The 454,295-nt window shown below is 44.2% G+C and overlaps 4 protein-coding genes across 8 annotated transcripts; 3 read left to right on the forward strand and 1 right to left on the reverse strand.

Moving 5' to 3' along the window:
- Nucleotides 1–27,621: 27,621 nt before the first annotated feature.
- COL17A1 (collagen type XVII alpha 1 chain) lies at nucleotides 27,622–63,090 on the forward strand (the record flags this gene model as incomplete). The annotated part of the gene is made up of 56 exons (XM_082309268.1): nucleotides 27,622–27,676; nucleotides 28,412–28,456; nucleotides 29,256–29,354; nucleotides 31,316–31,447; nucleotides 31,796–31,843; nucleotides 32,769–32,804; nucleotides 34,408–34,455; nucleotides 34,862–35,005; nucleotides 35,992–36,135; nucleotides 36,880–36,951; nucleotides 37,157–37,228; nucleotides 37,525–37,590; nucleotides 38,819–38,983; nucleotides 39,357–39,446; nucleotides 39,586–39,630; nucleotides 40,237–40,386; nucleotides 40,843–41,058; nucleotides 41,676–41,714; nucleotides 42,124–42,150; nucleotides 42,639–42,665; nucleotides 43,147–43,209; nucleotides 43,383–43,487; nucleotides 43,986–44,048; nucleotides 44,710–44,745; nucleotides 44,887–44,940; nucleotides 45,326–45,361; nucleotides 45,561–45,596; nucleotides 46,013–46,075; nucleotides 46,427–46,462; nucleotides 46,833–46,904; nucleotides 47,274–47,300; nucleotides 47,995–48,030; nucleotides 48,569–48,604; nucleotides 48,836–48,916; nucleotides 49,927–49,962; nucleotides 50,652–50,732; nucleotides 51,961–52,014; nucleotides 52,135–52,176; nucleotides 52,990–53,046; nucleotides 53,206–53,265; nucleotides 53,779–53,805; nucleotides 53,893–53,934; nucleotides 54,097–54,162; nucleotides 54,536–54,583; nucleotides 55,651–55,764; nucleotides 56,040–56,177; nucleotides 56,775–56,858; nucleotides 57,871–57,999; nucleotides 59,146–59,235; nucleotides 59,785–59,898; nucleotides 60,151–60,303; nucleotides 61,115–61,534; nucleotides 61,725–61,865; nucleotides 62,473–62,535; nucleotides 62,769–62,840; nucleotides 63,041–63,090. The coding sequence occupies 56 exons, from the start codon at nucleotides 27,622–27,624 to the stop codon at nucleotides 63,088–63,090; spliced, it is 4,545 nt and encodes a 1,514-aa protein (XP_082165394.1).
- Nucleotides 63,091–65,565: 2,475 nt separating this feature from the next.
- SLK (STE20 like kinase) lies at nucleotides 65,566–117,502 on the reverse strand. Of its 3 annotated transcripts, none has more exons than XM_082308248.1 (18): nucleotides 116,595–117,502; nucleotides 95,414–95,578; nucleotides 92,990–93,038; nucleotides 92,067–92,216; nucleotides 89,401–89,473; nucleotides 88,989–89,183; nucleotides 88,215–88,296; nucleotides 87,093–87,221; nucleotides 83,641–85,062; nucleotides 82,195–82,325; nucleotides 81,796–81,919; nucleotides 81,340–81,519; nucleotides 75,756–75,885; nucleotides 75,385–75,509; nucleotides 74,203–74,391; nucleotides 72,890–73,015; nucleotides 71,179–71,292; nucleotides 65,566–70,566 (listed from the first exon to the last, which is right to left on the reverse strand). In XM_082308248.1, the coding sequence occupies exons 1-18, from the start codon at nucleotides 116,742–116,744 to the stop codon at nucleotides 70,420–70,422; spliced, it is 3,681 nt and encodes a 1,226-aa protein (XP_082164374.1). In that variant the 5' UTR covers nucleotides 116,745–117,502; the 3' UTR covers nucleotides 65,566–70,419. The 3 variants fall into 3 exon arrangements, with proteins under 3 accessions (XP_082164374.1, XP_082164373.1, XP_082164375.1); XM_082308247.1 differs by having other exon boundaries at nucleotides 83,641–85,065; XM_082308249.1 differs by lacking the exons at nucleotides 92,067–92,216; nucleotides 92,990–93,038; nucleotides 95,414–95,578; nucleotides 116,595–117,502 and adding an exon at nucleotides 90,863–90,936 and having other exon boundaries at nucleotides 83,641–85,065.
- Nucleotides 117,503–117,673: 171 nt separating this feature from the next.
- STN1 (STN1 subunit of CST complex) lies at nucleotides 117,674–162,963 on the forward strand. 2 transcript variants are annotated; one of them, XM_082308391.1, is made up of 11 exons: nucleotides 117,674–117,702; nucleotides 123,758–123,822; nucleotides 133,604–133,743; nucleotides 138,322–138,417; nucleotides 142,896–142,967; nucleotides 144,760–144,921; nucleotides 146,191–146,302; nucleotides 147,067–147,229; nucleotides 154,752–154,874; nucleotides 155,460–155,532; nucleotides 159,700–162,963. In XM_082308391.1, the coding sequence occupies exons 3-11, from the start codon at nucleotides 133,611–133,613 to the stop codon at nucleotides 159,855–159,857; spliced, it is 1,092 nt and encodes a 363-aa protein (XP_082164517.1). In that variant the 5' UTR covers nucleotides 117,674–117,702; nucleotides 123,758–123,822; nucleotides 133,604–133,610; the 3' UTR covers nucleotides 159,858–162,963. The 2 variants fall into 2 exon arrangements, with proteins under 2 accessions (XP_082164517.1, XP_082164518.1); XM_082308392.1 differs by lacking the exon at nucleotides 154,752–154,874.
- A 10,195-nt stretch (nucleotides 162,964–173,158) lies between these two features.
- Nucleotides 173,159–436,640, forward strand: SH3PXD2A (SH3 and PX domains 2A; the record flags this gene model as incomplete). 2 transcript variants are annotated; one of them, XM_082308802.1, is made up of 15 exons in its annotated part: nucleotides 173,159–173,230; nucleotides 219,314–219,394; nucleotides 251,598–251,673; nucleotides 283,950–284,026; nucleotides 293,686–293,777; nucleotides 348,817–348,845; nucleotides 364,605–364,652; nucleotides 373,636–373,767; nucleotides 408,518–408,631; nucleotides 413,183–413,266; nucleotides 425,535–425,652; nucleotides 431,070–431,404; nucleotides 432,275–432,324; nucleotides 434,486–434,605; nucleotides 434,736–436,640. In XM_082308802.1, the coding sequence occupies 15 exons, from the start codon at nucleotides 173,159–173,161 to the stop codon at nucleotides 436,629–436,631; spliced, it is 3,324 nt and encodes a 1,107-aa protein (XP_082164928.1). In that variant the 3' UTR covers nucleotides 436,632–436,640. The 2 variants fall into 2 exon arrangements, with proteins under 2 accessions (XP_082164928.1, XP_082164929.1); XM_082308803.1 differs by lacking the exon at nucleotides 364,605–364,652.
- Between the last annotated feature and the right edge of the window lie 17,655 nt (nucleotides 436,641–454,295).

Here is a 454,295-nt window from a genome sequence, read left to right on the forward strand (position 1 = left end):
TGTGACTAAGTTGTATGATCAGTTATAACCATCTAGCGAAAAAACTCGCACGATACCTCAACTGTTGAGGCAGTTTGGAGGCATTTTTAAACCTATCACTTTTTTTGTTGGGTTTTTTTTAATACCAGCAGCTAATTTAATGTCATAATTTTATTTTTTAAATATGTTAAAAATGGACTGCTGAGTGCAACAGTAAAAGTGCTAATAGAACTTCTGCTGCAAATTTATCAAGTGCGTTGGATCACAAATACACTGGAGCTTTGAGATGGCGTGTCTCCAAGTTCACAACATATTTCCTTCTGTTTCAGGGATGGTCCCTGCTTTAAATTACTCACGCTGTGTTGTACAGACATGTTAACAGTTGAGTTGCACAAGAACAACACAAAGTTTGAAATTTTAGATCATTTGCCAGCTGAGATTCCAGTAAGATTTTACAGGACATAACACAGGAAAAAGTCATCCTGTGCATTATCATTGCTACTTTATTAGAGCAACGCCCACGTGCCCCACCCCTAGTGAGGACTACAGCCTGCTTGAGACTGTGAATATAGAAAGACGGTTCCACACGTTGGGTTTATGAGTTTAATGTACTACACATAGAGTAGAGAAAAGGAAATACTATCATCAGGATTCACTGATGGGTAATCACTAGGAAGAGATCCTTTTCAGGTTGGTATTAAGTGTTTAGCTGTGTTTACCACATTTACCTATTGGTTTACTTGGTATTTACACATAGTACTGCAAAAACATGACTTGTCCAAGATCTGCCAGGAGGCCCCTGACAGAGTTGGAAACTAGAGTGTCATCAGTCACCATCCAGTGACTATCCAGTACTTTTACTGCAGAAACCCAATAGTGATGGATATTATTCTACCCGCAATTTAATGATGGCAAACAGGAATCAGACTAAAACCTTCCTCTGAAAAGGTGCGCATCTGTTTCCTTGAGAAAAAGAGATTATCCATGTGTTATTGATACTGGCATGTTTATGGCACGCTGTAGAGCATTTCTCATACAGTGCAGTTAAGCTCGCCAGTATGTGCACACAGCTAGCAAGTTCATGGCAGTACAATCTTTATTAAGCACTGTAATGCTATTGCTTGATTATTTTTTTTATTCCTTTTGTGATCAGAATAGTTTGGAGTAAGCAAAATAAAAGAAAAAAATGCATAGGAAATTGTGCACCAGGTAATAAAATTATTTGGCTCTATTTGCCGAACATACTGCTTCCCTTCAGAGAAACTTGTTTCCCCAAAGAACCAGAAGGAAAATGTGCTTCCTGGTTTTATTGTTTTTGGTGTTTCTGTGATGACATTTTAGTGATTGGATATTTTTTTTTTCCAGTTTACACCAGTTTGTCTGCACAATTGAAAGATATTCTCTATGTATCATCACTTTCATTAATCTTATATTACCAGAAAAGAACTAGGGCTCACACACCAGCGCTGACAGGACAAGAACATGTTATATTCCCCTACGGGCATCATCTGTAGTAGCAAAGCCAAAGTGGAGAGTAACAGTAAAGGGTACTGAATTTGGGTTTAGAGACTCCAGTTTGACCTTTATGGGTTCTTCTCTTCCAGAGTGCCAGGAGCATCACAAAACTTCCATTTAACAGCTTGAAGGGCGCAACGACCAGGCCTTTTGTCCCTAAACATTGCCAATGAGTAACTGAGATGTTAGTCAACATACTAAGTCTTAAGGCACATACGCATTACCCCCTTCTCTCATTTTTCTGAAATCTGTTGATCTTGTTTAAAGCCAAATGATGTATCCTGACACATAAAGTACACCCTGCACCGTCTGCATATTTTCTCTTGCCTGAGGCAGGAGGGTGGAGTGTTTTTATGTGCTTAACCACTAACTGCTGCAGAAATTTTTAAAATCCTACCCACTTCAGCACGGGCCTAGGGCTGTGTTTTTGCTGGCTGCAACTCACTCCTCAGCAAAATGTTCTGACTTGCTTATAGCCATGTAAATATATCAAGGGAAGGGCTTTATAGACAAGATTCCTGGAGTAAAACCAGTTTGCTACAATAAAACCTGTCCTTGGGAGATAGATTCTGTTCTCATAATGGTGCAAGTGGCCAGTAATCACAGTGAAGTTACTGGAATGACATCAGCATGAAGCTAAAGCAAAAGTAAAATTTTGTTGCCTTTTCTGCTTTACATCTGGGGCTAGCTTAGACTACCCCTTATTTTTTACTTCAATTTTCAATTTTCATGTCTTGAAAAGAAAACCTGACATAATCTATTGTAGCTGAGAGGCACTGCAATTTGCCATTACAAAAGATAATGTAAGAGCCAGCTGAGACGAGCTTCCTAGTTCTCGCTGCTGCTTGTGCGAATAACCAAGTGGGTGAGGCACAGTGCTAATAAAAGGGAGTGGCATAAGACTATCTTATTTTTGTGTCTGCTTGTGGGATTTTCTCTGACATAGTCATGCCAAAAATTACAGTTTGAAGTCTTTACGAGACTGTACCAGACAAAGGAAACAATAAACAGACCTTCAGTGTTCTTGTCTTTGCTGGAGAACTGATTGATCGTTATTTTAAGAAAATTCAAGCCTTTAAATCTAAGCCCTTGCCCAAACTAGTCCCTGGTACAGCTTTTGTCATCTGTGATGGTCTGAGCATATTTTTGTGTTAAAGGTATTTGGATTGTAGCGGAGCTTGAAGAGTCGTTTCATTTTCTCACATACTTAATACAAAAGTTCATTTCATGCTGTGCACATGTAGCTCTTGGGTTGCTCGCATTTATCTGTGCTACTGGAATTGGTGAAGCTGAAAAAGTGGACATGGTTTATTTGCTAGTGCAGACGAGCTGGTTTGAGGGCAGTTACCCATAGTCTGTAGGCCTTAGGTGGACCCAGTGAGCAGGTAAGCACAGATGGAGATGCACATCTTACCTTTTTCCTCGAGTCCTGGGGGTTTCACTTTTGCTCTGAGTGTAGACATGGATGAGTGGTGTCCGTCGTCAGTTGAGCAGCATCACTGGTTATCATTTTGTTTTAGAACACATAGCCATTCTACCGAGCACACCCCCTTCCTTACCAAACTGCAGCATCAGCAAGCAGGATTTAAAAATACACTTCCTCCCTGGTATTAAGAAACAAATTAGGTCATTTACCCGAGTCTAGAGAAAGCCTCATAAAATAAAAATTTAGAGGTCTTTTCCTAAGGATGAAATATGAATGTGGTGTTCATGGGAATTTTCCATCTCTGGATACTGCTGACAATAAAGTCACGTCTAGAGAGCTGAGGCGTCAATGTGGCAATGTTGCCAGGCACTGACCACGCTTACGTTGCAAACCAGGCTCACAGGTTAATACACTCATGTGAGAGCTGGCTTAAAGCTCTCCCCTTTTTTCCTGGTCATATGGTTAGTCACTTACATAAGGTTTTAAGTGTGTATAATTGTTGTGATATGGGGGATATGTCTGTGTATTATTCCTGCAAACAAAATCACATGTCTAAGGACAGCTGCCTCAGGATTGTGAAGCAGGCAATTCACCAAGAATTGTGAACACTCACTTTTTAATATAAAGGTTGAAGCAAATTCTTTAAAAGCCAAAAGACTTAAGGTACTCACAGACAATGGGAACTCAATAAATACTTGCTTATCACCCATCCTCTCAAAATACTCAGCTATAGGGAAGGCAACAAGAATGTCTTCCGTGCCATTTCCTTTAGCAAGCAAAACGTGCAGTGAAGCTTTTTGACTTCTGCTAGTTTCTTGAGTGTAATATGCTGTTTATGTCAGTTATAGCTCATTTCAAAATGGATATTTCATTGTTTGTGAGCTGTATTGCTTTTGTTCCAATTATTTCCAAAGTAATTTCAGCGCAAATTTTCTGTTCATGTGCATATCTGAAATAACTGTATTTTGAGTCCCTTTCTGTACACAGGCATACAGAAGGAGCTTTACTGATGAGTGTGTAATATTTTCTTACAACCTCAAAGGGTTGAAGTGATTATTCTTACATTATTTTTACCGTTCTCGTGTTGCCTTACTGCGGAAGGGCAGCTTAGCCCTTGTGACATTTGAAGTCATTGAGAAAGTTCCTGGTGCACTGAAGGGAAGCAGAACTATGCTGTCCTGATGGTAGTTAGTAGAAGTGTGGCATATGGAGTGAGCTAACAGTATGATTTCATGTGGTGCTGAGATACTGGAATTACAGCTGACTGCATTAGCATAAGTGTTTCACACTGTGTTTAATGTGTGAGAAGGCAACCAGTCTCCCTCTTGACACATTAAGGAAACTGTGTTTTGGGTGAAGAACATTTGTCTTAAATGGAGTCCAGGAATGCTGAGCTGATGCTAAGTGAAGAAAGAAAATTCTTCAGTGAACCAGGTTAGCAAGTGCTACCCGCTTTAACTGGGGACCTTATCTCATTGGTAGCCCACGTAGCATTGAGGTCGTGTCCTGGCATCAGTGATCTTCATCACACATATCGATAGTCACTGAACAAGCCTCTTCATCATCAGCCGCTTTGATGACAGCCGTGCCATACTGTTTCAAGTAACACTCCTGCAACTGGAAATCTCCCAATACATTCACAGCTGAAAGACAACTTATTCTGGTTTTGATGTTTTAAAGTTTAGTGCATTTTTTCCTTGAGTTAATTACAAGCATTTTATGGGTAACATATGCCAGAATAAGCTATTTCATCACTGTTAAATGCTTGGTGGTAACTCAACACATGGGTATGTATTGACAAGTTTTCTCTTGAAAGACTCCACAGGAGTTAGATCAGCAGATAGATCACCCTGGAATTTTAGCTAGCATATACCCTGCCTTTTCTTGAGTCTGTGAAACCGGGCATGACTAACCTGAAAACTGTCCACATTGATGTCTGGATAGGAAGTCCTATGTAGGATTCATTTTTCTAAGATCACCAGTGCACATATGGGTGCACCCTACTTAATCACGTGTGATACCTGGGTACAAAGAGTAATCAAGAATATCATCATCTACTCCATGCAGGTTTTTTTTGTTTGGTGACATCTTTCTTTTCCATTTCAGCGAGGAATTCTGGGTCAGATTTTTTTTTTCTTTAAAGCAGGATTCTCACTTTCTAAAATCAAGCCTAGATGCTGTTAAACTGCCTCTGGTCTAACACTTCCTTGTCCTAAGATTTTCTCTCAACCCTGAAGAGACATGCTTTCTTACAAATATCGCTATAATGCAGGAACTACTACTACTTTGCATTACCAGTTAGCGTACCTAGCTGTAACTGCTGATTTGCTAAAGATGTGTTTAAAAAAAAAAAAAAAAAAGGACAGTAGGCAGAGGTTGGAAATGGCAAAGAGGAGGATCTCTTCTCCAGACAGAATGTTTGTGTCAGTGCCTGTTACTGGAAGGTCTTGGTGTTTTGCTGTTGCATTCTCAAGGAGTTTCAGGTTCCACTTAGAACAAATAAATAGCTCTCCTCACCGATCTCCAGCTTCTCAGTTACACCATCGGTACATCTTGCAGGTGAGAACTACAAATATGTCTCCAAAGCCAACACTAGTGAGATGCTGAAAGTTGATGCTGGCCTGCAACATCAAACTCACTGCATAGCACTGCTGGGAAAACTGCAAATGAAGGTGCTGCCCTTTCTGCTCAGTGCTACAGGCAGTGTCCCTCAGTTCTGCCAATCTCATTATTCCAGATGTAGTATGGAGTATTAATGGTCAAGCCTGCAGTCTAATTTTGACACCAGACAACCAGCCTGAGGTACAGCTCTCTGGAGAGTCCACCAGGCAGTGGAGAAGTTGACCTCAAGAAGCTAAAGAATTCATACATTTTGCTTTTAGCATGAACCTGAGACCACCAAAGATACATGGCCATGCATATTGCCAAATTTCAGAAGCAGGCCAGAGTGGTAAAGTCATTCTGTGATGCACTCTTAAGACTTGGGTGTGTCACCAGGAGCATAGGAGCAATACCACTGAGGAAGAACAAAATAGTAAGGACATGGCCCATGTATATATCTTACACAGAAATATTTACTTTTCCTTTTCTAAGTAAACCTATGCGCAAGAACCGTCCTCACAGGTACGATGGAGAAGTTGCAATGTTTATCATCCAAAATGTGGAGGATCAAGCCCCACACCCTGAAGTCATCGTGATAAACCCTGTCGCTGCTATTAATTATTGCTGCACTTATTTTTGAAAGAGCAAAACCACATGGGCCAATTTCATCTTTAGCTTAGCTGATTTCATGGGAATTGATGATTTTATATCAGCCACTAATTTCATTTAATTAATTTGCAAGAATTTTTTTCATGTGCATATTTTGGGTAGAAGAAAGGGAGGAAAAGTGGGATAAGATTAAATGCTCCTCAAGTGCTTTCTTTGTAGGAAGCAGCTAAAAGTGGGTGATGCAGCCTTCTTCAGTGTTTTGGCCTATTAAAACCACTACTAGAATCAATGCAGCTGCAATCTAAGATTCCCTTTACATTTATGCCCGACAGATGCAGCCATGTTCGAACTGATGCTGTGAGTGATTAAACTGTGACTTAACGTTCATCATCTCAGGCAGAGGAATCCCAAGAGGTGGTCACCAAATCAGGAGGCTCTTTCGTGAAGAAACGGGTATGTGTTCAAATCAGAGCATCTTTAGAATATATTCCACAAATGAATGTTGACTGTGTTTTCCCAATGATGTTTTAAAAATGCAGATCCTAGGTAAAGTATTAAAAAATGCATTGAAGGGACACTCGTAGCATATCCTTTCTAATGCTTTAAAATACTGTTCGCAGTTGTCCCTAACAGTTCCTGAATACTTGACACAGAAATATTCTGTGAATATTTCACATGCACGCAAGTCCGTAACAAACAATTCTCTTGTATTTGATCATATGCTTGTTTATTGCTAAGTTGTTTATATGTTGGGAGCTCTACATCCTGATTTTTTATTGTACACTTACTTGTATTGCTTCTAGATGCTGGTCTTTTTTCACTAGTTTGTTGTTGTTTGGTTGTGCAGACACTGTGCATTTGTTTTAGCAAAAGCTGAAGGATTCCACTGACACTGCAAATAGATACAGTAAAGTAAACAGAACAGAAGTAGGAGCATGTAATTCTAATAGCCCTTTAACATCAACCCAAGCATGGTTCACTGCCCTGCCTCCTGTGAGCTGATTGCTCTTGACTCTGGCAATTGCTTAGTCTCTGTTTCCATTCTGTTTTCTTCCCACTTGGTCTCTGTCTTCCTAAGTTTTCATTATAATATTTTGTGTGCGTGTATTGGCTTGTTGATTTCTTTATGTTTTGCTTGATTGCATACGCTTGGCATGCATTAGCTACCACAGATGCTCTTCTGCCTGCCACATTCTGTGTACTCAAATGGAGGGGATCGAACCTCTTTATTGATGAGGGTGGGGATATATGTGTGTGCCAATGTCTCAGTAAGCATTAGGTATTGGACATGGATGTTTATTGGCGAAAGAATTTGCTTCTAGGCATATTAAGAACACCAGTTTCCAATACACACTGTTCATGCCTGCACTGTTAAGAAAATACCTTACAAAACTGTCAAGTTAAACACTGCCTGCTGGTCAGGTGGATGAGGTTCACAACAATTCGGCACTGGTTGTCCCTCACCAGCAAAATATGGTAGTTTTTACCTGCAGTTACAAGTTTAAAGACATTTGCAAAACTGCCAGATTGTTATTATCAAAACAGTAATTAACTGAAGTGTCATGCAATTAAACTAGACCAGCATGTGTTTGACAGCCTTGGGCAATGCTAGGAATGAAGTCCCCGGTTCAGCACAGTACTTAAATATGCATGTAGCTTTAAGCATGTGGGTAGTCCCCATGAAGGCCAGTGGTAGTTCTCGGTGATCAGAGGTCTGGGAAACTCAGTGTCTGAGGAAAGCTGCAGGAAGAGGAAAAGCTTAGTCTGCTGTCGAAAACCCTAATGGCATATATGACAGCAGCGTTCAAATACGTAAAAGGTGGTGGCAAGAAAGGAGGTAAGTTACACTGAGAATGGAAGAGAGGAAGTGATCCTCAGCTGAAGCAGGAGATACTTGTTTTGGAACTTCAAGACATTTTCTAACAGCACTATGGTGAGATACGGACCAGATCACCTCAGGAGGCTCTGAAACCTCATGGAAATTTTTCAGTCTTTTAAAGAAAAATTTATCAAGAATAGTTAAGGTGGAGCTGGGTCTTGGGACAGAGAGATGGACGAGGTACCTAATTGAAGGCCTTTCCAGCCTTATTTTCTACAGTTGTATAATTTTATGTGCTTAAAATTACACATGTACATCAAAATAAATGTATAAAGACTCTCACAGCATTCTTCTTTATAGGCTTAGGCAAATGTTATTCTGTCAAAAGGGGGAGCAGTGGATCAGTGTTCTTACTGGGCTCTCTGTCGGTACCTCATCTTTCCAAAAAACTGGGTTCAGTGAACTCAGTGTACCAAACTCCAGAAACTACACATACTTGCTAGTGAGGGTTCTTCACTTCCGATCACCATCTATACTGTGTTTTATCCATTATTTTTATCTTGCCATCGTACCTAAGAGAACGTTTTCCTTAGTACAGATTTTTAATGTTGGGGCGGAGGGGATAAATATTTTGCTCTGAATTCTTTAGTTCATGCTGGAAACTAAAAACACGTTTAGGTGTTGTGGTTACAAAGTTGTCTGTCAGCTGAAGAGCTGACAACTTTAATCATGGATGTTATTAAAGTAGAATCCAATGAGCAGCTCCTTTGCAGGCACTGGGTAAGGAAGGCAGCCACCATAACATGCATCTGGCAACCCTGTGATAACAATAAATATACCCAGAAAGATCCATGCCAGCAGGAACATCTGAAATACATGAGCCCAGGATGCCTTGATTGTAATAAGAGAAAGCTGTGTGTTATCACAGGTCTCACAAGCTGAACTTCTGATGGAAGCAAATTAATGAGAATCTGAATTGCTGTGAAGTGAAAAGTTTGAATAACAACTAAGTTTCCAGCCAGTCATCTTACTGAGAAGAAATGACACACAACAGACCTGGCTTTTGGGAAAGGCAATACTTTTGTGCTTTGGATAAGAAACAGGATTTTTCAAGCAGAGACATGAAAATAGAGATGGGCACAGTCAGAAGGTTCAGAGCCAAGTCAGAAAAACTGCCAGAAACTGGAAGCAGAGGCAACTTAAATAGCTTGGACCCAAGTTTTGAGTGTTCACTTGCAAGTGTCTTACTCAGAACTATTTAAAAAATAATCTGCTAGTATGAAGTCAGTGTTCAAGCCCTGGTATAAGCAAGACACTGAAAATAAAAGCTTACTTTTTCCCCAGGGTTCTGCCCTACCAGCTGAGCAGTTGGAGCGCAGTGTACTTGCCATCATGCCACCATTTCTGTTTCTACTTTTGACTTTAAATACCTTCTTGGCTCTGGAGAAAAGCTGATTTGTAAAATGAGATCCTCTTGCAGGCAACATTTGAAGGAGTGGTAGAATCACTGGTGGCCATTACTGGGGAGAGGACGGAGTAAAAGAGTGACTCTGAGCCTAGGAGCCAGATTACCCAATAAAGCCAGCTACTGCTCATTATCTTTCTCTGAATATTCCTTGTTTATATCTTTGTTCTTTTATTCATTGCAACTGAAATTGTAATACTCACCTTTTGCAAAAATGGTGAGCTGTTCCAGGAGAAACCCCACTGTGCAAGGCTGTGTGACTCTAGCCAGCTTAGGATCATCTTTTCCTTGTAACCATCAGGAGAAATGTGTGAAGGAAGTCAGCAGTTAAAATGAAGAAGCATTCCTGCCTAGCTCCATAGAAATACGAGTCCTGCTGAAAATGAAAACTTCCCAATCAATCAGCTCTGGGATATTGGAGAGCTGGCCCTACAGTTGTCACCTTAACATTGTCATTTTGATTGTAACAATGAGTTACAGATCAATTAGATGAATTGTGATAGATGCAGCAACTGGAGACATCTGGGTTCTAACTGTGCATGAACTAACTGTAAGACCATCATGCATGAAAGAGCTGCATGATTTCTATAGAAATTAGTATTATTATTACTATATTTATTACTACTACACCAATAAACATGGGTAGATATTCCACAGACTGCATTGTACCTCTGTGTCCTTATGAAGCAGAAATAAATAATATCAAAGGGCCACAGACCCGCACTAATCTGTTCTGTTCTCTTCTGGGTCACAAATCTTCTCTTTGTTTATCCTTCAACAAACAGTTTTTGGTTGGAATTAGTGTATCACTTGTGATTTTGTATGGCAAAGGTGTGTCTGGCTAGAGATTTGCTTGCAGAAGCATAATCTCTAATGAAAAGTGAGAAACTTGGAGAGGTGTGAGGGAACGGAAGCATACAGAAAATAACCACAAATGGAATACTGCTTTTAACCCACATAAGAAGAAAGCTGCAAACTAAAAGATGTTCTAGATTAAACAGTGAGGGATCGTAAAACAGATTGAAAAACACTTGTTAATGAGCTGTCAGCTATGATTTTTGACTTCTATAATCTTGCTCAAATATTTATTCTAACTATTGATAAATGGTGTGTCTCTAACTAGTCTGTAACTCCAGCCACAGTTTCCAGCTTTTATGTATGTCTGTTCATAATTAACTCGGCGTCAAGGCAAAACAGAATGTGTGGGGACTGGCTTATTTTAACCCTTGTATCTGTGGTTTCTGAAAAGAAATGTTCAGCCTATGTTGTGACTGTTCCCTGTGGGTCTGGTCTGTTGTTCTGTCTCTGTGGGAACGTTTGTATGGTCAGGAAGTCTGTGCCAGGGTGTCAGATGTAGATGTGAAACTTGATCAAGATTACTGAAGCTTTGGCATATCAAAATAGAAGGAAGTCCACAAATGCTATAATTAATTTCAACACAACAAGGTACAGATGAAAGGCACTGTGAAAGAGATAAATAATGAGTATTTGTAAAAATCCATATATAACAACAGAATTTGAGAAAGATAGACCTTGTACTTTTTGGCCAAGATCTTAAAAAAAAAAATCCCAGTGTGGAACAAAGTTGAATGCCAATTTCAGTCTGTGCCAGCTTCTCATAAACAGAGCGAAGATCTGTACTACCTCCAGGATAACCACCACTGAGTGGGCAGCACACTGTAGACACTTTACTCTCTCCAAACCTTTTCAATGACCAGGTTGAACAAAGAAAGACCACTATGCTTTCTGCAAAGCTGATATAAAGGTGTCTTTCTGTAAACAACCAGTTCACCTTGAAAGTCATGATAAAAGTATGTTCTAGACAGGGACACCTATAACTTCCCTATTGAAGGAGATCTTAGCAAACTGACTCAGCTTCAGATCTGCTGCAGTATGACTCCTTTAATGTCTGTTTTTGATGTGTTCTTGTGGGGTCAAGGGTCACTTATCATGCCCTGCTATGGCATTTGTAGCTCTTATTACTCATGACAGATAGTTTAAAACTTGTTGACTTGGTTGCCCTATACAGTGCATCTATCATTATCTTTGTTGAAGGGTTGAAAGTCAGGCATGTAATCACTCAGTCCATCCACCCTATTCCATTTCCTAAAAAACTGATTGATGAATTTGAAATGGCTTAAGATTTTCATCATATGGATTAAAGACACATAATTAGGAGGAGAAAGATACTGTACTGGTACGCAAGTGATTTAGAACCTGTGACCAAATGCATCACAGCCTAATTTGATGTCTTCCACCGTGAGCCTCCCATCCCTCTGTTGAGGACAAAAGAATTTGCCCTCCCTTCAGATCTGTAGATCAAAGCTTCTGTGGATGCAGTATTGAAATCAGGTTGTGATCTTCTGGGTTGTATCGCTTTAAAGAACTTTGGTCAGAGTTCTCTTTTTTTATTCAAGGTGCAATAAAAATGAAGTATTTTTCTCACCCTTTTACCTGTTCTCCCTGCATCCTTGCCATAGGCCCTGTGTGAAGTATAGAATATAGCAGCTTTGGACTTTATGACTTCTTTGCTTACTGAAAACAGCATTTAAAAAAAAAAAAAAAAAGACTTTGTAACTGTTGTATCAGTTTTTTATTCTGGACTCAGCTTTTTATTGGTGCTGTAAACTACATACTTCTTAGTTGCAACAATCCAGTTCTTCATTTTATCAGTATTTACTGAGCAGAAAAGATTTGGAGGCGGGGGGACACACATGAGTTAGAAAAGGTGTACACAGTAGCCTACAAAACACATATTTAAATTGATACTGTAACCAATGTAATAGCTGCCATTTCTGGATGAATGAATATTACTTCTATCATGAATAAATGCTTATCAAAACAGGTGTTATGCACAACTTATCCCCTCAGTATAGATCTGATGGCGCATTTGCTTGCCTCAAGGGAGTGAATGTCCTTCCAGCAAAACTCAGTAAGGATGGTGATTTTTTTTTGGAAAAAATAGTCAGGAAAGCTAAAAATCTTCGCACTTGTGAATTAAAGCTTCAGCTATTAAATCAAGGAGTAGAAACAAGGCACTGTAACTTAAATGAGCAGTTCCATTTTGTAAATAAAGAGTAGCTCAAGACACAGTTGAAGTGAATAGACCAGGGAAAGGTACTAAATTTGAAAAACTTCAATACAACAGCTCGCACAACTCTGCTGCCAGTTATGTGAATTGAATTAACACCTTCCCTCCTATGACCACAAAACTTAGGAATTAATAAATTTCCATAGCTCCTTGTAAAAAGAGAAGATGAGGAAAATTTGTGAAAGGAGTAGAAAGAGGACAGTTAATACCTGTGTATTGAAGAGGATACTTAGCAGTTCTTGAAGAAGGGAAAAGAGAAAAAAGTGATGGAGGCATAATTTCGGTTATGTAGGAGAATGTTTCCAAAGAAGGGACAACTCTGAAGAAGTCTTGCTAGCTCTCAATGAGATTAACTCATTCTTTACTTCAGTAGTTTTTACAGTGTGAGAGAGAAGCGTCTCCAAGGCAGTCTCCAACCTCAGTACTGAGAACATGTACAAACCTTCCAGCTGCCATGTGAGGTGTGTTCTGGAGAGCAATTTTACCAGGAGTCTCGTGTCCCATCTTGTGCTTGCAGTCCTGCAGGAGATCAGCAGTCTTCCAGCCATGTATATCGGATAATAATATTTTATGCCTCTGGAATGTATCCTCTCATAAAGGAGTGCCATTTAAATTGGGGCTTTGCAAGCCTGCACATGGCAGGTAAGGCTCTGTGCCCCAGGAAAAGCAGGTGCAGCATGGCAGAAGCCAGGAAGAAGGATTCAAGCCTTTCTGAGTACCAGTTCAGCAAATAAATAGAAGTAGACGTAGGAATAAAAACAGTTTCACATGCCATCTTGCCACAAGCAGTTATAGCAAGTGGTATGATGTCGCCTTCAGAACAAAAATAAGATCCAGATTGCTCCTTTATAGTGTGTGGTGTTAATCCAGATCTAAACAAATGCAGCAGAAACAAGCACAATCCAGCTTTATACTAATGGAAACCAGTCTCTTGATTTAAAACTCATTTGCAATACTCAGATAAGCACATGTTTGGAAATTGATTTATGGTTGTGAAGCACCCAGGAGAACAAAAAGCTGATGTAAGCTGAAATGCCATCCTTGATAACACCACCAATCTTTACTGTGATAAATGCCAATCCGTGATAAATGCCTAACGATCAGTGGCAATAAGCAGGGCTGAGAACAAAGCACGTTCCCCTAGAGGGAACGCCTTAGTAGCCCAGCAGGGACTTTTCGTTCTGTTGTTCCCTTTGGCAGTGAGAATGAGCACCACCCTGAAATGCTTGAGCTCCTAATCACAGGAAGTACCTTCCTAGGGAAGAAGAAGTAGGATCATGTTGCTGTATAAGTTGACAGAGGCCATCTCTGGAACAGAAATCTTGTAGAATTCTGTAGTCTTCCATTCAAAGTCTGACTCAGGAAATTCACTGAATGGCCTCAGTCTTCATCATGCACGGGCCTGGGGGATAGTCAGAACTTCCGAGGAGATACAGAGCACAGCTGTTCTAACATGTTTGTACAAAACCACTTTTTTGCCCCTCAGAAACATTGCTACCTAAACTTGACAGTTCCCCCAGAAATCTTACTATTTTAAAGGAAACATTTTCTGAAAGCTCCTTCAGCCCAGGACAGACTTGTCTGATCATAGGGTTAGAGACAACAATGTGAAAATCACAGGTTTAAGTCACTATACAGGTGTTTGCCTACTCCAAGTGAATATATTCACCACTGGGCTGGCCTTCTCTTGCTTCTCCACAAAAAATCGAAATGCCTTGATTTCGGTTTGACACGGATTTCAAACTAAGGGGAGACTCTTACCCCATCAGTATTAATATGGTGCCAGACAGTATCTGCTGCATCATTTGATCTCATGAGGGTTTAACTATGAAGACAGAAAATCAGAGAGATGAGTTACTACTCTTGAATCTTAGCTATGTAAACCTGACAGAACTGAGTGAAAAATCAAGCCTCATGATTGTACATGAAATGTGTGTTTTCAAAATGTTTTTATTTGCCTGTTAAAGGGGTGGAAATATGGATAGAAAAGCTTTGTGCTTTCACCCACACTTTACTATAAAGATGATCCCAGAAGAATGTTATGTGGGAACAATGTCCAAGTGTTACCACTGTTCAGATCTGCAAAATCAGCTGTCTTATGCTTATCTTATAATTTCTGGGTTTAGATTGTACCAGCCTCGTTTAACAGTGACTTCCTTCCAGTTCTGCCTAGAACCAGACTACAACTTGAAAAAGTTAGCAAAGAGGGTTCACAAATGGGATCTATTTAAACAATAATTTTTGGAAGAAATGTGTGATTTTCTTTGTTTAATTCTTAGTGGGAGGGATTTTCATTTTATATTACAAAAGTCAAAAAGAAATGTTGAAAAATGTTCTAAAAAGCTTTGAATTTATTTTCTTGAAACCATTTACTTTGGGAAAACCTGTATTCCCAATGATTCTTCTTACTGCCCTGGAAAAAAAAAGAGGAAAGGAGCAAAAAGAGCTCTTCAACTTTTTGTCATTTTCAAACTCTGTTGGAAACAAAAATAATTTTTTCTTGTAAATTTTTCTGTAAAAGTGGTGTGAAAAACAAAATTGGCGGAGAATTTTCAGCAAGCTAATGATTTTTGCCATTATTTATTTCCTCTGTTGTAAACAATGAAGAAACTATCCTGGTTCTGAATCTGTCTTTTCCCCTTCTCCTAGCTGCCACATACTCTTCAGGAAAAACCCGTCCCTCTTTAAGCCACACAAAATCTGCAATAACGTTGCTGGAGTAGAAAACTAGGTTTGGCCCACTGTATTCAATGCCCTTGTGTTTTCTAATTGAAACTTACAACAAAGGCAGTTTCATGATCAACATACACATGTGCACAGACATGCCAACAAACACAGACACCCCATCCAGGGAATGCAAAAAGCCTGTTGTGTGCAAACATAAAGACTGAAAAGCTCAAAAACTTGATTTAGCTATTTTTTAAATGTTTTTATGTTTCTTAAAGTGGCAGGCTGGTATGCCATATAGATGGGGCACAGTAAAGATCTGTGTTAATAAAATTGACTGAGTTTGAATGATCATTTACTTTCTACCCTGAATCCAAAATCGCTAGGTACTTTCCATGTGTTAGGAAAGATCCTTGCAGAAGGGATCAAACTATACGTAGTATACATTGTTGTGCTGCATGTTCTGTGCTTTTAACATGTTTTGTCTGATCTGATACAATAGTTTCCAGCCTTTTTCAACTTGCAGACTTCTAAAGATTTTTAAAGGCGGGGAAAATCCCTCCATTGTATACTAAAATAATTTGGCAATGTGCTTCTTTTACTTACCACAGGTTCCTCAGAAAATCTGTGGTTGAAAATGGTGGGTGAAATGTACTTCATCTGCAATGGGCCCCAAATTGTCAGGTTACAAAACAGAAAAATTAACCTATTGAATATACATTTAAAATCTCCTTATATCTCAATTCTTTTTTTCCCTGGGTGATCATTTGCTTCTATGCTAAATCAGAATCCCTGATAATTAAAGCATGTTCTCCTGGTGACCTGCAAAGCTATATCATTGATAAATTTGTTAGAAGACGTGCTCATTGTGCTTGCTTCTGGTGCTGGGGATCCCTTGCCCAGAATCAGGAGCTCTGCTGTCTGAGAAGCTGTGCATGGCACTCTACGCTTTATTGACATGAGTCTCTCAGGAAGCTCCCTTTTTCTCTTGCACCTGGTAGGGAGATAGAGGGTCTACGTACACTGCAACCACCACCTCAAGAGTGAGTATAAACCTGCCACATCCATTAAGTCATTGACTTTCACTCCACGCTCTTGGTTTTGTCTTGGTCTAGGAAACCAGTAGTTTGAGTTTATTGTGTCAACACAGCATTTAGGACAGTCTAAGTTCTGGAGAAGATACACTGCAAAATCCCTTGCATATTGGTTAGAAAAGCTTCTAGGGATGGCTGTTAGGCTTTTTGCGATATGTGAAAAGTAGTGACACCTGCTTATGTTTATCTGTGCATGCTAGATCAATCCGGACTGCATGGGCAAAGGAGTGTTGGCCACTGCTGATGCTCTGGGCCTGCCCCCAAGCTGCTCTGGAGCTCAGGCTAATGCTCTCTCTTAGCACAAGCTTGTGTGTAAACAATGAAAACAAAGTTAGATCTTGACAATATAGATATGGCTAGAGAGCTTGGGGATGGGGTACAGAAGATGTACCACAAAGAGTATGGACTCAGTTGCAGTTCAGCTGTCCCTGCAGCAACAGTTCGTGTGCTTTCTCCACTTACTGTCCCTGCAGTGATCCCCAGTGTTTGGCCAGGTTCCTTGGGCTGGGTATGAGCTATGGGCTTTATGCACAATCTTGTGTTTAATTTCATTCTCTGTGCCCAGGTATTTTCAGGAGATGTTCTTGCACTATGTACAAACTCACCTGAGTGACAGAGCATCAGTGGCACTTCTGTTCCTAAAGTCTCCTGAAAGTCCTCTCTGGGCTGTGAAATAATCCTTGATCCAAAAATGACCCTTTGAATATTAGCAGGGAAAAGGACTTGCAGGGCAGGAATGTATAGAGCTGGACAACGGAAGAGCAAAAGAAAACTGCCTTCAGAGACCCTTCAGTCACCCTCCCCTGCATTTCCCATCCTGCTAATAAGAATCCCTCTCTCTGTATAGGAGGTCAGTTGCTGCAAGCTGTAGTTGAGCTCAACAGAGATTTTCCATCAGGATTTTTTTGCCAATGTGTGTTTTGAATTTTCTGTCAAGATGTCAGGCAGAAATCAGGCTTATTTGCCAACACTCATCATTTTCTGAGGCAGATCTCCAAGATAAGTGTTGTCTCCAACTTTTGTCCTGTATGCACTGTTGCACTGCAATTCTCCCTGTGTTGCTTTTTGTAATGGTGCTTAAACTTGCAGGCTTTGGACTGGCAGCAGGTAGAACTGGTTGAATTGTTTGTTTGAAATACTAATTGCTTGGAATTTCGACCATGGATATGGCTGGTGAGCAATTCACAAATCAAATCCTGTTTTCTTTGGGGCTGCTAGAAAGGCTTTTTTTTGCATGCTGCCAGTGCTTGGTAAACAGTTTGCTTTGACTTTTCTCCATTATTTATATTGGCAGCACCACAGCCAGGTCATCTGGCATTGGTTTTGTCCCTTTGCCACCTGGCTGACTGAAACATCTGATGTATGAGGTTGGTAAATAATGCATTTTCTGATGCATATTTTTTGTCTGAAAGACACCGGTGCTAAAACTGTTTTATGGGTTCACAGGTGGGCTTGCAAACAGTCAGCAGTTTTCTAAAAGCTAGGGATAGGAAATTATTGGATCCTGTGAATCAAACTTTGCATTTTCTTAAATAAAATGCGCAAGGACTGGTTTCCTTTGTGTTTGACCAAGCAGATCGGGCAGTGGGCTGATTGTGAGTAACTAGTGGCATCAAACAAGAGACTCAGTCCAGCTCATAGCTCTGCCGCTGCATGCAGCATGTATTGCAGGCAACTCTTACCCAGAGGACAAAGTGAAAGGGATTAGTCATCATGCCAGCACTGGGAAGGAGAGGAGTCTTATGGATGAAAGTTACCTAGTTTAAACTCACAGCAATACCCCTCAGAGTGGCAGTGATCAGGACCGTCTGCTTCACAGCTGTGTTCTCTGGCGGATGCTATGGTTTGCTGGACACCTGGGGTAGCTCCCTAATTGCCATGGGTGAGGGTGAAGAGAGAGGGGGAGAGAGGGAGAGATGACAGCAGGTCACCTTTGCAAACAGGTCTCTTAACATCCCAGCATTGATGCCATTAGAGGTGAGTCTGACGCGGGTGGTAACTCCTGGCTCTGCCAGCCAACTCCTGCTGTACAGCCTGACCTGTACCAAGATGTAAAATGTGCCCAAGCATCAATGCCCATAAAAAGCTGCATGCAGGACAGGAGGACTTTTAAGAGGTTACAGGTGTGTTTTGTTTGGATCTGTCTGTCACCAAAGCTTACATTATCAGGAGCAGTCCCAGACACACAAGACAACGCATGTGTCCATCCCCAGCCCTTGGACAGAGCTGCTTGCTAGTAACTATTAGGCAGTTGTACTGCAGAGCACCAAGATGGCATCAGGGTCCTAGTGTCTGTATAGGCTTGTCTCTGGGCAGAGGTAGACAGCTGTCTACAGCTGCTGAAGAGTCCCACTCCTCCTGTCTGCATGCTAATAGTAAAAACAGCAAGCCCAAGTCTTCAGCCACCTCCTCCCAATCTCTGTCCCCCAGCAGAACAGCCCAGGCCCTCCTCTCTGGACCAGTACAATTCAGTTTGTCCTGCACTGTTAAGGATCAGTGTTTTATAATGCACCATATGCATATATAGCTTTATTATAATTATTGCTATTTATTATTTGCACTGTGATAAACCTTAGAAGCTGTAGCAAGCCTCCCATTGCCTGGAATGCTATATAAAGCCAGAAGAAGAGAGGAAAGGCAGTCCTCAGCTGTACGGCTTTTCTATTAATGAGTACAAACAGCCAAGACATGTTGTCTTGATCACTGAAGTCTCCTGAGACCTGGGAGACTGCGTTAGCAATGTTTTTTTGCATCCCGACATTACTCACCTCCCAGCACCCTAAAAGCAATGATCAGTTCCCCACAAGGCATATATTCATGCCTGAGGTTACTCACAGTGGATTTCTCAACTGATGTGCAAACCATGGACTCAGGGCATTGAGTCAAGGGAGTGACTCAGGAGGCTCTGGTTGGTTCAGTAGCTGCCCAGCTCCATTCTGTAAAACCAAGGCACAGGGGGAACTGCAGTTGCTACTCAGAAAATAGGTGTGGTTTCCCTGTGCGAACCATCCTTGTATGGGCCTGCACTATTCCAATCAGCTTCTTGGCTGATTCACTAGCTGTGTAATTTATGTGTCAATTGAGACAGAATTATCAGACCAATGTACATGTTATCCTGTGCTCCACGGCTCCCTTTGAATTTCAAGATAACAACTTATCATCACTTGGCTGTTTCTAAACCATAAACACTCCTTAAGCTGCTAGAGGATGGCCATGACAAAACCAGTTGGTTCAGCTTGGAGACTCTTTATCTTTGGGCTCCCTTTGCAGAGTGAGAAGTGATTCAGATGTGCTGTAGCACAGCCCCCTTCCAGGTGCAGTGAATATGTGCAGTGTGGAGTTCTGCCTCATCTTCTCAACTTTTTCAGTGCCAGCATCAGCTGCTGTAAACTTTTGGAGCATCTTTCACCAGAGAAAATTGTGCTGTCTTCAACTATGATTTGATCTCTATAGCTGCCAGACTGAGACATCGATTGAAAGCTCAAAGTCTGTGCAGCTTCCTCTTGTGCTGGGAACAGAGAAAGCAGCAAACTCTGTATCTGGTAGAACATTTGCAGGTACATCCAGCAGCGTTGTGACTCCATATCTACAGACTTCACCTTCTCCAAGTGAAACTGAGCAGGACAGATGGGGGAGTGGGAGGAGAGTGATTGTTACCTCCAAGAGGAGCTCAAGCTGCCTCTCCTGCTCTAACCACCAGTCCACACAGCACCACTGTTACTGCAGAAGTGGCAGCTGATGACCTGAAGATAGGTCTGCTGCAGTTCATTGCACTGTGCCAGCTAGGCACCTGACTCTCAGTGGCTCTGAATACCTGAGGCAATCACTGACTTCAGTAAAAGGTGAAGCAGCTCAGGACCTCTCTAAATTATGTCCTTGATGTTGACACTTGCCATTAGGAACCCGAGTGAACTAATCAGTGTGTTTCATCAGGCAGCATCCGCAACTTCATTTTCACCTAAATTTCCTCTTTAAAATGCAGAGTCAGTGGTTCTCAAGGTGTGATTTATTTTCAGTTTCCTTTTAAGGCACCTCTATGTCATACCCCACCACCACCTTCTTTTTCTTTCCAGTAAGAAATTGGCAAAATGACTCATGAAGAGATGCTCCATGAACACTTTGTTCTCAAGAAACTTTAAACCAGTATATTTGTCACTGACAACATTGAAGGAGTTAAAATACTGTAATTTTCTTATTTTATCAAAATTGTGATGGCTACCTTTTGTTTAAACATGTATAAAAAAAAGTGGTAGACAAAGGAGAAGGAGGGAGAAAATTCCTCCAGTCCTGAGGACATTATCTTAAAATGTGAGGTCCCATCTCTTGCTCCAGTGAAATCTGTGTGCCATTCCAGTGAGTCTCTCTCGTACTGGTGGGTCTTACAGAGCTAGAATAGCTCAGGGCATTCAGCGCTGTCTTTTCTTGAACAACTTCTGTCTGTGAGCAGCCAGGGTATGTCTGAAGCATACAGCTGTGGATTGTGCTGGAAGCAGACTGTTGTGGTTTAACCCCAGCCAGCAACTAAGCACCACACAGCCGCTCGCTCACCACCACCTGGTGGGATGGAGGAGAGAATCAGAAGGGTAAAAGGGAGAAAACTTGTGGGTTGAGATAAAGACAGTTTCATAGGTAAGGCAAAAGCCATGCACACAAGCAGAGCAAAACAAGGAATTAATTCCCTACTTCCCATTCACAGGCAGGTGTTCAGCCATCTCCAGGAAAGCAGGGCTCCATCATGCATCACGGTTACTTGGGAAGACAAACGCCATCACTCCGAACGTCCCCCCCCTTCCTTCTTCTTCCCCCAGCTTTATATGCTGAGCATGATGTCATATGGTGTGGAATAGCCCTTTGGTCAGTTGGGGTCAGCGGTTCCAGCTGTGTCCCCTCCCAGCTTCTTGTGCACCCCCAGCCTACTCGCTGGTGGGGTGGGGTGAGAGGCAGAAAAGGCCTTGACTCTGTGTAAGCACTGCTCAGCAATAACTAAAGCATCCCTGTGTTATTGACACTGTTTCCAGCACAAATCCAAAACATAGCCCCATACTAGCTAGTATGAAGAAAACTAGCTCTGTCCCAGCCAAAACCAGCACACAGACATAAAATTAGATGACCAAAGTGCAGGTTTAAAGTGCAGTTGATTGATTGGTAGTAAGAAAGAGGGACAGTAATGTGTCATGTTCAAAGCAGGAAGTTCAAAAGCCTAAAACCACTTTTATCTTTTTGGTCAAGGCTTAAGCCAAATGCAGTTTGGCTGGGTCCCAGGCTGAGCTCTACACCTCTTAATGACTTAATTACCACATGCAGCTTGTTTAGACAACTAAATGTCCTTTGATTAGCATTCAGAAGGCAGAGTCATGGATGCTTTCTCCATGCAGGGAGGAAATTATGCTTCATAAAGATATGTCTGGCTAAAGATAAATATAAATACAAGTTCTGGGATTTAGGAGATGCATTGATGAATTCTGAAGAAATCTTGATCCCCATCAGCAAACACGGGGCATAGCCTTTGGAGTGGCAGTGGTGTGCTGTTTAGCAGCCATGTCCCTACACACCTTTGGAAATTTCCAGTATGGAACTTAACAGAGTGTGATCTTGACAGTACACAGCTACAATCCCTTGAAAGGTCTGTGCAAAAATATGCATGAAACATCAAGTTCTTTCCCATTCAGTGGTGTGAATCTGTCAAAATCTGTGTAGGGTGAGAGAAGCCAAGGTGAATTCTGATTTTTATGAAGAAGCACAGGGCACCAAATGACTTTGTCATGTTCGGCAGGAGGAAAAATCTTTACACAAGGTATAGTTAAACTGTAAAAATCTTTGCTGTAGGACACTGTACATACTGAAATGTACAGATTCAAAAACTAATTGGACAAATTAATGGAAAATATCCATGAAGGAATGATTGCAATGCTGCTGCTTTTGACTTAGGAAGTCTCCAGTGTACACCAGGAAAATACCTGCATATGCTTGTCCTGTTCACGTAGTCTTCCCAGGGCTGTTAAAATGGGCAATGGTGGAGGACAGGGTTGTGAGCTAGATGGAGTTTTGCTTTGACCCACAATGGCTGCTCTTCCTATTCAGTGAGAAGTCTGTAGGTGGTGTACATGGAAGAAATTTTGTTCCTTACTCAGTTAGGTGTATTTTTATTTATTAATAGTGCTGCCTTCTGAATAGAGCATAAATATCTATGGGGTTGGCAAGGCAGTTCAGACAACAGACTTGAGCGGTTTTCAGCCAGTTTGTATTACCTGAGCATTTAGCCCCTCATATTACAAGCAGCAAAATATGCTTAGCTTGCAGCCAGCTTTGCAGAGACATCAGCAGGTGCTGTGCAACTTTCTGTGAGAAAATGCCAAAACAGATCTCAGATCATGCATCAGAAAGCACTGCCATAATAGTTCATTTTTCCTGACAGCCTTCACACCTTTGTGTCTGGCATCTAAATAGTTAATCTACCTGAGCTAATAGGTAGGAGCATTTTTGCTTTCAATAAAGTTTGATTACTGGAGGCAAATCTTTTTTTCCAGTGAGTGTGAGATAATTGGAAGGGTAGGGTGAGGCAGGAAACCACGACACGCCTTTGTTGGGACTTGTTTAAAAGCACAGGAATAGCAAAGCAGAAGAAGGGCGAGAATAAGACAGGTTAAATAAAGAAGAGGTGAACATTTTTGGGTGATCACTCAGATTCCACACACCTTTGGAAGGACATGATATAAAGTGTAGGTGGCAGATTTTGGTAGAAAGGAACAGTTGAGAAGAAAAACAGATTTTCAGTTCACTAACCAAAGCAGTCCAGGTAAGTTACATTACTAAAAAAAAAGAGAAGAAAAAAGTATCCTGTATTTTCTGTCTTCCAGATTCCTTGTAGAACAAGGTTGTATTCTCAGGCAAAATAGAGGAGGTATTACATTTTTCTGTGGGGAATACAATGTAAAAATAAGACTGTGTAAGAACTGGATCATTTTGGTTTTGTGTTTGTCAGTGAATAGATCTCTTTTAAAATGAGTATCAAGTGAAAGGAGTATACCTGCTGGGAGATAAGAGATGTGAAGCCAGGCTCTGGGTACATTTTTAATGTGTTTTGTGAAACTACCCTGCAAATAGATAAAGTTTAGCTGAATGGTTGCTGTTCTGTAAGGGTACCAGCATGGTGAAATGCAGATCATCTCTTGGCTGTCTTTAAAACTGAGCGGCTCTAAACTGTGCTGGAGGAATAATGATTTTAAATTCAAGCTTCAGATGATGAGTGCAGGGTGTAATATTAAGGAATTGATCTCTAGTCCTGAGAATGCCTGGAACTGCTTCTGAGTGAAAGTTCGTGTTGCCATGGACGAGCTTTGCTTTGTCTCAGACAGGTGGGTTTGCTTATCAGCAGTGACTCATTGGTTATGGAATTTGGGCCACATCTTTGTCATAGAAGATTAGGAGGCACTGTAAGGTGTTTCTGAAGCTTTGCCACAATAAGTCAGAAAAGTCTGATTTAAGAACCAGTTTGAATCCGTTCTGCAGCAGGTCTAGCAATTTGAACATAGTGGCATAAGGTAAAAGCCCTGTCTTCTTTTCCTCTTTGGACTGACTTGTAGACTGACTTCGGAGAGGTTGCTTGTCCTTCTGTGACTAGATTCTTCAGCTGTGAAATGGTGACAGCAGCACTTTCCTGTTCTGCAAACATTTTTTGTATAATACAAGATTGTTTGTCTCCCTTTCTGTGCCAGAGGTGAGAAGCTTGTGTAGGTCAGAATGGCCTTGCTTTGGCTTGCTTGCTTCTCTTTGAGTAGCACAATTAAGTAGGGACAGCGAGGACACATTTTTTGAAAGGAAGGCACCTAGCAGCGTGGAGTGAAGTCTGGGGAGCCAGGACAGCTTGTGGGCAGAGTGGAACTTGGTTCCTACGGCACGTCCAGGCTTTGGTTGGGCATCTAACCTGCTTCCCTGGCATTAGCATCATTTCAGTGAGTCTACAAAATGAGCAGATTTGGAAGCATGATTTGGTTGATTCGATTCTGGCTGTGTTGGTTTTGGTAGAATAACTGGACAGGAACAGCTTTTAAAGCAGAACGAGAAGGTCAGGTTCCTAGACTGCGGGGTAAAAGAGAGATATGGGGCCATTGTTGAGCCGGTTCTATTAGTCCCAGGACAGTGGCACCTGAAAGGCTTGATTAAGAGGAAGGGGCACCCTAAGAGACATTTGATATGACGGGAGCCATGGCATTTGCTTTTAACACAGTCAGTGACATGGTTTGGAGGCATTTACTGAGTCTCAGAGTATTCGTGATCAAAGGGTTCCACTGACATTAAATATTATTAATCTCAGCGCCTGCTGGTGCCTCTTTCTCCTAATGGAGTGTCTCACAGCAGGAGCCTTATTAGTGGAGGGAGGAGAGAGCTGAAAGGATGTGCCGTGAGAGTGTAACAGCATTCTGACATGAAAACTGGAAGGACATTGTAGAGGAATAAAAGAATCTGAAGCGTGCCTGCTTTCATTTTTCCATTAAAATGTCTTTGTGGCTATTCCCTTCCCCTTTGAAAAGTGTCTGTAATAAAGTTTATTACCATTGCACACAATACCCAACTTCTAAAATAATAAGAGGGGTTTGAATGTCCTATCTGAGACTGGCTTAGCGTCCTTGCCAGTGTGCTGCACTGGCACTGTCAGGTGGAACAGGGGGCACCCTGCAGTGTCAGGCTTATGTGGAAAGCACAGATCTAAGCATGCTTTGCAAAGCTGGGCAGCTGTTACTATCCTGCTTTTCAGTGCTATACAGAGAGAAAGCAGTGTGCACAAGTGTGGCAGTGCTAGACCTCTCCTGGTTCCTAGTGCCATTAAGGTCTGCAAGTTCCCTCTTTTTGTGAGTGCCACAAGCGCACTACAACCCCTGAGCTTACATTAAAGTGGCCATAGGGTTGCCGTGTCTTCTGCTGCCTGCACTGTTCAAGAGTGATCCCACTTCACAAGTTCCTGCTTGTTGCTCAGAAATAATTGCAGGTGGCTTCTCTGATTCAACAGCGCTATTGCTTTACCACAGACATAGCCCACAGCTATGTCTTTGTGAATCCAGATAGGAGCTGGTGAAATGAGTCAGTCCTGGCAGATAATGGAAATCCAGCTCAGTCAGCCTGCTGGAGCCTGGGCTGGCTTTTGCATTCATGTGGCAAACACACATGCAACATAGATCAAAGTGCACCATGTGCTGGGGCTGGGCTGTGGTACATGTGGCTCCAAAGATGTGGTTTAACCTCGTTATTTTTTTTCGGATTGTTATTGGAGAAAGATATTCCCCTTTCTCAAGGGAAGGCAAAGATGCCAACGATTCATTCACTCCATGGTGGTGCTGGTCTGTTCCAGCATCCAGCACTGTTTCCCAGTAGCAGAAAGGAAGTGGAGTTCTGGGGCTGCAAAGCAGTAGGAAAGCAGTTTCCAAATATAAAGCTGTGTTCCCTGCCAAAAAACACTGGCAAAGCCAACAGTGCTGACATCTAGATAACAGCTTCCAGCATCTGTTTTTAGGGAAGGAGCTTGCAAGATGCTTCCACTGTTGATGCAGTGAGGAAGAGTAGCAGAGATATTGCCTTTCCTTGGAGTGAATGACCAGGAACCCTTCCCTTGCAGGAAACTGGCATCCTGCTGGAGGAGAAACTCTGCTAATGCATATAGCTCCGGTCGTGCATATGCCTTGGAATCAGCGCCCTGGATAATCCCTTAGAAATCCCCAGTGTTAACAAGCACTACAAGGGCTGGGTAGCATCGTGCCGCCAAGCTTGTGTAAAGACTTGGATGTGGCTTCAGGAGCCTCATTTACAGGGCTGCTTAGCCAAGCTCAGGATCTGAGCAGGGTGTGAGGGCTGTGGGCACTGTGGGTGTTCTCTACAAAGTTCAGCCTAGTCTGTGATGGGAGGCTAAAGCGGCTTGACTGATAGTGTGCCTTCTACACCCAAATTGTTCCTCTCCAGCTCTGGGAATAGTGGGAGCTGCTCGAAGACAGAACTGAATCTGAACTTCAGATATTCCTGCAGATTCTTTGCTGCATCCTGCCTTGTGTCATTATTTATGCATGGGCAGTACAAGCGTAACATCAGGGGGGCTGCTTGGTAGACACTTTGCAGAAGGGTAAGTGGAATCATGAGGATCAAACTCAAATGGTAGCTGAGTTGGAGGGCACAGTCTTGAGTTCTGTCTCAAGCTGGGCTCTAAAACTTGGAAGTAATTTGGCCCAAAGCTTTTTTTTAGACTCAGACTCTTAAGTGTGTAGTTTTTGGTACAGCTGGGCCTTCAGTTTTAAGGAGGAGTCTTCAAATGCAGTGGAGAGTTTTGGCCTATTATCGCCTTGTGTGCAAATTAAAATCTCTTCCTTCTCATTGTTTGCAGGGGCACAAGATGAAATGTTATCTTAGAGAGACTAGGAGTGAGCAACTATATATTTCTTTCTGACAGAAGTGTTTTCTAGCTGATGTTTCTTTTTTACAGTCACATTTCTTTGTGGTGTTCCTACGTTGGCAGACAGTCATACCTCTGCTAGATACTGTAATTTTGATTAGAGAGGGATCCAAGTCATGAAGAAGAGTATACACAGCATTCACAGCAGTAATTCCTATACTGTGTAGACTGACTTAAGCTGGCATTAAATTAGATCAGAGTCCAAAGCCACAGACAGGGCCTCCAAACCATCTCTGCTCTGCCTGTAAAGCAAGATAAAGCACTTTCTACCTGAAGTTCCTTGCTGCCAGAAATAGCTAGTTTAAAGGTACCTCCAGTGTTTTTCTGCTTCACTAAAGTCAGTTCTGTGGCTTTAGCATCAACGTACCCTGAGAATGCACAGTATTGCTGTCAACAGTGCAACAGTATCTCTGCTTAGGTTTTTCTGGCAGTGCTGGCATGGTGAAGATAGATCACTCCTGCAACTGCCTGCATTTCTAATCCTGCAGTGTTGAGTCCTGCCCAGAGCAGATGTGTGGGAGTGGCTTTTGGATCCTGTGTTTTTGATCAAGCCTTTATAGGGACACAACTGTAGTGCCACAAAGTCTGGATATAAATCCAAGTCTGAACTTCTCCAGCACTGAGTGGATTTGCTTCAATTGCCCCTATCTCACCTGTTGGCTTTAGAACTCTTCCTGCTGTTTCAGCTCTGCTGCATGGTGCAGCATCCAGTTTTGTAGGCAAGTGGTGCTGGTCTATTAATAATACTCACATGGCTCTGGAAAGGCACTGTAAGCTCCCTGGCAGAGATGTCTTCCAGGCAGTCTAGTCCCCAGATGAAGGGAGAAAAATGGTGGGACTTGTGGGGAGCTGTTGTCATCTCCTACTATTCACAGACCTCTGAGTGCAGTCTCTCTGCTTTCCCTGCAGGTGGCAATGGTATGGATTCTGTAACAAAGAAAACGAGGCAAGATGGATCAGAAGTTACTGAAAGATGTAAGGAGAACATTTTTTATTTTTATGTCATACACCAAAAATCCCAGAAGCAGATGCCCACCTTTGTAAGGGATTGAATGCTGACCAGAGGTCCAGAAATAAATTCTGCACCTGTCTCTGGTCTCTCTGTTGAAGTCAGAATAAGGAATAGAATGGGCCAAGATCAGACATTTAGAGACATGTAGCATGACCTGATTGTTTAACCACAGATGATTGCCCTATGGTAACATTTCTAGCCAGTAGTGCAGACATTTGGATTCTCCTCCTGCCTCTGATATCAATGCCCTGCATGGCCTAGAAAATGTTCTTTAGACATCTTTTTTGGCTGTGTGTAAAACAGAAGATAAGTTTCCTGCTGGCATTATGGGAATTAACTAGTAGGAAGCTAGTAAGGGGTCTGACCATAGCCTTTGCTGTTAGAGCAATGGCTGTGGTTCAGAAGTGCCCAGAAATACTACTACTTCCATGTTTTACAGGGATCTTGTAAAGAAAAAAAGTCTTTCACGTCAGTGATGTTCTTAGTTACTGTAGAATTAGAAAGGCCTGCAAACAAACACACAGCATTGTGTGCTAATGAGACTGCAGCCCCCAGGCAGTGTGGTCTTAAGGGACTTTTCTTTAAATGAGACGATCTTCTTTGAATGACTCATGCTCTTCAATGGAAATTAAGTAGAACATTGATCTTATTTGGCTATATTAACATGCCATTACTTCTGCACCCTTTTCTTTCCTCAGTTATTACAGAGACTGTAACCACAAGACTGACGTCCTTACCACCCAGTAAGTAATTGTCAGTGATTACATTACTTCTGCTCAGTGTTCTGTGCCTGTCCATGCTATTTGACTGTGTTATTTCCATAAATCCCTGGGTGCAGCAGATCTCGGTGCAGAAAGACTTGCACCCAAAGAGAAGCTATTTTCAGAAATGCCTCTCCCAAAATACTTACTAGTGGAGAGAAGGAGCAGTATGTGGGGAGCCATCTGGATATTGTCAGAAACAAAGCCGCACAGTCCACTAAGACTGGTAGACCAGACTCTCCAAGGGCTTAAGCCCAGATATAAGGTCTCCAGTGGTGACTGTCTCTTGGGTACAAGGGTCAAAAGTGATGGGTCTGCAGCCTCCACTGCTGTGGCTGCAGTGTATTCCCCTGTCATCTTACGCAGCTGACAACAGTGAGTAAATCTTTTTGGGTAATATCAGATGTCACGGGTGATTTCTACCTCTGTAGGGAAGTACAAGTACCACGTAGGGAAGAATCCTCCATGCTCTTTATAGCACCATATTCTTGATTAGCTTGCTGCAGCTGGCTTGGAAAGGAATTGCACTATCATCTCTTTTATGATGAGGGTTAACAGGAGTATCTTTCAGTCCATGTATGGAGCAAAACTTGAATGCAAACCTGCTGAGTCTGCAGTGTGAATGCTTATCTGCTCTGCCAAGGCACTTCTCTGCAGTTCTGGTATCTTGCCAGACATGAACCTATACTTGTAATTGAGTGTGAGGACAGTCTTGCAGTGTCGTTGCTCTTCTCATCTTCTACCCTGAGAGAATGTCTAATTTTGTGCTCATCTCTTCCAGAAGGAGGGAGCAGCAGTGGGCTCAAAACATCATCCCACACTGGAGGGAGCGGAGTGGAAAAGAGGTCTTACACCCATAGCAACAGCTATGTGACTTCAAGTAAGGAATCAGTACATTGCACAGTGAGGAAACAGAGAGCAAAGGCAGGATAAATGGCCTGAGGAGAGATTCAGGGCAGGGAATTAGGATGAGCCAGAGGTAAGGAAAATGGTTCAAGAAAGTAGAAGTGGCAAATACTCAAAGCAAACTTCCCTAAAGTTGGGTGTGAGGATGGGTGAGTAAATGGCAAAATTAACATTTTCCACAGGGAAAACTTGTTTTCAGGAGAACAATAACAAAAAATGCCGTTCACACTGTTGTTAAGAAGTCATTTGTAAACCAAATTTCCCTTCTTTCAGGATTTCCAAATCACAATCTTTCTGACCATTTTTGTTCAAAAGACAGTTTTGATTAATCTTTTTGTTGATCTTGCTGAGGACAGAATACTATTAAAGAATTTCCTAGAAAATATTTTCTTGTATGTGTGCGTCCATGGTTTTAGCACTTTGAACAGTCTGCCAGATTTTCTGGACATGCTAAATCAGTATGTGCTGTCTCCTCCATAAAAACAGTGTTCTTTCCTCTCTAACAGCATTCTTTGCCCAGCTGTTAGATTGTCATAGCAAAGGTTTCTGAAGAATAAGCTTCCTAGCCAGGTTTCTGGCATACCCCTCTCTCTGTCCCCAGTGCGACAGACTGTATAACTATCCTTGTAGAAAACATTCTCCATGCTCCAAAAGAGCTGACAAACCAAAGGGAGTGAAGTGCAGTTTGGAAGCTCAACAGGAGAATTAGCCATACCCAATAGATCTGACAGACACCTCCATACCAATTAAAGGCCAGAGTGTGGAATCACTTTGCCTCAGGGCAGATGTGAAGAAACTCCAGTGAAGATGTCAATCTAATTGTCTGGACTGGCACCAGACTGAGAACTGAACCCAGCCCTGCAAAGTCCGACAACTCTGCAGGATTGCCATCTTCCTTGTTATTTCTTTTCAGCGTGTGGAGGAAGAGAAAAGAATCTGAACTTCAGAGATAATGAGTTCTTGAAGTTTCACAGAGCATTTTCTAATCTCTGCTTTCCCACTCTGCTTGCAGAATGCCTCCAACAGAAGCCTACTTGTCGCAGTAGTTCTTTCTGCTGAATTAAGTGGAAAAGTTACAGAACAAAACAGGTCCTTGTAGAGGGGAAAGTCAGCAAGAAAACACTCTGTTGAGATCACAAGGGCATGCTCTTTTTGCAGTGATGGGTAAACAATATCCAGTCTGATCCTGCTGATCAGTGTGGATATGTTGCACTTCATCAAAGGGCTCTCTTTTTGCCGCACTCTGATCGTACTCCAGCATTAGATTTCATACAAGAGTATGAACACATTAGTTATGGCTGCTCAGTTCTTTCTCCACAGCACTGATGTGAATTAGGAAGGGAAATTCTTTCCTCTGTCTAAATAGAACAGCCACTAATAACCTCCAGGCTGCCTTGGGCCTGATGCACACCTCAATCACCTCTCCAGGAAATGGACTGACTAAGGCATGACTAAGCGAGAGTATGGATATCTAGTTTGGAAGGGAAGTGGGCTCATTTCTGCTTTCCCTTATGAACTGCATCCTTTAGCACTTTGAGTTTGGCTTAACAATCTCCCAGTTTTTGTGGCCTGTGTCATATAACAGCTTGAGTTTGCAGGTGGATCTGTGTCCAAACCAAAACCCAGCACCATCCAGAGCCAGATTTATTCCTACTCAGGGGACATGGCTCATTCATCCCCCTAGGCCAAAACCTGCTGTCATGTGTATCATTGACAAGATTTGTTTTGAAACCACAAAGATAACCAATAGTCCTCTCTGCACTGAATGCTGAGGACAGTCGAAGTTAGACCCAAATGTCATTCTTGCCCATCTCTAGTTGTGAGGTACCAATGCAAATTTGTCCAGCTCAGAAGACAGTAGCATAAAGCACCCAGGGCATCCAGGGTATACATCCATATCTTCAGTTTGCTGAGGGCATTTTGTTTTACCTATAGGTGGAAGTGCTAGATTGAATTCATCATCATCCGGCTACAGACAAACCCAGTCTCCCAGCTCTACTCTCACCAAATCGCCTGGCTCAACATTTGAAAGAAAAACCTATGTCAACCGCCATGCAACATATGAAGGTATATAGAAAGGAGGCAATATGTGTAGCGTGCACTCTGAGGTCACATTAATGCAAGGTTGTCCCAAATAGCACAAGAATAGCATTGTGGTTTTGCCAGGAAATAAGCCGTGAGGCACACATTTTAATGATTAAGTCCTATTTATAGTAATGCTCATTCCTAAAAGGAGTTGTGGCATATTTTTGTTGAAAGACATTAGCAGCTCTTTCATGTAATCCTGAATAGCTTTTTTTTTTAATGGAAATGTTTGTTACCCACTGGGATTAGACAGTTACCAGGAAGACATGTTTTGAAAGCTTTTAATGATCATGTGCCCAGTATTAATGAACACCTTTCTATTCTTTTCAGGGAGCTCCAGTGCCAACTCTTCTCCTGAGTTCCCCAGAAAAGAGTTTGGTATGTTCTTTTTAGAGCTGTCCCTCTGAACATTATGGCAAGGTCATGTGAGTTGGTGACTACGGTGGCTTTTTGCACATTGCCGTGTCTTGGTCTACCTATGCTGCCTTTGTATTGGGCAGCCAGTGCAGCTCCATGACTTCGGAGGAGTTATTTGGGATTTACATTAACAGCTGACAGCAGGGTCTCTAGCTGATACATATTCAAACAGAGGGTCCATACCGTATATCTGCAACCCTCAACTGCTTTTGTGATGCTCCCCATATGGCGTCGGACATGGACAGGATAACACAGACATGGGATGCTTCATAACATTTCCTCCCCGACCCCGCCATAGCTGGGAGAACAGCTCCAAGCAAGAAAGCCCAGACTCTTAGGATTTTGAGCCATTGCTGGATATACTTTTCCAGTAGCTCTTTTCTAGGCTTCAACACGTTTATATGGAAAGATGAACTGGCTATCAAGTGATATGTTTACACTGAACATTGTCAGCAGGTATAAGCTTGCCCTGTCCAAACTCTGAGCTGCCAATTTTACTCAGTGAAACAATATGATCAGGCTCTCTTGCTCAGAGAGGATGCAGGGTTTCACAGTATCCAGCCTTGGTTGATGGGGTAAACAGGCCTATTATCTTCCTTTTGGCCTGTTGAAATGGGAGATCACCATCTATGAACAACATGTACATGTGCAAAAAAACCCAGCAGTTGGTCCAGAAATGCTAAAGGTGCTACTTATTCTTTAAGATACCTTATGGTCTAAAGGGGGCCTGGTAAAAACTCTAAGGGTTCAATTCCCCCAGCTGTGCCCCAAGTAAAGAAGGTTACTGTCTGAATCTGAGCACCCTGAGCAAGGTCCATGTGGTCATTTTCAGAGATGTCACAGGCAGTAAAGCCTAATATTGCTTTTCTCTCATTGCTGTTCACAGCATCTGCCTCCACGAGAGGGAGAAGCCAAAGTCGAGGTGAGTGATACTGTTCTTTTAGAAGCCTCCTTTGTTTTCTTCAGTATGATTCAGGGTGTGTTAAATGGGCCTATTCCTTAGCTGGATTCAACCCGTTTAAGTGTAGAGCAGTCAGATGAGGTACATGGATTTACACCACTGCAGATGTGAACCATTTTTCTGTAAGGAATTGCTTGAACAAGCTCGGTGTAAAAATTGACCCTAGTGAAGGTCGTGGTGGTTTGGACTGTGCCAGAAAGGAAGATCTGCTTGGGGACCTGGACATCTGGGGGCATAGGACACAATTGTCCATCTTCTCTGTTTGCTACCAAAAAATCAGTCCATCCATGCTCTGTGACCCGCCTCTGACATATTTACAGTAATTGTATTCATGTTCCTCCTACTGCAATCTATCATACAAACCATAAGGCCATACCCTGAAATGATCTTATGCTGGTAATAAGGAGATGGTGAGGAAATTATGGACTTGCTGTGGTCTGTTTACCCAGGGCACTGTAAAGCTCTGCATTGTTTAAATCATTCAGCTCTTCTAATAATTTATTAACAGCGTTGGGGATAGCAGGATTATATTGCTCTGTAAGAGTGTAGTATCTGTTCCCAGTTGCTTGAAACTATAATGTCACTTTATCCAAGTTAATTTTAGCAGTGGATATAAATCAAAGTGTGCTCTTGCACACTCCTCCTGGAGAGTGTCACAGTTACCAATTATTCTACCTCAGATCTTCACAGTCTCCTCTAACACACTACCTATCTGAGCTCCCAGCAGAACTAGGCCGTACATAATAAAACAGACACCAGAGAATCAGCTCCAGCTTCTCATATTACTTCAGAAAATAATTCCAATCCATCAGCTTCTCCACAAGAATGCCAAAGCTAGTGTGTCTTTTATAGTGCATGCACTATCGGATTTAATCTTGAGGAGCATGTATCACATGTCCTGGCTGGCCAGTTTGCTTGTGGGTAGCAAGCTTAAAGACTTGCCCCAACCAAATCACATTAACTCTTTAGTCTCTTGTGCTAGATAGTAAAAGTCAGTAATAAAATTAAGTACCTGGTGAGAATGTTGGCTTAAAACTGGCCTGGTTACATTCAGTGAGCCAAAAGAGAAGTCAGCAGGTTGTAAGAGACTAAATCATACAGCTCATTGTAGAGATGACAGTGTGAATTTTACCCAAGAAGTAGTAGGGAATTTGTGTATTTAGTAAGCTTCTTTTGGCTCTCTAGGTTTTTATCCAGAAGGACAATAATAATAATAATAATTGTGATGAGTGCGAATATCAATGTGATTGAGCACTGCATAATTAGGCCTTCTGTATGTCTGGCAGTAACAATGCTATTGACTTCAACAGAGGCCATCAATGAGTAAAATACAGCTCTCTGGAATTAAAAGTAGCAAAATGTGACCCCAAAACAAAAAGTCACCCAACCAATTTACAACCAATTCACATGGACCATGAGTGCTGCTCAGATCAAGCAGGAAGACAGCAAGATGGAACACAGACAGCAAGAAGGAAGGAATTCACTTCAGCCTAAAGATTCATTCCCAGCCCAGGACACAAATGCGTCTCACTCTATATTCATGATCTGCTTTTTCCTTTCCCAGAGAGTGAAATACGAGTCCGACTGCAGAGCGCATCTCCCTCTGGCAGATGTAAGTGCCATGGCTTTTATTCCAGGGGGATCAGGTATAAGATAGAGGGTGTTGCTGCTCTGGGTATATCCGCAGTGTCTCTGGGACCCAGTCTTCAGCATGATAGATAGCGGCATGTCATTATTCTTTTCCAGTTAAGAATGTTCATTTGTCTCCCCTTTCTGAACAAGGAAGCATGCTGTGGGTTAGATGGTGGTCTTGCAAGAATTTAGTTGTACTTAGTCCCAGAAATGAGGCCCTGACACTTTGTTATTAAGTAAGTGGCACCCCCAGAAGGCACCCCCAGAAAGTACAACTTCATAGACACTCACAGGTAAATTCCACTGAATGGTTTAGCCAGGGCAGGATTACAGATCAGTGAAACAATGGCTTTTGGGTGAGTGTGGACACTTGCTTTTCCTTCCAGGGACAGAGTTGGATGATGTGAAACGTTTGCTGAAAGGCAGTCGATCAGCCAGCTGCAGCCCTACTCGATCACCGTCAAGTACGCTCCCAATACCAAAAAAGGCTGTGGTGGAAACAAAGATGGTTACTGAGAGCTCTCAATCAGGTACTTGGCAGAGGACAGTTAGCAATGCTGGAGCCATTCCAAACATTATTTTCCATAAAAATACCCAGTTGCTAAGAACATCCGAGTAAGAATACATGGTCTCTGTCCCAGACAGTGGTAGCAATACAGAAAAAGGGTCAGAATGCTGGAGGGCTGTCCAGATGTTGCCCTAACAAGAGCCATCTTGCGTAGTTTTCTAGTGACTTGTCTAATTTCCATAAAAATAAGCCAGTTCCTGCTGCCACCAGCTTTAATTCAGAGGTGCTTCTGGCAGAGACAAGAGCTCTAAGCAAACATATCTTAGAGCAATTTGATGTCTTCTCTCCAAGCAAGATGGAGATAGCACTGAAGACAACATTTGGGTCAGTGTTTGATTTATTGGACACACCACATGTTTCAGAAATCAGTAGGACTTGATAATAATACAAGTAGTACTTAAAATACTATAACCAGCTTTTATTATTTATAAGGCTTACCACAGTGCTTGAGGCAGTGGTATTCACATTCACTCCACTGTCCTCCACCAATATGTAGGAACAAGCAATACCTTTTTTCTTGAGCATGGCTCAAATCCTGTCTAAAACTGGGAATTTTAGTCCAATACACGAGTGAACCAATCAGAGCCACATGTGGGAAGCAAAAATCATACGTCCCATGGCCCCAGATGATTTATTAACAGAATGGCAGACCGAAGTGCTTTATTCTGGTATCATAGCATCTACAAGCAATGAAATCTCAAGGTGTGTTGTGAATGATCATGCTATCAGGACAATCTTTATTCCATTGGTTAAAATTCAGGTGGGCTGTAATCAGCTGGCATTCGAGATCAGTTATACCATATTAACCTGGAGTCATTGTGTTGACTCCGCAAGGGTAATTGAAATTTAAGGCAGATGAAGTTGTTTGCCAGGTAAACCTGCAATGCGTGCTAAGCCACAAGCCTGGTCTCATTGAAAACCACTTCTGTTTGTTTGGGTTTTTTACAGTGTCAGGGACATACGATACAACCATACTGAATACCGCCCACCCTTCGTACATGTGGTCTTCCACTCTGCCTGCTGGATCTTCCCTTGGTGGATACCATAACAGCTCTTCCTTGGTCAATGCTATGTCTCACTCTACAGGATCAGGTATGCTCCCTGGACCGCCATGTATGTAACTCCATACTGAAACTGGGTCAACAGCAGTGCTTTTTTTTGCACAGCAAGAAGAACTAAAATGATGGAAGAATTGATATGGCAGGGGATATGCTTGAATTTTCTCTGGTTTTCTGTAACTTGGTGCTCTCTGCTTCTACACTGTATTTGAAAATCCTTCTTTGTGAGGATCTATTGTCCTGACTGCCTGATCTGTCGCTAAACTTTGATGGTAGCTTTATCAATGATGTCAGGCTCACATTCCCTATCAAAATTAGTTTTAGAATCTAGTTAACATTGGATTATCCTGGCCCATTGTAAGAACAACTGGGCCTAACTCTTCAGTCCTCATACACTAAAGATGTGATCAATAAGTGTTGAGTGTGTTTATACCTTGTAAAGCCCGCTTCTAAATGCCAGGGATGCTGCATTTCCCAGCTGCAGAGAAAAACCACAGGAAGCTTTATGATAGCATACTATTAAAAGCTTTGCTTTCTCACACCGTCTCATGATTGCAACTTGTCTGATGTAGGATTTTCTCCTCTTTGTCAGTTCAGTAAAAAAATGGTTAGGTGTCACAATTTTCAAGATTTTTCCTCTGTGCAATTATTGTGCATTTTCACTAACTGCATTTCCAAGTGACTCTGACTCTTAATTTCTGTGACTGTGCCACTGACCTTCAGGTACTGGATTTCCAATTCCAGAGAAGTAATAACATTTCACTTCCTCTTTTTGCAGTTTTTGGTGTTCCAAATAACCTGGCTCCCAGCAATCATACTCTGAATGCAGGCCTGAGCACTTCCTCTACAGGTCAGATTTTTGTCTTCTTCCCTTCACACTTTTATAAGGAAGATCTTTGAACAGAAATGCTTGGGCCTGTAATGCCTCCAGCTAGCTGGCAAAATTTCTTGGGAGAGATCATCGTTATTATCATTGGTTTCGTTTTCATTTTAGCTAGAATACCACCTGCACTGCAGGACTCCTATAAACCCCATTGCAATGTTTTTCTTTGCAGTGTTTGGAGTTCAAAACAACCTGTCCCCAAGCTCTTCAACCCTGACCCAGAATGCTACTGCAGCCGCCGCAGGTCAGCAACAATTTAAGTCTAAAGAAAGTGTGAGGGTCACCAATGTGTGCTGCCTTCTCCCACCTTTTCTGTAGTGACTAGAAAGTTCATATTGACAGAGGCTCCTTCATTACCATCTTTTTGTGTGGAGCAGTGTGTAAGCGCTAGAGATTTGCTTGCTGGGGAAGCCCTTGCGTGATTGACTTGTCCTAGGTACCCTGAATGAGAAAAGATTTTTTAAATGTTGTGCAGCCGAAGGTTGATGTAAGTACTTTGTTATCCTTCATCTCTTTCATTCTCAAATTTCTTCATTGCAGCATATGGGATGAAGAACACTTCTCAGAGCAACACCATGGCAAGTACTGCTGTGTCTGCCCCAGCAGGTGAGTGTGTCATTCACAGTTGCTTAGGCATGGCCTTGTACAAACATACCATGATAAAAACAAGTTAGAGAGTGACAGCTGAGTGACACTAACACGTGGCTCCTCAGGAGCATGACTTGTCACTAGCCAAGTCTCCGACCAGTACCTTTCTGAAAAGAAAGCAAAGGAGCCAGAAGCTAAGAATAAGCAAATGAGCTGGTCTGATTCAGATCTCCCCCACTTTGTGGTAACTCGGATGATTTAATTGCAGCTATTTCTGCTCAACAGGCAGGTAACTGGATAGAAGATCACACGTGTGAAATTGTGCTTCATTTGAAGCCAAAACATTTGCAAGGTTGCTCTTAAACATCATGTTGCCGTAGTACCATCCTCAACCACTCAAAAATCAAGGAATTGACTTATACATGATCAGTTTTTTTCTGCAACTCTGAGAGCTATAAATTAGTCTTTTATTTTTTATGTAAGGGAAGCTAAGGTTCTTTTGCAATCCAAGGACTCACAAAGATGAGGCTTAAAAATAGATGTAAAGAACACAGAAGTTATGATAACATTTCTAATACAGGTTTACTCCAGGTTTGTGCTAGAATAATGGAATAATACCATTATGGTTATCTTGATTTTCGATGTTGTGTCAATTTGTGGGCAAATTCACCAAATATACACCATTCCAGCCATACTTGATACTGCCTAATGGCAGAAGGGTGACCACACCGATGTTTTTGAGCCTTGTTTGTCCTGTGCCCAGCCTTAGTAAGCTACAGTTCCGTGCCTCATAACTACGCCTGGCTCCCAAGGATATGGAGTGCTTTGTGCTTGACAGAGTAGGTCTGCTAAAGGTGCTCCTCAGCTTGAGATGTGCCGGCTCTGATGCCCCTTGAATGTTTTTCTCAGACTGAGTTTCTGTTTCTATGATTCTATAGATTCTTTGAGAAGCGAAGAGATCATTGAGAAAATTATTCCTATATGCGATTGAATTCCAGATGCTCTCCATTTCTGGTAGCAGTTGCTCCCCTGCTAGTGAAATACATATCTCTAAAGAAATCTAATGACACGCACAGCTCTCCTCTTAGCTTTGGTGACCAGTGTATCTCTTACTGCGTGTTTATAGTAATGGCAACCCCAATCACAATGGGACTAACCTATTGAACAAAAGTGTTGCGGCTTGTAGTTATGACTCATTGGCCCACAGTCATCTCCTCCTCTTTCCCATCCTTTACCAATATTCCAGGAGGAACCGTTCTGAGCTCCCAGGGAGATGACATTCTGCGCAAAGACTGCAAGTTCCTGCTGCTGGAGAAGGAGAACGCCCCAGCAAAGAAGGAGATGGAGCTCTTGATCATGACAAAGGACAGTGGCAAAGTCTTTAGTGCCTCTACCACTGGGCTTAATGGAGGTAGCTTCTCTTTTTCAGGATGTGTGGGTATGCCGAGAGCAGAGAAATGGAGACTGATCATAGGGGGAGTTCAGAGTTCAGGACACTGCACCTGACTCAAACCACTGCAAGCCAAACAAGAAGCTCTGGCAGGCAGTTAGCCTTTAACCATGCCAGCTGCAACCTAGGTCTAGCTTTTGCATTTGAAGCTCTAGAGCGTGCCTTGGAACATTTCACAAAGCTCAGGAGCTTTGAAAGTAAAAACTAGTTCTAGTTTAAACAGGCAGAGCTATTGCGGCTTCCCAGTAAAAAACATACCTTTTACCAATGAGAGAAGATAGGCCTAGTTGAACTTCTGGTCTAATGTTTTTAACTATATTCGGTTCCTGTTGAGGATCCTTTGTGGAAGACACCTTGAAGAAAGAGAAGCAGGGATTTTCCTCCTCTTACGCTACAGATACTGGCCTAAAATCAGATGCAAATGGTAAGAGTTTGTCCCTGTGGCAATGCAATAGAACTTTTTCCTTTTGCCTCCATTACTACCTCCCCGTTGCAAGCCCATGCTCTAAGTTTGGTCATGCGTAGAAAGACGGTTAAAATCTCTTTTACTGCTGTTAAAACAGGAGGACTGAAATCCGTGCCAACAAGGGACAAAGCAACTTATGCAGGTACGTGTAATTCTGACTTTCATTGGAGGGAGCACCAAAGCACACTATACAAAAAAGCAATCATTCTTGAGTGACGTGAGTGACCTCTGTGCAATGACATCAGAGGGAAGGCATATTCAGGAGGCTACTCTGTCTGTAATGGGCAGAACACACAGCAGAGAAATTGGTACCAGTGATTTGATTGTGGATGAGTGGGCAGTTGGGGTATTTTTTTATTGCTGGAGAAAATCAGACAGTACAGCTGCATCCTGCTGCCAGGACAGATTTATGGGGAGGAGAGCGCTCAGACAGACTCTGCTGGCTATTGCTGTCATTTATGGCTCAAAACTGTACAAAAAATTGACCGCAAAGGGATCACGTTTTTCAGCTGTTATTTTAAAAAGCACTGAGTGTTGTCCCCTGTTGGAATTCCCATTGGGAATGCTGTTCCCAGCTTCTACAGGGACTAGAATTACACCCACCATGTGCAGAGTGGGGTGTAAAGATTTTTCTCCATAGCCCTTTGTATAATGGATCAGACCTTCATGTCCTTACTCTCAAGAGATTCTTGACTGTGAAGTCAAGGAACTCTTCATTAACCAGGAGACTGCCCCTTCCCTCTTCCAGAAATACGAAATGGTGATGCGGGGGCTGCAATTGGATCAACACCATCCTGGTGTCCCTGTGGTTCCTGCTGTAGCTGGTGGAAATGGCTCCTCGGTTTGCTCCTGGCCTGGTTGCTTCTCCTTGGATTGCTTTTTGGACTCATTGCTCTGGGTAAGAAATAACTGAGGAACAAAATATTGAATGGGATAGAAAGACAAGCAGAGGGTGTAAGCTGGCAAAGAGGCCAAGTACCAGAGATATCAAGCCAGAGAACTGAGGCGGAGCACATTCAGCCTGCTGGTGACTGCCACTAAAATATTACAAATGGACAGAAAAAATGGATAAAGTATATAAAACTTTGATGAGGGGTTATATATTCTTGGGGTGAGTAGGATGGGAAAACTCCTGAGATCTAAGGTCTTACGTCTCAGAGACTAATGGATTCCAAAGTTGTCTTTTAAACTCCAGATATCCCTGCTAGAAAAAAAGATACAAAGAATTATCCTGCAAAACTCAGTGGCCACAACTATCTGACAGAGTGTTGCCTTGTCCCTGCTATTACAAGTAGGTATTTCAGGCATGTGTCTGTGGCAGCATGTACCCTAGCGTTTTACTTTAACCTTCCAGCGGAAGAAGTGAGAAAGCTGAAATCTCGTGTGGAAAACCTGGAAAAAATCAATGGTGGCCTCCAGACAATTAACGAAGGGAATTCAAAAATAGAAAAGGATGTTTCAAGAGTAGACTTTCTTCATGGTATTTCACCCTCCTCAACCTTCCCTTATGAAAATGAAGAGTCAGTTTGGTTGGTGGTGAAGAACAGACTGAACAAGGAAATAGAACGAGGTGAGCAGAGTCAACGTCTGTGATGCTGCATGAGACCGGATTATTTAAAGGGGAGTGGGAGGATTTGATTGCCCAAGGGCCTGAAGACCAGGACTTTTAGAGTGCAATGAAGTCTGTCAAAAATAGTGCCCTCACCTGTCCTCACAGGCAGGCTGTTCTGGAGCTCAGAGTGCTGCCACTAACACTGGTGGTGCATCCCTTAAAGCCAGTAGAAAAGGGAGAAGAAAGGAGGTTGTGGACATGCCATCCTGTGCTAGGATGTATGACGTTTGCTGTAGCAAGTGAGTTTTCCATTTTGAAAGAACTACACAGAAAAATGAACCCACACCTTATTTCTCATGCTACTTTTGTTAGCAAGGGAAAGATGATTTACTTCTGTTTAGCAGATGATGGAAACAGGTTAAGAACAGAGGAGCCTAAATTCTCGCAGCTTCAGAAGTTTCATGGATGTGCAAAAGCAAATTTTCTGAGGAAACTCTACTTACAAAGCCATCCTGTGCTTGATAGCCTGTGCTGCCTGCAGCCTCAAAATCCAAACAGAAGGATCCTTGTACGTGAAGCGAGTAGCTATTCTGTTGTGTAATGCACTCTAACAGCCTCTTCACTTCCTGTTACAGGCTACTTCCGAGGGGAGAGAGGAGAACCTGGTCAGAAAGGTACAGCCATATAGTCCTTCTCCTCCCCTGTCCTATTCCTTGGCTCTGGCAATGCACAAGTTTGGGGTGCATGTTGCCACAAGGGGCAACTGGCAGTGAGAAAGATGAAGCTGGTTTATACTTGAAGAAAAGAGTGTGAAGCTAGTTTGCCACTTAAACTGCCTAATCCCATGCAGAACTAATACAGGAGGCCCAGTCTTGCATTGTGCCAGCGTGAAGGGCCAGATCCTGTTTGCCACTAGTGCAATGGGTCTGATCCTGCACTATTTAAGTGTGAAGTGTCCCTGTTCACCCATAACTCCTTCATATTTCATTGAAGGTGGGAAAGCAACTAGAAAAACAAAATGAACAAGTAGTCATTGGAAATATCTCCAGGACCTCTCCTGATTTTTTTTTCTTCTTTTCTCAGGTGACATGGGAATGCAAGGTCCCAGAGGTGAGTCTGGAGTTACCTGCTTTCTCAGGTAGATTGGCAGCCTGCCATAGGGCCTGGGTAGCAAATGGATTTTTCTTACTCCAGAAGTTAGAGAAGCTGATGCATTCTGCAGTTCAGAGATTGCTGGTTGATTGTGATGGTTGGGTTTTTTTGCTCTTCTTCGGGGCAAAGACAATTTTAGAGTTCAAAGCAGAAGAGAAAACAGATCTCACTTTGAATCTAGAAACTTCTTTCACCTGAATGAAAGTCGTTCCTGAAGCCAAGTTCTACCTGGTTTAATCACAGAGTGCTTCAGAGGCTTTTGCATGGTGTGAATGATTCAGTCCATTGCATAAATACAAGGGGGCCAATGTGGCATTGCTGGAGATGGTAGAACTTGTAAACATGCCAGGAGCATAAACTCCTTTTTATGCGGGGTGAGGGTTGGCCAAAGTGACAAACAGGGAAGACCTATTCCCCACTGACTGTCTATTTCTTTCTCCCTACAGGAGAGCGAGGACTTCCTGGTGTCCCAGGTGGGCAGTAGTACAATCCCCCTTTCAGGGAGGGCATTTAGTGACATTACTGTAGGCAAGAGCAAATTTTGCACTGCAAACCTGGCTTGAGGTGGTTCTCTAAAGAGTCAATATTTAGCATAGACTAAGTCACTTGATTAATACCTTGGTGCTGAGCTACAGACACTGCTCAGAGACTTGGTTACAAGCAAGGCCGCAGCTTGACCTCCACTTAGTTGAACGTGCCTGATTTGGGGGTGTGAAGATCCTAGCCTACCTTTGAAAGAGTCCCACAGCTGCATGACTACTTGGCCCAACTTCCTTGTGCTCTTATATGTATTGTGTTCTTCTAAAGAGATCCCTGTTCAAGTACCCACCTTCCAATAATATATTCTTTACCCCAGCTGATGAGTACCAGGCTTCAGGTTCCTCTAATTTGCATGTTGTTCTTTCATGGTACACAGACAAGGACTCTGAACATTTGTTGTGTTTTTCTTTCCAGGCATTCCTGGTCCAATTGGGCACCAAGGACCAGAAGGACCGAAAGGACAGAAAGGCAGCATGGGTAAGCATCTCTGTCAACGCTGTGAGTCTCTCACAACTGATTGACACATGGCATGGGAATACAGACACCAGGTTGGTGTGATCATTGCCTTCCCCCGTGGAGATGGCCATGGATCCTCTGCCCAAGGCCTCCCATAAAGACACTTTTTTTTACAAGGCATTTGTTTCTTATAGGTGATCCTGGCATGGAAGGTCCCATGGGGCAAAGAGGTCGTGAAGGGCTACCAGGGCCTCGAGGGGAGCCTGGACCACCTGGATTTGGAGAAAAAGGAGACAGAGGTAGGAACTAAGTGTCCCATTCTTGGCTAAAGCAGAGATGGACAAAAGCTAGAGTTTGGTCCCAATTTATAAAACACCTCGGTGACAGAATTTGATTTGATTATTCAAATCCAGATTTCATTTTAGACATTTCCCAGCACAGACAAATCTGGTATAAGGGATTTTTTTTGCCAAACTTAAAATGGGTAAACAAGGGTTGTTTTGTTTTGTCAGGTCTCACAGTCAGGTTTGAGTTTGGCAGAACCAAAAGCGCTTAGTCTAAGGTCATCTTCTTCCCTGTTTATCAAGTCACCAAAGCTGAGAGATTTGTCTTGCTCACCCTAAACCCTGGTGAGATGGGATTTTTTTCTTGGACAATGCATACTTATTTGGGTGTTTTGAACTGACCAGCAGATTATTCATGATACTTGCTAGAGAAAGAATAATAGGAAATGAGATAATGGAAAAATGGGATCACAGTTGTATTCCACAGTATCTATTCATGCTCTTATTCTGCAGGTGCTGTTGGTGAGCCAGGTCCTCCAGGGCCACCTGGTCCCCCAGGTTCTGCTGGCCTTAAAGGTAAATAAGAAGATGGACAGATAGAGCCTAGCAGACTGGTTAGGAGTAAATGAGCACTCCAGCCTTCCTGTTGCACTTGTGTTGCACTGCAGTAATCCAAAAAGTGAACTAATGGTCCTCATTTTAGATAAAATATACTTTGGTAGGTATGCATAACCTTTAGAGCAATAAATTCTTGGAGATTTTTAGTGAGACTGGAGATTGGCAGGGAGGTTTCTCAAAGCATCGATCTTTAAGATGTGTGATGTTTCCAGCTGTTCTTTCTCTGCTTTCAGAAATAATAAAATAAACTCCATATCTCTAACAGGTTTCTAACAGAGTTACAGCTCTACAATCTGTGTAACTGGGATAAAAATTGCAACTATAAAAAATGGGTCCCACCTGAAGCACAGATCCCAGCATCTCAGCCAAGATGGAAGGCTTGAGTCTCTTTACATTCCTTTAGGGAAAACCCCTTTCTCTATGTCACAAGAACTAAGTTGTGTAGATTTGTTGTCCTGGTTTTGAGGATGCCAGTGATGCAAATTCTTCTAGTGGCTGGGGGAATTCTGATCTGCTAAACACCTATTGGGTTGTGGATGCTGTTGGGCAAACTGAAAAAGATTTGTTGATTTTCTAATTGTGGTGTTACTGAAAGAAAATCCATGTTCCTTTTTCACAGGTCTGATGGGTTCTCCAGGCCCACAAGGTCCTCCAGGTGAGTGCTGCATTCCTTTGCTATGGCATCTAGAGACTAGAGAAAACAAAAACGGAGTGACAGCTTCTCATAGTTTTTCTTCCTCAGTGATACGTAATGGTGAGTGGAATGGGTTAAACCCCCCATCTCATTTTTCTGCAGGTCCTCCTGGCCTACAAGGATTTAGAGGAGAAGCAGGTCTTCCAGGTGCTAAAGGTAAGCTTCTCTTCCCCTCGGCAATTACAGCAGCACTAGCTGATGTGCTTTTCTAGCACTGCTCCGAGTAGCAGACTTGGTCTGAGCATGTAGCATTTTGATGCTAGGGGCAAAGAAGAGCATAAGACTGAGGAAATGGGAGGAGGAGCCAGACTTAGTCAGTGATTGCAAGCAAATATTGAGAAATGCAAGAGACACAGAGATAATAGAGCAGTCTAGATGAGGAAACATGGTTGGATGGATGGAGCTGTATTGAAGGAAAGGAATTTCCAGTTTGAGTTTGTCTGATATCAGAGTACCTGTATTTCCCCTATGATTTTTCTTGATGCATGAAATTCCTTTCCCTTCTGACTCATTATTCTTCAATCATCTATATATCTTTCAGGTGAGAAAGGAGCCACTGGAGCCCCTGGACCCAAAGGTATGTTGATCAATTAAATATCTTTGATAGATATTTTCTTTAGATTCCTTTAGATACAGATACTCTCCATGGGAATTAACCCTATCCTTCTTTGGCTTTTTCTTCTTTGCTCTTGTCAGAAAGCAGATTTTATTTTCTCTGATAGAAACATTTTACAATGAAACAATCTCACAGAATCGTTCCCTTTTTTGTACCACAGGTGATCAGGGTGAGAAGGGTTCTCGTGGAATGACAGGTCAGTGGATTGTTTTCTTGGAGTAACAGCCTGTCTAATATACATGTGCATTATTTGAGTTTTCAAATAACAGCATAGCCTAGCCAATCCCAGTCAGCTTTCTGAAAAAGTGTAATGATGTTATTGGTTATAGGAGTTTTATTTTTGCACCCAAGTTTTAAGCAAATAGATCCCATTCTTAATTCCAATAATCTTGGTAGCAGTCTTTGCGTTTAGCTTTAGGGAAATTCTCCTTCATGTGCCCTGTATTCACTTCACTTGAGCTTTTCTAATGCCCGGAGACAGTCACGAATCATGAGGCCTGAACATCCTGTCAAAGCTGTTTTTCAATTGCAAAGCACCAAATATTGCTGACAGTCATAAACAGTATCTTCACCAAGATTTGTTTGATTCATTTTCATACCATTTCGCTACAGGTGAACAAGGCTCAAGAGGAATGCCTGGTCCTCCAGGAGAACCAGGGGCTAAAGGACCTGTAGGTGGGTAACAGAAAACAGTTGTGTTTATATGTGGGGCAATGTCATTTCCACCCAGAGTGTGTTTCTGTGAGCACAGACAAGGAAACAACATGGGAGTGGAATCATACGGGTTGTGATCTTAGGTCTTTTCTCTAGATAGCTAAGATTAGTCTGTATACTCAGAAAAGATGTCCTGCAATTAAGTTTCAAGGGAACTTTTTCTGGATCTTCAGTAACTGCAGCGAAAGCTTCTTTCAGATGCAGTATAATGAAAAGCCACTCTCTTGTGTTTAGGGCTGTGCTCTGCTTAGTAGGACAGGGCAACTGTGGTACTATTTCAGCAGTCCCTAACAATCTCTTTTCTTTGGACAGGACAAGCTGGCCGTGATGGACAGCCAGGTGAAAGAGGTAAGGGATTCCTTTGAGGTAAAAGTGCAGGTGCTTTCTGATCTGGCAGGAAGTTGATTTGTAAAAGGGGTGGGAGAAGATGGCAGCAGATTCATGTTCTGGGATCTTGCTGTCTCAGAAGAACTGTAGAGTCAACCATGTAAGCATGGAACTGAGACATATTATGGAGCTGGCTATAAACTTGTGACAGAGTTCTCACTACAGAACTCTTATGTCATTGATGCTGGATGCTGGATGCTGGAACTGGCCAGTTGGCTATGCAGATACAATAGGTAGAAAGTGCTGCAGGGCAGCTGGTGGCCAAGCTTGAATGGCTTGATAGCTTGTAAATCAGTGATTTCTGGCTTGTTAATGGTGATTATATCCTTAGGTGAACCAGGTCTTATGGGAATGCCAGGAGCCCGAGGCCCTCCAGGACCCTCTGGAGATGCAGGACAGCCAGGTAAAAGCATGCAGAGACCAAAAATACTTTTTGCTCAGTCAGGAACATAGTTGTCTTTGTCAACAATTTCCAGTCTTAATTTGAAGTTGAGACTGGCAGAGGATCTCTATACTGTAAGATGGGAATGAAAGGAAAACACACAGGGAATCTAGACCCTTTGAGATCTCAGGATTGCACACACTGCAAACAAGAACATCAGCTGCTATGAGCCAACATTCAGTTTACATACCAGGTGCTGCTAGGCCAATTTATGCCACTTGTGTACTGTGTGCTATAATTTTAAGTAAATTTAATCTTTGTCTTCCTGTGTGTCCTTTCCCCACCTGAAATTTGTTTAGACATCTTAGAATTTTTGCCTTTTTCTTCCAGGTCTCACAGGACCCCAAGGACCACCAGGTACGTTTCTCCACCATGTTCCAATTTATCAATGACACACTTTGATATGGGCTCAAAAAGCCCTTGTAATTTTCCCTCTGTGCTGCTCGGGGCTTCCAAAGTAATATCCCAAGGTTTCTGCATCTCCCTTGGTTTTCGAGACAGGTTTTGTGGTTGGTGTGTAATTTTTGAGGAATGCAGGGCCTTGGAGTGTTTGAAAATTTGCCTCTCCCCAAAACATAGTTTGCAACAAATAACATGTTTCAGTTCCCTGTGCATCACTGAAAAGTCCTTCTAATCAGCAGCAGAAACAGAGGGGAGAGAATGTAGCAATAGAGGTGGAAGCAGAGGATGTGACATCTGCAAGCAGAGGTGGTTTGGGGGGTAAGTCACCAGGGAATTTATCCAGATCAGGGAGCAGTACCTGGAAGAAGCTACAGGTAAATCTAGGGAGCAGTGCCATCATCCAGGGAGCAGTGGGAGAAGGGAAGCCCTTAACTATGCCCAGGGGCACTACCAGCTCAGTCTACAGTCCACTGTGAATTCCTCCACTTGCTGTCAGGGTCCTGCTTATAAAGGCTGAAAGCCAGGGTCTTGAGTAGGGAGTATCATCTTCTATGAACCTGCAAGTGAAATTCAGCTGGAGTACCTAGAAAAAATAGAGCAAACAATATCTGCACTAACCATTTTAAATTGTTCATCTGCCTCATATCAGGACTTCCAGGCAACCCAGGCCGACCAGGGGCTAAAGGTGAGTTTTGTTTGTTCCCTAATACTCATTTTCTCTCTAAGCACTTCATTTTAGGGAGGATTAGCTGCTCTGCTGACCAGTCCCTGAATCAACAGTGGCATCTAGTGGCTTTAGGAAGGGAAGGTTTGAGAAACAGACGGTAGCCAAAGCCGCCTTGAGCATACATGAAAGGCAGGGCATCTACTGAGGCACTCAGCATGACAGTTCGCCACTGAAAAACCTTAGCAAACCTCATTCTGGCCTGAGCGTATGAGTATGATGACTGGTGACTGCAATGGAAGCTGTGTGCCTGCCTCGGATAAGTCAAGGCATATTGCCTGTTCTGGCAGATGTAGTGCTTGGAAGGCTGATGAGAGGATATCTCTGGATTAGCTGAGCTCTGTTGCTTCCCCCATTACCTTCTAGTGCTATGACCTCTCAGACAAGAGATCAAGGGCAAAGAGAACAGAAATCACATGTTTAATAAGACAATGTCATTGAGCCAGTGACAAATCCTTCCCAGAAACGAAGTTCATCTTTTGTCTCTTTCTTTTCATAGGAGAACCTGGACCTCCAGGAAAAGTCATAAGTGCTGGTATGTAGTGCTGCGAGAGTTCAAACACTTCTGCTTTTGGAGGATTTTCTCTGGTTTTTGTTATGCCTCCTAAATTCATCTCAACTGTGTGTCAGACCTGTACTGCAACTCCCTGTGTTGGGAGAATACATATGCTATAGATGTGTGATTCCTTAAGGACAGATTTGTTACACGATTGCTGGATGTGTGTATATATGTGTATGTGTGCAAGCGTATGTGTTTTTGTTTCAGAGGGTTCATCAACTATCGCTCTGCCAGGCCCACCAGGTCCCCCAGGCCCAGCTGGCCCCACTGGACCCCCAGGTGTTCCAGGTGAGGAAGCTGCTCCTCTGCTGTGGTTTTTGCAGGCAGCTTGCATTGCTGTGCATCCAGTTCTTAATTTAATGTGTGATGTTTATTGTCTCTGCCAGGCTGCCCTGTCTGGGAGGCAAGATTGCTCAGGCAGTCTGGATACTCATGGTCCTCACCCTTCCCTGCAGAAAGACCAAGATCTCAGTCTGAGTTAGGGAGGCAGCAGCCTCAAGGGAGAAATGGGATATGATCACAGGGGGGCAAGACAGAAGGGAGGGCTGAGAAGGTGAAGAAACTGGGAACACTGTTGTTGTCCTTCGATCTGATGAGTACAAAGTAGTGATAGGTCAAATCCAGCAAGCAGAATCAAGCTCTTTTGCCTCTCAGGAAAGCAGGCTTGCATCTAATCCCCCTCCCAGCACTGTTACTGAAATCAGGGAAGTGCTTGTTTTCCAGTCTTAGCTTTGAACTCAAGACAGCAGAAATCCCACATGAGCACCTACAAATCTTTCATACAAACACACACACAGACTCTGGCTATGCATGAGCTTGGTCCTCAGACTCCATCCCAGGTCAGACACTGCCCTCCAGCACACTGGCGTCAGGCAGCAGAGTTCCTGAGACCTGGTTCTCATGGCACTTCTATGGCTCTCCCAGCTGTATAGCTAGAGCTAATCCTGGAGCTGGTTTGGTAGAGCTAGCCTCAACTTGCAGCAGAGAATGCAAGAGGAGTGTTAGGCCTATTGCATTTCTATTGTGGTCAGTGACATTCTAGTTATTTCCCCAGTCTGAGAGGCACCAAGCACTTTAATTGCTACATTATGGAAAATAAGCCTCTTCTCCGGGCCTTCAAGTAATACATGGGACATTGATGAATTCATACCCCATTGCAATTCCATTTACTTGTGCAGGCAAATACATTATTTGATAGTCTCTGTTCTTATAAAAGATCTATTGATTCTTTCCTGCTACTGTAAAATACAACCAGGAAAATCTAATGCAATCTGTTTTTTTTTTTCCTTTGACACCAGGTCCGGTTGGACCAGCTGGTCTCCCTGGACAGCAAGGTACCATTCTCCATCAGCTTTGATTCTGCTTCTTAAGAGAACTGAATTCATTAGTCTTTCCTTTGTTTCTAATTCTCTCAGCCCTTGGCACAATCTCTCTCCCTTTTGTTTGCAGATTTCTTCCTTTCAGTTCATTTTGCTGCATTATTTGGCTTAATTAATCTTGTGAAGAATTTCTATTCTTTTTTTCTTTCCCAGGGGAAGAAGGGGGGTGGTAAGAGCCAGTGTGATATAGATGCTGCAAATGTCGTTTTTTTTCTTATGTTATTTTTTCTGGAGGCTGGTATTTGTAGGGCACTTCTTCAGTGCAGTTGCCTTTCTGTGGTAGGGGATATAGCCCATCTGGATACCTCCTGCCATTTTGGAAGGTGGGAGAACAAACTAGAGCCAAATTGGGAATGATGTTACTGTGAAACCACTACCAATTGGACAGACATCTGTTTAGAAGGACCTGAACAGAGCTGACTCCTAAGAACCTTTCTTATCTGTTTTTCTGTGATCCTGTTAGGGCAAATTGTGTAGTAATTTCCACATTTGAATACAGTGTCCCTCAGAGCGAGGGGCTGAGCTCATGCTCCCAGTTCACATAAGCAAAGTCTGAAACTGTTGTTCAGGAGGTGAGGAGTGGGTACAAAATGTTACCCTCTCTCAGTTAAATAATTCACTTTCTCTTTTTTTTCCTGAAAAAGGTCCACGGGGTGAGAAGGGATCCCCAGGTGAAGCTGTGATAGAAACTATCAAAACAGAAGTCTCATCATTAACATCTCAAAGTAAGTGGGCCTGCCTTTCCACTCCTTTGCTTGGAGCGGTGTCAGAGGCCTCAAGGCCTGCTCACAGCTAACAGGAGATGCCTATACCTCTTTCCCCTCAACGTGACATAGGGCAAGTGTGTGTGTGTGTATGTTTGGTGGTGGGACAGCAATACCAGCTACTTATTCTGCCCTCCTTCTCATCTGTGCATCCCAAAGTGCTTTCAAAAGGAGGTAGATGGCACCAGACCCATGTCACAGAGAGGAACGGTAAGGAATGGTGACTGGTGAACAGTCCCCAACAGCAGAGGTGGTCACAGAGCTGTGATGTTTCAGCCTGGCCTTTTAGCCACTATGTTCATACAGGGCAGTTCCCTATGTAATATGAACACAGAGCCATCCGTAAGAGGAGAACCAGTTTGAAAAAGCACGTTAATCTAAGCAACAGAAATCAAAATCTCTCTGAATTAGAGGACAAATTCACAGGGGAGCAAATGCTATTTTAAGTTAAAAATAAGTGGAGCAGAACAGAATGGTCTAGCAGCATCCCAAGAAAAGCGACTGCTTGCTCTGTGCAATACTAGGTGTGTGGTACACTTACAGTCAGTATTCCGAGGATCTGGGACCTCTGTAAGTGTGCAGGAGAGGCAAGGCAGAGGAGGGTGTAAAATCATAAATGGTCCTTCCCTGATCACCATCTGAATGGGGTCATATAGATCCAGACCACGCTTCAGTGCTGCCCCATCCCCCATTCAGGAGTCTTGGATCTTAGCATCACTGAACTTTGCATTTGTGCCTCAGCTTGGAGGTGAGGATACATCTCCAATCAAGATATCACAGTGCAGCTACTTCTTAAATAATGGCTGCATAATGTTCTCCTCCCAAAACTTGCCTCTTGTTGAAAAAATCTTTCCTCTTCTTGAAAGTTCTTTCCCTCCTCTAGGCTTTGAGTCCTTTGCTCTTCCCCTCAGCAACATTACTCTCCAGAGAGATCTCCTCCCTCTTTCCAATATGCTGCCAGCCTGCTCAGCACTGTATTTTGCTTCATGTGCTAACCTGCATGCTGGCAACCAGACACATCTCTCTTCTCCCCTCTCTGCCTCAACTTTGGCTTAGGTCACCCAGGTCCTGCCTTAGTCCACCTTGGACTGTAAGAGCTTCTAACAGCAATGTAACGACAGTGTTTCCATAGCAGCAGGGGCTCCATAGCAACAATTTTCCCTTTTTTGTGTGTGTTTCATTTGCGCAGTGCTGGCAGATTTACAAGGGCGAGCAGGACCACCAGGTCCCCCTGGACCACCAGGTACGTAATATAGCAGAGCTCAGTCGTAAGCAGGGGGACGCTAACACACATGGCACATTTCTGGGCCATGCAGTTTGCTGAGTAAATGTTCTATAATACCCCTGTTTCTTTCTTCATCAGGTGAATCTGTGCAGGGACCCCCTGGACCTCGTGGCCCCCCAGGTAGGAGCTTGTTTCTCTGAAACAAACCTGGAAAGTGGGAGGTTTTTCTAGTGCCTCTGTCCTGTGCCTTGCAGTATCCCAGATGCAATGTTGGACCTGGTGGAAGTTAGAAGGGCTGACTTTACTGGAAGCAGAATTTCACATAGTGGGTTCCTACTAACACACTTTCACTGCAATATAGTTTCACAGCAGCAAGACGCTGCCCAAGAGAGATTTGCTTTGACAGAGGTTTGCTAGCCAGAGTAGTAATTCATAAATGCCATACTTTTGCGGAAGACACTCAACTTTCTGAAGTCCCCAGAGGAAGTAACTGCAATCAATTCCATCTTCTTACTTGTCCAGCCTTAACTTCCAGCTGGGGACAGATGGAGCGGTTCTTATCATGAGGAACATATCCCCACTCCACTTCCTGTAGCACAGATTTCCCTTTCACAGCCAGAAGAGGGGAGGTGCAGGAGGACACGAGACAGGAGCATAACCCCATTCCTTGCTCTTTGCTCAGTAGCAAAGGGGAGCAGGTCAGGTGTGTGACGAAATGAACCTTCCCTCTCAATGTAGTGAAGGCCAGCTGGGATAGGCACTCTGTACCACAAAGAAAAGAGTTTCTCTGTCCTATGTCTGCTGTGGTGGCAAATGATAATGAAAAATAACTAACAGAGATAGGTGTGTGTGGAGAAAACAATTATACTAGCCTACACTTGGAAACATTTGAGCTATGGCCATGGCTGGAGATGTAGCAGCTCTGACATGCATTTACTTACATTTCTGAGGCTCATCCTTCCTGAAGCCTGTGTCTCTTTTGCCTAGGAGAAGGATTGCCAGGACCTCCAGGCCCACCAGGGAGACCAGGATCTTCCATGTCCACTTCAGGTAGGTTCTTCCCACCCATTGCCTCACCTGTGCCCTGGGAATGTCCTGACTGTTTGGGTTCCAGAGAGCACATCCTTGGCTAGGACCAGGTGGAGCCAGAGAAAACTTGTGTAATGTTCTGTTGGATGTCATGAGGAAACCTTTTTGTCTTAATTACAGAAACATTCTTCACCGGCCCACCAGGTCCTCCAGGCCCACCAGGCCCAAAGGGAGACCAAGGTGCGTATATCCTGCTGCCTCACCAAGATACTAGATGGATCTCAGCACCTCAGAATGAAAAGAAGGAAGGAAGGGCTTGGAAGCAGAAAGTGTCCTGCCTTTCTGTGGTTGTAAGAAAGTGGTCACTAAATAGGACTCCTGTCTCGTGCCATAAAACAAGTCAGTCTTTGTCAGAGAAATTTATTAGCCTCCAGTACAGGTGTCAAGGCAATCACTGTATTCATATCCCAACTTTGCAAGCCCATTAGATTCAGGAGCATTCAGAGCTTCAGATTTGCCATTAAAGGGGAACAATCTTCTTGCAAAATGCAATGTGGACTTGGCTAAGTCAGTGCAAGGAGGTGGCCCTGTGAAGTGTAGCTCAGCTCTCAGCTGGCAGGAAAAGATGGGACCTGCTCCCTTTACCCATTTCTGCCCTGCAAATTGAAGGCCATGGTAATATTCTGCAGTGTGGGCTGGGATGTTGCAGATCAGAACAAAGCTAACGCTGTTCCTCTGCTCCCCTGTTCACAGGCGAACGAGGTCCACGAGGATTCACGGGTAAGGAGGCTTCCAGGAGATACCAGTGGGGTGCAGTGTAGCTTGCCTGTGTATATGACTGTTCCTCCATTTCTGTGTCCCATGCAGGAGAACCGGGCGAGCCTGGTGTTTCAGCATTCTCCTCCCATGGTCAGTCTGTGCCCCTTTTCCTCCTTGGAATTCATTGTCCCTAGGCTGAAACCAGGGGGCAAAATCCTGCTCTATTGATTCTAGCTTAGTTTTAGTGGAGCCAGGATTTTGTCCACACACTTTATTCCTGTGAATCTCTGACTCTCCTTCTGCAATTGGCAGGTGACAGAGTCACCATACAGGGACCTCCAGGAGTTCCAGGCCCGCCAGGCCCACCTGGACCCAAAGGTGAAGTTAAAAATCTTCTTTCTTTCTTTGCTGGTGGCCTCACACAGCCAAGAGTGGTTGAGACTAAAGAGTGGAACAACCTGGTCCTTTGAGAACTACAGCTGTGCCCACCCCTGCCTTTTCAGGCAGAGCAGGACCATGGCAATAGAATTGCTCTGAGCACAAGGCACCTGCGCAGATCACAGAAAGCTCAGGAAAGCTGCTGTGGCCTCTTCCTTCTGCTCTTCCCCTGCAAGCTGTTAACTCAAGATAGTCATTACAAGGGCTGGGTAGTTGCTTCTCTAACATGTAGCTCAATTGTTTTTCATGACCAAGTATGCAGCATGCAGTGACACCCATTACAACTGTCTGTCTCCCTCACTCTGGTTTCCAGGTGATGCAGGTGTCCCAGGCGCTCCCGGCATCCCAGGAGCATCTCGAGGTAAGAGGCCAGACCATCATTGCTCTGATATTATGAAGAAATGCTGTCATCCTGGTGGAGACTTTGAAAAAGCTTCTTTGGGCTTTACAAGTGTGGGTGCCAACCTAATGCTGATGGGATTTGTGTTCAAAACCTCTTTTTTCACAGCCTGCCTTGAATCAGGCAACTTAAGAATTGCAAGTTTTCTTTTTCCCGCTTACTGGGAATCCTTTGAGCCACAGTACGTCCTCATGGGACATGAAAGAAAAGAATTCCCAGGTTGGCTAACCATGTTCCACGAGGGATAAGGGAAGCTGTATTGAACCCTCTTGTGAAAACACTTCTGATCTGAACAAAAGTGCCCTTTGTTCAGTTTTACTTACCCTCAGGTGGATTCATGTGAATTAAGCTGCTTTCATTCTGAATAAGAGCATCTTTGTATGCAGGATATTAATGCAGTTTCACAAAAAGTGCATATGGATTAAGTGTCCCTCCATGTGAACAAGCCCTCTGCTTCTCCACAGCTTGTCCTAGGAATACTGCTACCTCAGGGTGCTGGCAAGACAGACACCTTAAAGAGCATGTCTTTACACAGAGCATGAGGTGTCACTCGACACTGTGGTGACAGGAGTCACACAGGGTCCACCTCTACCTTGCAATGGAGATGAGTGAGGAGGTTCTTGAGCTGGTGCTGCCCAGGCTGGCTGGGATTGGGCGCAGCAGGGCAGTGAGGTTAGCCTAATGAGCTTGAGTGCTTCATGGATCTCTATCTGTATTTCTGCACAGCGTTGCACTCTGGTGCACAAGCTGACCAGGTCTGTCAGTACGAAGCTAGGGAGTTCTCTGGACTCAGCCCTGCAGAGCTGTGTAGGCTGAATTATAAGATGCCGAATTAATTGAAGACTTTATACTGCCTAATTGCCCATGCTCAGACTGTGTTTAGAGAAGAAGGGGCAGCCCCTCCGTAGTCCATTCCCAAAGCTCTTTCCAGACCTGTAGGAAGGGCTCAATGCAAGCACACTTTAGCATCGCTTGGTCTAATGGAACCAGACCAAAAACATTCCTTCTCCTTACAATGCTTTCTGTAGGTGGATCCAGACAAATTCAGGGACCTCCAGGACCTCCTGGGCCACCCGGTCCTCCTGGCCCAGGTGGAAGTTCATCTCAAGAGATTCAGCAGTATGTCACTGACTACCTGAAAAGTGAGTATAATGAGATTTTGCCATGGGTCAGCAGATGCATGCCTCTCTCTCTTTTGCTCCCTGAGCCCCTTGTCACTCTCCCTTTAGAAACAGCAGCCCTACTGCTCTGGCCTTATTTTTGTTGAATACTATGAAGTGCTGTTGCCCACTGTGGCCTCTGCAGAACTGTCCTTCGATCAGCCTGCTTTTTGCCGGGGAAAGAGGGTCCAGTAATTGTGCATATAGCCATTGTCTTCCCTCTAGTGATGCGGGCATATCTTGGGCTTCCTACCTAGGTGACAGCGTAAGGCATTATTTGACTGGTGCCCAAGGCCCACCAGGCCCTCCAGGCCCACCTGGAGTCATCACCACTGCAGATGGGACGAGCTTGGATTACGCGGAGCTGGCTACCCGTGTTATGAGCTATATGACACGTAAGCACCATGTTGGTAAGCTCTGAACTGAGTCATGCTGTTGGCTGAGCTTGTGCAACACCTAGGAGGTGAGAACCGGAGGAGAAAGAACAGTCTTTAAATAGCAGCACCCCAACCCAGTTATTCATCTTCTGCAGTCTTGGCCCAGGACTCCACACAGCTGAGGTGGCCTCTGAGCTTTGTCCCATTTTGATGGTTAGATTAACTAACAGTTGCTGCTGTTTAAAAAGTCTCACATTAAACATAGCTGTTAGACCCTGTAATGTCCCCAAGACCCAAACAGAGGTGGCTGTATTTAGTATACATGGTCTCGGTATTCTGGGGCTGTCTTGTATTCTTGGGGGCCCTCCTGAAGTAGATTAAATTCCCAGAGCTTTTGGAAGCAGCGTGGAATCTCAGTCAGAAGAGCACAGACCACACTGCTGTGGAGACAAGGAGGCTGTGTGAGACAACAACTGATTCATGGCTGGGGGCATGGGAGGCCCACTTCACCAGTTAAACCGGATTAATTCAGCTTTCCTTTGTCCCTGCCTGACCCCTCTTCACTTTCTGTCTCCTCTTAACCCTGCCTGACATAAAACCTTTTCATTCCCATAGGCTCTTCAGATGCCTATCAGTCATTTGCCAGTTCGGTATCAACTACATCCGTTTTGTACCAAGAACTTCTGGACATGCTGCAGAGTAAGTGACCCTGAAGGGAAACGTGGGGGATGGGGTAAAGCATCCCAGCTGCCTGGTGATCTGCTCTTTGCTTCCAGTCTTCTGCCTCCAACTGGAGTTACCAGCAGCTGCTTCGGGGGGCAAAGGCCTGCCATAGGTGCTGCTGAGTGACCAGTAATGTCTCCTTCCACGTCCTTTGGAGACAGATTCATGTGTCTTGTACTGGAGAGTTCTCACGCTTTCTAGAAGGTGTACTTTCTTACCTGTTTGTTTTTTGTACCCACTGTTGTAACTCTGCAGTTTCCCACTCTTTTGCCTCCCTTTCCTTCCTTGGCTCTCTAGGTGGCATCTGCCTATGTCCCTCCTTTTCAGGAATTCCCCACAATTTCCCCCAATCTCCCACTAAACCTTGGGATTCCACTTTCCAGCTCCTCCTCTCTCTTAGGGTTCCCCAGTCTTTCTAGCCTACTCCAAAGCCTTGCCGTGTCTTTGTTCTTAAGGTGAGGAGGATACGCAGCTCTGTATTCTGTTTGACACACACTGTTACTGTGGGCTGACAGATAAATCAATCACCAGGATGTCATTTTGCTGTGCCTGAAGGTATTGATGATGCTGGCCAACACCGTGCTCCTCCTATGTGATCCAGTGGGGAGTGAATCAGATTCCATATTCCAAACAAATGACTGCCGAAGTGCGACAGAGCTCAGCATGGTCTTTTCCCTTTACCCCAAGATGTTGTCGAGGGTGTCCTGAAGAAACAGAGCAGAAGGAGGTCCCTTTGGCAATCCAAATTCTCGTCCTCCTCAAACCCTGGGTTGTAGGACGTTCCCAGCCCTGTCACAAATGTTTGTGACACCATACACAGGGCAGATCACACTCAGAAAAGGAAGCGAGGGAGGAAAGTAGCTTTGCATCCATACGTTTTGATGATCTCTGTAGTGGTGGGGGCTCAGCTCACAGGCTGGGACCCCCTCACAACCTGGCATCTTTGCAGCAGCTGGACAGTCTTTAAAGATGCATTTTTCATTTCCAGGAGAAGAAATTCGTCAGTATTTAATTGGACCTCGGGGCCCACCAGGACCTCCTGGACCAGGGGGAGATGGCATGTCTCTGTCACTGGATTATGATGAGCTGACCAGACGGTTTATCAGCTACTTGACAAGTAATGGTCTTTATTAGTGTGCATTTCCCTCTGTTCCTTTGGGAGCTGAGTAGACAGCTCCTGCTGTCAGTGAAAACTCTTCCAGTGTCGACTGTGTGAATCCCTATGTGCAGAGACCTCCTCACAGGGATTGTGAGAGACTTGGAAGAGAACAAAGATGACTGATACCCTGTAGCTAAGATACTATCCACAGACTCTAGTAATGAGTTCTTGCTTTGCTAAAAACTGAGTTTAGAAACATCATTTCACCTTAGCCATCTTAGAAGTCCCACCAACACCTTCAAGTGCCCTCATAACCCTTTTCTCACTGGCTCTGTGGCCAGGTTATCTCTCTTTGTGGAAGAGTTGATCTATGCCCACTTTGTGTCAGGGCAGCCCAGGCAACAATCTCTTAGAAGTTTAGAGTTAGTTGAAACAAATTCCACCTCTCTGCTTCGTTTTCCCATCTGTAAAGGGGTGATATGGCATGTAAGAACTGTCAGAGAGGACTCTGGAGCATCCCCAACAGCAGTTCCACACTGCCTAATCCTGGTAGCTGCAACTATCTGCTTAAAAGCAAGGCCTGGTCCATGCTCTCTCTGAACTGCCCTTGGAGACCAGATCTCACTAATGGGCTGCTCCAAAGATGGTGGGAATTTCCTCTTTGGCTCTGGAAGCAGGAACCTGCTGATTAACAGCAGCAGCCCAACAGCTCAAGCAGGACAGCTGCATTTTAACAGCAAGGACATTTCATTGAAGTATATCACAAAGGTGCAAAGTTTTGCACCAGAGCTGCTTACAGATAGGCAGACACAGGGAGAGCAGCACATGCATCAGCCAGTGGGTCACAGCTAAGCTGCATGTCCTGGGGTGGCCCCCAGCCCCCGTGTCAGGGGTTCGTGAGATGTGCAGAGCTTTTGTCAAGAATAGAGGCCTGATGCCTGCCTGTCTGCAGGTGCCCTTGTATTGGGATTGATGGGGCAAGTTTTAACTCCAGTCCAGAACAAGGCTTGAGCCCTGCTTCCCAGCACAATCTGCTGATGGGAACACTCCACCCTGCAGGAGTCCCTCCTGCATTGCCCATGAACAAGCCCTGCAGCCTGTCTGCTCACACTGTAACAGCCTGTTTTGATAATTTGCTGCTCTTGGATCTGTTTGATTTTGTAGGTTCTGGGATGAGCATTGGGCTTCCTGGACCACCTGGGCCTCCAGGAACACCTGGTATATCTTACAGTGACCTGACAGCATACCTGCGAAGTAAGCCAACTTCCTTACTCCCCTCTACAGGTCCCTGCACACCCCCAGGATCTTTTTTTACAGGCTTAGTCACAGAATTTCCCTTTTTGCCCATCACCACAAATAACCTCTATGAGACTCTGATGGTCCCTCTGCCTTAGTTCGCAGCAGTGCAAGCCTCCTCGGCTCTGCCAGGACCTGCGCAGACTGTGAGGGGCTGCAGACAGGTCACCGTGCTCCTGTGGAAAGCAGTAGCAGCAAGGTGTTGTCTTGGGGATGGGGATGGAGAAGCCCTTTGCCTTCTCCAAACTCTGCAGCATAAAAGAATTTCTTATGCCACTTTTTTAAAGTATATTAAAAAAATAGGGACTTCTACCCTCTTTGGGATCTCCTGACTTCCCAATGTGACATCTACACACAGGGAGGTGAGGTGCACCAGGAAGGCTGCACCAGAAGGTGCTGGGGAGAAAAAAGCGCCCTACTGTAGCTGGCATTACCTGTATTGTCAGGGAAGGTTCATCAGGGTTGAGGTGGTTTGGGTGACTCCTTTTCTTCCCTTGTGTCTTACAGACTCTGAATTCAGTGGTCTTGTTGGGCCCCCTGGTCCTGCAGGGCCCCCAGGACCTCCAGGGATCCCTGGATCGCCTGGCGCCTCTCTGGAGGACGTCTCTGCTTACCTACAAAGTAAGGCACTTGTGTTTCTCACAGCTGGCAGGGAGATTCAGTTTGTGGGTGCTGGGGGGGACTTGAGACTGAGATTTAATTTACCAGGGGCTGTGACTGCCTACTGAGAACAAGGTCACTTTAAAAACAAATCTCATCAACATCAGCTGGAAAGGGATGGAAGTTGGGGTTGGAGCCTTTAAACTTTCAAGATCCCCAGACATGTGTCCTTGTCCAATCACTGTCAGAAAATAATTCTTCCTCTCTCTCAAGGTGTGGGATACTCCTCCCTCTCTGGAGTCCGGGGTCCGCCTGGCCCTCCTGGCCCTCCAGGACCACCAGGCTTCTCAGGAACTGGCCTCCTGTCCTATGCTGACATCACCCACAGTGACGAGTTCAGGAGCGAGCTGATCCAGTACCTGAAGAGTAAGGGGATGCCATCCATCCTCCCTGCACATACCCCGCGCCATGCTTTGCCTTGTGTAGGCTGCTGGCTCTGCCACAGCTGAGGCAGCCCTGTAGGAGCCTTCCCTGAACTGGGGCTGCAGCAACACCTTACCCCTACAGTCAGGGCTACGCAGGACTATGCTGCACCCCATAGGCTTGTCTCTTCTCGGTCCGACTGCAAGGCAAAAGTCCGTGTTGTGAGCCAAAAGGGACAGGCGCTGGGCAGTTAGGATTGGCCTGTACTGAACAGCGAGTCCCTAGTAAGGTTACCTGCAGTGTTTTGCCGTGGGAAAAGCATTTTCTTTGACAAACACCTGCCTACAGAGCAATGGATGACGTAGGGGCTGGAGGGCAGCACTGAGCCAGCTGGGAAGCAGCATTGATCTGAGCTCTCATGCTGGCAAGTCATCCGGGGCAGCCTTTCAAAAACATGGGGATCCCCTCGCTTTTGAGAGACTGGTCACAGAATAGCCATTTTGGCAGAGGTGCTGAAATCGGCCTGAGAGGAGTGCGCCCTTCATGCAAAATCATTTGGCATGTTTCCAAGGTTGGGCACCCAAAATTGTGGGAGAGATGGGAAGGAGGAGGGTGTCATGCCATCTGTGGAGATCAAGGTTGACATAAGTGCCTGCTGCCTGAGAAATGGCACCGGATGAGAGTTACTGCAATGATTGGTGGGACAGAATTTCACACTCCAGTCTTCATTCGGGTGGTAGCACAGGGCCTCTGCCAAGCCTGGGGGGCCCAGGTATCCCAGTGTCCCTGAAGTCCCCCCTCTTGTATTTTGCAGGTGATGAAGTTCGAAGCTACATCTCAGGGCCGCCTGGGCCCCCTGGGCCACGGGGACCACCAGGACCCAAAGGAGATAGTGGCTTGGTGGCCGGGTCTATGTCTTCATCATACCAAGGGTTACGGACTTCCGAGCGGTTGCATGGAGGATCTCTTGGTGCTGAGGGATCCCATGGGGGATCACTGGGCACAGGCAGCTCATATAGCAGCTCCATGAGCAGCAGGTCATCTTACAGTGCCTCAATGGGCAGCAATGGCTCTTACGGTGCCTCCATGGGCAATGATGGGGCTTTCGATGCATTGCTGACAGAGGAGGAATCACACGGGAGATCAGCAGGTTCAAGCAGATCCTACGGCAACTCCTTCACCGGTTCCCTGGATTACAACGAGCTGGCACTCCGCGTGTCAGAGAGCCTACAGAGTGAGTGGAATGCCTGCTTGACCTGACCCTCCCTGTCCCAGCCCACAATGCCTGACCCCGTGCCTGGTGTCACGCTGTTCACTTCCCTCACCCTTCCTGCTGCCTACAGCTCTCCCTTACACCTTCCCGCCTCAGCACCCAGCCACAGTTTGCCCAGAGCTCCTTTCAAATGACATCTTTAATTCCGCAGGCCGAGGTATTCTCCAGGACTTGATGTCTTACACTGCCCAGGGACCCGCAGGTCCCCCAGGCCCTCCTGGTCCCCCTGGCATCAGCAGGGTTTTTGCAGCCTATGGCAATGTCACCGAGGACCTCATGGACTTCTTTAGAAGTAAGTGACATATTGACGTGGTGTTTCTGGCTCATGCATATGAGATCTCTCCAACCTCTTGTAGACCTAGTGATCTTTTCACCTTTTGTGTGCTGCAAAAATATGGTCAAGATACAAAGCTGGAGGCAGATAGTCTTTCCATCCCCTTCCTCCCTTGCTGGGGAGGTGCAGTCTCATCATTAGGCAGGACATCACGTTTTCCTACTACTGGTAGGAAACTCATCCCAAACCCTGAAGGCCACTGTGCTTGCAACCCCTGTGGCCCATTTTAGCATGGCTGGGCTGGCACATGTAGGGCAACATGAGACAGCTGCTCGCTCTGTTCTCAAATTCCCCTGCCTGAGCATGGGCCAGCTCCAGCCCTGGTGACAGCCAGGACACCCGGAGAGGGTGGCAGAGCAGTGCTGGTGAAATGAGATCACAGCCTGCCCCGGGACTTCGCTGGGACCAAAACCATTTTTTAAAAACCTGCTCTCAGTCAGTCTAATCCCATCTAACCTAGAGAAATGGCCTTCCAGCGTGACGCACGGCTTCTCTAAGTCAGCACAGAGCCCTCTGCAAGTGGTTTGTCCCACTCATTCATCCTCTCCTTCATTTCTCTCTCCAGCATATGGTACCATCCAGGGGCCACCCGGTGAAAAGGGGGAGAGGGGTTATCCTGGACCCAAGGGTAAGACTTGCCATCCTTTCCCTTTCAAGCCCTGTAACGCCTGGGAAGTGTCGCTGTGTCCGCAGAGGTAGTCCGCACTGGGCTGCTCCAGGTCACAGCCTCCCCACAGTGGAGGTGGCACCTTCAGGATCTCAGCCCAAGCATCGTCCTGACGTGGTCTTCCTTACCCTGGCCCGTCCCTGTTCGTGGGCCAGTCATGCTCAAGGGCAACCTTGGTCTCCTCATTCCTTCAGGTGACCCCGGACCGATGGGCCCGCCAGGACGCCATGGGAGCAGGGGACCGAAAGGAGAGAAAGGAGAGAAAGGTATGAACATCTGCCATCCCCGGGAGAGCAGGGTTTGCCTGTCAGGGAGCAGAGGATTCCCCAGGCACCAGCCCATCTCTGGGAACCGCTGGAAAACCCACGTGGCCCCGGTTGTTTGTTTGTTTGTTTTGGTTCTTTTGTCTTTTTTTTCCCCACATGAACTTTTCAAATAACCCTGCCTTTGACCTTCTTGTCCCCAGGTGAACAAGTGTATGTTGGCAGAAGAAAAAGAAGAAGTGTTGGGGTTTAAAGAAAGAGCCAGCTCAGTTCTGCACGGGGCAGCATTCCCAGCAGCCTATAGAGAATTAGCCTGAATCTTCACTGCCTTAATGCTAAAACGTCCTTGCCGATCAGCTAACCACTTAGACTTGATAATTCAGTGTCGCTGCCGAGATTTGAATGGCTCTGTTACGTGTCCAGCCTGGCCCTACCGTGGGTATTTGCTCCTGTTGCTGATGTTCGGCTTAGCGCCCCCGAGTTCCCAGGCTTGTCTGTCGTTGGGCTGACGAGGGCTCCCTGCCTCACCTGGTCCCAGCTTCTTGTATTACTCCCAGCTGTGTAAAAACCTGTCTTTTTAACAACTAGCCAGCTATCCGAGAAAAAAGAAAAAAAGAAACCAATCTCTCCCCCACCAAATGCATGATTTTTCAGAGATCAGGTTCAGCCCACAGCACAAAAGGCCCCATAAGAAACCCTGGGACTAAGCTTGCTCACCGCACTGAGCTTTCCTCTCCGCAATCTCTGCTGTGCCGGCCCTAAGCGGCAGGACCTGGTGACGCAGGTGCTGGCGGTACTGAGTGGGGCTGTGGCTCGGGGCTCCCTGGGAAGGGGCACGCTGCACTGAGGTTCCCGAAACAGTGACCAGTGCCCGGCTGCTGCAGCCTAGCAGGTGCCACAGGGAGAACTAGCCGCCTCCTGCCTTCCGCCCAGCTGCCTGGCGGTGCCGGTGTCTGCCCCCCTGTAGAGCTCTCAGAGCGCTGGGGTCAGCACCCACTGGCAGCCCGGCCCGTGACGCGCTTCGGAAAGCGATGCCCTCCCAGCTGGGCGGGTTTGCGACGCGCTAGTGCTCCCTGTCCGTTAACCCCACTCCTGAGCCCAGCTCCTGGGACGGGGGGTTACCGGGGGGCTCAGGCAGCAACGGGGTACAGCGCACGCACGTCCTGGGCAGGGGGCCTGGGCCAGCACGTGCTTTGCGATGCCTGTTCACAGCAGCACAGCGAGACATGACGTGCGCAGGGACCGAACTGAAGCACTTTTGAACATAATTAATTTGTTGATCTTTTTTAAAATATTTTTGTATTTTTTTTTCTGTTTTTTAAACATTGGGGAAACAATTTTTTAATGTAAACAGCCCAATTAAAGTGTGTTTTCACTCCAAGCTTGCCTGGTCAGTGTTACACTGGGCAGTCGGCGCCCGCCTCGCTGTGACCACGCCAGACGCACCTTGGGGGTTCGGTGGCGGCTGCCTTGTTTCTCGTCACTGGCGCGTGACCCAGGCAGACACCGAGCTGCTTCGCAGGCGTTGGCGGTGTCCAGGCACGTTAGCAGGCGCCATTAGCACGTTGTCCCAGGGTGCCACAGCCGTCGTCTTCTTCCTTGCAGCGAGGCAGAGGTAGCTCGTAGAGTTGAAGTGTTTCGGCGTTGGGGTGGGGAAGCCGACGGCTGGGTGACGGCTGAGCTGCGAGGTGCCGCCTGCCGGAGGCCGGCGTTTCAGGGCTGCGAGCGGCCAGGGCAGCCGGCAGCCCCTCGCACCGTGCCTGGCCACCGCGTGCGTGACACCGCATCGGCTTTACGGAGCTCCTGGCATGGCGCACAGACGTGCGCATGCACAGACACGTGCACATGCACACACACGTGCACACACTCAAGTGCTCCTTCAGTTCCAGGAATTGGCCAAGGCAGGTCAGTGGCTCATCTTTACAGCAAAACAACTTTGCTTGAATTGCTGGATTTCAGTCCAGGTGTAAACACCCATCATCTCTTTTTATTTCCAGTGTTAGCAACGTCAAGTTTTGGTGTTCTTCCCACCTTATTGCTTAGCAGAGTTCCCAGCAAAGGCCTGTGTGCACGGGGTCAGCTTTCAGAGCACAGCACCCTGCGGTGTTTGCCAGTAAAGCCTGCGTCCCTTTGGGTGACTCACGCTCCCCCACCCGGCTCTGCCGAGATGAGACATTTCCTTTTAATTCTCTCTTAAAAACAACAACAACAGAAGCATTTGCTGTCATGTTTAAGGGCAGCAGCTGTTTCCACGTCCCTGAACTACTCAGGACCACGGTAAGGTGTTGCGGGGCAGGCTGAGAGCGGCCTGGGGCACCGCAGCCCTACAACCACTCGGTTGCTTCGCAGTCCGGCCCGCGGCACCGGGAGCGCGGCTCCGGGGCTCCGCTGCCAAGCAGCGGCGCCTCCTTCCTGCGCCTGCCCCTGAGCGGGGACCCGCGGCCCGGGGACCCGCGGCCCGGGGGGCAGGAACCGGAGCGCCTGCAACCCCACGCTGAACTCCCACGGGCAGGGCAGGGCAGGGCAGGGCAGCCGCTGCAAACAGCAGCCTTTTGGGTTTGTGCTAAATCCGCACTCCCGCCCCGAGCTATTCCAGTCAGGGAGCCGCACATTGCACAACGTTAAGTGCTTTTTACACTCAATTATTTTAAAAATTCTAAATTGTGCCCTTCACTCACAGATTGCTTGTGTTTCATGCAAGTTTTCCATGAACAAAGCAGAGGCCATCTCAGCAAACTCTGATTTTATTGTATTTACAGCAGAATTATTACAATATTCTACAGAAAGCCATGAAATCAAATTACTTTTAAAAACAAGACAAAAAAAAACCCTGCTGTGTGGCTGCTACCGCCAGTTCACTTCCGTGAGCTGTACACAGAGACCCTTAGCCATCGCTCATCCATCTCATGAGTTTTGGTTGCTTTCTGTAAGGCGAAAGTAACTCGGGTTGCAGTTAACACAAAACACGCAACAAACGGCGGGGACAACGCGGGGCCGGAGGCGCCCCAGATTCGCGCGCTCTATCCCAGACCGCCCTGATGCCAGAAGCGCAGAAGCAGCTTCAGAAATGAAATGTGAGGACTGAGGCGAGAGAAAGGGGATGGAGAACAACTAAAAGCTCTGCAAGCACTGTAGACAAACACTATAAAGTTTCTTTTGTCTTCTCCTTCCCTCTATCTGTTCTCATCATCCTTTGTAAGACTGAGACACATCCTGGCCTTGGCTTGCCTGGGCATGAGGAAGGTTCATTCTCTCCGCCCTCATTCCGTATCTGCTGTGCAGCCGACAGCGCAAGTCAGGGAATGGGAAATGTGCGTGGACACATCAACGCGAGGAAGTTTCTGAGATCCAGAAGTAGATTTTTGAAGTAAAATGACCGGATTGTAAATGCTAACATAAAAAGCAGAAAGTTATCTCCATAGCGACCACCCTCGATACTCCTCCCCCCTGCCCTTTCCTCGGATGAGCACCTTGTCACTGCCCTCCAGAACTCGCCCCGCTCCCCCAGGGCAGATGCACCAAAAAGCGGTGCTTCAGCAGAAGCAACTGGCACCGAGCGTAGTTGCGCATTTAAGCCTGTGCCCTGGTTTTCAGCAAAGATGAGCATTTCAGAGGTCCCAGGAGCTGCAGCGACTCAGCAGCTCTGAAAATCAGGCTACCTAAAAGCAGATTTAAGTGCCCGAATTTGTTTAAATCTTTCATGTACCACGTCTTGCAAGACAGGTACTGTTTCAGGCGGAGAATCAACTTAAAATTCCTATGTGACGCTGCCGTCATAAGAGACATTGTGGTGTGATGAACGTAATTACATCACTGCTTTGCTTGGCTCTGTCTTGGTTAAGGTGCTAAGTTCCCCATTTATTAAGAAGAAAAACCCAGTAGCAGGGAGTTATAATAGAGAAAGTCCTCTAGGACAGAAGAATGATTTTTTAAACCATGTGATTGATTAGATACTGAATACCCATGAATGTAATTTTAAAAGGATCTTAGCTTAAAGCCTTGTCTGAAAAAAAGGACGCAGCTGGGAATGAACATCAGGATTTTAAAAGTGATGTGAAACATCAGGCTGAGGGAATGGCGCTGCTCGGGGCAGTGCGGCACTGCCACCCCTGCATTTGAGCGCAGGTGTCAAAGTCGGTTAACACCTTCCAAAGAAAAATCAGGATATATCTAATCAGTCACACCAACCCCGACAGCCTCTCTTTTCATGCCTACGTGCTTCTCATGGATTCAGCAGAGTGCTTGGAAAAAGAAACAAATTTGTTTTATGGGAATCAGAGAGGAAAACACACGCTGGAATACTTCCCCTTCGACCGAGTAAACAGCGAAGTTCCCCTGGGACCGGAGGAGGGCAGGGGCTGACAGAGGCTGGCCGGGCCCCCGCGGGCGGCCCCGCTCAGCGGAGGTGCAGAATTTACTCCCGACGCAGCAGCCCATTAAAAGCAGAGGGGCGGCAAGACCACGCGAGGCTCGGTGGGCCAGACCGCCCCGGGCTCCCGGCCCTGCTGCCGTAGCAGAGGAGCGCAAGATCCTGCAAAGAGCGAGCTGCCTTCTAGTCACCGTTCGAGCCACCGTCCCGTACGCACACGGCCCTGGCCCGGGAAAGCTGACTCAGCAGGTGCTGACATCGGCTTTCAGAGCTCAGGAAGAACAAGGTGTGAGGACCGAATCTGTCAGAGGCCGTGGGCCTGCAGGCAGGATTTTTTGAGAGAATCGGTTGTAAATACAGGAGGACAACCAATAGATTGCACTGCAATTCACGCATTTTCCTGCCTTTGTTCATTTTCCCGTGGGCAGTATTTATGATGTAGTAAAACGCAAAGGGGAGCAAATACTGATTTGTGGTCGTCTTTTGAAGGGCACGTGGGGAAAATGAGATCTGCCAAAGACTCGGTAAGAAAGTACATTGTTTTGGCTAAGGAAAATACACCTCGGAGATGGAGCTTCTAACTTTTATTAAAGGGATGTGACATGTGACAGGAGAGAGATTGGATTCTGTATCTCAGGAGATCTCTTCCAGGCCTATGTGAGACTAAATTAATTTGAATCGAATTTTCTGACATTGATATAATGTTGTACAACTCTTTCATGTTCTGCAATACTTAAAATCAATTTTATGAGTCTAAATGTGTAAGTACCCACGCTAGTTCCTGTTATCCCCCAGAAAAACATATTTTCACGCTTGATAGCAATTCTCAGCACGGTTCACAAGGCTGCAACGGCTTAGCAGCGCTCCGCGCCTGGAGACCTGCCCGAACAGCCGCTGCGGCTTCAATCGCGACGTTCGATGCCTGCCTCCACCACAGAGCTCGGTTACTGATGTGTGCCATTTACAGCGAGATCCGATGGCAGGGGCTTGTGTGAAAAGGATCTTCAAATAAAAGATTTAAAAGATTTTGACAGAGGTAAACAGTATGCGCCAATATCTATTAGCAAGTTATCACCGAAACTGCCAAAAATGTAAGGAGATTAACATTTCCCTCTGAGGATTTAATGTGGATGAAGGTGAAGATAATCCAGAAGGGGAAATCTGCCTCCCTCTCTACTCCCCGAGTAAAGCACTGAGCCTGCTTCGTATGCAATTGCAAACAAATTCTGTTAAATACAGAGATGAAGATTATTTAATGTTATTTTAGTAACAGTCAATTTATGATGGTGGAACTTAAAAAGTAAAAGGCCTTCAAAGACATGTCTCACCCTACTAAATAAACAATTTAAAGAACTTCGCATTTAGCAACAGATATGGCATGTGAATTTACAACAGTACACAATACACATTTATATAATAAAATGCCAGAAATTAAGGCTAGCTATTAAAGTAATTATGCTATCAAAAAGTTACAAAATTTAAATTAAAACATGCATTTTCCAATTTTTTTACTGTGCTGTAAATTTTAAGTGTCTTCACTGACAAGGTTCAACGTCCAAGGATTTCAGCATCCAAGATTTCAACCACATCCGATTAAAGTCCTATGTTAATTTTTGAGTTCATTCACATGCATCAACACTGTTCCCATGAAATGAACATCACGTGATGTTCACCAGGCGCACGTTTAACGCAAGCTAGCAAAGCAAAACGTTTACAGTTGATACCCACGGAGACCAGAAAGTCAGGCCTCAACTGGCAGAAAGCAAACACTACTTTACAAATTGAACTCCAGCATACCAAAGTACAGCTTATAATTCTGCCTTGATACGACTCAAACTCTAACCACCAAAACGAGTGCAGTGAAAGTGACCTAATACAGTTGTATTTCCCTACCAGCTATATGAGAAGCATTGCAGATTTTTTCCACTGCAGATCAGTCAGGTAAATAACTTATTGTACATCTATGAACCTGAAAAATAAAAACTGCCTATGTTAGTACGTGGCAACACAAAAGCAAAAAACCCAGCTTCGTAAAGTAGTTTGTCTATAATATTTAACTTAAATCTTTCTATAAAATGACTAAAATAAAAAAATCCAATCTAACACTTCTAATCAAATCAGCCTTCAGCCATGGTTATTTATAAATATGACCATCCACCTCCACTTTTCTGATGGAGTTGAAACGAACAGGCTTTGGTAAGAACAGAAAATTGGCTCTACCCATTCCCGGTACAGTTAGAGAAACCACGTGCACTTTGCACACCGCTTCCTAAAAAATACATTCTACAGTTTTTCAATTTGTAGAACTAACCACCTGCAATAGCTAAGGAAAATAATAAACTGTGCATTTTAAAGTTAGCATTTCTTTCACCTTTACATATTTTAGTGCAAAATATTTTAGGGTGAGGATTTACAACAAAAACGGCAGTAGCAGCAAGAAATCTTCTGTATTGTACAGTAACAACAATGCTAAGGAGTTTCGTTTTTTTAAATGACAAAAATGCTGTCCTGTTGCCAGGATTAGCACAACAAAGTGTTTCAGGCACTGTATTAATTAAACTAGCACCCCATTGCATTATGGAACTAATGGACAAAATATGTCATGGAGATCAGCTCAGTTTAATTTATGCCAGAGGTTTCTTTTTAAAGAAGTTGCAAAGGCTTCTGCTTTTACCAATCGTGTTTAGACAGAAGGGTTTATTTTTCCGATTATTGGCATGTTCCGAGTAATCAGTTTCAGTTCTTGCTATGAAGACACTGCTCAACATTATAACCTTTTAAACCTCTCAGGGCAGTTTCCGTTGTGGAATTCTCTCGTGGAGAAATCAGACACTTAAAAACACAGTAGCAGAAGTAATATCACACCGGTTAAATGTTCACATGAGAAACCATTTTTTTGTGATCAGAAAGAGTATAATTAATATTTTAGGCTTAAAGTCAAAACCATAGATAACATACTTTTTGAGACTGAGATAAAAAACCCACTTATTCTTGAAACAGCTGAAGGACATAACGTTACCATTATACACACCAACACCTTTTTTCTTTTCTTCCATTCTGAGAAGTAAAGAAACGGATCATGACACTGATTGTCTCCACTGAAAACAAAAAGCGCTAGGTCCTTTGATGTACACCGCAGATTAAGTCAGGTTAGACGATGAGGATGGAGAATCCCAAATATGAAAAAAAAAAAACGTACAGCAGTTCCCAGAGTTACGACCCAGTGGAGTGAAGGCTGGGGATTGGATAGAATTTGGAAATCCGGCTTTGTGTTGAAGGGTTAAGGCATTCGGATTCTCCAGTCATTTTAAAGAAAACTTCCTGTTCCTGCAGTTTTCTGGCAAATTCTTCTTCCAGCGTCTAAAACCAAAATCAGATTGTCACAGGATTACAAGGCAAAGCACAAGAAACCTATTATACTGGTGACATATCGTCTGATGTAACATCGTAACTTCGCACACCATCACAAAAAAAAAAAATCACCTAGCCATTACAAAATTGCAAGACAACGAAGACACAGCAAGCCAAGAACATCACCTGCCTGTAGGATACTCTCTGAACTGTGTGAAAATCCAGCACTTTCCATTTTAAAATAAAATATAAACCCCAAAACCAACCTCCACCACCCTCTATCTGTTATTTAGCACTCAATTTTTGTAGTAACCTACTGGCTTCTGAAATACATTCCGAAAACCAGGTTTACCTCCAGCTAAGAAGTTTTATATGCAAATATGCACACAAGCCCTGTAAGAGGGACCACCATAAGAGGCTGATAACACGCAAGCCTTTTTTGTTGCACAGGCCCTTTGCTCAGCTTTTGCACATTTTTTTCAAACGTCTTTTATTATTCAGTGAAGTATAGCAGTTTTGTACAGGAGCTTGATTCTCCTCCTCTGCGATATTGCCTGTATGTCTGTATTCGCTAGATCCAACTCTTGATTATTTTCCGATTCATAAACTGCTCCGATTTACCTTTTTTCTTGGTCTCAATTTCTCTCTCCATTCCTTCAGTTCTTGGCTGTGCTCTTCATCTAGCTCTTTTAGCTTCTGAGTCTCATGCTCAACCAGTAGATGGCATTTTTCATTCTTAAAACAAGATAAAGATAATCCTTATGTGAAACTAATTCAGATTAGGCAACTCAACATTTGCACAGCGACATATGTTGTCTTAATCCTTTTTAATTAGCTTACTCCATGTAAATAGTGACGTGAATAATTACAAGATAGCAGCATGTTACGAGGCTGCATTATCAAAAGCTGATCTTGCCATCAGAACCAATTGAGATAAGAAATACTTGTAAATCCAAATATACCCTTGAGTATCATTAAGGCAGCAGCTGACAGCGTTACTCAAAACTGGTGTTTCGCTGCCTAATAATGCTTTTCAAGGTCATACAGCATTTCTGCTTTGCTTTCTAAAGACAGTTTGTGTAATTCATTAAAATCGATTACATTAAAAAGGAGGTCGTTTTTTTGGAAATATTTCAACTCAGTGCCAAGGAGCTCAGACTAACAAAAGGGGCGTAGAGAGGACAGAAATGTGCTTGCAGAAGTAGCCTCAGAACTCCCTATACAAAAAGGAAAAGGATAATCAAACCACACAGCTGCTTCACATTCCTCTCAGTAAGGCACACATGCCTCTGTCTAACTTTTGGAGGACTTTTGAAGCATGGTAAGAAAAAAAACATTAAACATTTGGCTACATCAAACCTTTGATTTTTAAGAGCAGTCGGCAATGGCAGTCTCTAAAGCCCATGTTCTTGTTTCTAGGGCTCCAGTCCCAACTGGGTCTGATGCAGAGTACAAAAATACAGGAACAAAAATAACAAGGCCTTGGCCAGACCTGAGTGCAGCTGCGGGCCAATGTTTCTTGGTGAAGCTCAGAGTCGCCCTAATCTGCTCAATTTTACTTGAGCTGAAACTCTCACAAGACTCCCACGGTACTTGGGGATTTACTGAGGCGTATTAGTGGCATAGCCAGGGACTGCTTTCACAGGATGCAAGAAAGTGAACAGAGCAGAACTAGCTTCATTGGTCCTTGGAAGATTTCTCTACGCAAAGGTTATCAGCAGGTAATCATTTAATGCTTTACAACTCCCCTGTGTCCCCGAGATGGGGAAAAGCAGATTTAGTGGAAAAGGAGATCTGGCCTCTGGTATACAGCAGCAACTTTTACAAAGTGCATACCAGAAGGGACAAAATAGAGTTCCTTATCACAAGGAGAGAATTCCTTCCAAGTACCTTCTAGAAGCTCAAAGTACACACAGCGGCCTGTACTCTGTAAAAACCACCTCATTCCACGTACTGCTGCAAACGTCTTGTGGGTAACGCCTGGTGCTGCCTACCTCTGCTCTGATTAATGACATTTCAGCAAAATCAGGTTAAAAGGAAATGTTGCCTACAGAAAATAGCACTGGGAACTCGACAGATATTCTAGAAGTCATCATCTGCTTCTGGTTCATACTCTCCTTGCATGTAAAATGATTTCTCCTTAATTGATGTAAGCATACGAATCTGGTTAAGCAGTATGCTGCAGGCCTTTGAAAGCAGAGTTGAAAAAAAAAAACCCTACACCAATCAGTAAAAATGAAGGAAAAGACGTTTCTGTTTCGCCCGCGTCTGTTATTAACCTCAGTCTTCCCACTGAATTTAATTCATCTATTTAATATCATCTATTTTTAACCTGTAACTGATGCAGTTCTCTGATGTTTGCTTCACACTGCAACTGAAGGTCCCGCATTTGGTTTTCGTGTTTCTGATGCTGAGCCAGTCTCTCATTCTTCTGTCTCTTTTCTTCTTGAACAGCAAACTAAAATTAAAAATAAAAAGATGGTTTATATTGTGCCCCTAGATACAACAGTTTACATGACTCAAAAAACTGTATGTAACAGAATGAATACAGAACAGCATAACTAAAAAGAATGGTTTTAAAGGATTTAAACAACTATTTTCTTTACAAAGGGAATGTCCTCACAGTTTTGTCTATCATTGCATTTCTCTGTCTGCACTCTAATTTTTCCTTAAAACACAGCGCACTTCACTTCCAGACTCCTGAAATTACCTCCCTCTGAAGCCAAGTGACACAGCGGTGTTGCTACAAGTGTCGGTTGGCGTTATACAGCTACGGGAGACTATCTTCCAGATTGTTCATCCTTCCAGTGCTCACCACATGAAACCATGATTTGGGACTTTGGTGCATCAGTACAAAGGAAGTCTCTAAACCTCTTCACAACATTCCCTTTTCAAGAATGAGTGAATACCTACAGTTTTAGTTCAAAAGCTCACAAAAATCAAATCATCTTAAAAATATTTCACAGAATCGCAGAACGGTTGAGGTTGGAAGGGACCTGCAAAGATCAACCCCCTTACTCAAAGCAGGGTCAACTAGAGCAGGTTGCACAGGACTCTGTCCAGTTGGGTTCTGAGTATCTCTACAACCTCTGAGCAACCTGTTCCAGTGTCTTGACCATCCTCACACTAAAAAAAGTGTTTTCTTACATTTCAGTGGGATTTTCTGCATTTGAATTGTGCCCACTGCCTCTCATCCTGTCACTGGGCACCACTGAGAAGAGTCTGGCTCCACCTTCTTTACTCCCTCCTGTTGGGTATTTATACGCATGGATAAGATCCTCCTGAGCTTTCTCTTCTCCAGGCCCAAGTGTCCCAGGTATTCAGCCTCTCCTCCTGTAACACGGCTCTCCAGTCCCTCAGTCATCTTCAAGGCCCTTTGCAGGACTCGCTCCAGTAAATCCATGTCTGTCTTGTACTGGGGAGCCCGGGACTGGACCCAGTGCTCCAGATGTGTCTCACCAGTGCACCGAGCACTCCAGATGTGTTTCACCAGTGTGGAGGGGAAGGATGTCTTCCTCTGATCTCATCCAGTGCATCAACCCTGTTTTGTACCCTCTGTGACCTTGCTGAAAGTGCACTCTATCCCATCCTCACATTTACATCACATTAAGCATTTATACTGTTAAAACTGTTTTTATTAATTACCTGCTTAATTTTTTCACGATCTTGGTCCGGAGAGGCTAATGAATTGATTCTTAAACTTTTCTTAAACATAGCCATTCGAGTCTTTGCTTCGCTTCGCTGAATCTTAGGCAGTCTCGCCCTTTCCTGAGTTTGCTTGTTCTTTAACTCCTCAATAAGGCGTTGATTATATCTCTGCATTTGTTCTGTTTCCTAAAATGTTAAGCATATGGAAATGTTACAGTGTAACTATTTTATGTTAGAATATTTGCATCTTATTTCATCACTAAGCATGCTGTTTGAGTCAGCTTCTTTCAACAGAAACCAGTCCCAGCCCCAGCAATATCAATGGGGAGGAGGGGGTCTTCCACTTATTCCAGAGAGCTCTGGATCGTGCCCAACCCGGATGAAATTCTCTAATGCATATGAATATACATGTATATTTACCAGTGGTTGTTCAACTCCTGAATTGCATTTTAAAAAGTCTATGTTATTCAAAGGGAGAAACTTTTGTGGAACCGAACTTCCACTACTGCACTTGTGAAGGGTCGGTTTGTTGCAGAAGCTGGTGAAATCAACAACCATTATGGGGATAAACCAAACCATACAGAAACAAGCCTTCAGTGGAGGCTGCTCGTGCTCCAGTCACCAAGTAGATCCTATAATCTCTCTCTATTGGATTTACATTTTCAAAAATTGAACTATTCTGTTTAGTGTATTCCATAAAAATCAAAATGCCTTGTGGAAAATAAATGTTGCCTTCTGGGCTTTTATAGGATTTAGCTATAAAGAGACAGTTGTCAGCTACGTGCCCAAAAGCTAATCCACTTCATTCTGCTCATTTAATTCCAGAATGATTAACTAATAAGTAAATGAGTAATTTATTTAAACACAAGCCAAAACTGGTTTTGGTGTACAAGCAGAATTTGGTGTTTTTAATAGAAAAAGGTTGATGTTGTGGTTGTTTGGATTTTTTTTTAAGAATCAAAAGAGAAAAATAGGACCACTTACACTTCAACACACTACTAAGTTATTAAAGTAAGATGATTAAGATTTTTTTATTTCAGCAAAACATATACAGCTTCAAAATACCTGTGTGGGTCTTGCCTGTGCGAGCAAACAGCTACCAATAGAGATCATAAGATTACTTGATAAAAAAAGCAGATATATAAATACACAAAAGAAAGCATCAAAGTCAACACTAACTTTTTCATGCCTCTTAAGGAGCTGGTGTCTCTGCATGAAGTACTGATCTTTGAGTTGCTGTTTGAGGAGCTGGTGTTTCTCTTGTAGATGTCGCTCCTCCAGCTCCCAGATTGCAGCTTCGCGAGCTGGAAAACAGAGAAAGGCTGGTTCAGAAAATACAATACAATACTTCCTCATGCACCTGCTAATGTATGCTTAGAAGTGGCCTACAAGTGCATTTTAAGAACAATGCTATTCCACAGCAAATGTTTTTATTGCAGTTCTAGATTAGTCATGAAGGTCTTCGATTTCATAAATTTAAGACAGACTATTCTTTTATTAAAGTACAACACAAATGTCTGTTTTTAAAGAGAGAGTCTGATGCTGGATACCTCTCATGAGCTGCTGTTTGTTGTTGAGGAAATCTCGTTCAATAGTGGCTAGTTCTGTCTTCTGCTGCTGAATAATTTTCTTCAGAGATGCATCCAGTTCTTGTTGCTGCTTCTGCACAAATTCCTGCTCCTGGTAAAAACCAATAGACGTAAATTAAATGGTGTTCTTCTAACCACATTACATTTTAATGAAACTCCCAGTTCTCTCAGCATTAGCTACGTATGAAAACAAATACATCTATGAAAATTTGAGCTAACATGCTTCGGCTATAAAATTATGCATCTCTTGTATTTTCTACGTAGAGAGTAGGTAAGAGTATATTTAATGTTTAAATAACACCTCCAGAAATAAGACCAAAGGCAACAAACTAGCCAGAAATCTGCAATTCGTTCCATCTCGTCTCTCCTCAAAACAAGCTGCAGGTTAAAAGCTAGCAAAAGACAAACACTCAATATAAAGTTGATTTCATCATATCAAGGGTTAATTATTCGTGGATGTAAGAAAATAAAAGTATGTATGGTTTTTTTTTGCTTTGGATGATTAGTTCAAGACTACTTATTTACACAGTTGGGTTTCAGATTTGCATCTCAATCTCGAGTAGTTTATCTTGTCATGAACGCAAAGATATTGAGGTTGGGAGTTCTGCAAGACTGCTATGAAGACATCCAACGGCTTTTGCAGGAACTGCATTTATTCTGCAGGACTTGTAAGCTTGTCACACCAGAGCTGAGCTGGCTCCTCGCAAAGCGATTTGCCATCTGCCTGACGCAGCCCCCGTATCACCTGCACCTTCCCATTACCCAGGGTGTATCACTGTTGCATCACATCGTGAAAAGCAGGCAGTAGTAAGAATCCCCCTTCCATGCCCCATGACCATACTTGTTGCCTTTCTTCTTTGCAACTATCAAAAAAAAGAGAAAGCATCTACAAGCATGCAAGCATGCACGCACACACTCTTTAAGAACAAGAAATTAAAGCAGATGTTTCTACCATGATATAAAGGTCAAAAGAAAGGATGACGGCAGTGTTTTATCAGAGCCAAGGTGGGCAGCTGAAGCGTTTGCTGTTATACGTAACAAAGCAATGTTAAAGATGGTCTATTGGAAGGGAGATGGGATGAGGCAGGAAAACAGTACTGGGCTACAGATGATCAGTGGAAGGGTCCTCTGAGTTATGGTTTTGGTTTTTTTTTTTAACTGAACCTATGCTACTTGCTAAAAAAGTTGTCAGCAACATATGGAATTAAATATTCATTAAAAGTACTTTTTATTATGACCAGGAGAATCCTGGTTTTCATCTTCACAGCAAGTTTTTAACAGACGAGGCTTTCGCCTCTCCCAGTGGACAGCAGAGTTACACTTAGACAGGTAACCGAAAACCAGAGGTGGAGTAAGTTGGTGCGAAGTTCTGACAATGACAGACCTGAGGGTACAAAAAGAACTGGAAGGCCACGTCTGTAAATTAAGTCAGACATACCTAATCAAATATATGGCCTGATGAAAAATACTGTTCTGTTCCCCTTTCTAGATGAAAAGGATAAGAAAACTGCAAGTTTATTATTCTGAGGGTGCAGAGACATAATTAACATGGTGTTTAATTTGCTAGGAATTTTTTGATTTGGAGGGAGTGGGGGGAGAGCTGTTCTAGTGTTGCCATGGTCAAAAAGCAATTGTGCTTGAGCTTTACTCAAGCATTTAAATACCATTGCTGCTCTCTCTACATGGTAAATCTTAAGAAGTTTCATAATTGCTAGCACTGTAAGACAAACCAGGTAATCTCAGAAAACACTCCGACCTTTCCACTTCCCACATCTACTCAAGTATCACATATAATAAAGGTCACGGACTTTACTAAAGAACATGTTGGATGGTGAAAAGGCAGACACTGCAAGGCAGTCCACCTTTTTAAAATTACCACTTGATTTTGCCCAATAAGTATCTTAAAATAAACTCAGATATCTTTTAAATACATGGTTTCACTGCACACACAGCATAGAACTCACACATTGTTTCTCACATGTGCTGAACAAATAATAAACACCAGAGAACAGTATTATATTGCATTGGTGTGAAACTCCAGCATCTTGCCCAGAGTTAATACCTACTGTAATGTTGATCTTTTTACTATGAATAGTGCACAATTACATAAATTTGTGCTAACTAGTTTGGAGACAGCAGTGACATTGATCAGCACATATGAACAGATGGAGAAACCACACATCTGGAAAATTAGGGAAATAAAACTTTTGTTGTTTTGCATTTTAAGACTTACATCCTGCATTTGTGCGTTGAAAAGTGTACATGAAGACAACTGAAAAGACTGAATCATAACCTGAGCAACGCCCTGTGGGACACAATGTACTTCCTATGTCAGAATATAATGAAATATATTTCTGTTCTTAAAAAAAAGAAGAAATGAGATCTGCTGTCTGTCAGTAATATACATTTAAAATGTCAAGGCTAATCACACAAAAGTAGTCACTGACAGAAGTGCTAGATATTCTAAAAGTAAACATCTGCATCTTGTCTAGTACTCATCATTCCCAGCGAGGATATTTCACCTTTAAAATTGTCTCCTTCACCTCTCTTACTTCAACAAATGGAAACCAGCAAAGGAAACAAACTAAGTCACTACAAACACTATGAAAATTTAGGTTTTGAATTGTTTCTTTAAAAAGTTCAGAGACACTTATCCTTGGTATGGGGAGAGCGCTGCAACTCAATCACATTCTAACCTGGGAAATCCCCTCTTGAATTAAACACGTAATCGAAAAAAGTTGTTATTATTTTCTACTAGGTCACTCACATAAACATTTAATCTCCAAGTTACTCAATCCAAACCTGCTCTGTTGTGGTGCAAACTCACTCTGTACAAGCTGTGGCCATCACAAAGCCAATATTTTTCTAAATACTAGCCTCCTTTCTAGCTGGGTCATATACAAGCAGCAAGTCTGAAGGCGTGAAATTACATATGATGCCTTGCAAAGTTTCCATACACCTACACTTTGACATTTAAATAATTCATTTTACCTAATCTGTTTTGCTTCTATGAACAAGATGTCTCATGCTTACATATTATATACATTTTCCTCCCCTGCACTTATATTGCTCAAAACTTACTTCTGACTGTAACCTTTATCATTTGATGGACCTATGCAGTACTTACCACTCATAAAAGCACTGTAAATAAACCTGCCGTAGAAAAATACCGTTCTTTTTCGGTGCAGCATACAAAATATTATGCTTAACAGCACAAACCTGGAAATCGCTTCTCCGACATATCTACACGCTATACTCTATGGGATGTGATATGGGAGTACTTGAAGAAAGAGAGCAGTACGTAGGGTTAGTTTGAGTTAAGTTCCATATTCACTCAACAACAACAAGAAGTGAAATCATCAAGCTGCGTGAATACTGCTGCCTTTTGTATTTTAGTAGCTTGAAGCTGCCGCTGTTACCTGAGCATGCTGGCTTTGTGCAAGCTCCTCTTTCTTGCGTTTCATGAGCTCTTTTCTCAGCTCTTTTGGTGCTTTCTCCACTTCACATAAAACCTACAGTGTATATAAGCATGCAGAAGGTGGCGAAAAGAACACTTTTTCCCACAGCAAGCATTACTGTGAACACAGGACATGCAGGTCAAGCGCTAGAGGTACTGGGAAGCGTGCGTTACTTCAGTGGCAGGGATGTTAGTTTAGTGAAAAGAGAAAGAACAATACGTGGTTTATGTATGCCAGCGCAGCGCAGAAAGGAGGTATATGACAGCCTCTTTTTGCATGCAAATGCTGCCCAGTGCGCTCAGAACGGCAGTTTCTTGCTTGCGTTTTCATGCAGCAGCTAAAATAGTCAATAGTTAAGAAAACCACCACATGCAAAAGTGGTATTTTCTTGAAGCGCTATGGCAAAAGGACTACAGAGTATGTTTACCTCCTGGTAAAGCTGTGAAAAAATGGTTGGAAGTTTAAAATAACTTCCACTGAAAACCAGCTACTTCTGACACTGTCTCAAATGTGAATTTATAAGATGCCATTATTAGTGTCTCCAACCATAAATGACATCTCCACAGGTTGTCTTTAAAATACTCATACAAGCAAATAAAATATTAATTGGTTGTAAGTGTCTGGTTCTGAAGAATTTAAAAGCAAAACCCACCAATAACTATGTTTTCAAGAAACTTTTCACGGCACGTATGCTTGAATGGAGCGTGTTTCAGTCCAAGGTGAATTAGACTAGATTAGTAGAAAGATTCTAAATATAACCTGGCTAAATCAACTGACTATTAATCTGTTAATTTGCCGATGTGTTTCGTTTATTTTTAAGAATTATAAAAACGTAACATTGCCCACTCCAATATAGCATGGGTAGTTTTAGAACACCAGCTGCATTTTCCTTCAAACAGTAAATTGCCTTCTTAAGCTTTAAATACAAAACTATGCACCCAAAAACAAATGCCTGTTTGTTTAATAGTGGAAGCATCATCAGAAAACAGAGTCCAAATCACCACATGCTATTCCTGTTTCCATGAAAGAACTGCTTTTAGCTCAGAGCAATACGTAGAATTCTTCCCGCTTTCCCATGTAGGACCCAATCACCAGTAAACAGAGAGAGACTCAAAAATGCAAGAGGTACCGCAAAAGAAGAAAAATTGTTATTTACATATGAGCACATGGTTCAAACTGAATACAACTTATATTTTTTTATGCACTTTTGTACTACAGGATCATTCTATGCAAAAGCATGGACAGTACAGATTTCTAAAGAAATCTCTGTGAGTCTAGTAACTATTAGAGCAAACACTAAAGCCATTTATATACAAACGAGCACTACACAATTGATCTGAAAATGAAATAAAACAGCTTTTAAGATGCAAAATCCATATGGAAACACATCACCTTCTCTTACTCTAATGCAAGCAAAGTAATAGCAAAAGGTGTCAGTGCCAAATACCATTCATTTTGCCTTAACTGTATGACACGTATGAAATTAACTGTAAAAGATTTCAGGTTATCAAACTTTTCTCTCCTGCCCTTCCTTTTTGAGTTAAAAAAAAAATCCACATAACTGCTGTCACTTCATATAAAGAAATTCTAAATAGCAGCAGCACACGTTCAATAAAAATCTAACAAGTTACTCTAACAAAAAAAAAAAAAATCTCTGGAATTTAAGTGGCTCTCAGTAGTAATCAAGGCCATATTCTATTCTTTGAAACTCTAATTTGGTAAGTATTTGCCAAGTAGCTATAGCTGGATTTGTTTGAAGTAGAAATCTCAAATATTTTTTCCAATCTTTAAGAAAATACTTTATTTAATATTTGAGAGAAAATATTTTATTAAAGATTCTGTGAAAAATAAAGTCTTCTAACTTGGTGATGTTTTCTAGATTAAGTCAATACCTAAATCTTCCTGTTAGCTGTTTCTATTTCACTTTAGGCAGTAAAACAAAAGAAATAATACTGACTGCTAGTAACTCTTCCACAACTCAGTACAGCTCACGAGGTTGACAAGGCTTCTGGGAGGCCTAATCTCCACTGTCTGCTATGCCCATACTTCTTATTTTCTATATCATCATCATCATCATTGTCTCTTACCTCCTTTTTCTTGTTCTTCAGCACGTTCTGGAATTTGGACAATTCCTTCTCCTGTTCTGCTTTGATGCGTTTTGCTTCATCTCGTAAACGATTTGTGTGTTCCTGTTCCAAGCGCTCTATTGTCTGTTTCTGCTGTTTCTCTAGATTTTCTATTTCTTGATCATACTGTCGCTTTTTACTCTGTAAAAATAATTTGGCATCTTTTTTTTAGAAACACTAAATTCTGTTCAGTGAAGTGCTGTACCACAGCAGAGGATGGGCATGATGAACTGTTCTGGCAGGTGAGTTCTAGCATACAAGCTGGGCACCCCGCAATGGAAAATATTGCCATTTATTAACAAGAATGAAAACTAAGCTATAGCCATCATAAAAGGAAACACCTGATTGCTGCTAGTAGTATTCTGCCTACTCCATCAAGGTGTCATATTTTAAGAGCACTAAAATCCAGAAACTCACTGTCATTTCCTGTTCAAAACGTCTGTACATCTGCTCTCGCTGTTGCAAAAGCTTATTACTGAGTTGCTGTTGGGCTCTCTGCTCCTCTTTCTGAAGAAGTCTTAGCTCTCTCAGCTCTTGACGTCTAATAATGAAAAAGAAGACTTAATATTGATGGAAGAACAAAAGAAGTGGAAAATTACAAAAGATGAAAAAAGCATCTACAACTTAGGTCCAGTAAAACTAGTTTTAAATTGATAGTCTGATTAAGAAACAATTTACATTCCTTTCTACTAACAAAATAATTGAAATTAGTCCCCAAAAATTACAGAAATAAGATCATTAGCACCCTTCTTTTATTAAAAGAGAAAAAAAATTAGCTGCTAACCTCCTTTAAATTTTACTTTTAGAAACACTTACCGTAGAAATCGCATTTCTTCACTTTTCGAGTCATTTTCAGTAACTATTTTTGATGTGGTTACACTCACTTCTACTCCATCAACAACAAACTTCCGAGTTTTCTTTAAAGTTTTCTTCTGTCTTCTAGTTTCCTGAATAAATAATTGGTAAGTTATTCTGTAATTATTTAAGTTATACCCTTTTTTCTTAATATTAAATTACTTCAAATATTTCTGTGAAGGCCTACCGTATAGTAATCAGGAGTTGTTCTAGCTTATCCGGTACCTCGCTAATCAAGTGAGAATTTGAAAAGTTTTAATGTACTGAAACTTTCTCTAGTCAGCAAAGGAAAATTGTAATTACTAATCATCTAAATTGCCAGAAGAAAAAAAAAAAAATCTAGATAAACCCTGAGCAGAACGGATACAGTTTTATTTTCAAGAGCTGAAGACAGTTGCAATTACTGTTTGTTTGCTTTTGACCATAATTTTCCCAGTCACCAAAATGATATTTAATTCTGAACAACAGCAGTGAAACAGAATAGCAATTTACTCACATACTTACTTCTGCTTTGGAAATAAATTAAACAAGTCCTTTTTTTTTTTGTTCATATACATTAGTCAAAAATCATGTGATGATCTTGCTGATAGAATTGGAGAAATCTCACTTCTCAGAGCTGCTATTTTTTCATTACAAGAGAAGACAGACCTCAGCTAAAACTGCATCTCCATTGTGTTAGGGCTCCTGCAAACACCTTGAAGTCATGCTTAGCACAACTGTGCCAAGTTATGATTTTTGTTTGGGTTTTTTTGGGGGTGGTGGTTTTTTTCTTCAAACCCATGGTTACACAGTTACTATCCTATTATGGCTATAATATTAGTATAAAGATATAAATAAAGTTCATAATCTGGAATGTGCTTCCTCTGAATAAGCTCATTCATACTGGCATAATTGCATTGGTATAGTACAAACATAGGAGTACAGTGTTGGGTATAAACAAACTTGAGAGACTGTCTGCCTTAGATCTTCTACATCTAAACAAAGACACAGAAGATGGAAATGACAGGAATTCAATCTAAGATTAGATGTTAGTAAGAGATTCATCCTGTTAAACAGGGATTCTGTGCAGAGTAAGGCATTGAACTAGTCTTCTTGAATATCAGCTCTGAACTGCAACCGTTCACAAATCATCACCTTTAATATCGTTAGACTTCCTGTTACATGCTACTCTACATTTTAAAAATACAATTATGCAATAGAATAAGAAAATAATTACCAGCTCTGTAGCTTCTAGCTTTGCTGCATAACTGCACAAAATCCAGACATTGTTAGAGCGTGCAACTTAACAATACTTCGGTTTCTACAAAGTTTTATATTCCACACTGTCATACTAGTTTCTCACTCAGTAATTCTCTTTGTTGCAAAGCTCAAACTTTTATATAAAAATATATGGTTGCTTATACATACCTGTAAAGATATTGATCCTGTCTCTTTGTTTTTACTAAGGAAACTAGAAATTGACAAGTTCAAATCAATGCTGCTGTTATCAGCCGTAGAACCAGTGCCTGAATCTGCATCATTTTCCTTCAAATTCTCCGATTCCAGCTGCTGTAAAGTTTCAGTATTGTCTTGATTATCTGTTTTCACTTTCTCCTCATTTTCTTCAGTGCTAATACTAATACTGGGGACTGGAGTGACTTCAGAGTCATCAGCTTGTTCATTGACAATATCTTGAAGTTTATTCTTCATTATTTCATCAGAAGTAACTTCCAAATGTTCTTTGTCTATCTGAATATTGTTTTCCTGGATATTCTCAGGTCTGTGCTCTTCTGAATTTTGGTCCCTATCAGTCAGCTTATCCACCACTTTATCAGAAATATCCTCAGGCTTGCTCTGTATTGCCTTCTGGTCTACGTCGCCTTTTCCAGAGTCTTTGATCTCCGTTTCCTCCATGCTGCTTGTATTACAAATATCCTTATTTTCACTTTCTGCCAGTTTCTTGTCTACTTTGATTGCTTTATCTTGGCTTTCCGATGGAGTTTCTTCAGAGCTGATTATCTCATGGACCTGCTTAGCCCGACTTTCCACTGGCTTATCCTCCGTCTCAGGTATTTTATCTCCACCACTGATCTGTGTTTCAGCAATACCACCTATCTCCTTAATGTGGTCAATTCCATGCTTTATTAGTTCCTTTTCTTCATCAGCCACTTTATCTGCAGCATTAGGTAGAGTTTCTGTAGTGGTGTCTATTATCGCTTCTTTCTGACCTTCATCTTTATCTTTCTTTTGCTCTGTAGTATTTTCTGCAGGGACCTCTTCTTCCTTACTTTCCGAGAGATCTGTTCTGTTCTCCTTCTCTTCTTTTTCTCCAGTTTCCTTAGAAATGGCTTCTTCAGTTTCTACACTATTTTCAGTTGCAGATACTATTTTCAGTTTATTATCTTCTCTCTGTTCATTTCCCATGTCATTTTCTTTCTCTGTTTTTAGGTTGGGTTCATCCTTTATTTCTGATTTTGTTACCACATCGAGTTCTTTCTCTCCTTTCCGGGGTTCCGTATCTTCATGTGTTTTTTCCAGGCTTTCTGTATTCTTTTCAGCTGGCACTATTTTGCCTTGCTCATCTTCACCAGTTGGCACAGAACCATTCTGCACTTTCATATCACCAACAGTAGTATCACATATGTTATCAGCCATTTTCCTAAATTTAATGTCCTCAGATTCATCTCCAGTTGTTTTGTCATCTGGAAATATAGTGCTGGCTTTGTCCTCAATTGCATTACTTTCTGTTTTCTCAGAAAGAGATTCCAGAACAGAGGCATTTTGTGAAAGTTTATCCTCTTCAGAGCTAGCAATACTAAGGTCAGAGGATGCACGCTTGTCTGCAGGTAACTGCTAAAAAATTAAAGGAAGAAAAATATTTAATGAATTTCTAACTCAATTAAAGCACAGTTCTATTGAAGAATACCTGAACAGAGATTAATATTGTATTTACAGGCAGAGTTATATGAATTTGATGATCTGATGATCATCTGATGATTTGATGACTTGGTATTGCCCACAGAAGAAGCGCATGAACTGCAGACAGGCTCTGAACAAAACAGTTTCACAAGAACCCTCTTCCATCTATCATGATTTAATAAAATATACTGTGATTGAAGGAAAGGGATCATGGTCTGCCCTCTGCCTCACGCTTAACAGAATCTTCAAGAGTCTTCTTCCAATCACATTGCCTTTTTTTTTTTCCTATTAGTTCAGTTCCCCAGTAGCCCCAGCTACAGTTGGATTTGAAAGACATGTCTTTGTGCCAGTTTGCCTAGGAAGAAGCTGTGTAGCTATAGTTAGTGCAGCGCTGATAAAATGCAATATTAAGACCTTCTGCTTCATCAAAAATAATATCTTTCTTTGTGTTCTTTGCTAAAATTGCCTGAAAATTTTTTGGTCTGTTTTTTAATCACTGTGAAACTCCATTAAAATGGTGAAAACCTCCAGCAGATCTGTTTAAGTGGCAATACAGAACTAGAATAGAAACAGTTACATAACTGTAGAAATTGCTGCTGCTGGAACATGAATGGGTGTTATCAGATTACATACAGACACACAAAAGAATATAGTAATAAAGTATCATTTTAACCATAATTGCCCTTTCACTCTTCAAAGTGATTGTGATATCTCTCTGTCTATATTTACTGTTAGAACCCTGTAATTTGCAGATCAGGCTTCTGATTTGCCATTGGGAACATACTAGGTTAGCTATTGTAACGAGCATGGGTTTGATTCCGCATTTCCTACCTTAAGGTTTTCCTAAGCATACAGCAAACAATTCCTTTTAAGTCAAAAGTGCATTTAACAGATTTCTTCATGTAATTTTTCTAGAAGCTTAGTGTTGATCTCCAAGCAGCTTTTAAAACTACCACAAGTAAATAATGTAAATCCATCTACCTCACAGTTTCCTAAACGGCTGCTTGTGTCAAGACACTTAATTGAGTCACAGGGTGGACTTCACTCCAGCCCTCCTGGGGGCTGATGGCTTAGCAGCTAACCAGGGGAGGGAGGTGGTGGGTGACGGCTTAGGAGACAACGAATAAGCTCTGGAGGAAGTTGGTGGGAACGCACGCTTGGAGATCTGCTGGGGTGGACAGGGAAAGCGGTACGAAGGCTCGGGGACATGACTAGCGTGGCGAGAGGGGAGGAGGAAATGGAGGCGTGCTTCTTCTGCACATGCATTTGGGTTCTTTACTGTTGCTGGTAATGGCAGCTACTGGTGGTACTGGTCACTGTCCATGTTTATAGCGCTTGAGCCAGTTAATTCAGAAAGCACGGTACCTGTATACTCTGAAACCTACTACCATATCACTGAACTTCATGGCTTTGCCCTTTGAGGAGCTGAATCTGCGTTGTAAGATTCTTAAGCATCTTTAGAAATACATTCATAACTGCAATCCTGTCTTGGTAAAATATCAGGGTTTTTGCTTTTGTTTTTTTCTTTGATAGCCATGCTGTAAAATCAGAGACTTAGTTTATAGCATAATGGTCACATACCTTCCTTAATGTTTTAAGCATCTTATGGAATACAAATACACATTTACTTGTTCATCTAGTCATTTTGACTTAAACCCATTTATATAAAAATCAGTATCTGATTTTTAAAATTCTATACTACATATACATGTAAAAATAAATGAAGATAATATTCTTTATTAGAGAATATTCTTTATTATTAGTTCTGAAGGAATTTAAGAACATGCTAATTTTGAAAATGCTGACTACTTATTTTGTAATAAGGTTCTAGTATGTTTATGTTGTTATTCTTAGAAGACTTGATGCAAAAGTTGGGTAGTGCATCAGAAACTGGGTTCTTCATAGGAAACTGGTGATTGAAACTAGTTGCATACTTAAAAAAAAGTAAATTTTAAACTGACCAGAGAATTTTCTGTCTCCTCTTCTTCATCCTCATCTTTACCATCTTCAACTTCTTCTGTAACTTCAGCCTTAGCTTCTGCAATCAATTCTCTTATTGGTTTATTGGAAGTAACAGTAACAAATGGATGCTTGTGAAAATAAAAAATAAGCACAATATTAAGTGCTGACATCATTGTACACAGTGGGAAAATCATAACTTGAAAGAAATACAACTTCAGAGAAATGTTACTTTGGTTCCCTCAAACTTGAAGGTTCACAGTTAACATTAATAATGACTGTCCTAATGTATTTTTTTCTGCAGAAGTTTTAAAATCAAAACATTTGTATTCAAATATACTGTGTAAGTAGTCCAACAAACTTGCTAAAAATACAAATAATTCATTTATACTGACCTGTTTCACAATCCAAAGAACAGAAGTAGAAAGATTTTTTGAAAGGTTATTTTTCCTGGAAACGAGTTTCATTTCTTTTCAGTTCCACAGTTAAATTATTTTCTGATAAGCTTTATCTAGAAATATTCTTTCTAGAAAAAATCTGCTTTGTGTTTAGAATGCTTTTTCCTAACACGAACATAAAATTCTACATTTTCCTTTAAGAGGAAACAGCTACCTGTTCTTCTACTGTCTGAATCTTCTTTCTCTGCTGGGCCCTGCTGCTTAAATCTATGCAACATATGCCAGATGTATTCTGGATAAAGTAAATGCATGCTGACGTTAAACAGAATCAAACGTACCTAGGCACATCTACTCCTCTTTAGCTATTCTGCAGTGACAGCATTACGGAGGAAGGCTGAGCACTAAAGCTTTTAAAACACCTGTCAGCAATTGACTACTTATGTAAATATCTCCTTCATCCATTATAAGTATCAAAGTATAAATACTTAAGCAAAGTAATTAGTTATATTACATCAAAATATGTAAACAAAGAATTTGATCTGCACTTGGTATCATTTAATCAGATTTTGCCAAATAAGGATCAATGCAACAATGTTAAAAAAAAGACTGTGCACGAACACTTCATTTGAAATTATTTAAATAGTTACTATAATACCGCTCTGCTTTTAAAAAATACAAAATATGCCTGCCTTTAAACAATAGTTCTGAACAATTAACTCTTCCTACCTGTAGAAGTTGAGTTGCGCTCCACCTCGCATCTACATTCTTTTCCAAACATTTCTTCAGAAAATCTTTAAAATCTGATGACCTATACAAAAAGCAAACAGGTAGTGGTTCTTCTTTTGTCTTGACATCAGACTAGTACATAGTGAAATATTCTTTTGCTTTCACATGCATCTACACTGCAACTCCAGGCCCTTCTATTGATTTAGGAAAACACAAAGACAGTACAGGAATGCAAGGACCAATGTGGCACAAATACAATCTTTAAAATGTTTGTCCATTTATAGAAGAGTTTACTTTTGGCTCTGGATTTATAATATACCACATCTGCTATATCACTACCTGAATCACAAAGATATTAAAATGACCAAATAGATAATGGCTTTTAAAAATGTTTTCTTAGTATAAAAATACTTTAGTCTCCTTTCACCCGATTTTCTTTTTCAGATGGTTTTCAGATCTTTTATTGCATTTGTAAAAAGCTATTTTGCATACATTTTAATGCAAAATCTGCAAAATACTTCAGTATAAAAGCTGCTATGCAGAACTACAACAAAAATACCATATTCCCAGTTGTATAGGGAGATATATATATGTATGCATACATGTACAAACAAACATATATAGAATATGTACCTGACTTTATGCATAAAGCTAGTCCCATAAAGTTCAACAGGTCTATGCGCATGAACCTAAGTTTAGGAAATACATGACTTGGCGTGCCTCATACTCAAAATCTACAAATAGGGGTCGGAAAGTTGTAAATAAAATACTAACCATTTTGAAGGCTGTGCTAATGTAGGTGGATCAGATTTTGCTATTTTCAGAAGCACTCGCATTGGATTTAGTTCATGATGAGGTGGCTCTATTTGAGCCATTTCTATTAAAGTAATGCCAAGAGACCAAATATCAGCCTTGTAATCATAAGGCCTGTCTTTAGAAGTCTCGCACATTACTACTTCTGGAGCCATCCTGCAAAGAGAATAAGGAAGTACCAGATTAGAAAATGCACGCTTACCTGTTCTGAAAAAGGTTCTAACTAGATAAATTCACTGAAGGATTTTAAGATGTACATCCTACTCTCACTTAATATATGTACACGATATTGTATCATGCTTTTAATATTAACAACAAAGGTAATATTAAGATATTAGTTCATACTAAAAAGTCAGCAAAACAGTGCACTTACCAATATGGTGTACCAATAAAAGAATCTCTTCTTTGTATTGTTCTTGTGTTTTTAGCTGATACTCCAAAATCCGCTTAAAGCAAACAGTAAAATGCTATTAACTGGGTGGTGGAAAACATATTATATTTTTATATTTTACAATTGTCTTTTAAAATGTTCTATGTTCCAGAGCAAACATTCTGCAGTATTAAAACTTTGAGGTGAGATAAAAATACTTGTGTTTTGATAACTGAGTACCAAGGTTCTATAGCATTTCTAGTAAAAGATATTGAATAAACATTATTCTCCATTGCTAAAAAAAAAAAAGTAATGCTACTGTTGAGTTGTGTGGGACAACAGCGATGCATGTATTTACTGTAAGAAGAAGTGGGTTAAATTATTTTAATCAGAAAATAATTTCTTTAGCCTATGAAGGTTGTATTCCTCAGACATGGCATTAGCGCTCTCATTAATTCAACAACTAATTCAATTTTTAATTTCAGGATTCGAATTCTCATAAAGCTACATTTTCTCTTTATCTTACGGGTTTCTTTCCACACGACTCTTCACTTTACATTAAATATCTGAAAGCTTGCATATGCGCCTTTGATGTAACATCCAACGAAAAATCAACTTTATCTTTGCAAGTAGTATTACTTGTCTATAAAGCACTACATTTCTCACTTAGAAAAAAAGACGACATTTAAATAAGTGTTATATGCTTATTATAGATGTAACTTCCTTAATGAAGATCTAGAGATTACAGCAAAGGGACAAAATAGCCATATGCTGCAGTCTTTAATCTGTACAAAATTACTTGATGGGCTCAACAGTTGAGAAGCCTAATTTTGCCCTGTGGGAAAAAAAAAAAAAGGACTAAAAGAGCTATTTGTTCAAATGCAAAATCTGAAATCTTGAGGGACTACAGATACTGAAATAATGAAACTCAAATCCTTATACAAATAAAATGCAATGAAGGAAATCTGTTTCCATTCACATATTTGTAAAACGAGGAATTACCCATTTCCGTGTGTACCAGAATCAAAATACAAATATAACTAAAATGCTCTTTCAAGTGATGCTGTACACTTTTCAAACTAAAGTTTACCTTTTTTAAGAAATCTTAATTAGCAAACCTGAATACATCACTAAACATATGTGTTGAAGGAATCTCCCTGTGGTCTGAACTGTAAAGTAGCATCTTGAGAGCCTGCAGTGCTGTGTATCAGCTAAGCTTGACAAAACCTTAAAATAGTCCAGTCTGTACGAAGAGGAGCCAGGTCACATGAGGAAAATAAAATGAACAGAAACAAATGATTCTCTCTCTGACCATGAGATTCTTGCTATGACCTGTGATTTTTTTTTTTTTTACAGTAGTACTAAGAAACTAAGATAGTGGTTCTATTATATTTATAAGGCCTATGAGACTGAGTCCATCACTACATCTTCAGGCTTCCAAGAAAAGCCAAAACAGTAAACTTACCCATACTTTGCAGATGAAGAGAAAGGCACGTGCAAGTGTTATACGTACAAGTAAATCTTGTGCAAGGGAATCCATGCAAAAAGCACGGATACTCTTAACCTGTTGATGTAGCAAAGCAGGTTCTTAAATATTCTCAACTTCTTAACAGAAATGATGCACTATACCTTGCAGAGACACTGCGATCAATACGAGTTAGGCAGCAGATATATTTGTGAATTTGGACACGTGTTGCTTCCATTTAAAAGGAACATCTATATCAAGGCTGGGAATTTAGAGCCCCAGTTCACTGCGGTGATCTTCTGATTCTCCTTATGTTTACCCTCCGTGTAACTTGCATCCAAAGAACTACAACTAGTCACACACATCATGTAGAGAGAAGTTTTTGAAACCTGAACGGAAGCTGCTATGTCATGGAACTATGACATTGGTAGAGCCACTGTAAAGGCTGACAGCTTATACACATTTGCCCCTGCTGAAACCCTGAATAAAGTGGATCCAGACAATTCCTGTCTTTTCCTGGCTGAATGCTGGTCACCACCAGTAGTCCTTTGTCAGTTCTTCATGGAGGAATCCTCATGGATTCCCTACCACATCAGAGGAAAAATGTGGATGACTGCTTAAATTCAGATAAAAAAATAGCAATCAACAATAGTAAGCTTGTGTTAATTTTCTTCCAGTCTGTTCTATCTTCATTTCAGTGCAACAAACAATTAAAAAAGGCATGGAAAAATGAAGCTGAGTAATTAAGATTATTACTTCTCTCGGTAATGGAAGAGACAACAGTACTAGGTACTGGGTTTTGGTGATTGTGAAGAATGTTCATTTTCTAAACTAACAACTTCAAAGGGAAGCTCTAATGTTACCATAGTAAAGATAATTAAGAACATTATACTAAGAAACAGTAGGACCTGTGTCTGACTTTAGGCAACTTGCTACAGATATTGATATGACTCCTACCCCTGCTGATTCTGAAGTCTGAAAGATGTGCCAAGTACTGTTGGGACATTTACTCAAGTTTGTTTGGTTTGGGATTTTTTTTTTCTTTCTTCATAGTAGCAACCCACTTACATCTGAAAAAACTCTCATTGCTAGACTGATATTTAAATAGGTAAATACTGAACTCTGCCAAACTACAGCCTAAGGAAAATACCATTATAAGGCCACACAAAGTTCTGGGAAAGACTTTTATATGCAACATGCTTACCTAGTTTAATATCTCCATCTAATGTGAAAAGAATATTGCCAGCTTTTAGATCTCTGTGGATGATCTTATTTTCATGCAAGTAGTTCAATGCTTCCAGTGTCTGCCTGCACACCACTTTGATCTGGGGCTCTGTTAATGGCCTTTCAAGCTCTACAAGAGACAGAGACAGAAATAAACAGAACATTTTTACATTTTATGTTGTTTTGTGTTCATAGCAATCAGTATAGAGGTATATGTGAAAGTTAATTAATCTGACAGACTCTGAACATCATATGTCAGAAAAACTTCTGTCTTAAAATATTTGCTCCTTTCAGTAAAAATTTCATCCCCTGTACCCAAAACCTCCCTCAATATGAACTATGTATACCTACCTATCTGAACTGTGAAAAAGCTATACCATTTAGAGATTGGTTCTTTTGTACGGTACATCGAGATGTTAAAAGACTAGATCCTTTACTTACTGGTATTAACATTCACCTAATTTGCAGAATAAGCACAGAAAAATCTGATTTTAAGGTTGATGCAATATAAAAAATTATCACAACGTAATTTGGAAGATGGCAGGGGAAGGGGAAGAATGAGATCCTGAAAAGGGCTCATATAGATTATGTTATAACAACACAGCTCCATAAGCATATGAGAACAACTCATCACATTCACTTAAAGGATCAAGACAAAAATGTGTTTTGAAAAGTAAATGAACACTTTAAAAATGAGAGAAAATTAATTTAACTTATGAAGTTATGTCCATAGATATAGGTGTAAATGCTAATTTTAAAACCCCAACATTCAACACATATAGCACACCAATTACATAAATATTTGCATTTCAAAACAATATACATGTGAAACAAGTCTTAAAATATATATGTATTACAATTTTAAGATGTTATTAAGTTTATTATTTGAAATAACTTATTTACCCAACATTACTGCATCTACTGCTCCACCTGCACAAAATTCGATCAGGATCTGTACACAAAAAAAAGGATACACAAATTACAAATTAAATAGTTCTGCTGAACTGAACCATTGATAAGGGAGCATTATTGGGAAACCCGAGTTTCAGACTATTTGGCCTTGACAAATTATTTCACTAACCTCTGCAAAATATTGGTACTGTTACCTAGCTAAAAGTAGGGCTGTGCTGCTCAATCAAATTATTTGAAAAATGCTTGGAGATACTCAGACAAAAGTTTTAATCCAAAGATAAAATTGCATAATAAAACTTATAAAACATAATAAAACAGTCAGCTTGAATCTGACTCATTGTAATGTGATTTATATAATCCCTGCAAACTCATTTCTCGATTATTAAACTATATTTCTATAGTATAATGTCTCTGACTGAAAAGTCCAAGTATAAGAGCTACATGATTTTCCAGTAGCAGATGTTATCTCCTCTATTGTTTCAGATGAGATGAAAATATGCAAAAAATATCTTAAAAGTTACAGAAAATTAATAAATTCAGATGTTTACATAAATTTTGCTCCATTTTCATTGATGCCTATTAATACATCAATGCTTTTATCCCAGAATCTAATAATACTAGAACAACTCCATCTCCAGTTCTCAGTTTCAGTTTGAAACAAAAATTGCAATTATTTTGGGGCACAAACTATGCTGACATGTAGGACAGAAAGAACATACACAAAGGAGAAAGAGGGTAGACAAAGGGAATGAGGAGGGCAAGAAAGAGGAAAGGTCATCCCAGACTGACGTCCCACCCTTTCTTATGTGTTTTTCTTCTTTAATTTGAACTTTAAACATTAAATTATAATTTTTAGTCTGACAGCTAACAAGCATTTCTTGTCAGGATCCTAACAGTCAATATTCTGGGAAATAATATCTGAATTTTTTCCTTCAGAGTACTTTTAAAATCAGAGTATAATTGCCTGTAAAAGAGGAAACCTCAAATTATACCTTATGCCATAACACTTATATATACACCACTTACGTTACATTTTACTTCAAATTACTATTATAATTAATCCTCACAACAATGGTACTAACAAATGTATTATATAATGCAACTCTTTATAAATGCTTTAAACCATTATTCCATTTACATGCTTTTGCATACCTACTGCCAAGTAAGTTAAGTGTGGGAAATGTAAATAAAGAATTTCTTTCTCTCAAATTTGCTGTTTGATCTGACAATCTGACAAAGGTCTCTTTGGTAAAGAAATTGTATTTCTAAAACTGTAAAGCAAAAACATATTTTTATGTCCAACTATCATTCTTTTCTTTTTTTCCTCCACTAAATACTGTTTACTTACCACATCATTATAGCCTTCCCTTTGCCGCTTTCATGCCTCTGCATTTCACTGTAACTATATATCTGCAATTTTATTTTTGAACTATTTACTCCTCTTCTATCTTTATTCTGCCAGTGAAACCTATCCACTCAGTTTCATATTCTGCCGTTATGCATACTTGCTTTCATGCTGACCTTTATGCATAGAAATTTTTTCACTATTCCGCTGTTTTATACAGTATGATTTTACTCTGCATTCAGATCACACAGTTTTCACAAAGCTTATCAAAATAAATCTACATCAAGAAACATGGTATTACACTTCCATTGTTTTCATGCTTAAACAATAAAGCATGTTTGTAGGACTCCAAGGAAATTTTCTTTTATTTGTTTTAGGTATCTTTTTTTAATTATAAACTCTTTTTTAAAAAAAACATGTATTCTTCGTACAAGACCAAAAGCACTTATAAATATTGCATTGGATCACCTAAAAGAAAAGATTGTATTTTCATAGCTAAAGATATTCAGTGCCCAGGATATAGCAGAAGAGTGACGTGAAGTGACATGAAGTGAAGTGAAGATGCCCACTATACTTCTGTGTACAAGTATCTAGATTTTAAGTAAATTAATTATGGTTCAAGTCCTAATAAACTGTCCTTCCTGGAAGTACCGATGAATTCACTCGTATTTAAAAAACATACTTCACAGGCTGACCTTTTCAGCACATTATTTATTTTTCAGCTGTGGATTCTGAATCTCACTCCAAATTGTGCTAATGTAATTAAAATCTGAGTCCTGCTGTTACAAATAAGCACTAACTCCATACACCAAAATGAACTGCCAATTTTCAAATTTTAGATTCAAACTTCTGACCAAATGACTCAGTGTAGCTCAATTTTACAATGCCAATTTCCTAAAAGTCATACTCGCAATTTACAAATTAGTTTTGAAACTGAGTAATTATCACAATAGTGACAACCCAGAAATAATGATTGACAAATGATCTTTTAATAAAGCCAAGAAAAAAAACATAGTTTCAATAACCTTTTGAAATAAGTAGATGCATTTAGAGAAGAAAAAAATACCTACCCACAGATTGTTTTCATAGTAGAAAGCATCTAGGAGCTTAACAATATTAGGATGATCACAGGATGCTAAAATATCAATCTCAACCATGTAATCTTCAAGTTCTTCTTCTGATTTAGTATCAATCACCTTTGCAGCAGCCAGTACTTTCGTTTCTTTGTTCTGAGCCTATAAAGAAAAGTCACAGCAAACATATGTATGTGAATTTCACCAGACAACTGTCACCAACAACAAAAAACAACAAAAAACCCTCTCTTGACATTTCCGTACTACTTTCCTGCCTTTAGTTTGCTTCTCTACAAAAAGAGAACACCTGCATATTAAAGACTAGATAAATTCCATCAGAAAAAGGATTTAATAACTTTTCTCAAGGTCAAGAAACAATGAAAGACAGGAATACAAAACCACTTAATTCTCGTCACATTCCTTAAACCATCACGCAGTATAGCTTAGGGTCATTATTATTTTGTCCTCCTAAGATGAAGTTCTGCGCTGCTCCTCAAAAAACTATCTATTAACACTTGGCAAGGAGTATTAAGTAGCCTCCACCCTCTTGTTTCTGACTGCACATTCTTGCCCTTCTGACACTCCCCACATTGTGGCAGCACAGCTGTTCGCAAAGCCACATAGAAAAACAGATCCTCTACCAGTAATCAGTAGGTTACGCTCTTCTTCAGCCAGGGGCTGTATTCAAGCTCCCACGTTAAAAAGCTGCCAAGCCATCATTAATTTGTCTGGGCATTTTACTCTCTCTGCTTCAGAAGTCTAGGAGCCATTCCATAGATGGCTACTCATTGCAGCTGGCCACGCTGAAAATGCTGCCAGCCTCTACTTTATTGCTCCACACCTTAAGGCCAGGGAGCTAGAACTGCTGTAGTGATAAGGTCAACTGGAGAACAAGTAAGATTTTGACTGAAAAGCAAAAGGAAAACAAGACCTTGGGTATGGAATTTTTTTTAAAAAAAGCATTCCTGCTATGCATTTAATTATTCGTTGGCTTTTTTTAAACATAAGAAATTACAAACAATTAGGCTGACTGTTATTTAAATAGCAAAAAAATTTCAGAAACCAGTTGCTGTAAATACTTATTCACAGAATATTGCTGAGAAACTAATCTAGCAAAACTAGGCAAACTGAGATTTTTTTTTTTTAATATGTGGGGGATAAAGTAAATATCAAACACACAGCCTCCATATACACACATAAAATTATACACACTTTCTAATTCTCTTGCAAGTTATGTTTGAAGGAATACTGTAACTTGGAATTTAGTAAACTTTAAACAAGAAGGTATGTTTTCTCAAGCCATCATAAAAACACTAGTTTGTCAAGGCATTTCCAGTTTTTGTGCCTGAATAAATGAAGTTGAAGGACTGAAGTCTACTTCACCAATGATACGTAAAGACCATCAAGAAAAGGCCTAATTTACTCCACCTAGCTTTTGACATTAAAATGAAATTAAATGAGAAGTAGGGACATAGGCTCTTTCCAAAGCAGCAAAAGAGAAGAACCTGCAGGGGCAATGCTGACGCCTGATGTGCAGCATCACAAGGCGGCTCGTCCTGTCTCTGCTGTGTGGCTGCTGCACGGGGCATCTCGGCCCCAAACCTGGCTGAGATGAACCCCGGACAGGACACAGCACGAATTCCAAAACCTGACTTTCGTCACCTAATCTCCTCATACTAATATCAGACAAAAGCTGATATGAGACAGCAAGTAAGAATTCTTAAGAATGATTTCCAAGGTCTAAATATTATTACTTTCACAGACATAAATAATTCTCTCAATGTGGCAAAAGAGAAAAAAAAGATTTAAAGATAAAGGGTTATGATAACATTCAGTAAAACAGCAATAACAGCAAAACACACTTACAAGCATAGTCCTAGCTGGTTCATCTTATGTTGAGGGTAAAGGTTTTCTGTAACATTTATTTTTATCTCAATATTTTTTCCAAAACAAAAAACAACCAATCTTCCCAACCTCAATATTTGCCCTCCCATTTTTAACAACAAAGATAAGGGATCTTTATAACATTATTTGAAAACAAACTACTGAGAAGTTTTCCAACACACATTCTAATAATAAAAAGAAAAAGGTCTGCTTAATAACACAAACATCATTTGTTTTGGTTTCACGTTTTATAGCCAGAACGAAAGACCAACTTTCCTACTCTAGAGCGGCACTGTAAATTAAACATGAAAGGTGAAACAGATGTCTGACTCCACAACAGAATTAGACTTGGTAGCTTTACATGTGCAGAAAAATGGTTGTTAAAGCAACTTTCTAAAGGATTCAAATATTAACTGTACATTTACTTTTTTGAAACATGCATGGCAACACACTCTCCATCACACCTTACAAGAAGGACACTTAAAAAAAAAGAAAAAATTCTGAAATTCAATTTAACACAAATTTGCATGTAAACTATATAATGGTAATAATATTTTGTTTAAATAAAACTATTTTAAACTTCTACATCAGGAAACAATAACAGATGTTACTGTTTTCAGATTCAGTTTCACCTTTGATAGAGAGAGAGAGGCACTGGTAAATTAGCATGCATGATTACAAGCTAGGAAGTTTGCTGCATTTATAGCATATATTGCTTTTTTTCTATTCAGAGAGTGACTACTTTGTATTTTGATTTTTCCCAGATCCTTTTGCTTGGGGTAACTAGAAATCTGCTTTGAATAAGTTTCTTTTATTTCCTCCTTGTGGTAGCTCTATTAAAACACCTCATTAAAAACCAGAAGTGATTATAGAAACAGTATGATTATCTTTATGAGCATCTTAACAATTATAAACAAAACAAATGTTTGCCTTTGTTCTGACTTGAGATAGTAAAATTTTGTAGGCTAGATCCAGACGCTTTTTCCAGTTCTCAAAAGAAAAAAGCTTTACAATTAGAGTATTTCCACTGAGTATTTCTGAGGACTGATAAAACATTTTAAGTATACATCAAGTTACACTTGAAAATAAAAAAAACCACCTTTGAATATTTTAAACATTATTTTAAAAGTTCCTTTTGAATAAGACATTATTCATCTCCACCCCACAATGCACTCTATAATAAATATCCATCTATGTGACTTGCTGTAAGAAGCACATAAGAAATATGCTCTTTTGAACTGTGTAGGAAAGGATTTTACTGTTCATGCATAAGATTTATGTAGCACTGTACTGCATGTGGAAAAAAAAAAACCTCTGGATTAAGAGGAACAAAAAAGCATTTACAGCTTTGTGTGGGTATGTTTGTTTTTTCTAGACTGGCTGAAGTCTTTTTTCTGCCACATAACATTCTCCAAAGGTCAGAGCAGGAGCAAAAATGTTTGTGTAGATGCAGTCTTGATTTGCATATACTCATTTTGCATTTGGGTACATGAACATTTAAAGTCAAATAACCATTCATGTTACTCAGAGGTTCTGCCCTTTCAAAATAGGTTCTGTACTAGTAGCCCAGCAGCTTCTTCCTATATTTTAGCTCACAGCTACCAATTCAAGTTATTCCAAACGCTCTGCTTAAATACATTTCATTCTGCTTCCATGACAGGCGATTTAAGCTTCAGTCCTACACTAAGAAATCCAAACTGGCATCTTCAATGGTTATGGTTCAATCCTGCCTTATGTGGAGACAAGGAAGAAAGGGGGGAGAAAGATTTTCTTTCTTTGCATTAACAAAATTTGATCTTTTTCACAAGATTCATACACAATGGTTGAAAACTGCATTGGAATAATTCATTCCCCCAAGATCTGACTAATGAAATATGACATAGATGTTATTAACTAATACATGCAACAATACATAAATACTGCAATCCTTCCACCAAGACTTCTATTTGGATTATATATTTAAGGTTACTGCAGCAAACATTAACTTACAGAGAGATAGTATGCACAAGGGAATAGCAAACTATGTTACAGCACCGTTCTTGCAATGGATGGCACAGTCTCTTTAGCAGAAAACACATAGAAAAATACTCTTATTCTTCTAATTCTAAGATAAAGTACTTTTAGAAAGATGGATTGTAGGTTTGCATAGAATAAATACGATCTTGTAAAGCAGAACTTGCAAATCGCTTCCTGAACCTAAATCCCTCATGAATGGCAATGGCATCTAATGCACAAAAATGGTGTAAACATTTGAAAACATATCAGTACAAGAAAGAAGAATAACCACTCTACACAAAGCTAGGATCTGCGAGTATGTGAAGTCAGTGACTCCTCCTTATCAATCCTGAAATTTTATACAGTATCATATATCCAAATATAAGTTCCAGAGCCAGAAGCTTTGTGAAGAGACTGATCGCAGAATATTAAAAGGCAGGTTTACTGTCTGGGCACTCAGCCAAGACATTGCATATTCCCAGCCATGGACAGCAGGGAGAGCAGAGCCACCGTTCCAGAGTAATAGGATTACAGCTCAGAGATAACTCATAGTCTTTCATCTTTAGATGACCAATATGAAGTTTCAGCCTTGGTTGTGAGGAGCTGTTGCAGTTTCCTATCACCAGCAAATGTTTCCTTCCCAACTGTGCAGCTCCCCTCCTGCAATGTGGCATGTAGACATCTAAAAATTAAACACTGCTTATAGCTGAAAAGAGTTAAGTACGTCCTTCATCTACTGTTCAGCCAACAGGAAACAAATCTGAGATACGAGATAGAAAACTGTTCGTCACCTTTCTTCCTGGTCTCCTTTGAGATGTTACATAACCACACCGCATGTTTTGCAGGCAGCAAAACAAATCAATTAAGCAGCTTTTCCTTTCTGACTCATTCTTCTCAACAAAAGTATAGTCATAACCATAGATCTTCAAGGTTGCCAAAAAATGAAAAATACGCACAGCCCTATTCAGCAAAAGATGTTTTTTTACACATAAGAAGCTACACTTTCACGTAAACCTGGGATTGTCAGATCTAGCTCCATAAATGCTTTCTGATGATGTCTGAGGAATCAGTACTGAACAACTGTCCTTGTACAACACAAAGGCAAGAGCTGTTTCTCAGAGCTATCAGAAAGCAGTGGATCTCAGGCTTTCTTAAACATATGAACCAACGAAAAAAACTTCCTATAATTTCAGATTTTAAGAGCCTGAGCAGATAAATCTGTAAGAAGCAGTGTGGCCTACTGGAAAAATCTACACTGGATTTTGTTTTGTATATATTTACTATACCATATTTAACATTGTCCTGATTGACAAGTATCAAGTGTTCAAAATTCTTTTCAAAACACGGAAAGGTGTTCTTTATTAGTGAATTTTAGAAAAAAAAAAAATCTACTTCAATTAATTGGATAAAAGAAAATGTTAATTCTAACATTGAGTGTCGAGAAATGTCATTAAAAGTACCAGTTTGAATTCAAGAGCAAATAGCTACCTCTGCAATATTAAACCACAGTTTTTACAATAAATCACAAGGTAGGCCAATGAAAGAGATGGCAACCTCCACAGATTTCTGGAAATTAAGACAAGCCAGTCATTTCAAAGAAGCTACGTTATTTTGCACCAGTCTTCACTGCACAATGGTTGAAAATACAGTAATAATTAAAAACAAAAATATAGAAAATTTCAGGTTTTTGTTTAATTATACATATGGTTGGCCCAAGGAATTGAAAACCAGCTAACTTCAGTTATACCTGCGAAAACTTGTTGAAATGACTGTTACAAAAGAACTATTCAGAAGATAATGAAAGGATATTATCTACCAAATAGGATGATACACCCTTAAACTACAGATGATCAGCCAAAAATTTTCCCTGCCTGCACAATGGATCATAACTACCTTCTATACAGTTTCCTCTACTTAAGAGACGTTTAATGCCAGGGAAAAAATACTGAAATGGAAGTGTAGATAAAAGCGTCTCTTATTTCCTACGAGCAAATAGTATTACTAACAAAGTGGAGCCCAAGGTTCAACCCAGACTACTGAAGTGCATCTTTATGATACTGTGGTCTGGTGCTGCCTTTGTGGCTATACTAGTTTTGGAGCGGTTTCCATGACAACTTCACTCTTTTAACATTATCCTTGTTCTTCGTACTTATTGTGGTTCTTCTGCTTCCTCCATAGTTGGTTTCTGAGGATTCCACAAGTTATTTTTGGGAGTAGTATGGAATGTAATTTTCATGTTTAACCTCATGATTCCCTTTATGTATTTTCATTAATTCTGTGGTATTTTGCATACTAGCTAAGCAGTGTTCCCATCCTGATTCATGCACTGTGTCACTGAAATCAGAAGGAATATATATGTACATATATGCATATTTGAAAAGTACCAATGCTGAACTAGCAAATACGCGCAAAATAACTGAAACAGTCCTTCAGAGGAAATTTAACAGAGGAGAGTGTATCAGATTTTAGCATCAGTCTTCTTATTTAAGCAAATATGTTTAAAAAACAGAATAAAAGAAAAAATAAAAATTGCTAAACATTGGCAAGAAAAGCTCCAAAATATGCTATGCTGTGTTATAATAACACATTATTATTTTCCCTTATCTTGTTGCACGATAGCTCACATAAAAGCAACAGGAAAAAACAGCTGACAATATTGGGAAAACATTTGTAACTAAAGCATTAAGTGGTGCCAGAGGTTTAAGTGCAAAGGACTGGTGTTTTTTTCCTAAATTCAGTTATAACAACTGTACATACTACTTGCAAAAGCAGCATTAAAATACACAATTCCGCATTACAAACAACTCCTATACTTGAGAAGGGGGAGGTGTGACAAATTAAGATTTATCCCTGCAGTGCTAAGCTGCTTTGCCAGTATCTTTCATCTGCAGAGGACACTAACAGTTGCCAGCAGAGGTTTTCTCCGTATTAGCCGGCACCAGACAACGTCAGCCCCAAACTGACTTACAACATCCCAGGAAAGATAGCAGCCCAGTGTATCTTGGATTACAGATATCCTACAGTTATTTATTCAGTCTTGTGTCACTTGAAAAAGACAAACAAACAAAAAAAACCCCAAACCATAATGCTTACTGCTTATTAATTTACAAGTTTTAGTCCCTACAGCTTAAAATTAAGTCTTTATTCAAGCAATAAACACAGCTTTATTCCTGATAACAGAAATTAATAATGCTTCCAAGAAACCACGATATCAAGAAATAATTTTTAATCAAACAACAATTGCTAATTCTAGCTGTTCACTAGAATTACTTTTAAGATAACCAACAAGCCAGAGTTGAAGTTGTCTCCAGACTGCTGTTTTTTCAGAAAGGTATCATGCTGCCAGGTTGACAGTTGAGAATTTTATTATTTGCTCTCGATAATTTTATGATTTGTTTGAACACAGGACTTAAGAAACCTCCAATTCCTTTACCTGGGAGGATTCTACATTATAATCTTGCTTCTAGTTATTTAACATCTCTAACAATGCTTTAGTTCACTTGAGATGAGATTTCTTTCAATAACACTGTAACTAAGAGCCCAGTGTTGCTCCTGCTAACATCTTTTCCCAGAGAGACATTTGGAGTTGTAAAAGCTAACTCTGCAGCTTTCTGCAAACAGATATATCACAGAGCATTTTGGCTTCATGTAGCACTAAGTCATTTTGTTTACTAGCACTTTACAGACTACATAGTGTACATTCACAGATGTACACGTATCAACCCAGTACACTTTGGTTTTTTTTTTTTTTTTTAACATAAAGTGGCTAGGCCAACCCACAGTTCCTCCTTACCCTGTTCCTTGGAGATAGGTTACAAAACAAAATTGGGATCTCCTCTGCCCAGAGCCTTTAACCAGATCAGATGTAAGATGGCTACAGCTGTTTGCTGACCCAGCACAACTATTCATGTATAACAAAATAAAAAAAAAAAAGCACATCCGACTTGAGCATAGAAAATTCTGTCTTTCCAAACTGGAGATGAGCAAGTCAACAAAATAATAAATAAAGAAAAACGACAATTTCTTTGGACTTTAAGAACCCTTCAACAAAGGCCTTCTGACACGTTACTAGGGAAACTACATAGTCATAGAAATGAAATGTGGCACAGTCATTAAGTTAAAAAAAACTCACTGTCAAAAAAGTAAAGAATATTATTAAAAGCTCTACATTTCATATAGCAGAAGGCAGGCATTTAAGGACCTATACTAAGACAATTTATTTTATGTATTTATTGTAGAAGATGATGGGATATAACAGATGTAACTTAACTGTATCATTTAAAGTGTATACACCTTACGAGCTCAAAAATTCAGGCAGTTTGGGAAAAGGTTCTGTATAATTTCATACTGCAATGTGAATCATATCCAAGACTTGCAATGAGCACAGCTAAATAGCCGGAAGGGAAAGATTAAATAAAACAAGATGAAGCATTATCACCCCATTTCATTCTCTGTCTTGCTAAAATGAACAATAAATAAAGTATACCTCATATATTTTAAGGGAATAATACAAACTATATAGGCAGTTTAAGATTCAGTATTTTACAAAAAGACACAGCTGTTAACAGTGGGAAATGAAACGTGACTACATCAATACCACATTAAAACTGGCAACAGCTCTTGCAAAACTATCAAAGCATATCTTCTGTTGCTCCATGCATGCTCTAGTCTGTTGAGATGAAACTTCCCCTATTTCTGAAGAAAAAAAGGAAGTAGAGTAGCTTTTGACAGCTTTCATAAAAAAGCTGTACATCATCCCTGTTTTTTTAAGTACAACTGTTATAGAAACCAATTCATATTCTCTTTATTGTATTAATGTATTTTAAAAAGAACAGGAAATTTAGAATTCTAGAGGGAAGTCGTTGCTTCCTTATGTACATATCTTTAAAACAATTTAACAGAAACCAACTGCAAAGACAGCAACAACAACAAAAAAATCAATATAGGTCAGCCAGTGTCTTTCAGCTCTCTTTAATGTAAACAAGTTATTTTCAAGTCAGTTCTACAATAAGCTTTATTAATTACAAAATTCACTATGATGATTTATGCTATTTAATGCTTATACAGTCTGTGACTTGCCAGTAGTTTTCTTGTGAGTCTTAAGTAATGACCCTAAAGCTGCATACCATCTCACGAAAACAAAGTGAAATCTTCTGACATGCAAGTTAGAAAGGTTGCCTCACATACAGTTTATAACGACCTAGCCATCTTTGTGCTGCAAGTATGACATCTCAAGAGATGAGAAAGAGCCATCTGAATAAACATTTGGCATTCCTTGAAAATTGGCTATTCAAGTGCCACAAAAATAGCGTCTTGGGTTCTGTAAGTAAACTTAATTCATATTCAGCACAGTAGTGGAACATGTTGCTTCTGATGTTGCCTTTCAGATTAACTGTTTGGTTTGTTGGTTTTTTTTAATTGGTGAATTTAAACAACCAAACAATTAAGAAAATTGACTACTCTGAGAAACTATATGAATGCCAACCCTATTATTTATCAGCTGATTTCAGAAACAATTTTAATTTAGAAGCATGCTACTGATGACAATCTTTTTCAAATTCTGGTATGTTTTTTGCACTTGCTGCTTGCCGTTTTACTGATTAGTGTAATTCATTCAGAATTTACCTAATATGCTAGTGATAAATACAAATGGCCATAGGAATAATTGCATTACTTGATAAATTTATTAAAAACAAATCAAGATAAAATACTTCAACTCTTTGCAGAGCTTGATGCACAAAATATTCACAGGGAAAACAGTTGCTTTACTCAGACTTCTGCAACTAATGAACTTGTGAGCTTCTATGGTAAAAGATTTTCATGCAATGTAGGAACAATGTTCTTCCTCCAACAGAACTGCTGAGTATCACGATAAGGTTAAACACTGCAAACAGTTAAACACACAAGATGTTCAAGAGGAAGTACTGTTCTTGTCTCTTAATAGTGTGGCAGTGTTACTTTTAATGGAATTATGAAAGCTTTAATTTGCCCATGTCCCCCATGAACCGACAGCAATGAGGATGCACCAGCATAGCTGTTAGAGATGAAGCAGCTTTCCCTTTGACAAGACTTCCCTCTTTCTCCTACTCCACGTTTTCTCTCATGTTTGTTTTTTTTATTCTTTTATTAGGCTGAAGGCTTTTTGAAGTAGAGGGCTATCTTATGTTGTGTATCTGTACAGCGAGAGGGAATGCAGAATTCCATTCTTGCTTCAAAACACTCTACAGAAACTGAATTGAAATTCAGAGTGAGCGCTTTCCTCATACAGGTGAATTTAGGCCAAATAAGAAGTCTTATAAAATTTTCATTCTTTTCTAGCAGTTATGCAGCATACTAAAAGTGGAGAAAAGAATTACCACCTGAAACAAAACTTTTAGTAAATTTCCCATTAAAGATACATCTACATAACAGAATTCTTCTAGCACGGGTGTCAGTGATGCAAAGGGACAGAACTACTGGCTGATAACAACACCAACAGCAGTATTTAGCAAAACTGCCTTTTTATCAGTACTATTGCTAACAGCAGATGATTTATACAACAGAAGTACATCTATTTTTAATTTTGTCCTGGCAAAAAGCATTCATCTGACACACCTTAACAATTTCAGAGTATCAATATGCCACCTTGATGCTTCCCTTTCATAGCTATTTAAGCCAATGCTGACACTTGTCCTGTCATTTTTCCCTTACATCAGTACTGTTACTTGTCTGGCCCTCCCGTGAGATGGTCTGGGGAGCCAAGAAGATTACATGTACAATCAGCTTTTGGGTGGTTTAGTGCCTTGAACCAGATCATCATGGGGTTGGCAAGCACCAGACCTGTCACAAGGAAAGAGGTGGGAATGAGAATACACTGCCGGAACTCTGGCTGCATTGAGCTGCATCATTGGAAACTGTTGTGGAAAACAGTCATGGTAAAGACCCAGCCACTCATCATTCAAAAGTCTCTTCTGTACTTACTAAAGCTTTTGAAATGCACCGCTTTGAGAAGAGTGTTATTGACTGTTTCACTTAGTATCACAGATACACATTGTTTTAGTGCTTTTCAGAGATTCAAAAGAATCTTCTTATTACACTGGCTCAAAGGTGAGGTCCCATGCTGGGCCACTAAAGAAGTTACATTGAAATGGACATCACTGAAATAGGAGATTTAACAAAAGTCTGTCCACTAGCTCATTTTTATATTTCACTTTTAAATGCTAGGGGAGGTGTGTGGTTTTCTGTTTGTTTGGTTTTATTTAAGTGTAACATGCTAAATTAACAAACAACTTCTAGGGTTAGTAAACTGACCAGAACATCTAAGTTTGCTACTAAGAGACAGCTTAAAGTTCTTGCTACAGCCAAAAGCAAAGGATGCATTTTCAGGTACCCCAGCTATCCCTGTCAATCAATAGGAAACACTTGACAGTATTCTTGTTTATATGGTGAGCCTTAAGCTTTCAGACTTCCCGCCCCAAACAGATGAAAAATAGCAGATGGTGCTTCCTTCTTTCAGGTTACTTATAAAGTCAGTTAGTGCATCTTCACCGGTGGTAAAAACTAGTTAGAAAGGGTGAAAGAGTAAAAACAAGCTTGGCTTAACTCTAAGACTACCCATTTCTCCGCATTACTGGAATGATTCGAGTTCGGTTTTGGGATGATTCCTGTTCAAACTCTTCTGACCATATTTCCCAGCAATCATCACAGTTCAGTTTTCAGAGTGTAACGTAGTTGCACAGACCTATGGTTCTCACCCATGACTATCCGGCACTGAAAAACCAAACAGTTCGCCCGAATGGTGAACTAAAAGATTTGTGGCATCCGCAGAAGTTGAGCAAGTAAGAGAATGCAAGAAGGACAATTAAAATCATTGAAGGGTCAAGCAGTTGTCTTATTAAAAAAACAGACTGAAAAGGTTGGGCCTCCTCAATTCAAACAGGAAAAGCTGAAGGTGGGGCAGGAACATGACTGAACTTCACAAAATAAAGGCGGCAGCATATGAATTGAATAAAGCCTGACTGAGACAAAGGCTGTGGAGGAGATGAGGGTTTACTGCAACATGCTAATTCTTGCTGAAGCACTCAATTGACATTTCTCCATTACAGTTTTACAGCGTTCTGATTACAAAGTAGTAACTCTTTGCCTGGTAAAGTTATCTTCTATAATGTGAAATCTAGATAAGCGCTAGAGAAAAGCTTTGGTTTTACAGCATAAATCTGTGTCTGGAGAACCATTACCTACAAGATAAAGAAAGAAAAAATTCCAGTGTAAAAAGTCTTGCCAAGTTGTTATTGTATCATTACCAAAGTTACAATAACTTCCCTCAGAACACTGTTTTCTGAATCATGGTTATGACTAAACATTTCGGGGGGGAGGGAAACAGTTCCTTAAAGTCCTCCTTAAACAAGAAAGTCTCAGATCTAAAATGCTGTTCAATTAGATATGAAGAAAGTAAGGAGACAGTCTTCTCCAATTCATTATCAAGCTAGATGGATTCAAAAACGATTCTGCCTTAGCATGGGGATTCACCATTGCTTTCATATTAAGTAAAACAATTTTGATGTAGGCACAACTTCAAGTTCTAGGGTAATGGTTTCCCCCAAAACTTCATCAGACTGTACAGTTGCCCTTCCCCTTTCTGATCACCCACTCATCTTTAATAACTGCATTAATGCAACTTTAGAAAAATTCCTTCTGAAAATTAATAAAGTCCCTTTATTTGTCATGGCCTCCTTCGGTTTCAGATTTTCTGAAACAACAACCAACAGACTAATTTTTAAGATTGACACTTTAAGGTAACAGTCGCTTAGTCCTCTGCAGTAAGGAGAGATTTAGCAAATTTTAAACACTAATCAATAAATTGATTTGACTATTGTGGTATGATCCTACTTTGTCACCTCTTCGTATTCTTCTCCATAGAAAAATCAGTAAATATTAAAATCATAGCATAGGATAGCATGCTTCGGGTAATCAGAACTTTCTTAAAGCCAGATTTTGGGTGGAACTTGATTCAAGCATGAATCTATGCTTGAGCAATTTCTTGCTCTAGGCTATAGGTAATTAACTAAATAGAAAATGGCTCAAAAATACAAACATGGCTACATAAAAGGGAAAGTTTGTGTCTTTCTCTTAGCTTCCAAATCACCATTCATGCTTAACTGTTTTACGTTAACTCATATAAACACATGCAATCCCACAAAATACTGCAAACCAGTCTTAATCCAGAAAAGTAAAAATAAACAAGGAAAATCTATAACTTCAATATTGTGACTTGCTTTTACATACATTTAGAACTGCTTGAAGAAACAGTACATCCTCCTAAAATGAAATATGATAGTTTAAGTAGGTGCATTAAATATACAAAGAATCTTCCATTACTATTTTATTGTGAATTTTTTACTTTAGGTAAATTTTCTGCTGCATGTACTCTAGTTGGTTTGTATCATGAACGTAGAGCATATTCAACAGAAAATTAGAAATGCCTGTGGAAAATTAACATTTACAGCAAAGCTTTAATTTGTTGAAGTATGAATACCATTGCAGAGTGGTTTGAGGTAGCCTACTAGCTTTTATTGAACATTACTTAGCTAATTTTTATTGCCTGACATCCTTCAAACATATTCTGCAAGTACTAAGTCTTCTTTCTCTCTAAAAAGATTCTGTCCCATTTCTGAGTGGAAAAAAAAACGTGTTTCCACTTGACATATTTGAGACATATTTGACAGTTAAAAATTTCTCTCAAGCATTCCAAACTGTAATCACGTTATAAAACCATTAAAAATGGATTAGAGGGAGTTACAATATGTATTTCACATGGGTTTGGAGAAAAATTACAAAACATCATTCATTTTTTTACTCTGTGCTATTAATTCAGTCTGCTTTGTTTTCTAACTGCAAACTTCACGGCTTTTCCGTCACTAAACATTGAGAACTGGAACAATCCAAACAGTATCAAATGAAAAGATAGCACAAGCATTGTATTTGAGTAATTTGGCAGCTACTGTAAAGTAAGACAATAGGCAAAACAGGTGAGACAATATGAATTCGTCAATTCCGTGTATAATCTGAATATAATTAAAGGTTATTGTGGGAGCACAAAGAAGCAAAGACCAAAAAAGTATTAATAAATGACACTTCAGGCACCAGGTTCTCAAGGAATGCATTTAACATCTCAAACCAGAGTGTTTAATTACATGCTGCCTCTTTTACACAGACACCACTGTCATCGAAGGAGAATGATGTTTATAATCTTACAAGACTCTCAAAACATGGGTCATGGCCCATGAAATATGTAAGGACCATTAATAACTGCATTCAATTAAAAAAAAGAAAAAAAAAGAGAGAGAAAAAAATCCCAAACTGGGGATTGTGGCATTTGCAAATACAAACCCAACAAATTATTTCTTTAATATCGTTTATGGGGTGGTCAAAACTAGAATTTGGGTCACCACCAAAAGAAACTTGTTAACTACTGCTCCGCAACGACAGCTCGGAGGGTTGTATTACTGGAGGACTACTTCCCTGCCAAAGATCAAGCTCAAAAGATTTAACCAATTTGTCTACAAAACCTGTTAAAAACAACCAAAACAGTAACACAACATTTTTTTAGCTTCTATATCAGAATTATTTAATTAAATAGACTGCCTCTGACTTAGATATGAAGAATTATTTCATCAAGTTAGAACCGCTTAAAGAAGAAGGTTCACTCTGCAGTCTATTTGACAACGTTAAACAGCCACATTTAGCTTATGCCTGAAATCCAAAGTTTTACTCTCCAGACAAGAAACCAACAGTCCAAGTACTTACACAAATAGTTAGCTAAGAAATATGAAATATCAGATGACATGAAAAAAATAGGAACTTTTATAAACATAAATAAAATCAAATAATGATTTCCTATTTACTTAAGAGTTTTAAACAGTTTATATAACTGTGCTCACACCTTGGAAAAGATGACTGCCTTACCAAGGAGTAATCATGAGCATTCTGTATTTATCCCCCACAAACTTGTCTGCAGTTTTTATTCTGATTGCAACAGACAGACAATACATTACTCATAAGTTAAGCATTGCGATGCTGATTTTAAGCCAAGTGACTTAAAGATGTCCAAAAAGTGAGACACGAAACATGTGCTATACTTCTTACTTATTTAGAATATTTCCTTGCTACAGACAAAATGGAAAGGAGATACTAGCTTCTGCAAATAGCCATTTAAAACAAGAAAGTTATCTCAGTTTACAGTCTACAGATGACTTTCTTGCACTACCTGTTTACTCAGAAAACTTAGCAAGAGTGACAATAGCTGTAAAGAGCTCTGTAAAGCTTTCCCCTTGACACATTTCCCAGGGTTTAAAACAGTGATACTGCCTTTTCCTTATCTGGTATCTTCAACATGCTAAAACTGCAATCATGTGAAAATAAAGATAACATTACAGAGCAACTCACCAAGCTGATCAGCAAGACTAAAATCATTTGTTTGTCTACTATGAACACTCATGCACCTTTTTGCATGTAGACCATACACAGCAGCCCTAAAATACGCAGGCTACTCTTACAGAAATGACTGTTCTTAGCAAGCTTCAGGTAAAGTTTTAGTTCTATTTTACATAGACTAAATATTTAAAATTGAACACTGCCATCTTATACATTAGTCTCTTGAGAGTAAATCAACTCTCTTCTCTCCTCTAACTCCTAATGCCTTTATGGCTAAACAAAGCAACATGGCATTTAAGTGAATATTATTAATTCAGATCTCCTGAGGACAACTGTACTATTTTACTGCTCCAGTTTAATACTGGAGGTCAACTTATATAGTCAATTATGAATGAAAATAGATTAGAACAAAATATATTAAGTATAGCAAACAATTTTAATCAAAATTGCCAAAAGTTCTGCACTGATTCATTCTTATGTGTTAAAATTCATTTTAGGACATTTTCACCTGCTTTTTCTTTCCAGGCCAAGGCTTATGGCTGAGTCACACATGAAACTTCAGGTTCACAAAACACATTATTTGACTGGAAATTTTCAAACATGAATTTGTCTTCCAACTAGTACTAAACATACAGGATTTCAGATGAACTCAAGCAATATCCTTTCACAGGGAACTGTATCTTTTATATAGGAATGTTTGTAAGTTCCAACAGCTCTAACAAATTCTTCTAAGGAATTAGTAGAGCTAATGACACCAGGTAAGTCAAAAGATAACGATCAGACAAAAAACAGCATATCAGTGCTTCAGCTTAGATTTTAAGTGGTCAAAGTCTATTCCTATGAGTGTTGTTACAGATGTAAAAGATAGCCATCCTAGCAAGCAGCATGATACACTAGTATCATTAAGATAACTTCAAGTTGCAATATCCAACTGTAGGAATTATTTAGATCTGCTGCAAGGCCACAGAAACTAGACAATATCAATTCTCCTTGCTCTGCTCTGATTTTGCTTTCAGGTCAGACTAATTAAAATATTTTCCAGGATTAGAAAATAAAGTTATGATGTTAGTGGTACACAAAAAGTACTTCTAAGCAGCCACCAACTGTCAGTTCATTTTTTGGCATTAAAAGGAGTTAAGGCCGCACTATCGTTAAATAAGTAAATTGGTCCAGTCTTATTAAATCACTATTTAAAAACTGTATTTGTTTCTACCTGCTGTAGAAGACATTATGGCAAAAACAAGCTCTCCTGTAAGTCATACAGGTACATGACAGGTAAGATTGTTTTAAATACACAAACAAAAGCTTAACTTCAACAAAGCAACATCATTAGTTTATTGGACTTGAAGAAACACTATTATCAAAAGCCCACTATCATTAGCCAGAGATTAATTTGGCCACTATTGCAAATATAAGTATATATAAATACTTAATGTAGTTGTAACTTTCAGAAGATAATGCATTTGGGTAATGCTGTTCACCATGATTATAGCTATCAGCTTCCACAACATTTCTTCTCTGAACCTAAAGAGAAAGCAGAATAGGCTTTTTAACCAAACACCAGTTAATTGCTGAGAGTTGGAAAACTTGTCGTCGTAACTTTAGATGAAATACAAATATTTGATTTTCAAAATTCCTATGAGAATCTTGTATACACAATGCTTCCAACATCTTAGATTCAGGGTAATAAACGGGATACTATAAATGGGCAGAATATTCCAATTCAAACTAAGAAGCATGAACACAATTCAAAACCAGACAAGTACAAAGCATTCTCTAACAATAATTTGTCAATTTCTATTAAAATATATACACACTATATATTCTCTCTCTATCTCATGTAGTATACTGCCACATATATTCTACCACTATAGAATCTGTTCCTGCAGAAGACTTGAAATTAGTATATTTGTACAATGGTACCCGTAATTATCATAATGATGGCCAAAAGGCCATGAAATTCTTGGAGGAGTTTCCTCTAGTGAAGGGCTCAAATATGACACCAACTAAACCCTAGGAAAATGCCTTTCTACAATATAGCATACAATGTTCTTACTAGCAAAAAAGGCTGGCAAATTTTACTGAAATATAGTCCCAGCACTTTATTTCTTTGAGAAGGTTAACTTAGGAAGATAGCTGCATTTTAATTAGTTATGTGCATCTGTACAACAAAGATTCTCAATCAGGAACTTTAGCAAGAAAGAGCCACAGAACACACTAGGCTTTTTAAATGTCTGTTTTCACACCATCTGAACCTTAACTTCTGGGAATTTAGAAAGCAGCTTAAAGCTGATGAAAATCTTCACATGGTTACTTAAAATTACTACAGTTTAACACTTACTTATACTGATTTACCTTAAAGCAATGTTTACTATGTGCACTGAACTGACATTTGATACAATAGGGCAATGTAACACACAATAAAGTAACATGATATAATAATGTAACTCATTTCTAAAGCAACCTGATTACAATCAACTTTAACAGTAGGAGCCTAAGATTTTTCAGGGGACCTAACCTTATCAAATCAAGAGCAGTTTCAACCTCTCAATCTCCTTCTCTTAAAAAAAAAAAAAGAAAAAAAAAAGAGAGAAAAGAAAAAAAAAAAGAGTAGCTTGCAATCTCACTGCCAAATGTCAAAGTTGAAATCAGCCTCCAATGCTAATATTATGTTTCTTCAGTGGCATTCAGAACCCTAGCAGCCCATTCAGTAATTCTAAATAACTCATTACAGGCAATTAAAAAAGATTGGAAAAAAGTCTATCATCAGCAACCTCAAAATTCTCTTTACAAGGGCCATCACCTGATGCTGAAGTACTGCAAGGGTCTATAAATTGAAAAAAGGATGGAAAACTACACTATTATTCTTTAGCCAAGAGCAAAAAGAAAAGAAAATAGCCCAAAAGTGGCCTCTCTGAAGAGGCTGAAAAGAGCTAGAATGAAAAGTCCTATAGAATCGTAAACCTTTGTCATCAGTAGTCTGCAGTTACATAGCTCCTCTGATCACAGGAGAGACTTGCAACAGCAGTCAAAACACTTGGAAACAGAGTATTTCTAAACATTACGTAGAAGTTAGTGAATACAAATGTATGAATTGTCAGAGCTAAGAAAGCTTTGGAAAACTAGAACGAACAGCTTCAAAGGAAAGAAGCTCTTATAGTAATATGGCTAAGTTATTAAAAAATAAGCAGGACCCTTGTACTGGGATTGGGAAGAAGGGGAACGAATCACAAGTTTTCAGCACCCTTAAGACTTCTGTATACAAAACTAGTTATCACTAGACATAGCATTTTTTAATGTAAATAATTTAATCATCTAGTGTTCACAATACTGCCAGAATCATTTAAGAGTTGCTTTCGAGTTTTTCTTTAAATATTTGATACTTTGTCCAGAAGATAAGTTACACAACTAAACCAAATACTTCCCTACAGGAAATCATAGCACGTAACCAATCTAACCTATTTTTTATTAGAAGTCCAAAGTATACAAAGCCTTATTTATCTGGCAATTCCATTTCATCATATATCTGCCAAAACCCTGTCACACACTAACTCCTAAGATCTTAAACAAAGGCAAATGTAGTTTTGGAAAATGTAACTGACACTAGGTTGTTGTTGGTTTGGGTTTTTTTTTTTTTTTGTAAAAAATAAAACAAAAAACCCACCACACAAACAAAATTAAAACCCTCAAACTCCCCACGCTTACATTATTTAAAGACAAAGTCTTAGAAAGTTGACAGTTCTGTTCTGGTTTATAGTTTTGATTCCAAAATTTGAGAAGGTATTGAATAGGTATTCTTGCAGTTTCTCATTTGAGGTGTATATCCAAGAAAGAACACCTTAATTCACCCTTGCTTTCGAAACAGTCTCTTGGCGAGCATGCTCAGATGCAGGAACATGAGTACTGTTAGTATCTGTGCGTAATCTTCCTTCTCAAACTAGATGGAAACAAAATGAATACTGCTGAATACATGCAGTAGGAGACCTTTTTTTAAAATGGGAATTTTTTCCAAGGAATACTAGTACTTTTAATTTTCACATGTGCTACGTTCAACAAGTTTACCAGTGTAACTGCATGTGTAATTCTGACTACCATAGTTTTTAAAATAGGGTTTAATTTTGAAAAATTCAATTTCAACAGTTAACACTGTCATGTCACATTCAGAAATAAACCTCAAAGTGAAAAATCACATCCAACTGGAAAAAAACTCTCCTGTTGTACACAAAGTACACTGAAATGCAAAATTTACCGGTTGCCTTGCTCAGACACTTTCCTCTATAGACTATTGCTAATACAGACATGCCTACAGATAAACATGAAGTGAAAAGAGGTTTGAGGACAGGAAGGGAAATGCATGTGGGGGAGGAGGAGAACACATCTAGTATTGTATCTTTGAGGCTTCCCCAGTCATCTCTATGGGACAGAGCATTATATTCACAAAAAGGGAACCAAAACTCCACTATAAAGTTTGAAGAAAAACTTTAATACTCTGCAAATGCCGTTAGAGACAACATCATGTTTTTATAGTCACCAAGCTTTATGATACAGCAACTTCAGACATATTTCCCAGTCATTTTAATCAAAAAAATCTCCAGTTTTCCACACTGACATGAGAACCACCATCTAGACTATATATTACACCACCAACAAAATCAACTAGATGCTCTTAAAACAAAACATTGACACAAATTCCTGGGGTGGAAAAAACCCCCCACCTAGCATTCTGAACTAACTGTGGCACTTTTGCTGAAATTTACAAACAGGTGACACCACAGCAGAATAAAATCTAAAATAATTTCTACCAAAAATAGCACAGGTTTCATGAGTACCCGGATTTCAAAAACTCTCAAATGCAGCACTCTAAATATAAATGTTTCTTGACTGAATTAGCCCTCAGTAACACTGTAAATGCTATTCTTTCTCATACTATTTTTTTTCTAGTCTCAAGAACCAGCTCCAGAGTCTCAATTCATGTCAATTCACCAATTCTCTCATGCTTATCCTCTGTGGATTTTTTTCCACACTATCCCTAAACCAAACGTGGAGCATTAATGCCCTTTTAGAAAGGGGAAAAGTAGCTAAAGATTTGCCCAAAAGCTACAGTCTTGTCAAACACTAGCAGCGTTGTATCTCTGTCGCTGTACTTTACTTTGCTTGATAAATTCTAGATAAGCATCCTTAAGAACACTACTTGTGCCAGTATACTTAAGGACTGAAAGATCAAACAGCAGAAAGAAGTGAGGAGATCCAACACAAGAATTCTGCCACGTAAAGAAAGCCAACGTAACACAACTATTTAATTCAATTCCACATGGAACAAGATAGGAGAATGCCCATTAAAAACGATGCGAGCTTGGCCCTATAAACTACGCAGGAGGCACACAAGTCAATTTTACTGTTCACGGGCTTCCTTCCATACGGAAACTTTAAAAAACAAAAGTATGAACTTCACACCTAAGAAAATACAGTCTTTGTAAGATCAGAAGCCATACTGTACACGAGTCCAAAAAAAACAAAATACAGAAGCGAGCGATTCAGCAACGGGCAGGGTGGAGCAGAAGGCGGGACAATGACCTAATAGGTCTTTTCTATCTTTAGTTTCATGAGCCTCCGTGGGCAAGAAGCGTCTGGATGACGGGCTCCGCTCTGCAGCCGGCACGCCGCGGGACGCGGGGACACGGCCCTGCCGGCGGGGCGGCAGGTGGGCGCCGCGCTGACCTGCCCAGCCAAGGTCTCCGGAAACCCGATGCTTACAACAGGTATCCCGAGGTGGGAGAGCCTGGACAGGCAAGCTTTAGGCAGCGTTGAACTCGGAAGCAATACTACAAGTCATTTTTTTAGCTAGGAGCAACACTACAACTGATCTGAGTTGCCCGCTTGTCCTTACCTTGAACACTTTACCGAAAGCACCATCTCCCAGCTCTCCTATGATTTCCCAGAACTCCTCAGGGTTCAAATCCCTCTTGACGTGCTCGTATTGTTTCTTCTTCTTCTCACCACCCAGCTTGAAAATCTTACGAAAGTTGAAGAAGGACATTTTTCCTCCTGCCGAGGGAGGCCAGCCTCCAGGCGACCAGGCGGAGGCGGGGGCGGGCGGCGGCTGGCGGTGCCCCCTCAGCCCGCCGTGACCGTCCGGGGCGGGCGGGCGGTCCTGCCGGGCGCGATCCCCGGGAGGAAAGTCCTCACGCCGCCCGGGAAGCCGTCACCGCCGGGCGCTGAGAGGAACACCCCGAGATCTCCCTGGAGCCCCCCAGAGGGGCCGGGCCCTCGACGGCAGCCGCAGCGGTCCTCTCCCGCGACGGGCTCGGCGGTTCCTGCCTACTCGGCCGGGCCGGTGACCATCGCGTCAGCAACAAGTGCCGGGCTCCCTCCTCGGGACGGGCGGCTCGGCGGCGGCGGGCGGGGCGGAGGACGGAGCCTGAGGAGAAGGGGGGCGGCGAAGGGATCACGGCTCCCGCTGGAAGGGGGCAGCGGTCACCCCGCTGCCCGCCGAGGGCGCTCCCGCCTCGGAGGACGGGGCGGATGTAGGGAGGGGAGGGGGCTGCCCCGCTCCTGACTCCCGGCCGGTGCCCTCACAGAACGGGGCCCCGGGGCGTCCCGGGGCGGCAGAGCGGAGGAAGACGACGCTTCCCTCACGGTCTCTCTCCTGCTCGCTCCCCCGCCCTCTCGCAGAGCGGGACCCGGGCGGCGGCGGCGGCGGCGGCGGCACCTCCTCCTCCTCCTCCTCCTCCCGCCGCTGGCGCGTGAGCGCGCCCCGTGCCCCCGCCCCTCTTCCCGCGCTCCCGGAACCGCCTCGCGCCGCGGCCGCCGCCACTGCGCCAGCGCACGCGCGCCACCGCCTCCTTCGGCGCATGCGCACGCGCCATACCGACATCCCCCACACACCCCCCCGCAACGGTTCGTCGCCGGCAAAGCTGGGGGAAGAGGCGGGGCTTTCCCCTTCCCACGTGACGGGGCGGTGTGAGCCAATAGGAGCGCGCCGAGGCCTCCGGCGGGTAAGTTGGTGTTTGGCCCCAAGATGGAGGAGCGCACCCCCTTCCCCCTCACTCGCCCTTTCCTCAGGGCAGCGCTTAGGGTGGGCGAGTTCTCGTTCTTTCCTCCTGTTTTTCTTTGGGGGTAGGCTGCGTACTTGCAGCTGGGAGGAGGGGGAAACGACTTTGCCCTTTCGTTCTCTGGTAGCAGTTATGGGAGGGGCTATGCGGAAGAGGGATCCTTTGCCTTCTGCTGAGTTGCTTATCCTGAAGGACACCCTGCTCCTCTTATTTATTCTCAACCGTCCCGTGTAGGGAAGGTGTCTCCAGTCCTGTGGCAGAGGGCGATGTTCCCTAGGTAGGGGGACAGCTTTCTTTTAGGGCTGGCTGGTTACCTTGAGTTCCTCTTTTCAGCAGAGGTAGACTCCCTCCTCCCCCCACGTTGCTCCCGCGTCTGATTGTGGGAGCTGAAGAGGGTGCGAGGCCCTCTTTGTCTGCCAGGAGCGTTGGGATGGCAGGTGGTGCCTCCTGGAGGGTTTCAGCCTGGGAGTCATCCTTTGAGGAAGGTGTTGGTAGAAAAACGCAATGTTGGAAGACTTTCTTTTGTTTGTGGACCAGTGCTGTTCCTAGACCTGCTACTGGTTTGTGACATTCAGTCATAGCAGGGTGTGATATTAATGTGTTGCACGTCTTTGGTATCTTGTGAGATTTAATCAGTGGGACAGGCTTAAATTTCCTTATCTCACAACCTTCTCTTCCCACAAGTAATTCCTTCATCTGCCTGAAGTATGATTGTATTTTAACAGTTGTGTTGTTTACATGCCACTAAATGCATGGTATTTCTTCACGTAAAAGCAAGGCGTGTTCCCGTTGTCTGGATAAGAGGCAATTAGAAGATATCTTGGAGACAAAGTTTAGGCTGTCACAGGAGGCAGGAAGTCAATCTTGCAGTTCAGGTGATGATGTGAGACCTGAGAGAGATCTGACAGTGAGACAAACCCAGTGAAAATCACGTAATGCCTTATCCTCATATGAACCTGAGTGCCTGCAGTTACCATTAATTTGAACTGCATTATAAGCTTCTAAAGATCAAGCCTCTGGTGTGTATCATGCCTCAGACCATTTTATTAGTTTGCTGACTAAGGAGGGTAGTCCATGTGTAAACTCAGTAATAATAATGAGGCATTGAGATGCACCAGTTATAGGGATCATATGGCAACCTCAACAGTCTCCTTGAAGGAAGCATGACTTTAAGGAATAGAAAGTGCTGGGCTGAGTCAAGAAAGGGATTTCAGCAAAGGAGATGTCTAATAGTACAGGTGTTAGTAGTAATGAAGATTAGAAAGATGGTTCAGAAGGAAGTAAGGGCATAGAAGTAGCCTGGAACTGAACTTTGCATCATGTGTAAACGATATTTCTTCAGCTGAAGCATGCTGGGGTAGAAACCTTTTAAGAATATGTTGGTATTGTATGTTGAGTAATTAGTGGCGCTAATAGTATTTATAGTGCACAGAAACACAGTCTGCTAGGCACTGTCCTGCCGCAGAACAAGGAGATGGCTCCTGCCACAAAGAATTTATGAATCAAACAAGTGTTGTGTCATGAGTTAATTTCTTTAACCTGTATAAAATCAGTTTCAAGGGTAGTACTACTCTATGAATAGAGAGCCTTTCAAGTACTCTTGCTAACCAGCTAGCAGTCCTGATTTGTTGTAATAATCAGCATTTGTTGTTCAAAAATGATCTTGGGCTTTGTGGTTCCTTTGTACTGACAGCTTGGCCACAAAATGTAAAACTGTTGAGGAGGGTGTTAAAGCCAAGGCTGTTTATGTGTGTAAGGGTAATACCAAGAAACACCTGCAATCCGAATGAGCTATTTTCCCTTCTCTGTGATCTGGCTGGCTGGCTGGCTGGACATATTAACTTGATTTGCAAGTTTCATGCAGACAGTTTGGATTAAGTACAATAACAAAGAAAGTGATTGATAAGGTTTCTCCAGTGTTACTAGCAGCAATTTAGCTTCTGGAATCTTAATTTTTAAAATTCAATTTCTTTTTCCTCTCTATAATACTTTTTTTTTTTTTTGTGCCCCTTCAGGTGGGATGATAGCTTTGATTTAGATGTTAAAATACAATGATGGCTTTAATAATAATTTTCATTTATTTTTTAAATTGAATATTTTGATTTTAACTTGCTTTGTCTTGGATAAAAAGTGCTTTGGGACTAATTTCCATCTGTTTATTTGAACTGACTAATTGATAGAGGATGGGGAATAAAAGGAATCCAAAGCCATAGCATGAAATCCTCGTATCTAGGCAGGATTAGCTTTTCTTTAGCCTCACGGTTAATGTCATAGGGCAGCGGATGCAGGGCGTGTATGTGTGTATGTCAGAGTTGGTAATAATAACTGGCAATAAAGGCAAAACTAAAAGAAAATTTCTTGAGCTATATGTGAACAAATGTATTTGAGCTTGCGGCCTTAGTAAGGCTGGCAGTTATGGGACTGGGATTCCAGGGCCTGGTTCTGTGTCAGCTCTATCAATAAATGAACTTCTGACTGTAAGTAGTTCACATACAGCATCTATATAATATATCAGTTTGCTTTGAACATGTGTGTGATAAAACAGGTTCACTCAGAGCAGAACAGGGACAGTAGTGTCATCCTACCAAGGACTAAATGTTAGTAGGTTTTACAGATGTGTTGCTTTAGACTTTTATAACAATAGTCTTCCTGTTCCAGAAAGCTTTTAATTCATATAATGTTGAAAATATAAGATGAAAAGCTGACACAAGAAAGGAGCAATTAATCTAGTGATAAAGTTTTGGGTTTAAGTTCTATTTTTTTTGCTTACTCTTTAACAAATAATTCAAGATAAAAACGTTATATCTGAAAAGGAAAACTGTGGCTCAGTCTCAATTTTTCTCGTATTCTTTCACTCTAGACTTACAGCTTGCCACTTAATCCTAAAAATAAACTCTCTAAGGTGAAGGTTAAGTGCTAGTAGCAAATCCTTCCCAATTTGCATTGACTTCCTGGTATGGAGGAGGCTGTATGAAGCCTGTTTTTGTGTGTGTGTGTGTGGTTTTTTTCCCTGGTAGCAGGAGTTCTTAGCAACTGTAAATGTTTCCAGATGGTAAGGATAAAAAGGTAAAAGTGAGTTATAAGTATATTAAAATTTCTCCTTCAGGAATTTAATGCAATGCATTTTGAAAATTCACTGTTTCCTTAAAATGTCAGAGTAAAGATGTTAAAGAATTATCTTGGTTGTGCATCAAATATACTGGCTTAAAAATAGCTGTAACTCTTGACTGCAATCTTTCTCATCTCTTTGAGATTTAGAAGGCTCCTTTATACTTTCTGTTGCTTAATATCACCATCCTTTCCCATTGACTTCGCTTACACTTGCTACTGTTCCTAACTCCCTCTTTAAGTTCTACTTGTTTCATTTAAACTGCTCTGCTTCAGTTTCTCTTCATTGAAAATAAACACTTGCTTCAGAAATTTTAATTTGAAATGTGTTCTTCACAGAAGATATTGTCCTTTCACTGCAGTCCTACGTTCTGTCTTCAGTTCTTTCAAAATATTTAATAGTATATTTTTATATTGTCTTGACTTTCTGTCCACCCACACTTTCACTGATCTCCTTCAATCTTCTTTCTGATGTTTGAGTTCATTGAACTGCTGTAAGGTCACGGGTGGCTTGTTCGTAGTTAAATCTGAGACATAATTCTTGTTTCACCCGTCTTAATCTGTCTGTCACCTTTGGCACTCAACACTGTCCCTTCTGTTTTCTTTACTTGATGTATGTGGTGTTTTCATTGGTATTTTCCAATTATATGGTGGTGGCTTTCCATAGGCTCTATCATTTCTACCCCGTTCTGTTCCCAAACTTAATGTTTTCTGCTGTATTGGACTCATTTCAGTTCTAAGTGCCACTAACCTCTAGATCCTTTTAGTTAACCCACTGTAACTTCTAGATCCTTCTAGTTAACCCACTACCTTCCTTTTTACCCTCCTCCTTTTTGCATTCTTCGTTTTTGCCAAGACCTTGTGTGTCCAGCCTCTGTTTCTGAAGTTATTTCCAAAAGCTGCCTTGCTTCCCTCTGAATTTGACTTCTTTTTCCTTAGAGTTTGGGATTTTATGGAATTAAGCTCTGATACTTTGCCTTGTACCACCATAGCTTTACTAACTTTCCTCAGTCCTTCAGGTTTTATGAGACATTTTTGGTGACTCTCCCATACCTGACCTTTTTCTCCCTTCTCCCATTCATCATCAGTCATTTTTCCTTTCCTACTGTTCTAAATGTGTTGCCTTCTCACAGGAGCACCTCAGTTCAGTGGATTTTAAATACCATGGTGTTTTTAGTCTCTTTCCATCTTGTATATTGACCTTAAAGATGTTCCTTTTCTTCCCTCTATGACATTTCCATCTTCTTTGTGTACATGCCAAGTTTTTAACTTTTTGTCCTTTTTCTGTGACACTTCTACACTTGCTATGCTGTACCTGACTCCTGTGTCCTAATGCTCTAATTAATGGTGGTAAGTACAGAGGAGCTAGTAGTATCATTAGTTAATAACCCATGTTTATGACAAGGTGAAGAAGGAAATACAGAAGAGGGATACAAAAAATCTTTTTATTTCTTTATGATGTAAGCGGATGGCCTAAAAGGCTGTACTACCTGAAAGGAGGTTGTAGCGAGGTGGGGGTCGGTCTCTTGTCCCAAGTAACAAGTGATAGGACGAGAGGAAATGTCCTCAAGTTGCACCAGGGCAGGTTTAGGTTGGATATTAGGAAAAATTTCTTCGCCAAAAGGGTTGTCAGGCACTGGAACAGGCTGCCCAGGGGAGTGGTTGAGTCTCCATCACTGCAGGTATTTAAAAGATGGGTAGAGGTGGTGCTTGGGGACATGGTTTAGTGGTGGACTTGGCAGTGCTAGGTTAATGGTTGGACTTGATGATCTTAAGGGTCTTTTCCAACCTAAATGATTCTATGATTCTACGTTTTCCTCCAGTGAGCATCAAGTCGTGTTACCCATTCATTGGAAGCCTTGAGAGGGGAGACCGTATTGTATGTAGCACTCTTAAAGCCTTTCTATTAAATGTACAGTTGATAGATCTGTAGCTTAGAGACTTGTATTTCTGTTCTGCATGTGAAATTTAAAGCTGTCTTCATAAAGGAACAAAAAAGAGGCTCGGTTTTGCACTCAGTATTTTATGAGCTTTTCTGATATGAACTGGAATAGTTTAGTCATATATAATACAAACAGGAAAAAAATATAATACTATAGGTCAGACGCTCTAGAGCTCACCCATATCTCATTAGCCAGAATCAATGCTCAGGCTCCTATCAATAACCTGGAAACTATACATTGCATGATTTCTTTTTTTTTTTTTTTTTTTTTTTGATGCATTACTGTAGGACCAGTTAATCTAAGAATTGCCATAGAAACATGTGACATTTGGAAGCTTCAACATGTAAGGGTATTACTTGATGTTTGCAGTAAAAAAAATTTGAGTGTTAAAACATTAAGGAATAGGATTGATCTAATTTTGGCTTCAGAAGAATCTGTGTGTTTAGTCTAAAATGGCCTAGCTTTTTCAGTAGTCAGTGGGAAAGGTCTCTTCAGAGGGCAATTCACCCTTTGTCATTTTAGATACTTATCTTTATCACACAGTATTTAACTGTGTGACGTGAGTTGTCCTGGAAACATGTGATGGGGGTTCTTCTTCCTACCTATGGAGATACCACTGCCAGCAGAACTCTTGAAGTGCAGAACTCTTGATATCAGGCAACACGTCTGGGAATGATGGCAGAGCAAAAATAAAAGTTGCCAAATTACCTGATTGTTTCCAAGTAAACCAATGATGTTTTATTGAATAGGCTTTATCTGAAATCAAATGTCAGAAGAAAAAGCAGTAATATAAATATAGAAATCTTGAATGAGGATCAGGTATTTCAACAAATAGTACAAGAATATTTCTTGGAAGCATATCGGGTCAAAGGTGTTCAATACCTTTAACATGTTAACTTCATGGAAGTTACTGCAAAAAAGAAATATGTTTTTCTTATTGCTTCTAGTTGGTCTGCAGGAAAACCACCTTCAAGACTGATATTTGGAAACATAGTCATATATAATTGGAGGGGTAAGTTGTGCTTTCATACTTATTCGAGTGAGAAGCAAGCCTCAGATTTAATGGAAAGTGTCAACAACTTGAAACTTACATAGCTGATTCTCTTTATTGATTAACTGACTAATGCAATTTAAAGCTTCAGGTCCTCTTTCATGATAAAATTTTTCAAGAAGGCTGGACACTTTTTGGTTTGTATTTAATTGAAAAACTCCTTTTATAGGAATTTTCAGGTAATATTAAACTACTGAGCTGCATTGGTGGATAGTTGCATTTTTTTAATACAGTAGTTAGTCTAATAAAAATTCTTTCCCTCTGTGTCTTGATGACTATAACAACCTTTCACAGAACCACACATGATTAAGTCTATCTAGAGTATTGATTTATTTTAAAATAATATACAATTAAAATACGACTGCTCTTAGCTATAATGCTGTATTCTTTCTAACCATTTTAATCATTTGAGATTATATTTCATTTAAAGCAAAATCTATTTGATCAAAATGGTACATGAACACAAGGCAAAGTATTTAAAACTTGCAGAGCCCCCTCCAGCTGATGAATATTAGAAGCTTTAGTTAAGTCACATGAAAGCATGTATTACAAATGCTTCACCATGTTTGTCTTTCCTCCAGATGGTAATTAGACCTTTTCCTCTTGCATAGGAGTCACGAGTTGATTTGCTCTTTTTGTTTGTAGCTTTCAAATATGCATTAGTTCACATAGCAGCTAGGATTAGAAATTTATTAAGGGATAAGGATAGCTTTGTATCTCAGTATTGCTTTCAGTCAATACTGGCACTAAAAATGTCTGAACAAAAAACCCACATGTATTGCTGCTTTTCTTTCTGCAAATCCTGAATTTCTTCCTCTGTTTCCCAGGAACCTTTTTTTCCAGAATGGACATTGTGTTCTCTTGTGATCCTGATCAGCTCTGGAATCTTGGGACTGAATAACTTGTTCTGTAATATGAAAATTAGTTATTTTTAAACCTGTTTTTTATTATGGCTGGCCAGCCAGCCAGCAAATCCAATCCTGGTTATGTGGTAAGCATAAGTAGGAAGTTTATTATGCTTTCTGCAACTATTATTAAAAATATACCGTAGTGAAAAGTAGGGAACATTTCACACACAAAAAAAGGACAATCTGTCAAAAAAGATAGCACTGAAAACGACTGATTCTTTAGTAATATCCCAAAGAGAGACATTTCAGTGGGATAATATTGGAGACGTGTCTACTGGCAAAAAGGGGAAATGACATTTGGAATGTGAGATACCAACTGTTTATTAATGCAAAGCTAGACTTTAAAATATAAACTGATTTTATAGAGAAAACAGCACAGTTTTTCATTGAAAAATGTTATTTTATATTACAACCATGTTTAAAATAGTTTCTGTATGTGTAATGTTGTTCTCTTTTTACCTAGATTTTTATAAGATATTGTGTAATTCTCATTTTTGAGGAAAAAAACTAGTTTACTATGTGTTGCAAAGTAGAATTTGGTTTTATGTAGGATCTCTTCTTGGTACAGCAGCAATATGTGGAGCTGTAATAATGTGTCAATTGTGAAGGCAAACAGCAGCTATTGTGTGTTCAACAATAGTATATGCAAACTTTGGGCACTAGGACCTGTTTATGAGAAAACAGAATATTGTGATGTGATGCACTTTGTTTCGAATGTCCTGGAACCTTTATTTTTTTGACAGAAGGGACCTTTAATATCTAATCCACAAAATTATGTTTTATAGTAAACCATGCAATATCTATGGATTAAACAAAAAAAGCCCGTTACATTAAGTGGACTGAATTTTCTGTAGCAGAAAATAAAATTACCTATAGGAAAAATAATTTCTGTGGCTTCTGCCTGAGCTATAATATATTGTTCCGGATGCAGTATACAGGAGTGACTTACTTTCAGAAGCATGAGGTAGGGAGTGGCATCTATTCAAATTCAAATGCAATTAAGGAGACACTTAAATCTGTTTATCAAAGGCTGTTTGGTTTTTTTTTACATACCAAGAAGTCAGAAATAGTAGTGACTTCATCATGTTATCTGTGACAGTGATTCCTGTAGGGAATGTAAGAAGTTGCATCCATGGTCATTGGTGAGGTATTTTCTTTCAAGCGTCTTAATAGAGTTACGTCCATTTTGTGCCTTCTTATTGGGTTCAGAAGAAGTTTTTAAAGGTGGGCAAAAATCATCACCAGCAAAGTCGTCTAGCCTTCTTTCCTCAGTAGCGAGGAAAGCTATTAAGAAGATACTCATGTTGCAGGACAGGTATTCCTGAAGAGTTTTGGGTTGTTCTGTTTCAGTCCTATATCATCTCTCAGTGATGAGATTTGCACAGACCTCAGAGGGAGCATCTCTAAGATATTCATTATTTCAGAACATCCTCAGAGAATTGCAAAGATTGTTAACCCAAAAGTTAATAGAGGACAGTGTCTCTGGATTTTTAACAGGTCTTAATAGAGTTTAGCAGCTGAAGATAAGGGATGATGAGCCAGCTTTCCTTAGCTGAGAAGAAACCACTCTTCAGATCATTCAGAGTTCATGGAATGCAGTGTAAGAGACTGTGCAGAACAATCTGTCTTAAGGGATCAAGAAATATCTACACACCTGTGGCATTTCTAAAACTTTTTGGTTTTGTAGGTCAGAGCAGCCTGGGTGTGACTAAGAAATCCTGTGCTTGATTTCAGGTATAAAAGTTCTAGTCCTCAGAAGGGAGGCACAGTTACAAAAGAAATTCAGAGAATAGCGGGCTGGGAATTGTACCATTTTCGATACACAAAAACACCCTTTTGATACTTTTCCTAGATGTTGGCTGAGAGGACCTGTGTGAGGAGCATTGGAAAAGCATAACAAAAGCTTTGTTCGCACATGGGATGATAGTTCAAACTTCCCCCAGGAAAAGTGGGAATACTGTAATAATATATCTCAATCTTTTTTTTTTTTTTTTTTTTTCCCTGCTGCCTTTCATTTTGCACAGGTTTGTCTTTTGGAATGTCTAAACATTTTTTCTACAAGAAGTGTCTTCAGACAGGTAGCATTACGAGTCTTTATTTGGAGGAGAAAAAGACTAATTTTGTGGACTAGCATAAAAAAACAATCAAAGAATAAATGCAGCCGGCCTAGAAACTGAGATCAGTGTCAAGCTAACTGTATTAATCTTTCTAAGAAGAGTAACAGTTAGGTCTCAATCTTCCAAAAGAGCTCCAAATGAGTCATCTCAGTCTCTAGGTACGCTCACAAAATATATGATGGTCCTAGTTGGATCCGAGACTTCAGTATTATTCTGATTTGAATTCTTTTGTATATACCAGCAACAGTGCTATTTGGACACTATGTTTCAAGCACAGCCTCACAGTGTTCTGATATAGTTAAAAGGTTCACTTGCATAGCAAAGAAACACTTCAATTGATTTCAAAATGTTAAGCAGGTCTGTCATGGTCTAATGCTTTGGCATGTGCTAGGAATATTTTGAGAACTTTGTCATAACTGTGCACCTAGACCAAATGGTAGGTTAATTATTTTGAAGTCTCTGGTTGTAATGGAGTAGTCTGTTGTGCTGTGAATGTTCATATAAATTCTGATCTTATTCCAGAGGCTGTTTTAATTTACACCAGATGCATAAACTAATTTAAAGGGGAGGAAAACTTGCCTCTAGAAATTGATTCAACCTTGTCATGGAGTTCACAGGCCCAATAGCTTCAGAAAGCTATTAACCAATGCTTGCCGCTTATACCTAAATTTCTGAAATTTGAAAATCTTCATTCAAGAAGTGGCACTAAATCTATTTTACACTTCTATACCAAAGTAGGAAAGCTAAATGTGTTGCCTTAAACAGGGGTGAATTAGGTTTTATTCTCTTTGCTCTGTTAGTTAACTTGAATGAGTTAATATTCCTTTATATGCACCAGTAAATTACATGTATCTGTCAAAAAAATTTCCTTTGCCAAGAATCCTCGTGCTATCAAAGCTTCCATACTGCTGTTTTTCCAAGCACCAAGCTTATTATTTATAATAAGGAATTTATTTTTAGTTTTGTTTGTTTTTATTTCACACTGATAACTAAGAAACTTCTCTCCCAGTGAAAGAATGTCTTTTCAGCAGCTCAGCTCATTCTGGCAGCACTGTGGGTGATTAAGAGCTTTCAGAGAGAATTAATCATCTTCATAGACTTCCTCCTGCCCTCACTCGAGACAGGTTAGAGAATTAGTTGAAGGTGCTTCAGTGTGATTATCCAATAGCTTTAAAATACAAATAGCAAGTGAAGCTTTCTGACTGTCAGTAGTGACTACTACTACCTTATTTATGGTAAGCTTACAGCTGTCCATGACAAATAAACATATAGAGCTAGTTTACTGGTCTGTTGAGTGGTTTGCTGATTTCTTGATATGTAGGAAAATATCTTGTGACTAATGCATGGCACAAAGATCAGAAGGAGCTCCTTCTACTGTTTATTTTATTGCACACTTCCTTGTTAGTTTTCCAGAATCACGCTTTTGGAAAACTAGGTGCCAAAACCTTGTTATAACGTTTAACTTGCATATAAAACAAGTTGTAATTCCAAGGAAGGCAATCTAGAAGGGCAAGCTTTGTCCCCCTCTCTTCCAAGGCTGTTGATGTTGGAGGAGCCAGTCTGTCTGGTCTCCTGCAGCCACATGTGCCTGTCCAGAAGGATTTCTAGGCAGTGCTGTGGAAAGGAAAAAACAGAGAGAGCGAAATACATTACAGGTTACGATATGGAGACATCAACTCCACTGGAAGACTATTACACAATAGAGGTGTCAGTTCATTGATAAAACAATTGGAATTGCCTCTGCTGTTTATGAAGAATTGAATAATACTCATTTGTCACATAGGGTGTTGACTCAAACACAGATGAGTTCAATTCAGATGACAGAGGTTGTTACAAAACCCATCTGTTGACTCTGCTCCTCTTTCCACAAGTTGCTTTCTCTGCAGCAGGGATGGCTGGCCCATAAAGCAATTCTTTAACAGCCACAGTTTGTAGCCTGATTTATGCAAGTAAACCAATGGTGACTTTAAGTTGGTTTAATGTACTGGGTTGGGAACTCTCAGCAGCTCAGGAGCTGCTTCCTGTGTAAATCTTCAGTGCTAGTGTAGCAGTGGCAGTCTTTGGAGAAGAGTGAATGCCTGGTAGGATGTTTAAGCTGCCTGTATTGGTGGGTAAATGTTCTCTGCTTCGGATTTACAGCGAACTTGAGAAAGAATGTTTGCAGTGGTCTGCCAGCAGTTGCAGAGTAGCTGCAGATAACTTCTGACAAGATACCTCTTCTATGGCTCCTAACAATTCATCTCTAAGGCAATTTACTCCAAGAACTTTGGTTGTTAATCACATCTGGAGAAAAGGCAACAAGAAACATTAAAACAGATACTCTTCTTTGGGGTTTCCATTTCACTGGGATTGGAAGAAGACCAATTCTTAATCATTTACCATTTTTGAAAAAGGTTCATGGTGAACACATGAATAGGAGCCAAGAAATTATTGGCCAGGGCTGATTCTGTTGAACAAATCATTCGGGTGTTATGTGCGGAGCTATTCTAACAAGGCTACCCGGTAGGCTGCTTGGGAGGGAAGAAAGAAAATGGGCTTGGTTTTGGGTGGTGGTGTTTTTGGGAAGGCTGCCAATTTTTCTCGGTTTCTCTTCTTTCCCTTTAAGGATAATACCTTGCTGAGCTCACAAGATAACTCTGAGGATTATGGACTTGGTTTAATTCTCACTACAGTCAGAAAAGCTAACACTGATAGCAGTAGGTGAAAGAGACAGCCTTATTTTAATAGGTTAGTGTCTAGAATAATCTCAAATTGAGGCTTTTTGTTTATTTGTATTTAGATAACTACTGTGTAAACTTTAGATTTTTGCCTTTGAAACAGAATTGTTTTCCCAAGAAGTGGTCCAAATAGCAGACCTTAATTCTAGTTTTGTTTTTGATTATGCCTTTGTAGCCTTTCTTTGGAGTTATTTTAGAGAGGTAAAAATAGAACACAGATATCTTGTATCTAATAAACTTGTGGACCAGATGCTTGTCTTGCCTTTTTTCTCCCGTGGCAGGATTGAATTCCTTGCACTACAGCAACCATAAGGTCATTACACTGCATTTAAAACAAAATGCAGAAAGAGATGACCTTTTGCTAGGACTCTATTGTTTGTATTGCTAAGCCTTATCTCCATCTTTCAGCAAAAAACAGTTTAATCCTTAAACATTTGTACATATAGTATCTGTTCAGAATTGTCTGTTGTTAGCTATCTGTGTTCTCATTGATTATAATGCTGTGCATCTCCACAATGCCTGCTATTTGCCCCTTGAATCTTCATTGTGCAGGGTAGCTGTTATCTTCCTTGCTGATAGTATATCACCAATGGTACCAGTTAAGAGCTGAAAACACTTCCAGCATAATGGAAAGTTCCACTTTCGTCAGGATGACTCACTAATTAACTAACCCCTGGGATATTCTGCCTGGGATGGAGAGGCTTCCAGTGCCAACTTAAGAAAAAGTTACAGGAAGATACTATTATGAAGCGAAAGAGAAATTGACTGGCGAATTTTATCTGCCTTGTAAGAAGTATGTTTTCTAATACTATCAATCTGCCTGAAACAAGCTTGGAAACTAACTGAAAAATAGATACTTTGGAAAGGCTTGCTTCTCTGACTTAACATCTTCCTTTGCTATAGGAGTAAAAAGACAACTGCTGTTAACACCATGAGAAGAATGGACTTGTAATAGGGGTGTGTGGAGGCAAGCAGTACAGGAGGCAGTAAATATCTTTTCCTTCCAGCAGGCCACAAGCCTTTGGCTTTAAATAGGTCACTGTTCAAATATAGCTACCAAGTGGCCACTCGGGAGGGAAGAAAGAAAATAGGCTTGGTTTTGGGTGGTGGCAGGAGTTGGGAGGGCTGCTGGGACCATGAAGAGGCAAGGGGAGACTGCCCTGCAGAATGCTCGTCATGTGCCTGTCAGACATTGCTGAAAGGAGAGGGTGGCTGGAGTATGGTGTCACTGCCCCAGCCTGGTGTGGATGGAGTGTCTGTAACTCATGACTTCAGCAGATTTGTCCTGTGGACTTCAAGAAGTCGTGTGATGCCTTCACAGTGCTGGGGGTGTGATTTGCTTTTTATCAAGGAATCTTTGCCGGATCTTTAAGATTAAACTTGGTGTGTCTGTAGCAGACTGGAACAAAGCAGAGTGGTTCTGTACATGAAGATAGATGTGATGGGTGTAAATTTCTCCAGTGAAGAGCTGTAGCAAGGCCTGGGAGCTAGAAGGAGGCTCCAGAATTTGAGATTTAACTCCCAGTAGTTTCTGAGATAAAGAGCTTTTGCTGCAGAAATCTCTCTCCCTTCAGGACAGGGAAGGAGTAAAAGATTTGGGGAGATGCTTCACTTAAGCTAGAAGTGTTGTTTGGACTTCTGGCTGGTGATCTTTTAACATTTGGGCATTTCAGACTTGACAACTGTTTACTGAAATACCAAAATACAGATATTTTTAATCTCCGGTGGTGCTGCTTCATTGATTACCCCTCAGACGTACACGTGTGCAGGGGTGACTTCTGCATTTTATCCCAATGAGTGGCTGTTCACACAAAATACAAATAGTTAGACAGGCTTGTTATTCGATTGTCTCTTTTTGGCTTGTTAGCGCCGTCTGCCATCTGTCTAGGAGGAAAAATGGGTGCTGAGCTATGACAGACTTTGTAACCATGCAGGGTAAGTTGAGGGGCATGGTGCAGAAAGGAATATTACTTTGTATAAGTGATGATCTTAGAGAAAAAGACTGTGATTTTATCCATGTTTCTTGTCAGGGGAGAAGTGCCACTAAAAGTGAATAGTTGGGGGACTGTAGCACCATTAAGGACAAAATTATATCTTAAAAGTTCCTGTTTGTGGGTGGGAGACAGGATGCCACTGACCAGTAGTGCTTCTCTTTATTCCAACTCATTACGTGTTAACCTTGATTGACTGTAGCGTGTATGTTTATCCATTTATGTGTGAACTCTTCTCATTCACCATGACCTTTTGTTGGGCTAAATTTATTTTTTTCTCCCCCCCCCTTTTATAGACATTATAAAAGCACAGTAGCATGGTGACAATGCAGGCAACTTTGTACTAGAGACTGCAAGCAAATAGAGAGGGATGGGGAAGACTAATTTTGTTACGAAAATGAGCATGCTGAGTAAAATACAGGTTCAAACCATGTGTTTGCTTGGGAAAGTTTATGGTCTAAATTTGACATAGACTACAGCAAGCAACCGGAGAACTGCCATATGGAGGAATAGCAGCTTTGCATTATTAAGATCATACAGTTAACAGCTTAGTTTATAAATTTCTACAGAGCAGTGTCTGCAATTCAGCAACAGAAAAAGTGTGCTTCATGGGGAGGCTTGAGTGAGAAAAGGATGGTGAGGCCTTTTTGAGTAGACATTGCATGTACAAAAGGGATAGGTTGGGAAACGCTGCATGTAGCAGGGAGAGAGACATAAATCCAGGTGTAAACAAAACTATCTCATTTGTTACTCAAAGGTGAAGTGACTGGTGGAACTGACTAAATCAAATACTTTCAACATCTCACAAAACAAATGACCAGTCTAAGGAAGGTCAGAGTATCACTAACCTTTTGTTGGTTTTGAAAAAAAAAATTGGAAATTAATATAATTGTCATCTGCGGTTCTTTTCACAGTGTAGAGTAGATGTCAGCAATGCTCCAGCATGTTGTGTTACACTCTGTTTTTCTGCCCCAAATTAAAGTTTACGTGTGAAAACAGAAATCGTGCAGAATCCAAGCTCTGTTGTTTCTCAAAGAAGCAAGATGCTGTCATGACATTCATGGTGTGTTGTCTCTACATCAGTAGCTAGAAGCGTCTCCTGCAGGCTACAGAGATCACTGGCAACCTGTAGCAGGGAGCTGCTCCCTCTCAGGAGACTGTAGCTGCCAAATCTCAGCCCTATTACATGCTATTCAAAATCAGTCCACTTACCACCTCTGCCCTACAGCTGTAAGTGGCTGATGCCCATTCGAGGGTGACCTTGAAAGCTTTATGGGAACACTTTAGCTATCCATACAGGAGAAGCTAATAAAAAGTATATTCAGCTTCCAAATCTCTACAAGGATCCTTCCTGAATTGAGTGCTGTTTTTTTTTTTTTTGACATCAACTCTATGATAAGCAGAGAATTGGCTCTGGTAATGGTAGAAAATAGCAGGCATTAAACAGGGAAATCTGAAGAGGTAAAAGGGGAAAGTAACAATTACAAAGTTATTGGAGACTGCATGCCCAAAGTAAAGAAGGGCCAGTTGCTTTTGTTTTATATAAAATAAGCCTTCCCCCCCACACTGCAATAAAGCACAGGATGAACAATGAGAAGATTATCTTAAGGAAGGGAAAGAGAATGATGGGGGGGTGGAATCAAGTGTACAGAAAGTAACCAATTAGTATCCCACAATCCTACTCTTTTAAAGAAGTGTTGTATTTGGTTCTCTGTTTATGGGTCCATAGAGGAGAAATCCCTGAAATTGTACTTCATTTGAAGGAGTTGGGTAGAATACTGTTGCTGTCGAGTCTCAGTACTTTGAGTAAATCATCAGTATTGATATTTTGAATATTTAATGTGGTGACACAAAGGTAACATTGTATTAAATAAGTTCCTGTGTCTCTTCATCAGCCGTGCTGTGTTGTTGTGTGTAAAATCACAAGCTATTTTTTCATTCAGTTGGAACATAAGTGAACAGTGCTTTACCTGTGTGGAAAATAATTGCAAGTTCATCCGTGTTCACAGGTTTTGAATGCAGTCTGAGTTCAAGAAGTATGAAGAAGAGACACCTTCTCTGCACTGGGGGATGGATCCTGTATTTTCTGCGTTTGCAAGACTCTATATTAAAGATATAAAAGAAATGAGAGAATCTAAACAAGTGCCAGGTATGTACTTATATGTGCTGATTATGATGCACACAGAATTATGATTGATTTATGTTGTGCTCTTTATCGAGGGATTGCAGAATGCTTCACGAGCACCAATACAGTAATTTTGCATGCCCCTAAGCTAAGTGACATTAGTATCTTTAACAGCTCTAAGAACAACATGTTGTATGTGAAATATACGTGAAAAATAGAATGTGTTCATTCTAATGGCTTTTATTCCTCTCATATATATAGATACAGAACCTCTTTTACATTAAGGTAATGTGTTTCCTCTGTGTGGTAGTGCTTGTTATATTCTGATAAAGTTAATTCTAAAAATGCTGGTCATTTCTGGCCATATGTGTTATATCTTTCCACTGTCTATACAACATTTGAGAAGGATTTTATGCCTCTGTTGCAAAATTTTGACAGTTGATGACATTGCTGGGTGTATGTGTTTTGCCTTTTCCTCTGGATATTAATATATTATAAAACATACAGGTTTTGAGGCTTTGTCTGCTTAATTTCTAGATATGGTAGATATATGACGTTCTTCATACATTTGAACAACCTTATTGTAAATTCTGGCATCTGTGCTGGATCTTATACCACACCTTTTATTTCCTAACCATTGTTGAAAATCGTATGCTTTGCATTCTGTTTCCAGCTGGTCTTCAGCCAATATCACCCACATGTGTACATTGTCTAAAGCAACATGGGTCTGACCTTGAATTTCTGTTTTCACTACAAAGACTTTAAATAGACTGCAATATGTTTTCTGCTGTAGAAGGGTTTATTACTCCAAACTGTAGCTTGACAAGGTGCAAGATTATCAGGGAGGAACGAAGGAACTTAGAATTAATGAGGAAAAGCAGTAAACCCTAAGCAGTGTGTGTGGTTTTGGTTTGGTATTGGTGTTTTGTTTGGGTTTTTTCTTTTTTTCCTCCACAGAGACAAGGTATGTCTGTTTGGCTCTTTGAATATGCTCTGCCTTGTAGGTTTTGTTATTCTTATTTATTTTTCTTTAACAGCAAGAGTAACAGCAGTGATGATAACAGAAATGAAGGACTGGTGGTTTTTTTGCTCTTCTCACAACCTTTATTATGTACGTGGGGACTTCACAAACTGCAAAGCCCAGTATTTATACCTCTTTGTTATTTAACGTGATGGGAGGCTTTTATCTTAAATCCATTGCAAGAATTAGGCTACAGTCTGTTGTTGGTGTTTGTGCTAGAGTGAGTAGTAATTAGAGGCCTTTTTCAAGTGTGCAGTCTTACAGTAGTGCTGGTGTAGGAAATGCATCTGGTAAAAATTAATTGTTTTCAAACAAAATACAAAACAATTCAATGTCAGCAGAGTAGGATTGCAGTTTGGATTTGGACATTAGTACATACACATGCAAAAAATGTATTCAGAAGAATTAAACATCAACAAACATTTCGCAAGAGCAGGAACAGTCCTAGAAAGTACAATCCTGCTCTTTTTTTTTCTTTTTTTTTTTTTTTTTTTTTCCCCCCCACCTCTACATTACCTGAATTTCCCTTCTCACTTCCCTTCCTATTCTTTTACTTAAGTGAGCTGTCTTCTGATTCAGGAACTCTCTCAGTTTTTGTTAATACTTTTTTTTTCTAAGATGATCCTAAGGAAGTGGTATCTGTCATGTCAAAATATCAGCCTTTAAAATGGGCGCATGCGAGCTTTCTCCACTTCCTGTGCATCTGGCGTTTTGCAAAACTAAGCTTGCTTGCAATCCTGTATCATTTTCTAAACCAAACTTTAAAGAATAAAATGAAATTTCATAGAACAAACATCCTGAATTTTGTTCGTTCTCCTCGTGCTGTGTATATACCAAACCAGACATCTTTCAGCTTATCTTATTTATTGGCAACAAATGATAGCACAACAGAAACACTAAAAAAGAATCTTTTGGGGAAGGAAGAAGGTAGGTGTTTGCTGTCAATGTTTCCTGCCTTTAATGGGTTTGTTAAAGACCAGCTGAAGCTAAGTATATGATTGGCTATAAATCAGTCATTAAGTAATGGTAATTAAGAATGAATGAGTGCAAAACAAAGAGTTGTAACTAGGAAGAATAGAAAGAAACATAGACTGAATGTCAGGAAAAACATCCTTAGAATGACATCTGCTAAACCGTGGAGCGGCCTTCCCAGGAAAAAGGTGGGATGCCCTTCACTGGGATTGTTTATATCCTGACTGTACAGATTGCCAGGAATTTACTGTACGAAACGGCCCTGAGGAAATGGACTGAATGACCTAATAAGTTTTTTCTTTCCATTTTTAAGCATTAGGATTTGATGCCACAATGACTAATCCCTTAAAACAACACAGAGGAAAGCAGTAAACCTGGCCAATTACTCTCCTGCTATAAATGGTGACAAGAAGGCTGGAAAACCTCCCAGATAAAAACAGTAATTGTGTTGTCTTAGAGGCCTTGAAATAAGAGTGGGTGTCAAACTCGGTTGTAACACATAATCACATCATGGAAATGAGCTTTTCTCAGAGTTATCATGCACCACTGCATTGTGACAGCTTATCAACAAGCAAGGGAAGCTACAAATAGCATAAAAGGAGGTAATAATAATTAAAGCAATGGCAAACAGCTCAGTGCTCAGTAATGCTGGTAAAGACATGACCAGAACTTGCCCTAGAGAGCCCTGTATCTATAGCCCCCTATACCACTGCTGTGGCTTCCTGTTGTGGTAACAGCATATTAATGTACGTGTTATTTACTGGGTTACTAGGAGCTTGACTGACATAGCTTTACATGTTTAGTATACTTTTATTTCTACCAATATGAACATAATTTGAACAAATAAGCTGGCAGGAGAAATAATTTACACCTTGAAGTCACCAAGTTCAACAACTTTTAATAGTGTAAATGTAATTTCATCTTTCAAATGAATTCAGGTAGTTTCTCGGAGAGTAAGGGTGGAGTTCTATGTGAGTTTATGGGGATGGAGAGAACCAGTTTTATCCGGTCTCCGTCATTTGCCAAAACTCAGCTTACTAACTGGGAAATCAACATATTAACATAGTAACATGTTGCTTGTTTGCAGGGTCAAGAGCTTGGAGTCTCTGCTCCACAGACTTACCCTGAAACTGACCCAGACCTTCTTTTATGGAGATCTTGTAAGGTTTAGTGAATAATTATACATACTGGGAGCATCTCCATTGAGGGTTTCTATAGCAGTGTTTATTGGTGTCCTGGTAAATGGAATGAGAGAAAAGCAGACAGACCTGCTCAACATTCTCTGCACCAGACCTGACCAGTGACTGCATGATTAGTATAGCCAGATCTAAGATGACAGCGATAGATGCATCCTTAAAACATTGCAGTGGATTTTTATGAGCAGAACTTCTGTTTATGAGCTTCTTGGCTGATCACCTGTGATTTCTTCTGAAACTTTGGGTTTTTTGTCTGTCTTATGTGAAGAAAGTTAATTCCAGGCTCATTTAAGGCTGCCAGCTATGTAGGACAAGTTATTTTTGGATTTTTTTTTTTTTTTTTTTTTTTTACAGAACATTTTTCCGACTCCCTTGCTGCAGTGTTTCTCTTTCCTTTTGTAAGAATAAGACTTGCCACAGTGTATGGAGCCAAATGTTCCCTTCTGAGTCCCTTGAGTTATCTAGTTTTTAGAAGACAGTTATTGAACTTCCCGGATGGCGCATTTCAATAAAGCAGTGGTATTCAAAAACTGAAGAAAACACATTGACTGAAAATTAGCCAGCCCAGGATATATCTGGAGCTTATTGCCTATTATCCTCCTGCTAGTGGACTGTGAAGCTTCGGTGTATAATGTTTACATCTGTGTTTGTTAACAACATTTGTCACTCTCTTGAAAGGGATTACAGCATGTGGCAACATCAGTGCTCTCCAAGTCCACTGGGCTCTGATTCCTCACTGTTTCCTGGACATGTTTTTACGTGTTAATTCTTATTCAAGTCATCTTTTTAGATGCACAAAAATAGCTTTGAAAGGATGTTTTTAGAACGTGTTATTTCAGAAACTGAAGTTCAGGATGCTGTCCATGATGACAATCTAAGAGGGTTGTTTCTCTCCCCCCACCCCCCATGGCTCCTGTTCTTTTAGAAATGAAAGACAGAATTATGTTAGTTTTCCTTTTGGAGGCTCTGCCTTAATCGGGAACAGCTGCATTGTGAGAAGCTCAAACTGCTTCCATTGTGTTCTATTATTTATTCTGAAGCTTGATGAAGATGCAGGGGAAAAAGAAAAACAAAATGAAACAACAAAACAAAACAACAAAAAAAACTAAAAAAACCCCTAATGCCTGCAGCAAACAAACAATTTTTCAGATCCAAATGTGCAAGAAAACAAGAGGTTAATAAAGTTCTGACACTCTACAAAAACAAGCTTTTGGTATCCTAAGTAGGGCTGATACCTCTTCCTCCTAGTGTTCCCAGTCCTCACTGATGCAGGGGATTTTTCACATGACTAGGCATTGTATACTTTAAGATATATTAAATATGTAAGAAAGTATGTTTTTTACTGACAAATGTGACTGTCAGGTAGGATGTTGAAAGAAATAGTTACACTTATCATGAATGTTCTGTGTCTAGGTATATTCTTTTATAACGGACATCCAGTAAGACAGGTGGATGTTGTCGGGATAGTGGTTCAAACGAAAGAGCGAGATGCCTTTTATAATTATGGAGGTAAGAAAAGTTTCTTTCTTTCTTCTTGCACTTATCAGCCTTCTAATCTTAGTTACCGTTAGAACTTAAAGGTTGCCTTATTTGATCATTGTCTGTTCTTGAAACAACTGTGCTTTTATTCTCATATAATGTATATCTGCAGCTCAGATTACTTAGCAAATTTAGGGAAGCCACTGTTTATCTCCACTTCAAAAGCAGAGAAACAAATAGTTAAAACAGAGTAACTGATTCATTTGAGGTCATCTAGCAAATCGTAATTTTGGTTATTGCTTTGCCACTGGACTCCACCATCTTCATCACACTTACATGCAGTTCCTTTGGTCAGATATAAACGGATTTAACAGTGCCTGCAAATGGGAAGTCACTGCTTCCTTTTTTGAACCTTAGAAATCCCTTCTGACTTTTTGTATGTTTTCTCGTATCTTGGAGCCAGCTTTTAATAGCAGTCAGGAGCTTGTTTATATTTAGATGTGTAAGAGTCTTAGCAAATCTAACTCAAGCATCATAGTACCAGTTTGCCAACACCAGCTGGGAGCTGTCTCATCCCTATTGCTTTTCCCAATATTCGGACTACTTTATTAACATGAAAACATCTGATAGTCATTTTGTTCAGCTAGTCTTTTTCATCTGGAGAAAAGCAGAGTGGAGTAGTGGTGATGTGGCAAGTTTCAAAAGGTGGGGGAGATCTTCTCACAGTAAGAAGGAGGAGCCAAATGCATAGATCCTATCGCAGCACTTGAAGGACTCGTGTCCAGTGTCTTCCTCTGCCATGGGTTTCTACATGACGGAGGTAAGTCACGGAGTGCCTCTTCTTACCCAATTCCCTCACTTATAAAATTGAGTCAGCAATTCCCTCTCTCACAGGAGTATTGTGAAGATACAGTTGACAACTTAATCAGGTTTCAGCTTCCACAACATCTGCAGTTGCATCACACTGCTGCAGAGTAGCATTAACTGCTAGTGCATATAGCATACCCTGCCCTGGGTGCGGCTGTTTAGAGTTGAGTCTGTCCTCTATAGAGATGTCCCTGCAAGTTTCTTAGAGTGGATATTTTCTAGATTTTTTTTTTTTAAGTCTAATTTCTGGGTGTTTATTATTACCCTGCCATTATGCTAAATAATGAGTTGACAGTAAATATTTTGAAGCACAAGTTTCTCTGGCACTTGAAGTAGCACAGGATAAACAAGCACCTAAGTTAAGAGGCGGAGATGTAATTGATGATGTAATCAAGTGTTGAAACATAAATTGAACGTCAGCTATTATTCTTTCATTGCACTAGTATGCAAATGCAGTTATCACTTCATGAGAACAGAGGAAGACAGAATGAAAATGACCAAGGCAAAAACAATTCTGTGGGCAAGAGTTACCCATGCTACTCTCAGCATTAGTTCCCATGTAAGCTTGTTGGAAATGTTTGATTGGGGCAGAAAATGGAGGAATAGAAATAAAAAGAAAATGGAGGAATAGAAATAAAAAGAAACTGGAGAGTAGTGGAATTAAGGCCTTAGTTTTAGATCAGCTGACCTTTAAGTACAGCTGTCGGTGACTTCCTGCTGTCCTTTTACATCCAACTGCACTCTTTGTTCCAGCAGTTCCTGGTCTGAGCTTTCAGGCTACCTGCCAGGGTGCCCCTCCCCAGCCTGCCCTCCCTTTCAGGCAGGCTGACTCTGCCAGCGTAAAATTGTAACTTCTTAGACAGTTTCCTGCTTGTAACGTCTTGCATCTCTCAGTTCACCAGACTCTGGTTGGTGAGTCACAGAGCAGGAGTTGCATCAGTTGGAGCACCACACACCGCACAGTACTCGCTCACTTTCCATCTGCTTAAAAGTGACTTACAAAGCAATTCCCCCTTTGTACTTTTTCTCTGATAGAGAACTGAAATATCTTTGTGTCACTGCCACTATCTCCCCCCTCATTTCCTATCTGTCTACTTCAGAATACATGCCACTCATTTTAAGAGAATCTTAGGTCCTCTGTGCTGAAAACCATACAGCCAGAACTGGTAACAAAATAATAATTGTAAAAGAGAATGAATTGACTATTTCCTGGCTTAAAAAAAAAAAAATTAAAAATTACATGCTGTGTAAAACCTGATATCTAATTAAATCATAGCTTTGAACAAGCTCGTGTTTTAGCTAATGCACCTTTCTGACCTCTTTTTTTTTTTCTTTCCTTTTTCACAAAACCAAACGTCACATATGCTTTTCCTTATACTCCATAGCTGTTTTGAAAGGCTGAAAGGCACTTGCCCTAAAAACAAATGAAAAAATCTCACCGGGATCTCAGTAGGTTCATGCAGGCTGTACAAGAACTATACCCCTTTGTTATAAAGAAATAGAAATGGACACAATTATCTCATTTACCAGGTAGCTTTGAGAGTGCTACCCCTCAAATAGTTAATGCAAGAGTCAAAAAAAACCCAAACCCAAACAAACAAAACAAACCAAAAAAACCCCCCAAAAAAACCCACAAAAAAACCAAACAAACAAAAGTTTAAACCCAAGGAGATGAGGAAGGGTGGCACAGGGAGCACAGGAAGTTTTCAAAAGCTTGTAGACCCCTTGAGTGCATTTAAAATAGATTAACATTCTCCTGTCTAATTAGAATACAATTGCAAGAGTTCTTATTCATCTGTGCTTCAGGAGTTATTGGTCTTCTTGTTCAAAGCTTTTATTTGTGACCTAGGAAGACTTTGTTTCAGGGCCTTGCTCTGCTACCAGATTCCCTGTGTGGTCGAGAACAGGTCAATCTCTCCAGGACTCCATTTTCAGCTGTTACATTGATGAGGAGGAGTCTGGCCTCCTCATCCTTCCGTCTTGTTTGTTTTGTTTCTAAGCCCTTCTTGGGAAGCATATCTGTCACAGTTGGTGCAACAGCCAGTTGCAAGCTGGAACACCTAGAAGCTGCAGTAATGTAATAGTGAAAAGTCATCTGCCCTGTTTCTCATTGCCATTGCTGACTTGCGTGAATGGCTTGGCATGGTAGATGGGGGCTCTGACTCCTACTACTAAAATAGTTGCTTTTTGTCTATACCAAGGAGAGGAAATCCTACCAGCTAGATCATTATCTGAGTTCTGGTACAAAATAAAAGCTGCTGAAATAGCTGCAGACACAGCAGGTCAAAAGGGGGATAGCAATGAGATGAGCATACATATAAATGCTATATGTTTGTTATTGGGAATGTGCAGCTAAGCTACTGGGAAACAGGAAGGCAAGACAATGATTTGAAATTGGACCCCCCAAATAGGGAGATTGTTTCAAAACACGTGAGACAATGCAAAGGCATTTTGCTTTGATGCTCTGGTTCCCAGAGGAAACAACTGCAGGTACCAATCAGTACCTTCCTCATAAACATTGCTATTACTTCTGTAATCATGGATCCGGTTTAAGGAGCAGAAGAAAATTGCAGATTCCAATTTGTGAAGAGTGGAAGCTCAATCTTGGAGATGGCTACATTCAAGGAGCAAGGAGCTTGGAGCGTTAGCTGGACTGGAAATGCAATCCTTGCTGTGGTTTGACAGACATTTAGTGCCTTTTTATTTAGAGTGTTTGTTGGACGTGCCATCTGTATACAGCCTCTTGATCTGTAGAACAATTGATTCTTCTGATAGTGTTTTAGTTTTCTTTGGGGTTTGTCTTTTTCTGCTGTCCTTGACAAAGCACTGCCTGAGGCAGAAATCGCAAAACTTATTTTGATTAGGTACTAGCAAAACAGGAAGCGCTAGACAGCTCCCATGCTTAGGAGAAGGTGTTAGGCTTTTTTGGCAATGGAAGTGGCTTGCATGCCATCAGTACGTATACTTTAAGTTGGGAATTCCTGGCCTAGAGCAGAACCACAAGTATGTGCTGTCCTCTGTCCTTCCTGGCTAGAGGAGCTGCCCTTCTCCTCTCTGTAACATCTTCTTGTATGGGAAAGGCCAGCACAATTCGTGCACAATATTAGTGTGGAAACCAATGCAGCTGGTGGTAGCAGCACTCCTAGTCTATTCACATGATTGTACCCCCCAATGCTGAAGTGCTGTTTTCTCACGGTGACAGTAATGCTTCTGTGTTTTGTGCCTGGTTTCCTGTTTTAATTTGTCTGGCTTCAGCTTTCAACGCTGATTCTTCTTCTGACCTTGTCAATGACATTAAAACCCTTTAGTATCCAATATATGTACTGAAGCCTCAAAATTTAAGTTAGTAAATTTAAATTAGTGCTTGATCTTTTTCTGAGAATATACCTGTTACTTTGCTGACTATGCAAATAAACAGGGTATCTGGTGCTGAGCTACTTCCACGACTGAAACGACTGTGGAGATTATTTCAGAGGTGTAAGCAGGGCTTGAGCACCCACTTTCCCTTTCAGACTGATTGGAATGAGATATCTTTGGCAGTCATCTGCTTACATATCTATGTATCTTCACTTCTTGGAACATTGCTACCTGCTTTCTTACTCTCTAATTCTTGCAATTTTTTTTTTTTTTTTTTTTTACAGTGGATGATAGTACTGGAGTTATAAATTGTGTCTGCTGGAAAAATCCCATGGTAGCAGAAACATCTTTATCAGGTAATTTATCAAATAAATAATTCTTCTTTTGACTGTACATTTTTGTTCATGTCTGTCTTACATAATTTAGTAAATGATCAAACTTGCAGAAGAGCAAATTCAACTTTTTTTTTTCTTTTTTTTAAACCATCATATTCTACAGCCTCTACATCATATTCTACAGAATTTTTTATTACTTTTCATGTTGTGTCCAATGGTGATGCCAATAAAACCACTACATTATGACCTGTCATGCCTTTTCCTTATCTGAGTAATATGGCACTTTAGTTCTATGTTGTGACATTGTTCAGAGAATCCTCTTCTTACAGTTCTTTTTGTGACTTCATCTAGTGAGGAACTAGGCTGGAAATCTGCCACGTGCCCCAGCTTCTGTTTCCAAAGTCAATCCATTGACCAGCAACCTGGTCTATGTTTCCCACCCTTGTAATACAGTGGTTTCAGGATTCATCTTCTCTTCTTTGTTTGCATTCATATTCTCCTCCTGCTCATGCATATACTGTCAGTGATGAACTCGAAAGTAGCTTAAAACACAGTGGGAGGGTGCCCGCAGTCTTTTACGATTTGGGAAAGTTCTAAACGTGCAGAAAAATTGAAATTAATCTATTATTGCACTCAGTAACAGAAGTCACTAGTGGCTGGCTTTCTCTTTGTTTTTTCTCCCACCATTTCTCATAGATCAAAGCATGGAATACTTTCTACTTCGGACCTTCTTGAAAGCTCATGTAGTAGATTGACAACCCTGATATGGAACTGATCAAATGCTACTGAAGTAAATGTTACTAGCATCATCTAGTGTTAGGGTTACATACGCACAGAGTGGGGAAAGGAAATCTTGATGTAAAAGTTAAAAACTCAGATGTCTGTGGAACAAGCCCGTGTATACAGACAGAGAATTCATACTTAGTTACATTTAACAATGATATAACAAGTGGTATAAATGATCCGAGCTGGAATCTAGAAGACAGTTCTCACTTTTAGAGAGGTGATGTTGTGGCACAGCTTTCCAAAAAAATAATGGGGACCTGCAATCAAATCCGTTTTTTATGAGGAACTTAAAGTCATTAAAGGAATTGCATGAAATACTGCTTGAAATAGAATGAGGACCCACAACGCTTGTTTCAGCCTTGTATTCTTATTTCACATGTACATCAGTAGTGCTTGAATGAACACTATGTTATTAATGGAAATTAATTCATTTGTACCTGCTAAAGAAAACAGCTCCTAGGGGGCACAGGAAACTTCCAGCCTTTTGTAATTGTGATCAGGGATACTTGGATCATTAATCAGGTTTTAAGTTATGAAGAACTTACTCTCCTGCAAAGGTGTGTTACGCAAATGGGGAGTTCTGTCAAGTTGCATTCACCTCAGTGTAGACATCGAATTGCATCACATGAATACTTCGGCCCCACCTCAGATGATTCATTCTTCTTTTATGTAAAAAGTTCAGCTGACCTTTCTTTTCCCCTCTCGTCCATCTTACCTTGACAAAATCAAAAACTGACAAAACACATTTCAAATTAATGTTTCAATTTTGCAACCCATCTATAACATTTTCAGTGGTAAATCAGTATCTCCTCCCTTTTATGCTTTCCCCAGGTGAACTATTTAAATAAATATAATACTGTAAACTAACTTTGTCACCCAAAAGTTTTGCTACCCAGGACACCTGGTGCCTGGGACCTTACCCCTTTTTTAGTAATATGACTCCTGTGTTGCTTAGGTGTTTGGATGAATGCAAAAGGACAGTCCTCTTGGCCTTAATCCCTGATCTCCTTTCCCCTGCTTTTTACAGGTCGTCCAAGCACACCCAGCAGTCTGACTGTGCTTGAACAGATGAAGAAACTCCAAGAAATGGTGAGCCAGAAAACCAAGCTGGAGATCGGGGATATTGTCAGGGTCAGAGGTCACATCCGAACCTACAGGCAACAAAGAGAAATTCAGGCTTCATGTTTTTGTGAGTGTTTTGGATCTGTGACATATGTAACTTAATTGTCTGAATTTGTGAGAAGATCTAACCTGTATGTAATTCATTCAATATTATCCACTTTATTTTCATTTTTCTAAAGAGATTTTCATCAGTATGTCTTTATTTCAGTTTTAGCAGTGTAAGGTTAGAAGACACACTACTTAATGTGTGGGATTAGATTGCCTGGAAATGAGGCATTCCTGGAAAATCTATAAAAGATGACTAGCATGCATACAAGAATGCTATGCAGATAATGTGGTTGGGTATCTGTGAGAGTGACTTGCTCTTCAGTTTTCTTTGTGTTGAACAGCCAAAGCCCATGGGAAGGGAGTTGGTGACCTTTTTATGTCACACTTCATCAAGAGCGTTAGCTGCTTTGGAGAAACAGTTGCTGTTTGTCACAGCCTGTATAATCCATTCCATGGGCAGACAGCAGCATATGGGCACATTATAGCACTGAAGTCCGGGTTCTCCTAAACTCTCTGGCTCTGCAGAATGGCTGAGAAGTGTTCTTCAGCTTGAGTCACTTGGGCACAGATCTGCAGGTGGTGCCCCTGTATCTGACAGCTCTTTGGGTAGCAGGGTTCTGCAGTCAGCTGAGCTTCCCGAGGAGCTTCCAGTTACACAACTTATTCTCTCCTCCATGCCTGTGCTATTGTGTAAGAGTTGGTTTTCCCCAGTGAAATCTTTCAGAGACAATACTGAAATGATTCCTCTGGTGGGGGGAAGCCTGTCTTTTAAAAATCCTGTGTAGCTCAGATAAAAAGTCTGTAGATTTTTCAGCTCTAGCTAAAATCTGAGAGGGGATTCAACCCTTCTTTCCAGGCAGAAGATTTATGAATATATAACCCATTCAAGGGATGGTAATAATAACATTGTTTCATGAAAGGAGAGCCATGCAATTCAAATAGCCTCTAAATTGCTTTCACTTTGGCCCAAATAAAGCTCCTTCCTATGTGTTAACTTCATCTAATGGATGAAGACTGCTGAAAGGTAAAATAGACATCATAAATTCTGATTAAATAAGTTGTCAGACAAAAGCATAATCTGCAGTGCACCACAACAGGTCATTTACATCCTTGTAAACTGTAACAGCAGGAGTGGCCTTTGTGGTTTTGTTTTTATAAACAACAGTGAACAAAATTTGCCAATTCAATACTGGCACGTGAAGCTCTGTCGTGCTGCCTCAGGTATGCTTGCTTAAAAGACTGGTATGGCAATTCTGGCCAAGTACGTCTGTTCTTTTTGCTGCTCCAGATAAAGTGGATGATCCTCTGTGTGATGTTCAGATTTCAAGAATGCTGGAGCTCCCCTGTCTCTATAGAGAAGTTTACGATAAGCCTTTCCAAGGCCCCGAGGAGGGACAGAGGTAAATGCAGTATCCAGACTGGTCTTGGGGCAAAGTGTGGGATTTTATTATTGTTTATTTGTTATTGTAATAACTGTGGAGAAAGATAGAACAGGGTCCCGCTGTGATTTAGACTCTGCACAAGCATACAGTAGCAGCCTGCTTTTCTCCCAAGTAATTGATGATCCATACAGATGAGATAGCTGTCCATAACCTGAGAAAAGAAATCTAATGCTGAATCAAAGGGAATATTAGGAAGGTAGTAAAATACTGTGTACAGACCTCTTGCATCTAGTAAAGAAAGCTGGGGTTTGGAGCAAGATTTGGGGGTGAGGTCAACAGATTAGGTGGAGAAGTGTCCTTGCCTGATTTTGTTTTATGTGTAAGGATAAGGAGCTATTCCACTGAAATGTTCTCAACTTCTGCTGCCCATGCCATCGTCAAATCACAAATACATAACCTCAATAAACTGAATCAAACACCCATTCCTGTATTCAGTTTAAGGGTGGCTGATGCTTATTGGCAGAGCTGATGCATGTAGTGTGGCTTCAGAGATGGGAGATCTTAAAATCACAATACTGTTACAGCAAATGATTAAAGAAGAACAGTTGGATGTTTATTGCATATAAAAATGGTCCATTTTTATTAAGGGTTTGAATTCAGATTCTTTAAGGACAGTAAAATACCTTTTGACCTTGGAAAACCAGTCTAACTTTAAGTAATTGTTCTAAAAAATGTTAGTAGTATATTTCTTGCCTTTTGACATGTTCTATGTATCCTTGTAGTGGCCTGGAGGGTCAGAATTTCTCAATCAGTATGCTGCATGAGAAAGTGAAAGGCTTTCTATTAGAAAACAAAATTCAGACCTTTTACCAACAGGAGTTGGAAACAATTGATACTCTGGTGTCACTGGCTGGTGTGCATCTACCCAGGCCCAGCTGCCAGGAGGTGAGTGAATGTAACTGTTTCAAGTTTTAGTGGGAGGAAAAAATACTGTGTACTTTCTTTAAGCATAAACAACCAGATAAGAGACAGGGCCTTCAGAGGATTTGAAAACCACAAGTGCTTTAGCTTTATGCATGAATTATTTATAAAGCTTGAGGAAGCCTTGTCACTTGAGACATATAAAACTGGACTGAAGAAAGCCATATGAAAAAATTCTGTTGTTAAGGGTAATCTTGTATTAGGGCTGAGTAACCTTTACAGTCTGCAACAGGCACTAACTTATCTAGATCTGTAAACAGTGGCAGTATCAGAAAAGGAGATCCCTTTAAGGTGCTTGAGCTGTTTGGGACAGATGTTTGAGATCCTGGATTTGATCAGAAGAAGGGAATACGAAGTCTTTGTCTTGTTTCTCATTCAAAGCCCAACATATTAATAGAGATGTAGCTTTCAGAAGGAGATAATTAATGAGTGGATGAACCGTGCTCCCTGCTACATGTTTCTCTTATTGGAAATCCCTAGCTGTGAAAGGCCATGATTGAAAGGAGCAGAAGGTGGGATTTAATTGAAATCAGTTTACATGCAGGTGCATGTAACCAAACTGTTAAGAAACTTTCCAGTGAGATAGTATGCTCTTGATCAACTGCAGAATGGGAAATAAAACAAAAAATATTTTGTAAAATGGCTTTGTGTTACTCTGTTATTTGGATCAATTACAAACCAGATTCTCAAGTGGTGTTAAGTGGTAAATTTCTGCAAAAGTAACAGAGTTATGGCTTTGCCATGTTACCAATGGCAACTGAAACTTAAACTAGAGCATTGTGACTCACTTGTTTACATTTTGGTTTTCTGTAGAGAAGTAAATCCATGGCAGTCATTTTCACTGCCTGATTCTGATATGCACTGTAAAGCTAAGTGCTATGTTATGTTAACATCTGGTGTTTGTTTAATTCTTAAAAAAAACCAAACAACAAAACAAACAACATAAGAACCAGTCCCTTGTAGATAAGGTCAAATAATAATGAAAAGTAGCTCTGTTCTTGTTGGCCTTGTTGAACTGCTTGAGATAGCTGCTTCTTGATAGCCATTTCTTTTATTTTTATTAAAGGCATTTTTTTTGTTTGCTTTAAAGCAAGCATGGGTATAAACAATAACAAGAGCTACTCTAATTTTTGACAGAAAAGTTTGATACTAGAATGTTCAACATGGGACAGGGTAAACTAGCTGGAAAAAATATTAAAAGTTCCCAAACACTTTACATTAAAGGAAGTAGTGGTCATTCTGACTAATACTGGAAACTTACATCTTTGAAGTCTCAGCATTTATAGAAAGATCAAGATGGATAACTTGCAAAGCCATTTAAAGTAGGAACTGGTGCAGAACAAATATAGAAAGGCACAAAAAAAACCCCAACCAAAGAAGCCAAACCAACAAAAACAATGTAGCATCAGTGTTGTTAGCAGTCACGAGGTGCTATCATAATAATTAATAGTTGCTCCTGACCCTGATGCAAGGGTGTGAGTGTATGTCCCAGGAATTTGGGCACACAGATGCTTATTTAGAAATTGCAGTTCTCCCTACTGCCCTTTGGTATTAATTCATTGCAAAGAGGCTTATATATCTTTGCATAAGAAAGAACCTGCAGTTGTCAAGTGACCTGAATGCCTTAAAAGGAGCGCCTAGTAATGCTCTGGAAATGCATTTCATTGTTCCTCTGCTGTGTCTCTTGAAGGTGTCACTTCTCATAATTGGCAAAGGGTCAAGTACCCAGTTTGATCCATAAAAATAAGTGTAATAGATCTGATTTCTGTCCCTTTCTTTTCCCCTCTGTAGTCTTCTGTTTTGCATCACCCTCAAACCAAAAGGATAAAGGGTGCTGCTAATGTGGAACGATGTTATTCCATGCCTATTTGGCAAGGCAGGAGCTAGATGAGTGGACCAAACCAATTAGGCCACACCACAATATACACACTTGTTCACTTCTTGCACTTTTCCTGGATATGAAAGGATGAGTTATTTGGATGTATACCTCTATTTTTTTTTACCCTGATTCCAGTGTTCTAGAGCACAGGTGCTGTTAAACTCTTTTCTTGCCTCTCTCTTCCTTTCCCTGTGATCCTAGGAGATGTGGTGCACTCCCTTCATCCCTTTCTCAACTTGTAAAGTACTTGCACAGTGTTCATCATAGTGGGAGGGTATCTCCCCATGGAATATTTTCTCCAGGGAGGTGGTGAGCTGTTATGGAGGCACTGGCAGTGGAGCGGAGCAGGGGGTGAAGATGGAAGGAGGTAGCTGTGATAGCTTGAGGTAGGCAGCATCTCTCTCTTCCTTTTCAGCATTACTGTACCTGAGCCCTGTCCACATCCCATACATGTCCTACAATACCTAGTGTCAGTCCTAGTGACTCACCAGCAGTGCAGTCTTCTGCAGTCTTCTCCAGAATAAATTTCTCTTTAGCAGATGCTCATGGCACAACTTAGATCATGTCCGCTGCTCGGACATATACTAGGGAACATTTAATTTTATAGTCTACAGAGGATGGGTAAGAGAATTGGAAGGCTTGGTGTTTTTAAAAATAATTTAACAAATCTGTTAGGATTTTTAAAAGCAGTGGAGCTTTATTTCACATAACCAGTGACCCCTCTATCCCTAAGCTGTAGCCTTTCCTTTATCCCTTAAAACAAATGACTTTTGAGACTGGAGGGGTGGGTACCACCAGGTAAGTCTTCCTTAGACTACAAGCAAAAAACAGAAAAAGTAATCTTGTGCTTAGAGACCCTAAAGAGTGTACTTGCTGGACTTAGGCAATTATGTTTGGCAAATGGACAAGCCTTTGGTTCCTTTTTTTTGAAGAAAACTACATGTGAACTTGATCCATCCAGTTTCTCAGCTAGATTAAATAAGACTTGTAACCAGACAGTCTTGATTAATCATTTTTATGCACTTCTTCCATGCATAAGCTATAGCGTGTGCTATTTTAGTATTACCATTCCAGTTTGTGTATGTCAGTATCTTGGACACATAACTTAGGTTGTGCTTTCTAGGCTCTGCTGTTTGTACTTCTCTTGATTTGAATATTATCTCAAGGTCAGCAATGACGAGTACTTAAAGCAGGAAGTTTTACAGTATTGTTCATACTTACTGTATATACCCTGTACATTGTACTGTAGGTATAACATAGTGCATTATACATTCTTAATGCTATGCGCTTGTCTTCGTGCCTCTTGAGGAAGCTTCACTGCTACTTTAAATATGTATATTGCAAAGCTTATTATAGGACTTCAGGACTGACATGTCCAGAATCACTGTTACTAAAATTGTTACCTGTCTAAGCCAAGGATTAAACATTGCATGAGAAATTGCAAAGGGCAATTCTATGAGTAGAATCACGTGTGTGGTTATACCAGGAAACTTTAACACCATCAGGGTGTGTTGTGATTCATAATGAGCCAAGGTTACATACTTTCAGTGTTTTCAACAGGCTGACTAATTCCTGTACCACTTCATTCTTTTACCTATTATTGATTGTACAGAGAGTTTGTCTTGTTTTAAAGATCTGAGAATAAGTGGTTGCACAGCACCAGCCCACTAAGCTGTGTGAGACCCATCAGATGGAAATATATTTATTAAAACACCAACTTAATCTGGAGACATGGATTCTTCTGTCGGCTTTGCTACAGAATCCTTGGCTGGTCTTGAGAGGGAGGGGAGTGATGGTAAAATTGTTATTTAATAGCTGCTTCTCTCTTGGGGTGGGGGGTGGGGGGGACGACACACATGTTTTGCAAAAGTGATGAATAATTCTTGGATGCTCCTGTGTTTGGATGTACAGCTTCACTTATTTGAAAAGGACCTGATTTGGGAGAGGGGGGGAGCCCCTGTTGTCGGCACTTCAGGGAACCTGAAATTGTGCACCCTGAAACTAAGGCATGCCGAAGGAGGGCACTTTGCAAAACGAGGTGTGAACATTGGGAGAGGTAAATTCAAAAATCCAGATTCAAGTCTTGCTGATTCTTTGGATCAGCAGTTAAACTACTTAATATCTATGTTTCTCAGATGAAAAGCTTTGTAAAAGTAAAGTGATGGCTAATAAGCTGTGACTCAGAAGGAACTACGTTAACAGCTACAATACGTCTTTATAACTGTTGAAATGCAAGCATTTTTCAATCTCCTCCTGAAATAAAAGCAGGGATGTGAAATCACATAGGATTTCATAGTCCTAGATTTCTTCTCTCTGTGTATAGCCCCATGTTCAGTCTCCTGTAGATTTCTGCTCAGTAGACTAAATCACAAGCTTAGGTATACATTGGCTCTGAGGGGGGATCCAAGTCCAGAAGAAATGAGGGCCTGGTTTGGCATTGTCCTGGCTTCGGCTGGGATAGAGTTAATTTTCTTCCTAGTAGCTGGTATAGTGCTGTGGTTTGGATTTAGTATGAGAATAATATAGATAACGCACTGATGTTTTAGTTGTTGCTGAGGAGTGCTTGCTCTAGGCAAGGACTTTTTTCAGCTTCCCATGCTCTGCCCGGTGCACAAGAAGCTGGGAGGGGGCACAGCCAGGACAGCTGATCCAGATTGGCCAAAGGGCTATGCCATACGGTATGATGCCATGCTCAGTATATAAACTGGGTGGTGAGCGGTTGCATCACTTGTTTTTCCTGGGTTTTGTTTCTCTCTCTCTCTCTCATTGTTTTTGTTTTCATTACATCATTGTTGTTGTTGTTATTATTATTATTATATTTCAATTATTAAACTGTTCGTATCTCAACCCACAAGTTTTCTTACTTTTGCTCTTCAGATTCTCTCCCCCATCCCACTGGGGGGGAAGGGTGAGCGAGCGGCTGTGTGGTGCTTGGTTGCTGACTGGGGCTAAACCTCGACAGGCATAAAAGAAAGTGATAAGGTATTGGGAAGAAGTACTATTGACTTATAAATTTGCAGGATGAGATGCTGGAGATATTTTGGGTGCACCAAAAGAACAGATTAAGCAATTTTAAGCTGTGTTCATAAAGAAATTCCTCAATTTTTCCTTTACTTAGAGGTATGGAGAGGAGGAAGCATGTTCTAGAGCACACTAAGAAAAAAATCCAAAGTTTTCCTGTCATTTCAGGATAATATTAAAGCCCCTGAAGAGGGCAGGAGTGCACATTTGTTCTTCAGGAGCGGTCCTTCTGCCATGGAGCCCTTTCCCTTGGGCTCTGCAGCATGTATGAGAGGGTGCTGATATGTAGCAGCTGCTTACGTATTTTCTCGCTCCCAAGCCTGCCTCTCTGCCTTCACTCTGTCAATGCCTTGACTTGCATTCTTAGTGATTCTGTTTCAGTATCCATCCAGGCTGAGCTGTGTGTCAGTTCACACAGTCTGTTTTTAATTATCTCCCTTTTCTGACGGTATCTCAATGTTAAGCCAAACTGAATAATTATCATGCTTCTTTGGAGATATTTTTATCTTTTTTTCTCCCCAAATGTTTGCTTTCACATTAAAAATTGATCAGAGTCTTGAGGTGGTTGCTTTGCTAGCAGTTTCTTAGATTCTTGAGGATTTATTACTGCATTTGAGTGAGAGGCAAAATCTTTTCATTTTACATATGGCTATGAGACTGTGCTCTTCCATGAGAAAATATTCACTCTTCATTTAACCCTTCCTTCTACATTTTACATTTGTTTCTTCAGTTCATCAGAAGAGGCACTATGAAGAGAAATATGGTAGTGGTATTAACTCTGTGACTGGAATGGTGTCCAGATTTATGGTCAGGTTTGTAATTAGAAGCAGTGTCTATGTTATCCAAACTGATATAGCTGTGGTGGACAGGGAGACAGACAAACATTTGGGCACTGGAGTCCTTCAGGCTGGACCAGAAGGAGAAAACTGAACTGAGAATAATAGCCATTGTTCTATGTTAATTATCTTGAACTATTAGGCGATTATTTTTGACTATCGATTTGAGAGGAAAAAGATAGTGAGCTGTTGTGGGACAGAGACGGAGAGGAATGTGATTATGGCCTGTTGAAATATTGAGGATTAGCTGGAGGAAGGGGATGGAGAAACTTGTGATGCATGCTAACGCTAATATCCCTATTGGATCTCTGAACTATTCCCAGTTAGGCACATCAGCTTCCAGGCTTAGAAGCCTTGGAGTTTCACTTGAGACTTGCAAATAGATTGAATGGATGTTTTGTGAAAAGATATTCTTCCATTGCTAATGCGGTGTCTGTTTCACATATTCGTGCGAATTCATTCTGGTGTATGGTGGTTGTCTCTTTCACTCCCAAGGCTTCTGCGAGTGGATCTGGTGAGTGAAGTAGGATATGTGAAGTCTGATACTATTGTTCAGAACAGAGTGGGAGCATTTATGGTGATAGTTGAAGAAATGGCTTGGCAAATCTTGCTTTGGTTGCTCTGGTGTGGTTCTAGTTATCACACGTTGGTTTGTGGGAAGCAGTTTAGCTCTGTTCTCAAAGAAAACCACAGTGTGCTCCGAACAGATGAGGAAACAACAATTGGAGAATTGAAACTGTTTGTGTAGATAAATGGGAAGCTGAAGGACATAGTAGGACAGATAGAGATGGAGAAGAGTAAGTCATGGTCTTGCTCTTATCTACCCATACTTTCTCCTCTCCACAACTGATTCTTTATTTCTTTCCACTTCCCTAGCTGTCATTCCACTGTCTTAGCTTTGCTCTACTTCCAAACAAACCCTGCTTTTCCCTGATTTTTTTTTTTTTCTCCCTTTCCTTCCTTCCTACCCTTATATGTGTCCCAAACACAGAACCCGTTGTTCTAAATCACCCCCTCAGTTATGGACTTCTAGGCACATTGTTCTCCTTTCACAAGAGACTCGTTTCCCACCTGCTCTCAAAACGGAATCCTTTGTTCCCTTATCTCATATACCTGTCTTAATTTCTTGCATGCTCTTTATCCTTTCCTTTCATTAGGCTGTGAAGAAACTCTTGAGAGCATGACCAGAATGTGTGTAAAAATTTGGAAACGGAGGGGACAAGAAACAAATACTGTTCTTGGCAGTTTCCTTCTTTTCCTTGGACACTTCCTCAGTTTCAAATGAGGAGCTGGGAATCCAATCCCCAGCAATTGGATTCCTCCTGAGTATCACCTTACAAAGCACTGATCTCCCTGTCTTCCTACCCTTATTACGAGGAAAACTCTGAATATGAGCAAAGCTTGATTAGCTAAACAGTCAAATGCTCTGTGAGCGTCACAAGCCTATTCCAAAAGAGAGTTCTCAGTACATAACCAAATAGCTGCTAAATACAAAGAAGGCAGTTAGGAGATTGTGGTTCCTTAAGAATAACACAAGCTTCTGGTGTGTGTGTGTTTGTTTTTTTAAAGCTCAGGGATGTTGGTTAGTTCATACATAACAGATCTGATTTGTGAATTACTAAATGAAGAAAAATGTGTAACAAAATTACCTGGAGTCCTCTTGCTCTTGAAAGCATCTGGAGCTTTTGCTGGTAACTTTAGTTGAGCTGAGATTTCTCACCATATGCTTCATTCCTTTCTTCCCATCCAGGTGAAGTCAAAAAGTGACTCCAGTTCCAAAAGGATTCACAGTGTTTTTAAGGAAGCAATAAGGATGCTACAAGAAAAAGGGGTGGTTTTCCAGAAACCTGGTAGCTCCAAGGACTTATACTATGTAAGGAACTGAGCTGTGGTTGCAAACAAGTTCTAGGGTATGACTCTCATAGTCAGTAGAAACAGTAGAAATGTTTCAGAAACAGAAGCTGGACATCCAAGTGCTGTCTGTTTACTCAAAAGTCTTATCTGCAGCTTACTTCACTGTTGCATTTACCTCTGTATCACCCACTGCATTGTTCTTTTTGTAACTCAGCACCAGACTTAAGCGCTGCTGCTGTTCCAAGCACAGTCTGTGTTCACTGGATTGCCAAACTGTGCATTGATGCAGCTCAGCACACTGAAGCCTGGGACCTGGGACAGTTCTCTTTATCGAAATGGGTTGAAACTTGGTGTTCTGCTGAGTCGATCACTCTCCTTTGGGTTGAATTCTGGTATATCATGTTCTTCACCTAACTCATGGATGCTGCTAATGGTACTAAAAATAATAACTAAAGATTTAATGTTCATTACTGTAGTTATGACAGTGTTAGTTTAGAATACATCATGGCCTTGGATTGCTTGCCAACAGCCAAGCAATGAAATAGACTGTTATCTACTGTGAAATAAACTGCTATAAATTGCCAGTTTCTTCTGTTTTCTCCAGGTGACTGACCATGATAAGGAGCTGCTTAAAGCGACCCTTGATGTGATTAAAGAAGACTGTCGAAAACCCAGACGTAAGTAGCAGTGTGATCGGGGCTCTGATGAGCTGGTGCTGATATATTGATGACAATATCTCTTCCTGCTGCTGTATTAAATATGCTTCTTGTCCTTACCCTTGAACTTGGAGCTAAATTGCTGGTGTAGCTAATCAGTATAGCTAAAAGCGGGAGTGCAAGAGCAGCTTCCTGTGAGCACGGGGCGAGAAGGAGCAGGTGTGCCCAGCAGGAAGCAAACCTCTCAGATCTGAAACAAGCAGCCATTAACTTAGATCTATATCTTTTGAGAATACTTAGATTTTGGGAGGAACCAAATATAATGAAGTTAGGTCACCACCTAGCAGCTGTTGCTTTGCATTCTGGATAAGTAGCAAATCTTGCTAGTTCAGTTTCGATGGGGGAGTTGACACAAAAGTGACCATACAGAAAAGTGAAATCCCCGCCTCCATTAAGTCAACAATAAAACTCACTTAAGTCAGCAGGATATTCTCTGTAGATTTTAAGCTCAGGTAGAGCTCAGGTGGTTGTTCTTTGCAGGTAGGGATTTCAGTCTAACAAAATCCACTTCTTTTCAGCTAATGTACCTCGTGTGGTTTCTGAGTTATCCCTGTCCCTCAAGTCTATTGTGTCTCATTGCCATAGTGATAGCTTGCGCTTGACTTGAATGTCTGCTAATTACACAGGTACATTGCTACAGAGTTTCTTTCAATTCATCGGGCAGAATGTGTCAGCAGGGATCACTTGCTGCTGGAGTGCAGCTATTTGTGGGGTAGAATACACTTTAGTACAGAACAAATGACTGACTAGAACATAAGGCATATGATCTTAAATTGCTCATATCTTTATACTATCATAACTATAATAGTGCTTGTAGGACCTGGTATATGATGGTTATCCTGCCGTGAAAAAAGGCTAAGTGAAGTATTATTTTTGAGTTTTCAACTGGCTACCTTAAGCAGTGGTACAATTGTAGACAAGGTTTGTAGGTGGAGGTAAAAGTTCTGTATCTTTGGGGGATGGAGGCAGTAGATGTTACTGGGCATGCAGGTGAAGATGGGCTTATTTACCTGAGGCTGTTTCAGTGCAACAGCTTACCATATCACATTGTTTTATTGTCTTTTATCCAATTAACAAATACAAACATTTTCTCTCTAAGAGTCAAATGATTCCTCTGCCCACTTTATACATCAGCTAGTTCTCCTGGGAACTTTTTTATTTTATTTTATTTTATTTAATAATTGTGCCACTATAAAGGCCAGAACCTGTATGCAGTTGACACAGGGCACTGAGTGACTGCCTGGTGTTTAACTCCCCTCTTGTGCATTATCACACTGGTAGAGTACTCTCAGTGCTCCATGAGAGGTTGGGAATTTCTTTCTCCAGGAGAGGCTGAGAAGTTCTTTCTCCCAGTCAGGAGGAGTCAACAGCAGAGAGAAACTTGCAGATCAGTCCCAGAAAAGACTTTGAAATGTCCTGAGTCCTCAAAGCCATGTTTTCCATACTGAGCAGGTTAAAAATAGCAACTGCTTTACAGAGCCTCTTGTTCTCCTTGAAATTTTCCACCTACTTAGTTTCCTATTGTAAAAAGGACAATTTCCAAGTCAGTGTCTCTTTGCTAGTTTTCAGAAGGACCATTTCAATGTCCTGATCACTGGTAATAGAAGATTCTGAGAAGAAAAGCCAAGAAGCTTAAATCAAAACCAAGAGGGTACTGCAGATATTTTATTGTCACTGAATGATGCAAGAGCACAGAGCTCAAGGTAACTGTCGGACCCCCTCTGCTGGTGGGATGGCAGTTTTAGCCACTCGCTTGGCCTTGACTAGTGAGCAGGCTTGTATAAGAAAATAGGAACGTGGTAATACCTCAAGGGCTTTTGCTTGTTTGTTGCAAGAAATTCCTATCTATGTTCCTTCAAGAGTAATATTAATCTTCCATGGCAGGAAGACTGATTTATGATAAACCAAACTCTTTTCTCCAATGAGTTACTTCTCTGCCAGTTTTCAAGGCAATGCCTCCCTCCATTGCTTTAGTTGTGACACATTCTCAGGCCCAACCCAGCTGCCTGTGGAACTATTGTACAAATAAAAAAATCCTCAGCATGCCTAGTCAGACCTCCACAAACTCTGATCTGTAATATGCCTACATGACAATCCTAGTCCTTGGCTCCAGTTGTAATTCCAAACAGCCTGATCTTAAATGCCCTCATGTGAGGCCACTGTGGGTCTATCTAGAAGCTTAAGATAGCCAGAAAAGGATGATGGTACGTTTTGACTCCAGACTGAACAGCAAAATGGTAGACTTAGTCCAGATTTCTTTCTTTTTTTTTTTTTTTTTTTTTTTTTGACAAATTTGCTCTGGTTCTAGGGTTAGATGAGGCTAGTAGTAGAGAGGGAAAAAACGGAACCACTTGAAGTTAAATTTGATATGTCAGAATGGACCCTGTGTGAGATGTCCACAGTGGGCAAATGGTGGTTGTTCTATAACTCTGTCCTCTCTGATACTGGTAGACAAGACAGTTGATCACAGCCTGGCTTACCTCAGCTGGTGTACAAAAGCTAGAACCCAGTATGTCAATGAAAGAGGGACAGCATCACTCCACTGCAAGGAGTGTATTCCCTCAAAGTTGGGCTGTAGACTTGGGTTACTTAATGATTGTACACACCTGCCAAATGCCATTTTCTACCAGCATCTAGGAGTAAAGTATGTATTGTACTGTTGGGTAACACTTGAGTCACTAATCTAATGCATCAAGACTTAAGCTAAGTTACTGTAGATCAGGGATGGGCACTTTGACCTTCTTATGACAAACCTATGACTAATGCAAAATGCAGCTACCCACTTTGTTTGCAACAGCAGTCACTATGACCAGGTAGAGGCATTGTTCTGTTTTCTGTACTTACCTGTCCTAGGGTGGTGGATGCATTTTTGGCTACCAGCCACAAAGGTTGTTTATCACGCCGGATCACTGACTTCTACAGAAATATCTTTGCCTGATTCACAGCCTAATAGGAATTAGGCTGAACTGTGTATTTACCAGTACTCAGCATTGCCTCCTATCTACCAGTAAGTTTCCTCAGCAGCTTCTAAGGCAGTTCTGGGGCTCAGCTGATTCTAGAGATGGGCAAAAATAAAAACAAAGGCAGCAACAACAAAATACAGGGACCTTCTTGGCCAATGGCAATTTCTCGGTACCCTTACCAAACTTTCCTTACATCATGTGAGCTGAGGGCTGAGGAGGAGGACAGTCGTTTGTGCTGTGTCTCATTTATGCTAGTTTTCCATTGCTTTCCATTGTTAGCCACAGAGGAGAAGGAAATCTGTTGTGGAGTTCAGCGCTTGGGAGACTGGGAGCCTGCAGCACTGATAATTAGTGGGTTTGCAGAGTCTGTCGGGAGGAAATGTTGACTGGGACAGCTGAGCTTCAAATGACGCCTCCACCAGGCACACAGTAGCTGCGTGCAACACTGCAGCCACTAAGGACCTTTGCCTCTGTCTTGTCCTCTAGGAAAGGAGATTATTTTTACATTTCTGTTCTCTTGTACGTTTTCAGGATTCATTCCTCTTAAAAGGAGATAAAATTTGATACTGAAGTTCTGTGTCTTTCTACTCCCGTAATTGTCTGAATTGTCTGAAGTGAGGGGATGGGATTGCATTGCTAGGTGAATGAAAGTTGCACTGTAGCAGTTTTTCCACAAGATGCCAGCATTGGGCAAGCAGTTACAGGTCCTGGCCACGGACCTTCCTTCTGTTCTAGACGTTTTTGAACTTGGATATGAGCAAAAGGATTTTCATTTGGTTTCTTCTGCAATTGCAGAAACTGGATGGCTTGCATAGGTGGACAGTGGAGGTACTCTTAAGTTATTAACCTCATCATCAGGTTGTACTGAATGAGCCCTGTATATTAGAGTTTGCAAGACTGATTACTTTTCACCCTCATTACTAGTGTTACAGCCCTAACACTTCCCAGAAAAGTCAGTGGAAACAGTTGATAATTGGAGAACTTGTAGGCACAGACTGGATCTCTTCCCTCTGAATACATGCATCTCTGCTTTAGACCTAGTGCATTCTTCCTCTCCGACAGCTGTGGTTTTTTCATGACTAATCTGGTTTATAATAGTTAAAAAGAGGCAGTTAGCCTGAAGTCTTTCCTCCATGCCTGGCTGCATTTTCCTTTTTTTCTGCAGATGCTGAAAAAGGCTGCCATTTCCTTCATGTCCTGAGCTGTGTTCGGCAGAGCTACAACCCCTCTCTGGCTGAAGCAGTGATGCACCGTGTCTTGGAACTGCTGGAGAGTAACAGTGATGTTGTCAGCACTATGGAAGGATATTATACAACATTTTAAAGAGAGAAGATAAGATACAATCATTCCGGTCCATTCAGGATAAAGGAGAGAAGAAGGAGAGGTTAAGTGACTCTGAAAAGCTGCTATTACCTGGTATGATCTAGATGGGGAAGAAAAGAGCATTCTGATTCTCCAAATGCTGTTTTTGTCCAGCTCCAGAGAAGTTGTCCAAATACTTGTTTTAATATTCTTGCTGACTTCCTCGCTATTCCTAGTGAAAGTTGTATCAAACTGATTCTGGACATCCTAAGACAGCAGAGGACCTGGAAAAGAAGCTGGAATCTTTCCCTGCAGTAAGATATGACGTTGCTGTCCTCACATTTACATCCAGTGAGCCCTAAAGAAAAGTCACTGCTAAAGAGCACTGTTTACAGCAGTGGTCATGTCAGGACTCGTTTTTCTGGCTTAAAGACTGATGTTGTGATCTTTCCACATGGTAATAGCTGTGGATCTTTGTTTTTATGTATACTTTATAATAGCTAGAGAAAGGACATGCAAGCAAACAATCAAAAGATTTGCCTGTCCTTCCTGGCAGTGTTGGTGTACCCATGTCTGTAAATATGTATTCCTGAATGTGCACAGCTTTCCCACTACTAAAGCAGTCCTCGCTTTTCTCTGAAAAGTAATATTCAGGAATGGGGTCCTGCATCCCTTCCCCATCCTGCAACCTTGCCCGCTGCTTGTCAAGCATGTCTGGATTCCCCTGGCTACCGTGTGCACTACTGATGCATGTTGTTGTGGATGCTGTTGAGACCAGAATTCTCAAAATCAGCCACTGTTTTGCTGTTTATTTTTAAATTGTTTCCTACATCATAAATGGTAATCATACATCAGATGCTTTGGGAAAAAAAAAATCTGAAAGCTGGCGGCACCCACTGTAATCTCCATGCTCCCTGTTGCCTTTTGTGTCTTCTATTCCTTGTCACCTTTGAGGAAAAATACTATCTATATCTGTGCTTGCGGAGGAACACAAGACATTGATGAAATAACATTGGCCTAAAGAAGGTGACCGTGCAAGACGTTTTATCTGGAATAATCAGAACTCTGTTACGTGCCACAGTTCAAAGCCTGGAGCTGTTCAGTATTTATCCTTAGAGAGGGCTTGCTGCTGCAGGGGCTTGTCTGTTTAATTAATCTGTTTAATTAATGGTATGGAGGTGAGACCTTTAACTTGAAAAGAGTAGAAAGGATTGAATGCATCCTTCCTTTTTTCCTCTGCACCTTCTCTGTAACAGTTGAAATAGCAGACTCCCGGGAGGCAGATGTAGTGGTAAAGCCCTATAAGGATTGACATAGCAGGGAAAAATAAACCATATGCATGAGGAAAGCCAGTGAGTAGCCCCACATGTGGCAGGTCTCTGGTTTGTTGTTATATTATATGCCTCATTCCAAGCCCTGGCTGCAGTGAGATATAGGCTAAGAGAAAGGCATGACAAAATATTTGGCATTTGCATTCAGAGGCCTGTGGAAAACTCTGGCCTTAAAGAGATGGTGTGTTTGTCCGTAGTGGAAAACTATGTATGAATCATTCTTTTGCTGTAAATTCCCTATGTGCTGCAGGGCTCAATAGTTGGTTTCCCTGCAGGCTGCCCTACTCCTAGCATTGCTGCTCTGTTTTGAGCCGGGTACCTTCTAGTCAGATCTTAATATGGGCCTGAACAGGTGCTGAAAGGATGTACCTGTGCAGAGGGAAATAAAAGAGAAAAAGATTAAGAAAGAATTGTAGAAGTCATCTTTCCCACCCCCCCTCCCATGGATGTCTCTGGAAAGCAGGGAAAGAAGTCCAGATTCTGAGTGAAGTGGTACTGAGGGGAATTGCAACTTTAATTTATGCCTACAAAAAGGTCTGGTTGGCCACAGAGGAGATTTGCTTCTCAGATTCCTGCTCTGATTGCTGATCAGTTCAAAGTGATGCTTAAAAACAAAGGCTGTCTATGGAAGAAGTAGTTTGGAATACCGATTCCTAAATTCAGACTCACTTCAGGAGTTAACCATATGTTACTGCTTGATTCCAGAGAAGTCGCCTACTTGGCAGGAATTTGAGAATATTTTAAGGAAAGTATGTGGTGTCTTGATCCATATGGAAGAGCATGACATCTAATTTAAGACACTGACTTGGCCATCTTCTTGAAAAGTTCTATATTAGCAGAATCTGATTTTTCTGGGAAAGGGTTAAAAGAACACTGCTAGCTCAGTGGGAAAGGTGATCTCTCTCAGGTTAGAAGAGAGACAGACTCTGGTTCTCCTGAGGGTGTCAGCCAAGTGTGTGGGCTGGATGAGTTTTGGGAGGAGCGCTGCGCAGCTGAATCTTGGAGGAAAGATAGTCTGGAGATCGTATTGCTCTTTAGGGTCTCTTTCAAACAAATTCATACCAAAATAGGATTACGTCTTTGTCCTTTGCAGCTTGGATAGTCATACACACAGCTTCTAATGTGTTCTGTTGCCGGCAACTTTGATGCTGCGCTTCCTGTGTTTTAGATGCATTTGTGTGTAAAGTCTGCCTAAAACCCCTGGCCACCGATTTTCTATGCATTGGAGGTTGATGCAAACGCAGAGTGTCTTCCCTCTCTGTTCTGCCCCGGTTGCAATTTAAAAGCACTGATCAACTGCGGAGCGTCAGAGATGAGGTGGGAAGAATTCATCTCAGGAAGGATGGATAAGTGACTCTGGAAAGAACCTGGCCTTGGAAGTTTTAAAGCTGGTCCTTGGTGGCAATGCTGGACTCTTGTGATTGAGGGTATGGTCTATTGGAGATTGCTCCCCAAGAACAGAAAAAAGGCATTTTTCTTACTTGAGTTAACTCAGGGAAATATGAATGAACGCAAGGGAGCCTAGAGTTTTTACAAGAGTGAAAGGTTAAAGTAAAACTAATGGAGGCGCCTAGATTTTTAAGTTACACAGATTCTGATTCTGAATAACTGTACAGAATAGTTGTGCCTTAAGCTTGCATGCTTTATTTTTTCCATAGTAGCCACCCAACACAGACTAATGCTTACTCTGATTGAGTGCGTTCCCTCTCTTGTACCTACAGGGAATATCATATGCGTACGCCTGGACGGAAGTACCCCAACTAGCTGTGGGAGCACAGAGCTTACTGTAGGTCGATTTACCCATTTACTCAGTATCTCTACAGTATGCTTCTGTGACAGCAGTCTAGACATACCCATATTGGTATAAGTCACCTTTATGTAAGTCTAACTACACACACTAGGGCTTTTACTGCTAATAAACTGTCTCTCTGTTTAAAGATCATATCCTTAACCAAGAGAGTCATATCATGCACACTATTAAAATTCTTAGATTTAGACCACACCTACAAAATATTGTGCGGAACATTCAGTGAAAGCATGCTTTCTTGTTTTGTTTAATTTGAAAACTCATTAGGCAACACAATTATTACTGGTTTATTAAGGGACTTTGAAGGTGGCACTTTAATGTAAAACTGACAAGTGAGAATTCATGTTGTAGGACTGCTTCATGGCCAGTTCCAGTTTCCATAGAAACAGTTATGGCAGTAAAAGGCAGGTAAGTAAAATGGAGTTTTTAAAAGCAGTCAGCATTTTTATGTTACCTTAAAAAGGTATGTTTCCATAGAAATGCAGTGCCTGAGAAGAAAAATTACCAAAGAATCTTAATATTCTATTCTAGCAAAATGTAAGGTGATTGCTTTTCTGGTGAGGAAACGAAGGAACAACTCTACCTTCAGTCCCTGCCACCTGCTTAAGTGAGAGAAGGGATGAGGTTCCTTCATGCCTCAGTTTCCCTCTTTTGTAAACTGGGGATAATACAGCTCCCTGTGTAGGGCCTCAATTTTTCTTCATGTTAGTCATTAAAAGCTCTTGAGAACTATTGGTGGGAGCTGTTAGAGAAGAACTCTGTGGGAGTGGACGAATGGATAAATGCTGGAGCGGCACTTAGTTCTAGTCCATGACCCATTCTTGCTAATAGCTTTATCTTTCTCTGCCTCTCTTTCCATGCGTATTGCTTTGCCTGTCTTGTCTTATACCTTTCCAGGTCCTATGAGGCAGTGATGGTCTCCCTGTTTTTATTTGTACCAAATATTTTTCCTGGAATCCTGTTCCCTCTTATGACTTCTTAAATGACTTCTTAAAAATAGAAATCCAGATAAATGAGTTCTGAGTGTTCTTGTTCTCAAATCTTTGGATCATAAATTTGTACCCATGAGGGTAAGTATTTTCAACAAGCTACCTGGGAAATGAAGCTTTTCTTTCAAAGCAATAAATGAAAATTTAAAGATTGGCTACATGACTGAAAGCTGTTACTTTTGTGGATCTGTCCATACTTGTGTATTCCAGTGATGAACACCATAAATAGACGGAGTTGCTAGTTCATTATTCAGAATGAGAATTCATCAATGAGTAGCCAGTGAGGCATGGAGCCACATGAAGAATTATGAGACAAAGTACTGAAAATCTCCCTGTCAAAGAAATGCAGTTTGGTTTAGTTTGGGCGTAAGCCAATCCTGTGGGGAAAAGATGTGCCTAGCAAAGATTTGTATCTTTATACTTGCCTCTGAAAGGGAAGGGAGCAAGTTCAGATCCCATGGGCAACCTGAACTCTGAAACGTCCTGTCAGTGCGGCGCTACGTTCTTTACTGCCGTCTTTCAGCACAGTCTCCAGCCCTCCTGCCCCAACCCTACAGGCTAGCGAGCAAACAAAAGGTCAGCCGCAGAGATAAAAGAATAGTTATAATAATTGGTTACCATCCTCCAGGAGCCCCAGCATTACAGAAACATTTTTGTGGATGTTTGTTGGCAGCACGGAAATGCTGAGTTGGGGATCTTGGGTTTTGTTCCCAGCAATATGCCCTGTCAGGCACAGAGGCTTTCCCCCTCATTTCTTTCATCTATTTCTGCTCTCCACTCTCTCCTCTAACTGTCATTTCTCAGGCTCTTCATTTCATTCATAGTCTCATGGTTCAACTCTGCACCACAGATCCTGGTCAAACCTCCTTCCTCTCTACTGTGTTCCCTTTTTCTGTCCTAACTCAAATATCATTGTCAGCACCTGGCAATTGAACATTTCGGTGTAATCCCCTTGCCTAACTGACCTGGCACCGTTCACAGCCCGTTCTGATTCCAGCAGGCTGTGCTTCGCTCCTTCTCCAGGCACCAAAAGAGGCAGATAGCATCCACTTCACTCTTGAGCTTTCTTCCCCATGTAGTTTGCAGCAGGAAAGAGCTGCCATTTCAGGAAAACACCGCTTTTTCCACCCCACCCTCCCAAAGACCCAGTAGCACCCTCAGAGATTCTAGTGGTGGTTTTCTTGCAGGTATCCAAGTGCAAAATAAATATAATTCAAAAATAAAACATTTGTGTCTTGCCCGAACCTGAGCAAGCACAAGTCACGCCCCTGGCAGAAGCTACCTGCCTCTCCCTGCCACTTTCACGTCCTTGCAGATTTTATTGCAGACATGAGCTGTAAAGTTGATGTGGGCTTTTAGTTCGTCTGTCTACTAGTTAGCGTGTCTCCTTTTAGCCTGTTATTTCTGAGAAAGTGTGATGATACTCTGATGCAATTATACTGTGTGCCTGGACATTTGTCTATTTCTGTCCCACCGCTCCCAGTGACTCTGTAATCTGTTGGCTAGTCAAGAGGGTGAAGGACCCTGAGCTGTTATGGTCTTGCACGTTTTTAGAAAATGGATGCACTGATAGAAGAGGGAAGCCCGAATTAGTGCCTCCATTAAGGGGAAGGAAGAAACTCGGTCATACAACATTAGAGAAACCACACATGAGAGAGTCCCAAGGAACCCATTTTTGTCACTTCAGCTGCCACAAGAAGCACTTATTCTGCAGTGCACTTTTAAGAAATGACTGGACTGTTTTTCCTGAAGTTTGCTCGTAGAGATCACCCCAAGGCAGACATTTGTGATGGGAAACTGCAAATCGAACCGTTCAAATCTGGTAAAGTTACAGCATCTACATCAGAGTACAAAGTTGAGTAACTGATTTTTAGGGATGCCACCAGCCCATTCCCACTAATATCTTTTAAATGTGCGATGGGGGCTATACTACTAATCTAGTCACAGTAATTTACAAGTTGAAACCAGCCCAGATTAACAAGATTGCCTGGGCATAACATAACCAGGGATTTGCTAGTGAAAGAAATAACCTAAAGGAACAATTTTCAGCAAGTGTTGAACCACTGAAGAGCGCGGTGCCAATTAACCTGGCACAACATGTCTTACGGCTCTTGTTTTAGCTTGCTTTTTGTTATTGATTGGAAGAATGAACGTTCCTTCCCTACCATCCCGAGCTGGAGCTCTCTGCCACCTTACCCTGCGATGCCATTCACGCTGAGAGCATAGGAGTTGTCCTTGCGTGCGTGTAAAACTCTTCTTTGCCATAATGTTCACAAAAAAACCCAGAGCTGTAACACGCCAGCTGGTATTCTGAAACAGCTGCCTCCACTGCTGACTAATATTCTCTCATTGTTTTCTTCCCTCACCTTGTCTTTTTTTCCCCGAATAAAATCTCTTGAACTTAATTCCTGGTTCAGAGGGGTTATAGTCTCCCTCCGTCCTTCTGTGAGCACAGCGATCCAGGACAAACATAACAGGAGCAAACTGATACAGAGAGGAGTTTTTGTTGGAACTCTGAAGGTAGGGAAAGAGGAGAAATACAGAGGAAGCTGAGGGAGGAGGATTTAGCACAAAGATGTTTGAAATTAGTCCCACTGAAAAAGGCTAAAGAAATAATTGACTAATGATGATTTAGACATCTGTTTCAGAGCAGGCAGCAGGTGTTGCATGTAATGAATGCAAGGACTTGTACTATTTTATTTTCTGCAATTAGAAAGCAGGGGAGGAAATGAGGGCAGGAAAAAATGGAGTAAGGGAACATTTATCGTAAACAGCTGGACAAATTTATATAGAGCCCAGTAATATTTATATGCTCTTCCTCTGCCTTCCTTATACTATCCTTTAACAGTTCCTCTGTTCTGCAGTGCATTTTGCCCTTTCTAAAAGACCAGTGCTTTGGATGATCAAAGTTAGATGCTAAAGTAAGAGCTGGCCACCAAAATGCCTTGGAGGATCAAAGTGTTGAGGACAAGGTAATTGTCACTTACCCAGATGCTGTTATTGATGGAAACGGTCCGGAAGGAGAAGCTGCCCCTGTCTCAGAGGTGGGTTCTGGGGGCCTCAGCCATTAGCCCAGTGGCTGAGAACAACTCCTGTTAGTGAAATGGTCCTTAGGGTTGCATCCCTGGTGCTGCATGGCCATAGCTTAACACATGCCTGGATCCAAATAAATGCCTGGAATTATGTGGATGGTGTGTCCACTGCTCCAAGCTGAAAAACACACCTACAGCGGGCCCTGCTAGAGAAACCATAGCTCCATTTTCCATGAGACGTTTTCTGGTTTGGAATCATCTCATTCCTGTTTCCAAGCAATAAACATCCTACAGGGCATTTTTTTTTCCAAGCGTCTCCACTACTACCCTAAAAAGTCTAACCTGGGAATCACTAGGGAGAAAAAATACTGTTTGTGTCTACCCATGGGACGATGTTGCTGCTGCTGAGGAGCTCCAAAAGTGCTGCTCCTAAAGAAGTCTCTCTGCTGGGAAAAGCACTTTGCTTTTGCATGAAGGTAACTTAAAAAAAAAAAAAAATCAATGCACTGTAATGCTGAGTGGTTGAGGTTGCATGTTACAGATTTTTCCTTACAGGGTCAAGCTTGTGCTTTTGTCATCTATGGTCTAACTGCGGTTCCATGACTAACTTTTCATAAGGCTTTATTGATACATTTTTATAATTCACAGTCCATCAGTCAAATGTTTTCTGGTTTGGATATTGGCAGATAAAGTCTTCTACTTTCTATAGGGGATGTGCAGCCAAATAAAATTACTGTTTGGTTTCAGAAGGGGTTGAAAGAGTGAAAATAATGAACAAGGAAATTCAAGTTTTAAAAGGGCTTGGTGGAAATAACGGTTGGACGGTTTAATGGTTGGACTCGATGATCTTAAGGGTTTTTTCCAACCTTAACGATTCTATGATTCTATGAAATTTTAAATCTGTTAATACAGAGGACTTAGTGTCCATGTATATACTTAGAGGTAGCATGGGAAGAAAATGCAAAGAAAGACTACCTCTTCCTAGATTGACTTTATTTGTAACAAGCCTGCATTTTCAATCATGGATTGCCAAGTTTTTTGCAGAGGATGAGGCAGAAGCCAGTCTCAAACTGTGCTATTTTGAGAGCAGCGAGAGCAACTGAAGTCAGGGATAGCATCCCGGAAGAAACCTGGGGAATCCCAATCCAGTCCTGTGATGGGTTTGATAAACTTCAGCTGTCTCAAACATAAGCCTGACATGTATGTAATACATAAAGAAAAGTGTGGTTTGGGCTTGCTTTATTTTATTTTTTTAACCATGTCAACAGATCTCTACAAAGCCTTTGTAACAATGGAAAAGTACAAGGTGTACGTCAATGAAAAACAGCCTGCAATTTGCTGCTACTCCCCTAAACAGAGCGTGCAGTGCACATACTGTGGTTGGAAATCATAGAATCATAGAATGCTTTGGGATGGAAGGGACCTTTAAAGGCCATCTAGTCCCTCCCCCCTGCAATGGGCAGGGACATCTACAACCAGATCAGGTTGCTCAGAGCCCCATCCAGCCTGGCCTTGAATGTTTCCAAGGATGGGGCATCTACCACCGCTCTGGACAACCCGGTCCAGTGTTTCACTACCCTCATTGTAAAAAATTTCTTCCTTATATCTAGTCTGAATCTACCCTCTTTTAGTTTAAAACCATTACCCCTTGTCCTATTGCTGTTGGCCCTACTAAAAAGTCTGTCCCAACAGAAATCCTTCATCCACAACTCGGGTAAGAGAGGACTGAAAAATAACATTAGTCATTAAAAGGTTAAATTGTAGGATAGCTGCTTCAAGAAAAGGATAATCTATAATTTAAGTCAAGAGGGTGAAGCAGCTCTTTCATAATGTAAGTAAAAGCTGTTATGCCGTTGGGAAAGCATGTACGCTGCTAGCAGGGGGAATGATGATTTTGTTTTTTCCGTTATGGATCGCACAGAGGGGCTGATAGAGCAGCCCTCTCTGGTGAGGAGGCTGGGAGGGGAAGGGGCACGCTGCCGTGCTGGGGGGCTGCTCTGCCAGGACTGCAGCTGGTTGCTTCGGCTCCCTTCTACCACATTAGCTGGGCCTATTTATCTCCAGAGTGAATTTCATTTGAAGAGCAGTAACCTCCCAAGAAGACGAAATGCAATTGGCTTTTAAAAAATAGGGAAAAAAGATTGCCTCTTGCTTTGTGTTTCAGAGTTTGAGATTTGAATGCCAGGCACAGGCTCTACTATTCTTGTCACTCCTATCAAAAGACGTGTATGTTGAAACCCTGAAGTGGAAGGACTGCATGGAAAACAGCCCTTTTAAGAAGCTGAGGTTTTATAAGTACAGAAGCTGAGATGGGAGTGTAACAAAGGCTTTGTGTTGTGCTATTGCACATCAGAGCCAAAAAAACCCTAAGGGGCACGTCTCTAGTACCATGTCTAGCAGATTATGCATGCAACTCTAGTTGCCAGTAATGAGTTGTGTGGCTAATCTGTCATGCACAGCACTGAAACGCTCCCCTTCCCCCAAGGGGCTGAGCTCACCGGGCGCTTGGCCTCCCCCCAGGGTGCTGAGTGCCCTTAGAGCCTCTCCTAGCTGGTGGGGCAGGAATACGCTGTGTTCCACCTGGCTGCCCAGCCCTGGCAGACAGAGCAAAAAGAAGAAAGAAAAGCCATCTCTAACAGCAACTCGAGCCACTACAGACAGGGTCTTTAGGCCATAATATGGTTAATATTCAGGGGGGGTTATTTATCTACAGTGATATGCCATGAATTAATAACAGGCATCAAAAATGTCCCTAATGGAGCGCAGAAAAGTCTGTCCCTTGTTTTATTTTCTCACTGATTTCATGATCCAAGTGTTTTCAATTTACAACTCAAATGCTTATTTACAAAAAATTTGCCAGCATGACAAAGTCCTCTTGAAATATGAAAACTCAAGTCATGCTCCAGCTCTGAGACCGTCACGCACACATTCTGTCACGCATCAGCTTTTGCTGTAATCGGAGCAGAGCCTAGGTTGCCGGGCTAGCTGTATGAGATCTGTGAGGCTAATGTGATTACCTCTTTGGTCAAAAAAAGAAAAAAAAAGTTCTTTGCCGAAATACCCACCTAGCAAATGAGTAGAAAAAAGCTTTTAAAATAGCTGGTTTATCTCAGTCTTCAGAAGTCTGAATTTCCCAGCGTGTTCCTCAGGTGAATTTTACTGGAAGCATGAGTCCATAAAGGTGAATTATTAAATCAGCTGATAATATTGGTATTAATATATGTATTAAAATTGTTAATAATAGCAGTGATAGCCCATGTAATGATAGGAGTTCAGTAATGGAGACTTTAAGAGAGAAATATAAGCAGTAGGAGATTTAGGATTAAACCCCCTAGAGTTAGTGATTTTCCTACGAATTTGCAGTGCCTCGGCCTGTGTGTTCATGGTCCTAGTCAGGCACCGGCTCTTCTGCACGTGGGGTCGCTCCTCCAACCGGCCTGCCGTGCTCTTCGCTGCCTACTCAGTCTTTCTTTCGTTCAGCCCCAGTAGCCAGAGCCTGGCTCTCCAGCACAAGGCTGGGAAGCGCCGGCAGCTTCATTTTCCCAGCTGCTGCCTAAGAGAGGAGCAGATTTTCCCAAGCCTGCAGCATAATAAGGGGTTTCAGTTATTTTCTGCCAGTCTTGCAATAGTCTGGGATCGGACTCCCACTAGACTGGGTGTTGTACATATTTTAAAAGAACAATCCATGCCCCTAGCAACATGCATTTTTCCTATGTAGATGGAGGGATGCAGCAAACAAACGAGGAGAGCAGAAGGTGGCGGTGAACACAAAACCGGCGGACGTCGGAGGAGGAGGGGAGGCGGATCTGTACAAGGGCTGGGCTGGAAGGTTGTTGGAAGGGAGCGGTGGAGAATCAAGTTGCCTTGACTTGCAGAAAGGTGAACGGTGGACCAGATGCCATGAAAGTATGGGGTAGACACCACGGGAGCACAAACCCCAAAGCACCAGTCTCGGGTTGGACTGAAAATAGCGGCTCCTTCCTTGCGAGAGCAGATGAGAATACCCGTAAAAAGATGCCAGGCAGCAAGAATGTCGGGAAGGATGGGGCAGAGTGTTTGGAGAATGATGTGTTTTGCCTCTTTCTCTCACAATGACATGTTTTGAAAGCTGATTTAAAACAAACCCTGAGTGTTTTTAACAATGGGGAAGACCTTTTTTTTTTTTTTTTTTTTTTTACGGGGTGATAGGAGAAGGGGATGGAATGTGTGATATATATTGATAGTGGCTCGCAGGAGAGAGGCATCCAAGACCCAAAAGACTGGCCATGCTAAGCATATTTTTATCAATGGGTTATTTGAATATTTACATTTTCAAGGAAGAATTTTCTTTGTTTGCTCTGCACACCAGGGATGTCTTGGCCAGTCTAAACAGTAAAGGTTTCTAATGTAAATAATTGCTCTGCTGCTTTGTGTCATGCATGAGGATTAGAGGTGGGAAGTCCCTCAAATAAGAGGGAAGAGGGTGCTCTGAAGGAGAAAAGCCTGACAAGTGACAAGAGAAGTGGGTACATCAGCTTTTCCCCTGTCGCCCTCCGTTCCCAAAAGCTGGTCTCACGTGTGCCTGCACACATCCTAGGGTGGGAGGCTGGGATTTTAGCATTTTATGTCAGTTCACTAGATTTGGTAAACTGTGCGTAGTAGCTGAGGAGGGAGGAGAAGGCTGGCTCAGAGCATCCTTCCCTGGCATTATGCAGCAGGTACCTGGTTCCCACCTGGCAGCAGTTGGTAGCTGTGTGCTGCTGGTGCTGCTCCTGGTTTTCCTCCTTTTTTTAAGCTGCTCCTGGAAACCAGCTATGGTTTGAAGCCAACTGCTTTCAAACATCAGCCTTCAGGCTCAACTGTCTATGGCTTTGTGACTCTGGTGTCTCTCTCATGATCGTTGCTGCAGGGTTAATAACCCTTGTAAAAGCTGTGATTCAGAAACCGTGCCTATAGCGTGTATAACGAAATCCCATTGAGACTGACCGTTCTCACTGTAAGTACGGGGCTTTTTTCCTAGGAGCTGGGACCTTTCTGCGCTCCTAGGCTTGCAGGTCTGGAGCTGTCAGCAGCACGCTGGAAGCTTACTGGAAAATCTGCATGGGCCGCTGTTGAAGAGGCTTCAGAGGAATGAGAGATCTTAGTGACTTCAGATAATTTGGTGAATAGCTGATGAACGTCATGAAATGAGCTGATGGTTGGAAGATCACACATAAGTTCCCATTTCTGATGTAACTTTCAAGTAATCATATGCAAACTAATGATACATTATTAAAAAAAAAACAAACAACCGAACCTGAAATTTCTAGGGCATTTCTAGGCAACACTTCTTGAAGCGCGACTGGGGAAGATGATGCTCATTTATCTATGTATGTATATACAAAGAGCTGAAACGGGTTTATCGCTCTAAAAGCCCACAGGACAGAGAGTCTCTGCGACCCTCCTCAGCTTTGATCCCCCTGCGGCCCGGGGGCCAGGGCAGCGTGGACCTCCCCAGGCGGGGGCCGGCCTTGACCTCCCAGCTGGAGCCTGGTGGGCTGCGGGCCCGGCGCGCCCCTGGCCGGCCGCTCGGGGAGGATATTTCGGACACTGTCGGGGGGGACGGAGAGCCCCGGAGGCACCCTGCCCCTCCTCTGCCCCGGGTCCCTGCCCCCGCCGTGTCCCTGAGGCCGGGCCCGGGTGTCTCAGCAGCCCCGCGCCGAGGCGGAGGGTGGGGGCCCGGCCGGGGCTGGGGAGGCAGAGGGCCCCCGTCCCGGCCTCCGCCGCTGCCCCGCGGGGTGCGAGGGGGCACCCGCAGGGAGCCCGCGGGCGGCCGCCATCTCAGGGCAGGCCGCGCCCCCCGCCACACGGGGGCGGCGGCTCCCGGCCCCCTCCCGCCCCGTCCCCTCCCGTCCCGCCGGCGCCCCCCGGGGGCGGGACCGGCGGCCGGGCCCTGCCCCTGCCACCGCCCCTGCCGCCGCACTGGCCGCGCCGCCTGAGGCAGCGGGCAGGGCGCGGAGCCGGGCCGCCGCCGCTGCGAGGGGGGAGCCGCTGCCGCCGCACGGGGCGGAGCCGGCACCGGAGCATCCTCCCTCCGTCCCTCCCGCCCGCCGCGCCGGCCGGCATCGCCGCGGCGGGCAGCGCGGCGGAGGGTGCTGCCAGCGCCGGGAGGGAGCGGCGGAGCTCCGCCGCGGGGTGCGCGAAGATGCTCTCCTACAGCGTGCTGGACGCCAACGTGGTGGACGTGGAGAAGCGGAGGAACCCCTCGAAGCACTACGTGAGTGGCGGCGGGGCGCGGGCGAGCCCCCGGTCCGCCGCCGGGCGGGCTGCCCGCCTGCGGGGGGCGGCCCACGTGTGCGGCCGGGCCGGGCCGGGGCCGGGCGCGGTGCGGGCGGTGCGGGGCCGGGGCGCGGAGGCGGTGCCGGGGGGAGCCGTGCCCCGCCTGACCCTGGGCACTGCACCCGGCCCGGGCAGCCCCGGCTGCCGGCGCTGGCCCCTGCGGGGACGCAGGTGAGGCGCCCGCGGGGCTGCGGGCGGCCGGGTCAGCGGGGACCCGCGGAGAGGCGGCTCGCTGTGGAAATGCAGCCCTCTCTCCTCACACTTTTTCATCCCCTGCTTGGCTGCTGCCTTTACTTTTCTTTTTAATGTTATAGTTTTGAAGTTTCCTTCCCTCCTGAAGGTGGATCTTCCCTTCTTGCTCAGCAAGATCCAGCACGGGATGGGACAGGTCTCCCGGCTCCCTGGTTTGTCTCCATCCCGGCCACGGCGCTGCGGGGTGCCCGGTGGGGAGCGGAGCAAGCCTCTCCCGCCGTAGCGTCAGTGATCCGGGGGTGCTGAATGCATCTTTACTCGTTTTCTCCCATAAGTTACATTAAGACCTTTCTTGAGGGGGGGAGCCGCTGTGCATAGTTATCGAGGCAGACTCTGCATTTGGGATCTCTTTCATCTCTCTTTCGTCTTCCTCCTTTCACACCTTACTGCCAACAGTGCAGCATCAGAGGAGGATTTTTAACAACCTTGCCAGACTCCAGTATTGCAGGGCGTCATGTGGAAGTGTCTTTGCCTGCAGGAGTTTGCAGCATACAGTGGAGTAGCTTTTGCCCATCCACATAAGTAGAGAACACATCTTTTCTTCCCTCTCTGGCTGTTTCTGGGTTTTAGTTGCACCAAATCCCTTAACTCTTTCCTCAAAATACAACCTGTATTTTAATACACAGAAGGTTGGATTTTGTGTATAGAGAAGATAAATCATCCAGCTTTGGTAAGGAAACGCCTGAGGGGGTGTTGAGTCCGGTGTGAAATCGCTCTGAGTATACTGTGTTTCCTGGCATTGCATATCTGCCAGATTTCTTCAAAGCTGGTCAGCATTTGAATGGGTTGCCTGAAAGACAGGGCCAAAGATCAGACATAAAGCTTTGTATTAGTATTTCATATCACTGAGCTTTTTCCTCTAAGGCTTAAACCATAACGCAGCTTAAGGCTAGAGGGCACTATGCTGCTGAGAGATGCTGATTTGTAGATACAAAGTTGAAACTCTCATCTACCGTGGAATTAAGCATCTTGTGCCCAGTTCATAGGAGTGGAAGTTTTAAGTCTCGTGTCCTCTCAGGTTGCCAGCTGGACCTGTGCATTCAGTCTATTACTTATTCACTGCTTCTAGGCGGGAAAGGCGTGTTTAGCTTTTGCAAGGAGCTGCTGTGAATTGTGGCTGACACCACTGCAGGCTGTTATCTCACCTGAAAGGTGGTGGTAATTCAGCATCAGAGAAGTACGTCTGCCAAGCACAAAGATAGACAAAAGAACTGGTAACAAGACCTTCCCGATTGCCAAGAGAAATTGATGTTGTTAATTTCTTATTTGTTGGAAAATGACCAGAAAACAAGGATTTTAATCCTCTATTTACAGTTTTGAAAGAAAATATTTCCTGTGTTTTCCTGCAGAAATACATCTGTGTTTCCTTGATGATCATTGTCATTGCATATTAATAACAGTAACCTAAACTGTTGCAAGAAGCTCTCTTTAATGCTTCCAGTGGCAAATCTGTTTCTTACCCTTCACCCTTCTCTCCGTACGCTTTTTCTAATATTGTCTTTGCACAAGAGCTCTACATCCCTGTGTGTCCAGTTCTTGGCCAAAAAATACAGACCAAATGGTTTGGTGGGTGACTAGCGTTGTGCCTGCCTTCTGTCCCACTTACTCTCAGTCTCTGGCTGTACAGGATTCAGCACAATAGGGTCCTGGTTCACAAACAAGCATTGGAGTAATTCAGTTAAAAATAATAGTCAACCATGTCCTTGTGAATCTCTTTCTTTTAGATGAGTGAATTAGCCCACAGGTCCAAAAGTCTTGGACTCTTCTTCGTTTCCTAGATTGCAGTTTGCTGCAGATGTGTGTGCTGCAGCTGTTATCTGGTTGGAGAGTGCAAAGCTTGGCGCTCTCTGCCTTATGTGGCTCTGTAATATCAAAAAGCCTTTCTACCTCCAACATCTGTAAACACCTTCATGTCGTGCCTTAAGGCCACGCGACACATCTTGGCATCAGATAAATGATGTGCTTCTCTGGTGGATGGCGACATAGGCATTGCAGGCATGTTAATGTGACTCCCTTTCCTTTTAATTGTGATCTTTCAGGGCCACAGTGGAGCCTGGATAGATGAAGGCAAGTCTTGGGCATTGGGGCATGTGGAGAGGGCTAAATGTGAGTAGCACATGAGCCCCTGCGCTGCTTGGCCTAGATGTCAGGAATCATTCCCTGGAGCAGATGTCTTTCATGATACAAGCATAGCCTTTGTGGTCTTGACTCAACAAAGTAAAAGAAAGAAGGTGACTTTGCATATCCTCTGCTATGATCCCTGTGTGTGAAACTTCTGAAGAGATTAATACCTCACTGGAAGATTTGTAGGGCTTTGCACATGGGAAGAGACTAAAATCTTGGATCCAGTGCTATTTGATAGGAACCCAGCCAGCTCTCTCCCCCGCTTGGAAATAGCTACTAGGGAAGGAATCTGCAATGTCTCCCTCTGCATCCCTGTCAGCAACTGGGTCGCACAATGCCACCCGGTTGGCTGGGGGCCCTGGAGGGCAGCATGTGAGGGGATAAACAGAAGGTTGGATCAATAGCCACGTACCTCTTGTGTGGTATATCCCTAATACAAGCTACTGCTGCTCTTACAGCTTTTGACATTCCAAATTAATTTCCTATTCTTTCTCCATGCTTTTGGTCTTTTAAAAATTGATTTGCGCTTGATAATACTTCAAAACTCGTATATCTCCTCGCTTTCCCCCTTCCCTTTTCTTTTAACAAGAACAATGTCAGGAAGGTCAAGTCTGGGTTTGTTGGAAAGACCCTTGGTGCAACAGGGGTCGTACATTGGCTGAGCAATGCTGTGGTGAAGCTGGGTGGATTAGGACATTGCAGTTAATGGTTGAAGGTGTCAGTTAATTATTCTGAAGAGAAAAAGCTGGTAACAAAATCCAAATCCCTTTTCTGGCTCCTGCTAAATTTTATACAGTCTGGAAGCCTTGTCTCACAGTTGTTGAAGTTTGATCTGTTTATGGGGTAGCTTCTCTGGCTTTTAGTCTGAAATTGTGATTGTCTGAATGAAACGTGAAATGATCCCAAACCGGAAATGCATTCTCTATTTGAAAAGACCCACTGTTGATGCTTGCCTCCTTTAACCATCTATCGAGGAGCTTAAACAAGGCATCCTTCCCTCCCTCTGCTTCCAGGTTATCTTTAGGCAGATAGCTTACCCTTTACCCAAATGTCTGACTCCTTTAGAAGCCCTGCAGGGAGCCTCTGCCTACCAGGTGTGCTTGATCCTGTTCTTGGGGAGGTGAGAGTGGGTTAGCACCTTCACCTGTTCACAGCTTTGCAGGACCTAGGTGATGGCAAACATTCATTGGAAACCAAATGGATGGGATCCCCCACCCCCCTCCCTGACCACTTGTTCTTCGGCAGAGGACTGGGTAGTTACTGATGTGCGTTATCTCACTAGATGTTTATATGCTTGAGGTCATTTCTGAGGTCTCTAAGTGTGCCTGTGTTATCCCAAGGGCAGGGATGGATACATCAGTACAGATTTCTTCTTCCAGCACTACTCTACTCTGGTTGCGGTTGGGCTTTTTGTGTTTTTCAGCTTTGTACAGCCTGGAGGGAAGGTAAAATGCTCTTGCTTTACAAGTGGCTGCCCTGTCTCTTTCCAGTTAGAGTGAGGTGCATTGCTGATTTTAGTCATCTGAGATGCCTGCGTGCTGTCCCAATTCCTCCCCAGGGTAATTGTTTCCTAATGCCATCTCTGAACGTTGAGATCGCTCTTGTAGGAATCTCTCTGCTGCATGGATACGGTTGCTAACCTCCTCTGGGCACTGGCATTGCTGAATTATAAGGGATTGAGTCCTGCTGTGTTGGGTTTCAGCACTGCTCCCAGGAGAACCTGAGTGTGCTTGTCACAAGTGACCTGTTGTAAAACGTCAGTATGCTTGGAAGAAAAAAAATTGTACTGCTAGGGTCAAGCTCTGTTCCTTGTGTCTTAGCTGCTCCTGCTTACTGCTTAGGCTCAAGAGCGACTCAGATGTGATCAGGCATCATTTCTCTTTGTTGTAAGCTGCTGGTTATACAAAGGCCAGCACTGACAAGGAGGGTCTGGACATGTCATGGGTTTAGTGGCAAAGATCTTTGTTCCTGTGTTGGTCCCTCATTGGTACCATGGGAGAAGGAGCTGGATTCCCCCTGCTTGGGTCACCAGATGGGTTGTCCAGTGTGGCCCTGCCTGCAGGTCTGAGTTGAGGAGCTCCATGTGCCACTTCTGCTAGGAGTACCAGCACCTCATTGGTAAGAAACGCCCAACCTTGGCTTGACCCTTTTAATTAGCAGAGCTGGAGACTGTGAGCCAGATCTCTTCCAGAGTGAACAGGGTGTGACATACCTGGAGCTCACATGGCCGGTGGCCTGCAGGTAGACCGCAGTAAGGGACCTGATGTGAGTCAGAAGGCAGTGTTAGATGAGTAGATGGAGTACCTATTTAGGTCTTACGATCCATTTTCTGCTCTCCCCTTCCCCCTACCAAGACACCCTGTGTGGCTTTCCTTCCAGGGGCCGTGATCCAGCTTGACTCACTGGGCTGAATAATTATTATTATTGTTATTACTATTATCTTTGCCTGGGGTGTTGGGAAAGAGCCAAAAAAATAGCAGGCAGCTCCGTGACTTCATTGTTCTTCAGAACTGAACTTCCATGCATTGGCAAGGGTTATGGCAAAGGTGGCTGTGATCCCCTGTGTGTGTAGCAGAGGAGACCTCAGGAGAAAGCAGACTGGGGTAAAACATTCCCTCTCCCCTGCAGTAGCTTTCTCTGTATGTAGACCACCACCCTGCTGGGGTAGACATATGTCTTTAAGGATAATTTCTACCACTCTGCCTGTTTTAGATGCAAAACTTGGGACTTTGCAGACTACAAAATTTTAATTGTTTTTTAATGTTTGATGAAACATGTCAGGAAGAAAAGAAGTCAGTATTTCTGAAATATCTGGAAGCTGTGGATAGACAGTTCTCTGCAGGTTGGTTCAACTCTTTGCCCCTGCTCCCAAATGGTCAGAGGAGCAGGGATGGCAGGAGGGAGAGATCAAACCTTGCTGGTCCAATGCTGCCTGCACCCACTAGTGCTTAGAGGACTTCTCTCTTCCTTATAACTGCAACCGGTTCTTGATGGAAATCTTGCTTGTTGAAGTGATATTCTTCCCCAACAGCAGAGGTTTTAGTTTCTGTGTCCTGGTGCGTTTTTTACTTTTCAGGCACCATTGTTTTGTGAGGCCAACATAACGTACAGGTTTTCCTGTTCACTGCCTTGAGAGGTTCACTTTCTTCCCTTTCTCAGCATCCTCTTAACCTTCCAGTGCCATACCTGCATGTGATTCTCTCTCTTGGAGGTCTTTTCCATGTTACCTTCTTTTAGGAAGTGCCCAAGAGAGGCACAGTCCTTCGAGCTTGTTCAGAGCAGGTTTGCAAAGTAGCTCAGGTGCTTTAGACATCTACTTGCTTTTCATCATGTGCTGTCTGGCAGTTATTGCCTCTATAACACAAGGCTTCTTCAGCGGGCAGTAGGGTAGCCCAGCAGATTAAGGAGCACTCATAGTCCTTTCTTCCAGCAGAGTTGTGGGTTGGTAACATTCAGCAAAAGGACAGTAGTATCTAAATTCAACAGTTTGCAAACGGCTGTCCCCAGCCTTAGGAATAGATTAAAAACCAATAGACAAGGGAGTTGTTTTGATTTGTTATGGTCAGGGCAGAATGAAATAACGCAGGAGGCTTTACATCCCGGCAGGCTGCCTGTACTGGCTCTCCTGTGGTTGAGCCTGCAGCGTGCTGGGAGGGCAGCCAAAAGAAAGCTCAGACACAAGCTTTTAGCAAGCCCATGAGCTGGGGCCAACAGCTCCAAAAGCCTCCAAGTTCCATTTTAAAAGTGACGAAGATGCCACTATTGACTTTCACTGGGACTTGGTTGCCAGGGAGATGTTGACCTAAGAGACAGCACAAATGCTTTCAGCTGCTGCAAGCTGCAGGTCACCTCTGGCTTCATAAAAGCCCTGAGCGGGGTGGGTGGGTGGGTGCTGGTGCCCATTTGTGCAACACAGCTTGACGGGTTGTAATCAAAATTACGCGAGTCTCACTGCTTTGAGCTATAAAGAGAGAGGACTGGAGAGACCAAATCATGCCCTTTTCCCAGAAGGGGTGACTGGAGAGAGAGATGAACAGACATCCTAAGGAAGCAAGTGATGGAGGAGGAAACGGAGCCCAGGCTTCCTGCATCCCAGGGCAGCCCGTCTGTTCATCCCACCCACGCGCCCAGCCCTTAGAGAGATGGGCAGCTCAGAGGTATTGCCGCCCGCTCATCCCTGCGAGGTAGGGTATATGCTGGTACCCTCATTGGGAAGGTGAGGCAAAGAGAGGTCAAGTGGTTGGCCGAAGGTCACCCATGAAGCGTGTGGCAGCATTTTCTATTCTTTTCTTTGGCTTCCAAAGCAGTCTTGCAATTTATCTGATGAAAGTACAGAGCCTGAAAAAATACTACTCTCGTATTCTGTCATTGTCTTCCTCAAAACCCATTTCCCATTTTATATGGATTAAACAGGAAGAGGGATTCAATGTGACCCTACCTGAGGCAGGAGGTGACGTACAAGTTCTCTAATTTAGTCATTTGGGAGGAAACAGCTGGACCTTCTAATGTGAGATGATTTTTTTTTTTTTTTGATCTTCCTTTTTCATGCTGTATCCTCTTAATCCGTGCCTGCTCACGCAAAGGGAACTGGTCCCCAGTAACCACGGAGAAGAGCAGGATCATTAGAGGGGGCTGACAGCACCGTGTGTCGTTTGGCATTGTGAAGCTGAATGCTTTCTTGTAGCTAGAGCTGACACCTTCTTGCCTAGAGCGTGCTGTGTAAATATTACATGAAGAAGGCAGAGAGCTGCACAGTAGCATACTGTTTGAAATTGGTGGTGTCTGCTGCTTAATCAGGTAGTGTCAAAACCAAACACAGTCAAGTCAACTCTAAAAAAAACTCCCAGTAACTTCCCTGGGCCTTGGCTCACACCTCTGGTGAGGCTTTATTGAAAGTTTTACTGAGAAGTTTGTAATTACTATGTTTTTTTAATATAGTGCATCTCCCTTTGTCTTTACTATAAAAGCAAAAATATATTCTCCTCCTCTAGGCAGGGACATCATCACATTTGGGGTGGAGGGGGAGGCAAAAGGAAACCATGTGGATTTCTTCACCTGAAAGGATTTTAAATTGGAACATCTTGTGACCTAGTTAGAACCTTCCCACTTTAGCTTGTTCACTTATGCTTTGCATAACCTTCCAGGTGAATATATAATAAGAAGTCAGTCTTTCAAACTCACATTCACTAAATGTCAGTCATATGGTATACTCATTGTATGTTTTTATAAATATGGGGTTTTTGGAATGCATAAGAGCCTTTATTACAAAGCAAGGATGCTTTTGCACTAAAACATGCGCAGACAGGCCTGAAAGATGGTCTCTGCGCTGGGCTGTTAAGACAAGCGATGACACACAGATACAGGCAGGTGGGGGCAGTGAGACAATATCGACTAGCTGAGCAGGTAATCCTCTCAACATAATAGTAACCCAAACTGCTGTCTGGTGGTCATTTAGGCATCACTGCAAAGAACAGGCATGAAGAAGGGTAATGTAATAACACTTTAAATTGCGCTGGGGTGAAGGTAGAGCAGAGAGATGTTCTATTCATTGTAGTACCTGTAAATGCTCCATGTGGTGGTGTTAACTGCTGCTCTCATGCTTAGGGTGACCTTTGTGACAGTCGTAAAGATTCTCTTCTTGATTTTGTTGAGCTCTTGATTTTGGCAAAGCTACTCCTTATTCCAGTTTTTGGAAGAGGAGCTCAATGTGTAGGTAACTAACCAAGTCCTTAGACTGGGAGCATTCTACTGTTGCGGGCAGAATACACATCCCCAAATCTGTGTCATTGTCAGAATTTCACAGGTTGCAGTAGTATGCTGCAGTGTATTCTTAATTGGTCTTGATAGGCCCTGACTACTCTAGCACAGGATCTGGGTGTGCCATGGCTTCACAATAAGGCTGCAATGCTGTATAGGAACATTCGTTGTTGTAATGCAACTTCTTTAGTTTGTGATGGTTGACTCGTTGGATGGAATAAAATATTCATAGACTTTAAGTGTCCATAAATATGTGTGTGGTCCCATACATACTGTGTTTGAAACCTAACTAGCAATAATTATGTTTTGATATGTTGCCAGCACTGTTTCTCTGACCAATGGGGTGTGTTTTATTTTTCCTATAAACGATGCTAACTAAACGCAGTGATGCACTAGGCTCCTATGCTCACAGCAATCAGCAGCATGATTTTATAGGCTTGATGCAAACTTGTTTGCAAGGAAAACATCCCTATCTATGTTCATAGCGAGAAACATGCCAAACCTCTACTAACCATGGTTGCATTTAAACAGCAGCTCCACACTGCCATTCTGTCTCCTTTACAGAAGTCTTCCATAACTGCCTCTGAAATACTGGAAGAGTGGTTCTCCACTGTCCAGGACATACCTATAAATGCAAACTTTAATGTATAAAGTTCATAAATCATCCAGAAAGGTTTGAACTCCTGTCCAGTGTGATACACACGACATTGTGTATTGTGGTAGAAGAGCTCATATGTCGTCTTTACTGGTGGTGTGGCCTTGATCATTTGTTTAACCTCTCTGGATCTCGGTGTGCTCTGCTGCAAGGCTGACAGGATTTACTCACATTTTATAAAGTGTAAAGATGCATGTGTCACCCAAGGGCTGACTGCTAGTGTAGGCTTTGAAACCCTTGAGTTTGGGTCATATTCCTCTACCAGCAGGTCCACCCCTGGGAGCAGCGGTTGCAGAATGGCAAGGCCATGTTGTTATCCGGAAACGGGAGTCAGACCGTTGCTTCCCTGATAGCCTTCAGCAGACACAGTAATGAATGGGATGACATAAAAGCTACGTTCCCCTCTGAGGAAACGTACATTTAGGATGCCAGCCATGCTTGCCGGCTGTGAGCCTGTTCCTCTAGGGCATTCCTTCCTGTCGTGGAGTCCCAGGGTCTGTGGAGGTATTTGAGGTGAGGCATGGAGTATGGTCTCTCTGGGAGCAAGGCCCTTGGCAATAGGCTCCTAGCTGCTGCTGTCTGATCTCTCTCCAGTGTCTCTGTGTTCCCTGTCAGGAAAGCTCACCAGCAGAGGTGAAATCTTCTTGCCAGGCATTCTTGTGCCCTCGGGGGTTTGATGCAACAGAGAGCATCTGAATTACCATTTTCCTAACTCTGTGAAGATGAGATTTCTAATTGCTCCTTCAGCATGCCCAGAGATTTTCCTACTCTGGCTCACGCTGTTCTGTTATTATTTATAAATTAACCCATGCATGTATTTTTTGTGGGAGAAGGTTATTCCTGATTTTCCCCTCTCCAGCAGGTGCAAACCCATGGTAGACCCCTGTGACCTCAAGCAAAATACTCTGAAAATCATTTTTAAATGTTTTTCCATTCCGCTGCCCTGTCAGTACTTTGCTACACTGTCTCTGAGCTCAGTGTATTTCCTTTGCCTGAAAATTTGTCACTGTCTGCCACCTGCCTCATCTCAAGCAGTCTGAGCTGAGGGACAGTTATTCATGGGATAGATGCCACGAGAGGCAGCTGAGCTCCCAGTCTTCAGCAGAAGCAGGGCAGCTGGCACAGCCCCTGCTAGAGCATAAGTGGGAGGCCTGCAGATTCCCAGGGCCGTCACTCCAGCAACTTTCACCAGCATTAAAATCACTTAGAATTTATAAACAAACAAACAAGGATATGTGAAGTATTTTCCTGGAAGAAAGCCATGGAGAGCAGATCAAGTGCATCTCCCTCCTCCCATCTCCCAAACATGTCACAGGAAGAAAGACTGGAGTTCAGCATTTTCCTAAGTGGGATTAAAACAGGCTCTGGAGCTGGCTTCGGGGACGGGACAGAGGAAAACCAGGAGTAGAAGGGAAGCTCTGTGTGTGAGTGTGTGTTATAAATATATATCAGGTGAAACTGTCAGTATTCCTGAACCAGCATGGGTAGTAATATCTCCGCTAATGAAAGGGCTGCTTATTTGCTATTAATAACAAGAGATTAGTGCTGTTGGCTTAGGCAGATAAAAAGTGACTGATTCTAGAGGAACATCCATGCTGGTTTTCCATGTACCAAGGGGTAGCAATCCTGTATCTTCTGCATTTTACATGCCCCGGACATCCTTAACAAGTTCTTTCCTTTCCCTGAATCCAGATGCGTTTTCCTCTAATGCTTCAGCAAATGGTGTTTTATAAAGACAGCACAGGATGTTTTACATTGAAGGGAATCTAGCGCGGTAGCCAGCCTCCGAAATACTCTTACTAGAGGCATACGAAGAGTCTTCTGGCTGTTATTGCTCAGGAAGAGATTTTCTGTTTAATCTTTTGCTGCTGTCTTTGTGATTGTAACAGTCTATGTCAAAACTCTGGGCTGCTTTGAGGCAGCAGCTTTCCACCTGTTTCTGTGCTGGGCAGCTGTAGCTTGCATTTCATCCTTTAATACAGACATCTCAGATTTGTAAAGATAAGTATAAATAGTTCCGTTTAAACTAAAGATATTTTAAGGGAATTTGTCACGGGTAACAAGCTTTGGAGATTGCAGTACTCATGATCCGGACAAGAGAGTCCATGAGTCTGTCTTTAAACCTGCCTCTGTCCTGCTGGCATAAGGACCAGTGGTTTTTTATATAGCAACAGCAATTTGCTAGTGGCACTGGAGGATGATGGTGTGTACTGGTGTGCGACAGGCACCACCATCTCAGAGGGAGCCTCCTTTTTTTGAAAGAACTGAGGCTCTGGCCCAAGTGAGTGGGGTCAGAGGACGTACAGCCTGGGGATGGGAGCAAGGCGCTGCTGCTCAGACCCTTGGCCTCACCGCTGAAGATGATGGCCAAATTGCTTGGTTGTGGCAGCCTGTGTTGGGTTTTCTATCGGTGCCTTCAGCTGTGAGTAACGCTGTGTATCTGTGCGCCCTGGTGTTGGCCAGGATGAACGTTGGGATTACTGTTTTACATAATTCTTGTGTTGGGGGAGCATGCAGGTGTGTGGTAGGAATTGGGATTTTGATCTGAGGCTTTGTCTGTGTGTGCACGGATGTGTTTTGCTTGTGTTTTAACATCTGTTGCTCTGCGTTTGTGGAAGAAGAGTGGATTGGTCAAAGAAGTGGGCTGGAAAGCAGATCCTATGGAAAGGATCTTTAGGTCCCATTGGAGCTGATGCCACAGTCCTGGCCAGACCTTAAGAATACTCTTTTATTCTTTCCTTTTTGTCCCCCCTCTTCTTCTGAAAAGCTCTAATCTTGCCCCCAGCATGGGGTTATTTCCAGTTGTCTTAATTCTGGAGTTCTAGGTGATCTTCCAAATGTAGTAGGGCTGGACTGGAGAGCACCCTGTAGGCAAGCACCAGGGCCTTCTGCTGGGTTTTGAGGGTCTGTAGGACTGAGAGTATACTACTGATACGCTTACTGCACCCTTTACGCCTGAGGAGAGGGATACAAAGCTTTCCCTGTGTGCTGAGGGCTTTGTGGGGCTCTGCCCACCACGTTATCATACAGTGATAGAGCCATCAGGGCTCTAACTCATCTGGTGAGTAGAGTGAGGTTGTTCTCTACCAGGCACTGGCTTTTATGGGCGTCCAGGTGTCCTTGTGTTGGGATCTTGTGAGGAACTTAAACTTCTTGGCCATTGTCTTGCTGTGTGTGAGAGGTGTTGGCTGGGTTACGATAAAGACCTTGACACAGACCAAGTTGAGGGTGCAACTGGCCGCGTGATTTGGATCACAGGGGACTTGAAAACAGCCTAAGGAGTCAAATGAGGAAATGATGCCCACCCTTTCTATCTCTAGAAAGGTAGAGACTGTAGCTAGTACTAACACAGCATTGGCACTCCAAACCTGATTGATAGCATTTTATCTGCCAGCACTCTGTCCTTCCTGGTCCTTTATCGATCTTCTGCGTCTGGTTAATGTGAGCTGTAGCAGATCTGGGTCAAACCCTTATTGCCAAAAGGCCAACCTGTTGTCTTTACTGCGTGTTGGGACAGAAAGGGTTAAACAGAGGGTGATGGTGGCTAATAGCTTGCTTTAGGCAGTAACACAGCAGTAAATGCTGAAATGACATGGGAACGCTCTTTAGCTGACGTCCTTGCAAGCCTCTCGGTGACATCAAACTCCTGGACCTTTTCCAAGCTGAATTTGGCCTTGCCCCAGTGACAATAGATGTTAATCTGTTGGCTTGTCAAAAAAACATGTTAGTGGTTTTTTTTACAGACCCGTTTCCAACCCTCAGATTTCCCTGCTAGTAAACACAGCATTATGTCATTGTTTTACCCGGAGCCAAGCACCAAGGCCAACTTTACAGTGCTGTCGTCAGCAAATGTCCATTCACTTTGGGGCTTTATCTGGGTTCCCAGGCTCGCTCTTCCCACCGTTGCCTGTGTTCTGGTCTCTGTGTCCATCAAAGGCCTATGGGTGCTTTATGGGAAATGTGTAGGGTCTAGCAGCTGCGGCTAACGCTTTCTGACCTAGTTGTCCTAGATGGGGCTCCTGTACCTGTTTAGCAAAGATGTCTTGGTTTGTAAAGCTTCAGCTTCTGGTGAGTTTAGCCAAGACAAACTCTTGGATTCACAAGTTCCGCATGCAAAACAAGGTGAAGGGATTTGCAGCCCAGCCCTGCTCCTAATTGGTAAAATAATAGCCAAGTCATAGCCAGGGCAGTACCCAGCCTGTGCTAGCTCCTGTTTGTTTCAAAACACAATAGCTGAGTTCCTATTAAAGAGACTGGTTGTCAAATTATAAATTAACTTCCTTAGCTTTCAGAAGCAACACTCGCTACAAATGAAATAATGCTATTTACAACATTCTTGTAACTGTTGTTCCTTGGTTTGCTTCTAGACTTATTGCCCCCTGTCTCTGCGAAGGATATGAAAGTAAAGATTTACAAAGTTACCTTCAGTGACTGGGAGCTAATCTGTTTAAAACAAACAAGCCTCCCATCCCTAGCTCTAGTTGGTCTTTCTGGGGCTGGCAACAGTCCAGTCCTTCTCATAGTAAGAACTGTCTGAAATGATATCCCAAATCAGCTGAAGTAGTCTAGAAGCAGAAGAAAGAGAAGAGAGAGAGATGCTTGTTTGAATGAAGATCATGAATTCTTCTGGTACCAGCACGGATAGATGACGGAGAGGAACAGGTTCAGCCTCTTGGCAATGGTGCAGGAATTACGACATTCTTGTGTACAAGGTGGAATAAAATTAGATGTTTTTTTCTCCACCATGTAATTAAGCTGTGCAGCACCTTGCTGAAAGGTGATATGAAGGCTGAAAGTATAAATGGTTCAAAAAAAGAATTGGCAAATTTCTGGGGACAAGGCTGGCTGCTATTAAACACAGCAGTCAAGATATGTGATGGGTCAGATAGTCTGTAATCTCCCGATTGCTAAAGACTAAGCACACTGTGTTCTCTCTGTTGCTATTAAGCAGTTACCACCTAGCTTCATTAAAAACAGGGTGCTGAGCTTAGATAAAACTTCACTTTGGCCCAACCTGGATCTTCTGATGCTTTCCCAGATGCTGCTTGACTGTATGGCACCAGCTCAGGCTTCTGAGGCTTGCTGCATATTGCTAATATTGGTGAGAGCTGTTGAGTCTTGACCAGATGAAGTTAGGAAGAACAGTGCGCGCAGTGAGGAAGCGAGCCTCCCGTCATCACTTCCAGCTCCCTCCTCTGCTCCATACTTTTTTTTTTTTGATCCCATCACACATCTATGGGCTAGTGTCACACATCTGGGCCTTGGTAGATCACTTTCTGCTTTCTAGCCTTTGGTCAAGCGGGAATTTATTTTTGTAGAGGTATCATGTCAGGTATTACTATTAATATACATTCAGGCTTTGAACTTATCTAATGCCTTTCATCGAAGGATCCCCCAACAGTCTGTGCGTCAGCACCTCTTCGCAAGGTGGGCAGGTCAAACAGGGAAAGCAGTGTGTGTGCAGCAATATATCTCCTGGCAGAAGTGCCTTCTCGGAGCCCTCGCAAGACCAGTGGATAATTTGGGCAGATGGAAGAAGTTTTCTTTTATGGATGAAACTATTGTGTGTGGCTCATGGGACTGTAGAACGTAGACCTGGGACAGTCCTAGGTCATTAATGGTGTGCAAGCATGTCGCATTCCTGCATATGAACCTTCAAGGTGGTTGGGTTGGCTTGATTGGAAGCCTCAAACTTCTTCTGATGGTTAATAACTTCCAGTGTAGACATTTTTATTCACAACCATCCTGTTTATTCTCATGACAGTATTGTCCTTTTGCATAAACAGGTCTCATCACTGTTTTATTTGACCTCCTGTCCCACTTCTCTCCACTATTTTGTAAAGAGTGGTGGTGTCCCTTCTTAGCCTTCATTCTGCTGAGCTGCTCTAGCATCCTCTTGTAGAAGAGGCCACCCTCAAAGGTACATAGCAAACAGGTTTCCCAGCCCCACACTTCTCACAGTCATTTCAGACTGAAGAAGTGAACTATTTAGGCCAGGCACTGACAATTCAATCTGGGCAACTTCAAGCATGTGGTGGGTTAATTTGCTCTGCCAAGTACAGCCTTGCCCATGTTGGCAGGGGCCAGATGCAGCTGCCTGGGAATAAAGTTGACCTCAATGGGGTGATTTCCCAGATAGTGTTAGATGCGATTTGGAGGCGGGCTCCTGGGTCTGTCTTGTCCCTGAGCTGCGCACTGTGTCAGCGTGAAGGAGGATGCTTGTTGAAGAGTAACTTGTGGTTCTTTCACTGTTTAATTTCTTCCCTTCAGGGAGTTTCAAAGCTAGTCCCAAAGTCTTGCAAGTGATACTTCACTTGCAGAAGCAGAGAAGAGAAAATGTGGCTGATTATCTTCCCATGTTAACTTTAATGAGGGTAATCTTAAGCAGATGGTGTCTATTTAATGTTCTGAAAGCACAGATAAACTAGTTTTCACCAGGTCTTGGGAACAGAGTGGGAGAGATAAAGGGCATCATCTTAGAGGGCAGCAACTTGCCCGATGAGATGCTTGGCAGGGTTGCTAGAGCGCTTGGGTGAAGTCCTCTCCTTTGGGCAACCTCTGCTCCTGGGGAGAATGCGCAGTGAGTGTGTCCCACTTGGGTGAGAGGAGAGGTGGCCTGCGGTTTCTGCCTGAGCTTCAACAGCAGTAAATAAGTCCAGATTGACGTTGTGGAAGCGTGCTGTTTTTGTGAAGGGAGGACAAGGGGGGAGCCAAGCATAACAAGAGTTTCTCAGTGCTTGGGGAAGAGAGCCAGGGTCACATTCGGAGCTCATAGTGTTGGCAGGCACAGAAATGACGTGCCACATCATGTGTATTGGTCGAGATAGCTGGGGTGATTATCAGCAAGCTTCTATGTAGGTTGGTTTGTGATGCTGATGATCCAAAACTGATGCTGGGGTGTTTCAGACAAACACTCTCTCTCTTCAGCTTCCATATCTGCTCTTTTTTAATGTTTTTGGCATTTGCCTTTGGGGTAAGGAAGAGGCCATAGAAACCCCTGGGATTTCAATCCCCATGAGTCCAAGTTGTGCAGTTATAGATCTCTTGCCATTAAAATCAGCATTGCTTGAAGCTGTCCCCTTTACAAAGCTGGGTGCTGACTCCGCTCCAAAGTACTGAGTTCCTCATCCAAAGCCGTCCTTGACCCTGGCTATTTGGCCAGCTGTCCTCCTGGCTGGTGTGTCTACATCTTCCTTTGCTAGTGAACATTCCCAGGACCTGACCTGGGGATTTTCCAGTGTCTTCACTGTCATGCTCAGTGCCAGTTTTTATATACCTTTCAGGACTAATTTGTTATCAGTGAATTAAGAAGGCTTTGGGATGGTAGTAACTTCATCAAAGCAGTTTGAGACTCATTTGCCCTTTTAATGTTTAACTCTGTCTTAGAGGCTAATTTCTTTGGGAGACCCAAGGGGGAACACAGTGCCTTATGTTTTAAGGCAGTAGTTTTCACACTGTTTCAGAGACACTGGTAAAAGTAACAACTGGCAGAAGGTGTGCCTTTCTTAGGCTTAAATTCACTGTTCAGTGGATGAAAAATGTGCAGAAACCACTTGTTAAAATTATATTTGGTATCTTTGCACTTCTCCACAAGCATCAGTGAAACTACAGAAGCACCTTCGGGCATGTACTTACCATGAAAGCTTCAGCAATAGGTAGCAGTGTGGGGGATCATGAGGGGTGTCCTGGTTTCGGCTGGGATAGAGCTAATTTTCTTCCTAGTAGCTGGTATAGTGCTGTGGTTTGGATTTAGTATAAGAATAATGTTGATAACACACTGATGTTTTAGTTGTTGCTGAGGAGTGCTTGCGCTAGGCAAGGACTTTTCAGCTTCCCATGCTCTGCCAGGTGCACAAGAAGCTGGGAGGGAGCACAGCCAAGACAGCTGACCCAGACTGGCCAAAGGGCTATGCCATACCATATGACATCATGCTCAGTATATAAACTGGGGGAAGAAGAAGGAATGGGAGGACTCTCAGAGCAATGGCGTTTGTCTTCCCAAGTAACCGTTACGAGTGATGGCACCCTGCTTTCCTGGGGATGGCTGAACACCTGCCTGCCGATGGGAAGGAGCGAATGAATTCCTTGCTTTGCTTGTGTGCGTGGCTTTTGCTTTACTTATTAAACTATCTTTATCTTAACCCATGAGTTTTCTCACTTCTGCTTTTCCTATTCTCTCCCCCATCCCACCGGGGGGGGAGTGAGCGAGCGGCTGTGTGGAGCTTGGGTGCCGGCTGGGGTTAAACCACGACACGGGAAACCCTTACAAGTCTTTAATGTAATTTGCTAAAGGAAAAACCAGAAGGTTGCAAGACAGCTTTCTGGATGGTGCGAGATGTTTGTGCTGGGATAGTGATCGTTGTTTGGTCACAGCTTCTTTGTAAAGCTCCTGTGTAAAGGATTCATGTGTAAAGAGGCTAAAAAAATGCGTGGTAGGAACCAGGGCTGACTACTAGTGAGAGCGCAGTGATGCTTTGTGCTTCCAGCTAACTGCTTCTCTGAGACTTGTGAAAACCTCATATGCAGCTCTGCGCAGCCCTGCAAGGGAAATGATACAGATCTGTCTTAAAGGATTTTTTGCCTGCGAGATGGAAGACCTGGCATGACTTTCCTGTTGTCACTGAGCAGGTCAGTGGTGAAGTTAGGGAAGAGTAGCCCTGAGAGAGTGGATTTGGGGTTTGTTTGGGGTTTGGGGAAGCCTGTCTGAGACTGTTTTCTCAAGAGGTGATGAATACCTGTGTGTTGGAAACTTGACTGTTCCTGGGAGTTCTTGAGCTGCCCACCCCACCATCCCATCTGCTAGTCTTGGCCAGTATCTGGTGACCCTGGTTTTCCACCCCTGCTCTAACCACCCAAATACCTTCTGGGGCAAGGACAAGGATTATTCTTCATACTCTCTTAGGTTATTGCTGAACATGTTCAGGAGCACATCATTTTAGCTGCTAGCCTGAGGAACTGGAGTCAGTGCTCCCAACGGACCAGGCAGGAGGTGAGAAAAGACATCTCCCGGGCAGTCACACAGCTGGGACCTTTCAGTGTAAAATGAGCCATGTTGTATCAGATGTGATTACAAGCACACGGGTCAAACAGCTGATGCCTGGCTCCCTCTCCAGTCACCCCAGAGATGTTGTGCCCATGAAGGCATGGAAACACAGTGTAAAGCGGTAAGGCGGGACAGAAGTAATGATTTTATGCGCGAGATACTGGGCCCATTTCCTAAGGCCATGATACCTCATTGGCAGATGGGGATTAGCAGGAGGAGTTGGGTTGGGGGGATTGCCAACAGCTGTCACTTATTTTAGAAAAAGAGAGGCTAACATTCAGCAGTGTAACTCTGGCTGTAAAATACTTACTAGGCTTGTTACTGTAATGCTTAAAGATTATACATAGGGGGTTAAAATTAAGAACACTTATTGCAAAACTGTTCTCTCTGCAGTTTTTTCTCCCAGGTGATTTTTCAATAATTGGTTAGTTCTCTTGCACCAGGAGTGTGCAGCTGAGGAAAAAACCCAATTGACTTGCCAATTAACTCTGCTTGTGTCCATGGGGGTTTGCTGTGCAGAGGAATTGAGGTTCCTCATGCTTGAGCAGTGAGCTGTAATAGTGGTTTTGACTCCACACACTCAACATTGATCTTGCAAAGAGATGCTATTGCCAAAATTACAGGGGCAGGATTTAGTTTCCCTTTGATCTCAGTTTAAATCGCATGGGCAATTTGCTGCGACTTAACAAGTAACAGCGCATGAGTAGTGGGGTGCTTGCTCTGCCTGAAAACTCATAGTTTGCTGAAATACATGGTAGAGTGAGCTTGCTTTCTTTGCAGCTAAACTGACTCAAATTGTCTTGCAATGCAAGTCAAGGTTTATGCAAAGTTGCCATGAATTAACTAAGGAAAATCATAGCACTTTGGTAACATATCTGATCAATCTGTTGCATGATCTAGTGAGCTGTCTGAAATGGCTTCAGGGATTGGGAGCTTTTGGTTGCGCCTGTTCAATGTGGTTTGGTGTTTGTTCAACATGAAATGATTCATCTGGTGAATTGAGGGTGAATCAAAGGTCTCTTTTGCAATTCCCACTGCCTCACTGGGTTTCCTTGGGAAGATCTTTTAATTTCTGCCCTGGTTTAATTGATCTTCATAAAGCAGCATGCTAATGATAATTCTGGCCATGGAGTGCTATGGATTTGCCAGCAGAAGAGTGTGTTATCACAATTTGAGATGCCTCCCTCTCTCAAATTACAACTCCTAATTTGATTTATTTTGAGTGTGTGTGTATTTCAACAATCTGTGGTTTTATTATCCTGCGTTTGTTGCTGTCCTCTTAGACTGTGTGTAAGAGCTTTCCTTCATGCCGGAAGGAAGAGGAACAGGATATAAATACTATTGTCATTACCATTGCTGAAAATTGGCCAAACTTCCAACACACCAAGTGTCTCTTTCTTTCAGTTTTATTTAGAGATACAGTAATATATTCCAAAGGATGCCCTAAAACTCCTCTTCTCTAGTGAAATATATTGTTAGCTTACTAGAAAAGTAATTTTCTAATGAACATGAATTTTAAAATCAGAATTCAGCTGCATGCTTAACATTCCTCAGGTAGCACAAACTGATGCTGATAAAAATGATGTCTGGTGCTGGAGGAGAGAGGTATGTGTAGGAGGCAAGAAACTAAAGTTGCTGGAGCAACTGTTCCACAAATTTTTGCAGAATGCACTGGCTTGGTTTCTCCTGGGCTCTCAGCTGGCCCTGCAGCTGTGATGGCTTCTTCAGCACATCCCAACTCCTCGGCAGCTCAGCTGTCAGGGGACAGCACCGAGGCAGAGAAAAGCCCCTTGCTGGCTCTGTGAGTGTAGGGGGCTGTCCCAGCAACTAAATTCAGTCTATTTTTATTTTTGGAGACTGGCTGGATAGAATTCTGCTCCGTGCAGTGCTAAATTAGAGGATGAAACTGTGGCCAAGGGGCATGTGTGTCTCTTCTGCTCCCTGTGAGGAAGACTGCGGAGGGTAGTAGTGGCCTTGTCTTCTCACCATTCCTCTACGGGTGGGATGAGTGTTGCTTACACCCAGGCAGTACCTTCCCCTGCCTCCCACCAGCTCAGCTAGCACGTGTCAATGCTGGTCCCAGCCTTTCTCCACTCTTTGGAGCCTGCTGGGGAAAGGACGAGTAGAGCATGGGAGGCCAGTGTCACCAGGGCAGGAACCTGGGCTGGCTTTTGGGCTGCCCTTAGTCTGGGTCTGTCTCTGCAACATCCTTAAGTGGGATACAAAGGTTTTTTTGAAGATGAAAGCGAGCAAGTTTCGGAAGCTGTTCTGCAGTGAGGCAAATGCAAGGGCAAGGAAGAAGGTATCAAATGAACGTGGGTAGAAATGGGTCCAAAATTCTGCTAGCGGAGCTAGAGACAGCTACAGTCTTAGCAGTCTCTAGGCATGTCCAAAGCTTGCTGGTTGCTAATAGAGCTCAGGTGGGCTGGTGAACAGAGCGCAGGAGAGAGGATCTTGGTCTGAGCCACAAAGCCATGTCAGCCCTGCCCCTCTGTAGGGCAGTAACGCACTCAGCAAGGGCCCCTTGCATTGCAGCACCAAAGCAATGGCTGTGAGGGACCTCCTCTACAGTTTCGTGGGCGCTGTGGGCTGTTTCCTTTGTCCCACTCCTCCCTGACTTGTTTCAGACATGTCTCAGACCTGGGGAGGATTGCTCCAAGGATCCTGACCCCAGCCACAGTGCTGCTGATGCACTTTAACCCCTTAATTTTGTTGTTCTGGTTCAATCTCAGTTAAACTTGCATTTCTTGAGAGCAGAGGTGCTTGGGAAGGTGTATGTCCCTGTCCTTTCACACGTGTTGCTGGTATGAGCAACTTCAGGTTGTTGCTGCATACCCAGGAGCATGGTATATGTCCCTTTTCTAATACCCCGTGCAGCTCCTGCTGGAGGAGCAGATGGGCCTGGGTCCCAGAGCCAGTCAGGCTCCTGCTGTGTAGGGTGACAGTGCTGCTGAGCCAGGGGCAGCTGCCACCAAAAGCAGCCCTGGTCCTCTTCCCTCCACCCTCTTTGTCTTGGCATTTCTCTGCGACTGTGGTTAGCCAATTCAGGGAGCAAAAAAGTCCCAAATTATTTCCTTTTTTGGAAGAGCAGCTTTTCTGTCCATCTGTGGAAACCTGGGGCTGTGCTCAGGGATGCTATCCTGTGCTGGGGTAAAGTGTCATCACTTCAGCTACTCCTGGCCAGAGGTCACATCCTCCCGCAGATCCAACCCCTGGCGCCCTCCCTTCTCCCAAAACAGCAGGGATTAACTAGACCCCATTCCCTGGTAGGATTTTTCTCATCTGGATTTTCAAGGGATGGCACACCTGGTCCTTCTGGCAGATGTGAGGTGGTGGTAACCACTGGAGGGAAGGGGCAGCGACGGGTGATGGTGAGCAGCGGCCAGCTGCCTCCTACATCTGCTCAGCTGCAGCTCAAAGTACGTCTGACCTCAGCCAGGCAGCGGTTGTGCCTCTGACTTACCAGTCTCCGTGACACACACGATGTTCAAAGCGCCTTTGCATATAGGAAGTAGTTTAATCATGGTTTTGGTCCCTTTTTCAGCAAATCCGACCAGAGTCTGCATTATTAAGTGTAAATGTCACACACGCAAATATAACATCTGGTTTAAAGTGAAAAGAGTGAGGAAACGGGTGTTGTGGTTAAAATAAAGTCTGCATCCTGAAGTCACTCCTCCACAGCTAGGTTTTGTTTAGATAAATTGAATGTAACCGGTAATATCAAGACTCAGCTTGTACATGGAGAATTAGAGCAAAGGCTGAGTGTTTGCCATAGCCCTGAACTTTCTGCCCAGGTTATAAACGTTTTGGAGACATTTTTCCTGTCTCTGAACGTCCTTTTGTCAAGTTCTCCTCCACAATTCACTACCCCTTGCTCTGGTGTGCAGCCCGATGGGGATATCCTCATTGACTTTGGATTGCGATTCGCACCATTAGGATAAATTGAATCGCAGCCCATCTTGAATGGGGCCCATTTATCAAGCAAAGAGCTCCTAACTGCAGGCAGCTGTAGAGAGCTGCCCTCCCAGTGTGCGTGGCCAGCTGCCTCTTGAGGAATTTGGTGCCGGGTACGTGTAGCTGGGTCATCCTCCAGCTTTTCCTGTCACTGTAGCGCAGTGCGAAGGAGCGTACAAATGTGTTTTCTACAGATCACTGCGACTCTCGCAAAACCCCATCCTGTTATCGGCAGCTTTCAAAACTGTGCGCTTGCTCCAGGTTTTTGGCTGTCTCTGGTGTCTGTGGGAAGTGGAGAGAGTTTTTGATTGTGTATGTTGTACAAGAGCAGCTATGTTGTCAGAGCGTGCAAAGGTTTAATGTCATTTTCATATGGCCTAGAAATTTTAACTTTAAAACTAATACGGGAAACAAGTGAACTTCCTTTTTATGCCTTTAGGACAAGAAAGTTTTGGGTGCTTTTATCTTTCTTATTAGAAACCACTTGATACCACTTTAAAAGATGCTAGACACGTACACCGATTACATATTTATCATTTAGATAGCAGTCTTGCACTACCCTGCAGGCTTCTTTTAAACTCAGCGTTAGCTTGGAAACACAATATATGAAGCCCTATCAATACAGCCTATCAGGGTAACTAAATATTATGCATGGAGCAAAATATTTCCCTTTCATTATGAAAATAAGTGTTCTCTGCAGTGTTAAGCTTCAAGCGTGTTGTTCAAAAGATGTGATCAAAACATCAAAGAGAGGAAAATTATTAAGATAGCAGGAACTGAACCAGCTGCCTTTCCTTCGGTAATTAAGAGACAATCTCATGCGTTGCCCTGCTGAAATTGCAAACTTTCTTTTTTCCCCTGAGAGCTGTGCTGTGAAATGGGGGTCATTTTACCACTTTTAACTGTTTAGTTTTACAGTCATAGTAAGACTTAGCAAGAGGCAACAGTCAACTTCAGCACTGTGCTATAATGTGGCTCATTAGTGCTCAGAACAATTTAAAGGGTCAATACTATTTTCTCCTCTGTTTTGGATGGGAGGAGGTGACAAGTTGATGGGTGTCCTCAATCCATCTGACCTGGCCGAGGTGCGCACATCAGATGCTCTGAGGGAAGGTTTCCCTAGGGCCAAAAATACGATTGCACATCTTACGCGGGCATCTTCACAAACTCCCTGGTTAGGAGGGGTGAAAGCACTCAGAGGCTCTGGCCTGCTCCGCATAGATGGATTGCAAAGGTGTCTGGTTGGGAGCTACTTCTTTATAAATTGGCATCTTCTGAATTGTTCCTGCTACACGCTCCAGAGCTGTGGTCCAAAAGACGAGATAGGAAAGTAAACGCAGGCCCTGCATGGGCAGTAATTCAGTGCATCTCTCAAATTTGGGGGTCCCTGCCTTGGCATACTTCTGGGATGACCTCAAGCAGCAATTTGAGCTTTCACATATCTGACTTCATGAATCCTGAGCTTTAAAAATTATCAGTGACTTCTGAGAAAATCCAACTGCTTTAATCTTTGTTCTCGGCAAAGAAAGTGGGTCTTGGCCGTGACAGCGCGTTGTGTAGGTGTGTCTGTGCTGGCGGTAGCCCTGGGTTTGTGTAGCTGGGACAGCACAGAGCTTGGTGTATTTATTTAATTTCTCACTTGGATGTTGTGACTTGCACTGCAGTATATACCCTGCCCCTTCGAGGCCAGCTTGGGCCTGCCTGTCTCTGAGCTGTGTTGGCGCTGTCTGTCCCCATGCCATGTCATTAAGGTGTTGTTATGGCCCTCCTGTCTCTGGGATTCACAAGCTGGTCCACAGAAGCAAACTTCTGTGCTTAAAGCCTGCAGTTGGACAGGCAACTCAAAATACATTGGGTTTTCCTTCTCCAGTGTTTGGTCTGCCATGGGCACATGAAACTGGCTCAAAACCAAAATCCTTTTTTTTTTTTTTAATGTCCCCCTTTAAGATAGAAGCAGCATTGTCTCCTCCAGGCAGCACGAAGAACAACTTGAGGGTGAGTTTGCGTGGAAGGGCTCATCTCCTTTGAAATTTCAGCCCCTTGAAGTGAGGGATATTTGAACTGGGGCTTCAATGAGAGCAGTTTCTGAGGGGAAAAAGCTGTGGTGAAACATCTCTCATAGTGACTTGAGTGTCAGGAGGCATGGCTTCTGTCTTCATCATTGCCACAGACTGTCGTGTGACTGTTGGCAAATCACTCGTGGTCTGGTTTTTTTTTTTTTCTTTTTTCTTCTTTATTTTTTAAATTAGAGTTGCAAAATTACCTTCGTGAAGGCCATGGGTGGCCACTGGTGTTTATTAGCTTCATGCAAGCTACTGCCTTTTCCTTGTTTTTTTCTTACTTCAGTTTTGGGGAATATGATGGTGTTTTTCCATCTTTGTCACATGCTTTCAGCTTAGCGAGTGGAAGGTGCCTTCATGAGGTCATACAAGTAATGTGTGCGGTCACAAGGAGACAGTACTTGCAGGTTTAGGTTTGATCCCTGCCCAGCTGTCCTTGACTGGGCATGTAACAGCAGTGATACCAGGTTTCTGGAGCCACGTGTTACAGGAGCCTTGGGACTTACTAAATGCAAAGTATATCCTGGGGTAAGGCTACGTCTCCTTTTTGCAGTGTGGTGAGACCTGTGCTCTTCCTGCTGGTACCAGCTGAAGTTTCAGATAAGGGATGAGGTCAAAACCACCCTGTAAAAATGACTTTTTTTAATCACTCCATTAGACAAGCTGTAGCTGGAAATGGAGAAACTATTGCATATGCTGTTTGTGGCAGGTTGTTAATTTATTCCTGGAAAAGTTCCTCTTTGTTTTCTTCCCCAAAAGTACTTTCCGCTTTTGTGCAAAGGCATGGTATAACCCCATCATCTGTCACAGACACACATTGCATCAGAGGTGACATAATATTGTATGATGTGCTTTGAGTCTAGCCCCAGCCAAGCCCCGTGGGTCAGACGATGTCAGGAAAGAGAGAAGATGACACCATGAGCTGTTTAAAAATCTGATTAAGGGGGTAGATGGATCAAAAGAAAAATGTGAGTGGGAGCTGAGGCTGCTTGGGGGAGCAAGAAATTTTGCTTCTTTAATCACAATTACAGCTTGCCTGGAGCGGAGTCTAGAAGTGATGTTTGGTGCCATCTCACTGTGTTTTTGGGGCTGAGCCGCAGCGCCAAATCCACCGAGCCTTTGTGATGAAGAGAGGTGCGTGGCAGTAGAGGGTGCTTAGCACTTTGTAGGATGAGAGCTTTTTGGCAGCTTGTTTTGAAGTAAGGTCAGAGCCTAGGGGCACGAGTGACAGGTGGTGGACAGCTCAAACGAGGGGGAGCAGGCTTTTCTCTTTCTATTCCCTCCCTCAGTACTTTTTTCCAGCTGTAATTTTGTCGTTATGTGCGAATTGGTTGCAGTAACATCTACTTATCAGAAACCCCATTGTGCATAAAGTAGTCCCCAAATTGTCCTTAATTCCTGTTGTGGGAGAGCTCCTGTCTGCAGTTAAAACCACTGTGGCTAAAAAAATGTGCATTTTTAACTTTTGTTTTAGTGAAATAACACAAACTGAAGAATTGTCATTGCAGTTTATGTTCAGTCAACACTAATGCCTTAAAAAAGGACATTTTTCCTGCTGAAAGACAGGTAGAAAAAGGCTTTTATTGGAATCTACATCCTCTGGAATAAAATGCCGCATCTTGTGCAGAAACTAAAAGCACTGTTGAAAAATACTGAATGCAACAAATAAGTCATTTTATTTAGTTAAAAAAATATTTTGGAAGGAAATCACTCCCAGTTTTGATCAGCCTTGCCATAGAAAAGAAGAAATTATCTCTATGTGTAACATAAAAGGGAGCTTAACCAAAGGCCAAAATAACCAAGCCAAGGGAACATCCAGTGTTTAAAACAAACAGCCGGAGCTTTAAGCTTCTCTCTGATCTCTTCCATTAAAATTCACTCTTGGAGACTATTCGATAGGGAAGCCTCCTGTCTTCTTGGATAAAAGAGAAATTTAGCTGCAAGTAAGGTCTGCGTTGGACACCCTGGCTTTGCGGCTGTGCGGAAGGGGACTGCAATGGCAGGAGGTGGCACCGTGTCCTGCCGGAGCCGTTCAGCTCCTGCCGGGCAGCAGGGGACATGCCACCACCCGCCAGTGCCCCCATCCCTCTCCCTGGCTCACATGCCAGTCGTTGCTGCCTCCTGCCTTGCCAGGACGAAGGTGACAGAGGCACAGAGTGCTGATACCCACAGGATGAGAAGGTGTCTCTGATGGTTTCTATTTCCAGGCGTTTCAGCTTGGAGCTACTGCAAACCCTTTGTGCTCTGGGCTGCAGCACTGGCAGCAAGTAGCATCCCAGCTGTATAACCATCTTGTTGTAACCCTGTAGTGACTGTGCTGGCTTTCGGGAAACCAGCCACCGTCAGAGCAGGGCTCCCGAGCGGCTTGCTCAGGGTGCCTCTGCTGCCAGCGGTCACTGAGGCAGTTCCCATGGGCAGTGCCGGGGTTGGGATCTCCTGCTCTGCGATGGGTGCCCTTTCTCAACAAAGAGTTTCTGAAGTAGCATGAAAGGACTCCTTGGTCTCTCTTAATCTCTGCTGCTTCTGCTAAATCCCCCAGCAGGACTTGGCTGACTCCTTACGCTGAATAAAGCCCTCTTGGTAAGCACCTGAAGTCTGCCCCGAAGGGAACCCTTCTCTTCTCCTGGTGCTTGCAGGCTCCAGCCTGCAAACATGTCATACCCTGGATAGTGCCTCATGCAGGGATACTGAGAAATACTCTGCTGCTGTGGGGAACGGCCCTGGCAGGGGCAGTGTCTGCAGCAGAGGACCGAAATAGTGACAAGAGAAGGGCTTGGAAAGTGTGCTCCTCTGGGTGATGTACGTGACTCGAGACAGCTGCAGACTCTGTTGGTACGTGTGGGTGGAGAGGGTTTAGTGATTTTGCACAAAGCCCTCCCCACCTGAACGGGCTGAAGGAGAAATCTGGCACACGGGTTTCAGGCATGACTGCTGTCTGTCTGAAAAACAAACGTGTTTCAAGTGCCTGTGATCAGAGGATCCTGTTCAGACTTGGTATCACGCTATTCACTTCAGCCTGGTTACTAATCCCAGCACTGAGTTTGACCCTTAAGCTTTTTGTTTTTGTCATGTGCTTTGATACGGTCGTAAAAATACTGACTGGCTGGCAGAGCTCCAGGGCTTGGCTTTATATTCAAGCAACTGTGAAACGAATGTGCTTAAAGTGGTTTTATGCTTCAGGATATTGTCCTTTTTTTTCCCCCCATAAGATTATTTTAAAGCTCATGTTCCCTGTTCTGGGGACATCTCTGTTGCCCTCTTCACGTTGTACAGAGCAGGTTCGTCCCAGGATTGCCTTTGCCCTGGGCCTCAAACCTGGGCATATGGAAACACAGGACTTTTGTGGAAATACTGCCTCAGGCTCCATGGGAGAGGAGATGGAGTAGGAGGTGGATTTGGGACCTAGGAAGCCCTCCTTCCCCTGCAATGCTGAAGCCTGGGCTGCTCTCCCCATCAGACGTGACTAGTGTTTGAACTTTCTGAAGCATCTAATACTGGGATATCCCATCCCCACTGGGCTGGGAGACCGTGCGTGTCTCTATGCCTGCACACGGAGGGAGATGAGAAGTGTTTTAAGAGAAAATGCCTGTGCATGACTGAGCTGCTGTCTCCCCATGCCAGGGAGAGTCAATGGGCTTTTTATATCCCGGAGGATTTGAGTGTGCCATGAAGAGACTCCGGTGAGTTTATTCTGCTGCTTGGAGGGGCAGTTTTGGTTGAGTGGGGGCACTGCTATGCTGCTGTGTTTCAGCAACATGCCCTCTTAATATTGGTCCATATTAGTTTTACTTTAGTGTTATCTGAAAGGTTGTTAATTTAAATATAAATGTGCCCTTGATACTTGCTTCACAAACGTGTTTGCCCTTCATTTTTGTGAATAGCTGTCCTCCCACTTCTGAATTTTCATCTCTGCTCTAAGGTCCTCCTAGAATGGGGTTTATCTGGGTTTAACTAGACCTGCCCTTACATTGCTGCTTCCATATGGACTGGAGAGCAATTCAGCCTCCCGAATACTGTATCCAGATTATGCCTCCAGTTGCTGCTAGAGAAAAGCAGGGAACATACTTTCTGTTTGCTTTGTATAGGGAAATGACAGCTACTGCTCTGCCTCATTCCTGCCAAAGGGCAACCTCTTTGCAGAGGTACATTGCACCCCGTAAGAGTGCACTTGTCTATGCCAAAGCCGATAGACAGGACTTACTACTCCTTGAAGGCAAATACTCAAAGAGAGCATCTTTTCTAGGCCAAGGTAGGACACAGAAGTTGAGTCAGATGTTATTAACCTTGGGGAATACATCATGCCCTACAGTAGGCAGCTCCCCAGCATGCTCCCAGTAGCCTTTTGCTGGTTGTGCTGCCCAGCCTGAGCACAAGGAGCTGAGCTGGAGACCTCAGTCCTGGTCCTTCATAAGGTAGTGTATAAAGAGCTGCTGGGCAGGGACCAAACCCTGTTGGATTTTGCCTGTGGTGTCTGATTTGTTCCAAGTGCTGCTATTAATTAGGCAAATAAAATGATTAGTTGGAAAAGGAATTCAGTTTATTGGGAGCATGTTCCAGGAGGGCTTTATAGCTCTGAAATAGTATCTTGCCAATCAAATAAGTATTGCACAGTGAAGAGGAACACAGTAGCCAGCTTGGCAGTCAGTAGAACACTGTCTGCAGCCCAAGGCTCAAAATAAACTTGGTATGAAAATGCACTGTTTTATAGCCATGTTGCTCTTTTTTCCTGGGGAAAAAAAATCTTGCCTCCAAAACTTTTTTTTTCTGTCTTGTGCCTGGCACTATCAAGTTTACCTGTCCCAGCTGTGTGTGCCAATGCTGTCATTCCTGAGGGATGTTTGCTTGCAGATTCCCTCTGCATTTCACCTCCTTGTTTCATGGGTCTTTAAGACCTAAGTGCAAGCTTTTCCTGAAGTATTTTTTCTTCCTTTCTTGGGAAAGCCTCTCCCACACCCCTCACCTCTAGATGCCATCCCCTCAGCTTTGATCCAGTGACATGGTTGTATTGGTTCTTGGAGCAGAGCTTCCAAACATGTTTTAAGCAGTGGCTCCATTTCAGTGGCGTAGCTTCAATTCCGTTTTCCTCTGGAAATGCTATGGTTCTTTTTAAGGACATTTTCTCACGTTTAGGAAACAACTCTGTAACGTTTCACAGTTACAGTTCAGATTGGGCCTGTCACGGTCTCCACCGTCACATCCATCAATGGCCCTTGGCCCTGTGCTCACTTGAGGGCAGGAGTTAAAGTCTAGATGCTGTTTGGGTTAGTCTGAGTCCCACCTGGTTTTGTGGTGAGGAGTTTGGTAAGGTTGCTGGAGCTGTGATAGATATCCAACCCCATCTCCACAGTTCCTTCTGGGGAAAAGATGGTTTCTTGGTAGCTGGAAAAATCAGAAGAACACAAAGTTGGAAGAGAATTTCAGCTCCTGTCAACCTGAAAACAGGGAATGGTGCTTCACTGGAGTGGCCTTGACATTGCTCTTCTAAAGGGGTCACAAAGGCACACACAAGAGCATGGAGAGAGAGGAAGCTCTGCTTCAGCTGGCTTTAGAAATAGATCTACAGACTGTTTCCATAGCTAGATGTGTCCAGACTGAGACACTTGTTCCTGGAGAGTTTTTGTATGTGAGCTGGGAGAGGTGCCTTTACCTTTCTAAAGGAGGTCATAGGTGCATTGCAGTCTGCCGCTGTCAGGTGCTGATTTTGGAGCAGCAGCAACAGGAATGTCGTTTCCTTCCCTCCACAGCTACAGACTGATTGTAGCAACTGTGTTTCTCCACAGCAGAGGGGAGAAGAGAAGAGGATAGGAGTCCAGCTGGTTGGAAGAATGTTAGGAGCCGTGCATGAACTGACTGCATCCCTTCCACTCCCTAGTTAGGGAACAGAGACCCTTGGAAAATGTTGCTGCTGGTTTCCTTGGGATGAGGGAGAACCCAGGAATTGCATGCCAGATGTCCTTTCAATGGGAAAAAGAATAAAGTGACATGGCTGGGATATTATTTGGATTGTTTTTTAATGTCACACCTCAATGGAGTCTGAGGTTATTAACTGGGGGATTGACTCTCAATATTGTGGCCAGATGCAGCAGTTGGCTGAGCTCCCTAGCTTCAGAGCTCACTTTTAAATCATGCTTCGATAATTTACCCTGCCAAGGAGATTTGCAGTTTAGTGCTGTTTTGGAGTCAGTTTCTGAGCTAAGGAGGGCTCCCATGTCAATGAGAAGGCAGTTGGGTCTCCAGTCGGCCTGGCAGGTGTTTCCAAGTGGACCGATGGACCTGTTGAGTGGCCAGGTCTGCCAGTGGGAATTGGTACCCCTCTCCCATAGATGGAATTTCTCTGAACTCCTGAAAAAACCTTCAGCCTCTTTTGCCTGTCCCACTCCTTAAATCCATGGGACAGAAATGGGGCTAGTCAGCTAGAAGAGGTGTGAAATTTTTCTGTTATCTGTGTTATTGCATGCATGATTTCTTGCTGTGATCGTGATTTGCTGACTTGGAGAGTTGGTGACATGCTCGCTGGCTGTGGCTCTTTGTGGTTGCAAGCGAAGAGGCAGTGCAGTTGACAGACCAAAGCCACGTGGCAGCCTCTCCAAGGAGTCCTGGCTGCTGAGTGACTGCAATCATGACCTGGCTTTCTTGCCACTGTGGAGGGGCTGCTTCAGAGCCCTCCCCAGCCTGCACGACTGGCAATGTGGCATCCACAACTAGGGCGGTTTAACAAGGGTTGGAAATGTCTGCTGCAGCTGTGGTAAGAATTGAGCCAATCTGGAGAAGATTCAGTCATCTCTAGCTGAAAGTTGGCAGGACATAACTGATGTGTGAAATGAGGGTATTGGAGCAATTCATGTGTGCTGGAGCTGGGGAGATGTCAGGGTGGAGGGTTCCTGCTCATCTGTGCAAGGCTGGAAGAGCATTATCATACTCAGTCAGGGTTGTAGGCCAACTGCATGGGCCTGTTTTTGGGAAAGCCCAAAATTATGGTGTAAGAATGATAGTCACCAAGAGTTAGGATTTTCAACAGAGCCCGCAAATCAACAGTTGTACAAGTCCAGGGGCTGTAATTTGTCACTTCTTTGGATAAAGTGATAAAGAGGAAGACCTTGACAGTCACAGGCTGCAAGTCAGCAACAGAGTTAAGCACAGGCTTAAATCCCATTGAAATCTCTGGAATTTCTTGAAATGTAGCATGGCCTTCAGTGCCTTGGCGAGCTGAGCCTCCAAGGGATCGCTGCTGTGATCTCCGCAGACCGTTCAGTCTCTGCCCTACGCTTTCCAGGAAGATTTCCTCTCCTGTGGAGGTGACATTTATCCATGGGACCAAAGCAAAACACTCATCTCAGTGTTTAGAAAAGGGATGGTTGCTGGGGAGATCTTTTTTGTTACCGTGAAGAACTGGAGACATCGGGCCACAATCTCACTATCGGGTAAGACTTGCCTCTGTGTTTACAAGCCACAAGGAACTTCTTGGCTGTCTTTGTGTTGCTGGTGATGAAGTCTCACAGGCAGCTTGGGGAAGCAGAAATCGCCTTCTCTTGAGCACAGACAACGTGAGTCCCAGGCGTGCAGGCCCAGGTTTTGCTCTTGCCTATCCCATCCAGGGCTGTCCTGGGCTTGCTGAGACACTCCTGGAGAATGCTGATGGGAGCAGTGGTTTTGCCCTGTGGTCAGCTATGTCTCAGGGCTGATGGTTATCCTCCACTAAAACTATCAGTCAGTTCTCCAGCTGGCCTCCTTCGCTTACCCGCAAGAGCAATTTGGATGGTTAACAGAGAGGAGAGACTGTGGCAGCCTAATGGTGTGTCTCTGGCACCCGAGCCTGTGGCTTTCTCATCTGGAAGAGCTCCTGCCTTCATTTTGTCTGACTTTGTCTCTTCCCTCAAATGACAGCAGCCATGGTGGCTGTGTCAGACAGGGTCTGGTGTGTCTTGTGGGAGACTTCCTCCCTGCTTGCTGCTTCCAGTGGGATTTGGTTGACCTGGGAGCAGATCCCTGCCCCAGATTTTTTTTTTTAACCTTGGAAGCTATCCCACTGGCCTCCAGAGCGATGAATTGCCCCGTCACTGTGCCCAGGGGATGTCCAGGATGTCCATTCCTTCCACCTGAGGCAGATCAGGGCAAATCCTGGAGCAAGTGGCCTGGTGGCATTGCTGAGGGTAGCCCCTCTCATTTAACATTCTGCATGTGCTGGTGTGTGGGCAAGGGGTTTATTTTTACCCGGGGAACGCCTGGTGGAGAGCCAGCTCATGTCAGTGGGCTGCAAACAGCGTTGGGCCCATGGAGACTGTGGGGCTCGAACCTGGAGACCTTCCTTTGCACCTTGCCTTGATTCACATGGCAGCCCGTCTGCTCCTGGTGCAGAGCAGTGCACGGAGGCGGATGGAAAGGGAGGCACTCTGCTAGAGCTCGGGATGCTGTGGCTCTTACCAGAGCCCGCTGATAGCACCCGTCTGTGAATTGGGTGATTTTATATCTGTCTTCGTGTTGTTCCAAGGCAATGAGTGGTTTATATTTAAAGAGTATTAATTTAATGTTATTGAAGCCTTAAGAAAAGGCACAGTGGGCCAAGCCCTGCTAGTTTTGCTCACGTTTCACAGGGCTGGTGAGATTTGATCCTCTTTGGACGTATCTCTACTCAAGGGGTGGTTGCGGGGGAGAGAAAAGAGGCAGGGGAATTACAACACTGAAAAAAAATCCTAGCTCTGCCCTGAGCCATTTTGCAATAAGACACTTCAGGGCGTGAGTTATGATGCTGTAATTCACACCTCATGCATTTCATGGCATTCAGCCGACTGCTTCATGCCCTGCACACGTAGCGTGAATGATTTCGGCTCAACTTGCCCCCTGGCCAGCTCAGCCCTCAAGCAGAGATGGCTGCATGGAGATGGCTGCAGGGCTTGGCTCTCCCTCCTCTGCTTTTTATTTCATCTTTCCCTTTGGCAACCAAAACCGTGGCTGTTTGGGGCAGGCCTTGCATCTCCCTAATCCAAGCCAACTTTGGTGTATCCTTACCTGTAAGCAGATACCTGTTCCTAGTAAAAAAAGCGTTAGGTACTTCAGAAGTTACCTGCACTGCTCCTGTTACCTGCTGGAAACGTTTGGGGCAGTAAGGATTGGTGCCTGGGAGCAGCAAGCAAGGTTTGAAGCCTGAAATGGGTCAGGAAGCTGTTGAGCACATCCATCTTTTATCTCAGTCATCTTCTTCAGATCTGCACTGTAAGAGCAAACGCTTAGGGAAAGGATTTTCAAATCAGATCATTCTTAATGAAATGCTTGGCAGGAGACGCGTTTGTCCTGCAGCTCACTTCAGGGATGGAGTAACCCATTTGCTGCCCTTGGGTGGGACAAAAGTTGTCTTGCTTGTCTGTCTCTCAGGATGCCTGCGGGGTGGCAGAATGTTTCTGTGTCCTTCGATCAAACCTGGCTGTCCAATCCATCAGCCCCACCATGTGCCTGTGCCTAGGGGTGTGTTGGCAAAGCAGCTGCATGTCGAGAGCGCAGCTCTGAACCTGGTAGCTGAGCCAAGTCAAAGAAGAAGCATCTCTTAATGCTTGTCCTCTTCCCAGGCTTCATGAGCACAAGTTACTGCCTGTTCAAGGTCACTAAACACAGGAGCTGACTTTGATCCATGCTGTGCCCGTGCGGGCTGTTGGGGCGCTGGCAGTCAGGCCTGGCCTGCTGTCAGGATTATTATCTTTGCATATCTGCTTCATGGCAAATTATAGTGGTGCCTCCAGCTCCTTCCTGTGTTAGCACTTCATAAATTGGAATTTAAAATCACTCTGGGGACCCAGGTTAAAAACTTTGAATCCTCTGAATGAGGATTGGAGTCCAATCCTCATTTTTTAAAAGGGTCTGGCACTTGGAAGCTTTGCATCACTAGCAGTTGGACCCGGTGGCTGTGGCAGAGACATACGGTGTTCAGAAGTCTCATCAAGCAGAGCAGCTGCATCCAAAAGGTGCTCTGCCAGAGCCAACGTGCCCTGCAAAGACGTGGGGCTGACCCAGCAAAGCTGCTTTGTGGACCACCATGAGTCCACCACCACCTGCTGGTGCTGTGTCATGGAGGAGACACAGGTCAGCGTCAATTTAGGCATCCCTGCACCACGTAGACCTTTCCTTACTGTACATCTACCTTAACTCCAGCCTTGTACACATTAGATGTCTGTCTAGCATAGGATCCTCCTGCAGGCAGAGGAAGAAGAACCTCCAGAGACAGATGTCTACCCTAGCCGTGTACCTAGAGAGGGATCTGAAACGAGTAGCTTTGACCAGTTTCAGATCTTGACTTTGGGATGCATAAAACTAGGACTTTTTCCCAAAATCCTGCCTAGCAAATTCCTGCTGTCTCCAGATGCTGTCGAGTGCAGCTGTATGAGTTCTTGAAAGCCTGCTGTTACAGACAGTAATTTTGCTGGGCTTTGGGTGGTCACTTGAGCAGATTTAATAGATTTTCTCTCCATGGAACATTAATAATTCCCTTTAAGTGGCTAAGAGTGGGAGAATATTCAGGCTTGGGGATTGAAAGGAAGAGGTTTGTTTATTGTTCCAAGATACTGTAAACCCTGAATTTGACAGAAATGTAAATGCATACAGTCATTTTGCTGATTCATATTTTATTACTGGTTTCGATAGAACGTATAATATAGGCATGGCCGTAAAAGGCTTATTTCTAAGGTGACACATGCTGACTTGCAGCCGCACACTCTCCTTCCAAAAATGAGTAACTCTCGGGGTATGTGTGGCTTGTGGCTGGGTTGTGATAGGTAAATGAGAAGGAATTAGTGTGGTCGCCATCACTGCCACCCCTGACAGCTGTGACAGAAAGTGCATTGCGAAACGGCAGCGTGTGTCTCCAGAGGAGATGTGGAGTTTGCTGGGGGGGAGGCTGTGCAAGTGAAAAAGCCCAGCCCAGGGTGACTGAAAATCCCTAAGAATGTTCTTCTCCCCAGCACAAAAAGGGTCCAGGCTTACATCAGGGAGCTAAGGCAATGGCTTGTGCCAGTACATGAGCCAGGCTTGGGGCTGATTTGATGATTGTGTCCTTTGGCAGTATGGTTACAACTACCGATGATAGCTGCATCCCCAGATTTCACATCCTTTTAGGGGCCCACCTCCTTTGCACCCTCTGCACAGTCTGCGGAGAAGTGGGCTGGTTTGGTGGGCAGTGCAGGTCAGGAGCACAACCTGGGGACTTTCTCCTCTGGCTGCAGTACAGTCTGGAGACTCATCTCCCAGCTCCTCAGCTGGGGACACAAAGTTAGACAGTGTGACTGTCCTGTCCAGCAGCTGTCCCTGTGCCTAGCAGTTAAATACATTTTCCTATCGTAGGGTCCTTATATTTGCAGGTTTTAAAGGGGCAGCGTTGTTTTGAGCAGAAATGCCCAAAGCATGGTATTGCTCCAGGCTGAAAAAGCATATCCTTTGTATCCCTGTATCCCAGCAAGGCAGAGCCAAGCTTGCTCATCTGCAGAACCCGCAGCCCGCTGTGCTGAATAAATGCAAACTGGAAACCGGTGAGGATGGCTGTGTGTCTCTGCCTGTGTGTGGCCCAGGCTGCAAATTGCAGAGTTGGAGAGGGATGGGTTTACGCTGTCCGTGATAGTCCTGCACGTCTAGGGCAGGAGAGGGTGTTCCTGCAAGTGGGAAGGCAGGAAGCCAAGCGTGGGAAAAGGAGGGAAAAGGAGGATGATTGTGAGAAGAGTAGGAGGGAAGGAAAGGGCAAGAGACAATAGTTCAACTTAGCAAAGAGGCAGTGATTGAGGGTGCGAGGATTTGGCAGAGTATTTGCCTGAAAACCCTGAAGTTCCACAGGAAGAAGGTAATTTTGTGTTTAATTCAATGCTGTGCCCTGACAGGGGGGATCTGTCCTGCGCAGGACTCTTGCATCAGTTTTCCTGCCTTGGCCAGAAGCACTGAGGGGAGTAAGGAGGGCTCTTCATGCTTGCCTCCTTTTTGGCATTTCGCAGTGAAACTTGGGTGTTCTTTACAAGACTAGGACACACAATCATTTTCTTCTTTCACTCTTCTCCGCACAAGAAACTTGGATTTCTGCTAAGCGTGAAATCAAAGGTCACTGCAACGAAATTTTTCCCAGAGATTTCAACATTGCATCTTTCTGGAGTTGTGGAAATTTGTTCCCTTCTTTCCAAGAGTTGGTTTCACATTGTCGGGATTGTCCTGTAGAGAACAAGAACATTCTGTCTCATATATATATATGGTCATGCAGTATAATCAAAGATCTAAATGCATTGCATGATTGTTGAATGCTGTTTACATTTTGAGGATAGGTCCGTTTTCCAGTCACTCTTCTAGCATTTTGCAATTAAAATGCAAATAGTCATCTGTCAGCGTGTTACACTGGCAGTTCTGTGATGCTTTGCTGGTTGATTCAGTTGATTTCACCTCAAGTTTTATCCTTCAGTCGTGCATGAAAAATGTAGTTGCACAAACTGTATAGAAATTAGATGAGTTTTTCAGAGTTGTTTTTTGTCAGGGATTGTAGATCACACTCAAAGTACTGTACCCCTCAGGTCTGGCTTTGTGAATCTGAGGGTCTCTTGGTTTACATGAACTTTTTGTTTCCCTCTACTCAAAATGAGAATAAAAAAATTATCCCACTATTCTATGGTAAAATCCCAGGAGAATTTCCATTATTTGGACTAAGAATGTCCCAGAGCTTTGTCATTGTTCTGGAAGAGCCTGGAGGAGTTTTGCTCCCTTTCCCAGGCCCTTGCTTTGCTTTTCCAACATTGCATCTGGGGGTCATATGTAAGGTTACAAATCAAAGCCGGAAGATTTGCATGCTAATATAAACTACATGCAAGTGTTGGTGCAGAGCAGGAATCCTGAACACGGGAAGCTGAAAGGGACGCTGGGTTTTAGCAGCGCCTCTTTGCAATTGTGAGGCTGACTGTGCAGGCAGTTTTTTGTCATTTGTGTAAGTAAAGCTACACACATACAGCGTGCAATAATCTGCTCTGTACCCGTAAGTGAAACAGGGTCAGCAATATCATGGTGTGCTCTGCCTTCGCGTGGCCGCAGGCTGTGTATGCTCTAAGCACTGTATACGTGCTCCATAGCTGGGAAAATACATCAGTACAACCCTACTGGTACAATGTAGATGGGCCCTCGTTCTTAGAGCAGAAAGAAAGGTACTTGGAGAGATCTTCCAGAGGCATAAGTAACTCTGTGCAAAGATGTGTGAGATTTGGTGTTAACTGGAAAACAGCGATTTCCGCATCATATTTTCTCTCTCTGTGTCTCGTCAATCTTGATGCATTTAACACAGTAGCAAGCAGGTTCTTGTTAGTTCTCATTTGACCAAGCTATTCCTGTATTCCTTGCCCCAGGGCACTCAATGACAAAAATCCCTTTGCCTTAAATACGAGCAGAGCTCTACTCATCCTATTTTGAACGTCCCCCAAGTCAATTCTTCTTGTGCCAGAATCAGGTCAGATGCTTCTCTCTTGAATCTCTCTGATTTGGCAGCATCCTTCTGGTATTTTAGCAATCCCACTTTCACATGAGGTTTGATTCAGCACCGCGAAGGGAATGAAACTCTTCCCGTTGGCTTCCATGGGTCTGATGACTCTGTAATGGCAGTCAAAACCAGATGCAGGTTGTACCCCTTTGGACCAGGGCTGGATTTAATTCACAGACATTGCCCTCATCTGAATGGTGCCAGCACTGACCAGACAGCACAGTGATCTCTTATGGCTGAAGCTAGAAGGGTGTGTTATAAACTAAGGAGGAATTTTAAAGGAACTCATAGCTGGCCTCAGTACTTATTAAAATTAATTTTGGTGAAAGCAGGATGAAGCCAGTTTTGATTCAATCTTTAAAATCTGTTCCTGTGGAGAGAATAAGGGCAGGGGAATGAAATTATCTTCATTTTTAAAAATAATTTTAAGTGCCATGTCCCCTTTGCGTCTATCCTTTACCATGCAGCCGATGCAATGGTTGTAAGAAATGAGAAGTGACTGGCCAGAGGGACCTCCACGTCACTGCCACATCCAGCACTGGCACTGAGGACTTCTGCATTGAGCCAGACTCTTCAGGGTTGACATGTTTCTTTTCAGAACAACTTCAATTACAAATCAGTTTCTAAAACCAATTTAGTGAAATTGATGCGATTTTTGTATTCAAAATCTTTCAGTGAAACTTACTTGAAGGACTTGAAACTTAAATGTGAGAGGCTCTGTTTTGTCTGTTGATTGTTGTTTTCCCAGTTCTCTTTCCTTTTTTGAAAGGAGCTTCTCTTCCTTCACCAGGACATTCTTATATTTTGGGGTCCTCATGAAACACCAACCACCTGCTGGGGAGAAAGACACAAGCAGTGAGTTAAAATATTTTATAATTCAGGTGGGATCCAGATTTAAGGGGCAATAAGATGAAAACTTTTTACCTTCAAGTGCAGCTGGATTATTTTCATTTGCTTGCCACAGCCAGCCTCTTTCAGACCCAGGTGGGGCATTTGAGAAGGCCATGAGAAAGCCAGGTTTCACAGAGAGCCTGTATGTTCTTACTTCCATTTTACGTTTGTCACTCTGCTATTCTAATGCTCTGTAGGCTTAGATGTTGTGTTTTCTAATCATCTGTCAACTCTTAAATGGCAGAAACTCAGTCCTGTGGTTATTCTGCTTCGCAAATAGTTCCACAACATGTGGAAAGTAAATGCAGGTGGATAGAAACAGATTGGAAACAGAATACGAGTGCACATTGTACTCTCCACAGATGCTCTGTCTCCCTTATGCGCATACGTAAATCTAATGGGTGGATCTTGTCTGCTTCGCTTGTCTGCTCTTTCCTTGCAGAGAAGCTGCTATTCTGCTTCCTGAAGCTGGGAGGTGGTAGCAGGGAAGCAACCAGTCTTTACTAGTCCTGTTTCTTATTCTTTTTCCATAAGCTCCAGTTATTGGATATGTTGGAGATAAGATAGGAGCCTCGACAGGTCTTTGACACGACCTGGGATATCAGTTAAAAAACAAACAAAGCTCTGCTAATGCAACACAGATACTGCATGTCTGCAAGAATTAGACACATCATATTCTGCTCACACACCCCTAAGAATGAAGTTAAATGAAGTAATCAAACAAGCCTGGCAAGAAGCTCGGAGGCGGTTTGTAACCGAGCTGCAGGGCTCCCAGCTGTTCCAGTTCTGCAGCTCTCTGGTCAAGTTATTGTCACAGATCATGGGTGCAAATTCCACTTTTTACCTTTTTATGCCTCTCATGGCCATGCAAATGACCGTGCAAAGAAATACAGTGGGGAGGCTTTTCCCCTTTTGGCTTATTGCTGTGATTGCGTGGGACTTGTTAGCATCTTCTTAGCAGGAAGGTGCTGTGAAGTCCTGAAGTCAGTGCTTAAAAACCCAAGCTGGCAAATGCCAAAAAAACTTGAGGGATGAAGATGAGACTAAATAGAAATTTGAACCACAGACTTTGAAACCTCATCAATGTATGAGAAAAATATGGGAGGCTAAATATTGTCTTACTCTGCCTGTGTAAACAAGATGAGCTGGATTCATCATTCAGATACAACCTTGTTCCTTGTCTGGTCCGTACTCCCAAAGCTAGGAAACCAGCAAAAACATCTCACCAGGTGCCTCCATGCTCAAATGAGCTCCTCTTCCTGTGTTCCCAGGGATGTCTGCTGGCTGGCTCAAGGCAGTTGTTTGCTATTCTCATTTGTGTTTAAGTACCAGAATTTGGCAGAGAGAAATGGATTTCATCCTCATTAATTCTCCACCAGGAGGAAAGTCTGTGCCCATATAGGATGCAGTAGTGGTGGGGTTTTCTAAACTAGAAAGGACCCAGCTTGAATCTCAGAGTATGGCTGGATTCAGAGCTAGAAATGAGTTTATTTTGCTTGTAGACAGAATGGATTTGATGTGATATGGCTGAAAAGAGAAGCAGCATTAGTCCAGCATTAATCCTCTTGTATTGCCATTCAGAGCTGAAACGATCCACAAGACAAAACAGTGAAGGAAGGAAAACTCTCCTGTCCCTCCCCCCCCCCCCCGCCTTTCTCTGTATGTTTAATTAGACTGTAAATTAGCTGGCAAATTGTCATGCAAACTGGAATTGCTGTGTCCTGCTTAAATTGCCTGTGTGGTGGCTGCTCAAAGATGAGAACTGGTGAACGCTGGGGCTGTCCAATTTGTTCCCTCCCTCTGCTTTGCTTCCAAAACTTAGGTACGTGCAACATCTGTCCATGAGACCCGTGGGTTCTTTTGGCTTTTTCTCAGTTACATTTCCCCCATTGGTAATGGAAACGCGAGCTGTTAGAGGGATGTCCATGAAACCACATCTGCTTCATGAAAAAGCCAGACACCCTGCACCTGCGTGCAGCCTGCGTCAGCCCCTGTGCTCGAGACTGCTCTAAGACACCCTGCCACGGCAGCAACCACCCTGCAAGAAGCTCTGCCGTTTGGGGCTGCTTGGGTTTCATGTTTCTTCCAAGCCTCATCTCTGTTTCTCAGCTCACTCTTCAAATTCCTGGGGCGAGAACAGCTCCGGACTGGGGTTGAAAATAGCCCTTCCTCGGCTGTGTCCCGGCTGCGTTGTGGTCCCTCAGAGACCATCGTGCTGAAAGGTGACATCATTGTATGGCACCGGTGGTGGACTCGCCGCAGGCTCAGGGCTGAGGGTCTGACTTCATCTCTGTGGGAATTTCCCAGGTCTCACAGTGGTTTTTAGGGCCTTTTGGATGATGGTGAGCTGGGCAAGGAGCCCGTGCTGCACTCGCTGGATCCAGAGTCGAATGTGGACTTTCCGAGAGTCTGGATGTGATCCAAGCCAAGGGAAGGCACAGGTGATGCGTGCAGGAGGAGGGGTTGCATTCTCTGTGCTTATTTCTGGGGCATTTTACTCTCTGCTGCCATGCTGGCTCTTGTATAGGGCAGGAATTGAGGACACTGGGGGCCCTCACCCCGGGGAAACCCTGGCTACTGGTGCCAATGTCTTGTGGGGTGGAAGAAGGTACCTAACATCAACCACGCCACTTCTGCAAGGTGAGCAGCTTTTCTGCTTTGACCTCATGGGTACTGAAAGTGCTGTCTCTAGGCTGTTGTTATTCCAAATCTGGCTCTGGGCCAGCACTGACTTTTGGTCATCAGAACATCTTTGACATTAAAATGGTTGTGCAAACAGTAAGTCGGTGCAGTGCCTGTACTCTGGTAATTTAGGGCATGGATGCATGTTGACTTTGTGGAGGGCTTCTGCAGTTTGATGTGTTTTAATGTCAACTCCACCAGCTACATGAATCAGCTGAAATTGCCGCAAGCGTTGCGGGAGTCGGGCTGACTTTGCACGGAAGCGGACCAGGGAGCGTTCACATGCTGAGCTGTGCTGGTGGAAAGTTTCCAGCTCACAGGCAGTGATAGCATCTGAATATAAGGGAAAAGGAGTGTCTATTCCAGCTCAATCATGATTCACTGGAGGACAAACATCCAACACTTTAATACGAGACTTTGAAGAAGCTGACATTCTCCAGGATAAAAGAGGCTATCGTGATGGTATCTGCATACATATCACACCATAGCGTTGGTTTTTTTGCATTCATAAAACTTTCTTAATAGCTGGTATTTACTGTAATTACTTACTAAAGGTTAACAGCACCCTCTCTTATGGGTGCAGGCGTATTTCTAGTCTCTGCTCTGCAATCTTGTCTTTGCCAATAGCTTGTGTATTTGTGGATGTTCTTATCTTGGTCTTATCAGACTGCTCATTTCAGGCATTTATCTTCCACTCCACCTCATCTGGCTATAGAAAACAAAACGTTAGCCTTTAAAAAGCCAATTGAAAAATCAGTCACATGAGAATAACCTGAATTCTTTACCTCTGGGTTTTGTGTCAGCTGCAACTGGATATTTTCCATTGAAAACAAGACATTCAGTGATAAAGCCATGCCCAGTGACATTTGAGTGAAGGCTTTTTGTAGTAGGAAGTCATCTCTCCTCATCGCTGGGTGTAGGCAGTAAAGGGAGAGCAATAAGTTCAGTTTGCAATAAATTTTCTGCTCTGTGGTGGGTAAAATGGAAGTTTCCCAGAGCTAGAATTAAACAATAATTAGCAGCTGATAAAATCCCCCTGACGTCCTGCACCTTCTTTCATGCAGCATGAATATTAAGAGCTGCTTATCAAGCTCAGTTCCTGATTAATATTCTCCAGTTTGTACAGGCCCACTTCTTGTTTCTCTGAAGAAGCATTTATTTTAAAATACATAGTAGACTTAAAAAAAGACTGGATTTGTGAAATTAAAAATTGAACATTTTCAGTGGCTGGAGCATCCAGTGATTGTGCAGTAAGTTGTTTGTAATTTGTACTTCAATTATTATTTATTGCTAAGGACTTCTTTTTTTTTTTTTTTTTTTTTGTTAAGGATTTTTAAGGTGAAGCATTTGCAGCTGCATTTTGATTCTTTAAGGTCATAAACATGGCAGATACGTAAAGCAGGTCTTTTTACCTTAAGTAGTTTATTGTTGAGGCAATTCATAATTTGCAATCATGATTAAAGTTTAGTTCTGTGCATGTAGGAACCCTAGGAAAACACTGTACTTACATGGAAGAGCTTGCTCCAAGACATGTAACACGCTTTGATTTTATCTTCTGTTATCAAGAAGCAGCGTGCGGAGGACCTGGGACTCTCCGGTGGGCAGGACCAGCTGTGCGCTGGAGCGGTGGCTGGTGTGGCTCAGTTTTGGGAGCTGTCAGATGCTGCAGAAAGCCCTCTCTTGGCTCTGCGGGCAGCTCGGGAGAGCCATGCTGGGCCTGCCGGGCGGCCGAGCGTGGGATGGCTCTCCCTATTTATCTGATATTTCCTGCTGCCTCTTTGTCCCGTTGCGTTTGCATGACCTCGGGCTCCCCCAGGACTGCTTTTCTCATTCTCCCTTGGGATATCGTTGATCGCTTTCACAGCGACCCATTTTAAGGTCTGAGCAAAAAAAAATGACGAGGTAAGCTGATGTAATGTTTGCTGCTCGTGAAAAGGTTATGGGCTCCGACTAAGGCAGCAGAAGCGAATAAAGACCAAACTCTGATCTCTGAGGGAGAGAAATGTGATATCTAAGGCTTTTGAAACCTCTAAACCTTGCTTTTAAAATCTGGCATTTTACAGATCTTTTTCAAGCAAACAGTTATTCCCCATTGTTTTAAATGGTGGCTTTCGAGAAGCAATTTGATTTATGCAAACAAGCAAAGAAAATCAATAGCCATTTCAGATTTTGCACCTGTGTCCCACCAGGCAGATTTTGAACTCATTTGTTTCTTGCTTCACAGAGCTCCAGGTTATGATTAAAGGCTTTTCTTGCTCCTGCTATGATCTTCCCATGAAATAGAAGTCAGTGCGTCTGTATGCTGCCCGATTCATCACTTGCTGAGCTTGAAGAGACCTAAGGCTCAGAAAGATTTAATTGCTCTTTCAAATGTGCAGCAAAATCCTGGCTTGACTGAAGTCAGTGGCTGCTTCATTCCGGCAGAGCCTGCATGTCAGAGCTGGGGCCATATCTGCACCGTGCAGTGGGGTCCAGCTCCAACACCCATTCCCTGCACCAGACACATCCAGCCTCTTGCCCACAATATCCCTTCACACCCAGCTCTGTCCCCTCTCGTGTGATGGGGTTGTTGTGCCACTTACTGCACCACGGAACAGTGGTGGCCTCTTAAAGCAGGATTGACTCCTGTCCGGACTAGGTCTTGATCAAACAGACTTCCAGGCTGTTAAAACTTTTGGGGGCTCACAGTTTTTGTGGGTTCTAAAGAGTAGCATGGGGAAGCCTGAAGTACCATGAAATTCAAAAAGCCTGAATGTCTGTGGCATGTGTATTTTGTTTCTAGCTTCTGGAGAAAAGACGCATAATTAAAGAAAAAATATAATCTTTATTTGCATGTACAATATGTTTCTCCTATCCCTGTCTCATCCCCTTTGTGAGAACCTAGGGCCAGAATTACAGTATCTGAAGTTGCTTTTGGATCCCAGTCAGCTCCCATCTGTCATGATCTGTTTTTAATCAAATGGGTTTTCCATCTGAAAGTAGCTGTTGGATAGAGAACGAGTAGAAATATTTGTGTTGTGAATTAGCTCAGAGTGAAGCTACAAACTTTTTTTTTTTTTTTATTCACAACAAACACATGGAAAAATATTCTTCAGTGTAGTGTGGCTGGCCTGAAAGTTGGCAACAGCAGCTTCCTTCCCAGGCTGTGACTCCTTTGGCTTGTCTGCGTGGGTAAGATCTTTAAAGGGGACCTGAAACCATCATGTTACGCAGTCTTATCTCCCCTTCATGAAGCAGAGCAATGCTGGTGTCACCCTTTTGTGTATGGGTATTTGTGTGGCTTGGTTTTCCAGGAGAAATATGAGACACAGCAGAGGAATAACCTGGGTTTGCTGAGAGTTATGCCTCACTCCTGGGCAGTCTTTGCCAGCCTAGATGGTCTCTGCTCTGGTGGGAGCAGCAGATAGACTTGATAGGGTAACTGAGTCAAATTCAGGCTCTTAGTCCTTACCCTCAGTGCTCTGTGAAAGGCCCCAGATCTCCTTAACACTCTGTGCTCAGCGTGTCCAGTTCTCAAATACCATGAAACTGGGCTTTGGGAGATGGGGAGCAAACTGCCTTGGGGACTGAATGTGGTTGTAACAAGCAGAGAGAAAAGTGAGGCTGCAGGACCTCCATGGTTTCCAGAATATCAGATGATACCTCTCTCCTACTGGGAAAGAAGAAGGGAAAAATCCCTTGGTCTTTGGAAAAGCGTTGTTAAGACTGTTCTTCAACATCCCTCCAGGGGTTCTCATGTGATACCTTTTATTGTTAAAAGCACAGAAGCAATTACCCTGCATCAGCACTTTGGAAGATGGGCTGGTGTCCTGGGGGCGATGGAGAAGAGGGTAATGCTTATCCATCCCTTGTTGCTGGAGACAGACAGCTTCACGTCTGTATCCATGGCAAAAGGGAGAGCTCCTGCTGCAGCCCTGGGGCTGAGGGAGGAGGGATGCTTTCCTGTTTCCTCTGCCAGATCCTTATCTCGCTCCATTTGTGAAATCTAGAAATTGTTTTAAAGACCTAGGAGCTGGCCTAGCTGTGATTTCTGTTATGTTGGCATTGCATAGTCACTCTCAGTGGTCACCCTTGATGGCTCCATCCTGTGTTTGCTGAAGTCTTGTGTATCTGTCATGAAGGCAGCAGGACCAGCATTTGGCCTGAAGGCTGGCGTATGAGAGAGCAGAATCTGGCTCTTTTTTTTTCCTTTTTTTTTTTTTTTAAAACGTTTTGGAGGTACTGGGGTCAAAAGGAAACATTTGTGTGTTATATATATGTATGTGTGTGCATGCGCGTGCAAATAATTTTTTTTATCACAGCTTCTGGCAAACCAGTGTTTCTATAAGGTGATTGTTTTGGGCATGGGCTAGGGCTGGACAAGGGAAATCCTGGGCTTGTTCTGGGCTTGTGTTGCTCTTTCCACCGATGTAAGAAAACAATGTCATTCTCACTGACCTGCTTTACATCACCTTTGAATCAGTCTGATAGGTGCCAGAGGTGCTGAGTGGTACGATGTGACTCAGCAAGGGCTGCATGCTATAGGGTTGAGCTGTTGCTGTGTGTGTGTACGGATGTGCGTAAGCAGTTGTGTTGCACGGCTGTAATCCCACACCCCCCTGGAGCTGAGTTGCCTTTGAATTTCCTTGTCAAACTAGAGCCATATCTTGCCTGGGAAGGGCCATGGTCATATCTGCATATATAAGGAAAACCTGGAGCATGGGGTTGGAGATCAGCAGCCCATGAGGGGCTGTTACTTCAGGAGTAGAATAGCTCTCCTGGCTGTGCCTGTGACATGCCCCTGGGGCCCTCCAAACAGGCAGAGGTAGAGGGCAGGGTGGGCTACCAGGGACCAGAAAATGTGTTGTCACTCAATCAAAGTTTTCATCCCAAAGAGAGCAAAATCAGTGGGAGCTGGTGATGGGGATGGGTGGGAGAACACTGGGTGCTCTCCTAAGACCTCTGCTAAAGGCTGCAAGAGGGCAATGGCTTTAATTTAGGGTAGTCCTGCACCGAAGGTTATATTCCTCATTGTGAGCAGGAGCAGGCAGCGACATGTGGAATTTACCTGTACTGACTGTTCAGCCTTTGGAGGTATCCTGTGCTTCAGAACCCACCTTAACTTGTATTTTCTTTTTCCTGAACAGGTCTATATCATCAACGTAACATGGTCTGACCTGACTTCCCAGATCATCTACCGGAGATACAGCAAGTTCTTTGACCTGCAGGTAAGTCTGTCTTGTCTAACATTAAACATTATTTCTACTCACACTTCTAGTCGTGTTTCTAGCTGGGTTAATAGTGCCTTTAAATAAGGCTCTGTGCTTGTTTGGTCTGTTACATGTCATGATCTTGAAACTTTTCAGACTCTGTCCTTGTAGGGTATGAGATAAGTGGGTGGTATGCTCACAGTGAGTAACTTGCACTGTAAAGACATTTAAAGCTGACATTTTCATGAATGGTTCCTATTGAAGAGGGGATCTAATTTTAAATACTTCAGATGCACTTAGAACAGAGAGAGTGCTACATTTTTGGCCCCCAGAAACTGCTTACCCAAATCGCTGAAAACAACAGAGCTTCTGCACACTCCCATAGCAGTTCAGTAATGGAGATGGTAGTGGAAACCTTCCAGACCCTCCTCCTAACCATCTACCCAGCCAACCGGTGTCCTGGCTTCTGCTGTTTTGTACAGCTCCCTTGCTGTATTCTGTGCCTTGTATTTAGATTTCATTGAAAGCTTTCTTGCTGGATAGCGGCTGACCGATGTCTGAAGCCAGGAAATGGGAAAAGTCCACATTACAAAGTTTCAGTGTGGGCATCAGCTACTTCATTTCTGGTACTGCTCCCAGGCACCTGCACGGGTAGGGAGAGCTTTCTGGCTGATGTGGTATTTAGCAATAATCCGGATCCATTGATACTTTTGTATCATGGTACCTTTGTAGGCAGCAAAACTATAATTGTCTGGGATGAAAACAAAAGCTGTGGTTTGACAGACTCCTGAACTTTGGGGGAAATGTTGATTTTGGGCTGGAGCTTGTGGTTGGAGCTGGGCTGTGGTTAGAATATCAAGTGAGTTCTCACAGATGGTGTTAAGGATGTGCACAGCTGACTGGGCTGTCCCCTGGGAAATAACATTGATCCTTTTTGCCATGATAAATTAGGAAAAAAAGGGTTCCTCCCTTTGGTACCTGATCTGAGATATCTCGAAGAGTCCTAGTTTCATTATTCCTCCCCCTTTACGTGTCATTTCTGGTACTTGGACATCTGAAGCTTGCCTGTTTTGCAAGCTATATGGTTATGGCCTCCTGGCTTTTCTGGTGGAAAACGGGACCATTTCTATGGCCAGGCCTGATTTCTGTGTTTGCTGTGTGGCTGGAAGACAAAAGAGGGATGTTCTTAAGCTTCCTCTTGTGCCTCTCTCCAGTTCTTACTGGTCTGAAGCGCCAGGCCTACCAGTCCCACTGCTGTGAAGAGTATGTCAGTGGCTTCTCTGTGTTGGATGTACCTGCTAAAGATGCACAGCTCCATAGTCACAAACATTTGTTGTCAGCATGCAGATTGTGGCCAAAACCGTTTCTTTCTCTCTCTTCTTTTTCTTTTTGCCCCAGTTCTGTTTTCATGTATGTGTTCTTCTGGGTCTCCTGGCCTTTCCTGGTAGGTTTGAAAAGTTCCCATCAAGCGTGGAGTTATCAATGGGGTTAGTGTGTTGGACAGGAAATGATGTCTCAATCAGGGAGTGAGTCCTGAAAGGTCCCATTGATAAGTGCAAGGGGGCCCAGCGCCAGTGGAAAACTGCTTGCACAACGCTTCTCCCCCCACGAGAAAATACGACAAGAAAGTAACAAAATTCCCTTCCTTAACCCTTTTCCCTCCCAGGGATCTCTGTCAGGGCCACTACTGCATCAGCAGTGACAGCCCTCTGCAACAGCCTCTTTAGCTCTTGCAGCAGGAGGCGCGCAGTTACCAAAACTGAGGTCTTCACCTGGGGTTTCCACGGTCTTGTTGTGTCTCTGTAAGCATGTCACTGTGGTGATCTGTGCCTCGGTTTCCTAGCTGTAAGAAGGGGATAAGGCCCTGTGTGCTCAGGCTTGCCATAAGATGCTTTTAGACTCCCAGAGGTGATTCCTTTTTTGCTATTATTTTTTTCTGGGCTCTTGATGCTGCCAGAGCATCTCTGAGGTGACACAAGTGAAATGGATTTTGGATTTTGAATTGCAACTTATATTTACAACTCTAACAAAGCCTGCAAAGGGAGTTGGAAAAGCAAATTAAGTGTTAGGGCACTTTGGGAAAGCTTTGCATTTTGGGAAACTTGTGCCTTCATGTGCAGTGATTATTGCTCAACAGCAAATGCTGCGTTACCACAGCACATGGATAAGCAGGCACAGAAAGCTTAATGTAGAAGCTCTGCAGCCCCTTTTCCAGCTGCTTGTAATTGCTCGGGCTTAATGCTTGGTTAATGGCTCCCTGTACCTGGTGGACTTGCTTCTAGTGTCTCTAGCTTCAGGCAACAGCAACAGAGAGACCTTAGCATTTTTAGGAAAATCCTTCTGGTATTGCAAAGCAGCTGTTTCGGGGTTTAGCAGTGGAGGATTCCCCATGTTTGCTGTCTGAAGCATGACTGGCCTGTAATGGGGCTCTAGGCTGTGCTGCATCTTGCCTTGCAGACAGTGATTCCCAGTCACATTAAGATTTCCTGAATGGAGGAGCAATGTTTCCAATGGAAAGCCCAGAGCAGAGCCTTTCATGATGGATGTTGGAGAGCAACATGGGCGTGCCAGCCATTCCCCAAACCCTTGAGGGGCTGAACCTGGCTCTTGGTCATGGACCACATGGCAGGTGTCTGCTTGTTGAGCATCAAGGTAGTCTCCTTAGATCCCTCTTATTTTGCTCCAGATAAGGACATGACCTGTGATTTCCAGATTTTTGGTGGAAGCTTGAACTTCTGACCTAGCACTGGTTGGACCTGGGTTTTGCAACCCGATACCACGCACGGTAATGTGGTCTTAGCATAATCAATCTACTTTGGTAATGTCCCTTCTTATCCCCATGTGGCCCTTCCAGCAGAAAATCAAGCAAACACTCAGTGAGTAAAGCTCAGCTGATTTGCGGGCACCGCTCATGTCCGAAACAGCTGGAGTCTGCAGGTCTCTGCCAGCTCCACTCATCCCACTGTGTCCACGACAGAGCTACACTTCAGGGCTTCCTAAGCCTGCACGTGTCTCGTTTGCTCTTGACTGGAAGCAGAGGAACAAGGACTGGCTTGTATTAACTTCATCAGGGCTGCAGTGCCTGGTGTTGACAGTGACACTGGATAGGACCCATGGGGAAACCGTGGGGGCTGCCCAGGGCCAAGGAGGGAGGAATACAGATAATTAATTTCACTACTGCAATTTCATGTTTCTTTAAAATTAGAGAGCCTACCTTTCCCTGAACGGCTGTAAGTGGCTCAGTGGTTTTGAGAGCCCTTGCATTACTAGATACTGGGCTTTTTGAAACACTTCCTAGCAAATCCTCCCAGGCACTGTAGGCAGTAAGAGGCTGCCCTGTCCCAAGGATTCAAATCCCAAAAGTGTTTGTGCTATTTCAGCAACGCGTATGCTTGAATTGGGAGTCGCGTTGTTTTCAAGATGAGTAATAGGGCAGTGAGACTGGACATACCACGGGATTTTGAAGCTGGAGTTTGCCTCGTGAAGGTGTGAAAAGTATAGCAAACAGAACCCCATGCAACAAGCCAAGTGTCAGCCCTATGCTGCTTCAGTGAGGCTAGAGATAAATACAGGATTAAATTAAATCCGGGCGTTGCTGCATCATTTAATTGTGCAACCAAGTCACATCTGCTGCTGAGCGTGGGTCAAATGATGGCAGCAGAATACATGTGGGTGCCAGCATTTCAGTAAATAGGATTGAAAGTATTGAATTAACTCTGCATAGATGAAAGCATTACTATAAATTGCTTGTCAAGTCCAATTATCTGTTGTCTTTCACCCTGGGGAGGCATTTGCACCTGAGCACCACGTGGGGTCAAAGCCACCTCCTAATTTAATATTTTAAGCGCTGCTTTCTCATGCACTCTGCACCTGGGTGCTTGGCTCTTGCCTGAGTTGCAGAACGGGGGAACGTGGGGTGTCCATCACTGGGAGAGATGGCGATGTGAACATTGCCTGTAGCTAGTGCTGGCCCTCACGGCAGGCTGGTGGCTTATTCAGGCACATTCCCTGGATGCCATCCAAGGTCTCCCACCATCGCTGATGGATTTGCTGGTGGTGGTAGCAGAATCCTCTCCTGAGTTGGTAGTTCAAGTTGGCAATGCTCCATTTGTCCCCAAAGATGCGGAGAAAGGACACTGTTTTATTGGGATAGAAGGGATAACTCCTGGCATTTCCACTGTGCAGTAAAAGACATCTACAGATGTAAGGGTCATGTTCTTCTTGCTGGAAAGTGCTTTTGGAGGCTGTTAGCAGGATGGGGATTTGCAGTTGAGTGTGTGCATAAATAATTACCCAAAGCATAAGGTGGAGAAGGGGATAAGGGGATGCAGCCAGTTCACCCTCCCAGTTGCCATGCTGGGCTGGGAAGCAACAACAGTGTTTGCAGCTGGCAAGTATGAAGGGTGGCTCTTACCCCACCCCCCACCTCACCCTGCCAGTTGCTCAGTACCACCTTGGGCTTTTTATAGATGTTATGACCCCAGCTGGGTGCTGCCCCTTGCTGCCAAGAAACCCTCTCCCCAGCAAAGTGAGCAGGGAAAATGTGACTGTGCTTCAGTGCCTGGTGTCTTAGCTTGAATCACCAGCAGCTCATCTTCTGCATTTTATCCAGCGATTCCAAACGTTCTGGTCTGATTTCATGCCTGTCTTACTCGGTGCGTGGAGTCAGAGTATGAACAGGACCAGAGCCTCGGCAGAGGGACCAAACCCACATTCAGATACCGGCCTCTCCATTGCTCCCGTGAGGACGGCTGGGTCTCCATGTGTGGAAGATCCTTTCTCACAATAGCGAAATGCAGCTTTCTCCAAGGCAAAACACAGCAGCTGCCTTTAGTGGCGTGCCATAATCCCACGTTGTGTTTCTGGCTGTGTGAGAGGCGAACGACATCCTCGCCGGAGCTGTGGCAGGAATGTTAGGTAGGCAGATCGCCGCCTCTCCACACAAGGACCAACACAGACATTTTGGCTGCAAGGAGACATCTGAAATGTCACAATTTTGAAAAGGCAAATAAACAAGGCTCTGTTAAAGAATTTGCTTTGTGTATCAGTTAGCAAAAAATTATCTGCTTGATGCGGTCTGCTGATCTAAGCAGGTTTTCTTCAAAGTGGTGCAGAAAGAGGAACTCACTAGCAGCCAATTAGAACATGAAAAAAATAAAGAATATCAAGAATTTTATTAGGGAGCAGAAAGAGATGTAAGTTGTTTCCAGGCTGATGATAAAACATCAAGAGCTTCATTTGTTATTGCTAGGGTATTGCTGATTGTTTATAGTGCTATAATGGAGTAACTGAGCATTGAAGAGGACATTAAACAAAAATGGTACTATAAAAAACAGTAATTGCAGTCTGTATCTCTGCTTTTCTTACTCAGACTGGAGTTCATCTGAACGCTGCTGCTGTTGATCATTCTTCCGTTACGTGCTCTTCTGTACAAACATCCCTTTTTCTGTTACCCCAAGCTGTATCAAATGTTGTAACATCCACTCTCATTTCCAGTTAGGTGTTTGTAACTGTGCCCCATGCCTGAGCACCCTACATTTCCCTGGGTTACTATGATTCAAACCAGGACCTGTGGCTTCGGGGTGCAGGCTTGCTGGGGCAGAGCAAAGAGGGAATTGGTGCAGGGGGCTTGCAGGGTAGGTGTCTGACAGGACTCTGATGGAATTGCATATGTTCACTCCATTAGTTAATTTGGGTTAATTGCCCAAGTGGGGCCCCACTGCCCCTAAATCTGGTGGTCCAGTGCAGTCTAACTCAGTAATGACTGTTTTTGTAGGACCTATGATATTTCATGTTGTAACATTCACGCTTTTAGCTCTGCAGGAGCGGTGAATGGACAAGCTCAAGCGTGCGCTAAATTTATCAGTGATGAAGAGTATAGGTAAGAATGCAATGGGGCAAGCGTGCTCCTGCATTTGCAAATGCTAACTCCTAACCTTCAACCCGCCAGGCCTTTTTAGCAGGATGAGTAGAGTTACTGCCTGGTCTTCTCAACCATCCACAGCAGCAGGGTCACTCTGCAATGAGTGATGGTGTCTTGCATAGGTGCCACCCCGTGCATAGCTCCTGGCACTGCGGGAAGGGAAGGAGGGCTGTTGATGTGGCTCCGCGCGTGATGCAGCTTGCCCCTCTCTCAGCGTGGGAGGTTTGCGTTAAAAAGATTCCCAGCCTCTGACGAGCTCAGGGAGTGTTTCTGTTGGGCTACGTGTGTCTGTCTGAGGGTGCGTATGGAAACAGGCAGGAAAGCTGGAGGAGAAGGTGGGGTCAAATAGGGCAGGGAAGGAGGTGGGGTGGCAGAGGGTTGTTGCATCAAACTGTGGTGTGAGTGCACAGTGAAACATAAGGCAAAGGGGGAGAAAGGGAAGATTTTTACTTGCTGGCATTGCTGCCGCTGGGCTGTGTTGACAGCAGGGGATCTGGGCTCTGCAGTCAAAGCATGTGGCTCCCTCTGCTCTGGGCTGTGCTGGCCTTGGCCAGGATGGTCTGGGTTGCAAGGATCACATTTCTCCTGCTCCCGTTCCCTCAGTGTGGGATGCTGGGCCTCAGCATCATGGCCCTGCTGTAGACATTGAGAGCTGATGTGAAATCCTCGTCCAGACCAGGGGCCTGAGAGGTTCAGACCCAGGGCTTGGCTTCAGGGCCATCCCAGATAGTCACGGGGCTGTGGGCATGGAGTTACTCCAGCAGTTGGGATGTAGGGTTTGGTTTGAAAACAGCTTCCTTAAGAGCAGGATTGAAACTGAAACAAGCCTGGGAAAATTCAGAGGAAATCTGAACATGGCTCTGTCAACATGTCTGTTCCCAAAGGTCAGCGCTGGCTCCTTGGGGAGAAATGGCATGTCCTTTCTTCCAAGTAAACACAGGCCAGTTGTCTGCTGCCGCTATCCCAGACGGTGTGTGGAGAGACCGGCAGTGGCAAGGTTTGCAGGTGATGGAGAAAACCAGATTTCCAGGAGGAGCCCTGAGCTGCTGGCTGTGAGCGCTGACTGTGCCTCCCATGCTTCGGCAGCTGTGCTGGAGCTCCTGGTGCAGCTGCGCTTGCAAGACTTGGCTCTTAGTAGCAGAGACCCCCCGATGCATGCCCTCAGAGAAAATAGCCCAGCGGCAAGCTTGCCAGTACCAGGGCTTGCTAGGGAAATTGAGGTGCCCCTGGAAAAAAAATGAACAGCTGATATAGTTATTGACCTGGGAATGGTTGTCTCAGCTGATTTAAAGGCTATTTAAATACCGTTTGTCCTTCTAGCCCTCAGTCAGTGCCTTAGGATACCAGCTGGCTTGGGGCAGTATCTTTGTCTTCAATGAATAAATGTAATTGTTTATAATTCTTATTTCCATCATTATTTAAATGTTTGCTTGGAAAAACAATCTGTTCAGCTTCCAGTATTTGTTTCTACAGAGACTTTACACGTCAGACAAAGATGAGGGCCATGATGGGGAAATGGCAAAGTGCCTGCCAAGCTACAATAGAGGCCACGTTCAATGAACACGGCAAATAACCTGCAATTGAGAAAGCGACCCAGCCTGTGGGACCCTTCCCCTTCATACTTCTGCACTTGGGTGCTGTTGAGGCATAAAGCTGACACTTGAATATTGCCTGTATGCTGCAGCGTGGGAATCTTCTGCATGGTGGCTATGGGGCGATATTTGCTGCTCAGCACCAGTTTAATATACTCCCCTGCCTGGCCCATGTGTAGGTCTAGCCAGGACACGGGTGAGCTTAGAAAGCGAGGTGGTGGCTTAGCCAGCTCCTCAGGGTGTGACGGCAGCAAGGCAAGAACCGAGGTGATACCCACGCTACCCCATCTTGGTGGTCTGAGGATTCAATAGGGATGCCCCCCTGTAACGATAGGGAACGGATTTTGCTATCAAAGGATTAAGGTTTTTATTTTCTCTGGGGGCTGCCGTGGGTCAGAGGTGAGCCTCCCAACAGTGCCATCATAGCCTCTCACTGTGCACAAGAGGTTTTACAATACCACAAACACCCACAGGAGTCTTATGTGTTCTGGACAAGGTGGCAGTGAGGTTTTGGGTCTCTGATTGGGTGTTTGTCCTGACCCTACTGTAGGACAGGAATCTCTGGAAGCTGCATGTCTGAGGGTTGTGTCCTCCTCCATTCCCTTGCTACACAAGAGCAGGGTCCTGGACCCCACCATGGCATGAGTGACTGTGATGGATGTTGTTTGGGGTCATTGCACCACATGGGCATTGTTCCATATAACGCTGATATTCTCCTGGATGTCGACAAGTCCTTATTTCCCTGGTGTTCATGTCCTGTGTATGGAATCAGTAGCACTGAAGCATTTCATCACACCATCAAGAAGCTTTTGCCTTACCTGACCCAGATGAAATGCTAATTCACTTCTAAGGTCTTAGAGGAGCATGACATCGAGTGGAAGGCTGCTCTGAAGACGAGTTTTTCCCTCCATCCTTGTGATCTCACGTGCTGTGCTGTGACAATCTGAGCCACTCGAGAGGGGCTGCGAAATTAGTGATCTGCGCTGATTGCTGAAGGGAATTCACTGTTGCTGCTGATTTCCTGCCTTTTGCAGCCTCTGAGCAGAAGTTCAACACTGGCAGATCTTCGTTAGCATTCAATTTGTAGCTCTTCTTTAGGCAGGCTCCTGATACTAGGAAATAAAGCAAAGTTTAATTAAGCTACAGGCTTTATATGTAATTAGACAAATGAGTAGGGGGTTTTTTCTCTCTTTTTTTTTTTTTTTAGAAAGATTGGGTGTGTCCCAAAGAAGTTGTTGACTTCTTTACTGCATCCTTTTAACTATACATGGTCTTCTACTGCAGTTCCTCCACCTTCTTAGAGAGCATCTTCCATCATCACTCTAGGGGAGTGCATGTGTGGATGCATGCAGATGTATCCCTGATCTCTGCTGGAATAAATCAGAATTGCTCAACTGTGTGCTTTTGGCTGGCAGATAAATTTTGTTTGTCAAAAGAAGAGCCTGTGACCCTGGGGCCAAGGGGACTGTGGTTTTTCGGTCTGCTGCTTCCCCAAAGTGGTGTGCAGCTGCAGAGTGCGGCGCCTGGATCGTGCATGAAGTGGGCAATGCTTTGGAAATTGCTGCCTCTGATGATGCTCAGGTTTGGGTTTTGCTCTGCATGATTTCATGAGGCCTGGATCCCACGCTGAGTGCCCTGTTAATCTCATCAACCAGGGGAGAGTGTGAAGTCTATCTCTGAGGTGTGTGATCATGCTGGGACAGCAATGACTGCCAGCTCTGCTTCATGGAGGAAGGCCTTGGGGGGTTCGGAGGGGAGTGTGGAGTTACAAAGTGGATCCGATTTCAGGTGGAGAGTGAGTGCTCATAAAGCAGAGATCCCCTGGGAGACCCGATCTCCAAAATAGCAGCTATGGGAAGTGTCCTGGTACGGAGCCCCCAGCAAGCTCTCTGAGCTGGACCAGAGCTTCCCCTGGCTGCAGAGTTACAGGTACAGTCAGGGAAATCTTAGAAATTAAATGAGTGGCAGAGCTCAGCAGTGATGAACTCTCACTGCTTATTAAGAGCCCAGTGGGGTGGGTTTTTTAGAGGGTGTGTGGACTTTGAGTATGAGAGAGAAGCCTGCACCTAAGGCTCTTGACCTAAAGCTGGTTAAGCTTTGGGAAAGATTTGGAAAAGTTCAGCTTCTCTCTCTCCAGTTTGGATCTGATGGCTGTGAAGTAATGCCACATTACCAGATGCTCACATATTCATGGGATAGTATTTTTAGAACAGGACAAAGACTGGAAAAGTCTCAGTGGATATTATTTGGAACCTATAAACGAATTGCTTTCCCTGCTTTTTGCGTGCATGCATTTTTTTATGAATTATCTAGAAAGAGTTTAACTCGAGCAGGTTTACCTAACCCAAGAATCTCAGGGGAGCGCTGAAGAACTGTAATAGATAGCAGATTTCCCAGTGGATTAATTCACATTGTCTGGAGTGGGAACCTGACTTATAAAGGATTAAAGCCACTCTGCTGGAGAACAGGAAGGTTAGCTTATATTGTACTGTCAGATACTCTGCATCCACCATTTGAACTACGCAACCTCGTTACCTGCAAAGATCCTTCAAGGAATACATAGAGAGTATCAAACTCCACTTATGTGCCTGTAGGAAGCACAGAAAGCAGTGAAATTAGCCAAAAGGGTTATTTGATGGTAATTATTCCCTTGCTTTCTAGAGGTTTGGTTTGTGTAAGTTGTTCTTGTTATCAGTACCTACATCCCACACCTATTGCTGACCCGGAGGCTGTGAGGATGGTGGGGACCCTGCAATGTGGGAAGGGCTCTCCTGGATACAGCCACAGAGGGGAAAAGCAGCAAGTTCTCCCAAATGAACTGAGTTGATTTACATCAGGTGAGGAGGATTCAGACCTATTTCATAGCTGTTGGTTGCTTTTCATGTTAAAAATCAAATGCATCAGGATGCATGAATCCCTGCAAGGTCGTGGTGCTAATGGAAAGCACGCGTTTAGAAAGACATGCCTGAAATTGCCAAAAACTTTGAACCATGATGGAAAATTTTGGTCCTGGGCACGTGCCACCTAGTTTTGTTCCTGGATGTTATGTTGTACAAGGGATCATGCAATCATGGTAAAACCGGGCTGAAAGCCTTTCTTCAGCAGAGCATGTGAAGGCTCAACGTGTACATCCCGTGTTATTCTACCTCCGTTTCCATTATTCTGATGTTGGAAGGTCTCGTCATAGCCTATTAGGTCTCCACAGCAGGATTTAAAGCTCAACTTTGGGAGGAGCCCACTTGTTTGTTAACCTTGTTCCAGGTTTTGTTTGCTGGAACAATAAAACACAGGAGAGCAGTTTGGCCGTGGGACCGGCCCCCGCCAAAGCTACAGCTCTGGGGCTGCTCTCACACAGGCAGTGAATTCTCCAAGTGCCGCTTTATTAGCTTATTTCCTCTTTTACCACAGATCAAGATCAGCCTTTTTATTTTTTTTTTTTCTGGAATCTCTGTGTGAAAATTAAATTCCTCAGTGGGATTTTTTCCGTGGCCTTTCTTCCCTGAAGCACCCAAGCCCAAAGAGTTCAGTCATGACAATTCCACCCCCTCCACCGCTTCGCCGCTCTCCCCTAATCGTACTCAGCTTTCAATTATTTATACTGCCAGAAAATCGTGTGGAGTTCACACCCCCAGCCCCGAAACACAATTCCGCTTTTGTGCTGGGAATACAATCCTTCACTTTCATTAAGTGTGCGGAGACCAAGATGAGAAGTGCCTGTTGTGTTCGCATCCCTTGGCTCGCGATGAGAGGAGCTGGTTGTTTTTGCAAACGTCCTAAATAGCCCTGCAAGGGTTACGGGGAGTTTATTTACATTATTGCATTTAAGTGCAAATAGAAAATTGCTCAGCCATAATGGAAAGGTTATGCAGGGCTCTGTCAGGGCTCTTTTCCCTGCCACCTCGCCCCTCCTGGCTTTCTGCTCTTACAGGCTCAGATGTGGGAAGGCTGTGTCTGGAAGGAGCTGTAACTCTTGGTCCTGTTAGCCAGGGTTTGCTTACTGGACAAACAAAAGCATCAACTGGCGTATCTTCCACTGTGGACTGCATATCATCCTGCCTGCCATTGGAAAGGCTCCTGATCAGGCTCGCCCCGGCCTGATTTATGAGCGTTGGGTGCTATTTGCTTCTTCCCTATATCACCTGAATAACTGACCTTTTCTGCAGAAGCAGCGTATGGAGCATGAAGTTGGGAGTATGTTTTCCGCCTTGTTCCCTTCGTGCTTGCCTAGAGTCGCAGCATGCTTCTCTTTTTCTGCAGCCAGAGTGGTTTCACGTCTCGTGCAAGCACAAGTATTTCCACTGCAGAACTGTCTTTTGCAATTTCCGCTTTCCCTCCTTCAGGGAAGCATCGATGAGTCGCCAGTGGAGCGGTCAGGGCAGCAAAACCCACAGAGAAGCCACGCTGCTGAGCAGATGGTGGCGAAGTCACGCAGAAAGCAAGAGTCCTCCTGCTCTGGGGCACCAGCTTTGTGCACCCTCCTTCCTGGGTGCCCTGTTTGAACAACACCCAGCCAAGCTGGGGGCTTTGCTCTTTGCCTTTTGCTTTTCATTTAAAAGGAGAGATCTAGTCTACAGGATCTGTGCAGCAAAGGGGGAACTTGAACTTGCGTGTCAGATCCTTTGGCATTGCCCGTGGTTTTCTGAAGCTACCCCATTTAACTGTGGGGTTAGCATTTGCTCTTCCCTGCCCGTGCCCAGGAGAAGCATGGCAGACTTGACGGTCCCTTGGTATGAGCGTGAGAGGAGTGTGTCCTGAGAGCGTGCCGTGGGTGTGTTTCTGACCCACAGCGTTCCCAGGTCCAAACCCCGAGAGCTTAATTCTGGGTAGGATCTGCAGGTACGTAGGAGTGGGTCAGGCTGTTCAGGCCTGCAGCTGCAGCAGGGCTGGCGTGAGCTGCAGCTGTCCCTAATGGTGCAAGTGGGTCCTTGCACATGGGGCTCGTTCAAGTGCAGCTGGGACCCTTTGAAGGTGCAAAGCCAGCAGAGGAGAGCGGGGAGTTGCAGTCCAGTGAGGAGGTCCATGTTTTGGAGCGAAGCAAGTTGCTGAGAAATTCTTGGTTGGCAGAAGTTGTGAACAAGCTCACAAAGGACTAAACAGAGACTCGGAAAAGCATGCCTGTGTGCTTAAGAGAATTTCTGTAAATCTGCAGTGCAAGCAGGGCTCTGTACCGAAGCTGTTCATGAGGCATCAGTGTCGATGCAGAAATGTCTCGGACTCACCAGGGGCAGTCAAGGGCAGATCCTAATCGATTCAGCAGTGTTTTTGCAAACTGAGTTAACATTGGAGCTGTGTGCCTGGGTCTTGATGCGTTTGGTTTTTTTAAGGGTGTGTTAAGAAAACCAGTGGGACTTGCTGAGCCGCTACCTCCAGCCAGGTGTTTTGAGGGAGGTGAAGGACAAACCACAAAAACACTGTGTGAGGGAGAGACAGGAAAATGCTAAATGGGAAGGAATTAGAAAGCAAAGCAGAAAAAGGCTGAGTAAAATGATAACAGGGAAAAAATTCTTTCGAAGGACTAAGGTGAGTTTAATGATCGAAGTTTGTCTTACAGAGAGTGTGTCTTATCCACCTGGAGCAAAATTATTTCACAGGCTTCTCTTTTTATCTGGCTAATCTCTGCCTTTTGATAGCCCAGTGAGTTGTGACATTTTGGCCTCTGTGGTCTGGGGAGCTTTTGAAAGTCTTATGAGGAACGGCTGAGGGAACTGGGGTTGCGCCTGGAGAAAAGGAGGTTGTAGCGAGGTGGGGGTTGGTCTCTTCTCCCAGGTAACAAGTGATAGGATGAGAGGGAACAGCCTCAAGCTGCACCAGGGGAGGTTAAGATTGGCTATTAGGAAAAATTTCTTCACGGAAAGGGTAGTCAGGCACTGGAACAGGCTGCCCAGGGAAGCGGCTGAGTCCCCATCCTTGGAGGTATTTAGAAGACGGGTAGATGTGGCGCTTAGGGACATGGTTTAGTGGTGGACTTGGCAGTGCTGGGTTAACGGTTGGACTTGATGATCTTAAAGGTCTTTTCCAACCTAAATGATTCTATGATTCTATGAAATCCAAGTCAAGGCTTGTCCTGGTCGCTGCAGTGATGTGCTGCTGCTGCCTGAGCAAAACTGGTGCGTGTGTCTTCCTGATGAGGAAAATACGTTGTGGGATGGCACATGGTGAACCCTGTGTCCCTGTAACAAGTCCAGGTTGTCTTGTAGTATTTGGCGCATTGGTGGCTGTTAGTGCAGCTTTGCAAAAACCTCTGTAGTTGTCTGCAACACTCGTGTTACCGTGCTGAGGGTTAGAGGGTGCCAGTCTCTGATGCATCTCGCTTGCGTGTAAGGGTAGGATTTAGTATTTGGTGTTCGGGAGGTGGCAGAGATTTGGTTGCTGTTGGGATCTGGCAGTAAGGCAGATGGAGCAGTAAAGGGTGGTGTGCTCCAGGAGGGTGGTCCCTGGCTATCCTTAAGCAAAGGGAGAGGTTTACAAAAAGGATTTCCAAGGCGGTGAGAAGCCCTGCAAAGTTTTGGGGTTGTTCTGGGTGTGGGACAGCCCTGGATTATACAGCTGAGCAGGGGTGTGCTGTGGGCTGCAGGAGCACTAGGGCTGTAGTTTCCTGCCTGATGCTGTTAAGAAACCTCATGTCAAATCCTGTTCCACTCTTAGGTCAAAATATATTTCACTGACTTTAGTGTGGGGATGTTTTTTGTGTAATTAGGAGCCGGGAGTCTGCGGTGTGGAACGAGGAGCGGGGGGAACTGCTGGTGTGGCAGGGAGGTTATCTGGAAATACCCACCCATAAAATGGGGGCTATAATCAGCCCTCCTGGAGAAAGTTTATTCATTAATGTTTGTAAAATGCTTTGAAGTCTTCAGCTGGGAGTCTTTTTAACAGAGCCAAAAGTTAGTTGTATTACAGTAGCTAAGCCAGACCTTAATGACCACGTTCCCTCTCCTCCCCCCAAGCCCCCAGCCATTTCTAACATGGTTTGGTGAAGAAGTGAAATGTCAGCAGAGTGACCAAATAGAAGTGAACTGCTCAGCAGAAATATAAACAGTGCTTTTCTTTCTTGAGAGTATGTCCTGATCCTATGGACTTTTGCTGCCAGCAGTGGAATTTGTAAAAGGGACAAGGAGTTTATTTCCAGGCTTGTATTGTGTTATCCCAGTTAGTAACTGGTTTAGGGTGCCCTTCCATTAGTACTCACTGTGGTGCCCTTTGGGTGATTAAAGTCATCCCATCTTGTCTTGATGGGAAGTCACCATAGCATGACTGGCACGCTGGGATGGGAGGGAGCCCTGCCTGTCGATGGGGTGCACGGTTCACCAGGGGAAAGACTTGGCTGGGGTGAAACAAGGAGGCCCCAGAGCAGGATGCAGGGGAGAGCTGGTTTGATGTGGCGCTCAGCTCTGGCTGCCCGTGAGTGCCCCTTGTTCCATGCCTATCGGTTTCCTACAGCATTGCCTATCCCCTCTCCATAACAGAATGACATTTGCCTTTTGATTTGCTTGATTTCTGGTGTCTGGAGGTGAGGCTTGGTGATGGCATTGGTGGCAGCAAGGGCTGTTTTCTTTCGTATGAGGAAACGGGGCAGGTTCAGTCGAACAGTGCCTGTGGAAGGGATGGCAGCATGGAGGTGAGCATGCAACTGGGTGTGCCAGGAGCTGTGGTGTGAGAACACGTCCCAAAGCATGAGCTGCTCTTACAAAATTGATCTCTGGGCTTGCGCCCATTTGCTCTGGGTGGCAACTAGGAACATCTCATTAGTGTGGCCTGATGTGTCACATGTTCGGACACGGCCGATAACCTTCCTGGCCAGCTCTGACACCCCAGCTCGTTATGCATCCATTCCCTGGCCTCACCCAGGGTTAGGCTGGGATGGCTCTCACCTCAGGGACTGCGTTGCAAATCGTTTCCTGAAGATTTGAGTTGCCCACGTATGCCTTGGTGTGGGGGAGGCTGCTCTGCATTGGGGTGATGGGTCTCAGCTGAGTCAGAAAGAAGATGTCTCCAGCCTAGAGGCAGAGCACGATACATTGCATGCACCCCATACCGAGGATGCCGGGAAGGTGGCTTGGCAAAACAGAGAGGACCCAGCATCTTCCCCAGAAACCTGATGTTTCTAGTGACCCATCCTTAGAAAGCGCCCTCTGATCGTGGAGCTTGCAGCCAAAGACCAACCCAGCCCTCGCCTCTAATCTCATCTTTCCTCGTCAAGTCCAGTCCCTGGAAAGATGCAGCTCTCCAAGAAGACATTCCAGGGGGGTTTAATCACTGCGCTCACTGCAGCCCTGCTGCGCTTGTGGTCTAAGCACCTGCTGTTTCATTTAATTGGCAACAAATGGGAGGCGTGGGTTGGGGGGAAGAGAGAGCAGCACCCTGGTGAAGTATTTGCTGCGATGTGATGTATTTTATTTTGGGTTCGGAATGGAGGCCATGAGGAACATTTTCCAGAGGGCTCCATAAACCACCTCCGTTCACAGGGTGATTATTTGAGGAGGGAGGGGGGTGTGGATTTAAATCGGAGCCGCTAATTTCTGCAAACAACCACATTATTTTTAATTCATACTCCAGACTCCCTCCACCCATGGCTTGATGTTAGGAGCTGTGAATTTTCCACGTCATAACAAAGTCCCTCTATAAAAGAGAGCCCTTTAAATATATTTTTAAAAATTGATTTCAGATACGTCAGGCTCTCAAGTAAGTCAGTCTTCAGAATGGAAAACTAACTCTTTCCTTCCCTCATGGTGACTTGTTAATTTATTTGTATTTCAGTAGCACATACCAGCTCTGAGAAGAGGTAGGTCTCTCTGGTGTTAGGGGCTGGAAAATGCATGAGAAGCTGCAAGCCCTGATGAATATAAGTGGAAAGAAATAATCCCTTTGTTCACCATGATGAGTTAAGCTTGGGAGCTCTCCGTTGAGATAAAAGCATTACATTGCTAGCAGTGTTTTACTGATGCGGGGAAGGGAGATGGAGATAACTGGGGTGAGACTTCAGGATCAAGCCGCTTGTGCTGGATACTGGCTGTGCCCCTGCCCTTTGGAGATCAGCAGCCAGAGCTTCGTGCAGGGAAGGTTACAGTCGCAGCTTCCATGAGCTCCAGCCCACCAGCACTGGGGGCTGTTTTTCCCCACGGGGATGGCAAGTTTAACAGCGATCCTCATACTTGTACATCTGATGCAAACTGTAATTTGTAGTCTAAAGACACATAAGGTGTTTTGGCCTTCTGTCTTATTTTCTTAGGAGGAGTAAAGCACCACAAGGGCTGCAAGGAAGAACACTGTATTTTATTCCCCCCCCCCCCCGCCCCCCCCCGCCCTGACTAAAGCAGAAAAGCTGGGTTTTAGAGACTTGGGCTTTGGATTCCCCATTCTGCAAGAGCTTTCATCTCCCATGGATTTTGAGAGGATAAATTCATGTGTGGCCATCAGGTGCCCAGGTGCAGCAGTGACTGGGGTCATGATGAAAACTCAGACTGATCATTTTGTTCTCATGCAGAGTTTTAAATTCAGTCCTAGGTATTGGGTTCTGGTCCAATCACAGTAAAAGTTCACAGAAGATTCTCATCTTATGAGATTGTCATCATCTGGAACACCAGAATATGGAAGTTCTTGCTGTATGTCCATCCTACAGGCCTTCAGTATTAAAATAGAGTATTTCAGTTGGAAGAGACCTAGAACAATCATCTAGTCCAACTGCCTGACCACTTCAGGGCTGACCAAAAGTTAAAGCATGTTATTAAGGGCATTGTACAAATGCCTCTTAAACACTTGGGTTTGGGGCATCAACCACCTTTCTAGGAATGCTCTTCTAGTGTTTGACCACCCTCTTGGTAAAGAATATAGGCCAGTTTGTAGTTATTCATTGCCTACACAATCCTTGTGTGCTTACTGCTGTCAGCGGCACTGTAGTAGCTCCCAGAGACTTCCCAGTTCCAAAGACAAATGTAAGAGAGGTTTCCCTGGGAAGGGAATTTGGTTGTACCTGAAAATCCAGTGGCATCATGGAAAAAAGAACGGCCTTTGCGTGAAGTGCCCAAGCATGGAAAAGTGGTCCTTCTGCAACCTAGAAATCACTGATTTTGCATAAATCGGCTCTTCCTCTTGCTTTTCGGAGTAGTTTCATTTTTTCATCTGCTTGCAGGCACACAGGGCACCTGCACATCTCTGGGAGCTGGCGGACTCCTGCGAGTCAGCATTATGCTGAGAATCAACCCCATAACCCCGCAGCAGTACCTCTTCCTCCTCTTAGTTTTTCCTTCTTCCTCCATATTCCTGTCTGTTGTTAGAAATAGGCTCTTTCTGCATGGATCAAATCTGGAAGCAATACCTCAAGGGACACATTCAGACTCAGGATATAAAGTTTGGAGTTCTTTTTCTACCTTTGACATTTGAGAGATGCTTTTAAGTAGATGAGATACTATTACAGTGTCAGCCCATCTGTCACTGGAAGCACTGATGTTTGAATCATATTCTTCTGCTCGGTTTTAACAGAAAGGCAAGTGAAGCTGTCTGGCAGTTTGCCTTGTTGAATGCCTCAGTATGGCTAAGAAGGGAAATTTGTTTTCGTTTTCAAGCCTCTGTTGTATTTGCACTGTTTAATGATGTTCAGTCCCACATCCAGGCAAGGGGATTGCCTGCCCGGGCTGCTCTTGCTGCCTGTAATGGAGAACAGCCCCTTTGCTTGCCCCTTCACCTGCTGGTGCTTGCTTTCGAAATATGAGCATCTTCCTTCAGCTTCAAATCCTTCTCCACGTTGATACTAATCGGCAAGGTTCAAAGCAGGGGTGAGATTTCAAAGCCTCCTTAGCCATGTTAGATCTGCACTGTGACGTTCAGGCCGTGTTGAAAGCCCATGTGTTGAAGCATGTATAATCACATCTCTGCACCTGTTAGAGCAGGGAAAATTTCTTCTGAGTTTTGTTTCTGTTTTTCTTAAGCTGCGCTCAGGTTTTCCTCCGTTCCTGGTCAGCACGACGTTCTCCTGCATCTGACCTCATGGAGAGATGTGCACCAGCCCCAGATGAAGGGCTAGAAACAATCATCTGCACCTGGCTGAGCAAAATAGGTTATTTGTGCGTATGCGTGTGTGTCTGGTAGTGTAATTTATTTGTTCAGTTACTTGAGCCAAGGTTTCCCCCCAAAGGAAGCGCTAATTAAGCAAGATAACTTTGCATCTGGGTTGCTGGCAAAGAGCAGCTCACTGCGCTCGCATGCATGCTGGCCACAGGTGTGTAGTTGCTGCCCTCCCATGCCCTTTTCTATCCCCATTTGATAGTGAAGGGAGGTTAGCAGTAGCTGGGAATGGATGAGACTGGTGTCTTGCTTTCTGATGGAAAACAGGCCATTCTGTGATCCAAAATAGTGTATCTTGCCCTCAGGAGGGGACATATGTGGAATCTAATTTTTGAAGTTGCTTGTGTCCTGGTAGAAAGCAGCTGGTGTGTCATTTCTCCTCCCACCTCCTCCCCACTCCGCTTCTTTTTTGGGATTCTTTTTTTTTTTTTTTAAAACTGAAGTTTTAAGGCTAGGTTCTGCAGATGGCTGAAGAGGCAGTTCCCTAGAGAAGTGGTACCAGCCATAATGCCGAGGCACTAAAGGCTGATCAAATAAATAACCCTGTGGAGCACACCAGGATCACATGGGCTCACAAAACCAGCAGCCAGGTCTAGATACCGCAGTGCCATCAGACAGCTTGGCTGCTGGTGGTAAGGGAATTAAAGGTCCTGGCCATTGCCGGAATCTCATTGATGCAAGTTACTGTGTTCCTGGGTGCTTTCTGTGACAAAGCATCATCAAGTAATTTCTGGGGAGGTCTGTGAAATGTTAATTCCCTGCCCGAGCCAGGGGCTAGGGCAGAAGAGAGCTGTGTGGTACCTGCAGCTTGTTGGTTAGACTTGGACTTTCCAACACATCTGCGGGGATGTTTCCACAGTCTGGGCATCCTTCTGATGTCTCTTTATTGTGGCTTTGTGTGATGGGGAGGAGGACAGAACAGACAAGTGCACACCCACAGGGAGGATGAGAAATAGCCCTGGATGCCTGCACAGTGCCCAGCAGGGTCAATGCAAGATGACTGTCATGCTTGTTTGGCCGGCCTATCTGCCCCATCCAGCTTCTAAAGCTGGTCACAAGACATGGAGAGGCACAGCAATCTGCATCCTCACTGGTCTTGTCCTGGATGGACATCAGCCTGGCCACCAGAGCAGCTCGTAGGTCACCTTCTTCCCCACCTCAGAAAGCCCCTCAGAAATGTTTCGGAAGGAGCTGCTGGATGGGATGAATTATTGTGGCTGCCTATTCCCTGCAGCTTGCTCTTCCCAGGACCCTTTCCTTGCATCACCCAAGCACGCCTGCATCATATAATCAGTGTGTATCCTTCACATGGCCACAGTGGATTGCATGTGTGCCCAGACAGGCTGGAGAGAACTTGTGTTTTCATTTTACAACAGAGTATGTTCCCAGTTATGTACAAACGGTCCCTGATGATGTGCCTCTCCTCATGTCGTTGGAAGAGCATCTGCCAGAGGAGAGCAGGCATGGATGCTCACTGGCAAGGTGGACATGTAGCCGGCTCCCTATGAAGCAAGGGCTGCTGGCATGCAGCCCTCGTGGCTCTGCGGCCACCCTTGGCTTAAAAGCTCAGGAAGCTGCTGCCCTGACAGGGATGGGAGAGGCATCTTCTGCATGGGCGCAACAGCTCTGGCTTTAAAGGCCCCGCCATGCTCCCTGTGGCAGATAGCAGTGTGCCGAGTACCTCCTGCACCTGATCCTGCTGGCCACAGTCCCACCGGCAGGTCTCGGAAACACCACTGGGCAGAGATACAGGCTGGAAACTTCCTGATGGGAGGATGGAGCTGGAAGGAGTCCCTCCCGGATACAGACATCTGCCTCCATTTGCTGTTTGTCCCTCGCAACTTGTAGCAGTTTTATCATCTGCAAGCCCTGACACTATTTCTTGACAATGTGCCTGTGCCACTTAAAAGCTACTGAGATTAAAAAAGACCAAAAAGCCCCCACCGTTGTCAAAGACCTCCATCGATGCTTTTAATGCCCTGCCAAATATTACATGTGATTAGTTGGTATAACACACAGAATACCATCTGGTCCGCGTGCAACGTGTCTGGGGATGGATGATTATTATCTGAATGAAAATCCTAGAGTAACACACGAGTGCACAGAGCGTAATGTGGACGTCCCATAAACACTCGCTGTGCCCACCCTGCTCCGAGCCGTGCACACACAGCCGCCACGCCCGCTGTCCAAACCCATCTACTTTCCCAGGGTTTGCTTTCATTCTTAATTAAATTAACAAAGCTCCTCAGGCAGACTTGTACTTACAAAAATGAGGTTTTAGTCCCAGCCTCCCTTCTCAGGGTGCTGGGTTAAATTTGTCCTGTGGGATATGTTGTCCCTCCTTCCAGTGCAGTCTTGAGTCACGGTCTGGTCCATCTGCAAGGTCCTTTGGGATGGCTGTGCAGGTCCTCTGGGATCCTTCTTCTGGGCATGGGCCTTAAGGACTCAGACGTTACCCAAATCCCCACTTTTTTTCAAAGAGAGAACAGCGTCCATGCTGTGCGTCGGGGCAGCGATTGGAAGGAGCTGGTGTGGGTTTGAGTGTCCAGCTCAGGTGCCTGAGTTGTGTGGTTGTGCTAGCGATGGGAGGTCTCTTTGAAACAGCTTTTCTGATACCCATGGACTTTGTCTCCCCTGCCCAGAAGTAAATCTACAGAGAGAAACACGTCTGTGAGATGCCATTGCAATAGGCGCTGGTAAGAAGGACAGACTTGCAAGCCTAGGTTTGTTCTTGTATTCCAGCCCCTAAGTCCTTCCCTCCCTCCGTTGCAAGCCCAAGCAGGCAACCCCGGCTTGGAGACTGTCCTTCCTGCGCAGTGGACACCTTCGCTGTCCCTATGTGCCAGACGAGCATCCTCGGGAGATGCTGGCACCTGGGACCAGGCAGTGCCCGAGCCGAAGGGCCCACACTGGGGCTGGGAGCGTAAAGGCTGGCAGCTGGCTCTGAACTGTTGGAAACCGCCTGTCCTACTAGCTGCTTGCTTACCTCCCTCGAGGCCCGGAGCAAGGTATCTCTTACACGTGCAACTCTGTTTGCCCTCTCAGGCGGTGGGATTTTTAGTCTGTGCTCCTTTCTAAATCCCCCCAAAGATGGGAGACACGTGTTTGGAACCAGATACACAGGCAAAACATCTCAGGGTTTGGAGGTAGGGAGAGAGGGAGAAAAGAAGACAAAGGAGTCTCCTCCCAGCGTGGAGTTAAAACCTGTGGTTATGTTTTGCTTGGCGCAGTTTCTTCATTGTACTGAGCTGGGCGGTTGCTCTCCCCCGTCTCCCCAGAGCTACAAGCAGTGTCCTATGGAGATGAGTAGATACCATTTCAGATGGAGTTTCTGAATGTGCCATTGTGTTTGGAGCTATTGTTTCTGTTTTCAATATTGAAGTTACTCGTGGTTTCCAGGGGACAATATATCAAGCAGAGCTAACAGGCTGTAGAGAAGATGTAGATTATGAAAACAGAGGGATTAAGTTTCATACATTTGGAGCTAAAGTCTCATCTCTCTCATCGTAGTGTAAGCAGGGAAGTAGTCTTGCAGGCTCATGAAACTCTACCAATTTAACTAAGGGTGTGTTTTTAAGCAGGTTTAATTAAAACTGTGGTCATCACTGTGTGAGCAGCAGAAGTCTCTCTAAGGATGGATTCTGTGGGTGCAAGATCAGTGACCATCCAATGTATAAATCAGGTTTCAGAGCATTCCTGTGCCAGGCTTTGCACCAGTTAAAACAAAATGAGCTTGCGGAGATGGAGTGGGTAGGTGGGGTAGCCTCTGCCTAAAACATCCATGAAATCAGCAGTTACATCTGTATGAGAGAGGAGTAAGGAAGGGTAGAAGAGGGCATTACATGACAGATGTGATTCTCCAGCCCCTGACACCCCTATTGCTCTGAGGGACTGGCTAGACCCAGGAGCAGTCAGGCTGGCACAGAAGGGGGCCCTTAAATGAAGAACCAGACCACTCCCCCCCACCCCCCCACCCCCCACGTAAGATAATATCCTAAATCTGTGACATTGCAGAGCAGGTCAGGAGTTTTATTCTCTGAATAATCTGACAGCACTGGACAAAACAGACTGGGACAAAACCAAACCAGTCTGCAAATCATGCTGACCTTAATATTTGGTGTGTGATTTGTGCTAACAGCAAGTATGTAATTAATAGCAGCACTTTGCAAATGGCTCTGTGCTGCCTTTAGGATGCACCCTCCAGCACCTTGCTTGCAGCTGCAAGGCAGCTTTCACCGATGCTGCCAGGGGTTTCCCAAGGACTGGAGGGTTTGAAGCCCTGCAGCCTCCCACCGACCCATCCAGCCTTTGCACTGGCCAGAGCTGCTCCTGCCTGCACAAACAGTCTCTCCTGGGCAGGATTCAGGCACTCGCAGTTTTTGCATGGTGAGGCCTTTGGAGTGGCTCGGTAAGGGTGATGCACCAATAAACCCAAAAAGCTCAGTGGGGCTGTACTGTATTTCAGTGGTTGGCTTGAAAGGATTGAAATTTAAAGAAGGATAGAAGGTAAACATTTTTTTAAATTCCCAGGTAATGTAGGAAGCGGTGATTAATGGAAGTGACCTTGGTGCTTTGCTCCCTTTCAGTGAAGCTCTTAGAATTGCCATCATATTTAAAAATGGGACCTTTGCTCTGACAGTGCTGTCAGATGTAGTTCTGCTGCTGTCTGGAGGCTGGTGTTATGGGGGAGTTTTGTCCTGTTCCCCTTAATGTCCAAGGGCAATTGTCACTTTTGCTGTAGTGTCTGTCACCGGAGCATGTTGGTGTCTTGCCTCTTATGTGCAGTCTGAAGGGACACTTCAAGTCCTGTGATTTTAGTAAGGATAAAAACTTGCAGGAGGTGAGGAAGGATGCTCTACAGTTCAGGTCAGCTCTTCTACCCAGCCAGGATTTTTGCTGTGACCTGCAGTGAACCTTTTAGGACATGCCCAGGTTGAACAGCCTGAGCACCTGGGCTGGCTCTGGATGTGCTAGCTCCAGAAAAAAGGCAAAATGCTTGGACCCCCTCCCTACATTATGAGCCTTCCTCAGAAGCTTGTCTAATTGACCTGATGGGGCATGGCATCAGCGTGGCTCTGACGTCTCTGCACGACCCTGCTGTGCCACATAACTGCAGCATTCATCTCTCTGTGCCTCTCTAACAGGCATTATGGCATGGCCTTACTTCCCAGGGATGCTGTCGGGACAAATCCACTGTAGATACTGGAGTAACAAGGGATGTATAATCACCATGGAGAGATGGAAAAGTATGAAGTAGCCTTTATCCAAGCATCATGCAGTGTGGTTAAGTCGGATGAGGCCAGTCTAATTTAGTACTGGGGAAAGAAAAAGCTTCTGGCAGGAGACATCAATAGCTGCTCTGTGAAAGGACAGTGTGGGCTTTCTGAGAAGCCCTTTAGAGATGCACCAAGTGCCTCTGTCATCCCAAACCAGCACCTCTGAATGTTTTGCCAGTCTGTGTTAGCCACAAACGCTGGGCTCGTTTTGCAGAGCCTTTAGAGAAAGCTGCATTTCTGTATGAAAAATAGCAAATGTCTCGGCTGGGAAACAGCATTCCCTCTTTTGATGGATCATGTTGGGGAAAGACCCCCAGTCTCTGCTCCCCCCCTTCTCCTCCACTGGCTGTTTTAGTTGGATACTGAGAGGTTTGTAAGATTTCCAAGATTTCTGGTGGAAATTTTCAGACCTGAGAGAGGCATTTTCCCTTTGGGGATTACACCATGCTGTAAATGTCTGTTCTCTTTATTTTATATGAGTTTTCCTGCTTTTGTTTGACTTTCTCATGGATTGCACTATATTTAATTCAGAACATATCCTATAATGCTGTAATTGTCAGGCATGTCAGCCTGTTATCCGGACTGTTTTTGCTTTAATTTTTTTTTTCTTTCAAAATAAAAGGAAAGCCAGTTGCTGCTGCTTCTCAGGGATTGAATTAATGTACTTCTCTTGCATGCTGTGGCATCATGTAACACCAGGAGAGGGCCAGTGTCACTGACTGCCTGGTATAATTATTCCTGCTGCACTGTGGAACTGATTACTGCTGTAGGAAGAGATGGAGTTTCACCTCCTTCTGCTGCATAAGATGTCAGTTATACATGTGAGCAGCTAACAGATGGGTTGTGCCATGCTCAGTCTGTTTCATGCCCTCACCCAAAGATCTCCAAGTCTTTTGCAAACTTTTGCTAATTGATATTATGCTCAGGAGCAACTCTGTTTTGGCTAATTTTGAAGGGTTGGGAGTTAGGCAGACCTCTTGCTGTCTTGTGTCTGTGAGAGCAAACTGATTTGTTGTTCCTGTGAGAGGGTGAAGTAGAGGAGGAATAAAAAGAAGCTAAATGTGGCCCACATCCAGCGGAAATCCTCCAACAGCTGTATCCTGCAGAGGGATCTGCCCCAAGGGCAGTGGTTTTGTTCCCCATCATGCATGAGCTTCTGTCATTGATCTCAGCAGGTACGGTCCTGGGCTGGAGTAAATCAGGTCCTTCCACTTATGTCATGGATGCTCTGCTGATTAACCTTAGCAGAAAATCTGTCCAGAAATCAAGCCATTGAGGAAGTGATCTTCTCTGAACAGGCATATAAAAGGTGTATCTGTAGAGACGGGCTCTCATGTTCTTTACTCTCTTGCTTGTTCTCACCTGCTGGCATTTAAATGCTGATATGTCACCTAATAGCATGAGATCCATTTGCTGGAAATGGTGACTGAGCGTCTTCCTTAAGTGAAAGACCCCCTTGGATGCTCTGGTTAACCAGGATTTGGAATATGCTACAGATGGGCAAGCCCACAAAAGGGAGGAGAAGCATATCTGAAATCCATTGATCATACTTTGCCATTTGCTTCTGCCCTGCTGATTTTAGAAGAGTACAGTTCCTCTGAATTCAGTCTCTGACTCCTGCTCTGCAGCATAAGGCTCAGAGTGTTTGATGGCCCTTGATTAAATCTCATGCCACCCTCCTGAGATCTGTCTCACGTTTTGCAGAAGCAGAAGCAGAGACAGGGCCAGAGAGGTTTATCCATGGGAAAACTCTGGCAGATGGCAGAATTCAATCCGATTCCGGCCTTTCCCTTTCTTGCAGATCACACCATTTATAACTCAAAATATAGCTGGTGACGCTGTAACGATGCAGTTACGTCAACGAGCAGCACAGCTGCTTTTCAACTTCAAAATGAAAGGAAATTGCTGCTGCTCCTCAGGGTTTTAATTAATAACCCTTCTTCTAGTCTGATATCTTTCCTCCTCTTCTCATCTAAGCTTTCATTATCTACATCAGGGACTTTCAACCTTTTCTGATTTGCAGATGCCCTGAACCCCTCCTGCTGAGGGTGTGAGTTCCATCATCACCAGTTTCAGATCCCTGGTAGTACCTTTGCTTTTCTTCCAGTTTCTTTGGCAGCCCTCTCTTAAAAGCGTGCACACAACCACGTACAGATGCCTCCTCTCCTCTGCCCCATCTCTCAGTTGGCTGTAGCCCCTCTTCCCTCCTTGGGACTCTGAGCTCAGACAAGCCTTGTGAGAAGGGATCACCGAGAGCTGGGATCAGTGTGTGCCTGGTGCCTAACTGTGCTCATGTACTTTACCATTCAAGTCCAGCAGTGGCTAAATTAAAGTTACTGTCAGCTTGCCTCATTTTTAGGGAAAAATGCATTTTCTAATGAGCACTTGGAAAACAGGAAGCTAATATGTCTCTTGGCATTTGTGTAGGAAGAGTTGTATCCTTGGGACCACTTGAGTGACCGAGAGTAAGGTGGCAAACTCGCTGGGGTTTCTGGGGACGCCTTGCCAAAAATCTGCTGCTCTCAGTCTCTTGGTTATGGTTTGATTTTCACCTGCTATCTCTCTGGGACAAAAGTAAATTTGACGCTTGCAGAGGGGGAGCGAGGCCCCATCTCTCTCTGCAAAAGATCCGCTTCCCTTTGCAGCCATGGATGTTGTTTCGCTTGTCAAAGTAAGGCGTTTGGATGAAAGTCATCCTCAGGGTCTTTGTGTGTTAAAATAAATATCCATGATTGCATTGCTGACCTCCTGCGGGGCTTTGATTTTATCTGTGCCCGTGGAAAACCTACATCCACTTGAAAAGGAACCAGCAAGATATGCATGCTGATAAAAGATTATGTGGGTGTCCTAATTTGCTCATTTTAAGAGGTGTGGAGAACTTGACTGTTCTGACTGGGGAAGAGTTAAAACTGCTGCAAGGAAGGAAGGGGAGGAATTAACAACCCAGCAGGAAACTCCAGCTAGAGTCTGTAGTGTAAGGCTTAGGTGGAGGTCAGGTAACTGTCTCAGTGGATTAATTTCAAGGAGTTAGATGTGGTCACAAATGTCCAAAACCTCGAGACCAAATCAGGAACAAAGTTCCCACTGGCAAATGCCACAGGATCAAACCATGAAACAGTTTATAAGTTCAAGTCCCCTGCATTGGTTGGCTTACAGCAGAGTAAAAGCCTTTCTTGCAAAAGAGAAGTCACCTCATAGTCTCAGGTGCTGTAAGTCCGTATGTCTAAAAGAGAAAGAAATGTTGTTTTATGAAAACCTAACCAAGATAAATAAAATTTAGTAAGTAAATAATCATCAGGAAGATGCTTGGCTTCTCGTCCTCAGAGATGCTACTTGTAGCATCTCAAGGGGTGCTTGTTTTTCTTTGTTAGATCAGGTGGTACCATCGCAAGGCAGACTGGGGCTGAATCTTATTTTCACAGCAGAGTTGATGTGAAGTGACCATAGATGCCATCAACTGGCGATTGCTGAGCCCAAATGGTCCTTGTGTGCAGGAGCATCTCTTTCTTCATGGCATATTTGTGTTCTTAGGTGAAGGTGGCCTGAAGCAGAAGATATGAGAAGGAAGTAACAGCTTAGCTGTAAGTGAGGACACTGGCTACACCTCTTATTTGCCATTTACATGTGTGAGGCAGCTTCCAGAGCTCCCTACATTTATATCAAAAGCGTGAAGACTCTATGGTTTTTGCCTTTCAGTTTCTGGACCTTGAAGGATGAATTTGAATCATGTTTGCAAATTTATGCTTTGCACCATAAAAGCTAGAGTAGTTTTTGTTTGGTTGGTTTTTACAGTGAATGCTAATTCTCAAACAGTTGCTCACCTCCAGGAGCTGGGACTTCAACAAAAAGGCCAGTTATTATGAGAGTTGATACCACTGAAATCTTTCTATTCCATTCCTGTAAGTCAAGTGATTTCATGGTTACGTGCAAGTAGTAAGGAGTGGAGTGGGCCAGTGCTCTGAGCCTGCTCTCATTAAAATGAACAGCAACTCACATGAGTAATTCCCTTGATTTTTAAGGGGATTAATTGCATGGTCATTTGCTGACCACTGTAAGAAAGTCATAATCTGGACCACAAGTTTTATAGCAGATCTTCTAAATGAGTTTAGCACAGAAGTAAGAAGGAAGCTGCTCGGCGCAGAAGGTAGGACTCAATGCAGGACTTACGTAGGAAAGCTGTTGGCAAACCCAGAGCAGTTTGGAGAGACAAAGCCTGGGGAGGTGATTTTGGTGTTGAGTTATTTGTGGACGTGCATCTGCTGTGCCAGAAGCAGGAGTGGGATGTGTTTGTTCAGCCTGACTCCAGACATGCTGCCTGAATGGGTGGGAAGCTCACTTCCCAGTTTCCATATATCCTCCCTGTTTCCAAACGGATCCCCCACCCTGTGACATAGTGACATGGTAACGGATTTCTTTCTGCTCATCACACTGGTCATACAATTGGAGGCTCCCCCATGGTGGGATTCGCATACTAATGCTTGTAAGCAGATGAACTGAGTATGAGCTCCCCCAGGTTTGCCAAAATGCATTGCCCACTTGTGTTTTCTTGCCTGCCCAAAGCCAGCTACAGCCCTAACTCTGTCCTTTGGAACTCCGCATCCAGACTTCCCTTCTTTCCTTTCATGCTGGGGTGGTTTTACTCTAGGTGATGGGATGACTTTCTCATTCAGCAAATCTTATCCCTAAGTTAAGTGTCATATATCAAAGATGTGAGCAACAACTTGTGGAGACTGCCCGTGTCTGAGCAGGATAACCTGGGGCATTAAGTGAAGAATTTTTTTCATCAATCATATGTTTATTTGCAATAACAATAATAATTTCCTTTAATAGAAAAACATTTGTCACAGACTAAAGAGTTTTCAACTTTCAGATGCTCTGCAGACATCTAAATAAGTGAACTGAAAATCTGTTTATTGGTCTTTGGCTGTTAATCATGCACGTGGGGAAAGCGCTGTGACTACCAGGAGGAATTTCTGTGGTTCAGCCCTTAGCTCCCTCCATTCCTGGCTGCTCCACTTATCTCCATGGTTAGTGTCTCCTCTTATCAGAGCTGGGCTGAGTGGGTCTGTTAGGCATTGGCTCAGGATACCCCATCACCTCTGGGAGATTTGGGATGCTTCATTCAGGCCCATTGCTGTTTTTTTTTTTTTTCCCTGCATCCATCTCTTCCTCCTCTTCTGCTTCGCATCCTACTCCGTGGGTGGGAGGATACAGAATCCTGATTTTCTAGGATTTTAAATCTAACTTGCACTGGCTTTGAATGGCAGAACTGGGTGCAGGGAAGTGCTGAGGAAGGCTCCGTGCTTCTGCTGCTCTTTGTTTGGCTTTAACATCCTGAAGAGTTTCCCGTGCTGCAGAGATGAAGGGCAATCATTACCTTCCAGTCCGTCTTGCAGGTTCTCTGTGCTGTTAGTACTCATCCGTACAGACATTGTCACTCTGGGAGTGCTTTTTTAGGTGTTAATGAGAACAGCCGCGCATAGAGGCAGGGGCATAGTTGCTGGACTCCAGTTATGTCCTTGCTCACATCCTTTCTAGGTCTGTTAGGTTTCCTATGTCATGCCTGAGATTCAGCCAGTAGTTTCCTCCTGAACCTCCTGCACAGCTGCCCAACACCAGCCTGCCTCTCTTGCTGGGGCAGAACAAATGCCAGACCCAACTTGTTGGTCCAGGGGCCAATCCACAAACCAGCAGCAAGTGTCATCTGGGGTCAGGGGCTTGGAGAGGGACTGTCACACTCCTCCATGGGTGCCCAACCTTGTATTGTTTTTTAGAGGAGCAGCGACTTCACTCCTTGTCTTCAGTTTAGCACAAACCTGTGCATGTTGCCCATTGGGATATTGTCTCATATATCAAAGAAGATGAGAAATCTTCCATGCTTCCCGGGGGCTTTGCACTGGGACAGGCTGTGTCCCCGTGACTTGCATCGGTGGCCTCCTGAGCGCCTCTGCCTCCCCCAGCTCCCTGCCAACCAGACCCCTCCCAGCGGAGGCAAGAGCTGGGGTGGAAAGTGTAGCCTAGGAAAGTTGAGCCAAACTCTTCCAGCTGCAGTTTATTGTATCTATTTTGCTGATATCCACCCTTTAGATAAATAGCGCTAAGTTATACACGTTGTGACTCTCTTGATGTGGTTAAAAAGGCTTGTATTAGCCAAGCTAATCTAACTCCAAGAATAACCATGGGAATTTGACTGTATCTGTTCCAGCTTGAATCAGGCACTGTGTAGTAAAGTGAGAATTGCTTTCCTGGCTAAAAGTGTAGAAACAGTGAAACTTCAAGTCAATTGGTGGGGATTCCCTCCCCCTCTTTTTTTTTTTTTTTTTCTTTGAACAAATCTCCTGCCCGTGGCTCACCTCAGACACCCAGAGCTCTACCTACAAGAAAACAAAGTTTCCCGTTTTCAATAAAAATCGTGTCTCTGTAGGCAGAAAAGTGAGTTAGCTAACAATCCACAAAACGATGGTCTATTTATTTACCAGGCTGACTCCCTGATGGGGAAACATGTGGGATCTTTTAACTTTTTCTCCTGCACAGATGTTCGTTCTACTCCTGAGTTTCCTCTTGATCTTTGGTTTGCCGAACCATATGGTGAGAATGCTGGAGATGTTGTGTGTGGTGGGAAGAGGAGAAGGATTCTGTGTGCTTAAAACAAAAACAGTAAAAAAAAAATAGTTCTGCCTGTTTTTTTCCCCATGTTAGCAAAAAAATATTTTTTAAAGGAAATCTGTTGAGGTAGCAAAACTGCTGTTAGCTCACACACCCTCACTGTGGGACACATAGCATTGATGAGATTAAATGCTGATTGACAAGCGCGCCCCCCCCCCCCCCCCCCCCCGCAGCTTTTGCTGCCACTTTAGGCATTTGTATTGAGCTGTAGATCCAGTTCAGGTGAGGAGACAGGGGTCCTGCAAGGTCAAGTAACAGGACTTCTTGCTTTCCTTCCTCACCTTCCTCAGAGGCCACAGGGCCTGTGGACTGTGGGTTGAAAGACATCTCTCCTGGTCTGCTGGAAACGAGTCATGGGGCTAGCAGGAGCTTTGGTGTTCCCCCGGCCCAAGGGAGCTGCGGCTTCTGTGTAGGATCAACAGGGACATAGAGCATTGCATTGTACATCTGAAACGTGGGAGAAAATGAAATAGAATATGAAGATTAGGGTATTTATCTTGATAGCACCACAGGCTGAATGACAGCAAAAGGGTGCAGAGGGTGAATGGGAGGGGTGAGAGGCTCTGGCAGTTTTCAGGGCTGGGTATGGTCTCTCTTGGGCAGGTCCATGAAGGTGTCACTGGGGCAGGTGCCTCTTTCCTTTCTGGCTTAGGTTGTGCGTGGCCTTTCAGCTGGTGTTCAGCCTCAGTGGCACTGGTCCGTCCAGACTCATCACCCAAAGAGAGATTGTAGGTTCATTTAGGAACATCAGGTCAGCGTAATGCTTTCCTAGGCTTGCTTCCATAGTAAGTCACTGGTGGTCAGCAGTCTGCTCCACTGTGCAAGCTGGCCATAGCCATCAATACCCCTTTAAGCCCCTCAGGTCGAAGGCTGGTTGTGGCTCTGCAGTACAACAGGATCCTGAGCCTGGTGGGTCCTTAGGGGTGTGTTAGAAACAGGTGGTTGCGGTGGGCAGAGTTTAGAAGCTGATGGGGGAAGATCTTAGCTGATGTGAGTGAAACTCTGGCTCGGGTGGTCCGTAACCACGTGCTCAGGGGTGCTTGTCACAGGCTGAGGGCACATCCACCGTGAGCTGTGCCTTCTGGCCATTCGTGGTGGTGTCCTCTGGGATGCTCTGCTCTCCCAGGGGTCCCTCCCTGCTCCCCTTTCTCTGGTGCTGTGCTTCATGTAGGGACTGCAGTGGAAGATATTCTCCCAAACCCATCTCTCCTTGGGAAAGCAGGAGTGCTCTTACTGGACCAGGGCAGTGGGCAGTGCCTTGCCAGCAAGAAGGCAAAGTGGGTGTTTTATTAAATAACCTTTAATCCAGTTGCTTGTACAGCATTTTTAGCCGGGTGGGTGGTCTGTCACAGGGACAGGTAAAAACTGTGTCTCCACCAACATGGGCAGGCTGTGGATTAGAGACAAGGCATGTGCTTTGTAACGAAGGATGAGACCCTAATTTTAGAACAGCGGCAAGACTGGTCTCAGATTTCTGCCTGGGCCCTGTCCCAGCGTCTCTGCGCTGCCAGAAACTTGCCTTCCCTTTCTTGGAGTGAACTGTATTGTACCTTTTTATGTACAGACTCCCCTGCAATGAGGCAGAGGGATTCCTGCTGTTGCTTTGCAAATCCCTTTTAAACCACACACAGACCAAGAGATCCCCTGGTCCCTACGCAGCCAGTCCATATTTTCCCCCTAAGATGTTTGTTCTGTTTCCTTTGCAGATGCAGCTTCTGGACAAGTTCCCTATTGAAGGAGGCCAGAAAGACCCCAAGCAAAGAATCATCCCTTTTCTACCAGGTAATGCTATGGCAAAAGCCCTGAATAAGATAACTGAGAGCAGTTGGGGACTAGTCTTACAAATGCCTTTTCCCTGGGAGCTCGTACATGCTGCCCCGTGATACCAGACCTCCACCTCCTCCTAAAATAACTGGCATGGTGTTTAGGGCTCCCAGGAGATCTTGTATCAGCTGTTTAGGTTCAAGTTGGCTTGTGCCCTGCCGCACGAAGGGATTCGATAGCTTACTGGGGGGCTCTGCCTGTGGGGTGCAACCAGACAGCCTGAGCCTGGGCTGCCAGTTGGGAGGCCACTGGAGACCAGAGACACCGTCGTCTTCATTTCTGGATGCTGTGGCTCTGCAGACACTGTTACTGTACAATACAGAATGAATAATTAGAGTTGCCACTGGGATATAAAGGAAACTGAATGAAGGTTAAATGCAAACAGGGATTTCTGCAACATTGTCCAAAAAGATAAGTAAATACCTCTTTGGCCTGAGCCACTGGCCCTCTGACAGCTTTCAGAGAGGGGCTGGACATGATGGATATCCTCTCCTCAGGGTAACGGCACACATGTCCACACAGCTTCTTCCAGCAGCGACTGCAGGGATGGCACGGAGGAAATGAGCCAGACCACAGTGTGCTCTTGGAAATGCACGCTCGGACCAGCTCTCTATTGTCTGACTGCATGATTCTGGCTGTTGGTTTAAAATTTGGCTCGCTGCACTGCCTATCAGGATAAATGGAGTATTGTCAGCCTGTTAAAAGGTCCATTCTGTCTTTAACTATAAAAAGGAGATCCCAACTCTTCCCCAAAAGTCTGTAAAGACAAGCTGGGATGGGAGGACTTAGTCCTCTCCAGGAGCGTGCTGCGGTCCCCAGTGCTGTTTGCAGGCAGAGCAGCTGCTCCAGATGTGTGGTGAGCACAGCTCCAGCGCAAGCGGGGAAGCAGGGACTTGGAAACCAGCAGCACAAATACGTGACGCAAGCATCGGAGCCGCAGTAGGGTGGCACGGCAGCCTGGCAGCCCCCATAGGCCTTCTGGAAGGCAGCCCCGGGATCGGGGTTTGATCTCTGCAGTGCTCTGTGCTGCATCCAGCCCCTCTGCAGCCAGGGGGAGGTGGTGTTGCCTTCCATTGCCAACCTGGAATGAGGAGAGGAGTCTAAGCGTGGGCTCTGTTTCCAGTTGTGCCACCAACAAACACACAGACCAGTCACTTTGTGAAACCTCTGTACAATGAGGATGGATACTGCTGGCCTGCCTTTCTTGCTGGAAAGCATTCTGAGATCCTTGAATAGCACCGTACAGGAGTGCAAATGGCTTTAGGTGAGGTGCTGTAGGAAAATCTCTGTCTGCAGGTAACAGTTGTTCCTCCTGTATTGACCATCACCAACCCATTTCTTTTACTTTGTCCTAGAAAAATGTTGGCTGAATGCAGGTGACTGATGCTCAGCCTGTGTGTAGTTCTCAGTGATGGATGTCCTGACATATGGGTGGGTGATATTTGCGGAGGATGAGATGCATCCCATATGCCCCTTACAACACTTCCTACCCTTCCCACCCTCCAAGAACATGAAGAAGATGGTACTGCTGCGTGTCCTTGAGGGGAAGAGTTATATCTGGAAAACATTTGGGTAGACTTAGTGTCCCAAAGAGAGAAGCGGCCAGAATAGAATAGACTTCAGCTGTATTTAATTTAAAATTTCTGTGATATGCGTTCTACTTTTGATACCGAATCTCTGTCTTTTTGTTGAACTGCTGAAAAGCCCTTGTTGCTTTACCCGGGAACAAGGTGACTCAGCTAAATGTCAAACAATGTCAAACTGTTAAATAAACTAGCTGCCGTAATTAGAATACGCATGGCATTTCTGCAGCCGGAGCTGTGGATTACTGAAATGAATACCTAGTCTTAATTAAACTGTCTTAATTAAAAAACATTAACTGCCTTAATTTAAAAACAGTGGGGCAGATGTTTGTACTTAAATCCTACTTTTATGAATATGTCATGATCTTGCTTGCTTATTATGGGCCTGATTCAGCCAAGCTGGAGTGACTCTGCGTGCTGGGTTCTGAGTGCCTGGGGTTTGCCCGTGCCGCTTGCAGGCTTGGGCGACTTCCCCCCATCAGGTCTGGTTTAAAAAGTCAATGCATGCCAGCCTGTGACTCCCGCTTGTCAGTGATGCTGTGGTACTCTCCTGAAATAAAGGCATGATCTGAGCCTGGGAACTGAGGAGCCACCTTTGCATGTCACTTTGCCATGGCAGGGGGTGCATCCAGGACTGCCTGGCAGGTCACCTGTAGCGTGGAGCTGCAGCAGCAACCTGTGCAGCCACTGCTCCATAGGCAGAAGTGGGTGGTGGTGGTACCTGGATCTCCTGCTGCAGCGGACGGCTGGAAAGAAAGAACTGAGGGATGGCCACAGCAGGTTGGGCAACAGGGCCACTCAGCCCTGGTGGTGGCCTGTTCTGGGTCCCAAAGGAGGAGTGCAGTCTCTCACTTCCTACGCTCTGACTGTTTAGCAGCTGCAGCAAGGGTTGGGGGATCCAGGACAGTGGGTCTGTTGCTGGCGTGGACATGGAGAAGGGAAGATGTCTAAACTGACAGATGAATGGCCTTTGGGACACCCTCCTGGTCTATCCATGATCATCTGGATGAGACACAGGGCATGCAGAGGGTCTTGTTGGGTGAAAGCAAGCTCCCACGTCTCCTTCCCACAGGGAAAGGGCTAGCGTGTGCTCAGCTGTCACCCTGGTACGGTCAGGAGCACCACTTGGCTATGCATCTGGAGCAAGAGGCTGGACAGTCCTCCAGGTCCTGTAGCTTGGGCACAGTCATGCTGTGTCTCAGCTTACCCCACACAAGCAGGGATGGTGGTGCATGGTCCTTACTTATGTGGAAAGCAAAAGGTTCAGCTCCCAGCTGTACATATCTCTCTCTCCCTCTGTTTGCACAGATTGCAAAAGTGTCTTGCTGCAAGTTTCATCCCCACCTGAGTGCAGATGGCTACTGCTTTGCTGACATCCTATGTGTTGGCTGTGATTCTTGCTTTCTGCGCAGGTGATAGCCCCCTTTGCACTCACCACTGCTGGTTTGGACTGGTTATATGGTTGCAAATTACTGGGCAAGGTGCTTCCCTGTTGGGGCAATCAAGCTTTAGTATTGGACTGTGCTGGAAGCCTTTTGCCTTAAAAAACAGGAAAGTGTAAGAGTTCAGAGCCTTGCCCTTCAAGGAAAGACCATACTGGGTTCAACAGCAGGGAAGTGCAGTCTTTCTTTCCTCTAGACACCTTTATCTTGTTTTTATCAAGTTCTTTCTTCAAATATTTTTCCCCCCTCTTCCCTCTTACCCAAGTAAGGCCTCTACAGCTTTCAGTGCCATGAAGAGGTGCAAGGAAATAATCGGCAGTGTCAGGTAGTCCTATAGAAGATGTCCTGTGGATTATTTTGTAGTTTTGTTTTACTTTTTCAGAGTCACGCCCCTGCCTTCAATTTTTCTGTGAAGTTTGTTTTTTTTTTTAACATACCAAGAGGGAAAAACTTACATTTTTCCTCCCCTTTCCCCATTTTATCTTTTTCCCATGAGTTTTTCCTTTCTTCTCTTTGATTTCTCTTGTTACTGTTGGAAAAATCTGCATCAGGGGAGGTGAGGCAGAAGAAAACCACATAAGAAAACCTGTTTGTGGGGTGTCCAGAGAGCATTTTTTTAGTTGGTGGTATGAAATTTTTGTTTGGGAGGTTGGAGGGAGATTGTAGAAGAGTTAGAATAAAATTTGCTGCAAAAACCGTTTCTAGACCAAAGACTATTTGATACTGTCAGAAGACAGAGATGAAAAGAGCTGTTTGGCTGTACCAGTGGGACTGTTGGTTGAGCCCATTTGCAGTGCACCGATTTCTCCGTCACCTCTCCCATACGTATCTGAAGAGCGATCTTTGGTGTGTGGACTCAAAGCTTTGTTACTTTTATATCTGCATGAGCAGAGAGAAGAGGTTATGGATTTGGGCTCCTTTATTTCAGAGATCTTGAGGTAATTAATGAAGGAACTTCAGCTGGAAGGAGAAGACTGGTCTGTTGTGCTTCTAGAGAACACTGTGGCAAGTACAAATGACAGAGATGGGGCGATGCCACCCTGGGATTAACAGTTTTGTGGTGGTTGACCCAAGACTCCAGGGCTTGCATTGTTTTTCGTTTCTCTTGGCACTAAGTTGAAGAGCCATCTGGAGACAAAGCTGAAGTTGGAGGTATGTCAGCTCCTCTTGCTCCACTGTGTCTTCCAAGGCATGGCCTTAGGGAAAATGCACTGCACAGCATGAAATCATCCCGTTGTGCTGGCTACTGGGCTGCAGATCCCTGCCATGGAGAGAGGCTTGGGCTTTCCATGGCATGGAGGTCTGGGCATTGATGATGGCAGCCCCTTGCGCTTTCTGCCCAGATTCCAGCTTGGTCCCTGCCTGGACTTCAAACTAGTTTTGAGCCCCGCTGAAAAAATTGGAGATTCTTGCATAAACTGTGCTGAAATAAGATCCTCAAGGGGTGCCTGCTCTGCAGCTTCCCTGCTGCCTGGAGAGGGAGACATCCCGCTCCAGGAGACTGCTTGCTTTGCCTGATTTTCCTTACCCTTGGGAAGCTGAGTCCTATCCCAGGGGACCAGGGGGGTCGGTGCAGGCTGCCCTAGCAGCTCAGCCAGGCAGCTGCAGAAGCAACACCCTGGCCTGGCTCTAGTCCCTGCCTCCAGCACTTGGGAGCCTCTGCCAGAGAGGCACCTTCTCTCTTCCTTTCTTTCTCACTCGGATTTTCCTCCTCCCTTAATTACAACAGGAAAAGAGGAAACCATCCTTCTTGGGGCACATGCTGCCAGCGGAGCTTGGTGGCTGTGTCTTGGGGCACCAGGAGGGATGCTGGCATGGTAGATGAGATGTCACCAGCCGTTGTCTGGCCCTGCCATGCCCTGATGACCTGCTTTCCCCCCGGGAAGAGAAATGCCCCAGCACCATCTCAAAGGAGTCTCTGGGGCTTTCTCCTTCCTCAGCCCCGAGGCAGCAGGAACACGCAGCGTGCCTGCTGAGGCATTTTCAGGACAGGCAGCAAATACAGGATGGCAGGAAGATCCCTGCAGGTAGTGCAGGTTTGGCCCCGTTTTTTGCTCCCAAGCTGCGGTGTGTGACTCGTGCCAGCAACAAAGAGTGGGGAGCGGGGTGAGCTGCTCCGCGCTGGGAGGGCTTTGCCTGACTGCTTAATCTCTGGGTGAGCCTCCCAGTTCCCCAGAGGAGCCCCAGCCTCTCCTCCTCGAGGTTTGCTGTGGGCCGTTCCCCGAGCAAAGTGGGAGCCGGGGGCTGGAGCCTGGCCCCATGTGTGAGTCAGGAGGGCTGTGGGAAGGGAGAGGTGCAGTTGCAGAGGGCGCGGGAGGCCATCCCAGCACCGCCCAGATACCTGGGGCTGGCGAGGGGTGCCGGCAGGCGGGGAGCACTGGCGGCGGGCGGGAGCCTCCCCATTTTGCACAATGCAGGAGGACGGGGAATAACCTCTTGCCAACATCGGCTGGGACCTTCCTCGCCTCCATTTCTGCAGTGGGGAAGGAGATCTGCCAATGAACTGCATCCCAGGTGGATATGTCTGCTTTTCGGTTTCGGTTTGGTGTGTTGGGTTTTTTTTTCCCCCTCCCTTTTCCAGTGCTGTCTTTGGGGAAGAGGAAGCTGAGGAGAAAGGCTCGAGCAGATTTGCGACAGCAGGATTTCATCCATGGTGATGAGAGCAACCTTTTTGCCTTTCAGTTGTGTATATTCCAGCTTTGCTCCTTTTGTTTTGCTCCGGGCTGGAGGAGAAACAGCGTTTTGTTCAGAGATCTTGGGCGGTTATTCTTGCGCTGAAGCAGAGATGACGGGCTCATCCTAACAACCAGCACTGCAGTGACCTTCGGATCCACTGGTTCATGTTCCACCTGTGTAAATCGAGACCAGGATCAGCAAAATTAGGATGTGGCCCTGTGTAATTTTGTCAAAGGTGCTGCATTTCAGCGGTGGCCAGTGCACGTGAGGCGTTTTCAACGTTTATTCTGCCCACCTTGGGAGGCAGGGGGGCATGGTGACTGTAAGGAGCACGCTGGCCAAGGAGGACCCTTAGAAATCTCGGAGATATTCTTATTGTAGGCTGTTTTCTCCTTTGGAGAGGTGCTTGCTAGCTGGGCATTTAAAAGGAAATGCATTCCCTGTCCTAATTCTTAGCTGATCTTATGTGCAAAAATATATTTAATTTCAGACTTGTTTTCCATTTTTGATTCTCCTCTCCTGCAGCACTCTGAGCCAGGGCAACAAGGTGTTAGTAAGTGATTTTGACTTTTCTTTGGAGTCATTTTGAATTCCTGACTTACACAGGTATGAACAGTGTTGCAGCAGTTCAGAGCCAATCAAAAAGTAGCTTAAAGGTTAAAAAAAACAAAAGGAGAGATCCGATAAAATTCTCTTTATCTTAAACCCAGTCTTATCTTACTTTTTAGATTAAAATATGAATTAAATTATCCTAAACGGCATTCCTTTAGTATGTAGGGGTAGTCTTGCAGGCGTGACAGGCGCGCACACACACACACAGAGAAGAGTGTTAGATGTCTGGTTTGCTGAGCCTTATCTGTGTAACACAAATAACCAAGATATTCTGCTGTGCTTTCCTGAATATGAGGCAGCAAGCTTTCTCAGATGGAGAAAGAGGGGCTCTGCCCCCCATCCCCTTCCACCCACCTGCAGTAAATCAGCATTGCGGTCCCCTGTCCCCACCTCAGAGGACCTGCCAGGGGGTGGGGAGGTGACCCACAGCGGTGCGGGTATGGGATGCTGGGGGCTTGAGCAGCCATGGGACAGCCTTTAGGGGGCTACTCTGTAGTGCAATATAATTTCCTTTTAACATACATTTTTTCAGTTTTCCTGCCTGTTCTTTGAAAGGGGAGAGTGCCTCCAGGTTTAAAATGAACTTATATTTGAGCCAGAGTAGTGTGTTCACAAGACGGCTAACAGGTCCTTGGCTTGTTTCCACTCCAGCTCATTTAGGACTTGGGTGATGCCGAGCTTCTGGTGAGCTGCTCTTCAGCAGCTCCTATTGTTTGAGAAAGTGGTTTCTATTGTTTCTTTCTATTTTCTGCCTTGCTAGGAGAGCTATTGCGGAAAATTCATCTCCTGCCTCTCACAAGAGGAGAATGGATTTCCTGTCGGCTCCAGGCTTGAAGGGAAAGCAGGGGCTGCCGGGAGGAAGCGGCTGTTCCTCGGCTGGGCGGCGGGAGGATTGATGATTTTGAGGGGGGCAGGCAGGCGTATTATTTTCTTCAGGATCCGTGGAGATATTTTTAGGGTTTATGTCTTTTCTGGTTGAAAGACAAAGTCGTCAAGTGTGAGGTCATAGGATGCCCTTAGGCTGCTTCCTATTGAAGAAGCTGAGGAAAAGGCAGCCGCCGGAGACTGCCGGCTTTCAGAGCTGCCCGCCGAGGAAGGGGCTGTAATGAGCCCCGTAATGGAGTGCAGGGGGGCTTTTGGCTTTGCATGCTGAGCCTGTTTCACAGGCATCGTCAGGCCTTCTGGAGGTCTTCGGGCGTTAATAGGGCATGAATCAAAGGCCTGATTTCATTACAAAAGGAAGAAAAAGGGGGAAAAAAACCCTATGCTGGCATCTGCCCAAGTACCTGGCCCTCTCCCCTCTCTTTCAGTCTCTTCTGAGTCCTTTCTCAGCGTACAGATCCAAAATCCACCGGCCGGCAGCTGAAGCAAGGGGCTGGAATAGGAAAAACCTACAGAATATTTTTCTGGGGCTGGTACCTGCTCCTCTTGCACAGGTTAAGAGCTGATATTTTGCTCAACCAGAAACCACCTCTGGGCAGAAATCAGCGTATGCAGAACATGATGTGCCTCTCATTAGACCATTTGAGTCTCCTGATGAGAGTTGTGTAATTATCAAGCCACAGTTTCAAGGGAAAACAAAGAATGGAAAGGGGGTTTCATTTGGGTTTGCTTGAAGCCAGAGCTAATGGGGATTATTTATTTTTTTTTCAGCATGGGATTCTAGACTGAAAAGGCCAGGGCAGGTTTTCAGTGCAGTATAGCTGCTTGGACTCCTTGGGGAAATATACAGACGTTTCTACTCAGAAATTAGTTGGATTTTGATTCTTGTTTTTAAAGGCAATAAATAAACACGATTATAGACTTGAAAAGCAGTTTGAGCTGCATTGGGCTCGTCGTTTCCTCAGGCAGCCGTTCCAGATGAGTGTGCCCTCTACTACTATAATTACTTTTTAAAAATAACTCTGCAAGTCTGTAATCTGAAGTGGGTGGTATGTAGCAAGTCTGAGAGCATTTTGCATTCAACCCACAGGCTGGGGAGAGGGTGGCTTTATATAAGGGTTTGCTTGTCTTCATCTCTGGGTTGAAATCTGACTTTTTCCCACAATCCATCAACAAATGGCCCATATAATGAAAGTGCTTTTTAACACGGGAGTCAAGCTTGCCAGGGACTTGGATGGCTTTGCAGCCCCACAGGCTCTAGATATTCCTTCTGGATGTTACTTCTCTGCCTGATGTTGTCTCTGTTGTATCAAGATTTAAGCTGCCTGGGCAATAGAGGAGAGCAGACCCCAGCTGAGATTCACAGCTAAGTAATAGTCTAGACCTCTGTTTGAATCTGTTTGCAGCCCACTTTGCCTTTTGGCTGGGCCAGCTGATTTATTTATATACTCACATGCTTAAAATAGGTTGTGATTATTTTTTTCCTGTGGATTGGAAACAATGAACCTGGGAATTTGCTGCTTGATCGCAAGTGATTTCTCCTACTTTATTTTCTCTGTCTATTAAGCTTTTTCGGTGCTGATGTTCTTAAGTGTGGTGTGTTTTCAGACCTCCCCGCTCCACAATGCAGCTATTTTCAGGCTCTCATGAACACATTTACCCTTACTCATAAGGGGATCTTTATACTCAGGAGCAGAGTGAGGGGATACTGAGGGCAGGGATTTGCCAAACTGAATTATTTCCATTATAATGAAATAACCCATGGCAGTGTCTGCCCCTCTGTGATTTTTTTTTTTTAGAGTTGTAGTCCTGTTTAATGGGAAGGCTGAGGTGGAGAGAGGGAAATAACGTGGGAATTAGAAAGAGGAAACCAAGGGTAGGTAGATGAGGAAAAGAAAGTAAGTCCTAGAAGTGGGAAATTCAATCCTTGAGCTTCTCCCATTCAGAGAGGTGCTAATACAGGCCCCAGGCTTGTACTCAGGATGGAGGTAATTAACGTTTGCTGTCAAATTTCCTTGGGTCTGAAGTTAAGCACTTTCACCATGTCATTTTCTATCAGGGTTTTGCCACCTCTAAATAAAGAGCAGAAAATTACATTCCTTCTGCTTTTACATCCTAAGCGTCAGCAAGTTTAGACTTGCAGGTTACTTCTCATATTCAGGGCTCTGAACAGAACAGGGCTGACTTGGAATAAGCAAAACATTTGCAATCTGTTTTGGCCCTTGTTGGGCTTTTGTTGGAGGTGTTTGGGCTGGTGAGCAGACTTCACTTTTTCACTGAGGGCATCATTAGATGTGATTCCCATCAAATTCTTCCAACTCTTCTTCCAGCTCTTCCCACCAAACACAGGATAGCTTGGTACTCTCTCAGGCAAGCAGTAAAACCATCAGACTGGAGTACAGGGTAAAGGCATTTGTGCCTATTCCCACTAGGCAGTGTCGTCACCGCTGGTCTATTTAAATCATTAGATGCAGAGAGCAGAAAGGAAAATATGCCTATCTTAATCCCGGCTCCTACAAAACAGAGCAAATGCAGAATTGTGTGTTTAGCAGATTTCCTCTTGGGAAGAGAAGTCTCCTATAGATAATAATCCTTTTAGCAACATCTCCAGTGAACGAGGCTTTGTCTGAAGAACAAAGAAAAAGTCGCAAGCTTGAAATATGCCTGAATTTCCTGAGTGCGCTCGCCGCTGCGCGCAGGCAGGAAACTGTGTTAGTCTGGTTTGGATGTTTGCTCTGAAGCGGCATAAACAGAGTGTCGGGTCTCCCGGGATCCTGATCTGACCCGTGGACCAGGGGATAAGGGTTCCTCTAAGCTGCAGCTCCAAGAAGGACTGCCATAGTCATGCAGCTCTGTGCCCATGTCCCTGACTATCCCATCTCCCCTCTGGCCAAATCCATCCTCTGAAGATCCCAGGTGGATGCAGGAGTCGGCAGCAGAGATGATCAATGCAGCCACAGTAGACCCCGCACATGCGGGTGTTAAGCTGCCAGCCAGCAGGGAACTCATTTCCTGCACAATTATGAAAACAGCTGATCTGTGACTTTTTAAGAAGGGGGGGAAAATACAGGGCAAGGGAAGGAAGGCCCCAGCTACGTAAATATTTACTTTTGCACAATGTCCCAGCCACCCCGTTCTCCCAAGGGCTGGGAGAAGAAGGGGTTGCTTGCTGCTGGCTCTGGTACGTGGTGACAGCGGACGGGAGAGCCACCAGTAGGCTGCCCGCAGCTGGAAGGAGCACGCTCTCTGCCAAGCAAAAGCTGTTCTGCTGGAGTGTGATACTGCCCTGCTTGACCCCCCTGCTCCCTGCTACATCCCACAGCCAGGGATGTGCTGCTGGGCCGCCAAGAGCTCACTTGAACGACCTGCCTGGGCCTCTCTTCCCGCTCCTTGGTCTTGCTCTAACAAAGCCAAGCTAGTGAGGTACCCCTGCTAGTGAGGTATATCCCTGCTCCTTCCCAGAGAGCAGCCTTGGGAAGGGGGTTGGGGAAATGAAGGCACAAAGCTTTCAGGGTAGTGCTGCTGCAGGCAGATGAGGTGTCCAGGATCTGGGGACTGCGGCATCTCGTGTGATGCCACCACGTCGCATGCCCACTGCCAGCCGGGTCTGGAGCGGACATAAGCCATGTTATGTGCAGAGGAGGCACTTGCTAGACCTGATTGAAAAAAACCCTCAGGCGCAGGTCAAAAAAAGACCCTCAGAGACGGGGAAAAGATTTTCCTTCGATCATGGCATTGTTCAACCTGATACAATCCTTGTTTTCAATTTCTTTCCTTCACAATAGACAAAAATGTTATTTTTTCCAGCCCTGTCAAAGAGAGGGTGAATTGATGCTCTCTGGCCTATAAATGCTGCTCAGTTGTCCTTTCCTTAGCCCTCCTCGGCCGGGGTGGCTGGTGCTGTGCCATGCAGATGCTGTGTACATTTGACACAGTATCTGACCGCCAGGGCAGCTCCGAAGTCCCTCCCGTGTGTACTCAGCGGGTGGAGGGAAGGCTGCGGTGTGCTCTGCCTGAGGTTCAATCAGTCTGTGTTTGTAGCCAGGATTGCACTGTCTAAGCCATGTTTCTGCAGTACGGCAGTCTGCGACGGTTGTGTCAACGTGGGGTGACCTGTATGTAAGGAGATTCAGTGAGTCCCGGTAATAGTGACACCGACCCACTGGTGGGTCGTGTCTATGAAACCAGAAGAGGTGGAATAGGTGGGATTCAGAGATTTGTTTCATGCAAGTGGTTGATGTGGTAACAGAGGTACCTCCAGCCTGTTCCCCTCCTCCCCTTTCATCAAGGAAATACTGCCTAAGCTCACTCCTCAGGACATGCACCATCACTCAGTGAATAAACACAAGGGATTTGTGTTGTGGGTTAATTCTGCTGCTGGAAATCAAACTCCATCCGTGGTCAGATGACATCTTTTTTCTTGGAAAGGGACCAAGGTTAAGAAGACAAGGAAGGCAGGTTAGTTAAAATATGTCAAAGTCTCTTGGGTGTAAGTAAAGACTATAAATAAAAGCCTTTTAACTTGGAAAAGAACTTTAGAGTGATATGGTCAGGTTCAATTTAGTCCAAATACTGCTTTATGCCATTAAGCTGTTATCAAGTTTTGGTTCAATTGCAATAGTTTTATGGCTTCAGTGCAGTGGGAACAGTTGCAGCCTTTATGCAAGTAAAGCATTTCCCCTGAAACCTTTGCAGTGAAGACTGCTGTATTGTGCAGGAACCTGGGAGTGAAACTGCCTGGAAACGAATAGCCGGGGAGGTGACCATCTCTAGCTCTTTTCTTTCCCCATTCCAGAGTAACTACACAATCTAAGGATTTATATCGTGAACAATGAGGGGATTTAAATGAGGTTTAGTTTTGCATTCTCGTTAATGAATCCTCAAACTTAATAATAAAAGCTGAGCATTTTTACTTATTTCCTCTTATGCTGCAAGCATGTCTGATTCAGCAGCGTCTTGAGATGATTTGTCAGGATGAGAGAATAAGTCACATCCCTCTTCCTCTTGGGATTAATAGGGAACTAGACTAATCCTGTACCCATAATATTATTTCAGTTGGGTTTGCATAATAGCCTGGAAATGGTTATACTCGATGCAATGCTTTGTAATGATGATGTTTCATCCTTTGAAGTTAGGTTAATTCATGTCACAGTGTCAGATTTGCACAAATAATAAAACACTCCTCCCCCCCCCGTTTTCTTAACTAGCCCTCATTTTCTGATCCAAGTTTTACTGTGGTCGATTAGAAGTGAGTGGATTTTAATGCTGTTTCTGCAGATGTCCAGCACCATCACAGCCAGGAAAGTCCCGTCTCACATTTGGTGTATTTACATGTCAGAGTGGCTGTGGGTTTAGGAAGATCCTGGTGTTCCTAAGGAGTCTTGCTGCATGCATGCCTCTGCTCTGCAGAGCACGAGTACTCCCGCCAAAATCACTGTAGTTGACCCTTTCTGTGAGCCAAGGTTTTCAACATACATCTGGACCATTATTCCTGGCTTACATTAGAGAAAGTGAGAGAAATCAGGCCCCCCATAATTACTTACAAGCTGCAAGCTAGGCACATATGTAAATATTTTCAGGGTCACAACTTAGCTCTTTATTTTTAATATACTTTGTTATTAGTAATCGGTTTTGAAGAGATTGAAAATCCCACCCTTAAGTTTCTGTACCGTCAAGCCTACTCAGCCTTGACCTCTGCTCCTGGTGGTATCATTGGATTTACTGTTGACTTCAGCAGGAGCAGTCACAGCGAGGCTGAGTGCTTTTGAAAACCCTTTCCCTGTGTTTTTCTGTATAAAGCCCATCACTGTAGCTGCCAGATTATATGACACTAGGGTTTAAAATGACTTAAGAATGAAATCAAACTGATAAGAAGGCTAAGAGGTAATAAAGCTAAGCAAAGTAAATTCTAAGACAAAGCGACTTTCACAAGGTTTTCATTTTCTGTGGCCCAAGTGGAAAAACAATCAAATTTGGTTCATTCCGTGCATGCATGCTGGGCGTGTGTCGATAGCGCTCCTCTGAAGCCCCAGAGGTGATGTCCCACACCTCCCACCACGCGTGGGCTTACCCGGGGCACGTGGGAGCAGGTGAAGGGGGCTGGTGGGGGGCTGGAGCCCACTTAGGGGGCTTGGTTTCAATTTCTCTCTGTCCCCCAACCATAGGGCACGATCTTAGGAATCATCACTTAAGCCCATGTTTAGTCATTAATTCTGCCCAAGACTCGTCCCTACTTTTTCCCACTGCCAGAGGTGCTTTACAAATAGGAAACAGAAGATCTGGGGAGTCAGTTGGGACATAGAGGGTCCAAATCTACCCCCAGACTCTTTATACCTCTTTTACTGGGGAAAAAGAGAGACAAACTAGAATTGCCATATCTCCTCATGGCGTTAAAAGAATAAATCCATAAAACATTGTGCAGCACTCAGATACTGCAGCACTAAAGTCCTTCTGTAATTACCTATGCCCGACTGGTGCCTTTACTGTCGTGCTTAAAGCATCCATGCTTACATCTGTTTGCAGATATCCTCTGGAACAGGGTGGTCTCTTGCTGTAATAGTGATGATAAATACTTTGCTCTTATGGATTAGATTATTCCTCACCAAGTTGTTCTCTGTTTCACTGGAGGTCAGCTATACTCATCATCTGTTAGGATTTTCTCCCCTTGGGCCCCTTTTTTTTTTGCAATTAAACCAGATCCTTTGTTCTGTGGTGCGTTCCTCCAGGCAGCTGTGAAGACAACGTTTGGGCAAGGGTGTTGCCTCTCTCTGCACGTTTCTGCTTCTCTTCTCCCATCGCCAGCTCCATGCCTGGCACTCGCTCTGAAAGGTGGTTGTGTCCTCTCCATACCGTCCGCTCCCCAGTTCACTGCCCCTTGAAAAGGGAGTCCAGATGTTATAATCCTCTGGTAAGCCCTAAACCTGGCAGGATTTTTCTGTTTCCCGCCTCCTGTTTTATTTTCATAAGCCTATAGATTGACTTTATTTCTCTTAAAGGTTTCTAGGCTGGGGGACTGCTATTCATCCACTTTTAATTAAAGCAATATAGGGAATTAGGCCTTTCACAGGGGTGGTTCTGGTGATGGCTATGAGTGTTTTTGTTAGTTTTCCTCCTTTCTGAGCAAATGGTTGGAAGTGTGAGTTGGAGCTTAAGCTTTTTAATTACCAGGGAGTAAATTTACTACATTATGGTGAAGTGATTTCTTTGCAAAGGGAAAATTGGTCCTTGGCTGCTGCTGTGTGCAGTAGCATAACTAAGAGAGGTTGGTTCACTGCTGCATCCTCAGAGGACAGGAGGGTGGGTGCAAGGAGGGAATATGAATTTGGGCATCAAGGGGCTGAGGCAGTTGGCCGGGGTGGCTCAGGGTGATCTGTGGCTTTTGCAGTATGGCGTGAAGGAGGGGAGGTGGTGGGAGCCCGGCCCCTCCTCCTGGCAGTGCCCGGCTGTTCCCACAAGAGCCTGGTTTAGATTAGGCTGCCCAAGGCACAGTTTCTCTTGACGTTGGTACCACACTGAAAGAGCATGGGTGTAGGACTGAGAGTGGCAAGGGAGAGCAAAATACTGCTCTTCCCAGGCGATTTACAGTCTCTCATTCCCTTTTGTCCTCCTTCAAAGCAATGCTCTTGGGCTCATAAAACACAGCCTTCTGCAAGCAGATGCTGGTGCAGACAGGGTGTAGGAACCTCCCATTGGCACATGGGGATCACAAACTGGGCTTTTTCTGGGTGTTGGGGAAGGCGTGAAAGCCTCCTTCCTAAGAACATGATTATTTTGGGTGAGCAAGCAAAGCATCTCAAGAGCAGGTCTCCAGCTGACCTAGGGAAGCAGCTGGCTTTTCCGCCTGGAGTGTTTGAATTATTTCAGGATAGTTTTACAGCGTGAAAGACTCCAGCAGGAAATTTTCAGAAGAGCCCAAGTGTCATCTGACCCCAGCTCCTGTTTTCTAAAGTGTCACTGTGTTCCCAGCGTGTGTTTGTGTGTGTGTGTGTTTGGAAATTTGACTTCTGTTTCAAATTGGTTAGCTATTTTAATACAATGGAAGGAAAGCTATTACCCTGAGTGTCAAGAGCATCAGTATACTTGCACGAAAATTTGTATTTACCCGTGAGTCCTGGGGGAGCAGGGATAATCCTCTTCAGTCTTATTCGCTTCTGTCTCTTGCCTCTGTCCTTCTTGCACGTTGCTTGTTTCTGGCACAAGGACGCAACTTCTCTTGCCTTCTTCAGCCCCATGAGCCATGCATAGGACATTGTGGTGCTGCAGAATAGCCAGCACGGGTGTTTGCATCCCTTTCTGAAGTCTTTTGGGTCCATCTCAATGCCAGCACCTGTCCCCGCCAGGCTCCTCTCTTTTCTTCTCTCATCTATAACCTGAAACGGTTTGCTGTCCCCCGTAGGCTCACTGATGCTGCATATGTTTCTAATCTTGTGGCATTGTCGGGCTGGGTTCTCACTCACAGCAATGAGACATCGGCTCCGATGTCACTCAGTTTGGTTCTGGCCAAACTCTGCTCTCATTGATGGCTTTTTCATTCAGAAATGTGCACTTCCCTTTCTGCAGCGTTTCCCTATTGCAATGCCTAGAAAGGGCCAAGAAAGAATTTTTTTTTTTTTTCACCATTTGCGATGCGTGGGGTTCCTCGGGGGCTCTGGGTTTATTCTGTGGTTTGTTACTCATGCAGGTTTCCTGGGGGTTATAAGATGATCTAAAGCAACCTGACTTGTTGAGCTGACTCAGAAGTGACCCTCCTGAATCACTCCCAGGCAGCTGAGCTGTCTGAAGAGTTGACTGCAGGGGATTGATCTGCTTGTCATTAAAACCAAAACGGTCTGTATGCCTTCAAAAATATCAGAAATAAGTTAGATTCTTTGTTTCATGACTATTTTCAAAAAGGTCATTGCAGTGCCCTCTTTTTCAAGTGATAGTTATTTAATTAAACTCCAATGCAATATCTGAAATGCACCTGTCTTGCCCTCTTGGCACATGAACAAAAATTAATAAAATGTGAGTGAAAATAAACAATGTGGAAAATAGTGTCATCCAAAGAAAAATTAAAAAACCCACCTGCTGAGCTACAAAAGAAACACCTGTGAAAAAGACTCATCTGGTACTTTCTCTGGGTAAATAACACGAAAAAGAAGGTACTTGAAACAAGATTTGTGTATTGACTCAGAGTGATTTAAGGATCTGCTTGGGATTCAGATGGCTCTCCTTTCAGAGAAGGGAAAATAAGAAGGCTGGAAAGTGCATACTTATGAAATGCTCAAGACGTGTGTGTAAGCTAAGGCTTGACACAGCATCAGTGAGAGAATGGAAAAAGTCCTTTTAATTCCCCTACGCTCTGGGTAAGGTCTTTAACAAGTGGTCAGGCTCATTGCACATAGTCCTTTGCCCCCTGATGGTCTTCTACTCACTGTGTCCCTTCCTCATCAGGTCAGGTTCACCTTGGAGAGCAAAGCCATTGGAACTGGCCATTACTTGAGTGTGTGCTAAGCTAGATTTACTTAAACCATGGGCTTAGAGCAGGTGAAAGGGAGAAACACAGTGGTGAATGAGACCTAAACTTTTCTTCGTGTCCTAAATATACTGAATGTGCATCATCCTTACCTGTTGTAGTCCATTGGAGAGGTGATTTCGGATTTGGACTGCCTGAGGAGCTGAGGAGTCTCCATCTTTGGAGGTCTATAACTACAGGTTAAACAGACTTCTTCGGTAGTGCCATAGGTAGAGTTGATTGTGCCATGAATCAGGGTACTGGATTTGCTGGTCTTCTGAGCTCCCTTCCAGTGCTGTATTTCTGTGATTTGGTTATTCAGAGCCACACTGTGAAAAGATTATGATGAAGATTAATTTAGAGTGTGTAGCAGTTGGACATGAAGGGTCAGTAGTTTGTGTTGTAAGATCTCAGCCTCAAAAAGAAGAATTTTAGTCTACCCAGTAGTAGAAACTTCTCAAGATCTGATGTTTTCCTAAACTACTCCAGGTTTTTAATCCAAACCCCATGATTTCTCGACAATACCCCTCTGATTTGTAAGTGGCACCAATATAATTCTTGTCACCACAACACCAGTCCTTCAGTTGAATGTGCTCTTTGAAGTGTATACATATGAATATTGCATTCAGAAGGTCTCATGTCATAGAGCAACCATTGTAGGAGTTGCAAGAAATACTTTGTATTTCCTCCTTCTTCTCTTCTCTGTCTATAAGGAAAAAGCCCAATCTTTCAAATCCATTTGCAACATCATAATTTTATGTAACACAGCAGGTATTACTTTCTTGAGCATCTTGCAAATGAGTGCAGTGGAAGGCTCTGCTGCATGGTGTGGGCTGTTGAGTGCCTGAGGAATTTCTCTGCTGGGCTCCACTGGTCCCTCTTCCCTTCTCTCCCCATCCCCGTCCCTTCATACACGGGACCTTACCAATGGCTGAATCTTACCCAGTGTTGCTGTGGCAAGTGCAGGATCACCAAGCTGCTGAACAGGTGGCCTTTAATGCTGCTTATTTCTTGCAGTGGGGTAGTTTTGAGGTATGACCTGGATTTTGTTTTGCACAGGTGCCCAGTGTTAATTCAGGTGCTCGGCACCTCTCTGCTATGTATTAACTTGTTCAAAAGCCACAGTGGAACTGAGCATTTTGATTGTGAACAAATTGATCTCAGGGAATGTCTTGTGTTTGTACAGTGTCTGGGACAGTGTGTTTCTGCTCTGGGAATAAATATTTTTGAAAATAACATCAGGTTCCTTGCAGAAGGACTGCTCCTCTCCAGCCACGTCCCCCTGCCCTCACACTGCTCGTTGGGAAGTGACATTTCCACCATGCTGATCCCGAGAAGGGACCCACTCTTACCCTGCCCAGGGAAAAAGTGAGGGCTCGTTCTGCTCAAATCAGCACGGAAAAATATTACATGGGGTGAGGCTGAATTCCGTCCAAACATAAATAGAGTAGCATGCCCCAGAATATCTTTTCAGTCTAAATCTTGCTCAGCAGTCGAAAGTCCTAAGTACCAATAAAGTCACTGACTAATGAACATTACTCAGTTCCTTTGGGTGCTTGGCTAGGGGCACTCATAGTTTCCAGTCATACGATTACTCCTTTTTACTTTAAGCCATCCTGTTTTCCTTTGGTCTTTCAGCCTTAAGGAAACATTGGGTAACTTTGTGTTCTGCTTCTTAATAGCGAAGTCAAGGGATCCCAGAGACGTGGATCTTTTTGGCTTCCTTTCCTGCTACCTGGAAACACCTTCTTTATCTCTGGTGCCAGCTGAAGTGTTAGTTTTCTGGTTTATTTTCCCTCACCCTTTCTGAGCCTCTCTTTCTTGACCCTTTTCCACTGGAACTGAAAACATAATTGGCATTTTCCAAGCAAAGTGTGCCTCTGAGATACGCAGTGGAGATGAATCGGTACCAGGACATTCACTCTGCACACAGGGTATTTGATAAGGAGGGAGGAAGGGATTAAAATCTGAACCTGAATGGAAATTTGGCAAATTATTTCAGTAAACACCTTAGGGAAGGCCAGCCTCAATTTCTGGACAATTCCTTCTTGAGTGCCCATGGAGATACAAAGAACAGCCAGCCTCCAGCTGAGTCATTAGCCTGGCACTTGGGGAACCTTCAAGACAATTCCTTGTGGTCTCTTGCAGGAGTTTACCTGCAGAAATAACTGTCTGCGTTGTACACCTGAATGAGACCTGTGAGTCCTTGAGCTGTCTTTGATACCTTGTCCTGCGTCATTCAGAACTGCAGCACGGCCTGTGTTCAGTGACCTTCAGCATCCAGTCATGTCTCCAGGGTCCTCATGCCCAGTGGTGCGTCTTTGGATGAGCACTGGCTCTGCTGAGAGGTTTTGCACTCCTGTACCATGTGGAGCTGGTGGTGTTGCGATTTCAAGTATGCAACCCGTTGCCTTAACTAAATTCATTCCTGTTGTACCACCAAGATAAAGGTACACAGCAGAGGGAGGACCATGAACGTTTTAGGGAGTTGTGCAACCCAGGAACTTGTTTCGTACCTTCAAATCAGAACGTGCGTCAGTGAAATGGTGGCTTGAGCCATGTTGCTGAGTGCGGTCCTGAGCAAAGCCAGATCAGATGTTTCATCCTGGCCTCGCTCCAGCTGATCTGTGTAGGTCCACTGGTGGAGAGAGATGTGTTGCCTGCTTCCTAAATCTGGCCTGAGTATTTATTTTTCACAGAAGTAACACCAAAGTACACTTGGACTATACAGAAGCTGTAATTGAAATTTACTGGGAGGTAGTTTCTGTAATAATTATCTACAATACCTGACATATGCCACAACCCAATTTTGTGGCTCTGCCATGCTGGTATATTTGACTTATTTCATTGTGGGCATTGAACAGAAGTATCACGCATCAGTGAAATATCTCCATCTTTGGAGTCTGATACAGTGAATTTTGGACGGCAACACTACACCTCAGATTATGAGTAGGGATAAAGAAGAATCCCACATCCAATTGACCATGGCAAATCCAATTCAAAATGCAAAGGGATATTTTTCCTCCCATTAGGCAGAATGTGATTAATGTCCCATGTGGAAAATTGTTCAAGACAGACGTGCTCATAAATTATGGCATAAGAGATCCTATTACTACAAGCTCCATCAAAACCTACCGTGCCTCCCAAAATAGCAATAAGAAGATAATTATATTAACAGCCTTTCTTGTTATTTGATGTATGACTGACATAGGCTGTAAGCTTATTTTCTGCCAGATTGGAGCCTTCATTTAAGGATGGATGCTTTGGCATCTGTGGACATTAACAATAATCCTTGGTTTCTGACATTGGAAATTAAAAACATTACAGGAAAATTTTTAAAACAGAGGATTGAAAGCCAATAGGTGCAAAAGAGCCCACAGTTTAAAATGGTGCATCCTCTGGGGATGGACTTAAAAACTTAATATCCAAAAAGAAACATGGTTTTACCAGCAAGGATTCTTGAAGGATCTGTTCTAAAATCTGCGCTGTTCAACCCAGGATCTGCAAAAGAGGGTGTTAGTGATATGACTAACTTAGCTGATCACAAAATTTACTTAGGATACTCAAATTTGGAGCTGACTGCAAAAAGTTGGAGGAGGAGCTCATGATATTGATGGTAAAAAGGCAGTTCGGTGTTGGTAAGCTCAAAGCAGTGCTCCGGGGGGGGAAAAAGGGATCATTGCAACCTAGGAAGGAGATTTCAGTAGTTCTGAGGATGTTTCCATGAAAACTGCAGCTCAACAGTCAGCAGCAGTCAGAAAGCCAAAGGTGGTGTTAGAAAGAATTAGGCAAAGAATGGGAAAGAAAACCCAGAGCTTCAGCTGTGGAAATCCACGATTTCCCCACGTTGTGAATACCGTGTGCAGGTCTGGTCATTGCCTCTCAGAAAGGGTATATATAATAAAGTAAGGTGCTGAGAAGGATGACAGAGGTGATTACAGAGGTGAATTGGCTTCTGTATGAGGGGAATAAATATACTAAAAGTCTTCAATCTGGAACAAAGGTGATGGTTGGGATAGAGTAGAAGTTTATGAAATCACGAAGAATTTGAGAGAGTGAGGAGGACATGATTATTTGTATTTCTCAGAATGCAAAACCCAGGTGCAGCCTGTGAAATTTGGAAAGCAAGCTTAAAGTGAACAAAAGGAAGTATGTAATCACATGCCATGTGATTAAATTATGAAATTCATTTCCAGAGGACTCTATAGGGACTGCAATATCTGTGGGTTCAAAAATGTACTAAAGCAGTTTCTGTAGGATGGAGCCAACACTGCTTGCTAAAAATTATTTTCTAATTGCAAAAAATTCTAACCACTGATGTGCAGGAATGGGGAGTGTGTATCAGGAGAAGGATCCCATTACATGTGTCCTGTTCTTGAATTTCTTGCCTATCTTTTCCTGGCCGCTCTTGTAGACAGGGAGCTGAACTACAGAGATCTTTGACCCAACCAAATGCAACACTCTTACATCGCTGCAACAAAGTGGACTAAGTCTTCTGTCCCTTTTTAGTGTGTTATAACTACCAGTGAAGCTGCATTCTTGAACTGTAGGAGCTAAACACATCGATGGTGATCCTCCATCTAGAAGTGGAGGAGATGGCGTCTGTCCATTCTTGACCTTCTGCTTGGCGACCACAAGTCTGCAGGCTGGACCACCTCAGAGGGGTTATCTGAGGTACCCAATAGTGGGACTTTGTACCTCTGCCCAGTCCTGTGTAGCACTGCACACCAGGACACAAAGACAAACACCATTTGGGGAGCTGCCATTCCTGTGTGGTGGCACACGGAGAGAAAGACCGGTTTGTTTGGTGGTGTGGGTTTTGTTAGCAGTCAGCCATGTTTGGCTGCTCAGTGTCTCCGTAGCTTCAAATGCAATTAATCAGGGCCCAAAAGGGTAATTATTGCTCACATTCCTAATTCAGATTGCTGTGCCTATTCATGTTACTGTTTTTTCTTTAATTTAGCAATAAAGTTGGGGTTATTTTCATGTTTTTATGCTGCTGGCCCAGCAATCCTTATTAAAAATAAAAAATAACAAAACAGTAGTTTCCAGTCCCCCTTTTTCCTTCTCCCTGGGAAATGAAAAGGCCATATTAACTGTGAAAGGGAAATGAAAGCGTGTACAGTCCTAGGGTCCTGCTGTCACCTTGGTGGAAGGCACTTTTCCTTTCATGGAGCGAGTAATTGCTTAGAGCATTAATCTCTGAAAGAGGCTTTTTATTCTGCAGTGGGTGAAGCTGTTAACATCTGACAGTGCTGTTTCCTCATTTGATCAGACATGGGCACCTTGCTGAACCCAGAAGAAGGTGGCCCTGGAAAGCTGGGGATGCTCAGCACCCTCGACCTGAGCTCCAGGGCAACAGCTGTGTCCTTCAGGGTGCTCTCGCACCCTTAACACTGCATTTACTTGCATGTGGAGGAACTGAGAGGAATTTTTCAGGAAGATTTTCCTCAGCTGTCTTCTGGCATCAGCAGGCACTGCTGGTGTGAAGTTGCATGCGAGCATAGTTTGGATTAAGTGGCCTGAGCTTGAAATGGCTGAAGTGCTCACACATGGAGGAGCCGGCTGTGAAGGACGCTGGTTATCTGATAAGTAATTATAAAATCATTTCCCTGTGCATTTGCTGAGCTGTGGTAACTGCTGGTGTGAGTGCTCTTAGTCATGCAGCCAAGGTGGAGCAACCTGAGTGAGCTTTGCTGTCCCTGGGAGGCTGAGTGACTGGACACGGGCTCGTGTTGGTGCAGGCTACATGTGCCCACACGGGATCACCGTGTCCACTGCCTACCAAAGGAGTGGGTTAGCCGTGCATCCATCAGCTGGGAAGGGGCAATAAGGGTAGCTTCATGGTCAAGAGTTAAGGAGGACGTGCTGCTGGGTGGCCTGGCCACAGACCTGACCCAAAGGCTGTTTCATCAGGTGCTGTGGCCAGATCACACGTCCCAGCTGGGTTGTTGCATGCAGGAGGCAGGAGAAGAGTCCGACTTCGGAGTCAGCGCAAAGAGGTGCAAACATGATTGCACTGGTCAGCCCCCCAACATGTGCTGGAAATGAAAGTGCCCTTCTCCTGTCACACACAGAAATCACCCATCCCTGCCTTAAAGCACTCGCTCACGAGCCTCTGAAATCAACAGTAGCTTTATCAGGGATCAGAGCAGGCAAAGAAGAAATCCCTACCAGAGATTGTCTTAATGACACGAAAAGGTAAGACATACTAAAAAGACATGCCTGGAACCAGAGAATGGTGCCTGGGTTTTGAGATGGTGTCTTCATCTGCAGATGAGCTTTCTGACTCAAAGGCCAGCCAGCTTTGGTCTGGTCGTCATTCAGTGGCTTGCTTCTGTGCCTGTCGTTGTCTACTGAAAATTCAGCTTAAACCTAGTTAAAGGTTTCGCTTGGAGGATTCCAGGAGAGCACTTCCATTTGGAAAAAGAGAACAGTGCTCTGTTTTGCAAAGCACCAGGGGATTTTGTTTCTGAATACTGCTCTCTGAAACCCTAGCTGGTGAGTTCCAGCCTCTGACAAGCACAGACACCTAGTTATGTTTGCCACCACGTTGTTTGTTTGTTTAATTTCTGTGTTAATTGGTGCCTTCCAAATACCACAACTGCTCTGACGAGCACTGTCCCTGCCAATCTGACTGCTGAATTTCACCTCCTGTAATGTGGGACATGTGTACCTGGCAGCTGACTTAATCGAGGTCTTCCACAGGAGAGAATTTTGCCTCATTTGTGGCAGAAATCAAGGATTTGTTTTTGATTAGAATAAGTGTTTGAACAGAAAGATTTTCTGGCCCCAGATGCCAAGGTAGGTGTATTTTCATTCTGCATGTGATCAGCAGAGGGACCTAGGGACTGGCTTTGTTGTTTTCATTAGTGTGTGCTCCTTTTGTGACCTTGTGAAGCCACCTTCGCATCCCTACCCCTCAATTTCTTCCTGCAATGTTCCTGTAAGAGTATATGCCGTAGCACCGCGTTATTGCATGACCTACATCCTAGTAATAATAACTTTGATCTATGTGGTGTGAGTGCAAATGCTATTTTATTCACAGCTCCAGTTCTCAGCCAGCTTAAGGGTGGAGTCTCCCAAGCGGTGTTATTGCCAGTCGTGCCAAAGGATGTGGCTAGGACCTTACTGTGCTTTTCCAGTGTAGTTTGGCAAGGGTGTGGTGCAAATCCATCTCCTTCCAGTGACCTTGCTGCAAGGTCTTCGACCCCAGTGGATGTAGCTCAAAGGCTCCCTGTTGGCGAGGCTGGCGCTGGCCCAATGTCTGTGAGGTAGTGTCTTGGGCTTCGTGTCACACCAGCACGTGCGTTAATAACAAGTCTCATAAGAGCTTATAAGACAGTGAAAATGTTTTAATAGGCTCAATTAGTTAAGGCTCCTGCTTGAAAAGGTTGAGGTGGGACCATATGCTCTTTCCCTGAGGGTCCATACCACCAAGTGGCAGTAGAAAGACTCCTGTTGACTTCAACAGACACCAGTGAGCAAGGTGGTACTTGATGTGTTTTTGGAAAGAGCAGAGGAAGAGTTTAGATAGTGTAGCTACAGGGGCATGGTCTTGCCCTTCAGGAAGAGCATTTTTCATGGTTAAGGTGGCACAAAGGCATTTGAGAGGCTCCTGCCTTTTCCCACTCTCGGGTCAGGAGCTCGGATGATACAAGCATGTTCACCAGCAAATATGTAATACAAACAGGGGATACTGGTTCCCGAACTCGTTGGACCAATGTACAGTGATCCACATCATTCCCACACTGGCCGGGAAGTGAAAGTTACTCTTGACCATAGCTCTGCAGACTGTCTGTGGACCACTAGTGATTTGGAGATCACAGGTTTGGAGTCACTAACTGCCTAGGTGAAAACAGGACACTGGCATCAGCTGATACAGGAAGAAAACCAAGTATTTCAGCAATGAGATGTAGTGGTTGATGTTTCTCTCATCAGTTTGGTATAGGGTCTAGATAGTTTGATCATTATTTAAGCCCTGGTGTATCCGCATGTTGGATGACTTGGTCCTGGAAATTTGGAAATGGATCTTTTTGGAGGATGTTCAACAAAATGCAGGGTGTAGTGGATGTGTAGGTGTGCAGATTCTTATCTTAGGGGAGAAGTATGCATAGGCAAGGGAGATGTTTTGGATCTGTGTAGGCTTTCCTGTTTTTCTGTGCCTTTTGCTCCCAGCGTAGCAAAGACTGTATGGAAAGACGGGGACACTCCTGCATCCTCTGTGTGAGGAAGCCATGCTGTTTCCTAAGGCAATGTTTCTCGGATGTTTTGAAAACGTGACCCTCTTTTGGCTCCTCATCTCTGTGGGACTCGGAATTATCATCAGGTCAGTTCCTCCGGGTGAGGGTGTGCCAGTTGCCAGTGTTGCTGGCTGCAGGTATAAATACCATTCTCCCTTTCCACTCAGACAAACTGACTGCTTTCTGCAATTAAAAGCAGTTGGCTGTTCACAGGCTAATGTAGCACTTGCAACCAGTAATTACAAATGAGTTCACTTTCCACCTTAGGGAAGCTGTGTAGTTCGAGGAGGCACCATTTCATTGCAGAAATTGAAGACTTTACTCACTGAATCAACACTCCCAACATTTTGCAACCACTCACAGACTGGGAAGTTCAGTTTTAAGGGATCTGGGGACTTGTGCTCACACTCAGATCCTCTTGTGTGCGGTAGATGCTTTACTTTGCTGTACTCTGGTGGTAGAGTTGGTTTAAGCAAGGTGATGGATCTCTTCGGGTTTGCTGGTGCATACAGACCAATGCACAGAGAGCTGCCTCTCAGTAAGAAAATTGAAAGGATAATTTTGTAGCACTTTTGCCTGCCCTTTCCAGACGAAACACTGCATAATTTGACTGCACCGTGATTCCTGCCTTGCTCTGGAGAGGTGGGAGATTTGCAGCTGGGGCAGCTGAAGAGGAGATTACAGGAGCAATGGGTTGTTTGGGTGATAGCAACAGGACATAGTGCAACATGAAGTAGCTCTTGGCTTGTGCAAAACACTGTACCAACAGCAACAGAGCTATTAGCTTGAGATTTGCACCCCATGGCCCCCATCTGTCACTCCTGAATTCCAGCATCAGTGCTCATGGCTTTTCTCCTTCTTCCAGCTGTGCCTGGTGCTTGAATTCCCAAAATCTGTACTAGCAAAGCTGTTCCAGAGCTGATGCTGTTGTCCCTGGAGGATAGATAGTAGCCACCCTTACAGACGGTGGAAAGCAGCCAGCTTCAGAGGTAGGAGCTCTTTGCTAGTGGGGAATCCAGCCTCGCCTCTTGCCTGTCTTTGGTTTCCCCTTGTCATTATTCACATAAGGGCATATTCTGCTTATTGCTTCTCATGGAGGAAGATTTCTTTTCCTGGTGATACTCTTTTATGCAAGCCATGTTATTTCCCATGCTTTATTGCTTCTTGGTGATTTTCTTCAACATTGCAGCCTAGGCACATTAAAAACAGGATCCAAGTGCAGAAGGACACCCTCCCCACCATCCTCCATATCTCAGGGCAATATTGTTATTGCTTGCATTGGCTTTCCTGGCTGCCCCATCTGTCTCCAGCACCTCTTGTCACCTTCCATAGTAATTCCTGCTGATTAGCAAAGGCCTTTATCAACTGAGGCCCTTTAGCAGCCAAGTTCAGCCAACAGTTCTGACTTTGGCACGAGTTTCTACTTATTATAAAAGTCCTTCCCCCTCCCACCAGTGGAAACACTATGAATCATTTCCCTCCCCTTTCTTTGTCAGGAGCAAATGCCATCAGTGTTAGGACCCTGGCACTGGCTTTCTGACTCCAGGAAATCATGGATGAAACAATCCATGGAAACTGGGATCCCCATGTAAAAGTAAGACATTATTTTGTAAGGAACACGCCTCTTTTTTGGCTGCTGTCAGATTGCCATCTGGTTGACAATCACACATACTTCCATGAGAAACATAAAATGTTCTTCTATACTATAGTATTGTGCTGTTGAATTATCTATTTTGCATTGCAAGGTGGCAGTGTGTATTTAAATGCTCCATTTAAATAAACCCATAAACCATGGGAGTTGCATTGTGTTACAGGTGCCTGAGAGTTTCGGGCAGGACCCTGAGGTGGATGTCACAGCTTAAATGAGTTGAGGGGAATTTGTGTCGTATCTGATTGTACATCTGTGCTTCTTCAGTGTATAAAAATAATAACAGCTATGTGTAAGGAGTAGAAGCCTTCATAAAAATACTTGAGCAGCAAAATGGTTTTAGTTACACTGGAGGAAGCCCAAAAGGAGAACCTGTAACTGCATGAGGGCCAAATTCTTTAACCTTTTTTACTGATGCGACTCCAGTCTAACTGCAAAAAGAGTCTGACCTCCACTCATAAGCAGACTGTCTCTCAGAAGTTGATGTTAAGTTGAACATGTTCCTTGGCAATATATATACAGACCTGGTGCCTCCCAGGTTCTCAGGTAAAAAAGAGGAGAGAACCAACAGCACAGTAACAAGAACAACATGAAGAGGCAAAACCAGGAGCTCTTCCCTGCTCTTAGGAGACAGCTGACTGACAGAGCCTCCGCAAGCTGGAGCTTGTGTAGTCGGAGGCAGCACGTCTCCTTTAAACATAAATCAGATGAGACATTAGAGTATTTTTAATGCGCCCATTAGTCTTCAGGCTGTCCACTGTTGAATATTTATCGTATGGCTTGCTTCACATACTGCCCTCAGAAGTGTGGTGACAGTTCTTGAAGTAGAAGATTAAATGTGAATATGCATTTGTCCATCGTCCCTTTGACAGTGGGTTTGGACTCTTCCTAACCTCTGACAGATGCTCCTTGCTTGAAACAACTGGTGTCCTTGGACCAATCCATCACCCAGACATCTCTTTAAAGGGACTCAAGCTCAGCAATCAGAGAGTAAGAGCAGGAGGTGGATCTGTTGTCTGGTAGATTTGGAAGGGAGCTTAACAGCAATTTCCCTGCCTCCCTGTTGCTCCTGCCACAGCTCCCACTCGCTGCCTGGCTCCAAAGAGCAGCAAAGCTGGCAGCTTGGGGCTAAGCCATGGTCACAGTGGTGGGAAGATCATGAAGACATCTCTAGAAGGTCTCCAGGCTTAGATACACAGCACCTCTCCTTGGCAGTAAAAGGCATGGTTAGGAGAGTTGTTTTAGAGGCTGTCTTATAGCTTATAGATCACCAGTGTAGGGCAGTAGCTGCTGTGACAGCTGGCATCTGCTGTGATTGTAGGGGCTGTATAGCATATGTCCCCCTCCCTTGAAGAGGAAAGACTGATTCTCCTGCTAGGCATCCCCTCAGGGACTTCTAGTGCTTCTCTGCCTAGTGATGCCCGGTGCTGTCCTGCCTCCAGACTCTGCTCCACAGTGTCACCAAGCCCACCAGGAGCTGGGCTTCTTCCCTGCACGAACCATGTCCTTGACCATTTCAAAGCATTAGGCTGTGGACCCTTCTGGTGTGTTCAGCACAAACCTGTAGGCTAATGGGAGGACCAGAGAGAGTGTTGGGATGCTTTTAAGCCTGTTTGTTCTTGGGGTCCATGGCACATGTTAAAATCTGTGCTCCTCTAAGTATGAGGTTATGCAGGAATAAAGTGATATTCAGAGGATACCTTTAAGCTTGCAGAATCAGCAGCTGCCAGATAGACAGTCTCCTGCATAGCTTTGTTCTTCCCACTTTGTGCACCCGCTGTGTATACAGGAGGAAACTGAGGTCTTGTGGGAGAAGAGGTGTGTGGTCGTGGAATTAAAGACTACATCTATATATATACAGAGAGATGAAGGGATGACTTAAGATGTCCCCTACAATGCTAAACCTGATACTTTGCCTCTTATCCACATTAATTTCCTAGGAATAATATTTTCTTTAAAGAAAAAAGGATAAAAATAAATATTGTTATCCTGCATTAGCAGCAGGGCTGGAGCCCTGTGTCTTCCCCACATCTCTCTTTCCCAATGCTGCAGTCCTCAGAGTCTGTCCTAACGTGCCAGCCCTCCCTTGGCCTGGTCCGAGCCTGGCACATCAGTGAATGAAATATTTGCATGAGGCAGCGATGTCCCACGTAGCCTATAGCTTCCCATCTGAGTCCGAGACAGACTTCCCGTTCACTTCCTAGCTGGGCTGCAGCATGGTTAAAAAGCCGCTCGTCCTTCTGTAAAATGGGGGTGTAGTGCCTGAGGAGGCTTAAAAGAGCTGCAGTAAAATTCAGGAGAGGGGAAGCAGCACTGTAAGTACTCACATAGAAGTAGATCCCTTCCTTAGAGGTGTGGCAACTGCCCAGAGGAAAAGCCAAGCGGCACATAAACCGCTACTCCACCCTCACAAGGAAATTGCCTGGGCTGTTCTGCATTTACCAGCCACCCTGGGACTTCCCTGCTTCAGGTTAGCGCTGCATGAAATGCACCTTTCCACTGCCATCCTGAGGAGTCCTTGCTGGCTCTTAGGTGCCCCGCTGCTCAGCTGTCTGCCTGCTCTTTATTTCTTTATGGCAACCCTAAGTACCTCGTTAGGCAAAGCTTTGCATTAATGGGGTCTGTGTCCAGTGTACCCACTTGGAGAACGTAAAGAGCGTACAGCATGGGTCTCTTGGGTTACCTTCTTTTTCCAGTCCCATGGAACCTCCCCTGCTTTCAGAGGAAGACCAGTAGAAATGGGGAACTGGAGAAAGCAGTAGTAACTCATACTGGATCTTCAGTGGTTCCTGCTGGTAGGTCGTGATGGCTTTGGCCGAGCTTCTGTCAGCACAGTCTGTCTTCCCAGAAGAGGGGAGAGGCTGGGCAGTTGAGAAGTTGTCCCTCCTTAGAGGTGCTTCAGTACCCCGGCAGTGAGACTTCTCTGCCTGAGGACCCCCAGGATTTGTGAGGGGGTCCCTCCTTGCTGCCCACCAGAACTGGATGTGCTTGCGGAGTGTCCTTATTTTTCTTCTTGCTTTTTTCTTTGTTGACCGCTACTCCATGGTGCTCTAAACTATTCAGCCTTCTCCAGATCTCGGTTTTGAATGCCATACTTGACTGGGCAGCTACCTGATCTACCCCACAGCCCTCATCGAGCCTTTTCCAGCTTCCAATAGCAGAGAGAAAATCTTCCTTTTTCTGAAGGGATAAAAATGGAAGCACCTTCTGGGCTTTGCTTCATCCTAACACCACAGTCATCCTGATATTTTCCATTTCCATTTAAGGACTGAATTAAGACTCATCATATCCTGGGGTCTTTTTTGTACTCTGTGTTTAATATAGCATTCTTTATTATATTTATCTTGTTTCTTATGTTTGAGTCTTTCATTTATTATGTTACTTTGAAGACTGGGCCTCCCTGTAAACTGTCTTTTTAGGAAAGCTGAATTGCATTTACAGGAGATCTTTAATGTGTTTAAGTCTTTGGTTCCTTTATGTTTTTATATGGTCACCGGTTCGACTTTCGACTCATGGCTTGAACTGAAAACAGGAAAGCCAGAAAGTGAGAATGTTTCCAAAATGTCGCTTTCTCTTTGCAGTATATTTATAAAAGTTGCAAAGAAATACCAAGATCTCCCACACCAGCATTTCTGGAGCACTGAGAAAGGAACTAGTCTTTTCTCTACAGCTACCCCCACACCCCTTCCCCCCAAAGAAGCAGCTTACTGCAGTTATGCAGTACAAGTAGAGTGTGATCCTGGAGGCTATCAGAAATAATAAGAAATGTTTTGGATGTGCAGGTAGTTCTCCCCATTTACCAGGCAGAGAAGCAGCAATGTTTTGGTGTGTCCAAAGTTGGTCAGTGCAGGGAGATGGAAATGCCACTTTCCTTCTCCAGCAGCTTTTGACTAAATCACTCAAGCTCAGATGAATGTCTCAGACAGCTATTGAAGATTTCCCCTGTGCTCTGTGACCATGTGGCATCACATCCTACAGGGACGGCTCGGCACCAGTTTCTTAATGAGATAACCACAGGGAACCTAGAGAGATAAATTTATGGCACTAGGAAATGGCTTTACCTCACAGGACAAACTGTTTTGCTGACAGAATTGGGGATAGAGATAAACCGCTTGCTCCTGTCTGAAACAAAAGGCTTTAACACCTTCCAGATTAGCAGCTATGGAAGAGAAGGCAACCAAAAGGGGCAGAGTCTGGGAGGGTTTAAAGCCTCTGCTACTGGACTGTTAAAGGCTGCCATTTCATTAACCTCTCAGCTTGTGTAATCATGACAAAATCAAAGCCACGTATTCAGATTTTGGGTCTGATTTCATTTCCTAGTCCATTTTCTTATCCCATGATCTGTGTATGAGTATCTCATTTGCCTGTTGGCAGAAGAAGTTTGGAGCAGGGGGTGGTATGTATGTCAGTGGTTTTATTATGTAGACATTTCATGGACTAAATAATGCTGGCAGATACTGTTTTCTTCCACCACAAGGAGAACATATAATTTATTCTTGTCCCATTACATTAAAAGAAATACAGCACAAAAGAAAAAGGGAAGAAAACCACCAAAAAAGGATATGAAGATATAATCCCTTCAAGCCAAAAAAATACCAACTCTATGACATCCTTGTGTGTGGGGGAACTCAGCTCCTAGATTATTTTGATAAACTTTGTTACAATCAATTTCACACAAAACCCAGCCGTTTATTTAATCTTAACTGCTTGCAGAAATGTCATCCAGTAAGGATACTGAGGTTGTTACTTTTTTTACTTTCAAAAAAAAAAAAGAGAGAGTTAGTTTATTTTCCTTCTATTATTTGGTTTCCCTCTGTAGATTTATAAGGGCTCTGCCACCAACAGCCTTGTATTTGCTTGTGAGCTGGCTGTGTGGTTTGTCTGCCTGCAAGGGCAGGAGCATCTGCAGCGGGAGGCGGCTGAGTGGGCAGGATGGGGTGTAGATGGAGCCTGCATCGCACCCCAGCGATGCTCCCTGCCTTGCCAGCACGGATATGCCAAAGCAGCCCCGAAGTAGAAGGGAGTCATAACATAGTGTCGGTCCATTCCAGGATAACACCATCACTAAACGGGAACCAAAACTTTTTGTGTTATCTACAGGATGAAATCACAAAAACTCCCTCTGCCCCGTGAGTGGCTGTGATCCCCTTTCGGCAGCTTACACAAGCAGGACTTCGGCAGCAGTCGCCGAGGTTTCACAGAGCTGCTGTGCCTGTGGTAGTTGTTGGCTGTGTGCTGCATCTCCTGTGCAAACTTAAGATCAGCAGCATCCAGCTGTGAGAGGTGCCATGCACGCTCCCGTAATAGCTATTGCCCCGCATCCCTCCGTCGTGGGGCCCGTGTTTCCGTGTGGTTTGCTCCGAGGGCAGGAGTGGATCTGCTGCTCACACCTCCTCTGAGCGTGCCATCCTGTCTGTCTTGTAGCGACCGGGGGCTGCACTCACACAAAGCTGCTGCTGTGCAAACCTCTCCAGTACTGGGACTCCACTGGGGGCACAACGGGGTTGCAGAGCTCAGCCACCGGCATTGCCAGCAGCCGTGGTGGGAGCCAGGGATGAAACCCCATCTGCTGACCTTTCTGCTCAGCGCTGCTGCGCTGTGTACCGCATGGCAGGCAGTGCCCCTAACCCTCCCCTTTCATCTGTTCCTCCTCAGGCAAGATCCTGTTCCGGAGGAGCCATGTCCGAGACGTAGCTGTGAAGAGGCTGAAGCCCATCGACGAGTACTGCAGGGTAAGAGCTCCGGGGGAGCGTCTGGCAGCCCTGCTGGGTGCAGGCTCACAGCCACCACCAACGCTGGGCTTTCCCTGTTGGATACTACTAAGAGCTTCATCTGTGTTGAGTCCATCATAAGGAAGGATGGTCCTTCCCAAACACCACCAGGACTAACAGGGCAGGTGAAAACAGGCTGCTGTTTGCTCCCAGGGTCCTCAGAGCATTTTCCCCTGCAAACATTGTGCACCGGGTTGGTGCCTCATGTACTCAGTAAAGGCCGTAAGCCTCCTCTGCCCTAAATGTGGATTTTATTTCTACTTCAACCTCCATGAATGCAGGAGTTGAGCAGGCAGAGAGGCACAACTAAGATGGCGTTTTCTTCTGTTCCCTGCCCGTCTGTCCCCCAGTGCCACATGAGGGACAGTGCTGGCTGGCACAGCACTGGGGGTGGACTGGTGGCTTCCAGGAGTGCTTCTGATGAGTGAAAGCCTGGAACTTTATTGCAGGACAGAAAAGCATGGTTGTGTTGCAAAGAAGTCACTTAATCTTTCCTTTCTAGCTTAGAATTTATGATTTGATGATAATTAATCCTCTGACAGTAGACTAAAAGTCGTTTCGAAGCAAGGTGGATACCCAGTTTTTGTAGAGGTATCGAGCGTGTCAGTCAGCGCATAGTTTAAACCCCAGACTTCCCCTCTTATTTCCCGTGAGGTTTTCCTTCTGTTTTTAGAAAGCCAGAGGAGCAGGTGGAGGGGAAAAAATACATTCCCAAGAACTTCTCCAGTCAGACATTTGCTCATCCAAAATTGGGAGCAGATCGCTGAAGTGCCTGAGGCGTACTGGAGGGGGGCAGTGAAACCCATGCCATCTGCACCCCCCGGGTGAGGAAGCTGTGATTAAAGTCTTATCTCATGAGATCAGGCTCTCTTGTGCGACAATTAACGCACTGTCTTCCTGCCGGCGGCTGAACGGCTTTCTTTAAAATATGTAGGGTCTCACTGTGTCCCCAGCCGCCCTCCTTCAGACAGGAACTGCCCGCGACAGGAGCGGTGAGGGCTGATGTCAGGGTTCACCCAGCAGATGCGCGGTGGAGAAAGCAGTGACTTACGCCGGGGGGCAGCTGCTTCTCTGGGACCCCATTGTCTGCGCCCCAGACAGACCCAGCCAGGCCCGCCGGCGCCCCGCCGGTCACGGCTGAGGGATGTGTTGTGGCGTCGGCCGCTGGCACGTTGGTTGACACCGCAGCGCTGTGATTGCCGCCCTCCTCCTCGCTTCCTTTTTTCTCTCCTGGAGAAGTCTGGCTCAGTTTGCTCTGGTTCAGATGATACGGGGAAGATTTGATGCTGCTGCCCAGCTCGGAGACATGGCTGGATGCTTCCCCAAAGCCAAGCTGTGTCCTTAATCCATTTATTAATAGGCACTGCTTTTATGAGCATAGACCAAGCTGTATTAGGTTAGACCCCAGTTTCCTCTAGCCCAGTGTTTCCCATCTCCAGCAGCAGCCACAGTGGTGCCCAGCAAAGAGTATGGGTAAACATATAATGACTTCTCCAGAATATTATCCTGGCTTCCAGTGATCTCTGGCTCACAAGTTTCTTGTGCCTGATGTAGTGTCTTTTTATTTCATCTGCAGTTTACTGTAATTTGTATTTAATTTGCCTCAGTACTTCACAGTAGAAGATTTTTAAATCTGGATGGCATTGGAGAGCGAGGCTCGTAGTCACTGAAAAGCTTGAGCAGACATTGCATCTCATGTCTGCATGAGTGCTTCAAGAGGGCTATATGCTCCACAGTGTCTTTCTGCATGAGATGTCAGGTCTTTAAGGAAAGAAGGCCCTGGCTAACTCATCTGCCCCCCTGGGGTGTATCTTGTTGGAGCGTATATGAACTTGGTTGTGCCTGAACAGCCTGGGCTGCAGGTAGGTAGGAGCTTCAGCCAGTGCTGGGAAGTAAAGCAATGTCAAGCCTTTTTCTCCACCCCCTGCATTTGACTCCAAACCCGTGCGCAGACATTAATTTGTGTCCAGCGTGGATGGTAGGCAAGCTCGTGCCTACTCTTCAAAAACAGCGTAGATGTAGCTATGATGTCCTGCCTATCATCCAGTATGGGCTGATTTCTTCTGCTTCTACTACAGCCTCCTCCTAATTACAGGGAGTAAAATGAAGATGGTAGCGTTCACGCTATTGCCTGGCACAGGACCTACCCAGTCATTCTTAAATCCCACAGCACACAGTTGGCAACCTGTGTAAATAAACAGAGGGACCTGAGAGTTGCAACTCATACCTCTCCCAGCCTTTCTAAGTCTGCACATTTTATGAGAATACGTTTTTCTTTTGAACGTTTATCGTTCATGCAATTTGCATTTATTCAGAGAGTGGTTGTCCTATGTTATTGCTCTTCCAAATCTGGCCCAGGATATGAAAGTCCACAAGACTGAAATAATGATGAAAATCAGGCACTGAACTTCAAAGGTACAAAGAATGTAGGGAAGCAACTTGTAGAAGGAGAGCTTCTTGGTACAGTGAAGTCAGTGGTAGTTCTGTTACTGACCTTCAGCAGGGATAGGATTTCATCTCTGGGGCTTATCAGAGGCTTAAAATTCAGAAATGCTTTCCTGCTACCTTCACTGAAGGTCACCGCTTACAAGGTTTCTGGGAACATGACCTTCATAACCTTACTGTAATCTTTCCATCCCAGTATGAAGTTAACCAGGAATGACAGAAAGCTGTGAATTGGGAACAGAAAATTAGGTGGTGAGTCTGAACCAGAGTGGCCTTACTTCACCAGCCTAAACCAGACACTCTCCATTCAGCTGTAACTACAGAGGGAACCTGAGTGACTCGCTTAGCTCCAATGCTAACTTCCAGAAAGCTGAAGTGAAATGCAATGAATCCTCTCTTGGTGTACGAAGGGAAAATGTTGGGGGGTTTTTTTGCTAATAAAATAATATTACTTACTACTGTTTCCTACTCTGTGGCAGCTACTGGTGCATGTGTGTGATTTGAGAGTGGGATCATGCCCACCTCTTTGGAAGTGTTAGCTGTTTTCTGCATTTCTTCCCCTGTCTGGTGGATGTTTTGACTCTTTAGAGAATTGTATAGAACTGTAGAGCAAGAGCATCATTTTGACAAGTTCAGTCCTGCTTCTATTAAAGAAGAGTGCAAAGCTTATGTCCCATGCTAGTCCTAAAATGGGTAGGCAGGCAACATGTTTCATTTTGAAAAATTTAGAGAATTATGCTGGAATGATGTGGGTGAAGTTGATGGAGAAAATCTGATATGGGATAATAAAATGAATAAATGAGACAATAGACCTTTGTCCGCTGGAATCTGTGAGGAAGCAGAGGAGGGAGGCAAGTTCAGATGCAAAGTTTGTGGTAATTTTTTTGCCAGATGAGGGTTCTCCATCCATTTTGCCTGCCCTGGAAAGACAAAGCACAGATGGGCCCCGGCAAATGAGCGGTGCAAATGTTCGACCATTTGTTGTTTTGTTTTTGCAGACTGTCTCTGACAGAGCGTGGTGATTTGCATGGCTGAGAAGCAGGTCTGACTTCTGCTGCTTGGATGTGTTGTGGTTCCTGCGCTGGGCACAGGAGCAGTGACAGGCAGAGGCCGTCTGAGAGTTTGTGGGGATACTTGGCAGTAAGGGGAGGTCTGCAGAATGTTCTGTATCAGGGGCATGAGCCCTCCGCACCCTACAGCACAGGCCTCCCGACCCCTCACGCCTGGCTGATTCTTCATTGCCTTGTACCAGCTTAGAGAAATGCCATTGCAGAGTTAATAGTCCAGTGTTTTTGCTAAGGCCGCAAGAAACTTTGAAGTTGCAATGAAAAACAGAGGAGTGGGGGACACAGGGGAAGATTTCCAGGACTTTTCTCATCTGTAAACATGAAAGTGCAGGGTTTGGATGTCCTTACTGGTAACCTGAGTGAGGTACCAAACAAACTAAGTTTTGCCAGTAAATGTGTTCTGCCCACTGGAATTGGTATCGCTGGATGATTTCCCTCTTAACTGTAAGCCTGGAATTAGTTTAGTGTGATTTAAGGTCATTTGGGCTCATTGGGCCGGGTTTTCTTAATTTGTTTAGGAGTTTTTGCCAACGTGAAAGAAAGAGCAACTTCATAGCCTTGGCTTGCCTGGGGCATTTTATTTATTAAGCTTTTGATCTCCCAAACACACCTCTGGTGTGTGCTTGTCCAGTATGTACCGTCCTGTGTTCAAGAAGGACCTCTCAGGTTGGTGGTTCACAAAACCACCGCTCTCCTTACGCAGCCCTCTGGGAAGACTCAGGCCAGCATTTGCAGACTTGCGTCTTTGTGCGTGTTGATCCTAATTGAGGGAAGCATCTTTGTGCAGGGAAGCTTTTAAGATGTGAAGTCCCATTGTCATAAACACTTCCCTGAATTTGTCACATGCCCTCATGCTGTCCCGACTGGAGGTGGATTTAAGTAGAAGCTTACAGGCTTTTCTGTAGTGAGGCTTGAGTACCCAAATGCATGCCACCTAAATAAAAATTAGATGAGCAAGTCACATCAGTGCCAGGAAATATTGGTCATTCTTTTATTAATGTTCACAGTGTGAGAGACCGCACTTCAAAAACATAATTACCTCCCTCTTGGTCTCTCAGTCCTGCCTCTCTTTCAAGGTTCAATCCTTGAGCCTGTCAAGACAGATACACAGATGTTTCTGTCTCTGTCCATTGTACAACTAAGCTAGTGCTGATTGAAGATGGAGTAATGGTTAGTCCTGGCCAAGAACGAAAGAGTTTAAAGTGAAAAACTTTCAAACTTCAAAAACTTTCAAACTTTCAAACTTCAAAAAATCTGTCATTTTTTAATCTACAATTCAGAATCTACATTTAATCAACATTTCAGAATCCTGATGTGTTTAGACCAGCTGCAGTAATGAGAGTTAATAATTGCAATGCCCCTCAGCACCTGGAATAGAGCCTTGCTTTCCATTGCCTTATGGTCCTTCCATGCCAGAGGCCCAGAACTATGTCCCAGTTACTTCCAAAACTCTGCACACTCTTTTCCTCCCTCCCTCAGCTTTTTATTTATTCCCGCATCTCCCACTTTTTCTCCAGTCTGAGTCACCACCATGTACTCTTCATCCATGTCTCTGTCTGACACTCAGTGTTTGCCATCCAACCTCCACACTTCAGTGCTTTGGGTTCAAGCTTGGAGTTACTTGAGGCTCTCAACAGAACAGAAATGGAAAGTGTTTTCACGTAGGTGAAACAATTTATTTCTCTGTTCTGAGAAATGAACTGTTTTAATTGCACCTTCCCCCTTGCTGGACTTACTGCCATTCCCAAATATCTGGCACTAATGATTAACCTTAATTAAAATGATAAACAATTGAGAACATGATACTTGCTGTGAAAAGTCAGGGAGTCATAACCATGCGGTGCTGTCAGCTCTCTCTGTGTATTTGTGTGCAGAGTTGGGATTAACCCCATTGAACGTTAGGGATCCAAGAATGGTATATGGGCTCCCTCAATGGGCTGCGGGGAGAGACAGTCAATGATTCACCCCACCCAGAGCAAGATGTCCCTGGTGGGTAGACAGAGCAGCCCCTGAAGGCACTGGTCTTTCTCTAGTGATTATACAAGTTGATAGACAAGTGTGACCAGTCTCCCATTTTAGACATATAAAGTTCAGTGGGGTGAATATCGTTCTGTGCGTATATACGTACATGCTTACATGCAAGGTGTGTATCTCTACATATACGTGTTTGTGCATCTGTTTTTTACAAATGTATCTGCTTAAATGCAACACGCAGCACTCAGTGCATCCTTACAAGTACTTACATGGTTTTATACCCATGTGCATATATTTTGTGAAGCCTTTGAGCTGTAACATCATCCCACAGAGCTGTCTGCAGTTCATGTAACCTTAAGTGATGAACCCCTGCTGGTGCCTGGTGCTCTGTTTGCTTCGAATGCCATGTGCGGCGTGCAGCAGCCTGCCTGCAGATGAGCTGGCACTGTGTGAGTGGGGCTGCTTGCTCACGCCCTGCCTGACGTTACAGCTTTTCTAATAGCCTTTCGAATCATCCGCTCTGCAAGAGTGTCTGAAACCTGTAATATAGAGAGACAGACATCATTACAGGCTGAAATAACACATAAAAGCATATCTCCTAAGGAGCGTGTGAGTCTGAGCAGTGCACGTCCGCCTTTGTATGCCGAGCAAGGAAACATGCCATTACTGATAATACTCGGTGGTTGTGCAAGGCTGAATTCTTCTCACTGGCACTTTTTATCTCTCACCTTTCCTGTTCAAATTCCTTGCTGTTTCTGGATGCTTGCTGTTTGTAGCTGTGTGCATTTACCTCTGGTTTCCACATCCCAGAAAGAATGTCACTTCCCTGTCCTTTCCATCCTTTCACCATCTGGTTTCTTCTTTTTCATTACCCTTCTTTTCTTGACCCTGCAGTCTTTCCTTCAGGCTGTTGCAGCTCTGCCCTGGAACTGTCTTGCTGGAAATGCCAGAAACCTGCATTTTCCCTTTGCAGAGTGACAGCAGTGTCCCTCATCTCCTCAATGCACTTCTTGTTCACTTGCTGGAATCGTGTTGGACTTGGCTTGCTCCTTGGTGGACGTTGTGTGTTTGCTGAAGAGATGTTTGTTTCTCAAAAAAGCGTTGCTGCTCCCTGTCACTGTCCAAAATCAATAGACTGACTCTGCCTGGATTTACACCCTTGTTTGCACTTTCTTACCCTTTCTTAGCAATTCTTACCCTTTCTTAGCAATTCTTACCCCTTCTTAAGGTTTTGTTCCCTACCAAAAACAAGTAAAAATTGACTGGCTGCAGACTTACACCGGAGCTCCCTGAAAAACACGCAATGGCAAGTTACTACTGGGTGGATTTCATTTCACCTTCGTGCACTGGGCTGAAAATTGCAGTACTTTGGGAGGTGATTCAGAAGCAGGAGAGCCTGCCCTGCCCCAGGGCTGCCATGTTTGTCAGGTGGGAAGGTGGATGACTGGGTGTGGAAATGGCTTCGGCTGATTGTTATCCACTGCCTGCGAAAGCCTGGAGTCATGAAGGTGCTTTTCAGTTACCTCCCTTCGGCCTGGCAGGACCACAGTGCTCCTGGAGATTTCCAGGCAAGGGACCACTGATTCCGGGGGTCAGATTTCCTAAAGCTTCTAAAGATTTAAAATGCAAATCTCCACGGCAGCTTGGTAGGATTTGCGCTCCTCCATCACTGAAAAACTGCTCTGTGTTCCAGCTCAGTATTGACATCTGTAGCCTGTTTTTTGGGAAGGGTGAACACCTGTGACCTGTAGGGAAGTGGTGACTATTTGAGAAGGTGTCTGATGTCCAGGACCCCCTGTGATACGTATAACTTGGGTATTTGTGTTTCCCTAGTAATGATACGTATCATTTGCAGTGCTTGCTCTTGCCCCATTGACTGCACAAGACCAAGCCCTTTGAGATTTCAAAACACACTGTAGATATTAAGTATCTGAGCCTCGTAACCTTTCTGCGGATTAGGTAAGTGTTATTGCTCAGCATTGTAAATGGGTAACTGAAGATATATCCCTGCTGAATTTGATGGAAAGAGGTTAAGTAACCTGCCCGAACTAAGAAGGGCGTTAGTAATAGAGCCATCACTAAATCTCAGCCCCATCCGCTGTTGGTTAGACAGCGTTGCTCCTCTGTGTAAATCTGTCTCTTGCCTGAGATGGAGCTGAATAAAACATGCTTTAATGTTGTCTGTGTCCTTGTTAGCCTGTGCTGGCGAGGCATTTCTCTTTCTCTTTCAACAGGCCGTAATTGTTACTATTCCCGGGCAGTTTCTGACTTCCCAGTGTTAGTCTTGATTTGCCAGCTGGATGCATGCATTTATGCACACTAGGAATAAGGGCAGAGAGTTCACACCTTTGTTTTGCTTTTAGGCAAGACGGCAAGACTGAGTAGATAGCAGTGGGGACCAGGGCATCCTCCATTCAAAATAAAGCACTTGAGGTTTCCACTTGTTAAGTTTCATCCTGCATTAGTGCAGCAACCAGCAGCGCTCTGTACACATGCCCCGGCACTTGGACCTGCCAGGCTGTTGCCAGGCTTCAGCACCTGATGCTGCTTCCTTGTTGCAAGCTATCTTTTTCTGCTCTGTAGTGCAGTTGCACGTGACCAAAGGCCAGTACCTTGTTTTTCACAGGCCTGCTGATATCAAATGGATTTTCCTTGTGTTTTTATAACATCCCTCCACCAGGGAAGGGAGAGCTGTATGTCTGGATGCACTTGGCTTTGAATTTCAGGCCACCTCAAACAAGACCCCATCATGTAATACTGGAGACCTGCAGTTGCAGAGCAGGATTTTTTCATTTTTCAGCTGTTTTCCTTCACATCCCCAAGCAGGAGTTGTCTTGGAAACAAATCTGGCCACTTCTAAAGCCTGGTTAAAAACAGCCACAAGGTTAACCAACTGCCCTGTCCTGCCTTCATGCTTTGACTGGGCCTTCTGGTGTGTCTGACCAAGATCAATCAGATGTCTCGTGGATTAGTATAACCAGTTCGCCCTAATGCACCTTCATTTAGCTCTGGTGCAGTTTTTCATCCATCTTTCAAGATTGTTTGTCCTACTTTCAACTAGCAGAAGAGCCAGAAAATCTCATTTTGTCAAACAGGTTTACAGCACCTCTAAGCAGCTTGATCTATATTTAACCTGTGGCCTATTTTCAACATAACTTAGCACAGGAGGAGGTGAACTCCAGCCTCTTTTCCTCTCCTGCTGGTCATTTCTGAAGGCAATCCCAGAGTTGTGTCACTTAGAGCTGTTGTCCCATCTCTGCAGGCTGGGGACAGCTCTTTGGCCTTTTTTGGCACCATCGAGCTCTAGATTCTGAACAGCATATTCATAGCACGTTTCTGCATTGCGTGCTTGTCTCATTGGTTTGAAGTCTCACTTTCCAATACACTTCAACATAATGTGGTTGCTTCCCAAATTGTACTTAACTATTGCTGAATGCAAGAAGGGCTGCGTAGCTGTGCCTTGCAGAGTACGTGGACGTTGTTAGCCAGGATGTACTGCGAAGCCTTCTTCATGCAGAAACAGCCTCTCTGCCTTTTTTTTTTTCCCAGACACTTAATCAAACTTCCTTTCCTGTTAATTTAGGAGCAAATTGTTGTTTGCTTTTTTTTTTTTTTTTTTTGCAAACTCTGCTTTTTCTGTTGACAGTGCTTAATGGAAAGCTTTATGGAGCACATTTATCTGTTGTATTAGTGGGTGTTGAGTCTGTAGATTTTCACTGCTTGGATTTGTGTGCATTGACATAAAGCCTGTAATCCCTAACTGCATTGTTTGAGGTGCTGTGCAAACACATGTCACGGAGACTGTCCCAGCCACAGAGCACTTATCTACTCAGTGTTATGGTTTTGCACGTGTGGACCAAATTCTGTTCTTGTACACATGGCACAAAAATTACATTGCCTGACTCTAAGAACCATTGCTTGTCTCAATTCATTGCATCCTAGTTGACATTTGCAGTGAAGACATGCTATTTCTTTTCTTCTCAGGTAAGTAGCCAGGCGTGATGTTTTCCTTTTGTATTCCCTCCCCCCTGCCAGGACTGTTTTGCCTCCTCTTGCTTGGTAGTTTAGATGTTTGAGGCCATGTTTTGAACTTGACTTTTCTAAGTGCTTCTCCGTCCCTGTTTTGTTTTGCAGGCACTGGTTCGGCTTCCTCCTCACATTTCACAGTGCGATGAAGTCTTCAGGTTCTTCGAGGCTCGCCCAGAAGACCTTAACCCTCCAAAAGAGTAAGTGGTGTGACAGATTTCCAGTGGTGCTCAGTTCATTTTGATTAGCTGGAAGGAAAAGGTCATTTGGTTTTATTACTGCTGTAGGTGTGGGAACAGATTTTGTAGCTTTCAAGCACTACGTAGAAAATGCCCAGCAATTACGTACAACCACGCCAGGTGTGTGGAGGACAGGGGATTCAAGCAACCCTCAGACACAATTTTCAGCCATCCTCCGCCCACCTTTGCATTGTTTCTTGCTGATGGTTCTAATGAGGGAACCTCCCCTGGCTTGTGGGTTTTACCTGATAATTATCACCAGAGTCATTTAGTTCCCAAAAGCATTGGCTCAGTAGCAGGGGGAAATCCTGCCAGTAAGCACTTGGCTTATAATTACCAGCTGCTTCTTTAAATGTACTCCTGCCCAGAGATACTTAGTTATCTGAAGGGAGCAAGATTGTGGTACAGATCCAAAAGTGTCTCTGGAGAATCTATTCTTTCTTAGCAGGAAGCCACAAAAGGCTGGGAAAAGAGTTCCCATTGAACACGAAACAGAATCGTAGCCTTTACCTTGGAGCAGACAGGCTGATTCATGCTGATGCAGTCAGGGTTCAGAGGACTGATTTATCCAGGGAAAGCGTTGGCAGGAGAGTATTTACAAGCAACTGTGCCGCCTCGCCTGATATTTCCTTTTCTCCTTCATACCGAACAGGATATATTTTTTTGTGCTCTGCAATAAGATTTTGACTTGCTCCCATTGTGTTTTGTGCTGCTTTGTTGCACGATTCGAAACTTGATTGCAAGCTGTGTTACTGTAATTTGCTTTCTCCAGTGTTTGCACAGCCCATTGGGTAAGGGGAGATGGATATAAAGCTTTTGGGGTTTGGGCACTTCAGCGCATGCAAACCTGTAGTTAGCGGAAAGATTCGTATCGGTTTCAGCTGTCTGTTCCCATGCTGAAGAGAGGAGAGGACCTTTGCAGTTTGATTTCTCAAACTTTGTCTCTTGCACATACATGGTTTTATACAAGGGGACATATTAGCATTTGTACTAAGGAAAACACTGCTAGTGTAGCTGAGAGCAAAGTCTTTTTTGGTTTTTGAATAGAAAAAGAGCAGTTTTTAAAGCAAAGGTCTGGAAAAAGAGCTGATTTTTTTTTCCTAGCCAGCCTTGTTTTAGAAAAATGTCTGGGGTGAATAAATACAGTTGCATGTCCATTGTTAAACACATATTGCAAACTGACAAACCATTGCAGCAGGGTATGCCTACACTCCGAGACCTGCTGACCATCACAGTTTCCATTTACAGGTCTGTAAGAAGGTTTGCACAGGTTGCTTGATCCCACAACACCCCTCTGATGCAAGGAGACATCCCCATGTGCCAGGCAGAAACAGACACCCAAAAGAGGAGTGAGGTCCCCAGCGTTATGGGAGTGTTCACCTGGAAGATCTCAAATGGACCTTGGGAGTCTGCTGTAAACACTGTTTAACACTCCTGTCTGCTTTCTGTACTGATACGGACCCTACAGCATTAGGCCTGAGTAAAATAGAGTCAGGATTGGATCTCGGCAAGGCAGGGAATGGGGACCAAGGCCCACGCCCGGGCCGGCACTAGCCATTATGGCTTTCTTTCCCTTTTCCCTCCTACAGGTTGTTGAGGGCCTTTTGCTGAGCTCCCTGTTCAACAGCCTTACAGCAATTTTCAAGTTATCCACTCGCTCCCCTCCCCAGAAAAACAAAAAAGACTAAATTTTCTCAGCCCAAGCCTTGCATCTTATTCCAACCTAGTAATAAGTGTGATTTATTTCCCTGGAAAATGTAGAGCAATAACCTGATTAAATCTCACTTCACTAATGTCTGCAAGACATTAATCTAGCTGGGTTTATACAAATCCTACCTCGTCTTCTGTAAGCAAACTGATCTTAGGGAAGGTGTCTAAGGTTTCTGCTGGGAGCGCTTCACAAAAGATGTATTGTTGAAACTGAAGATTAGTCTCTACAAAAAGATGATGTAAAAGCCAATGGAAACATCTTAGTGTTTTTCTTCTGTGAACTGAGGGGGAAGGGAGGAGATCTGGGGCTCACTGGACCACTGTGTAGGGTCCAGGGGAAGGGCACCTCCAGGGTGATTCTCAGCCTCAGCAGTCACTGCAGGAAGGAGCACGATCAGCCAGAGAAAACCCTGATTTATTCCCTTGTTTGGCTATTCTGCCAGCCCCTCCAGAAACAGTGAGCTAGTGGTGCCCAAGCTCTGTGAATTCAGTCTTCCTTGCACCTCATGGTCCACCGTTCATCTCCCTCGGGGTGTTAGGGGTGTAGCCTGCGGGCAGCATCTAGTCTACCCTAATTATTTTATCTATTTCTTCAGCTGCTTCTTTTAGCCCTCAGTGCAGAGGCGGTCCGTATATTGGTATATCAGCATAGACATGGCATTCATCTGGTTGGGTTAAAGGAGGACAAATATTGCCAAGTGAGGGACTCAGCCACCAAGGGATGGCAGACTGGAGTTGCTTGTGCCACTTTCATGTCTTCTCTCTGTGCACAATGAACTGGTCTTTAGTGTCATGATCACCTGCTCTGTTCTTCTGCAGCAGCTCAGCCTCATAAGACAAAGCCTGACCTAGAGTTTAATTAACAGATTTTCAGGAGTGTAGCCTTAATCCCATGGGCATTTGGGTTTTTGAGCCCAGAGAGTTCATTGATTTATGGCATGTCTGCAGAGCAGTGGCTGAGCACGTGCTCCCAGCCAGAAAAACATGGAAGCTTAAACTTCAAGGGAGGAGGCACAAAAAAATCTGATTTACCTCGCAGCTGGGATGTGCAGAGAGGTATCCATGCCGTAATTGCTGAGCCATGACTTGCTATGGTGCATGTGCAGCAGTTTATGTATTACTGCAGTAATTCAGCTGCGAAGCTGTGCCCTTCACTTCTGTTCCTATTGTCCTAAAAGAAACCAACATTTCCCTGTAGTCCCTTAGGCACTTTTACAAATGTGTTCCCAGCTTCTTCCTTCTAACTCTTCATCTGCCCTACCCTTGCCTCCTCCCTGCTTTGGTGTGCTCTCCTCCCCGGGTTATGGCTTGCAGGCTGCTCCCTGCAGAGCCATTTCCTACTGCTGCTGAGCTCCGATTGCCCACAGTGCTGAGCAGCACACAGTCCAGCTATAATAAAATCTGGACTTTCCCAACACTATTATAATCCGGCCAATTTGTTTGGTTGGATTTGCAGCTTAGATTTTCTGTTTCCTGTTTTGGTGATGGTCCAGGCTTTTGAGTCCTGTGACAACAGGCAGAAGGTATTCCTCTCAGCCCCATTAAAGCTCTTCTGGGTACAGCAGCTTACAGGCAGATAGCTGGAGAGATGTCTCAAGAAATCACAGCGTTTGAACTGGCTGACAGTCTCCTCTGAGTCTGCTCCTGCTGGTGGAGCTAGCTCCAGGTCAGATAGCTCCCAACAGCAGCTTTCCTTCATGCTGCATGGGAGAGACCATAGGATGACACTAAATCACTCTGTGGGATAATGTGGGAGCTCTCTCAGCCCATTTCATGTGGTGAAAGCATGGCCTTTCCAGGGGAGCTGGCACGCATTGGGAGCACCGATGTGCAAGGCAGGGTTTGGAGCTCCCGTGCTGGTGTTTGCAGGGCAGCCGCTTCTGCTGCTCTCGCTCTGCTCTGCCCATTAGCTGCAGAGAAAGCAAGCTTCAAACCATCAACTCTGGTACAAGAGGTGCAGTTTTCAACTGCTTAGGTTTGTAATATGTGGAATTTTAGTGTTTGAGCAAATGCATATGTATATAGGCGAATGGCTGGGCTTGTGTCTTTTACCATGCCCGTGTAAGGACCAGATCCTGCATTGCTATGGGAAAAGATACTGTAAGGTAAGAAGGCCATGCATTTTTATTTATCCATTATTCTAAGTTAAAACACCATGTCACTGAAAGCCATTCATTTGCTGGATACTTCTGTTAATAATTATAATTACTGATAACTAAGCCAGAGGTGGATTAATTTCAGACTTCTACTGGGGATTTAAATTCAAGGCTGAGGTCAGGCCAGGGCTCATAGTCAACAAACAAAATCTCACAAACCATTTTTTTAATGATTCTTTTTTACTAGAAATAACAGAAATACCCAAAGAAAAAGATTAATCAATTAGACATTGCATATGGTCCACTGCTTTTAGGGCTTTTTTGCAGTGAGGTTCAAAATATCACTGCCAGACCACTCATGTGAGAGGTCACTTTTTCTTTCTGAGTCTGGATCCGGGCTAAAAAGCAGACCAAGAGCCAAGGATTCAGTTCTCCAATACTCGCCCTGCAGAAATGCACGCAAGCTCAAACGAGATTTCTATTTAAACCACCACTAATAATATTAACAACTGAATTTAAAGCAATGTTCAGTATCTGAGAATATTTTTCCTATAAGAATCATAAAGCAATTTTCAAACAACATGCAAATCCAGGAAAACTAGGGAACTTATTAGGTATACGACATAATATTATGAGGGTTGATGCAGAAAATGGACTTAATGTTGAAGGTGCCTGTACTGAAGAACAGAAATGCTTTATTGTGGTCTGTAGCCATGAGCTTTACTGATCGTATCTCTATCACATAAATACTGGTGTAGCACTTGGATACTCAGATGTCAGGCAGCCGCTGGCAAATGGAAGCTGGATTCTCCCTTTATGCTTCACATATTACAAATTTCTGATAAGGAAACGGGAAAGAAGTTGCCAGGGTAATGCAGTGACCTTGTTAAGGAAGCATGCTTTAGTTTATGAGTTTACCAGTGCTAAAGCACAGTTCCCTAATATGCTTTTTTCTGTCCGTAAGCATGACTGTGTTTACATATGACTATTTCTGTTTCCCAGATGTACTCTGATCTGCCCTGTAATAACAATTCAATTACCTATTGGTAGAGGAGGAATATTTTTCATCTGTAAAATATTTATATTTATCCTGATTTGCTTGATATTATGCAAATACTTTCTCTTATATTTCATCCCTTATATTTCTCTAATATTTCATCCCTTTAGAATTGTGTTTCCCAACACATTTGATAGTTGAGTCTCTGAGCAGACGTGCTATGAGGAAAGCTGTCATTCTTTCTTTGTGGTTGCTCTTTCTTACAGGACTTACAGTACAGATAATTTTCACATTGTTTAGGAATGTGGCCAGCACCGTTTTATGACAATCGGTGTTACAGTCTGCACTTGGCAGTGGTATTGTGACAGCTCAAGGCACACATTTTATTAGGGAAATTCATTCCACTTGTGAGATGCAGAATGGAAATTAATTTCCCTAAGAAATGCAAAATCAGAAAAAGATGGAAGTTTTATTTTTATGTGATTTATCAGCTGGGAAGTAAATTGTAAAACACAGAGCAGGAAAAGCTCTGAATAAAGATGGTGGCAGGATAAGGCACTTAAAACGCGCTGTTCTGAACAGAAGAAAAAGTTAATATTTTCAGAGAATGACTTAATCACTGTCACTGAGATTTAGGTAGCTAGGGATGCAATAACCTGTTAGGGCTGAGTTTGCCAAGAGCCTTGCTTGGCTACTCCTATTAGTCATCCAGCTCTCACTGATTTCAGTGGCAATTAATTAGGTACCACGGCTCTTTGAGCATCTGAGTGTAGTAGAGCACCTGTGTTTAGTTTTTCAAAGGTGCTGTTTCAGGCCTGTATTTACTAGAAATATTTGGCCTCAGCACCTAAATTTGTTGTGAAAATGTTTTTTTGGCTTCTAAATCGCAGAAGTACTTTACAGTATCCTGCTCATAGCGTGGGACTGTCATAAATCTGTGGCTGAGAGGTCAGGCAGCCTTGTGCCCCAGAAATAGAGGAGTGCAGTGTGGCTGATTCCCAGTTGTGCCCCCTCTGACCTGGAGAGGGGGAGCTCGGTCTCTGAGACCTGGCCGTTGTCAGATGGGGCTCTAGATACCCCGACAGCATACGTGGCCTTTCATCAGTGCGTATTATCATGATCTTTGGGAAGGTCTCACTTGCAGATTGTTATCTTAAATAAACTAAGCCAATGTGGGGATGGAGGAGTCTCTAGGAACGGAAGAAAAGGAAATAACAGATGCATTACTCGTCCTCTTCTTTAGTTTCACATGGGACTTTCCCATTTGTTTGCAACATACAAACGATTTGGGCTGGAATATCAAATGGAGGATATTGAAATTTGCTACTGGCTGCAGCATTGGTGATACCAACAAAGAACTCAGCTTTCCTGAGAGAAGATTTAAATCTTTTTGCTACCCATCCAGAAAATGAAAAAAGAAATTAGATGTAGATAAATATCAAACAATAAACCCTGGGGGAAAACAGAAAGCACGTTAAATGAAGTAGGTTCAGCAACCACAAAAAACAGATGCAGAAGAATGGCAGTTAGATCAGCATACGTTACTGCTGTTACCATACAGCATGAGCTTTTATTCCTTGCCTTGAATATCACATTTGGGTTTGCTCGTGCTTTGTAGGTCTGACTGTGAAAGGACACGGGGCTGAGGGGAGCAAGGATAGTTTAACGTACTGACACTTGGCACTGGCGGCCAAGTGTACAGAAATAGCTTTTGCCTGGATTGGTTATGAGTGTGCTGCAGGGTTTAAAAGCGGCATGCTGTCACGGGCACAGGATGGATTAAGAATAACCAGACTTATCCAAAATCCATTGGAATGTTACCAAGATCAGAGCCTTGCCGACATGCTGCTGCCTCAGCAGTGGCACCGGACGCTGCCTTGCTGGGGCCTGACAAGGGTAGTGTCAGTGCTAGTAAAAGTTTACTGTTTATGAGCACAAATCCAAGACATTTTTTTTTCTTTCTCTGTTGAAGAGTTGGGACTGAAGAGGTGTTTGGAAATGCGGAGATATTGCCTTTAGAAAAACTAAATGCCAGGCCTGTTGGCTCGAGGGCCTTCTTCCTGTCCAGTAATTTTTGTTCATATCCTAAAGGAACAATCACTGCTGATAATTTGCCAATGCCTATTTTGTAGATTAGAAAGTAATAGTTTGCTTAATGTTTAACTTAACCCATGAAATTCCTTCCAGAGCAGAGAAGTTTAGTCATTAAAGCAGGGGACTGGGAAATCTGCTCCTTACTGTCTCATTGATTTATTGTGTGATGTTGGAAAGGCCTCTCACATCTCCTGGCTCTATCTGCAATATGATTGCAGATCTACGGTTTCAGAGATTTGCTAAGAGGATTTGATTTGGGTAAAGAAACACCATTCTTTCTATAACATGATTCTAGAAATGACCAGTTAGAAAAATAATTTGTTTTTAAAATCATCAGTCAACGTTGGAAGAAACATTACTTCCAAAATCTGCCAGGAAAGCCTGTTCTGCCGGTGCTTCTATATGCAAAACCAGTTAGGGAGCCAAAAGAACAAATTTATTCATCTGGCAGTGGGAGAAACCTGGGCTAATAAGGCAGTATTGGAGCAGAACCAAAATATAACAGGATTCAGAGTTTATCAAACTTGTTGTGAAGGATTTGGGGCACCCGTTATCCTTGAGCCTTCGCTTCTAAAAATGTTTGGTTCAGTGCCACAGGATCTTCTGAAAGTCTCTTTAAAGACTGGTGATGCTTGGTTTGATGCCCCAGAATAGGGTCAGCCTATAGGAATGAATTGCCCATGCTGATAAACACAAAAGAGATCTTTAGATCCACGCAGAAGAGAAGCGTCCAGTCCTGCTGCGCTTTGTGGGTAAGCCTGGAACTGAGGAGAGGAAGAGGGATGGGGACTTCCTCTTCTTATCTGGGTTTCTTGTTCTGGTGAGCTCCTGCTAGCAGGTTAATTGCATGCACTGGGGTATCTGTCACCGTTGACTCATGACCTGCCAGGCAGGAGGAGATGGGTGGAGTTTTCTTTTCACTAACACGACAGAATTGAATATAGCCTGTCTTGTCCTCTGTGTGTCACGTCTCTGAAAAACAAGAATAGGCAGCGTATGTTACAAATATAATTATATCATGGAGAAGAATCCAGCTTGTCATTGCTATGTCTATATTTAACATGGTCGCACTATTGTTTAATGAAGATCTTTTTCCACTCTGAAGAGGAGGGCACTAGGGACAGACGTGCTCAATGGGGTGTTTGCTGCCAGGGTGATAAATTATCCCCCAGTCGCGCCTGGGGTCAGATGGGACTTTTCAGTGCTCTGCACTTCCTATTGTTGATCGCTATGTAATTTTGACATTGCTTATCTGGAGAGTCCCTTTATTTTTAATGCTGTTGAGGATCAGTAGCCTTGCTGGTTATAAAAAGGGTTTTTCTCATGTACACGTGCCTAGTGCAACCCTATATGCGATTCTGAACTGGCTGGGGGCAATGTAAGACACCCTATTACATTTGATAGGGTTTCATCAGGCTGTACTATATGTTACAAGGGAAGGCATTGCTTAAAATGTGTTTTAATGCTGTTGACTACAGGCCATATGGAGTTGACATCTCACATTTATTTAAGGTGGAGCATTTCTGTCTAAGCACTGGGAAGTAGAGGTGATGTTCCTCAGTAAACAGGACTTTGAACTCTGAGAGCGTCTGGTACTGCCCTTAGCATCCAGCAGTTGCCACTGAAGAGAGAGGAGGAAGCGTTAGCAATCAGAGTGTGCTGACCAACAGGTAAAGCAAGTCAGGTCTCTCTGGAGAGCCACCGCCTCCTGCTTTGAGTTAGGAGGAGAGCTGGGCTTCCGTTCTGGCTTGGCTGTATCATAACAGCGCGTTAGACAATTATTGTTTGGTGCACCTGGCTTCACCTGTTCACCCCATGCCCCCAAAGGATTTGTGCTGGAAATCCATTTCATTACATACACAGGGCTTGGTGTTTTGTGTGCCCGGAGTTTTGCATTCAGCTCCCAGTGCTGTTGCTGTTTAAAATCTTGCTTGTAGCAAACCTGGAAAGAAAAAAACATCCGTGGCAGCAGGGAACCGTCCCCTGGAGTGCTGCACATGTCCAAGATGATCTGTTTTGCTCTGTCCTTCTGTCTCTTGAAGAATGTAGTGCCTCCTTTAGGACTTAGGATGTATAAAAAATACCAGACCTCAAGTGGCTCTGGCTGTAGGAGACACAGTGATCTATTGGTAGATTCATTTCCACCCTTTCCATCTTCTTGACTGGTCTGCAGCTGACTGTCTTTCATGCGTGCTGTTCCCAGAAACACAAGCAGAGGATCAAATAACAACATGTTTTGACTCCAAATTCTGGAGTGACTTATCATGTTATCAAAGCTTTTGATTTAATTGAAATTTCACAGATAACCCTAGACCTGCTTTTAAGTGCAGACTCAAGAGCCAGTGGGAATTCAATTAAACACCACCACCCACCCACCCCCCACCCCCCCTTTTAATGCTTGCATTTTGTTTGGGAGGTTTATGGAAGGGATTTGCTACTGCTTATCTCTAACTAGAGCTGTGTGTCTGGGTTCAAAGATACTCTTTGTCTTTGGGCCACTTTCTTTTTCCAGTTATGCCAGAGTTTGATTGGAACGACCCTGCTGACAGTAATGGACTATTCGAGATTTACGCTGATGTAAGGATTGCAGAATTTGTTGTGTTAAAAGTAGAATTCTTCCCTTGTTTCCATTCACATCTCTTAAAACAACTGGCCTAAGCTCAGGAAAGATGTTCGTTTAAACAGACCTCAGATATATTCTGAGTAGAGGATTGACTGTGGCTTTGCAATACTTTATTCTAATCTAATAAATGCTGGTTATTTGCTGGATGATTCTTGCAAGCTGTATTTGCTTCCCAGCTCCAAGGAGTTTTAATAGCCACTCCAGTAATGCTGACTGCAGTGCACTGTGGTGAACCTCAGAACACTGTATATGTCTGATTACATTTGCTTTCAATTACAGTCTTGTGGGTTTGAAAAATCAGAGCAGTTCAGGCTCATTTGGGAACCACCGCAAAATATCACTAGTAACCTGAGACACCTAATGCTTGAAAATATAAAAGAAGAAGAAAATGTTGAATGTTGGGGGCCAAAAAATGTCTGTTTTGCTTTATGAGAAGAGACCCACTGCAACAACTGTGGGGTTAGGACGGCAGGGGCACCATATCTAACAGATAAACCTTTTCCTTTCCCATCCAAGCGGGCAGGGAATGAAGTGTGAGTGACTCATACCAGAGACAGCGTTCATCAGAGACTTGAAGCTGTCCTGGTTCACTAGTGAAGTAGCAATGTTGCCTCCTTTGCTGCTCCCCGTTGGATAGGTTGCTGGTCTCAGTACTTTTTCTAATGATTAGAACCTCACCAATGTTGTCCTCTCTTGCTAGGGGAGCTCTAGAGTTCTTGAGGATATTAAGATTAAATCAATCTTCTTATTTCTGTCAAAACACAGTAGTTTGTGGAGATGTTGATTATCCTCTGAATCTGGCTAAAACAGGAGCTTTCTTTTCATGAAAACATTTTACCAAAAATGAACCTCTCAGTTCCTGTTGAAACGTGGTCCCCAAACCCAGAATTTGGCTAGTTTTCATCAGCCCTACTGAACAGCAGGATGGCTGTAGAGTGAACAGAAGTGTACAGAGATATCCAGCAGACGGCTTTGCAGGTGACCCCTTCTGCAATGGCGTTCAGGTCTCTGGGTGCTGCGTGGTTGGGACTTGATCTGCTGTTCGCGGTGCTGCGGCGTGTCTGGTCCTGCCTACTTGATGCCTCACTCTTCCAGTGGGCAGCTCTGAGAGCATCGGTCATGTGGCCAATCCCTTTCTCATGAACACATTAAAGAGCAAGCCGTGGTGCAACACAGGAGCACAAGGCTTATGAGGAGCGGCTGAGGGAGCTGGGGTTGTTTAGCCTGGAGAAGAGGAGGCTATGGGGAGACCTTATCGCTCTCTACAACTACCTGAAAGGAGATTGTAGTGAGGTGGGGGTCAGTCTCTTCTCCCTAGTAACAAGCGATAGGACAAGAGGAAATGGCCTCAAGCTGTGCCAGGGGAAGTTTAGGTTGGATATTAGGAAAAACTTCTTCCCTGAAAGGGTGGTCAAGCATTGGAACAGGCTGCCCAGGGAAGTGGTTGAGTCCCCATCCCTGGAGGTATTTAAAAGATGGGTAGATGTGGTGCCTAGGGACATGGTTCAGTGGTGGACTTGGCAGTGCTAGGTTAACGGTTGGACTCGATGATCTTAAGGGTCTTTTCCAACCTTAATGATTCTATGGTTCTGTGGTTCTGTGATTCTGTGATTCTATGAGCACTTGTTTGGGGTGTTACAAATATTTGCTAAGTAAAAGAGGAGCAGGGAGGATTTCACTGGGAAAAAGCCCAGCCACAGCACTGTGACACCAGCAATGGCGCAGTGAATTTTCACCCCAGGTGAGGAGAATGATTTCAGCTATTCTGAACTTAGGACCAGAAGGTGAGGTCTAAGGCTGTCATCAGCCCCCTGAAAATACGGGCAAATGCAAACAAGGTATGTAGACTGAGTAACTGGGGTAGCTTTTTCTCCATAGTGGGGACCAGTATATTTTGCCCATGCTCTACATTTCTTCCTACAGGATGGGACATTTCAGCAATACAGCTCCCAAATCTGGGGAAGCATGTGGGTAACAAAACTGAGCGCTTTCCTTCCTGTGGTCCCAATAATAACATTCTTCAGCTTGCACATAACCTGTGCGGTCCCTGTAGCTGGTAACTTGGATGCTGAGGCATCTTGCTGGGTCTGGATTAGTTCCTTCACCTCCATACCTATCTTTATAGTGAAGCTACAGGCCAGGGGCAACTAAAGAAAGCTGCAAGAGTTGTTCACATCCCTGCAAACAGCTTTAAACTCTTCCAGCAAGAGGTCAGCGGAAAAGTATCTTATTGTTTGCCGGGTCGTCTCAATGCACAAAGCAGGGCTCTGTTGGACACGCACTAACAATGTTATTAACGTTCATGATGCATCAGTGTCATCCCCTGGGGGGAGGAGGAACCCCCGGCGGCTGAACTGCACAGGCCACACCAGCTAATGAGATGCTCTTCTTGCCAGGCCTGACAAATAAGCTTCTGTTAATCTTCATTGTTATCGTTTTCATGCTCATCTGTGTGCTCGGGAGGGGGTTGTTTTACAGATCCTTGGCTGAGGGATGGCAGGGTGACCCACGCTAGCTAGCGAGTGGTCTCTGAAAGTGATCTGGGACTTTAAGAAGAGGCAGACGTTCAGCAGATGAGGAGAAAGCCTTGAATCCCTTCAATAAAGTAGTATGTTGAAGTGAGTAGTTGCAAGAAGTAGGAGTTCTGCAGAGGACGGAGATAAAAGGAGGCTTTCAGGCAGGAGAGAGGATTTCTGCCTTTTCCAGATGTAGCATTTGCATTTGGAGAAGGAGAACTGCCAAAAGGCCAGGCTGATGAAGGATGCTTTGTGGTGCTTCCAGCCCATGAAAAAACGCAGTCCTTTGCAAGTTAGGTGCTTTTGGATTATTAGGCAAGGGCTGAAATAGGCATCTTAAGAGGAGTCCCTTTCCCCCTCTTCTTATGGAAGGCCGGTCTCCAGTGCATTATATAATTACTGCCTTTTTTCCTTCCTTTTTTGTCTGCTTTCTCTTAAGGCTTTTTCTTTTTTAAATACACTCTTGCCTCAATCATTCAGCATCCTCGTAAATCAGAAAATTTTGTCCGTGCGTATTTATGACAAGTGTTTTATATTTAATTTTTTTGTTGACAGGCGTATAAACTACTGAGTCCTGGTTTACTGCCCAATAAGTCCTGATCCCTGGCAGGATAAATAATGTTTGTGAGAGAAGATTGAATTAATATCAGTGAACAGAGAATTTTTGGCTTTAAGAAACAAATGTTGCTTTCTGCCATGATTTTGTCTGTCCTAATACATGCTCAGAAAATGTCCAATCTTATCTCCATTTCAGATACATTCACTTCAGATATACTCATATGCCAGGGAACTGTGTAAGTAGAAGATGTGACTATCAGTTTAAGAGAGCATTGACCCAAAATAGAGCATTTAACAGCTTGGGGCTCTAATGGTCCTTTTCAAGTTTCCTGAAGAAGTTTTGCCAATCGTGTTTGCTTCTTCTTTTAAGGCTTTATTTTTGAAACATAGAAGTAAATTCCAGATTTTGAATGAAGTAGGACACAGCCCTACAGAGACACACGTCAAAAACATTTCACCTCCAGAGGAATGCAGCTAGATGACATTAAACTTGCTGTCAGCCTCATCCTGAGAGTGGTCCTCTTCCTCCAAACATTTATGCACGTGGGTAGTTCTCTACACAGTGAATAACTGTATTGAATTCAACAGGAGCACATGTGCACCCAAAGTTATTTGTGTGTGTATTCATGTGTATGTTTGTTTGACGGTAATGAAAAATTCTGGAGAGGGCTGGGATATAAAGGAGGTTCATTCATCGGTAACCCCCTCTACAAATCCTGTTAACTCTTCTCTCTTGCCTGGAGATTGACATGCATGTGAGTACACACGCATGCAGGCTTTGGAGCCAGCACAACAAATGTAACTTGAACCAAGTCACGAGCTTTCAAGGGATGAGGGTAGGTGACTTCTATTCTCGGAGATGCCTAAACACGGACATCACACAGCAAAACCAGCAGAGGGGCTCAACTGGCCTGAGCATTTAGAGGTTTTATGGAGCAGACAATTTGCGTGTGCCCTGAATGCTCTTTTTATGCATTTATTTTTATAAATATTTCATAAAGAAAACCAAAAAGGGCTTGAAAGCAATTAGGTATGTATCTTTATCTGTATCTTTGAGGGGAACTTTTAATTATGTAGCTGTAAAATCGAGGGAGCACCAATACAGTCTCCATAAGGGAATGCAGCCACTCTGAGACAAAGCAATAAGCACAAGGCTATGCAGAAAACCTTTCTATGGCTCTATTTGCTGTAAGATCCTGTCAAATACCATTTTCACTGTGGTTCATTCACTTCCGCTAGCGCTGGCTCCATGATCAGAGGGAATTCAGCCATCAAACAGGGTTTGGCAGGTCTCACTCCAATATAAAGGACTAGGTCATTGCAAGCTGTCTAGTGTGTGTTGTAGGCAATTGACTTATTGTCTCCTACTTTACATACATACATAAATCTTTTATGTGACTGGGCATTTTAAAATTGTGCTTTGTTCTTATGTCTTGCTTTCTTTTTGCTTTCTTACCATCCCTGACTGCATCAGCTTCTCTGCCTCATATTGGCGTATCTTTTCTTGTGCCGTTTTTGACTGTCCCTGGGTTTTTCCATTCTCCTTACATCCCTTGGATATTGTCTGCTTCCCTCTCTATGTGTTCTGCCCTGCTTCCCCCAGAATTTCTACACATTTCTATTTCTCCCACTGGTACTCTCTGTACATTGGGTTTATACACTGTCTGATGTATTTCTTCCATCACTTTCTCTCTTTTCCATATCTTTTCATCCCCAGTCCCACATAAGATAACAGAGGGATGATAGGAGTGTCCTGGACACAGGTGAGATCCTGAGGCTGAGGATAAGTGTGCCCTTGCTGTCTTGCAGAAGTCACCTGAGTGCTGGATTTGCTGCTAGCATAGACTACAGCAAGGACAAGCCAGTCTGGGGTCATAACAGAAACTGGGAGTAAACCCTGTGCCGCACACGCGTTGCGCTCAGGACAAGGGTCTACCCTCGCCTGTGTTAGTGTCCCTGATAACTAACCCTCAGCAATATGGGGAAACCTGCTCTTTTGCCCCACTGAAGGCAACTTCTTTCAGGAGAAGTGATGCAAACCTAATTTGGCAGAAATAAAATCATCAAGGTCTTGTGCTGGTCTGTAACCTGTAATTTTTGTAGAAGTTGTCTCTGTGGTCTGCCAAAGAGAAATTCGTCATCTCTGGCCTGAAGTTACTGGGTAATTAATCTTCCGTGGTGGGTAAGGCGGGCTGGGTTTTCAGTCTGCAGGCATGGAGAGCTATGAGCTAACCCGCAGCACTGCTGAACCTTTTCTCTCTCCCCTACTTCTTCATTTTCCCATGACCTTAGGAAAAAAAAAATCCGCACTTCATAGGTCTTTTTTTTTCTAAATCACACTTTATGGAACACAGTTTTAATACTGTACGGTGCGTGTTTAATGATGTCCATATGGGTTTGTGGGTACAGGAATTAAATACATAATGGTTCACGATGACATAACACGGAAATGCAACTCCCGCAGTGCTGGTGTGTAAGCTGTAAAGGGTTATTAATAAAAATGAAGGTTTTAAATAGAAAACAAGCTTAGCAGCACCGTTTTGGCCTCAGGCCCATCTCTGAGTGATGGAAAAAAAAGAGGCTGGAATATATGGTCTTTCCTCAATACATGAAAATAAATACATTTTACCACCATCCCCTGCTAAATGTTTCAGAGAGAAAGCTGCAGGCCTGATGCATGGCATCTCTCTTCAATCAGAGCCTGAGCTCAGGGAGGTCTGGAGGGGATATTTCAGCAGGGTGCAGAACACATCAAACAAATACTAAGGGGGAGATTGATGCCTTAGATTATTAAAATGGGGTAAGGCCACAATGTTTTGATTGGCAAAACCTTTCAACAGTCGGACATTAGTGTTTCAGAAGAGCAAACCGCTCTGTTTGTGGGTGAGCCAGGAAAATAACAACTCACACAGTTTGGGGGAATGACCTCAAGGAAATCCCATCCCGTCTTGTAACCAGAGTTGCTGCATCAGTAAGCCAAGGAAATTACATAATGCGCCTATTAATATTATAGACAAACAAAAGCAAGTTTACTCTTCTGTGTTCAGCCTTGTCCTATCTGCAGTTGCCCCAACCCTTTTGTTTTAAGTCTTCAGAATAAATGAGACAGCAGTGGATGATGTGCTGAGCATCTCCCTCTGAAGATGCTGCGTCTGAGACTTCTCTCACTGATTTCCCATCGGTTGTTAGTGACAGTAACTGCATGGGCAGCACCAGCACAAATTGAATGTGGTCCTTCTCTTGGCTGGTTCTTTACCCAACATTTTTGCTGGAATTTGAGATGGTCTCAGAGCAAAACACGTAGATCTAAACACACCCAAACTAATTCTAGAGTCTGTGGCTTGGGATTTTCCATGTTGCGGACATGTCTAAATTACCTCTACGTTGTAGTCCAGGTCAAGGTTAATGCTTCACAGCAGTTGCATGAGGGTCAGGACGTGCCAGAGCCAAAAGTGATCCTGCCCTGATTTCCATGTTGTGAAATCCCAGTACACCCAGCTGTGTCCTTCTGATCCTCCTGCAGTCCCTGCTCTGTCTGCTCACGTTCTTCAGCTCCAGCACTCACCTCAGCCCATCCTCGCACCTCTGGATCCCAGCGGATGGCTTTCCCCAGCAGATGGCCATGGAGGCTGCAGTGGGAATGCAAGAGGAATAAGACTTTCTTGCTTTACCTGGTGCTGTCTGGGGCAAATTCCCACCATCTGCTACTTCCTTGGTGCATCCAACTGTTGTTCGTTGTGAGACACAGATGTTGTTAGCTGAGTGGCTTCTGTCCAACCACCAGATACTTCAGCAGAAGAGAACTCAGACCATTGTATGGAATTGCAATTCATGCTGAATACATGGCATCGCATTTTTTTCCTCCTGACCATACCCAGGACAGTGAACAGAAATGTGGGAACGTGGGACAAAATTCTCTCCCTCCGTACCCGGTCCTGTGCTGCTGTGTTCACCCTTCAACCTCCTGGCTCGAAACCAAGATCCTCCTCTAAAAATTTATTAGAAAAACTACTCCCTGCTTCTATTCTGCCAGAGAGATGGCTGGGCTCTGTCGCACAGGACATGCTTCCACCCCCTGCTCCCATACTCTGGGTCATCTCAGGCACACCTAAGGCTTTTGGAAAATGATTCTATGTCTGTTTTTCCAAATGTCTTTGTGCTGACAGATGTCAGTTCTTTGTCTTCTGAAACTGGTCTTTTCAAAAATAGGTATTATGTCCCTTTAAATAGCACAAACCACATGGGAATGGGATTATTTTTGTCCCTAGCTGCCTATAATCTATCTTTTTTCTTTTTTTAGTGGAACCAAAATCTTCCCAGGGATTGTTCCTAAGAATAATACTGAAAAGAAAGTGTGTGAATCATATAGTAGTAGTAATGGCAATAGTACTACATTGCCCTTCTATAGACCTACCTCACTATAGACGTCGAGTTACAGCCCAAATATGAACCTGCTGTCTCAGCTTGACTGTGAAATACAGGTTATAATTTAGAACTAGGGAAGCAAAAGTACAAAAGTGTTTTTGAAGGGTCACCAAGGCTGGAACAGGAGCCAGAAGGTCTGAATTTTAGCTTCATGTTGTGACGCCCAGCATACTTTCTGTTATTTGCCTTTGTGAAGACCACTAGCACACCAACAGTTTGGCTTGCTGATATACAACTCCCCAGATCTGCAGGAGTAGGTCAACTTCCATATCAATTTTTGGAAAATGCTATATTTGAGGAAGATACAGCAAAGAAACATTGAACTAGTTTGCCCTAGGTTACAGTGGGACTAGGATTCAGGATGCCCTTAAATTCTCTGCTTCAACCACCGGCTCACCAGTCCTCCAAACGAACACACACTCATGCCTTGCTCGTAAGCATGTGAAGGGGGATCTTTAGCTCAAGATCGACCTCACCCTGTTGTCTTCCTACCCCAAACTGTGGTGAATTACCTCATCTGAAGTCACTCTCCTGAGATGAACAGCAGATACCTGTGCAGAAGAGAGACAAAGACCAGTCCATGCTTCTTCACACGCCGGGACAGCACGGAGAGCAGGGTGGGCTGTAGCTGTGATGTGGATGAAGCAGCCACTTTCGTGCACAGACTCTGCCCCATGGCAGTTCTGGAAAGGATCAGTGTGAGCACGGAGGAAGGGAGGAGGGCTGATGGTTTCCTGGGTATCCCTCTTCTTCCTCAACCAAATCTCTGTAAGTACTGGGAGCACAGTCTGCTGTAGAAGAATAAATTGCTCAGGAGCCTACACTTTGTTTCAGCTCCTGGCGCATTAGTCCATTTGGGGCTGCAGGCTCGGCTCCCTGTGACACTTGGCCAGATTATTCCATCTGTAAGTCCTTGTCCAGAGTCAGCCCTGGGTGTCTCTTGATGTCCTCTGCTCTCCACTTCGTCTGCCTCCTCCATGACTCCCCCATGTCCCTTACTGCAGCATTTGCTGATGGTAGCTTGTGTTGGAGCTGCCCCCAGCCCCACGGGGCTGTTTGCGCAGGGAGGTTTGGCTGGGGCTGTTCGAGCAGTCAGGCAGCTGTGTGGTTTGGAGCTTGAGCAGAGCTTTCCTGGTCCGAGTTACCTTCCCAAGCAGGGGGAAGAGGGATGTGTCAAAAGGGCATTGCCCTTCCCGCTGGCTCTGTTTTCTCCCTGCCTGTCCCGTCCTGTGTTTCCCATCCCTGACTCTTACGCCTGTTGACTTGTGAGCTAACACGAGCACATCTGCCTCGGATAGACCTTTAACTGCCTGACTTCCCCCTCAGGAGCTACTAAGACTTTCCATTGGTTTGTGCTCTGTTACCCACGCCATCCTGGCCCTTGCTTCAGTGCATCTTTTCCTCCCGCAGGACCCTTTACTACTCTGTGCCTCCTCACTAGATTTTACAGTCACCAAATGTGTGGTCTTTCCAGCAATTCATACAGTGCAGCAATCTGACCGGAGACCCCCTGCTCTGTCCTCCTCTGTGGCCACTGGTGCTGAAGATAGACCTTGTCCTACGCAAAGCCGTCCCTGAGTGTGCCCGTGCCAGTGGGTGAGAGAATGCGCCCTTGCATGTAGCTTTTGTTCTCAGTGCACAACCCACCTCCCGGAGCAGCAGATAAACACAAACAGCCTTTTTCTGTGGTGTAATAAGCAAAGCGGAGCAGTGCTTCTGAGCCGGTTCTTTAACAGCAAGGGCATCTTCACGTCCTGAGCCTCATGTAAGTCAATCTGTTGTCACGCTTCAGTCTTTCTTTTGTATAACTTTATGTAGCAGCTCGTCTTAAACTTGTAAAAAAAATTTCTGGGAAATTATGTGTGGGAGGTGGGCAAGTCCTTCCATGTACTGCCAGCTAATCCATAATACTCTCCTTTATCATAACAAATGAGGCAGGTTTCTCAAAAGCAGTATCTTGTGCTGTTCTTTTATCTCTTTCCTTTTGCTTTAAGTCTGGAGATGGGGTTCTGCCCTGGATGCAGTTTAGAGCACAAAACGTGGAGCCAGGACTCCTGGCTTCTGTCTTGAGCTCTGGATGCTCACGGCTGTACTAAATCCTGCTTGTGCAGTATCTTTGTGAACTGGAAGGGGCTGTAGGTATGCAAAATACTGTGTTTAGCCATAAATGTTATTAAATGTAGAGGAGGAAAAAGAATGTGTCACAAAATGCCCAAGAAACCAGGAAACTGGAACTCTTTCAACTGTTCTTCACCTTGGGAAATAGAGGAACTTTTACATCCCACCAGTGCCTTGCTGTCCCACTATCCCAAAGTGCTTTGTACAAATGAAAGCTCAAGGGTTTTGCAGATTCTTGGGACAAAATGTTTTGCACCCCCTGGGATCCGTCATCATTTCACACCTCTTCTCTTCTGTTGAGTCTCCTCCAGCCTGGTAGGTGGCACAGGAGTTATCACATCATCCCTGTGGAGGAAAAATAGCACAGCAGTATCTTGGAATTTGGCAAAGCACAGCTCTCTTTCTGCAGCAGGGCTCATCTCCCCTTTAATGGAAATTAAGTGTCTAAATCTTTTCGTCTTTCCCTCTTTCTCAGTTTTACTGTGTGCTCTGGGGTGAATTTTTGTCGTGCTACGTTTGTTTCTCCTTGCCAAGACCTTCTTTATGGCCTTGATTTAAACTAAGTCCAATCAGACACAGTGGAAGGCCGTCATATTCCAGTGCTGGCGATGGGCTTTGGGGGCTGTTTATCTTTTTTCCAAGGATAACATCACATTTGTGTTTGTGCTGTGTGTATGTCTTGGGCTTACACAAAACTTAAGGATCTGATTCTGGTGGGTCATGCTGGCAGGTATCCAAACCCCGTAAATCTGGTCACTGTGCTTTTCCAAATGTTTATTGTGCTGTTTAAGCTTTTATGGGCTCTCGTGCATATTACATATGGTCTGAATAAATGTAACGCAGTATTACTGTGCTTAGCTGAGATGCAGAAGAGCCTCCAAGGGGATCATTAGAGCTGGGGCAGCCGTTGCCGGCGTTTAGAGATGAGTTTCTTGGTTGAGCTTTCCAGGGTTGGTGGCTTCAGCCCTGTTCTGTTGGTTTTTAAAGGCCACTTGATCTTAGGTCACAGGGGTGGAAATAAGAAGCAAAGGGTTGCAATTTCTTGAATTCAGTCCAGGATTCTTGCAGCAGATCTCCCCTTTCTGAAACTCTAATAAAAAGGACTGGATTTTGCATGTGTTTGCTGTATATCCTCTGTGCTGCTGCTGTGGCAAGGTCTGCTCTGATGCCAGTGGGACTCAGGAGAAGCCTTTAAGGAATCAGTGGATGCATAGTGGGGCAAAAGTCACCTGCGTTGCTGTACGTGAGGAAACACCTACAGACTCTGTCTAAGAGCCAAGGCTGCGTTGCTCCTTCAGACAGATGGCAAAGAGGATACTCCCTGCCCCTCCGAGCCTACAGCTCCTCTTTGATCTTGGACATCAAACATGAGCCAGCCAGACTCCAGCTGGTGGGAGCAAGGGCAGAAATAGGCACATACAGGACTTGTGTTTGAGGGACGGCGATGTGAAAGTGGTGCCTGGGCCAGGCCACCTCTCCCTCTCGTGTTGTAGCCCTGGCAGCGTGCAGGGAGCATGCATGCTGCTGGGAGAGTGCCACGGGCCTGCTGCTTCACATCCTTGCTCTCTTCTGTCCCAGCTGGACTGAGGAAAGAAACTGCAGAGAAAAACCAGCCAGGCTCTAGCCAGCCCTAACAGCTGTAAAAGCAGCCAAGCCAAGACCTTGGGACCTTCAGAGAGCGTCCTGCAGTTCAGCTATGGGCTTTCCTTCACTTGGCCAGCTGGCCTTCTGCTCCAAGCTCTCCTTCTAGCGCTGTCACTTCACTTCTACCACTGACCACACTGGCCCCAGAAAAATACAGGCTTGCAGTTGAGCTTGCTGCCAGCACTGACTTTCTTCAGCTCGGGCTTTCTGCTCCCACACCCCTGACCTGTCTGGCTATTCAGATTCCAAGTTTTGGGGCAGAAACAAGCAGGTTTGTGCTTTTGCAGCAGACATACAGGCCCCCGTTTGGGTTGGCCGTTAGGGCTGATGTAACACATACCATCAATAATTGCTCTCTGCTGGGGGACACGCTGAAATAGTGGAGGCTTCACAGAGGCGCAGGAGAGGGATGGAAGAGGCAGATGGAGATGGGGCTGGAAGGAATGGGAGGAGGGCCAGAAGCACTGGGAATCCGAGGCAGTCCTTTGCCTCTGGAGAGCTGAATTTGACACTGCAAAATCTGTTCTGATTGCTTTTTATTTCTTTGTTTTTTATCGAGACTAAAATTGAGATATCCTCTCTGTGTTGGCTCAAATGTTGCACCAATAGAAAAATAGCTGAAAAAGAAAGAAGTGGAGAAAACGTGTGTTTGCAGCCAGAGCTCAAGTGCTCCTGGCTGTAAAAATCAATGGTTTTCTCTTCCTTCCCCATTGCTTCAGGCTGAGGATTAAAATCTGGGTTACTGCTGGCTATGCTGAGATAGGAGCGAAACCTCAGGTAACTACCGCGACTACATTTAGAGAATTTCTTTTGCTAGGTACCAGCTGCTGGATGCCGCGTGTGGGGAGAAGGAGTGACAGCACATACTGCAACCCACTTGGGTGTGGAAGTGTTAATGTTTTGGACCCCGATCCTCAGGAGCATGGGGACACTGAACAATATCACAGTGTTTTGACACCTAAAAGAAGCAGGGGAAGGAAAGAGGGCATCTGTTGGGCTTGACAGAACCTTTTGAACCATTTTTCTCCGGATAGAGGTTTTTCCTATGACCTCTAAAACATGAATACATTTGGTGCAAGCTCATTTATGGCAGAACTCCCTTCTGCTGCACTCTCCTCTCTTCGACCTTGAGGCTATTAACATCTCTTGGGTCAAACAGAGACACGGGAAGGATAAATGTAAACAACGGGTAGCACTAACACTCTGGTTGTGATGGGCTACAGCTTGCATGATACCAACAGCTTCACTTTGCCCTGGCTAGTTGAATTGGGGACATAATAATAGGAAATAATAGGAAAACAATAATTCTGGCATGCAAATGGCCTGCCAAACCCAGCGTGCACCTGAAATTCTCCCTGCGCTGTGCTGCAAGGACTTTCCTTGGGATGCAGTGAGGGAGAGGCTGTGAACCACCTCCCCACAGGGCACCAGCAAAGTCCAGCACTCGGGGAGGATCCTGCAACAAACTCTTGGTTCTTGCTGCAAGGGCGGCCACGTGGTGTTTGGCACAGCAAGCAACCTCTTAGGGGTTGTATAATGTTACAGGGCAAACACCATGTGCGGTAACACTGTTGATGTCAGCTGAGTTACCCTGGGGATACACCAGTCCTTAGGTTTTTTTGGAGGTATGAGGTGGGGCAGTTTGTTACTCAGCTTTGCACCATGCCGCGGTGCGCATCCCGCTTTCTGCTGCTGCGCTTCTGTTGTTGGTGGTGCTGCTTTGACCTGCAGGAAGGGTTTGAGCCTGCGTGTGCAGAGCTGACAGGAACTGAGGTGTTGCAAAGTGCTGGCTTAGCAGCTCAGAAACCTTCTCCCTCCTCTTGCTCAGCCCAGTGACTCCTCAGCAGTCTGTTCCCATTAAAAGCTACGATGCTACTTCCACCTCTGTGTGCAGCTGCTCCCCAAAACCTGTAGGTGACCCTGCTTTTTCTGGAAGGGAAAAATTAATGGTGACCAGGGGCAGAGAGACTGAGGTGAACGTTATCTGAATCTGAGGTGGGCTCAGGACGTGGGATCGCAACTGCACATTTTGCCACCAGAGCTGATATTTGAAAACAGGTTTCAGGGTGACCCATTTATTGGATTGAATGTTCCCAGGTTTGGCAAGTCAGTAGTTTGGAAACTGGAGAGCAAATTCCAGAGTCCTGGAGTGTTGCGGCCACTTGATCAACTACTATATGAAGGCGTTCAAAGGTGTGTTGCTAATGGGAAATGCTATCCAGGGCGTCTTCACTTCAGGATGTAAGGCCTGAATAGAGCCTTGCGTGTGTGACAGCACTCAGAGCCAGGGGACACTTTGAACAAATTTTGTATTTGTAGAGGGTAGATTCAGACTGGATATAAGGAAGAAATTTTTTACAATGTGGGTAGTGAAACACTGGACCGGGTTGTCCAAAGCGGTGGTAGATGCCCCATCCTTGGAAACATTCAAGGCCAAGCTGGATGTGGCTCTGAGCAACCTCATCTGGTTGTAGATGTCTCTGCTCATTGCAGGGGGGAGGGACTAGATGGCCTTTAAAGGTCCCTTCCATCCCAAAGCATTCTATGATTCTATGATTTTCAATATCCAGGACTTGCCCATCTGTAAAATTAAGAGAACAGGCTAAATTCATCCAACTTTCCTTTAAATAATGGGCTTTACTGGGAGCTCACCTGGCTATTTGGCTCCCTCAGGGCTTGGAGATGCTGGCAGGGTAAGTACTGAATGTGTGAAGAGTGCTGTTATTGTCATACGGTTTGATGGCAGCTTCCTTTCGCCTGCAATATACGTCCGTACCGATCATCAGCCCTGCTGAGTAGGCACTGTACTTATGTCTCAAGCGTGTCTGAGAGCAAGGGAGTAGGTGGAGAAGTGGCACAGAGAGGGCTTTTTGCTGGAATAACCCACTGGTTTCCCTTTCCCTGCCCCTCTGTCAAACAGCCTCAGTGTGTGATGCTGAAACCTGAAGCCGGGAGGGACATGCTGCTGTTTCAGCCATGAGTTCCCATCAGTCCTCTGTAAAGGCAGGAGCGAGGGCAGAGGCTCTGAATGCCAGCATGCAGTGTGTTCCCTTAAGCCATTTCCAGGCCCTCTTGGGCTGCTTAAAGCCATTTATTCATTTATTATCATTTGAAGAAGTTCATCCTCCTCACTGGGGTTTCTCCCCCTGCTGCCCACGTGAGAAGGAATGGAAATGTTAATTTGTTGCTCTGCAGCACGGAGAGGACAGGAGGGAGCATCAGGGGATGCAGAGGATCCACTTTGCTGGGGGATGCGCTTGGAGAGGAGCTCTCGATGTGGAGAGAAGCCGGTTTTGCCAGCAGAGTCCTGTGTCAAGCGCGGGCGGCTCCGGGGCTCCCACCTCTTCCCCTCTCGCACTGGATGTTGAATGAGCTGTTTGTGCGGCCCCGCGCAGCGCAGGGGACAAACCCTCTGGCAGAAGGGTGGGGAAAGGGAACAAATAAAGGATTTATAGTGGGGATGGTTTGTTTGTTTGCAAACACCCTGCTGCAGGCTTGTGCTCACAAGGCAAACCAAACCACCGGAGCTGCTCTTAGGCTGTCCTCCCTGTGAGGACTTTGCTGGTGGGTCCCGCCACAGGCAACCGGGGGCTGGCTAGGAAGAGGGTGGCAAGGGCAGCCTGCTCCTGTGTGCCTCCTTCCTCTGCATGTCCCAGGGCTGCGACCTCCCCAACCGGCAGGGAGTGGGGAGGAAGGTGGGAAATGGGGTGACAAGAACAAACTTCCTGCGGCGGAGCCGAGTGTGAGGGCCAGTTCTTATCACAAGAGAACAGCCCTGACGGGGGCAGTTGGAGGGGAGTCTCTCCCACTTTCCCAAGCCTCCTGCCCTGCTCACTCTGCAGCACAGGAGCCTCGCTGGCTCCAGCATGCAGCCGTGCCAGCTTTGCCTGCAGATACCCGTGCATCCCAGAAAGACAAGGGCTCATGGCTTGGCAGCGCTGAGGGAAATGCCATCCAAGCCACATGAGAGGGAGAGGCAAGTTAGCACTAGGCTGTCTGGGAGCACGGCTGCCCGTGGAGCAGCTCCCGCTGCTGCAGGTTTTGTGTTGGGAAAGCCAAGCCATGCCTGCCAGGGAGCTTGTTGAGCTGTGTGTGCTATGGTGAGCGGCTTCGCCTCCTGCCTGGGCTTTGTCCACACTGCACTGGCCAGGTTTCAGCTCATGGCAGCTTCTTGGGCAGGACCCCACTCTCCTGTGAAAACCAGAGGCCAAAGCGTAGGGCTGACCCTATCCAGATTTTGTCTCAGCACACTTCAGTCCTCATTCATGTCTCCAGCGTGAGTGGAAGGAGATGGGAGAGTAAGCACAAGTCCCTTTGTCCCCCCAGCCTGAGGGACAGGTTACACGGGAGCTGGGAAGCGAATTGTGCTGGGCTGGAAGTTTCCACTGGAGGCAGAGCAGTCCCTGTGTCCCACGGTCCCGTGTCACTAGTCTAGGGTTGGACCCCTATAGCTGCCTTAGCTCTACAAGCAGAGCACGGTGCCGCAGGTGGAGCGTGTGGCAGCAACCTCAGTGTGAACGTGGCAGCACCTGGGCCATCTGGGCAAGGTGGCGGTGACGCTGCCTGCATGCCACGGCTCCCCAAGCCTGCGGAGCCATGGATTGTCCGTAGGTCCTCTCCTCTGAACCTTGCTGGCTGAAGATGGCTCTTAAATCCAAGGTCTGTAACATTTACTGAACTAAAACCACTTGAAGGCAAATGCTGTGATATCTGATGTGACTCAGCTGCTGCTGTTGGGTCCTGCCTTGATGAACTCCTTGTCTTTTTTATTGCCTTTTTTTTATTGTCCCCTCATTCCAACAGCTATTCTTGTCAGTGGTGACACAACTCATTTGGTCTCCCAGCAGATCCAGTGTAGGGCCACCCATGGGCACTGCTTATCAGCCTTAGGTGTGGGTGGGCCAAAGTGTCCTGCAGGAGCAGTGTCAGGAGAGGGCTGATCTCACAAGTGCTGCTGCAGGGAGGACTTGTGATGAGAGCAGCATAACATTCAAGAGGGTGGAAGCTGTGTTCTTGGAGACCAGGTGCCAGGGGTTGAAGTGGACCCTTTATGCCAGCAGGAGGACTCACCAGCAGGGAAGGGACAGCTTTCTTTCCCAGCCTTGCACAGGCTTTTTCAGTGCGCCCCGCCCTTCATTCTTGCAGACCACATTGAGACTGCGGTGAAATCGAGTTGGTGTCTAGTGTCTCCCTGCCATCACTGGTGTCTGTTTTACAAAGAGCTTCCCGTGGGAGAGGCCACTTCACTCCAACATCCCACTCTTCACTAGCGATGGCTGGCACAGCCAACCAAGCTCCTAGTGGGGCTGGCAGGGCTTCACCTGCCCAGTGTCCTTCCCTTCCCAGAAAGCCAGGAGAGAGACTTCTCAGCACACTTCATCATTCTGGAGGGCAGCCAGGGACGTTAACAGGCATGTCCACCCCCATCCACAAAATGCTCCATGTTCAACATTGCCCCAGAGGGCAGAGACTTCTGGCTGGTTTTCACATGAAACTTATCCGTAAGTCCATTACGTGTCAAAAGCTACTTGATGCAGGGAATAATATTTTGCTCTTGTGTGCATGTGTATATACGTGTAAATGTGTACAGTCCTTCTACCACAGATGTAGCTCACCATCCCTATATCCGACTTTCTATTTAAAAATTAATGGCAACGCTCGAACTTCACGGGCAACCTGCAGATCAGCCTGGCCAAAAAACCTCACCAACAAGACATGCAAACTTAAAATTTTTAAGGTTTGCACTTGGTTTTTACAGAACTCTCCTACCCTCTCGCAAAGCCCTGTTTGCTGCACAGCTTGTTGCAGCCTGTATAAATAGCTCCACTTGATGACAAGGGGTCTGGCATGGGAAGGCCCGGTGTTACGGGCTCTGCAGGCAGCTACTGCCACGTCGTGGGGAGATGATGCTTTACATGCATTTACTGTGCAGCAAAAGGCACAAGCTGAGCTGCAAAAAAATGCCTTTGGTTTGTGTGGATGTTGGACACGGTGGTGTGTGCGTTCTGCTCTCTCCGGGGATGTGCCCTGCCTCACCCCCTTGCCATGCTCATCTGGCGAAGCTGACTTTCTCTTGGCTCCTGCATCTCGGAAAGCAGGAATTCCTCTAGACAACAGTGGGAAAGCTGTGACATGTTGCTATGAACAGATATGAAATAGCTTTTCCACCTGGCTTCTTATTAGGTGTTACAGCCCTATCTTTTTCCGCTGGTCTTATGATAGTCATTTTTTTGTATTTAATAACGTTGCATCTAAGACTTGATGAAGGAATGGGAAAGAAGCAGACTTGCAGTTTTGGACATTAATACTAACGACTCCAGAACCACACCTGGATCAGACATTTGTAAGCATATGGAAGAGATTGAAGATTATCTAATTGTCTCTTTAATGCTCGGTACTGGACTGAATCATCTCCCCAGGCCTGGGAAGCTGTGCTGATCACCAGGCTCTCCTTGCTCCAGCTCCACTGAGCTAGAGAATTGACTTGGAAAAGGAAACCTTTCTCATCCCCAGCTTTGGCTGTGCTGGGGCACTCGGCTGGGTTTCAGCATGGAAGGTGTCACTGGCTTGCTCGCGTTTTTGGCTGTGAAAGTCAGAGCGACAGCTCTTCTTATGGCCAGATTTTGTGCGTGATCCTGTTAGGGGAGTTGTCAGCACCTAATCTGGGTGTTTGCTGTTGTCCAAGTAGTATTGCCAGTGCATTGCATGTGCAGCCTGACACGCTGTATATTAATCCAGGTTTTGGCTTGCTTGCTTGACCCAGGAAGGATTAAACCACACCCCACATCTGCTGAGGCTCCCTTGGGCTACTGCTTATTCACACTGATGCTCCTTAGCAAAGGTCTTTCCCCCCAGGGCTTCCCAGGCACAGCTCTTCCCTAGGCGGCAGGGACTGCTCCTGCTTGTCCTGTATGCTTCCCATCTGTCTGTATGTCCATCCATCCATCCATCCCTCCCTCCCTCCCTCCCCAGCACAGTGGTATCTGCAGACCGCATAGAGTCCTTATGGGAATCTGGCAGCCAGCAGCTGATCACCTCTTAGCCAGGCCGAGTTATTCCCTGCCAGGCCCCGCTCCTGCCTTGCAGTAAGACGAACAGCTGTCCACGTTGCTCCTTTTAACCCAGAGTGGGGAGCAGGTTGGAACCACAAAGCCTTTGAAAAATGATGGAACAAGGACAAATTTCCAATGAAAGCCCTCCAAATGTTGCTCTGAAGGAAAATTGCTCTTCATTTGCGGGTGAAATGGAAGACTCAGTGCAAGGGCAGGAGTGGTGCAGAATAAAGATTTAAGCGATCAAGTAAAGGAAAGAATGACTGCTCCTGGGGGAAGGGGAGAGGGGCCTGGGACCTCTTTAACCTGATTTAATCAAGCGACTTCTGATGTTTTACAGTTGCAAGCAACCATCTGACCCAGAGCTGGGCAATTTGCAAGCCACAGAGTTATGAACTGTTGGTAAAATGGTCTTAAGAGGAAAATGCATTTGCAATTACGAACTGAAAAACCTGAGCAACAACTCTTGAGGTTTTAGAGCCATGTCCAGCTGCTGTTGGGAGACTGAGGGTCTCTGCCCTTTTCACAGCCTCCCACCGGTCAGCAGCGCCCGGAGCAGTTCCCGGCTGAGCCCCCTCGGGCAGCAGCAGCCTTGGCCACAGGGTGCCTCCTCGCAGGAGAGGAGCTGGGGCTGCAGGTCCTGGGCAAGGGGCATCCTTACCCTACGCAGGTGGGTCAGTGATCTGGGAAGGGAGGAGAAGCTGGGAAGAGACCCCAGCGATGGAGATGCTGACCCAGCCTGCTGTGCTGTGGACTGACCAGGCCCTGATCTGAGCCAGCTGCCTGTGGCCCCCCGGGCCTGGGAAGAGAAATTTCCTCAAAGCTTCTGAGAAGTGGCACCAGTCTCAGTCCAGTTACTTGAATCCATTAAATTTGTACTAACTGGTTTGTTCTCAGAAGTGCTGAGCATTCCCGGCTGTGGCAGGGGCTGCCCTTGTTGCAATGCCAGCTTCAAACAGGATGTGCCTGGGCTAATTGTTTCTGGATTTGGCCAAGTGGAGTTTTCTTTCTCTTCTGGGAAACTGGCTGGTTTTGTGCCTGTGGTATTTGCAGAGTGCTGACAAAACCCCCTTCCTTCGCAATACTGCCTGCCTGCTTAAGGTGCTGTTCCCTGGAGATGCGCTTTTTCCCTTTCAATGCTTTTGATGTATTTTCCCATGTTAGAAAATTCAAAAAGGCAGCATGTGAAGCTGGCTGGGGCCAGTGAGTGTTGCTGGGGGCGGCAGCTTTGATCCTCGGTGGGAGTTTTGCAATAAACTTGATCATGCATTTTTCATCATTTGCTCTGTGTGCACGTGTGTGTGCGTGCGCCTTGCAGGGGGTGCAGGCACTAATCCTGAAGCTGCGCTCAGCACAGGGGTAAAACCCACTCGTAGTTCACCGCTGATCCAAATCCTTCGCATGCGGAGGGTAACTCTGCCTCAAGTTACCCTACCTGAAATTTGACCCTGCCATCTAACAGCTAGGGAGCTGCTCCCGTCTTTAATCTCTCTGACAGTGCCGAGTCAGGGCTTTTTGAAGAATTTTGTTGTTCTTTCTTTCCATATAAGCATTAGTTTTCTTTATCTGCAGTTTTGTACTGCTGTCTGACCCATTTACTTGGAAGCCTACAAGGAGGGCTTGAGTTGAAAGAGAGCTGGGTTTGTGATCCAAGGATGAGTCTTTCACTGTTAATTGTATTAGCATTCATAATTGTATGCACATTTCTAAACTGTCATGATTGCTACATCCTTTTAAAACATGGGACAGGACATCAAAACGGTTACGTCTGCTCAGAGATCAGCAGAGAAGCAAAAAATTATATTGCCTGATATCTTAGAAACTATGATGTGAGCTGTTTTGCCCCCATTATATCAAAAGCGGCATAGGAAAAATAAGTCTGGAATTAGGCTTTTAAAACTCATTAGCCTTCAAGATGTAATTAGCAGGAAGCAGGCCATTTGATGGAGGTTTGAGGTGCCCTGCGCCTGCCATCACTGTTGGGTGGGCAGGGGCTCTGCGTAGCCGGTGCGGTGGGAGCCTTGTTGGACGGGGCTGCGGCAGGACTCATGGGATGAGTGGGAGGAAAGGGTTATGAAGTCCTGAATTCCGATTCTCTCTCTACTGCAGATTTGCTTTACGGGAGCTGCCTCGTCTCCCTGTGTGTGGCTTAGTCTGCATTTTAGCTCTCAGGCCAACTCCTGGTAGCAGATACCTGTGTCTGATGGGTAATGCAGCAATTCTGTGCTCTCTGATTCAGACTCTCCAAAGTCCTGCTAGTGACAGGGTAACATCATCAATTCTGTGCTTTGGAAATACATATTTTATGAACATGAAATACATGGACATAAGTGCATGCTCCATCCCTGGTCCTGCCAGCTGCATGTATCTATATACATTTATATTTTCAGTTATTGCCAGTTTCGGCATGGCATGATCAAGCATGTTACGGAGCCTTGCTTGTCCTGGGATATTGGCAAAATAAGTTGTCAGGGCAAGGGAAATGAAAGTGTTGCCTGTAACAGAATTGCAAACCTTTTGGTTCCCAGAGTGCTTCCACCCACTGAACCCGACGTGGCTTGTGCATGCTTTGTGCATGGTGATGGGTTGCGTCTCCCAGAGGCGACAGCAGGGACTTCTCGGTCCCAGCTGGAGAGTGTTTCTTCGCAGCCCTGGGCCAGTCACAACCCAGCATCTTTCACATAGGTACTGTCGCTTTTATTCTTTATCTGTGTAAATCCTGGCAGAGTGGGTCTCACTTCATGGACGATGCCTGCACAGATTTTGCCACAGTACAAGTAGGAATTAATCGTGCCTGGCCTCCATCAGAGCGAGAAGCATCGCCTCTGAGAGCACCCGGAGGATGCTGGGCGCAGCGGACGCAGCCGGCAGAGGGAGCGCGGACCATTGCACACTGTCTGCTTGTCTCCTATGAAATGCAGCACTCTGCAAACCGGCCTCTGTCTTCCCTTCGCTCGGCTAAGTGGGAACAGAGCAATGCGATAACGGATTGTTTATTATGGAAACATGCCACTTTTAGTAGATTTACAAGCAGCTTTGTGGAGCTCCTGATCGCTCTGTATTTTTGTATTTAGTCCGTTACTCATCCTGATACATCGTTGGTATATGTCTGACCATGGCTGTAAAAGACGCTAGCGGGGACATGATGGGGCCAAAGCACGGGAGACAGAAAGCAGCTGTCAGGCGGCATTTCTTCCAGGGGTTTGAGGAGTACCAGCAGGCTGTGTCAGCCCAGCAGTGACTGTTTCTCAGTGACTGACTTTACAGTCAGACTATTTTGTAGTTCCTTCAAGGCCCTATGGTTTAGCGGCTGCACAGATGGTTGCATTGCGTTTAGAGCAAAGTGAAATAACACTAGTTCCTCCCATCCTCTGCTGCCTTACCCAGAGAAATTAGCAGCCTCTTTTGGGAGCTACTAGTCAAAATCCCAGATCCGAACACCTCCGGACTTTCAGCAAAGTTTGAAACCCGTTCAGGAGCTGAATTTCAAGTCTACTTTTCCTGTGCCAAAACCCCCAGAGCTGAATACCTGGGAACTATGGAGGTGGGGTAACTCACGGACCAAATACAGTCTAAGTTTTTCATTGTCTGCCTCTAATACATCAGGTCTCCCAAAATAATATGTCTAGCATGGTTCATACCACAATCGCTGCTGTAATCACCACTGAAACCTGGATAGGTTAGAAATCCATATGTGGATCTGCGTCTGGGTGAATTTGGCAGACAAAAAGCAGTCCCCAAAAGGCAATTTCTTCCTATCAAATCATCTGCCAATTTTAAGTTTTGATTTATGCTTTTTAAGGTTACTGAGCTCTTTGCTGAAAGAGTTGAAGGCCATCTCCACTGGCGCTGTTATTGAATGAGCCACCTCAGGAGCAAGGCTGGCTTCCAGATCACAACGTAGCTGGGAGCTTATATCTTTTACATGTGAGGTTTCTCTGCCTGTCTCGTTGGTCTCCTGCACTTCCTTAGCTCAAACAAGTGCTTCCAATTACAGAAAAGTATGTATGACACACATCGGTCATGGTCGGGTTTTGTGCGCTGTAGTTTTAAGTTGGGGGGGTAAAAGTCTTGCACTTGTACCTGCTCCTTTACCTGCTGCTGCAATGTAGGATAGAGAAGAAATGTGCCATGTGGGTACGTAACCCTCCTGGTTTCTCTAATGAAACTTTGCTTTTGGGGTTGGTTTTTCTTTTTTTTTAATTTTTTTTTATTTGCCTCTGAAAGAGGAAGTTAATTAGGCCAGTTGGAAGTATACGAGGGCTGTTTTGCATGGGGAAAACCAGAGGAGGTGAACAGTTCTTGGAATTGCTCGGACAGTAGACGGGAGGATGGAGTAAAAGACCGGCAAGAGGGTAGTTAGTTTAGTTAGAAAGTCTGGCTGACCGGAGCGTAAGCTGAGCGTAGCAGTCTGGAAAGTAGATCATCTTTCTGAAAGGCACAAAGAAGAAAAATAATGGCTCCAGATTCATCCCTTGTGTAATTCTTTTGAAGTTGGTGGCTTGCACCAGGATGATTTAACCCCATTAATTTTAATGGGTCACTGCAGTGTCCCAAGAGTTGCTTTTGCTCTGCTCTGTTCTGAGGCAGAGATAAAGCAGAGCCTCGGCATCTGGGCTTGAACCCAAGCTTGGTGTCCCCATAGGGCTGGCTTGCGCCCATCCTCATTGTGGCTGACTCCAGTTGGAGAGGGAAAAGGATGCAGGAGATGATGATGTGTCTGAGCCCCCGTCCCGTGATGGCTGGGTGCTGCCAGGACTTTGTCGTGAGCCATAACCTTCCTGAAAAGCGATATCTGGTCTGAAAACCAAGGGCAGACAGACTAAGAGCACTTACTGGAGTTAACACTGACCCTCGCCCTGCTGCAGGTCTGCTGATCCAAAGCAATTAACACACAGAGACAAGGAGGTGTAGAGCAGTGCGTCAAAGAAAGGAGCATTAAATCGAGCAGGAACTGGCACCAGATGAGCCCCGGTGGGACTCAGTGGGCAGAGAGCGAAGGTCGGTGCCCTTGACACACGACAGGGACTCAGGGGCTATGGCCAGGGACAGGGATAAAGTGCGTTTACCACCTATCGATCAAAGCAAGCCGGTCGTAGCAGGAGTTGGCCACGCATAGTTAAAAAGCCCATGTATCACAGCAGGGAAAATTTAATCTACTGCCAGGAGGGGGGATGTGTGTTTGTCACCAGTTGTCAAACAGCTGAAAACGTGGCGGCAGACACAGCTGTAGTGCTCGTGCAGAAATAGCAATCGTGCCCCAACCTCGTCAGGCAGCAGCATGTCATGCACTGTGCTCAGTCCCTGCTCCTCAGGGACCTCAGAGCCCGCCTTGCACCTCAGCTCTCCATTTTCTGTGTGCCTCTCCTTGTCTGCCTTGCTCCGAGGGACATTTGTAGGAAAAGAGGATTACTGTCCTATTTTGAGGGTTGCACAGCTTTCACCTGAATCCCCGTGCTCTCGTTTTGCAATTATTTCCAAGTAGTGTTGAAGTATTTACCAGACAATGGGAAATGAGCCGTGAAGAGCAGATGGACCATAATGAAATGAAGCGCTAAATCGTCATGCAAATGTTCTTAGTAATACTGAGGAGAGGGAAACCCAGTTTGGTGAAGGTCGGGTGTAAAGTCAGCCCTAAGCAGCCTGCTTTTGCCAAGGCATCAGCTGCTCTTCAGCATCTTGCAGAAGGAAGGGAAGACGAGCATCGCTGTGTCTCTGGGCGTTTCTCTCTTGGCAGACTTGACCGTGCAGTGGGTCCAGGGAGAGGGTGCAAACATGGGTCCCAGTAGGGAAGGATGTACCACGTGTTGCAGTAAAAGTTGCTCAGTAAACTCGGTGGCTTAACTTCTGATACCTCCATTTAATCTCATTGGTCTATAGTCTTCTCCTAATCACATATTGTATGGCAAACTCTGTTAATCACTTCATAGCTAAAGCAGATCAGAAAATCCATCTGGATTGGCAAACTGATCTGTAAAATGCTTTATGAAATAAAGACTCATCTGGCCCTGAATTATATCTTCTGCAAAAGCAGAAGGGAGGGAAGATCAGCTCTGAATAGAGAAGGTTGTTCTTGCAAGCATGTGGGCCTTCAAAAGACCATGTCTGCTGGTACCCAACATATCACGGTGTAATATTTACATGTGAATGCACCCTATACATGTCTCTCTCTCTCCTTTGGAGGGAGAAGTGTCAAATGCAGAGGGTGAAACTCACTTCACCAAAGCCCAAGATACGGTTGCAGTTCACCCCAAGGGCTGGAACGAGGGCTGCTGCTGCTCTGCAGTGCCCGGGGAGGAATTTCGACTCTGCCCATGCAAAGACAGGAGGAAGAGTCCCAGCAAAGCCTCGTTTCTCTGTCAGGTTATTTTAAGTAACCACAGCAATTCCCTTCACATCACACAGGGCTGCCTGCATGGTCCTTGTGCAGCCTCTTCAAGGGTAGCACGGTCTGGCAGTGTGAGGGAGTCCAAGTGCTGCAGGATTTTCTGGGAAATGAAGCCTTTTCCATAGCGAATGAAGTGACTGAAAAGTGCAGGTGCTGCTGAAATCCTGCCTGCGTGTCCTGATCCGTGAATGTTGTCACCAGCCCAAGTCTGCGCTGCAGTGTGTTAGTACAGTTTGCTACCACACCTCTGAGCTCCTGCGATTGCATCCTCAGAGCATCCCACCTATGGATAATCCAGCATTATTTCCCCAGATTATGTAGCTAATAATTTTAAGTAATGGAGAACTCTGAAAAAATTGCAAACTTTATTGAACGAAGAAGATACTAAATATGCTGAGAAAAGTATTTGTTACTGCTCACACACTCTGCTCAACATTAAATGTGAACAGACTGCAGCAGGTGTGAAGGGATGGGATACAGGCTTGGAAACCCTGGAGCGAGCTGAGGGAAGGCCTGTGAGAAGAAAAGAAAAATGCAACGTGATGATGAAATGCAAATATTTCTGCGAGTGTGTTTAAGTGCAGGATCAGGGGCCATCCAGCTGTCCGTTGGCCGCTTTCAGCCAAAAGACAACAGAAGGCAATGGATGATCTCACCCTGCTCCTCTTAAATCGACAAAGCTCCTCCACAGTTGCTTAAATATCAGTTTTTCTAAGGTTATTCTTTGCCAGCTGTTTGGCAAAGCCTGATGTGGCTGAATGTTTTCTTCTCTCCTCTTGCTGCTTCCTCATAATGCAAGAAGCCACTCGGGTGGTTCAAATGGCCGCGGATGGGAGGTAGGACAGCCCGGACGTATTTCAGAGGTTTGAAAGCGTGTCGGCAGAAAAACCCTCAGTGTGAGGCCAGCTTTTGGGAGGATAGTGCTGACGTACGGCTTGTGGGGATCAAAGCCCAGGAGAAGCTCAAACAGGGCTGTCTTTGAAACGCTGGATCCTACAGATATAATGTGGTGGTTTTATCTGACCTGTGAACATCTCTGACAAGGCATCAGGTCATTAGTCTTGTGCTTGTTATTGTAACATTTGCTGGAATGAAACACTGACATTTTTAAATAACAGCTATCAAAGCATATCATAAATTGTAAGCAGTTTCTTTTCCTTTGTTTGAGTATATCCCCGTGCCAAATCATTTGGTGTTCATATCTTCTGAATTGGGCATGACATTAGCAGTGAAAAGCTGTGGCTAAGCATAAAATAATTATTTTTTTAAAAAACAGAGCTGCAAAAAAAATGTGTATTTCCTAAAAAAATGAATAGAAAGTGACCCCTACCTCTTAAAACAGTTCTGCTTCCAGCCTCTGATAACAACTCTGTGTTTGACTCCTGAAGTGCTAAAAAGTCTGCTTTTTGTAAAGTGGAATTTAAAAGACTGTCGCTCAAAAGTATATATATATAATGTGCAGTTACTCCCACCCACAACCTGATTTTCTTGCTTCTAAGAGCTGTGACACATTTTTAAGAGGAGTGGTGTATTTTTAAACTCACACTATGGCATGTAATGAAGGTTGGCCCAACTGAGTCTGAGTCTTTGAGGGACTGAGAAATTAAACTCCAGCCTCCGCTCTTCCTTTGCGAGTTTGGGCCAGGAGCTTTTTGCTCAGCTTGCTTTCTGTGAAATGCTATGGCAGCTTGTGCCTGCTTCTGAGAAGAGAGTTTCAATTCAAGTTTCTGGGTGCTCAGGTGTGAAGATAATGTGGCCATGGTTGCATTAGTGACTGGATGCTCTGAGGTCTTTCAGGTAGGGTCTGTTCCCAGGGCTTCCCAGCCTGAACTGCAGTTGCCCTCCTGAGATGTTCACAACTTTAAGCATTGAGCAAAACTGCACCTGGAGATACATTTGCATCTCTCTTGTCATCGTTCCTGTTATTTTTCAAGTCCTCTTTGGGAGATGGACTTTCTTTGGGCTGGCGGTGAGCTGCAGCCCCAGGACATGCGCATGGTGGGGCCCATCTCTGCGCATGTCCTCCTGCCCTGTGCTCCGGGAGGTTGGCTGCTTTCACGGCTTCCTCACCTGCCCTTTGAAGACCCTCAAGGCAGGTGAAGGAGGGATCAGGGACAGGGTATAATGTTTGCATTTTGGACTGTTTCTCTGCTGGTTAGAACAGTTCTGGGACCTGTTGGGCATGAGGTGGCCTGCAGACTCTGGGGGAGCAGGGACAGGGAGGTGGCCAAAAATCAGTGACCTTCCTTAGCCGTCACCATCCCAGATTTGTTTTGGTACACGTAGGGCTCTAAGACTTTGTTTAAAAAATGTTTCTTCCTGAGTAAAACTGGGGCACTTTTCCTTTTTCTGTGTCTTTACTGAGAAAAGGGTTTTGATGTCGTTATCATGGTAAATAAATGAAGCAACTTATTCCCTACCACAAAACCTTGCATTCTTCAGCATAAAACAAAGACACATAAATAACCAGCATAAGGGATGTGCCTGGCCTCTAATGTATGTGGAGTTCACTCTTCCAGACCCTTGGTTTCCTCTGGACAGTGATTTAGAAGGAAAAGCTTTTATCTAATCATGAGGTAGGTCTCTGCACAGCTCCCCGGGCGCCGCTAATGGATGGGATGCACAGCAGAGCTTGAAGGTTTTTTATTCTAGCTAGGTAAGACAGAGAGCTGAGTTTCTGGTGTTGCGCGCACTATTGCTAGGTAGGTCAGAGTTGGGTTTTGTGCAGGGACCGTGATGTTTGTGTAGCTATCAGAGCAATTTTGTATTATGGTGAGGTGTGTGCTATAAGGAAGGGAGGGAGGCAATCAGCCACGGAGAGGACGACAGGTCGAGGCCAGAAGCAGTGAGGCAAGGATGGGTGGGTAGCTGGTGCCGGAGAGGCAGCGGAGGCAAAGCAGAAAGTTCCAGGAATTAGCCTCGGTCCCAGAGGATGACTGGGGAAGAAATCATTAATAAGTAGGTTATTGGCAGCAGGACGTTCTGTTTCATGCTCTGATTCATTATCCCTACTGCTGCATCTCATGGCTGGCATGCCCAGATCCTAGTTTTGAATCTTGCAGTATTTTACAGCGATGAGAGATTATTAAAAATAGCACTGAATTCAGACTCAGTACTGGGAGCTAAGAGCAATGCAGAGCTTTGCATTTCACATTTACAGTTGTTTTTATGCAGCATGATTGCGGTATATTATGATATCCAGTGTATCTGCTTGGTTGGACACCGCAGTGTGGACTTCAGGATACACAAACCTCCCCAGGACCTCAGGGATGTTCTTGTCATCCTGTGGTAGATGCAGCTCCACGGGGAGGAGCTCACCGCCAGGCACAGCCCGGCGTGCCCCTGATAGGAAAGGCAATGCTCCTGCTGAGAGTGTGGTTTCTTATCGTCCAGCTTCTGGCATTTCAGGTAACAAAGGGAGAAAATAGTGCACAAAAGCTGATTGCAGGGCACGACATTTGCAGAACCTCATTGATATTCTGAGCTTGTGAATTACTGAGCAAGTGAGATCAACAGCCTAAAAGGAGGGGGTGTAATTCCTGACAATTGATGACATTTTCCCTTCGCCCACATCTGATATCTATATATCAGATAATGTGAACAGTTACAGCAGTAGTAAGTTGCCAATGGCCATTTAGCTTCAAAAACATAGAGATCCTTCATGTTGCAGGCCAGAAATATCCCCTGAATCAGTGTTCATTTTGAAGGAACAAGTAATTTCTCTTTTAGCTGAATTAAAAGGTCTCCTTCTATAACCAGCTGAATGGATGGAAATAATTAAATTCATCCATTATGCCTCTTCACTTTTATGAACGTAGAACATGGGAAAAGATATTGAAAATACCACACACTTGTACCTTTTGGAGATGTATGAGGTAAATTAAAAGTTAATGTCTGGATTGAGAATTGGACAGGAGTTACATAAAAGGAACAAGGAGAAAGTTACTGTTTTCTGCTTGAGCAGGTCTGAACAACATCCAAATTTGTATCTGAACTGGACTACAAAATTTTTGGTCTCTTCAGACATTGCAGCGTTTCATGGTGTGTGATGGCGTTTCTGTGCTCAACGTGCCTTAATGCCTTTTACGGTCTGCATATGTTTTGAATGCATATAAAAAGATATTTTCATATATTTTCCAGAGGTATTTAATATTAATGCTGGCGTCCTTAAAAGGTCAGTTGACATGATTTGGGGTCGTTTTGGGCATATATTTGAGGTCAACATGATTTTTTGATTTGCCCTTTTAATTGAGTAAGGCTTAAGGAAGTATTAGTATGGATCCATCCATGTACTAGCGAAAACATCTGTCTCTGTGAAGTCAATTTTAATTTCAGTATTATAATCAATAAGTATGTGATCAAATACCAACCAAGTAAAATTTACTAGAAGTTTTGATGGATCTGTAAAACTCAGGGTGTATCTGTCCATCTCCAGTCTCAGGAATCTTCCACTGGTCCAGGCTGAAGTAGCTGTGCTGTTTTCTTTGTTTCCTTCCCAAAATGAACTGAGTACTGAGACTGAAACAATCTCATACAGCATCTTGAAGTATAGGGCTCTTTTTTCATTTATAATTTCATACCCATAATATGAAAAATAGCATCACCATTCACTCATGGGGTGCTCAATACGTCCTTGTTCAGCGGGTCTGATACTGCCAAGGGTGGAGTACAGAGGAAAGGTTCGTGATGCTTCTTTGCAAATGCCACATAATTTAGCTCGCTCACCTCTTGGGGAGCAGTGGGACCTCTTATCAGAGTTGAGTATTTGAAAAGGGTTATGGTCATTACCTTGAAAATTAATGCTAGCATTTGAAAGGTTTTATCTTTGGGAAGTTATATCTATTTTTCTGGCTTAATTGGTGCCTGTCAATGAAAACTTGAAGTCATTTCATGAATCCCAACAGTTATATTGGGCAAGGCAAGCTCAAGACTTCTTTTTTCTTTTATGTTTCAGTGTTAGAATCAGAGAGGATGTTTTAATACTGCCTGATGCTGGTATGTAATCAGGGAAGACAAGTCTGCTTTTAGTAGTTGCCAATCCAGCAAAATTTACTAGATGCATTTACTAGATATGTTTTGGAGTTTTACAGTTTCTGAAAAAGCTCAGTTCAAAGGACAGTGATTAGAAAAGTTTCCTAGAGTTCATGAACTCGCAGTAGATCTTACATGCCGTGATTTATGTCTCTGACTAGTAAATTAAAGAACCCGATGACTTGAAAGATGTTTCCATGTGCCGCTTTGTAGAAACAGGCAGAAAACAATTCCAAGGAATATAAAATTGGTGTCTTATAGAGAACTACATTACTTTTTAGTATGCTGGAAAGACATTTGATGTTGCAAGACAGTTAAGTAAGGACATGCTGCTGAGGCAGATTTGGGAAGCAGCCGTATTTTAATCTCACTGTTCTAACTGAAGAAAATGTAATGAGGAAAGGAAGGACTACAGTCACCAGATGAAGAAGTCGGAGTTCATACTGTAGGCTTGATCTTGTCTTCCCACATGCATCATAAGTTTTTGCCTCTCCTGGAAAAAATATTTACCATTCTTAGGGCCGTATGTACAACAGATGATTTTAAAAAGTCAGGAGAGAGATCCACTTGGCAAAAAGCTGTGCTCTCAGGGTCCCTCGCAGCCCCTCCAGCTGCAAGAACTGACGCAGGCACTCAAACAGAGCCTTCAAGGGAGCATGCAGCCGTCCAGGTCCCGGGTTGCAGGGAGTGCCCGAGTTTCAGGGCAGTATCTGACGGCAGCAGTGAGCTCACCTGCGGGAGATGTGCCCAAGTAAAGGAGCTGCTCAGCCTGGTGACAGAGCTTTGAGAGGAGGTGTCCAGGCTGAGGAGTATCAGGGAGTCAGAGAAGGAGATTGACTGGTGGAATTGTACTCTACCGTCCCTGAGACAGAGGCACCAGTCAACCACGGCACAAGAGGCAAAGGACCCCCTACCCTCTCACCACCAGGCAGAAGGAGGAGACGCAGGAGATGGGCGAGAATGGAAGCAGGTTACTGCTTGGGGTGGCAGGTGAATCCACTCTCAGCCTGCCTCACCTTCCCAGGTGCCCGTACACAACAGGTATGAGGCCCTGGAATTGGATGGGCAGACAACTGATGATGGGGACTTAGGTCCTTCTGGGATGGCAGGGTTGTCTAGGCAGCCTACCCCCCGCATCACAACCACTCATGTTAAGAAAAAAAAAAAAAGGGTAGTTGTCATAGGTGACTCCCTTCTGAGGGGAACAGAGGGTCCCATATGCCGACAGGACCCAACCCACAGGGAAGTCTTCTGCCTCCCTGGGCCCAGGGTAAGAGATGACACCAGAAAACTCCCTAGTTTGGTAAGGTCCTCAGACTATTACCCACTATTAGTTCTTCATGTCGGCAGCGAAGAGGTAACAAAGAGAAGTCCTAAGGCAATCAGAAGGGATTACAGAGCCCTGGGGAGGTTGGTTGAAGGATCAGGTGCTCAGGTAGTGTTTTCTTCAATCCTTTTGGTAGCAGGGAAGAATATTGAATGGAACAGGCAGACCCAGCTGATCAACACGTGGCTCCGAGGCTGGTGTCATTGGCAGAACTTCGGGTTTTTGGTCGTGGGATGGTCTCTGGGCCCAGTCCCGGAGATATGACATCATAGGCATAAATGAAAGCTGGTGGGATGAGTCCTGTGACTGGTGTGCCATGATGGTTACAGGCCCTTCAGGAAGGATAGGCAGGGCAGGCAAGGTGGGGGGGGTGGCTTTGTATGTAGTGGAGGGGCTGGAATGCATGGAGCTAGCAGTTGGCGATGGCACAGTTGAGAGCCTCTGGGTAAGGATTAAGGGACAGACAAATAAAGCGGATGTCGTTGTGGGAGTCTACTATAGGCCACCCAGCCAGGATGACGACACGGATGAGTTATTCTTTAAGGAACTGAGGGATGCTTCTAAGTCATCTGCCCTTGTCCTTATGGGGGACTTCAATTTGCCACATGTCAACTGGGAATGCCACACAGCTGGTACAAACAGGTCCGGAAAATTCCTAAACCATCTGGATGATAACTTCTTGGTACAGATACTGAGGGAACCAACCAGGAAATGTGCCTTCCTCGATTTGTTGCTTATTACCAGAGAGGGTCTCATGGGTGAAGTGGCGACTGGTGGCTGCCTTGGCCACAGTGACCATGAAGCAGTCAAGTTTAAAATCTATGGTAACAGGAGGAAAACTGCCAGCAAGACCTCAACTGTGGATATGAGGAGAGCTGACTTCACGCTGCTCAGGGAACTACTTACTAAGGTCCCCTGGGAAAAAGCTTTTGAACATGCTGGGGTCCATCAGTGCTTGTCACTTTTTAAGTACCACCTCCTAAGAGCACAGGAGCAGGCAATTCCAAAATGTTGGAAGTCAAGCAGGCAAGGTAGAAGGCCAGCTTGGCTGAATAGGGATCTTCTAGAACTAAGGTGAAAAAAGAAAATGTATGGCCAGTGGAAGCAAGGTCTGGCAATATGGGAGGACTACAGAGATGCCGTTTGCCACTGTAGGGAGAAAAGTCCCGTGGCCAAAGCTCAGTTAGAGCTGAAGCTGGCCAGTACTGTGAAGGACAATAAAAAGGGCTTTTTAAAATATGTTAATAGCAAAAGGCAGGACAGAAATAACATTGGCCCGTTACTTGATAAGCATGGTCACCTCACAAATAGGGACATAGACAAAGCAGAGATGTTTAATGCTTTTTTCGCCTTGGTCTTCAACATCGATGATGGGCTCTGGGACCCCCAGAGCCCTGGGCTAGAGAACCATGACTGTGAGAATGATGAACTCCCAACCAACCCCGAACTTGTGCAAGATTTGCTGCTCCACCTGGATCCCTATAAGTCAATGGGGCCCGATGGGATTCATCCGAGGGTATTTAAGAGCTGGCTGATGTCATAGCGAGACCTCTCTCAATGATTTTTCAATGCTCTTGGGAATCTGGAGAGGTCCCAGTTGACTGGAAGCTGGCAAACGTTGTGCCAATCTTCAAGAAAGGCAACAGGGATGACCCTGGTAACTACAGGCCTGTCAGTCTCACGTCTGTGCCTGGCAAAATTATGGAGAAGATTATTCTGGGAGTTATTGAAAAACACCTGAAAGACAACACAGTTATTGGTCCCAGCCAGCACGGGTTCATGAGGGGAAAGTCCTGCTTAACAAACTTAATTTCTTTCTATGACAAGGTTACCCACCTAGTTGACCAAGGGAAGCCAGGTGATATAATTTTTTGGATTTCAGTAAAGCTTTCAATACTGTCTCTCGCAGTATCCTCCTGGACAAAATGTCCAGCATACAGCTGGATAAACACATAATGCAGTGGGTGAGCAACTGGCTGACAGGTGGAGCTCAAAGAGTTATAGTAAATGGGGTTACATCGGGCTGGTGACCAGTCACTAGTGGGGTTCTGCAGGGATCCATCTTAGGGCCAGTGCTCTTTAATGTCTTCATAAATGACTTGGATGCAGGACTTGAAAGACTACTATCTAAGTTTGCCAATGACACAAAATTGGGAGGAGCTATTGACACTCTCCAGGGCAGAGAGGCCCTGCAGAGAGACCTAGACAAGTTAGAGAGCTGGGCAATCACCAACCAGATGAAGTTTAACAAGAGCAAGTACCAGATTTTGCACCTGGGCCATGACAACCCTCGATGTACATACAGACAGGGGAACGAGAGGCTGGAGAACAGCCCCGTGGAGAGGGATCTGGGGGTTCTTGTCAATGGCAAGTTGAACATGAGCCAACAGTGTGCCCTGGCAGCCAAGAGGGCCAACCATGTCCTGGGGTGCATCAAGCACTGTATTGCTATCTGGTCGAGGGAGGTGATTGTCCCACTCTGCTCTGCACTGGTGCGGCCTCATCTTGAGTGCTGTGTGCAGTTTGGGGCGCCACAGTACAAAAAGGATATGAAGCTACTATGGAGTGTCCAGAGGAGAGCCACGAAGATGGTGAAGGGTTTAGAGGGGAAGCTGTACGAGGAACAGCTGAAGTCACTTGGTCTGTTCAGCCTAGAGAAGAGGAGACTGAGAGGAGACCTCATCACAGTCTACATCTTCCTCACAAGGGGAAGAGGAGGGGCAGGCGCTGATCTCTTCTCCCTGATCACCAATGATAGAACCTGAGGGAACGGCAGGAAGATACGGCAGAAGAGGTTTAGGTCGGATATTAGGAAAAGGTTCTTCACCCAGAGGGTGGTGGAGCACTGGAACAAGCTCCCCAGGGAGGTAATCACGGCGCCAAGCCTGACAACATTCAAAAAGCATTTGGACAATGCCCTCAGATATATGGTGTGAATCTTGGGGTTGTCCTATGCAGGGACAGGAGTTGGACTCGATGATCCTTGTGGGTCCCTTCCAACTCAGGACATTCTATGATTCTACCACTAAAAGGGGATGTAAAACTGGCGAGGGCAATAGGGTATTTAGCAGTGCAAAGTAAGTACAGATGCAATAGCCATCTGCTGTCTACGCACACTGCTGTCTTAATCTTTTAGGTGCTGCTGCCCTTGGACATGTAGCAGGAGCAAGACAGAGAGGTCCAGGCAGTATGTTGCTAAAAAGCCAGATGAGTACACAGAAGTGCTAGCTACCATAAGAACAGCACCAGAAAGGAATGCAAAATTGTATAATACCAAGCATCTGGCATGCTCTCCTTTATACTGGGAGCTTGGAGGTCTAGCAGGACCCGGGCCATGTCTGGAAATGCCTGTAACTCATTTCTTACTTTGCTAATTTAGAGCCTTTAAAATGTCAAAAATGCCACTGGCAGCCTAGGAACTCCCTGTGTGAGCCTCCAGCATGTGGGCTGGTGCCAGCGCTCGTGCCACATGCTGGGACGGGCTATGGGGAATCCCGGAGAGCGACACCGAGACCTGGAGCCCACCGTGGGGTGGTTTTGAGGCTGGTACGGGGCAAAGGAGAGCATTCGGGGGGAAGCTGTGAGTGAGTATCCTTGCAGCTTGGGCAGTCAAAAGGAGAAGGGCAGGCAGGAGGCTCTTTGCCTTCCCGGTGGGCTCCCTCCAGGGTCCCATTCCTGCAGGACTCCCCAGGGCGCAGTGTCACCAGGCCCTGCAAATTCGTCATGGGGAACCTTGCTCACAGGTGGGACGTGGCCAATGAGGGTACTTGGGTCGAGGGGGATTGCTTGTGCCAAGGGCTTCCCCGCAAGGAGGAGGGGAGAGCAGGAGGAAGGCAGCCCGGACCAGTGTCGTTTGGATAACTGCTGCTTTCTTGGGTCTCTCTGCCCCAAGATGAGGAGTGAGAAGAAATGGGAGAAAAAAGTTTGATATTTTTGTTGTTTTTCTGTTACTTGTTTGGCAAAGGGGAGGTAAAGGGGTGATCTAATAGCAACCTACAGCTTCTTTAAGGGGAGTTACAAGGATGTTGGAATCAAACTCTTGCTGGTAGTGGCAAACTGCAAACAGGAGCAATGGCCACAAACTGGTGTGGAAGATTCAAACTGGACAATAGAATGAACTTCACAGAAAATAGTTCCTTATTTCTCTAGTAGTTGCCATCATTATTCTCTCTGGCATATGGAAATGTGGGAGAAGAGTTGATGTGCTGTTTGAGATCCTTTACTCCAGGGATTCATCAATTTTGGGATGTTTCTTTGCTCAGCAACACCATAAGCAAAGCAGCAGCAGTGGGTATAGCACTTGCCACCACTGGCAATACATCTCCTGGCCACAGGCACTTCGCAGTGGCTCCTGTCCTTCTACTGGCATCTGTGCCCTGGTGTGAAGAGACCTGTGGCACCAACCTATGCCTGGGGCTGGTTGGACGCCACTGGCAGGTCAGGTCAGGCCATCAAAACTTTTGGGTTGCTGTTGCAGCCCTGGCTTACTGCGTGAGCTTGCTTAGTCACCATTTCTACATCCCTCATCTCTAAACTTGTGATGAGGTGACTCACTCCTATTGAATGCATGCTCGATTTTATTAGATAGTCATCAACATGTTTCATATGCTCTCTATTAAAGAATTGTATGTTTCTTTCCTTGAATATCTTCTGGAAACAGCTTAGGTAAACAGCTTAGACAGGGGAAGTTCAGTACCCTTTACCAAAAAAAAAAAACTCCTAGGTTGTCTCTTGTCAAGTACTGAATGTGGCACATGGAAGAATTGGGAATGATGAAGTATTTACTCAAATTGCTAATTTCCGCTGCATTGAAGTCAGAGACACTGAAGGCACTGCAGCACTTATAACTGACTTCCTGAACAGTGTAGCAAATTGAGATGAGAGACCTTTTCTTGTAACTCACATGTGCAACAGAAATCACTTAGCTAACATAAATCAGTGTTAAATTGCTTTTAAAGGCTCACAAAACATTTCTGAAAGAGACAGGATGAGGAAACCATTTTGCCACAGCAGAATATGTCCCCATGATGAGTCCTATTAAAGCTTGATCAAAGAGCCTTATTGGCTTTTCATTAGAGCCTGTTTTGTATAGTTGAAATTCAGCGGTGGTTTCAACAAAATAGGCACAGAAATATGCACAGGAGGTAAATTTAAGCAGGAATCTAGACCATCAAAGTATGTGATTAAGGACAATTTAATGTGCTGAGTAATGCAGCATGATTTGGATGTAATTTATCCTAATCCAGTCTGATCTTTTACAGGAGAATATATTATAAGGCCACAATTAGGTGAGACCAGGGCCCCATCTGGCCTCCTGTCTCCAACAGTGGCTTGCAGCCAATGCAAGAAACAAAGCAAATACAGAGTGAGCTTCCCTTGTGTATCCTTTCTGCTTCTGGCATTCAGCAGTTATGGGACTTTTTGGGTCAAAGCATCCAGAGCATGGAGTACAATAGCCACCATTTATCCTTGCTTCATGAATTTATCTCATTGCTTTTTGAGCCCATGCCTAGTTTTGGCGATTACAGTGTCTAACACCAGTGAGTACCATGATTCAGCTGCACTGCATGCAGAAGCTCTTCTCTTAGTTTGATTTAAACTGCTGTGCTCCAACTATTCCTCCTGGTGCAGTAATTCAGTGGCAAAAGCCTTTTGGGACAAGCTATGTCTGGACCTGGTGTTGAGGCTTGGAAATCTGTAACTTGCAAGTTTTCTTTTCTTTCCCTCTATCCTTTTCCAAGGACTCTCTGGGATGAGAGTTTTGGGGGTGACACTGTTGGTCTCCATGCACACTCTGGCGGAGGTGGTGGTATCCTGTCTCCTGTGAGCAGGCACAACTTGGTGCACAGTGGGCGATGTCTGCTTTCAGGGAGGTTGTCTGTAGGAGGACAGTGCCACTGTGGGATGGAGGAGACAGTGGCCATGCACCATACACGTAGCTCCAATCAAGTCAGTCCAAAAGAGCAGCAGGAACATGTCCGTGGAGGGAGACAGCAAAGGGACTCTGCCTTTTCTTATAATCACCATTCGGGCTGCAGTTTAGAAACCCAGATGGACCATGTGGTTCCAAATCAGAGGTTGGACCCAAATCTCCTATGGAAACTAGAATCTGAGGGGCCCACCCTCAAATCAGGAAGGGCTCAAAAAAAATGAAGAAAAGATTCAAAGCCTGTGCTGCCTTCTTAAGCTCTTAATCAGATTCGTATGGCATACATGCAAGCTCATTAGCCTGACTAGTTTATAAGGTACATTTGAATTTATGATTCTGATATTCAGTACTTAATTTGTAACTATGATTGGATGCATCTTTTAAACATATATTGTATCTGCGTGTAGATGTGTGTAATAAAATCCCAAAGTGAAGAGCACAACTGGAAAAGCTGCACATGAGAATGATTAATTTTTATTGCCTTGTTTTTATCACTCGGCATTTATGCTATAAAGGCTATAATAAAGTGACACATGCTTGGTCATTGTAAGATGGAGATAAATTTGGACTCCCCGCAAGGGACAAGCAAGGTCAGTTTAGAGGAGGTGAAGAGCACCTCCACCCAGAGTTCTTGCTAAGGTAAATACATTTTTCTGTCCTGTGGAGAAATTTGCCATCTGAAGGAATAAACAAGGTAAAACAAAAACAGATGAGAATGTGACTCTTAGGCAAGATCTTGTTTTTATACTTCTTTCCAGGAAAAATCTTGCTATAAACATTCATGTTGTCTTTTTCAAGGCCACTGAAGCCTTGCAGTAGAGGATCACATGGCGTTAGCTCATTGCCCCAGTGTCCTGCAGCTTCCAGGTTGTGCTGAGCCATCTCTCCCTGGTGCCGGAGAGGCCGGGCTTTGCTGTCAGATCGCCCTGCCCCGTATCTCACAGCCTGGTGAAATGCTGCATGTGCGATTCCAAAGCCCTGTCTTCCTCCAGGAGGATAATTTCATCATAAAAAAATATAATCGTGAAAAATTCAAGAGGATAATTCTGCATTTCTTCAGCCCGAGCCAAATACTGAAGTTGCACTCTGGAGCCAAGTGATCAGCTTCACCACTGAGGAATCCCGGGACAGAAATCTGTGACATTCCCCAATCATTTAGGGAAGGGGCAGGATGCCTCAAACCCATCTCTCGTCCTTCTACACCCTTTCTACGCAAAAAAAGAAATGGCGACAGCCACCCCCAAACACTGTGGGTCTGCATGAGGCTGAGATGGTCCATGGGGATGTCATTTATCTTGGAGCTGTCTGCATCCTCTGCACCTTGGACTTGGTGGCAGAGCTCAAGTTGTGCTGTGCAGGACTAATCTCCAGGATACTCTGAGTGCAGAGCAGAGGACGCTGGTTTTCCTTGTCCTGCACCTCCCCTTCATAATACAAATCCATGGATTCAGGTGCAGGGAGCATTGCTGGAGAGGAAGTAGTGTCCATCTCCTTCCAACCGTGGCTTTTCTCTGCAAGCTACCATTACTGGTATAGGGAAGATCTCTTCTGCACTTACAGATGAGTTTCCAGTGTTGTGGTTGGAGTTTCTCAGGGAGAACTTGAGTTGACTTATACTTTGTTGGGTTCAAGGAAGCTGTCAGAAGTCAGCACTAAGTCAGGACCTCCAGTTGGGTCCTGGTGAGCCAAACTGGGCCACTGTTGTTATATGATGCAGAGAAAATCACTGCAGCCTAATCAGAAGTCTATAGTATATAAAGCTGTGCTGTTTGCTCTATGCCAGCATTACAGCTACACTGTGAAGACAACAGAAAGGTGGCAGGAAGGCAAAATTCTCTCTTTTGTTGTCTCCGTTCTCTTAAGGAGCTGGTTGCACAACAGTGGCTTACCCTTCTTAGCAGCAAGCAGAGACCGCTTCCAGCCAGCAAGAAATGCCTGGGTTTGAAGTCAGGTTGCCAGATTTTCTTCTTGCCCCTCAAAATTCCCTTTTGCTCGCGGCAAGGAATTCTGGAGTCTCGGGACCGCCACAATGGGGCCCTTTCTGACAGGGCTGGAAAGCTTGACCTCTGCTCAGAAAGGACAGATTCATGTTCGAGAGGGTTCCACAATGCAACAATTTATATCAGGAAATGAGCAGAATATTTTCTAAAAAAAAAAAAAAAAAAAAAAAAAAAGAACAAGAAGGAAAAAAGCCTTCATCTGTTTATTTGGCTCGGGGAAGAGATCAGCTGTGCTTTTATGATTTCAGAGGATGGAGTGCTGGAGGGGGAAAACGTATAGCTGTTTGCATCCATGTGTTTGAGTTTGTGTTCCTGATGCATAATGTGTAGAGTTAATTTTGCTTAATTACATGTCATATGGGTCTCAGACCTCAGTGGGAATGCAGATACCTTCATACACATGGTTAAACTTTTGCACTTTGAGTACCATGAATATGAATTTTAACCCTGTACTCTCCATATGGCTCCTGTGTGTTTATATAGTATTAAGGTGTTTGGGTGCTCTTCCAGCCATAGGCCTTGGTGACAGGCAGGCACCTAGTGACAGTTCTTGGTCACGCTTGGTTTTGTGCCTTGTCTCAAATAGAAAATGTCAGTCTGGCTGTTGAGGAAGATCAGTTAGGAGAGTTTCAAGATGCAAAGAGATTCTAAAGGCTCAGGTTTCTGTACACGTAAAGAGCAGTAGCAAAGTATTTTTGTATTGGTTTACTTTAAAAATAGTCACAGAATCCAATAGCAGCGCTAAGAAAATAGTTTGTGAAAAAGTGGTCTTCATTACTGACTGCAAACTGTATGAGTGTTGGGAAGGAGAGAGTGGACTTTCTTGTTAAAACATTTCTGTGCTTTTAATCTGCCTGGCAAATCATTGGTGATTAAATGATAATCCAAGTTGTTTGTTTGAAATGTCGTCCATCTCCACCACAGCCTGCCCACACCACTAGAGACTTTTAGGAATTAAGGAGCATGGGAACATAAACGCCTACAATGTATTTAAACATGAATTAACAAAAGCCAACAAATACAGAACAATTTAAATTTATGTATTAAAATACTCTAGAGGATACAGATTAACCTCCATTTCTCAGGGTTTGTCGCTGTCTCATCTCCTTTGGACAGCGAACACTGAGAAACAGACAGAAAGATGATTTACTCTCCCTTTAGCTTCTGTCTCGTCTGATGAAATGTCTGCTGTGCAGCTCCCCCAGCCATGCTCCTCCGTGGGTCTGACAGCTCCTCATGCTTTGCAGGCACTGTTTTCTCTCACAGCTGAAACTCATGGTTGTCTGAAATCTTTGCTAAATGAGTTGAAGCCGAGCCTTGCTTTACTGACAGGCAGAGGCTCCAGGCTAAAAGGTGACGTATCTGACAAAGGAGGAATCCCACAGAGTGAGCTTGCTGGGTCTGCTGTCCCGTGGCAAAAGGCAGGAGCTTTTAAAAGAGCCTTTGCATCGCGGGTACCGCAGGGATGAGGTCCCCAAACTGAATACATCACCGCCGAGGGGGAGCTGTGCAGGAGCCGAGTTGCAGCCTTGCAGCCCCTCCGTTGATGCAGTGTTGTCTGCAAACTCTCCTGGTTCCTGCAGGAGGCTTCTGCTGACTTGCCAGATCTCCATGGAAGATGCAGGAGAAAAACTCCGGGCCAGATAGAAATCAAACTGAATTAGAAGTATGGCTAAAGAGTCCATCGCAGGTGCACCTAGTCACCTTCAGTCTTCTCCTCTGTTTGGAACATTTCTTAGGCTTTATTGAACAAATGTCAGGATATTCCTCATTTGCAAAACAACTTTCCAATTGTGCCACTGCTTGGTTATGTATATCTGTATGTATTTAGATAGATGAAAACACACTTGCGCACACATCTACGTTTATTAACTCTCACTGATTACAGCAGCAAAGGCAGTCCCTAAAGAAAGGATGGGCCATAAAACTTCTCCATAACATTGTTAATATGACCTTCATAACTAAATTAGATTGCAAGTGACATATAAATTCAATGACATAAGATATTTTTATCTCTCTCAAATTTCCAGACTGACTGTGGATAGCTTAATGTGATAACAAGGCAATCAGCTCTATAGCAATGCTCATGGTCTTCCTTTCACATTCTTTGCTAGATTTCAAACGAGTAATGTTATCCTGGTGTAATGCTGATGAGAAAGAAGATCCAGCCTCCCTCTCCTTTGTCATTAAAGCAAGAAGAGTGTGTCCAGCTTGTGTGACGTACTTGGCACCAGCAATATTTTAATATTGTTAGCAGCAGGAAATACTTTCCTTGCCAGTAATGAGGTTCAGTGTCAGCTAAAGGTGGTGCCCCACAGGAAGACTTTAGACAAAATTGCTACGTTCTAATATGAAAAAGGCTAGAAATACGCTATTTTTGTGAAAGGAGTGTGTTCAAGTATTGAGTGATCCTGGCTAATGAAGAAGGGACCTGCCAGTGCTATTTTTAGTTCCACCCGCTGGTTTCACTGCTATTCTTGTAGCTATGGCTGGAAGGGAGATTAGGATGGTGGTGTCTGTTCTCTTATAGAAATGGAAGAAGAATGGAAATGTGAGTGTGTGTATAAAGATAAAAAGATAAAAAGAGCAAGAGCTTAAGAGAAAGTGAGCTTCCCTGTGTAGCTGCAGACATGACATTCATTGAACCTTTCCTTGGAAGGGTTTTTCTTCTGCAAGGCCAGGTTTCTTGTCTGATTTAAGGGCTAGCAGTGTGCCAGGTGCAGTCTGTATTGCAGGTGAAGATCAGAGTTTCTACTTGGAAGCTGTTAGAGTTAAGAGAAACCATTAAATAATTTCCTTTATTGTTTTGGAGACATAATCCAGTACTTCAGCCTCACACTAATGCTCCTCTGAAAATAGTGAGGCTGAGAGGTATTCACCTTACAGATCGTCACTTGGGACAGGGAAAAGACATCAATGAATCACATGCAGAATAATAGGACATAGAAAATAAACATGGAGTCAGGCAGGGCTCCTTGCTGCTGTTGCTGCAAAGCAGCAGCACATGCTTTCTTCATTAGCAGAAAAGAGGAGAAGAGTGTGTATACAAAGAGCACTTTACACAGCCAGAGAGATTATTTGCTATACCTTCTTTGCTTTCTATTTCAGCAGTGATTTTTTTTTTCCCCATCCTCACTGGGAGAAACAAGTTTTGGCTTTCAGAGTTTCACTGGGGAGATGAGGATTTTATTTCAGGCTCCATTTTATTTGATACTGCTTTGTCCTAATTTTATGAGTGAAATGTGGGTGTGCAAAAAAGTGACAAGACAGGGAGATATGGGGTACATGGACTTCAGGAACTCCAAAATCAGAACCCAGTAAAACTTGACTTTAAAACTTACAGAAAGAATAAATGAAATGATGAAAACTTGCCCAATAGGTTGATTGTTGGCTTTTTTTTTTTTGAGCGAGCCTCATGAGTTGTGGGGTGGTGGTGATTCAAATAAATATTTTGTAATGATCATTTAATTTCTTCTGTAAGGATGATCTCGTGCTTAAGACTAGAAACTAAGACTAGAAGTTGTAGGTTCAATTGCCTTCAAGAGTTTGAATACACTCTGGATTCTCTGGTGATACTAGTTACCCTCATGATCTCAAAGGGACATCACTGAGAGCTACTTGCTGCTTCATCCTCTTGTAGCTGCCCCTAAATTGCTCAGCTGTGCACTTTGCAGTGACAGTAAGGGGTTTTTTTCCTCTTCAAACTAACCTAAAGGTTTGTTTTCACCACGCACAAGCCATGCAATGACCGTGTTCACTGGACCAGAGCTCCTGGCCCACATGAACACTTACTGCCTCTGTTGGCACCATGTTTGCCATTGACCAGAAATGTGGCTTGCCACATCATATCGAGGACAGTGCTCTGTGCTTGCATCAGTAGTGTGATGTGGGATGTGTCTGCCCATTGCAGGGCTTGTGTGAGGAAACTTAAGGGCAAGTACATCTCCATAAATGATGTGCTTTTGCTGTGGAAGAAATGCTAGCCAGATGAGCAAATGAACATGGAAAAAAAAAAGTGAAAAAGTTCTTTATGCAGTAATATCTCTTGTCATCCCATGATCTGCGTGTAGAAAGAAAAAAACGTTTCAAAATTTTGCTTTTTTTTTAATCTCTACCTTCTTTAAATTGCATGGATGAGTCATGCTTTAGAATTAAAAGAACAAGCCTCATTTAAAACCTCACTGGAGTCACTCACAGAAGCTCTAAAACCAGCTAGAGATTGGGCTGAAAGATGTGGCAGAGCATCCAGGATGGAGGTTTGAATTCTGAGGCTTTTGTGGTGTTTGCCGCTGTTGCACAGCATGAGCACAGCCAAATCATCTTCTACTGTACTTTCCAACCTTAGGTACCAACCTTGCCTTGATCTGGTGGGCAAACACATTCAGCAACATCTTTATCCATTTTTGGTTGCTTATTAACCATATCAATCCATCAATACCCCAACTTCAATCAGGCTGAAGGCTCTTTCACCTCTGTCTAATGCTGCTTGCCTTCACCCTGCTGTGTGTGCTCTGTTCACCTACAACCTCTCTTAGGATGCTTGTGGGGTGTCCCCAGCACAGTTGGCTGGCAGGAGGTTGCCCTGAAAATGTGTGCTGAGGGCCTTCTGGCAAAGATCGGAAGGATGATCTTGTTTATCTTCAAGGGATTGCACTCAGCTACGCTGTCCTCCCAGGGTGCTAACATCTGCAAGAGCTGGGTGCAACCTTTTTGTGCAACACAGACAGAGGTGGGGACGCAATGTGCTGCAGAGGGAATTCCCAGCTCGAAGGTGTAGGGCTGAGAAGGTCCAGGATTGAAGTGGTCATCAAGATAGGGAGATATCATGGAGATATTAGGTTAAAGCAAATTACACGTGTCGATTTCAGCAGGGTTTCACCTTCTCACCATTTAGCACTGTCAGAAGAGAGGCAGTTCAGGGCAGGACCAAACACAGACCTTCACTTGCCAGGAGAGCTGTATTGACAGCAACCGCAAAGCTCCAGGCTGGCGTGGGAGCGGAGCCGGGGCAGAGAACTACATTTTGGGGATTGTGCCTTCCCTGGCTCAGTCTGAAGGGTCTCTGTTTCAGGCACCATATAGCAGGCATTATGTTTGCATATGATATCACTTCTGTAGAAGAAGCAGCCTATTCATGAGCAGTAGCATCTTCACATCAAATACAACTGCAGACATGGCTGACAAAACAACCACTTAATTGAAATAGAAACGACACTGGAAAATTCAAAGAGGGTGCAAAAAACTCCCAAGTAGTTATTACTCACTGGAAGCAAATCCTAGACATGTAAGGCATGGGATGCACGCAAAGTGCTGGGAGAAACAGGATTTATGGGTAGGCATACCTCTGCCCTCAAAACACCTGTCGATTCTTCAGATGATCCCCCAAACTTTCCTGAAATTAAATACATAGTTTGGGACAATCCTTCTCCGATTCCTCCAGAGTACACAGCATGCTGCAAGGAACAAAACCCCCACTCCTGACAGTCGGACACCCAAAAATTTAGAGGCTTCTGCCTGCCCCTCTGGTGGGATTCCTGCAAACACAGCCTGCCTCTGCGGTAGATTCATCGGGTGATTTTCCCAACGTTAACACCGGCGGGTGCGGTGTGTGACCATGCCGCAGCCGCTGTGCCCGCACAGCGATGCTGTCTCTGCCCAGTCTCTCGTTGCCCGGGCTCCTGCCTGTGCAGACCATTTCAGAGCTGGGTCTGAGAGGCTCCGGAGAGCGCCGGGAGGAAGCACAGCCATAGCAAAGTATTTCTGTCCTCGGTTCTGCTTATCCCGAATCAGTTCTCGCAGCTCCCTTCTGTAATTTCTTCCCACTTCCGTAGCAGCTGTCTGAGCTTTCAGCTGTTCTGCCATGAGCAAAGGTGCCAGCACCCTTTAAATCACTACAGAAAAATAAGGGTGTATTCCCCATCCTGAAAGAAAGAAGAAAGGACAAAGTTTGGGGTTTGGGTTTTTTTTTTTTCCCTTGCAGAAGACAAGTGCTTGTCAGAGATAACTAGGAGGGGTCTGGAGGTTATTTGCAAATTAATTAGCCTCTGAAAGGAGAGGACTGCAAGCAATGCCAGATAAGCCTGTAGCAGCCACACCCCTGCAGCAAACAGTTAATATTCCCTTTCCTCTCCAGGGGAATGTCAGGGGTTAATTCAGTAGCTGTGCATTTAATAGCTCAATTTAAAGGGGAAAAAATGACACCCTTCTCCCCTGCCTTGCTGGTTGTGGATGGTTTGCTCTGTCTCGTTGATCACATGCTCCCCGAGCCCCTGGTGCTGCAGAAGCCCCAGCTGCTGCTGCTGATGAGCCGGTGCTGCTCAGGATCCGTCCCGGCCCCTGCCTGTCAATGCCTTGCAGTGCTGACCTCCTCTTTAAAGGAGGGAGCGCGCAGGATGAGCCCTTGAGCGTATGGGTGGAAATTTGGGAGGCACCCATTCTCTCACCACCGTTTCTAGCTCTAACCATGTCTATTTGTTGTTGTCTTTTTTTCAGGGACTATGGATCTTCAAAGAGAAAATCAGGTAAGATACCAGGCTTTCTACGTACTGCATGATTACAGAGAGGACCTCCCCCCTCCCCTTTTTAAACCTTCCCTTTCTCTTGTGTTGCATGAAATTGCATAGCAGTTTAACTTTTTATTGCTGAAGCCTGCTAGAGATGGGCATACAGTTTCTTTCCTTTGCACTGGAGAGAAGAAACCCACCTTATATAGTATTTCAGTTAAAATGACTGCTCTCCTCTGGCTGTATTTATATAGCTTCTTCTCCAGCCTGAGAGGATAATTGTATTAAATTTCTCTCTTTCATTTTTTTTCTTAAGTCAATCTTTACCTGAGTAAACAGTCAGAATGCAGCCTGAGAATTGGGGTCCTTTTCCGGCGGGGAAGGGAATGCTTTTCTGTTCTGAATCTTTTTTTTTTTTTTTTTTTTTCCTTTCCAAAAGGCTCTGGTGAGGCTTCTGATGCAAAAGCTTCTCAGTGTCTGTGGCTGGGTTTGGGCTGCCTCAACAGCTCTAGCTCAGTGTTTTGTTTTTAAGATCCTGGATTCAAATGTCCTATAAAACCCTGATTTGAAACTATATAAATCCAATTTTTCCCCTCCCCTTGTAGCTCTTAGTGATTTTTACAGATGTGTTTTCAACAGGGACTTGTAATTATGGGCCTCTGGGTTTGGCTGCTCTGAGCTGGATGTGTCAGGGCTTTCTCTTTTTATTCTTTCTTTTTTTTTTTTTTTAATTTTTTTCCCTAAGCAGCATTGAGCACCTGCAACTCTCATTGACTTTGTTTGGAATCTTGGGTCCTCCAAATTGCATTCAGGGCATCCAAAGAGAGGCCTTTCAAACCAATAGCAACTCCTGGAAAACTCTGGCCTGTGTGCAGGGGAGGGGAGGATTTTTTTCTTCTTTTTTAAGATGATGAAGAAACACTGCAATGGCTTAGTCTCTGGGAAGGAAGGGAAGATAAATGTAACATACTGGACTCCAATGAATGTCACTGCCTAGATTGATCTGTTGGGTAATTATGAGAGTTTTTAAGCTGCAGTCCTGTAATAAGTTAACTGACGCACTAAAGTGAAGCTCTTGCTTGACCCTGATGCCCTGTGCATCAAATGGCGGTTGCCTTTGCAGGCTAATACTTTTGGTACCCTTTCCCTGAATTTCCCTGAGGTGGATTGTGGTAATGAAGAGGCAAGTGTGGTACAAGGTGCTGGCTTGACACAATAAACTAGGGCATGCTTCGTCTTCCTAATCTCCTACAAAGCTTCTGTCTGGGTTGTACTTCTAGGGCCTCCTAAATGTAGTATTAAAGTGAAGTGTTTGTTCACAATGGCCCGTGAATTAAATTGGCAGCAGCACTTTCTCTAGAGGGGCTGACCATAATGATCCAAGTGACTCAGTAGAAGGCAGAGCTGAGTGTGGGGGCTCCTGGCTCAGTGCCACATCCTGAGCACTGGGGGCTTTTGGGCCACGTAAAGACCTTTGAAAAACGTTGCTGAAGTCTCTGGGGCAGCCTGATTTAGCACTGACCTAGAACAGCATTAGAAAACCAGGAGAGCTTTGGGCTCAGTGCACCAGTTGACACGCACAGGAGCTGCAATACTCATGCAAGAGATGTGAGGAATTGCTTTGGCAGCGTGAGGGAACTGCTGCTCCTCCATTCCTGTGGCTCTGGGGGGAAGTTGAAGCTGGTCAACTGGTCAGCCATGACGTTGGGGGAAGAGGGATTGGGTCAGTGTAGCCGAGATACCATTTGTGGATGCTGCCCTGCTGGGCTCTTTGTTGGCCTCCTGCCCTGAGCATCCCAAGCGACGTGCTCATCCATCCCTGCGACAGAGCCAAGGGAGAGAGCCTGTCCCACTTGCACATGCTGCCGGGTCCCCTTCTGGGACTGCTTCCTCTTCGCTGCTTCTTGGTGCTTGGCTGCTCACACAGCTAGGGCTTGGAAACAGTGGGGTTTAGGGATGCTCTTTCTCCACTTACCCTGTACGAAGAGGAATGTGAAGCAGCTCTTTGACCAAAGTGAGCTGCATAAAGGGACTCTGTTCTCAGCCATCTTCTTGCCTGATTTTAGAGCGGCAGAGGAATGCTTCCTTCTGTTTAGAGCGGGATATTGTGGGAGTGTGCACACAACAAGCGAAGGAATATGCCAAGGGAGTTGGTAGTTACAGCCTCTAACAAAGACCAGCTTTATGACACTCGAACAAATGATGGGGTAAATAAGCACAGATTTCCAGGGTGTGCTGTGAGAGTCTTTTAAGATAACAAATAGCTTTGAAACATAGTTTCCTCTGTAGGTGCAGGCACTACTCTGTTTTTAAACAAGAGACAAATAGGCACTCTTAAATGCAAGCACCTCCCAATAAATCAGACCTGTGAACACATCTTCTTCACATCATCTGTGAACACAAAGATGTGCGGTGAGAAGGCTTTTGGGTGTGAGCACGGCTGTCCTACGCTGTCCGGCAGGAATCCCACAGCTGCCGTGTCTCAGGCATGCGCAGGCATGACATGAGCATGGCCGATCGCAGAAACATTTGGGGAATGCCTCTGACAGCCAGTATCACCTCTACCCTGACCTCTGCCTTGCCAGAGTGTGCGTCTAGCTAGTCCTGTGCTTGCCCCTTAGAGCAGGGAGAAATTGGATAAGTTCAGAGTTTAATAGGAGTTATGGAAACATTTATTGCTGCAGCTGATACTGGTTGTAAACATTTGAGACCTTCTGAACCAAATGCAATAGTGTGGCTTGTCCTTAGCTAAACAGAGGGGAGTCGTGCACTGATCTGGGGCATCTCTGCATGCCAGCCCTGAGCCAGGCTTCCTCTTGTGTGAAGTAATATATAAACACTGAGCCTTTTGCTTGGATATGATCTAATTAGAAATGCTTTAACCTGCAGTCAGCTCAGAGACCTGGAGCTTCACTGTAAGCCACTGAGGCTCTGCGTAGGCATGGACGTTTGCTTGGCCTGAGCTGCCACATGTGCTGTGACCTTGGATTTGTGGGGCTTTACTTGACGTGCTGCAGAGCTGCTTCAGAAAGCTGCCTTCATATTTCCAGGCAATTGAATTGTTGCTCTATGACCATCTGTCAGTGCCAAAGAGATTTCAGTACAACTGTAAAGAGTGGTTACCGAGGGCATATTCTGCACGCTCGCAACAAATGGTCTCGTATAGGTCTCTCCAAAGACCCTCTGTAGCAAAAAGGGAAGGAATTACTTTTCAGACTCCAATTTGTCAATCACATTAACCAAGTGAACAGCAACTCATTTGTCACTCAAAATAGGCATTACCTCTATGCAAGCATTCATTGTGTGGTTTTCTCTCCTCAAATCAAAATAAGGGCAGAATTGCTGCAAGTCTAGTAATGGATATTTGCATGGTACATTACAAACCACAAATTAGGTTAATCCACTCTGCAAACCCTACCAGCTACCATCTGTGCATGGTGAACTAATTAACCCTTGAGACATCTGCTAATCCTGATGTGGCTTGTAAAACCAGTTGGAGTATGTTTCTCCCCAAAGATGTGTCCCACACACATGCCCCACACGCCCTCCTTACTGGATAGAGCAAGTTTCAGACTCCTGGAGTAAAATGATCTTGCCCTCTTCCCTTGCTGAGAATCTTTCTTGGCTGGTTTCATGCCAAAGTTGTTGTCAGATCCCCAGTCATGAAGCTGAAGCAAGCATCTGGGACCTGGTGTTTGGTGGCAATAGGGAGTTGATGTGGGCTCCACAGCTTTTCCACACTGAGTCTCGGTGCTCCTCAATTACTGAGAGGGTTCCCCTTGCTAACGGTGGGGTCAGACCCGGCAGAAGAGATGCTGCTTGACCTTTGCTTTCAAAGCTAAGGCATGGATCTCTGCCACCTGTTTTGTAGGCAGCCAAGCCCTTGTGCTTACTGCTTTTGGTGCTAGCAGGAGCACTGCTGGCCATCCCCCTTCTGAAATCATAACAAAAAAAACCACTACTTGCCCACCCCCACTGCTCTGATTCCCCTGCTTGCTGCTGGGGGCACAGCTGACTTCAAGCTGCTGCTCAGCGGCCTTCTCTGGCACCTCATTGCTATGCAGTAGGATGCTCCTCCAAGTGAGGGGGAATAAACTTTAAAAAAAAAAAAAAAAAGTTTATGGCTCCATCAGTACTGCAGTGTCTCCTTTCTCTAGCTGATCAGATCCTGCCTGCATCAAGTTGGCTGTACTTTGGCTGAGTCTGCCAGCTGAAATCTATTGAAATAGCCCCTGTAATTGAGCACTTAGAATATTAACTTAACAGTTTGGTCCAAGCCAGTGTTGCCTCAGTGAGGATGCTGATGAGGCTTGGCTTCCTCAGCAGAGAGAACTATCCTTCAGCTTGGTTCCCACGTCCAGTTTTTGGACTAGCAGAATATGGCAGCATCCAGGCAACAATCTCTGCTTCCTTTCCCTCCTGTAATCTAAAACTAGGAGGGATGTATCTGCTGGCAAGTAAATCAAAACTTCAGAGTCCATTGGAAGCTACTTCTCAAACTTTTTATAGAAACATCTGTAATGCTCTCTTTTCTCTCAATGGGGCAATTAAGTAGAGTTGAGAGAATTGCAACAATGATGGAAGTGGGGCCTCCAAGTGAAAAACAAGCAGATCATTGTAACAACACCGAGGGCCCTCATGGCTGATCACTTTGTGGGATTGCTGCCTTGGGCTTATGGGTGGAGCGGACAGCAACAGTTGTTTCTTTAGCCCAATTCTTCATTACTAGGGAAGCCCTCTTCCTTGCTTTCACATGCTGAGGATGCGTTCTCTGTCAGCTTCAGGGAGATGCCTTAATCACTGTTTCTTTGAGTTATCAGGGATAGTTTTTCTGCTTCCTTTGTAATTACAAAGGGAAATGGCTTAACTTTTGGCTTTTTCTGTCTTTACAGCTGAGCTATGCTCATCAGTTCAGAGCTTAACCTTTCTGGTCCTGTCACGCTGCACGTGCCTAACCTGCACTTACAGCTCCATGGCATGTCTCACATTTTTCTTTTTTTATTTTTATAAATGAGCTTTATTTTCTTAACTTCAGTTTGAACTGCCTCCTTTGAGGTGATACAGAGAAAATGAATGGTGTGTGCTAGCCCTTCTGTGCTTAATCATTCAACGGGGTCAGAAATGTGTGATCCATTAACTGGACCAGCCAGGCTGCGTGGCTGGAGCTGTCTCTCCCTGTTGCAGGACTGAGGTGCCGACCCTAAGGACAAAGCTTTGTTGGTGCAACTGAGCGTGGAGCTCTGCCAGCTTCGTAGCTCTGCAGCAGGCATTTAGCTACATGTAGGTACAGGGAGAGGAGGGAACATACAGCCTCCAGCCCTGGCAGATATTTTGTGATATTTGTAGGAGATGGCTGCAGTGGAGGCAGAAGGAAGAACCTCTCCAAGAGAGGCACGGTGCTGCCTTTCCTTTGCCTTAAGGTTGTTGCAGTATTGATGGGATGTCATCTGGAGTGGTGGATGGCCTTTTAATATTAGAGCTGTGAATGTAACTGCAGGCGTGCTGTGGGCATGCCTTAACTTACTCAGTTGACTGTTAAATCTGTCTCAGTTTTCCCCTCTGAGCCAGAGGAAGCCTGAATCTTTTAAATGGGTTCTCAAAGGGGCCAAATCGAAGAGTGTGTTACTAAAGATGTTGAAAAAAACAATTAACTAACATGGTGAATCCCAGCATGAGGCAACGCATCTTCTGTCAGGGTGGTGACTGCAGCAGATGTCTTGGGGCTACCTGTGTTGAGTGCATCAGTAATGAAGCAGGCAGTTGGTTATTGCTTAATGAATCTGAGCCCTGGTGATAGCAGCAAAGCTAGACTGTGTTTTTAAACTTAAATGTTAGTTTGAGTCATTCTGCTCTCCTGGTGTTTGTCTCTGGAGTCTGTCTCCCTGTACTCCATCCGAAAGGAAAGCTTCAGCTGGGAAGGTTAATCTTTTTCTTTTCTTTTAAGGTGGTGAATGGGGATCTAAATGTGTCCAAGCTCATGGCAAGGTCCCAGGAACATCTTAAACCACGTAGCTTGGGCTTGGTGTCTTAATCCTTGTAAGAAATCTGTGGTACAATATGATCCCTGCAGACTGAGACATGTGCTCTTGTTTGTGTCCTGATGAATCACACGTGCGTGCTGTGTTCCTTGCATTGTTTTCTGCAATTAGTGCAGAAACAGCGATGGTGGACTGGCTCCTTGGTGCCATTTGGCCTGTTGATGAGGATGGCTGGACAAGGTAGTTTGCCAGCTGCTATTTTGTAACTTCAGAAGCATGTACTGACAGGATAGCTCTTGATCAGAGATCAGGATCTGTTCCTCCATCATACGATTAACCTTCTTGGCTGTATGTACTAATTACTGCATGGAATTTAAAAACAGCAAATTCTGGCAGAACATTTTGGTTCTCACATAGCTTTTTTCTTTTTTTCTTTTTTTTTTTTTTTTTTTAACAGGAGGATAAAGGATTTAGTAATAAAAGAAGGACAGAGTAGGCAGAAGCATAGCAACTGAGGACGAAATAAACCTGAGCATATAATTACTGGGGATGTACATCTTGGGCCTGGTTCTGGAAGGAGTCAGTAGTTAATCATCTCAGTGTGCATCCTCAGTTCAGTCCTTGATGACGGAGCTTCCTCTTATGATGGAGAACTATTCTTCCTCAACTAGTGAATTTGCGAAACTCTAACTTCTGTTCAGTTTATTGGCTTTTGCCCGATGCAGTAATTCCCAAAACAGTTCATTTTCTTTCTTGATTTTTTTTAACAAGCCTGTAAGTGTCTTTTTTTTTTTTTTTAACAAGTTCTTCATATAATTGAAGGAACATCTACGCTGTGTTTTTTCCAAAGCAGGGCTATTGCTCTGTGCTCAGGTGCGTTGGCACAGAGTGGGATTTGAGGAAGAGCTTCAGCTAAGTCAGGCAGACTTAATCTCCTTGCAGCATCTGTGTGTGTGTGACCCAATTCTGCATCTTCAGTCAAGATGTGAATCTGTCCACTCCAATCCCACACTCCAAATCCAGCCTGTGGTATTCTGGCAGGAGAAAACTGATCTCACGCTTCTCCTTGTACACCATATTTTTAAAGTCACTGTTTAAACTGAAATGCTTTGGACTTCTGCCTGAGGCTACTGAAGAGAAGAGCAGATAGGAGACTTTATTCTGCACTGCTTCAGCTTTCTGCTGACAAGACATGTGGCCCGTTAGGTGTATAGGATCACTGTTGTCTTCTGGGTGGCCCATATGCTGGGGTGGGAGGAAGATGGGATAAGAGGAAGAGTTGTTTGTGTGTTGTGTGGGTTTTTGTTTTGATCATTGGCTTTTAAACTGAAGTGTGGCGACAGGGTACAGGATTAGGGAAAGGAATGTGTTTGTGCTCTTCACTGTTCCCAGTTCAGCGTCAATGCTGCGCAGAGCCCCGTGTCGGGGAGAGAGGGCACGGAGGCTGGGCGGGCAGGGAAGGACTGCAAGTATGAGGTGTGGCTCGAGCACAGCCATGGCAGAACAGCATGCACCCTTGTGAATGCTTTGGAGAGCCTTCAGATGAGTGCTGAGAAAGCACTGGGTACCTTAGAGGACGTAATGGCATTTCTTGTGGTTTTAAGGAGTTCTCTATTCTCCATCTGTTCCTGTTCTGCCTTCCCCCTCTGCCTGTCGGTGGCAGATGGTATTAACGCTGCCTGCGTGGGTTTTTCCTCTCTTGCACAGAGAACTGTGTGGTATCGGATTTTGATTTTGGCATGTTAGATAAGGCAGGTGAGAAATGCACTTGGGACCTGGAGTGGAGGGTGATGATCCTCAGCTGTTGCAGGAATCCGTACACGGCACAGACAGGTCTGGCTGGCTGAGAGGAGCAGACCTCTTACCTGAGTGTTTTAGATAACTTAGTCTCAGGCTGGTGAGCACCTGAAACTTGAATCTCTCTCGTGAGAAGGAAACCTGGATGGCAGAGTGTGTCCTTAGGCTGTTGAGAGCACTCACCCCTAAAATAGCACTCCCTGAGTGCCCCCAGCTTTGTGCATGGTTTTGTGCCTGTCACATTCTGGCTGGCCTGTGTCCGGGCTGTGTGACAGGCAGCGTCCTCACCAGTCTGCTCTGGATGGAGTGGGTCATCTCACCAGAGAAAGCTGGAAGCATTACTTACAAGGTGCTCAGCAGGAGTTATAACATATGCATCAGCTGGCCATCTCAGTCTGCTGCCAGTTAAAACAGGCTGCCTGAACATGCTGATGTTGCAGTACGTTTTCTGTGCTTGGCAGTGTGACTTCTTTGCAGTTGGGATTTGAGTCTTGCTTTTTTTTTTTCTTCAGCTATGCATGAATCCTAGTGTGTGTGTGTACATACCTGTGACTTTCCAAGTGCGATGGCTGGCGCTTCTCTGCCCTCCTCAGCAGTGTTGGAGGCTGTTCTTTTCCTTGGAGGGGTGATACTCTTGGTTTGTACAGCTGTAGATGTGGATTAGCGTTCATCTGGATATTCTAGGCACTTCCCAGCAAAACTAAGAACTGCTACACAACTGTATGTGCAGGGGCTGTACCACAGTAATCATGTGGGAAGCAGTCCTTGCTTGCCATGTGGGAAGAGTTAATAGGAGCTATGGCTGCCAGAACAAAAACTAAACAATCCTGGATACTTCTGCGTTTATGAATGGGATTAGGATGGGCTTTTGCAGAAGTAAATAGAGTAGAAAATTGGGACTAAGTTTTCTTTACGTTTGTACTTTTAGAAAGGATGAAGGACTGTATGAGGCTGTGGAAATGCAGCTGGTGAGCATGTCACTGTGCAGTTTGTCGAGCACACGATCCTCTCACCCTCGCGCTCCATTCTGACTTGGGAAAGGGCTTGCTAGTTGTGGATTTCTCCCCTGCAGGAGTGAGTTATCCAGATGATGAATTTCTGAGGCATGCTTGAGTCACGTGAAAGCCAGATGTGAACATTTTCCAAGCAGTGTGTGTGGGTCTAGCGTACGCCAGGCAGCTCTGCTTACGTGGCAAGTGGAAGTGGTCTGAGATTGGTCTGCAGCGTGGTGCCGGGGAGGCGAGGAGCCCTGGCAGCTGCCGGAGCGGCCACTTCTGCTGGGGAGAAGGTGCTGGCTGGGCTCGTCGCTGCGGCTCAGCACATCTGCCCCCACCCCCTGCACAAATGCAGTGCCTCTTCCCGAGTACAAGCCCTGCAGAGGCTGTTTGTGATGCAGCTGAACGTGGTGAATAGGACTAAAATTAAAGGCCTTATTTAATGCCTTCTGCCAATCCTCTTAGTCATGCACTTTAGCTGGATTTGCATGTTTGATAACCTACTAGTCAAATATTTTTTTCAGGATGTACCTTTTAAGATACTGGCTCTTGAACAGATGGCATGGGGACTGGAGGAGGTGTTCTGCTTCAAGTACATAGAAGAGGAGATATCTCTGCAGGGATGAGAGGTTTACTTTAAAACTCAGTCTCCCAGTGGGAAAAAAAAAAAATCAGATATATCTCTGTATTCCTTCAAAGACTATCTTAAAATACTTGCTTTAATAATGATGCATGAACATCCCACAGACATAAGAGCAAGGAAAACTTACTTAAGCTGCTCTGGTGGGGGACAGGGTGTGGCTACTACTTGCCCAGCAATCACAGTAGCAAATAAATCTGTCATTGTGTGTCACGGTTTAACCCGAGCCAGCAACTAAGCACCACCCAGCCGCTCGCTCACTCCCCCCTTGGTGGGATGGGGGAGAGAATCAGAAGGGTAAAAGGGAGAAAACTCGTGGGTTGAGATAAGAACAGTTTAATAATTGAAGTAAGATAAATTAGAACATTTAAATAGGTAAAGCAAAAGATGTGCACGCAAGCAAAGCAAAACAAGGAATTCATTCGCTCCTTCCCATCGGCAGGCAGGTGTTCAGCCATCCCCAGGAAAGCAGGGCTCCATCACGCGTAATGGTTACTTGGGAAGACAAATGCCATCACTCCGAGTGTCCCCCCTTCCCTCTTCTTCCCCCAGCTTTATATGCTGGGCATGATGTCATATGGTGTGGAATAGCCCTTTGGCCAGTCTGGGTCAGCCCCTCTGGCTGTGCTCCCTCCCAGCCCCCCACGCACCCGGCAGAGCATGGGAAGCTATACCCAAAACACAGCACTATACCAGCTACTAAGAAGAAAATTAACTCTATCCCAGCTGAAACCAGGACGTTGTGGTACCTAGGAAGTGTGATGGCTGATCAGGCCCACCCTGGGTCAGGCACCAAGCACAAATGTTGCTTTTGTTTAGGTCCCTCTGGAGCCTGGAGGGCGAAACATCAATGGTGCAGTTCAGCAGGGTGCATTGAGCAGTAGTACTTGAAATAGATCAAAACCCTTGCAACCTTTCTGTGCCATCCTCCCATTTCTCTGTCTGTCTGTTGTTCTCGGCCTCATTGAATGAGTTAATTGTGTAAGCCAGGAACGTGTGAAAATAGTTCCAATTCAGATTAAGGCTAATCTGCATTTTTCCTCTTTCCAAGCTGTTTTACAGCCATATTGTAGAGCTACATGTAGACTCTGTATCAAAGTAATTCTCTGATAAAAGTACTTCCATTGCTGGGGGAGGTTAGCAACACCAAGTATTTCTCTCTCCCTCCCCTAGTCTAGTACTATTGCATCTTACTGCTTTCCCATTTAGCAAAAGTGTCGAGCCCCAACTGAAGGGGAAGGGGCTGGAGGAGAGGAACCTGGAGATAGGCTGACAAATCATGGTCAATGGGTCTGGGGGATGAAGGGTCTGGAAATGGCTCACAAGGGTATGGGGAAACACTGAGCGTGGTGCTCTGTCTGCAGATGGGAGCAGAAACAAGCCGTACAGTTTTGGGGTTCTTCATTGAGCTTCCTGCTTTTGGTTTGTATGGATGGGCAGCCTCACCTTGTCAGGAGGAGGAGGTTGTTCCTCAGCTTGTCTGAAGAGGGCAGAAAGGAAGTGATGAGGGGAGAAGTGGAGGCAAAAATCCCAACTAGAAGCTCTGGAGGAGCCAGAGGAGGGATTGAGTAGGCTGAGCCTGGCCCTCTGAGGTTCCTTACCTGCTCTGGGCAGCAAGGTGTCCCACCTGAGCGCCCAGGACAACAACGTGGCACTTCATTTGTACCAACTCCTTGGCAGGCTTGACCTCCAAAATCTCAGTTGAAATAAAGGCTTAATTTCTGTTTTCTGTTCTGCCGTATGTGACTAATATTACAGTGAAGAAGGCTCTAGGCCACTTCTAAGAAATGGACACTTCTAAGGAACAGCCTGGTCAGCCCACTTCTTGCTAACTTATAAAATACCACTGTTGGGATGAGAACACCCCCATTTTTCCCTTAATGCATTTTATTTGAACAGTGATGAGTAGAAGAAGCATTTACTTCCCCCAGCTCCAGTCTGAGGAATCACTGCCAATTACTGGACCACCAGTGAAGTCCTCTGAAGTGGAGTGGAGCACTGATCGCTGACTTCGCAGGAAGCCAGTGTAGTTTTGGTTTACTCTAAGACTGTAGTGCTTAGTATCCTTTCACCCTTCCAGTTAAGACAAGAAGGGTGTACATCTGGGAAATGAATCTGCAACATGCTCAGCTGCACTCACCACTGTGGTCCTTGAATAACCGAGCCAGTAGTACCTCCTCATGGGGAGGACTAACGACCTACAGAATTGCACTGTCAGAAAGGGGCAGTCTCAGATGTCAGCATCTCTTCAGCATGGCCACTTGTTCTTATAATAATTTTCTTAGTATTTTAAGGTGCATCTTAACAGCTGCAAGGAGATTTCAGTATTCCCAGTTGATGTTTAAGGTAGGACTTCATGAGAACAAGAGTATTATTAATTAAATGGACCTAGGACTGCTATCTCCTATGGAAGGCAACTTCCATAGAACACGTTATGCCTGTATAAATAAATTCTTTTTACCCTCCAAAGCAAGGTAGCCACCTCCAGGTCACTTGTTGGGACTTGTCTTTGGCCCATGCTAACTTCTCAAAAATCATTTGGGGCACGGGCTACATGGCCAGAACTACAACCATGCTGAGACTCCTGACCAGTATGATTCAATTCCCTGGAATTACTGCAGGAACATTGTTTGGAAATATGTAGCTTAACAGGCTAGACAGCTATACAGGCACTAGTTTAAAAAAAAAGTTTGTTATAAAGGTCCCTGATAGCCCCAGCGATATGCAACCTGTGAATCTTTAGGAGGGTGTTCGTTATAGCCTTTACAGCAGTATTAAATAATGGATGCTGGACTCAACATTGAACTGAACATTTTAAGTGATCTTACTGACAAAAAGAAACCTGCATCAGTAGCTACTGCTAAAATGCCTGTGGAAGAGGAGTTTCTCTGCACCTGCCGCACCAGGGATGCACCTGGATGCGCAGTACTGTTGTGAACCATGAACATGGCATCTCCTGGGTTTTGGTAGCATTGAGCTCGCCTGTTTGACTCTAGACTGACTCTAGCTTTTGTAGGTTTTCCGTGAAACTCGCTCTGCTCTAACTGCACACAAGACAAGTAGTCTGCTGCTAAAATGAGATAAGTGGAGCTGTATCGCAAGCGTAAAGTGTTGGTCCCCAGCAGTCTGGTGCCTGTTCTCTTGCCAGTGGTGGGAGGAGCAGCAAACAAGCCAATCTCATTGGCAGCAGAAAAGCTTGTGGTGAAATCTAAAATAATCCATTTCATGTGTTTTGTAAACCACAGCAAAAAGCTTAATTATGTCTTTAAAGCCTTTGACCCCCCAGCTCCTTCCTTTCCTTCCCCACCTGAGGAGCCCAGCTGACCCGTCCGGGGGTTGCCCACCTCCGTGATGGCAGCTCGGATGGGATGGGGTTCAGCAGCCACTTCCAGTGACGCGCCTGCTCTGCTGCTATTTCTGTGCGTTGTGGCTCCGACAGGGAGCCTCCTCTGTGCTCTTCACAACCGCCTCGGCCCTGTGGCTTAACTGTAATTTATGGACCCGTGTTTCTTTTGAGCTTTTAAAAATAATTCCAGTCAGAGGGGTTTGTTCTGGCTCCAGCTGAAGCCGGCAGCAGGGGCTGTGGGGGTTGGTGTTAGGAGCAGAATCGGGATGCCGTTGCCTTAGGAGTGGCTCGCTTTGAGCAGGCAACTTTAATTTTCCTTCCAAATACTGAGATTTCCCCCCCCCAAGTCATCTGAGACCAGCCGGTGCTCGGCTGTGCGGCAACAGGGGAGAGGAGAGGCAGGAAGCGAGGGTTTGTTCGTTTACTGTTACCAATCCCATTGGAAACCGGCTCCAAGCCCCATGCAGAATTCCAGTAAAACTCTGTCCTAAAGGGGAAACCCGGGGCCGTTCAAAGCTTGTGTTTTGTTGGCTTGGGCACAGCATGCTTCTGGGGCCTTTGACCTCCTCCCCGAACCCTGGCTCCCTCCGCGGCTCTTCGTTTGAGCTCTCTGTGAAGTGGAATCCATCACTAATATCTGATATTTTTATTATTTGTAGGGGGAACTCTTAGAAGCTGGTAGCAATTAGAGCTTAAATGTCTTGGAATTAAAAAAAAAAAAAATCCCCAAGAAGGAAGTTTAATGCTAAGCAGATGTGCAGGAGCAGCTGAAATATGCTAGCTGTCTTCTGCTTCAGAAGCAACCTCATCCACATCTAGCTGCTGTCAGGCTGGGGCAGCTGAGAAGTGCTGCTGCTTTTATGCTGCTTCTTGGGCCTGGGGAGCCCACGCTGGGGACCTGTGGGATTGTTTACTGGTTAATACTTAGATTGCCCTTTTGTTCTGGCTGAGACCGATGGTTTTGACAAGGACAAAAAATACTTTGTTTACAAAGAAATAAAAATTGATAGAAGCTAACAGAATTGGTTTTCATGGTGAGTTTGGTTCCTTGAGATTTCATAGGGGGCATTTGTAGATATGGCTACTGTAGATCTAGGTTTAAACTCCCTCTCTTCTTGGGCAGACAGATCCAGGGTAGCCCTAAGCTTGTGTTAAGCACAGCTTATTCCCTCTATCTTTAATTGTTGGCTGTTTCAGCCTTTTGCTGCCAGCTTGGATTGGGGCAAACTGTTCGAAATCTTCCCGTTTTTTTCCTGCAATACTTCTTCTGCTTTATTTATCGCTGCCATATTCAGGTTCTTCTGTCTGGAGAAGGATCTGACAGCTGACTGAAGTTCATAATCCTGTTCCTGAAGGCAGTGGAAGTCTATTCAAAAGCTAATAGACAAGTTGCTGACAACAGCTTCTTCACACCCTTTCCCGTGCGTGCCCTGAGTCTGTAATAGAAACATGCTGTATGTTCCCCTCCGTAAGCTAGAGCACAAGTTACTCTGCCAGATGATTTCCTGTTGTATTATACCAATGCAGAGCCTTTTTCTTTTTTTCTTAAATGGTAATCCAAAGTAAATTATTGTAATTTACCACAGTGTATTTTGTACTGTATTGTGACAGTGCAGTGCCTGGGTTTGGGAGTTAGACGGTTGGAAGACTTCAGGTTTTTCTCCAGACTGCCACTATTGAGAACTTACTGAAAAGTAAGCAAAACACCAAATCCAGTTTTGCTCTAACGCAATGAAAATTGTGTGCCTGATTTAAAGAAAGGATTTCAAAACCTCACAATTCCCTTAGCGCTGAGGAAACACAGCAATGTGTTTCTTGGACCTGTGGTTTCCAGTGGGAAGGTTTGAAGGCTGTTTCTTATGCTTTGTATCATGCTAGCAATTTCTCAGTTACATACGTACTAGGAATTTATTACTGATTTTTGGCTGTCTTGATGATATTCTGCAGGTCAAAAGACAATAACAGGTCAAGTAGACAAGGCCACCAGTATAGCTTGCCCCTCTATCCAAGTGATTGAAGAGTGATCTTCTGCTGTTAAACTGATGGGTCCAGAACTGGGTTCCCCATTGCACATGAGTTTTTAAAATTGCATTTCGGAATTGTTTGTCAGAATTTAGGAAATTCTTAGCCTATTATATAAACACCTCCTTGTCTCTTCTCCCAGGCAATGTGAGAGTAACAGCTGTCCTTACCTCCTTCGTCCCACAGAAGGGGGATATTTGCTGGTTCTTATTTTGAAATGAGGGCAAACCTAACTCTTAAAACATGCTTCTAGTGTATTCAAACAACAAAAAAAAAAAACAGCAAACCACCACTTAACATTTGAAGATTATTCCCAGAATCCCAAGCCAAGTATTTACACCTCATTTCATGGAGGGGGAGGGAAATCTTTTGACCTTGTTGGTAGCAACTCCATTAGCTTTCTCCTTAACCAGGTTTCTGCCTCATATTCATTGGCCAAAAATTTGTATTTCTAGTTACACTTTGAATGTACCTTTATTGGAGCTTTGTACTCTTTTCCATGGAGTATTATTTGTCTATTGTTACTTTCCTTAATGCTATTCCAGGGTAACAAAACACAAATGCTTGCGGAAACTTGCATGTGTTTGCTAAGCTCAATCTCTGCGAGTTGCCTGTTGGTCTTTTGGGGATCATTAACAGCTGCAAAGCTAAATACTTTTGCAGGTCTGAGGTTTAATAAGTCAAACTGTCTCTTGGTATGCATTCCCTGTCCTATTGGGAATAAGCTCAGAGCATATCTTATTCTGAGATCTCAAAATTGGATCACTACAGATCAGTTTCATAAGTTCTGCAAGTCCCCTAAAACATAAAAATTAAGTGGGTAGTTCTTAGGACTTGACCATGAACTGAGTCCCTATCATGCCAACACCACTCTTAAGGAAAAACTTCACATTTCTTTCAAAGCTGTCCTGACTAACTTTCAAACTTTCTGATATGACTGTTTTCTTGTTTCTCTAATTACTTTCTCTTTTCATGGCTGCCCTCTTCTTGGATTTCAAGTTTGGATGTCCACTTTGTCTGAGACTCCAAAAAAGAGTGTCACTCCAGGTAAATTCTTGTGTCTTGGTGTTCTGCATGCTATTAAAAAGAGAAGTCTGTAGTTCAAACTGTGTGTGGTTTTGGAGTTGTCTTGAATATGAGTCTCTAACAGTGGATATCCAGGATCTGTTGTCTACTTGTGTATTGGTTTTTCATGATGCATGATTTCTGATAAGGAAGAGCTTTGCTTTTCTAACTGCTGCCTCACCTTAACGTTGCTGCTAGCAGTGGATGGTAGTTTGCTGTGTTGTGTCTTCCTCGCCCAGCTCAAAGCTGCAATCCAAAGCAGCCTCCCCTCTTGCGGTGGGTTGACCCTGGCCACAGCTAAGTACCTGCACAGCTGCTCTCTCACTATCCCCTGTGGGATGGAGGAGAGAAGAACAGGAGCAAAAGTGAGAAATCTTCTCTTGTAAAAGAGAGAAACATGACTGTGCTCCTTGTTCCTCTGAAGTGCTCTTTTGCTTTTCCACAGTTAAGTAGAAAGGTTATATGGAAAACCTGGGACTCTGAGGAAGATGCAAAATTTTCATGGGAGCATCAGACTCCTTGTCACAAGGAGTTGGTAAGGAGGAGGGAGCAGGGAAACAACTTCTAGGTGAGGTGTCAGGGTCTGAAGGGAAGTAGTCCAATACAAGAACTAAGCTTTATAGTATAAGGAATCAGGACTTCTCCTGAGTAACCAGTGGATTTCTTCTGCAAACATTTGTCACCTGACATGAAATACCAGAGAAGAGGTCTTTTCTTCCTTCAGACTTAGGAAAAATGATCATGAGCCGTAGACCCTGTGTCTGTACAGGATGCTGGCCTGGTCACCCAGGCGGTTAAGGCCACACATAGGTCTCAAGGCAAGGAAAGATGGAAACACTCCTGCTGCTTTCGGTACCTGATTTGGTAAATATTCAAGTTCATGCCCTGTTCAAAGTATGTGAACAAAATTCCACCATCCTCAATGGATGAGTGCTTGCTTGTCTGAGGTTTTTAGTAAGCAAGACTGCTGTGATTTCAGAAATGCTATCCTTGACAGAAGTTTAATATATCCCTGGGGGAGGTTCTGCCTGATCTTAGCAGAGTGCATCTAATTTCAGGGTGGTAGCTGGATATAAAAGTGCAGAAATATCTGAAGTATTCAGTCACAGGAGCCTGGTGGTTGATAGGTCACCAGGGAGTTCAGGCAGAGAAACAGAATGAGACTGAGCAGGAGAGAAACGTGTTGAGGAGGAGACAGAAGAGGTGGTGTCGCTTGGGAAGAATGACAAGAAGCCCTCGGATTACCTGGCTGGGGGGTGAGGTTGGGTTTCTCTGACTCTCTACATCTGTTGGGACTGTTTCGTGTTTCTATGTGTAAAATGACAAATTGAATGCCAAGGCTTTCATCCTTCTTGAAGGGCAAGGAAGTGAAATCTTTAACAGATACAAATTTCTTCCCCTCTGCTGACTGCTTTTATCTAAATGCATGTTGCTAGTTTGGCTTCAAATAAAAATCTGTGCATGATGACAGGGCAAATGTAAGCAATTAATTGCATTGCATGGTGCTCAAGAAGATGAATGTTGATACATAGTCCTGCTCAGAACTCTTCTGGTACATCTGTCAGGTTCTTAGCTCCCCATGGTGTTTCAGTTCACATGGCCTTTGGGTTTACTTCTCACCCAAATGAATCTCCAGTTTCCAACACCGCTGCTCTTCAGTCCAGACCTGCCATGGGCTGTGTCCTAATGTGGCAGGCTGACAGAGCAGACTTGAATTTGAATATGATCTTTACCCACGTAGTACATATCTGTGTCTTAGGCTGGGGGTTGGAGACTAGAACAGAAGCCAGTTTGTGCTGCCTGAGCTCCAGATGAGGGCATGAACCTGCTCCACGAAGTGGAGACTCTAACCAAGGATTGCAAGTGGTTTAATTTCCTACTTTGGAAAAAGACGGGTGCCATACAGCCAGATCCTGAGAGGTGCTGTGGTGGGGCACTAGTTTGGGTCACCCCAACTGCCGTTAAATTCCTTGGCTGGTCTGCTTCGTGCCATGTGGAGGAATGCGACTGTGTTGCACCACTGAGCAAGAGACTGGGGCAAACTCCAGAGTACATAGGTGACTTCAGCCTGGTGGAAGACCCTGTCTAGCAGCTGTGTGAAAATCTCTAAGCAGTTTAACAGATTTGTGTGCAAAATACTTAAGTATTCTTAACTGTTGCTACCTGTAACCTAGTTGGTTGGAATCGCTGTTCAGAGAGCCAACTTTCCAAGAAGGAGTGGAAAGAGGGCTCAACTTTTTTTTTTTCCTTTCACCCTCCTGCCTCTAATTTTTCTTGGCTCTATCTTAAAACCTAGCAGATCAAAAATAAAAAATAAAAATCCTGAGACTAACAAGCTCCACTTGGCAAAGGTCAGCACTGAATTTCTCTGTCAGGATTTTGTTGGAAATGCTGCTGAGGACTGTAAAGAAGGAAGAACTGAACTGGAGGACTCGCTTGAGAGAGTGCCTGCCGCTTACCATGGGCCAAGCTCATTCCTGACGCGCTCCTCGTGGGGGCTGTGTTTTGCTGCTGATTTTAGCCGTGCGTCAGACACGTACTCCAGTGCTGGAAGCAACAGTCTACCTTAAAGCTGCCGCTTGTTTCAAACTCTTGAAGGCTTATCTAGATCTTGGTTCTCAGAAGCACTAGAAAATACTAGGTGTGCCATATGCTGGAGAATTAATCCAGGCATCAGGTTAATTTTCTGCTGCTGTGGCTGCTGGTCATATTCCCTTCTTGGTGGCAATGCGTACTGTTGGTGTGGGCTCCCTGTAGGTGTTAGTAGCAGCAACCCAGGGGGCCAGGGGCGAGTTAATGCAGCCCATGGAGTTACCATTTAAACCAGATTTCTGCATGGATAGCCAGAAACATAACAAGAAAGGCTAGAGTTTTAGTTACTCTGCAAGGAAGCTATTGCCCCGTGTACTGAAAGGCTTGCAGAGCACATGAGTGCTGTGGAGTTGAGAAAGGTGCATGGATGGATGCTCACTTACGGAGAAACTGCTTGTACGTTAATTATAGCTGCTAACCTGGGGTGAGAGGGTTTGCATGATGACCTGGCCATCACTGGGTGCATGGTGCTCAACCTTGCTTTATTCTCAGGCATTCTTTGGGATTTGGACAAGGTTTTAGGCCACTTGTCTGGCTTTGAGTCTTCTGAATTACTTAAGCAGTCGGATCCAAACCCTTCCCTTTCTGCTTTCAATCCTATCTCTGCCTAACAGCAGGGTGTCACTTGCTTCTGAAACTCTTTTCTGAAAACGCAATGGAGTTGCTTTGTTCTTCATAAAAGAGCTACCTGGCCAAGCTCAGGAAAGAACTACAGAAATGACAGGGTATTAATAACCCATTTGATAGACTTATCTAAATATTCATTTTCATCTATAATGAGGCAAAGGGATTTTTGCCAGTACTGTTTTGCTAAGACCTGGAGACTGGACTGGACTGGACTTCGTGCTGAATTCCTTTAGTTACTATGGGTGGTGCTGAACTTCTGTCTCTGTCCCTAAGCTTTGTAGCTCAGGACTGCTACACCAAGAGCTGTTGATCTCTGAAGTTAAACACTGCTAGGATTGGGGGGGATTCCTGTCTGGCAGAAGGGATGGAGGTGAATCCCCTTTCCTATTGCCACAAGCTGTGCCTGGTCTTTTACCTCCAAGAATAATTGACGTGCAAATACAGCCTGAATTTTGGTAAGTGGGAAGGGGCCTGAAGAGTGACAGGCTGGAGTGCAGGAGTATCCAGGATACTTAGAACAAAAAGCAAAAGAATGAACAAACAAACAAAAATCCAAAACAAAACAAAAACCCCCACTGAATAGAAGAGAGATCCTAGGCTTCGAAACATTGTTTTGATCTGAATCCATATTGTCCCCAAGGAGATTTGTAGGAGGCTTCATCAGTCTCATCTGACTGCTTACTCTAGGAACTGGTTATTTTAGGAACTGGTTTTCTGAGACCCCTGTGAGATCGTGAGCTATTGTGTAATGTTGTGTGCTTTACGCGGTAAAGTCTGGTTTTTATCTTGTGTGCAACAGACACTTAACCCAATTTTTAGGCAGACCTAAGCTCTCTATCTTAAAATACTTGGAGATATATCACTGGTGGAAGGCTCAAAGAAAACATGCAGTTTTAATGTTTATTTCTCATAGTGATGCGGTCCTTCCGATACAAAAGAGGTAGTGTTTTTAGGGGAAGAAAATCCATATGTTTAGAGCTGGGCATATGGTTGTTGTGAGGGGATAGACCGATTGGAGGATTTTAAGTAGGCCTGCTGCTATTCTGGCTATTCTTTTTTTTCCCTTTTTTTTTTTTTTCCCCCTCCTTCCCCAAAAGGAGTTTTCCAGAGATACATAAAGGCTTACCCTTGAAGAACTGGCTTTAACAAGAAACCACAGTTCTAGATCCAAGCTACCACAGTTACTCCTCCCTATGCACAGAAAAGTGTGAAGCTCTGACTTTATCGTATGGAAAGCTGTGATGCTCGGGGATGCTTTCTGCCAGCCGCCCCTGCGTGCAGACCCTGCACGTGTCCTCAGCAGTTGTGCCCGGGTTGGAAGAGCTGGACTACCTGCAGTTGGTTGTTCAGCTGTGAATCATCCCTATGGTGTTCACTGACCGTTTCTGTGGTTTTGGCTTCTTCTGAAAAACTTCCACTGACCAGCCCACTACTAATTCATTTAGTCTGAATCTGTAAACATTTGATTGATAATCATAAAAGGGCAATATAAAAGCCTGTGCGCTGTACAGATTAAAAGAGCAGACATGTTTATAGCCTGATAACAACAGAGTACTCTGGCAAAGATGAGGAGTCTCAGATTTCCATATCCAGATGATTTTATTTTTGGAGTCCAGTTGGTGGTTTTAATTTTTGGCTATTGCAAAACCATCATAGGTCTTAGCTGTTGCAACACAGGAGGAGGAGGAGGAAGACGTTGCTTGGAACGGGTGCTCTGCGCTCTTATTTAGGAGGCTTTCACAGTAGTTGTTGGTCTCTGAGTACAGCGGGAGGAATGATGCTCCCTCCTCGCTGCCTGGTGAGGGGGACAGGGTGCAACTGTGTCACTTAATAGTGCCAGCTGTGAGGGGCACGGACAAGCTCCGATGACATTTCTGCCCAGCCCCAGGAAGGGAATCGCTGAGGTGAGGAGCGGGAGGATTGTAAAGTGGAGCCCTATGGAGAGGAGGAGGGGTATCCTCAAGACTTTAACCAGGAAACGGACTCGAGGCAAAAAGAAACGGAGAGGCAAGCAATCTCTTATTTCAGCCCGCGATCTATCGTGCGCTCTGCTCTGGGGAGGGCTTGCAGGTTGGAGCTAAACCAAAACACTAATTCTGCTTTTTTGGGGGAGAGGAGGCTGAAGATGCTTTTAAAAAAGTGGGGCTGTAATGCCAGGGAGGCATTGAAGCATGCATGTGAGCTTGCTGGGGAACTCATCCCACTCTGCATCCCTCTTCTCTGGTGTGCTTCACACAGAGCAGGCTGTTACTCTTCAATGCGATGTTGTGCCCTGTGTTACAAATTAGACCTGAACTAATTGGCAGGGATGCGGAAGCGCCCACGGCAGCGGGTGTAATTGGTGCTGTGCTCTCTGTGGTGCTGCCTGTCGTGTTCTTTTGAATCCCCTTTGGGGGGAAAGCCTGCAGTCTGACATAGCAGCAATGTTGTGGGCATCCTGAGAATATAGTAACAACCTAAACCAGGCTACCCAGAAAATGTTTAAGGCTTTTCGTTACTGGGAGGAGCTGTTTCTCTGTCTTCTTTCCTCCTCTCCTTCCTCCTTTCTTTCCTCCTTTACTGTTACTGAAGTCTTTGTCACTGTGCAGTGCCTAATCCTGGGCAAGCGTCACTCCGGGAACCACAGGGACCCCACCCCTCCAAAGGGGGATATCCTCTAGGCAGGATCTGCTATAGCTGTAAATTAACAAGTTTGACCTTGGTTACTTCCTAGACCAAGGAATTTATCACCCTATTTTTTTGTCTTAATAGGAACCCTGTAACACTTACACAAGCTTCTGTTAAAACAGTCATTGTATATGTTGCAGCAGCCACTGTAGCGTCAAAGAAATCCTCCTGCAGCGAGTACCTTACCTGAGGCAGGACAGAGTAAATGGCATCGTGAAGTCCTGCTGGGTTTTGGATACGTGAGTTCAGATATAACCTATCTTGCTGGACTGTTGTAAACCCACTTTGTTTGGAGCCAGATTTGTGGAGGTGGATTTGAAGTGCTGCTTCTCCGGGTTTCCTGGCAAGGGCGCTCCCCTGGCACATGGTCCCTGGCTCAGGCTCGGTGGCTGACAGCGGGGTGTTTGCCAGCCTGCGCTCCAGCCTGGTCCTCTCCTTGTTCCCAGCAGGGACACGTGCATCACATGAGCACCGCTCGTGCCACCAAGCCAATGCTGTGTTTTGTGTTCGGGGTTGTTTGGTTTTGGTTGTTTTTTTTTTTTCCCCTTACTTTACTCCCATGCAAACTGTCTAGGAAATTAGAGGAAAGAAGATATTTGGGGTGTCTGTTTAGCAAGTAGCTTCCTGCATGTCCCCTGCTCCCTTTGCCTTTCCACACATTGAATTCTCTGCTGGTGCACATGCATAAACATAAGGCCATGATGGCTTTTGTTTCTGGTTAGAGAACTGGTATTTATCTTTAGAAGACTAAAAGTAGGGGTTGTAGGTGCTACTTGCATAAATAGGTTGAAGGAAGATGATAATGCTGCCCCATTCTGGACTGGAGAAGGGACTGTGTGGGAAGCAGTGTGAAACAGGGGAAAGTATCTCATCACCATCTAGATAACCCAATTAGCACTGGTTTAAGCTGGAACACGCAAGTCAAGTTGATTCATCATGAACAGAAACACAATGCTTATTTGGAATGAACAGCTACGGTGAAAATTTATAATAAAAATTTCAATGTTGTCCGTTCACAGTCTTCTCCCTCTGTTCCTGCTACTGCCTGTGGTTCAAGTATCTATAGAAAAGCTAAATATCTTAACACAAACTTCTAGAGGAGATGACTTCTCTTTAAAGAAAATTAACCTATGTAACCTGAGGAGAGTCAGGCATGCTTAGGGAGCAAGGAAGTCTTCTAATTTTCTGGATTTCTTAAATCTGGTCCAAAGGGAGGCATTGTGATAGCGTTTCCTTTCAGGAAACGGTTGGATTAATTGCTTTTTGTTCAAGGATTTTCATTTCACAGGATGCTGTTTTAATGGTGACGCATTCTTTACCTCTCTCTTGGCAGGGATGCTAATTATTTGTCTGTAGAATCACTTTGCATCTTCAGCCCAAACACATATGAACATGCTGCGTTTGGAAATACAGCGCTGAGCATCCTGTGCTTGGCTGTCAGTCCCCTGACTTGTCTGGTGGACAGTTTCAGACCATGCTGCTTCCTTCCCGTCTCTTGTAGCCAATTTGTCATCAGAGATTCAGGAGACCTGGAGTCTGCTCCTGGCTCTGCCCCTGTCACGTGAAATGGGACTTTCAGCAAATCATACATCTGCTTCTGTCTCCCCTTTCCATCTGCGTCTTAATCTAGAGAGAAACTGACTCTTAATATGTAAAAATGTATAATAATGCTGTTGGCCCTAACTGCTCTGCCCTAATACACATTGCTGTAATTCAGGAAACCTGTAAAATAATTTTGCATTAAGGCATGTTGGCTCTCAGACAGAAATTGTAAGTCCTTTGTGCTCTGGTTTGACACTTCTGAAGAGTGTATAAATGAGGGCAGATTAAGAAACCTTGATGTCCTAAAGGTTTTCGTGGCTGTCTGAGGCAGTTTCCAGGCAGAGCACAGTTGGTCTGTGCCTGGGCTTGCGGGTGCGGAGGCCCTGGCCACACTGTTTATGTTGCGCCGGAGAGCCGAGATGCATCTCGTATGGCAAGCGGCAGTGCGAGGAGGTCTCCCTCCATGACTGGCACGGCAGCGTCCCTGCCTCGCGGCTCCACCTCGAAATGCACAATTTCAGTTTGGGGGTGGAAAAGTCAGAAATCAAAAACAAACAAAAAAACCCCAAAAAACAATCAATCAAACAAAAAACCTCCAGGAGTGTGGGGCAAGGAAGGAGAATGGTTATTTTGTACCTTTTTTTGCCTCTGTGTGAGACCCTAGTCTCATTCATAAATGGCTCTGGCAGCCGAAAGCCCTCGGTACGAAGAGAAACCGAACAACTGGAGAGGCTGGCTCCAAGGGCTCCAAAAAGGCGCCGAAGGGTGATGGAGAGGGGGAAACCAAAGTGCGCTGTACCCCGTCCTGCTCGGGGCTGCTCTGCCGTGGGGAATGCGGAACTGCGGAGCTGGCGGGGGGCAGGCGGGGGGTGGCCGTGTTTGAGCAAGGATCTGGCGCTATAACTTTTTTTTCTTCTTCTGTTTCAAGTAAACACTCTTCCCCGCCCTCCCCTCTCTCCCTCCACCCCACCTCCCTCTCTTTCAGTCCCGCTCATGTGTTTCTATTTAAGGGCTGCAGTGCAGACGAATATGATTGGCATCTACAGCCCCCTCTTGACTTTCAGCTCAAGCCTTTAGAGTGGAGAAGGAGCTGAGCCGCCAAGGGGAGAGCTGTTTTTTTTCTTTGGGTTTACTGGGGGGATGGCTCAGCTGTGGATTTATGCTGCTTCTGCCCAGGATTTTTCTCTCTGAATGGGAGCAAGGATTGTGGAAACCATGTTGGGAAGAGGTTTATTTTCAGAATCCATCATGAAACTTTGCAACTAATTCACTGTTTTCGGCTCCTTTTCGTATTTTTTTTTTTCTCCCCTTTTTTCTTTTTCTTCTCTCCAATGTTCCTCTGTGCTGCTGGGTTGTGGGCCAGAGGAGGCTGTTTCTATATGGCCAGCCATTTGGGGATATGCTGCGAGCCAAGGTTGTTTGCTGATTTGCTTGGCTCTGGTGACAAGTTGGCCTGTCGTGAATCGGATGGACGGAGGTCGCTCTCGAGGAGCCATGGCTGGAAGCTGGCTTACGGCTTGCTTTTTCCCTTCCCCAGGTGCTGATGCTAGCTCTGAACCCATGATCCTGGAGCAATATGTGGTGGTGTCCAACTATGAGAAGCAGGAGAACTCTGAGATCAGTCTCCAGGCTGGAGAGGTCGTGGATGTCATAGAGAAGAACGAAAGCGGTAAGACACGTTTGCTGCTTTTCCCTCTTCCAATGGTCTGATTTTTTGCATGTGTTCCTCTTCTTTCAGTTTCTTCATCACTACTTGTAACTGTACGTTAGCTCCATCTGGTACAGTTACTATGTCTGGCTGAGGATGTTGAAGTTTCTCAATGTTGATTTGGGCTTGGGGCCAAATGTTGCCTTCTGCTGTAAGAATGTTTCATAGGTTTTGTGCGTTAATTAGCCAAAGTACGTTAATGGAAAACCAAGGTGAAGGAGAGAAGGATCTGCAGCTAATGAAGCTGATGTATAGTAGACCGATATAGTTGCCCTGCTGTCTCTTTGAGTCTCTGTCAGGATTTCCATTACTAATTCCCTTTTTGGAGGATTTATAGGATGAGTGTTTAAAAATTGCTTGGGATGAAACTTGGCTTGACAGCCTAGCCCGTGGCCCAGAGCTTGGTAGGGAGGGGAGAGAACGCGCATAGATAAATACGTGGCCATGCACAGTTTCAAAACTTCTGCAAGAAGTGTTAATTGCAGAATTTTGAGGCGAGGAGGCAGAGCCCGTCATGTAAAAGCAAGATGAAATCCCTTCTTCTGCCATCCCTGGAATAACCAGCTTCCACTTGGAAAATGAGATTTTTGGCAAGTGTTTATATAGATGTCTTTTGTGTACTTTAACTCTTGAGTGTCTGGTAGCTTTGAGTCAGGCTGAACAAACGCAGGAGACTCTGTACATGCAAGCGGTTGGAGCGGGTTAGCAGCTGGTTTGAATAACTGCCTGTCTTCAGCAGCTCCCCCTCCTCCCCTCCAGTACTCCTTATGTATTAATCCAGAGCTGTTGTCCAGGACTAGTTTCCAGCCCACTCGTGACTTGTGTGTCCTCGTCCAGAGGAGCTGCTGACATTTGGAGCCGTTCACGCGAAGGCTGATGTCGTGGTAGCTCCACACGCAGGGCTCTCACGGCTGGCTCTGGAGCATGCTGGGCACGCCAGAGCTTGGGGGAACCAGGACACCCTGATCTGGGACTCAAATCCATCTTCCAGAGCGCTGACTCAGGTTATCCACAATGATGACCATGCATTGTATTTTTTTTATTTATTTCTGTTTTAATGGAGTGGTTATTTTGCTGCTGTATTAAAGCCTAATGCTTGTTTGGCTCAAAGCGATGCAGTCAGTTGCTGGCCAGTGATTTAGTGTGGTGTCCAAAAGGATAGTGTGTGGAAATGAACTGGCTAGTGTGAACAGAAATGCCTCTCTCCTGGGTACGGACTGTATCACTTGCAAAACTCGTAGAGGCCAAAATGCTCATCTGCCCCACTTTAAAGCAATAGTTATGATTGAAGGGGGGAAAAACATCTTGACTTCTTAAACTGTGTCTGGGCTAGAGGACAAGCATCCTCCCTTCCAAGCCTGAGGGTTCATCACTGTCAATAATGGGTGTTACTGCTGTCAGAACAAGACTGGCTGTTGTGGCAACTTATATTCCGATCTGTGATATCCCTGTCTTGGAAAGTGGCTTATGGAGCCAAGGGAATCGGGCTGTTAAATAATGCAAGAAGTGTCTGAATTCCAAATTACAATTCGTTTGTGTTTTCTTTTAATGTGGCCTCTCTGCCTTGCACAGTTGACATCGTATTGTATTGAAGCACATGGTATGTGGAGATATAAATGGAGAGTGTCAGGGTTTGAATTTAATTAGTGGCTCCAGAAATGTGACTCTTCTAAGGAAACATCCTTGAACTTGGATTACAGTTCTTAAAACCATATTCTGATGCTTAGCAGCCAGATTTCTTATTGTCCATATAAACAAGAAAGGAAATCTGAAGCCCTGAACTCCATGCTATGATCTTGTCCTTTATATCTATCTATATAGATATAATACTGATATAGATACATATTTTTAAAAAAAACATAAGTTATGGACTGGTGATGGAGAGAGCATCATTTGCTTTGGACGCTTGTCTAAACTGTTCTGGCAGGGAATTCACGTTTTAGTTGTTCCAAGAACAGGACTCCAAACATACACTCTCTCTCTCTCTCTCTCTTCTAGCTTAGGGATACCACAGGAATGACTTTAATACTATGACTTCTTGTCTCTTCAGCTAAAGCTGAACCTATAAATGGCATGTCATGAAACTAGCAAAAGTTTAAGTGTCAACTTCTTAAACTCTTCAGTTATTGTTTGAATTGAGTATCTGTTTAGTGTAGGCAAGCGCGCCTAGAAGATGTGGTTATGACTTCTAAGAACATGGGGATACACTTTTTAAGAAAATAAGATTATTGGACTATGCACATGTGTGGTAATTCATCTGACTGCACGGTTATGTTGGTTTAAGTGTTGTGAAACTGTAGCTGTGAGTGTATAAATCGGGCTTGTTCTGATTGAGACAGGCAGAGGTGATGTAAGGTGTTATGGATGTCACCTGCAGCAGGAACAATTCCTTCAATGAAAGGAAGAAAGTATGGCTAGAGAGCTTCTCAGCTGTGTGGCTGAGAAGTCCCATCAGACTGGACAGTTTGCATTGGGTGTGCTGCTGGGCCAATATCTCCAGTCTCCTTGTGTGTATGTGTGCATATAGCATATCATATGTCTGGGTTTGGGTTTTTTAACTGTTCCTTGGAGAAACTAGATATGTTTGAATGTATAAACTGGATAGTATGGATGACTGCTTGATTTTAAAAGCCTTGCCTGTATTGGGTTGCATGTTGATGCCTGGGGACACTTAAATGTTGTTTTTGGGGGTGTTTTGTTTTGTTTCCCCAGAGTGGGAGAAACCTTAACTTGGCTCTGTTGCATGGCTTTGTTAGGGAAGAAACACCTTCACTTTACTGGTCAGATAGCCCTATACTTTTTTGCACAAGGAGGCTCAAAAGCTGTTTCCAAATGATGGTGCTCGTTTCATGTCCTGCTGGATGTTTTCTGAATGCTTCTAGGGCATGAGCTAGAGTTACCATCTCCTCTGATGTTTGCCTCCAAATTATGTACCCCCCTGGAAGGAAGGAAGATCTGCTTTCAAAGGCCAGTCTACAGGGCAGAGGTAGAAGGGGGAAAAAAAAAAAATCTGGCATTTGATTTATTGAAATCTTATCTGGTTATCATCAAGGTACATTAACTTCATCTTAAGTAACCGTGTGTTGCATTTACTATATAGTATTATTCAGTGTTACTTTTCCCATATCAGAGATGCGATTTAAGGCATCTCGCGGTCAGACATGTACAAACCCATTTGGTAGGGCCTTGTCTCATACTTAGCTTTTTCTGTCACTAAAAGAGAGTTGGATAAGGTTGTCTTCATTTTTGGGCCAATGAAAGTTATGACTTGGACATCACTTTAAGTTGCAACTTCTGTTCAGTATTATGACTTAAAAGCAAGGTCAGTGTAGCAGATGTGGTGAATGATTTCTGAAACCCTTCATCTCAGTTATGAAGCCCATGGGTCACTGTAACCTGACTGTTGCTGCAATTGCCACAGAAGCAAATCTTGCTGGACTGAAAAATCTGTAGGCTTTCTATACTTCAGAACAAATTATTTAGTAATGTACCAGCTCTCAGACTTTGACACGGGTTTTTTTGCAGCAGATACCTATATTGGCTCAACAAAAATTGTCCATCAGCCTTTCTTCTGAATTCTGGTTACATGAGCGGAAGACCCACAGTGTGCCTGATGTATCTGATGGGTATTTCTCTCCTTTTTTTCCTCAGCTGAGGAGGAAAATCTGCATGTAGCAATGGTCACAAACGCATCAGGAGAAAACCAGAGGTTTAGAGTCTCTCCAGATACTGTCTGGGAACAGGCTATAGTTACAAGGGTTGAGTTCTTTATTGGAAGTGACTGTGATTTGTTTAAATGCACTGTGTAACCAAAATGCACCGTCCAACACTAAACATCTCTGAGCTGTTTCAGAATAACAACGTGAATAGTTGACTCAAGTCTCATCTGTCAAGTACATAAGCTTCTTTTACATCTTAACCAAAAAAGCCTTGTGGAATGACTTAAAAATGTATTTCTGCTGCAGAAAAGAAATGTTGTGACTTTAAAACAGGAATCCGACACAGATTTCTTTAAGGTAGAAGGGGGAGGGACTGGGCTGGAGCAGCTCCCTCTCTGCCAAGTTTTGCGTGGATGTGGCTTGAAACGGTCAAGCTATAAACTGTGGCGGCAGTGTTTGCAATGGAAAACCTGACAGACGGTGAAGTATAAGCGTACTCCCGAGCACCTCTGCCTCCGCTGCTGTTCTGCTCGCAGGCAGGACGAGGGCTTCTCCCTCGCAGCCCCGGGAGCAGTTTCTGTGGTGGAGGCACTGTGGGATGGTGTTTTCAGCTGGGCTGAGCAGGACCATAGCCATTTCCTTTGCAATTACATAACTGCAGACCAATTTCCAATATTATATTACACGCAATATGTAAAACAAAGCTATTATGGCTAGCGTAACTTTATTGGGACCCAGAGGGATCTCTGGGAAGGGAGGTTGCTCTTCTCTTCTTGGCTGGGATGTGGGGCATGGCACTGAAGTGTCACCATAAGGAAGGTCTCTGCTTGTCTCAGTGCCCTGGCTTAGGGGTCTTGGGACCTGCTGCCTGTCCACACAGTGTTGGGAGATTAGCGTGTGCCTGACAAAGTGCTCTGCATCACCATTTGGTTTCACTTGTGCTGCTCACTGGCTGCAGTCATGATTTAGGAGAGGGACATAAAGAGGCCACAGCTCTCTTGTGACTCTGACTCCTGGGGATACACTGGCTTCCCTATTGCAAACTCCATCCTCTTAGATTGAGGGCTTTTTTGAGTTTGGCTTCTGCCTCTTCATGAGAAACACAGCACACTTTATTTGAAGGTGTTGCTTTTTGGGGTTAAGTAACTGGTTTTACTTGGTACCAAATCGGACCAAGTTTACTTTCTGGATGAATTACTGCATCTTGGCTAAAGGGAGAGGGCACCATTAAAGTAGTCCAGATAGGAAACAGAGAAGTCGGGTTTTTTGCATTTCATGGATCATCCTTCATCCCTATATCCCTTCTGCTATGCCTGCTTTTGCAAGTAGCATTGACTTTTTTTTTTTTTCTGGTCCCTTTTCTTTAGTGTGGCGGAGTTTTTTGTTTTAAATTCTGTAAAGACAACTGTTCCTGTCTTATATCCGCTTTCTGCTGCTTTGCCTCTTTCTCTAGGATGTTGTCTTCATGATCCCCCGCTTTGTACACAGGGGGAGCACAGCACTGTGTGCACTGCTAGCAAATGTCTCGGAGCATTAGTACTATCATCTTGCAAAAGCTGGCCAAAACCCAGTGCACTTCTGTTTATTCTAACAGATAAGTGATATGCTAGCAGTTTCCTACGCTGCAAACGTGGATGTAGCTCTACCAAATTGCAAATGCAGTTACCATGTTTGCTTATGAAATGTCAATAGATGTGCATCCACTGGTTGGATGTGTTGTGAGAGACAGTACGCCTAATTGCCGCCATCATGCTTTATTTCAGGTGCAATTGTGCATGCTGGCTTCCCCTGGAAAGCTATTTTTTTTTCCTTACAAAGCATTTCAAGAGAGCCTGGTCCACCAGATGTGATTCAGGACTTGATTTCTGTTTGTACATCCAGCCTTGGCCTGCTGTTTGCTGTGAGAAAGCTACTTCACTTCTTTGCATTTCCATTTCTTCCCAGCATGGCTGTGTATTTGAATTTTAAACCTTGTAAGAGATCATGGTTGTGATATAAAAAGTAAATACGCCCTCATGCAGCGGATTCTTCTCTTCATTAGTCCTTGAGCTGCGCCTGGAATTTGAGGAGAAGCAAACACTTATGTAGGTCAAACACCTTTCCTCTAGCGCCAGTGGCTTCATCCCAGAAGACAGGTTTGGGCGAGGGGCCGCCACTAAGTACCTGGGATAGCTTGTATAACTACTCCTGTATGCACCAGTGTTCATAACTCTCTAACAAGCAGAGCTGAGTTCAAGGAAAGACCACCCCAAACCCCTTCTTCAAAAACAAAGGTCTGTAGACTTCAGTGCCTTATTCTGAAGGCAGTGCTGCTTTGCCATGCGTCCTTCCTTTCTAGGCCTGTCACCACCCCTGCAGCAGAGGATACTTGATCCACTTATGAATCAGTTCCTGTCCTGCTGCAGTTTTCTGCCCAGTGTATGTACTAAGGCAGACAAACACAGGCCATCTGAGGATGCAGGGTGGGTGATTAGGAATTTTTGGCTAAGAGTTACTGGAAAGTTGTTTAATGTCCTAAAAAACAATGTTTGTAGAAGTTTTCCCTCCAAACATGGACAATGCTGGCAAAGCAGAGATGTTTTTCTCCTTCAAATGCTTGCAGCTCAGGGGCTGGAGAAGGGCTTCTCTGTGCAGGCAGAGTTTCAGAGACATCTGTGGTGAGGGTAAGGATGCTCAATGGCACTTGCTTGTCTTATTGCAGCAGAGTTTTTTGTCTTCTGGCTTTTTGGAGGTAGTGATCAAGGTCGGTTGTTCTCTTGCTTTGTTTTGCAACAATATCAGCAAAGCGTCCTGTTGGTACATCTGCTTGCAAAGGGTGAGTTTTATTTTAAACTTTAGCTGTCTGGAAGCTGGTGTTTATGGAGGGAGCCTGGGTGCCTTGTTTTAAAGTAGTCAATGGAGTATTGATAGGATGGACGGGAACATTTAGACTAATCCAGGCTCTGTGCTGGCTTCGGGGGAAGCCTGAGACAAGCTTAGAGCAGAGAGGTAAAACTGGATGTGATGACTTGCTCTAGCCAAGTTCTCACTGGAGATCAGCTCCTTCCTGGGAATACCGTGCCTGACCAACCCTGCAAACAGGCACTCCCGTGGCCTGTTTGCAAAATGTTGAATGGATGGAGAGAATTTACACTTACACCAGAAACAGCCAGGTCAGCAGGAGATGAGGAGGAGCTCTCCTTCCTCTGCTCTTGCCCCTGGGAGCCCAAGGGTGGGGTGACACTGTCTAATGACTTTAGCAGCTGTACTAAGCTGGAAGCAGCCCTTGACAGCCTACCCTGACCTCTCTGGTGATTCTGTTTTGTAAGCTATTTTCTGATCCCTTTTTTTCTTGCCTTTTTTCTAATCTGATTGAATTTTTAGATGTGTGCCTCTGCAAGGCTAAGGAGGTGGTGGCTGCTTGCTTCTTCTGACTGCTCAACTTTCAGCAGGCAAAGGACGTTGGTATGGCTGAAGCCCTCATTTGGGTTTCAAGAATTTAACTTAGATTTACTGTGCCCAGAAAGGAAGCATGCCGCAACATTTCTGAAGCGGTTACCTCTGAGCTGCAGTTCAAGGCTGCCTTGTACATAGGCTTAAACGATAAGCTATTTGGGACTGACGTTTTTAGATCTGCCTATTGCTTCAGCATCACCACACCAACATCTCAGCTGAGGCTGGGAGGTTGCTGCATAAAACAAAATGCTTGAATTATGAATGTGTTGTAATATTCATGCTGCTTATCTTGTGACGTCTAAATGGCTTTGCTCTCCCCCACTTAGTAACCTACAGGGCAAGTGATGTTTGTTTCTGTGTTTAAGAGCTTGGAAGGTAATCCTCTATGCCAGAACCAAAGCAGGGTTGTTAATGCTCTGGTATTTGTAGTTGTCCTCTGTCACTGTGGAAAATGAGGTTGTCCTCCATTGCCACCTCTGAAATACCTGCGGTTTTGTGACCATGCAAAGGGATTGGGGTGGGCTCCTGCGTTTCTGCTGGGAATACTCGTTCCAGCCATGTGACAAGGAGAGATTGTCCCTTTAATTGTACTGTGACATTTCTATCTCTTCTGGGAAGCCCTTCTGCATTTCATAGACATCCTTGCTTGGTTTTCCTTTGCCCAGCTTTGAATTGCAGTGCGTACTTGCTCTGACTTCTTGGTGACAAGTTCATTATGAACACTTGAAATATGGCTGTCTGGTAACGCTATGCCCTTTGCATTGCCTAATTCTGCTGAAGCTTTCCTGGGACACCTCCAGACTGCTCTGGAGCTCTGCTAGTAGGGATGTTTTGCTTGGTGGGATGGAGGAGTTGATTGGTGGCTTGTATTGTTTGGGTCCCATTTGAGTTGGGAGCAGCTGAATGTCATACTAAAGTGACCTTCAGTGCATTCATAATGCCTTGCTGAAGTTAACTAGTAGTGTTGTTCCCTCAGGTTCATCAGGGAAGTTTTCAATGTAGTAAGAAATACATGACTATTTTTCCAAGCAATGCTGCCTCATTTCATTCTCCTATAGAGGGAAAAGAATGATTAAGATGTAACAGGGACACTAGAGATGTCATAAATAGAATAGAATCCTAAAAAGAATCGTTAAGGTTGGAAAGGACCTCTGAGATCATCGAGTCCAACCTGTTAGCCTAACTGCCTGGTCCACCTCTAAGCCATGTCCCTAAGCACCACATCCACACGTTTTTTGAATACTCCCAGGGACTGTGATTGTACCACTGCCCTGGGCAGTCTGTTCCAATGCCCCAATGTCATGGGGTCATATTCCTCTAAAGCATTCTCCTCTTTAATAGTACCTATCAGATCCCCTCTATGTAGTGTTTCCTTTTAAATTGTTTTAAAGGATCATCTCTCCAAGATAGAGAGACAATAAAACTGAACTTCCAATTTGAAATCATCCCTCTAGAGCGTATTTTCTCAAATGCTTTGGGCTACAGTGGGTGGTTTATATTAATTTTTCAGTTGCATTCTCATTGTTTGTCTTCATCTTGGGCAACTGGTATCCTGACAGGGCTAGTTCAGTTATGTGGGTTTTTTTTTTTTTTGCTTTTTATGGAGACATCTAAGTCCAGCCACTGTGACTTTTGCATTCATTTGCCTTTTCTTTAGCTGATGTCATGTCTCTGTGGGACAACTCTCCGCCACCCCCAAATTTCCCTAAGCTAGGGGGAAGGGTTATTGCTGTGAATAGGAAGTCTCCAGATATATTAAATATGCATCTCCAGGGCTGGGTTTTTCCTATCTGCTGTCCTCTAAGCATCCCACTGAAGTAAACAGGTTCCCTTTTAAACTTCCCTCCACCTGGCTTGATGTGGAACAAAATACTACCTGTTTAGATCTACAGTTCTCTAATCTCTCAAGAAATGGGAGCCCAGAGAGAGGAATTTCCCTGCCTTGCAAGACCCAGCAGAGCCAGCTCGCTTGCAGGGGCAAAGCCTTCATGCAGGCAGGACTGAAAGAGGTCCCACAAGGCTGCCAGGTCAGCATGAGTGGAGACTTTTCTTGTCTCCAAAGCACAAGAAGTGTAGTTCAAAGGCGGGGGGGGGGGGGGGGGGGGGGGGGGCAGAAATCAATGTCAGCCCTTGCAAAGATTGTTTCTTATCCGCAGCTGCTCTGACTTCCCCGTATCCAAGGGGCTGAGACCCTTAAGACCCCCTCTAGGAGCAGGAGAGGGAACAAGCCTGTCTGGACTTCATGTTTGGTAGCTGTGGGCATGAAATCTGCTCTGGGACTTCTGAGACTGCCCTGTTAGTCTGGCTGCTAGGGAGAGGGTGGGATGTGACCACTGAAACCACAGACTTGAAGACTTAGTTGTCTATAAAGGCAATTTAGCCTTGGAGGAACAGGGCACATCAGTAAGTGTGGAGAAGCCAAGACAGCAAGCAATACTACCTTCAAGTTTGCTGTACAACACAGCCAGGTACTTCTGAATAGTAGACTCTCTACCAGGCCTCTGAAAATTTTAATTGTGAAGTTTCCAGCTGCTTGCAAGTTCCCTCCTCTTTCCCTTCTCATCTAATCCTGCTGTGCTGAGACTTTATACTCGGGCAGATAGTTAAATTTTCTCTGTTTCCACTGTATACCCTGTTTGGAGCCCAGGATGGCAGGCTGGAAAGGAAAAAATTTTACACAGCATCCCTGGTTGGAGCCTTTGCTCATTACCTCCTCTGTTTATGCAGTCACTGCCAGTTGCAGGACCCTGAAACCTGCCCCAAGAAAATGTTTCCAAGGAAAATCTGCTTTTCATATTAGAATATAAACTTTCTAATGATTGGGTTTCCTATATCAGCCAAATAGGTCACCAGCTCAGCACTGCTGCAAGAAACTACCTGAGGCCAAGAAGATACAAGGATATTACTGAGGCCTTCCAATCAGGCCTGTAGGTACCTTGTGGGATATGTTCCTTGGGATGTGGCTGCCTTTTAAAAAAAAAAAAAAAGGCATTGTTTTCATAGGTTTTTGCTATATCAAAGTTTCTTTTAAGAAAGCGGGTAACTGAAATGGCTTTAAATAAGCCCCCAAAATACTAAACTTAATGCATAGTGACTGATGTCTTCTGCCCTTTGTTCTGGTAGGTCAAGAAAGCGATTATACACAAAGGCTTTGGCTCTTGTGACTTTTGGGCCCATTTTTCAAAGTAAGCAAAAGACTGATGGTGCATTTTTGTTGTGTCAGATGAGGACAAGATTAATAAAGGATGGAAGAGATTTTCTTTCCCCAAGCTGCACAGCAAATAAGCAGTTCTAATAATACTTTGGCAGTGAAATAGAAGCTGTAATCATTAGCAGACGTGTTTTAGTTACGACCAGCAACATAATTCCTTACTTTTGGTTTTCATGTTAAAAAGAGTTCTATTTCCGCACAAACCAATTTCTGGTCCATCCTCAGATTAAGCAAAACCTATAGAAGTAATTGTCTTGCTTACGAGTTTCATAAGACAATCAGATTTAGGGGGTGGCTTGACAGAGGGGTGTATGTCGGCTCTTCCCGTCCACCGCTTGGACTGGGACATCAGACTTTCCAGCATTCTTGATGGAGACTTTAATTATTTTTGTGGTAGAAAGATGTTGGCTCATGGCTGGATTAACTGAAGCAGTTCTGGAAGATGCAGGGGATGAGATGAGCTCTCTTGGATCTCTATTTTACTGGCTGGCTTCTCTTTACTATTTTTATTGGCCAGTTTGGTTTTTTTGCATCTTGATACTGTGTGACTTCATCTGAAAGTTTCACATGCAATGGGACATCACTTTATTTCAAATGAAACTGGACTGCAGTTATATTGGCAACATAGTCAGACTTGAACTTGGTGATAATGACAAGTATTTCCCAGACCTTGCTTGAGTCCATATCTCCTATTTCTCCCCGCAATGTGAATGTGTGCTGGAAAGCCCTAGCCTGTTGCTTGAAAAGTTGTTGTAATTCTGTTTGCAGAACCACCTCCTGCTGATCTTTTCCTCTCCCACCGCGTGCACACACCCTTTCTGGTAAGCGTGCTGGTGGGATGGGCTTTAATTCCAGCATATCTCCCAGTGGTTGGAGGGTGAGGGTGCACTCATGCTGTAGACCTAGCTTCACTTTGCTCCTATTATTAATACAGCTGCCATATGTTTGCTTAAGAATCCCAGACTGGTTTGATACTTGGGTAAAAGAGAAAATAGCTTGTTGCTCTTTCACAATTAGCAGCAGCTTGACTAGCTAGACTAACACTGGCAGGCACACGTTTGTGCTGTCTGACAAGTGTAAGATAACACCTTCATGATTTGAAGTCCAGGTCTTGAAGCACTGTGCTGACTTTCAAACGGTGACCATATGTGCAGGTGTAAATGTATCCTTCTTAAAGGACAGTAGCTCTTAGGGAGTTTAGGTGACTGCATACAAAACCTGGCAATTGGAATAACAAATTTCAGTGTGCTGAAATTGATCTGCAGTTATCCTTGACCCTGAATACAGTCCCTACTCAAACATGATGGAGGTGATGGGGGGTGCAGGGTAAATCTCCATGCAGTGGTGACCCTAGGGTTGGAAGAACAGCGTCTAATATTAAACCTGAATCATTGGCTTGAACATTGTTAAGTTCATAAATAGCACTTTAGTCTCCCACATGGGCTTTTATAGCATTTGGATGTTATTGGAGGCCTCCCTGCATGAGGAAAACCTGAGCTGCTTGGAGAGACTTGACCCATTCCTCTTTGCTGAGTATAGCTGGAGATTCAGGATGGGTAATGGGAACCTGGGAAGATCCATCACTGAGCATATAAAACCGTAGGATTAAACTCAAGGCCAATATATTCAGTGCCCTGGAAATCACTTTGAAGAATCTGAATTTCTGGGTGTGAGCAGGGGGAAGACTGCAGACACTGACTCATGGGAAAGAAGGTGAAGTTTGCTTGTTTGCCTGAAAACAGGATCGGGAATCTGAGACAGTTTCTTTGAGGTTTTGTTCTTAATACTGACTTAAATTCCTTATTGTTACTGAGAAGGAAACTCTCTGCAGAGTATGAAGAACCAAAATTATGGGATGGCTGTATGCTCAGAGTGAGCTCCCAAATTTATTCCCTTGCTTCAAGTAGACCTTCTGTGACCAAAATGTCCTTGAATAAAAGTAGAATGACCAGAAATGGGATGCTATTTCCATCGCCATCGCCCTACAGAAAATGCCTCTTTTGCTCCTCGTGAACACAGCAAGAAGAACTGGTTCCTGTAGCAGCTACAAGTTAAATTACACACTTGGCCATTTCAGCCGTCTTTGGTGTATTTTTGGAGCTGACTATACACTTCCTGCGCTGTTAGCCTGTTGGTTTTAAAATAAGAAATGAGCCTCTGGTGGTTGGTGTGTGAATCCTTCCATTTAAATGAGAACTGGGAAGTTAAGTATCTCTTTCGCAGACGTATCCAAGTTTGAGAGCCAGCCACATGAAAGGGTGTTGCTTTTCCTATGCCACCCCAGAGTCTCCCTTGCAAACAATCCTAAACAGAAACCAACATCCCCCAATGAGGACGCTGTCCGCAGAATGCGCATGTGGGAACTCGGGGACCGAATGATTCTGGGGATGGTTTGCAAGATGCTTGGTGATGCTGGTTTAAATCTGGCTCAGGCTACCAGGAATTCTTATGTAGTGGCATTTGAGGGAAAATCCTGGTGGTTTCAGGGAAAATTCCATTACAGATGAGATGTGGCCACCCTTTGCAATGCTGTGACAGATACCAGTGTTGAGACTTCCTTGCATGGTGCGCTTGAGTTGCACAAGGGCCTTTTTTCCACCCATTATGTGCAGACATGGCAGAGGCTGAGTGCCTGGGTGTGCACTTGCCCTTGGCGAGTGTGTCTTGGGGGCAATGCAGTGACAGGAATAGAAATAGTGACTGGGCCAAACTCATCTGCACCTTAGTGAAGGCTGCAGGCTGCCAGGTGAACCACTCTGGCTTCTGTAAAATAACAGAGCCAGGTCCTTGGTACATCAGGAACACCATCTACTTCAGCTGAAACTTGCCTGAACTAGTAATTCTTCTCCATATCCCCAAATCATGAAATCCTTCCTCTGTTTCTTCTTTGCCTCTTGTTTAAGCAAACTTTTGAGTGGACCATCTGACTGGCCCCAGGTAAACTTGGTAGAAACTTAAGTGAGTGCGGGAGGGGAGGCCTGTGAGGATAGCTGAGTGCAGGTGGAGATCAGTGACTTCCTTCCTGGCTATCATTTCTTCTGCTGTGTTTCTTGTTCCTTTCCACTGATCTCTTATACCTTCTGTGAGGAATCCCATGTGATTAATGGTTTTTGATCTTTTGTGATAGCTAAGTACTCTGCTAATTTAACCTGTCAGGACCAGATTCTGATCTAAGGAAGCATAACACAGCATGTTCCTCAGTTTAAGGAAATCAAAATCCTGTGTTTCTGTGGGATTGAAGTTTTGCCTTAACCTCGACAATGTGATGCTGAGGCATTTTTCTGTAGCTGTCTCAGAGCTGTGCCTTCATCAGGTCTTGGTGGATGGACTAGAATTGCACTTATAAGGTAGAGCTTTGGAGTCAGACCATCCATTGGTACTCAGTGTTTTTCTTGCGAGTTGGCAGGAAAGAGCCTCGATTGCCGTAGCTGATCCTGACCTAGATTGGTAAAAGCAGCCATCACTTAAGAAAGCAAATTTCACAACTGTAGTCACCCCTGTTCAACTGGAGCCATAGCAGAGGTCAGAACTGCTTATCTTTGACTTCTGAAGCTGAACAGTAACTCTTTTCTGGGAGAAAGTGGATTTGTAAAGGCCGGTTCCTGGAGATAACGAAGTTCCACTAAATGCGTACCGATGGCCAAGTCACACTTCAGACAGACCACTTCCATCAGTGATAGAACAAATAGCCATAGAAAGAACAGCAGAAGACAGTACAGCTAACAATGTGAAATAACTTGGGTGCTTTTATTTCAGTGGTACATACTCCTCTGGAATGTATCTGTACCCTCAGCAATATCCAATTTGTAACAAGTCCTTTGCCTGTTTTTGGAGAGTAGGGAGAGAGAATCTGTTACAAGCAATCCACTGCTTCCTTCTGAGATTTTAATGTGGGATAAAAAAAGAAAGATATAGGAGTGATTCACCCCATGAAGTTTATGTGAGTAGTATGTGGCCAGCATCCTTGAAAACGCTCCAAGTTCATTAGCTACGGGAGGTGCCTTTAGCCTGAAAGGCAAAGGAACGTTAAAATTGGCTTCTTTCTTGATGTCTGCTACTCAAATGTATCCCTCTGCCATGCACCCCTTTCTCTATTACTTAATTTTTGCCTCCTGTGCTCTCCGCTGTCTGTACTAACTTCTAGTATGGAGGAGGAAAATGACTCCCGTAACTGGTCATGTTTCCCGTCCATCTTTCTCTGCTCTTTTGCTGCTTTACATTCAGGAATGCCAACACTAAGGCAGTGATTGGCTGTACTTGTACGGTTTTTGCCAGTGGCTATGAATAACAGCTTTGCTCAAGTCAGCAAATAGTTCCTGATCATCCTAGTTCTTATAACAGGGTGCCCAACTGGGCTTGATATTTGTTTTGCTGGATGTGTACAGCTTCAAGCCATGCAGTTCAAAACCAGTGGGCACACAGCTGGACCTAGCTCCGTTCACTGACAGCTCATGAAATTCATAATGCAGCGGTAGCCGGGAAGCTCCTGGGTGCGTAGGAGGCTGACCGCTGTTACGCAGCTATCCTGTTTTGTTTCTCTGCTATCCGGGGCTGGAGAACTTGGAAGTGGATGCTGGCAGAAGTGAAACCTTCTCACAAGACTGTTACTCTGTGCTTGGAGAACTGAAGTCACGTTGTGAAGTCTAAATCTGTATTGGAATTTGATGTTGATTTAAGGGGTCCAAGAACGATGGTAGAAGTACATTTTAAAAATAAAAATGTGAGGTGTTGAGTAGTGGAGAACTGTTGAGACACTAGTGGTGACTTTTGAGCAAGTGCTCTCAATTTGTATTTGAATGTTTGTCTGTCCTCTTCTGTTTCAAAGCCAGTAGTATCTTGTAGGTGGAATTTTGCCTAAAAGTGTTCAGAAATTATTGTTTGAAGGCTGGTAGAAGGGAACTGAGAGGCAGAAGGCTTATGGTGTGACCAATTAGGGGCTGAAGAACTGGCAGCAGCACCAATTTGACATTTCTGCTCAAGACTGTTTCTGAATAGGTGGCAGAGACACTGGAAAATCCAAGTGCAGTTTCTCATTGAAATAAGGAGCAGGCTTGAGGTGAAATGGGAGCCAAGTGCTCAGCCTCCCTTCATAAAACTGGCATTTTCAAGCTTTCAACTTGTCAATAAACTGCCTTTTCCCAACACCACATCTCTTCTGTGCTGCAGAAGGTCCTTGGTGGGCAGCAGTGCTATGAATACTATCAGTGTTTGCTCCAGTTTATTCTGCGTTGCTTTTTGTAGTACATTTTGCTGATGATTCTCACTCTTTTATTAGTTTTCTATAGCATTCACAGGAATAAGCTGTAAATGTCATATGGCTCCTGAACTACGCTTGAACAGCTACACATGGGCTCAAGATGAGAAATTAGGTTTCCAATCTAGACTTTCCCAAAACAGGAGGAATGTGGGTTGTGTTCTGTCTAGCGTTTTTGTTTTGGATAGGAGGCTTTTGGTTAATGTCAGTCTTGGAGGAGGGGAAAGCTGTCAGATGCCACAGGATCCCAAATGCTCTTTGTACAGTGGCTACAGCCAAAGACACTGGAGTCTCAGGTTTCTGCTGAATTAGTGAGTGACTTCTTCATCATGTGGTGGCAGCATCAGGGTTTCCTGGAAAAAAAAAAAAAAAAAAAAAAAGAGAGAGAGTAAGCAAAAAATAGTGTGTCCTAATAGGAATGTGCAGAAACAAATAACATTTCCTAAGGTGCATGCAGATATCAAAAAGTTAACTTGTGGCTGTTTTTCTGCTTCCAGCCGCCAAATCCCTACTGAAAACCTGACTTTCCTTTGCAGTTTTAGGGATACAACTGTCCTCTTTCCCATCAACTCCTCCCTTCTGCTTTTTGCAGGGTTTCTACTACTTTACCCCATAGTAATCCACCTTGAACATCATCATGGATTTGATGGCTTCCTGTGGAATATGACAACAGACTCGCTTGTGTCCTTAGTCGCCCAGGTTGACTGAACAGCCTGATGGCTGTTTGGGCAGGAGCAGTTCACGCACAGATCAGGTCTCCCTGTAGCGAAGGGAAGTAGCCTCTTCTCCCTGAAGCTGAGTGATCTGAAGTGTGTCTCCTCATGGACGGGAGCTTACTATGAGGTGGCTTCTTTTACTGTGGCATGTATCCAAGCCATCATGGAAAATCCAGGCATTTCTACTGATGGCTTTGGCATGCTGAAAGTGAAATTCTTGGAGCTCAGCATCTTCCTCTTCCTCCCTCTCCTCTTCAAAGCCTGCAAAACTTAAACAAACAAAAAAAACAAAACCCCCCCAAAAAACCCTAAACCCCTGAACTGTGAGTGGGATAGGAATTATTGCTGGCTTCTTTCCTATATATCCTGTAACTAACAGGATATACAGTATTCTGAAAACAAAATGGCTCCATTCCCTCCACCCACCCCATATGATATCTCTCTACTTCTCAAAAACCTGATTGTTTGACCTAATGGCTTCTGGCTGAAATTTCCCTTGTAAGACAAGCTGAGCTCAAGCTATTCTTCCACAATGCCCATTTCAAAGCTCCCCAGAAAAGGGTGAGTAGCTGTGTGCTGGCAGGCCCCCTCACAGTGGTGCGTCTGACCCCAGGGAGCAGACGGGCAGTACCTCAGCTGGATGGCCTGCTCGCAGCAAGTATTGCTCGAGCAGCAACCTCCCATCTCCAGCCTTGCAGGGGCCGTGGTTATGCTGTTGGACTAGGCAGCCAGAGAAAAATCAAGATCCTAATGGAAAACTTCTTGGAAGACTGAAACTACTCCTGCACATCTGTCCTCCTTTGGAAAAGGTATTACGTGCTGAAGTTATGAAATATTGTCGGAGGGGAAAGTGCTCTCTGCTCTCCAAAGATCCAAGAGCATCTAAGTGAACGTACATGGGTCAGCAGCAAATCGTAAGGTTTGAAGAGCCAAATACCATATTCTCCCCCTATGCAGAGAACACAAGCGTGACTTTGCCAAAGACAGTAAGTTGATACCTACTGGCCAGGAGTTGATATCCCTGCCCAGCCTCATCTAATTTCATATTAATGTAAAAAACAAAGATTTGCTCAGACTCAGCGTGACTGGCCTCACAGAATGAAGTGGCACATGAAGATGTTTAATACAGCGTATGGCTTTCCATAGTCCATGTTTCTGTGCACTTCCAATTAATTTATTATTGTAGATGTTATGTACCCATTTGGAATCTCCCTCTGTTCATATTTAAAATTTGATTGTATTGTTAAATCACTGAGAACGTCAGGGTTTTTGGGGAGGGTTTTTCACTGACTAGCCTAGCTTTGATGTACTTGCCAAACATCTGTGTGCTTTCTATATATTTTCCCCTTGCCTTCAGAAAAAGGATGGTTGCGTTTATTTGTGGATGAAATACTTTGCTAGGAATGGCTGTAAATCTGAAGAGCTGAAAATTGTCAAGTGAACTCATAGACAATAGTAACAGAGAATAAGGAATTAAGCCTGGTATGCAGTCTGGAAAAATTAGAATTCTTCAGACTTTTTTTTTTTTTTCTGGCATGGGGATATCTAGAAATTGGAAATCCACCAAAGCTTCTGATTTGGAAACTTGAAACCACTGCAAAGTGTGAACGTTGTGGCGAGACTAGCATAAGGAGGACTGGAAGGTGCTGGAGTTCTTGTTGGCCCAGGCTGTGCTGCATGGGCAAGAGCTCACTGCTGCTAGAGATGTCTCTTCTCTTCCTAAGTCTTCTGGTGCCTCATCATATAACCTCTGATTTATTTGAGCAGTGATGTTACTAGTACTTACAAATGTTAAACTGGACATTCATGTTGTACAGTTGAAAGTTTTACTGATAGATCTATTAAAAAGCCATAGCGTATAAACCCAAAAGAGAAGCCTGGTGCACTTGGTTTGATTTTGGCCCTTAAACTCTGATTCAATGTAAATTTTCATACTTTCTTGATGGGCCGGTTATAAAGTGGTTAAAAGAATGCTGATATTTAATGAAATGATTAATAAGGGAACTCCATATTCTATTTTTTTATGATTTTCTCATTAGGTGATACCATCACTGTAATGGCAGTTTCTAATATCTCTGTTTCCTTTTAAAAAGAATTTTAAAACCACAAAAAAGCCCTTGAGAAATGGGGCTATTTGCAGCCCTGTGTCTCTGGAGGATACAGACTCTGTAGAGGGGTACTGTGTCTGGAGTGGCAACAGCTTGATTCCAGATTCACAACATGATTGAAGTACTGGACTTTGAGGTAGGACCTTGACATGGACATACAGTTGTATCTGTAGATCTAAGTAAACTCCTCAAGACGCTTGTGACACTGATGACCAAGGGCTTCCTTTGCTTGCAGCTGGCTTTCTCTAAATCCAGCCTCTTATGGAGCATTTCATTGTGATTCAGAGTAAGGATGCTTTTGGCATGTTTTCCACATTGAGATTTAGATAATCTGAGTGAGACTATCAGCCCTTCAGGGGTGTTTCACAAGTCTCATTCCCAGGGATCTCCATCTGCCAGCTAGGGGAGCTGCTGGAAGTGCTCTATCAGTGCTCCAGAGATGAGCGTCACTGGTGCCTGCAGCAGTGCTCAAGAGGCATCGGCTCAGCCAAGGAATGTGCCCTTAATATAGCCGGGGTGCCCCAGATGTATTTCATGTATCGGTAAAAAGAAGAGCTGTCTAATCTGCCACGAGTCTCTCCAGCCACGCATGTGTTTGGCTTGGACGCCGTCATCCCCGCTCTCAGAGCCGGAGTGTGTGTTGGCAGCAGGGAATCGTTGTCGCAGAGTAATTCCGAGCACGGAGGAGTCAAACCAAAGTTCATTTTGTTCTTTTTCTTCAAACTTACAGCTTGCTTGAGCAGGCAGGGGGTGCGTCAGCTGCTTTTCTTTTTGGTGGTTCTTTTTTAATCAATACCTAATCTCTGTTGTAAAAAGTCTTTTGCTATATCTGAATGAAATGTCATGCTCCTGAGACTCCTGGCTCTGGTTAAAGACAGACATCTTGCTTGCAAAGTAGGGCTTTCTGTTGATCTCATTTTAAATGGTATACCTACAGGCACAGAAACGATGATCTGGGATCACACTTTGCTCACTCTTCTGCCTATTTATTTCTGTCTCAAAAACAAATAAAAATCACTGAAGTAGTCTGTCCTAGCAATCCTTCTCAGAAGCTAAAGGCCAAAAATAGTATTAAGACTCAGTGCAGCTTAACTGTGCCATTATGAGATGTATAGCCTAAGGTATGCTAGCAGTGTTTGAAGGCAGGGCTGTCGGTATCCTTTATTCTCAACTTCTGTTGCTGCTTGCTAACTTTGCAACCAGATAGGATTACCAGCATTTCATCAAAGGAACGATGGCTTTAAGCAGCAGATGAGAAATCCTCTGAACTCCAACCTGAAACCAGTCCCTGACCTTAGCCCAATGTTTGGGGTAGGTAGGTAAACTATATTTTAAATTTCTTTATATATTTGGGCTGGAAGTGGGTTTTGTAACTTCTTCCTAAACCAAAAAGGCTTCATCTTGCTTTCCCCCCCCCCCCCCTACTTGCTATGCAATACCTGTACCCCTTGCGCACCCTCATTTAGCTTGGAGAGGAAGGAAATGCAGCATTCTCACTTTGCTGTATTGAAACCTTTGTAGCTAATTTCTAGGACCTCATCTGGAGAAGCTGCTCTGCTTTGCTGGCTCTGGCTCAGGCTTTGAAAACTAAGCTGTGAATAAATAAGCATAGGCTTATCCAAAGGCCTGAGACATAGTTGGAAAGAAAAAGCAAGAGCAAGCGAAGCTAGAAATGACAGAGCAAAGCTGTGATGAGTTAAAGGCCTAACGGCATTGCGGTACAGGCATGGCCTTCAGCAAAGGAACAAGTGGCTCATTGCAGATGGGGTTTTTATCTCTTAAAGATGTTGCTCACTCCTTGGCTCTGCTCCTCAGCTGAGCAAACTGCTTAAGCCTACACTTGTCTAGAACATGCAGTCTGAGGGTATTTCACTGTTTTCCTGCTAAATACTTTTACTGCATAGGAGACTACAGCCTACTCAGGTAATCCAGGTCAAAAAAAAGTTTCTTACTTTTATAAATAAATAAATTGTAGTGTGAACCTTCTCACAATTGTAAAAATACAGGTGGAAATGGCATGAAAGATTACTAACTCCATTCTTTCATGGTGGGGAGGAAGCAGCGATGGCAAGCACCAGGGCTGCCTCTGGACAGGCCAGAAATGGAGAGATGGCATCTCCTCTGCTTGAAGATAGATTCAGCCTCCTCCAACTCCCATGTTGTAGGGGGCTGCCCTGCTGAGGGAGAGGCAAAAGAGGTAAGAAAGAGAAGTCAACTTGTTAATGGTTTTGTCCATCCTATTTTCTATGGAAAAGAGATACCAGGAAGAAAAGGGTGGTGGGGTGGTGGGGTGGTTTCTGCATTTTCTGGGAAAGCAGCAGGGAGAGAGGCAGTTCCTGGAAGTAAGTCGTAGCCATGCTGACATCTGTAAGTCACATCAGCAAATGCGTCAAACATCATATTGAAATACGAGGTTACTCTAATGAGTATTGTCTTCTCTTTAGAGATCAGGACTTAAAAGAAACAAACATGAGAAAAATTGACTAATTGCTTCTTGGAGTAGGAAGGTGGAGAGGTGTTCTTGAGATCCTCTCCATCTCTCACACCTCATTCATTGCATCCGAGTACAAGCAGATCGCATTCTCTCGTAGGGTTAGATATTCTCAGGCTTTAGAAGGTGCAACATGAAAATACAGATTTGCATTTCACTCAAACTAGAAAAATTGTCATGAAGTTAAACCATGCTCTGAAATTTCAGTGGTTGTGATGCTCAAGGCTTTGGCTTGGTCCCTCTGACTTCACTTGCTGATGTGATAGGCTGATGGAAATATCTGAGACGTTGTCTGGATCATGCTTGAGTTTTTCTGGGACTCCTGGACGGTGTTGCCAAGGTACATGTAGAAGCTGAAATGGCAGGGAAAATTGGAAAAACAAAATTAAAATCTAACTAGACAAATGTTGCAATGTTGAATCGTTCCTCCTTCCTGTCACCTAAATCTTCACCAAGCATCTTGGGACGCAGGTTAAATGTCTGTATGATAATTCCTCCGATACTTGTGGCTGGTGCCTGTGTTTCTGGAGTAGCCTCCATACTGTTACTTCAGCTATGGAATAAAGCTGTGTTCCTTAGAATGAGTAGTCTGGTAAAGGTTATTAGGCACAGTGTTGGTGAGTCGGGTGATATGGCATTAATGGCCTGTGAGATGCAAGAGGGCAGACCAGATGTCAAATATCCTTTGAATCTTCATTTTCCTTCAGCTTCAAGTGTGGACTAGCAAGTAGGGACATAGGTTAGAGTTGAGATGGTACATGTTGGCAGATGACCAAAAAATCTAACCTTTTGTAGGACAGAGAATTAAGCCCTTAATTTTAGCACCATGTAAAGCTGACTTCCAAATTTTATTAAACCAGTTCCACTTACTGTTTGGCATCTGGATGAACTTGTTCATTAGCAGGGCAGATAGGGAAGACTTTTTTTAAGAAATAAAATTAACAAGTTAATACTGCATAATTAATACTAATAATTACCATGAACTACTACAAGTATAGTGTGACCATTACCAAAACAAGTACAGCAAAAAGCTTGTTTTGTGCTCCCAGCCCATGCTATGTGTGTTGGTACCAGGCAACCCCGCTGACTTATTAGCCACTGGTGACAAATACATCAGGCGAGGAAGGCGTGATCTTCATGAAAATGGCCTGTAAGCACAAAAGAGCTGTGCTGTATCTTATCATGGGGTCAAGGAACATCAGGAGGCAGTTTTGAACATTCAGGAAGTGTCAGTTACTAGCCAGAAGCTTGACCAAGAAATTGCTTGTGTGCAATTGGAGGTGGCTCCCCTCGTGCCTGGAGTGTTGAGGGTCTCTGCATAAGTTAGAAGGGGAGTTGGAAGTGATGTCCGTCCTTCCCAAAGAACATGTGGTCTTGGTTGCCTTCTGCAGGCTGCATTGCATGATGTTTTGCTGAGCTGGAGTCTGAGAATTTGGGGGGGTGGGGGGTGTATTGAAGAGCCCATGCAAACAAGGGGTGTGGGGGGTAGATCTCCCTGAAATGTAATGGGAAATCCCCTTCCCTAGTAGGGATTTAGCAGCTACAGGACTATGTGCTTTCTACCCAGGTTGGGTTCTTTCCACTTCGTAATCCTGGCCCACAGCCCTTGTGAAGGAAGCATACCAAGGAAACTTCAATTCATTAGTCATCCTAAAATGTGCTAGTAGTCCAACTGCTCTTGCTGGAGGTGCACTGTTGCATATACTTCACATTAGTATGTCAGTGAACTCCAACTTATCCTGACAAATGTGCACACATAGTCACTAAATGGGATGTTTTGGAAAAAAATTTCAGGCCATATAAGCTTTTGTTAAACCATAGCATTCCAACATTGTAATTAGTATGGCAGCTAACAGACCTATCCAAAGACTTATTTACTATCCAGGCTGTTTTACATTGCAAGAGCCATGCTTCTGTGATCTCTGTTTTTTATGGCAGTGCCTAAGGCCCAGCTGGGATCAGGGTCCTGTTGTGCTAGACATTTAGGCCTTGTCTCCAGAGAATGGAAGTCTACATAAGGGACAGACAAAGGAAACACTGTTCAAATTTGGGTGGTGGGGGAGGGGAAGGGAAGTAACTAAGACTGGGAAATTGGGGAGGGAAAAACTCCTCCCACGAAAAGAATTGGTCTGGTTCTCAGTTCTCTTACAGAGAACTCCCCAAAGCTAGGCCAGCTCCCCAGCAGCCACACCATCCTCTTCCTCAGCTTGCAGTGAATGTGCAGCCTCTGTGCTCCATCACTGACCTTTCCCAAAATAAGAAGGGGAAATCAATGCATTTTGGGGGAAGGAGGGAAAAAAGAAGGCAGGGGGAGGAAGGCCGTCAATCTGCTAAGAGTGAGATCCTGAAAAGTACATGGTTGCAGAATGCATGAACTCAAGGTTTTCTATGATGGTAGCATCAGAGTGATCGGGGAATAGCTGTTGCCTGTGCAAAGAACGGAGCTACGTGGAAAGTATAGCGCTTGCAGCAGAGTCTGGCCAGGGGTAGTTACAGGCAGTCCAGCGTGTCCTCTTTTGGTTGCCTTGTATTGGGGAGAGGGAAGGGTTTAATCTTGCATGCACTCATAGGGTAAGCTTAAGTGATTCCCTGTTGAAAAGATAAACACTACGCCTCTATATCATCTGTCTAACAGGTTTAGGTAATCCCTTACTGTGCTGCTTATTTATTTTAAATGGTGCTGTATTGTATAATGCATGTGTGTTTGCAATGGAGGGTCTGCAAATCTCAGCTTTTTGCCCAAGGACAGCATTACTCTTGCCCTTGTTTCATGGTTGATTTATTCCTAATGGAAAGGAATAAGCCTCACAATGATATATTTGTCTTGACTCAGCTCTATGAATTGCATGGAGATTGACAGCTCCTCTGTATCTCACATCATTAATTTGCCTTGCTAACCTTTATTTAGTGTCAGAAGATCAGCCTCACATATTATTGCCAGCAAATCTGTGCTTAGTGCCTGCTCTGGCTTTGTTTGATTAAGCTTGAAGAGACAGAAAGGAGAGTCAGAAAATGAAAATGTTTAAATATTGGGACTTTGACTCATTGCACACTTAACGGTGCCTTTTTGGAGGCAGACCGGCAACTGAGGCTGCCGGCAACCCAGTCTTTCTTTTGTCTCTTTTACTACCACGTAGGAAAAACCTGCAAAGATGCTTGAGAAAAGTGTGTAGCCTTCTTATCCAGAGGCTAGGCCAGAATGAGTAGAAACAAATGCTTAGTTACCCAGCTGTGTGCAGAGTAGTTTCTGCAACATAAGAGGTGCTTTTTTTGCCAAGGGGGGAAAACAGGCATCTCACCAGAGGTTTTTGCCCCAGTAGCTTTCCTATATTCACCTTCTCCTCTTACGCTGCTGATGCACCTTTTTGTTAGAGCTGATGGAACCAGATACCCCAGTAACTCCTGCTTGCTTTTTGGAAGTCTACGTGGATGAGCTCAGGTGTCACCTTCTGAAAGGTGAATGTCCCCTTCTGTTTCCACCTGCACAGGCTGTTCTCATTGTCTAGGTCTTCATGACAGATAAAGATAAAAGGCACATCTTTTTCCCCATTTTTTTTCTTCTTTTGGTTTTCCATAATCTGCTCAAAATGGGGCCAGTTCAGCTTCCTGCTGAACAAAATACAGTAACAAGTCTAAGCTTCTAAATTTTAGAGAAGCCTGGAAAAACCCTTCAGAAAATACTGAATTGGGTTTGCAATCTCTTCTGGGGAGTGTCAGTAATACTACTTGCCCATGTATGTCCTTGTTCAGTCCAATGTAGTTCATTAATTGGCAGCCTGCTAATGCACGGGCTGCTCTTGTAGCCTGCTATTCATCACTCTGGTACTCATTTCCGAAGCTGTCATTTCCTGCAGCCTTGCGCAGGCAGCTCTTTGAGGCTCAGCTCCCGGGGTCACTGCAGAAACACGGCTTGAATGGAGCTCAGGAGAAAAGCAATGAAGCGGTGTCGGAGGGAGAGCAGAGCGTTCGGTTTGGCTTACATCAGTATTTGCGATAACGTACCATCTGGGCTACAATCTTGCCAGATCCAGCTAATAAATAGAGCTGGACAGAAGTTGTATTTGGACAGCAGAGCTTCAAGGAACAGCCAGGATATGGAAATGGCAATTTGTGAGAGGGTTGTCCGGTGCTGCTCTGCACACTGTGCTGGGCACCGGCAAACTGAGGTGCCTCCATTCCTTCAGCAGGACTATTGTGGTTCCAAAGGATCCCATAAAAGCTGTTTGTAAAAGGCAGCGGTTTTAATCTGGTGACTCAGCTGTGCTTCAGACTGAACTAAGATCATTGTTTGGTTGCTTTATCCTCTGATTTCTGCTGGATATAGTATAGCCTTTGTTCCTTGCTTCAAGCTCTTGTCCAGTGTTGCTCTGTTCTGTCCTGAGATAACCAAAGTCTGCCTCAGAGGTGGCAGATGTATTTTTGACTGAAATATGGGATTCCTGTATGATTTTTGACTCTAGCACCCGGAGTGCTGTTTGGTACTCTGCTAGGATTGTTCCTAGTCCACAGTCTCCTCTTCCTGATTCTGTGTGGTTTCAAGGATTTCCCATTCCTAGTAAGCAACTGACACCACATTCTCAATAGACTTCAGAATAAGAAATTAAAACAAAAGTGACTTTTGTCAATCTGTGCAGGAAGTAAATATTGGCTATTCTCTGCTGCCTGCGAAGGCTGTTTCCTATCATCTGGGGCTGGGGGTCTGTAACTTTTTCAAACCACTAGGAAGTAATTTGTAATCTTTGGACAAGATTACTATGAGGCCCATTTGAAAGCTTATTCATGTTTTCCTATAGAAAGCTTGGACACAAAATGTGTTTGCTTTAAGATTAAGTCCTGTGAATGTAAAGGAAATTACTTGTGAGCTTGACTGTTGCACCCTGTTGGCTGATCACAGAAAACACACAACCCCACAACTGGTAATGACTAATAGAGAGTCTCCGTTGGCTCCTGGGGCTGAGCTCCCCATGCCCCGTGGGGCAGAAAGCCATCTGTGCATGCCTTTGCTGTAATCAGTTGTTCGTGGCTCTTGAAAATCTGCTGTAGGAGCTGGCTGTGCTGGCACGGCCTTTCTGAAGGCAGTGGGTTACTTGTCTGCTGCCACGGGCTGTGTTTGCCCACCTGATTTCTACATATTCTGCGCTGTGTGCTGGAGTCCTCCTCTATCCACGTCCCAGTAAACCCACTTATGATTGGGAGCTCTTGTAAATTATTGATTTATTTAAACATGATGCCTACAGTATCATTTTGGCAGGTTCATTAAAACCTCGGTTCTATAGATTTCAACCTTTAAATGATGGGCTGCTGGAGAGGAGGTGAGGGAACAGGCTTTAAGGGGGATGGAAGATGGATTTATTGCTTAACTTTCCTACTCGAGCTACATCTTCCTAACAGTAGAAACACTAAAGGAGGTATAGGACTGAAGTCCTTTTGGAAGTAGAAGATGAAAGGCTCTGGGCCGTAACTGAACATGGAGAAAGGAAAGTGCCCCCTGAACTTACATGATCAGGGAAGCTGTGCTGAAAGACAATAGCAGCAGTTGGTATCCTCACTGCTCAACTTATGGGACCTACTGAAGTAAAGAAAACTTTGGGGGAAGGGAAAGAAGAAAGGAGGATACTGTCCAGTACCACTTGTTGCCCACAGAGACTTAATGCACAACTTTTTATACTGGCTGTTAAGTCTGTGTGCCCTCTAGCAATCTTACCTTGCCTTGTGGTTACTAAAATCACAAAGGCTTCATCTTTGAAGCATGCATGTAAATCTATCACTTTCCAAGAGAAAAAAAGGTTGCAAGAAAAGCTGAAAATTGATATGTAGTACAACCAGAACTTGAGGTCAGACAGGAAATCCTGTTTCCAAGCAGATCAGATAAAAAAAGGAAAATCTGTGATCAGTAGACAGGTATTTTCTGTAATAACTGAGTTGGTACTGTGGGTTGGATGGCAGGACCACGTTGGCCAGTATACCAGTGCAAGTCAGTGAAAGCCACTGGGCTATGGGTGGACCTTGTTTTACTCTGATTACTGTACAGTACTCAGCATTCACAGGCTAGCAGCTGCAGCCAGGCTGCTTGCACAATATAGTATGGCCACCTAAAGATAGCTTTGTTCCTTGTCGTGATTGATGAGATATTTCCTCTGAGTAAAGCACTCCCTCTCTTAGTTTCTTTTGTTCCTATAATAAAGACTGTGAGCTGCAAACATGTTGGGCTACGTGGAATGCAGCTCACATTGCACAGACAGTTTCACCATTAGGTGTTCTTGAAATCAAGTAAAGCAGGAAGGGAAAAATTATTTTAAATTTGTTTTTAGAAGGCATTAGGATGTTTGAGACCTGGCAAACCTTTTTTTGCAACTGCTTGGGTGCTGACTGGCCTGTAGAACCGGCTGACTTCATTGCTTTGTGGATCCCCTAATTTCAGTGGTCTGGGGATGCTGGCCAACACCTTGGGTATGTTGGCTCTGTGCGGTTTGGAGTTGGCCATGGGCAGGCTTAGCAAGTGGTGCTTTCCTCTGCTTCTGTCTTGGGGAGCCCGGGGTACTTGACAGTTTAGGGGAAGCTGGTGACCTGGAGTATGATGGGACTTGATCTGGGATTTACAGGCAATGTCCAGGACTCTTCCATAGCTGTTAATGTAATAGGTAGTGCATTTACTCTCTTGCTTTAAGGACACAACTAGTGTAACTTGTACTGGATTATATGATGGCTTTGTGGATGTACATGCTGATTCTTGAAAACGTGTTTGGCAGATTCCTTCATTCCAGCTGTGTCAATACACAAATCTGAGGTCCTTTTTTTTTTAAACAGGGAGGGGAAGCCCCTGGGTAACAACTGGGCCATAGCAAATAGCTGCAGATACAGCATGTGGAGTTTGTAACTATGAGTTTGTGTTATCAGAACCCAAAGATAAACTGTGTGCTTTGCTTAAACAACTCCCCCCACGCATATACACAAGTCACAACTGTAATAAGAGATAAATATATAAGTATTTTGCCAAATGTGTACCTCTGGAAGGCTTGTCACCTACTAGCTTATAAGATTTGAACAAATACAGTAATGTGGTATTTCCTAGTTGTCTAAAACTCTGAAAATCCATCATCTCCACTAGTGATGTAACCCATAAAGTATTAGAGCTGAGTTGTATATTATCCAGTTTTCTCTTTTCCCATGAACTTTTCCCATGTTCTGAACACTTCTACTTTTTCCAGAAGTTCGAGGAAACATGGTTCCAATCCCAGTAAAAGACTAGGGTAATACGTATTTGAATGCAGAGGTCAGGGTGTGAATTTCCACATATATACGTGTGTGTTGGTGCATATAATATGATGTGAAACCAATCCAAGCAAGCTAGATGTTTAAGCCAGAATCTGAGATGCACTTTGGGACTCTGTATCGAGCGCTTATGTACACACCTAGTCAGCTGCTTTTGGTCCAGGAAAAACCTGTGTGGCAGCAGTAACTAGGATATTTATTCACATGTTGTGGGCCCTCTGTGCCAGCCAGCTGTGCAACCATAGGAACTAGAGTACAGCAGCAAAGGGATATGATAACAGCACAGCTGAGAAGTCTCCATGTACCAACGCCACAAGATTAGTAGTAGAGGTGGAGGAAGACGACAGACTGGAAGCATTAGGATAGCAAATCCATAACCACATAGACTTGAAACAACTAGTTACCTTAATAGCCAGTCATTGCAGGAAAGAAATCTATTCTCTCCCTTATATGTTACAGCACCCAAGCTCTGGGATTCACTTCTATTTTCCTTGAACTCAGTAACACCGAAAGCAGTGCAAGGAATGCAATTCCCTGTGCTGCTGCTGAGTCCTAAGCATTTGCAATTACTATCAAATATCGGTGTAGAACAGCAAACTGTTGTTTCAGCTCTTGGCCTTTTGTTCCAACTTTTAGCTTCATAAGGCGAAGTGCTGTTCTGTTAATAGCCAAAAAATGATATCAACAGAGTCCAGCCTTTCAGAAGTCCCCACCTCCTGCTCCCCATCTTCCCTCTCACCTCAGGAAGCCCTCAGGTGTTGTTTCCATCACCAAATCAAGCAAAAACTGCTGCAGCCTGTACTCTGATGAGAACACAACTCGGCTTTCAGACCATCCTCCCTAAGGAGGGAAAGAAAAGCGTTTGTGGGGCACGCCATGTGTGCTTTGGGTTGTCAGGGTTCCTGAGTGATGTTCTTAAGGTTGGGTTGCTATTATGTTTTTGTAGGGACTCCTGTAAATTTTAGTTGAATGCTGTGAACCTGTGCTGTGGATATTCATTGTCTTCAAGTAGGATGTCTGCTACAAGCACATCTGTCTTCCTCGAGCATGTCTTTGTTTCAGCCCCACTTCCATCTTTAAAATGAGGCAAACATTGGTTCGTGGTTGAGTGGTAGCTGCAGTGAAGTCTGCAGTGCACACAGGCTGGGAAACATTATGTGTTTAGAGATGAAAGCTGCCTTTAATATTTCACCAACTTGAATAATTCATCCTGAGACGACAGCCTTAGTCTGCTGTGCAATGACTCACGCACAGACTTCTGTACCCCAAACCATAGTCAGCTCCATGCTAGGAAGACCTCTTGCATGTATCTCCATATTTAAAAGAAAGATGCCTCTTCTGTGAATCGTAAGGACAAAATGCTCAGAAATCGGGCACTGGCCTTCATATGAATTCAATGCTTTCAACCCAGTGCCTTTGCCAAGTGTGTGGGACTGCAGGAGCCTGTTACAGAGAGCAGAGCCAGCATGTACAGTGATAGCGTCTAACAGCATACGGACACTGTAGTGAATTTTTAGGAAGTGGGTGTGAGAATATGCTTACTGCAGAAAATCCCTCTTGCAAAATGCCGCTTCTGGTGCCTTTATATTTCTGCTTCTGCATATTCTTTGGAGGTCTGTCCGAGGCAATTATGACTGACTTCCCTATGTGTATCAAATATACATGTACTGTGTGGGAAGAGCTCTAGAGGGATGGAAAAACCAAGCACCTTCATCTGCGCAGCAATACTCTTACCTTAGCCGTTTTTTAATGAAGCAGATCACATCTCTGAAGGAAACTAATCAGCTGTTGGCACAAAAAGGTCTGTGTGCCAGGTCTGGAAGTGACCTGAGTGCATCTAGTACTGCTCTGTAGGACAATTTAAGTTGTTGGATCAAAAAAAACCCTCAAGAGAGAGAGTTCCAAGGTAGAAGGACTTAAAAAGGGAGCAGGTCTCTGAAGCCCAAAGAGCACATGTCAAATGTACCAGACTGCTGCTTGAGTGGGCTTTTTCCAAGACTCTTGAGAGGTGGAGTGTTATTTAAGTATTTGTTTAGAAGAATGTCTAATCCACTCCTGCAGGAGAGATTCCCATTCCCTTTTACAGTGTTGCTATCCTTCTTGTTTACTTTAGTTAAGGTCATAAACCGACAATCGAAGTCTACAGAGAAATTAATGGCTGAGGGGAGAATTAGAAACTAATGTTCAGCATGATCCTTGCAATTTTTTTAAGTGATTTGTAGCACCTTATGATTAGGCAGACTTCAACAGGAACAGCTAGTTTTCCTGTTGGTGTGGAGAAAGGGACAATATTGGAAGCATGGATGGGTGAGGATGCATGTAAACATAAGCAAAACTAGCATAAAAGATAGGCCTTTAACTATGTTCTAGTAGTTTCCCATGGTGTGGGTTGTGGATAACACGTGCTTAATTTTGTTGCTTTTTTTAAAGCCTTTTGGGGAGAGGACTGGGGATAGAATTAAAAGCAAGAACATGATTTTTAGAATCAAAGTATTTTTGTCATTTATTCACTCTCCAGTGTGACCAATCTATTTTGCAATCATCATGCCGTGTGTATGTATGTGTGGCAAGTGGAACCTTTCATCTCTCGGTAACTGTTATCGCTCCATGCTGAAAATGCCTGAGAGTTATCAGAGCCTAGATGGACTCTGTGAGTTAGAGACATCTTGGCTATTGCAGCTAGGGATGCTGACAGATACCAACTAAAGGGTCAACATATGTGGGGAGAAAATTGCACTCCTAACTTAAAAATTCATATTCTTGGATTAGTATTAAGGCAGGGTTTGGAGTAATGTAGCAAAGCTCGAGCTGATCTTGGTCTGGGCACAGTGGCTACAACTCCCTGTGTGCCTTCTGTGAGGCTCAACCTCCCTTTGAAAACCCATCGGGGATGAGTGCTGATGACTCTCGGTCTAGACATCCATGCCACATCAGCTTTAGAGTTGCGTTTTGATGCCTGAGAGATAGGGGCAGCTGTAAGGGTTAACTCAAGCTGTAAAGCACTGCCTAATTTTTACAGATGGTGTGAATGCTAGATCGAACCTCAGACTGGCTTGGCAGTGCACAGAGATAACTTTACATAATTCCCTGCAGATGTTGCTGCAGAATGGTTTTAATAATGAATTGTGAAGTTGAGCTCAACTCCAGCATAGAGGGAGGACTCAAAATAAATGCGATGTTTTGTTCTGTGTTTCAAAAGCAAGTTTTCTAATAATGTTTCTGTGATGCTCTGGGTTGGGAAAGATGGCAGGGGAGGGGACAAGAGATAGTTTGCGCCACTATAGCCCTGATTTTCTGCAAACAAAGGCCAATCTGGCTAATGTGTCTGCAAATCATGAACGCCCGTGAACCTGGGGGTGGGCGGGAGGGGGTGGTGGGACCAAATGGCAGCTGCCCTAATGCTTCTAATGAGGGGATGGTGCAGAGCAAGTACTTCATGATCAACTGGGCAGAGTTCTGCAGTTCGTGGCTGTCATGCATGGACTGCATTGTGGAACTTGTCTGCACATCAGCCATTTTCTGCTAGGAGTCTGTCAATTCTTGCACTATGCTGTAATTTCCTTTCTGTAGGGTTATGGCTTAGATGTGCCATCGTAATTCAGATTTTCGCCTCATAAGGAGTGAGCTGCCTCCGCAATGTCTGCTCAGCCACTTGTAGACCTTGCACATCTTGCTGTGAGCAACTGTTTTTGACTTCTCTGCTGCTGGGAGGTGCTGCTGGAAGCTTCTCGGGCTTCTCAGTTGTTCAGTCTGTTTAAGTAAAGCATAATTTTTTTCTGTGGACATGCTATTCCAGTGAGCTGCATTAAAGCCTTTCTTTTGTCCTTCTGAGAAGCAAGCTCAAAATGGGAGAAGAGAATTTCAGAGCGGCGCTGGTTTTCTCTGATCCTGGACAGATGCTGCTGATTTCTTGGTAGTTACAGAGGTTTCTCGTTTGTAATTTACCCTTGCACATAGATCATAAAGGAAATCGTTAGAAAGAAATAATAATTTTCATGAGCTCTGTGGCAATTAGGAGCTTTAATCTTAGTGTCGGCATGAAGAATCAAAGCAGCTTAAAACCTCACTTAGACTGTTGCATGCTCTGTCTGCACGTTGCAATGGATTTGGCTGAGTTACTTGACTGTAACCTACCTCAAATGTGACTTGACCTCCAACTGGTGTGTGGGAGCCTGTTCGTAAGATCAGTGGAGCCATGAGGTCTCCCCGCCAAGGCCTTTCAGGGGCTGGGAATGGCAGTAAGGAGGCACAGTGATATGGGGGGAGGCATGTGCATGCATGCCCAGGCGTGGGGGTGAGGGCTTGTCTTTTAGTAGGGAAGCCTGTTTAGATGGATGGAGGTTCAGCTACCCTATGGCCCCAAACACAAGACCTTAAACTCGGCTCCGAAGCCACAATGCAACTCAGTGAGCCAAACCAGAGGAGCTGTATTGTGAAATGGGCTAGCACTGGGTTGGCGTCAAGGCTGTGCAATCCAGCCCTCCAAAGACGATTTTACCATGGTTTGAATTTGGACCAAGCGAACATTTTAAGTGTAAGCAAGTCCTTTTTGTGCAATTGTGTTTAATTTCTTTCTGAGGAAGAGTTTACATAAATTATTCTGATCTAATTGATATCAGCTGAAAGCCAGCTTCTGACATTTTGTGCCTAATTATAAGTGTATGTTAAACTGTGTTTGCTACCCATGTCGATGCGTTACTAGTAAAATAAGGAACAACCATGAAGATGTGTTTTTGAAACAGTCTGGCAGATCCTGCGTGTTCGCTGCTGTGGGCTTCGTGGCAGGAGAATCCACCTCCTGCTGAGGAGGAATAACTAAATTTAAACTTTCCAACCATGAGCCTTGTGAAGCAAACTTTCCAAACCTCTGCTGGGCCAGAAAGTCGAAAGCCATGTCTGAGTTTTGAGAGTAAATAAATAGAGCAGCTGTGTGGTGGCGAGTGAGGGGTTTGTTGCTTGGGGCACATTGTCTGCCTGCTGCAGGCCCCAGGGAGGAAAATGAGGGTTTAGCTACTGTCCTCTGATAAAGTCTTCCGTGACAAAATTTGGAACAAACTTGGGTGACTTTTAGCATGAACACTTGAGCATTTTTTCAGTTGGTTTCTCTCTCTCTCTCTCTCTCTCTCTCTCTCTCTCTTTTTTTTTTTCCTTTTCTTTTTCTTTTCCTTTAAAGAAAGTTCCATGTTGCATGGCGGCAGAGCCCAGTGAAGCCTCCCTTCCCCTTGCCGGGCCCAGGGCTGCGGCCTCCCAGCTGTGGGAGGGCTGCATGGCCACCACACAAGCCTGGGCTTTGCCCCACCATAAATTTAACTAGGTTTTGTGCCCTGTCTATTTACAAACCAAGCTGGCTTGTTTCTGCCTTTGCTCATTACAGGCAGGCTTGGGAGTCTCCTGTGAAATTTGTTGGGTTTATGACAGCCATTAAAGTCTGTAAGCTGTTTTGAGGTGCAGGTACAGAAATAGCTATTTTTTTTTCAGCTCTCTTTGGGGAGGCTGAAAGGCTGGTGTTGAACAGTAGTTTGCATTGTCCTGACAAAGCAACTTGCATTTTTGGAGGAGACTGGGAAATTGTAGAAAGCAATAGAAATGGTTTACCTGCTTGGCTTTTCATCGTCCTGTATCTTAACCCTGACCTTACCTGCATGGAGCAGAATCTAAGTTGTGCTCGTATCTGAGAGCAGCAAGCTCTTGGGTGAGTGAGTCTACACCAAAACCAGTGGAGGATTCAATAAATCAGTGTAGCTAAGCAAGAAAAGAGACAAGGATAGTTATGGTTGGGATGCATTTAACCTGAAGATGGCTCACCTATAATTTTATTCATCTGTCCATAGATGTGACATAAAGGTTATATCTGTATAGTTGGTGAATACTTAACATTTTTGTAGATAGTGGTAGAAACTTGGATGTTCAGGTGGGAAGGCAAATAACTGGTGCTTATGGCCTGAAGTCACATTTCAGTTAGCATTTCTCTCTTATTTCTGTTCTGTGTAATACTTTCCAGCTTCCCAGGGCATTGAATTCAGGTCATGTTTGTTAAACACCAGCTGTGGTGACAAGTGCTCTAGAAGCACTTATTATTTTGTATCCTGTTTTGAAATCTGTGCCCTTCTACTAAAGTCTTTCCTATTTCCATCTTTTGACTTCTGTGATACCTCATATTAGGATTTGGGCAATGTTTGTGCTATTTCCCATATGTTCACATACATATATAAACACATACAGAGTGTTTTGATACTGTAGATGTACATGTTGCCAGACTTGCTTTGAGAAACTGGAGAACTCAAATCAGAGTTGTCATGGATAGACTTAAGGTTTCTTAAAATAAACTGATGTTTGCTCCATTGCAGCCTTTTTTACGAGGCCTGCCTGCAGACTCGTTTACCACTGTAAGAGTATCTGATAGAGATGGTATAATAGGGCTAAACCCCCCTCTCCTTCTAAGACGCTGCAGAATAACTCAAACCTGCACCAAAGCTGCTGACTCCGTGCTTCCTTCTCAGCAGCATCTTGCTTTTCTTGTTCCTCTTGATGTTGACTGAGCAACTTGTTTTTCTTCTTTTTGTAGGTTGGTGGTTTGTGAGCACAGCAGAGGAGCAGGGCTGGGTCCCTGCTACGTACCTGGAATCCCAAAATGGAACCAGAGATGACTCTGACATCAACACATCCAAACTTGGGGAAGGTATGGAAAGCTTCTTGTTATCAAGGGGAAGCGGGTATTCACTTGCTTTGTGCTTTTCCCTCCATAGGAAAACTTTGAAAACTCTTGCTGCCACTTGTGGCTGTTAATCCAGTGCAGTAACCTCTTCTACCATCTTGTATCAGTAAATAAATTGTTGCAGAAGAAATTGGAGTGAAGTACCATGCCTATAATCCCTTTGTGACCAGCTTGGGCTGTCAGTGGGACAAAAGGTTCAAAAGCTGAAACGATGCTCATTTTAATACCCTTAAAAAGCATACAAACAACTTATGTGCAAGCGCAAGCAGTATGTTCTGGTAGAGGTCTTGGACTCTCATGTCCATGGAAGGAGAGAACCTGAATGGCTTGTTTGCAGAAATTATACAAGTGAGAGCTTTTAACTGGAAGAAGATGCTTGTTAGAGCCAAAGGCCATTAAAACAAGTGAGATTTAACTTTAACAGTTGCCTCTCATTACAATTTGTTTCTCATTACGATTTTTTTTTAATTAAATCCTTGAAACTAGTTTCACTGCTGTTTGCTGTGGTCTATGATTGTGTGGAAAGGTAACTTTATTTGGTGTGGTCTCATTCTATTAAAACTGAGATGCCATTTGTCATGAATATGTATTTAGCTGCACTGTTTTTTTGGCTAAAGATGCTTAATTCAGGTTCCAGAAATGGAATAGTACAACCTCACATGTTCCTCTGTTCCATTATGAAAGACTAACCACATCTTAATGGACTTCTCATGTAGCAACTGTGTACAAAGGACACTTATTATGATTTTCTCCATTCTAATGAATCTCTTTCTAAATTTCTAGGTGCTCTTGACGTGGTGCTTATGTAAAACGTATGTGGAAACTCAGCTGACCTTTCCTTAGCACAGGCAGGAGGCTTAGAGATGTGTTGGGGTGACCATCTGCCCATTAAGATAGCACACAGGCAAAGCGTAACTTTGTGCTGGGCCCCAAGGGTGACATCTGTGGCTTATTGAAATCTTTGGCTCTGTAACTCATTTTTCCCTGCTCAAAGCTACCCATATCCTGGGTCACTTAGGGTTTAGAGACAGACTGGCTGTAGACTGGTAGGCCGGGAACCAGTCTGGTATGATGCAACATCTTAGCAGATGCAAAAGCAGTTAGTAAAATTTCCCTGTTAGTAAAGAACAAAACCTTACTGCTCTTTTCTGAAAGAGATGAAGAATGCCTTGTCTGTTGGTCTGTAGCTTCCTCCCTTTTCCTGGCTCTTAAATATGGTGCATGCTTGACAGCCTTATTGCTTAAACTGCTTTCACTTCAAGCTCTCCTCCGCCTTTCATGTTGCCCTCTGGAGTGTACTCTGCACAGGGCTGTGGCCACACAGCAGTCTTTCCTGGGTAATGGAATATCCATCAAATGTTCCTTATCTTTTTCCTCTCGGTCCCCTTTAATCCATTACACTGCTCTCCTCAGCTGTGGTCAGCAGTCGTGCTCCCTGCCTTACTCCAAATCCAGATACGCTGAAACCTGAGACTGTTCTTCCCTTTCTGTTCAGTTCCATCTCAGTGACAAATCTAATTGCATTACCTCCGCAGCTGCTTTGATGTGCCGCAGCTTTCGCTTGCTTTTCAGTAACTTTGTTTTATGTTATTAACCACATAAGCTGAGACTTCTTTTGTTCTTTGTTTCCCCCCTGCCTCCAGTTCTTCACTTGGGCTATTCTTCTCCTAGTAGTTATTCCATAAGAGAGGAAAGAACAACTCAGATTCACTCTCTTAATGAAAAGTGTATAAAAGTGAACATACACGGAAAACTTGCCAACTCTCTCTCAGTAGGCAGGAGAAAGGGACTCCTCCAGTATAAGTGAGGAGGAAGGCACTTTAAGTGCATTAAGTGCCTTAGCCCCTGGATTCAGAGTTCATACAAGTTTCAGAGTGACTGCTGGAGATGTCGACTTCCTGCAGCTGTGCAATCTGTGCTCTGCCTACTTTGAAAAGGTAGAAACACTAACGCAGGGAGCCTTCTGTATCAGCCTCCTGGCCCTCTCCATTTGCAGCAGGCCTGGAACAAGTCCACAAGCCAGGCAGACCCAGAGGTCTGCTCTGCTGTGGCAGGCCCTTGTAAAGGTAAGGAGGTGCTGAATGCAACTTACTAATAATACTGCCTCTACATAGCAGTAATAGTTCCATGTGTCTCTGTTTAGATAGTCTGTTCCCTGAGAAAGACAAAAGTGTTTCCACCCTGCGTCTGAGCCTGCACAACATCTTTTGTCAGGATGAGGGTAGAAAGTCGACTGCTACCTGGGCCTGTGTTTAGACCAACACCATCTTACAGGGCTTGGAAAACCTTCAGAAAGCAATCTAAAGAAACATTTGCAGCCATGGGAGCTGTTAAAGTAAACATCTTTAAAATGGTCTCTGGAAAGATTTAGACACTTGTTGATAAATAACCTATCTGGTGACTAACTGTGGCATGACCAACCAAGTGCAAGTCTGGGATCAAATGGTAAAATTCAGTATTGTTGAGGAGAAAAAAAAAACCCTGACTCGTACAAAAGCATCATTGTGATATAAAAGGGCTATCACTGGGGTTAGTCTTGTGTTGTGAGGAGGACACGGTGTGGTGGATCTATGTGACCCACTGTGTTCAAGGGGTGCTCCTGGATGGCTGAGCACTCAGAATTCCCAGTGTGAGCAAGGAGCTGTGGGTGACTGCTCTGTGTTGACACCTGAAGCAAATTTCTACCCCTTCCACACCTCTCCTTCCTGCAAGCCTTTAAGTTCAACATCTTTCATTTCCTCCCTTCCTGTATAGAAACCTCCTAATGCAGGCAGCCTTACTGTGAATTTAGCTTTAGTTTCTCTCTCTCTGCTATAATCTGTATGTCTAGTGAGGTGTCCTCTGTTCCCTCTTGTGCGGCATGTGTGTAACTGGCAGTCTAATGTCCCGTTGATTTGGAGAAAGCGACCAGGTTAAGGCAATTGGTAAGAAAAACACTACCAGTAAGGAGTGAAGACGGCTCATCTTCTGTGCCACCATGGGCTTCCAAGAGGATCACTGATTTCTGTTAGCCAAAAACACAGCAATCTATAAACTTGAAATCCAGCTTCTCTGAAAATTTGTGGTTCTTCTTTGACCCGCATGGGACCAAAGGGAAAGTACAGAGTACCGCGAACTAGACATTATGTCTGTTCAACACCACTCACCACACCTCCACTTAGGGTGACTGGGGAAGGTTTAGGCCTTGCAGCAAAGGAGAAATTGAGGAGAGTGAGTTGGGTTTAGAAGTGTGGTCTAAGCCCCCGGCCAATATAAAGGGCAAAAAGGCAAAAGTCACTTTTTGGGGAAGTTATTAATCTTTTTACTTGTTCAGCTAATCATTCCCCAATCAAATAATTTTGCTGTGCCTAATTGTCTACAGGACATAGTTCTAGAAGACAATGGTGTCTGTTTTCATGAGTATAAGGGTATATTCCCCAAATGAGTACACATAAGCAGAATTGAGTGATTATTAATTATGTGATATCAGAGTTTATAAACAGCTTCCCAGCATCACTAGCAAAACAGTTGTGTTTGCACCCTAGTGATAGCTGAAGTAGTTGCCAAACTAGCATGGAAGCCCTCGTATGGAAAAAGGGAAGTGTTTGTCTGCGTTTCTGTGCCAGTCCAATGGGTCCTGTGTCGTTCACACTTTCACAAGCAGAAGAAGGAACTGAGTACGGTCCTACGTACGCGATCCAGAAAACAAGTGGTGTCCTCTGTGCACAGCTGCTCTCACAATGCCATTTCCATAGGTGTCTTGTCTTTGTTTATATTTTAAGCATAAGTTATTCTTTCAGTGTGTAACTAATTCTCAGGTCTGGCTTGTTAGCTTCTTGAGCCTGCTCAATAATTGCAAGGTTAGGTTTTTCCTTATATATTTGTGATCAGTGTATTAGAAGTTTGAATCGTGAGAATCACCGTGGCAGTGATTGAGTCACATGTTGCAAGCAAGGAGATATCAGACACTTTTCACTTGGGTTCTGAGTGCTGCTGTTACAAGTGAACTCACATAAGAGAAGCTGCCTTTTTTTTTTTTTCCCTGGATTTTGTTTATAGTGTGATAATTTGCTTAGAGAGGGTTAGAGCCCTGTTGGATTTGTTGTCATATGCAATAGACTGAATTCTCCAAAGATCATGCAGCCTAACTAGGAGATGCAACAGCAATTATGTTGATCTCTCCTGCCACTGCAACCTCCTTGGACAAGTTGTCTTCAGTTGTGGAGCTTGTTTGGGGGTGTGTGTATGTTTTTGTTTCGTTTTTTTTGTTTTGGTTTGTTGTTTTTTAAGGAAGGCCAATGGCAAGGGTGACAATTTGTGACAGTTCTAGGTGGTTCATGTTGCTCAGGCTCAAGAAGCTAACTTGTTCCACTGTACTATATAAACTAAAACAAAATGTCTGCATCTCACCTAACCCATTCCTGCTAACAAGACCAGTGCTTGTAAATGCCATGTTTTGTTTTTATTCCTCACCCTCCCATCATTTTTTCTTTTTCTTTTTCTTTTTTTTTTTCTTCCATCCATGTTCCAAACTAGTTTCTAAGCGACGCAAGGCTCACCTGAGACGCCTGGACCGGCGATGGACGCTGGGCGGGATAGTCAACAGGCAGCAGAGTCGAGGTGAATTAATAGCTTCCTATGGCACCAACCCCTAAGGGTGCACCAAAAGCCATGCTGCAGCTTCGGCTGTTGTGTGCCGGAGTCTGCATCCTCAGCACTCTGGTAGAGAGAGGCCAAAGCTCCAGAGTCCAGATGTGGATTTCATACATGACTGCTTGAGGGTGTCTTGGAGCCAGGGTTAGGCACCCCAAGAGCTAGAGGCTAATAACCAAGGGTAACTCTAAAGTCTGGCTCCTCATGCTGCTTGGGGAAGCTCACATCTGTTGTGTTTTAACTTTGGGCATATTTGTACTCAGTCTTTCCTACCTCAATAAGGACAAGTGATACTTTCAGGGCTATTAAAAGGAGAAGAATGCCAAAAAGCCATGGTCAGAGATGTGCGCACTGGAAAAGAGCTTGGTGTGGAAAGATGAGAATCATTCCAGTTTCAGTCCCCTCTCTTCCTTGCAAGCAGTGCTTGGTACTGAAGACAAACTTCTTCAGAACTTCTGGGAGCTTTTTGTGTCAGTCCTAGGTGTTTAAAATACCACTAGTAGCAGTGTGTGTGTGTGTGTATATATATATCTATTTTTTTTTAGCTTTGCTGGTCTGACAGGGAGCATGGTGGGGTGGGGGGGAACAACTTGTGTTCTGAAGCTGTGTTTGGGTAAATCCTGAGGAATCTTCCAAACCAAGCATTTCTCCAGTGCATGTGAATCATCTTTCCTAGAGTAAAGGTACCCCTTTCTATCCCTTTCTCCCCTTCTTGCGAGATTGCCCAGATGTGGTATTCATTGCACTTTAAAAAGGAAGGAGGTGGGGGGAAGCACCATTTGCACCTCTGTGTAACTTTCAGGCAACCTTACTGACGGGATGGAACTAAATGTAAGCACAAGAGAAGCTTCCCAGTTGAGGAAAAGGTGCCTTTTCCTACTAAGGAGAGAATGTACTTTTAAAGGAGCAAATTTATCTTTTCCTGGATCCAGTGGCAGTTCTATGTGCAGACTTGTGTGTGTGTGTGTCAAGCACATACAACTTTTCAGTGACCTTTTACTTTTGCCTCAAAGTATTATTGAGGAAACCAAAATAACAAGAGGGGTGTTCTTCCTACTGTAGCTTGACCCTGCACCAACTGGAACTACCCTCAGAAGACAAGGTCTTGCTTCTCAGCCACCAAATACACCCTGAAGGCACCAAAAGAAAAACCCCATAAGCGCACATGCTGGCTTGTGAAAAAGAACTTGTGCTTATTTCTGTACCCCAAGAGTTTGGGAGCTACTTATTTTGCATTGTCAAACGCTGCCAGATGCTTCCTGGCAAGTTAACTGGGAGAATTTCTGGGAATCAGTTTCCTAAACAATTTGTTTACTACTTTAAACAAATATATCCTTTCATAGTCATACAATATTGCAAACAAAGCTCCATATAATATTAAGACTGCACGATCAGTCCCTTAGCATAGTTGACTGGTAAGACTCATGAACCTAAGTTGCATTCCCAGGTTTTCCCTCTTGCACTCTTATGCCCACCATCTGTGTGCATCTTCTCCAGACCTTCCCTCTGACCAGTGTCACAGTGTCTTCCCTGGCAATCTTCCCCACCACAGGCTCCCCTAGTCTCTTCCATCCCTGCCTTTTTCTTGCTCCATAACAGTTTCTTCCCTATTAGGCCCAAGCAATGCTGGGTTTTTGAGTGTGTCGCAGAATATGTGCTTTATCTCAAACTAAATCTCAGCACTTGGACTTGGCACAAACTGCAGCATCTCAAGGTTTGGGGCACTCTTCATGGCTGAGCTGCTTCTATAAGCTCTGTCAAATGCATTTCAGCCACAGCTAGCCAGGCTGGCTAAAAAATCATCTGTTTAATGTCATCTGAAATAGTAGGTTAGGGAGCTCTTACAGGAGCAGGCTGATTGGAAGTAAAGAAAGTGGTTTGAGTACTTAGGGGGCAGGTTGGAGAGAGTGGCTTCATCATCTGGCATAGCTGCAGCCTGAACAGACATCTACCCCTTTCCAAACTGCAGTTGTTGACAGTATGAGTCTCTCTGGGTGTCCAGCCCGCTGCTCTCTAACAGATCACAGTTTATGTGAGGTCAGGAGAGATTCTTTCTCCCTTCTTTCCCTCTCATCCCAGCCCAAAAGACTTCTAACAAGGCCAAATTTGGGTGGATTTGCACAGAAATGACAGAATGCATGAAGTGTATACACGCACCCCCCTGCCAACCTTCAAGTCCTTCTCCAAAGCACAGAAGAACTAGAGCTGCTCAAACAGGAGGTTGCCAGAATTGTTCAACACAGGCAAAACAGTTTCCCCTCCCCCACTTGGCCTCTTTCTTGGAAATAAATTCAATTAAACATTTTGGCTGAAATTCTTCCCACCCAGCAATATTCTGCTTGAGATAGTCCCTGCTGTTGGAAGGGTTAGCTCCAAGAGTTCACTGGAGTTTAAAAGCAAGCTGTAAAGGATGCTTCCCTTTATATTTATCCTTGGGTACCACTAATAAGCATTTTTACTGACTAGGTCTATGATAGAACCACTTAAAAGCCAGAACTGAAGGAATTAAGCATTGTTTCTGAAAGCCAGGATTTTCTAAGTGACTTGGATATTAAAAATACTGGAAAAGCCCGAGTGCAGAAGGGAAGGGTGTTTGCTTCCCTGTTACAGACTGCCTAATGGAGGAGAATTATCAGGGGTAACACATGGCTTATTTATTTCTACCCTTTCCAAAGCCATTTGAAGAGGCTAAACATTCCTGAACTTCAGATATTTGGGAGCAATGTTACCAGGTCTGTGAATAAAAACCATGAAAGACAAATTATTGAATATCGTGGTAGTGCTCCTTTTTTAAAGCTGAAAAAAAATCTGTAAAGAGAACAGCTGTAGTCTGTTTTTACAAAGAGAAACAGATGACATTTGTTGCTGAACTTTTCTCTTTAAAATTGTCCGTGGTGTGCCCAGATCTAAGAGATTACATTGGTTTATGTTTCTTATGTAGCTGCAGAGCGTGTTCTTTTTTAGAAAGTTAAATGTTTTTAAATGTGGTACATTTTCTAAACTTTTGCCTATACTTTACGAAACTCCAATAATACAAATATGGATTGCGAGGAGAAGCCTGAAAGTTTGTACTTTTTCTGCAGTCCTGACATTTGTTAAACCTGCAAACTGCAGAGTTCATGTTCTCTTGTATTGGGTAAAAATGCTAATTCTACACGTGCATTTATTTGGAACTTCCCCTGGAAGAGGACTTAGGATTGTTTACAGGCTAATTTCATGAGAAGTCATTTGTGCTATTACAGTTTGACTGGGAAAAGTGGGGGTTTACGTGCCTGTTTTATATGCCAGATATTTGACAAAAGTTATTGCTGCTTTGGTTTTGTGCCCAACACTTTCAAATGGAGCTGTTACAATACAGGAAAGTACTTTAAAGCTATTCATGTCAACAATATGGTGACATATGGCCTGAATTTCTGCCAAATGAGCCTATTATTTAAGAGAAGTTGCTAGCACAAGAAATAAGCTATTCAATGAAAGGGTTAAAGTTAGAACTTGGAAGCTATAGGTCTTCCTACTGCTTGCCTAACTTAAGGAGAGATGGACCTGATGGGAAGAGATGGATGGGGCGTAGAGGGAAGGCAGCTGTGTAACCCAGTTGTCTCGATACTTGAACCCCATCTTGAGTTGGTCTTGATACTTGAACCCTATCTCCTAGCCCGGTGGGTCATTCTGCAGCCAGTTTCCTAGCTGCGGAAAGAGCCCTCGATCGGCACTGGTAATCCAGCCGGGCTGGTGTGCTCATGCACTCTTACTCTTTCCAGCATCCCACTGGAGACGCTTTGCCCTCTTCGGCAGCCCCTTCATTACCCACAGGACTTCTCCCTTCATTTTCACTCTTTTTCCCTGCTTGTCCTTGATGCTGGCGAAATGTTTGTCAGTCACAGCACAAGGCTGCTTTGCCGTCCTAAATCAAACCAGCACAGAGCAGCTTCAGACTTAGTTTGTTCTTTTTCTTCCCCCCCCCCCCCCCCCCCCCCCCGTTCTCCAATGAAAGTAGTAAATGTTTATTGCCCCTTGCTGGTTGAAGAAAGAGCATGTGCAATACAGAGCTGTTCAGAAGAAATGTCATTATTGTTCTTTTCTGTCTGTTGGCATGAGGTTTTCTGTTATTTAAACAAAACAAAGCAGGGGGAGAGGGACAAAGACTGAAGAGCTCCTGTCTGCAGATGAACACATTTGATAACTGTGGACAGTTATTTTCTCTGCTGAATATTTAGACAAGTAAAACAAAGTCCATGTTGAATTAATGCATTGCTTTCTGGAACAGGGAGACTTTTTCCAGAAGCAGGTCTGACAAAGGGGGGGTGGAGCGGAGGAGTGGGGGAGGGCGAGCGCAGACTGCTGACTGAGGGGAAAGTATTTTGAAAGAAAATTCTTCTGTGGTTTGGAAGATGTAGGGTTGGGACTGTTGCATTTTGCTGAGAAATCGTTAATTGGCTAATTTCTAGCCCGATTCCCCCCTATCCCCACCCTACCAGCATTTCAAACAAGGATGGGGTCACAGAAAGTTGGGGGCATGTACAAACACCAGCTGAGCAAAGGAAATTACTCCCTTACTTGGTTGGCTCCTGAAGTGCTGCAGATAACTTCCACACTTACTTATGGAGACAGAAAAGAGCGAACTTATAAAATATAGGTGAAGGAGAGGTATGCGAAACGGGGCGCTTAGAACTTGGAAGCAGAAACGTACGAGCGCTGGCCATTTGCCTGGGAGAGATGAGACTGATTATGCAGGACTGGAAACGTGCATGGTATTTTAGCTGCTTAAAGGCAAGGTTCCTGTCCCAAACAGTTTACAGCCTAAACAAAGAGAACGAGATCTGTCTATCAGAGGAGCCTCGGCAAGTGGCAATTTGGCATGCATCTTATTTCGACCAAAAGGTTTTTCACAGTGGAAAGTGATATTTATTTGGTATTTTTAAAAGCTTTTAGAGAAGGACTAAAACTAAGCTTGCTTGGCAAGGCAGGAAATCAGAGTAGGTAAGGCTTATTTTAGGAAGGATTTGAGAGTTTCAGGTTATTTGATACCACGGAGGAGGCAGCCTGCTCAGGTTGATGAGGCATCATAAGAAAGGCATGGGGCTGAGTGGGAAAAGATGAAAGGATTTCGAGGAGTGGGAAATCCAAAGGGAGCAGAACATGCGAGAGTGTGTAGGAGGATATTAAAGCAAGGCACAGCACAGAGGATTGAAAATTCGAGATGGGACAACTGAATTGGGTGTACACTGGTAGGAGCCTGGCTGAAGTACCAGAGTGCTGCTGTGCCAAGAGCCTTGGGCAAGAGCAGCGTGCTGAAAGGCTGGGAAGGAAGCAAAGGAGGCAGGAGGTGGCTGTAGTGGCTGTGGAAAAGAGGTCGAAGGGCCAGATCAGCGCTCTAGCGGTGAGGAGCAGCAGTGATAGAGGATTTTGAAGATGTTGGGGAAAGGAACTGTTACCTTGGTGATAGACAAGGAGGAATCTGAAATAACCAGTGCCAAGGGAATCGGGAAGATTGAATAAGGAAGATTTGGAAAGCGCTACTGAAGCTCTACGTTACAACTCGAGCAGTAAAACCGTAGGTCTGCTTTCCTTGACCTGACAGTAAGTATAAATCCAGACAGCCAGGGGAGGGACCAAGTTGCCTTCTCAAGACACCTCATAACTTTAATGTGTAGTATGTGTGTGCATGAACGCACGTGTAAAATCTGAAATTCTGGTTTGACAGATGGGATTGGAGGAGCCTCATGGGCTGTCAAGTTCAGTGTCTTGCTCTGTCAGACAATTAGGTATAGTTTCTTCAGGAACGAATGGAGCTTCATCTTAACTGTTTTGAGGTCTTTCCTATGGGAGAGGTGTCTTAGTGGGTCACCTGATATGGAAAATGCCATGCCCAATGCCTAAAAATTCTTTGAGATTCCCCTTTTACTAGTAGACAGAAATACAGCAGGTGAAACAAAAGAAAACCTATTCGGGTATGTGCTGATTAAAGGGAGTGTGATGGGATGGACACATCTGCTGGCTCATTAATTACAAGCTATAATCCTACTCAAAAGGGAAAAAACACAAAGCGCTGTTGTCATGGTCTGCCATTATCCAAAAATAAATGTCATTGGCATTAAGTCCTCCTAAACTTTAACAAGTTAAATGTATCATCCCTAGTTTTTCTGCAACCAGTATGTTGTATCATAGCCATTGAACAGGCTGGGCGACATGGAAGAAATATTTTAGTCCTCACTACACTGTGGCTGCAAAGGTGACATTTTACTACTAGATAAGTGTTGCCAAGGTATCTACAGGTCATCTTGCTCTGCTGTAAATCATATGATGCTTTAAGAGTTGTATTATAAATCCTATTTATGCAAAAAGTTGCACTTTATTAAGTTGCATCTTAAAATAGGTGAGAGACGATGTGTGGGCACTGTTAAATTATCCTAGCCTGGTTTTAGATCAAGTTTCATATGGGTTGCCTTGACTCTGCTTCCAGCAGTCTCAGAAATAGACCTTTTTCCTCAAAATTAAGTGAAGCCGCATGGAAACTAGCCTGGCTTAGTACAGAGAGAAGTTTTACACAGAGTTTGCAGTGCCACCGCTAAAAGAACCAGCCTCGCCTTCCCCAGCATCTTCCCTTCTCCTTTACCCTCATGCAGATCTGCAGTGAACCAAACTAGGCTTAAGGTCATACTAACTTTTCCTTGGTCAGGTTGCCTTCAAGTCCATCTCGCAGCAGAGCCATGAACTATGCAAGGAGAGGTGGTGGGTGCAAGGCAGGACGAAGGAAGAAGGGAATGGTCTGAGCTGCTACAGCACTAGGCATGTGTTCATAAACTTTTCTTTAAAGCAGCTTTTTAGTTTTAAAGCTATTGCTATTTGTGTATAGGAAAGTCTCAGCTTGGCAGAGCACTGTTATGTTGCTGGAGGGGATGAAAAATGGCTGTGTTGATGATTTGGCATTTTTTTTTTTTCCTCCTAACAGCCATGGAAGGACATTAGATGTCTGTGGCTTGTGAAGGAGTGACCCATAACTCTCAAATACCACTGGCTTCCTTACATCAGGTCTGCTGAAAATGGCATGGTTGCATACATCTGTACAAACGACATACTATACATAGCTGTAATGCAGGGCATTGTGCAGCTCAAATGCTTTGTCCTGTATATATTCACACCTCTCAGCTGGACTGCAGCAACCTCTGCTGTGCTTGCTGGGGGCAAATCTCAGTTGTTAGAAAAGCCCTCTCTGTAGTATTGTGGGCTGTTACAAGGACATGGGAACTGTCTTCTGGTGTCCACACTGTTTTCCCAGTGATTCACCAGGATCTGTCTCTATATTTTGGCCCCAAGCCTCTACTGTCTGTCTTCAGGAGGCTTTAGGTAGAACCAGAGTTAGAGAAGCCTGCCTTCCTTTGGGGAGGAGAAAAGGAAGGAGGAGAAAGATTGATAGGGAAGTCAGGTTTTGGAATAACGAGCGGACTGAGCGCTGGGCTGCCAGGGTGTCTGGGAGGGCTGGGCAGAGCACAGCTACAGGTGGGTGGTATAAGTTGGGTCATCCAAACAGTGAAGAAATTCTTGTTATGCGTGTTTTAAATAGTGTCTGTGTCCAGTGAGGGGGGAGAATGACACGTACTAATCCTTTCCTTCCAAGCTAAGTGCATTGCAGTTGGATAATGCATGACGTGACAGACTTGTATCGTAGCTCTTTGCCAAACAGGCTTTGCTTCTTCATGCATGCCCTGTTCAGACCTATTAGTGCAGCTGAAATTTCCAGTAGAGGTACCTCTTTCAGTTCAGCTGGGGAAGGTATCTTTGACCTGCAAATTAGAAGTCAATAAATAGAAGTGAAGTTGGCTAATTGAGCTATTAACAGGTCTCTGGGTGTCACACATTAAGCACAGAGGTGCCTTTATGCCATTTTCAGTAGATCTTGAAGGGGAATAGAACTCTCATCCTATTATTTCCAAAGTGCAGCCATTTAGCTGATGTATGTGCTTTGTAGCATGTAGTAAATTTTATTCTGCCCACTTGGCCTCAACGGTGAAGTTGATGTAATGGAAGCTGCAGCTGGGGAATACGAATTATACTTTTGTTTGCATTTTTTTGCTGGCAATTGTTAAGTCAAAACTTAATGAATCAAAATTAAGCACTTTCATATTCTCTATACATCTGGGCATACAACTTTGGTAGGTCTGGGACGGTTACAGACTTGTGTTTTATACCAATGCCTGTCACAGTATCTGAATGAAACCTGATATTTCAGATTTGTCAGTGTAACTCAGAGCAGTGTCTTTCTACTGGCTGATGCTCTGCTGATTCTCTCATTAAACCGTTCAGCTGTGTTAGGGCTTTCCAGTAACTTTATGTATCATTCATGAAGTGTCAAATATCTTCTCTTAAGGACTTGAACAGCAATCCGATATGTTGAATGTTACATCAGTCCTCTTAAGTGACACATCCACTGAAAGCTCCACTGCTCCCTTCAGCAAATCTTGGTTGATACAAAACATCCACTGGATAGAGATAGTCTTTGAGAAGCAAAACAGAATTACACTTTGGTTGCAAGGGGGCCCATATCTCCAGAATACTGTTTAAGTTACAAGCCTCATGTATGTTTGTGGTATCCCCTGTACCACTGAAAGAAACCAAACGTGTGTAATCTTGGAAATGGCTGTAATTTATGCTGTGAAAGCACTTTGCAAGGGGAAATTGTAATGGTGGGTTCCTGTTTTTGATCTGTAGGCTTAAAAATAGAACTACTAAACAAAAACATTGTAGGACCCTCTTTTCTAAGTGAATTTTTAACACTGTTTTGGTTGTCGTGCTTCATGGAGGAACTTCTTTTCTCTCTTCCATGCCTACTTCCATTCAGTCTCTTTTTCCCCTTGCCCTGTGTAGGGAGGAATAACCTGAAGGATCTCCTCTGAAAGAGTGGTAGTCTTGAGTTGAAAGCCACAAGACTGAAGCTCTAAGCAACAGAGGTGCTCATGGACAGGCTAAAACCATGGCAGCTCAGAAAAGCCCACCAGTCTCACCTGCGCATCCAGTTTCACAGGACTTGGATGGGGCTTCATCCTCCTGAGCAACTCAGTGTTTCAGTTTCTAGAGCTGGCCAGTGTCTCCGGTCATTCAGAGCGGCCGATGGGCGGTGTCGAGTGTGGTGTGTGCAAGGCAGCAAGGTGAGAGCAGCAACACGCAAAGCAGTAATCCCAATACTGAGGGCGGAGCGCTGCTGAAGAGCAGTATCTCTCTCCTCAGTAAACCTGAGCGATGATGATAAGCTCAGGAAAGAGGCTGAAGCTCTCTCAGCTGAGGATGTGGCTTCTCCATGCAGCTGGCAGCTGCTTTTTCAATGTGCTGCCTCAACAGCATGGTCAGGCCCTCCTGACCTGTTTCAGCCAGAATGAGAGGAGTTGGAGGATATCCCTGCTCTTCTGCCTTACCTTGAAACTAACTGGAAGGGAAATCTAGGATTCGGTGCCTGGGAGGAAGGCAGTAATGAACAGGTAGAGTGGTGGTGTGTGCTCACATGCATAGCTGCAGGCCTAGAAGTTGCGTTTGCAGTAGTTGCTGGCTATTGTAGTGTAGCTTGCATGGATCTGTTGTCCTTTTCCCTGGCAAGCCCCTCATCTATATTTGGAATGGAGAGAGTGGGTTTGTGTGGGGGAGGAAGGGATCTAATGTTTGGAAGGCGATTGCATCCTAGTCTGCAAAGCACCCTCACACCAAACTTTGATTTCCCTTGAATGATCAGACTCAGAAACACTGTTGGGCTTGATGGGTGACCACTGTCTCAATTCCTCACACAGGAGAGCTCCTGCTGGAGCAGGAGTTTGGAAAGCTCTGTTGAAATTCAGGAGTGAGCACCTCACTCGTGGCCTCCTACCCTGTCTGCTGCAGAAGGAGGGAGGTCACGTCCCTGAAGAGTGAGACCACTCTGCCCAAGCAACAGGAGTTGAATAGCTGGCTTTAGCTGCAGCAGGGACTGCTGTTTATGTGGAGGAAAAAGAAGATAAACAGAGAAATTTCTGTTGTAGCTGTAGTGGCAAGGGTGAACTCTGATAGCCTGGGTTATAAAGCGGCTTTGGTATGGGGGAGAGACGAAGCAGGGCCACCTTCCAACACTCAGCAAACATGGGCTTAGCTCTTTATTACTGTCCTAGAAACATCCCTGGAAGTGTCTGAAGCAATCCATATCTGGACAGTGCTTCAGCGCTGTGCACCTGAACTTTCCCTTGTCCCTCTCCTCTCAGGGAGAAGATCTAGCTGCACAGGGATCTTCTGCAGTTCCCTTTAGTGCTTGGGGCTTTGCATGCAGTGGAAACTGGGCATGTAACTCCTTCAGCAGCAGTCACTTGAAGCAGAGGAAAAATGAGTCTGCCTTTACCGTGCAGAGCAGAAGCCCAGCTAGGAAAACTGTCCTGTGACTTTGAAGCCAGGTTTCGCTAGCTGGGTTTCATTTGTCAGGCCCCATCTTGTAGTAGAGTATTTCTGTGGGGAAGGTGTCATATCCTGATGGTGCTAATTACAAACTAGCTGGAATTCCTTACCAGTGATAAAACAGCTAAAGGAGCCCTCCTAGGGGAGAGCAGGAGGGAGTATTTTCCTCTTGGAGGCAAAGGTTTTGACAGGTTTTACCCTGTCAGAATTAGAAGTATCCAAATGTGACCCGTTAAGGGAAGTTGACTTCAGAGATGCAGCTTTGCTAAATTTTCTGCCATCAGGTGCTCTGCCAACATTTCTTCCCCTTTCTGAGGTATTACTTCTTACTTTGTCTCACTAAGGTTTGGGGTTTTGGGGTTTTTTTTGGGTTGGTGGGGGTTTTTTGGTTTGTGGTTTTTGGTGGGTTTTGTTTTTTTTTTTTTTTTTCCAGTTTAAAGTTTCCATGCTTTGCCCAGCAACAAAATGCAGTTGAGCCACAAAACCAAACAGATGGTTGGGTCTGCTTCACTCTCTCCAAAAGGCTGTTTGCCTCAAGCTGCTGCAACCTTTTCATAGCTCCTTTGTTTTGTAAGGATCAGGAGCTCTGGATTCACTTAATTTCCTGCCTGTTCCTGTGCACTGACAACCCTCTATTTGTTCCTGGCCGTGCTTCGTTGCAACTGCCAGTAGAAAGTGCTAGGAAGGCCGGTTGGGGTGCACTTTATTGCTTGCCTTCCCTGCCTTTGATGTAGCTACAGAAACTCATGCTGTTATGCACTGTAGCCTGGGTTCAGGTGAGGGGTTTGGTAACGCTTTCCGTGTCTGCCACTGCAGAGCAAGGCTGGTAGTTCACATTTTCCGTGCCACTTGTAATTTTTTTAAGCTAACAGAGGTTGACCTTGAGCGTGATGGAAATGCTACAGTAAATGACTTCTGGTGGGTGGAGAAAGATGCTGAGAAAGTGTCTGTTCTGCTCCTCTCATTGGCTTGCTCTCAGCAAGTCTGCTCACCTCTGCCCAGCAGGGAAGGGGATAGACGATGGAGATGAATAGGGATGCTAAGTTTTTGGTTCGAACACCATACTTGAAACCTAGCCTGTGCTTCTGAAGTATATGTCTGAAGTTCTGGCCCTACTTTTCTGCTGCCACCCATGTATTTCCCTGGAAGGAGGTCCACCAAGAGTATGTTTGCAAAACACTTCATAACCCATGAATGCACAATGCTGTATGGTCTCCTGTCAAATGGAAAACCCTTACGTTCTTTTGTCACTTTTTTAATGCTGTTTCAAGCTCGTTGCTGTAGACCCACACTGTTGGAGAGGTGCAAGGAGAGCAGCGTGATGGGCCAGCCCCTCGGAGTGGGGAGGATCGGACCCTCTCGGGATGCGGGGCTCGGGTTTCAGTAACACAATGCTTCGTGCAGCCATGTGCGCATTCAGAAGAGCCAACTGGCTGGAGCTCCCGCAGTGACGCTTGGCTGCTTTGGCAGCCGGGTTGATTCTGTCAAGTTACAGTATGGGAGTTAAGTCCAGCTTCAAATCCTCTCCCTTACCCGCTCGAGGAACTTGGAGAGGGGGGACGGGTGGGAAGAAGCGGGGAAGCTCTCTGGGGACTTTGTGTCATTATTGGCATGGAAACACTTTGTGATTATCAGCAGCAGAGTAGTGGCAAGGGGCTGATTATCTATCATGTCGTCAGCATAAATAATCAGTGGGCCCCTGAGCAGGGCTCCGCCTTTTGTAATGGCTCCACGTAATCACTGCATAACAGTTTAAAAGCAAGCAGAACAGAAAAACAGCTGGACTAATTCTGACCCTAACTGATGTTGCCTTTTCTCCCCTCCCTAGAAGAGAAATATGTCACTATCCAGCCGTACGCCAGCCAGGGGAAGGATGAGATTGGGTTCGAAAAAGGGGTCACCGTGGAGGTCATCCAAAAGAACCTGGAAGGATGGTGGTACATAAGGTAAAGAAGCCATGCAGCCAGATTGCTGCAGAACCTGTGACAATGAGCTTTTCTGATCATTCACTGAACGTTAGCATTTAATTAATTCTGTGGCTGGGCAAGGAAGCCCAAATTATTCATAATGCCTCTTGAAGAAATGTAAAGAAAAGGCTAAGACGATACAGTGGTGATGAAAGTAATGCTACAGGGTCTGCAAAAGCTGTGGATCATTCCACTGGGGAAATTCTTGAACTTGTAGATTTTTATTTTTTTTTTTTCCTTCCTTCAAGTTAAAAGCCCATATCTGAGTTAAGATCTGTGAGACCTAACAAGGCTTTCCGTTGTGTGTAATTTTAATGTGCTTCCAGTATAAGAGTTATTCTACAATATGATTAAATCTATTTATAGCAATGCTGAAAGGCTGATTGTGATCTCTTGAGCTGTTTGGGGCAGGTAGTGCTATTTTCAGGGATATAAGAAATCAGTTTGCTGGCTATAGCCCTTTTCCAAACTTATTGCTGGTTTCAACTAATTTGTCTGATTTCTGCCTGTCCACATTAGATATTTCTAATGTAGAGGGACTGGATTCCAAGGGCAGGTGAAGTTATCATTGTGTATCAAACTTTGTTATGTATTTGAAATAGCAGTCATAAAGGAGACTTGTGACTTAAGAATCCCCTTTTTAAATGCTTATGGGGAGAATGTAGGTTAGATATGTCTCAGATAGTGAAACAAGGTGTCAGGGTGAGTACTTAATGAGAGCTTTCTCCATCTAGGTTCACGGTCTTTCATGATTCTGCCCCTTGTTTTGTATCTGTGTGTGAATCCAGCAGTGCTGTGACACCGCACTTCTCTTTAAACACGATGTGACACAACAGGTAGCTTATCTCTCGGGCAGTGCAAAACATCTCATCTAGTCATCTTTTTCCATTCAGCCTGTAATTATAGTGACTATTTTTTCCCCTTTCCCTCCCCAAGCCATAACTTGCTTTTGTTTGAATTCTGCTTGATTTATCAGCTATGAACGAGGACTATGAAAATGCTGACTAAAGCAATGTTGCTGTTTTTCTTGATGTCTCTTACTTAGAAAACTGATTTTTTTTTTTTCTTCTATCTAATGCTCCCATAGAGAGAATAGGCTAATAAAGATAGCAGTGGAGCCAGGAAGGCACTCTAGATAGGAGGAACTCAAAAATGCCTGGGTTTGGTCAGGTCACATTTTTTTCTCCTTTAATCATTCACAGAACTGGAATCCAAAGTTGCAGATAAAGGAATTGACCACATAGGTTTTCTGAGGGGAGAAACATTGCAAGACATCTTTAGTTTATTTTGGTATTCTCCCTCTGAAATGCAGCCTTATTACTACTGTAGGCTCCCCTTGCCATATTAACAGTTCTAAAATAAGGAGAATTGCTTCCCCCCCCCCCCCCTTTTTCCTCACACACTCCTTTGGGCCAACCCAAAACACACATTTTCCTATGTAGCAGAAGTGCATTCTGGTGGACAGTGACACTTGCTGCAGTGGCTTAAGTGGCTTCTTCATGGTGATCTGCTGGAAGGACAGTGGATGCCCCAGCCACCCCGTGGTAGCTGGGAAATGCAGCGTGCCCTTGGCTCTTTTTTGTAAGAGGCATTTTGAATTGAGCAACCCCTCTTCTTGTCAAAAGGTGGGTTAGGTGCTCCCCATATGTGTGTGACAAGTGTGTTGGGTGTCAGCCATCATCCTCTCTGCTGCTCTGGAGCACTGTGCTGCAGTCTTGCTGGAGGATTAAACTGCTCTTAGAAGCAGTTTGGGTTTGGTTTTTTTTTTTCCATGGGCAACACTTCTGGAAATGTTGATGTGGTGATCCATCCCTGCAAGCTGGTCCTTTGCAGCCTGGGTAGTTGATGTCCAACTTCTTGTGCTGTTTATGAAACTTAAACTGCTCTGAATACTGTTAGGTACCACTCAGAAAAGGATTCCTCTTCTGCAGAAATACGCTTTTCTGAGTATTGAGTGCCTTAAAAGGAGCACCTCCTTCTCCTGCAGTGAGTGTGAGGGGAGAGGGAGCAGGAAGAGACTGCAGTTGAATCCTGCTGCCTTGTTGTCTACTGGGCTGGGTAGCAGGGACTGAACACACACATCAATGTGTAGAAATAAAAACAAACCCAGCAGCTTGCAAATGGAATCCACCTTAAAGACATTAGGTTGTTCCACCTTAAATATGTAATTTCCCCAGATTCCTGGCCATGTGCTGATCCTCATTTCCTGTCCTTCTTTTTCTTTTTTTTTCTTTTTTCTTTCTTTTTTTTTTTTTTTTCCCTTTTCTTTTTCCCCCTAGTTTGCTTCCCTCTGGAGTAATTCCAGCGCTCTGGAGCTGGAAAGCAGATGTGACTTTCAGACTCAGACTCACAGAGGCACTTCTGACTTTTTTTTTTTTAACATTCCTATGGTTTGAATCCATTTTTTCCTTCATGTAATATAAACAGGGAGGGTTTTGGAATCACCGAGGAACCAAATCACTGCACCTAATTCTGCGACCCTCCCAATCAATGCTGTAGAAGCTAGAGGCAATATTGGTGTCTTCCTTTATTTTGCCCTGTGTGCATTATGATTTTTTTAAAGAAAAAATGGGACTCGGGAGAAGTGAAAGAAAGGCTCTAACCTGGGATCCTTCTTACTGTTCTACTGAGTTCAGTGGGTCTGTGTCCTTCCCGGTATGATCACAGCTGGCATTAGCATCCATTGTTTAGATCTTTGTATCAGTTACTGTCACCTGGAGGTAATCTCATGGTGCCCAAGTGGATTGCAGGCCAAGTAAGGAGCAATATGCTAAGTAAAGCTTTTGTTATTTGCCTCCATCTTCATTTTATCATTCATTCTGAGCCTCAGCCTGTGTGAATGAAGTGCAGCTGGGAGGTGTTAGTGGCGCTGAAATGAGGAGGAATCTAGGATGGAGTTTGAAATGTCTCCAGTAGGTTGTGAATATAAATGAAGGAAGGATACTTGTGGTTCAACTCTTAGACATGAAATGAAGATCGTTACCAGTTCTGGACTGCTCTGAAGCTGATTAGCAGTTGCCTTAGTTCTTTCACTAATAAAATGGGGAGATCAAGTAGTATTCTAAGGTGATGTTTGCAAAGGGCTTTGAGATTACCGAATTCCAGGACTACGGTGAAAAATGTAGGTAAGCCTATTTGACTTACATAAGTAGCTTTTATTTGTGATGTTGCACAAATAAATTGGCAGTTCCTGGCAAATACTGCTCAGCATTAACTTCACATTGAATTTACTGACTCACAGGAAGAAATAACCAGCAACAGCCTCTCTACTGAGGGTATGTTGCCCAGAGTTATTAACTGTCCAGCTATTGCTGCTACTATTCATTGGGAGAAACTATGTGAGATCAGAGGTGTCTGAAGCAGTGGGGTTATATGGGCTGGTCCAAATACGTACAGTTGGCAGGAGAACTAACGAGCTAGTACAGAACCTGCCTGTGGCTGCCTTTCTGATCTTAAACATGTTAAGTCTCCCACAAACTAAGATGGATGTAAACTGTTTTTTCTTGCTGATTTTGCACAATCAAGCTCTGTTGAAAGTAACCTTTGGAACTGGAGTGCTCAGTGCATTGGCCAGTGTGGCTTTCTCACAGACGAAAACCTTTACATCTCCAGATCATGTAAAGTTATAAATGTCCTTTGAAAAAACATCCCTGATGCACAGACAGCAGAAAGCATTGGTCAGTAGCTCTGCAAAAGGGCCATCTACTGCAAAAGGGGATGAAGCCAAAAGTCTTCAGGGCTGGAAAATGGCACTGAGAGATGCCTTGCCACAGTAGGGGATGTGGCCCATATTGAGGTCTCTCTTCTTTTCCTTTTTTTGGCTTGGTTTGAGGCTTATCAGAAGAGCCTCAAAGGGGACAGGACTGAATAGATCCAAATTCCATCTTGATGTAGTATCAGTGGGTGGATGCTGTGTATCTGTTGGAAGTCAAATCAAGTCATTAACATTTTGCTACTTCTTGTTAGTCTCCATACGGCAAACAAAGCTCAGAGCTGTTTCCTTTGACACCAGAATCTTTGGAAAAACTTGTTGCTAAACTCTCTGAGCAGGGGAGATCCCCTGTCTTTGCCTTCATGTGTGACAGAAGGCAGGTACACAGGGAGAAGCAGCATCTCTAGTGTCCTGGCTGATCTAGATGGGAGGGGAGGAAAAGGCAAGATTTTTGGACAGAAAGGTCCTTGCGGTCATTGCTAGAAGTACAGCAATTGTATTTGCTTTTGTACAAGTTGCTCATCTGCCAGGGAATGATATGCTGATATTCTCCCCTCCCTGCTTCCCTAGCTCCTTCCTCTGCTGTCTAATGAGTCTCTGTTTTCATTAAAGACCCTTAGAGTCCTACTGTTTTAACCTTTGTATTTCCTGCAGATTTCCTGAGCACCAGGATTTTAATGGTGCCTGCTTTCCCACTTACGGTTCAAGCGCCTGCTTTGGGTATCTTGAGAGATTAAAGAGAGAAGGGTTTCAGTGACTCACTCTGTAGCAAGTTAGGGTTTCATTAGGGAAAGCAGAGTTCATCCACGTGGTCTTCCCTGGAGTCTGATTGTAATCTGAAATCCCTGCTGAGGTGTTAGGAATGGCAGGAGTTAGAAAAACCATCTTCCCAAAAGCCCAGTTGTGGAAGAATGACTTCAGTTTGAAGTGTAGCATGAGCAGCTCAGGCTGGTGCTCCAGGAACAGATGCTTGATTCAGGTGTCTCTTCAGATTTCCCAGTTTATTTCTTCAAATAGCCCCAAGCTTGTTCAGGAAAGTGAGTCTCCATCAAAGCTGTTTTTCCTTAGTCAAATTGTTTCTCAACCTTGCAGTGCTAGAGGAAGCTGCAGTAGTGTGAGTCCCATATTCTCCATAAGAGAAGCTGATCAGACAGGACTGGGAGTTATGGGAGGAGAGGCAGTGTTCATTATAATTGCGAGTGGGGAGGCTTGCACAAGGGCCTTATAAACTGCAGACATAGGGGCTCTGTACTGGGCTCTGTACACCTTTATTTTAGTCCTTTTCCATTTTGAGTTTCCACTAGGAAGTATTAAAACTATTAAAATATTTTACTCGCTAGTTAGTATTTTCCCATACAGCAAAAAAGTGGAGTTTGCCTAGTACTGTCTAAGCGTGGCATAAAACAAACTGGTGAAGCCCTTTGCCTTCTGAGTAACTGTATTTCATATGCAGAGAGATTTCTTCCTTAGGATGATTAGTGGCTTTTAACAGCAGTCCACAGTTCACTGCTAGCTCAGCTGATGTCTAATCAATAGGTAATAAATCAATAGGGACCACAAAAGCTTATCCAAGAACAGCAAATTTTGTTTTATGTTATCATCCATCACTTTTGCCTTAGCTATTATACCTGAAATGTTTGAGAAGGCTGTGTTTGATGCGATGGTGTTCCTTTTGCATCTGCAGGTATCTAGGCAAAGAGGGCTGGGCCCCAGCTTCGTATCTGAAGAAGGCTAAAGATGATCTCCCATCTAGGAAAAAGAACTTAACTGGGCCAGTGGAAATCATAGGAAACATCATGGAGATCAGTAACCTGCTGAACAAGAAATCATCCACTGACAAGGAAACTCAAGCAGAAAATGAGACTGCAGAAACCCATATCACCAAGAAGGAAATCAGTTTGCCCATCCTGTGCAATGACTCTAATGGCAATGCCATGATGACTCCAGATAAGCAGGCTTCCAAACTGGCCCAGGGATCCCCAGCCATAGCAAGGATAGCACCACAAAGAGCTCAAATAAGTAAGGCAGTAAAGTAGTCTGGGTTTCCACTGGCTTGCAATGAATTCTTGTTTTCTACCTTTCAGGGCTGGCATTACCTGTCAGCTAAGGGTCCCATATGTCCTGACCTTGTAGCTGAGTCCACACAAGCAGATCTTTGCATTGTCTGTAGATCTTCAGGGACTCCAGGACATGGTCCTTCTTTAGTATTGATAAAACTTAACTTCACTTTATACAAGGGCTGGCTGTTTTTTCTTTATCTTAGCCAGTATGTGTTTACTTTTTTCTTTTTCCCAGAGAAGATTTATTTTTTTCCTTTTAAACACTAAAATGTGTCCCCCGCCCCCGGTAATGCAGATGATGTGATGGTGTGTTAAAGTCAAGGAGACCACCTATGTCTTCTCTTGCATTTGTTCTGCTGTTTTCCTGGGGACAAATTGCTATAATGTTTTTACTACTTCATCTGCAAAATGCAGATGCTAACGCTAGTCTGTGCAAGGAATGTCAAGATGCTATGGTACAGGACAGTGTGAGTGTTATTAATTTAGTGGATTATTTTTACTGCTGGGGGGAAAACTAGGTATTAGGCCAATTCTTTGCTGGCCAATCTCCAATGGGGCTGGTCAGTTCCAGCAGAAAATACAATCCACTACTTTCTGGCAGTGATTTCCTCTTAAATTTGCTGGCTTAGCTGAGATGAATAGCTAAGCTACCTTGGTATTTCTAATATACCCTCATAGTTTCCTATCTTGTTTCATAGAGATGCCTTAAATATTGCAAATACTGACTTCTAATATTCTCAAACTGTGTAACAGCGGAGAGCTGCTGAAAACTGTGTTTAGCAGCACTTACAAAGTTAAATAAACTCTCCCTTTTCTCTTTCCTGCTCAGGTTCTCCAAATCTAAGAACAAGGCCGCCCCCACGAAGAGAATCTAGTCTGGTTTGTATTGGTTTATGGTATATGCTAGCAGTGGGGTAGGTGTGTGGGTGCTTTATGAGACTTTCTACAGCTGTACAAGGTGTTGGGGGTATCGGAGAGATCCTTTATTTGCATCCCTGCTCATTTTATTGTTTAAGTATTGAGCAGACCTCCAGACACCCTAATGTTAATTGAGGATTTCTGTTTTTCGAAACGTTGCCCCAACTAAGAAGGTATTGAACTGACGGGAGAACATCCTAAAGCTACTATGTTCTGTGCATGAGCATTGAAGTCCATTTGGCTGACTCAGAAGGTTTAAAGTTCCCCTGGGTGTGTTTAGCCCAGATTGAATCTTCTGACTTTCTCTTGTCTTTAACAACTGGGAACGTCTCCCCTCCTTCCATTGCTCCCATCTTTGAGGTGGCTAAGCTTCACTCTTGTGTATGTTTAAAATGGCTTGGGATCTTACAGAAGGATGTGTGCTACAGGAATGAAACCTGTGATTGTTTATCCTCAAAGCTAGAATTCTGGAAGCTTGGACCAATTTGAGATTAGGACTGTCATCTTCAGATAGGAACTACTCAGTAGTCTATTTGCACAAAAGTCATGCTAATAACTTGCTTATAACTGGGCATTACATAGTGTTTAATCTTTGCTGTGCCCTTTATGAGCAGTATGTGACTTGTAATTTTTCTGTGTCATCCGAGATGCCTCTTAACAAACTAGATGAATAGCATATTAGCGTTTTTTTCCTATTTCTCTTTGTATTATTTTCAGTTAGACTTTGTTTTGGCAAGACAACTACACTTAATCCCATGCTAAAAATAACAGTGATAATGTATGTGAAACCCTGAACATGTCTGCTGTTTCCAATTATCTTCATTTAATCCAAACCATCCTATTATCTGAAGGCATTTTATTATGCTGCACTTCTGCTGTATTTCAGCATTTATAGTGCAGAAACATCCAATTATAACATTGTTAGACACGGTTCCTAAGGTGCAGTGATGCATTCTCTGTGAAATGCCACATGCTGTGCGTGATGAAACATGGATTGTTAGTTACAACGAGGGTATCTTAGAAATGGAGTAGCGTGTGAATAAACCACAGTGTGCAATTTGCCTTTCTTCCATTAATGTCTTAGGATCATTTTGTGTCTTTGGCTGTCTTCTGTCTGTCTGTGGCAGGTCTGACCTGTGTTGAAGAGATCCTGATATACCGCAGTTCTTGCATTAGAACCATAAGCAGTGAAGTGCAGAAGCTGTGAAGCTTCACCATCATTTAGTTCTGTAGATGAGCAATGTGCTAATCTGAAAAGCTTTCAATATTGAAATTCTTGAAAAGACTATTATCCCATTTATCACCTTAAAAATAATTGTAACAAGCTCTAAAATGTGACAGCTTAATGTAAAGGCACTTAGCTTTTAGAGGAGTCTGGTATGCTGCCAGAATGGCTGTAAATAGCAGTGTCCTGCTTCTTGTGGAGCCTCTATACAATTTAAATGCAAGTTGTGTTGGGATTGAGTAGAGGTTCTGGGTGTCTGTTACAGGGAGGAACTGGAATCTTTTGATCCTATAGTAAAGTCTTTCTCCTATCACTGTAGCTGAGCAAAGCTCTTCATAGGGGTCTATGATATTATTCTTGTTTCTTGCTACAACAGATGCTCTTTAGCTCTCATCACTGACTATTTCAGATTGTTTAAAAATCCAGCAGCAGATTAAGAGCAATAATTCATTAGGATTTCATTTTAAGGCAGTATATTTGTTGATAGGCAGAATCTATTATGGGCCCGTTGCAATGCAATTTTCTGCAGTTGTGGCAAGCCATCCAGAACTGAGTCTTTCTGGACAAAATCTGAGTAAATGAGCTGTTGTTACTGTTACTGGAATGGCAGCTCACGCTTTATGGCCCATCAGTAAAATGTTTTACTGTTCAGGTGAAGATTATCACAGTTTTAATAGCTGGTGAAGGCGGCATGAACAGTGTGTATTTTGAAAGGCTTCTCTCTTGTGGCCCATCTCAATACATCACCTTCCACTCTGGAGAGCTGGGAAGTTATCATTAGGAAGTAGCACAGGAAGAAGGAAGAGTTTTAGTGAATAAAGGCAAATATTTTTTCATACTGCTGTTCAGCCCACTGTTTCTTTGGTTTAATTGAACAAAGCTTCCTATTTGCCTTAGGGTTTTCAGTTGCCCAAACCACCAGAGCCACCCTCCGTGGAAGTGGAATACTACACCATTGCAGAGTTCCAGTCGTGTATCTCTGATGGCATAAGCTTTCGTGGAGGACAAAAAGCAGAGGTGAGCCTTAACAGCGCAGCTGGAAGAATTGTAACATTTGGCTATTGCAGGGGACTGGACTGAAAGGGAGGAGTGGAAAGCAATTGGTTGACATTTTTGTCTAAGTAACATGTTCCTTATGATCTCCTAGGTTATAGAAAAGAATTCGGGTGGCTGGTGGTACGTACAGATTGGAGAGAAGGAAGGATGGGCTCCAGCGTCTTACATTGACAAGAGGAAGAAACCTAATTTAAACAGAAGAACCAGTACTTTAACCCGCCCAAAAGTTCCTCCCCCAGCACCTCCCAGTAAACCAAAAGACTCCGAAGAAGGAACAAATCCTGGAACAGTTTCTTCAGGAGATACCCAGGACTCTCCCCACAAGCTGAAATACGAAGAACCTGAGTATGATGTGCCTGCCTTTGGCTTTGACTCAGAGTGTGAAGTGAGTGAAAGTCATCGTGAAGAGGGCACTCCTGAAAAACGACTGTTTCAGCCCCTCAAGCCCTCTCCTGTGTCATCACTTCAGAAAGCAAAGTTCAAAGTGGGAGAGTCTTCAGAAGATGTTGCTCATGAAGAAGAGACCATCTATGAGAATGAGGGATTCAGGCGTTATGTGGAAGATGCTTTGTCCAGTAAGGAATCTAGTGGAGACTCCGATTCTCAGAAAAGCTCTTCTCTCTCCTTGATCAGAAGGAATTCTCCATGTTCCAGCTCTCCTAAGTCATCACTTGTGAAGCTCAAGACAGACAAAAACATCCAGCCCGAAATTGGAAAATGTCACTATACCAGGAGCGAGGAGACAAAACCAAGGTCAGCTTCAGATGTTGGCTTACGTAGCATGCCAAGAACAGGCGTGAAGAAAGAGCCTGGGCAGAGTCCTTCCATTAGAGCAAAGCCAATCGTTAGGCCCAAACCCTTTCTGAACAAGGCAGACTCTCAAAGCCAAGAAAAGATGGATATCAGCACTTTAAGGCGTCAGCTGAGGCCAACTGGGCAACTCAGAGGTGGACTCAAAGGTTCAAGAAGTGAAGAGTCTGAGAGCCCCCCACACACAGCTTCTGAGAACCAAGACGATCCTGTTAGGAGGAGTTCGGCTGATCTCATTACAGCTCCTTCCCGTGGCATTTTCTGCTCTAGCCATCCAGCCAAAACTGAGCAAGAAAATGACTCCAGATGTTTTTATGTGACCACTGACTCATACCAAAAGGTACAGGATTCTGAAATTTGCTTCCCAGCAGGAGTAGAAGTGGAAGTGCTAGAAAAGCAAGCCAGTGGATGGTGGTACCTGAAATATGGAGACATGGAAGGCTGGGCTCCTTCTCATTATTTGGCTCTCCCTGATAACCAACGAGAAACCACATCGGCAGAGACTGATGCCTCATTTGCCAGGAACAGGAAAAATGAAAACAAGTCAAACAGTTTAGAGAAGATAGAGAAGAGGGTTCAGGCTTTGAACACCATCAACCAGAGCAAACGCGCAACACCACCCATCCCAAGCAAACCTCCTGGTGGTTTTTCAAAACCATCGGGGCCAGTCAAAATGAGGAATGGTGTGAGGCAACTTGCTGTCCGGCCGCAGTCAGTGTTTGTGTCTCCACCACCAAAGGACAACAACCTGTCATGCTCCTTGCGCAGAAATGAGTCTTTAACAACTACAGATCATCTTAGGACCGTCCGTCGGAATTCCTCCTTCAGCAACGCATGGTCACAGCCCGGTGACGCAAAGGGAAAGCAGCCTGAGCGGTCTGGTACAGAGGGCTCGGAGACCACCTCCAACCTCCCTACCCAGAGGAATGGCATTCCTGTGTCCACAGTCAGGCCGAAGCCCATTGAGAAATCCCAGTTCATCCACAACAATCTCAAGGACATCTATGTTTCCATTGCAGACTATGAAGGGGATGAGGAGACTGCAGGGTTTCAGGAAGGTGTCTGCATGGAGGTTCTCGAAAGAAACCCAAATGGCTGGTGGTACTGCCAGATCATGAATGGTGTGAAGCCATTCAAAGGCTGGGTGCCCTCAAATTACTTGGAGAAAAAGAACTAATATTGCGATATCTTTAACTTCCCTAATTTATACTGTTCCTGCTGTGTACATGTGGAAAAAACAATTGCTACACAAAAAGACGTTTCCCTGTGCTCCAGTTTGTACAAAGGGACAAAGGAGTCTATGCTGAGGACAAATCTGCCATGTTCTGGAGAGGTTTGTGGGGTTAACATGTCGTAAGCAACTATGAGGAAGATGCAGCATAGTCAAATGCCTTTTTGTGAAGTTGTTAATAATCTTGTATGTGTAACAGGGTATGACATCCCATCTTTCCCGTTATTGATAGGAAACCAAATGTGTGCCTTTTGTGAGAGAAAAATACACATGCATCTACTTGGGGAGTTTTGTGCCAAACTCTGTTTTACAATCTTGGCTCCCTTTCTCCTCATTCTTGTCCATACGTGGAATACCCAAGAGTTTTGGATGCATTTCCACAATTTACAGTGAGAAGCAAATGGAAGTTTCTGAAACACAGAGGGACTCTAATCCTTTGGAGAAGTTCACTTTTTTCTTACTGTTCTCAACAGTTGATTGGTCCAGAGTTGGAGCCTTTTCATCGCGGAGAGATTTGGTCTCTGACTTCAGCTGTGTTTTGTTACTGCTAACTCACCGGAAAAGGCAATCAGGTGGTGTTGGTTGGGGGCTTTTTGTTTCCTTCCGTTCTGTTGTCTTCTTTGAGTTGGGATTTCAGGTGTTCTAGGGCAGCGATGCCTACTGGTGCTTGTAAAAACAAACCTACAAACCCCATGCTTAAGCACGTCAATTACTTTGTAGGCTCCATATTTAGTTCTGTGCCTGACTCCTGCCAGGTGGTCCTGGTTGATTCTCTTCCCAGAGTTGAGTTTCTCAAAATTCATCATAATATCAAAATGTACAAAAGTCCCTTAAGGCACTAAGGACAAAGCTGTCAAATGTGTTACTTCTGGTTTTGCGATCTGGTCCGAATCCAAGCGTGCTGACTGCTGGCAGGGCCCACCAAGGTATTAGTTAGAAATAGCCGTAACCTCCTGCAACAGCAGTGTTTACAATGAGGGGAAGAAAAAAAAGCCATCACACTCAGTCTGCACATCCTTAATTTGTATATTTTTGGAGAATTGTTTTTCTGTGTTTTGTTTTTGTCTTTTCTGTGCATTCTGGGTTTACTTTATTTTTTTTCTCTTGTTTTACCAGAGGAGACTTAAAATTGAAGTAGGAGCCAAATATGTGTTTCTGTTCCCACTTGAATCCAAGAAGTACATTTGTACTGGAAAGTATGCCTGGGCTTCTCAGGCTCAGAGATTTAATATCAAAGCAATTAGGTCTATAGTGCATCTAACCAGGAAGCTGCCTCTTCTGGTTCCATTTCTGTTTGCCTTTCTTAACTCATGCTTTGAAACGTGGCAGGCAGTGGGGGGGTAGCGTGGTGGGAAATGGAAGAGGCATCCATTGGAAAGAGCTACGAATATGGAGTTATTTGTGAGGTAGCCAACTCTTGTCCTGTAAACATCATTGGCTAAATCCCTACTGTACTTGAGGAAGTCATGCTTTTTTTTTTTTTTTTTAAATGGCCTTGTTAATCACTTCAGGATCAATATCTAGTTCCTTTAAAGGCAGCATTGTAAATCTGTTTTAAGGGGGAGGGGGCAGACCATTTCACTACTGGTTTACACAAAATGAAACATGCCCTTTTTTCCACCAGCGTTTCATACCAATTTGGCTTGGAAGGTAAAGGTTATAAAGACTTTAAAATAGCTGGGATCAAGGGACTGAGTAAAATAGCACAACAATATCATGTGTTACTGGGGATGTTTCTCTGCCAAAAAAAAAATACACAATTTATACGTTGTTCTTGTCTTTATTTTTTTTTTTTTTTTGGTGGTTTGGGGTTTTTACTAATTTCCGTGGTAACATTGAGAGAGTTGCCTACAGCTAACCTGACTGATGTCCTTTTGGTAGCTGAAGCAACATCCAGGTGCCACAACTGGCTATGAACAGTGCTGTGGTTCGAGCAGCTCTCTGCATCCAAGTGGGGAGGGAGGCTGTTTGGTTGGGATCCCTTCAAATTGTGGTGGCAGGAGAAGGAGGTGTATCTGCACAACAGCTCGTATCACAGTGTGCAGGGTCCTCTTTGTACCTTAACGTCCTACCATATAATATATATGTATATATCCAGTTAGCTACATCTTACTGGATGTGTGTCTGAGGCATTGTGGCCCTGTCTCTCATACTTCTCCCCATTTGTAGTTGTACTAATATGGTAGCAGCCATAAAAGACTGCTGGAGCTGTTGTGAGATTATAATAGAAGTATTATATTCTTCTGCTGGACAGTATTAAATAGAGCAATACATAGAGTTATCTGCTAGATTGCAGTACTAATAGTAGTGACTTAGTGATTCGTATTAATGTTGTTATGATTTATTTTAACAATAATGATGCGGAAGTGGTTCATTATTTTGAATTAATGCACTTTAACAATAAAAGAAGCCAAAATGGAAGCCAATGCAGAGAACTAAGTGCATTATTTAAAGGTGCAGTATATAATTATCATTTTCTTGAAGCACATATTTATTAAGAATTAACTTATTATTTAAACAAAACTTTAGAATATTTTAAAGACATTCCCACTAGGTCATCTCTTTGGGGGGATGTAAAAGCACAGCTCCCAGATCTTCTGCATTGAGCCACTGAATTCTCTGAGTACGGTGCGGCGTGATGTGAGCCACTACCCAGGGAGAGGAAAGCAGCACGCGGACGGGAGAGCCCCGACTACTGTAAATAATCACACCTGCATCCAGCAAAGCCGAGCCCAGAGCACCTCTGAACTGCAGGAGTCCGTGCGGGGTTTGGGGTGGCAAAGCCATTTTTGGCAGACTGTTGTGGTGCCTGGCTGCCGTGTGCCTTGCATGAGGCTGGTCCCCAGAGGATGCGGGCTTGTCATGAGGCTCAGGTTCGTGTAAGGGCTTCAGGATCTGCCCATGAAACATGGGCCAGCTCTGTAACAGACGTCAGTCTGTCCCACAGCTCCCTTTCCACCTTGCTGGCTCGCTTCTTCAGCTCTGGCTTTTTCAGGGAGGTGGTTTGCTGAGCTCCAAGCGGTGCAGGGGATGACACAGAGTGAGGGTGCCTGCAGTACTGCCAGGGTTTTCTCAAGCAGCAGCCCAGTGTCCCATGGCTCAGTTGCTCCTTTACCCCACCTCAAAGGCTTCATGGCCCTCTGAGAAGAGGCCAGAGCCTGTAGATGGGCTGCAAAGCCATGCTCCTGGCCTCCTTCTGCCCCCACCTGCACCAGCAAAAACTATGGGGCGCAAACCACCTACTTGATGTTAGAAATGACCATGGGCCACCACCTGGCATGCCAGGATTCCCGCCTGGTGGGGAAGCTTCGATTTGGCCTTCCCTTTATCTGGTGGCTGCTTTGACTGCTTGTGTTTAAAGGGTCACTTTTAAAGCAAATACCTCCCCCCCCCCCCAATGCAGTTTTTCCCCCTCCCATCTTACTGTTGTCACAGCATCTCTCACTGATCTCTTTTTTTGATTCTTTCAACTGAGAGGTCTCAGGAAAAGAATTATTTTTTCCATTGGCGAGCAGCTAGTTTTGGTCAGCTCTGCTGATACGCAAAATAGCAAGCCCTTTCCACTGTTGGCTGTGAAACAGAGTGAAAGGCCTTAAGCTAAATCAGAAAAGCTGACTGCAGGGCAGGAAAACCTGGCAGGGTGCCTCAGAGAACAGTGTAGTGCTAGAAGTGTCTTAGCTCCTTTCTAAAATGTTAATGTCGCCTTAAGCTTTATTTACTAAATTTGTCAGAACTGACACTGGATCAAGAGCAATATTTAAATGTAACGTACACCTCAGTGAACACTCAATGCAGAAATCAATAGTACTGTTTAAATTTCTCTTTTTCTGGTTTATTCTTGAACCAGATTGTTAAGAGGAAGAGCTCTGCAAGGCTTGGGCAAAGCTATTTGCAGCTGAAGGGGGCCCTCCTCCGGGGGGAGAGACGGCTGCTGTCACCGCGTTGCTCTCACCCGCTGTCCGTGCTTTCCAAAAAGTCTTGAATTTGGACCAGCAGAAAATCCAAACTCCAATGCCAGAGAACAAAATTTAAGAATGTGAAAATTGTGTCTTGCTGTATACTGCAACTTTAATAATAATGAGCACTTCTGAGTTCGTTATTGAGGTTTATATAATGCCTGAAAAGTTTAATTGCTGGTTTCCCTTGTCTCCCCTTTCAAAATACTTTCTCATAACAGCAAGAGTAATACATTTTTGGTAGCAGCCCTTCCTCGTGGGAGGCAATTCCTGTTAATTGTTCTAGCTCTCACGCCTTGCAATGGGTGGGTGTAGTCCTGCTACCAGTCCTTTGCAAGCCAAACTTTTCAAGATAAAAGATATGATGGACGCGTGCCGGGATACTTAACTGATGTGTCAACAGGAAGTTTTTAATCGCTGTGTACAATAATTAAAAATACACAATAACGAAGGATTGAAATTGGCTCATGGCTAGACTCTTAAAAATGGAATTTCACATCTGCACGGGTATAGCTTAAAAAATGGATTTGGCCCTTGTGGATACACACCCCAAAGACTCCTCCTGTTATGATGCTATCAAGTTTGACGAAGGCATTATATAATTGTTTTCATCACTTTCAGATCTTAATGAATCGTATTTTATTGTAATATATATTCATTGCTTTCCTCAGTTAAAAAGAAAGTTACTGCTTTTATCTTATATGAAAAACAAGGGAATTTGATAAAGCATTCATTATTTTCATATTACTAGTATTAACAGAATAGAACTAGTAGTATTTAATTTTAGATCTTCATAGGTAGCTTGTCAATAACTCATACTTTCCTGTGTTGTATCCTACTATTTTTTTCTATTTTTTCCCAAATACTCTGCATTCTTGAGAAAAAACAAATCCAATGAGTGGATAAGTGCAATATTCATAGAATAAACAGGCCCCTCATCCAGGACTTGGAGTGGAACGTGCAGTGTGAAATGTTTGCAATTCTCTATTCATGCACTCTTAGGGGAAGGGGAAACGCAGGGGAGGGGGCAGCTGGCTGAAAACAGGACCCTTTGGTAGGTAGGGACTGGTAGCTGGGGTAGTTTGGGGCGGGAATGGCTGCTTTTCATTCAAAAAGCATCACCTGTTACTGAAAGTGTAAGGATTGTGCAGCATGTTGCCAGGATTATGTATAGAATGTGCATTAACATCCTTATCAATACAGGACTTCTGAGCTATGCTTGAAACACGCTGTATGTCATCCATGCATGACACTGTCTTCTGGTATGTCTCTGCTGGTTACATCCTCTGTTACGCTTCAGAATCGATGATAACTTCAGAAAGGATAATACTTCTGCTGGTGTAGTCCCAAGTTTTGATACTGTATTGTTACTTGTATTTATTGCAAGAGCTATGGAAATATTTTTACAAGTCCTCATTTCTTTTTATTTCCTTATTGTTAACCTGAGAAGAAAAAGTCCCAATTTTATCTGGGTTAGTTCTCCCCTGCAGAATTTCACAGCTGATTTGGGTATTGATTTCATATTTCTTGGCTTGCAAAGACTGATCTCTCAGGTCCAAAATAAAGTTGGGCAGAAACTTTGCTCTTCAAAAGAGGGTTTGTCTTCTATTTGAATGGAAGGAGAACTTCCATGTGTCCAAAATAATGTGACTTCCCAGGTAGCAGCAAAATCTACTACCTTTGAAAAACTGGACTGTTTTTGTAAGATGCAAGAGAAATGTGAAAGCCAGAGCATTTGATTGTCTGAGCTGCGGGAAGTACATCTCCTGTGGCTCTAGTTCATGTCCCTGGAGAGGGAGCGTACCTCAGCTTTCTGCTTAACTTTTGTCCTGCTGTTCTTAAGTTTGTCAAAAAGCCTTAATATTACCGGAGACCTTGGCATTCAAACAGAAAAGCTGAATTTTGCAGCTGTACTGAAATAGTATCAATTACATGATTTTGGAAAACCTCTAATACTTTACAAATGAATCTGGTTTTGAGGAGCCAACTGAATTATTTCACGTGCTCTTGTCTAAACGGGCAAGTCCATGAGCATCAGTAGAGTTACACTGACAGAAGACCCGCGGTGGAGCAAAGCGTCTCGCAGGCGCTCAGCATGGACCGTTCTCAGCAGAAACAAGCTCTGTGCACTTAGTTCCTGCACCTCCCAAGGGTGTACAGGACTGCTGAGCCTTGGTGCTGCCATGCCATGATCCACTTCCCTGAAGGTCTTGCAGCTTTTTAAAACCAACTGGAGCTTTGCTGCTATTTGCTGGTGGCTTCCCATCACAAGTGGCTCCTTCTCTGGCAACTTCAGATGCTATTTAGCCACGTAGTGAAGTGCTGCGTATAAATGCAGTGTTTGGTAGCTGCCAACAGTACTAAGATGATGGTCTGAGAGCAAATGTTTGTCTAAGTTATTATTTCTCATTTGCTTTTAGTTGCTTGGTAGAAGCAGGGACCACCAATGTGGTGATGCATGGGGAATGTGTCTGCACACTTGAACTGTTTGATGGCCTCTGCTAGCTCTGCCCAGTGCTTGTATTTCTTTCTCTCCCTCTGTGCTGCTCAGTAGTCTTGTCTGTTGTGTGTGTCTGTAATTTTCAAATAAAGTACTGTATGTAGGGCCAGATCCAGAAGCCCCTGCAGTCAGTTGACTTTGGGTTGGGATATAGGTTGCTGTTGCTGCTTTTCCTCCTCCGTCTTAGACCCAGCTTGGAGGAAAGCACAGATGTCTGTAAAAAGTCACCCATAACTCTACTTTGGGGTGTCAGTTTTGTGGGGTGTGCATGCATTGCCAAGGGTGGAGCAAGGGGATCTTTTTTTCCTTGGGCGCCCTCATATCAGGGGTGGGGCACCGCAGCGATTCCTGGAGCGAAAGCTGCACCGCACCGCGTGCGGACGTGACTGGCGTAGGCAGAACAAATTAGTTTCTCCCATTTTATAATGTCAGGGCTGGGCTGGTCCCATCAACAATGTTCTTCATTTGTTCTTGCATCAAGGGTAGTGTTGATTCTAGTTGGAGAGTGCAATTTTTTTGTGTTTTTTTAATAAATAAATTTGGTTTAAAGCTTCACACTGGCGTTTTACAGACGTGTTATTGTCAGCATAAGCCACTACTGTCCTGAGTTGAGACTCCTGTTTGTTACTGAATCAAAATAATGGGAATTACGTCAATAATTTGGAAAGAAATGAGGTGACTATATTGGAGGGGGAGGGATAGATAAAATATGAGGAAAAAGATGTTTCTAATAAGGCCGTAAATTATTGGGTTTGACACTGCAGGTGCTTTCTCTGTATAGATGGTTTTAATACATCACTGCTCTGTGTTAGGATTTTTCATTACTGAGAAAAGTTGAGTTTCACACTCCATGATATACTATGACAATCTGTATCCTGAAGCCGGTGAAAGACAAACATGGGTTATGTGTTGTTGTAGTAGAGGTGGTTTGTGTGTCTGGGAGTTTGCATACACCGAGGTTCAGCTGATGGAGCGGGCAAGAGCAGCTGCTCAGGCCTGCCTGCGTTGGCCCTCTGAAACAACCCTGTGCTGGTGGCATTTCTGGGAAAATGCTACGTTTAGTGGTCTTTCCCTGACACTCAGGGTTATTTGGTTACAATGGTACCTATCTTGGTCCCTGCTTGGTGGAGGAGAAGAACAGAGGGGAGGGAGAATCACTTGGCACTGTAGGAGAATTTTTTAAATATAACATTTAATATTAAAATAAATATTTCAGGCTTCTCCAGATATTCCTCTTCAAAGCTGTGTTAGTGACTCTGTATTTGATGTCTGAAATTTAAGCAACATGGCAGCTTTCTCTGTACAAACAGTTCTTTTGTGGTTTGAGAGCTTGTTCTTGAACTGCTGCTGGGTCACCAGGGAAGTGGTAATAAATAAACAAAATCCCATCATCACCCTTGGAGTTTAGACTGGGGGGGGGGGGGCATCAAATTGTGTTCTGACTCTGCATCCCCCGAGCATCCAGGTTCAGTTTGTTTCCATCCTCTAGAAGCAGGACAGAAGAGAATAGTGCAGTCACTGGAACTTGGCCTGTAACAATTAGTAAACTGGAGCAAATAAAAAAAGGCATTAAAAATAAACCTTTTAAAAAATGAAATATTTCACTGAATAGCTGACTTAACTATTTCCTGTCTTGGGTTTTTGGGGGCGGGGGGGGGGGAGTTATAATTGTTTCCAGTCTCGAGGAGGAATTTTTCTGCAGCATGCTGAATAGGCTTGCTGAAAAGATTTGCTCATTACTCATGGTGAGTTCAAACCTGGAGTATTGCAAAAGCGAAGTGTGTGTAGCATTACAATGACTTTTTTGTGCTGGGGGTCCAAACCGAGTATTGTGGGGTCAATAGTGCATAGAATAGGTGCATTTCTGCTGTCTGGCTGACTTCACGTTACATCAGTGCCGTTCCTTTATTGCAGATTTAATTGTAGACAGCAGTGCTCATTACTCTGCTTGCAGTGTTTGGGGAGAATCAAGCAGATGAGCCTCCTCAGTTAAGACTCAATATCAAATTTCATGTCAAGAGAAGTCTTGCCAGCAGTTTGATTGATTGATGCCTAGGCTAAAGTTCAGATGCAGATAAATCAAGGTGGGTGTTGAAAGCAGCTCAGTTGGACGCGTACATCTGTAGCCGTTTCCAGAGCTGTTAATTAGTCCAAATTATCTCTGGAAATGGTGAGTAGCCAGTTATTGGGAGCCTAAACCTGTTGTTGAATGAAGGCTGAAATCTGTTTGAGCAGTTGTGCTTTCCTCCATTAGCAGAGCAATTGCACGTGTCTGCACTGGAAACCCCTATGGGTTTTGCTGTCCCAAATTTGTATTTGCCCAAAAAAAAAAAAAAAGATTGATCTAGGCCTGGTCTAAGTGAGGTTTTGCAGTGGGTTTCCTGGGTGGTTGATGTTCTTAATGTGACCTTGAATATTGTCATTTGAACTGTTGTCATTTCTGTGTTGGTGTAGCGCTCCGTTTTCTAGTGGTTAGGTGGTGGGAACGTACCTGGTGGGAGCTTGGGAGGGTATGTCGGTGACCAGAGATAGAGAAATGTGTGGCTGGTCTTAGTGTGTGTGGTCAAGTTGGTGACACTTTTTTTGTCTTTTTTTGTTTGTTTGTTTTCTTTAACATGGGAACCATTCTGTCTGTCCTGCTTGGGAAAAGGTCTAGAAGTTGGTGTGGTTTCTGTTGCAGTATATATGAGAAGGAATAACTGAGAGCTTTTTTTTTTTTTTTTTTTTTTGAAAGAGAGTTTATGGGCGGGAGTCCGTTCAGTTTGTTTTGGGTTGCAAGTTAAGCCAAGAGAGGAAGAAAATGAGTCTGGGGAAACCCTTTTTTATGGTAACATCTTTGGACCATATTTTCTTGTGGCCTCTGATCCAGCTCCACTGAAAGTAGTGGAGTGAATATTGTTCATCGTGCACGTTTTAGAGCTTTTGGCCAAGTATTGATTCTTTCAGAGCTGACAGGTATTTTGACATTCACAGAATTGCTCCTTAATGTACCTATAGCAAATGTGAGCTAGAGACAGAAATAGTAACCGCAGCCTCATGCGTTGTCCAGTTTTTGTTTCATGAACTCAAGATGGTGACCAGTTGGATAAAACTGTTTGTACAGTGAACAGCTCCTGCAAGGGTCCAGATGTGCTTGGGTCTCTGAGATTCTCTCATAGAAAAGGAAATCACGTGCATAATAGAAAATTTTGCCTTTCTCAGTCATCCCAATAAAAATGAAACCCAGACAAGTGACATCTTTTGCACTTAACATACCTTTTGCCATTGATGGCAAGAGTTATCATTAATGAAGGGTCAGATGCTCCAATCTGTCTGAACTGGCACAAAACAGAAGACGTTTTTGTGACCAGTCCCTGAGTCTGCATGTAAACATGGTAGATTTGATGCAGACTAGAGTACTAGTTAAAAAAGATGAGTAACTTCTCTATGGGCCAACACAAAAGATGCATTATCAGTGGGGAAAACCTATCTCTCGTTTTTGCCAAGTGACCCTGTAGAAATGTCCCTCAAGCTTTAGCACAGATCAGCTGGGGACCTGTGATGATGTAGCTGATACATACGGTACTGTGGGCCTGGTTCTGTGACTGGGACAATAGAAGTGCATTTCTGTCCCAGGGAGAATTAATGGAATTATCATAGCGCAATGTTTTCATTACTCTGGATTTGTCAGGGGGGGAACAGTTGTGCAGAACATCGTCTTCACCCTAATCCACGCTTGCAGACTTTAGTGCTCCGTCCAGAACTGGTTTCAGAGCGGTCCTGGTGGTTATGTCGTAGGCCAAGAGCCGTGAATGGGGGATTGACCCAGCCTGTGTCCACTCATGTCACAAGCGTGGGTGACTGGGTCAGGATTTTGCTGCCCTGTGGGGGACAGGAGTCACACTGAGGGCGCTGCCCTCTTCTCCGTGACTGCTGAGCAGCCACGTGCCATGCCCAAGGGCTTGCTCAGAGAGCTGCAAAACAGTATAAAGCAATTGAGGTTTGGGGGGTTTTCCCTAAATCACCACATTCTGAAGCAGCGAAGTTAAATGTTTGTTTGGGGGATTTTAATCATGTCTGTGCCCGTAAAGGTGAAAACTCTGCATGGGTCACTCGGTGGGGAGTGAAAAACACAAATTGTCTTGGGCAATTGTGCATGTGAAGATGCAGTACAAAACCTTCAGATTGCTGTGCCTAAAAGTAGATCTCGGCATTTCTCTTTAGGCATTTATTAGAGCTGGCATTATCTTGGAATTGAACAGCATTTAATAATGGTTAATTAAGACTGCTCAAAAATTCCTGGAGGAAAAGACAAATTGGGTTCTGGATGCTTGTAAAGGAGGAAGTTGCAATAAATGTAAAATATTGCCAGGTGCTCTATGAACTTAACTTTTTTCCTAGGATTGTCACAGATCCTTGTGACTGTATCCTGGCCCACACTAGTGCTGGGCACAGCAACTAGGTATAGATACCTCTGCAAAAATTCATAGCCATGCATCTGTGATGGGCATGTGGGTATTGGAAAAGATGAGCCTAAAAAGGGCCTGGAGTAAATAATGCTCGATAAGAGCTCCTGATTTGCGTGTTCCAGATATGCTGAAATAACTTGCATTTAGACAACTTCAGCTCCTTCCAGGCGTCTGCCATCACACACCCTGACAACATGCAGGTGCTGCAATCTGCTGGGCTTTGGAAGGTGGCAAATGTTAGTGGAAAGGGAAATTCAGGATGCACACTGTCACTGCCCTTGCTGTCCTTCAGCCACGCCCGAAGTCAGAGCTCTGCCAGGCCAAAGCAGGATCAGGCCCTTGGCGCAGTGTTTGCCCTGTCCCACAGGGCTGAGCTCAGCTCTGCCAAGCGCTTTGAGTGATGTTCGCTGGCGCCGTGCGCTGCTGCGCAGCGATGATGCTCCCCTCTCTGTGTGCGCAGGACCAGGGGAGGTTGTGAGGGACTGCCAGAGTTTGAGGGCTGTTTTCTCAAGAGTTATTACAAGTTCTTGCAATGTGAACCTCTAATGTTTTCAAAGACTCGGGCAGAAAGGACTTGCTAAACAGACTGTCCCTGTCATCTCCCAATTCATTGATTGCCTGGACCAAAGGTGGTGCTAAATCTGATCTTTGTCTGTAATATTTATATTTTGTTGGACTTTTTTTTTTTTTTAAGTGTTTGATAAACAGATGCAGTGTCCTCCTTACATGAGAAAATTAGTCCTAGCTTGGGACATGGCAAAACTCACTGGACCTTCAGAGTCCAGAATTGTTGCTTGTTAACATTTGAGCAGGCTTGCAGTGTTCTGGGGGGAGGTGGGAAAAGGGTACTCTATCTTCAAATGCTTGCAGACTGTAAGAATTGTGATTTTTTTGTTTGTTTGTTTGTATTTTGTTTACATTGCCTCTTATGCCCTAAGGAAAAATAAATTTTTGACCTTTTTAATTGTGATCCAGTTGGTTTATTTTGTTTTTTTCAATTTTTTCAGTACTGTTTTAATTCCACTTGTGTTTGTCAAACCACTGAATTTAGCTTTCCCAGAATAATTTACAGCTTATGTGTACATGCAATTGCAAATTTCAGCTTAGGCTTAAATGGATATAGGAGCTTCTCTCATCCCCTGGCCGTGAGTTGTGATTGTATGTTGTATTTTTGTCTCTTTTCTAACCCACAAAGTTTTATGGACTGCTCTCCTCTGCCCTCAAACATGAAGACCTTTTGTCTGTGTTGAGCAAGGTCTTAAGGTTTAAAATACTCTGTCAGGGTGTGTTTTGGAGAGGGACGTGGCACCAGATCCAAAGTAAGAAGAAAAGCGTCCTTTTAGATGAGTGGCCCTTTGGTTCTGTGATAAAATGATTGCTCTGCAAGTTGGGATGAGCCCTCAACACCTCTGTGTGCAGGCTGCAGAGCAGGCTGTGCTTGAACACGGGGCATTAAGGTCTGATCTTGCAAGGCTGCTGGGCCCTGCTGACTCCTCTTACCCGGCTTTGAAGGTGGGAGGCCCCGAATAGCTCAACAAGTCCAAGTTCTTTGTGCGAAGCAGCAGACAGGTGAAACTGAAGAGTTTCTCCTAATGGATCCCCCGCTCCTTACACAGGACATCTCTCGGGCATGCAGAGGGCAGTGGATTAGGGGATCTAATGGGGGAGTGGGTTGTAATAGGGGATGTAATAGTAAAGAGGAAATGAGGTGGATTTTTAGCGCTTCAGTCCCCAACTTGGCGATAGGAGCCCTGGCTATAGGAGGAAGTGTTGTCCACTTCCTCATTGTCTGCTAGCAGTTGGCAAATCTGTAGATAAAAAGGGTCATGCCTAGCGCCTGGCTTCCACCTTGGAAAGCAGGACTGCAGAGAGGTGCTGGTCCTCCCCAGCTTTTTGTTCCCGCAGCAGTGAACACATCCCTCATTTTAGCATGGGGCTGTGTTTTTGCCCCGTGATGTGGCACTTCACAAACATCCTGCAGAGAAATGAGTCTCTCCCAGGCCACAAGATGAGCCAGCTCTCATCGGAGGCACGGTGTTTGCTAACAGGGCCCATGAGATGTTCCTCTGCTCTGGCACATAGACAAGTGATGCAGGGGGAGTCCTGCTTGGGCACCCCAGCCCTTTGAAGGATGCCCGGAATTAGATCCGAGGCAGCACACAGTCCTCGGCATTTTAAGGCACAAACCCAGTGACAAGTATGCCTGGGAGCTGTGCCCCCACTTCCCCTGTGTGTAGAGTGAGCCAGCCAGCTTAGGGTTGCAAGGGTTTTTCTGGACTGGTGCAATCACCATGTACTGATGTATCCCCATGTATATTGTGACCCACTTAATTGCTCCCTTCATTCCTCATTTTTCTCTGACAGCCATCGCCAGAGCTGTGCTGCACTCACACATAAGTAGGACCGGAGAAATTTAGTCTATTTGTAGTATTTGTGAAAAGGCGTAAAATCAACCTTAGGACAAGTGGGAAGAAAAAAAAATAAAAATAAAGGGGGGAGAAACAAAAAAAAAAGCCATGAGAGGCTGTGTGCCGTGCCGGGTACGGAGCACCAGGTGGCGATGCTGGACCGGCTCTGCCGCTCCTGGACCACTTTGGCAGCATCCTCCCTCCCTGCCTCCCTCCCCCGACTCCTCCTCGCCGTGCCGCGGCTGGCCGCCGCCGGGGAAGCCCTGGGAAGCAGCGGGAGGGCTGCGATGGTGGGATGCCTTGTCGCTGGGGAAGGTCTGCCCTGCGCCATGCTTGGTCTTGGCGGAGAATAGCTTGGGAGCGATGGTGAACTTGCAGATCTGGTTTGGATTTGGTGAGCTGGCGGGTTGGGGCAGGGTGACTTCAGCCATGCTCAGCAGACGGGAGTGCAAAGCTCACTGGGGCTATTGCACATGGCAGCTGCGGGAGGGAATGAACAGGCTGGGGCTGTCGGAGGGGAAGCATAATGGTACCTGCCCTGCTCCCTCTTGCTGATGCCAGGGGAGGGGAGGGTCTGGGTTTAGTCCCAGTGTTAGCCCTTCACTTGTCCTAATACGTGTCAGTGCTTGGGCTCAGCGCATCTGGCAGGAGTTGTCTGGCAGGTCAGTGTCCCCAGTTTCTAGGGGCAGTCTGTGTCTGCAGGCTTGCCCTGTCCCAACAGCTAAGAGCTCCTCAGGGTGGTGGTGGAGAAAGCTGAGTTGCAGAAGTGGTTTCGCTTTACCTAGCCTGGCAAATTTTAGGCCCCTGGGGAGCTGTTAGAGTGGAATAGCTTCAGCTGGAGAGGCTGAGGACACCTCTCCTGGGATGTCCCTGCCCCTTGGCAGATGGAGCACCCACACTGAGGGAGAAGATGCCAACTCAAATATGTCCTGTTACAAGAGAGTGATCCAGCCAGCTTCCCACCTGCTAAACAGTTAAATGAAAGGATGAGGAGGAAATATCCACGGCTGTGTTATACATGTGTTGCTGAGCAAATCCCTGCAGCAGAGGAGCTATTGGGTTTCGGGGGAATTGGAATCACTCTGGAGAATGCAAATCCCCTTTGGGTCCCTGTGTCCCTTGCTATATGCTGAGGAAGCATCTGCATCTTGCCTCAGCATCTCCCTCGGCCAGACCACAGCTTGTCAGCGGGCCTGCTCGACAGGTTGCTCAGTTCAGGGCTGGGATCCTCTTGTCTGGTGTTGGGCTGTCACATCTTTACAGAGCTGTGGTGGGGACACCTGGCTATATTGCTAACGCTCTGCCTGATCTTCAGCCCCTTACCTGGCCCCTACCAGGCTGAGCAGCGTGGTCCTGAGTTTCCTCGCAGCACATGTTCTTTCTTGTGCTGGTGAGGTCTCTTTTGTGGTTACAGGCACTCAGGAGAAACTGTGCAAACAAGGCAATGAGAGGAAAGAAGCTGTGGCTTCTTTCAGGGGAGGGTGTGAAGAGGCTCAGGGGCTTAAGCTGCAGGAACATGGTTAGCCCTCGCTTTTACTTTTGTGGCTTCCTTTATTCCTTACGTGTGTATGGGGTCCATCAGGGAACCAGCTGTCAATACCCCCTCATCCTCAAGCGCTGAAGGAAAGCCTGAGCCCTCTCCATCCCGTTCCCCCCAAAGAAAGAGGCTCTCATGCCACCGTTGCTCTTACCTCAGCCTCTCGCCACGGTGCTGCTCATTGTCTTTTGCCACGCTTGTGGAAATGGTAAATACTCAGCTGTTCATGCTGCTGCAGAATACCTAAATCAACTTTATTCACAATCACAGTTATCCAATTTTTCACAATGAGTTATTCTTCTCTTTAAACAGAACACAAAACATCTTAAAGTAAAGCAATGAAATGCAAATGACACAAGAACACGGAGGTACGTGGGAACCTACACCAGTCAAACAAAACAAAAGGTTAGGATTGTTGTTACTGTTACTGCTTTTGCTGTTTTTTTTTCTCCTTGGAGAGAGCCTTGCTCTCCCCCTCCCTGCTCACAACCGGAGGCCAGCTGATGCCGGGAGCAGGACTTAACCCCAATTTTTGAGCTCAGATGCTGGGGGATGCTTTCAGCTTCTGCTAACTCCTAGAGTTTGGTCCACAGTAAAACAAACACAGTTATATATTAAAACACTCTGAATTTGAAAGGTGAAAAGAGAATTCACACCACTGCACTGGTACCCATGGATGGAGTTTCCTGAAAAATAAAATATACCCCTTTGCTTGCCCTGTATGGAGGGGAACCAGTCCCACTGGCGTGGTGAAGGCTCGGGAGGCTGCTTATTGCACGTTTCCCCACATCCACTGTTTCATCGACACCTTCTCTCCAAAATGTTTGCACTGGAGTTTGTCTAACTACTGAAACAGGCTCCCTGTGTCTGCCGGTCACGGCTCTGTCCTCGGGCAAGCTGGAGGCTGGCCGCATGCCTGTGGGCCGGCCGTGCTACTGGCATGGCTGCTGTGACCCCCCAGATTCGTGCCAACCCGGCCTCCTCCCACCCCTCAGTGAGGGGGTCCGGCCACAGGAGCCATGGCCCTCTGGGGCTTTCGACAGCCAGCCTGGAAGGCAGGGCAGGGCTGGGTTAGGGGTGTACGTGAGAGGTATGCAAAGAAATAACGTAAATCCCTGTAACCAGAATATCAGCATTCAAGTTAGTACTGCCCGCCAGGGCGGGCTGGGGGTGGCTGCAGACCCCCGTGGTAGGCTGCAGTGATGGCGGCGCCTTTAGAGAAAGGCTCTACAATGCGCTCTCCAGCTAGTAGCCTCTTTCATTTCCTCGAGAGGACGGGGCCAGGACATGTTTTTCCAGGCGCTCTCGGGAGCAGCCTCTGTGAGTGCTCCTTCACCTACCTGCTGCCTGGGGGGCACGATGCCCCCTGCAGCGAGCGGCTGGGTATATTAAATGCTTTTATCCCTGTGCCATGCTCTTCCCCCATGTCCTGTCAGTGGCCATATGCTGGGGCACAGGAAGAGGCTCGGCAGGAGGGGTGCAACTCCATGGCCTTCCCCAGCCTGGCGGGCAACATGGCGGCGCGAATGCCACTGCTGCTGTGCCCCAGCCCTGATCACCTCTCAGGGCCCAGACGCCGTCTCTTCCTCCCACACGGCCCTGGAAGGCAGCAGGATGGGGCCGGAGGGGAGACAGGCAGCCCCTGCTGCTGCGGAGCCACCCTGCCTGGGCCCAAGGGCTGGCAGCCCTGGGCCAGGCCAGCAGCCATGGCGGAGCAGGGGTTGTCACAGCAACCATGGGGGCGGCCATTGCAGGCGCCCACCATGGGGACAGCAGGGTTCCCAACTGGGGCAGGAGGGAAGGGGATTTAGTTAAATAAACGAAAGGAAACCAAACCCCTCAGGCTATTTTTTTTTTTCTTTTCCTTTCCTCTCTTCCTAACAGGTAAGGACAGCCATGTCCTGCCAGTGGGCTGGCTGTGAAGGGCTGAGTACCACCCGGCTGGTTTCGTCTTAAAGCACAGTGATAAAGTTACCAGTAAATGAAACCCGCAGACATGTGGGTTTTTACATTCTTCCCCAGTGGGGCTGGGGTTTTTGTTTCTTTTTTTCTTTTATTTTTCTCCCTCACAAGTGCTGTCTGGATGGTAGGGGGAGGAAAGGCGAGGGAGACACACCTCCCTCTCCCGCAGGCCCATGGGGGCAGAGATGCTGCCGAAGCCCTCGTGGAGACCATTCGGGACAAGCCACAGCAAATTGGGGCGGGGGGGGGGCAAGAGCCGCTCGTCATGCAACAGGATGGCGACAGGAGGTGGCTGGACGCTGCTGGGAGGGAGCCAGGCCAGTGCCAGTGTTGGCTGCCAGACCCACCATGAATGCCTCCGCCAGGGAACAGCGAGGGAGGAGTGGGGGACAGCCCTCGAGGGGCTGCCATGGGGCTGCTCCTCTGCCTGCGGACATGGGGTGGGTTTTGCTTCGCAAATCCTGGGTCCTTTTCTGCACTGGCCCCAGCCTTTCCGCTGTGAATGCTCTCACTGCACGTTGCTTGCTGGGTCAAAGCTTGCCTCGCTCCATCCTTTCTAAGGGGCTTCCTACGGTCAGGCTGGTTGTACATGGAAACATGTTGCTCGTTTCTCCTCTTCTGCGAAGCTGTCCTCTGCACGTGGGGTGTCTCCGGAAGGAGATGTGTAGCACTGAACCTTTAACTGCTTGCTGTCCCTGCTAAACGTTGGAGACTCCCCTCCGCTGTGCATGGTGTAGAAAAGGGATGATTGCACGAGCTGCGGGTTTTTTTGAGATAAAGTTTAAAATCCACAAGGCAG

Source organism: Platalea leucorodia, assembly GCF_965183815.1.
Source record: "Platalea leucorodia genome assembly, chromosome: 4".
In the NCBI taxonomy this organism is placed as follows: Eukaryota; Metazoa; Chordata; class Aves; order Pelecaniformes; family Threskiornithidae; genus Platalea; species Platalea leucorodia.

Bases quoted from the DNA above. Each gene is read 5' to 3' on its own strand.
- SLK (XM_082308247.1), bottom strand. From the start codon at position 116,744: ATGTCCTTCTTCAACTTTCGTAAGATTTTCAAGCTGGGTGGTGAGAAG. The intron at 85,066-87,092 runs GTCAGTTTAAAA...TTAATTTTTTAG, and splicing joins AGGAGACAGAAAATTCTCTG to CAGTTACCTGCAGACAAGCG. The intron at 74,392-75,384 runs GTTAGTGTTGAC...TTAACATTTTAG, and splicing joins TCCTTAAGAGGCATGAAAAA to GAAACAGAACAAATGCAGAG.
- STN1 (XM_082308391.1), top strand. From the start codon at position 133,611: ATGCAGTCTGAGTTCAAGAAGTATGAAGAAGAGACACCTTCTCTGCAC. The intron at 133,744-138,321 runs GTATGTACTTAT...TTCTGTGTCTAG, and splicing joins AGAATCTAAACAAGTGCCAG to GTATATTCTTTTATAACGGA. The intron at 147,230-154,751 runs GTGAGTGAATGT...CTTCCCATCCAG, and splicing joins CCAGGCCCAGCTGCCAGGAG to GTGAAGTCAAAAAGTGACTC.